At 49.7% G+C, this 533,231-nt stretch overlaps 23 protein-coding genes, 2 long non-coding RNA genes and 1 pseudogene across 81 annotated transcripts; 10 read left to right on the plus strand and 16 right to left on the minus strand.

Moving 5' to 3' along the window:
• Nucleotides 1-263: 263 nt before the first annotated feature.
• MLLT1 (MLLT1 super elongation complex subunit) lies at nucleotides 264-32,851 on the plus strand. Of its 2 annotated transcripts, none has more exons than XM_048287839.1 (12): nucleotides 264-415; nucleotides 4,002-4,182; nucleotides 7,050-7,132; nucleotides 15,849-15,992; nucleotides 17,516-17,641; nucleotides 18,870-19,415; nucleotides 24,194-24,290; nucleotides 25,013-25,124; nucleotides 26,300-26,399; nucleotides 26,596-26,667; nucleotides 27,995-28,066; nucleotides 28,812-32,851. In XM_048287839.1, the coding sequence occupies exons 1-12, from the start codon at nucleotides 404-406 to the stop codon at nucleotides 28,938-28,940; spliced, it is 1,674 nt and encodes a 557-aa protein (XP_048143796.1). In that variant the 5' UTR covers nucleotides 264-403; the 3' UTR covers nucleotides 28,941-32,851. The 2 variants fall into 2 exon arrangements, with proteins under 2 accessions (XP_048143796.1, XP_048143797.1); XM_048287840.1 differs by having other exon boundaries at nucleotides 24,203-24,290.
• Nucleotides 32,852-33,300: 449 nt separating this feature from the next.
• ACSBG2 (acyl-CoA synthetase bubblegum family member 2) lies at nucleotides 33,301-50,997 on the minus strand. Of its 4 annotated transcripts, none has more exons than XM_048287932.1 (15): nucleotides 50,923-50,997; nucleotides 46,426-46,555; nucleotides 44,336-44,415; nucleotides 43,545-43,789; nucleotides 42,234-42,322; nucleotides 41,553-41,673; nucleotides 41,019-41,099; nucleotides 40,373-40,522; nucleotides 39,710-39,886; nucleotides 38,972-39,153; nucleotides 38,533-38,766; nucleotides 37,725-37,942; nucleotides 36,397-36,536; nucleotides 35,280-35,526; nucleotides 33,301-34,681 (listed from the first exon to the last, which is right to left on the minus strand). In XM_048287932.1, the coding sequence occupies exons 2-15, from the start codon at nucleotides 46,524-46,526 to the stop codon at nucleotides 34,569-34,571; spliced, it is 2,178 nt and encodes a 725-aa protein (XP_048143889.1). In that variant the 5' UTR covers nucleotides 46,527-46,555; nucleotides 50,923-50,997; the 3' UTR covers nucleotides 33,301-34,568. The 4 variants fall into 4 exon arrangements, with proteins under 4 accessions (XP_048143889.1, XP_048143890.1, XP_048143888.1 ...); XM_048287933.1 differs by lacking the exon at nucleotides 50,923-50,997 and adding an exon at nucleotides 49,990-50,153; XM_048287931.1 differs by lacking the exon at nucleotides 50,923-50,997 and adding an exon at nucleotides 46,848-46,957 and having other exon boundaries at nucleotides 43,545-43,786.
• A 10,436-nt stretch (nucleotides 50,998-61,433) lies between these two features.
• LOC125317751 (DNA-binding protein RFX2-like) lies at nucleotides 61,434-124,309 on the plus strand. 7 transcript variants are annotated; one of them, XM_048287809.1, is made up of 18 exons: nucleotides 61,434-61,564; nucleotides 95,174-95,286; nucleotides 98,314-98,403; nucleotides 99,415-99,494; nucleotides 100,264-100,531; nucleotides 104,699-104,773; nucleotides 110,797-110,978; nucleotides 113,219-113,338; nucleotides 114,302-114,417; nucleotides 115,252-115,370; nucleotides 115,663-115,775; nucleotides 117,950-118,101; nucleotides 118,939-119,036; nucleotides 119,661-119,810; nucleotides 120,453-120,661; nucleotides 120,955-121,108; nucleotides 122,658-122,700; nucleotides 122,813-124,309. In XM_048287809.1, the coding sequence occupies exons 2-18, from the start codon at nucleotides 95,182-95,184 to the stop codon at nucleotides 122,917-122,919; spliced, it is 2,181 nt and encodes a 726-aa protein (XP_048143766.1). In that variant the 5' UTR covers nucleotides 61,434-61,564; nucleotides 95,174-95,181; the 3' UTR covers nucleotides 122,920-124,309. The 7 variants fall into 7 exon arrangements, with proteins under 7 accessions (XP_048143766.1, XP_048143763.1, XP_048143761.1 ...); XM_048287804.1 differs by having other exon boundaries at nucleotides 61,507-61,564; nucleotides 95,177-95,286; XM_048287806.1 differs by lacking the exon at nucleotides 104,699-104,773 and having other exon boundaries at nucleotides 61,506-61,564.
• A 97-nt stretch (nucleotides 124,310-124,406) lies between these two features.
• On the plus strand, nucleotides 124,407-129,480 carry LOC125317753 (la-related protein 6-like). Of its 2 annotated transcripts, XM_048287811.1 has the most exons (4): nucleotides 124,407-127,073; nucleotides 127,213-127,389; nucleotides 127,633-127,831; nucleotides 128,285-129,480. In XM_048287811.1, the coding sequence occupies exons 2-4, from the start codon at nucleotides 127,223-127,225 to the stop codon at nucleotides 129,200-129,202; spliced, it is 1,284 nt and encodes a 427-aa protein (XP_048143768.1). In that variant the 5' UTR covers nucleotides 124,407-127,073; nucleotides 127,213-127,222; the 3' UTR covers nucleotides 129,203-129,480. The 2 variants fall into 2 exon arrangements, with proteins under 2 accessions (XP_048143768.1, XP_048143767.1); XM_048287810.1 differs by having other exon boundaries at nucleotides 124,407-127,389.
• Nucleotides 129,481-130,625: 1,145 nt separating this feature from the next.
• IFI30 (IFI30 lysosomal thiol reductase) lies at nucleotides 130,626-132,603 on the minus strand. Its single transcript, XM_048287812.1, has 7 exons — nucleotides 132,389-132,603; nucleotides 131,549-131,728; nucleotides 131,397-131,471; nucleotides 131,227-131,322; nucleotides 130,988-131,140; nucleotides 130,837-130,905; nucleotides 130,626-130,748 (listed from the first exon to the last, which is right to left on the minus strand). The coding sequence occupies exons 1-7, from the start codon at nucleotides 132,518-132,520 to the stop codon at nucleotides 130,683-130,685; spliced, it is 771 nt and encodes a 256-aa protein (XP_048143769.1). The 5' UTR covers nucleotides 132,521-132,603; the 3' UTR covers nucleotides 130,626-130,682.
• Nucleotides 132,604-133,157: 554 nt separating this feature from the next.
• Nucleotides 133,158-153,366, minus strand: PIK3R2 (phosphoinositide-3-kinase regulatory subunit 2). Of its 2 annotated transcripts, none has more exons than XM_048287836.1 (16): nucleotides 153,260-153,366; nucleotides 145,723-146,446; nucleotides 141,628-141,720; nucleotides 141,181-141,243; nucleotides 140,040-140,171; nucleotides 139,636-139,837; nucleotides 139,307-139,392; nucleotides 138,913-139,018; nucleotides 138,718-138,816; nucleotides 138,382-138,562; nucleotides 138,075-138,200; nucleotides 137,644-137,786; nucleotides 137,269-137,445; nucleotides 136,977-137,048; nucleotides 136,584-136,754; nucleotides 133,158-136,309 (listed from the first exon to the last, which is right to left on the minus strand). In XM_048287836.1, exons 2-16 carry the CDS (start codon nucleotides 146,060-146,062, stop codon nucleotides 136,117-136,119), a joined length of 2,184 nt encoding a protein of 727 aa, XP_048143793.1. In that variant the 5' UTR covers nucleotides 146,063-146,446; nucleotides 153,260-153,366; the 3' UTR covers nucleotides 133,158-136,116. The 2 variants fall into 2 exon arrangements, with proteins under 2 accessions (XP_048143793.1, XP_048143794.1); XM_048287837.1 differs by lacking the exon at nucleotides 153,260-153,366 and adding an exon at nucleotides 149,002-149,243.
• A 2,435-nt stretch (nucleotides 153,367-155,801) lies between these two features.
• Nucleotides 155,802-182,526, minus strand: MAST3 (microtubule associated serine/threonine kinase 3). Of its 10 annotated transcripts, none has more exons than XM_048287814.1 (29): nucleotides 182,432-182,526; nucleotides 179,449-179,480; nucleotides 178,029-178,109; nucleotides 170,086-170,174; nucleotides 169,754-169,826; nucleotides 169,552-169,572; nucleotides 168,283-168,361; nucleotides 167,455-167,612; nucleotides 165,785-165,860; nucleotides 165,143-165,352; nucleotides 164,959-165,060; nucleotides 164,327-164,459; nucleotides 163,758-163,825; nucleotides 163,325-163,410; nucleotides 162,982-163,190; nucleotides 162,549-162,687; nucleotides 162,206-162,338; nucleotides 161,930-162,095; nucleotides 161,594-161,695; nucleotides 161,195-161,317; nucleotides 160,782-160,891; nucleotides 160,493-160,638; nucleotides 160,026-160,258; nucleotides 159,714-159,914; nucleotides 159,404-159,630; nucleotides 159,178-159,300; nucleotides 158,911-159,047; nucleotides 158,478-158,659; nucleotides 155,802-158,370 (listed from the first exon to the last, which is right to left on the minus strand). In XM_048287814.1, the coding sequence occupies exons 1-29, from the start codon at nucleotides 182,468-182,470 to the stop codon at nucleotides 157,352-157,354; spliced, it is 4,497 nt and encodes a 1,498-aa protein (XP_048143771.1). In that variant the 5' UTR covers nucleotides 182,471-182,526; the 3' UTR covers nucleotides 155,802-157,351. The 10 variants fall into 10 exon arrangements, with proteins under 10 accessions (XP_048143771.1, XP_048143770.1, XP_048143779.1 ...); XM_048287813.1 differs by having other exon boundaries at nucleotides 158,478-158,662; nucleotides 182,432-182,525; XM_048287820.1 differs by having other exon boundaries at nucleotides 157,655-158,113; nucleotides 158,478-158,662; nucleotides 182,432-182,525.
• Nucleotides 182,527-184,683: 2,157 nt separating this feature from the next.
• On the plus strand, nucleotides 184,684-189,806 carry IL12RB1 (interleukin 12 receptor subunit beta 1). Of its 4 annotated transcripts, XM_048287997.1 has the most exons (14): nucleotides 184,685-185,162; nucleotides 185,551-185,668; nucleotides 185,748-185,917; nucleotides 186,000-186,151; nucleotides 186,643-186,685; nucleotides 186,848-186,958; nucleotides 187,042-187,124; nucleotides 187,203-187,425; nucleotides 187,518-187,688; nucleotides 187,768-187,869; nucleotides 187,954-188,331; nucleotides 188,468-188,564; nucleotides 188,645-188,726; nucleotides 188,827-189,802. In XM_048287997.1, the coding sequence occupies exons 1-14, from the start codon at nucleotides 185,117-185,119 to the stop codon at nucleotides 189,322-189,324; spliced, it is 2,274 nt and encodes a 757-aa protein (XP_048143954.1). In that variant the 5' UTR covers nucleotides 184,685-185,116; the 3' UTR covers nucleotides 189,325-189,802. The 4 variants fall into 4 exon arrangements, with proteins under 4 accessions (XP_048143955.1, XP_048143954.1, XP_048143952.1 ...); XM_048287996.1 differs by having other exon boundaries at nucleotides 184,687-186,151; nucleotides 187,954-188,094; nucleotides 188,188-188,331; nucleotides 188,827-189,800; XM_048287998.1 differs by lacking the exon at nucleotides 186,000-186,151 and having other exon boundaries at nucleotides 184,684-185,917; nucleotides 188,827-189,806.
• Nucleotides 189,807-198,644: 8,838 nt separating this feature from the next.
• Nucleotides 198,645-208,571, minus strand: ARRDC2 (arrestin domain containing 2). Of its 2 annotated transcripts, none has more exons than XM_048287939.1 (8): nucleotides 208,103-208,571; nucleotides 201,904-201,970; nucleotides 201,664-201,811; nucleotides 201,222-201,324; nucleotides 200,692-200,948; nucleotides 200,441-200,600; nucleotides 200,052-200,203; nucleotides 198,645-199,963 (listed from the first exon to the last, which is right to left on the minus strand). In XM_048287939.1, the coding sequence occupies exons 1-8, from the start codon at nucleotides 208,356-208,358 to the stop codon at nucleotides 199,910-199,912; spliced, it is 1,197 nt and encodes a 398-aa protein (XP_048143896.1). In that variant the 5' UTR covers nucleotides 208,359-208,571; the 3' UTR covers nucleotides 198,645-199,909. The 2 variants fall into 2 exon arrangements, with proteins under 2 accessions (XP_048143896.1, XP_048143895.1); XM_048287938.1 differs by lacking the exon at nucleotides 208,103-208,571 and adding an exon at nucleotides 202,863-203,235.
• Nucleotides 208,572-212,514: 3,943 nt separating this feature from the next.
• Nucleotides 212,515-215,278, plus strand: PEX11G (peroxisomal biogenesis factor 11 gamma). Of its 4 annotated transcripts, none has more exons than XM_048288048.1 (5): nucleotides 212,515-212,848; nucleotides 213,135-213,311; nucleotides 213,389-213,567; nucleotides 213,722-213,772; nucleotides 214,198-215,278. In XM_048288048.1, exons 2-5 carry the CDS (start codon nucleotides 213,273-213,275, stop codon nucleotides 214,424-214,426), a joined length of 498 nt encoding a protein of 165 aa, XP_048144005.1. In that variant the 5' UTR covers nucleotides 212,515-212,848; nucleotides 213,135-213,272; the 3' UTR covers nucleotides 214,427-215,278. The 4 variants fall into 4 exon arrangements, with proteins under 4 accessions (XP_048144005.1, XP_048144006.1, XP_048144002.1 ...); XM_048288049.1 differs by having other exon boundaries at nucleotides 212,515-212,675; XM_048288045.1 differs by having other exon boundaries at nucleotides 212,516-212,605.
• Nucleotides 215,279-216,891: 1,613 nt separating this feature from the next.
• LOC125317888 (ectoderm-neural cortex protein 1-like) lies at nucleotides 216,892-220,836 on the plus strand. 3 transcript variants are annotated; one of them, XM_048288052.1, is made up of 3 exons: nucleotides 216,892-216,975; nucleotides 217,577-219,380; nucleotides 220,283-220,836. In XM_048288052.1, exon 2 carries the CDS (start codon nucleotides 217,592-217,594, stop codon nucleotides 219,359-219,361), a length of 1,770 nt encoding a protein of 589 aa, XP_048144009.1. In that variant the 5' UTR covers nucleotides 216,892-216,975; nucleotides 217,577-217,591; the 3' UTR covers nucleotides 219,362-219,380; nucleotides 220,283-220,836. The 3 variants fall into 3 exon arrangements, with proteins under 3 accessions (XP_048144009.1, XP_048144010.1, XP_048144011.1); XM_048288053.1 differs by having other exon boundaries at nucleotides 216,896-216,983; nucleotides 217,573-219,380; XM_048288054.1 differs by having other exon boundaries at nucleotides 216,914-216,963.
• Nucleotides 220,837-225,803: 4,967 nt separating this feature from the next.
• Nucleotides 225,804-276,586, minus strand: ARHGEF18 (Rho/Rac guanine nucleotide exchange factor 18). 6 transcript variants are annotated; one of them, XM_048287789.1, is made up of 31 exons: nucleotides 276,402-276,586; nucleotides 269,633-269,769; nucleotides 268,758-269,242; nucleotides 266,938-267,148; nucleotides 266,200-266,314; nucleotides 265,509-265,566; nucleotides 265,248-265,292; nucleotides 264,886-264,966; nucleotides 264,424-264,529; nucleotides 263,728-263,902; nucleotides 251,247-251,314; nucleotides 249,648-249,711; nucleotides 246,571-246,715; nucleotides 245,701-245,813; nucleotides 245,398-245,538; nucleotides 244,693-244,943; nucleotides 243,838-243,963; nucleotides 242,472-242,589; nucleotides 241,465-241,713; nucleotides 240,554-240,630; nucleotides 238,622-238,800; nucleotides 238,143-238,234; nucleotides 237,646-237,834; nucleotides 236,852-236,989; nucleotides 235,751-235,866; nucleotides 235,294-235,350; nucleotides 234,752-234,799; nucleotides 233,716-234,183; nucleotides 232,654-232,978; nucleotides 230,824-230,946; nucleotides 225,804-230,729 (listed from the first exon to the last, which is right to left on the minus strand). In XM_048287789.1, the coding sequence occupies exons 2-31, from the start codon at nucleotides 269,645-269,647 to the stop codon at nucleotides 230,569-230,571; spliced, it is 4,539 nt and encodes a 1,512-aa protein (XP_048143746.1). In that variant the 5' UTR covers nucleotides 269,648-269,769; nucleotides 276,402-276,586; the 3' UTR covers nucleotides 225,804-230,568. The 6 variants fall into 6 exon arrangements, with proteins under 6 accessions (XP_048143746.1, XP_048143743.1, XP_048143744.1 ...); XM_048287786.1 differs by lacking the exon at nucleotides 276,402-276,586 and adding an exon at nucleotides 274,811-274,930; XM_048287787.1 differs by lacking the exon at nucleotides 276,402-276,586 and adding an exon at nucleotides 274,811-274,920 and having other exon boundaries at nucleotides 249,648-249,708.
• Nucleotides 276,587-278,535: 1,949 nt separating this feature from the next.
• INSR (insulin receptor) lies at nucleotides 278,536-334,581 on the minus strand. Its single transcript, XM_048287679.1, has 21 exons — nucleotides 334,298-334,581; nucleotides 326,008-326,559; nucleotides 303,522-303,837; nucleotides 301,737-301,882; nucleotides 301,312-301,456; nucleotides 300,858-301,072; nucleotides 298,415-298,541; nucleotides 297,540-297,790; nucleotides 297,016-297,183; nucleotides 296,185-296,386; nucleotides 291,285-291,553; nucleotides 290,947-291,089; nucleotides 289,520-289,679; nucleotides 289,114-289,213; nucleotides 288,796-288,863; nucleotides 288,371-288,600; nucleotides 287,978-288,088; nucleotides 287,526-287,685; nucleotides 286,568-286,697; nucleotides 286,201-286,335; nucleotides 278,536-285,141 (listed from the first exon to the last, which is right to left on the minus strand). The coding sequence occupies exons 1-21, from the start codon at nucleotides 334,380-334,382 to the stop codon at nucleotides 284,787-284,789; spliced, it is 4,068 nt and encodes a 1,355-aa protein (XP_048143636.1). The 5' UTR covers nucleotides 334,383-334,581; the 3' UTR covers nucleotides 278,536-284,786.
• A 6,520-nt stretch (nucleotides 334,582-341,101) lies between these two features.
• USE1 (unconventional SNARE in the ER 1) lies at nucleotides 341,102-346,326 on the minus strand. Its single transcript, XM_048287945.1, has 8 exons — nucleotides 346,183-346,326; nucleotides 345,974-346,023; nucleotides 345,333-345,411; nucleotides 344,680-344,832; nucleotides 344,442-344,460; nucleotides 343,707-343,737; nucleotides 343,307-343,469; nucleotides 341,102-343,097 (listed from the first exon to the last, which is right to left on the minus strand). The coding sequence occupies exons 1-8, from the start codon at nucleotides 346,318-346,320 to the stop codon at nucleotides 342,915-342,917; spliced, it is 816 nt and encodes a 271-aa protein (XP_048143902.1). The 5' UTR covers nucleotides 346,321-346,326; the 3' UTR covers nucleotides 341,102-342,914.
• A 488-nt stretch (nucleotides 346,327-346,814) lies between these two features.
• On the minus strand, nucleotides 346,815-388,597 carry MYO9B (myosin IXB). 12 transcript variants are annotated; one of them, XM_048287721.1, is made up of 43 exons: nucleotides 388,513-388,597; nucleotides 383,033-383,142; nucleotides 379,515-380,408; nucleotides 372,246-372,340; nucleotides 370,926-370,988; nucleotides 370,702-370,801; nucleotides 370,459-370,559; nucleotides 370,118-370,247; nucleotides 369,559-369,648; nucleotides 369,200-369,316; nucleotides 368,788-368,922; nucleotides 366,832-366,953; nucleotides 366,120-366,261; nucleotides 365,669-365,885; nucleotides 364,988-365,063; nucleotides 364,467-364,556; nucleotides 363,325-363,435; nucleotides 362,232-362,271; nucleotides 361,655-361,777; nucleotides 361,146-361,226; nucleotides 360,840-360,950; nucleotides 360,206-360,328; nucleotides 359,568-359,717; nucleotides 359,290-359,456; nucleotides 357,791-358,738; nucleotides 357,190-357,256; nucleotides 356,718-356,848; nucleotides 355,933-356,090; nucleotides 355,636-355,826; nucleotides 355,067-355,165; nucleotides 354,384-354,560; nucleotides 353,860-353,901; nucleotides 353,213-353,324; nucleotides 352,990-353,060; nucleotides 352,333-352,525; nucleotides 351,897-352,025; nucleotides 351,209-351,314; nucleotides 350,398-350,529; nucleotides 349,324-349,447; nucleotides 348,870-348,917; nucleotides 348,259-348,398; nucleotides 347,855-347,982; nucleotides 346,815-347,705 (listed from the first exon to the last, which is right to left on the minus strand). In XM_048287721.1, exons 3-43 carry the CDS (start codon nucleotides 380,349-380,351, stop codon nucleotides 347,269-347,271), a joined length of 6,654 nt encoding a protein of 2,217 aa, XP_048143678.1. In that variant the 5' UTR covers nucleotides 380,352-380,408; nucleotides 383,033-383,142; nucleotides 388,513-388,597; the 3' UTR covers nucleotides 346,815-347,268. The 12 variants fall into 12 exon arrangements, with proteins under 12 accessions (XP_048143678.1, XP_048143677.1, XP_048143680.1 ...); XM_048287720.1 differs by lacking the exon at nucleotides 388,513-388,597 and adding an exon at nucleotides 385,480-385,497; XM_048287723.1 differs by lacking the exon at nucleotides 388,513-388,597 and adding an exon at nucleotides 385,480-385,496 and having other exon boundaries at nucleotides 365,690-365,885.
• Nucleotides 388,598-389,694: 1,097 nt separating this feature from the next.
• On the plus strand, nucleotides 389,695-402,518 carry HAUS8 (HAUS augmin like complex subunit 8). Of its 2 annotated transcripts, XR_007200196.1 has the most exons (11): nucleotides 389,695-389,859; nucleotides 389,996-390,099; nucleotides 390,326-390,422; nucleotides 391,279-391,392; nucleotides 391,851-391,939; nucleotides 392,563-392,634; nucleotides 393,137-393,295; nucleotides 393,883-394,024; nucleotides 395,050-395,191; nucleotides 395,937-396,305; nucleotides 397,271-402,518. XR_007200196.1 is itself a non-coding variant. In XM_048287953.1 (10 exons), the coding sequence occupies exons 1-10, from the start codon at nucleotides 389,799-389,801 to the stop codon at nucleotides 396,055-396,057; spliced, it is 1,101 nt and encodes a 366-aa protein (XP_048143910.1). In that variant the 5' UTR covers nucleotides 389,695-389,798; the 3' UTR covers nucleotides 396,058-396,615. The 2 variants fall into 2 exon arrangements, 1 of the variants encoding a protein (XP_048143910.1); XM_048287953.1 differs by lacking the exon at nucleotides 397,271-402,518 and having other exon boundaries at nucleotides 395,937-396,615.
• A 979-nt stretch (nucleotides 402,519-403,497) lies between these two features.
• Nucleotides 403,498-458,113, plus strand: CPAMD8 (C3 and PZP like alpha-2-macroglobulin domain containing 8). Of its 7 annotated transcripts, none has more exons than XM_048287879.1 (43): nucleotides 403,498-403,677; nucleotides 405,856-406,007; nucleotides 407,251-407,273; nucleotides 408,204-408,369; nucleotides 408,490-408,542; nucleotides 409,020-409,037; nucleotides 409,996-410,050; nucleotides 410,183-410,296; nucleotides 410,629-410,713; nucleotides 410,991-411,099; nucleotides 411,742-411,969; nucleotides 412,110-412,280; nucleotides 412,644-412,772; nucleotides 414,959-415,148; nucleotides 416,353-416,525; nucleotides 416,619-416,768; nucleotides 416,893-417,054; nucleotides 419,033-419,175; nucleotides 420,141-420,206; nucleotides 422,979-423,210; nucleotides 423,828-423,981; nucleotides 424,565-424,707; nucleotides 425,162-425,213; nucleotides 425,889-426,187; nucleotides 426,586-426,811; nucleotides 427,358-427,534; nucleotides 430,390-430,471; nucleotides 431,930-432,086; nucleotides 432,533-432,607; nucleotides 434,436-434,601; nucleotides 435,252-435,338; nucleotides 436,212-436,348; nucleotides 437,348-437,503; nucleotides 437,883-437,945; nucleotides 438,316-438,554; nucleotides 441,533-441,620; nucleotides 446,315-446,389; nucleotides 447,025-447,130; nucleotides 447,215-447,325; nucleotides 447,965-448,177; nucleotides 448,640-448,714; nucleotides 453,481-453,676; nucleotides 454,327-458,113. In XM_048287879.1, coding segments are annotated over exons 1-43 (5,583 nt in total). In that variant the 5' UTR covers nucleotides 403,498-403,591; the 3' UTR covers nucleotides 454,328-458,113. The 7 variants fall into 7 exon arrangements, with proteins under 7 accessions (XP_048143836.1, XP_048143840.1, XP_048143839.1 ...); XM_048287883.1 differs by having other exon boundaries at nucleotides 453,490-453,676; XM_048287882.1 differs by having other exon boundaries at nucleotides 422,985-423,210.
• Nucleotides 458,107-461,074, minus strand: F2RL3 (F2R like thrombin or trypsin receptor 3). Its single transcript, XM_048287887.1, has 2 exons — nucleotides 460,806-461,074; nucleotides 458,107-460,121 (listed from the first exon to the last, which is right to left on the minus strand). The coding sequence occupies exons 1-2, from the start codon at nucleotides 460,891-460,893 to the stop codon at nucleotides 459,052-459,054; spliced, it is 1,158 nt and encodes a 385-aa protein (XP_048143844.1). The 5' UTR covers nucleotides 460,894-461,074; the 3' UTR covers nucleotides 458,107-459,051.
• Nucleotides 461,075-465,207: 4,133 nt separating this feature from the next.
• On the minus strand, nucleotides 465,208-479,544 carry SIN3B (SIN3 transcription regulator family member B). Its single transcript, XM_048287878.1, has 19 exons — nucleotides 479,440-479,544; nucleotides 478,681-478,787; nucleotides 477,745-477,898; nucleotides 476,393-476,656; nucleotides 475,860-476,003; nucleotides 475,529-475,651; nucleotides 474,969-475,058; nucleotides 474,606-474,724; nucleotides 473,764-473,971; nucleotides 473,021-473,137; nucleotides 472,428-472,666; nucleotides 471,720-471,903; nucleotides 470,899-471,493; nucleotides 470,244-470,413; nucleotides 469,544-469,717; nucleotides 469,161-469,253; nucleotides 468,780-468,874; nucleotides 468,153-468,357; nucleotides 465,208-467,787 (listed from the first exon to the last, which is right to left on the minus strand). The coding sequence occupies exons 1-19, from the start codon at nucleotides 479,542-479,544 to the stop codon at nucleotides 467,557-467,559; spliced, it is 3,417 nt and encodes a 1,138-aa protein (XP_048143835.1). The 3' UTR covers nucleotides 465,208-467,556.
• An 816-nt stretch (nucleotides 479,545-480,360) lies between these two features.
• On the minus strand, nucleotides 480,361-482,941 carry LOC125317666 (NACHT domain- and WD repeat-containing protein 1-like). The gene is given in 3 exon segments (XM_048287550.1): nucleotides 480,361-481,599; nucleotides 481,602-482,009; nucleotides 482,938-482,941. Coding segments are annotated over 3 exon segments (546 nt in total). The 3' UTR covers nucleotides 480,361-481,465.
• Nucleotides 482,942-483,640: 699 nt separating this feature from the next.
• Nucleotides 483,641-485,091, minus strand: LOC125317667 (annotated as a pseudogene).
• A 430-nt stretch (nucleotides 485,092-485,521) lies between these two features.
• Nucleotides 485,522-486,858, minus strand: LOC125318014. The gene is made up of 2 exons (XR_007200244.1): nucleotides 486,771-486,858; nucleotides 485,522-485,747 (listed from the first exon to the last, which is right to left on the minus strand). It is a non-coding gene; the product is annotated as an uncharacterized LOC125318014 (long non-coding RNA).
• A 21-nt stretch (nucleotides 486,859-486,879) lies between these two features.
• On the minus strand, nucleotides 486,880-493,539 carry LOC125318015. The gene is made up of 3 exons (XR_007200245.1): nucleotides 493,451-493,539; nucleotides 491,029-491,109; nucleotides 486,880-486,963 (listed from the first exon to the last, which is right to left on the minus strand). It is a non-coding gene; the product is annotated as an uncharacterized LOC125318015 (long non-coding RNA).
• A 5,807-nt stretch (nucleotides 493,540-499,346) lies between these two features.
• Nucleotides 499,347-506,023, minus strand: TMEM38A (transmembrane protein 38A). Its single transcript, XM_048287921.1, has 6 exons — nucleotides 505,765-506,023; nucleotides 503,617-503,773; nucleotides 502,479-502,663; nucleotides 501,907-501,994; nucleotides 501,683-501,800; nucleotides 499,347-501,427 (listed from the first exon to the last, which is right to left on the minus strand). The coding sequence occupies exons 1-6, from the start codon at nucleotides 505,886-505,888 to the stop codon at nucleotides 501,200-501,202; spliced, it is 900 nt and encodes a 299-aa protein (XP_048143878.1). The 5' UTR covers nucleotides 505,889-506,023; the 3' UTR covers nucleotides 499,347-501,199.
• Nucleotides 506,024-506,108: 85 nt separating this feature from the next.
• Nucleotides 506,109-508,500, plus strand: SMIM7 (small integral membrane protein 7). Its single transcript, XM_048288023.1, has 5 exons — nucleotides 506,109-506,177; nucleotides 506,530-506,571; nucleotides 506,656-506,708; nucleotides 507,318-507,408; nucleotides 507,824-508,500. Exons 1-5 carry the CDS (start codon nucleotides 506,152-506,154, stop codon nucleotides 507,837-507,839), a joined length of 228 nt encoding a protein of 75 aa, XP_048143980.1. The 5' UTR covers nucleotides 506,109-506,151; the 3' UTR covers nucleotides 507,840-508,500.
• Nucleotides 508,501-510,217: 1,717 nt separating this feature from the next.
• On the plus strand, nucleotides 510,218-531,519 carry MED26 (mediator complex subunit 26). 4 transcript variants are annotated; one of them, XM_048287869.1, is made up of 3 exons: nucleotides 510,218-510,344; nucleotides 527,399-527,473; nucleotides 528,757-531,519. In XM_048287869.1, the coding sequence occupies exons 1-3, from the start codon at nucleotides 510,270-510,272 to the stop codon at nucleotides 530,443-530,445; spliced, it is 1,839 nt and encodes a 612-aa protein (XP_048143826.1). In that variant the 5' UTR covers nucleotides 510,218-510,269; the 3' UTR covers nucleotides 530,446-531,519. The 4 variants fall into 4 exon arrangements, with proteins under 4 accessions (XP_048143826.1, XP_048143827.1, XP_048143828.1 ...); XM_048287870.1 differs by lacking the exon at nucleotides 510,218-510,344 and adding an exon at nucleotides 515,274-517,209; XM_048287871.1 differs by lacking the exon at nucleotides 510,218-510,344 and adding an exon at nucleotides 521,011-523,039.
• Nucleotides 531,520-533,231: the final 1,712 nt, after the last annotated feature.

The raw sequence follows: 533,231 nt of genomic DNA on the forward strand, positions 1-533,231 counted from the left end.
CCGCCCACTCAGCAGCCCGCCCGCCGCTCATTGGTGGAAGCGCCCGTCCATCACAGGGCGGAGGGCGAGGCCCCGCCCCGCGGCGTGCGGCGCGCGGGCATTGGCGGCGCGCGGGGGCCGCTGTGGCGCTGAGGCGGTTTCCGGTTCCGCGGGGCGGGCGCGGGGCTGGCGCTGCCTGTGAGTGACACACAATGAGGCGGGCGGCGGGGCCGTGAGGGGCCGCGACCGAGCAGGCGGCGGCCGAGGCGGTGGGGAGGGGGGTGGGGGGGACGGACAGAGCGGCTTCGCTCGTGGACAGAGCGGGGGAAGAGATTCTCTCCCCCCCGCCCCGCCGACCGGGCAGCGAAACCGCCGCGGCGGCGGGAGCGAGCGAGCGGGGCCCGCGGCGCTGCTGTGCCCAGCCATGGACAATCAGGTGAGGGGAGCGGCCGCGCCGCGCTGCCGGAGGGGTGGGGCGGTGCCGCCCCCCCCTCCAGAAAGGGGGGCACGTAGGGGAGGGACCCCCTGGGAGGGGGCTCTAAAGGGGAGGGGGGTCCCTGTCCTCGGGAAGGGGGGGGCCGGGGGGCATCGCCCCCCTTTGGGGGGGCATATCCCGTCCTTACAGTCTCTTTGGGGGGACACACCTCCTCCATACACCTCGTTTGGGGTATACATGTCCTCCCCATACCCTCTAAGGGGCACATCTCCTCCTCATGCCATTTGGGGGGGGCATACCTCCTCCCCAGCCCCTTTTGGGGGGCACACCTCCTCGTCAGTCCCATTTGGGGGGCACACCTCCGCCTTCCCACACCCTGTTGCGGGGGCACGTCTCCAATCCCATTTGGGCGGTACACGTCCTCCTCACACCCCTTTGTGGGGGCACACCTCCTCCCTACACTCCCCACTTCGGGGGCATGTCTCCTCCTCACACCCTTTCGGGGGTGGCACATCCCCTCAATCCAATTTGGGGGGTCACATCTCCTCCCCACCCCCCATTTGGGGAGGGTGCACGCCTTCTCCCCACTCCCCTTTTGGGGGACACATACTCTTAATCCCATTTGGGGGGCATACCTCCTCCTTGCCGCACCTTTTGTGTGGGCACATCTCCTCCCCAATCCCATTTGGGGGAGGCACACCTCCTCCGCACCCCCCGTTTGGAGGACACATCTCCTCCCCATACCCCTTTGAGGGGGTACATCATCTCCCCAATCCCATTTGGGGGGGGGCACGTCACACCCCTCATTTGATGGGCACACCTCCTTCCCACCCCTCATTTTGGGGTTACACCTCCTTCCTAATCCCATTGAGGGGGGACACCTCCCCCCACCCTTTTGGGGGGGGGGGTCTTAGCCCTGTCCCCTCCGTGGGCGGCCGCTGCAGCCTCGCCCGCGGCGGGGGGTGTGAGCAGCATTTCCCGCAAATTCCTGCCTGGGATTATTGCCGGGGAGGGAGGTGCCGGCGGGGTGACCTCCCCCCCCGAGGCGTGCCGGAAAGGGTTAATGCCACCGGGAAGGGTTAATGCCACCGGGAGAGTCCCTGCCGGCCCGGGGGGGTTCCAGGATGGATTCGGGAAGTTTACCTGAGGTGATGGGGATGAGGAGCCTTTTGTGTGCGGGGAGCGGGTAACAGGTACCTCTCGGGCTGGGGTTTGGGAACGAGCCCCGCTATCCCGGATAATCACCCGGAGGAGCGGGAATGGGAGCTGCTGATGGCTTTCAGGCAATTAGCACATCAAACAAAAACCAGAGCAGCCTTCAGAATGTTTATTGAGAAGTTGAAAGCAGGCTCCTTTGTATTATTACAAATTGTTTGAATAGGATCCTGATTTCCCTTTGTTGAGAGACACGCTTGGAAAAAAAAGGAAAAACCCTCCATTTTCAGCGGAGCAACTTTGGATGCTGGTTATGTTGGGAGATCTTATTTTCAAATGTGTTTCAACTTCTGGCTTAATTCACAGCGATTGTTAATTGGAGCGGGGTGTGAGGAGTGCAGCAAGTACAACTTTCACTCTCAGTTAAACAGTTCTCTTTTATGTTTAATTTCGGTCTCTTCCACACAGCCCCATCTGGTTCTCAGCTCCCATTTCTCAGCCGTTTCAACTCGGAAAGGCAGATTTTGTAGCCTGACAGTCATTTGCACTTCTCAGGAGAGGGGTAGTAACTGGCAACAGTAGCAGGATTTAAAGGGTAATTATGGAATCGATAACGTGAGGCTGCGGCACAGACTGGCTCAGGGGATGTGAACACTGTGGGAAGCATCCCAGATAAAGCAGGCCTGCAGGCACACTCCAATGTGAGTTTAGGATTTCGGCAGGCTGGCTCCACATAATGCTTTTGCAGCGTTGGAGGGATTGCTGTGCTCGGAGTGAAGCACACCTTGCCTTTCTTCTCAGCCCTTAATGCGACATGAAAGAACAGCCGGCCCTGGGCCTTGCTTCTTAGCGCAGGAGCGAGGTGGAGCTGGTGGAGATAAGCCTTAAGAACAGGAAAAAATGGCTTGCCAAGAGAACTTGCAGAGGAAGGTATCCCAAAGAAATGCTGTAGCAATAATGGTGGAGGAATTAATTAGATGAGCTTGTCCCCGAGCCGTAGGATTGATGCGTTGGGTGGCTGAAGGTATTTTGCTGTAAAGATTTAAACTGCCTGAAAGAGTGTGTTAAGGCTTATGGTTGAAATTGGAACTGGACTGCAATTTGGGAGGTCAGGCTTTGATGCCTGGTGCTCTGCAGACCTCCTGTGAGAGCTTTTTACAAAGACAAGAAGGCTGAGATGGAGTCACTTGTGCTTTTTCAGCAAGTATTCGCCGTGCTCTGGAAAAAAAAAGTCAGGTTGGAGAGATGCAAAATATTTTTTGAGCATTAATTGTGATCACACTCCTTGCTGCAGTTTGTCAGGGGGGAAAATAAGGGTGATACTTTCCCTAAACATTTGTCTGGAGCTCGGGAAGCTTTCTCTTTCCCTGCTCATTGTCTGACGTGCCCTTGGTTTGGCTCCAGGTCAGCGTGTAATATAGGTAATGACAAATAATGCTGCCTCTCCCAGTGGTAGTTGGGACTTGCTAGGAAGAGCAAGCCTGAAGTGAAGAATGAGGTAGGGACTAAAACCAACCCCTTTTTCTATGAGCCTTCTGGTGCTGAAACTGGATTTTGGTAGGTTTAGTTTGGAATCACTGCTGCTGCTCTGATTTTTGTAACAAATGTGCACAAAAGTAATGTACCTTGAGTGTTATTCTCTGTCTACAAATGTGGCCCTAAGATTTCCTTGATTTATCTTGTGTCTGAATCCCATTTGCCTTTTCCCTGTTACATCTGTTTAATTCATTTCCTTTCTCCTGGCTGTGAAGTCTGCAACATTACGTGGATTTTCACCATTAATTTCATTTGGTTTTTAAGGCACTTAATGGGATTTTTGTGCTTTGAGCCAGACATGGAGTACACCTTCTCTGTTACTCAGTGATCAGAGTAGGATTCAGGAGTGCAAATCAGAATTAGGTCAGTTTAGTATTGGACATTGTACAGGCAGATATGTTAACCTGGTCTTTGAAAGTGTGATAATAAAATATATTTAGAACCATACAGGAAACATAATTTTCTTCTGGTGAGTGATATATTCTAGAGAATATAATAAACCACCAATTCATGAACTGATTTTTCCTGTTTCAAGATGAGTTTTCTGTCAGTGCTGTGAATTCTGTAAGCTGTGAACATCAAGTTCTGTCTCTGACACTTTCTAGAAATAAAGATTCCTCAATTAGGACTTTGCTGACAATTTAACTGATAAGTGAGGCAGAGAAACCGATCCCTCTTCTAGAGCTGCTTTCTCTGCAATGTTAATATTAGGAAGAAAATAGATATGATACGGTGCTGGGAGCTATTTTTGTGCCACCTTTGCCAGTGATAACACCGCTCTGCAGTCTGAGGCTGATCCCTCCATGGGAGCTCCTGTGTTCCCTGGTGGATCTAGCACCTTCCAGCAAGGTTTTGTGCTGTCTCTGCTTACGGTCCCACCTCTGTCCCCACACAGTGCACGGTGCAAGTGAAGCTGGAGCTGGGGCACCGAGCCCAGCTGCGCAAGAAGCCGACCACGGAAGGGTTCACCCATGACTGGATGGTGTTTGTGCGGGGCCCGGAGCAGTGCGACATCCAGCACTTCGTGGAGCGCGTCGTCTTCCGGCTGCATGAGAGCTTCCCAAAACCCAAGCGAGGTCAGAGGGGTTGGGGATGTTTTATCTCTATGAAAGAGCATTTTGCAAGTCGGGGTTGTGTTGAACTGTCACTTTTCTGTGAAATATCTCCTTAAAGAGGAGCAAAATGTCCATTGCGTGCACTCCAGCTTTAACCTTTCCCCACTGTGTTTGAGGAAGGTCAGGGAGAATGGGACCTTTCTTCTGCTGAAAGGGCAGGAGGTGAGCTGCTTTCTCCTCTTATTTAAGCATTAGTATGGGCAGGTTCTCAAGACACAAGTGACAGCAGAAGATAATTCATGTCACAGAATGGGAAAGATGGGTTTGATTTGTTAGAATTCAGCAGCAAAAGCTGGAAGCACATTAGAGCATGAGAGATGCTCTAATACTGGGCTCAGATATGTACTGGGTATGTAGAGTTTTGCAGATTCTTGCAATTTCTGGTCTCAGGTGCCAGTTCAGGTAGCTTTAACCCAGCAGAAATCAATGCTGCCAAGGGGTGATGGTGTCTTTGCTGTACATTCCCCCTGCAAGCCCTGTGCAGTCATTGTGGTTGGGGAGAGTATGGATGTTACATAGTGTTATTTTCTGACTTTGTTTTCTGACTATGTAGCAAAATTCTTGGCAAAGGGCAGCAGGAGCTCATGAGGTTGAGGAGCAGGAATTGCCCTTTTCAGGGGCAGTGCAGTTACGTCTGTGTAAGATTGCGTAACTGAAGCTGCAAGCATTAGTGGTTTAAGAAATACAAGCTGCCTGTGAGAACTGTTGTAATGTGCATTCTTGGAAATACTGCTTTGGAAGCAGGACACTCAGGATGTCTTAGGACAAACTGTGACTTTGGGTATTTGTGGGAGTCCACGGTGGAAAGGAACTCAGAGGTGCTCAGCATTCACAAGGATGTGACTCTGGTCTGTGTGTTGATAATGTGTCCTTCAAACTGGTCTGCTAAAACTGATGTCTGATAAGCAGGTGCAGTACTGAGCTGAAAGCTGATTTATAGAATAAAAATGCAATCTGTGGGTTACAGTTCTTGTCTTCTGATGCATTACAAACAACTGTGTTGGGATAGTACACAGAATCCTGGAATGGTTTGGGTTGGAAGGGCCCTTAAAGCCCATCCAGTGCCAGCCCTGCCATGGGCAGGGACACCTCCCACGGTCCCAGGCTGCTCCCAGCCCTGTCCTACCTGACCTTGGACACTTCCAGGGATCCAGGGGCAGCCACAGCCGCTCTGGGCACCCTGTGCCAGGGCGTGCCCACCCTCCCAGGGAACAATTCCTTCCCAATATCCCATCTAGCCCTGCCCCCTGTCAGTATAGAACCATGGCCTTTGCTCGGTCAGTTGCTGTATCATCTGCCTTTACAGAGGTATTTTTTCCCAGTCCCTGGTTTTTCCATGCTTCCTTGAGCTTGCTCCTAATGCCAGTGTGCCTTTGACCAAGGCGTGTCTGGGTTGTACATAAATACTGTGGCAAATGCCTCCTATTCCTAGGTTTGTTTGAAGGGTTTCTTCAGATGATCCCCTCTTGGAGCAGATCTGGTGCTGAAGGTGGGCTTGTGCTGCTGGCAGATTGTTCTTGGAGCCCTTGGAATTTGTCAGTATAGAGTGGCAGAGGAACAAAGGCTGCTTGGCAGATAGGCTTAAGATTCCTGCTGCCATATTGGCACTGCTCTTTGGTTTGGGATTTTTCCCTCTAAATGACAGGGTTCTTATATGAAATTCAAGTTAAAGCAAGTCTAGAGGTTTTTGTTATTTTTAGTTATGCCCTTTTTTCACAGTTGAATTTGGAGTGCTGCTTTCCAGCACCTTAATGATGGTAGAAGTGCTTAGAGCTGGGTGGGGATAATACAGCTACATTAAAGGAAAATAATTTGTGTGCTTTTAGGTTTGATCTACTGTTTCCTAATCATATTAATTACTTGGAATTCTTAAGAGAAACTCAAAAGATTTGCGCTGAATTCCTCTAATTACCTAATTGACTTTATTTACATATATTGTAGTGCATAAATTATATGCAAGTGCATCCGGTTCCTGAGAGGGAGAATATCTGTGTGGGTCTCATGTTTCTCCTGGCAGCTGCTGTGTGCTGCTACGTCATGGCCAAATAAAAGATCCTGGAATCCTTCAAGTTGGATATCCTGGAATGGATAATAGGAAGGATTCAGGAGCATGAAGCTGCACCAGGTAGCAGGACAGGGGGAACTGAGGCAGGGACATGCAGATTAATTTCTGAGAAGCAATTAACTTTTCTAATTGCTGTTTCTGCAGTAAGCAGCTCTGACCTTAGCAGCAAACTGGTTCACCTTCCTCCTCGTGTTTCCTTGTGTGTGAAATAAATAGCAGTGCTCACCTGCCCTTCAGGTTTGTTCACCTCTGGGGGAAGCAGCAGCCAGGAGTGTGGCCGTTACCCAATTAGGAGCATTGAGGAGTGCAGGGGAGTATTTCAAGGCAAAAATAATCACTTGCTTGTGTGTGGTAGTGTTTTGATTCACAAATATGAGCATCAAAGTAAACTTTACCTTTCTGTGCTGTTCCACCTTTTGGGCCTTGGCCTTTCCTTGCCAGGCACTTGGAACTGGCAGTTTGCGTTGTTGTGGGACTGCCCAGGAATGTAATTGTATCTCACTGCACGGGAGGGGAAGGATCTCAGTTAGACTCAGGCCTGGGGTGTTTTATGTTTCCGTTCCATGGGAGGAGCTAAGAACAGATTTCATGTTATTAACTGAGCCTGTGGCCACCATCTTACTCTGTGTGGGCTTTTCCACAAAGGTCAGTATTTTAACTGTGCCCTGAATCGACAGAGGCCCAGTTCTCCTCTTGCATCTCCTTTTTGGCTCAGAGAAAGTTGTGCTGAATTGCAAGTTCACATTTATTTGTTCTCTTTCAGTGTGCAAGGAGCCCCCCTACAAGGTGGAGGAGTCTGGCTACGCTGGCTTCATTATGCCCATTGAAGTGCACTTCAAAAATAAGGTAGAATCTGATTTCTGGTCGTCTAATTGTTTTGAGCTGTGCCAGAGCCTGAAACTGCCTGACAGAAAGACTCTTAAATTATGTGACTGGTTTATGTGTGTGTTTTTTATTAGTCTAATAAATAGAATTTAACTGGGAGTTGGAAGCTCCTGCCAGACTTCAAAAGAAAGCTTTTGGCAGAAATGGAATTGCATAGAGAGGTGATAGCAGGACAGTGGATGGCCCTGGAGATTCTGAGCAGAGATTGTACCACTTGTAGCTTCTTTAACATGGAGGATATTAAAACAACTTAAAATATTTTATGTGCTTATGGAAGTAAATAAACATAAAACACTGGTATTATAAAGATTTGTAAACACTGTGTTGGTTGTCAATATATTAAAAAATCTACTTTTAAATTTGCAAGCTTATTACATTTAACTATATAGGTATGAAATTTTTAGAAGCCCAAGACAAACATTTGCACGTGTAGCACAAGTATTTAGAGCTGTGTTAAAGATATCCTTGTTCTAAACTCAGTGCTCTTCCAGAATGAAAACACTAAATATTTTAAGTCTTAAGATGCACTGCCAGCAAGTATATGAAAGTTAAAATTTGGGATTTATTGCTTGCTTTAAGTCTACCACAGAGGTCACATGCTGTAGGTTATGAAAACAGGGAATTGGGCACTTGTGTTCATATTACCTCAGTTTCAGTTAAATTGTTTTGTTAAACATGAATAATGGATGTTTCTGGGTTTGATTACTGCTTAAATAATAAAATAAAAACGAATGTTTTGCTTATGATCCCTAAGAGGGAACCGAGGTAAACTAAGCTAAAAATGTTGAGCCACATCCCTGTGCTCTCCCACCCCCTCAGCTCTCCAATGACAAGCCTTTACCCCAGGTGTGTTGACAGCAGACCACATGTAACAGCCTGATTCTATTTAGTTTCCCATCCTCCTTTCCCTGTCCCTCCCACAAACATCTGTCTGCTGTTTCCTTCTGTCCCCACTCCAGCTCAGGATGCTCTCCTGGCAGTGTCATTTTGTGAATAATTAGCATTTTGGGTTGGGTTTTTGGCCTACCACATTGCTCTGACCCCACTTTATGGGTCAGAGGAACAAGCCAGATAATGGGACTGAGCCACAGAAGACAGCCTGCACTCCTAAACCTGGGAATGTTTTGCCCACAAGTTGTTTTTTGGGTGGGTAGGGTAAGCCAGAAGGCTGGGAAGTGGAATGGCAGTCAGGGGCTGGGGAGGTGAATGTTGTTGATGAAAGCAATTTTTTTGGCAAACACTGAGAACTACGACTTGAGTGCAACAAAAACACCTCAAAAGCTTGAAAGTAGCTCTACTTCTGGTGGCTTTTCTGAGGTTTTAGATGGGAATCAGAAGACTCTCCAGCTGCACTAAATGTTGGCTTAAGTCAGGTTCGAAGTCCTTTACACTCCTGACCAAAAAATGTGAACTTCTCCACGCTGATTCCTTAGAAGTGGAACCTCTAATGCCTGGGAGGGGTGAGCTGTGTTTTAGTTCGGCCTTTTCCATTTATTTTCTCTTCCTTTCTTCACCCAGCCTTTCCCCACACTTCCCTTTTCCCTGCAGCTCTCCAATGGTTTGTCTTTCATAAATCCTCAGGTCTCCCTCATTTCTGTGTGTCTTTTTGTAGGTGCTCATGTTTGCTTTGACTGCCATCTGCATTCCTGTGGCTTTTTTTTTCCCTCTGTCCCTCATATTCCCACGTTCCTCACGGAATATGGAGCTGGCAGCTCTTCTGACTAGAACTTGGTTTCACACCCACTGGGGTCATCACTTCTCATTGTTTCTCTACGCACGTGACTGCAGAGTTGTTCCCCAGCACTGAGCAGAGAGGTGGCTTTTATAAATAAGGGAAATAGGTGGGCTCTGTTCTCCCTGGAAACAATGGAAGGAGCTGTTAATTTAGGAGAAGGCTCTTTGTTTCTGACATTTTGGTCTTCAGAAACATGACAAATAAATAGGAGAACAGGTTGAGTTGCAAACTTGTTTTCAAATCTACAGATCTTCAAAATTTTTATTTTTGCCCTGTTTTTTAGCTGCATGTTTTCTGGAGAAGTTCTTTTCCATTTTTAAGCTGATTAACAAATTGCTAATTTAGGACTTTCAGGCAGCACCTCTCATTATTTAATTGGGGCAAGGGGTGGTTGAGGGAAAAGGTGACAGGTTCCGTCTTCCAGCACATCACTGGAACAAAGGCATTTTCTCGGATTCAACCATGAACTAATTTAGGATTGCAGGGAGCTCAGAAGCTGTTGCTGAGGGGGTGAGCAGGGACAGGACCCCAGGGAACGGCTGGAGCTGTGTCAGGGCTGGGCATGGAGCTCAGGGAAAGGTTCTTCCCCCCGAGGCTGCTGGGCACTGCCCAGGCTCCCCAGGGAATGGGCCCGGCCCCGAGGCTGCCAGAGCTGCAGGAGCGTTTGGACAGCGCTCTCAGGGATGCCCAGGCTGGGGTTGTTGGGGTGTCTGTGCAGGGCCAGGGGCTGCACTGATGATCCCTGAGGGTCCCTTCCAACTCAGGATATTCTGGGATTCTGTGTGAAGAGTTGGGCTCCTCTATCCATCACTGCCCAGTGATGATGCCATCTGCGAGTTTTAAGAGTAAGGATTGTTTTCAGTAAGTGGAGTTGAAGGAAATGTAAGAGGTAAATACTTCTACAAAGATAGAAATGCAAAGACTGGGATATAGTGAAAATTAAAAAGGTAGGGAAAGAGGAGGACGAATGGCAAAGGTTTAGAATGGCAAAGGCCTGTGTTCTCCTGAATTAAAGAATATGATGTTAAAACACCAAATAAATCAAAGTCTTCATTACTTCAACACCATGTTTTCACTCTGATCTATTTAAACCTGTTGACACTGGTGGGGATCAGCTGGTGTGTGTGCAGCAGATATTGTGAATTGATTACAGCATTTGGGACTCATCCTTGAGTAATTCTCTTCAAGTAGATGTTATGGATTGATTCTGGGATTGGGGTGAAAAGGCTCTTTGGAGGTGACTGGGCAGGAGGAGTTGAATGGGTTTTGTGGCCATATGTTCCTCACATTCTGACACATTTTTGTTGATGTATGTCCTCAGCTGAAACCAGACTTGCAGAGGCTTTGGGATTTGTTTATCAATGCATGTTTAGCTTTGTGAAGGTGAGAAGAGAAAGGATTTAAAGAGGGAGTGAGCCAGTCTGTGGAGATTGATCTTTGCCATGGTTGGCTGAAATGGGTTTTTTTTCCACAGTTTAAGCCTCCTTTCTTAGCTATTTCCTTTCCCTGTTCTGATTTGTTCCTGGGATGACAAATCCTGGCTGTCAGAGCCCGTGTGCTCTTTGCTTTGGCTAAAGAAATACCAACCTGTGCTCTGGGAAGGAGCAGCTTTACTAAGAATGGTTTTAATGAACTTCATCAGGGATTTTTTAAGCAGCTTGGCATAAAATTGCCCATTGACTTTGTGTTGGAGGACTCCGTTTTTTATCATTGTTGTGTGTTTGGAGCAGCAGACTCGGTGCTCTTGGTGCCTTTTTGTCAGACAGGGAAGCATCAGCAGAGTGTGAAAAAGGTCTAAGAGCCTGTTCTTATTCTCCATCAACATCGCTGGTCTGTGTTTGTCCTTCCTGTGCTGCAATCCAGCTCCTCCATGAGTAGGTGCTTTCTCAGGGCTGGAATTTGAATTGCAGAATATGAATTGTGAATATTGCAGTGAGCCTGGGCAGTCTGGGGCTCTGAGCAGCCACAGGACTCGCAGTCTCCTTTAACACTGGCAGAGCCTTTGCTGCTGTAACTGATCCTGAAAAACAAATGGCAGGGGCTCAGCAGGTTGATTGATAAAGCTTTTGAAAGTCGAGTTGGCTAATGACAGCAGATCATTTGGACTGGAAATGTTAGTGTGCTATTTTTGTTTTGAAATCCTTTGTGTTCCTGTAACGAGGGCTGCTGTGAGTGGCTTCTGGTGCTCAAATCGATACAAACCGGGTACAACAAATGCGTTGCTGTTTTTCTCCTGCTCTTCCCCTTCCCTCTCCCCCTCAATTTCAACAGTCTGGAGGCTTTTTTTTTTTTCATTGTTGTCTCCAAATAAATCTCTTCTAGTGGTACACGTTGTAATCTGGAGGCTGTAATACAGGTCTGGCTTTGGTATTCATTCCCTGTGACATTTTTTGCATCCTAATCAAATTAGATCTATCCTCCCCACAAAGCTAAAGGTCTAGTAGATTTTCATGTTATTCTGATATAAGGCAGATGATATTAATGCGACATGGATAAGATGTTGTATTAAAGTCTCTTTAAAGATGCTACCTCCTAATTTTAGTGCTGGAGATAAAAGCCTTCCAGGATTTACATAATGGATACATGGAACTTGGGCTTTTCCTATTAGTGAGAAGGAGATAAGCAAAGAAAGCAGAGAAATCTGTTTGATTTTTCCAGTGAGGTTCAAAAGAAAAATACGCATATTTTACCCCTTCTGCAACCTTTGTAGGTGTGATAGAGAAAACAAATAGAGAAATATTGGAAAAGGGAAAAATTATTTGTGCATCAAAGTAGGGACTCAGTGGAGACGTTGTAGGTGGGCTGCACGTATGGCAGGGGAGGTGAAACGAGATCAGCTACAACTGGTGTCAGGACTGTGCCATCCGGAAGGGATTGGCCTGGGAAATACTCCTAGGGAAGGTTGAAGAGCCTGTGTTTGCATGAGACATTTGATTTTACTGGAATTGCCATTTGGGGCAGGATGTGCACAGGTTTGAGAGGAGGAGTAGCTTTAACCTGTTGGTGTTTACTCAGTGTTGCTGAAAGTTGTGGAAGGAGGAGTAAAACTTGTCCTTTTGTCTGCCCTTTAAGGGAAGCAATTTAGGTCTGTCCTGTACCATCTTCCCTCCCAAACATGCAGCAATTCCTTTTGTCCTGCTGCTGCTGTCTGGTGAATCTTTTCTTTTACCTTTTTCTGTCAGAAATTAGGATGGATTATCAATTTACCCATTCCTTTATCTGAGCAGGGCCAAAACCCCTGGGCTTTGTGTGTTTGAGTAGCCATTCAGTGTGGCACATAGGCACCTCGAGATGCTGAAAATACATGTAAATACTTATATATATATATATATATATATATTTGCAGTGTGTGGCAAGGATGTGTTTGCAGCTTTATCAGCCATGCCAGCTTCATATAATGTATTTGTAAGAGTTGGTAGATTATTAAGTGCTTGTCTTGGAGTAGTGAGTAGATAAAGAGATATATTTACACTCATCTATGTTATTTATACTCATATATTTATTGTACTTGAGAGATATATATATATATATATAAATATATTAGGAAAACCTAATTTTCAAACAAAGTAATAAGCTTCTGATGGAGCAAAGTCCTAAATGCTTAATCCTGGAGAATCTTCCAAAAGATAAGGGTGGTTCATGGATTCCTGAGTGGAACATAAGGCTGTTTATTTCAAAATGTGAATATTGGGCTATTGCTTTTCCAATGCCCTGTCTGGAAGCAGCTCCAGGACCAGTCAGACGGGTTGTACCAGCCTGGAAAGGGGTTTCATTTCTCCAGACGTTCCGGATAAATGCCTCTGTCAGGCTGGATCTATGGCAAAAGGGAAGTGGTGTTAGATGTTATAGTTATTGAATAACCATGAGCCTGCTTCCTTGGTGTGCTAGATTTTTGTAGATAATTTTGTTTTATGGCTTTCTAAAAGTGATTTATGAGCTTTATGCGCACGCTACCAGTGAAATTCTTTTGATTTGTGTTAAGTGGCAAAGGGCACACCCTGCCTTAAAAACAAGACAAGGAAATTTTAACAAAAGACTTTGAAAAATTCCTCCTCTTACGAAAAGTGCCAAAAGAACTTTAACCCATTAGTTCAGAACTCAAAGGAAAAATAAAGCAGCTTCAGAGCTCATAACAGCGCAGTGGCAGGCGGTGCAGACAGGAAGCAGTAAAAATAAAACCTAATGTACCCAGCTCAGGAGATTGGAGGTGGAATAGGGGGATTCACGGGATGAAGGGAAGTTTACAGCAGCTGCAAATAAAAGCCCTGGCTTTGTGGTGCTCACTTGTAGTTTACTTCTCTGGCATCCTGGGATTTAAGGGGCAGATGTAAAGTGAGGTTCTGAAGTGCCTTGCTGAGACATCCCTGCACCAGCTTAACCATTTCATGGCCAAATGCACCACTGAATTTGAATCTGAACAATTCATATCTACCAGTTAGAAATGGATGTGATCCATCTTTTTTAAAGCTTTCCTTGGAAGTAGGGCCCTTTAGAAAATCTTACAGTCTTGGGAGCAGCAAAATACCCACAGAAACGGTCTTCCCTGGTCAGTTTTACTGATTGACATCAAGGAATATCAGAAGGTGGAGTTATCTAAGAGCAAAGCCTGGATTGTGTGTGTAGTTGCTACTGAAGCAGGAGTACATGAAGGATGTTGTAGGATTGTCTGGACCAAAGTTTGTAGGGTGAGAAAGACCCTACACGGGGTTGCAGCTCCCAGCAGCAGGATGTATGGATCTCAACATATTGAGAGAGGCTTTGAAGTGTGGCACTGTGGATTCAGCCTGGCTTTCCATTTAAAGTTAGAGGATGGGTAGGTCTGGGTCAATTGAGGGAGATTTTCCTTGGGTTTCTACCCCCCTTCTCCCCCTTGATGGTTGTTTGGGGGAAGAACCTTTTAGGGAGGACCGGATGGATTAAGCTTTGGAGTGGCCTGAGCTGTAATCATTAGCTGGGCAGTGAGGGCAGTAAAGGAAAGAATGTTTATTTGCAGCTTTTTGCTTTGAGACTTTTGTGGTGGTTCTTTTAGGAGTGCTGTAATTTCAACTATTCACTGGGAGGGGGGGGTGGGGGGCTCCTTATGGCCTGGGGGATACAAAGGAGATTTTAATGATCAGGGCACTCTGCTGGGGCTCATTCCCAGGGCAGTTGTGATCTCTGAGCTGGAGTAATATCACATTAAAAACTGCTTTAATTCTACAAAAATTCAACTGAGACATGATGAACATTTTGATGCTTCTGAGGCTGTATTAAAAATGGGATACCCAAGGTGAGAGGGAGCAGGATCTGCTGCCTCTCTCCTGCTCAGAAAGCAAATGGGCAAATGACAAAGCAGAGCTGGTAATGGGATGGCAAAACAGCTCCTGACCAAAGCCTGCACTTGCTGATGGAGCCAAGATTATTTACTCTGTTGTAAACCAGGGAAAGCATTTTAGAAGCCATTATTAGGCCACATTTGGATTTCTATTCATCCTTCATTTCAGTTTATTAGACTTTGAGGGACCCTGTGCAGCTGCTGTTTGAACTACAGCGAGCGCACACGCAGAGCTCGCTAATGATTCTGTTAATGAGAACGGGCATGGAAAAGAGGCAAATGACAGGGCAGTGTACTTTGCAAGGATTTTTCTTTTTCCTCCCATCTATCTGTTTTAGTAGACTCCTTTGAGGAGCATGTGGATTATTCAGGACTTTCCCAAAAGAGGGTCTGAAGACCTGGTGTTGGCAGCACGTTAATCTGAGACTCTTGTCTGTGTCTATTGATGCCTACCCCTGTTTGGGGGTGAGGATCCAAGACCTCGACTCCCAGATGAGCTCAGGGTACTGACTTTGATGTAAACCAGGTGTAGCTACCACCCTTTATGTTATTAGAGGTGTAGTTTGTCCAAGGAATAGCCTCTGGAGCAAACAGCAGGAACCAGGGTGGTCTGAAGCCATTTCAGCCTATTTTCAGCAAATCTAATGGCTGAGGCTGGGAGCCTGCAGCGCCTGTTCCCATCCAACAATGCCACTGCACCAGGAAATGGAGCTGCTGGATGGGAATTCTGGAAAAGACTGCTGTGCAGCTGCTCGGTGCTGCGCAGGGAATGAGGCATGTGGGATGCATTCATGGAAATACGCAGGGCACCGCCGGCCTCGCTGGGCCTCCCAGCAGAGTCTCTCTTGCCACATTGAATTTCCAGCTTGGAAATGCAAAATGCAAGGAACACCAGGCGGTGTCCTGTCGATATTTGTAATACACAAGAAGTGTATTTGCAGTTTTGGTGGGGGAGGGAAAAAGGGGGGATTTCTTCCATTCTGTGCTGCAAACGCAGCAGGTGGAACAGAAGCAGTGAGGCGCAGATGATCCCCCCACCATGCATACAAACTCTGGATTGCTTGGGTGAAAGTGCCCTTGGAAAGTTCAAAAGCCTGGGATATCTTCCCATTCAGTCCCTGCAATATGCATATTGAAAAGGATTTTGCAAACCAAGCCATCCTTTTCCCATTGCGTTTAATCTTTTCTCAGTGCCTGCAGAGATCCTGGGAGTTCAGAAGTTGTTCCTTCTCTAAAAAAGGATTATGCCTTTCTTAATATTGATACTTAGAGTTTGCTTCCCAAAGGAGATAGGATCTGAATTTTGGTGAAAACAGAGTAGTGCATAAAGCTTGTGAATCTGGTTTTCTGGGGAGCCTTGAGCAGCTTTAAACAGACTTACTTTCATTCAAAATCTGTGTCCATACATTGCTTTTGCATGAGAAGCCTCATGCCCGAGTTCCTGATGAACAATGTTAACTTCAGGCACAAATAGTTTAATTTCCAGCTCTCTGATCTCATGGTGAAAAACTCCATGAGTGCAACACTTAGTGGTTTATTTGGGATTTTCAGGAGTGACTGTTCGGATCCCCAGACTTAGTGTGTTTGCCAAGCTTCTTCCAGTTTCCCAAAGCCTTTCTTGTTTTTAGGAGGAGCCCAAAAAGGTTTGTTTCACATACGACCTGTTCCTAAATCTGGAGGGGAATCCACCTGTGAACCACCTGCGTTGTGAGAAACTGACTTTCAACAACCCCACCAAGGAATTCAGGCGCAAACTCATCAGGGCTGGAGGGGTAAGTGCCCAATTTGGGATCCTAAAAGGAGTGAGCTCGTTTTGCTCTGAGGTTTCTTTTAGCCCAGCAGGCTTCAAGCAGTTTTCTTCATTCATTTAAAAGATGAGCCAGCCAGTTTTGACTCGTGGTTACAGGACTGCAGCACCTGTAGCAGAACAAACCTGCTGGTGGTGTGTGATTGGTGACACTTCATTTGTCAATTTAAATTGTGAGCATTAATATCAAAGCACTGAACCCCACTGGAAAATGAGATCTGCAGTGGATGTTGCAGGCTGCAGTTACCTGTGACCTTCCTGGTGCCAGGAGCAGAAAAGCTCAAGGAAAGCGAGCAGCTTCCAAAATATTCCCTATTAATTTTTTTTAGCTTATTAATTTTTTGTAGGTAGTGCTTCCTGGTCAATAAATGACCTCTAAACTTGGCATCAGCTACTTGTGGCTTCAGCAATAAAAAATTAATGAAAAATTGGTCAATATAGAGTGAAAACAGGTGTGGGGGTTGAAAAATAGATATTCTCTAGAAGGCCCAGTAAAGTATGGGTTGCTGCAGTAGCTGAGCTCTTCCATCTGGGAAGGCAATAAATAGTGATAGACTCTAGGATTATTCTCAAATAACTGCAGGATCTGGGCAAATCAGTCCAAGCCACAAAGGGCTAGAAGTTTTTAATGAGCCAGAGGATGTCAAGGCCAGGTTGGATGGGGCTTAGAGCAACCTGGAATAGTGGGAGGTGTCCCTGCCCATGGCAGGGGGTGGAATAAGATGAGCTTTGAGGTCCCTTTCAATCCAAATCGCTTCATGATTCCTGTTCCTCGTTGTGCCAGGGCTTTCCTGTATTGGGCACACAGAGGAAGGTGCTCATTTCAGCCCTAGGATGGCTGGAACATCATCTGCTCTCTAGGATTTTCACAGTATGTTATTTGAGTCCTTGTGTACTGAGGTGTTTCAGCTGTTAATCACTTTTGATGCCCTTTCTCTGGTGGCAGTTTTCCACAGAATTATCCTGACAATGCAGGGGAGGTAAGAAGGGAATTGTTCCATGCAGCTCAGTGCTTGGTGTTAGGATTTTGTGAAGGGAGAGACCCAAGCCTTGTTTTTTTCCTTTTTCCCCTGAAAGAGTGAATTCAGCTTCTCCTAAACAGAGAAAGTCTTGCTCATTCCTTCCAGATTTATCTCCCTAGCCTTTTTCAGGGGAAGAGCATTTGCAGCAGAACACACAGTTCTTGTCCAGAGCTTTATTGCCTGCCTGTGCTCAGAATATTGGCATTCCCTTTGGGAAAGACACTCGATATTGCATTGCTGCCTTTCAGTTTTTGTGGGTTTAATATTCTGTATTTGAGGAGCTGCCTTGAAACTGAGCATTCCATAGACAATATCTTTTTATGGCCTTTAAGCAGGAGAGGAAAAAACATTGAAAAGATGAATAATAGTGTGTTAATTGAGCAAGTGGCTTAACATAATCATGTGTTAATAGTTAATAGTCCGTGAGATTTTGCTCAGACATAATTTCCCTCCTCTTTATTCGCAGGTAATGGTGATGCCAGAAGGAGCAGAGACTGTTTCGAGGCCAAGTCCCGATTATCCGATGCTGCCCACGATACCTCTCTCTGCCTTCTCTGATCCCAAGAAGACCAAACCCTCCCATGGGTCAAAGGTCAGTGCAGCACACTTTTGGGTCAGCCCGAGGTGAAGGAGTCTTTCAGGCCAGGCTGCTGAGAGCTTGTTCAGCAGCTGTTCCTGGCTGCTGCTAATTCTGAACCTCCTTGTACTCTGCAGTTCAGTAGTTAATGGTCTGGAACTTCCCAGCCTTTAGGAGGCTTTTTTATGATCTGATAGACTTCTCTCCAGGGAAGTTTTGAAAAGAAAATTAAATGTGCAAGACTGGGAATTTTTGGCGAATTGTGTCTTCCTTAAAGGTAGATGAAATCCTCTCTGATTGTTCTGGTTGTGTCCTCGATGCTGAGGATGGATTCTGTGGCTCTCTCACTGTCTGCCATGCCACACTCTGAGTCCCTGCACCTCTTGGCATGAAGGCTGAGTGGAAAGTCAGCCCTTCCTCTGTCCTCAGGGCAGTGCTGGAGAGAACATCAAATATGCTTCACTTGGTCAAACTGGTGCTTTCCAGATTTGATGTTTGCATCCAGCAGTAGCCAGTTCTTGAGACTTCCAAAGAACCTCACGTTCGTTATTTTTTCCCTTATGTACTGAAGCTATTTTTGTATAGTCCTACATGGGAGAAACGATCCCCAAGCACTGTGTTTTGGAGCAGATTACATGCATTTTATCAGCCTGAACAGTCAGAGGTATTAACAACAATTCATTTTCCGGTGTAATTCAATTCTGATACCATGTTCTTCAGGGCTCTAAACACTCTGGCACTTCAGTTATGCCTTCTGATGTTATGAAACAGAGTGAAGATGACTTTACCTGTTAGTGGCTGATTTCATTTTGGTCAGGAATTAAGCATTGGAAAACACAGGAAACAGCAGAGAAATAAAGGGCTCTGAGATGAGCTCTGGTGAAAATTGCCAGTTGCTAAAGAGACAACGTTCTCCTGCTTCCATTCCTCCAGGGTGCCCTCAGAGGTGCATCTCTGTTTGCATTCAGATTAAACCTGAATTAAACATCTCTAGATGTTTCTAGACCTTTGACAGACCCTGGAAAGGAGCAGGAACATGTTTCATCCTTTCCTAATGTTGAAGTGCCCACTGTCAGTTTGTGTCCACCAGCTTGAGGGAAGTGTGGATGTTTACCTGGGCACGTGGGGGTGGATTTCTGCATGAAACAAACCTTGCCATGGGATTTATGAGGATGTGTTTTATCATTCTGTGTGGAGCTGCAGTTTCATACCCAGCTTGTATGTTTCTGTTGCTGAATTTTAGGATGCAAACAAGGAAAGCAGCAAAGCATCCAAGCCACATAAAGTAACCAAGGAGCACAGGGAGAGGCCCAGGAAAGACTCTGAGAGCAAAAACTCCTCCAAAGACCTTGAGAGAGAACAGAACAAGCCTTTGAAGGACTCCTCCAGAAAACCAACTGAGAACAAACTGCCTAAGGAGGAGAAGGCACCTCCAAAAGCTGCTTTCAAGGAACCAAAACTGGCCGTGAAGGAGACCAAACTGGAGAACACCTCTCCGAAGGGGGGGCCACAGCCGGAGTTAAAGTCTTCCAGCAAGAGGCCCTCCAATGTGGAGTCACCAAAGCCTAGTGCCAAAAAACAAAAAAAGAGTAGCTCCAAAGGGGTAAAGAATATCCTGGGGACATCTCCCAGAACCTCGTCTTCCTCATATCCAGAGAAGAAACAAACCAAGGAGAAGATGAATGCCAAAGTGGAAAAGGTAAAATCTGAGAGCGAGGCCAAGGAGATCAAAAAGCCCATGGAAATGGAGGAGTCAAACTCAGAGGATGAAACTTCTTTCAAGTCAGAGGTGAGTAGGGATTTATCCTTTACCACAATTTGGAAGGATGATGTTAAATCCCTGCCTGAAAAAGATGTTAAAAATAATCTCTCCGAGAAGATAGAGAAGCAGATTGGTAAATGCTTAGGCTGGGTTGTATCTCAGATGAAATTCTTCTTTGAAACTCTAATCAATATTAATTGTTCCTCCTGTGCGGTTTAGCTCCTGCTTCAGATACAAACTTCTATTGAGATTTATGTGCAGGCAGAGTTACCTAAAAGTCACAGAGTTTAAGGTTATGGTCCCTCATTCATCCCTGGCAGTGATATCTACAGAGCTACAGGAGATACAGGGACACTTTTCTGCCTGCTTATGATAGCGATGTTTTTGAATGTGATCTAATTTCAGAAAAGAAGGAAATCATCTCAGTTTTGGTAATGAAAAAAGCCCAGTATTAAAATGTAAATAAAGCCCCTCTTCCTGTCATGGCCTGTAAGAAATGTGCCATTGGCTGAAGCTCAAAATACAACCACATGCCACTAAATCTAAATAAGTTGTGTTGTGAAACATAAAACAAATTATGTTCTTGTACTACTATTTTTAAAAGCTGTCTAAATATTTTTTCATTTTTACAACTGAGAACATTCCTCATCCTCTGTTTTCTAAAAAGTGTTTTCCAAAAGAAGGCAAAAAAAAATGTAAGAAGGGACAGACAAATCCAAACTGTTGCTACTTTTCACTTGTATATTTGTTATAAAGAAGCCATATATCTTGTAGTAGGGTTCACAGGATAATGTCATGGGAATTCTGGAACTGGTTCCTCCTGACCGCTTTAAGAAAGGTTTATTTTATTAAGATGAATGTTCTGGGGACAGTTTGTATTATGATTTAATCAGCACTGTGATACAGCAAATACTGATGTGTTTGTCAGGAGGGGTTTTTTCTGCAGGATTCCCAGTAGAAGAGTTGATCGGGGAAGTGTTAATTCCACTCTGCAGAGAAGTAACATCCCTGGAAGTGTCCAAAGCCAGGTTGGACAGAGCTTGGAGCACCCTGGGATAGTGGAAGGTGTCCCTGCCCATGGCAGGGGATGGCACACAATGATCTTTAAGGTCCCTTCCCACCCAAACCATTCTGGCATTTTATGACTTTATTTCCCAGATGGATTAAATACTTATATTGGGCATTAAGAAGAGGCCGTTCCTCCCCTCTTTTAGCCTTTTACCCAAAGTGCAGCAGTGTGCAGCAAGCCCCACATCTCAATTCCAGACCCGCAGCCCTCCCTGCAGACCCGTGTCCTGTGCTGATCCCAGAGTGTCCTTCGCTGTCCCCGAGGTGTCCCCGTCCCCTCGCGGGGGGCCCGGGCAGTGTGAGCTGATCGTGCTGCCAGGCTGTCCCTGAAGCCACAGCCTGTGGCACTGGAGCCTCAGCATCTGCTGCAGCCCGTCCTGCCCCTGTCCTCCCTGGCTCCAGCTCCTGTTGGGTGCTGGACAGTGGGATCTGGGGAGGGCAGGGACACTCTCTGTGAGGGACAGGGAGCGGTGGCAGCTGCTGCTCCCACCAGCTGAGGTTCCTGTGGAACCTGAACTCCAGGGCACAGCTGCATAAAGCACTGGCAGCAGCACCCAGGCTCTGGAGTTCCTTGTGCACCCTGAGGGCATCTCCCTGCTCCCAGCACTGCTGGTTGCTGCTCCAGGGTTTCTCCTGGCACAGCTGCGTGTGGAGCCGTGTGGGAGCCACATCACTAAAGCGAGGGAGCAGCTGGAGGTGGACCAGGGCCCGGAAACTCTTAAATCAGCTCTGCTGCTGTAGCCAGGGATTGTGCAACAGCTCCAGGGCTGCAGCTCCACGGTGGCTCCTAGCTGACGTCTTTGCAGGCTGCTGTGGAGAGGAGCAGCCCTGCTCCCATTTGTGCTCCTGGCCTGGGAGCTCAGAGGGGGACTCTCCAGAGGGATGAAGGACTTTCTCCTGCTATTTCAGCTCTTGCTGGAAGTTACTTGGCCTTTCTTTCTTTTTTTTACCTTTTTTTTTTTTTTTCCTTCCCCCATCAAGTCCAGTTCCCTGAACTGGCCTCATGCTTGGCTGCCTCAGTGCTGACAAAAGGGAGAGCAGGGATGTGAGGCAGCGTTGCTTTTTGCCATTGTCGGCGTTGCTTTGGTCACATCCCAGTGACAGTCACTGAGCACACGGAGCGTGTCCAGCTGCATCCTCCTCTGGCTGAAGGAGCTGATGGGGTTAATGGCAAAAGGAGAGATGAGTTACCTCCAACTTCTGCTGCTTAGGTCCTGTTAAGTCATTTTAAGGGAAGACCTGCAGATTACCAGGAATGAGGGATGTAGGATTGGAGCTGTGGGTCAAGCACAAGAACTGTGCTTCCTTAGCTTGAAAATATTCATAAAATCCCAGAATGGTTTGGGTTGGAAGGGACCTTTAAATATCATTCAGTTCCATCCCCTGCCATGGGCAGGGACACCTTCCACTGTCCCAGGCTGCTCCAAGCCCCAATGTCCAGCCTGGCCTTGGGCACTGCCAGGGATCCAGGGGCAGCCCCAGCTTCTTTGGACAACCTGTTCTCTCTGCTCTCCACTTCCATGTTGGAATTTCCCTAAACAGCCAGGGCTGCTGCAATGTGCCAGTAGATCTGATGTTGGAATTTTTAAATTATTCTCCTTCACTCCTGAACCCTTCCCAAAGGTTGCAATACCATTTTGCACACATTTTCCCCATCTTACAGTGGAATAAATGAAACTCTTACCAGTACTTGGGTGACAGTGTGGCCAGCAGGACCAAGGCAGGGATTGTTCTTTGTGCTGGGCACTGCTGAGGCCACACCTCGAGTGCTGTGTCCATTTCTGGGCCCCTCACAAGAAGGACACTGAGAGGCTGGAGCGTGTCCAGGGAAGGGAACAGAGCTGGGGAAGGGACTGAAGCACTGGGAGCAGCTGAAGGAGCTGGGAAAGGGGCTCAGCCTGGAGCAAAGGAGGCTCAGGGGGGACCTTGTGGCTCTGCACAACTCCCTGACAGGAGGGGGCAGCCGGGGGGTTGGGCTCTGCTCGCAGGGAACAGGGACAGGATGGAGGAAATGGCCCCAAGCTGTGCCAGGGGAGGGTCAGGTTGGACACCAGGAAGAATTCCATCATGGAAGGGGTGGTCAGGAATCAAAAGGGGCTGCCCAGGGAGGTTTGGAGTCCCCATGCCTGGAGGTGTCCAAGGAAGGCCTGGACATGGCACTCAGTGCTCTGGGCTGGGGACAAGGTGGGCATCAGGCACAGGGATTCTGTGATGAGTTATAAAGAAGGGTGGTATTGGAGTGAAAAATTTTGCTGCCACTTTCACTTATCAATTCCCAAAGCTGCCAATGTGCCTCTTTGTGCCTGTCACAAAGTTTTTTTAGTATTAACCCTTCCTTTAACAAACTTAACAGTGGGAATGTGTGATCGCTCCAGTGTGAGGATGTGGCAGCAGTAGTAATAAGTAGATTCCTAGGAATGAAACAGTGAAACTGAAATGCTGATTTCCAGGGAATTACTTCTAAAAAGGCAAGATACTACAGTACTTTGAGAATCTTTGAACTAGAACCTGCCTGAGCGCCAAATAAAACCGTTTTAAGGGGAATTTTAGGAGCTGTTTGGGGATGGAGGGAGTTGCCGTGGCCTCTGCTGCCCTCTGGCGGTCCCCAGGGCTATTGCAGGTGATTGCTGTGCGGTATCGGATTTACGATTAAAATTTCCCAATCTCACCCAAATTTCCTTCCTGGATGCTGCTGTTACCAGTATTCATTTACTCTTCACTTACTCTTACTGCACAGGATACTCCTGGTACTTCTGCTGAGTGCTGACGGAGGAGTTGGGGTCACAAGGGTTGAGCTGGTCTCTGTTATATTTGCACAATGTAGTGGAGCCAGTACAGTGGATCACTCAAACTGGTGTAGAAACAACTGGGTTTAGGGGATAATAATAATAATTTAGAATTAATTTTGGAGTCATGTGAGCTAGTTGGGAAAGACATCTCCGTGTCTGTGAGGAAAGGGATAGGGAATTGGGATTGTTCATTGAAGAAGAGAAGCTTTGGTGTGACCTCCAGTGCCTGAAGGAGCCTGCAGGAAAGATAAACTGTTTGTAAGGGATGGAGGGACAGGACAAGGGGGAATGGCCTCAGACTAACAGAGAATGGGGTTAAATGGGATATTGGGAAGGAATTCTTGGCTATGAGGGTGGGGAGGCCCTGGCACAGGGTGCCCAGAGCAGCTGGGGCTGCCCCTGGATCCCTGGAAGTGTCCAAGGCCAGGTTGGACCAGGCTTGGAGAAGCCTGGGACTGGATTGGATTAAATCATCTTTAAGGTAATTTCCGACCCAAACCGCTCCATGACTCTCTGAGTCCATGGTCAGTGATCAGTCTGAGGCTCAAGGGAACCTTGGTAGGTACAATAAATACACTTTTTAAGAGGGTTTAGGTAGTTGAGGGTTCTATGCTGGTCATCTGTCACTTCAAAGTAAGGGCTTTTCATTTAAATGTTTTTCAGATGCTCCGTATCATCAGCTGGGGGGGTTTGAACCTTGTGGTGTGAAGGGGTTTGCTGGGAGTCCTTGATGTTGCTCCCAGGAGTGCTGAGCTGCATCCTGCCAGACTTCCATAAATGTTTTTTTTATTCACCTCACATTCTGTTTGTTTCCATAATCCCGAGAACTCCATTCAGCCATGGGTGATGTTGTAGAGTGCTCAGATGCTCCTGTCTCACAGTGCTTTGTGCTCTGCTTTTCTGGATTAGAAAGATTAAGATTCTTTTTCTTTTGTTTCCCTTTTATGGGGGGTTAAGTCTGTCCAGTCCAGCCCTTCCAACTCCAGCTCCAGCTCCGACTCCAGCTCTGACTCTGATTTTGAGCCATCTCAGAACCACAGTCAAGGTGTGTTAAAACCTTCCTTGTGTAACCTTAAAAGGCTCAAGAGAAATAAATCTGATTTTCCAGCACTATAATAATACAGTTTCTTGCATGCAGCCATGTGTTGGAGCTGTGATGCTTCAGCAAGAAAAGGCAATAATGTCATAACATCATGAACAAGTATTTTTCTTCTCTTGGCAGCTAATTTATGAGTAGGGAATCCCTCTGGATTTGGTTCTTTCCCTTCTGGCTTTGGTTTCTGCCTCGGTTTATAAATGTGTTGCTGCTGCCTGGTGTGTAGAATCACCAGAACAGTTCTCCTCCAATCTCATCTATGTTTTATTAAAAATTATAAATGTGCCATTCATCACTTTGCCAGTGTGTAACAGCTCCTTTCTCAGATCCCTCCACTGATAACCCAGAGAGGGAAACTCTGGCAACAGTAAATGTTCCAACTGCAGCAAATGCTGTGCTGTTGCTGCTGTCTCCAGTGACATTTAAATCAGCCCCACACACATGAAAAATGTGTCCTTTTGTTCTCATTTGGGAGGGAGGGGAGGCTTTGGGGAAGGGAGGGAGTTGTAAAGTTTGTCAGCTCTGCTTTAGCCCTGAGCCTGGGGCAGGCTGTCCTTTTCCAGTCACATCTCACTGGCAATCAGGATGTGTCTCAGCTGAGATGCAGGGGTTGGGCTGGGGCTGTGCTGGTCGTGTCCTGGTGCTGAATTCCCTTCTCTCATCTGCCCCAGGCCCCCTGCGCTCCATGGTGGAGGATCTGCAGTCGGAGGAGTCGGATGATGACGACAGCTCCTCTGGAGAGGAGGCAGCAGTCAAAGCAAACCCCGTCAGCCGGGATTCCAGGTGGTAACAAATCCGGAACAGGGATGTTTGCTTGGCTCTCGGCCCTCTGCATTTGGTATTTTAGGGTGCTCTCCATTTGGAAGGAGGAATTAAAGAGCCGGGGCTCTGTGTGGGAGGGGAGGAAGGGCAGATGTGTGGGGTCACTCAGCACGGGGTGGGGACACAGAGCTGGGGACAACAGGGTTGGCCAAGGAGCACAAAGAGGGGAAGGCACCAGGAAGTGCTGAGCTGAGCTGGCAAGTGTCACTGACTGACACCTTCAAACACCTTCACCTAATTGTGACCCTGAGATCTCTGCAGAGCTGCTGGGGTGTGGCACCTTTGATCTGCCAAGATTAGGGACATGTGGGGGACAGGCAGAGTGTGCTGCTCTGGCTGCCTGCGACTGACAGGGCTCAGGAGTCACTCTGTGCCCACCCTGTGTTGGCTGCTCCTCTCCTCTGGACTCAGTGACAGCTGTTTCCTGCTCCAGGCCCCAGAAGGAGTGGAACTTCATCCTTCTTCCCTCAGGAAATGCTGCTACAGCCCAAACCTGGAGTCTCAGTGAATTGTTTAATCCAAATGCTTGGCCCAGAGAGCAGCTGCAAATCAGAAATGCTGCTGGTGGTTACCAAAACAAACAAATATCCATTATTGCACTTGTCATCATCAGCTAAACAAGGATGGAGAGACATTGAAGGGTATTTTTGTAGATCTTTAGGGGATAACCAGTTTTCAAGTTTATCACAGGTAGGCTAGCTGCCATATTTATAGGGCCAAAAGGAGAAGGAGAATAAATAGGAAATCTTAGAGGTCACACCAGCAGCAGCACTAAATGCATTTTTTGTCTGTGGAGGTGTCAGTGAGCCTTTCATGCTCTTGGTGACACTGGGAGGAATTCCTGAACTGAACAGTTGGCTGTGTGTGAAAATCAAGTGGTGCTCAGTTGTTCTGGGGGACTCGTGTATGCCAGAGTTGAACTGCTGCCTGTGCTGTGCCACCTAAACCTCCCTGGGAATGCCAGGTGACACCAGCTGGGAAAAAAGGGATTCTTGGAATCTCCAGTGACCCATTCTCGCAGCCAGTGTAGGATCTATGACATAAAAGAGAATTTCACTAGCTCTGTGTGGCTCAGCTGGCAGCTGATGAGTTTGCTGCTCCCTGGTGATGCTCATTCTCTGCTGGTGGTTTTTCAGACTGAGCCTCAGTGACAGTGACAGTGACAACAGCGCCGACTCCTGCCCGCCCAGCCGAGAGCCGCCTCCTGGGCAGAAGCTGCCCCCAGCAAACAACAAGGTATGAAATCCCCCCTTCCCACAGCTCTGCTTCCCCCCTCTCCTGGTTCCTGCATTGGAAATTCTCACTTGCACCGAATTCTCCCTATTCCTGTCCTCAGCAGACAAGTGATTCCTTCCATTTCAGCGCTCTGCTGGGACACCCCTGTGGTTCCTGAGCTGATTTTGATCCTGTTGTTGGTTTCTTTTCCCCTCAGGCATCTGGAAGGAAAAGCCCAGAGTCTTGTAACAAGCCAGAGAAGATCCTGAAGAAGGGAACGTATGACAAGGTGTGTCCTGTGGAGAGGACATGAGGGCCTGGAGGGACAGGACCCAGGGAATGGCTTCCCAGTGCCAGAGGACAGGGCTGGATGGGATATTGGGAAGGAATTGTTCCCTGGGAGGGTGGGCAGGCCCTGGCACAGGGTGCCCAGAGCAGCTGGGGCTGCCCCTGGATCCCTGGCAGTGTCCAAGGCCAGGCTGGACACTGGGGCTTGGAGCAGCCTGGGACAGTGGGAGGTGTCCCTGCCATGGCAAGGGTGGAATGGGATGAACTTTAAGGTCCCTTCCAACCCAAACCATTCCAGGATGCTCTGATTGAGGAGCTGAGTGTGTCAGAGCTGCTGGGCCTCACCATGCACAAAACCACCTGAATCAGCCCAGCCTGTTCATTATTCTGTCTCAGCAGGGTAAAAGCTTGAGTTTAACAAAAACCAGATGTTGAAAGGACAGACTTTGGAGAGTGACACTGCAGAAATTGTGTACGTTACATAGCTGAAGCCCCAGGTGGTGTTCATAGGCAAAACGTTAAAATTGTTGTATTTGTTTGCCCTTTGTCTGAACCAAGGGCCTGGGCACTGCTGCAGTGCTGGGGCACTTCATTAAAAGGCAGTTTCACCTGGCTTTGATCTTATAAATTAAATATTATTTGCTGCTCTGCTTTGCAGGTTTAGTTGGAACCTTTGTTTGTTCAGTGAAATTCCCTCTTTCCTTGCCTCCAAGGAGAGCAGATCCATGTTCATGCTGTGATTCACTGATTCTTTGGATCAGTTTTGCTGATCCGGACCTGTTGTTGGCTGTCTAATAAAAACTAAAATTAAAAAAGAAACCCAAACCACTCTTACCTAAGAACAATGAACATGTTGAGCCTGTGAACAATCCTTCATTTCCTGTTGTGGTGTAGGTAAAACTACCTGGGACTACAGTGCACTCCAAGAATTTTTCCTTACCTAAATGGAAGTCATTGCTCAGCAGATTGCTGGGGTGTTGGTCACTGATGCACCTGATGTTTTCAGGTAATTTGGAGTTAATTAGGAGAATCCACTGATGAGGAGCTCACACTGAGGGTCACCAAGGTGAACTTCACCTCACTGAGGTCCTTAAAGGTTCTGCGCAGTTCTTGGAGCTGGTTACAGGTGTGGGTGTCATTAAATTTAAAAAAATGGCCTTCAGAGTACTTGTATTTAAGGGAAGTCTTCAGTACTTGAGGAGGAGGCAGTAAAAAAAGTATGGAAAAATTGGGAATGTCTGAAAGGGCCTCAAGTTCTTCTGACCCCTCACTGGGGAAGTCCCTTTGGCAGCCTTCAGACACTCCACGGGTCCCTGTTTGTGTTCCAGGCCTACACGGATGAGCTGGTGGAGCTCCACAGGCGGCTCATGGCACTACGGGAGCGCAACGTGCTCCAGCAGGTACAGACCTTGTCCGTGCTGGCCCCGGGGATCTGGGTGTCCAGAGGGCTCAGCCAGGCCCTTCCAGAGAGCTTCTGCTTTGCTTTGAAAGCAAAAATACGGAAAATAAAATAAAATCAGCTGTGCATGCGGTGTTTTTGTTGGAAATAGTACAGGAGTGTGGTGTGGGCACCTTCCCTCTGCCATCCTGGCAGCAATCCCTAAGTTGAGGTCTCCTGGTCTGATTGACAGCTTCTTCCTGGGGGCAGGGGCTGAGCTCTGCTCTGGGACAGGGACAGGAGCCCAGGGAACGGCTGGAGCTGGGTCAGGGCTGGGCATGGAGCTCAGGGAAAGGTTCTTCCCCCCGAGGCTGCTGGGCACTGCCCAGGCTCCCCAGGGAATGGGCCCGGCCCCGAGGCTGCCAGAGCTGCAGGAGCGTTTGGACAGCGCTCTCAGGGATGCCCAGGCTGGGGTTGTTGGGGTGTCTGTGCAGGGCCAGGGGCTGCACTGATGATCCCTGAGGGTCCCTTCCAGCTCAGGGGATTCTGTTATTTTATGATATAAAAGGACAGAAACGTGCCCACATCACTGTCCAGACTGAGCTACTCAGGCATGCAGGAGGAGCTGGTTTGCTTTCTTGGGGAGAGCATTCCTTTCCTGTTATGAGCCTCTCCAAGGCTGTTCCAAAGGGGTGGGAAAGGCCTGGATGGGCTCTGTGTGCCCGCTGCCCTCTGTGCTGTACTGATGTCCATCCCCCTGTCTCCAGATCGTGAATCTCATTGAGGAAACCGGGCATTTCAACGTCACCAACACAACCTTTGACTTTGACCTCTTCTCCCTGGATGAGACGACCGTCCGCAAGCTGCAGAGCTACCTGGAGGCCGTGGCCACATGACGCTGGGCCTGGGAAGCTGGCTCTGCTCTTCGACCAGAGATCCCCTCCACTGGTACAGGAAACCACCCCATGGAACTAGGCCTTCTTATCCTCCTGCCTCACCCGAAGAAGCACTGCCTTAGAGAACAGCCATGCTCTAGGAATGCTCAGCCAGCTGCACTTTTCTTGTAGGCTTCAAACCAGCGCCCGCCTTGCTGAGTCTGTCCCCCCCCGGCTTCGTGGGCCAGGCCCCGAGCAGAGCAGGCGTGCTGCACTTAGGCTGCACAGCGCGACCTTTTCGGTTTCCCTTCGAGCAACTGTGTTTCAAGAGCACATTTTCCAGGCGTCTCTGAGCTCTGAAGGAGCGTGGATGCTGTTCCCTTTCCCCGGAGCTTGGGACCAGCCTGCGGAGAGCTCCAGAACTCAGAGCCCTCCCGCTCTGCCCCGCACCGTGTGGGTCACATTGACAGAGCTGGCCCGGAGACTGGGGACACAGGAGGCTCCCGGGGGTCCTGCTGGTCTGCTGCAGAGGAGAGGGGCTGCATTCCAGCTGCATTCCAGCTGGGATCACCCACCGGTGACTCCCGGTGGGGGCAGGACCCTCAGCTCCCTGCAGGGACACTCTGTGCTCGGTGAGGAGGCCTCTGGAACCTGCTGTCTCCTGCTGGGGTTTGGAGATGTCTTGTTTGTTGATCTGAGCTCCTAAACAAAGTCCCACTCCTTTCAGTCTGCTTTAACTGTAATAGGACTCCAAAACTGTAAGCTGTATATTTTATATATATATATTATATATATGTATGTACTGTATGTATAAGAAGGGCCTAGTTGGGTCTTATGATCTTAAGGGTGTGTTTTTCTGTTGTTTTTTTATGGCTCTGGCAGGGGAAGGCGCTTAATAAGATTTGACTCGTTTCGTTCAATGCCTCTTGTGGACAATTTGTAGTGTAAGGAAGCTGGACAGCAACCTCCAGGCATCCCGTGCTCCAGAAGGGGCTCACCCGTCGTCTTTCCATTTGTCAGTGTTTGATAACTTTGCCAAAACATGTGATTGGTTTTGTTCTGTGTTCTCAAAGAGGAATCTCCTTGCAGTGGCCCCTATAGTAGTGGCTGTACTTTGGGAAAACCAAAACAAGGGAGAGCTTAAATCTTTGGGAGACGCTGATGTAAAACACGGAGTGGAGTCAGGTTTGTTCCCTCCTCCCTCTCCCACCACGCTGCCTGTGCAGGAAAAGGCGGGAAACACAAACACTAATGCAACCCCTTCCCTGGATTTCTAGTTAAACTAGTATTGACCTCCAAGTGTTGTCCAGGCGGGCGTGGGGAAATCCCAGCGCCTTCCTCAAAGCTGTGTTACACTCCTGGTCCCTAAATTCAGTATTTTCCCAGGAATTGCTCATTTTTCCAAGGGGTGTGGGAAGCTTTTGCCAAATGTCCATGGGGCACAGGCGGTGTGGGAGCAGCGGTGCTGGGGAGCCCCTCTGCTCAGGGAGGGTTGCACCGCTCCAGGTTTGCTGTCCCTTGTTTTGGGTTCCCCCTTTCTTTATCATGGAAATGTTGCAACTAATCAACTGAAGTGGCAATATGATGATAAGCTTGTTTGAGTTGGGTCATGTTGACCCGATTCCCATTAATTTTGTCCTTGTACCACCTTTCATGTGTTGTGTGTGTGTATATATATATATATATATATATGTGTGTGTGTATATATATATATATATGGAAGTTCAAGCTCATGCCAGGTGCAAACCCTGTCACACCAGTGATCTCAGCTCTTTTCTTTCGTGCTGGACGATGCCAGGGCTGGAGAGAAATGCCAGAGAAGGTGGAGGGCAGTGGGCAGAGGAGGAGGTGGCAGCAGGACACCCATGGTGGAGGCCGGCGGTCACAGCCCCTGGGTGGGTACTGCGAGTCCTCGTGTCTCCGTGGGGCTGTGCCGGGGGAGGCAGCTCTGTGCCCACTCCGGGCAGCCTGGCACCCCCGTGCTGGGTGGGGTTGGTGACACTGTCCTGTCCCCAGAGCAGTGGGGGTGGCCGGGCTGACCCAGCTCTCCCGAGGTCTTTGCTGCCCTCTCCACCCTGGTCACTCCTCCCACAGCTCCGGTCCCAGCACTTCCGGACTGTCCACAGCCTCCAGAGCTGCCCCTCAAGGGACTGGAGGTGCCACCTCCCTCCTGCCCCTTCTGCTGTCAGTGCCCCGTGCTCACAGCTCCCAGCCAGCCCAGGACACGCGTGGGAAGCTGTTCCTGAGCGTGGCTGGAAGCACCGTGGCCATGGCGTCGTCCTGTCCTGGAAGTGACTTTGTTGGTGAAGTCTGCTGAGCATTGATAGGGATTTGGTTTGGTTTTTATAAGAAGTATTTTACACATGAATTTTTTTAGACTGTTTATAATCCCCCTGAAAACCCGAGGTAGGATTGTTCCCCAGCAATAGTTCCTCTCCATTGTGTGCACATGCTGATTTGTTACTAAAAGGTTTTTGCAAGTACTTAGTTGTTCTACAGAGTTGATGTTTTTTGGGGTATGTGGTAGCGTTGGGGAGCACAGGAGGAATGACTCTGCAAACTAAGAATGGTCACATTTGGGCCTCATCTTGTGTCCCCTTGGAGTTCCCTGTGTAGATTCCCTCTAGGCTGGCTGAACGCTGTTCTGAACATGCCGTGTACAGGTTTTTGTGGATAAAGTGTTTGTTCTTGTGTCACTCTTGAGAGCATGGATGGATTATTGTACTCTAGGAAGGAGGGGGCAGTGCTGCTGTGGGCATTGCTTCAGGTCCTCGAGGATGTGTAGTAGCTTGCGTTGTTAAAAAAAGGAAGAAAAAAAAAAAAAGAATCCAAAATTGACTTGTAGCCATAATGGTTTTTCCAAGGAAAATGGACAGGACTCTGTTACTTTTCCGTGTCCTTCGTGGTGGTGCTGCTGGCACAGACAGGTGCTGGGCAGCCCGAGGGCTTCCCGAGTTGAGTTGGAATCGTGTTGGAGGTGGGATCAGGACTCGGCTCCTTCGTCCTTGGCCCAGATCAGAGGCCAGGGAGGGGTCAGGAGCATTTTCCTGGGTCCTGGTCTGCGATGTGTTGAGCCTTGAGGCTTTGATTACTGACATGTACTATTAAAAAAGCTAAAAAAAAAAGAGGAGAGGAAGGCTGGCTGGCTGGCTGCAAAGCCCGGCTGAGGCGTTTGGGCCACGGAGGGAGCGAGGCTGGCTGAGGTCAGGCTGAATCCATGGAAGTGCAATGACTCTGCCACCCGTGGGATCGTGGGGTGCGGTGGGAGCATCAGAACGAGCCAAGCAATTGATGCAACAATCCAGAAGCAGTTTTTTTGTCAGATCTTGGAAGGTGTTTGATGGTGAGAGAGGTTTAAACGTCCCTTATGGAGGGGCCTCTCCACGAGCAGAGCCCGGAGCGGCTCCGGTTCCGCAGTTTTCCATTGGGGATGTGCTGGAGCCGGCTCTGCTCGCATGAGGCTCCTCCCTGCTGGCCCGGGTGCTGTGGTGACGCTGTGACAGCCCCGGTGCACCTGGGCCAGGTGTTAATTAGTGCTGGAAGGACCCAAATCGGTGTTGCTTTCCTGGGGCGCGGAATAGCCATCAAAAACTGACAAGATGAGTTTGCACTCCTAAAGAAAAATGTAAGTACTTCAACTTCTAGAGAATTTTTAATTGTATTTCTGCCTAGAGCCGAGGTATTAAATACCTCAGCACCTGAGGATTTTAAAAGTTGTGTTGGGAGAAAGTTCTTCACTCAGCTGGAAGAAATGCAGCTGAGCCAAGACTAACTGCAAGATTAAAAAAAAAAAACACAAAAAAAACTCATGTTTGTAATACGTTACAGGATTGTTTGTCCTGAATTTTAAACTTTTTGTTAAATTTGTGGAACTATGGAGGAATTTTCTAGAAAAAGTGAAATAAAGTAAGATGGAAAAGTAAAACTCGGAAGTGGTTTTCTGTTGTTGTGTTGTTTCTCCAGGGATGGCACCGTGGCTTTCCCAAAACCTCTCCTCGTGGCACAGCACTGGGGCTGGGAACACCATGGGGCCTGGCAGGGGCAAAGCCAGGGAAAAGGGAGTTGTTATAAAAGCGTGGGATGGCTCCAGCATCCCCTCATCCATCAGAGCTTTGTCTGTTCAGGTGAGGGGTCCCTGCCCTGGGGGGAGCTGGAGCAGCAGGTCCCTGGCCTGGGGCAGCACCCCTGGGAGTTGAGGGGGTCCCCCACTGCACAAGGAGGAGCCCTGGCACGGGCCTGGCCCGGCCCAGGGTAAGGGTGGTGCCGTCCATCCCCTGAGGGAGTGGCCCAGGCCCAGCTCTGGCTGCCGCTGTCCCTGCCCGGGGCAAACCCGGCCCAGCCCCGTGCCCAGCCCTGCTGCTTCCCAGGAATGAGAGAGAGCTGAGAGACACAAACGGAGGAGTTTATTACACATTCCTCTGCAAACACACACTGGCACAGGATGAGCAGCAGTTCCAGTAGTGCATTCCCACCCTTCCACCGGGCACTGGAATTTCGCTGACCCAAAGCAGAGACAGGTTTAGGTCTAACCCACCCTGAGCCTGCTGTGATACCAGCACTGAGCTGCTCCCACCTGCCCCTGCTCCTCCTTTCCCTGGGAAATGGTGCTGGGAATCAGCTGGGCTGCTCTGCCTGTGTGCAGGGAAGGATTCCTGGTTTGAAATAAGCCATTTACAGGCAAACCCAGTGCCCCTGGGTGCTGGGCAGCCTGGAATAAGCCAGGAGCTCCTGGGTCAAGGTGCTGCCCTTCAGCTTTGCAGGTCATTCTGTGTCCTCCAGACAGTGAATTCACCATGAAGGATCTTCACAGCCTTGGGCTGGTTGATCGCAGACCCTCAGGAGAACCAGCCTGGGCTCCCAGCACCATCTCCTCTCCCCAAGCACAGGGACAGAGCCTCAGCCCACTCCCCTCCACTCCAGAGTTCCCCAGTTCAGACACTACAACATTTCTGGATTGTAAGACACAGACAGATTTCACACACTGTACACAGCCTTATAAATAATCCCTGGAGTAAATCACTTCCCAGAATACCAGCCATGGATACAACTCAACAATACAATTTATGGCTTCATTATAACTCAAAAAGGTAAAACAAACTCAAAATATTGCACAGACAAACCCAGTTCATGTGAGGTTCCACCTCCACTGCTGTGTGTAGTCACACAGCATTTGTCATCTCAGACAGGAATAGTTTGTGGGAAAGGAGATGTAAAACTATATGGATGCCATCAGCATGCAGGGAAACGGGAAGCAGGGAGGGAGGACACTGCTGGAAAATAAAATCTGCCTTTCTCCCTCAGCAGGAAAAGTGCAGCTCCTGATTTGCAGCTCCTGTTTTACATTCATCTCAGGAAAAGAAAACTTTGGTTAGAACGTAACGTCACGTGGATTTAAGGTAAACATTGTATTGCCCTTATAAAAATGGAAATAAAAAATACAAAGTTGAGATATTTGGGATATCTCAGCACGGGACACAAGACACGGCAGAACATGGGCAGGACCACGCTCACCACACTGCAGGGCCAGGACACGACAGCGAAGCGACGCCAAGGGGCTGCCTGAGAGCTGAGCCTCTTTATTTCAACAGAATCCAGGGAATCCTTCCTGGGCAGCTGGGAACGCCCTCGGGAGTGGTTTCAGTCCCGGCTCTATGGCCGGGTCGAGGGCTCCCCCGAGGGGGTTTCGATGTCCGTGTAAAACTGAGAGATTTGGTCCTGGTATTTCTGAGCCACCACCGGCCTCTTCAGCTTCATGGTGGGGCCTGTAGGGAACCAGCACTGGGGTTAATGGGGAGGGAAGCACTGGGAGCACCCACCCGGCCTGGGGTGAAGCAGGGCTGGAGGGGAGAGGCAGAACACAGGAACAGTGACCAGTTCTAAACTTCTCTTTGGGTTTAATAGAATCTTTGGATTTAATAGAATCTCCCTCCCTCCCCTGTGAGCAGAAGCAGCACAGCAGCACCCAGAGGGTGCTGGGCACTGCCCAGGCTCCCCAGGGAATGGGCCCGGCCCCGAGGCTGCCAGAGCTGCAGGAGCGTTTGGACAGCGCTCTCAGGGATGCCCAGGCTGGGGCTGTTGGGGTGTCTGTGCAGGGCCAGGGGCTGCACTGATGATCCCTGAGGGTCCCTTCCACCTCAGGATATTCCAGGATTGCAGGAGGGTAAGCACTGCTCACTGCTCCCCTGGGTGCTGTTGGGCAGAAGTGGGAATTCAGCCCAGCTCATCCCACCCCAAACTGCCACATGGAAAAGGCACAGTGAGGAAAGGCTGGGGGCAGCTCTGTGCACTGGGGTTCTGTTGGTGCTCAATAGCCAGGGAAGGGGCGCAGGGAAAACCCCAGACACCTCCCCCACCACTCACCAAGCTCTCCACCAAAGAGGGAGAAGTCCTTCTCCAGCAGGATCCACTTCTGGACTTTCTGGGCATTGGACACAGCTCTCTCATTGACAGCAGAGATCCCTTTCTGGATGGCGGCGTAGACGGCCTTGTCTTTGCTGCTGATAATTTCCGAGACCTTGGTGGCCTTGCTGCCCAGCTTCTGACAGAATTCCAGAGCTTCTGGAGTGAGGTCATCTCCAGGCTTGCCCGTTTCTGCATCCACAACGCACTGCAGGACAGGCAGAAGGGGAACTGTGCATTGCTGAGCACCTGAGGCCCTCTGCACTGAGGAGCCTCCAGCCCTGGAATGGTTCCCAGGCTCCCTTCCCCACCCCGCTCCAACCCCATCAGCCCCTCAGCTCTCACCCAACCCCTGGGTGCCAATGGAAGCTGGGGACAAAACACAGATAAACCCCTGAGATCTCTGCCTGCTCAGGAGCCACCTCAGGGCCAAGGAGCAAGCAGGGTACAGAGCTCACCTGCCAAATTCCTCCTGTGCAATCCAAAGTTAATCAATTTTTCCAGACCTTTTCTGGAGCACAATTTACTTCCCTACACTGTGCAGCAGCATTCTTGGAAGTCACACACAGCATTCGATCATGACAAGCACAGCAGGGCCACCACCAGGGCCACCTCAGGTCTCCTGCCCCAGGCCCAGGCTGTTGGCCTCGGTCTCACTAAGGGGCAATTCCCACTCTGACAGCACAGGCCACCACGGATGTGTCCTGCTGGAGTTTAAAGCCAGAGTCTGACAAATCCCTGACAGCTTTTTACCTCCCAGACTGCTCTGGAAGAAACTAAAAGAGGTGAGGAGACCTGAAAGGTTTCCTTTTCCAGCCTCACTTCTGGGTCTTTTCCTTCTGTTTCTTCCTGCCCTGTGTGGCACAGAAAAAGCTGCCCTGAACAGCAGCAGGACCTGACAGTCTGAGCAAGTGACAGCTCTGTGCTTTCAGCTGCTCTTTGCAGCTCAGCTACAGCAAATTGTGCTGCGGGTTCCTGGCTCCACAAGACACTAGAAGTGTGTAAAAGCTTTCCTCCTCCCTGGATTTAATGAGATTCAGCAGCACAGGTGGTGGATTCCCATCCTGTTTTCCATTACCTTTAGTGTCAGAAGCATAGCAAGGAATTTGGCTTTGTCTCCAACCAACATGGCGTTGCTGATGATGGGAACAGCATTCTTGACAGCATCTTCGATTGGAACGGGAGGAATGTTCTCACCTCCTGCAGTGATGATGAGCTCTGGAAAACAATCAAATCCTGATTAATGCTTGGAGCTTCTTCCCTTCCCACAATCTCAAAGAACTCAACTGCTCCTTCGTGTCTGCTGATCAAACAGTGAGCCTGTGTCAGCAGAGCTGGAGGAGGCAGCACACCAGGCCTGGGAAAGTCACAGGGTGACCATCCCTGGAAGTGTTCAAAAATGTGTGGATGTGGCACTTGGGGATGTGGTTTAGTGGTGGCCTTGGCAGGGCTGTACTCAGGGATCTTAAAGGGCTTTTCCAGCCTCAGTGCTGTTCCCATGACTCCAGCCAGGCCCGCAGAGAGGAGCGGGAGCTGTGCACACACAGCCCTGCCAGAGCTGCCTCGGTGCTCCGCAGGTGTTTGCAGTCTGGCAATACAGAGCCCCTTGGCACCCTGGCACAGACCCCTGGGGGTCTAAGGCACCTAAGTGGGCACCCAAATTGTCAGAAATTGAAGTGAAAGATTTGCTGGGGCGGTGCTGGAGGTTCCCATGTGCTGCAGAGCAGAGGGGAGCCTCCCCTTCTCAGTTATCTCCTGTTCCTCAGAGCAGCCCTCACATGAGCACCTCTCTCTTTCTGAGGGCTGAAGTCTTGCATGACTTTGGCTTTGTTTGGGGTTGCTCAAATTGCTGTCCCAAGAGCCACGTTGCTACAAGGCACTTGCACAACAGAGTTAAGCTGCTGTTTTCCTTGGAGGGCACCCAGCAAAGCTCCTGAAACTGCGGGAGCTGTTGGTAAAACAAGCCCACAAAGCATTAACTCTGCTGGGGCTGAAATCACAAGGCTTCTCCCTCACTCTGCAAACACACCCAGGCTCCAGAGGCTGCCCCTCTCCCCCCACCACACCCTGCAGCCACGTTCACATGGAACCTCCAGGAGGAGAAGGATTTAAACGTTCTTCTGTGCAAGTCACAACCACACAACCAGCAGAGCCTCCCCTGCACCAGGGGAGGTTTAGGTTGGATACTGGGAAAAATTTCTTCACTGTTCAGCATTGAACAGGCTGCCCAGGGCAGTGGTGGAGTCACCATCCCTGGAAGGATTTAAAAGATGTGGCAACTGGGGACATGGGTTAGTGGTGGCCTTGGCAGTGCTGGGGAACAGTTGGGCTCCATGAGGCCTTTCCCAACATTAACAACTTCTATAGGGCTGCACAACACCAAGGTAAAGTCAGGCAATGTGTTACCTTTAATTCTGCCTGTGATGAAAAGAAATCCATCCTTGTCGTGCTTGCCCAGGTCCCCTGAGTGCAGCCAGCCATCCTCATCGATGGCCTCTTTGGTTTTGTCCTCCATGTTCAGGTAGCCCATGAAGATGTGCCTTCCTGAGAAGCAGATCTCCCCAACACCATCCTTGTCGGGTTTATGGATCAGGGTGTGGCAGCCCGTCAGCTCCTTCCCACAGCTGAAAGTGACACAGACCAGGGATTAATTTATTTTAAACTGAATTCAAGCAGAGGTTACAGCAGCACTTCTCAAGCTGAAGGGGTTTGAACAAAGCCCAGCAGCTTTTTAGCACGACAGCTTCAGCAAAGAGCTTCAAAGGCATCTGCTCATGGAAGGGCAGCTGCAGAAAGAGCTGTTATTGCAGAGACCAGTGCTCACACACCTGCTGGTTTGCACTCATTGTTCTCAACACCTGAGCTTGGAACGAACAGATTTACATCCTTGGCAGCAAACTTTCACTGTGTAGACTGAACGAGCCACCCAAAGACACCCTGCACCCTTCAGTCATTAAAGGGAAGGGTAGTTGGAGTTACCAATTCTTCCTTCTTCCTACCAGCCCTTCACTTCTTCCCCAGCTCCTACAGAACCCAGCCAAGGCAAATTCACACATCCCTGCTGCCTCTGCCCTCAGCAGATCTCTTCACCCATGATGTGGCTCCCCAGTGACCTTTTAGTGGCAGCAAGGCTCTGGGGATGAGCTGTGCCAGGAGAGAGGGATGTGCCAGAGGCAGAACCCACCACTCCCTCTGCTCCCAGGAAGGTGCTCACCTGCCGAGCTTGAAGGCGTGAGGTAGGGAGACGGTGTGAGGCCCAGAGCTCTCACTCATCCCATACAGCTCCAGCACGGGAATGTTCAGGCTCAAAAAGAACTCCAGGGTGTCTCTGGTGATGGGAGCAGCCCCCGTGTAGCACTTGGTGCAGCGGTCCAGCCCGATGGCCTTGCGCACCTTCCTGTACACCAACTGCCTGGCCAGGCGGAAATTCACCGGCACCTCGGAGCACCTGCAGGAGGAAAACGGGCACACGTGGAACTTCTCCCCCTTCCTCCTTTTATCTTCATCCTACTTTAGTTTATTCAGTAAAATAACAGATGATTTCCCCCCTCGGGTCCGAGCGCCACTGGCCTTTCACATGGGACATAATCCTGGATGGACAGTAAAGTTCTCCTAAAACTCATCAGCATTCCTGAAATGTAGCTCATAATTACCCATTCATCCTCTTCAGGTTGGTCTGCAGCCCCACTCCCTTGGCCCACGATGCCACCTTCCTTCGGAGCGCTGAGGATTTCATGCCCACAGATTTCATTTTCTCTTCCATTTTTTCCCAGACACGAGGAACTCCCAAAAAAGCAGTTGGCCTCACTTCCCGCAGGGTCTCCACCAAGCTGCCCTGAGAGAAGAAGGATTTAATGCAGTTTTTAGAAGTGATTCACTGCAGACTTCAGGCCAGCTCTGGTCACTAGCAGAACTTGGGACTCTGCCATCAGTTTTGAGGAATTGTTTGTTTTTTGCAGTGGCACCAAGAGAAGGGAACTCCTGGGGCATTCCAGGGGGAACTGGGAAGGGAGCAAGGGTCGATGCTCTCAGTGCCAGTGCTGACAAAAGAATCCTTTACACCCAGGACTCAGATTTAGCTGGGGCCATTGTGCAATGTGGGCAGAGCAAAGCTGTTGCTCAACCAGTTCTCGATGTGGGACCAGGTATCAGGTGAGAACTCAGCAGCTCCCAGTTGAGAAGTGCTGGGTCAGCTTCTCCCAGTCTGTGACAGAGTCAAAAGGTGACGGTCAGAGTGGCTCCACTCAAACCAACAGGGGCACTTGGTCAGTGGGCAAAGTAAATCCAGTTAGCAAAGCTGACAGAACCATGAGATAACACAGCCTTGTTTTAAGCACCCACCCCAGATCAAGCAGGTGGATGGGTGTAAGTTTATTATCTTTTTTTTTTACCTTCAATGCATCTGGTTGGGCAAAGTAAACTTGCACTCCAAAGGTCATGGCTGACCAAATATCAGACATTTGTGCAGCGATGTGGCTGAGGGGCAGGTAACTGACCACCTGCTCCTGCCTGTCCTGGGCATCGCTGAGCATGATGAAGCGTCCGGCCGCCGCCGCTGTCCACGTCAGCTGCAACAGGGACCCACAGGGGCTTCAGAGCAGCACAGAACACACAGGCACAACAGAGCTACAGCATCCTGGGATCTCAAAGGCAGGACTGGAGCAGAGGAGACTGAGGGGAGGCTCCTGGGGGCTGCAGCTCCTCCCGAGGGGAGGCGGAGGGGCAGGGGCTGAGCTCTGCTCCGGGACAGGGACAGGAGCCCAGGGAACGGCTGGAGCTGGGTCAGGGCTGGGCATGGAGCTCAGGGAAAGGTTCTTCCCCCCGAGGCTGCTGGGCACTGCCCGGGCTCCCCAGGGAATGGGCCCGGCCCCGAGGCTGCCAGAGCTGCAGGAGCGTTTGGACAGCGCTCTCAGGGATGCCCAGGCTGGGGTTGTTGGGGTGTCTGGACAGGGCCAGGGGCTGCACTGATGATCCCTGAGGGTCCCTTCCAGCTCAGGATGTTCTCCCTCAGCACCCCCAGGGTCACAGTTGCTGGGGTGGCTCTGGGCACTCACATTGTCGTGGCTGAGCATGACGCCCTTGGGCTGCCCCGTGGTGCCCGAGGTGTAGATGAGAGTGCAGCACTGGTTGGGTTTCTGGGCCACGATGACCTCGCGGAGCCGCGAGTCCGGCACGTCCCTGCCCAGCTCCATGAACTCCCTCCACTGCAGAGAACAGAAGAGCTCGGTCACTTTGTAAGGTATCACCCACATGAAAAATTAAACCTTTTGCTGCACACCAGGACAAGGATGCTGTTCTCCCTGCCCAAACCTCTGGAAAAGGCTGTAAATCCACAGTCATCCCACAGTGTTTTCTGGCTGACACAGGGAGAAGCAGAAAGGAGACAGACCCACCCCCAGTAGCTTTACAGCTCTGTAGCAACTCCCTGGAGTAACTGCAGGGCCCGAGGCTGCCTGGCAGAGGTCAGTAGGCTCACAGCCCCCTTACAACATGGATTATCCAGGTTGCACAACAGCAAACTCCTGCCCATCACAGCCAACACGAGCTCAGGGGATCACAGTGACAGAACCCCAGGCTGGTTGGGGTGGAAGGGACCTTAAAGACCATCTCATTTAAGGTCCTGTGGGAGGTGACAGGTACTTGCAGCCATCGGCTGAACACAACCAGGACTCACAAGCACTGAAGAAGCCCAGGACTTACCGAGTACAGATTGGGTCTCTTCTCTTTGATCTCCTCCCCATACTGGACAATCCCCTTCAGATGAGGTAGTCTATCTTCAATCTGTGTTAAGAAGGGAGATTCATGAGAAGGAGCAAATGCTGTTTGTCCCTTTCAGGCCTCTGTAACCCCCACTTAGCATCTCCTCATATTTGCCATTTTATGTAAAGCCAAGAGAATCCCATCTGTGCTCCTGAAAGAATGGGTTTGCCTCACTAGGAACAGTCATAATTTGAGCTGGGATGTCGCCAGACAACCTAGAGGATGCTCAGTTGTTCATTTTGGCTTCTCCTATTTTAAGCCCAAGGCTTTTAAGAAGTGAAAGCACCACTTAACCTCTTGTGAGACGTAGTGCCAGTGCCAGCTCACCCAGCTGAGCAGGGAGCACACCAAGGAGCTCCCCTCTGCTCTCAGAGCCAGCATTCCCCCCAGGTAATGCCCTCCCACAGCATTTTACCCTCCCACATCTGTCAACAGGTTGCTGTAACCCCCCAGCCATTTAAAAAACATAATTACTTCTAAGATTTTTTGCAGCTGTTTATGATTTTCCACCACTATAACGTTGGCACTGCAGTTCTCTGCCACATAATGACAGGCCTCGGGAGAGTTTGTAGTGTAGATCCCAACAGCAAATCCCCTGCAAAGGAAAAGGGAAAAAACAAAACAGAAAAGCAAAACACAGAGTTAGAGGACAAGCAGAGCTGCTGTCAAAATTCAGATCATTTCAGAGAAAAAAAAACTGTAATAAGAATATCCCATAAAATGTCAACAAAGAGAGGAGGGCTTAATTCCAAGAGGAAAGATTCTGTTCTGGGGCGTGGGAAATGTCAAGAGTGGCGTGAGGCACCAAAATGTCTCACGTGGAAGGCAGATATCACAATCCAGCCCTGGGATTCTCTGGCATTTCCCACCATGTTTTAATCACTGTGTACATAAGAATGCTTTTGGATTAACGTACTGGTCATCTTATTTTGAGAGAAGCAGCTGGCTAAAAAAAAGAATTTAACTCTGGTCTCATTAATTCATTATGAAATAGTTCATGTTCTATCTAACTTCATTAAATTCAAATATAAGCAGTTGGGTTCGGGGGTTTTTTTGTTTGTTTTATTGGGGGTTTTAATCAGAACCTGCTTCTCATGACTGCAGTCACTCTCTGCCTGCCAAAGCAAAATGCATGGCAAGAAACAAGACTCTTACCCTGCAAGGATAGCTCCAATGTCAGCAATGAACCACTCTGCAGAATTAAATCCCAGGATGCCCACTCCATGGAAACGCTCCAGCCCCAGCTGCAAACAAGAGATGACATTACAGCAGCCTGGCTTCTCCTCTGGACAAAGCTCAGAGTTCATTGCTCTGAGCACAGCACTGAGGGAAAGAGTTCATGTTCTTACACGGGGTAATTCCCACTGAAAAACTTCCCAGGAGCCAAGATGGAACCAGTGAAAGTTTCACACCACTGTAAGTGGGCAGGAAAATAGAAATTTGCTGAGGTCTGCCCTTGGAAAGACTGGCTCACTGGCACTAACAGGAACATAAACCTGCAATCCAGGGAGTTACCAGTTCCTGGGGCTGGGAATGAGAAGGTGAGAGGTGAAGACAGACGACACCTCCTGGGACATTTGGTACAAGTTGGGTATGTCAGACATCAATAATGGCCAGAGCAACAAGCTCCAGGGACAGCGACACTTGGCTATGAAATTCCAGCTCTTGGAGACCCAGTCTTTAACTGCCTGGTTTTGTCCCAGAGTGGAAGATCCCACCACAGGAGTAAAACCAGGCTGGCCTTAACTTGAAGAGATAAGACTTGATCCCAACAGTAAGAACAGATAATGTTGGTTTCCCTCTCCAAGTCTCCTAATCCCAACAGCACAGGCAAAGGGCTGGGCCACTTGGGACATTTAAGTCTGGTTGGTAAGCATTCCTCTGAGTTTTTTTCTTAGAAAGATGAACTTATCCATGCCTCTGGAGGGGCAGTGTCCAGGCTTACCAAGCACCTCAGTTTAAATGTTTCCTTATATGCTTTTTTTCTTGGTTAAATGTGGAAGCAAATGTCAAAAATATTAAATACCAAGGTGTCCATAGCATGTTCAGGTACTTCCCTGTCACTAAGATTCATCTGCACTCAGGGAATTTGCAGGTTTAAGACAGACCTGAATGCAGCCATTCCAGCACTTAAATGAGTGACCATCAAACTTGACTTTTTACACAGTGGTAGGAAAAGGGAGAACAGTTTTAAGTTAAAAGAAGATAGATTTACATCAGATATTGGGAAGAAATTCTTGGCTGTGTGGGTGGGGAGGCCCTGGCACAGGGTACCCAGAGCAGCTGGGGCTGCCCCTGGATCCCTGGAAGTGTCCAAGGCCAGGTTGGAGCACCCTGGGATAGTGGAAGGTGTCCCTACCAGCACCAGGGGTGGCACTGAGTGAGCTTTAAGGTCCCTTCCAACCCAAACCGTGCTGATTTTAGGATTCTGTGAATATGAAAAAAGAGAATTCAACACACTCTTACCTTCAGAAAGCTTTTGGCTGCTTTCCAGCACTCATCATAGTACATCTTATATGTCAGCTTTATCCACTGGCCATCTTTTTTGGATGCAAGGGCATAATAGTCACTGTATTTATTCACACTTTCCTGCAGGAGCTGGTGCACAGTCTTTGGGGCCTCACTGCCAATGCCCTGTTCTTCCATCCTCAGCCTGACCTCTCCATCACGACGCGTTGTCCACACGCTGGAGCCAGGAGGGGGGGAGGCTGCTTGGAAGGAAAAGTGTTCAGCATCTTAGATTAGAAATTTCCTGCTGCCATAACAGCAGTAGAAATACAAGTACCAAGCACATGAAAGCAAATGCTGTTACACCTCCTCCCACAGCTCTTTTTTGACCTTTTCTTCTTGGCAAGTTTGCCATGTGACCCCCAGTATTTTAGACTGGAAGCCTCTAGAGCACTTTCAAATTTTGTTAAACATCTCCCACTTACATCCCCTCTAACCTGCTCTGCTGCCCTAAGGCTCTTGTACTGGTAAGGTGAAAGCTTCCTGCATCTTATACTCTGCTATTTTTAATTTTTTTCTTTTAAGGAGGACTGAAAGCAGGACACTGGTAGCTGGTAGATGAGCATCAGGCACTGACACTGCCTATTTAATCCTTGAAGCACAGCTGGGCTCTAAAGTCTGAGTTCAAGACACTTCTGCACAGCCCATCCTGCAACCTGAGCTGCTTCTTCCATTGTCATGACAAATCCTTCTCTCATTGCAATAATAATTTCATGCACACCACAGTCACCAAACTTCCATCCACCCACCTTTGGGACCGAGTGAGTTCACCTGACATTTCTCCATCTTGGAATCTTCCCCTGGCTCGCTGTTGTGTGGCTCAGCAGTTCTGCAAGGCAAGAGGAATTATCCCTGGATGAGAACACTGAGGGCTGCCTGCCACAGGCAGGTTTGCTCCACCCCTTAATGTCACTCAGTCCTTGGATGTCAAAGTGACTCCTGATGTTCTGCAGGTGACTTTATTAATTCACTGCCCTGCATGGCCCCAGCAATGGAACAGGTCCCTCAGAGTGTGCAAGCTCTGCCTGTTTCGAACACGTGAGTGTTGTCCTAATTGCAGCTTTCATTGCAGACGAGCTGCAGAAGAATCCATAAACATCATCCCAAAAACAGCCATCATTTAATTCCTAAGGTCTGCTCCAGGTGCCTGAAACAAAGAGCCTGCAGCTGGGAGGAGGAGAAGGAGGGGGGCAGGAAGGGACACATGGATCTGGAGCTCATCTCCTCTCTGCAGTATGTGAGTCCAACAACAGGGAGGCCCTGGGGACACTCTCAAGTCACCCCATGGGGAAACCCACAGAGATTTCCTGCAAAAGAGCAGGAAATTGATTTAACAGGAAATCTTGTTCTTAGGTATTCCTATTAAAGCCAGGGCTCCCACCAGATGCTTGGGAAGAAATGGAAAGAGGCTCATCCCCATGTGCTTCAGCCACGCTCCTCCCAGCTGAGTTTCAGCCCCCTTTCACTTTCAGCCCTGCAGGAGCTGGTGCAGCACCACCTGCCTGATTGCAAAACTGTTCTTACTCTGCCCCTTTCCAAGCTGGACTTTCTCACAGCCCTAAGAGAGGGGGATAATCAAGTCTCATGTCCCACTTGAGAGCAGCAGTTGGAAGCCAGACCCGGTGAGATTTGGGAATCCCACCCTCCAACCAGGCAGCCACTGCTGGGTTCCCTGCCCTGGGCAATGCCCTGCCAGGACCATGGGCACAGCACTGAGGTCTGAGTTTTAGCTGATTTAAGATTATCCTGCAGAGACCCAAACTCTCCATCCCACCCTGTCCTACCAGGGCCCTTTGCCTCAGCCCATCACACAGGTGTTGTTTCTCCAGGCCGGTGTTTTCCCTTCCCCACAGCAACACCTGGCTGCAGCACCAAGCCCAAGCTCCTCCAGAAGGGCTGCAGGGCCCTGACATCACAATAACCCCAACACTGCAGGGGCAGCTCTGGGGCAAAAAGGAGCCCTGACTCTGCCCCTCACAGTCACACTGCACACAGGTGAGAGCTCCTCTGGTCCCACACGAACTCCTCAGCCTAAGCCAGGCAGGGCTCCCACCAAGCCCCACCTTTTCTTCCCTTTCTACCAGGCCAAAGACAAGAAAATCCAGCACAGGCACTGTGTGAATTTCAGGCTAAGGGGGAAATCTCTTCCCTCTAATTTACATTTACTCTGAATTTCTAGGGAATAGTCAACTATCACTGCTTTGGGTATATGAGGAGGTTTAAGGCCATGGGAAGATCTGACATGGCTGATCCCATGTCCTGTCCTAAAGCAGAACTGCTTCTCAGAACTAATCTGCAAGCCAGCAACCAGGGCTGAGTAAATAATTTTTTTATTTCCCCCAAAGGGATTATGAGATGTTCCCATCTCTGTGCTCCCTCCTCATTATTGAGAACATTTTTCAGCACAAATTAATCCTCAGTTGCAATAGTTCTGCACCATTTCTCCATCATCTTTTGTGATCAAAGCATGCAAATGACCCAGTAATATGAGGAGAAAAGCCCCAGCTATTTCCCTCACAGTCAATCAAGTCATCTTTTCTCCCCCTTATGACATGTAATTCAATGCAGCCCAAAAAAAAATTTAGGTAAAGAGGTTTTAGACAGCTAGATCCTATTATGCTGTGGTGAGATATAGACCCTAATCTGCTCTTTAGTCTGTAAATCTAAGCAGCCTCTTACCAGCAGGAGTTTGAGATCAGTGTAGGTACTGCACATGAGCTGTTCCCTGCAGAGGCAGGGCTCTTCCAAAATCACTTTAATTAATCAAAGTAAGCATGATAGAATATGAACTATATATACAGGTCACAACAGGATAAATAAACCCCCAAATTAGACAAACCTGGGTGAAGAGTTGAGCAGCACATCTTTCAGTGACACCTCACAGGTCGCTTGAGGAGCTGAATTGCAATAGGCCACGGGGACTGGTTCTGCAAGTGCCATCCTTTCGTCTGACTCACACAGCACTGTCCCTGCGAAAACAGGTTTGAAAAATTAAAATACAGTCAAACGTCAGAGCAAAGCAGCTCCACTGACATGAGCGAGGCAACCCCAAAGACACACAGCTCGAGACTGCTGCATTTGCACGAAATAGGGGAAATTCTGACAGCGGGCACGCTCCGGTCGTTGCAAAACCCCGCAGCAGAACCAGCGTGACACCCACAGCTCCCCAAGAGCACCACGAGCCAAACAATTTCAATTCCAACTCCCTTGCCCCAAATGCTCCCGCTCGGCTCGCAGCCCCCCCGACCCCTCCAGCCTCACCGCGCATCGCCGGTCCCGCAGCCTCCCCTCCGCAGCCGCTCCGCACCGGCGCCGAGCCCGACGTGTAATATCCTTTATTTTTAAACTAGCGCCCAGGAGGCAGATCTGGAGCATCTTATGTCATGTGCTGCTGCCTTGCAATTGGAAGCGGCTCGTCACCCCACACCGCCGCCTCTTAAGGAGGCTCTGGCCCCACGCCTGCTCGTCAGCCTCGGCACACCGCGGATTTCAGGTCCCTCTGGGGGGACACAGCCCTGGGACACCCCACATTTAGCCTGTTCTCATCAAAATAAGCGGTTTGCAGCTGGTTTTTTTGGTGGCTCTCACGCTGCTTTCAGCACCTCGTCTTGGGGGATTTCATCGCCTAAACAAAGTGTGTTCTAAACGCTGATTTTATTTAAGGTTTACACTCATCAAAAGCCTTTGGTGCTTATGAGTTGCCCAGGCTGAGCTTTAATTGTTTCAAGGGATTTCAAGCTGATTAGAGATGAATCCCATTATCCTTGATCTCTCTAAGAAGTGGATTTTGTGCTTGCTATTTTGTGCCTGCATTAGACAGACTCATTTAAATCGTATGATGCGAGTAGCATATTTTTTAAATTTAAATCGTATGTTTGAGGAGCATCTCGATGAGGGACAGGAGAGAAAGGAAGGAGTCTTTTTATCTCATAAATCCGACCCAGCCACGCTGCAGCCTCCTGCCTCTGCCGGGAGAGGAAAGCCACGCCAGCCACAACTCGGGGACGTCCCCCTTTCCGCTTACTCATCCGCGCAAGGACACGTTGCTGCTCACGCCGAGCTCTGCTACAGCCTGCGAGTCACCACGCCGAAAATAGTTTAATTCACGAGCAGCTGAGAGGGGGATGGCTGCAAAAAATCCCCATTCTGAAGCGCCGAGGTAACTGGCAGACGCTGCCCCACACCCCGTTCTGGGCTGGAACACCAGAGAGGTTTATTGGGAGTCTGAGAAGAGGGTGTTGTATCAGCAGCCCCGTGCTCGGAGCAGCCACTCAGACCTGCCCAGCCCGGAGCAGCCCAAACGCACCCGTGGCAGGGCAAACCCACCCGCGGTGCCACCCGAGATGTCCCCACGGCCTCTCTTGCTCAAGGAAAAGCCGAGCAGAGCCCAGGAGGGACGGACCACAGCAGCTGCCGTCACTCCTGACCCCCTTTCGCAATGCTGCTCCCACTTTCGTTCCCAGCACCCCAAAGCGAGGGGTTCAGGGCACCCCAGTGCCCCTGAGGGAAGCTTTGGCCTCTGCACTAATTGCAGCGTTTCTCTTGCCAGCTGTGCAATAGTGCAGTAACGAAGTTTCAAGGGAAAGGGGGAGGCGTTCTCACTCCAGCTATAAGGGAATCACAGCATCCCGGGATGGTTTGGGTGGAAAGGGACCTTAAAGAATACCCCATTCCCCACCTGCCATGGGCAGGGACACCTTCCACTATCCCAGGCTGCTCCAAGCTCTGTCCAGCCTGGCCTTGGGCACTGCCAGGGATCCAGGGGCAGCCCCAGCTGCTCTGGGCACCCTGTGCCAGCCTGGGCCTCCCCTCCCTCGCCCACCTGCCCCTCTGTCAGTGGGAAGCCAATGCCCCTTGTTCTGGCATTCCAGGCCCTTTTAAAGTCTCTCCCTCTCTCTCTCTGGTTTTCTTGCTGCCTCCCTTCAGGTCCTGGAAGGCCACAATTAGGTCACCCCAAAGCTTCTCTTCTCCAGGCTGAACAATCCCAATTCTCTCACCCTTTCCTCACAGCAGAGTGTTCCATCCCTCTAAGTTTCATGTCCATGGTAGGCTTTCTGCATCACCTTCAGTCACTCAAGAGCAAAAAGCTCCTCCCAGTGGAGACCATCCCTGTGTCCTGCCCTCACTGTGCACAGCCCTGGGTACACTTGCACCAAGAACTGAAGTCCAACCTGACTGTGCAGCTTCCCAAACCAGACATGCATTTTATCCAATCAATTCAGGTTAGAAGCAAATATTTCCTAATATATACAGACTCTCCCTAGCTCTGCTCAGCACTGCAGCTCGGCCCTTCCCTCCCTGACGCTTAGTTACAAACACAAGCCACTGGAAATCACACGTGTTCCAGGGTTGGGAGGGGATGATCTTTAAGGTCCTTTCCACCCCGAAACAGTCCATGGCTTACCAGAGCCAGGTGTAACTCCTGAACTCCAAATGCTCCTCTCCCACCTCACGCTGTTCCCTGAGGAATTAACACACCATGATGTGCCACAGGTGTTCGGGAACATGGGGAACACACACCCAAACAAAAACCTGTGGGGAGAAACGTCCCTTTTAATTAAGCCTGTCTGACTCCTTAAATCATTTAAATAAAAACATGTTCTGCTTTGAGGGAGCACCGTGACCCAGAAGAACTGGAAGAATTGGAACCACTATGAGGCTTCACTGACAAAGCAGAATAAAGGTCTGAGGATGTGCGGACTCATGACAGTGAACGGGGCAGGCAGTGGAGCTTTCATTTCTAACAGGCTTTGGACACACCTTTACCTAAAACACACAAGAGCTTCAACAACACCAGTTCAAATTCAAATTACTGAGTACGTTATCAGCCACTTGACATTTTCCAGCACGGCCCCACTCGGCTTCCTGTGGCTGATTTCTTTAACCAGTAAAGGCACCACATCCGCTCTGCTCCAGTTCTCCCTGTCCAGAGCGGTTCCAGGCAATTGCCACATCACCATCAAAAGTGAAACTTGGGCCTCTTTGTTCCTATGTTACCTTTAAAGTTTACTAAGTGAGGAAACAAAAGCTGAGCAACCCACTCTTCTTCCTCTTAAATAAACTCCGTTTCTAAAGGAGGCAGTGATAAAAGCTTCCTGAGCACTGAATGTTTTGTCCTTGGCAGCACCACTGACCACATGTGCTGGGGTGGAGAAAACAGGAGGAAAAGTTACTTCAACCTCTGTAAGGACAATGAGTGTCACAACTGCAGACAGGCACCTGCCTCCACCACAGCACCTTCAGAGCTGAGCTTTGGCCGGAGAAAGCTGCCCACTGCCCATCAATGGTCAGCCAGGCCCAGCTCCCCGGCCACGCAGACAAGCACAGAACTTTCCATTTCAGGCACATTGCTTCTCCAGGACAGCGGGATATTCCAGGTGAATTCCCCAGCAGTGTGACTCACCAGGAGGCTGAGCCAGGCTCCTCTTTCCTAAGCTTTTGCTTCACCACACCATCTGCACGGTCGCCGGCAGGGGGAAATCCCCTCAGGCCGAGCAGGAAAGCACGGGGCTGAGTTTCCACAGAGGCACCAGCTGTGTTCCGCCGGCTCCCACACGTGGCTTTGTGTCCGCTGGGAGCTGGCACAGGAACATCCCGAGCACTCGGGTCACCTCACAGCACCCAAAACTCTCCGAGCACCTCACCGAGCATCCCGAGCACTCGGGTCACCTCACAGCATCCAAAACTCTCCGAGCACCTCACCGAGCATCCCGAGCACTCGGGTCACCTCACAGCACCCAAAACTCTCTGAGCACCTCACCGAGCATCCCGAGCACTCGGGTCACCTCACGGAGCATCCCCGATCCCACAGGTCACCTCATAGAGCATCCCCAATCTCCCAGGTCACCTCATAGAGCATCCCAAACACTCAGCTAACCTCACGGAGCATCCCCGATCCCACAGGTCACCTCACAGAGCATTCCCAATCTCTCAGGTTATCTCAGAGCATCCCAAGCTCCCAGCACACCTCACGGTCCCTCACGATGGGTTCCTGGACGGCACAGGGGAAGGGACAGCCCTTCTCTCCCTTCTCCTCAGACCACCTCCTGCCCTGACAGGGGGCTAGGGGGGAGTCGCCCCCAACCCACCCCGTGTTCATTTAACCAAAAACCACCAAGAATTTCCCCACCCCGCTGCCCAGACACCCACCCACAAAAGACACATCACGAGAAGCATCTGCCGGCATGGTGAACCCCACACTGCAACCCCCGCGGCGGGCGGGCACCCCACACACAGCGGGACTCGCTGGGAACACCCAGAGGGCTTGTGTGGAGTGGGGATCCCCCTTCCCTCCCTCAGCCCCGGGCCGGGGTCGGGCTTTAGGACCGCGCGTTACCTCCGGGCCCGGCGGGCGCGCGCGGCCCCTCAGCAGCTCCCGCGCGCCGCCGGGCGGAGCCCTTTAGAGCGCTCACCCCTGGGGGCGTGGCCATTTCCGTTTCGCCCCGCCCACCCCGCCCTTTCGAAACACCCCATTGGACGAGACGGCGGTGGGCAGAGGTGAAGCCACGCCCCCTTCGCGGGGGGTGAAGCGCACCGCCGCGCGATTGGAGGAGGCGGCTGTCAATAACGGCCAGGACACGCCCCCCTCCCCCCCGCGGCCCGGGTTACCCGCGGTCAGTGCCCGGCGCGGTGTCCGGGACGGCGGCAGTCGGGGATCGGCTGTGCCGGACACCGGGAATCGGCTGTTTCTGTGCCTGGAACACAGCCCAAACACTCCCCAGGCTGTGCTGGAACAGCGTGAAGCTCTGGAGCACCTGGGGTGCTTTGGTGGTGTGGGGCAACGCAGCAGAAGTTTTCGGGAAGAGGAGGATAATAGTCGGAATGCTTCTGGAAGCTGTTTTTTTCCCTAAAATGAAGTGAGGTTAAGGGCGAGGTTCAATAGGACAAGAGGAAACGGCCTCAAGTTGCGCCAGGGGAGGTCTAGATTGGACATCAGGGAAAATTTCTTCATGGAAAAGGTTGTAAATCATTGGAACAGGCTGTGCAGGGCAGTGGTGGAGTCGCAATCCCTGGAAATGTTCCAAAAACACGTGGATGTGCCATTTGGAGGCATGGTTTAGGGGTGACCACAGGCTGGCAGTTGGGTTTGATGATTTTAGAGGTCCTTTCCAGCCCTAATGATTCTGTGATTCTGTGAAAAAGATTTTCAAATGGGGCCCTGAGCAATAACAACACTTTGACCAAATGAAACAGGAGATGGTTCATAAAGATGCTCGTGGGCCATTCTGGACAGGGCAAGATGTAAAATGTGCTCCAACCACAGCTGGAGCAGAACAGTCCAACGTGGAGCAGAAATCTCCAGGGAAGGATCAAAGTGGGTTTTTAGATTTAGGGATACAGGGGACGAGAGGCCCCCTGTACTCCAGGGAGGAGCAGTGTGGGGGCTGGCAGAGCACAGCCCTGAACAAACCAGCCCCGTGCTGTTGTTTCCCGATCAGCACAAACCAAGGACACGGGCTGGAGCTGCTGAGCAGCACCACAAGCACAAGCACGGGGCAGCTCTGGCTGTGATGTCCAGGCCCCCATTACCAGACTGGGGCAGAACCTGTGGTCTGGTGGCAGCTCCACCATCTCCTGCCCTCCCTCCTTGCTTGTTTAAGCTGGAGTCCAACAGTACATATTTATTTACTTGTTTGTTTGTTTGTTTTTAAGGGTTATGATCAGGTGGATCCATCTAACTGTTCTCAGTTGTTCCTGGCTGATAAAGCTGCAGAAAAGCCAGGATTTTGTTTATCCTGTTAGGAAAACAGCTGTATCTGTGAAATGGATTATTGCTGCTATTTTTCTGGTGCCAGGCCAAGAATTCCAAGCCGTTGTTTTTTTCCCTGTGAATTCTTCTCTGCCTCCTCCCACTGCCCAGAGACATTCCCCACTCACACAGGGAGGGGAGGGTATGGTTCTCACCGTTCAGCTGATGAGCAAACCTGAGGAATATGTAATTAGGGAAGCTCCTGCCAGAAGGTCAGGCTGCAGCTGGAGCAGCGGCAGGGCCAGAGGACAGAGCCGTGCTGGCGATATTGCAGCTGTAAAACAGCATCAGCACAGCAAGACAGGGGTGCCAAGGCAGCCTCAGGAGCCCTGCACTGTCCTCTGGCCCAGGCACCCCCAGTTCCTGCTGTGTTGGCTGTTTCCCATCTGCACTTTGAGCCTTCCCTTGCAGCTCCTCCACGCTCCCATCTCTCCTCAGCTGTCTCACCTCCTCCTCTCTGCAGCCCCTCCAATGTGGCTCCGCTCTCATTCAGATGGTGAATTTATTTTGAAGAGGAAGACAAAGCAGCTGTTGGTGAGATCTGTAAAATTCACAGACTCCTGACCCTCACACTCCAGCCTGCCCTGATCCTCAGCCAGGACCTGCTGTGCTGATGAGGGGCACAAAATTCCCAGTGAACCAAGGAGAGCTCCAGGGACACAGCCCAAAGGTTAACTCAAGTGGCAAGAGTCTATTTTTGGCCATTCCCTGAGCCAACAAATTACCTCGGGTGAGCGGCTTTTTTAGTGCTCCCTGTGTCCTTGCCCGTCAAACGGAGGTGGCATCACTCCCAAGATAGATCCTGTGGTGGTTGCTGAATTCCTGCTGGTTCTGGGGCCAAAGGGGACCACGCTGGTGGTGAGGGACCAGGTTAGAGCAGAGATGAGCCCAGGTGGTCCTCGGGCAGCCCTGCCACAGGCAGGAGAGGGGTTGATACCGTGGAGTTATTATTGATTGGTGATAACACAGCCCTTTATAAACAAACAGGGAGTTGTTAGGCTTGGAATAGCAAATGCACTAGAGTGACTGGGTCTCTGGTCAAACAGCTCCTTTGCTGGCTCTGTATTTGCCAGGAATTAACTCCTAGGGAGCCACGGGGTTCTTGCTTTCTGAGGCACCAGGAGCAGGGTGGCCCCAGCAGCTCCAGGAAAGTGAAGGAACCAGGACCAGGACATGCTGGTGGTGACCCAGTGGAGAGCAGCTCTGCAGGGAGGGGATTACAAACCCAGGAGGGACAATGGGACCCTGGGGGCATTGGGAAGAGTGTGGCCAGCAGGGCAGGAGTGATCCTGCTCCTTGGTCCTAGTGAGGCACATCTGGAGCAGTGTCCAGTGTTCAGTTCTGGCTCCATGGTTCAAGAAAGACAAGGAGCTACTGGAGAGGATCCAGCGGACGCCACAAAGATGATGAGGAGTCGGGGGCATCTCAGATGAGGAGAGAGTGTGGGAGCTGAGCCTGGTTAGTCCAGAGAAGAGAAGGCTGAGAGAGCATCCCATCAATGCATATAAATATCTCCAAGGCGGCTGCAAAGAGGATGGTGCCACTGCTCAGTCATGCCCAGTGACAGGACGAGGAGTAATGGGCACAAACTGAAACACAAGACAAACACCTCAACATGAGGAAGAACTTTACGTTGAGGGTGGCTGAGCACTGGAACAGCTGCCCAGAGAGGTTGTGGAGTCTCCCTCTCTGGAGACATCGCAAACCCATCTCGGCGCGTTCCCGTGTCACCTGCTCCGGGCGACCCTGCTTTGGCTGGACTGGGTCATTTCTTGTGGCACAAGATCAGGAGGGAGGAGGTGGCTGCAGGTTCAGCAGCCTTGAGCTCTGCTGATAACACAGGCTCAACCTCGAGGGGAGGACCAAAACCTCCACAGAATCCATTTTGCTCCTGTTGGTGAATGTGTGGTGAGAACGCACACAAAGCCTTCAGTTCATGGTCTGCTGGGGTGAGTTACAGCAGTGTCTGGGCTCTCTGTGCTGGGATGTTACAGATTTTTGCCTCTGTGATAAAAGTCACTTTTTTCCAAGTGTAGACACACTCCTGGAGGGGTTTAAAAGATGTGGAGATGTGGCACTTAGGGACATGGTTTAGTGGTGGGCTGGCAATGTTAGACTATTGACCTTGCTGATTTTAAGGGTCTTTTCCAACCTAAATAATTCCATGATATCTTCACATTTCTGCCTCACCTTGACATTTCCAGCTATTTCACATGACTAAGGCAGGGGGAGATGCCAGCAGGGACAGAGCTGTCCCTCACAAGAGCATCAGGATAAGAGCAAAGGCCCAGGATAAAAGCAGACTGGGGCCGTGGGGATTCCAGGTTTGTGCATTTCAAACCACCCCACTGTGGGTAGGGACACCGGGGCACAGGTTTGGTGGTGAGACACGGGCTGGCTGCTTCTTCTCCTTCACCTCAGCCACAGCTTTCCTGTGCCCTACAGAACATCACCCCAGTGAAATTTCCATTTGCAAGTTCTTTCCTTTCCTACCTCAAGCAAAGCATCATCCCTTCCTGTGGACACAGAGAGTGGAAATAAGTTTCTTCTTCAGCTTAATCATTCCCCGTACGGAACAAGCCCTGTCTGACCATCTGAATTGCCCAAGACAGTTTACATAATTCTCACTTTTATCACCAGCCCTGGCACTGGATCTGGGAGCTAGTCTGGGCTAGCATTCCTCTGATAACGCTCCCGAATTCCCAGCTCCAGAGTCACTGGTGGCAAGTGACTCAACCCGAGTTGTTGCACCTCAGGACATTGACTTGGAAGATAACGGGGCATGGGGGGAAATGAAATATTTCAGCAATTTCCACTTGAAGCTGGACACAAGGAGAAGATGCATGTGATGAGGAAACAGGCTGGAAACCTCGTGGTCACAAGGCAGGAAGGGAGACAGAAGAGTGTCTTTATACTTGAGTCATTTCTAGACTTCAACTGCTCACGGTGTCTTTCCCATCAAGGCCTTGCAACATCTTTTCTTGTCGTGTGAAAGGGTCTACAGGAAACAGGTGTGGGAAATACTGGAAAAACCCAAAAAAAAACGCAGCCCAAAAGCACTCAAACACAACAAAAAGGCACACACACACTAAAATCGCCACCAAATTATGCTCTAGGTTAATATCCAACTCTCAACTGTCATAAATCAGCAAAGCCAAGGACTCATCAGTAGGATACACCAGCTGATAACTGACCTTTATCTGCCTCTGTCTGTGATTAAATGAGTCTTCTGCAATTCTCATAAACAAAACAGGGCAAAAACTACTTACCCTGGCCTGTCATGGGCATAAACTCCTTTTTAATTTTTTTAAAATACTCATTAAAAACTGCACACTCATGGATTTTGAACACAGAGCGGGCAAAGGCTGTTTATGCAATATGCAAATTGTAGTGTGTGGAATACGTATTTATAAAGCCTGAAAAGCAGTGGAGAATTAGGATTTCTTGGCTGTATAATTATTTAGTTTGCTGTTATATATCACCTCACTTCAGAGGCCGTGCCTATATCTTCTGAACGTTAAACCTAAACCCAAATTGCAACACCATCTATGCCCACAGGTAATCCTAATTTTGGAAAAGAATTCTTTGGAAAGCCATTTGCTCTAAAATGAGATGGATACAGATGTTGCACGGAGAAGAGTTGTTTGTAACCTCAGAAACAAATCCAACTGCACCTCCAGAACTTCAGTAAAAATGGAATTCTGTCTTTTCTCTTGCTGCTGGAGGCCGAGAGCAGCAGGATGCTCCCCCATCCCCAAGCCCCACGGGACTTTGTGGCAGTGGTGCCACAGTGTTTGCCAGGCAGAGCAGGGCTGTGCCCCAGCTGCCCTCCCCACCCAGGCTGTGTTGTAAGCAGGAAAGGGATGAACGAGTGACCAGCAGCAGTGACACAGAAACGTCCCTTGGTGACATGGGCCAGGTGCTGCCCCGGGAGCTGGGGGGCAACACAAGCTGACAACTTTCTGCTGATGGTTGACTGAGGTGGAGTGAGGTGCAAGACCTCTGCACCTGCAATTCAGCCCGAGATGTTAATAATCCACAGGGCCACTTAATCATTTTCTGTGGTTTTTAATCATGAACTCACCAGAGTAAAACAGTTACAGAGCTTTAAGACTCTCACAGCCACGAGGATGTCGAGCTTCCCCTTGTCAACAAACCGAACCTTTCTGCTCAATATTCAGATTCCAAGCTTCCAGCAGCCTGCCCAGGGGGCCAAGAAGACCAGTGGCATCCTGGCTTGTACCAGTGGCCAGCAGGACCAGGGCAGTGCCCATCCCCCTGTGCTGGGCACTGCTGGGGCCACACATCAAATCCTGGGTTGTTTCGGGCCCCTCATGATTAGAAGGACATAGAGGGGCTGGAGTGTGTCCAGGGAAGGGAATGGAGCTGGGGAAGGGTCTGATGAGGAGCAGCAGAAGAGGTTGTCCCCAGGTGCCTCAGAGGTTCCTCTTTATTGCTGTGCAGGTGCTGAAGGTGCCATTGCCGTGCGTTTTGTTGATTTTGTGCCCCCTCCCCACCACATCACCCAGGCCCCTCACTCTGATCCCATCCACCACCCCCTCAAGGCTCCTGGTCACTCTGCTCTCAGCCCCTGTGGTTTCCTGAGGAACGAGAGGAGCCTCATTCAAACTCACTCACCAGAAAACCTGTGCTTGGTGCAGGAATTCCATTTAAATCCTGCACGGGGGCTATTCAGTCACCGAGGGTGTAATTCCACATCTGTTGCCTCCGTGCAGGAGCTGTGTTGACAGAAGCTGTGCGGATTTAGTCATATCAATATGACTGCACTTGATTACATCCAAGCTGTGGACACATCCTCCTTCCGTGGGCTCAGGAGGCTGCAGCTCCCTGCAGGGAGTGGCACACAAAAACCCACAGGCACTGTTTCTTTTCCATGACTTTATCCAGTGTTTTCTGCGGAATTTCCAGGCAGCTACGGCCAAACCAAACAGATAAAACTGCAGATGAATGTTCGGTCTTTTAAATCTCATGAAAGGAAATTTCCAGGGTGGGGTGGGGGGGAAGAAAACATTTGGGGTTTTAGCTGTGCTAAAAACTTGTTAGGGGGAAGATGTGAGGTTGAGAAGAGCAACCTTTCCAAATCCCACGTTGTGCAGGGAAGCCTCTGCCAGGGATTGTCGGGATACAACCCAAGTGAGGCAGGAAAAAGAGCACGGGAAGGGCTGAACACCCTTTCTTGTTTCTCCCACCTTCAGCACTCACCTGTTTGCTTCCAGGTTGGAGGAAAACAATGCTCTGGGCCACTGCCAGGACAGGACAGAGCACCCTGTAACAGCCTGGAATTCATTTTCCTGCTGGAGAGACGCGTGGGCAGGGCACGACAGGGTACGGTGCCACTGGGGAATTCCAGCACGGCCTTGGCACAGCCACACTCAACAGATTTCTCCATTCAAGCCCAGCCAAAAGCACTGAAGAATGTTGCTGTCTGACCAGCAGCGAGTTTGTGATGCAGAAAACGCAGCCCTGGCGCCGTGCTTGGAGCAGGATCTCACCCAGGGTTATCAACCCATGGGATGTGGCAGCTCCCTGAAGGAAAAGCTGCAGCTTGCACCAGTCCCACTGGAGTTTCATTGGAAATAGCTGGGATGGAGATTTAATCTGTTCCAAAGTGCATCCCTGCTTACAAAACCAGGACATCTCCCACGTGCACCACAACTTGAAATGATCATGAATGAATGATGGTGAGGTTTAATTTTATTGCTGGTGTATTGAAGGGAAAATCCACGATCACAGGTGAGATGATCCTCATAACTCGCATGGGATGGTGCTGTTGATCCTGTGGGACAGGGGACACAGAGAGGCTCCAGTTCCGGCTCCAAATGTTCTGCACTGAGCTCACCCAGCAGTAAAACACAGCACGGAGAGAATCCCAGAATCCCAGAATCACCTCCAGGGATGGGGGGGAGCTGGCACAGAAATCTGCCAGGTAGGAAAGTTCTCAGTGGGTTGGTACCTGTGTAGGAATAGGGATTCTCCCGTTTAAAACAAGCAAACTTTTTCTTTAAGCAAAAATCCCAAAGGCAAATCTTTAGGTTTTTTTGGTTTCAGTCCTCTGGGGATTTTTTCACTCAGGAAACAATTCAAAGGAATAGTTTCAGTTAAGGTTTCATTTTCAGTACCCAAAACAATACTATTTTTCATGGATAAACACAAGATTTCGAAGGATCCCACTACCTTTACAAGGAATTTGCTTTCATCAAAATACTCTTTTTCTGTCAAAACCTCCCTTTAGTGAAATCAAGTCAATCAATGAGATCTCTGGGCGGGACTGGGTTTGAGCTGAATTCCAGTTTGCTTTGAGGAAAGTTTGCCCTCCTGTGGGTAGCAGAGACAGCTGCAGCAAACTGCTCCTCTGAGAGAAAAGAGAAGAGAAAAATCAAACCTCTCTTTCTTTACCAACAACTTTTTAAAACGAATCTCCTTCCCCCAGACCCCGGTACTGCGTGAGAGGAGTGAGATCTGGCTCATGAACAGGCTGGAAGAAACAAGGAAAAACTTACTGCCCGTGATCAGTTTAGCACAAGAGGTGGCAGACAGGTCCCTAATTAAAAATAACAGCGCTGTGGTGATTCCCTGGGATCCCAGCAGGGAACTGCCTGGCTCCCAGCGGCTGCAGGGCTCTCTCCGAGGTGTGCTGGGCATCACCGAGAATTTTCAAGTGTTCAAAAATACGTGGCTGTGGCACTTGGGGACAGGGTTGATGGTGGCCTTGGCAGTGCTGGGTTGCTGGTTGGATTTGATGATCTCAGAGGGCTTTGCCAGCCTTGATGGCTCTGTGATCGTGGGAATTTCAGGATGTTGTTGTCACCTGTGCTTTGGGTTTCACACAATAATCGGCGCTCTGGGAAGAACAGGAGCACGTCCAAATGTGTTTTGCATTTCTTTTCCAGAGGAACAGGCGCTGCTCAGTGGGGAATTGTGCCCTAAAAATTGAAGTGGTAACAGAGCTGCAACAACACGTTGGAGGTGATACTAATGGGGAGAGGACTGAGGAATTTCATTCAGCTCTAGGTAAATTTGAGTGATAATTCAAAATCAGCATGCTGCAATTCAGTGTGGCTGAACCCAATGCACGGTGCTCAAGCAGGAGTAAGTGACCACAGGATAAAAAAAATAGCTGTTTATTGCGTGGTTTTGGGGAAAGGCCTGGATTTTTCCAGCAGGAAAACCAAAGGATTGCTTCATTTGTAAAACAAGAGATTGAGGGAAGGAATGAGAGCAACCTTCAAACACATCAGGAGGTTTTAAGGCAAATCTATTCATCTGGCCTCAGTTTCCAGGAGTAAAGGTGGATGTTTATAGGTACTAGATGGCTTCTCAACAACAATTCCATCTCTGTTTTCTATTTTACTGTATGTTTCCCCTCACCTAAAAGCTGTTCTTTTTAAATAACCATGGCTTAAGCATCTACAAGCCATTAAAAACGCAAGTTATTTCTCTTTGGGGCTTCTCGTGTGTCTGTGGTGGTCAGACACACAACACCATGAATTTTTCAGTGTAATTCTCGGGATAATCTCTCAAAAGCAGGAACAGCAACCCCAAATCTGCAGATGGACCACATGCCAACCAGTGCCTCCCATTTATATTGCCTTGCTCAGTCACTTCCTTTTCCAGTAACTCCTTTCCCGAAGTGTTAGGTAAGAAAAGTAATAATCCTGTGGTGTTTGGAGTGAGCTGTGTTATTGGAGTCTCCATGGGTACAAATTCCACACGCTTCCTTGGCTGAGGCTGGGACATACTTTTCAGAAAACGTTGCAGAAAAAATACATCATAAAAGCTTTTTTTTATTGCATGTCAGGAAGGTGATCCTGGAAATTGTGAAATTCCTGATGGGGATTTTTCAGAGCAATTGGTGGTGATTCTGCTGAGTTTAACTGTGGGGGAAAACCCATAAAACCCCCACAAACAGAGATATTTCGTAAAGCTTTGTAAAAAATGCTGCTTTCCTTGGCAGCACCTGCATTCAAAAAACTGTGAGAGTGACCTAGAGCCTGGGTTGGGTTTCACTGACAAAATAAAACAGGACAGGATGTGGGCAGCAGAGGACCATCCAGCCTGGCCTTGGGCACTGCCAGGGATCCAGGGGCAGCCACAGCTGCTCTGGGAATTCCATCCCAGGGCCTGCCCACCCTCCCAGGGAACAATTCCTTCCCCATATCCCATCCCTCTGGCAGTGGGAAGCCATTCCCTGGGTCCTGTCCCTCCATGCCTTGTCCCCAGTCCCTCTGCAGCTCTCCTGGAGCCCCTTTAGGCCCTGCAAGGGGCTCGGAGCTCTCCCTGGAGCCTTCTCCTCTCCAGGTGAGCACCCCCAGCTCTCCCAGCCTGGCTCCAGAGCAGAGGGGCTCCAGCCCTGGGAGCATTCCCGTGGCTTTCTCTGGACTTTCTCCAGCAGCTCCACGTCCTTCTGTCGCAGCCCCAGCACGGGGCTCGGTCCGTTTGTCCCTGGGTGGCGATTTGATGTCACAGGGCGCTGCTGCAGCCTCTCCCCTCACTCACCGCGTCCCCCCGAGCTCCGGGCGCTGCCGGGGCCGCGATCCAGGACGGGAGGGGCCGGGCCCGGGGGCGGAACGCTGCAATTCACCGATATTCCCCCCAATCCGCCCCAAATCCCCCTCTCCCCACCCGCCCCCATGCGTTGTTGTCAGTGACGTCACGCCCCGTCGCCACGACAACGGCTTGATGTCATTTAAAAAAAAAAAAAAAACAGCGGCAACGGGAGAAACCGCCAGCCCGCCACTCGGTAATGTTTAACAGCGGGAAAATCAACTTTCTGGGTTTTTTATTGATTTATTGAGGTGAAATCATCGAGGCGCTCGAGCTGGCCCCGCCCCCCCCCGCTCCCCCCCCCTCACCGCGCGCGCGCGCGCGTCACGCGCCCGCCCCGCCCCGCGCCGAGGCGCCAAACCGCGCGCCAACTGATGGCCACGCCCCCTCCGCCACGCCATTGGTCCTCCCGCCCCGCGTCCCGCCCCACCAAATGACGGACAGGCGGTTCACCAATGGGCAGCGGAGAAGCGCTGGGCCCGCCCCCTGAGGGGCGGGGCTGGGCGGTGACGCGCGGGGCCGGGGTAGCAACAGTTGCCTCGAGACCCGGCGCCCGGCGCCATAGTGACCGTAGCCCTGGAGACTGTTACTTGCCAACGGCGGCAACGCGCGGCCCCGGCGGCCGGAGCCCAGCGCAGCCCGCGGCACCCGGCGGGGACGGCAGGTGAGCGGGGCCGCCCCATGACGGGCTGGATGTAGGACCGCGGGCGGGGGGGGGGGGGGGGGGTGCAGGGGATGTATGCGCGGTCTCCGCGTCCTCCGCGGGGCCGGTGCGGTGCGGGCCGGCAGCGCGGACCCCGCTTGTCCCGGCGCGGGATGCGCGGTCCCGCTGCGCGCCGCGGCGGGGGGCGCCGGTCGCGCCGCCCCCGGAAAGTTGGGAGCGGGGGAGCGGCGGAGGCGGCACCGCCGAACCGGCCCGGGATTCCCCCTCCCCGGGCCGGTGCCGCTGCCCCGGGGCACCGCCCGCAGCGCGGCCCCGCCCGGGCACGGGAACCGACACCGCCCGGCCGGCGGGGGCGGCGCGGCCCCCGCGGCTCCGCCGTTCCCGGCGCGGGGCTTCCCGGAACGCCGCGCTCCCGGCTCCGCGGGCGGCAGGGACGCGGCTCTGCCGGGGGGTCCCACCCGGCTCCGGGGGCGGTGAGAGCCCCAAAGTGTCCGGCCAGGGTCGGGAGGGGGCACAGGGCAGCGGCTCCGCTGGGTTCGGAGCCGGCACCCCTCCGTACCGTCCCCGTGCCCCTCTCCGTGCTCTCCCTCTCTCTGTGCTGTCCCCGTCCTCCTCCCCGTGCTGTCCTCCGTCCCTCTTTCCCTGCTGTCCCCCGTCCCTCTTTCCCTGCTGTCCCCGTCCCCCCCCGAGCGCTCCTCCTCCCCTTTAGGGGTGGAGGGAGGTGGTTTCAACTCCAGCTCATCCCTGGAGTTTGCCAGAGCTGGGAGATCCCGGCGTTCGCTTTCGTGTCGGTCTTAGAAACGAGGGAAAATCGCAGCGAGACCTATTTGCAAGCATCTGCCGCCTGTTCTTGACGCGGTTTCTCCTGTTTGTTTTGAATAAAGTGTGTTGTGAAACAAGATTCATCTCCTGCTAGAGTGGGATTTTGTGGACGTGCCTGTTTCAAGCGTGAGTTCCTGCTGCCTGATTAAATCTTTCCATTCTTTTTATTTAGACAGCACTCTGAAGCCTTTATTTTGGCTTTGCTATTGAAAGAGGCGAGGCTTACTAGTTAAAGAGCAGAATAAATAATATTTTTTTTAAATACTGTTAAATCTACTTTACCTGTTTGCATTTAGAATGTCCTTAAACTGAGGCTTTAACTGCTAGGTTAAACTGAGAGCTCAGCTTCAGAATCATTTAGTCGAGGCTTTTTTCATCTTCTTCTGCCCAAACTTTTCAACTCTGTCTTGGTTACAAATCGTTTGAGAATGGAGAGTAACGTCTGGCTTAGAAAAAAAGAAAAAAAAAATCAGTCTTAAAATACCGACCTTAAGCTCCTGGGCTTCCCTCTCTGCTTCTGCTGTTTCACTTTTCGATGTGAGTTTGCTTCAGTCAGCTTAGGATCAGTTCAGTCTCAGGTTTTATTTTAAAGTGCCACGTTTAGTAGAAGGCAGTCTGTGGAAGGGGAGGCATTTTGGGAGGCTCTTTCATGGTTACCTCGGTTCAAGATGGGTTGAATCAACCTCTGTGTCTGCTGAGAGAGTTTGGGATGAACAGAGTTTGATTTCTGGGTGGCTGGAGTCAGGTGAGGCAAAACCCCAAAGGCAGGACCATGTAGGACTTTGTAAGACCGTCCTGTGGGGTGCTGGATACGTGAAAATCTTAGTTCAGGTTTTTAAAAAAAACCATCCAGCTGGGTCTTTACCTCTCAGTGTCACTGTCCTGAGGGATGGGAGATGTATTGGAATTCTGTGAGATGTGCTGCATTTGCCTTGGGGTTACACAGCTGTGGGTAGGCTCTGGGGGTTTGTTTTAAGCCGTTGGAGTTGGTGTTCTCAAAGCTTTTCCTGTAACTGTGAGGTTTGGAACTGCTCATCTTTTTAATCGGCATCTGGGTTCTCAGGTAACAACAGGATCTTGGCCTGAAGGCTGAAAGCGCAGACAGAAGGGATTGACAGCTGGAATTTCTTTGTCCCTGCTTGCTTCCTGCAAAACAGGAATGATCCCAGTGTGCTTTGGGGATGGGGATAGGAGCATCCACTGCCACCGAGGAAAGCCAGACCAGGTCCCTCGCAGCCACCGGGGACTCCCACAGACAGTCCCTGCTTTGCATCTCCCTGCTGGGCCATTTGCATCTCATGAATTCCTCTCACAGGAGCGTGTCCCTGTGCTGGGGCCCTGTGTGCCAGCTCTGTTCCTGGGGAAGGGTTCGAGCCAGTGGGAAATCCAGAGCACCTGGAGAGGGGGTGAGACCTGCAGGCAGCACACTGGGGCCGTGGCCAGCAGCAGTTTGTTCTCCTTTAGCATCAGATTTGCACTCTTAGAGTGTTTTGTAGGATTGCCATATAAATTTGTAGGATTGCTTTGTAAAGCTGTAGGATTGCCATATGAATTTGCAGATTTGGCCCATAAATGGAGGCCCCTCCTTCATCAAGGGACTTGGCACCACGCTGAGCCCCTACAGCCGGGCTGAGAGGGAAGTTTGGGGTCACCCATCCCAAGAAGGCTGAGTGTGGTCTAGAGAGAGTCGCTGTTAAATCGTGTATTAGGTATGTGAAGGTACATCAGAATTTCACTTTCTGTGTTCTTTTGTGTGTGCAAACACGATCAGACCCATCCCTGGCAGTGTCCAAGGCCAGGTTGGACGGGGCTTGGAGCAACCTGGCATAGTGGAAGGTGTCCTTGCCCTTGGCAGGGGGTGGAACGAGGTGGGATTTCAGCTCCCTTCCAACCCAACCTGTTCTTCTGTGATCGTTGAGCAGCCAGTGTCTCTGATGACGTCGTGTGTCCTGGCTTTTTGGTGGAAATGCTCCAACTGAGGGTATTCCCTGCCACTAAAAGTCACTTTCTGCCACAAAACAACTTCGGGGCTGCCACAAACGCGGCTCCATCGCGGCAGAATAGACGGCGCCAGTCATTGTCTTTAAATAGTCCCCTGCTTGTAACACCTCGGAGCACCGACAGCTGCCACGTTTAATCACAACATGTTTTCCCTGCTGATACAGGCCCATAAACAGAGCTGCTTTCGCGTATTCCAGCCCATTTCCCCTGCTCACTTTTAGCCCTTCCCGAGCTAAAAGCGGAGTCCGAGCGCGCTGCTGATTCAACAGGCGGATCCCGCCCGCTCGGCTCCTCCGCCGGAGTTTCTGCTGGAGGCTACCGAGTTATATTTAACCCAAGCTCTCCCTCCTCTCCCTGCCTCCCTCGGAACAAATGCCAGCACAGTGCAGGGCTGGATCCCGGCCAGCGGGAGCCCAGCGTGCCAGGGCTCGCCCGGACTCAGGGATCGGGATCCATCGGGATCCGGGATTGCGTTGCCGATATTTGACACGCAGGGAAGGTTTCTGTCTGTCATCTGCGCTTTCAGACGTGTTGTTTTGTCTTCTTTGGACTGGCAGGTCTTTATTCCTTTGTTCAAACACTCACAAATCCAGCTTATTGTCTGGGAACGTGCCGGCTTTCCCACGTCGGGATGTGTCTGTCCGAGCAGCTTATGGGGCAGTTCTCCATAAATACATAAATAGATGACAAAACCTTCCTTCAACACAAACCATGGACCCCTTAACGCACTGAGCAAAGAGGAATGTGGCTTATGGACTAATTATCCATAAATTCATAAATAAATGACAAAACCTTCCTTCAGCACAAACCTGAGCTCCCTGAGCAAGGAGGAATCCTTTTGTAGAGGGCACTTCTAGAGTCACTTTTCTTAGCCCACAAAGCACAGAGGAAATTATTTCAGGGTCAGATTAATACACAAATTATTTTCGTGCGGGGGGAAAGCAGAAAAAACAAATCCACCTTCACTTTTGGGCGATGTTTTATGAGAGATGGCAATGTTCACATTTCAGAAATTATTTCAGGACACATTAATGCACAAAATGTTTCCAGGTAGGGGGGGAAAGGAGAAAAAAAACAAACTTACTTTCAGCTTTGGGTGATGTTTTATGAGAGATGGCGATTTCTGGAGAAGTTTAAATGTTGTTAATTCAGCTAATTGAGTTGTTAAAACAATACGCAGTTATGTCTAGACATGTGATTTCATGTCAGTGAGTGAGAAAATCTTCCTCTTCCCACAGTATTCCTGCTCACTTATGTCACTGCAGGCGTTAGGCAGTGTCTACCCAGCAATAAAGTTACAAGGTGTATTTGAAATTGCAACAGAAGCACAGAGTTTCCCAAACAGAACTTTAGAAACTGTTTTGGTTCGTTGATCTGGTCGTAAAATCACAGAAGAACCTTTCCCTGAGATCCATCCCAAACCTCCCCGACACAACCTCGTGTCATTCCCTTGGGTATTTCCCGATGTTCCACAGGAGTGAAGAGCTGTAGAAATCCCAGGTGAAGGCATTTGAAAAGTCATTTAAAGGCAGTTCTTAAGTTTGCTTTTTTCCTGACTTAGATTTCTATTAAGAATTTGTTTTTCTGGGCTTCATAAATGCCAGAGAAGTCTCGGCATTGTACAAATGTGTCGTGGGAGGAAGCTTTGCAAGAGGTTGATGACTGAACATTGCAGTCAGAGGAACAGGTCACAGAATGCTGCACCAATAATGACTTTTATATAAAGAATATGCAAACAAAAATCAGGTGCTTTGTTTTCTTGTCCCAAGTCTGAAAGAAATCCTCAGTGTCTCTAGCAAGAAGCTGACAGAAGTAATAATTATATTGACTGCAGAGATATTCCTCCCTGATGCTGCATTTAGCTCACTGCATATTCACCATCCAGGTTCCACAAATCATTTTTTTTCCTGGGTGAGGGGGTTTTTCTTTGGCTTCATGTACAGAATGTCTGGATGTGCGTGAGGACAAACACCAGCAGGTACCTGTGTGCAGGTTCTGAGGAGGAGCAGCTCGAGACACGCCCCCGTCTCCCCTGGCAGGGTGACTCCATGCTCTGACTTCTTCAGGGCGTCTCTAATCCTTACAAAGCCTTATCCTGGCAAAGGAAATGTGGAACATGAGCAGGAACAAAGCAGAGGGAAGAGGTTCAGGGGATGGCACCGTGTAGCAGCATCTCTGAATCAGGAGCTGGAGTGGCAGGACAAAGGGGAATGGGTTCAAACTGAAAGAGGGGAAATTTAGGTTTGATAACTGAAGAAATTCTTCACTGTCAGGAGGGTGAGCCACAGGTTTTCCAGAGAAGATGAGGCTGCCTCATTCCTGGAAGTGTCCAAGGCCAGGTTGGATAGGGCTTGGAGGAACTTGGAGTAGTGGAAGGTGACCCTGCCATGGCATGGGGTGGAACGAGATGAGCTTTAAGGTCTCTTCCAACCCAAACCATTCCGTGATTCTATGTTTGCACATAAAATTATATATTCCCCATCCCTTCCAGAGAAGAGGATCCTGGCTGGATTTATTTCTCTCCTGTGCACATTTTCCCTTTCCCATCAGGAGCTCCATGCTCCAAACTCATAAACATCCCGTTTGTAGCTGTGCTGGGGATGAGGGAATCCTTATGGACTCCACACATCAGCAGTGAATCCGGGTGTGAAGAGAGATGGTTCTGCCTCCATGGCTGAGTTTTGGAAGTGCCCCACTCGTTTGGAAGCACGAGGATGAAGCCAATGCTGAGTCTGTGTGGGGAGGCAGCAGTAATTCAGGAATTTCTCTGGGATTACGTGGCTGGTGGTTCTTTGAGGTTAACACGAGGCAAAGGGTCCTGCTGAATGGAGCCCGTAATTAAGGATGCCTCTTCTGGAGGTGTCAGGAGTTAAGACTGACAAGAAACATCAGGGGAAGAGGAGAGAAGGGAAAAGGCGGGGGTGGGATGATTACAGGCAAACAACCTCAGCAGAATTACGATTTCCTTAACCACCACCTGGTTAGTCATTGTCAGACTGTTCCTTAGTATCAGCTTAAGATCCCATTGCCACCATGACAACCCTGGAACTGTTCTGGAGAATTTCTGGCTTAACACACAGCTGATTAAACATTCACCCTGCCCAGGGAATTATATCAGTTATTCTCGTTCTTCTGGCCTCTGGTGTCTGGGAGTCCTGGAGGCTTTAGATAAAGCAGCCTCACACTGACAGGTAAAACCCCTGCACTGCCCTTGCCCTTGTGCAGCTGAGCAGGGACAGAGTGGGACACCTGACAAGGACATTTTTTTTCCTCTAAGACCGTGATTAGAGGAACCAGGGCACAGAGCACTGAATTTTTATTATTATCATATAGAGACATCCAGCAGTGCTACACAGCAACACAGTGATGGCCTCAGTGCAATGCTGGTGGAAGTTACTGTGTTTCCCTCATTTTGGAAGGTTATTTAGGATGGACGAGTGTCTTCTGGAATGGTCCTGAGCATCTGGGGATGGCTTTTGCACAGGGGATTTCCCAGGCTTTAGGTGTTGATGGACTGGAGCATCAACTCATGTGAAAGGGAATGGTTTTAAACTGAAAGAGAGGAGGTTTAGATGAGATATCAGGAAGGAATTGTTCCCTGTGTGGGCGGTGAGGCCATGGCACAGGTTGCCCAGAGAAGCTGTGGCTTCCTGGAAGTGCTCCAGGCCAGGCTGGATGGGGCTTGGAGCAACCTGGTCTGGTGGAAGGTGGCAGGAGGTAGAACAGGATGAGCTTTAAAGTCCTTTCCAACCCAAACCATTCTGGGATTCTTTTTCTGTTTCCTGCTTGGCTTCCTCCAAGATCTGATCCTGAGCTGAGCTGATGCTTGATGATGTGTGGGTTGGCTTAGTCCTGATGGGTTCAGTTACTGGCTGGTAATGGACAGTTCCACAATTAGATGATTTATTAATTATTGTTTACTTGGTGTATGAACGGAGGCTGCTTAACAAGGCACAGGAACTCCGAGTGCAAGTGGCATTTCTCTCTCCATCACCTCCTGACCACGGTGGGACAGGGTGTCACCAGTGTCTCCAGTGTCCAGGACAGAACTGTGTCTCCACCTGGACAAGGCAGGGCTTTGCTGGGAAGTGTGGAGAGAGCAGCATGTCCTTCCTGAGCCTGTTCCTCACTGCTGCCAAACCTTCCAGCCTGCTCAGCCCTGCAGGGATGCAAACATGGGGAAGGGTCTGAGGAGCGGCTGAGGGCACTTGGCTCGTTCAGCTGCAGCAGAGGAGACTGAGGGGAGGCTCCTGGGGGCTGCAGCTCCTCCCGAGGGGAGGCGGAGGGGCAGGGGCTGAGCTCTGCTCTGGGACAGGGACAGGAGCCCAGGGAACGGCTGGAGCTGGGTCAGGGCTGGGCATGGAGCTCAGGGAAAGGTTCTTCCCCCCGAGGCTGCTGGGCACTGCCCAGGCTCCCCAGGGAATGGGCCCGGCCCCGAGGCTGCCAGAGCTGCAGGAGCGTTTGGACAGCGCTCTCAGGGATGCCCAGGCTGGGGTTGTTGAGGTGTCTGGGCAGGGCCAGGGGCTGCACTGATGATCCCTGAGGGTCCCTTCCAGCTCAGGATATCCTGGGGTTCTGTGAGCCCAGGCTGGAGCAGGGGAGCAGGAGGCACCTGGAGATGTGTGGTGAGGTGGACAATGGCCCTTCTCTGTGCAGCTCATGGGAAACAAGGCATGGAAACGAGGACGGATCCTGCACAGAGCTGGATATTCCAGTGAGCTCAGCCAGCTCTGGGGCCTTTCTGACCAACAGTCTCATGTTTTCTGTTACTCAGGCTGTGCTCTTGTTTGAGCAGTAACGGGAGGTTGTGCAGAGCCTCTGATAAGGTGGGAGGAAGCTGGCTGAGATAAGCCCAGGCTCTCCGTGTGCTGGAGGTGCACTTGTCAGCGCTGTCACCTCGCTGCTCTGTGCAAAGCTATCTTTCTCCTCCTCCCCTGAGCTGTCTGGGATGGTCCCGTCTAAAAAAACAACTCAAAACCCACCTCAGGGCTGTGAAATGTGGGGGGAGATGGGATTAAGTGCACATGAACTGGTTCTGTCTCATTTATCCTCAGTCCTCGCATTTAAACAATTTCTTGTGCTGTTCAAGCCCCCACCCTTCCCCCCAAAGGAGATGAAATGCAGATCTTTTCAAATATTCATGACCTTAAACGACCAATCATGGGAGGAAATTTTTCTTTAATAGGTACAAATAATAAGAGAAATAATGGCTCCTGGTCACCAGGCTGGTCTTCAGAGCTTCCTTCTTCCTAGCAAATATTTATTCTCCTTAATGTGACAGATGTGCACCATTGTTAGAAGACTTCCACCTGCCAGTAAGGTGAAATAGCCTCCACAGAAGATTTCTTCAAGCCCCTTGAAGAACCTGGGCCTTGCCTGCAGGCTGCCCAGCCCCCTCAGCTCCTTGCACTCAGAAGGAAGATTTTTCTATATGAATCACCTCCCCTCAAACCAGAAATGCAAAGTTCACCCCCATATTTTAGGCACCTCCTCTGTCACACTGACCTGCACTGCTGTGACCTCAGCTGGGCTTGCAAGAGCAAAGTTGTTGCTGCTCCTGGTGTAGCTTTATAGATCTGTTGGGGTCCATGTTTTCCTATTGGAATAGTATTTATGGGAAAATCTGGGAGTTTCCATAAGATCATGACTGGCACAGGGTGCCCCAGAGCAGCTGTGGCTGCCCCTGGATCCCTGGCAGTGCCCAAGGCCAGGCTGGGCATTGGGGCTTGGAGCAGCCTGGGACAGTGGGAGGTGTCTCTGCCCATGGGATGGGATTTAAGGTCCTTCCCACCCAAACCATCCTGGGATTTAATGACTCTATGAATATTCCCTGCAGGAAGCACTCAGAAGGGTAGAACTGCTGCTTTTTGTGCTAATAAATGGACTTATTTAAGTTTTAGAGTATTGTCTTGTGTGCTGCTGCCATCAGAGTTAGTTGTAGAAGGTGAGGAGTTGTAAACCAGATAATTCTTGTTTTGAATTGTACTGGAGCAGCAAAAGTGCTTTTTTGATTCTTACCACTGCTGTTTTCTACACTTTCATTCCTCCCAGTGTAGACGCTGCCCAGAATGTAAAAATCTTTAAAAAACAACTTAACAAAACAACCTCAAAACAAACAAAAAACCCCAAAACATCCCCCACACAAAAACCCCCTCACAAAACCTCAACTTGTTTTTAGGTAAAAAGTGCAGTAATTGTTTTTGTAACAAGCAGTAAACTCTGTGTTCCCAGAGGTTTACACCTGGCTCTTGAAATTTGGACTCAGTTCATTATTTAATCTTATCAAGTGATTACAAAACTGATAAAGTATAAAACTTATAAACTGATAAAGTGAGGTAGAGGCACTTAAATAGAAATAGCTTTATTTTGGTCTCATTATCGAATATTAGTTAAAAACCATAATTTTTTGACTTGTGTCCAGTGCCAGGAACCCCAAAATTATCCAGAAAATCTGTTATCCTGGATGGGGTTGGGTCTGGGAGGTGCTCTGGGAGGTTTCATGGGAGAGGCAGAGCAAAGATTGTCTCACGGCGAGGACGGGGGTTAATTATTTAATTATCCTGTGCCGTCAGCTCGTTTCATCCGTCACAGTCACAGAAACCTCCCCTGCAATCCCCATCCAGGACATTCCAGCGCAGCTGCGTCACCCCGGGCTGTTGGGATGGGCTGTAGCCACAGCCGGGGGTTGCTAGGGAAGAGCCCTTGGAGTGAGGAACCTCGGGGCTCTTTGAGTTACATAACCCTGTTAATTAGGGAAAAACCCCATGGACAGGGACCTGCTGGAGCCACCGGGATGCTCGAAGGGCTGGAGCCCCTCTGCTCTGGAGCCAGGCTGGGAGAGCTGCGGGTGCTCACCTGGAGAGGAGAAGGCTCCAGGGAGAGCTCCGAGCCCCTTGCAGGGCCTAAAGGGGCTCCAGGAGAGCTGCAGAGGGACTGGGGACAAGGCATGGAGGGCCAGGACCCAGGGAATGGCTTCCCAGTGCCAGAGGGAAGGGCTGGATGGGATCTTGGGCAGGAATTGTTCCCTGGGAGGGTGGGCAGGCCCTGGCACAGGGTGCCCAGAGCAGCTGGGGCTGCCCCTGGATCCCTGGCAGTGCCCAAGGCCAGGCTGGACATTGGGGCTTGGAGCAGCCTGGGACAGTGGGAGGTGTCCCTGCCCATGGCAGATGGTCTCCAAGGTCCTTTCCAATCCAAACCATTCCATGATTCTGTGATTCCAGCCTAGCCAGGGAGTGGATTGCAGAGTGAGTCCCTCTGTGGACCAGTTTGTCCTCTTCTGCCCCATTTTCATGGATGAAATTTGTCATAAAAACGTGATCCACCGTGCCATGCTCCCTGACTGCTGCCCTGTGGGGAAATGTGCTTTGTCTTTAGCCCCACAGGTTCCTTGCAGGCTCTGGCTTTGTGAAAATCAAAATCACCACTTCCTTTGCTGGGGACTGAAAGGAGACATTTTCATATCAAAACATCTGAGGGTGTGTCTGTCACAAGAAAACCTCTGGGTTTGCAGGCCCTGGGGGTGCAGCTGTATCAGTGCCTGGGATTTGAGTTATTTTCTAGATATTTATACTCACTTATGTATAAAGTACACCTGTATTTTATACATGTACACATATACAGACACATGGAGAGAGGGTGAATTTCCAAGAGTAAATTGTGATCAAATGCAGTTCCAAGGGTGTTTATTCCACATTTCTGATGCACCTCTTTGCCTTTGGACTCCATCCTCAGTGGGGTTTCTGTGCCACCTTAGACTCCCCTGTGCCAGGAGTTCCCCACACTCAGGCCTGTGCCCTGAGGCATAAATTAATCACTGATCTCACAAGTCCCATCTTTTTCTGATCCACAATCCACATCCATTGACACTTCAGATCTGTTTGGGAAACCCTGCTTTATTTGCTCTGTGCTTTCATTTCCATTTTCCATCAGGGAATAATTCAATCCCTGCCTTTTTTTTTCCAAGAGCCAGAAAGTTAAGATGGGCAAACTCATAAGAGTTAATATTTGTGAAGTGCTTTGAAAGCCTCAGGTGATTGTTGCTTTACTCACTGATCAAAACAAGACACACATTTTTTGGGGGTGGTGTCATTATTGCTCTGCTTCCATTTTTGGGGGGATGGTGTCACTATTTTTCTGTTTGTGTCCTCCTGGAATATTTTGTGCAGAGGCACTTAGAGAATCGCAGAATGGTTTGGTTGGAAGGGACCTCCTGGCTTCTTTCTGCTCCCTGAAGGTGATCTCCCAGGAAACGCCTCTACCCAGAGGATTTTCCTGTTTTCCTCTTTAAAACTTTCCTCCCCCAGTTTGCTGGGGGTGGAGATCCTGCAGGGCTTGAGCTGGTGGAGATGCAGAGATGATGCTCAGAGCTGTGTTCCGGTGCTGAAAAAATTGAGAGAGGGAAAACAGCCAACAAACCCCTGGTGAAAGGGTTTAATTAGAGAAATTTGGGGAAAAGAGTGGTTGGGGCATTTTTTGCTGAAGTGGCTCCAGTATCACTCTTCAGGCTGTTTTACAATCCAAATGAACACACAGCTAGAATGCTCTAAAAAGGGAATTTTGGAACAAAAATGAACTGCAGATGAGGAAAACTCTGTTGTTCCATATTGCTCAGTTTGCAGGACCCAGTGAAACTCAGGATATTTCCCTCTTTGCACATTTAAAAAGTCAATTTATATCACGGGTTAAAGTCCTCCAGCTGTGTTCTAACCTCGTGTCCTTAAAACCCAAGCTTTTTTCTTCAACTGCCACCAAATAATTAATACGTGATACACTGCAATTCTAATTCACTTTCCCCTAAGAATTACTTAATACCTTGGTGATGAGTCTCTCCTTAGTCAGTCATGAAGGAATTTCTGTGCTAACTTCTCATTTTGGCAGCTCCGTGCTTGAATTTATATTGTGATGTTTGGGCAACGAAATGTTCCACACAGTGAACATTTTGAATGCATTCTCCTGATTTTTGAGTGCTTTCTTAACATACGAGGATTGAATTATGTGATTAGCCAGAACATCGTGCAGTATTCTGCTGGGGAGAAGTAAATTGTCTGTGGATGAATTTCCACTTTACACTTCAGGTTTATAACCAGCCTAGCACAGCAGTGAAGTGGAAGTTGGTGACAACTGACAGCCTGTGGCCACTCTGCAGTGATTTTTAGACCTTTTTCTTTCTCGGGTTTATAAAAATTTTACTAATTTTTCCTGCATCAGAGAGTTAATGTAAGAGTTGAGCTACTGCCTGTTCCCTGGAAGAATGATTTCCCCCCAAATCAAGAGCATGTGCTGACTGGTTAGAGGAGATGGGCAAAAATAAGGTCGAATAATGTAATAACACAGGATTTTAACTTTAAAAATCTGCCCCCCTGCCCACCCCCAGCTGGGTACAGCGAGTTGTGTCAGTCCTTGGAGGGTACTGAGTGCTGCAAGCCTGGCTGGGGGGCCAATCATCCCTAGGGATGCCATTCTCTGAGTTTATGACAACTGGGGCTGTTTTCCCACTGCAGAAGCACAACTGTGGCCCTTGCACACACGACTGCAGGTGCTCGTGGGGCTGGAGAGCCAGGCTGCAAACACCACTTGATTAAATTTCTCTTCTCTTCTCTTCTCTTCTCTTCTCTTCTCTTCTCTTCTCTTCTCTTCTCTTCTCTTCTCTTCTCTTCTCTTCTCTTCTCTTCTCTTTTCTCTTCTCCCTTCCCTTTCCTTCCCTTCCCTTCCCTTCCCTTCCCTTCCCTTCCCTTCCCTTCCCTTCCCTTCCCTTCCCTTCCCTTCTCTTCCCTTCCCTTCCCTTCCCTTCCCTTCCCTTCCCTTCCCTTCTTTTCCCCCTTCCCCGTTCCCCTCTCTCCCCCTCTCTCCCTCCACAGCTGTTACTGCCTCTTTCCTAGAGGCATCACCACCTCCTGTGAACTATAAACTGCTCACCCTTGCTCCTTTGAGTCCATTTCCTGAATTGTGTCATCCCAGCCTCCCTCTGTACCTTTGTGTCACTCCTGGAGGGAGTCACCCAACCCTTCTGGCACAAACTGATTGTGAGAGACAAAACCCCCTCAGCTGTGAGAGCAGAATAAGGAGCATTATTCCTCCTGGAGTGCTTTCTGCAAGAGCACCTGAGTGCAGATGCAGGGAAGATGATGGTGCTCTCTTTTTTACTCCCTTCCATCTGCAAAGTAAAACTTGTCCACTAAAAAAAAATCAATGTCATACTGATTGTTAAAATTTGCTCTTAATGTCTTGATTGCCGGACTCCTCTGCCCTGTACCACCAACCCTGTTCACTTTAGCACCACATGGTGAAAAAGAGCAGAAAATGTCCCTTCTCTTTTGGAAGGTTGAACTGGAAATTCAGGATTAACAAAATCTACTTGGTTTTTTTGCCTTTGAAACAGGCAGATGGGATCATTTAACATATCATTCACTAAAGCTTATTTTGACTGAAGTCTGATGTTAAGTAGCACCCCAAGCAAATATTTCAGAATAAAATACCATATTTCTGACTTACAACTCTGTTGCTGTTGGTTTAAACTAACTATGGTGATAAAATCCCTCCTATTGGCACAGGTTCTGGTAGCAGAGCAGTAATTGTTTGTATATAGAATTTGAAAGCACTCGTGTTTTCCGCTGTTACGTTAATGGAAAACATATTTTGACATCTTCCCCTTAGCTCCCTGCCCAAACTAACTGGATTTGGAATTCCATCTGGCTGCACAGAAGAGACTCTTCCCTCTATTCCCCACCCAAATCTCTCCTTGGTAAATAAAGGAGCCAATGAAAGGTTAAGTTTTTTAAGAGAACAAATCATTCTGCTGTTAAAATTGGCAGCACTGTAGTCTTTCCTGGCTACCTGCTGGTCTGAGGCTCTCCAGAGCTGCTGGAAGCTTTTCCTAAAATGCTTTGAGCTGTTGGAACACGTTTGGCTCATAAATACCTCCAGCTCATGGCCCATCAGAGACCTGTGAGTCAGGGAGGAGGGAAGGGTTGAGTGTGGATGTTGTAGAAACCCCAATCCCAATACCTCAATAACAGAATAAAGTCGAGTTTCATGCTCTGCAACCTGTCCTCTCTCCCCTTCCTACAGGACTTTTTTCCTTCTTTGTCTGTTTGGGAAGAATGCTCCAGAGGGGATTTACCCTATGGAATGTGAGATTAGTGTTAGGTTGTATCTTTTAAAATACAGGTTTGTGCACTTCAGTCACAGAGGAAAGTTAAGAGAGCAGTAATGGGTTGATAATCAAACAACTCATCATTTTAAAAGGAAAACAGAGTGAATCCCTAGCACAGTGGAAGGACTGAATGCTGCCTGATTCCTCTGATCCTTTTGAAACTGTGCAGCTCAGGCAGGAGAATCAGCTTGAGGTGAGTTGATCAAGACTTCCCTGCAATCTCTCCTATGGAAAAAAATCTTTTGAAAGTTTCCCAGCCCACACAGAACAGGGTCTTGGCTCTCAGTGCCTCACACTGCTCTCCCTCTGCTTCATGTGATGACAGATCTTCAATATTCTTTGCAGCAGAGTAAGGGGGGAAAGCTGCTGCTGCTGGTTCGGTGTTCCTTGCACTGTGATTTTGCAAAATCCAGAATGGGTCGACGCCTCAGGCAAGTCTGGGAGGTGCTTAAACCCAGCAATATTCAGCTGCTGCTCCTGGAGACACAGATATCCAGGAGCTCCAGCATGGACAACATCCTCCTGCCTCCTTTGGTGTTCCAGAAAGAAAAGATCTGCTCCTGCTTCTTGAGCTTTGGTACAAAAGTCTTTGAAGTCAGCTGTGGTGTGGCTGGAGGGAGGCTGGCCTTGTAACAAAAACGAATTGAGTTAATCCTTGCACTGGCAATTAGGCTCCTTGTGGGAATTTGCAAACATCTGGGTGGCCAAGAGAGTTCTGTGAAACTGGCAGAAGAGCCCTGGTTCCTCCCCCAGCGCTGCCATCTCCTTCATGTGCTCAGAGAATTAAATCTGGGCAACTTTTACTGACAGGGCCTGAGCCCGTGCAGGCCATGGCGGTGAGATGAACTCAAGGGCACGGCTTTGGGGGATGGAGTGGCACAGGAGAGACCCCTCTGTCCCCGTTTAAACTCTCCCTGAGCAAACAAGTGAGGCAGGAGACTGGTACTTGAAATATCTGTGGAAAAAAAGCAGTTCCAGGTGTCCCAGCCTGGCTGTGTCAGAACCTCCGACGATGCTGAGGAGATTCCTTCTCCCTCTGCCTTTTCTGCTCCTTTAGGAGCTGCTGAACCCTTTCAGCCTGGACATCAGGAGGAATTCCTTCCCTGGAAGGGTGATTAAACGTTGGAAGGGGCTGCCCAGGGAGGTTTGGAGTCCCCAGCCCTGGAGATGTCCACACCTGGACATGGCACTCAGTGCTCTGGGCTGGGGACAAGGTGGGGATCAGTCTCGGACTCGATGGTCTGGGAGGTCTTTTCCAGCCTAAATGATGCTCTGTTACAAACCCCTTTTTCCCCACAAGAGTATTCCTAGAAAACCTTTCTCTTTGCTCGTGGTGCTGCACTTCTCCACTGGTATTTGCATTGCTGATTATTTGGCCTTAGGAGAAGAGTTGCTCTGCTCTCAGCAGCTGGTGGCTTTCCTTTCCAGAGGAGATGGATTTGTTTTTTCCATCCCTGAATAATTTAGATACTATTCATAGCTTAAAAATATTACTTTGCAGAGTAACGAGGTGCTTGTATGAGGCTGAAAATGAATGTTCTGATGTATTTCCACCTGCAAATTACAAAACTGCTGCCTGAAGTTTGCTGTGACAAAGCTTTAGGGACTCCAGTTCAGTCTGCATTTAATCAATTTGTTTTGTAGAGGAAAATTTATATCAAATCTGGCAGCCCTTTTAATGGGTAGGTTGCGGAAATGAAATTATGCCTGATTCTGGTTCCAAATGTGCTGTGACATTAGTGTTAAAAAAAAAATTAAAATGACAATTTTTGCTTCTCTTCCTTGTGAAATGGGCAGGCATTGTGTATAAAGAGATTTGTTTCAGGTTTTTAACCTTTTAAAAAGGTTTTGCCATCCTTTAAAACCTTTCTGAAAGATTTTGTTATCCTCAACTGATACTGGTTAGGAGTGGAGCCCTAACCAATATCAGGAAAGTCTCATAATTTGAAAACCAAACATTTTCTGGTTGGCCTGCATTGAAGAAAACACTTGGCCTGGACTCCTGAATTGGGCTGGTGACATAAATCAATAGGATGCTCCCAGCTGAGGCCAATACTCATTTCTTTGTTTGGAAGGTGCGAGGTGGGACCCAGGTGGGACCCTGTCCCTCACATACATGGAGTGTGAAGATATCACACAAAAGATACTGGGAAGGAATTCCTCCCTGTCAGGGCAGTGAGGCCCTGGCACAGGGTGCCCAGAGCAGCTGGGGCTGCCCCTGGATCCCTGGCAGTGCCCAAGGCCAGGCTGGACATTGGGGCTTGGAGCAGCCTGGGACAGTGGGAGGTGTCCCTGCCCATGGCAGGGGTGGCACTGGATGGGCTTTAAGATCCTTCCACCCCAAACCATCCTGGGATTCTGTGAACATTTCCATTGCTTGGCAGTTCTTCTGGAGCCTCCTGCAGGTCTGATATCTGAACCTTCTGCTAGCAGGACCTGCCCTGTGCCTGTGCTCCTGTCCAGGCTCTGGAGGTGCCTGTGGGATGCTCCTCTCTGCTCCAGCTCCTGCTCTTCCCGCTGCTGCTCAGTTCAGTTCGAAGTGGAGGCATTCTTAGCATTCCTTCCATTCCGAATCGTAGCTACACAAGTCTAATCACACTTCTCCACAACAACTGGCCTGTAAATTAACATTATAATGGATCGTAAGGGTTTGTAATTACTCAGAAATGTCACTGGGCTGGAAGCATGCAGGGCTCTGCCTGTCAGCAGCCTCCCCTCTGCCGCTTCTTGGAGTCTTCCTGCAGGTGAAAAATTCATTTTCCTGAGGTTTTGTTGTACTGAGCAGCACCTTCCTCCTCTGTTGTAAAGGATTGTCCTGGTAATGGCTCTGGGTACAGGAGCATCACCAAAGTTTGGGATGAGGCTGAGGGGAGCTTGGTACGTCACTGAATTTCTTTGCTGAGCTGAAGTATCCCAGCCATTTCTAAACATCACCAGCTTCTGCTTTCTTCTGTCCCATCCCAATTTTGATGTTTATTTCTTCAGGCGAAACAGCCCCTGGAAATGGCTGGAAGAGTTGCCTCTGGCAGGGATGAGGATGCTGCTCCTAGAACGGACTCTCAGAGAGAAGGGAGCAGAAATCCTTGAATTGTATCTCAAATCCTACCTTGGGCAGGGCAGCAGCATCCTTCCTGCTGTCCAGCTCTGGCAAAACCAGGGCTTATTCCCACAGGAGAATCCCCACCTCCAGAGGGACACAAGGGCTGGAGCAGTGGGGGTGTTTGCTGCTTCACCAAACTGACACCAGGAGTTTTGGCTCCCTGTGTGGGCAGCGCTGCAATTCCCTCCAGAGCTCAGCTCGGAGCAGCTGCATCTCCTGGTGTACCAAAAATGAGTTTTTCATCCCCTAAGGAGAGCACTAGGTGGGTAATGCAGGGTGGTGGATGCATCCCATCCTGGAACTAAACTGGGAATATTCACCCCTTACACAGCTCCACTCCCAGCCAGCATTCCCTTTTGGGAAAAGAATTATCTGCCAGGAATTGAGGCTGCTGCCTTTTTGTGGAAAGGGGGAAAGGAATGAAATAATAGTTAATACTTAATGCATATGAGCAGCGATGCTGCTGGGGTTGCCTAGCAGCCACTTAGACAAGCAAGAGAATAAAAAGGGCTGAGTGAATGTGTTTGGAGCTGGTTCCTTGGTCTGCGGGTGGAATCTGACCCATGCAGCCCAGTTTTTTTTTTTTTTTGGGAGGGGGAGGAGATGGTGGAATTTACCACTAATGGATATTTTAGCTCTGTGGATCATCTCTATCCACTCCCCCACCCCCATCTGTTTTTCCTTTTCGTTTTTTTTTTTTTTTTTTTTCAAGTGTAACTTGGAGAGTTTTAGCCAAAGGGAGGTGTTAAAAGTTTTGTGTGTTTTTTTTGGAGATGGAATAGGCAAAAAAAAAAAAAAAAAAATCTCTCAAAGAGATTTTTTCCTTCTATTTAGGACTGTATCTCTGGCAGTCTGGAGATCATTAGCATTTCATGGCCTCTTCAATATACTGCTCAGTAAATGCTGTAGAGACTGGAAATAGCTCCTGCAGTCACACTTAACACTCCTTGCCTTGCTCTCCTTCCTGCAAGAAGTTCATTTCATCTCTGAAAAGCAAAAGTAGAAAGAAACTTTGGGGAAAAAAAAAAAAAAGGAAGGGGGTTTGAGCTGCTCTGTGAGTGCAAATAAACTCCTTCCCCCACGAGACCAGAAATTCCCCAAAGTATAAGGTTGGGTTAGAACCCACTAGGAGATAAAAATAAGGAAGGCTGACAGTTTAAATAGTGATTTTCTGAAATCGTGTTCTTCTCTTGACTTTTTTCCAGTAAAAGTTGGAAAGCTGGAAACCCTTTTCCCTGTCAGGCACTTGTGGGAGTTACAGGACTCCAGCAACTGGAATCCTAAAACCTCCGCTGCCATCCACACTTGAGAGGTGTGAACTCTCAATTTTAATGCGTTTTCCTCATCCCAGCAGTAATTTTTAGCATATTAAAGCAGGGAAAAGGGCACTTAGGAGAAAGGAATGAAGTGAGAAGCATCTTGGACTTAATTTGGAATAAATATAGCGGGTCTTTGAGGGCAGCTGGGCTCTTTTACACTCTGGAGGAGCTGATGGCTCTTGGGTCAGTGCCAGCAAAGATATCCCTGTAGGAATTCTGGTGGAAGGAGCAAGAGGGTCAGACAGGGAGTTTGGGCTGGTTTTACAGGCTGGGCTTTGAGTGAGACCAGAGCTGGCAGGAGGTTGGTCACATCCACCTTTGCTGCTTCTGCTGTTGTGACCAGAATTCTCTTTTGAGGTGCTTTACTTGGCCAAATGTCGCAGTGCTAAAGCACCTTTTAACCATTTTCACACAGTTTGGAGGCCTCAGTGCTGAGGCTGGCCTTAAAGCAGTGGGCAAGGGTTGAATGAGCTTGGTTTGATTGACTTTTTCATTAATGAGTGTAAATGCTCTCGGATCACCTCAGAGAGCTGGAGGTGCTGTCTGTGTTGTCCTTTTGCCAGGGAAATTCTTCAAATTATGACTTTTTAATTTCCAGTTGTCATCTTTAAGTTGCCAAAGACTCTCACCTGTCTTCCATAAGGAGCTGCTCTCTGTCGAATGCTGCTCTGAACATCTCCAGAGATTATTTGCCTCCTTCAAAATACTTCTGGGTTTACTCTTCTCATGTGGGGCAGTTCCCCTGAGAGGGAGATAAATGCTCTAAGACCAAGGAGTAGTTTGGGGGTTGGGTCAGCAATAGTTGAGGGGGAAAAAAATCTTTAAACAAAGAACCAAAATTTTGGAAGACTTTATTTAAAACGTGCCCAGGATTGTGATTTTTATTTTTCATCCAGTGGATGAGTGATTCCAGCTTTTTATGTGCCTCAGAGAAATGACTGCCTCAGTCCAAGCTTGTGCAGTGCCCTGGGGGACTGTGTGTTCCTTCAAAGGCTGGGCTTTATCCTGGAGGCCTTTTCCCAACTTAGTGATTCTATGATCAGCAGAAAAACACCTGGAGAAACACCCAAGGAAGCACTGACAGCAGCCACACCTGGAAACCACCAGTGATGAGCTTTTATTGATCGCTGCCAAGGTGAACTGAAGTGATGCCACAGCCTAAGCTCTGACTGCAAAGTTGGAGAGACAAATTCTGCCCCAGATCTGCTCCTCGTGAATCTGGGAACCTGTGACAGCAGTCTGTGGCCTCAGTGATGATCAGCAAGCACAGCAGAACTTTTATGTGTTCGATCAGACCACGGCACCCAGGACAATGATGTTTCCACCAGCCCAACAAAAGCTTTTCTCTATTCTTTATTTCCCCAGAGCAAGCTCTCCCTTAAAATCCTCCAAGTGTCTCTACATTTTTGCTTGTGATTAATTGCCTCAAATTCTAATGTAAAAAAATCGATGCGGAGAATTTAAATTAGCTTTCCATGTTCATGGCACTGGAAGAAAACATCCTTTTGATTAATTTCTCCTCTTCATCAAACCCGAGGACACTCCAAAACCACACACACGCTCTCTCCCAAAAGCTCATCTCCCAGCCAGGCTGCCTTTCCCTGGGCTCACAGACACCACCAAGAAAAGCAAACCTGGTTTAAGTGAGCTAAACCCTGCTCGAAGGGGATCTAAATTCTGCTGGAAAACTTCGAGGGATCTACAAATAGGTGGGGAAAAGAAAAGAAATAAGTTGGAAGAGAACTTGCTGAGGTGTGTGTTTGGGGGTGCCTCTGGCCATGGGCTGCGCAAACACCGGGAGTCGTTTACTCCCACCTCCAAAAAGCTTAACTCCTTCATATTATTTTTTTAAAAAAAACCCCAACCAAACAAAAAGATTTCTCTCCTGAGCATCTGCTTTGAAGAGCGCTTCCCCAGCCCGCTAATCCGTTTATTCTGAAATAACAATTAAATAAAATCAAACCAAACCAAAACAAAGCCGCCGCGGCGCCCGCGGGCCCTTCCCCCCACCCCTCCTTCGCAGTTACCATGGCAAAGGCGTTATTTGTCCGTCCTGCCTTCCCCGGGCTCCTGAAAATACCCGCTGACATATTTAGTGAGGCGGGAGCGGGATGGGGATGTTTGGTTTGGGAAACGCTCCCGGCGTCGCCCGGCAACGCGCTGGGCCACGGGAGGGGACCGGGAGGGGACCGCGTCACCCCTGGCAACCGCTGTTGCTCCCCAAACATCGCGGCCCCACAGCCTCCCCCCCACGTCCTCCCCGCCATCCGCGGCTTCCTCGCCCGCCGGAGGGATTTGGGAGCCTCCCCTCCAAAAGCGCTCGGAGGGGTCTCGGAATTAGCAGCGAAGACGCTTCCCCCCCCCCCCCCCCCTTTATGGTTCAAAAGGGTTTTGAATCTTCCCCGCTCGTCCTGATCCGTCAGGAGGCTCTGGACTGACCCGTCCCCGTGGTGGGGATGGTGAAATGAGGTGGGTTTTGGGTGTCGTTGGAAGCCCTGTCCAGCCAGACCAGAGACAGAAAGGTCACTGGGGCGAGCTGCCCGTCACAGAGCCACCCACTCGTTCTCCAGGCCAGAGACGCTGCCCACAGGAATTTATTGCCCGGATAAACGATCTCACTTGGTTAATTCCAGTTCTGTAGCAGTCAATTCTCTTTCTTTGGGACAGTGGGAGCTGTTGGAAGCCTGTATCTCCTCCCATTCCTGTAGGATACAGTTTGTCTTACTGCTGTCCTCACCAAGAAATCCACCAGTGCCGTTCTCCGAGCACAGAATATTCAAATCCATATTCCCAAACCTCATTTCTAGGACAGCAGCTTTCTGTTTGCCTCTCCAGGGAGAATTGCCTGTCTCTGGATAGTTTCTACCTTCTATCTGGGGTCTTGTTCAGTCCTGGAATCTGCAGTGCCGGTCCCCAGCAGCTTTATGAACCTGAAATTCCCACAGAAAAATCCCAGCTCCTTCTCCCTGCTCACTGGAGCAGTGCAGTGGTGGGGGAAGCAACTGCTGATGTCCCTGTACTTGCTGAGATGTGCACTGGACACAGCGATGGAATGGCTGAAGAACTGGTCTGAGTTTGATTTTGGGCCCCCCTGTGTGACTGAGGAGTGGCTGGAGATCTCAGAATCATGGAATGGTTTGGGCTGGAAAGGTCTTTAAAGCCCATCCAGTGCCACCCCCTGCCATGGGCAGGGACACCTCCCACTATCCCAGGGCACTCCAAGCCCTGTGCTTGGACACTTCCAGAGATCCAGGGGCAGCCACAGCTGCTCTGGGAATTCCATCCCAGCCCCTCCCCACCTCACAGGGAAGAATTCTGCCCAATATCCCATCTAACCCTGCCCTCTGGCAGTCTGAAGCCATTCCCTGTGTCCTGTCCCTCCAGGCCCTTTTCTAAAGTCCTTCTCCAGGTCTCTTCTCCCTGACTCCATTTTCTGTGGAGTGCAGGAGCAGAGCTCAGACTTTTGTGGTGGTTCCTCCCCAGTAGCACCAGTTGCTGGTCAGAGCAATGCTCCCTGTGTTGTGCTGAGCTGAGACAACCTGGAACCTCCTCCTCTTCCTTCTCTTTTTCCTCCTTTTCCTCTTCCTCTTCTGCCTCCCAAAGTACAAACCCCCAGTTCATCCCATGGTTCATCCCACAGTGGGATCTTCTGGAGGTTCGGAGCCCTGACTCCACTGATGCTGTAAAATCTGAGGCAAAGTCATCTCCCCTCCAAACAGCCCCAGTTCGTGTTTGTTGCTTCTGCTTCCCTTTGTGAGGCACCACAGCGCTCCTGAGTGCTGCTGTGTAAATAAATAGCAACACCCTGGGCTGTGCTGGCAGCGGTTCTGCTGTGCTGGCTGCAAACAGCTGCTGCTGCCGCCCCACATCTCCATGGAATACTGCAGCCAATCCCCATGGAATACTGCACCCAAACTCCATGGAATACTGCAGCCAATCCCCATGGAATACTGCACCCAAACTCCATGGAATACTGCACCCAAACTCCATGGAATTCTGCAGCAATTCTCCATGGAATTCTGCAGCCAAACTCCACAGAATACAGCAGCCAATCCCCACGGAATACTGAAGCCAATCCTCATGGAATACTGAAGCCAATCCCCAGGGAATACTGCAGCAATTCTCCTGCTGCACACTGAAATCCTCAAAAGGCTGCTTGGTGTTAAGGCCACTGAAGGGGTTGTTTAGTGTAAGCAAGTTAAAAATGAGGGCTGCTGAACTACAGGTGTGAATTAAGCTGATCTCTTGGAATTGATTTCAAGTAAGTGACATATTCCATAGTTCTCTGATGTCAGACAAGCTATAAAAGCCATAGGACAAGCTATAAAAGGCAGCACCAAGGTTTGCAGTTCCTTGTTCCAAAAGGAGCCCAATTCAGCCAGAGGAGGATTAGCTGTGCCCAGGTAGCTGGGATTGTCCTGGGAGTGGGCACTAGCTGAGCCACGGACTGCAGGGGACAAGGAACCAGAGACTCTGGTTTGGCTGATGATGGAAACTTTTAAATGTGTCCTGGAAAGGAACCTTTGAAATGCTTTTGTGTCAGATTTTTCCTAGAGACTGTTTTCTCACAAGGGTCTGGAGGGACAGGACACAGGGAATGGCTTCCCACTGCCAGAGGGCAGGGCTGGATGGGATATTGGGAAGGAAATCCACCCTGGGAGGGTGGGGAAGCCCTGGAATGGAATTCCCAGAGCAGCTGGGGCTGCCCCTGGATCCCTGGCAGTGCCCAAGGCCAGGCTGGACATTGGGGCTTGGAGCAGCCTGGGACAGTGGAAGGTGTCCCTGCCCATGGCAGGGGTGGCACTGGATGGGCTTTAAGATCCTTCCAATCCAAACCATTCCAGGATTCTATTTCCTCTGTTGCATCACAGCCCCGTGAAACCCTTACAATGCACATATTAAAAATATGGGGAAACAATAAATTCCAGCCCAGAGTTTGGGCTTGTTTCCCCCTGGCAGCATCAGTGTGTGTGTTACAGCCCAGACAGGGAGAGAACTGGAGTGTGACTTTTAATTCCTCATTCCAAATGTGACAGCTTCCTCACTGCTCAGCAGATACCCTGACGTTGTTTCTTGGCTAACATTTGCCATCATGGTAGCAAAACTTTTCTGAAGTCAACGTTTAGGTAGTTCATAGAGAAGAAATAAGGAGTTCCACTTGTTGATAGGGTTGTGAAAATCTGTAATCTCTTGGACTTTTCTTAGCAATAAACAGCTGGGAGTGTTGTGGGTGAGTCTGTGAGAACCCCAGGGAACGGCTGGAGCTGGGTCAGGGCTGGGCATGGAGCTCAGGGAAAGGTTCTTCCCCCCGAGGCTGCTGGGCACTGCCCAGGCTCCCCAGGGAATGGGCCCGGCCCCGAGGCTGCCAGAGCTGCAGGAGCGTTTGGACAGCGCTCTCAGGGATGCCCAGGCTGGGGTTGTTGGGGTGTCTGTGCAGGGCCAGGGGCTGCACTGATGATCCCTGAGGGTCCCTTCCAGCTCAGGATATTCTGTGTTCCATGATTCTCTGTTGGGTCCTGAGGGTGAAGAGCAGCAGGGCAGGAACAGGGACACTCCCAGACCTGAAGGAATCCAATCCTGGCTTTTGATGCTTGGAGAATGTTCCTGTTATTAACCCAAAAGAAAACAGGACGGGTTTTTGTATGGGAAGGATGTTCCCAACAATACTTTGCCTCTGTTCACATCTGAGATTCCTGCACGTGGGGTTTAGACTTTGCAAGGAACCGCTAAACTATTGTGGCTTCTGCTCTTCAATCTCGTCTGGCTCTTAAGGAAACTCCAAATTACAGGGCCAGCACAGATCCATTCCTGGCTCTTTTCTGTCCTCAAAGTTACTTTTAAAGAAACAGCAGAGATTAGTGAACAGCCGTTACACAACAGCTATGTGTGTATATAGATATTACTTGACTTAATTCTGTGAAATCTAATTAAAGAAGGAGTGTATATTTGTATTTCAGTATATTATTAACTTGCTAATAAAAGCCATTTCCAAATTTGTATTTTTCCATGAGGACCAGGTTTCTGAAAAAAAAACCCCAAGCCCAGCTATAGTTCCTGCTGCCCTTGAAAAGTGTGTTTTGGGTTTATCTGTGTTTCCAGGTAACTGGAGCTCATAGACAAGCAGTGTTTGCTTCTGTTTTAAATTAATTTAACCTAATCAGTGGCAGGGTCTGGTGCCTTCTCTTGTCTATAACATTTTGAAGCGGTGTAATGAGGAGTCTCTGCAGAAAGCTTCGCTTCAAGTTCCTTGGCATGTTTGCTTCCCACTTCCACCCCCTCCACTTACAGCACTTGTGGAAAGGGTGAAGCTGACCACACGTGGTTCAGGACACTGTGGGTGAGCTGGTTCAGGTGCCACTCCCACCAGCCTGGAGTTCAGCTGTGAGGAGACAAGGACATGTCCTGTCTGTCAGAGGTGGCCCAAGCCTCTCCCCATGGGCTGTGAGGGGTGGATGGTGCTCCATCCTTGGCATGGGACAGTACCTGGGGGTTGCTGCGCTGTGGGGATGCCAGGCACCGTCCTGCCCTGTCCCAGGCTCTGTGGGATGGCTCGGTGTCACCTTGGCGTGGGATGGGGGTTCTGGTTTTGATGAGCCAAGGCTCTGTCTGGTCTTAACCTGCTCCCCTGTCCTTCCAGGGTCTGAAGGGGCTGGCAAGGAAACTGAGAGGGGCTCTTTGTCAGGGACTGGAGTGGCAGGGCAAGGGGAGTAGTGTCCCAGTGCCACAGGGCAGGGCTGGATGGGAGATTGGGCAGGAATTGTTCCCTGGGAGGGTGGGCAGGCCCTGGCACAGGGTGCCCAGAGCAGCTGGGGCTGCCCCTGGATCCCTGGCAGTGCCCAAGGCCAGGCTGGACACTGGGGCTTGGAGCAGCCTGGGACAGTGGAAGGTGTCCCTGCCCATGGCAGGGGGTGGGATTGGAGTGAGCTTTAAGGTCCCTTCCAACCCAAACCATTCCAGGATTCTGTGAAATTTCCTGGCTCCCTCCAAGATCCAGAGTAGCAGCTCATCTTCCAGGGCTTTCAGAGCAGTTCAGATCCCAGGCACTGCTGTCCCCAGTCGCTCCCCCGAGCCAAGGGAATATCACGATTGGCAGCTGTACAACACCATAGACAGGGATTGAGTTCAGGTGCTGAACACCCAGGCTCCCAAGGGCTTTGAGCTGCACCCACTGCTCACAGCCGAGGTGGGAGCTTTGTTCTCTCAGCACCCCTGTGTGGTCTGAGGAAAAGATCACTCCTGAAGGAGAATGCTGGGCACAGCAGGCTCTCCTTGGCTCAGCCATCAAAAGCGAAGAGTTTCTTTTGATTTCCCAGCTGAGGGAGCTGGAATCGTGTTTTTCCAAAGAGGATGCACAGATGGGAGCACCCCAAGGTCTTGGTTGGGAGCTGTGTCCTGCTCCTGTGCTCCTCCACCTTGGGAGCTTTTTTGGGCGATGGAAAACATTAAATTGGTATTTTCCTGATTGGAATTTCAGGGGAACGTCTGTTACTCCTTGGAGGTCTCATGTTTTGGAGACACGAGCAGTGGGGATGAAGGATGTGTGTGAGGCAGGAGCCAGGCTGGGTTTAACACAAATATTTGCCTCAAAGGAGGGAGAAGTCACTCGATCCATTTTCATTCACATCAAATAAACCAGTTCCTTCTTCCAAAGAATGAAACACTTCCTTTCTGTGCCCTGCTTCAAACACAACCAATGCCTTTTCAGGGCAAGTTATTACATCAAGACTGAGCCAGAAATGTTGAATGAAATGGAAGATATTTAAGAAAGTTTTCTTTAGTAAAATAACTGTGACCTAGAGTGTGGTGGATGAAGTAGATGGATACTTGCAGCTGCTAGAAAATAATCAGAATCAGCCATTCCTTGCATTGCTTTTATTATTTTCAGTCTGTTTTGAGAGTGTTGAGAATTCTCAGTAGTGAAACCATTAAATGTAAATTCTCTGGTTCCTTTTTCTGCAGTCAGGGGAGAAAATGCCATTTAGAGCCCATCTAGAACATGATGGTTAAATAGCATTTTTATTTCTCCTGCATTCCGTTATTGCTCCTCTGGTTTTCCCATTTATCTAAGCTCCAAGCCGACTAAACCTGAATAAAAGTTCCAATAAACCAAACAACTATTTTTAAATGTAAGCCTTCCCTTCAAAGCAGGCAAAAATTGCACAGAATCAACCAAAAACCAAGGAAAAACCTGGATTTCAAATTTTGATCCTTGCAGGTCACTGTTGTGAATGAGAAATAGTTCAATTTTTTTTTAGTGAAACTGCAGCCTTCCCATTATTTTCAGTAAAATAACAGATATCCGGAGATTTCTATTAAAAATTCATAGCTGCATCATGGACTTGCATATGGAAATGGGATTGGATGAGATTCCCTGGGTAATTCACCCCCTGGTCAGCCTGAGATCCGTTCGACAGAAGGAAAACGTGGAGCACAAACTGTGCCAGCTGAGGCTGTTGGCTGCACTAAATCTCATTAATTCCTGATAATATTAACGATGAACAAAGGTTATCTGCTGTATTAATTTAAGGTGAATTCTCCTGGATAAAATACCATTGGCAATCCCATCCAGCTCCAGGTTTCCTGCAACTCTTTTAGCTCCACCATGGAATTTTTAAGGTTGGAAAAGACCTCTAAAATCAAGTCCAATAAATACAAATCTTGCTGTCACCGAGCTGGTCTCTCTCCCATGTCTGTAGAGATTTTAGCTGCAGATTTATTCTCAATTCTCACAACGGGAAGTGTCTGACAACCTGTGCAGGTGCTGATTACAAATTCAGGAAGCCTGAGTTTACCTGGAGAGCCAAGGCTGTTGGCATGTGAAGAACACCAGAAATAAAAAGCCCAGCATCATTAGAGCAGCTTCACCTGGAAAAATAAACTTTTCCCCGCCTTTAGGTCTTAATTTGGAATAAAAGCCATGAAGTTTAGTGGTGGACTTGGCAGTGGTGGTGGTTGGACTCGATGATCTTAAAGGTCTTTTCCAACTGAAATGATTCTATAAATACATCCTTCAGGCATCAAAAATCTGATTTAATGTTTCCTGTACTTCAAGGCAGTCATTTTTCTGTTGGATTTTTATGCCCCACATTTAAAATCCCCTTTGAGATGAAGTTGTTAAGCCCATTTATGAATGGCAAGGACAGGGGCAGTGGATTTCTTACCCATGGAGGTAATAACACCCACCAAGGTTTACTGGGAAGCTTAAATATAAGTAGCTGTAAAAAACTTTGTCCTAGAAGTCGAATAACTGATTGTTCTTAAAACTAACAAAAAACTCACTGAGGATATTTTCCTTTTCCTCATTCGTATCCCAGTATTATATTCTATTTCAAATGTCCTGGCAGAAATAAAAGGATGTAATAAAGGAATTTGAAAAGTTTAAATAAGATCAAAGGATGACCAACCAAGTAAGCTTTGAAAAGCAAATTAAATAAAATAGTTCATGATCTGTTTTGTCTTCAAATGAGCGAGTGATTCACTGGAACAGCAACAATTTTAATGTTTTGAAAGCAGCACTAATAGAAATGTATGATTCTGTAGAGAGGAAATTCCTCCCTGGGAGGGTGGGCAGGCCCTGGCACAGGGTGCCCAGGGCAGCTGGGGCTGCCCCTGGATCCCTGGCAGTGCCCAAGGCCAGGCTGGACATTGGGGCTTGGAGCAGCCTGGGACAGTGGGAGGTGTCCCTGCCCATGGAACAGGGTGGAATGGGATGGGATTTAAGGTTCCTCCCAACCCAAACCATTCCATATTCCATGATTATCTGGCTTGGCTGCTGCTGCAGGGTAGCTCGTAGGTTTTACATTTTCACCTTCAAGAAATAAAGATATGTAAACACAAGACCTGAATACCCCATGAGAACCAAGGCCATGCCAATCCCACCTCTGATTTATGTGACCTGCTCTTAAAAAACAAAAATAAGGTGGAGAGGGAGTTATATCCGTGTCCAGTGATGATTTTTTCTCCTAGAATAAAAACAAAAACCAGTGTGGCCACAGTTACAGCAGAAGCGACCCAGGGCCTGAGGAAGGCAGGGACTAAAATCCCCTTAATTTGGAGTTTGGAGCTGCCTGGGATGGATGCTGCTGCTGCCAGATGTGCTGCAGAGCGAGGACCAGATCACCAAAGACAGATAAACCAAACATTTCCCTGAGCCCTGCTCTGCCTCTGATCACCAGAACTCCTTCTACGTTTGAGGGCTTCACGTTCAGCTCCAAAATGTTTGTGTTTGAGGGTTCAGGAGCATTCTGTGGAAAAATCCATCTCCTGGATGTCAGAGCCCGTGGGCTGCAGCACAGAGAGAGCACTCAGGGCCAGCTCTGGCATCAGCCCCCTCCTTCCCCAAACTCTTTTGGGGTGCAGGGGATGCTGCTCCATCACTTGAAGGAGTCACCCTGTGATCTCCCCCTGCTGCCTCCTCCTTTCCCCCCACCCACCCCCCCTGAAAATTTGAACGTAGAGAATATTTTGAAATATTCTCCTCCTATCCTCTTATCTCTGTTTTCCCAGCGTTTTGGAGCTGCTTTAGGCAGGAGAGATTAACAAAGGCAAGGCCATTTACATGGAGGCAACGGTGCCTTATGAATGAAACAGTGACAAGCCGAGTTTTTATCAGCCCTCGAGGCTTGTGCTGGTACTCCTTGTCTTTCTGAAAGGCATTCAGCCTCTGACAGCCCTCAGAGACCAGTGCCTGAAAAATACCTTGCCTAGGGGAGTATTTGTGGCTTTTTTAGGAGTGGGAAAATTGAAGCACGGGGAAAGGGAAGCATCCTGTTCAAGGTCACAGAGCGAGCTGGTGGCAGAACCAGAAATAACCCCCAGAAGTTATTAGGGGTTTTTTTCTTGAATTTCCTTTCCTGTCCCTGCTGTTTGCTTGGATACCGGGATAGCTGTGTGTAAACAGAAGGTTTCCAGCGGCTGCAGCCTTGTTATCTGCCTGATTCATTCAGTGATGATGCAACCTGGAATCCAGATGTCTGTGATGCCTTCCAGGGCCCTGGTGGCCCCGTGTGACATCACCGGCCACGTTGAGCAACCAGGGCTGTAAACTTGTCTCTCCCTGAAATGCCAATGTGCTGAACAAATCCACTGTAAGGAGACCTTGTAGCAGCTTTTTAGTGTCCAAAAGGTACCTGTGAAAGAGCTGGAGAGGGACTTTTTACAAGGCCATGCAGTGACAGGACAAGGGGAATGGCTTTAAGGTGAAGGAGGGCAGACTTAGATTAGAAATTAGAAATTAGAAAGGAATTGTTCCCTGGGAGGGTGGGCAGGCCCTGGCACAGGGTGCCCAGAGCAGCTGGGGCTGCCCCTGGATCCCTGGCAGTGCCCAAGGCCAGGCTGGACACTGGGGCTTGGAGCAGCCTGGGACAGTGGAAGGTGTCCCTGCCCGTGGCAGGGGATTGGAACAAGATGAGCTTTAAGGTCCCTTCCAACCTAAACCATTCTGGGATTCTCACCACAATTTTATTCCTTTTGCATGGTCAGGTCCATCTGCTCATATCTCCACAATAACTGACTTTTTTTCCTCTTTTTCACCTGGTAAGGATCCCTGGAACTGAGAACATCAACTGGGGTTGCTGCTGATCCTCTCTGTGACCCACCAGCAGCTTTGTTGATTATTAATTAACTTCTCAGTTTGCAAACTCCCCAGTACCAGGGGCTGCCAGGCTGTCAGAGGCCACCAGACGCCTTTTAATGGCTTCTGTCAGTCCCTTCTGTGAGAGAGCTACAGGTGGGATAAACCTGTCTGTCTTAGGCCAGATCTAAGAGGAAGAAGCAAACCGTAGATCTTTGGGAAGCAGGAGGGCTGGCTTTTGAGCCAGTGAGTTTCTGCTAAGAAGACGATCAAGAACATTGTAAAAGTGCCTCCCCTGTGGGAGGTGAAAAGTGGGATGGGAGGAGAGCAGGGAGTCCTTCCATGGGCATTTGCTTCAGGGATGTGGCAGAGCTGCCAAAGAGCTGCACGAGGCTGAGGGAGCTCCAGGGGTGTTCCTTACCCTGGGACTGCTGAGGAGTTTGAGACGGGAACTGCCCCTGGATCCCTGGGAAGTGTCCAAGGCCAGGTTGGACGAGGCTTGGAGCACCCTGTGGAAGGTGTCCCTGCCCATGGCAGGGGTGCAATGGGAGGAGGTTTAAGGTCCCTTCCAACCCCAGCCATTCCAGGATTCATGAGTTGGAGCTGATCCAAATCCAACCACAAATTCCCATGACTGGACCATCAGCTCTGGTGGCCTTTGGAGCAGAGCAGGGGCTGCCCCAGCTGGAAGAAAGAAAAACCTCCTGGCCCTTTTTCCCTCTCTCCTCCTTTTCATGGAGCCCCTTGTCCTCCTCCCACCTTCCCGCAGTTCCACATCACCCAAGACACTCTTTGAGGTGATCTCCCACAGACAGAGATCATTCTGACCTCCAACCCCACAGGTCTAAGAGCTGGTGTTTATCAATGGTCCATAACGATCCTTCCTGCTCTCATCTGCAGCAGAGACATCCTTGGAAGCCCCAAAAAGTCTTTCTGTGGCCCTGAGCCTAACCTGGGATAGTGGGAGGTGTCCTTGCCCATGGCAGGGGGTGCAGTGGGATGAGGTTTAAGGTCTCTTCCAACCCACACCATTCTGGGATCAGGTGAAGAGGAATGAGCAAGGCTTTGGGTGCCACATTTCCTCTCCTCCTTGGAAGCCAATGCTTTCTCCACCCTCTGGAGCCTTGGCCCAGGTGCCAGCTCGCTTGGCAGCCGTGCTCCCAGGGCATCAGCAGAGCTCTGCAGCACCTTGTGCTGGTTTCTGGGAGCGCAGGAATTCTGTGTGTGCTGTCAGCTTTCCATCAGCGCAAATTAACGATAGCAGATGGCACACAGAGATCTGAATCCAATTCTCAGGAAGCGCAGGATGGCTTTAATGAGAAGTGAATGATTCTTTCTCCAGGATGTTGCACTGATAAATAAAATAATAACAACTCCTGTACATGTGGCTTGGCAGTCCAGGACTTCTCTGTCTGTCTACCTTGTCTGGAAGTGCCATCTGCAGATTTCCTCGGAGCCTTTGTGTCTGGCGTGGTTGTCATCACTGCCTCGTGGAACAAACCTGAAAATCACACTGGGGATTTATTTTGGCAGCAGACAATTCACCTTCTGCCCTGCCCACGTCTCTCTGCTCTCTTCTGGTCACTGAGGGAAAGCAAGAGACAAAATGTATCAGCAAAGATGAGTCGTTGGTGATTTGAATGGTAGAATCATGGAATATTCTGGGTTGGAAGGGACCCACAGGGATCACCAAAGTCCAACTCCTCCATCGTTTCTAAGTGTTCTTTTCTGGTTATAACTACACTTAAAAAGGGACCTTTTGTAGACCTAAAATGCCAAGAGCTGACCCAAGAACCACTGACAGAAGATTAAAATATCTTTGTCAACTCACCCACCTTTCTTCTGTAACCTCAGCACGCTGCATTTCACACTCAGAAAACCCTGGAAAGCTGCAACCCATGGCCTTGGGCACAAGGGAGAGACAATAAACACTTCTGGAAAAGTTAGGGAAGCAGATGTGCTGAAAGTGCCCCCCTCTCCTGCCCGAGCATCTCCACCTGAGCATCCCAAACCCAGCAGCTCTGGCTGAGTGTTTAATTGCAAATAATTTGGGGCCATTTCCCTCCTTTACTGGGAGAATTATTATTTCCCTGATCCCACGGCGCTGTTGCAACTGGAATCTTCTCGTGGGGAGGTTTTGGCTAAAACCCAGGTGGAGGCAGTGATGGGGAGAGGCAGGTGCTGCCTTTATATAGCAGAGCTGTGACGATGGGGGTGCTGAGGGCAGCTCGGGGGGCCTGGTGGGGGACACAGGAGTAAATATTGATTTAATTTCCCTTGTTTCTGGCTTGTTGGATTCATCTGGTAGCTGTGAGTCTGTGGGTTCTCTGTCTACTCTTTCTCCCAGGTGTGAGAAAAATGATGGGAGAGAGAGAATTGTTTGCAAGCTCTGGGGTTTTGGGAAGGTTGGAAGAGTAATTGTGATTTGCTAATGGGAGTATGGATATTGGGGGAAAAAAGCCCTTAAAAACCTGTTTCGTGGAGAATCTTAATATTTGGGGTTTTTTGTCAGTGGCTGAAGGGATAAACAGATAAACTCTGTACCTTCACACCATCCTTGCATTTCTTTTGAGCACAGATGAGCAGGGTCCAGTGTCCCTCAGTTTCTCATTTTTCCTTTTGCCTCTTAACTTGCACAAAGTTGAGAGAAAAGTTTAAATATTGGCAGGAGAAGGGAAATAAAACAAAGACATCATAATGTTGTTTGGAGGCTCAGCAGCGAGGCTGAGAAAGCAGAAATGACACTGCCCAAAATCTGGTTGTTTTTAATCTTTTGATTTTGAAGTGACAGCAGAAACCCTCCTAAAATAGTTTATTAAGCGGGAAGTTTCACAAGAAACTGAGGAAAAAAGGCTCCCCCACCCCAAAAAGAAACCAAAATGCCATTTTGTGCTGTTGGGAAGCCCCTTCTGAGCATCCCTTGGTGTCCCCAGGGATGGACACAGGCTGGGACAGTGCCAGGAGGGAGTGCTGGGCCACAGGGATTTGAGGATGCCAAGGGCACCACCAGCTCTGTAGGGTTGTGTGGCAGTGGAGGGCGATGCTGTGGCTGTCTGGGGACCTTGGTGGGATTTTGGGGCGAGGGCAGGGATGGGAGGGTGGAGATGCTGCTTTGGGGTTTCTAAAATACTGGTGAATCGCTGCTCTTCTGCTCTTCATCCTTGATTATTTGTGGTTAGAAACCCAAGCTGGCCACCCCCACTTTCCCAGTGAGATCTTAGCTAAACTCCAGGCACGGGCTGAGGTTTGATTAAAAGCTTTTTTGCAGTAGTTAAACGTGATAAGGCAGAGGGGGAGCAAGCTTTATTTTAAAAATATGCCCTTACTCTTCCTGATCATGTGTGATGCTCACTGTGACACAATAATTTTCCAACGCCACTTTTCGGTTAAATTTAGAAGTGCATTTTCTGTTCCTTCCCTCTCCTCTCCGTGAAACAATTGTGCAACTTTCTTTTTCCTTAATATAATTCTGCATTAAAATTAGCTCCAGGACTAAAACGAGTCCCGTGTGTAGGACGGGAGCTGCCTCCCTTCCCAGCGCTTCCCTCTGGATCTTCCACTGGGATTTTGCCCCCGGTTCAAGGGGCTGGGGGTGTGTGGCTGTGCTGTGCTGCCCTGCCTGATGTCCCTGTGCTGTCCCCAGCAGTGAGCATGCAGAGTCCCGAGGGTGGATCAGACTCAGCAGCTTCCGTGGCGCTTCACACGTCGGCCTCAGCCCAGGCGCCGGTGGTGCAGCCAGTGCCAGCGTCTCAGCAGGTAACGTATGCACAGCTGGGGATGCTGTTTCCATGGAGAAGAGCCCTGTTTTCCCTGGCAGATGTATTTTCATCCCGGGTTTTGATAGTGGGGAGAGGATTTTTAATCAGCTCGTTGAGATAGTGGGGACGACCTGTTGCTGGACTTGGTGTTGATAAAGGCCCTGTGGGTTTGAGCCCTCCCCATCCACCTGCAAGCTTTCAAATGTGGGGTTTGGGGTTTAATTTTGGTCCCCAGGGGAGTCACTTCGTGCCAGCTGGGTGTGTGCTTCGGATTGATTTCCTGTTGTCATAGTTTGGTGTGTCAGTAAAAGCAGGGGAAGATGGAACAGCCCTGCCAGGTACCGAGGTCATGGGAACAGGTGAGGGCAGAGCTGGTGCAGGAGAGGGTGGAGGAACCACGTGCTGCATCCAGAGAGGAGTGGCCAGCAGGTCAGGGAGGGGATTCCCCCCTCTGCTCTGCCCTCCTGACCTCCCCCTGCACTGCTGGCGCCAGGTTTGGGTCCTCAGCTCAAGAAGGACATGGACCTGTTGGAGAGAGTCCAGAGGAGGCCACGGAGATGGTCCAGGGGCTGGAGCCCCTCTGCTCTGGAGCCAGGCTGGGAGAGCTGGGGGTGCTCACCTGGAGAGGAGAAGGCTCCAGGGAGAGCTCCGAGCCCCTTGCAGAGCCTAAAGGGGCTCCAGGAGAGCTGCAGAGGGACTGGGGACAAGGCATGGAGGGCCAGGACCCAGGGAATGGCTTCCCAGTGCCAGAGGGCAGGGATGGATGGGATCTTGGGCAGGAATTGTTCCCTGGGAGGGTGGGCAGGCCCTGGCACAGGGTGCCCAGAGCAGCTGGGGCTGCCCCTGGATCCCTGGCAGTGCCCAAGGCCAGGCTGGACATTGGGGCTTGGAGCAGCCTGGGACAGTGGAAGGTGTCCCTGCCGTGGCAGGGGGTGGAATGGGATGGGCTTTAAGGTCCCTTTCAATCCAAACCTTTCCATGATTCCATGGTCTCTTCCTTCAGTAGGTGGATCCCAACATTTTAATTTGAAGGGGGGATTTGTGATTAGTATCCATGGATATGCTGCATTGGGGAGGCCCACCAGGACACAAGAGGTGGCTTCAAGCGATGAACGGGAACCACCCAGTGCAAAACGGGAAGGATTAAGTGAAACTGGTTCCTTTTTGTTCCTTTTTATGCCGTTTGGGGAACTTTCAAAAGAAATTTCTCTCGCAGGAAGCTGGAGGGATGAGAGGATGGGTGGGTGTAACTCAGCTACATCCTTCTCCAACTCCCAAGTGAGCAGCAGCAGCTGCCATTGGATGCTGATGAAAAGGAACAATTAAAGATTGTGAGTTGGGAGGAATATTCCACTCTGCAGGAGCCATGGACATTCCCATCGGGTGATCCGGAGCGCTGCTGTCGCCTCCCAGCCTTCCCATCCATGGAGAGCATTCCTTGCTGGTGTTGCAGTGATGGGGACAGCACTGGGCAGCAGTGCCAGGTGTCCCAAGGATCAGTAGCGTGGATTTGGCTGTGAACAAAGGTTGGAAAACTTTTGGATTATGAAATCACCCATCCAGCCTTTGCCTGTGCTGCCATTGGGATGTGGAGCATCGAGAGGAACTCTGTGGATTAAGGAAAATCCGGGGCATAGTGGAAGACTGCTGAAGAGGAGGAGCATCCAGAGCCTTCCCTTCTCACCAGCAGGACAAAGAAAATACTGGGAATGAACTGCTGGCAGAAGGAATGGTGTGAGGCTGAAGCCCTCGGGGTTGTTGAGCACTGGTGCCCCTTTCAGTGTGGGCAGAGGCTGTTTGAGCAGGATGGCCTCACCTTACAGGTTGGGGATGATTCCTTCTTTTGGTTGGAAGGTAACAGGAGAGCACCGGGACAGGCAGTGAGGAGCTGAGCTGGGCAGCTGTGCCAGGGATGTGCCATTTGGCAAAAGCAATGCCAGAGAAGGAGAAAGGAAAGAGTCTTTGATGTAGGTGTCACTGCCAAGGCCTGACTTCAAAAAGGGCTGGTGATGTCCCCATCCTGCTCTGGTGACAGCCTCTTCTGGAGGGAAAACGGGCCAGGTGATGGCTGACATAAGTGTAGGTGTCCTCACTGCAGGATCTCCAGGGAATGCGGCCTGGGCCCTGGAGATGGAGCAGGTTTCTGGAAATCTGGGCAGTTGTCATAAACCTGTCATTCTGCTAGGACAGGATTTCTGGTTGTTACAAAGGCATGTTGGGAGGGCTAAAAATCATAAATATCCATGTATAAGGTAGCCAGTAATTATCAAGGTTGCTCCTAGGAATCCTGTGGGATTGTTTTCTGGCTCTTTGTCCTGTGGCCCAATCTCCTGGATGTTTTTAAAGCCTCCAACCACAGAGGATGTGTCTCCTTGGAGAAGGTTTAAAAGGCCATGGAGATGTTTGTCTCTGTTCCCTCTGAATCCTTTCTTTCCATCCACCACACCCCCACGTTTGTTTTGCTGGATCTGAAGGTGCTGAGCACTCTTGAGATGTGTTGACAACCTCACACTGAACATGGAGTGTAACACAGGGATGATGGATGTGACAGAGCCACCACCATCAAACGTTCCTGTGCCCTCGGTGGCTCTGCAGGGAGCTGCAGAACCACCTGAGCTTTGGTGCTGGTGGAAGCTTGGTGGGATTTCTTGTTGCAGGAGGCAGAGTGTGGTTGGGTTTAGCAGCTCTAAGAGAAGGAACTTTGGAGCCAAACGTGGATGTGTGAGGAGAGATTCTTGTTTAGCTGTGGCTGAACTTACCAATGAACTGCTGTTTCCTTTCGTGGAGGTTTAAAGATGGTTCCTGTCAGAAATTTTGGGTGCAGCTTTGCCCAAGTTCAGGGGGCTGAGTTCAGGCTGATGCACCCCCCTGTGAGGGTGGGGACCACAGGGACACTAATTCCAGGGTGCCACTGCTGCTGCTGCTGTCAGAGACAAGTTATCCGTGGAATTTTGTTAGAGAACACCTGGCTCACCTGTGTCATGGACTGAATTTAAGTGTCTCTTCCTGTATGTCCTTCTTGCAGAGGGTTTTGGTCCAAGCCACAGGCTCCGCTCCCAAAGGGGCGCAGATGCAGCAAATCTCCGTTCCCAGAGTCCAGCAGGTTCCACAACAGGTAATGAACCCTCTGGGGAGAGACACCATGCAGGGACCCCTGCATCAGCAGGTCCCCACGTCCCACACGGCTTTTGGAACTGTGCCAGATCTAGAAAAATCTTAATTAAAGATTTATGGGCAGTCAGAGACCTGGGATCGCTTTCTCCAGTTCTCTCCTCCTTTCTTAGACTGATGACAAAAGAAACTCTCAAGATATTTGAAGTTTAGGAAGAGCCTTTGCTGTAGTAGTTGTCTTTCATGTATTTGAAGATTTGATGGATTCATACATCTGAAGATTTGATGGATGCTTTCAACTGCCATTTGAAAGCATTTATTAAATCAAAGTTAAATTAAAAGCAATCTCCTTTGGTAAAGGTTTTTTTAGAGGTGAAGTTAATTACACAAACAAATTTACTGACTGCACGTGGCTCCAGAGAAAGGTTTGGTGCCAGAGAGCCATGCAAGTGTTTTTATTTATTTGAACTTTGCCTTTTCCAGGGCTTGTTTCCTAAGGAACCAGGGATATGTGGTGCTGTCCCATGTGGACAGCGAGTCTGACCCTCCTAATTTTTCTTCCTTTAGTGATTTTTTTATTTGGTTGCTCTGTTTCAGGGGGAAAAAATAATTGACAGAGGGCAACTCCATCCCTCCCAGGGCAAAGAACAAGGGGGCTGGGGTTCAGCTGGACACTGCCAGGCTCCCCTCTGAAGGAAAGGCTGCAGCATGAGCTCACCCCTATTAGTCAGCCCTGAGACACGTGTCCAGGGGAAACCCAGCTCCATTGTTTCCACTGCTCATGGAGCAACCACTTATTTATCTATTTTAATTTGACCTTTGAAAAGAAAAACCTCCTTTGGGATTCCTAAGCATGGGGGGGGGGGTGGGGGGGTGGGGGGAGAGAATGTTTTTGGTTTGGTTTTTTTTTCCTTTTTCTTTTAAAAAGAAAGCTTAAATGTCAAGGTAAGGTTGGAGTTGTGCAGTTTATCCTGAAGTTCCTGAGCAATCCCTGAGTTCTTGCTGCCTGTTGCAGGTGCAGTCTGTGCAGCACGTTTACCCAGCCCAGGTGCAGTATGTGGAAGGAGGAGAAGCTGTTTATACCAATGGAACCATGTAAGAGTCTCTCAGAGATGTTCCCCTCCCACCTCCCCCCAGGCTCCTTCCTCCCCCTTCCCTCCCCCCAGGCTCCTTCCTCCCCTGTCCCACGATGGAAGGAGGAGGAGGAGGAGGGGCTGTTTCAGGTGTTCTGTGGGGTGTGAGGGTGGTTTCAGCTGGATTCCAGCCTTGGGGGTGTTGTCCTCATGGAGGGACTGTTCTCCAGGGAATCCTGCTACATGAAAGTGCCTGGTGTTCCCCTGTGCCCAGCAGGCTGTGTGGTGATGTGGGCAGCTTTAGGAGAGGAACTTCTAGAGGGAAAAGGGGGCGTTGTAGGATTTTAGAGAATCAAGGAATCCCAGAATGGTCTGGGTTGGAAAGGACCTTAAAGCCCATCTCCTTCCAACTCCCCAACACCTTCCACTATCCTGGGCTGCTCCAAGCCTCATCCAACCTGGCCTTGGACACTTCCAGGGACGGGGCAGCCACAGCTGTGCCAGGGCCTCTCTACCCTTAGAATTCCCTCTTCCTCCTGTCTGCTATGCCCCATTTTGGGCCTCCTTTTGGCCTTCCTCACCCCAGTTCCCTACAAGAGCTCCAGGCTCTGCCCTCGCCGTGAGTTTGTGCTGCGGGGCCGGTTAATCCCAGCTCAGGGTCCCATTCCAACAGAGCAAACCCCACCAACACCACAGGGGGTTTTCTGACACTTGTCCAGCTTTCAGAAACCATTGAACATGGGATTCCCTCTGCCAGCTCCTCTCCATGTCCCCTTTTGTCCCCTGCACAGACGAGCCGCCTACTCCTACAGCAGCGAGGCGCAGATTTACGCTCCCGCCAGCGCCGCGCCCTATTTCGAAGCGCAGGGAGGAGGTGGAGCTCAGGTGACTACAGCGGCATCCTCTCCTACAGCCATTCCCTCTCACAACATGGTGGGCATCACCATGGACATTGGGGGAAGTCAGATCCTCTCCGGCTCGGGAGCCTATCTCATTCATGGGGGGCTGGAGAACTCTAGACATTCTCTGTCACACACCTCACGCTCCTCTCCAGCAACGGTATGTAGCCCTGCAGGCACTGCAGCTCGGGGGCCAGGAATGATTCCAAAGGGAACTGAAAAGCCTTCAGAAAATAAAACTGACCTGTCATTATCGCTGTATATGTCTGTCCCATGCCATGAGAGCAGGGGAGAGAATAGACACTGGTGTACTACACTTATCTTTTCAATTGGTGTTTGGACTGTCCCTCTCAGCAGATCACTGAAATTATGCAGCATTAGAGAAGATTCTCTGGGGGTTTGGTTTGGGTTTTTCCCCCCACCCCAAGCAAAATATTTTGGCTTTTAAAGATTTGTCTCTATTTACGTTTTCTAGTAAGTCAAACATCTCACACATGCTAAGCCAAAATATTGAAATATATCTTCAGTTATGAAGAGACCTGAAAAATCCTTCATTAACCCAGTGGATAATTAGCACATAACTTACATCAAGCTGATCATGCCAAGTGCACAGTGATCAAAAACTCTTTGTGTGTATATCTCCTACACCATTGTGTATTCTGTCCTTGCCATATGTTTAGAAAATGTCTTTTAGGGGTGATACTGATCAAACAGAAATGGTTTAAAGTTCCAATTTCTTTAAATCATGTCCCTCCCGCTGCCAGCCGAGGTGGCAGGTGCTGGAAGCTGTGCAGCTGTGTGGGACTGAGGGCTCACAGCTCTTCACCCAGAACAGCCTTTTTGCAGTGAGAAGCACCAGGGCTTTCATTTGGGAATCTCCCAGCCCTTAGGAGCTGCCAGGAGTGGTTGGAGCTCATTTCCTGAGACACTGCTCACCTTCCTCTGCAGACTTCTGTGTGTTTGTACATTCAAATATAAATATAAATACAAATGTAGGTGTAATTCAGGGCATGTAGCCAGAATTTAAAATGTGAGCAGCATCACCAGGGAGAAAAACAGGAGCTGTTGCTACTGAGAACTCTTGTAAATCTGGCCTGTTAAGTTGTGCTTTCTTCTCCCACTGAGTTTTAGAATATAGACTTTATGTTTTCTGAATCTTTGTGCCTTGAAAGGTTGCTTTGATCCTGTGGTAAATGTGCTCTGCCTTGGGTAGGCATAGGGGAAAAGTCCTTAGTTTGGATGCAAGAGAAAATGACAGATGCTGGGGTCCTTTTCTTGGGTGAGAATTGTGTGTGTGTGTATGTATTTTAACTGTTCAAAGTTAAAAATTAGCACTGGACCATTTGATTTTTGCTCAAAGTTATTGTTTGGAAGCATCACCTGTGTGGGGACTGCGTCTCACAAAGCTGCACAACTTTACTCTGGGATTTTTGGGGAGGTTTTTTTGTTGTTTGGGGTTTTTGTAATTTCCATGGTGATGAGCACAATATAAAAGCCCAAGTAGAAAACGTGTCAGTAGAAATGTCCCATGAACAGATTTAGTTTGTGGTTATCACATGAGATAAGGCTGTTCAGGAAAAAAAAAAAAAAATTTAGAAAGCGACCTTTATGAAAATGCATCAGAGATGAATTCACTCTTTTGCTTGTAGGAATGAACTCTGTGAAGGTATTTTAACACAAAATAGCTGAGGAAGGGCTGAAGAGAGTGGAAAAGAGCCTGGCAGGCAGTACAGGGCTGTGTCTGTGTCTGTGTGTGGCTTTCAGTCCTTCCAGCGCAGACCGGAGTCGGAGGGGATAGAGCAGAGCCTTGACTGCTTGGGATTTCACATAATCATGGAATCATTTGGTTTGGGACCTTAAAGCTCATCCCATTCCACCCCCTGCCATGGGCAGGGACACCTTCCACTATCCCAGGCTGCTCCAAGCTCTGTCCAACCTGGCCTTGAGCATTCCAGGGATGGGGCAGCCACAGCTTCTCCAGACACCCACAAGGAAGGATGGGCAGCTTCAGGAGAGCAGGGACTGAATCAAATCCATGGGCAGGAACATTATTTTCTGTTAATGTCCAGCCTAACCAGAGACTGGGAAAGGCTGGTGTTAAAGAGGCCAGAGGGGCTCAGGTAGTCATGGCAAAACATGGTGGGGCAGGGTTGGGAGCTTTGTGGGAGGAAAGGAAAGCAGAGCTCGTGCAGATGGAGCCAGGGAAGCCAAAGTGTTTGCACATGGCCCTGGGGATGGACATCAGAGTGGTCAGCAATGAGAGGGCTGGGCAGTGGGGAAGGAGAGGGATTGGAGGTGTTGAGGGCTTGAGGAAGAGACCTGGGGAGCAAGGAGGGCACCTCCAGAGGAGAGTGGAAACAAGGGAGTGCTTCAGGATTAGCAGTGGCACATGAGCTGCCTCAGGAGGTTGAGAGACATTTGGTGAAGTCTGTGTGTCCACAAAGAAAAATCTTCAAATACTTAGAGAAACCTTCTTAAGAAACCTTCCCTATCTGCTGGAATAACAACGTTCTGCTCCATCAGACGGGCTGGAGCAGCACAGGGAACAGCCCCACTCAGTATCTGTGCCAGCACAGCACTGTTAATCTTCACCTAAATTAGTCTGGACCAAGAGAGGAAATCCTTGAGACCTCCTATAAGTGGGTCCTCAGAGCTCTTCACCTTCCTGCAGGGCTGCTGAAGAGCTTTTAGTCTTTTCCCTGTAATATTTTTCATTGCAGATGCAAGGTGTCCTTTTGGATGGGACACCTGCCAACAGCAAAAGGCCAGGCAGCATTTCTGTGCTTGCCTCAGAGCTGTTGCTCAAGCAGCCCCCGAGCAGAGGAAGGAAATTGGGTCTCCCTCTGACTCATTTCCTGAAGGCTGTGTCAGCATTTGGGCTTTGGTTCCTCGTGGTCCATCACGGTGTGAGGCAGTGTTCTCAGAAACCCCACTAATCTGAGACTGAGCTCGGTGATAACCCCTCGAGAAGTGCCACAGTGGTTCCACTTTGGGCTGGAAACCAAGGGACTTGTGCTGGAGGTGGAGTGTCACCTTCACACCAGGATGTGGCACGGTGGCTGTGGTTGGTGGATGTCACTTCAGCATCTGGGTCTGATCTGTTCTGCTCTGCCCCCTGCATCCTTCTGTGACAGAGCCTGGGTCTGTCAAGGGCTGGGTTTATCTCAGCCTTAATCTCCACCGTGGGGTGAGTCAGTGCAGGCTGTGAATGTGGGAAGGAGGCCATGGACAGATCATCTGCAGATGCTTTGTGCCTGTGCCCACAGAGGTGTCAAATGAGGACAGAGGCAGGAGAGCTGCTGGCTGCAGGTTCTGTGTGCTGCTGCCTTGTCCTGCCTGCACCCACAGGGCACAGATAACGCAGTTTGAGAACGTCTGCTGGAGAGAAACAGGAGGTTCTGCTCCTGGCAGTCTCTTATATGGGGTTTTTGGGGCTTGGGGATTTTTTTCTTGCAAAAAGCTTGAAGAGGAGTGCTGGAGTTCTGGGACCAGCAGCCATCTGCTAAGGAGTTTCGCAGATTCTGCCCCAATAGCAGAAAAGAGAAGACAAGAAGGGTTCAGGAGAGGGTTGAGGCACAAGGCAGCAGCCACAGGTGGGCTGAAGGTGGAACAGGAACCAGACTGGGAGTGAGGGGGCTCCTCAGGGGCCAAAAGGCCTCGCCTTGGCTCCTCTGAGATCAGTAGAAACGAGCACAGGTAGCATCAAATGTTCCACCCTGGTTTCTGGGGGAGAGCTCACCCAACTGAGACCTGGCTCCTCCCTTCTTCCCTCTGCAGTTCTCAGCATCAGAGAGCCCTTATCCATACCAGTTCATGCACTCTCCTTGCACCCCAATTTTATTTAGTTTTTTAGGGGTTTTTTGACAAAATCTGAAGAGGTGACAATAACCAAGTCATCACTGCCAGCTCTCCTTGAGAAGCCTGGGTACAGCTCTGCAGCCAATCTCTGACCCGCTGCAGTGGATCTGTCTGGCAATGGTTTGCTCTCAGCAGGAAGGGAAAAAGAGGAGCAAAATTGCTTTTTTTATATATATAACTGGGCAGTGCTTTTAGTGGAACATAAACCCCCCCTGGCCTCGCTCTGTCACCCCCCTGGGGATTCCTGCTGTGTGTCCATTTGCATGTCCCAGTAACACCTCTGCAGCTCCATCCACGCCGACTGTGCTCATCTGTTTGCCTCTTTTCCACAAGCTTGTTCATATAAAGCATTAATCATTCAAATATTAATAAAGAAACAATAATCCTGGCTGTTGCTAACTATCTGATTTCCTTTCTTTTTCCTTTTTTTTTTTTTCTCTCTCTCTCTCCTGTGCACATTTTTCTTTAGCTTGAAATGGCGATTGAAAACCTACAAAAAAATGAAGGGATTACATCACACAAAAGCAGTTTGCTCAACAGCCATGTAAGTTACAATCAGAATTTACAACCTTTTCCCCTGCTTTGATAGGAGAATTATTTGTAGCCCTTTGGTGTATTTAACAGTCACTCAAAAGCAGCCTGTGATTGAGCTGTGCTGCCCAAAACAGCCCATTCCCAAGGAAAATCGTGCCACGATGATAATGTTTGCTGCTGAGGTGCTCTGCAGTCTGTTAGCTGCCTCTACCCTGTGTTTATTTATTTCATCTGCCTTGCAATGGAAATTGCTGGCAATTAGATAAACACATTTGAGGAAGTTCTTTTCCTTTCACTGCAGCTGAAAAATGGCTGGAAAATGACTTGTAAATCCGCAGCCACGACTCGGTGTGAATTGTGACAGATTCCCCTCAGGCAGCACGGACCCAAAGCCTGTGAATGCCTTTTTTCCCTGTCTCTGTGCCTCAGGAAGCCCATTGCTGTCACAATGCTGTGCTGAATCCATGTGCTGGCCCTCTCTCTCCGTGCTCTGCCAACGATTTCCCTGCTTTGTGTGATATTCCCACTGTTCTGCTGGGCCTTTGCATCCCGGTTTGTGGTTCCCGTGCAGGAACACTGAGGGGTGAGCACATGCTTGGGTGAGATTTGGGTTGATCCAGGTCATGTTGGAGTCCTTGGATTTGCCTTGGCTTCCCTGTGTTTGGGTTAAGCCCAAGCATGTCCTGCACCCATAAATCCCAGTGCACAAAGTGGTGCTTCTTTATTCTAATGGATTTCCTCTGTGTTTGGAGGCTGGTTTGTTGGCATTCTTAGGTCCTGCAAAAAAAAAAACCAAACCAAATTAAAAAATCTTTGGCTTCTTCACCGTAGATAAATAGCCTGAGACAACAAAAGGAACTTTGAACCAGTCTGATTCTCCTCAGCTGATTTCAAACTCCAGGCCAGGGCTCCTGAGGGAGCTCAATCCTTATTTCAGCTGGTGGAGAGTGAAGGTTTCTGGTTGTAGTTGGGGGAACACAAACCTGCAGGATCAGGCAGTTCCTGTTCTGAGCATCTCCCTGCATCCCTCCCACCCCAGGCTGTGCCAGGCTCACACTCCTGAAGTGCTGCACGAGGATTGTGTTGCTCTGCAGGATTTTTCTTGTTCATACAGGACAGTTTTGAAAAAAATCAGGAAAAGGGCAGAGGAAGGAAAGCAAAAGGTAGCAAAGAGATTTCACTGCCCACAGGCTGTGCAGGATGGAGCTGGGGCCTGATCCAGCCCCTGATCACACCTTCCCCACCCTTGTCTTGCAGGCTGGAAGTGCAGAACTTGATGTCCCTGCTTCTGGGTCATGGTTCATAGCTTGGCATTAGGTTTAAATGCTCTTACAAACTCTGGAGCAAACAAACTCCTGAGCACGTGTGACACATCCACCCTCAGCTGGTCCCTCGGAAGGTGCTGCTCCAGGCACAAGGTGCTGGTCCTGGGCAGCTCCAGAGCTGGGTGGGTCATTCCCTCCAGCACAGAGCCTGAGCTGAGGAGCCCTACGGGGTCCTCGCTGTCCCATGGACCCCCAGCGTCCCTGCTCAGCCTTGCCAGGGCATGGGGAGGTGTCTGTGGAATAACAGGAGGCATGGGCAGTGCCTGAAGGGAACATAGCACACTGGGGAGCCAGATCAGGCAGTTCCAGAGCTGGAGGAGCTCCAGTGCCCAGGGAGGCTCTGCAGCCTCTGCGTGGGGAGGTTCTTAGGACTCATCTGAGTGAGGATTGGGCTGGAATGAGGGACCTGAGCCCCATGGAAGTGAGGCCTGATTTGAGTAGGAAGCTGGACCAGGATGGTTTGGGTTGGAAAGGACTTTAAAGCTCATTTAATTCCAACCTCCTGCCATGGCCAGGGACACCTTCTACCAGACCAGGGTGCTCAGAGCTCTGTCCAGCGCAGTCTTGGATGTTCCAGGGATGGAGCAGCCACCACCTGGAGACTGCAGATGGCCAGAGCTGGCTCCCAGTGCGGGTGTGGGACATCCCAGTGACCACCAGTGCTGTGGCAGAAAGGTTTCTGCTCTCCAGGGTGTTCCAGTTCCCACCTCTTCATGGCAAAGAGCAAAACCACAACACCAGGGAGAGCATTACCCATCCCAAATTCCCCATGGCTGGCACACAGGATTGTCAGGCTTGTGCTGGAGGAGCAGAGAGGGAAGCAGCAGGTGACTGCAATTTGTCAAGGCTGAAAGCAAATTCCAGCTTGACAAAAGCAAGAGAAAATGGGGAGATGATGCTAATTGCACTGAGTTGTGGCTTAATTGCTCTGAGTCTTAAGGTTGAAAAGTTCTTTGTTGTCTTCTGTCCCTCCTTTTAAATTTGGCATTTTGGAAATGTGCAAATCCTTGGGGCAGTGGGGTTTATTTTGTTACCATCAGCAGATGGTTCGTGCCAGGAATCTTTGGGGTTTAAAAAAAAAAGTAAAATAAGAGGACAAATAAAGGTATCTCAGTCCAAAGGGAATTCTCCCCATAATTTAACTAAAATCAATATGAAATGGAGCTTGGTCACTGAATTTGGCTTCCAAAACTCCCTGAGAGGTTGTTGAAGTGCACTTGAAATATCCAGTGGGGAAGGTGAAGCTCCTGCTGATCCCCGGTGACACAGGATGGTTCTGATGAAATCACGTCCGTGTGTGACTGCAGCAGAGAGTGGCTGAGGCCCTGGGTCAGAGGATTATTTCTTTGCCAGTTATATGGACTTGCAAAAGGTGCAAAGAAATCGGAGAAAAATAACTCCAATTTATGTACACGAGTGCCTGAAGTTGGAGGAGTTGGGTGCCTGAGGCCCTGTGGCTCTGGGATATCCACAGCACGAGTAGGAGCAGGGGGAAAATGTAATTTTCCCTCATTGTCTGCAAAATGAAATACCAAAAAACCCACAAAACAAACCCAAAAAAACCCCACTGGAATTCTTTCCTGTGAGGGAATGGCTCTGTCCTAACTCTGAGCTCGACGGAGTGGAAACTCAGGAACCTGCTGCTCACAGTCCCAGCTAAAAACACCCTAAATATGACCACATATGGTTTCTTTTTTATATTTCATAGAAACGGCCACAAGAAAACTTCTCCAAACCTGGACCTTCGAGAAAAGGTTTTTATTTTCTCAGCCAGCCCCAAGAATGGCTTTTTCCATCCTTGGATCGAACAAGGAGGAGGTTTTTGCTAGCAAGAGTTGTTTTCAAAGGAAACCAAACAGTCAGATAGAAATAAAGTTAAGGTAGAAATGAAAATTAAATGTTCCCCTGTAGTGCCCATAACAAACACAGCAGCATATGGCTGCAGAGTGATTTTATTGGAACCTGATCGTGGCATAAACAGAAATAAACCAGGGAATATCTGATTGTCACAACTGAGCAACGTTCAGAAAGCAAACAGATAAAGGGATACAAATGGAAAGAATCTTTAATTTTCTTGTTTTAAGTGCCCAGTCTGTTATTAGTAGTGCAGGAAGAGCAAAAATCATGTTTGGGAAATTATTTCTATTCTGACAGGTCTTTGTTTCAAGCTCTTCTGTGTGCTTCATAATAAATTTCTAATTCAATAGTGGGAGTTCATATTGTGAAACTCTGCAATGTTTAAGGGAATATAAAAAGACATTTGCAGGAAAAGGAAGCTGGGAGATGAAGGGAATCTTCTAGAAATATCAGGGATTAGAATAAAAAAGCCCAGGATCAAATTTAAATGAGAGGATTTTATCTGTATCTGAATTTTCCATAGTAATAGGAGACTTTTATATTTTTTTTAAGGCTTAAGGCTTAAGATTTAGGAGATAAATAGCTGATGCACATTCAGTATCTTCCATAGCATAAATAAAATTAATGCTTTAAATTTTTGAAAGAATCTTAAGCAATAATTTTTTAAATGTAGGGGATGGGCCAACATTAACACAGATGTGGACAACTTAAAAACTGAATTCCTGCTGGTGTTTTATGCCAAAACCACTGGGTTCCACTTTCATTAGAGAGAACTGAATGGCTGGGTGTAGTGGTTTGGCCACACTGGGGGAGGCTCAGGGCCACAGAAAGACTTTTTGGGGCTTCCAGGGGTGTCTCTGCTGCAGATGAGAGCAGGAAGGATCGTTATGGACCATTAATAAACACCAGCTCTTAGACCTGTGGGGTTGGAGGTCAGAATGATCTCTGTCTGTGGGAGATCACCTCAAAGAGTGTCTTGGGTGATGTGGAACTGCGGGAAGGTGGGAGGAGGACAAGGGGCTCCATGAAAAGGAGGAGAGAGGGAAAAAGGGCCAGGAGGTTTTTCTTTCTTCCAGCTGGGGCAGCCCCTGCTCTGCTCCAAAGGCCACCAGAGCTGATGGTCCAGTCATGGGAATTTGTGGTTGGATTTGGATCAGCTCCAACTCATGAATCCTGGAATGGCTGGGGTTGGAAGGGACCTTAAATCCCATCCCATTGCACCCCTGCCATGGGCAGGGACACCTTCCACAGAGTGCTCCAAGCCTCGTCCAACCTGGCCTTGGACACTTCCCAGGGATCCAGGGGCAGCCACAGCTGCTCTGGGAATTCCATTCCAGGGCCTCCCCACCCTCCCAGGGAACAATTCCTGCCCAAGATCCCATCCAGCCCTGCCCTCTGGCACTGGGAAGCCATTCCCTGGGTCCTGTCCCTCCATGCCTTGTCCCCAGTCCTTCTCCAGCTCTTTTGGAGCTCCTTTAGCACTGGAAGGTCCTCTCAGGTCTCCCTGGAGCCTTTTCTTCTCCAGGCTGAATGAAATAGTTTTAATTGCAGAGCTTTAACTGCACGGTTTTGGATGCAGCTGACTTCGTGTAGCAGCAGTTTAATTTTGGATGTGTGAAGGAGACCCACAGAACACACACTGAGGGTGCTGCAAAGCCTCTGTGAGCGCAGAGTGGGATATGAAACACAGAAACTGAAAATAGCTCAGAGGAATGAGGTGCCAGAGATGTCATCACACAGCTCAGGTTGTCTTTCACAGAGTTATTGGTGTAGAACTCAGCCTTGTGGTGAATTGGGACCCTGGAGTGTCACCAGGAGAAAATGGGAGGAAAGGGAGGGACACTGGGGTGGGAGTGGAGAGGGTTTGAGTGTAGATCCATGGGCTTTGTCAAATCCCACTGATTTCTAGACTAAAGCCGTGCTCAGTTCCAGTATATGCTTGGACTAGCAGTTGTATGGAGATGCTGTGGCTGATATTTGGCACCCACAACCCGAGTGCGTTTTGCCCTGATCTGCTGGGAATGCAGCTGCTCCTGGTGCAGGGATGGAGGTCTGGGGTGAGAGGGAAGCCTGAAAAATGTTAATCCCAGACATTCCTCCTGGCAATGGAAGGGCTCTTTCCAACCCTGTTGATATTAGTCCATGTGTACATCCAGCTCCTCCCAAAATTCACTTATTACAACACTCATTTTATTGATGCTGAACTCATTTACTCAAATTAAAGGAGATTGGAGGCTTTGCATTTGAATTCCTGTGCTGACACCGTGTGCTGGACCTGCCCTTTCAGACTATCTAGGTATAAATAATTTATATTAATTGCAAATTTTAATCAACAGCCATGTCAGAAGTTCAGACAGTAAATTTTGCAAAGTAGATGGATTCCCTCAGATTTTGAAGGTTGCTTTGGCAACCGTTAATTTTATTGTTAAGGGAGCCGTTGCAGACATGCCAATATTCAAATTAATAAAGACTTTGCATCAATTTGCTTCCCCTAAAATTTATTCCTCTTAGGCAGTATCTCAAGATCTCTTTTCCTTGGAAAATGCGAGTTTTTACGGCTTTATTTTGGCTCTGCAGGAATTCATCCGAACTCGAGGTGGACACTGAGGTGGCAGCAGGACTGGGTTGTAATGAAAAATCTGACAGTGGTTTTGTTTGGGCTGGGGGTGCTTTTGCCATCCTATAAAGTAACATGAAGTTATATCGATTATAAGTGATGTGAATTAACTCGTATAAATTAATTACTCAGTTCTCTTGACCTCCTAAACCTGACGGATGTTTAAGCGCTGACCCTGCCTGACGTCCCAGCCCTCTTTAGACTTGCATGTTCTTTATTTTTCCCTGCCTGAAGCTGCAGTGGCTGCTGGATAACTACGAGACAGCGGAGGGTGTGAGCCTCCCCAGGAGCTCCCTGTACAACCATTACCTGCGGCACTGCCAGGAGCACAAACTGGACCCCGTCAACGCCGCCTCCTTCGGGAAACTCATCCGCTCCGTCTTCATGGGGCTGAGGACTCGGCGCCTGGGCACCAGGTTGGTGGGAATCTGCAGTTAAATAAACAAAACACAACCCTCCTGCAGCTTCTCTCGTGCACTCAGAACCTCCTGAGCATCTTTTTGTTTTTCTGAGGTCTGCGGAAACAACCGACCCTGAGCCGGTGGGAAAATGTTTTATTTGAAGCTAAGCTGCTTCTCATCCCGTGAGGATCCCGGTACCCCAGGGAACGGCTGGAGCTGGGTCAGGGCTGGGCATGGAGCTCAGGGAAAGGTTCTTCCCCCCGAGGCTGCTGGGCACTGCCCAGGCTCCCCAGGGAATGGGCCCGGCCCCGAGGCTGCCAGAGCTGCAGGAGCGTTTGGACAGCGCTCTCAGGGATGCCCAGGCTGGGGTTGTTGGGGTGTCTGTGCAGGGCCTCAATGATCCTTGTGGGTCTCTTCCAGCTCAGGATATTCTGGGATTCTGTATTGTCTGAAAAAGATGAGGTAACTCATCCTCACAATTCCCACTGCAGAGCCCAAAGTTCTGGCTCAGTGAAGCCGTTTCTCCCTTTGGGTCCAGTGAAGATCCCCCATGACAGACCCTGTGCCCACAGCTTTGATGCAGACAAGGTGCAGAGCTGTAAATGGTTTATTTCTGAAACACCCAAAGCATCAGGCTGAATCTTGGGAGAGGGTTTTTTCTTCTAATCCATCAAAGATCTGTAAGATGTTACAAGCAAAGTGTAACACAAAAAAATAAACTCCTGTAATTACAGACGTGTCCTTCAAGGGAGCATCTGCACTGCTGAGTGTGCACTTTATCCCAGCTTATAATATTAAAAAAGTGGGTAATGTACTGCCCATAAAACAGTCATTGCTCTGATTGTTGAAGATTTTATGATAAAATTCAAGCATAGATATCTGAGCTTTTAAATGAGAACAAAACCAGGGCACTCCACAGCTGGAATGTGAGGTGGCAGTTGTAGGAAGAGCAGGGGAGCATTTGGATTTCTGTAGATTGGGTCAAGTGCAAGAACTCTGAAATTACTCTGAAGTAATTTCTTTAGAGGAGAGAAATTCTTTAATCCCATCAAGGATTAAAGAATAAACAAGCGAGCAAAAAAAAACCACTGTAAGCTGGAAATGTGCAGGCTGGGAAGGGGACAGTGAACCTCAATAAGTATTGAGGAAAGAGCTGACCCCCATTATTTTCTTACTCATTGTAATTTTAGGTTCTAAAGGCAGCTTTTATTTGATTTGCAGGCACTTAAATCACTTAGGACAGGGCTGAACATGGAGAGTGTGTAAAACCCTTTGGTGCAGTGACAAAGACCCAACAATTCAACCCCATGAAAAGAGCAAATTCTCCCCCCCAAAAAAAGAACCCAATTTGATAAATACTCCTCTCTTATATTTCTCTAATTTTCCAATGGGAAGCATCCTTGGATTTAAGGCGCCTCCAGTCCCAGTTTTAGTGACACAGCAGTTGCATTTTAAGCCTCCACTCTGTGCTCTGCAGATGCTGCTGGTGCTTCCCTGGCTTGGTCTCCTCTCCCTCTGAGGACTCAATTCACCCATTTTTGGTGACAAATGTGCTGAAGCCAAGTTGGACACACTGTCACCATGTGTCCATGGCTGCAGAACTGTCCTCGCTCCCACTGGGACCGAAAAACTCCAGTTTGGTGGAAAAACTTCAGCTGACACATCTCTCTCTGATCTGATGGAATCACATCCTCCTAAGGAGCTCCACAGCAGCAAAGCAGAAGGAATTCCAGCCCCTTGTTCTTGGAGAAAGCTCTCAGTTTTTACAAAACCTACAAAAATGAGCAGCTCCAAGGACAAAACCACATCAAAGCCTGGTGCTGTTGCTGCAGAAGTGCTGGCAGCAGAAAGACATTTTTCTTTTCATAGTGGGCCATTCAGTCAGGCTCGTTTTATCCAAGTCTGGATAAAGATGGATGCTTGTTTTTATGGAAAAAACAAATCCTTAAACCCTAATCAAATAGCAAAGTGTCCCCTGTGGTCTTCCTGTCACTCTGTTTAATAACACTTTTTATTGTAGCACTTCCCTCCTCTCTTCCCCAGTTCCCTGTTTGGAAGAAACCTGGCTGGGTTTAAGTGTGGATGTCACTGGACTCGGCCACACGTGGGTTTAAATTTTCCAGGGGATGATGGCATCTCATTAGCTCATCCCTTCAGCCACTCAAACAGTGCTTGGCAGCTGCAAGAAATGGGGTGTATTGTCCAAAAAACCAGGGCCACAATCTCCCTTCCACTGACAGAGTTGGTATTTCCAGGGGGAATTCCAAATATCACTACTACGGGATCCGCCTGAAGCCGGAGTCTCCGCTGAACCGCCTGCAGGAGGACACCCAGTACATGGCCATGAGGCAGCAGCCCATCCACCAGAAGCAAAGGTAGGTGCTCCCAGGCCCTTCCCAAAACTCTCAGCAGGCCCCATCCCGGGATTTGGCTCCGCTTGGGAAGTTCAAACCCGGTGTTGCTGAAGTGCCAGAGCCGAGCTGTGGAAGGGTCACTGCCTGCTCTGAGCAGTGGAAGGGTCCAAAAACAATTCCAGTCGATGCCCCATCCCTGGGAATACTCAAGGCCAGGTTGGATGAGACGTGGAACAACCTGTTTTGGTGGAAGATGTCCCTGCTCGCTGCAGGGGGTTGGGCTAGATGGCCTTTAAAGGGCTTTTCCCACCCAAACTCTTCTGGAATTCCGTGGAATGGGATTTATCTGCCTGTTCTCCTTGCCAGTGGCATGTTCCACTGTATGTGCCACCTTTGACAGCCTCCCTGTAGCCAAAATGGTTTAGGATCTCAGCTATGGAGATGTTGGTGCCAAGTCAATGTGAAGGACCTGGGGGCTTGTGCTGTATTTGGGTGAATTTTGGGGTTTGGGGTGTTTTTCTGTGCAAAAGTGCAAGTTAAATAGTGCTGTGTTTAATCTTGTGCCTGAGTCATTTTAAAGATGTGCAAAGGGATTTGGAATTGCCTCCTGCAAGCACGGACACTTCTGGTTGTTGCTGAAGTGCAGAAGGAGCAGAATTTATTTCTGCAGCTCCCAAACAGAAAGTAAATGAAAAAGTCAGTGCTCGAGACAGAGTCTGCTCTGGAACCCACTCCAGCTCTGCTTCTCTTTTGATTTTTTGGTGTCACCAAATTTCTTAACCCTTTAATTCTGTTTTGGGGAAGCTTTTCATAAGGAGCTTCTCATTTTCCCTCCACTGGAGTCCACGATATAAATGATCAGCCTTGAGCGTAACCTCGAGTACCAACCACTCCATGAACTCACAGGTCTGTGTTGTAAATATTGTGTAGGTGTTTTCTCCTGTCTGTGTGGGTCCTAATCCATCCTAATTCTTGGGAATTTAGGTACAGAGCAGCCCAGAAGATGGATGGGATGGCAGAGAGTGCCTCCAACAGCAACCCCCACACCACACCTGAGCAGTCAGTGGCTGCTCAGAGCCAGCACCATCAGCAGTTCATAGGTGAGGAGACTCCTTTGATGATGAGTTATCCCACACCTGGGATTTGGGCTTTAAGGGGAAGGTCTTGTCCAGCAAGTCCTGATTGTTGTGCATTTGTTTGCTTTCCTAATAAATCTGCAGTGTTCTTTTTTTTCAGACATATATATTTTATATATAGCATGTTTTCTATAAGCTTTGGTAATGTCACACTTGCTAAGTTGATCTGCTGGCTCCAGTCCCCCCAGGAAGGCTTTTTCCTTGAGCCCACGGCTCTGCTGGGTCCCTCACAGTATGTTTTTAATCCATCTGGTTTTATCTAAATTTCATGGAAGATGGAGGTCCTGCCAAGCCTGGCCAGAGGGGGAGAAGCAATTCGCTTCCTTGCAAAGGCTGCAATGGGGTCTGAGATGATCCATATGAACCTTTTCCTTGTGGGACAGACCCTCTGGGTTTGCTGGTCCTGGATCTGTGTGTCTCCATCACAAATCCCAGCTCCTGACACCTCTGCTGCCCAATTCTATTCCCCACTGTACTCTTAAAATACCAGAGAGACATCTTCAGGCTTCAGAGAAGTTCTAATGGAAGAGTGGCAGATGAGGACAGTGTTTTCTTGTTTCTTTTCTTACCAACAGAAAGAAAACATTTTCCTTTCCACACTGAATCCACTGGGCTGTGGTTGTTTGGTTTTTCCCAGTAAAACAGCACGAATCAGGGAAAGGATGCAATTATCAGTCTCATTTTCCTGTTTCATCCCAGCTGGAGCACAGAAGAGCTTCCAGTGACAGCAGCACTTTGTGCTCACCTGCAGTCTGAGCTTTCCTAACCCTCACCATCTTTCCCCATTTTTTTTCCCAGATGTAACCCATGTCTTTCCCGAGTTCCCAGCCCCTGATCTTGGTAATGTCCTCTTACAAGAAGGTTTCACCTTGAACGACGTGAAAACTCTGCAGATTCTCTACAGGAGACACTGCGAGGTGATTGTTTGCAGTATTATTTGGTGATGATTAGTAATTGATTTATTACCTGTGGGACATCATTCATGTGACCATCTCATTTCCCACCCTTAGGAAAAGCTGGAATATAGTCAGGAATGCTTCATTTGCCAGGAATAACAACTCAAATATTGTGCTTTATGTGGTTTTTTCGTCGTGTGACCTGTTTTATGTTATAAAAACTGTGCCAATTCCGTTGTTTTTCTTGTAAATTATTTACTGTGAGTGGCAGCGCTCGAGCTGTGTGCTGACACCGTGGTGTTTTTGCTGTCAGGCCACTTTGGATGTTGTGATGAACCTCCAGTTTCACTACATCGAGAAGCTGTGGCAATCCTTCTGGAGTCCCAAGGCACCCCCTAGTGATGGCCCCACTGCTCTGCCTTCCAGGTACTCCCGGCCTTCCCTGCTCCATTTCTCGGTGATCTGTTTCTTTTTAAGATGCATGAAGTGTTTTTAGGCTTTTTGAGTGCTTTGGAGAATTTGGAAGTGTTTTCTGCCCTGCAGAGCCGTGACAAAGAGCGTCAGAAGTGTTTAATATTGTAACACAAAATTCAAAGCCCTGAGGAAAGTGAATGCTCTGATTAGAGAATTGTGGGCTCACTGAGGTTGGAAAAGCCCTCCAAGATCATCGAGTCCATCCATAAACCCAGCACTGCCGTGGTCACCACTAAACCAAGTCCCCAAGTGCCACATCCGCACGTTTTTTGGACACTTCCAGAGAGGTGACTCCAGCACTGCCCTGCACAGCCTGTCCCAGTGCCTGACCACTCTTTCAGTGAAGAAATCTTCCCTCATATCCAATCTAAACCTCCCCTGGGGCGACTTGAGGCCGTTCCCTCTCATCCTGAGGCTGGACATCCGTGTCCCTTGCTCCTCCTGTAGCAGAGAAGGGGATGCTGCTCTCCCAAGTGCTCAGGAGCAGACACTGATGATTCCCTGCCATGAATCAGTGCCATTCTCTGGCTCTGAGGTTTTAGGGATTCTCTGAGGTTTTAGGGACATCCAGACTGACTCTCTGCCTTGCCTGGCTGCCCAGACCTGTCAGTGCCTCGTGTTTTGAGGCAGATCATGGCAAATGAAGCTGCTTTAATCTTTTCACTCCTGCCTGGCTCGTTGCTGTGCCTCTTCCTCATCCTTTATGGATTGGGAGCTGCTGCCAGAGGAATGGAAATAAGTGAAAACAGAGAAAATTGAAGAAGTGAAGGTTTCTTCTTAAAATTTCTATCACAAATCTGTCCACTCTTACTGATGCTGTAACAACGAAGGTTTTCTATTCAGAAGAAAAATGGTAAAACATTGAGTAATAAGCAAAAATCCCTCAAAAATCAGTAGAATATGGCCCTGTAGATGTTGCCCAGGGGATATTTCCGTGCAAGAAATCACTGCAGCTGTGTTTGATTGGTTTAAAATCTCATTTACTTGAGGGAACAGCTCCCAGGCAGATTGCAACACCCCAGGAGCTGTTTCTAGGCACACAAGGGAAACCGGAGGCAGCTTTTCTGCAGGGCTCTGCCACCTCCCCACACCTCTGCCAGTAACCCAGGGAGGTGAATAACACACTCCCTCACCTTCTTCATATATAAATATAAATATAAACTCCAAATATTGGGGAAGGGGCACCCTGAAAGCGTGAGAAGATGCAGAACGTGGATGCACTTCCCAGCAAGTTTCACGACCCGTTTCTCCACGTGGGATTTTCCAGGAGTTATGCCCATGGAGTTCATCACTAAAATCCTGCAGGCTGAGGCTCAAAGTGCCCCTTTAGAGCATGTCCAAGGTTTGGCTTCAATGATTTTGATGCAATGCATGGGGAAAGACCCTTCCAAATGCCCAATTCCCAGCATAAAGTGTGAGTGAGCAGCTCTGCTGTGGTGCTCTGGCAGTGCATTAAGGTTTCAGCTCTCTCTTCCTGCTATGTAACAAGTATCTTGTGCCTTTATACATCCACAGAGTGAAAATAATGGAAGCTGGATTGACCTCAGTCAGTTACAGACAATGTGCTCTGTTCTCATCCACTCAGCCTCCTTCCTTCTGAAAACATTCAGCATTTGGAGGTGTTCAACACCTTGAAAACATCTCAACATCAGCTAACCTGCCCCTACACTGGCTGCAGAGCTTTTGTCCCCAGTGCTGTGGCTCAGGAGGTTGAGAGCAGAGGAGACAGGAGAGGGGTGGGAAGGTTTTGGGAACAGCTGGGGCTGTAAGGAGGATCCAGCTGAGCCCTTGCTGGCTGAAATGACTGTGCTGAAGCTCAACTCCCACATGAACAGGGGGTGTGAGAGGCAATGAGGTTCAAAATGGAAGAGGGGAAGGCAGGGCAAGCACCAGGAGTGTGGATTTGAGGGAAAGCTGCTCCGAGCTCTGGCCCCAAGGACAGGGAGGTGCTGGCAGAGACAAGACCTGCACAAGCAGCCAAACATTTCCTTTTGCAAGGCACACAAACATCTTTTTTCTGCTGAAAGTTGGAGTCATAAATACAGAGGGAAGGTGAAAGCACTGAATGCAAACCTGCTGCTAACTCTGTCTCCTTCCTCCTCCTCCTCCTCCTCCTCCTCCTGCAGTGAAGAGGAGCCCGAAGGGACCCTCCCAAAGGACAAACTGATCACTCTGTGCAAGTATGAGCCCATCCTCAAGTGGATGAGGAGCTGTGACCACATCCTGTACCAGGCCCTGGTGGAGATCCTCATCCCTGACGTGCTCAGGCCAGTGCCCAGTGAGTACCCACAGCCCCATCCGGGGACCTGAGTCTGATCTCACTCTGGCCACCACTTGCCACAGAGATTTCCGCTGTAAAAACCAACTTGCAGGTGTTTGTTGTGGTTGAAGTATTATGGCAACAGCAGTGTTCCCCCTGCAGCATTGCTCTGGGGTGAAATTTGGTGCCCCCTGGGAATTCCCATGCCTTTTAAATTTGGGGTGTTGCAGATCACATCGCCCGATTTTGGCCAGAAGTCAGGTAAAAAACACAGTTTGGAAATGGGAACTCCTTGAGATGTGCTTCCTTGGAGGTCTTTGATTGCACAGGACCATTCTGTGCATCCCTGACTGCACTCCTGGGAATTAGGGCTCAACTTTTTGGGACATTAAGATGGGGCATTGAGCCCTCTGATTTGGCTTCCCAAATGTCCCTCTGAGGGCTGCCACAAGCTGGGGCACGAGGATGTCTTTGAAGAGCAGATTTCAATGCTTGAAACATGCTCAGAAGGACCATGAATAAGAAAAAGACAAGAGAAAATAAGAATAATAAAAACCATAGAAATGCTTAGGTTGGAAAAGACCTCTAAAATCATTAAATCCAATTGTCATAAGGATAAGAGTAAGAATAAGAGTGAGAATAAGAGTAAGAGTGAGAATAAGAATAATAAGAAGAGTTTGAGTAATAACATTAAAGAATAATTTGAGTGCATCAACCCACCTGATTTCCTTGGTGCTGAGTTGAGATCTCAGCTAACCAGACCATGGGCTGTGCTTTCCCAACACTCCTAAGCTAGAAAGTGGTACCCAAAACTGCTACAGAGCAGCCTTTCTGACTTTGCAGCCTTCTTTGCAGGCACGCTGACACAGGCAATCCGGAATTTTGCCAAGAGTTTGGAAGGATGGCTGATGAATGCCATGAGTGAATTCCCCCCGCAGGTCGTGCAGACCAAGGTGAGGAGAGGTGGGCCCAGGGTGAGCGTCTGCATCTTGCAGTTTTCCGCAGGGATTGGAAGTCCCTGCTGGGGTTTGGCCACCTGGCACAGGGTAATGATTGATCCTGAACCAAAATCAGCCAGGAGTGGGAGGATGGGTGGGGCAATTCCTTTGTACCAGAAGCTGATGATGCTCTGTCCATGGAGCCATTCCTGTGTCCTGAAATTACAGATAAAGCTTTGTGGGAGAAAATCATGGAGTCACAGAATATCCTGAGCTGAAGGGACCCTCAGGGATCATCAGTGCAGCCCCTGGCCCTGCCCAGACACCCCAACAACCCCAGCCTGGGCATCCCTGAGAGCGCTGTCCAAACGCTCCTGCAGCTCTGGCAGCCTCGGGGCCGGGCTCATTCCCTGTTATCTCTGCCCTGGAACGAGGCTGTCCTCCTGGAAAACACAGGAGTGGCATTGCCTTGGCATTGCCCCAAGGCTCCTGCTCTAAACTAAACCGTGTCCCCAAGCGCCACCTCCGCTCGTTTTTTGAACGCTTCCAGGGCTGGTGACTCCAGCACTGCCTCTGCTGGTGTGTGCAGGGCTGGGCAGGGAGCAGAGCGTGCCCTGCAGCCCCTCTGCTGTGTTGCAGGTGGGGGTGGTGAGTGCCTTCGCCCAGACCCTGCGCAGGTACACGTCCCTCAACCACCTGGCGCAGGCGGCGCGCGCCGTGCTGCAGAACACGTCCCAGATCAACCAGATGCTCAGCGACCTCAACCGCGTGGACTTCGCCAACGTGCAGGTAACCACGGGCTCCTCTCCTCCTCACCTCCTCCACAACTGGGGCTCCACAGCCAAGTTCTGTGCTGCTAACCAGCGTCCAACAGCCAGCACTGAAACCCAGCTGGGTGAACGAGGTGATGGGTTTGGTGTTGCTTTGCCAGGTGAGTTTTCCGTCTCACCGTGAGCAGTGGAAAAGGAGCTTCTGTAAGACTCACAGAACCACTGAGGCTGGAAAAGACCTCCAAGATCATCCAGTCCAATGTTCAGCTGAACCCCACCATACCCACTAAACCATGTCCCCACGTCCTCTCATTTTTTGAACACTTCCAGGGGTGATGACTCCACCACTTCCCTGGGCAGCCCATTCCAATGCTTTGCCACTCTTCCAGTGAAGAATAAAGAAGTGCTACCAACAATTACATAGTTCTAAAATTCCCATGGTCCAGACAGGTCAGAGGGGACATGATTCAGAGCTGGTTTGCAGCCCTTGCCTGCTAGAAATGAAGTTGAACTCCTGGGTTGGGATACAACACCATGCAGGCCTGGCAGGAGTAACTGTGAACATTTCCTTTTGAGCAGGAGCAGGGCAGGAGTAACTGTGAACCCTTCCTCCCGAGCAGGAGCAGGGCAGGAGTAACTGTGAACCCTTCCTCCCGAGCAGGAGCAGGCCTCGTGGGTGTGCCAGTGCGAGGAGGGCATGGTGCAGAAGCTGGAGCAGGATTTCAAGCTGACTCTGCAGCAGCAGAGCTCTCTGGATCAGTGGGCCAGCTGGCTGGATAATGTGGTGACTCAAGTGCTGAAGCATCACGAGGGCAGCCCCAGCTTCCCCAAGGCAGCCCGGCAGTTCCTGTTGAAGTGGTCCTTCTATAGGTACGTCTTCTTCCTCGTTTTGGGGCTATTTCTGCATCAGGCTTGCAGCATGTTAAGAGCTCCTTGAAAAACCAAGGCCGAGTTCTTGACCCCCATGAAACTCTGGGTAACTGTGGTTCTGGTATCCTTTCAGGATGGGGATAGGATGCTCCATCACTGATTTCCTAAAGTGTTTTGATACTTTTGGGTCAGAGGCAGAGACAGTGTTGGGTCCCACAGTACCTCCAGGGTCCAGAATTCACATCAGCCACGGCACAGGTGTAAAACTCAACCCAAATTTCTGGGTTTTCCAGCTCCATGGTGATCCGTGACCTCACCCTGCGCAGCGCTGCCAGCTTTGGCTCCTTCCACCTGATCCGCCTGCTCTACGACGAGTACATGTTCTACCTGGTGGAGCATCGTGTGGCCCAGGCAACAGGGGAGACCCCAATTGCTGTCATGGGAGAGGTGAGAATCCTTTATTCCCTACAAACCAACCCAAAATAAGCAGCTCCTCCAGAGACACCGTTGGTTCGCAAACCACAGCGTGCCTTCGACATGTTTTACAACCAAAAGGATTGACTGAGTTGTTTCGAGTGCCTGGAACAAGGACATAGCTCCTGGAGCATCTTCCCTGAGCTGGTGGATTTTGGATTTGAGGTGGTTGAGCATCAGCTGGGCTTTGGAGGCCTGGAGGAGGGAGGGAAAGGATCTCCCCAGTTCTCTGCACAACCTGTGACTGCCAGCCCTGATTTTGGGATTCCTGCCAGGACAAAGTCCATCTAAACCAAGCAAAAATGGTCCAAAAGTTGCTTTCAGCAACTGAACTTCTCCAGGCCTCTACAAGCTCCAGCATTACATGCACAGTCAGCCACTGTCTCCATTTTTGAGGTGAAGAAGAGGAATGATGGGGTTGTTTGGGCTGTTTGTAAGGGTTTGGGGTGGTTTTTGTTCACCAATCAGACACTGAGTCTGGTGCCTGGCTTGCAGGCAGGTCCTGTCCTGCCTAGCTGAAGCCACATCCAGCTTTTCCCTCTGAAATACAGAGTAAAAAACCCCAGCTGAATCTGTGACAGCAATATTGAAACTACTGCGAGTTCAAAACTGAGCCCACGTGCTCAAAATTGATCTCATTTGCTCCTTGAAGCTTCCACAGAGCTCATGCAGGGAGCCAGGCAAACTAAAGCCATTTGGTTCTGCTTTCCCTTCCCCTCCCACACTGCTCCAGCTGCAGTACTGAGCTCCCACTATTCCCTGCAAAACCTCTGCCTTTATTGATATTAAAGGAACATGAAAGGCAGAGAGTGGCTCCCAGCAAAACCCAGCTCTGGGAGGCTCTCATCCCTCAGGCTTTCCTTGTTAAACCCTTGCAATATTCCTGTTCTCCAGGAGGAGGCTGATTCTTCCCAGCAAAGGAGGACGAATCGTGTCCTTCCATTCCCACTGAACTTTGTCCTTCCCACTCTCCTCAGCTCCTGCTGCTGCCCAGCTTTCCATGCCTTTCCAGCGTTGTTGTTAAAGCAATTTGGTGTCTCAGACCCCATCACTGACAGGGACACCACATCTCCAGAACCAAGGAGCTCTCTGGTTCCACTTGGCACCACGGCCTCGCTGGCCAAACACACTCTGACATCACTGCAAAGGCTTTGCAGAGAGGTGAAGGTGGATTCCAGGAGAGGGGAAATGCCTGAGAGGTGGAAAGGGCTGGAGGAAAGACACCATCTTTGCCTGTGGCAGCACTTGGTCATCACTTGGGAGATGGAAAAATTTCTCCCTTCATTCCAGAGCTCAGTCGTGCCCTGGATTGTTGTGTGTGGTGTTTGCCCAGAGCTTTAAATGGCAACAAAAGGCTTTTCCCCCAACGCCTGTGGTTGGTTTTGTTTTCTGCTCTCCACCACCAGCACTGATGCTCACAGTCTCTCCTGGGTGGTTGAAATTGTTTGGTGATTCCATCGAGCAGGTCTGGCCCCTTGGCTCCCCAAAGCCTCACTGACCCTGTAACTCCTTTTCCTTTCAGTTTGGTGACCTTGCATCCCTGTCCCCGACACTGCTGGACAAAGGTACCTCCCCTCCCTCCCGGGGAGCTCTGCTGGGTCAGGGTGGGATCGCTGTGGGAGGGGGAAGAAGCTCCTGGTGCCCCCATTCCCTGATCTGATGCCGTGTCCTTTGCAGATGACATCGGCGAGCTGGGCACTGAGGTGGACCCGGAGCGGGCGCTGGGGGAGCCGCTGGTGAAACGGGAGCGCAGCGAGCCCGGCCACTCCCTGCAGGAGATCTGACACCGGGGCTGGGCTGCTCCCAGCTGCACAGAGCCATCCGGAGCCAGGGTTGGTGCCCCAAGCCTGGGCCTGCCCGGATCTGCGTTATTATAGTGCCTCTTAGTTTCTCTTTATGTTTACTTGTGTTTGAGGATGGGCTCCGGGCTGAGCCGGGGCAGGCGCTGGGACAGGGCGGGTTTGGCCTCCAGTGTCCCTCCAGTGTGGAGGGAGAAGCTCCAGAGTCTGCTCCCAAGGGATAGAAGCCTCTGTGGCCAACAGCCCATGGGATGTGCCTGGCTGGGAGAAGCTGTCCTCGCTCTCCAGCCGGAGCGAGGCGCACAGATGAGGCTTTCTCTGTCAGGGAAGGTGCTTTGGGTTCCTTCCCCGCTTCTCAGACTTCACTGTGATACAGACTTGAACCAATCAGTGCCCAAGAAGAAGGAAAAATACCTGGCCCTTCTCCTGCAGCCTTTCCAGACAAGCTGTCCTGGCTCTGGCTTTGCCAAATCTCTTGTACCAGGGAGCACAGGACAGTCGGTGTCTCTTGTCCCCACCTGGGGAGAGGCTCCAGGCTGCACATCCCGGCGGACACGGGCGTGCTCTGGGACTATGGGATGAGCCTTCCCACCTGCTTCCACGTCTCCCCAGCTTGGCACTTCACCCCAACGCTCCCAGGATGCCAACTCAAGATACCAAAGGACTCCGAGGCAGTGGCAGCTGCATGCAGAGCGTGTTCCTTGCCCTGTGCCACGATGCCTGTGGGCAATCCTGTGGCAATCCTGTGGGCAGTCCTGTGGCAATCCCATGGCAATCCTGTGGCAATCCCGTGGCAATCCCATGGCAATCCCGTGGCCATCTGCATCCTCTATGGTGCCCAGGCAGAGGGGAACTGGTCCCACATCCTGGGGTTTGTGAAATTGCCACTCCATGTCCTTCTCTGACCTTCAAGGAGGGTCCGGAGCAGGGGCGAGGGTGTGCGACCGCAGTGCCTTAGGGTGGGCCTTGTTCCCATTTCCCCCGCTCCGGGTGGGCCAGCACAGCTCAGACTGACCCAGCACGGCTCAGACTGACCCAGCAGCACATCCCAGGTGGGGAGGGGCTGTCACAGACCCCAGGGGGGCTCAGCACTCCAGTGGCATTTCTCTCTCTGGATCCCTTTGCCTTTTCCTGCAGCGACAGCGCAGGGGTGGCTCCCGTGGGGCTGAGCTGGGAGAGCTCAGCAGGGTTTATCCCCCTTTCCCGTGTCCTATGGGGTCTGTGCTGACATGGATTACCCAGGGATGCTGTGGACTACACTGGGGTGCTGTGGGCTGCAGGGCAGAGGAGGCGGGGGAAATCTGTCATCAAACTAAACCGCATAAACAAAGCCCTGGGGCAAATCTTTCTGTGAATAAAGGCCGTGTCATAAATAGCTTTTCTTATGATGGTTTCTAATGATGCAGTGTTCGGTGTGAGCTTTTCCAGGGGTCTCGTGTACATTTGCCTAGCAGAGTACATTCCGTCCCAACCTCTGATTTCCTCATTCCCAGTGGCACTGAGGCAGCTGTGACACTTCCAAACACATTCCTAATGGCAAAGCGAAATGAGAGGGTGTGAGTGGCACATCTCCCCTCAGTCCCCTGCTGTTGCGGCAGGGTGATGTTTGTCTGTGAATGTCTCACATGGAAGTGGCAGGAGAGAAGTGAGAGAGGCAGATTTAAATGTAAATAACCACAAAAACTGCCCAGGTCAGAGTCCACATTTCAGATCCTGCTGATAAGAGGGTCTAAAAACACAACTGAGCAACCAAATCTTAACTGCCCTGCTCCCACTGAGGGCCATAGGAAGTTCAGCTCTTCCACTGAGGGAACCTGGCATGCAGAGGAGCTGCTCTGGAGCTCTGCAGCAGCATGTGAGGAGGCTGGAGAGCCCCCCAAACCCCCCTGCACAGAATCCCCAGCTAAACCCGAACAGCAATGAACGTGTACCCAATGCTCAGGCGTGCACAAGGAGTGTCGTGGTCCCATTTCTTCTGTGATCCCTGAGAGGTGCCAGGAGACGCTGCAGCAGCCTCGGGGGGATGCAGGAGCTGCCCAGGGCAGAGCAATTAAAGCAGTTTTGGGCAGGGATCCGGGGTCTGCAGGAAGGCAGATTCCCCCTGGAGCAGCAGCTGTTGTGTAGGGATAACTCCTGTCACAGCCAAGCTCTCAGAGGAGATGAGAGGCTGAAGGATCAGGCTGAGCACAGGGCCACAGAAGGATTTTCTAATTAAGCTTCCAGACTAATTGAGAGCATGGGAGCAGTGAGGATGGGAGGGATGTGGCAAGTGCTGGGTCATTCCTGCTCTGACCCTCAGAAGAAAGTTTATCCTCAGCCTCTTGTCCCTGTGCCTTTGCTTTACTCTCCCTCTGGATTACGCCCGGTCTGGCTGGAGCAGACGGAGCCTCTTCCTTTGGGAATCTTGGGTCTGGAAGCAGGGGGTTGTTTCCCCCAGGGGAGCTTGGCAGCACCTCCTGACCCTGAGGAAATCTGCTGCTCAGCAGAAAGCAAACACAGCTCAAAATCCTCCAGTCAGTACCTACACCCCCCATGCTCAGCCTGCCTCTGCCTCCACCACCCCTCCCAGGTGGGCAAATCCTGCAGAGATTTCAGCACAAGCATCCCAGGACTTTGTCTTCCATCTCTTCCCAGCCAGCAGAGAACACAACGAGGTGGCAGAAGGGGAGATGGCTGGGGTGGGGGGTGACACCACACCCAGGGAAATCAGAGGGGTACAACATTCCAGGGGCTGTTGGACATGGCCAGTCCCTGTGGCTCGTCCCAGAAGGGCGACCTTGGGGCTGGGCAGGGTGGCACAGCTCAGGGATTCCTTGGGAGCAGCCCTGCGTGGCTGGGGCAGGGGCTTGGGCAGGGGACACTGCCGTGCCACCAGTCTGGGGACAGCCAGGACATCTTGGAGAGCTTCAATCTGTGTGTGGCTGCCAGGAAGCCAGGGGGGGATGAGCCCCGGACTTGCCTCCTGCTTGTCCCCTAGGGAATGTGTCCCCTGGCTGGGATGCCTTAGGGTCATGGTCAGGCACTGGCACTCCTGGATTGTCCCCACATTGTCAGAGAACAGGCACCCACGTCTAGGAAGCCTCTGGGACACAGGGACTTGCAAGGAGAAATGAGAGGAAGTTCTCGAAATGAACTAATGCAAAAATACAGATTTGCAAACAGGGGCCAGGATCACCTTCTGTTGTTTGCTTGCAACTTCTGTCATTCTGTCTGAAACAGCATCTCCTCTTGTGCCAGTGGAGCCCATGTGGCCACAGGGCACGGGAACATCAGCCAAACCCTGCCTGGGCTGGCAGGAGAGGCTCGGGCGGGCTCTCAGCATCAGCCCTTCCAGCGGCAGCTCCAGTTTCCATCCCGCTCCACGGCCCCCCATGCCCTGGCATCGTCCCCAGCCCGGTGTCACCCCCTACCTGCCCCTGTCCCCATCCCTCTGTGTCCTCACCCTCCCCACACGGGGCTCAGGCCACGGGGATGTTTCATTCCAGGCCCTTTCCCATGGAGCCAGGGGCCATCCTGCCCCCCTTGCCCTGCCCTGCCCTGGCCTCCACCACATCCCTGCTCCCTCACTGGCCTGGGAGATGCTTCTGCAGGGACAAGGACCTTTCCCTGCTGCTCTGGCAGCACTGAGAGCCCAAAGGATTCCCTGGATAGAAGCTTCCCTCCCCCTCACACACGGCACAGACCAAGAGGCCTCGTGGCTGCCATTCACTGTCCCCCCGGGTACCAAAGGGGCCAGGTTCTGCTGGCCCTGCCCTGCCCGGTCCCGGGCCTGGCTCTGCAGCCAAGGCAGGAGGAGCCTGGCTGGTCCCAGGGCTCAGCTGGGGCAGTTTGACCACAAACAGGTTTCACCTGGAGCAGGCAATCTGGAGGCACGTCCACAACCACCCCTGCAGTTCCTTCAGGGTGTGTTTATAAACCCACACCCCGCCCTCAGCTCAGGGGCTTTCTCTCTCTCTCTTTCTCCTTCCTTTTATTTTGGTTTTTTTTTTTTCTTTTTTTTTTTTTTAATTTTTTTTTTTTGTTTTGCCTTTGTGTTTTGGGAGCCTCAGTTTAGAGCTGGGGGGAATTTGGGAATTGCTGCCTTGGGGTCTCTGGGATGTGCTGCTAGAACTTTCCACCCTTCCAGTGCTACCAAGCAGGTAAGGACACAACACCCAGCTCCTCCACTGCCCTGCCCTGGGCTGGCTTTGGGGGCTGCAGCCCAGAGCAGGGCTCTACCCCAGGGCTGGAGGTGGCCGGGGCGTCCCAGCCCTGTCCTTGTCCTGTGTTGTGTCCCAGGTGAAGGACGATGTCTTCACACAGCTCTGGAGTGGCCTTGGGGCTCGATTCCCAGCCCAGCTGCGGCACTCCAGTGCCTGTACCGAGGAATCCCTTCCTGGCACGGCCTCTCCCTCCCCCATGGAGCTGCTCGCTCGCCCTGCTCGGCCAGGAGGAGATCGTGGAGAGCTACAATGGGTACGTGGCTGCCAGGAGAGGCTGAGCCCCGCTCCTTCCATGTGTTCATCCCCCAGGGAATGTGTCCCTTGTCCGGGATGTGTTTGCTTCAGGTCTGGCTCTCCTGGGAGGCTCCCAAGGCTGGTGTTGTTCCCTGTACCCAGGACAAGGCTGGTGGCAGCCCTGGCTGTCCGTGGTGTCTGTGCTGTCCCACCCTTGTGGCCCGGGCTCCAGCTCACCCCTGTGTCCCCACTGCTGTGCCAGGAGTTCCTGTGAGCTGGGGGTGGCTCTGCTGGACTGCAGCTGCTCGGCCCCCGACCCGCAGCTGGTGCGCAGGATCGTGGCTCAGGTGGAGTTCTACCTGTCCGATGAGAACCTGGCCAAGGACGCCTTCCTCCTCAAGCACGTCCAGAAGAACAAGCTGGGCTTTGTCAGCATCAAACTGCTGACCTCCTTCAAGAAGGTGGGTCCTGGGTGTGTGGGGCTGCTCCGGCTGCCTCCCGTGGGTGGGGAGCTCCAGACTGTGTCCTGGTGATGCGGAGCTGGGCTCTGCTCTCTGCCCTCGGTACCCTGCAGCAGCTCTGCTCCCAGGGAGGGTGGCTGGGAGATTCCAGGGCTGGATTCACCTCTTCTACACACTCTTCCCCCAGACTGCTCTGGAAGGGATCATCCCTTAACCAAAAAATCCCAGGGAAGTGCTGGTGGTTTGGCTCAGGGGGAAGTTGTGGCTTCTTGCTACAGCCTAGGGGACACCAGGGACCGTCTGCTGATCCCAAAGCTGCTCCCATAGAAGGGGGATATTGCCTTGGGGGATATTGGATGGGTCGCAGCCTGCCCGCAGGGTGGGTTTAGGGTGGTCCCTGCCTGGGGAGAGCGGGGGATGCAGCCTGATGGGGATTCCACCCTCTCTCCACAGGTGAAATACCTGACCCGGGACTGGCGCCTCACCCTCTATGCCCTCAAGTTCTCGGCGCTGCTGGAGGTGAACAAGGAGGGCACCAAAGTGAGGCGGCGGCTCCCGGTCCCCGAGTACCTGCTGAGCGTCCCCCCCAGCAAACTGCTGCTGGCCTGGGAGCTGCAGCCCCTCGAGCAGGACCTGCCGCTGCAGAAGAACTTCCTGGAGACCATCACGAGGATGTTCAGCCCCTTCGGCGCCATCGCCTCCATCCGCATCCTGCGGCCGGGCCGCAAGCTGCCCTCGGATGTCCGCAGATACTCGTCGCGCTTCCCCGAGCTGCTGAGCCGCTGCTGTGCCCTGGTGGAGTACGAGAGCCTGGAGAGTGCCCGCAGCGCCTTCGAGAGCCTCGGGCACCGCGACTGGCACAGCATCAGGGTGGTGCGGCTCTGCGGGAAGGGGGGCACGAAGAAAGCCGGGGAGGAGCGGGCGGGCTGGAAGGTGCCGGCGGCAGCCCTGACCTTCCCCCGCAGCGTCGAGGAGTCCCCGCCCAGCAGCTCCCCGGAGCCGGATGATGCCTCAAGGTCGCTCTCCCTCCTCCTGAACAACGACCTGGTGGCACCGACCTGGCCTGGCAGCGACTTCAAGCCTGGAAATCCCAACGCCTTCACCGGATCGCTCCTCACCGGCAAAGGCTTCCCTGCGCTCGGGATGGGCTCGGGCTGCTCTGGCACCGAGAGCCCCCGGGGGTCCTGGACACCGTGGGGCAGCGGCCTCTGTCCTGCTGCCGAAGCTGCTTCCGGCGATGCCCTGGCAGCACCGTGGGTGTCCGAGCCCCTCGGCCTGTGGGACGGGGTCCTGCGCCTGCCCCACAGCCCCGGGGGGACCAAGGGCTTCGGCAGCACCGTCGGGAGAGGAGAGCTCGTCCTCCGTCGCTGAGACTCCTTCAGATTCGGGGGTAGGGTTTATTATTTTCTTTCTTTTCCCTTCTTCTCTCGAGCAGAAGAATCTCCTATGGCCCTGAGAGCTGTGGGCAGTGGCAGTGCAGCTGATCCAGGGGCAGAAGTTTTGGGGCAAGGACGATGCTCGAGGCCAATGCTGAGCAGGAGCTGTGCCATGCTGTGCTCATGCCAGTGGGACTGTGCTTGCTCAGGGCCCAGAGCTGGGTTTGGGGTCCAGGTTTTGGATGAGAAATGGACAATAAAGAGAGATGAAGTTTCCAGGCACTCTCTTGTTGGTGCTGTGATTTGGTTTTTTTCCCCATCTTCCCAGGTCTTGCTGCTGCCTGAGGTGCAGCCAGACAAGGGAAGGAGGATCCCTGCCTGCCTGCAGCTGCCCCCCTTGCTGTTCTTGGGGTGGTGGGGGCACTGAGGGATGCCCAGGACAGGTGGCACAGGTTGGCTGAGCCTGAGACAGGAGCCATGGCTGTGGTGGCAAGGGCCATGGTTCCTCCTGGCTGCTCAAAGCATCTCCCTGGATGGAAAGTGGGGGTTTCCTGAGTCCCTCCTGCTCCCACAGGATCCTCTGGAAAAGGGCTAAGGGGGGCTACAGGTGCTTCTCAGGGGTCTGTCAGTGCAAGTGCCCTTGGTCTGTAGCCAGAGCTGGGATCTTCTTAAGATCAGTGGGATGTGGTGGGATGAGTCCCAGGCCTGCAGAGCTGGGATGGAGGATTCAGGTGGGAAGGGCTGGGGAGGGGGTGGGGTCACACCTGGTGCGAGGAGAGGTTTGAGGGCACAGCCCCTGCAGTCGGGGGTGATGTGGTTGGGAGCCTCTGGGTGAGGATGAGGGGGATGGAAAACAAAGCAGGTGGGTGCTGGTGCCCATCACCCAGCCAGGACCCAGAACTGAGGAGCTGTTCTAGAGGCAGAGAGGAGAATTCTCTGGGTCATGAGTTCTTGTCCTCGTGGTGGATTTCAGTTTCCCAGACCCCAGCTGGGCATGGCCTCCTGCTGGGGTGAGCAGGTCCGGGAAATTCCTGAAGTCTCTGGGAGAGAACTTCTTGTCACAAGTGCTCAGGGAGCCACCAGGAAAGACACTGTCCTAAACCTGCTGGTTGAGAATGGAGAAGGACTGGTGGGAACTGGGATGGTCTTGGCCCCAGTGCTCCTGAAATTGTTGTTTAATGCTGTCAGTGCAAGGAGAAAGACACCAGAGCTGCTCTCCAAGACTTGGAGAGAGAAAATATTCTGCTCCTCAGGGAGGTGCTCAGCAGAGTTCCCTGGGAATCTTCAAGGGGGTTCTTTGTGAATCTCTGGAGGCCAGTCCCATTGTCCTAGTGCCCAGCTCTCTCTCTCCCCTTCCCACTGTGGCGGGGCAAAGCCACCCCCTCCCTGCTTCCCCGCAACACCACTCCAGATCCTGGTGTTTTTCAAAAAAAATATCCTTTTTATTGGCCTCTCTCTCGGTGCTCCCACATCCCTCAGCGCCTGCAGCCAGCTGGGATCTTCGGGGCCTTTGAGCCCCCACAGGCTTCGGGCTTCTCCCCCTGCCAGAGAGCAGCCAGTAGAGCCCCAGCAGGGATGGGGAGGTGCCCCCAAGCCCTGCTGTCCCCCCAGATAGATCCCCTGTCCCACCTGGTAGAGCTGGCAAACCAGCCCCAGCAGCGAGGCCTGTGCCTGTGCCTGCAGCTCGTTCGTGTGCTTCTGTGGGAGGATACAGGGCCAGTCAGGGGGGTCCCCGCGGTGTCCCAGCCCTACCTGGTACCCTGCTGCCCCCCTGCCATACCCCATTGACGGTGATCCAGGGCACGTACTGGTGGGGGGGGTCCAGGGCCTCGGTGAGTTGGGCGTTGCGGTGCATCAGGGCCACCCCCGTGTCCCCCCGCACGCAGGCGGCGATGCGGCCGCTGTCCAGCTCCGGGGCGTAGATCTGCAGGCACTGCCGGGCACAGCGGGCAGGGGGGCAGTCAGGGGGACAGGGACGTCCCCCAGGGTGGGGTGTGAGGGGCGGGGAGGGGGACATACAGCCTCCAGGTTCTTGGTGACGGAGCTGCCCGACTCCAGGCAGAAGATGATGGGGAAGTAGGTGCTGAAGTTCTTGGCCTCGTGCATCAGACAGGCCTATGGGGACAGGGTGGGTGGTGAGGGGCTGCTGGACACCACTGTGCCAGCACTGTGGGAACAGGGACCGTCACCTCGATCATGTTGCCCAAACATTCCTCGGGGCCGTGCTGGCACTCAAAGTCCAACCTCCCACTGACGTTCCTCTCCTGCGGGTCCAACTGGTCAGAGCGGGGCCAGCGGCACCGGGGCGAGCGCCCGCGGCACCGGGAGGGCCGGCTCCTACCTGGGCGTTGCCATAGGGCACCAGGGTGATGTCGAGCATCTCTTCGGGCAGCAGCAGCCAGGTGGAGAAGAGCTCCATGACCAGGAACTCGCGGCACGCCGGGCACAGGCTCTCGTAGTACAGGCCCAGCTCCACGGGCGCGGCCGCGGGGCGCGGGAGGCTGGGGCAGCTGCTCTCCACCTGCACACGGGAACGTTTCGGGGTGCACGGGGGGGATACGGCCGCAGCCCCCCATCCCAGTATCTGTAGGGATGGGGCAAAGTTCCCGCGATGCAGGGAAGAAGGGGGATGAGGGTGCGCAGGGCTAGAGGGAAGTGAGAGTGGCCAGGGCCTTTCTGCTGCTTGCAGGATGCTGCGTGTGGCTGACACCCAGCACTGGGGCTTTCCACGAGAACTTCCCCAAAATATTTTAGAGGAAAACAAATTTAGACCAGGACGTGCCTGGGTGGGGGGATGGCCCACCACCCACTGCCAGGGGGAAGCTGCAGCCCCGTGGGGCTCACAGGGCCTTGGCACCGCCCGGGGCTGTTTGGGGCAGAACAAGCTGAAAAGCGGTTTTACACTTAAAAAGCAGAAGTGCCAGCAGCAGCTGCGGAGGGGCCGAGGTCAGGGTCCGGCTGGACCGCAGCCATTCCTCAGGGATGCTGGGGACCGCCGTAGTGCCCGTGTGGCACCGGAGGCTCTGAGCGTCCCTGCGGATGTGCCAGCCTGTGCCTCAGCGGTGCTCGCAGCTGGCACTTGCTCCGTGCATCGTGGCCAGGCGATGCCCCAACCCTGTCCCCGTGTCCCCCGGGTGACCCTGCCCGTGTCCCCAGCCCCGGCAGCAGCAGCGGCTCTGACCTGGCAGGCGACGGCGGCGTCCCGCGAGCTGCACCAGCGGTGGGCAGGGTAATCACAGCCGGGGGCCACCCCGAGTCCCGGGGCCACCAGGGCCACCAGCGCCAGGACAGCCAGCGGCACCGTGGGGGCCATGAGGACGCCGGGGTGACGCGGAAATGAGCTCGTCCCAGCGGGGACTTTTAAAGCTCGGCCGTGCCCGCCTCCATGCGCCCTTCCAGCCTTTCCTGCCGCCCCAGCCGCCGCCTCCCGTGACGCCGCCGGCCCACGTGGGGCCGCCCGGCTCCGGCCACCGCGTCCCCGCTGTCCCCTGACCCGGAGCTCTGGGCTCACGGCCCCGCCCGCAGCCGCCGCTTCCCCGCAGGTTGTGACAGGTCCGGGAGCGAAACCCAGCCTGGAGCAGCCACGCGTGGAGTTCCCCGAGCGGGGACACGGGGCTGGCTCCCAGCAGAGCCCCCGGGGCTGCGGGAAGGGGGTGCAGCCCAAGCCGTCCCGAGCTCAGTTGTGGGGCCGAGTGAGAGGAACCTCGTACTTTCCCCGTGTGTGGCCGCTGTTTCCGACCGTTTCTCAGCCCTGGTCCCCACGTGCCCCAGCCCTACAAACCCGGGGAGCACAATCCTGGCAGGATGGGTCACATCCTGCACCCAGCCCAGGAAATGGGGCACAGCCCTACCACCCTCCCGCCCCCGCACAACCTCCCACAGCAATCCAGCAGCCTGGTTCATTTAACTCTGTTTATTTCTTTCTTCTTTTTTTTTTTTTTTTTTTTTTGGTTGTTTTTGTGGGTTTTTTCGAAGTACCGTACAAAAAAAAAAATCCTCTTACAGTAACAAATACTGGGTTTACATTAGTAAACATCAACAGAAAGAGCAGAGAGCACTACTGCTGGTAACGGTACAGCTCGGGGGGCAGGTTATTCTTTATTGCATATACCTAGAAACTAAAACCTCACGCAGCCGCCACGTCCTCTCCGAGCACAAAGCTGACACCAGAGCCCTTGGGGGTTAAATGGGGGAGCCTGGAGCCCCCCGAGCAGGGACATGGAGGGATGAGTCCCAAACTGTGCCCCGGGGAGCAGGAAGAGCCAGGTGGCACCCACGGGACGCAGGTGTGTGGCTCGGCTGGGGGACGTGGGGGTCATAAGCAGCAAAGCACAGCCCAGCGCCTCGAAACATGGCCGGGTTCAGAACGAGCCAAAGCAGCAAAGGACAAATCACAACGAGCTTATGCTGGGGGAGCTCCAGGCGGGGCTTCCACCCCGGGGAGAGCAGGGAAAAGCTGCTGTTCAGGGAGCCAAGTGAAGCACCGTCAGGGAAAGGCAGCCCTGCGGAAGGGCATCTTCCTCCTCTTCGTACACAGGACGTGAGCAGTGCCCTGTCAAGGACAGGCCGCCAGCGGGCAGAGAAGGCAGTGCTGGAAGGTGCAGAGGGGTGACCATGACACCCCTTGGGCTGCGGCTGGACAGCAGGAGGGGACAGCATGGGGAGAACAACAGAAATTCAGCCAAAAGGATAAAAACACAGGATAAAGAGAAGCTGGAATTTCCCTGGGCAGCAGAGCCAGGTGAGCACCAAGCGAGTGTTGACAGGTGACAGCTTCAAGCTGAGACTCTCCCGGATGCTCAGCAGGTCCTGGCATGAGCCGGGAGCAAACCCTCCAGCAGGACTGGCCTCAAGCTCACGTTGAGGGGTGGTGGTCGAAGAACGTGGAGCCCATGGGGTGAGAGGCTGAGGATCCCATCTGCCTGCATCCTGTCCTGTGATGTGGGGATGTGCTGGAAGTGCAGGGATAAGCACAGGACCAGCAGAGTCCCCAGGCTGAAAAGGTGTGGGACACTAACAAAGCTTTGGAGTGTTGGTGCAGCCCCCCTGGCCACTCCACAGGAGGCCTCTGGAAAGGGCTGTGAGGACTGAGCCTCCCTGCCCCAGTCCCATGTGCCCTCATCTCTCACATGCCCAAGCCCCAACTATTCCCTTAATTATCCCTGGCAGCTTTTCCCAAGTGATCCCCAAAACCAACCCCCAACTCACTGCCTGCACCTGAGCACCAAACACTGACAAACCAGACCCAAAACCAGGGCCCAGGGCCTGGAGAGGACACGCAGGGAACGGGGGCTGTACAGTTGAGCATGGGAGAGCTGCCACAAGCAACCAGGAATGGGATGTTTGCTCCAGCAACCCCAGCTCCAGAAGGATCTGGGGACCTGCCCAGACCAAGGCAAGCAGCAGAGCAGGCCGGAGAGGGAGGGACAGCGTGGTCCCCAACGCAGGTGGCACATCAAGGGCAGGATGCAGGCACAGCACGAGCACAGAGCATCCCATGGATCCGGCAGAATCCAAGCTGCAATGGGAAACAGAAGCACCAAAGTCCATGGCATCCACCAGCCTGTCCCAAGGAGGAGCCTCTGAGAGGGAACGAGCCACTCTGGCAAATCAAGAGGACCAAGAATGCTCTCCTCCAGCCAGGCAGCTGAGATAACCCAGGAAAGCAAATGCCACCACAGCCTCAACTCTCAGCTCAGCTTTTAAAGCTCTTCCAGGCCCACCTGGGCTGCCCTGGGGCCCTCTGAGCTCAGATACAGCACCCTGCCCGCAGCAGCCAGCTGTGGTGGGCAGCCCTGCCCGGCCCCCATACAGTACCCACGATAGTAAGTGCTTTGCATTCGTAGTTCACCATCATGCAGATACACTTCAGCATGCCCTGGGCCCCACAGATGTGTCCTCCTGCAGCAGAGAGGTCCTTCATTCCAGGTAGGGCTCGTAGTGTGTGCTGGACTCCGGCCCTCTCCTGCTACAGCTGCAGGGCCCGAGGCTGTGGCAGCCTGGCAGCTGCTGCCCATGCTGGGGGTGGCACTGGGGGCTCAGCAAACACCAGCACCAGGGGAGCAGCTGGTCACAAAAAGAACCATATTTACAGAGCTACAGTCAGCTTCAACGGGTTACGTGTGCAGAGTCACCGAAACCGGCCGGAAACAACGAGCTGTGCATCCCACAGATGCTGCCAGGAAAAACACAGGTACCAACACGGATTTCACAGCTTCACTGGCACAACTAAGGCGGGAGATTCACGGCTAAGCTGATCCTCCCTGCCCAGGCAGCAACACTCCAGAGGTGGTTATGACAGGAGGGAATGGTGGCGAGGTGGGGCACAGCACGGAGCGAGGATCTCGGCCGGGGAGCCCCATGGAGGATTCTCCTTCCTAAGTGTGTCTCTGCATGCAAGAGCAGCACCCCTCGTACCAGACACCATCACAGCCTGCAAGGCCACCGAGGGAAGCGAGAGTGAAGGATGCGCACGCTCAATGGAGCCTCCTCCTCCGCCTCCTCCGGTGTCCAGGCAGGGAACCCCTCGGGCACAGCACCGAGGAATCAGGAACCAAAGCTCTACAGTGATGCGTAGCGGGGCGACCTGCCAGCAAGAAGGGGATCTGACCTGCTTATCACGGAAGGGGAGGGGGCTGTGCTTGCCCCCAGCAATTCAATCACAACTGGATCCCACCTCCTAGAGGCTGGAGCCCACTGGGAATCTACAGCCCAGCCTTTCTGTCCCATCAGCCAACACGGGTTTCAGCTACTGACCAAGAGGGACATCAGGAACGGTCACAGACATCTCAGAGGCTCTGAAGGAGCAGGAGCACAGAGACTCAACTATACAGGGTGCAAGAGTCCAGAGCCAGAAAGCAGTGCCCTGGGGAGAAGCTGAAGGCAGCTGTTGTGTTGTGTATGGGCTGCTCATCTGGCTGGTGGCTGGGAAAGGACCGGGTGAGCCAGCGTGACATTCAGGGAGTCATTGTGCTGCACCAGGGACGTGTGCTTGTAGTGCAAGACCAGGTCCTTGAGGGAGGCGTAGAGGTTGTAGGGTTCAGCGAACCCATAGCCCGTCGCTGTCTTGTAGATCACGCAGTGCTTGGTGTCACCGTCCACCCTGCCAGGGAGACATGGGAGCCTGGGTCAGCAGTGGCACAGGGACAGAGGAGCATGAGCAGGGCCACCAAAGCAACGTAAAGATACACCTGGCCCTGGCAGGAGAAGCCAAGGCAGATGGGAGCTGTCACCTCCAGGATCTGGCAAGGGGAAGGTGGAGCGATGTGGGAACACAGCCTGGGCCAGCCCCATCCCATCCCATCCCATCCCATCCCATCCCATCCCATCCCATCCCATCCCATCCCATCCCATCCCACCTGCACAGGGATACTCACACCACGGAGCAGGCGTAGCAGCCCTTCTGGCTGCTCTCACGGATCAGGAAGGTGCCGTCCCGTTTCCCGCACAGCATCTCCTCTGCCTGCACGCGGTTGATCTTCCCCACGTACCACGTCCGCTCCTCGTGGTGGGGCAGCTCCTCCTCGTCATCCATCATGGAGTACTGGCTGCAATCGAGCACAGGCAGGGTCAGACTCCCTGAATCTAGGCACAAGGCTCCCACACCACTCCCACACTGCTAGCTACCATCGCCCATCCAGCAGGGAAGACATCTTCATCCCCCGGTCAGGGAGCTGGGATTTACCCAGGGCTGCAGCACAGGCAGAACCAGCTGGCAGCCTGTGCTCCCACATCCCCCAAACCCCACAGCACACGAGCCGGACACTCACTCCTCTGTCTCGTTCTTGATGCCCAGCCACTCGTTGATCTTCTTCTGTCGGGCACCCTTCTGCGTCAGCCACCTGGGGAAGGAGGGCAGAGCTGAGCGCAGCTGCAGCGAGCCCCGGGCGTGGCCGTCACCAGAGGGCAGCAGCCGCCGCTGCCAGGGACCGCCGAGCCCCGAGGCCGCGCTGCGGGAGCGGCTCCTGCCCCCAGCGGGCCGCAAGCCGGTCCAACGAGCCCCGGAGCCCCGGAGGAGGCAGCCGGCTGGCTCCCGGGCCGCGCTGCGGGGGCACTACGTACACCAAGTACTGGTCCCGCAGCTTGCGCAGCTGCATCAGGTCTGGCTTGAGGCTGTTCATGCGCTTGTCGATCTCCCGGTTCTCCGAGGCTTGTTTCTTCAGGTCCTGCTCCAGCTTCATCTTGCTGTCGTGGATCTCTGTGATGCGGGACTTGAGCTTCTCAGAGTTCATGAGGATCCTGGGAGAAAGAGGGGGGTTTAGGCTGTGAGCCAGAGTGGGGGAGGTGGAGGAGGCAGCCTGCCAGCTCCAGCCCACAGCACGCTGCTGGAGAGACAAGGAGTCCGCGTGCCTCGGCTCTGTGCTGAGCCAGGAGGATCCTTCCAGCCCCTGGAGCCCTTCTCCAGGCAGGGCAGGCCACCACCACCCCCATCCTCACCGTTGCACCTCCTTCTCGTTGCCCTCCCTCCGGAAGCGCTCAATGTACTCCTTGCTGCACTTCTCCTGTGTCTGACACTGCTCCTCAAAGATCTTGATCGTCTCGTTGAAGGCCTCGATTGCCGTCCTCTTCATCTGCAGCTCCTGGGAGAGAAGGGAGGGAAAAGCTGAGGAACTTTTCTGCACATTTGCATCCCCTCTTTCAACTTCCCCAAAGCAGCTCTGTCCTTGCTGCAGGCAAAATATCCCTCTCCTCAAAGCACATCCTCTGGGGAGTCCCTCAAAGTCCATGAGCTGACAAATGGGGCAGCAGGTGGGTGCCCAATCTCTGGTCTCCCCTGTGCATAGCAGGGTGGCTGCCAGCACTGAGGGGGTGACAGAGCAGCCCTTGGGGGTGTCAGGCAGTCCATGGGGAAGGCAGTGCCCACGTACCTGGGACGTGCGTGTGTACTCCTCATACAGCAGGTCGTACTCCCAGCTCTTGTCCTGGTATTGCTGGTGATAAACCTTCAACTGCTCCCCCACAGCTTCCACACTGTCCTCCTTCACCACCTGGTCCTGCCACAGGCAGAGCCGCAGTCAGGACCTGCTCCAGCTGGTCCCACAAAACCCCACAACAAAACATTCCAGCACACAGGGAGAGGGATGGGACATCGGCATCTACCAAAGGGGCAGGGATGGCTGAGCAAACGCCCCTGGTTCAGGCTGTGCTTGCCAGCCATGTCCCTGTACGCCTCACCTGCTGGTACTTGGAGATGGGGTAGAGCAGCCTGGTGTCCAGCTTGGCGTTGTACTGGGCGAGCGACTCGTGCCGGTAATGGGTGATGAGTTCCACCACAGAGCCGAAAGTCAGGGGCTCCGAGAAGCCGTACTTGCCCTCCCGATGGAAGATCTTGATCAGCTTGTTATTGCCTCCCTTCCTGTAGTGGAGGGGAGAGGAGAAGGTGCTTACCACCACCCCAGCACCCTACACCAGCCAGAGATCTTGGCATCCCTGCAGCTGGGATGTGTCCCAAGAGCTGCACCCCAGAGGCTCCCAGGGGATCCCAGCTCCCAGAGGACCCCAGAGCCCTACCTGAGCGTGAGTGTGTATTCCCCCTGGATCTTGCTGGAGGCATCACGCACCAAGAAGGTCCCATCTGGTGTGTCCCGAAGCTTCTCATTCACCTCCTCCCTGCAAGGAACAGGATTGTCACGGCCTGTGAGGTGGCCCCAAGGCTCCCCTGATGGACAGGGCACCCCAGGTGTGAGCCTCCAGTCACCCCCTTACCGAGAAATGTCCCCCCAGTACCACTCGGCGTCCTGCAAGGGCGCGTTGTTCCCATTGGCCAGGCTGGCTGTGCTGGGCTTTGGCTTCGGTGGTTTGGGAGGCAGGGCTGTGAGAGCAGGAGGGTTGAAACAGGGTGAGCCCGAATCCCAGCTCCCCACTGGCAATCCCTTGGAGTGCTGAGTCTCCCTCCCTGCAGTGACTGGCCCAGGAAGGCCCCTTGGCCACTACATTGCCTGGAGCTGCTCCAGGCACATCTCCAGCAGCTCAACACCTTGAGCCGGCCTCCAGGCACAGCTGGGCTATCAAAACGCCCTTGGCAACCCAGCTGTGGGGGCAGAGAGTCCACACTCACAAATGCCAGCGCCCCAGGCCCCAAGGAGGGGTATTGCAATACCTGGAGGCAACTGTTCCGGCTCCAGCTCCTTTGCCTGCAGAAGTGTCTCCAAAAACAGCACGGAGAAGTCAGGGCTCAATTCTGGGCTGCAGGGAGAGAAGAGGCAAGTTAAGAACAGCAGTTGCAGAGGAGAACTGCTCCCAGGTCCCCTGGGGTCAGCTGGCTCATCCCAGCTGCCAGACCCCAGGCTGACACCTCTGAGTGCTGCCAGCAGTTTAACCCCACGTGCAGCCCAGCAGGCAGCCCTGCTGTTCCAGGCTGGACTCCTCGTCCTGGCAGGCACAGTGGCCGAAGCTGGGAACACTGCTGGAACCAAAAGCCTCACGTACCTGGCACCAGGCAGCCGAAGGAGAAGGGGGCCGAAGATCTCTCCCAGGGCCCGAGGGTGGAGGCTGTTGCTCTCGGCCTGCTGCGATACCTTCCCCAGATGCCGGAGCAGGAACTGCAGGGTGAGCGTGTTCTGCAGCGGGACTGCAGGCGACTCCAGGGCCAGCTGCAGCTGCTTCCGGCAATTCTCTGGCTGGGGGATCTCTGGGGAAAGAACAAGACACGAGGGAAGAGCTGGGACAGCCGGCACCACTCTCCACGCTCCGGCTGCGTCACAGCACAGGAGCGCTGGCAGCGGTGGGGGCCATGTGCCAGGCCCCAAAGGGACAGGAATTATTTTAATATCCCAGATGTGTCCATCCCACCCAGCTGCCCATTCCCAAGGCAGCCAGGGGGAGGCCCTTACCCTGCAGGATGCGAAGGATGTCTCCGTGCACCGACACTGGTACCACGGGGGAGGGCAGGTCCTGCAGGTAACCTCGCAGTGCCTCGCCCAGGGAGTGCACGTCCAGGGGCTCCAGGTCACCCAGGGTCCAATCTGCCAGGGCACAGATTTCCCATGGGAGGTGGACACAGCACTGCACACCCAGCTGGCAGCTCTGGTGCTGCCAACACCCATCCCAGAAACCATCACACACCAGCCAGCTATCATGGGACACAGCACCACGAGGGAGCTCAAGCAGCCCTTGGGCAGCCCATGTGACAGAGGATGCCTGAAATGCACCCCAGAAGTCAGCTGGCTCTGGGAACCCTGGCAGCTCCTTTGGGAGAGGGCAGAGGTCATTTTGGGTACCCACACCCTTTGCCATGAGCCCCAACACAGGAATTCTAGGCAGCCATAGCTTGGGTGAGAGTTTTACTCCCCACTGCCAGCAAGAGTTGAGCACAGACTGGGCAGCCACACACTGAAACCGAACAGGGAAAATACCTCCCTCGAACACAGGATTTTGGGAAGCACATAAAGCCTGTCCCTCGCTCCTGCAAGAGCACAGCCCGGGCTGACAGCACCGCGTGGTTGGGGTTTGCGGAAACGTCTGCGGGAGGAGACTCGCCAGCGTGGTGCCGGATGAGGCCCCAGCCCAGCTGAGAGGCAGACGGCTCCCAGGGCTCCCCGGCAGAGACATCAGCTGCCAGCACCATGGAGCCATGGCTCCAGCCACCAAGCTGAGCTGAAAGATCCTCTCCTGCTTATTAGTGGCGTGACAGAGCCAGAGGAGCCTCCAGCAGCCCATCAGCAGAGCACCCCAAAGACAGCGGGTGACAAGCACAGGGGTTCACTTGTTTGCCTGCGAGTCTCTGAGCCAGCACCACATCCCTTTGTTGCCCCCCACGGATGGTGCCAGAATCCCCTCTGTCCCATCCCTTCCATGCAGGACAAGGCATTTTGGGATGGGGAACAGCCCAGCCCCAGAGGCAGCGTGCTGGGAGTCAGGAACTGCCGGGGACAGGCGAGCCTGGCCTGGATTGCATTACTGCTGGCGCTGTCACATCCACTAATCTCCTCCATCTGAGCCGATTCGCCTCCACCGCACCGAGCTGGTTCTTACCGGTTCTCAGCGCCTGCCTCAGTTCGGAGCCAGATGTCCTGTACAGCATCTCGCTGTCCAACCCTGCAGAAGGGGGGACACTGCTGTCAGCTCCAGCACAGGCATCGTTTCAGTGCCAGCCAATGGCTGTGGCACGGCCAACCAGGCCTGGATGGCGTCCAAGCCAACCCCCTGCAGAGTCTGGCCCCTGGGTGGCCCCCCAGGACACCCGGTTCAGTGGCCCCATTTCTCCACCATGGCACAGATCCAGGCTGTAAGCGCTTCCCAAACCCCAGCACCCACCCAGAGTGTGTAGGTGCTCAAACCAATCACCCTCATAGGCCTCAGCAGCTCAACCCAGGGAGAAACATGAGAGCAGCTGTTTCCTGTGTGTCCCACAGAGCTCAGCTCCCATTGTGGGTTTTTGGGGTGTATCAGCCCCCCCAGTGCTCAGCATTGCCCCCTTACCTTTCTTCTCAATAGCTTCCACCAGCTTCACCAGGAGAGGCGGAGCAACCTCGGGAGGGCTGAACTGCTCCTGCAAGTCCGGGAGAGGAGACCCTGGGGGAGAGGGAGGGAGAGAAGGGCTCAGCACCAGCTCAGCCCTCAGCAGCAGAGCTGGGCCAGGGCACAACCCAGGCAACTCCCAACAGGGGCAAGGAAAGCCGTGGCCCCTGCTGTGAGGCTGTGACCCAGGCAAACACAGCATGGAGCCTGCGAGGAACCTGTCCAGGAGCCAGCACAGCACTTGTTGAGCTCCAGCCCTGACTGGGTGTGCGCAGGGAGATCTCTACTGCTCCCTGCAGAGGCTTGGAGACAGAGCCCATCCCCCTGGGAACTCACACCCCCCCGGGCAGGCAGGACAGGGGTTACCAGGGCTCCTGGAGCTCAGGGCTGGGTCCCTGCCCAGCACAGGGGCTGCGCAGGGCTGGCAGCAAAGCGGGGCCAGGGAGCTCGATTTGCTCGTCGTGGTGAGCTGTGATTAATCCAGCGATTCAGACACAACGCCATGTCAGCAAATTCCTGCCCTTGATTGCTCGTTTAACATGGAAACCGGCCCTGTGCCTCCCCCTCCCCGTGAGCCCACAAGCCTCTGTGCAAGCTGCTACAGGGCAGACAGCCCGTGGCACGGGACCAGGGTCCCCCCATTCCTGGGGGATGTGCAGCCCCGTGTCGGGTGGTATTTCACTGCCACTTCCAGAAAATCTTGAGGTTCTGGCTCCAGGCACCCCCTTCCTCCGTGCATGCCGGGGCATGAGCACACAGGCCTGGCTGAGGAGCTGCCAGCAGGAGGTTTGCCGAAGGATAAGCGGTGCCAGGCTCCATCCCGCTTCCAAAGGAGCACCAGCCGGAGCAGGAGGCTCCTCTGGGCTGGTTCACAGCACCCGGCAGACCCTGGGGAGCCCACAGTGGGTGAGGACACCCAGCACGCTCCACTCTGCAGAGGCAGAGGCAAAAGGCTGCTCCCCATTGCGAAACAGCTCCGTTGTCATGGATCTGACCCGAACTCGCCTGGTGGGGTCTCACCACGAGGCACAGCAAGCTGGAACTGCGCACCCAGCTCAGCCTCCTGCACCCACGGGCTCGAGGGGAGACGGAACAGCCATGGGAAGGGAAGCACACGGGTCAGGCACCCAGCAGCTCTGCAAGAGCCTGTGCTACTGGAGCGGGGGGGACAATCCCCCCCTGGAGCGAGCCCCTGGGCATGGAAAGGGGCCCAGCGTGGTGCGGGTTGGGGTGGGGAAGCTGCAGGCAAGCTTCCAGGCTGGCAGCTCCCAGCCTGACCCTTGGGAAGGGCTGAAGGGAGAGTAAATACTGGTGCTGCCCACGTGGCCCGGCCGGGAATGTGCTGCTTCAGCAGGCAGCAGCTTGTCTTTTTTTGTCAGGCACAGAGCTGGAGCCAGCAGCGACTCCTGAGCCTGCCGGGCCTCCGGGCTGGGCTGCCGCGAACAAGGCTGCTCACAGCACGGCCCGGGCAGCTGCGGAAATATTCCCGAGCCGCATTTTCCGCTCGTGTTCTCTGCGGAAGGCAAACACCAGCAGCTCGTAAATCCACTGGCAGAACACGCTGGGTCTCGCTGCTCCGCGCGGCCAGCCCTGCTCCCGGGCTGCGGGACAGCTGTGGCACTGGCCCTGCTCCACGAGTGACACTGAGGGGCTAAGGGGTCCCTGCAAGCCAGGGCAGGACCTGGGAAGCAGGGAAGGAGCTTTGTGGGGCAGCCAGGAAACGGTTCTGCACCTCCTTAAGTGCAGACCATGAAGAAGTAAGACAGGCTTGGCTCAAATACGGTTTTTCCATTGCAAAAATGTGTCTCCCCAGCAGAATACAGAATACAGAAATAAAGAATCACAGAATATCCTGAGCTGGAAGGGACCCACAAGGATCTTCAAGACCAGCTCTTAAGTGAATGGCCCATATGGGGATCAAACCTGCAGGCTGAGTGTAAAATGGCTCCGGGTGTTTGAACTGCCTCCCTGCAGGCCCTGCCTGTGCCCAGAGTGGAGGTTGGCTCTGGGGATACACCCAGAGGGGACAGGGCTGGCACTGCCCTCATGTGCCCTGGTACCCCACCCTCCATCTCCAGGCAGAGGCCAGCTTTTGGTTTCCTTCCCAAATTTCTTTTCTGTGTTTCAGGAGCTTTGGCACGTATCTTTTTCCACCTCCCAGAGACCCCACCGGTGGCTTTGATTGCCCAGACACGCCTCCACCAAGCCCCCTTGAGAAGAGGGGAGAGCCGATGAGGGCAGAAATCCAGCCCCCGAGGGAGCACCGGGCTGGATGCAGGCGAGGCCAGCACATCCAGCACAGAGCACATCCCAGGCTCCCAAGAGGAGCTGCTTTCTTGGAAAGGCAGGTTGCGAGCGGGATGACTCAGGTCAGGCTCTCGCTGCCAACCCAAACGCACGCAGGGCCCGGCCGCATTCCCACCCTGCGGAGATGTTTCCTGGGGCCGCCCCTCCGGCTCCGGGAGCAGGAGCGAGAGAGGCAGCTGCAGGGAGCTGCACCAGCCCCACAACCCCGGTTTTGTAAGACCCAGAGGTATTTTCACATAGCCAGAAGTATCTGCTGGGGTAGCTGTGGCTTCCAGGCAGAGAGGGATGGGGAGGACACAGCAATGCCAGCTGGGAGCGTTCCCTGGCACCCTCCAGCTCCTGCTGCTGACCCCACTCCTCCCATGTACACCAGCACAGGGTCTTCTGCAAGGCATGGGAAGGCAAAGTGTGGCTGTCACCCCTCAGAGAATCCTGGAATGGTTTGGATTGGAAGGGACCTTAAAAGATCACCCAGTTAAAACCCCCCTGCCTAATTCCACTAGATTAAGTTGCTCCAAGCTCCATCCAGCCTGACCTGGAACACTTCCAGGGATGGGGCAGCCACAGCTGCTCTGGGAAACCTGTGCCAGGGCCTCACCACCCTCACAGTCAGGAATTTCTTCCCAATATCTAATCTAAATCTCTCCCTGTTTTAATTTAAATCTTCCCCCTTGTCCTATCACTATCTGCCTGTATAAGAAGCTTCTCTCCCTCTTTTATATAAGCTCCCTTTAAGTACTGGAAGGCCACAGTAAGGTCTCCCAGATCCTTCTCTTCTCCAGGTGAGCACCCCCAGCTCTCCCAGCCTGTCTCCAGAGCAGAGGGGCTCCAGCCCTCGGAGCATTTCCGTGACCTCCCCTGGACTCACTCCAACAGGTCCACATCTTTCTTGTGCTGAGGACTCCAGATCCAGACTCAGCACTGCAGGTGGGAGTCTCACAAAGGAAGAGTAGAAGGAGAGAACCCAGGGGCTGCTGAGCCCTGGCCACAGGGTTTGTGTGCCTGGGAGCCAAAAAAAGAGGCTAAGAGCAGGCAGATGCCACAGCTCCACAGGCAGGGCTGAGGCACGTTGGCACTCCTGGACCGGGTCCGTGCCAAGGCCAGGCCAGCTGGGAGGCAGCCGCAGGTGCAGGACAGCCCATGCCCAGCTCCAGGGTGGCTGCCCAGCCCCAGCGAGGGCTCAGCGACCCGCGGGGAGGGCTGGCTGCCAGGCAGACAAGCAATTAGCTCCAGTTCTCAGAAGCGCTCTTTTAGACCCTGACTTTTCTCCTCTTGCCCAGAGACAAGTAATTGTGTCTCTCAGCAGGGCTGAGCAGCTCTTGGCAGGGAGCACTGCCCCAGGCACTGCAGAGTCGGGGAGGTGGTGGCTGAGAGAGGTCAGGACTTACCCTGAAGGGAGGCAGCCTGGCAAAAGTCAGTGGAGCAGGGAGAGGGACCATGGGGATCCTGGCTGGTTGCACAACAGAGAAGGAGAAAGATCTTGGAGCAGTAAGAGTGGGACAAGGCTTGCCCCAGGAAGCTCTGCTGAGCAGATTGGCAAGCTGGAGGAACAAAGTGCTTTTCTCTGGGCCAGGACTGACAGAGGCCAGCTTTTGGCTGCGGCTCAACTGCACTGCTGCTGGTGGGGCAACCCAGTGCTGCTGAGCTGAGGGTTTCACCGCTGTCCTACAAAGCCACTCACACACTCTCATCTGTCACACAGCGAGACTGGACGTATCCCGGAGCAACAGGGCACACAGCAGGGCTTACCTTGCTCCAGAGCCTCGGGCAGCCGGCAGCCGCTGGCCCCTGGCGTGGCGGGCAGAGGTCTCTGCACTCGGGGTCGGTGCGAAGGGACGGCGATTTTCACCGGCCCCACGTACTCCACGTAGGTGCCAGGAAAGTCCCCCTTCTGCTTGGTGCGCTCGTTGACACCCAGGATCCACCCGATCTGATTGGGGGTCTGCTCATCTCCATCTTTGAAGCCCAAGGCTTGCAGGGCCCCCTTGCTCACGACCAGGATGTCTCCGGGCAGCAGGTCAATGTCCTCCTCGCGCTCCTTGCGGTAGGGGTAGAGCGCGCGGTACTGGAAGCCGTCGGTGCTGCCCATCCTCTCTGCCGGGGGAGAAGGGCTCTGAAGGGTGAGGCAGCACGTTCCAGGTGGGAGAGGAGGGCCCTCAGAGGCAGCTCTCCCCCATCAGCACTCTGAACTGTCTCTGTGTGAACCGGCACACCAGGAGCCTGGTCTGGGTGCCCCGGAGCGCTTAGGTGCAGCCCCTTTTCCTTAGCTTGAAACCACGATTCAACCAAATTATGGAGCAAAGGGAGAAGGAGACGAACATAATCCAGCACTGGTGAGTGAGCATGCAGCAAAGAAACCCGAGATCAGAGTCTGTTTCACCAAAAAAGCCAGTCTCTTGGGGTCTGGGGAGGAAAAGCACAGTAGGCTTCCAGCCTGGAATAGCGTGGCACACTATGTTCCCCTTCCCAGTGCCTGCAAAGAGAAGAAGACTTGTCACTGCACAGCCAGGCACCCCACACCCTCCCAACACGCCAACATTCAAACTAGGGGTTCACCTGAGAGAGGCAGGACTCGTTTCTCTCCTACCTAGCAGCTGATGCTGAGCTCTGGATCCAACCAGGACATGCTAATCCCGATTTACACTCCCAAAAGCAAGTGAGGAGCCAGCGGCTGTGGGCAGGAACGCTGCCTCCTCTCTGCTACAGCCAGGCACCAGCTCTGCATCTTAAAGAGGTTCACCCCTGCTTCTTCAGCTTACCCTCCTCGAAGCACTTATGCAAACAAGGAGACAACAAGTGGGACAAAACAGCCTTTATGCAGGATAACTTTTGCATACAGAAAAGGGTGACCCTGCACCCACCAGCTGCAGGCCCTGAATAGGAGCAGAACAAACAGATTTAACCTTCCCTTGTTAAATCGATTAAATTTCACAGTTCACCTTTACATCTCGCCATGCAATCCCCCACAAAGGCATCTTCTGAAGAGAGCTGCCCACAAATGTAGGTTAACCACGCTTTCAGCAAAAGGCGTTTGAGATGCACTGCCATTCCCACAGAGCAGCACTTCAAAGCTTTGCTCTGAGCAAAAAGTCAATTTTTGAATTTTTCAAAAGCAGCAACAGCATCAAGCGCAGGCACGGGTTCTTTTTGCAGAGATGGAGGCAAGAGGAGTTAAAATAATCTTTAGAAGCCTTCAAGTCTACTTAGAGCTCCTAACTGCCTTTCAGCTATTCAGAGAGAAATTGAATATGCTGCCTGCCCTGCCCAGAAATCCACCAAAAAGAATAAACCTGGGTTATAACATGTTGTTGAAGAGATGTACGAGCCGGGACGTTCCCACCAGCCAGGCACATCCTCTTTTCCCATCCCCTCCCGGCTGCACAGGCCAGTTTTCCACCTCCCTCAGGCAAATCCCAGAGTTCTGGTTCCCGCAGAAATGGCGTGTGGTCGAGGACCGGACCTACAAGGCACCGGGGCAGCCAGAAACCAGCTTTCCCAGGGACACCTTGGGCCTGCTGAAACGGTGCAGGTCCTGTTAAAGGCTTGAGCTGTTTTGGCCCAGAAACCACCAAACCCAGCTCAAACTCTTGAGTCTCATCTGAAAACTATTAATGAGCAGGAAGGTGCATCTCAGGGCTGTGGGAGCCTGGGCAGAGGGAGGCAAGGAGGCAAAGGGAGCCAGGACAACCCTCCCAGAGGGGTCAGTGAACAACCAAGCATGGCACAAAGCCAGGGCTGCCGGTTGGACTCTGTGACAGGCACCAACGGTGGTGATCTGCAGGGCTTCTAAATAACCCTTCCGGGCCAGCAATACCTTACAGTTCATATCAGCTACAAGTCCCTCTTTCCTCCTGCACATGTTATCGCCCCTGCACGTGTCACCACACCTGCACGTGCTGCCACAGCTGCACGTGCTGCCACAAAGTCTGAGACCGGGGTGAGTCCCCCGAGAGGAGCCAGCCCCACCTCTCCGCAGCCAGGCTCTCCAGCTCGGCACCAGGGCTCCTTCCCTTGACAAGGACAAAAGGCACAAAGAGGCCATGGCACAGGAAACCTGTGCAGCAGCCAGAGCCCGCACCGCCTGCCTGAGCTCGGGCAGGCGTCCCAGCCGGGCTGTCTTTGCCATGAATGAACAGGCAGTGCCCGCGGGGAGGTGAGGCACTTGCGGCCAGAGGCGGGTGGGGAACAGGATTGAGCCTGATCCAGCTTGCTGGAGAGCTTCTCCAGAACTCCAGGAGCAACACCAGACTGCAGAATTCATGGAGAGACTCTACAGAGGTTTCTGATGTTCATAGGGGAAGTAACTCATCCCAGCACAGCTGCTGTGAAAGCTCCCACCATGCTGGGATGGCGGCTGCAGGGAACTCGCAGCAGGGCCCGCATTTCCCCAATCCAACCAGCCCCAGCCAGGAAAATATTACTTCATAATCCACAGCATAAAGAGAGATTTATGACCAGGCTTACTAGCTGCCCCTCTGAGTGCTGCCTGTCAGGGTCCCCCAGAGTGGAGTCACAGTGCCGGGGGCACTGTCTGACTGCCAAGGGCCTGAGTGGCTGCTGCCCGCTGGGCACAGCGCCAGCAGCTCCCCCTCTTCCCGGGGAGGACAGACCCCAGAGTGCACCCAGAGGCAGCAGAGCCCATCCCCAGCAGGGTCTATAGTCCCCCACAGGCACCCCCCCAGCTTCCACCCGCAGATCCCAGCCCCGACTCCAGGCACCTCCGACAAGCCGCTGCAGCTGAAGAGGCTGGAAGGACAAAATGCTCAGGCCTGGCAAACTTGTTCAGTAACTTTTAAAAGCAGATCTGCGTGCAGGGGTGGGAAGAGGAGGGTGACTCCGGAGCACCGAGTGTCTCCAAAGAGCAGGTCCCGCAGCTTCTTCCAACCGACTCCTTCCACAACCTTCTTCCCTGGGGTGGGAACGCAGGCACAGCTCTGTGCCACCGCGCTCTCCACGTTCCAGCAGGTCACCGGGCACATGAAAAAATCCAGAGAACTCAGAGCCAGAAGATTCCTGGAGAAGTCTCACCTGCTTTCCCCACACTCAGCCCAGGTGGGCACTGAGTGCTTGTGAACATGGGTGAGGAGACCCCCAGGAGACCCAAATCCTCATGGCTAATGCCAGCACTGTCCTCTCCAGGGGCAACAGTTGTCCTCTATCCTGCCACGGACCCAGCCAGAGGCTTCCCTGACTGAGCTGCAGAAAAGCTCTGCACCCTCGGAGAGCAGCTGACGGAATTTTTGGGGACTGGGAACACACACTTCCCAAAGCCCTGGAACAGCTCTTTGGAAGGAAGGCAGCGCCGAGAGGCCGGGACACGCACAAGCCTGTCGGCTGGAAGCACACCTCCAAGCAGGAGAGAGGGAGCACCTTGCCAAAAGATTTGTGCTGGGCCCAGCTCCAGGTTTGCTCGGCTCTCAGAGAGGAACCTCGTGTGTCTGTGCTGGCGAGCACTTGCTTAGGCTGCTCTGAAAATCCCATGCATCAGACAGCTAAATACCTTTGGTAAATCTATCTCAGCGCCCAGAAACAATCCCTCAATTCATTAACTGCTGTCAATACTTGCTTTGTTTAATACATTGGTTTGAAACAAAAAACACATTACAAGTCTTTTTGTCTGTGCCCAGCACATAAATAAAAGCATCTTAACATTTTAAATGTGGTTCCTATGCTTTTTAAACCCAGTTCCAAATGCAGTTCAAAGTGCAGCTTGAATTGAAGCAAGATTGAGAGTTACTTTCCTTCCAGTGAGGGGAAAGAATGCATAAAAATATTTAAAAGAAGAATATGCTCACAACAGTATACACAGCTCCAACCTCTCCAAGTTACATCAGATCCTCAGCAAGCAAAACAAACACCAGACTGAGTTTTGAACTGCAAGTTACAGACAAAAAGAACAAACTTTTCCTTTAACAAAAAGAGAAAATAGAACAATGCAATGATGGATGGGAATAAAAATGGACAGGGAATTGCCTGCCACCGTGACATCTGCTGCTGCATCACGTCCTTCTGACCCACGCAGCCAGGGCAGCTCTGATGGCCTCAGCTCCTGAAGCTGGCAGTGGCAAGCATGTCACAGATCGTGCTGTACCCACCAGCACCCACAATGCCGAGTGGCAGAGGCAGGGAGGGTAAGAGCTTGGCAACCCCTGATTTATAGCCAGGACAAACAGCACAGCAAATCCCTGTGCTCCCAGGCAGCTTCCCGGGCCTGCTGCCTCCCCAGCAGGAACAATGACTGGAAAAACGACTCGCAAGGCTGGAGCCATGAGCGAGGCCATGGAGGAGGCAGCAGTGCCACGAGGAGCTGTGGGGGAAGGAGCCGGGAGAGCCCGCGGGGAGCCGGTGCGGGCGGGAAGCGGAGCTGGACACGCTCCAGCAGCTGCCCCTGGGGAAGCAGCCAGCGGAGCAGGGAGAGCTGGAGCCCGGGCTGGCCACGGCGCTGCCAAGCCAGCTGGTATTTCCTTCCAAACAGGGAAAAGCTGCAGGGGAGGAGGGGAGTTATGCCTGAGCCGTGCCCGAGCCAGGCATGGGACAGCCGAGGCCGTTTTCGCCTCTTCTCTTCCCCAGAAATGCTTCCCAGCCAGCAACAGATCGCCAGGAGCAAGAGATCTCCCAGGAGCAGCAGCTCCTGCCCAGAGCCACAAGCCACTCTTTGCCAGGGACACAGAGCATTTACTGCTCATGCTTGAGTTTCATTAAATATTTTGCTTTATTCACCAAAGCCCGAGGAAGTGAAGGAATATCTGAAATACTTCACTGAAAAGGTCAATGTCATGGTTAGCAGGGACATGAGGAGCTGAATAAATCAGGAATGACCAACACCTTCCTCACTTTTGGGAGACCACTGGAGGTGCCAGGGACCTCCTGCTCAAAGGCTGGACAGCATGAGAGCACCCCAGGCAGTCTGCACACCGACTCCAAGCCTTCTCATACTGTTCAGAGGCTTCTCCAGACACTGAAAGTCCTTGCTCCAGCTGAAGCTTGTTCTCTCTTAACCACCTCAGAAACTTTCTCCTCCTCCCTACAAGAGCTTTTTACTTGGCCAGAGACTTTTATTTGCTGGCAGCAAGCAGAGAAAGACCCAGCACCCAACACCAGCCCCATCACCTCACTCCAGGCTGCCTTTACACCATCCCCCATGCAGCAAGCACACACTAATTCCATTTTAGGAGCATTTATAGAGCTGGCTTTAGGGATATAGAAACTCAGGAGCTGTATTTTGGCAAAAAAATCACAGTTCTAAAAAAAACCTGAGTACATGAAAAAAAAAATCCAACTGCTCTTGCTAACTTATCTGCTTAAAATCACATTCCCCAGGGTATTTGGAATTTATATGATTTATTAGCAGCTCTGCACAGCTCAGCAATCACATGAAGTAACCGGCGAGGTAAGAAGCACCCAGGTTAATAGACCAGCATGATTTGGATATTGGTGAGAAAGCCAAGACCTTCCAACTTGATAAATCCACCATCCCTTCCTCTGTCTGCTTTTTATCTTCCATTACCAGGCTACTTTAGCTCCAAGCTGTGGCTCCAGAGATTCCCAGAGGAATTAAAAGAGCCCTCGATATTATAAATACTCTTCTTCATTGTAAACACACCCCGGCACTTGGAGCTCTGACACGGCTCCAAACTGGCTCCGCAAACCACTCTGCTCCTCGCCACATTCCAGCTGAGCCGCGCTTTCCTTTCCAACCCAGCACTTTTGTCCAAGCGAGACCCAACTGCGGGCAAAAGGATTTTCCTGTGTGCTTAAAACCTTGTTCCAGCGAGTTGGGAATGGGGGATTTTGGGGCAGAGATCAGCTTTAGGAGGAACGAGTCCGTGCCACGAACCACACGGGCAGATGGAAGCACGAGCTGCCCACGTCAAAGAGAGTCACCAAAGAAACCAAACCATGGCTTGGACTTTCCCACATCGTGGAAGGCTGGAGCAGAGGCCAATCCAGCCTCGGGGACACACCAGCCCTTCACATGTCAGGGAAGGGTGGGGGAATGGCCAGGAAAGCAGTGATTTAGGCTATATTTACTCAGCTGTCTCCATTCTCTGCTCTCACAGAGAAAGTCACAGGGCCAGTTCCCCAGCGGCTCCAAGAGCTGCTTGGGAAATCAAAGCCGCACATTAATGGGAGGAGAGGCAGCCACGGCTCCATTGAAAGGCAACGCTGGGGCCACTCCAGCTCTTCACAGCTCTCATTTTTCAACAGTTTTGCCCCCTGGCTTCTTTATCTCCCATTGATCACAGAACCCCAATTTGGGAGGTACGTGACCATGGGAATTTTCCTCCTCAAGGCAATGAGAAATATCCACAGAAGGAAAAGAAATACAGTGACCAACCTCCCTGGGAAGCAGTGGGCTGGCTCATCCCAGAGCGAGGGTTTGGGGGATATACTATGTTAAGAGAAAGCAAAGCCACCCTTGAGCTGAATTTGGCACGTCCAGACGGACAGGCACATCCCTGGGGCACCAGCTCCAGCCTGGGAACTGCTGGGGCCGAATTAACCCCGGGCAGGGGGAACAAACAGAGCTGGGACCTTGGAAGGCCACTCTGGTTTCACCGCCCCCGGGGGTCCCCAGGAGCCTCGGCAATGGGGACTGCACCGTGCTGAGGGGGTCCCTGCACTGTCACCGCTGTGGGGACAGCGGCACAGGGCACTCTGTGATGGCACTGCTGGGTTGCAGAGAACCCGAGGGGAGCGGTGGGCACAGCCCGGGCACTGGGGGGGACAGGGACAGCCCGGGGGGGATCGGGGGGCACAGCCCGGGCACTGGGGGGGACAGGGACAGCCCGGGGGGGATCGGGGGGCACAGCCCGGGCACCGGGGGGGACAGGGACAGCCCGGGGGGGATCGGGGGGCACAGCCCCGGCACCGGGGGGGACAGGGACAGCCCGGGGGGGATCGGGGGGCACAGCTCCGGCACCGGGGGGGACAGAGACAGCCCGGGGGGGGATCGGGGGGCACAGAGAGGACACGGGGACAGCCCTGGGGGGACCGCGGGGCATAGCCCTGGCATCACGACGAAGCCACACGGCAGTGGCACTGCCCTGGCAGTGGGACACCCTGCGCCACCACCTCCCGAAGGGTCCGAGCACATCCTCGAGGCTGCCCCATGAGGGACAGAGCCTCGGCCCGGGGCCCATCCCGGTGCTCCCCGCCAGGCCCCGGGGCGCCTCACGCTGAGGGGGGTCCCGACGTTCACCCTGGGCCTGGTTCCGATGCCGGGCCGCTCTCCCCGATCCCGACCCCCCCGATCCCCATCCCGCCGTTCCCGGCCCTGTCCCACCTCTCCGCCGGCCCCATCCGCCGCCGCTCGCCTCCAGCCCGCTGCTGCCTCCGGCCCGGCGGAGCCTGGGACAGGCCCGAGCGCCGCCGGAACTGCCCGAACCCGCCCCGGAAACAGCCGACAGTAGCCGAGAGAGAACGGAACTGCCCGAACCAATCCCGGAAATAACCGAGAGCAGACGACAGAGGACGGAGCTGCCCGAAGACTCCGGCCCCGCCCCTCCCCTGGCCCGACCACCATCGGGGCCCCGCCCCTCCCGCGAGCCGCTCCGGAAGGAGCCGAGGGGGCCCGGAGAGAGAGCGCGGCGGCGCCCCCTGGTGGTGAGCGGAGCGGGCACCGCATCGGGCACCGGGATCGCACCGGGAACGGGGCACAGCACCGGGATCGAACCGGGAACGGGGCACAGCACCGGGACTGCACCGGGAACGGGGCACAGCACCGGGATCGAACCGGGAACGGGGCACAGCACCGGGACAGCACCGGGAACGGGGCACAGCACTGGGATCGAACCGGGAACCGGGCACAGCACCGGGACAGCACCGGGAACGGGGCACAGCACTGGGATCGAACCGGGAACGGGGCACAGCACCGGGACTGCACCGGGAACGGGGCACAGCACCGGGATCGAACCGGGAACCGGGCACAGCACCGGGACAGCACCGGGAACGGGGCACAGCACTGGGATCGAACCGGGAACAGGGCACAGCACCGGGATCGAACCGGGAACGGGGCACAGCACCGGGACTGCACCGGGAACGGGGCACAGCACCGGGACAGCACCGGGAACGGGGCACAGCACCGGGATTGCACCGGGAACCGGGCACAGCACCGGGATCGAACCGGGAACGGGGCACAGCACCGGGACTGCACCGGGAACGGGGCACAGCACCGGGATCGAACCGGGAACCGGGCACAGCACCGGGACAGCACCGGGAACGGGGCACAGCACTGGGATCGAACCGGGAACGGGGCACAGCACCGGGATCGAACCGGGAACGGGGCACAGCACCGGGACTGCACCGGGAACGGGGCACAGCACCGGGATTGCACCGGGAACCGGGCACAGCACCGGGATCGAACCGGGAACGGGGCACAGCACCGGGACTGCACCGGGAACGGGGCACAGCACCGGGATCGAACCGGGAACGGGGCACAGCACCGGGATTGCACCGGGAACCGGGCACAGCACCGGGATCGAACCGGGAACGGGGCACAGCACCGGGACAGCACCGGGAACGGGGCACAGCACCGGGATTGCACCAGGGTTGCACTGGGCACTGGGACTGCACCGGGATCGCACCGGAACGGGGCACAGCACCAGGCACTGGGGCTGCACTGGACACCGGGATTGCACCGGGAACAGGGCACAGCACCGGGATTGCACCGGGAACCGGGCACAGCACCGGGATCGAACCGGGAACGGGGCACAGCACCGGGATTGAACCGGGAACGGGGCACAGCACCGGGACTGCACCGGGAACGGGGCACAGCACCGGGATTGCACCGGGAACCGGGCACAGCACCGGGATCGAACCGGGAACCGGGCACAGCACCGGGACAGCACCGGGAACGGGGCACAGCACCGGGATCGAACCGGGAACGGGGCACAGCACCGGGATTGCACCGGGCATGGGGCACAGCACCGGGATCGAACCGGGAACGGGGCACAGCACCGGGATTGAACCGGGAACGGGGCACAGCACCGGGATCGAACCGGGAACGGGGCACAGCACCGGGATTGAACCGGGAACCGGGCACAGCACCGGGATCGAACCGGGAACGGGGCACAGCACCGGGACAGCACCGGGAACGGGGCACAGCACCGGGATTGCACCGGGAACCGGGCACAGCACCGGGATCGAACCGGGAACGGGGCACAGCACCGGGACTGCACCGGGAACGGGGCACAGCACCGGGATTGAACCGGGAACCGGGCACAGCACCGGGATTGAACCGGGAACGGGGCACAGCACCGGGACTGCACCGGGAACGGGGCACAGCACCGGGACTGCACCGGGCACGGGAATGCGCTGGGATCGCACCGGGAACCGGGCACAGCACCGGAATTGCACCAGGGTTGCACTGGGCACTGGGACTGCACCGGGATCGCACCGGAACGGGGCACAGCACCAGGCACTGGGGCTGCACTGGACACCGGGATTGCACCGGGAACAGGGCACAGCACCGGGACTGCACCGGGCGCTGGACACTGGGCACAGCACCGGGCATGGGGCACAGCACCGGGACTGCACCGGGGACAGAGCATGGGGCGTAGATTTGGGAATGGGGCATGGCACCAAGCATGCGGCACTACCCTGGGCACAGGTCACGGCTCTGGGACTGCACCAGGGGTGCGGGACACTGCTCCGGTGCCGGAGCCAGGCTGGGTGCCAGCCATCCCAGTGCCACTGCAGGGCCACCTCCCCTCCCCTCCCACCTGTGCTGCGGCCCCGTTCACCCCTTGCCATCGCCCCCAGAGTGGGCACTCGCTGCCCTGCACACTCCAGTGCCAGCCCCCCCCCGCCTTCTCTGGACACCACACTCAGCGCAAGGGACAATTTTAATCCAACATAAAACTTCCCGAAGGTACGAACAGAGCCGGGCACTGGGCAGGAAGACACAGTACCCTTGGCTTTTAAGACATTTTCCATTTAAAAAATCCTCTTCCCACCCTGTCCACACCACCGGTGTGCAGCCGAGCCCCCCATCCCACCGTGCCAGTGGGCAGGGGGTGCCCAGTGTCTCCCCAAAATCCCGCTGCCTTCCCAAGACCTTAATACAGAGAGTGGAGGGAGAAGCAAAGGAAACACGGAGCAGCTCTGGTTGCTCGTTTTTGGGAGGGTTTAACAGCACCAGTTGAACGGGAGAAGCGGGATACGGAGCCTGGCACAAACCACACGTGCACAAAAGAATCCAACACGCAGCCCAAAAATCCACCGGGGGCACGGTGACGCCTGATGGCAGCGGGGTCGGCAAACCAGGGATGTCCCCCTGTCACCGTCACGGTGCTCGGAGCACCACGGCACCAAACCACGGCGGGGGAGGGGGGAAACCGGAACATGCATCAACAAATGGAAACGTTTATATCCCAGAAAACGGTAGAAATGGGGGAGAAATGCTGGGTTGAGCTGTTGGTTGTTGGGTAAGGAGCAACAGGAGGGGAAAGAAAGGGATGAAATTCTCAAATTACAACTGAGGCAGCACAGGCGCTCACTGGGCTGGGGAAGTTGGTTTTTTTTTTTTAAAGAGAAAAATTGGGATCTTGTGGGTGTCTGTGCACTGACCAACCAACACCACGGGATCTGGTGGCAGAGAAATGGAAAGAGCAAAAACTGACCCTAAAAATCCCATTAATATTCCCATCTGGGGAATGTCTTGGTTTTTCCCACCTGGAAGGGCCAATGGAGCCAGGTGCCTGTAAAATCTCCAAATAAAACAATTAAACCCTTTTTATATCTCCTGTAAGCTTATAAAATGATCCATATGCTCATCATCTGATGATCCATATGCTAAGAATATCCCGCCCTCTGCATCCCAGCCCAGAGCACCAGCATGTGGGGGATGTTGCTATGGATTTGGGATTTTGTTTTAATTTTAAATATTAGAATTATGGGTTTCTTAGGAGATCCGGGGTGTTTCCAGCTAGAATTGAAGTTAAAAAGTAGGGAAAAGCGAGTGGGTTAGAAAACAGTGGGCTGGGAGCTGGGAGACGCACGGAAAAGGCTGGGACTCCCAGAGCTGGGTTGGCCCCTGCGACAGTCCTGCACTGCCCGTTTAGCTTATAAAAAGTAATAAATTAATTAAGGAATATTTGCATCGAGTCCTTTCTGTACACAGAGGTCGGGGCCCAGCTGGGGAAACGCCGCTGCCAGAAAAGCTCCTGCGTCTCTATAAAAATATGAGCATCTTTCAGGGAGTACAAAAAGCCTTCCAGGGGGGCGAAGTACCGGGCCACAGCCGGCCCGGCCAGCGCCAGTGTCCAGAGTGGCTCCGGGGACGTTTGTCTCATGGATTTGCCGCACAGGATGGGGTGTTGGGGAGGCACTGGGATGCCACAGGGAGCCTGAACCATCCCTGGTGCCAGCGTGGGGCTCAGGCGTGCTTGGCCCCGCTCCACGTGCCCCGGGGAGCCGGGAGATGAGCACCCGGCGGCTCCTGGCCCTGTGCTGGCACTTGCCAGTGGCCGCTTGATCCCTCCCTGCAGTTCCGCTGCTGCTGGGAGCCACGGTCCCGATGGTCACACCCATCCCACCACGGCAAGGAGATGATGCTGTTTGGCTGCTCAGTGCTGCTGATGGGGTAGGAGCCCTGGCATTCCCACTCGGCCACCGCCGGCTCCTGCTCGTCGCTCTCCGAGCCCTGCACGGCGATCTGCGGGACCGTGCTGGGCTTTGGCTTCGGTGGCGGCTCCGTGCCACCGCCCTGGGCAGCCGTGCCCTGCCCTTCTTCGCTCTTGCCGCCGTCTTCGCTCCCTGCCGCTGTCTCCTGCTCGTCAAAACTCACTTCTTGAACCGCTTCTTGCTTCTTGAAGGAGTCCCGGCGCTCCGACAGGTTCAGGCGCCGCATCACCACCATCTCCTGGTCCCGGTCGTGCCGCTCTCCCAGCCGGGAGCTGGCGGGGTGGTACCCGTGCTCCCCAGGGTACGGCAGCGTGTCTCCCTCCCCGATGGGCTCCCCATCCAGCGTGGACATCTCCAGCCCCAGCTTGCGGCCGCCGCCGGTTTTCTTCTCGGCCAGGATGGTGACGATCTTCTCGGCCGACTGGACGCGCTTGAGGAGGGGGGAGCGGGGGCAGTCGGCGCTGCGGGGCCGGGAGCTCTGCCGGACAATGGTGGGGGGGGACAGGGTCTTGCCCTGGAAGGAATGGGGGGTTTTGGGGTACCCATGGAGCGGCGATGGGGAGCGCTGGGGGGAAGGCGGGCGCTGGGCCGAGGAAGGGGTGCAGGCCAGGGGCGAGGGGGGGATGCTGCTGGTGGATTTGCGACGTCCCACTTTGTAGCGCGGCCCACCCAGTTTGGGGGCCAGCCCGTGCAGGGAGCTGGGGCGCACGTGGCCGGCGGGTGATGTTGGGGTGCTGGAGGAGGGAGAGGTGCTCTGAGGGGACACAGCATCTGCCGTACAAAGAGAAAAGGTCACTGTAGGGATGGAGGGACACGGCCTCCCCGAGGGACACACAGCATCCTGCCCTGCCCCGAGCCAATATCTTCCCTTGGGGTACCTGAGGGCAGGTCGGGAGCGGGGCTGCGGCACGGCGTCGTGGGACCTGGGGACAGGCTGTGCGTGGGGGACTCCGGGAGGCTCTCGCTGGAGGACAGAGAGTGATGAAGACCCGAGGAGAAGCTGCGGCTGGTGTGCAGGACCGACGACTGCTTGGAGATCTTCTTGAAAAGGGATTTTCTCCTGCTGGGGGGGGGGGGACAGGAATAACTTTGGCTTCTTCTTAAAGCTGTTAGCCTCAAGCTTGCTGACCTGGTGGCAGCAGGACCAGACCCCACTGGACATCCCAGTATGGCAGATCCAGAGAATCCAACCCAGTGCCAGCAGGGCCAGACCACACTGGATACCCCGATATGGCAGATCCTCCAGTTCCTGGCATTCCTCCAGTTCCCCACGCACTGGGACAAACACAATTCTATCCTGGTTTTACCTACCTGTCTTGGCCATCCCTTTTCCTGCTCTTTTTACTCCTCCGTGCCATTCTTGTCTTGGAGCTGTTCTTCCGTGCAGGACCAATTTTAATGGAGGTGTTTTCCAGGGCAGTGGTCCGCAGGGCCACTTTATTCCCACTCTGAGGGGTGGAAAAAGAATCACCATAGCACTGGATCCAAACCAGCTCCTGCCTCAGCTGCCAGCAAAGGCAGTGCCAGGGAGCTGCTGAATTGATGCCCTGGGAGAGCAGAGCAGCTCTGGTCACCCACCTTCAGCAGCAGCTCCACGACGTCCCGGTGGACCAAACCCAGCACGGACTCGCCGTTCACGTGTGTGATGAGATCGCCCGCCCTCAGCCCGGCCTCCTGCGCGGGGCTCCCCTCCTCCACGCTCTGCAACCCAAACACAAAGATTTTATTTGGATGCAGGCTTCCTCCTGGGGTTTTCCCACTGGGAAAGGCAGTGTCTGGCACCACTAGACCCCAGGGCACATACCCAGACCATGTGGTGGACAGTGTAGACGTCGCTGTCGCCCATGTAGACGCGGATGGCTCGTAGGGTGAAGCCGTACTTCTTCCCCGAGCTGTGGATGATGATGGGCGGCCGCAGGCTGGCGATGGCCAGCGAGGAGTCTCGGCTCGGGGAGGAGTCCCGGGAAGAGGGGTTGGACGAGAGCGAGTGGGGCGAGATGGGGCTCATCAGGGGACCACCACCGAAGTCATCTGCAAGCAGAAGGAGCCGGCTCAGTCCGGCAAAACCACGTGGCAGTGGCCATCCAGCAGGATAAATCACACAGCACACAGACCTGATGTGATGATGAGGGACAGGGCTGAGACGGAGGCAGATTTGGGCACACGGCTGCCCAGCGAGGCTCTCTGCCTCTCCGGCACATCCTTCTGGGTGCTCAGCCGACGGCCCCCGCTCGGCTCCAGGCTCCGGGGAGTCGAGTTCTTGGTGCCAGTGCTGTTGCTCCGCAGGCGGATGCGGTTCAGGCTGACGAGATCGGCTGCACAGAGGGGAGTAGGGAGAGTTTGGGGATGTGGAGAAGCCACCCCGTGCCATGCAGGACCCTGGCTGCCCCCAGAGCATCCCACACTGGCGCCCACAGCCCACACACCGGATAACGCCGACTGCTTCACCGCGCCGCCAGGCCCCGCGTCCGAGTCTCCCACCACAAACTTCGGTCTCTCCGGCTTGGAGGATGCCACGCAAGGGCTCTCATCCTCCGAGGAGAAGGCAAACTTGGGCATGGTGTCCAGGCTGAGGGTGCTGGGCAGTGCGGTGGGGCTGCGGCTCCGCTCGTGCCGGGAGGCGTACGGCGTGGCGCTGCCAGACGTCCAGGAGCGGAGGCTGCGTGGGAAGAGCAGGAGGGCTCAGGACAACCCAAGATGGGTGAGGGGGATGGCACTGAGCCCCTGCAGCACCCCAGGACATGTCCCACTGACCTCACTGAACCCTCAGTAAGGACACAAACCCTCAGTGCCACCACAAACCCATGATGTCAGCACAAACCCTTGGTCCTGGCACAAGCCCTGGGCACTGGCAAGAGCCCACACCAGCAGTGCAGCCCCCCCGACCACGCACCGGGGCTCGGTGCCCGCTGGCCGGCTCCTGTCCTCATCTCCCGAGTGCCGGTCCCACCGCTCTTCTTTGTCATCACAGTGACTCCGGTCGGAGGAGGAGAGACTGAGGGTGGAGTTGACGGCCAGGAACTCAGAGCTGCTGTACACCTGAGGAGGAGAGGAGCCATCAGCAAGGAGCAGAAATTGGGGAATCTGGGTGCTCTGGTGTCAGCCAAGACACCGATGCTCGGCACAGCCGCACTGGTTGCAGTGCCAAAGTATTTTGGATGCTGCAGGAGGGACTGGAGCACCTTGCTGAAGCGGTGGGAGCAGGAGGAGAACTGCCCGATCTCCACCGATGATTCCTCGTCATTGGTTTCCTCATCCTCCGAATCCAAGTGGCGATACCTCTCGGAGCGAGCTGAAAGCAAGAGCCAGAGGGGAAAGGGATGTCACCCTGCCTGCAGAGCTCCATGTCCTGCCTGTAGGGCCAGGTGGGACCTACACCCACGGGGTGACAGCCAAGTCCCAAATCCCAGTGGAGATTTGGGGGGAGGAAGCTGGTAAGGGTGAGCAGTCTGGAAAGAGGATTGTATCTGTTTCGTGATATGGGTTGTAAAGCAACCAGCTTCCCCCAGGAGATTTTCATCCCCCATGGGAGCATCCAAAGTGCAGCGGGGATAATGGATTGGCAGAGGGGGAAAAGGAATGGATTTGGCCTCACTGTCAAAGTAGCTGGTATCATCCTCCGACTCCAGCTGGGGGATGAACTCAGCCTTCTGCCGCAGCAGCCCGTTCCAGTCCAGATGGAGGAAGAAGGAATGGTGCTTCACCTCATGTGCACCACCTGCCAGGCAGAGAAACCCGTGTCAGGGACATGGGGCAGGAAGGACCTGGGATGCTCCTGCTCCCATCCCAAACAGCACAGTCTCTCCTCCACACACAGCAAATGGCTTAAAAAAGGACAGACAGGAGCCCTGTGCAGCCTTCCTGGGGGGAACCCTGAGCAGAAGACCTCCTCTGAGCACCCTCAGTGTGGTAGGACATGCTTTGGACTCAAAGCCATGCAAGCTTGATGAGAATGGAGGTGCCAGGTCACCCCCAAGGGGGCTGCCATGCGTACCAGTGCCCAGGCGCTCGAGGGGACACTGCCTCAGCAACCGTGTGATCAGGTCCTGGGCGTCTGCAGGGAGAGCCTCGTCCCCTTCCGGCCACATAATTTCATCTGCAAGGAAAAAGGAAAAGAGATTTGGGGTGGCTGAAAGGGTTTGGACACTTCTGGGCAGCAGGAAAGTCCCCCGGGAGATGCAGCAGGGGAAGGGCCCTCCCAAAGCAGGAAGTCAAAGCTTGAGGAGCCTCCTCACTGTTCAGCCGGGTGTGACAGGAAGGAACGAAGCTTCCCACGTGTTAAAGGACAAGCCTTGGCTGCTGGGAACACAAACTTGCCCCTGACACTCACCACTGATGACCTGCCCGAAGAGCTCCTCGGGGGTGTCTCCGAAGAAGGGGACGCAGCCCACCAGGAACTCGTAGAGGATGATGCCCATGGCCCACCAGTCCACGGGCTTCCCATAGCCCTGGATGAGGATGACTTCAGGGGCGATGTACTCTGGAGTGCCACACACCTGCATGGGAAGCAGGGCCTGACACCTCCGCAGGGACCTTTGCAACAAGTCCTGAGGTGGTCCCAGACCCCAGCGATGGCAGGTCAGCCACGTGGAGCAGGACCTCGTACCTGCTTGTCCATGAACTCCCGCGTGTCCTTCTCCATGTGCCCTTCGTAGAGGTTCGTGGTCATGTTCATCAGGCCGATCTTTGACAGACCAAAATCTGTCAGCTTTATGTGGCCCATGGAGGTGATGAGCAAACTGCAAGAGAAGACAGACACCCCACAATGCTGCTGTTTGCTCCTGTGGAGACTTGAGATGGACCAGCCACACCCCAGGACCTCTGGTCCTGATGCAACAGCACAGAACCAGTCTCTGGGCAACAAAACCCGTTCTGCCCTTCCCTCTTGTCTTTCCCTTTTCCATCCAAAGCCAGCCCCACCCTTGCTCAGACCTGACCCACATCCTCACTTGTCAGGTTTGAGGTCCCGGTGGACGATGCCGTAGTTGTGGAGGTACTCCAGGGCAAGGACGGTCTCAGCAAAGTACATCTTCGCCATGTCGACGGGCAGGGGGCCCATGTTCTTCAGCAACGTGGCACAATCCCCCCCTGTGGGGACACAGGGGGATCAGAGAAGGCAGTGAGGCCAGCAGGCCCAGCGGGCTCCCAGCCAGCCCCTCTGAGCAGCTGATCCCCAGGCACGGGGCACAAACACACTCTGAGGTGACCATGGCCACCACCTTCATCAAGGTGGGACTCAGGATCCCAAGATCATCTCCTCGTGCTTCCCTCTGCTTCCCTGAGCAAAGCAGGGCAGGAGATGTCCAGGTGTTGTCCTTGATGCTCAGACTTTGATATCCTCCCCTCCTCCCTGCACCCTCCAGCCCCGAGTCCTGCTCTCACCTTCCACATACTCCATGACCATGCAGAGGTGTCGCTTCGTCTCGAAGGAGCAGAACATGCTGACCACGAAGGGGTTCTCGGCGAAGGTGAGGATGTCCCTCTCCACGAACACCTGCTGGATCTGGTTCCTCAGGATAAGGTTCTGCTTGTTGATTTTCTTCAGGGCAAAGCGCTGCCGCGTCTCCCTGTGCCTCACCAGGTACACAGCCCTGGAGGAACGGCCGGACCTCAACACACATCCTCCAGCCACCAGCACTGACCACCCCACACCGTGGGGCTCGGACAGGGAGGGCTTTGGAGTCATTTACAGGTGGAGACAACTGATAGGAACTCCCCAACTCACCCATAAGCCCCGTTGCTGATCAGCTTGATGGTCTCAAAGTCCCCCTCGCAGGGCTTCCTCCGTGGGACGGTGACTGAGGGCTGGCTCTGAAGAAGACACAGGTTTTTAATGTTTCCCATTTGCAAGCAGGAATTCACCCAGCACCATCATGTACCACCTCCAAAAGCTTCTTTCTGCCAGAGCCCTCTCCAGCTGCAAACCCCAAGCCAGAAGCCCAAGATGCTCTGCAGATCAAGAGCCCACTCCGAGCTCTGTCCATTCAAGAAGCCAAATGAGGGATTGTGAGATCTTCCGCTTAGTACATCAATCACCCTTGAGGACAATCCAGATGAACATCTCCCAGTCTGGGACAGTTGCAAGGAGCTCTGGTGTGGGGTGAGGCTGGGGGAAGCCGGAGGCAGCAGGTGGCACATGCAGGTGGGACCACACTCACCTCACAGGTGTCATCGTTCTCCGGTGTGATGGTGTTCCCGCTGTCAAAGTGATCCAGCTGCCCCATTTCTGCAGGTGACAGGGATGGTTTTCACTTTCCTCATGCTTGACCCCCACCAAAATCACCCCCTGCCCAACCACTCTCCTTCCAAACTCAGAGACCCCGTGGGGATTTAGCCACATGCTTTGCTCGAGCTATCGTGTGGAGAAATTCAGGTCATGACGTTAAGAGGTTCAACACAAGGTTAAACATTTATATAATTCTTTTTTTGATAGTCATTCCTGCGTTCTCCAGGGATTACGATTCCCCCCCCTGTGGCCATGGATTAAGTGGTTTTGAGCTTAATCTGCTTTGCTGAACGTGTTGGAAGTAACAATAAGGGATGTGGGGCTGGCTAGAAGGACTTGGCCATCGTCCTGGTCCTGCAGTGACTCTCCCACCATGACACCAGCTCAGCCCTACAGGTCTCCCTGACAGCTCCCAGTGCTCGATTGTGATCACCAGTGGCCAAACTGGGAGTCCACATCCTGCTGCAGACCTCAGAGCCACCAGCCCAAGTGCTTCCCTACCCTCCAGTGGGTCCTTGACGAGCCCCAGTTGGCTGATGATGTATCGGGGAATATCGGTCTTTATTCCCTGCCCAACTTTGGCGTGTCCTTCTGCAGCTTCCAGGAGATGGTAAAACTCCTCTGGGTCGAACTCCTGGATGGGGAAAACCAAGCACAGTTGAGGAGAGAGATTTTGCAAAGTTAAACTTCTCCTCTAAGCCTTGCAGGAGACACCTGTAACTGGGGACAGGCCCTGGACACGTCGTTTCCCTGTCATTCCCCATGTCAAGGGTGATGGAAAAAAAAATGTAGCTCTGTGAGTTGGCTTTGGAAGGAAAACAAAGGGAGATGAAAATTTCATCAGGAACAACAGCACAAGGTGAGTGCTTTAGAAATTCAGCACATCAGCTAAAAAATAAAGCCCTGAAAACCACAGAATCACAGTTTGGTTTGGGCTGGAAGAGACCTTAAAGATCATCTCATTCCAACCCCCTGCCATGGGCGGGGACACCTTCCACTCTCCCAGGTTGCTCCAAGCCCCATCCAGCCTGGCCTTGGGCACTTCCAGGAATCCTCGGGCATCCTGGAGGCTTTGCCTCCTCTCCAGGCTGGCACAGACCACGAAAGACAAGACAGGAGCTTCCATGTCTTACCAGGCACTCCAGAAGTCGAGCAGGGCGGGAGATGATGATCAGCAGCTTCCTCACCAACTGGTCAATGAACTTCACCTCCTCGCTCTCGGAACGCTCCTGAGCCTGTAGGGAATGGAGACAGATGCCAGGTGTCCCTTGGTGGCCTCACAAGGTGGCACCAGGCAGGGAACTGCCCTGTACTCACATCTCGGAGCATCTTCTCTAGTTTCTCCTGCAGCTCCATGAAGTAGCGGGAGGTGATGAGAGCTCCCTGGGACTTGGCCAGGCAGTCTCGGGCCAGCTCAATGATCTGGTGGTGGATGAAGCCCAGCACCCCATCAGCCAGGGGCAGGGTGCTGCTTGGGGAGAAGTTGGTGATGGTGTCCTGCAGGCGCTCTTCCATCTGGGCTGTGGCCTGCAAGGCAGAGTGGCTGGTGATGTCCAGGAACACATGTCCCCATGCCATGGGTTTGGCCAGCCAGGATCTCATCCCAGCACCTCCTGCACTGGGTTTGGCCAGCCAGAATCTCATCCCAGCACCTCCTGCACTGGGTTTGGCCAGCCAGGATCTCACCCTTCTACCTCCTGCAGCTCAAATATCCACATGCACATCATGACCCCACCTGGGACCCAGCAGACTGCAAAAAACTCCACCAAAGTCTCCAGAGACCTCTGCCTGCTTGTGTGATGGGGCAGACCCACAGGTTTATTGCATCTCCAGTGTCCCCAACACCCCCAGGATCCATCCACCCATGCACTCCACACTCCCGCATGGAGAGGTTGTTCTGGAGAAGGTGCTGCCAGGATGCCAGGGAAGCACTGACATCCCCCAGGGCCCGGCAGTTACCTTGGGGAACCTCTCCTTGTAGACATGGTTCATCATCACCACCTCATTATCAAACGTTCCGCTCGTCCGTCCAGGGCTGCAGAGGGAGGAAAAGTGGTGTTACGAGGCTCAAGTCATTTACATCTATGCAAATAGCCACTACCCCTGGAGAGCAATTTGTTCCCTCCTCCTAAATCCTGATTCCAAGCGGCTAAAGCTCATCCAAGTGGAGTCACCATCTTTGGGCCAGCACTCCCAGCAGCATCCCTCCCCCTGGAGGTCCCTGGGATGCGGTCTAGGGAAGCTTAACCTCCTGCAAACCCAGATCCCCAAAGACAAGTCACTTGGAAATCCAGAGCTGAGAGGCTGCTCCATCAGCCACTTGGCTTTGAAGAATGAGCTCATCCTTTCCTTCCTCTGGATCCCACAATTTCTCGCCATCGTTGCCCTTTCTGCAGCTCACCAGCAAACAAAATACCCAACCAAACCTCGTGGTGGACACAGCAATCTCCATTAAACATGGTTTTCCTCCTTCCCTCACCCAACACTTCCCCTCCCAGGGCTCTGCCTGGTGATCCCATTATGCAAAGCAAGTTGCAGGAGCAGCCAACAACTCATTAACCACCATAAAATAATAAATATGGTGATTAAAACCAGCCCCAGCCCAGCCCCAGCCCTGCCCCAGCCTTTGCTGTGCCAACTGCAGAGCTGGCATCTCCTCAGTGAAAACCTTGCCACCTACAAACCCCTGTCAGATAATTAATCTGATTTTAATGAAATTCCGGCCGGCAACATGCCGGGCTATGGTTCTGCCTCTGGCAGCAAAGAGGGTCAGGAGATTTTTCAGAGGGAAAAGAGGATTTAACCAAAATATCCCCTGCAAGAAGCACAGGCTTCTGGTGCTGGACAATGTGGGTGGCTCACTGCAGGATGTGACCTTGGAGCAGCAACGTGGAGCTCAGCAGGTCCAGCTGAGGGTCAGCTCACGCAGTGCCGTGGCCACTGGCTCGATGTTTTCTCTGAATTTTCCTCTCTCCAGCCCACAAATTCCCGTTCACCTGAACTCCTTGTGGGTTTTTTTGCAGAGGCAAAGGCCTGCCCCAGCAAACAAAAGTGATGTTTTCTGATCCAAGCCCAGAAATGGGATTTTTATGTTTTAACAGCAGGTCAGTCATACAAGGATGATCACTGCTTGAGCTTCTGCTTGGTGGTCCCCTCCTCACCACCAAAATCATTCAGAAAACTGAGAAGAGGCTGCAAACCAACTCCTGTGGAACAAATCCTGCTTTCTCCAGCTTCAGCCCTAGGACACAAGTATTGCCTGCTGCCAGGAGAGCAGTGCCACATCCCAACAGCAAAGAATATGCTCAGAACCAGATCTTAATGCCCATGGAGCATAGGATCACAGAATCATGGAACAGTTTGGGACACCTTCCACCAGACCAGGTCGCTCAGAGCCCCACCCAACCTGACCTTGAATATTTCCAGGGATGGGGCACCTACAACCTCAAGCCAAACTCTCTCCACTTCCCTGCAAGAGGCAAACCCACATCAGGGTTTGGGACAGGCTTAGCAGGACCAGGACACCCCAGGAGCAGCTCGTGAGAGGGCAGAGGATGCCCTGGATGTGCCAGCACCCGGTGTATTGTCCTGGCAGCTCCGTGGGTGCCTTCCCACCATGGGTGCCCCACCTGAGGCTCCTGGATCGTGGGCGCAGGCAGGGCGAGTGCCTGCCCTCCTCGTCCGTGACGCTCTCCGTACTGCGGAAATGCTTAGAAAGGAAATGCAGCTCGTCGGGGGTGGGCTGGTACGGCAGCTGGTGCAGGCGCTCCTGGGAGGATGAAGATGACTGGGAAGAGAGAGAGGGATGCAGGAGATCAGGGGAAGGGTCCGTGCTTCCTGGTGTTGGGGTGGGAACCAGCAAGCCCATGAGGGAAGTGTCCCTTGGAGTCTCTTAGGAGGCTGCAAACACTGTCAGGCAGCATGGTCTGGGCTTGGGAGTGTGAAATGTGGAGAAGGGCAGTCTGGGGAGGTCTGCACTGCCCACTCCCAGCCCCAGCTCCCCCATTCTCCCACTCGGTCTGGCTCCACTGAGCCCCATCCCTTTAACTCCAGCATCCCCAGCAGCTCAGTCCTGTCACACCCAGGGATGCTCTAATGTCCAGGGATGCTCTAATGTCCAGGGATGCTGTAACCCCAGGAACACTGTAACCCTAGGACACAGTAACTCCCAGGGATGCTGTAACCCTGGGGATGAAGTTAACCCAGAGATGCTGTAACCCCCAGGGACACTGTAACCCCCAGGGACACTGTAACCCCCAGGGATGCTGCAAGCCCTTAGCCAAGCCCTATGACTTTCTTAAAAGCTCATTTGGGCAGCAGGATGCAGCTAAAGCACATGGTCCTTTAGAACCCAGCGCCGTGGGGCTCGGGAGGCATTTCAGCAAAAATCCTGAGGTTTTAGGATCTTATCATCTATTGCCATAAATCATCTCTTGCCATAAGAAAGCAAACATTACCGAGACTGTGGAGCTGGGGGTGTTGGTCCCATAGCCAGAGGAGGGTAACGAAGCCAGTGACCACCTTCTGCCATCAGCCCTGTGAGCACAAACGTGACCATCACATACAGGGGAAAAAACCCCAACATCCGAACGCAAATCAACAACATCAGAGCCAAACACTGGGGAGCAGGACACAGGCGTGGCTTGAGGAATAAAGCCTCAAAACCTCTTTTCAGAACAGACTGAAACTGGGTGAAGTAAGGGCTTTGCAGGGGAGGGGGCCTGTGCTGAGGCCACGGTGTGCAGGGACAGTGGCAGCCAGCAGGGTCACTGCAAAGGGACAGCACCGGGACTCTGTGGAATCCATTTCAGAAGGGGCAAAAAAAACTGCCTGCGAGAATCTGATTTTTAACCAGAGCAAAATTCAGCCTGCTGGGAGTTTTCTTGGTGAGAAACTGGGATTCCCAAAGACCCATCCTGAGACAGGAGGCGCCGGGGAGTAGAGCCTGGCCATAAACAGGAAAGGAACCGCTCATACGCAGGCGAATGCTTCCTCTCGGAGATGTTTCCAAGGGATGGGGACATATCCAGGTCAAGATGAGGCCCTTCACCTCCCACTGCCATTTCCCGTGCGGGGTCAAGGACAGCAGGAGCTGGCAGGGTGCCACATCCAGCTCCAGCACTCGCAAACTCCTGACCCCACAGCCTGGCTGCTCCCTCTGTTACAAGTGTGCAAACCACCCCAGAGCCCCCGGCGTTTTTCCATGCCACGATCGATGGGTTAAAATCAGCCACCCGCCTCCATGTGTGCAATTAATTAATTAGTTAAACGGGGTTTTGGTGGCTGCATCTGGAGCAGCGTGGCCTGGGGAGGGGATTCAGCAGGATCTGCCTCTGTGGGGACCTGGATGAGCATCCATCCCCAGACTCTTCTGCGAATCCATCAGGAGCACTCAGAGCCCGAGATGGGGCTGAACACATAGCCAGGGGTGATGTGATGGGAACAGAGATATTTCTGCTCCCAGAGCTGAAGGGAGCCCAGTCCTGGTGCAAAACTTCCCCCCCAGGGATGCAGACAAAGAATCACAGAGTCCTAGATGGGCTTGCATTGGAAAGGACCTCAAAGAGCCAGTCCCAGTCCCTGCCATGTGCAGAGACACCTTCCACTTGACCAGGTTGCTCCGAGCCTTGTCCAACTTGGCCTTGAACACTTAGAAAAGAAGGTCCCTGATGATGTGGAGCAGACACCTCCCCAAAATGCAGCCCCTGCCCAGTCTTGGTACTTACCTGTCAGTCCGAGGAGCATGGCTGGGGTGGTGGGAGGAACCAGTCACGGCAGAGCAAACACCACCAGGCCAGAAACCAGGCAGAAGGAAAGCAAAAATAAAAGCAAAACAAGTCACTTGAGATCAACAGAACAGTTCCCTGGTGGGGGAATGATCTTTACTAGTGAATATTTACTGCTCTGGGACTGGGGTTGGGAGCTCACCTGCGAGCAAAGGGGAAGTTGATGGAGGTGCTGGCAGAGAAGTTCCGTGGGCTGTCCAAGGGACTGCTCCCAGCTGCAGGGAGAAAGGGGGAAAATTCATCCTGAAACCCACCCCAATACAACATCCAGGGGTGCTTGGGGTTGCTCCTTCAGGGAAAGAGTGTTTAAGTCACTTCCCAACCTATTTCCCCCTGGAAAAGGCACCTGGCAGCCAGGAGCCAGTCCACTGCTGCTAACAAGGTGCTGAAGCCCTCCAAGATATTCGGGTAATTTTGGGAGATGCTGCACCCATCCGCTGGGCTGGGTTGGGAGATGCTGAACCCATCCCTTACCTGTTGGCACGGAGAGCGGGGAGAGAGGCCGCGAGAGGGTCGGAGAGGGGGTGCCCACCACTAAGCTCTTCCTATTGCTGCTTCGGCAACTGGGGAAGGAAAAGAGGGAATTAATTTAGGGAATCAATGACAGCCAGAGCTGCACGGGCTCAGACATGGAAGGATCTGCCTGCACGTGAATTCCTGTGCCAGGGAGCACGGCTGCTGTCACTCCATTAATTATGGATCTCCTGCCATGGGAAAGATCCATCCCCAGGCCTGGCGCTGCTGGAGATGGGCTGACAGGGTTATTTTTAACAAAGAACTGTCTCGTCAAGGTCCCACTTCTAGTTTTGGCTCACTGGGGAGGGCAGAGACAGGCGGCGCCTTGGGCAACAGCCCCAGGGCAGGAAGAGAAAAAGGGATGTAAAAGGAGGAAGCGGTGGAAATGCCAAGTGGCCACAACCTGAGCTGCTCCATTGCATGGAAAATGCCCCTAGTTCCTATAAATCTCCCTACCCTTGGTGGTCCCCATGTCACAGCAGAGAGGACAGTCCCAACCCCCTGAGACCTTGCAGTGTCACCAGGAGGTGGTGGGAATTTTGCCCCGGCTGGGCCGTGCTCTGTCCAGCAGCAGGAGGGAGCCACGTGCACCAGCACCAGGCGAAAAGCAGCCCCAGCACCCTGACACCCCAAAACTCCACAAAAAATCCCATCCTGGTACCACATCCCACAGAGCACCTCGGCAAGGCCACATCCACAAGTACTGAGTCTTCATATCCCTGTCTCCATTCCCACCCTCCCAACTCACAAGGTTTCAACCCTAATAGGAATTTTGTTTTTCCTTTCAGCCCCGAGTCCAAGGCTGCCTTGCAAGGGTGGCTCAGCCTCGGAAATTCCCCCAGGGATGCTGCAGCCCCATTCCTGTCATGCCCCACTCCCACATTTCAACCCCCTTTAAAACATGATGGGCTCATTTAAGTTCTCCTTCACTCTGCCAAGAGGAAGCTGCAAATATCCACGGCACAGAGCAGAAGCTCAAGCATGAGGACAACCCTCCCCTTCCTCTATTTCCGCTTCCTCAGGCTGCGGATTCCGCAAAGACACCGAGTTTCCTCACCAAGCTGGGAACAGGAGCCCACACAGATGCTACTAATTAAAGGACATCGTTTAACACCATACCACGGCCACAAACACCCACAGCACTGAGGGGACGAACTGGAAGCGAAGGGATTCTCCACGGATCCCAAAAACAGACACGAGTGGCAGATGTGGCATGAGGGTGTAAAGGACAATGATTCACAACAGGTCCCTGCAGGTGGATGTACAAGGCACTGATGGACAGCCAACGCCAGCAAGGCTTGGTCAGAGCTCTACAAGTGTGGTCAGAGCTCCAAACACATGGACAGAGCTCCACACGCATGGACAAAGCCCTACACGCGTGGTCAGAGCTCCACACCTGACATCCAGCACCCCTCACCTCCCTCTGGCATCTCCCCCCTGCGGGGCTCCTCCTGCTCTGGTTTTAGTGGGGCTAAAACCAGGAGCCCCAACTCTTCTGAAGGTCTCAGCCACCAGGGAGGCTGCTTGAGGCCCCCAGACCCCTCCTCTGCACCTCCCTGCACTCAGGAGGAGGGGTCTCTGGGTGTCCCCCTGGGACACACATCCTGTGACTGCTCTGAGGTCACCTGGAGCTGCAGTGACCCTGGAGGGCTCAGAACATTCCTCTCAGCACCTGGGCTGAGCTGAGATGTTGGGAGGAGACAGAAACCTTTCCCTCCCTGAACATTTATCCCTTCCTGGAATCACAGAATCACAGAACGGTTTGGGTTGGGAGGGAACTTCAACATGGTCTTGTTCCCACCCCTGCCATGGGCAGGGACACCTTCCACCACCCCAGCATGCTCCAAGCGCCAACGTCCAACCTGGTCCTGGACATTTCTGCCCTTGGACATTTCTTCCAGGGATCCAGGGGCAGCCACAGCTGCTCTGGGCACCCTGTGCCAGGGCCTCCCCACCCCCACAGGGAACAATTCCTTCCCAATATCGCATCTAACCCTACTCTCTTTCCTGCCTCCGGTGTTTGATTTTCTCACTTAAACACAGGCTTGAGCCCCAGTTAGAGCTGCAAACTCACAGCCCAGCACCCACAGCCTCGGCTGCTGCCAGCTTCATGTGCCGGATGGGAAACTGAGGCAGCGTGAGCAGCCCTGCCCCGCCACCGCAGCGGCACAGGAAGAGGTTTAGGAACCAGGAGGGCTGCAAAGAGCTGCCAGCTCTGGCATTGCTTCACTGCCAGCCCTGCCACAGGGACCGGGGTGCGCGTGCTTCCGTGTCCTGAAGAGCGGACAGCCCGGGGGACGAGGGGCTCACCTCTCCTCCCTCGGTTTCATTTTGGAAATGAAAACAAACCTTCAGTGAAGCAAGTTCCAGTAATGGTGACACGGAGCGAGCCCGACGTTTCCTGTTTCCGCGCGCTCCACCCTCGGCTCCCACAACCATCTTGCGCCACTGTAACCCCCCTCCGCCTGACACATCATCTACAGCTGGTTCCCATCCTTCCCGCACGGAAACCTCGGGCTAGAAACAAGCCCCAGGGCACAGACGAGCTGCCGAACCCCGATGGAAGGCGCTGGGGCTGCTGCCCGCTCTGCCTCCATCACCTAATTGCGCGTTTGGTACCAAAAATGGAGTGGAAAATCGCTGTCAGCATCTCCCGCGCTGCTCGTGCTGAGGCTGCCTTGGCTGTGGCGCTGCCGCTGCCATCCAGCACTTGTTTCAAGGGATGTGGAAAGTGTGTGACAGCCAGTGTGACCCCAAAGCCTGGAGCAAAATCGTGTGTCACCCGTCGGGAGGCTGCCTGTGAGGAGGAACCGGCATCTCCCAGCGCCTGCTGGCACCACACCAGCACCCGGCCTCGGCACGGGATGTCCAGGGGAAGGAGATGGAGCAGAACCTGGCAGCTCCATAGAATCCTAGAATATCCTGAAGTTGGAAGGGATCCACAAGGATCATCGAGTCCAACTCCTGGCCCTGCACAGGACACCCCAACAATCCCGCCCTGTGCATCCCTGAGAGCGGTGTCCAAACATTCCTTGAACTCAGGCTGGGTACCACGATCAGTTCCCGGGGGAGCTTCCCTCGGGGAAGGGCAGGATGCGGCTGCACAACGCTGAGGTCTCAACCGGCAAATGGCTCTGCCAGGATCTGGCCGAGCGGGGATGGGTGGCTCGGGGTCAGCACTGTGGAACACCGAGGGTCAGGCAGGGAAGTGCACAGAGGGGCTGCAGCTCCCGCTCCTCTCCCGCGGGATCCGACCCTAAACCTCCCAGGACAGCAGAGCACCGCGTGCCCGATGCCAGCGCGGTGTCGGGCACTGCAGCCAGGTGAATCCGAGGAAGAAAACAGCCGGTTTGGGACAAAGTGGGTGCGGGGTGGCGGGAGCAGGGCGGGGTCGGGCCGTGATAAGGGAGAAGGCTCAATCTCAAAGGGCAGAGCAGGCGGCTCCGCTCCTGCTGCGTGACTGAGAGCACGTGTCTGTGCTCCCAGCTCCCTTCCTTGCTGTCCCCCAACAGCTCTAATGTGCCTGGAGATTTGGGGAAGTGCCATGGATCACCATGTCCTGGAAAAAAAACTGCTTTCCAGTGGGGTAAATTCATGTTTAACTTTGAAACCCGCTGAACCAAGCAGCTGCATCCCAAGTTTCTCCATGACATTTGTCCTCCACGACTTGTGACAGCACTGAACTCGGCTGCCCCCAGGGATGGGGCTGGGAGAGGGCTGGAATGGGGCTGGGATGAGGATCAGGGTCTGGGTGGTGAAATGCAACACTCTGCCTGGCACAGACCCCACCACATCCTCACTCTGACCCCTCATCCCACCCCAGCCAAAAGCCTGGCACTGTGGGTGATCTTAGGAACCCACCCTGGAGCACCAAGCAACACATCGGGCACCTCCCAAAAGCAAAATCCCAAATCCTCAAAGGGAATCACAGGGTAACAAGTTGGGTATAGACTTATTTATTTCTTTGCACTGCAAAAAAGCCTCAAGAAACTGCCCAGCACCCTGGGGTGCGTCCCTGCACGTCCCTGTCCCGCGGGTTCCCGGTGGTGGGTAGGAAACTGTACCTGTTAGATTTGCTGGGCTGTCTCCCTGTGGTGTTTGGAGCTGTTTTCCTGTGGTGTTTGAGGTGTGAACAGCCACGGGCAGCATCCACGGAGAAGGAGAACCCCGTCAGCATCGACCCACCAGCTCCTGCCCTGCACCGGCCATCTCCGCATCCCCCCACAGGAAATTAGGATCCCTCAAACCTCTTAATCCCACTAAATAACATCATATGCTTTCTGTTAAATAGGCCAGACCAGTCCTCACCGTGGATTCTAGGAATACCAATGAAAGAAGAGCAAATCCTCTGCCCTTCATGAGAATTACAGCCTCATCATGCTCAGCTGGAGACAGATGACTGCCTAGATCATCTTTCCAATTACACATCTCTCCCAGAGCCCCCCCCGGCTTGGCCACCCCAGACTGGAAAACCCCATCCAGTGCCTTTTCTTAATTATTAAGGGTCCTCTTCGCCCATCCTCGCACACTGGCAGCAGGAATTCCCACAGCCCAGGTGCGGCAGGCGCCTTCCCGAGCTGGGATGGGATGGGATGGATACATTTGCTAAGCAACCGTGTTGCTTTGTGCCAGCTCACACTGACACTGACAGACACCAACAATGGGAATCTCTCTGCTCTGCCTCCGCACTGGCTTCAACACCTCTGTTACACAAAGCCTTGGGAGGGTTTTATGCTTGGGCCAGCTACAGCACCCCAAACCTGCTGGATGGAGGTCCCAGCCTGGGGGGCTCAGCGGGTGCTCTGTCCCCCTCCTCGGGGACACGTCCCACCAGCCTGCCTGGGTCAGGCCTGGCCTTGCAGCTGGAGACCCGGGGTAGCCCCCCTTGCACCCCATTTATGCATCCCCCCACCACTGTCCCAGCCCTGCTGCCAAAGAGGGTGGGAGTTATTTGCCCTCCTGGAGCCCTGGCCCCTTCCCACCCCTCCAGGCACCCTGGGGACCCTCACCCCGGTTCGGGCCATGTGCCACATGGGATCCACTCCATCAGCACTGTCCACCTTGGCACAGGGGGTCACAGGGGTATTTCCTGCCTCATACATGTAGGATACTCCCCTTCCCCAACCCACACACACCCCAAAACACCCCCTAATGCCCTGGGACTCTAAACCCCACATCCCCCATGGCACTGGGCTTCCAACCAACCCACCCAACGCTGCACAGCTCACCCCACCCCGCCACACTCAGGATCTGGAGGGTGTTGCCTCAGTGCACAGCACCCCCCAAAAAGATGCAGCTATGGTGCACAGCCCCCCCCCCCCAACCCCCACACCCACATGTGACCTCCCCCAGTGCTGAGACCCCCCCAAAACCACACAGCCTGGTGCACAGCCCCCCCTATATCACACAATCTGGTTCTCACCCCCCATGCATTGCTGCCCTTCCCAAACCCCACCCTGCTGCACCCCACGATACACACGGACCCCCCCAAACCACACACCCCATTGTGCCTCCCAAGTGCTAAGACACCACCCCAAACCCCACATGTGCCCCCCCCCAGACCATACACTCCGCTCTCCTCCACCCTGAACACATCCCTGCATCCTCCGCTGCACCCAGACCCCCCAAAACACGCACCCCAGGGAGCCCCCGCGGGGTACAGACCCCCCAGCCCACGCACCACGTGTCCCCCCGGTGCAGAGACAGAGCCCCCCCGCCCAGCCACGCACACCGCTGCCCACCCCCCATGCACGGTGGCGTGCCCTGTCCCCCCCAAACCACGCGCCCCGATCACCCCCGGTGAAACCCCCCCAAGCCACGCACCCCGGCGCGGCTCCCAGCCCCAGCCCCTCCCGCCGGTGCCCCGCCGGTGCCGGTGGCGGCCGCCGGTACCTCTTGGAGCGCTGGAGGAGGGCGCCGGCCGCCCGCTGGCCCCGGTAACCGGGCGGGGCAGCTCCCCAGCAGCTCGGGTCCGACATCGCGGCCCCGCCTGGGCCCGGCCGCGTCCTCCGGCACCGAGCGGCTCCCCCGGCACCGAGCGGAGCCCCCGGGACCGTGCGGGGCCGCGGCGGGGGCCCGGAGCGGGGCCGGGAGCGGGGCCGGGAGCGGGGCCGGGCTCCCGCCGCCTCCCGCCGCTGCCGCCTCCCGCTGCCGCCCGCCCCTTCCCGCCCGGCGGCGACGGCGTTACCATGGGAACGGGCAGCGCCCCGAAAAGGGGTCGGGGTTTCCATGGAGATGGGGGGATCACCCCCAAAAGGAGAGGAAGTGGGGGGGGAGGGGTTTGCCACGGAAAGGAGGCAGTGGTACAAAACGCGGTCGGGGTTATGGTAGGGATGGGGCATCACCCCAAAATAAGGTAAGGGTTGGCCTGGAGGTGGGGCAGCACCCCAAGATGAGACCGGGATTACCACAGAGACAGGGCAGCACCCCAAAATGGGATCAGGGTTAGCCCAGAGATGGGGCAGCACCCCAAAATGGGCTTCAGGTTACCATAGAGACAGGGCAGCACCCCAAAATGGGGTCAGGGTTACCATGGAGATGCAACATCCTCTACTGATGCATTCGAGGGGCACAAATATCATCCCCTAAACCTGGGGCTTCCTGGGAGCACCTCCGAGGGCACCCACCCGCCAGCATCCTGGCAGTGCCCTGCAACCTCCTGCCCACACCGGCTTTCCTGTTCAACCGGAGAGATCCCAGCACAGACCCAGTGACACCCAGCCCCCTGTGCGGTGGCACACCATGGCCACTGGAACCTCCCGAGCTGTGTGGGATGGCATCGCCACACTCACCGGGCCAGTGCCACAGCCAGAAATCCTGGTGCTGCTGCTTTGGGCAGGGGTTCAGCACATTTCTCCTCAGCTCCTGCCCAGCAGCCATGAGACACCAGCACAGACTCCTTGTCCTTGTCCCCATCCTCATCCCCCTCCTTATCCCCATCTCATCCCCACCGTGAGCATCCCAAAAACTCTCTCCCCAAGGCCTCAGCTGAGCATTCACAAGGCCACGCTGGTTTTCCCACATGCTGCAGTCACTATGGGGCAAGCAGTGGCCAGGCAGGGCTAGCAGAGGGGGACAGCGGGCAGGGCCCCCGGGTGCAGGCAGGGCACAGGAAGCACCAGGCTCCTGCCTCCCTGCCCGCAGCAAATGGCTCTGCCTGTTGCTGAGCAGCGGCAGAGCTCCCCAGCGGATCCCGCTCTGCCGGCACCAGCTGCTCTCCCCGGCAGGCGGACGGAGGCACCGGCGTCACCCCCGGGTGCCGGGCAGGTGCAGCTCCGCGCCGCGGGTGCCACGGGGCACAGGGCGGGGTGTGCCCGCCGGTGCCAGCGCACCTGGTGCACCTTGTCCTCAGGGCAGAGCGCAGCTGGCACACGGCGCAGGGCCTGGCCACCACCTCCACCAGTGGGGCACCACAAGGGGCTTGTGGCATTTTGGGGGAGGTAAAGGGGGGGACACCCACCCCCCAGAGCAGCCCCTCCTCACCTTCAATTCACGGCGGAGCAGAAAAGGTGACAAAGGAGGTTTCCCAGGCACCATCCCCACTCCCACCCTGCTCCCATCACAGTGCCCTGCCCTGGCCCATTCTCGAAGTCTCCCTTCACAACAGGGGTGCTCAGAGCCTGAGCTTGAGCTGCTGCCACAACGTTCCCATTGGGGCTTCCCAAAATGGACCAATCAGCAGCAGAACAAAGCCAGCAGCACAGCCAGGCGTGCAGGGCTGGGCACAGACCCCGACCACATCACTCCATATGCCCCGTCAAAGACAGTAGTACCCCTTTTGGGGCGCCCCAGGACATCCCTGGTGGAGGGGACCCACCTTTCTGTCCCCATCTCCACCTCTCCCCCCTCATTCCCTGGAGCAGGTGGCCACGATTCTCAGAGAGGATTTGGGGGGGTCTTACCTCCAGGGGTGCAGGGTTAGTAAGGGGCTGCAGGGGCTGCAGGGGCTCAGCAGCGTCGGGCTCTGGCTGCTCGGAGACAAGCTGCAAGGCGAGACGTGCCGGCGCGGTGTCAGTGGGTGATGGATGGCGCTGGTGGCCCCTCGGTGGCACTGTTCCCTGGGTCTGGAGGGGGCCGGGGGCCCAGAGCGGAGGGGACATGGGCTGGGGGGTCAGGTAAGGGGAGTGAGGCAGAGCTGGAGGGGGAGCGCAGAGGACAGCAGGGACACTGCAGGGTCTAAGGCTGTGGCGGGGAACGACAGCGGGAGGTCTGGCGCTGTCGCGGGGGCTGTCACCGGGAGGGCCCGGGGCTGTGACTGCAGGAGAAAGGACCAGGACCTGTGGCCCGGGGGTGGGGATGCAGCGGGATAGGGATGGACCGGGATAGGCGATGCGCCGGGACGGGGAAGCAGCGGGACGGGGACGGCCCGGGGTCCCGCCGCCCTCCCCCGGTGCCGGTGCCGATGCCGATGCCGATGCCGGTACCGGCGCGCCCCGCCCCGGCTCCGACTCACTCCAAGGTCAGCGAGGGGATCTTCAGCCTGTCCCGACGCGACTTCATGCCGCCGCCGCCGCCGCCGCCCCGCTCCCGCTCCGCTCCCGCTCCGCTCCCGCTCCGCTCCCGCCGCACCGGCTGCCCCCGCGCTGGGCGGCTCCCGCGGGCGGGCGGCACCGGCGGCCCCGACGGGGCTCCCTGCTCGGCCAGCCGGGCCCGGGCCCGCCCCCGGCACGGCACGGCAGTCACGGCACGGCACGGCACGGCACGGCACGGCACGGCACGGCACGGCACGGCAGCCCCCGGGCCCCCGCGCACCCGACCCGGCCCTCCCGGTCCAGCGGCGGCCCCGATCCGGACCGCTCCTGGGATGTGCCGGGGCGCTGCCGCTGCTGAGACACCGCAAGCCCAGCACAGCCCCAGTACAGCCCCAGTGCATCCCTGACAGTGCCGGTATGGCTGCAGTGCATCCCTGACACAGCCCCACTGCTCCTCCCGTGCATCCCCAGCACAAAAACCCAGAGCAGCTCTGCAGCAGCGTCCTACCACACCCCGGTGTACCCCAGCACACCCCAGTACTGCTCAGAACACCCCATCACACCCCAGTACACTCCAACACTGCTTTGAACACCCCAACACACCTACAGCAGGGCATAGCACACCCCAGTACATCCCAGTACACCCCAGTACACCCCAGGAGACGCGCAGTTGGGTCCCTCCAGTACCAGAGAAGACGATGATGCCACTCCAGATTTGGAGACAACAAGGCCTGGTGCCATTCAACAGCCATCCCTGCTGCCACCCACAGTGCCAGTGCTGTGTCTCCAAGTGTGACCCTCCCGGTGACACCCCACCCCATGCCCTGGGTGACCCAGCTCGGGGACTTACGCTCTTCCTCGGCGTGGCAGGCTCAGCTCCTTCTGCAACAAGACAAGCAAGAGGTGGGGTCAGAGCGTGGCCCTGGGAGTCGGGGGGTGCCCACCAGCACGACCCCCACTCCTGCCAGCCACACCCACACACCCGGCAGCACCCCCACTGCCACACCAGGATGTCACCTCAGGATCGATCCCCACTCACAGTGCCCATGGTGAGGGTGACAAATCCCCCACCCTGGGCCAGCACAAGGGGACAACTTTCAGTGTCCCCAAGGCTGGTGGCCCCATGGCCAGGCCCAGGAGCGATGGCATGAGGGCAGTGGAGTGGGAGCAGCACCCATATGCCCAGCTGGAGCATGGCCCCAGGGTGGTGGCTGCACCCTGTCCCCCACCCCATCCCCCCCACCCGGATGCAGCAGCCCCTATGTAATTTATTTTTCCAGACTCTGGGAATATTTCTTGTGAGAGCTGTTTGCTCACAGGTGATGCAACAGGCCAAAGGGCAGCTGGGGACAGGAACCCAGGCCAGTGCCATCCTCCTGGTGTGTTGGGCACAATCCGGCTCCAGCACTGCTCTGGTGCCCACCCGTGTGCCACCTGCCACCCCAGAGAGTGTCACAGCTTCTGCCAGCACACTGTGAGTGGCACGATGTGGACAGGCTGCTGTGTACCCTGGCACACCGTGGGATGCACGGCCATGTGGCAGCTGCAAGTGCTGGTTAATGCCCCACCATTTCCCTGGTCCTGTGCCCACCGGTCCCGTACCCCTGAGCAGCTCAGACCCATTTTCATCACAGGCACAGAGCTCCCTGTGGGCAGGGACTGCTGCCACAGATGTGGGGACCCCCAGCAGCACCCGTACCCACCCCCCAATCCCCGGGGTACCCATGCCCTATCCCACTGCCCACGCCACGCAGCCCCTGTGGAAATCCCGGGATTGGGGCGCACTGCAACGCAGTGATGCAGCAGCATTGCCATGGCAACGGGTGACATCATGCCTGGGTGCACAGGGACTCGGCAGCCCCGGGGCCCACGGGTGCGTGTCTGCCCCGGGGTGGCGTGGGTGCAGGGACAGGGGACACGGCGTGGGTGTGGGTGTCCCTGTGCACCCAGCACAGGGTGACCCCAGGCCCGGGCTGGGGAAGGGAATAGGGGTCCTTACATGGAGAGGGAGACCCCCAGCACCCTAAGCCAGCCCCGCTGTCACCCAGCCCGGATCCCCACCCACACCCGGAGCTGTGCCCCCGGCGACCAGGCCCTGCGCAGGGGAGGAGGCAGAGGAGGGTCACGCTGAGGGTTTTACTGCTCAGCTGTGTGCAGATGGGACAGCGGGACAGAGGACTGTCCCCCATGATCACCCCCACCCATCTATGGGTACAAAAGCGCAGAGAACCCAACACCCTTCGCTGCCAGGGGCTCTCCGGCCATGCTGTGTCCCCAGGGACACCCAGAGCATCCCCCGGTGGCCCTGAGGACCCACGTGGGGCAGTGTCACAGAGCCAGTGCCCACAGGGTGCCTGATACACCCGTCCAGCACGGTGCATCTCCCATCAGCAAGTCCCAGTGGGAGCCAGGATTAACCATCGGCTGATCCCTGAGAGGACACCATTAGGGACCGCACTGGGGACAGCACCGAGGATGGCACCAGTGATGGCATCAGGTATGGCATCAGCGACAGCATCGGGGATGGCATGGGGACAGCATCGGGGATGGCATTGCTGCTCAGCGCTTTGGGATTAAGTCCCTGGTGGGAGCCCCTTCCCACCCCTCTGCCACGGGGACATGGGCACTCAGCCGGGTCCCACGGCTCTGCCCTTCCCGGGACTGCCAGGAACGACACCCACAGTCAAGAGCCCCGAAGCCCACGGCCGTGGCTCTGTCCATCCGCATCTGCGGGGAGGCAGCTCCCGCGCAGGGCTCTCTCCCGGGCTGAGCGTGCAGCGGAGCGCAGCTGCCCGCGGAGCTGCCAGCTCGGATGAAGGCAGCGCCGTGCCATCCTCCAACCGCCCCGACAGCTCCGCCCGGGCCCCCCGGATACTGCAGATGGGGATGGAGGCGTCAGGTCACCCGGAAAATCCGGCTCGGCACTCAATTCTGCGAGCCGGGGGGTCCCCGGTCATCACCCCTCCGAGCATGGCAGCGAGTGCCGGGCTCCTGCGGGAGCGGGTGCAGGATGAGCAGGAGGATGGGTATCCCTCTGCCTAAGGGAGCAGGAGCGCAAGGCAACAGAGGGGCTCGGCGCGGGGGGGGCTGGCACAGTGGTTCGGCACGAACCGGCACCAGGAGCTGAGCTGGACGCACCACGGTGCTCCCACGGGAGCCTCCACACAGTTGGGTACCCCCCACCAACATCCCGTGGCATGGCTGGGGCTCAGACCCTGCCCCGATCCCAGGCGGTGCCCGGCTCCTGTCCCACCTGTCACACACAGCACCCACCTCTGGCCCCCGCAGCACCCCTCCGTCACCCACAGCACCCACCTCTCACACACCCACGCAGAGCACCCCACTCCCACACGCAGCACCCGCTTCTCGCACACACACGCCGAGCACCCAACTCCCCCTCACAGCACCCACCTCTTGCACACCGAGAGCACCCCCCTCTCACCCGCAGCACCCACCTCTTGCACACGCAGCACCCACTTCACACGCACCCAGAGCACCCACTGCTCACCTACAGCACCCACCCTTCGCACACCCACCCCCGGAGCACCCACCTCTCAACTTACAGCACCCACCCCTCGCAGCCCCGCATCTGGAACACCCACCGCTCACCCCGAACACCCACCTCCCGCCCGGATCACCCACCTCTCACTCACAGCACCCACCTCTCACCCACAGCGCCCGCCCCCCGCGCCCCCGCAGCGCCCACCCCTTGCGGACCCGCACCCCGAGCACCCCCAGCCCGGGCTCACCGGGACCGGGCTCCCCGCGCTCCCTTCCGCCCCCGCCACGCCTGGCTGCGGTGCCGGTGCCCGCTGCCCGTGCCCGGTGCTCACCTGGAGGCCCCGGCGCCGCAGGATGCTGGGCTCGTCCATCCCGCCGCGTCGCCGCCGCCTCCCTCTGCGCCCGCTCCGCCCGGTGCGCCCGGTCCGCCCCGCCGGTGCGCCCGGGGCGCCGCCCAGCGGCCCTGCCGCGTCACCGGACACGCATCAGCACCGAGCCCGGGGCTGGCACGGCACGGCACGGCATGGGGCTGACATGGCATGGGGCTGGCAGAGCATGGGGCTGGCACGGCATGGGGCTGGCACGGCACGGCATGGGGCTGACATGGCATGGGGCTGGCATGGCATGGGGCTGGCACGGCACAGCACGGCACAGCACGGCACGGCACGGGGCTGACATGGCATGGGGCTGGCATGGCAAGGGGCTGACATGGCATGGGGCTGGCACGGCACAGCACGGCACAGCACGGCACGGCACGGGGCTGACATGGCATGGGGCTGACATGGCATGGGGCTGGCACGGCACAGCACGGCACGGCATAGGGCTGGCACGGCACAGGGCTGGCACAACACAGCATGGGGCTGGCATGGCACGGGGCTGGCATAGCATGGGGCTGGCACGGCATAGCATGGGACCCACATGGCACAGTGCTGGAACAGTGCAGCACAGCACAGCATGGGGCTGGCACGGCATGGGGCTGGCACAGCGCAGAAATGGCATGGCATGGCATGGCATGGCATGGGGCTGGCACAGCATGGGGCTGGCATAGCATGGGGCTGGCACGGCACGGCACGGCACGGCATGGGGCTGACATGGCATGGGGCTGGCACGGCACAGCACGGCACGGCATGGGGCTGGCACGGCACAGGGCTGGCACAACACAGCATGGGGCTGGCATGGCACAGAAATGGCATGGCATGGGGCTGGCACAGCTTGGCATGAGTCTAGCATGGCATGGGGCTGACACATCACGGCGTGTGGTTTGCACGGCACAGCATGAAGGCATGACACAGCGTGGAGCTGGCATGGCCTGGTGATGGCACAGCATGGCATGAGACCCACATGGCACAGGGCTGGAATGACACAGCACAGCATGGGAACAGCACGAGGCTGGCATGGCATGGGGCTGAAATGGCATAGGGCTGGCACAACATGGGGCTGGCACAGCATACGGCATGGGGCTGGTATGGGACAGGACTGGTGTGGCATGGCAGGGTGTGGGGCTGACAGGGCACGGAACATTCTGGGCTTGGCACAGTCTGCCTGGCTCAGTGCAGCCCAGTATGTCACATTCTGGCATGGCATAGCACAGTATAGCACATCCTAGGGCTGGCAAAGGGCTGGTACAGTCTGCCTGGCTCAGCACATCCCAGCACTGCAGAGTCTGCCACATCATGGCACAGCATAGCACGGCACAGCATGGCACGGGGCCTGCACAGCACAGCATGGGACAGCCCAGGCCTGGCACAGCCTTTCTGGCTTGACACAGCCCAGCGTAACAGCTCTGGCACACACAGGACGGCCTGGAGCTGGCACAGTCTGCCTGGCATGGTACAGCCCCACATGGCAATGCCTGGGGGTGGCACAGCAGGGCATGGAGTGGGAGCTTGGTGTGGTCCAGTCCAGGTCTGTCCTGGTTGGCACAGCGCATCACAGAGCTGCTTATGGCCTGGGGCAGCACTGCCCGGTACAGTCCAGCATGGCACGGCACAGCCCAGTCTGACACAGCATGGTCCAGCAAGGCATAGCCTGGAGTGACGCAGCATGGCCTGGTTCAGCATGGCACAGCCCAGTCCGGCCCAGTCCAGTCCAGTCCAGTCCAATCCAGTCCAGTCTGTCGTGGCACGGCAAAGCCCAGCACGGCTCAGTTTGGCACAGCATGGCTTGGTGTGTACCCCCACCCCGGCGGGCAGGAGAGGGGACACACAGGGAGGACAAACAGGGGAGTCAGGAGGTGCCAGAGGACCCTCTGTGCCCCCAGCCCAGCCGTGTCCACGCTGTCCCAGCACAAGGACACTCCCGCCACCGCCGCCCTCCGGCCCCGAGGAGGGGCCGCACAAGGGGCCGCTTTCTGCGGGAACAAGGGCACTCTGTGCACGGCCTCCGGTGCCACCCGGCTCCACCGTCCCGGGTCACCCGCCCCGTCACACGGCTCTGGCGTCCCGGTGCCACCGCGCTCTCCCGCCTCACTGGGGCTTTGTTCTCGCGGCGCAGGGAATGAGTGGCTCTGGGGACAAGCATAACAGACCCCCCTCAAAAAAAAAATACCCAGAGAACCCCAACCTCGGAGCAGCCGCTGGAGGTGCACCCAGTTACGGGCAGAGGTCCAGAAACACGCTGAGTGCATAGAAAAAAAACACAACCAAAAACCCCAAGACTCATCTTTCGCTTACTTTGCGCTTCTCGCTGTGCCGGAGCACGTGGCGCGGCCGGGACATGCGGTGCAGCCGCGGGGCAGGGGTGGCCTCATCCCGGCAGCCGTGCCGGCAAAAAAAGGGGGATATTTTGGTTGCTTTCTCTTTTGCTTTTGGTAAAAGTGGGGCACGCACTCACGTCTGGGGCTCTGCCCTGCGTGGGAACGGCGCACTCTGAGCAGAAGAGGAAACCCAAGCGCGGGAAGCCGAGCTGAGCACAGGGACCGCCGCCACGCCGAGGGGGCACCCGTGGGGTGCCGGGGAATTGGGAGCCAGGAAGGGCAGCGGAGCCCCGGATCCGGTGTGGGACATCCCGGGTGGGCGATGCTGGGGTGGCTGCTGGCAGCGCTGGCGGCGCTGGCGCAGGGCGGTAAGTGCTCTTGCGGTGCTGCGAGATGAGAGATAACTTCAGAAGACTTTCAATGAATGATTCGGGGACGATAAGACTTGGGGAGCTCCCGGAGAGAGATGGAGATACTCACCCAAAACCACAGGGACGGAGTAAAGACGGTGAATCCCCTCTGGCAGCGGGCAGGAGTTGGGGCGAGTGGCACCAGCCAGCGCTGCCTCACTGGGGAGGGGGAACACAGGGGGTTTGGGGTGAGAGTCGCCACCCAGGTCGCGCCAGCTGGGGTGCAGCTGCTCTGATTCCCCATTTGAGCAACACGGCAAGCAGGCAGCAGCCACACCACTGCTCCCTCCATGCACGGGATGGAGTTTGGCATGCGGGAGCCTCCAGCCACTGCCCTGTCCCGCAGGCACCGTCGCAGCCCACGGAGTCTCCTGCTGGAAGAAATGCAACACCCCCAAGCTTTTCCGCTGCTCCTGGCCACCCCTCGGTCCCGCCGGCAGCACCTTCTACACCCTGAACTTCTGGTGAGTTGGGCAGCGCGGCGGAGAGAGGGAACCCAGGGGATGTGTCCCAAATCCCACCTTGTGCCCGCTCCCTCCCCAGCTTTGAGAAACAAAACCTGTGCCGCCACCTTAAGGTGGGCACGGCGACCAGCTATAGACCCCCGCATCGCGAAGTGTACATCTTCGAGAACACCACGGCCTGGGTGGAGGCACGCTGGGGGAACCAGGTCCACAGGACCCCCAACCACACCCTTTACCTCGACAAGGCTGGTGAGTGTCCCCGGGACCTGGCTGGCAGCCAGCACCAGCACTAGGAACAGCCAGACCACCCAAAACCGCCTCATCTTTCCAGTCAAACTGGATCCACTTCCTAGTGGAATGTCCTTCTCCAAGACTGGTGGCCAGCTGAGGGTGAGGGTGCCACAGCCACAGTGCCACGGCATGGAGCAGCCGCCACAGCGGGAGGCTCGCTTCTGGAGGATGGGAGACAGCAGCTGGACACAGGTAAAAGTGCTGTTTGCTGGAGCTGGCAGCAGCTGACAGGACAGTCAGGAGCATCACGACAGCCCAGGGAGTGTGGGGGCCCAGTGATGTCACTGTCCCCCCCCCAAACCCAGCTGTGTCCCATCTGTTTCTCTGCATTATCAACTCTGCCTTGTCCTCTGGCCATGGGATCCTGCTGCTGCCCATAACAGGATCAGGCCATGATTCTCAGGGATTACACAGACAAAACCCCAGATTATACTAATGACGACAACGGATCAAATCCGGATGCTTGTCCCCAGAGGAGCTCTCAGAGCTGGGGACCCCCCACCCCTTTCAATTGCTGCCAGGAGGGTCCCAGCATTGAGGGGGCCCCCTGGCCACCATGTCCTCTCCATTCCTTTTGGGTCTCCCAGCCCCTAGGATATTTGGGGATCACAGGGCAGCACTGCTGTCCCAGTAAAATACTGGTTTTACTGGGTGGGTGTCTCCATCCCCGGTTGTCTCTGCAGGTGACATGTGAGACTGTGATGGTGACAGGTGAAGAGGACTCAGGTTGGTTTGTCCTGTGGGAGTGTTGGGGACAAGCATCTCCCAGGGGTGCTCCCATATCCTGGTGGGGTGCTCTGCCCTGTGCTCCCTGCCCAGCACCCCATGATGGCCAAAAGCTGGGGAAAAGAGGGGTCACCCCCACCTGACCCTGCCATCCCTCTCTAGTGACCTGTGCCCTGGGGGTAAACGGCACCTTCGTGGTCCAGCTCCGGCACAAGCCTCACCACTGGAGCAGCTACTGGAGTGACTGGAGCAGCAACATCTCTGTTCCCGAGGGTGAGGAACAGGAGAGGAGCCTGGTGAGATCCCAACAGCTCTCAAAAACATTGATAGCTCAGTCAGGTTTGCTCCTCCTGCAGAAATCCTGGCAAGCCCAGTGCTGAGCCATCAACTGGGCAAACTGGGGAGAGATGGGCAGCGGGTGCTGAGGCTGAGCTGGCAGGTACAGTGGCGTCCCTGGGGGCCCTCCCGGGTGTCCGCCACCATTTCATGCCCCGAGTCACCCCCTTTTCCTCCCCAGCCAGTCCTCAAGGAGCAAAGGAATGTCACCTACAAGCTGGACGTCCGCATGTTGGCTTGTGGCTGTGCAGAGTCAGATGAGAAGGACACTGTGCTGGGCTGGGAGGTGACAGAGCACAACCTCACCCTCTCCGGGGCTGAATATGAAATCCTGCTGACCGCGGTCAACACCGCGGGGCCGGGGCCAGCGCAGCAGCTCCGTGTGCCGGCAGAGCAGCGCGCAGGTACCCGCCCCTCTAGGAGTGCCGAGCTCCCCCGGCAGCCCTCAGGGCGTTGTTTTTTCCGGCTACCCTGAATATCCCCCGTTTCCTCCCAGATCTCAGCTTCAAGGAGATCAGCGTGGCCGGCAGCACCGTCACTGTGCAGTGGGAAGCTCCGGTCGCTGGCAGCACCTTCTGCTTCGAGCAGCAGACACCGCCAGAGCCCCCGAAACAGGGCGTCTGCATCCGGCAGGAATTCCCTGCCAACAGCATCCACGTGGAGAGAGGCAGGGAGCGCCCCAAGCCCCCCGCTGTTCCCCCACCCGGGGTCAGAGGGTCTAACCAGCACCCCCGGTTCCTCCTCAGGATCGCTGGCAGCGCCGGGCTGTCACCGCCTCGCCGTGCACGGCTGGGACGAAAAGCGGGGCTGGGCCACCTTCGCCCTGTGGCACCACTACGCCAGCAACGGTGCGTGTGGGAGCTGTGCATCCGCACCTGGTTTCACTCCAGAAGGGGCGTTCCTGAAATAATCCCCCGGTTTTTTGCGCACAGACTCGCTGGCCGTGCCCATCAACATCAGCGCCGCAGACGCCGCCGTTGTCCTCCAGTGGAAACCGTCCCCACGAGCCGCCTGTCCCGGCGCGCTGGCCAAGTACCGCATCTGCCACGCGGCCGAGGGGGACAACGTGACCTGTGAGTGGGACACCTCGATCCCCGTGGGGCAGGAGGAGGGTGCTGCCCGCAGGCAGCTGCCAGCCTGCCCCACACTCGGTTTTGTTTGCCCAGACAGCGAAGTGGATGCCACGGCATCAAACTACACCCTCCAAAACCTCCAGCCTGGCACAGCCCACATGGTGGGTGTCTGGGAGGTGACAGAGGACAGCGAGGGGACCTGCAGAGCTTGGTGGCACTTCCAGACCAAGGCGCTGGGTAATGGCTGAGACCCCGCACTCTCCGCACTCCCCATGGGGTGCTCTCTCCACTGTGTGCTCGCCCTCACCCCAAAACGTCTCCTGTGTCCCTGTTGGGGGCAGGAACGCCACCACCCAGCCATGTCCATCCTCAGGTCCCCAGGGAGCAGCGTGGAGAGGCAACCTGAAGTACCTGGGCATCCCGCTTGGTCTCCCCGTCACAGCTGCCATCTGCTACCTGAGCAAAAGGAGGTGACAGAGCACCCTCGTCCCCAAAGCCGCTCAGGCCACCCCATCACTGCCCACCCCCTCACCAACCACTCCCTTCCCAGGGCTCGCCGCCTCCTCTTCCCACCCCTTCCCAAGCCCGTGGGCACCAAAGCCATCCAATTCTCTGCCGGCGAGATGAGCCAGGTGAGGTGTAAGGTGCAGGAGGGGCCAGATCCCACAGCCCCAAACGCCCATGCGCAGCCCTGGCACGGGACGTTCCACCCCAAACCCACCCAACCCTTAGGGCCAGCCCCGGACAGGCCTCCTGGAGCCCTCGGAGAGGTTCAACCCAGCCGAGCTGCTGCTGACGGAGCCGGATCCCAGCGAGGAGACGGCTGACACGGGCACACAGACTGCGGTGCCACACCCCGACGTGTCGCAGCCCGGCCCCGCGCTGGAAAAGCCGGCGGCAGCGGTGGTGTCCCCCCCGGGCTATGGGGGGGAGCTGCCCTTCGCCTACCGCAGGCAGGAGATGCTGAGCCCGGTGGGATCTCCACTCTCTGGCAGCGCCAGCTGCACCGGGCACCAACCCGGAGAGGAGGAGGAGGAGGAGGAGGAGGAGGAGGAAGAGGAAGAGGAGGAAGAGGAGGAAGAGGAGGAAGAGGAGGAAGAGGAGGAAGAGGAGGGAAGGCAGGGGCTGCACCAGCCTCTGATCCCCATTGCCCTGCTCATCTCTGACAAACCCATCATCATCAGGGATGAGGAAGGATGGGATCCCTCGCCGGAGAAGTCGGTGCCGTAGCCATGACCAAGGCTGGAGCAGCGGGGATGGACGGCAGGAGGGGGACGGGGGTGTCCCATGGAATGCGGAGTGTCTGTGTGCCATGCTGAGTGCCAGCCCGTGGCTTCACGGTCACACCGGCACTTTCAGGGGGGTTTCTGGTTTCCAGGGCACGGAAGGCGACCCCTCTGGGTGCAGCGTTGCGCCGGGACAGGTTTTGGCCACGCAATTCCCAGCCTCAACCTTTCACCGGCGATAAAACCCGAGCGAAGGCGGCTGCAGAGTCTGGCCAGGACCGAGGGTATTTCCATGCCTGGATTGGGAGGAGAGGCAGAGCTTCATCCCAGCCGGCTGCTACCCCTGGAACAAATATCCTGGCGGGGACACAAAAAGCCCCAGCACCAAACACCTGCAAAAAAAAAAAAAAAAAGTTCAAAAAGAAAGAAAGAAAGGAAAAAAAGAACAACCAGATTTAAAAAATAAACACAAACATTAAAAAGATTAAAATAACTGCACAAAGCAGCAGGGCTGAGATGGTTTTTCCTCGCCTGACCCGGGCAGATTACAGCAAGGATTTAGAGCCGAGGTTCAATCCACGGCGCTGTGGAGGACGCAGCCAGGCAGCCGGCCCGGGGGTGATCCATGAGGGCCCCCCCAGCCCCTTCCCGTGGGGCCACGCCGCCGCCTCGGGCCTTATCTGGGACAGAATTAGAGATGAAAAGCAATTTGTGGTTTTCTCTGCCTGGCGCGGCGGTGTTTATTTGCTGAGAGGGCAAAAAAGAATCTTAAAAACCAAAAAGCTGCGTGAGGTTAGCAACACGGGGAAATCCAGGTGCACAGCCACGATGTCTCAGCCATTGACACTCGGCCTCCTCGCTGCTGCTCTTGGCTCCGCTCACGTTTTGCAAAGTATTTCGTTCAAACTGCGCTCGCAGCAGCGGCACCCGCGGGCGGAAACCGCGGCGATGCCGAGCGGAGACAGCGCTCCAGGGCGGCACCTTCACCCAGACCTCGGCCAGGGACGGCTGCGGTGGGATTTATGGCCATTCCCCGCGCTCCAGGGATGAGGTGGCTGCCGTGGTGTCGCTCCCAGACACCAGGCTGGGGGTCTCACCCAGCTGGGTTCGTGCAGGACCCCCATCACCGGTGCCGTCCCACCGCCGTCCGGCACCGCGCGTCCAGCCCGGCTCAGCTGCTGGTGGAGCCACGAGGTGGCACCAGCCCCACGTCCCCACGGCGATTCCCAACCTCTTGGCAGAGCAAATCCATCGCTGCCTCCCTGCATGTGAGAGGAGTGTGCGTCGGGAGTGTGTGTCAGGCCCCTGTGCCCGGCAGCTTTGCTCCTCCAGCCCCCCAAATCCCTGGGGATCGACTGGAGGGGGAATATCCGGCATCCTGACACGCAGAAACCCAGCGCAGAGATCAGACTTAGGGAATTTGTTGGGTTTTGGGCGATGCCAGGCTCACTTCAGAGCACACCAGGCACATGTGGAGGAAGTATCTGGTAACGGGCGTGGAGGCACACTCGGGTTTCAGCCCCGGCCCCTGTTTACAGCTGGTTTTTGGGGTCAGAGCAATGATGAGGGAAAGCTCTGAGGGTCACAGCTCAGCACGGTTGGGTAGCAGCAGTAAACACATGGTCCGGCTCGGGGCCAGCGCTGATGCCAGTTAATCATTCCAGCTCATGGAACGAGTTCACAGCAGGACAGCCAGGCCTGGCCGCTGCATTAAAAACACCCTGGGCAGGCAGGGGACATGAGACCCCCCTCACTGCCCCCATGGAGTCACTCCCCAGGGATCCATCCCACCCATGGTGCCACTCGCATCCCCCCTGACGCCTTCAGGGATGGCCTTGTCGCCACCGATGGCTCTGTCCCCACCAATGGCCCCGTGCATTTTTCCCCACACCTGTCCCGAGTTGGCCAGTGCTCTGCCAGGAACACTGCGCCATGTGAAGCCCATGGACATGCTGGGGAAAATTAATCAAGCCAGGCTTGCCAATTAGTGTGAGTTAGCAACTCAGGGCTTGCTAATTAGTTTAAATTTCACAGGACTGGTTCCCAAATGAGTCCCCAGGCGCCACGCTGAGCTTGGTGACCCAAGGACAGCCGCTAGGCCAGCTTTTGCAGCCAGGATGTGACCTTCCCTACTCCTCTGTCCCAGCACAGCACCCAGACGTGCCACAGGGCATTGGTTATGCCTGGCAAGAGCCACTGCCATCCACAGCCTGAGGACAACTCATTACACCCAGCAGGGGACTCCTTCCAGCACAGCTCTGGGATAAGCAGCCAAAATCCCTCCCAGCAGAGAAGATAAAGGTCAGCCCAGTGCCATTATGATCCCAAAGTCATCCCATGGGGTCCCCTGTTCACACCCAGTGGTGCCAGCACTGCCCACACACCACCGGTGACAATGCCATTTGCTGGCACAAGTGTGGAGCACCCCTGCCCTCAAGGGAAAAACCCCTACTCTCCCTATTCTCACAGAGTCCCAGTGCTGTGTCCTCAAAAGCAAATGGCACTGGGGATGTGCACATGGATTGACCTGGCTCCGCTTGCTCTTGTGGAGTGGAAAATTCAGCACTGCATCCCAAGGAAGCAGGTGGGGCAGCCAGAAGGAGCTGCAGGGAGGTGCCGGCAGCCTGGGGATTTGCTCTTGGCTCCCTGATTTGACAGAATCATTAAGGTTGGAAAAGCCCTCTAAGATCATCGAGCCCAACCACTAATCCAGCACTGCCAAGCCCACTGCTAACCCATGTCCCCAAGTGCCACAGCCACACAGCGTTTGCATCCCTCCAGGGCTGGCGACTCCACCACTGCCCAGGGCAGCCTGTGCCGGTGCTTGACAACCATTTCCATGAAGAAATTTTTCCTGATATCCAACCTAAACCTCCCCTGGTGCGACTTGAAGCCATTTCTTCTTGATTTTGGGGATGTGAGCTCAGAGATAAAACATAAAATAGCGGCTATGGCCCCATCAGTATCAGCTCTTGGGGGGTCCGAGCCCCTGCAGAAGGAAAAGTCCATCCCTGCAGGTCCAGACTGATATTTTCACACCAGATTAAGGTGTTTTGCTCCCAGATTGAGAAGTCTAACCTGCTTCCCGGCCTCGGGGAAACAGCCCTGCAGAGCCACAGCCTGGCTTTAACACGGGCAGAGGAGAAGGTCACAACTCTGCAATCCCCTCCCTCATTCATCCATCCCTTTCCCAGCCCGTTCCCTCATCTGTACATCCCTCACCCAACCCTTTCCCCGCACCCAGCACCATTTCCTGCTCCCTAAACCCCATCCCAGAGAAGAGCTGATGCCAGCAGGAAGTTTGAGCCCAGCCCGACCACCAGCCGTGGCCAGGAGCAGGATTATTTGCTGGGCAAAAAGCCATCGCTGCCACCACCTCCTCAATGCCACCCGCTGCCAGGCAGATTGGGTGACTTAATCCCTAGGCAAACAAACTGATCCCTGGGATTTTTTTTTATTATTATATTTTAAGCAGAATTCAAGGGCTGCAGACAGCTCATCTCATCCACCCCCCCAAGCACTGCAAAGCCCCCGTGGGCAGGATACCTGGTGGTTCCTGTGGTAGGAAACCCCTGCAGCTGGGGAACTGGGGCTTTTCCTCCCTAAAAAAAGCTTCTGGGATTCTTCTCCCCCCCCCCCCCCCCAAAAAAAAAGCCCCAAGCATTGCTGGTACAGGCATCCCAGCGGGGAAGGGGCTGCAGGGCCCACAGATGGACAGATGGACACGTGGACAGAGAGCCGCCGGCCACAGCTGGGCTCAGCTTGTTTTGAAAGTCACGGGTGTTTCAGCGCCGGCGTTTTGCAACCATTCGGTGTCACAACAACAACAACAACTCGGTTCTACTTCTCAAACAGGCCCCGAGGCCGCCCCGGCTCTTTCCTGCTCACGTCAGCTGCAACAGCCTCACCCGGGCCAGGGCTATTTCCAAACCCAGCCACGGAAAAGGACTTGAAGCAGCAGCGAAAGTGAATATTTCCTATTTTTTCCCCACCAGGAGGGGCTCGGAGCAGCCCTCGGGGTGGCACTGGATGCTCAGATCACTGCAAAACCCCGCTGGGGCGCTGCGAGCCCCAGCATGTCAGCCGGGAGAAATGGTTGAAAACCCATCTTCTCCCTGCCCGGAACGGCCGGGCCGTGGTAGGAGGCATTTTCCTCCCTGCAGTTTGAATGCTCTCGGATGGCTGCGCTCAGGGCCGGCAGCCCCAGGGGCAGCTCAGCCGCTGGCACGGCCGGAGCTTTCCAGGCTTTGGCAGCTGCAAAGCCACAGCTATTGAATTATGGGGTGGTTTGGGTTTTTTTTTTTTTTTGTTTGTTTGGGGATTTTTTTTCTTGTTTTGGTTTTTATTTCAACGGAAACTTTATAATAATAGCAAAAGAAATCATAAACTGAGGGTGTCGGGAGGCGGGCGGCCGCCTCCGTGCCTGAGTATCGGGTGATCAGGAAGGGGAGGACGCTGAGTCCTTATCGGCACACGCGTTCCCTGCCCCCTTGGCAGCGGAGACGGCCGGAGGTTTTGCAGCATAAACATATTTTGCTCAAGCAGGCGGCCAGAGTTGAGCTAAGGACAACTCGATAACCAGAGAGCCCCCCAAAAATCGCCTTTTTGCAGCAGCCTCCCCCATCTGTCTCATGCCAGAGCAAGCCGCCAGGCCGGCTTTGCAGCGATAAATACGGACCAAGAACAACCCCCCTTCTCCCAGATCCGCTCCCAGGGTGTTTACCGGCTCTTTGCAGGCAGATTGACTCTCCCTCATTTTTTCACACGCCAAAACCGCCGGGAAAGCGGAGGGAACCGGCTCGAGCCCCTCCGGGACCGTCCGGGAGCGCCACCGCCGCCCTCCCCACCGGCACTGCCCGGCGCAGCCACCTCCAACCAGCCGGGACCCCCGGGCTATCGCTGCCTCCATCGCTGGGCCGGGATGCGGTGGCATTTACACAGCTGCTCAGCAGGAAAATCCCTCTCCCTGCTCCACATAACCCCTTGCATTTAAATATAACCGCGTTCAGGCTTGCTAATGAGGTTGGGAAATGGGAAGGGGGTTCATTGCAGGCTCCTGGTGATGTGTGGGCATCCCTGCGAGCTGGCTTGGACCAACCTCTCCCCAAACTGAGCTCGGTCTGGGGTTTTTTTTTGTTGAAATCAGCTCAAATTTGCTGCTTCTTGCAGGGTGATAGGGAAAAAAAAAAAGCAGCACAACCAGGTTTCTGAAGACTTTGCGGTTGGGGCGTGGGAGGAGGGATCGGAACCGTAGGGTTTGACAGGGCTGCCCCATCACTCCTGCCCTGGAGCAGGGCTGAGGTGACAGGAGCAGTGAGGGTGACAGCCCCGCACTCCTCGCCTCTCAGCTGGGTCCCCACTGACCCCCAGAGCGGCTCACCAGTGACTGCGGTGCCACTCGCTCCTCCCTGAGCCAAATGCCACACCAACAAGGTTTTGTCTGCGGGGCTCAGGGCGTGCGATGTCACCGTGCCACATCCCCCTGGACGTGGTGGGGACCGCGCACCCACCCGGGGCTGGATGGGGACTTCTCTTCGATTCGTGAAGCGGCGCCTGGGAGTGACGGCAAACCCGGCCGGGGCGTGGAGCGGCGCTGGGAGCAAAGTCCGACATCCCTGGCACAGGGCACGGCCGTGTCACCCGCAGAGTCCAGCCCGTCCCCGCGCGTGGCGTGGGAGCCGTGCCCCGTCCCCGGCTGTCCCCAAGCTCCCTGTTTGTGTGCCAACACATCACGTGCGGCCGCTGGATGATCCGGGAGGGGGGCGGGATTTTTATTTTTTTATAGTGTTGTTGTTTTTTTTGAACAAAGCCAAAATATTTGCGTCCCCACGGGGACGGCTCCGGGTCACTGGGCATGGAACGCCGCACTGGGGTCCCGGTGGGAGAGGGGACACCCGGCTCCATGGCGAGGGTCTGGTGCCGGCGGCTCCATCCCTGGCGCGGTCCCCAATGTTTATACATAGACATGTTTGTGCGCGGCACTGGCCCCTTCCTCGCTCCCAAACAACTGGAGAAAAGTCAAAAAGTCATAAAAATTTTCCATTGCCCGAGGAAGGGAGGGAGCGAGGAGTAACTGTGCAAGGGGCCAGGCAGTGCCAACAGCGAGGGACCCCAAATGAGGGGTCAGACCCAAAAAAACAAGGGGTTGGGTTTGATATAGCGAATAAAGGTGGTGGTTTGCTGCAAAGACAACACCGGCAGCACCGGCCACCATCGGGGTTTGTGGGGTGTCCCGGTGATGTCACCATGTTGCTGGCACGATGCTTACAGGGGACTGGACATGTGGCACGTACAACACGGCCATCCGGCTGCTCCAGACCCCGGTTTTTGGCATTAAAAAAATCTGGTTTGGAATAAAGAAACCTGCGGTTTCTCTGCAGTTTTGCCCCGCACCCGGAGGGGCTCGCTGCCCGCACCAGGCAGGGGAAAAGCTGCGATTCCTGTCGAGCCGGCGGGGAAAGCCCCGGCGCAGGGATGCGGGGACTTTGCCTGCGGTTTCCGTGGGCGGGAGCAGCTCCGGCAAACAGGCGGCTGAGTCAGCGGGCGGAGGGCGGCCGCGATGCCGCCCCGGCATGTCGGGGTGCACGGCTGCTTCCCGGAGCCCTGGCACAGCTCTGACGCATGAACGGGAACCTCAGAGTCCCAGATGCCAAAGATGCTGCCAGGGCCAAGCCATGCCGCCCTCAGCCCTGGTGCTTCTTCAGGGCCGGAGGTTGGAGCAAACCCAAAGCAAGGCCTGGTGCTGCTGGGGACTGTAAGTGTCTCCGCGGTGCTCAGGGACCCTGTAACCTGGGGCTGGGCAGGGTGCCGTGTCCCTAAGCCCCCATCAGCACCGACTGCTGCTCTGCAGGGTGCGAGCGCTGCGAGTCCAGCACCCCACCGGCACAAAGATGCTGAATTTGGGCAGTGCCTGAACCCCGACCCCAGCGCACAGACAGAGCGGGGCATCCCTCTTCGGCCAAAATCCAGATTTATCATCACCAACCGTGCCAACAGAGCAGCCCCTGGCGGGTGCCCCTCGGCAGGTTCTGGGGTGAGCTGCACCCCGCAGGGCTCAGCCCAGCTGGGATGGGGGAAGGCAGTGCTTGTTTTGGGAGCTGGACGGGCGCCCGGGCCGGAGGCAGCAGCGGCGCAGCTAATCCCGGCCCTCGCAGGGCTGCGCCAGCCCCGGCACATTCTGTCCCTGCCAGCGCCGGGACGGCCACAAGGTTCGCGTGTCACCCTCCTCGTGGCGCGGCCGCGCTGGCCCCCGCCACTGACCCCCAGGCCACAGGACAACAGCCTCAGCTGAAGGCTGTGGCCACCGTGATGGCACCGAGCATCATCCGGGGATGGGGAGAGCCCCCCAAAATGCTGCAGAAGGGGGCCGCAGGAGCGGGGTGTCCCAGCGCCCTGCAGAGCCCTGAGCTGCAGCGGGGAGGGAGTTCCCAGCACGCCTGCGACCGGGGCGGAGGGGTCCCACAACTTTGGGACTGAAAGGCAAAAATGACAGGACAGAGGAGCAGAGCAGGGGGTGGGGGTGGGTTTCCGTGCCCCTCGCAAGGAGCAGATTCTGCCGAGCGGTCTGGGCAGCATTTTCCAGCGCACGGAGCCAAGAGCTATAAATAATCCCGGCACTGTAATTGCATCACGCGCCTCCTGCCCGGGGTCGGGTCTCGGTGCTGCCGCGGCATCGCCGCGCAGGGCACGGGGCCGTTCCGGCTCAGCGGACCCCCAGGGAGCCCCAAACCCCCCGTGCCCGGGGAAACAGCCCGGGCTGTTCAATCAGGACTTTGGAGCCGGGGCAGATAAACAACGGAAGGTTGGAGGGAGCACCGGCAGCGCTGCCAGCAGTTGTGAAAGCACTGCCTGCAAGGGTCTGCACCGTGCCCCGGCTCCAAATGTCCAGACGAGGTATTTTTAGCCCCTCCAGGATTCAGGAGTGCAGCCCTTTCCTGGCAGGAGCCCCAGCCTGGCCATGCCCCCCCCCCCCGCCCTCCCCACCTCTCTGCGCTACTGCCCGACTGTACAAGAAAAACCTGGAGGTGTCTACAAGAGTCCCTGCTGGAGAGATCGCTCCCTCAGGCGCACCGGGAGCGCTGCCCACCGGCGTTGGGTTCCCCGGCCCGGCATGGCCTGTCCCCGTCGCTGGGTGACGTGGTTTCCCAGAAAGACACGGGGTGCCGGGCATTCACCTCCCGCTCCGGCCCGGGGAGTAAACACCCCCTTGTGCAGCCGGGGCAGATGATCCGGGGCTGACCAGCAGCCCCCGGCCATCCCTGCTGCTCAGCACAGAATAGCTCCCTTGTGCCAGGCTGGAGCTGGCTAGGATCAGCCTGGTCACAGGGGTGCAGCGCTGTGCTTCCTGTCCCCTTTGATGTCACCAAAAAATCTCCAAGGGGCCACGCAGCACCGGCCTCCGCTGCTGCTGCCAGCGGCAGATCCAGACACGATCCCCCCAAACAAATTCCCTGTGAGGCCGGTTAATCCTCCCCCAGGAAAAATTAATCAGAGCACCGGGGATGCCAAATAAAAACCAGATTTGAATAAAGGTTGCAGGAGCACCAGGTTCTCGCAGGCAAACACAGGGGCAAGTTCTCTCCCATGGCCCAGGGCAGGAGCATGTGCTCTGATGCAGCTGTGGGACTGAGCAGCTCAGCAAACAAAAAAAATAAATAAGGGGGGGGAATCACATTCCAGTGACAATATTTTTAAGCAGCAGAGTCTGTGGAAGAGAAAATTAAAGCCCTGATTCAAGCCCTGCCTCGCATGCACCAAGATTTACCGCACCCAACAGAGATGTGGAGCACAGAAATGCTGTGAAAAACCAAATTCCAGCCCCAGGAAGCAGGTGAAGGAGCCTCTCCTGCTCTTCCCACACAGCAGCAGTTCCCAGCCAGCACAGCATGGGGCTGACCCCAACCCTCCTTGGGACTGGCTGAGCCAGCTCAGGAGTGTCCCAGCTCCCAGCTGGACCTGCTGGGTCCCTGCCAGGCTTCCAGGATGGAGGAGAATGTGTCTGTCCTCCCAGAGCCTGGACACAAATGGGAAGCAAGTGTGGAAAAATACAACAGGTTTGCTTGCAGCCCTGCGTGCCAGGTAAGGGGAAAAGTGCCAGAAGTGCACGGATGTGGAGGAGCTGGAGGCTCAAGGGACAATCCTGCTGGGGAGCAGTGCTGGCCGAGTGACCCAGTTAATCCCAGTGCAGGACTGGGCCCAGGGTGGAGCTGGGTACCTGCAGGGCAGTGAACAGAAGGCAGGGAACACTCCCACATCCCAGCAGCCAGAGTATGGCTCCAGACAAGGGGAAGCAGGAAGAGGAACAGAAAACTATCCAGGCAACAGTTTGGTTTAAAGAATTTATTTCAGACAAAAAATTCCCCGCCAAAAAGTTGTACAAAAAGAGTAGAGACAAAGAGTGGTCATTACAAAAGTGTTCACAGATAGAAAAGACTCATCTGAGCAACCCCAGCACAGAGCCCAAGGTACGCTGGCTTTGGTTGTGCACGGCCAGGGATTCTCAGTGAGGGAATGCAAAGGTCCTCAGCACCCAAACTCTGCTCAGGTCCCCCTGCAGTGAGCGGGGTCAGCCCCTGGCACACTCTTTGGCTCCTCACAACGTCCAGCTCACCATTCCCACACTGGCTCCCACCCCAGTGAGCACAGGTTGCTGCTGTGTCCTCACCCCACCAGGGCCCCCGAGCCCTCCATGGGCGCAGCATCAAGGACTCCCAGCCCTGAAGGATTCATCCCAACTCCACATCTCCCATCAGCACCTGTGGCTGCCACCAGCCTTGGACTGGGCTTCCCTCTCTCTTCCTTGGCCACCAGCCACAGCTCCAACCCTCTGTGCTGGTACCAGTTTGGGGGCTGGTTTGCTGGTTGTGCAGGGTCGCTGCTGACACTCAGGAACCAGCTTTCCTGTTCTTGATAAATGGCACCAAAACACTGCCACAGACCATAAATTCATTCCCCAAGTCCTTGTCTCAGTCCTTGGAGGCCTTCAGAGTTTGGTTAAGTGGCTCAAACCATTCCCCCCACAGGCACCCACAGGCTCGTGGCAAAGATTATCAGCAGTGGCTGAGGCCTCTGCTTCATCCAGCCAGAAAAGGACCTTTCACTGCCTTGGGGACCCTACAGTCCTGGTGAGCCACAGGCAAAGGGCTGCACCTGCATTGCCCTGGGGCCCAACCCTGAGCACCGTCCAAACATTCTCCAGTAATCCTGAGAAACGCCTTCAAACTCCCATTTTCCACACCAGGAGCTGACAGAAATTTTCAGAGCGCGGCACTGCAGGCAAGGGGAGAGCAATCTCGGCTTGTATTCCCTGTTCTAATCCCAAAATCCCAGGTCAGTTATGAACCCTCTGTGTCCTGCCCAGCCACACACAGAGCTGCTCCACACCACCAGCCCCTTGTGTTCTCCTACCCTGCCCGGGGCCACGGCACCGCGCTGGCTCTGGGCCCGTGGGACAATCACGACAGGAGTGGCCGAGGGCGATGAGCCGAGTCGGGGTCTCACATCCCCGTTTCCAGACCAAAGTGCTGTGAGGGTGCAAGCTGCCATCCCAAGGGATTGTCACTCTGTCACACGCAGCCGATGTGCTTCTCTCAGCAGGTCATGCAGCGTGGGCGGATGCTGTCCGACGCGGGGTTTGGATCCACCTGCACAGCCAAGTTGAGAGTCAAAAACCTCCACAGTGGCAGACCCCAACTATCTCCACCAGCCTCCCAGCCCAGAGGGATTAATCACCTCTGAATACAGCGGAGGTGGTCGGAAGCGGAATTCCTGGATGTAGGCGAAGAAGGGACCCTCCAGGATGTCCCCAAGCTCGCTGCGGCACGGAGGAGCCAGGCTCTGCTCGGCCTCTGGGCTGGACACGACTGCTGAGTACTCAGGGGGGGCTGAAGAGAAAGCAGAACCATCAGGGAATAGGAAACACTCTCTATAAATGGGGGACACACACATAAAAGGGCTTCAAACCCATTATTTCCCAAACCCTCCCAGTTCCCTTAGGAAGGAACCCAGGAGATTCAGCACCACAACCAAAAAATTAAATTAAAACAAAGCAAAACTGGCCCAGTCGAGAACTTTGAACGTCCTGAGCAGGGGGTTTATCCCAGGGAGAAGGAGATGCTCACCCTCCAGCTGCTCAGGGATGGTGCTGAGCCAGTCCAGGTTGACGCTGTACTGGCTGCTGACACTGGAGGTGCGGCTCCCAAAGGGATGCAGCGGGATGGTCCCGATGACAAGAGGCAGTTCAAGGAGCAGCTTGGATGTCCCAGGAATATCCACACAAACCTGCAGAAACAGAGAGCAGCAGGGAAGCTCAGCTGGTGGTGTTTTCCCAGTCTGAGCTGGGCAGGAGGAAATTCCTGCAGAGCTCACTCACCTTCAGGGAGTATTCCACCTGGATGATGCGGCACTGGAGGATGGACGGCCCCACGGGCGGGATCTTCAGCGCCCGCCCGTGCCACACCTCCCGCTTCCCAGCCGGAATGGGGTCCCCAGTGATGCTGGTCACCACTGACTTCTTCTGCTTCTTGGTGCCGCGGGCGATGAAGGTCTGGGTCTGGATTATGGCTGCCTTGGGCACCACGGCACGGCTCGTGCAATTGTCGATCTCAGCAAAGATGGGGATGACCTCACCTGCCAGAACAGACACACATGTTGGAGGAGGGGAGGCAGAGCCCAGTCCTGCCTCGAGGGATTGCTGCACAGGCCCACCGAGGGCTGGCCACGCTGTCTGACAGGGCAGGCACACGGGTTCATCCAGGAGGAGCGTCCCAAGGATGCTGCCCATATCAGGTGCACACACTAAAGCTCTCTGATTTCATGCCAGCTCACAGTCACCCAAACCCCCTCCTCTGGGCTCTACCCCAGGGCCCACCGAGGTTCAAGGGCCCCAGCACCTGGTCTCACCTGGGGTGTAGCCTTTTCGGTCAATCTTGGCAGTCACAGAGACCTGGCCACGGCTGCAGTACCAGGCACGAGCAAGTTTCTCCTTAGCACCTGCCTGGGGAGCCTGGAGAAAGGGAAATATTTAAGCTGTTTAGTAACTAAGGATGAAACTCAAAGCAATCGCCTCCCTGGCACCAAGAACCTGCCGGGGAGCATCAGCAACTTCTCAGGTATCTGATGCAAGAAGCTGTTGCAATGCATTAAAGTTTCCAAAAAAAAGAGGCACAGCTGACCTCTGCCCAGCCCAGGTAATGCTGGAGGGCACAAGTTACATGGGGGAAAATATTCCTTCTGGAAACCAGGCCTGCATTGTAATCCTGAAGGGGAGGCAGACACCTTCCCCATGGGCTTCCTGGGTAAGTTTTGGATGTCAGAGCCCCGGGGTGGAGCAGGAGGAGCTCACCAGCAGTGCAGGGGTGTTTATGTCGATGGGTTCAATCACAGTGAACTCCTTCTTTGCTTTCTTCACTGTCGACCAGGGTCTGTGCAGCTTGGCCTTCACCCAGTAGCGCACACTGCCGTGCTTCCCCTCGAAGGAGGTGGCCAGGGTCCTAGGCATGAGCAACAAACAATTTTAGAAGGGTTTTGCTAAAAAAAACCCCATTTTCATTATGTCCTCTTCCCCCCAAAAATGCCAACTTACTCGGGGAGCTGGAAGGTGAAAGGGAACTCATGCCTTCCTGCCTGCAGGACGGTGGCTTCACCATTGTCTGTGGGCAAAACAGATTGAGGAGGATTAGCTCCCTCCTGCAGCCTCCCCACGAGAGTCACAGAGATGTGCAGCACCCAGCAAGGAGCAGCACGAGGGCACAGCAATGTTTCTGCCAGGGCTGAGCTGCAGCAGCTGTGACACAGGAGCTGGGCACTGTCTGCATTCCATGTGTCTGCAGACACGCACACGACCCAGGGGCACCTCCTTGGAGAGCCGGGCAGCTTCCCCAGGTGGGCTCTGCTCCACAGCTTTGGTGCGAGAGCCCAAGATGCCCAGCTGGAGGGAGAGTGGCCAGCCAAGCCCCCGTGCCCCTCGAGATTTTGCACCCCAGGGTTGGCAGGGACCTCTGGGGATCATTTAGGCCAGTCCCTTCCTCCTGCTCAAAACAAGCTCCGGAACCTCCAGTTTTCCAGCACTGCTTCCCTACCACAAATAGCTCTGAGAAAAGGGGGAGTCTTGCGGGAAGCCATCCCTAACCGAGGTGCCCCGCACAGCAGCAGAGTCCAGCTGGGCACCCCAAGATTTCGGGGTGCACCCAGAACGTGAGGTGTCTGCAGGGACCTACACAGCCCGTCCCCAGAGCGCTCAGACCCTAAGTCACCCCAGGCACCCAGATTTCAGCTTGTTGTCGTGTCATGCACTCAGCAGCCAAGCTGTCCCTGGCACTCAGATTTCTGCAGTTTCGGGGTGCCACGCATCCAGCATCGGCCGTTGCCTCAGGCACCCAGATTTCAGCCGGCTGGGGTGTCTGGAGCACCCAACAGGCGGGGTGTCCAGGCTGCCCCACACCCCCGTTGTTTCAGCCCCCCGGTGCCCCCACGCTCCCGCTGTCGCCGCCGACCGCGGGGTGCCGCACCCAGGCGGTGCCCCTTGGGCCGGGGATGCCGTACCTGGGGGTGCCATCAGCGTGTCGCGGTGGCTCAGAAACTCCACCTGGTCGCTGTAGCTCTGCGTGTAGGCGGTGCTGGAGCCGGCGCTGCGGGACTCGGTCCAGTGGACGCGGGCAGCGCCCATCGCCCGCAGCCGCAGCGCCCCGAGCCGCGCCGCCGCCGCCAGCTCCAGCACCACGCGGCCCGACACCGCCTGCCCGGGGCTGAAAGCGGCCGGGCCATCCCGCTCCGCACCCTCCAGCACGATCGAGAAGCGTTTGAGACGGTCGAAAATCATGGCGCGGCTCAGCCCCAACCGGCGCGATGCGGCTCAACCCGGCCCGGCGCGGCTCGACCCCGCTTTAAGCGCCCGGCGCGGCCGGGGGCGGCCCCGGCGGGGCGGGACGGGCCGGGACGGGGCGGCCCCGCCGGGCCCTGCAAAACAAGGCAGGGAGCATGTGCAGATCGGCCCCTCCGCACGGACCCCGGGGGGGTTGGAGTGTGGGGTGCCGCGTTCAGCCCCAGTGGGACTCCTCAGAGCCTTCCCGGTGCCGCACCGGGACATCGCCGCGGGAACGTGTGCTGGGCACGGGGCTGAGCGCTGCCAGTGCTCGGGTGGTGACCCCCTGTCTGCTGCCGGGTGGCTCAGTGCCCCCCAAGACTCCCTGCAGCTCTCGTCCTTGACCCCCAAGCCTTCTCTAGCTTCTGTCCTTGCCCCACAAATTTCCCTTCCAGCTCCATCCTCGCCCCCCAAATTTCCCCTCCGGCTCCATCCTTGCCCCCCAGAACTCCCTTCCTGCTCCTATTCTTGCCCCTCAAAAATCCCCTTCCAGCTCCCATTCCTTGCCCCTCAAAAATCCCCTTCCAGCTCCCATCCTTGCCCCTCAAACTCCCCCTCCAGCTCCTAACCTTGCCTCCCAAAATCCCCATCCTTGACCCCCAAGCCCTCCTCTAACTTCCATCCTTGACCCCCAAATTTCCCCTCCAGCTCCACCCTTGTCTCCCAGAACTCCCTCCACCTCCCATCCTTGCCCTTCAAGCCTGCTCTCCAGCTTTATCCTTGCCCCCCAAAATCCCTATCCTTGCCCCCCAAAATCCCCATCCTTGCCCCTCAAGCTCCCCCTGCAGCTCCAATCCTGACACCCCACCCCATCTTTGTCCAGAATCCCCATTCCCAGGGTCACGGCCATTGGCTGTGGCCAGGGGGGATTCCTCACTTGGAGTTGCGGCCTCTCTCATTCCAGTGCCCGCAGGCCAGAGCCAGGGGCCACGCCACACATTGATCCACATCCTTCCTTTCCCAAGAGCCATTCCCAGGGCTCGGAACAGGCCACAACTGGATCTGGGCTCCTGACACAGCACGGCCCGGCCAATTGGCAATGCGGTGATGTCTGGGACATCACTTCACTTAGTTCTAAGAAATCAAGAACTGGCTGGAGTTCAGCTTGTGCAACGACAGGGTGAGCAATCCTCTTCCCTGTGCCTGTTAACCAGGCGAGCGCCAGTTTTCCGCCAGTTCCTGCTGGGATCGATGTCCAAAACCCAGTGATAAATTTCACCTGCATGGCCAGGAATAGCACAGGGGCTCGCTCCGTCGGCAGCATCCATGATTGCCGGTGCTCAGCTGGGGTGAAAGCGTGGAAACTGGGAACTGCTGATTCCCAGGGTGGACATCACCGTTAGCAGTGCCCCGAGATGTTGTAAAAGGGAGGAGAAAGGAATCTGTGCCCTCCCCAAGGGTTAATGCAGCCTTAGAAACTTCCACTTTAGTGATGGTTGTCACGTTTGCAGAGCACCAGAGCCCTGCACCCCCGGCACGGGCGGGGGATAAGACAGAACAGGCATTAAAAATGTTACTCAGCATTTGGCCGCTGAAGTTTTGGGGATTTTTGAGTTGCTCCCAGCCATGCCGGGCAGGACCTGCTGTGCTGAACTCGGTTGATGGCAGCCACTTAAAAAATGAGCTGGGCTGAAGCCTGGCACTGCTTTAATTGTTTCCAAGGCTGGACTGGAATTGTCTGTCTCCCTCCCCAGGGGAAGGGGACTGTGGTTTGTTTTATGTGCACCGCCATTTGCTGCAACGGGCAAACATGAATCATAGCAAACACTACAGAGGGAGAGGGAAAGGAGGAAGGAAGGCACGTCACAGCACGAGTTAACTGGTGACACTGGCTCTGGGAAGGCGCCTGGTGTCCCTGCAGTGACATTAGAGGTGGGGAGGCTCGTGAGAGGGGCTGGAGCCTTGGCTGGGCCCCCCTCTTTGCTTGGCATCCTTCTCCTCCTCCTCCCGCCTCTCGCACACACCCCTGGGCCGTGACTCAGCCCTCGCCCACGGGATGCGGCTCCCTTCGAGCCTCCCTCCCGTGGCAGCGCACGCGATGCCCTCGGCTGTCCCTCGCTGCCTCCAAGTGTGGAGGGAGGGCAGCCCCTCTCCGACCCCTCTGGGACCCCAGCGCCCAGAGAGGGTCTCTCCTCTCTCCTGGGATCTCCAGGTGCAGGGGCTGTGGGAGCACAGCCAAGGGTTTTCCATTCAGGAATGGTCCTGGGTGCCCAAGGAAAGCCCTGGCCAGGCCGAGCATAGCACACAGGGCACGATCTCCAACTCTTCAGCCCCATCTAGAGTCTGGCCAGGCTGGAACTGCTCCCAGCAGGAGCTGACACCCTGTCCGGCTCATGGGGAGGCTGCTCCTTCCCTGACCCGCTGCTGGGACCTGGTGGCTTCTCCCCACCGACCCTGGAGTCACACGAGGGGCCCTGGAACGCCAGAGAGAAGGGAATGCAGTAGGTAAATAGGTAAAGCAGCAGCCCAGTATGGGGATGAGATGGGACAACACAGAGCCTGGCACAAGCTCGTGCTCCCAGACTGAGGAACCAGCTCCATCCCTGCTGGATTTGGGACTGTTGTGTATGGACAAGGATTAAGGGGCTGACTGAGGGCCACCCTGCAATGGAAGGAGAGCTCTGATACTATAACTCTCCTGGATGTCTCCATGAAAATAAAATGGCTTCTGGATGTTTGCCTCTTCACCAAGGCAGGAACTTACACCTTTGGGAAGTGCTGCAGGATCCTTGGACAAAAAACATCGCTGCACATCAATTATTTATGTTTCCTAGGGCACCCTCCCGTCACCTCACGCAGAAGAGTCCAGGGCTCTCCTTGTGCTGCCTTTGCCCATGAACCCCCTGTCTTTTCCTCTCCTCCTGCTCCCTCTTCTCAGATGATTACACAACACACGTTTCAAGGCCCTGCCTGAACATCCTTTTTGCACACTTTTTTCTTGTCTTTCAGCGCAGCACCCCAGTGCCAGCACTCACCACCCTGCCAGGAAACTGCAGATAAACTCAGCTGAGGGGAGAGCAGAAGGGAGGGCGCTTATCTGTGCCCGGCTTCCCTCCTCTGCACTGCCTTGTTACCATGACAAAACCTGCATTTTTTAAACACCACGCAGACACAGCTGATCTCATGGAGAAGCAACAAGAAAGGAGCAGTCACAGGGACTGTCGGATGGTGGCACGTTTCTCACCAGCTGACATCAGGAAGGCCCTCACGCTGCTGTTGGGGACAGAACAGGGGACAGCGGGATCCAAAGGAAGTTATTTCTGCCGTTCACTGCCTTAAAACGCCCTGGTGATCACACGTGTCCCACTCACAAGGCAGAAAAGGAATCTGTGTACGGACAGAGACAATAAAATCCCATCCCCCCTGTTCTGGTGAGGCTCTCTGCCCCCCAGGCAGCCCAGCTCAGCACTCCCTGCGCAGTAAGTGAGGGCCAGGAACCATCAGCTCCGAGCTACAGGTGTGCAGGGTGCCAGAGAGGCCGAGCAGCTCGTGCAGTTCCTGCAGCCCTTGGCCAAGTGCCCTTCCCCAGATGCCTCCAGGGGCTCCAATCGCACACAATCCCAGCAGCAGAATCCAAACATGCTGGCAGCAGCTTGTGCCTTCCCTACAGACATTCCCTGCGGGGATAACGGGGGATAAAACTCACCCTGTCACCTCAGGGCTAATGGGACACAGACCAAGTACTGCACAACCAAGTGCTCAGGACCTGCGCTGCTTCACTCCAGGGCAAGGGCTTAATTGTAATTTGGACACTTTGTAGAGGTGCAGCTGCCAAGGGGACATCCTTAGGCACAGCACGGAAGAGCTGCTGCCAAAAGACAGGAACTCCAGAGCAGTGCAGGTGTTTGGAGCAGATGGCAGGGTACAGTCATCCAGAAATAGAGAAAATGACCCCCCAGTGCAGTCCAGAGACAGGAACACCTCCAGGAAGGCAACTCAGGTCCTCTTTCCATCCCTCCAGTTTATTCCTGCAACCTCTACGTTTGCCAGATTGGTCTGGCACCACTCTCTGGGTTGCACCTGGCCATTGACACAATTAAATGCCCTCAGCATAAGTCCTACAGCCATCTCCAGGGCTAGATAGTAACAAGGCCATCAGAAACAGGGAAAGGGGGAGGAAAAGCAACAGGGGAATGGCTGTGACACTGTTATTGGAGGGGAGGATGAAAGACATGCATGTTCCTAAGAAAAACCAGAGTTAATGAGCGGATGGACAGTTGAGACATCCCATATCCCTTGGCTCTGGATCATTTCATTCCAAGCACACAAAGAATGGCTTGTGGCATGCAAGTGGCTTGTCCTCTTGCAGCAGATCTAAGCAACGTGCCAACTGGGCACGCAGTCCCAGCATCAGGGACCTGAAAACAAACATTGACTGAAGCACTAAGAGCTCTTTCCACACTTGCTGACAGACACCCGTGTTTGCTCGTCCCTGTGCAAACACAACAAAAGCCACAAATCTCTGGTGCTCCCCAGCCCCGGGTGTGCCAGCAGCCTCCTGGAAACCAGCAGCAGAGAGAGAAACCCTCGGCCAAGGTGAGAAGAGGGGCAAACAGCCCTGCGTGGGTCAGCAACACCCACCAGGTCAGAGGCTCCTCAGAGGGGATGCCTGCAGCCTGAGGGGGTCCCAACCCCACACCCTGGCACACAGACCCATCCAAGAAGGTTCCAACCCCACACCCTGGCACACAGACCTATCCAAGGGGGTCCCACCCCCACACCCTGGCACACAGACCTATCCAAGGGGGTCCCACCCCCACACCCTGGCACACAGACCTATCCAAGGGGGTCCCAACCCCACACCCTGGCACACAGACCTATCCAAGGGGGTCCCAACCCCACGCCCTGGCACACAGACCCATCCAAGGGGGTCCCAACCCCACGCCCTGGCACACAGACGCGCCCCATGGTGCGGCCTTACCAGGGATGAGCTGGCAGCGGCGGTACAGGAAGGTCTGGCAGGCTGTGTAGTCCCGGTAGACGACGTTGAGGCCGATGCTGCGGCTCTCCAGCCAGTGCACGGTGGCCAAGCCCCGGGCACACACCTCCAGTGCCCGCACCCGCAGTGCCCCGCGCAGCTCCAGCTGCACCCGCCCGTGCAGCAGCTCCCCGCTGCCGTGGGCCTGGCCATCCTCCAGCCTCACCACCAACCTCCGCACCCGCCCCAGGGGCTGCATGGCTGCTGCCCACACTGACCCCGCTGCTCCAGGAGGCTGGTGCCTGCCTGGAGCTTGCCGGAGAAAGGAGGAAGAGCAAAGGCTACACCAAAATCCCTGGATTTATCCTGGCTCTTAGCTGGCCCCACCCTGCAGGCCTTCCCAGGGGTTGGACTGAGCCCCTGTTTTGCAGCGATGCTTTAGCGTTGACCTCGTGCGTGAGGCTGACGACATGCCCGGGACGGGGCTGCGGTGACGAGGGACGTGTTTTTAAACCAACCGAGAAAAAACGTGACTTCATCTTATCTCTGAGTCACAGACACTGGCGACGTGACACCGGGACGTGGCTCCGCTGGCAGGGAGGGGTGTCACACACCACCAACCGCGCTGGCAGATTTCACACAGCGGGGGAATCAAAGAAAGCCTGTTCAGCCTTCCTGGTTCAGGCATTCCTGGGGCACTGCTGGAAGGGGTGGGAGAAGAGTTCAGAAAGCAGAGATACTCACTCCAAAGCCAGTTTTGTTTTCCCTGTCGGAAGTTGCACCAAAATCCACATGAAAAAGAAAGTGAATAATCACAGTGAGTCCCGGCAACAGCTCTCCCAGCCAGCTGGTGCCTCCGAGGGTGATTCCACCACTTATCCCTGTGGTGTGGCTGTTCTTGCAGCAGCACAGGTGGCAGTGCCACCTCAGGGTCACATCAAAGTAATGGGGCAGACCTGGAGCAGATGCAAGTCCCTGATACTCCACCAAATGATGCAATTGAGGTGTTTGACTGGAGGTGTTTAACAACGTGCTGGCATGAGGGACTGATGTGAGTGGCTGTGTGCACTTGGAAGATGTGAGTGCACGGCTTCTTTGAAGCACGTGTGGAGCAGAGACCATCCCATTCCTGAGAAATACAGAGTCAAATCCATAAAGGAAAGCACGAGGCTCGTGGGCCCGGGCACTGCTCACACACAGACTGGAGCTGTTGTGAAACTTCACTGGCCCCGTGCTCAAAGGCTTCAGGGCTGGCTCCCAGGAATCAAACCCATCTGCATGAAAAGGCTGAGAAGAGCTTCTGAAGTGGCAGCTGTGCCACCCTGCTCACTCAAACCCCAAGGGAGGGGGCTGACCAGCCCCCACTGATCCCTCTGGAACACACCTAGATCCCAAACAGAGTTAGTGCAAGCTCAGCAGTCAGGAAACCCACGTGAGTGACCAACTCAACAAAAACACATGGCTCACCTCTAGGAAAACAGCCCACTCATCACAAGCTGGGCAGAGCTGCCTCGCTGTCCTACTGTTTGCTGACCTTTGGTTGCAGGCCTTGACACCAAAATCCAAACAGATAATAAGGGAATATTCCATCCCCCACACAGCCCTGATGCTGCCTCTCACTCTGTTTGATCTCCTGGCCTTCCTCTGTGCTTCCCCCTACCCCACCTGCTTTGTTCCACCCCAGTGCCTGCCCAGAGGCGCTCCATGGGTCCTGCAATCCTGAGGGATGTGTCACCCACGCCTTTGGGCTAATCTCCTAGTGTTTATTCTTGCTGTCACAACACCTCCTTGTGTCCTCATTCAATCTGAGAAATAGATGTTCCCTGTGACAACACACAGACGGGCCAAGAGCAGAGCACAAGGACGGCTCCGAGATCCCACGCCGTGTAGGCAGCTCAGAGTGCGTCAGCAGTTGCTGGAGAAGGGAGGACATCACCTTCCTCTGGGGACAGGACCCTTCCAGAGTCTCCATGGGGACATGGCCCACTTGGGAGTTTGCCTTTAGGATTTCAGCTGGGCTTCTGGGCTTGGACGTGAACTCGCCTCTCTGCTCAGTCCGGCAGAGGTTCTGCGCCCTCCTGGGCAGCCCCCAGTGTGAGCATTTCATCTGAGAAGACAAAATGGCTTTCAGCTCACTGGGATGGGGCTTAGAAAGGGGCATGCACTGAACTGGCAGCCCCAACATCTGAGCCGTGTTGTTACCTGAAGGGTCACCCCACCTTGGGCAGCTGCAGCAGCTTCTGTCTCTGGCAGATGCTCAGCCCTCTCTGCTGGGGGTGCAGAGGTGTTTACCACGGCTGGACACCTCTAGCCATGACAATATTCCTCCTCTGAGCCTCTGTGGGGGACTTCAATCACCTTCAACCTCCCTCCGACCTTCCCTTGCTTAGGGATTTGGTTGCCTGTCCTTCCTCTCCCTTCAAGATATTTCTCATCTACGACTCTGCTCCCACCTTAGGCTGGAGCAGACAGGGTTTGGTGCTCACTGGCCCATCTCAAGTGGCTCAGGAGCACACTCCCAGGGGAGTTAAGGGGAGACTGGAGCTTTGCTGGGTATAAACCCACTTCCCCTGTGGTTAATCCAAGCCTATTACGGATAGCACATCTTTAGGGAGTCACTCTGCTGCCTGTGTGGCACCAGCATGGCTTGCGTGGTTGTGACAGAACTTTCATCTGCTGACAGATGGAAATCAAAATAAAAATTAAATTCGAGGCAGTAAATTAGGAGGCAGTACCAGAAAAGCTCTGCAGTCACAGGTATCTGTGTACATTTCCCCTGAAGACAGGAAAAGGCCGGCTCTGCCGTCAGCACTTTGCTCAAAACCTTCGCCCAAACAGAAAACAGCTCTCAGGGTGAGGAGGCAAATTAAGAAATTCACATGGCAGTTACGGGAATATCACTCCATGTGGTAGTTATGGAGCTGCTCCAGAAGTTTAGGGCCAAGCAAAAGACCAATTCAGCTGTGATCTATTCCACATTTAGGAAATCAAATAGCTTGAACACAGATCCATGGCATGAAGGGACCTCTCTTAACTTCTGGAGAAACAGGAGGCAGCGTCAGAGGAGGATTTTCTTAATGCCTTCCATGACCAGCTCTAACCACATCCCTTCCTGAGGTTGCACAAGCACAGCTTTTGATCAAAATCCTCTCCTTCCTCCCAAAAATAAATGAAAAACAACTTCTAAAAACAAACGTAGCGATGGAGAAAGATCGAGACACTGGTTCATGTCCCAGAAATCATTCATTTTATTCATTTTACGTAATGGAATGCCAAAGGGATTGACAGCAGATTGCAGTGAGGTGACTCACAAGACTGTGGAACACGGATGTGGTGCATCAGGTGGGATAACTGCAGCATCTGAGGATACAGCAAGTGTAGAACAATCAGAATCACTGAATGTCCCCAGTGGGAAGGGACCCACAAGGATCTCCAGTCCAGCTCCCAGAGTGAGGCTGCACAGCAAAAGCTTGGCTGGGAGAGGCTCTGCTTAGTGCTATGAACCTGTTTTATGAAATCAGATTGATTTACAAAGGATGATTTACTCAAAAGCTTGATTTACTCAAAAGGTTCTTCCCCCCGGGGGTGCTGGGCACTGCCCGGGCTCCCCAGGGAACGGGCCCGGCCCCGAGGCTGCCAGAGCTGCAGGAGCGTTTGGACAGCGCTCTCAGGGATGCCCAGGCTGGGGTTGTTGGGGTGTCTGTGCAGGGCCAGGGGCTGCACTGATGATCCCTGAGGGTCCCTTCCAGCTCAGGATATTCTGGGATTCTGTGATACTCAGCTATAAAAAGAGAAAGCAAAATATCCAAGTAGTTCTAACAGCTTTAATTAACAGCAGTGTGAGTGCAACTCTGTGCTGTGCCAAGCCACTGGACCCACTGGAGCCCGGGAGGAAGCGGGTGGGATCCAGGTGCTGGATACGGGAAGGTGTAGGAGGATGGAGAGAGCCCGATTTCCCTCTGTCTCCACACAGAATGTTCCCCTTCCCTCACTCAGCTGGGGGCTGGGAGGTCTCTAAAGGTGGGACAGGGAAGATCTCCCTGTCTCCCAGGTGACAACGGGGACGCGGTGATCTGTGTGCAAGTGGACAGAGGACAGACAATGGGGACCGCTGTCCACAAGGGCCCCTTGAAGTTGGGTTTCTGAAATTTCTTTGAATCACCCCCGGCCGGGCCCAGCACCACCCCAGTGGCGGGGCCGGCCTAGAACCCCTGAGAACGGGGAAACCGGGGGTGAGAAAAGGGCTGACGGGGGACTCGGTGGAGGGATGCGGAGGCCGTGAGGGGCCCGGACAGCGGGACTTATCCCCGGGCGGGCACCATCCCCTGCAGGGCCCGGCCGGGCCGCGGGGCAGCCAGGCCGCGTTGCCATGGCGACGGGTCCGCCTCCTTCCCGGCGTGCCCCGCGCCCGCACCTGACGCCACACCCGGAAGTGTTGCCATGGCGGCGGGCGCGCTCCGGGGGCTCGTGGGCGCTCTGGAGACGCACCGGGGCCGCGATCGGGCGGTGAGTGAGGGGTCTGAGCCCTCCGGTACCGGGCGGTGAGTGGAGGGTCTGAACCCACCCGCACTGGGTGGTGAGTGACAGGAGGGAGGGTCTGAGCCCTCCGGTCCCGGGCAGTGAACGACGAGGCCCGACTCTGTTGTGGCGACCCACCCTAAAGGGGAAAGAAGCACCTGAGAGATTCGTGAGTGTTCGTTGGTGGAAAGGAAGGACAAAGGTAGAGGGTCCACAAACAGAGTTTTATCGGTAAATTATTCGCGCTTGGGATGGAAATGGGTATGGGAGTGCCCTTGAGCACAGGGCAATGGAGTTTGGGTAAAGGGAAAAGAAGGTGAAGAGGGAGAGGCGAATTAGGGAAAGGAAAAGAGAAAGAAAGAAGAAAAGAGGGAGAAAAAGAGAGGAGAAAGAGAGAAAAAGAGGTAATCAGCCCTGGTTCCAGCATCACCTTCCCCGGCCTCTGCACCCGGTGGTTCCGGGGCGGCCGGGCCAGGCGCTGACCGGGCCGGGCGCTGACCGGGCCGTGCCCCCGCAGGTCCGGGCGCTGTCCTACGGCTGCCAGCTGGCGGGGGGAGCGCTGCCCGGGCCCGCGGGGCTGCCCGGGGGGCTCCTGGCCGCCTCTGCCCAGCTCAGCTCCTGCCGCACCGCCCTGCGCCTCTTCGACGACCTGGCCATGCTCCGGCACAGCTGCAGCTACGGGCTGGGCCCCGAGGTGAGCGGGGGGCCGGGGGTCCCCGCCAGCCCCCCCCGGCCCCGCCGCGGGCGTGCCCCATGTGCGGCTCCCCGCAGGGCGAGGACGCACTGGTGCGGGGGCTCTCGGTGCTCTGCAACGTGGCCAACCAGCTCTACTACCCCTGCGAGCACCTGGCGTGGGCGGCGGATGTCGGCATCGTCCGCGCCGGCTCCCAGAAGTGGTGGACGCGGAGCACGGCGCTGTGGGGCTGTGCCCTGCTCCTGGGCATCCTGCGGTACGGCCGGGATGGGCACGGGAGGGGCGGGCATGACCCCAGTGCCCTGGCACCAAAGCTGTAGGAGGTGCTCTTCTTCATTGAGGCAGTTAGTGCATGAGGAAAAAAACCCTCCTGTTTGGTGCTGTAGGAGAAATAATTCTGTTCTTTTCAGGTCCCTGAGAATCTTGTTCCAGTTAAGAAGAAAACTGAACCAGCACAAGTGGTAGGATTTCCCTCCGTGGCTGTGCAGCTAGTCATGCAATCCCAGAATGGTTTGGGTTGGAAGAGACATTAAAGCCAACCCAGTGCCACCCTCTGCCATGGGCAGGGACACCTCCCACTATCCCAGGCTGCTCCAAGCCCCAATGTCCAGCCTGGCCTTGGGCACTGCCAGGGATCCAGGGGCAGCCCCAGCTGCTCTGGGCACCCTGTGCCAGGGCCTGCCCACCCTCCCAGGGAACAATTCCTTCCCAAGATCCCATCCAGCCCTGCCCTCTGGCACTGGGAAGCCATTCCCTGGGTCCTGTCCCTCCAGCCCTTGTCCAAAGTCCCTCTCCTGTAATCCACCCACATCTGTCAGTTCTCACTTGTAGCCATCACAGTTATTAGGACATTCTGGGCTGTCACTAATATCACCTTTTCTTCCAGCAGCACTTCTTCACCTCAGAGCCAGCAGAAGCTGAGAGCCCAGGTGAAGGCTGAAGTTCTGAGCATCCTCATGGACACAGCAGATCTCTCCAACGCAATCCACTGGCTGCCTCCAGGATTCCTCTGGGCAGGAAGGTTCCCTCCATGGTTAGTAGGGCTCCTGGGGACCATCTCCTCCCTGATTGGAATCTACCAGGCATCAAGAGGAGCAAATTCTGAAGCTGCTTAAGCCATAACTGAGCTTCAGGAGCCCAGTTATCACATGGTAGAAGTGCCTTTAGTGAGGCAGGGTGTATTTTAACTTTCCTGGGTCGATGATTGTCATTCCAGATATCCCATAATCGGGACTGGAATCAAGATGCCTGTTGCAGAGGGGATTGTTTGTAGTTGACAATTTTTATCACTCTTCATCAGAGAAATAATTCAGGTGAATCCTCTGAAAATCAAGAATCTCCTACAATGGGTAAAACTGAGGGGAAAAGAGCTGCTTCCATGTGTCCCAAAAGAGAAATGCAACCTCCCAGTGTTTTCTGTCACTTACAAGAGCACAATGGCCACAGTTCTGTCTCACAGAACGGGTAAGGGATGAATCCTGCGAGTTCACACTCCGGGCTCGGCGCTTGGTGCTGCATCTAAGCCAGGGATGGGACCCCTATCCTGGGAGTTCCCCAGGTATTCTGGGGTTTGGGCTCAGAGCTGATGCCCAGAGCTCAGACAGGAGCGAGCAGTGGTGTTGTTTGTGACAGTTACGTTTCCTTAGAGGCGAGAGGGGCAGGAAATTGCAACTGGAAGCAGCGTGAACCTTCCTGGCCTGCCTTGCTCATTTAAGGAGAAATGTTGGAAGTCGAGAATTCCCACAGAGCTGAGGCTCCAGCTGTGCCTTTGTGGAATGCCACCGGGTGGAGCTCTTCCACCAGGCTTTGGCAGCTGCCAACGGACCTTTTTTTATTATTTAAAAAAAAAAAAAAGGGCAGGAAATTTATTAACCACCTTTCAAAGGAGCAATCAAACCAATGCCGAGATGGGGTTTGCAGTTACAGTTCTGGGCGTTGCCAATAATAAACGACAGAAATGCTTCAAAGGTGCCCTTGAGTGATCATTCCTTCTGATAACAGGGAGAAGTTCTTTATCTTTGGTTCTGGAAAGCTCCAAAGCATTAGTGCTGTGTGAGCTGCAGCTCCACATGTGTCACCAGCCTTCCTCCTGCTGAAATAATTCCCAGCCCCTGCCTGACTGCCATGGAAATGCATCCTTTGAAAACAGTTCTGCTTAGTCTGCGTGTCCCTGCCCCCTAGCACGGCACATGCTGCGTTTCCAGGAGGTTTGACCTTGGTTTTTGTTGGTTTTGGCCTGGACACGGGGAGCTGTGTCCTGGCTGTGTTCAAAGAGCAGAATGAGGTCTGGGTACTCCTTATCCTTTGCCCTGTCGTTGGTGTTTATCTGGACCTTCACCCTGCAGAGTGTCCCTGAGGATGCCTTCCTGGCTGTGCTGGGAATTTGCTGCCAGATTGACAGGTTTTGGTACAACTCAGGGCTTACCTGGAGGAGACTCTTGTTTTTTCTCTACGTTTCTCAGTCCTGTGCTTGAACAGGGGGAGCACCCAGGTCCTTCTGCTTAGGGACAGCTGCAGTTTAGTGTTTTTTAATAATAAACCAGATTTATTTTGTATTCTTAACCCCAGTAAATCATTCTTTCAATTCTCACTGTGCTGCTCAGCACAGGACAAGGCGTAGCTCTACCAATTTTACAAAAACAAACCAAAAAACCCTACACAACCTCTGATGCCAGGTGAATAAACCTCTTACCCATGCATTAATTTTAATGTAAAGCTGTAAACTGCTGTAAGTGCATTTGCTTCAGTTCCTCAACAAGTGACCTTAAACTGCAGCTGGTAAAGCTGGAACGTGCAGAGATAAATCAAAATTGGGTCATTCAGAATTTCTGGAATCTATTTTTTCTTGAGGTGGTTTTGATCCCTGCTGACACACAGTGTTTAACCACTGCTGCTGCCTCTCCAGGGCAGCACTCGCTCGATTTTAGCACAAGACCTTGTGCAGGCAGACCCAATCCTCCCAAAACTTGGTGTTTTTCTTGTCTTTTCTGATGTGGCCATCAGCCCAACTCATCTCTTGCTCCTGAGAGAGGGTGATAGTTCCTTTCCTTGGCAAGGAAAGCACCCTGCTCCGGTGTTGGTGGTGCAGATGATGGGCTGGGCTCCAAATTTCTGAGGTGGGCTGCATGCAGGAAAACATCTGCTGAGCAGGGCTGGTTTGTTCGGTCGCGACCTGCCTGTGTCAGCAGACCGGGATCCAAAGGCCGCGGGCAGGCGCTGCTGATCCCAGCCCGGCTGCCCCGTTTATGGCCCTTTATGGCGGGGTGACTCCGTCCGCAAAGCTCCGCCGCGCTCGGGAACCTCAGATCCGCCGGCCCGGCCCCATAGCGGGGCTGGCCGCGGTCCGGGCCGTGCTGCCATGTCCGGACCGGGGGACACCGGGGGACACCGGGGGACACCCGCACACGTGGGGAGGGGGCACGGCCACGCTGCCCCCGGGCAGGGCCGGGTCAATGGGCGGCGCATGCGCACGGCTGGCCCCGCCTCCCATTCACAAAGAGCGAGCGCCGGGCGCCGCGGCCGCTGATTGGCTGCGGGGAGGGAGGGGGCGGGGCCGGCACGGGGCGGCCACGCGGCGGCGGCGGGGCGGCGGCAGAGCCGGAGCGGAGCGGGGCCCGTGCGGAGCCGGGTGCGGGACCGGGTGCGACACCGAGTACGGGACCGGGTACGGGATAACGGGGGCAGCTGCGGGACCGCGGGGGCAGGTGTGGGACAACTGTGCCAAGTGCGGGACCGTGGGGGCAGGTGCGGGACCAGGTGTGGGACCGCGGGACCAGGTGTGGGACCGCGGAACCGGGTGTAGAATAGCTGAGCCAGGCGCGGGGCAGCGGAGCCGGGTGGGACACCGCGGGTCTGGATGCGGGACCTCTGAGCCAGGTGGGAAACCGCGGAGCCGGATGCGGGACCTCTGAGCTGGGTGCGGGACAGCGGAGCCGAGTAGGGGACCACGGGCTGGGTGCGGGACCGCGTGCGCGACCCCTGAGCTGGGTGCGGGACCGCGGGGCGGGCTGGGAGCGGGCATCACCGGGAGAGCGCATCGCCCCCTCCCCGGTACTACGTGAGGCCCGGCGGAGCCGTGCGCTGCACCGGAGCTCGGTCCGGGAGCTCCCGGTGCTCCGTTCTGGTCCGTGCCCCAGAACGCGGGACGCCCTCACCGCGCTCCCGTTACCGGCTCCTCTCCGCGGCCGCCGTCCCGGCGCTGCACCCTGGCCGTGCCGGGCCCGGGACCGCGCTGCCCGTGCTGACTCGCCGGTTTTGCCTCGCAGAGCGGCCTCAGCACTATGTCCGTGAGCAGCCACGAGAACCGGAAATCCCGCTCGAGCTCCGGCTCCATGAACATCCACCTCTTCCACAAACCGGGCCACGCCGACAGCCTCCTCACCCAGCTGAACCTGCTCCGCCAGCAGAACCTCTTCACCGACGTGGTGCTGCGGGCGGGGAACCAGAGCTTCCCCTGCCACCGAGCCGTCCTGGCCGCCTGCAGCCGCTACTTCAACGCCATGTTCAGCGGGGGCCTGAAGGAGAGCAGAGATGCCGAGGTCAACTTCCACGACTCCCTGCACCCCGAGGTGCTGGAGCTGCTGCTGGACTATGCCTACTCAGCCCGGGTGCTGATCAACGAGGAGAATGCAGAGTCCCTGCTGGAGGCCGGGGACATGCTGCAGTTCCAGGATATCCGGGATGCTTCGGCTGACTTTCTGGAGAAGAATCTCTACCCTGGGAATTGCCTGAACATGCTGCTGCTGTCCGATGCCCACTGCTGCGAGCGGCTGCTGGAGCTGTCCTGGAGGATGGCCTTGGCCAACTTCACCTCGCTCTGCAAGACTGAAGATTTCCTCCGACTGCCCAAAGACAAGCTGCTGGAGCTGGTGGAGAGCGAGGAGCTAGAGGTGGAGGATGAGACGCTGGTCTATGAAGCTGTTATAGGCTGGATCCGCTATGATTTGCCCCGACGCCACGAAGTCCTACCTGAGCTGCTGCGCTCTGTCCGCCTGGCCCTGCTGCCCGAGTCCTACCTGCGGAAGCAGGTGGCCTGTGAGAAGCTGGTGACCAGCCACAAGCTGGGGGAGGAGATCGTGGCCGACGCCGTCCGATGCAAAATGAAGATCCTGCAGAACGACGGCCTGGTGACGGGGTGCTGTGCCCGGCCCCGCAAGGTCAGTCAGGCCCTGCTGCTGCTCGGGGGCCAGACCTTCATGTGCGACAAGATTTACATGCTGGACCACAAAACCAGCGAGATCATCCCTCGTGCCGACATCCCCAGCCCCCGCAAGGAGTGCAGTGCCTGCGCCATCGGCTGCAAGGTCTACATCACCGGCGGCAAGGGCTCCGAGAACGGCGCTTCCAGGGACGTCTGGGTGTACGACACCCTCCACGACGAGTGGGCCAAAGCTGCTCCCATGCTGGTGGCACGGTTTGGCCACGGCTCTGCCGAGCTGGACCACTGCCTGTACGTGGTGGGCGGTCACACGGCCATGAGCGGAGCCTTCCCGGCCTCTCCCTCCGTGTCCCTCAAGCAAGTGGAGCACTATGACCCTCAGCTGGACAAGTGGTCCCTGGTGGCTCCTCTCCGGGAAGGCGTGAGCAACGCTGCTGTGGTGGGAGCCAAGATGAAGCTGTTTGTTTTCGGGGGCACCAGCGCCAACCAGAACAAGCTGCCCAAGGTGCAGTGCTTCGATCCCTGCCAGAACCGCTGGACGGTGCCCGCCAGCTGCCCCCAGCCCTGGCGCTACACGGCTGCCGCCGTGGTGGGCAGCCACGTCATCGTCATTGGTGGGGACACGGAGTTCTCCGCCAGCTCCGCTTACCGCTTCCACAGTGACACCTTCCAGTGGTCCAAGTTTGGGGATGTCACCGCCAAGCGCATCAGCTGCCGCGCTGTTACCTCGGGGAACAGGCTCTACGTGGTGGGGGGCTACTGTGGGGCTCAGCGCTGCAAGACCCTGGACTGCTACGACCCCTCATCCGACACCTGGAGCAGTGTCACCACGGTGCCTTATTCCCTCATCCCCACCGCCTTTGTCAGCACCTGGAAGTACCTGTCAGCCTGAGTGTGGTGGAGGATCTGGAAAGGTAAACAGTTGTGGGTCAACCCAGAGCTCCTTTGCATCAGGTTAAACCTCAAGGGGCAGATGCACGTGGCTCTGGACTGGAGTTGTCCTAGAGAACATCAGCTCCAGAACTTCCAGGCTGGTAGTTTGGGATCTAAAGCCCTGCAGGAGAGAGAAGGTCTCTGTAGGTGCTGAAATGCTGCAGGGAGAAGATTAGTATAAATAACAAGACTCTTAACCTGGCATCTTGGCCCGTGCAAAGATTTTGGGGAATGCTGTGTGTGGGGATTGGGTGTCGTCCCTGGGTCAGGAGGCTGGAGGAGTCGATGTTTTTGCAGGCAGGCTGTCTGCAGGAGCTGGGACAGACCCCGGGGTGCCACCGGCTCTGGTTGCTGCTTTTAGCACAGCCTCCTCCTCCTGGTGCCACGCTTAATCTGCCAGTGGCACCCAAATGTCTTGTGGGACGCCAGGGCTGTGAGCTGGTGCCAGAACAAGATTATAGCTGGGATTTAGTCCCAGAATGGTGGGTAATTGCATTTATAAGGCAAGCCTTGTCTATGTATAAACACAGGGTTTCTCTGCTTCTAATTATTCCCTGGTGTCCCTTGCATGCCATTGCTTTGCTGCTACACAGAGATTGACTTTCAACATTTGCAACTGGAATTAAACCTTTCTAAAAGCTTTTGGCAGAAACGACGCCAGTGAATCACAGACCCTGCAGGGTTTTTCTTTTCTCCTTGCAAGAGTTGTACTGTCTAAATAAAATTATATACTGTAATAAAATAGCCAGGGATACCTTTAGAAAATTCCTGTCTGTAGAGGGAAATCAGCAGGCATTGCTGATTTCTCTGGGATTTGAGGCCTGAGGAGTGGGGTTGGGGTTGCTGGGCACTGGTCTCACAATACTCTGCTCTGCACCACAGGCTTCACACCTGATTTTGCCAGTGCCTCCCTTGACTGAGGATCCAGATGGAACACGCAGGCAGCAGGAGAACCTCCTCCCTCCTGGCAAGTCTGTGAGCTGGGTGCCAGCGTGGATCCGTCAGCACCAGCAGGGCTCAAGGCAGCACGGTTTTGGCTTTGAATCGCTTCTGCAAATCCATCCCCTTGGTCAGGCCAGGGAGGGGACAGGCACAGAGGGACCTCCTTGGGCTGACAGCTTGTGCTGTCCCTTGAGACAGCAAAAGGTTTCCAAGTTTCCTCCTAACTTGTGTGATCTCAGAGCAGGAACCAGAGGGATTATTTTGGTTTCAGTGATACTTACTAGAAAGGAGGAAGGACACTCCTGACCTGCTGCAGGCTCTGGACTGCACTGCTGGGACTCGCAGCACCCAAGCAGTTGCCTGGACTGTCAGAACACGTGACAGTACTTTGCCCACGGGCTGGTTCTGTACATTTATTTCTTTTTTTATACAGCAGTTTTGTGTGTTTATTACTCAGCCTGGAGCTGCTTCAATAAATCTGAATAAAATCCACTGTGTCCATTGCCTGCTCTGTGTGCTTAAGGTGCAGGTTTTCCCAGCCCACTCTTGAGACCGTATTTAGTAGGACAGTGAGGAGCATTCCCTGCTTGAGTCCAAATCGAGGGCTCAGATCTTCCTGTATCTTTGTAACTAGGGACTGAGGAAAGCTCAGATCTCACACCGCCTTCTAGCTTTGAAGGAGACACAAATCTCTTCAAAACTTTAAAGATTAAGGTATTCTCTGCCCTTACCTGGTCACTCTCCATGGAGTTGGGTTTCCTCACTATCCAAAAAAATGGGATAAAGTGCTGGCCCTTCTGTCCCAAAGGGCTGTGTGCTCCAGGCCGTGCTCCAGGTGAGGGGAGGCAGTGCCTGGGAAAGAAAAGCTCTGTTATGGGGCAGAGGTGAGACAGGAACCAGCATGGTCAGAGGAAACAGGCACCAAAGGTACAACCAACTGTCTCACCACAGAAGCATGGTTTGGGTGTGATCCATTGCTTCAGAATTAAATAAAGCAATGTCACAACTCTTCCGAGCTGCTTGCACAGGCAAGAGCTGGCAGGATGGGAAGGAAGGGAGCTGCCCTGCTTCTGGGGGCTGGAGCAGATGCACCAGCTTCCTTTCCACCCCCTTTTCTGATGGTTTTGCCATTTTCAACCCCCAGGCTGGGCCTTTTTTCATACACCCTTTTTGTGCCTCCTCTCCATCGCTGGCTGAGCCCAACGGGAGCTCATCAGGCTGCAGGGAGAGGAGCCCACAGCCTGCCTGGAGCCCACAGGCAGCAGCAGGGAGACAGACTCGTTTTGATGGGAAAAGGCTGTTAAGATCATGGGATCCAACCATCCAGCAGCTTCCAGCCTGGCTGTGCCTCGCAAGCAGGGGAAAGTCACTGCACAGGACTCTGCTGGCACCAGCAGCTGTCTGGAAGTGTCTCCAACCCTGTTACCCAGCCAGGAGCTGCTTCACCTTTGTTACATCTCCAGGTACTCCTGAGGGCTGGACAGAGTCCGACTGTGCTCAGGGAGTCAGAGGAGCGGAGGTTTCATTCCGGGCCGTTTGAGCAGCAGCAGCTGTTTTGTTTATGCTGCCAAGCAATAAACGCTGGCTCCCCGCCACATCCGCCTCCCACTCCAGGGATGGAGCAGCTTCCAGCAGCACGGATCCGTCTGCCTGGGTGTTATCTGAGCCAGGCTCGGTGTGTTCTCAGCTGGGGAGCGAGCCCCAGCTCTGCTGCTGCTGCAGCCTTTGCAGGGACTGGGCATTGTTCCCTTCTTTCAAGCCAACCCCCTCTCAGGGAAAGCCGGCACTCCAAGCACACCTGGGCTAGGCTGCTCCGCGGTGGCTCCCTGCTGCCGGCAACAAAGCCAGCAACAAAGCCAGCCCGGGCTGCATTGCATCGGTTCATCCTCCTTCACCTGGCAGAGGGCCCCGTGCTGTCCCTCCAGCTCCACCTCCTCCTGGCAGGAGCCAGCTCCCAGCTCCCGGAGTACTCTGGGGAGAAGAGAGCGCTTCCCTGGTGCGTGCCTGACTCGTCCCAGCAGACCTGTTTTCCCAGTTTGACATTTCCATGCCTGGATCCACTCGCTGCTTCAGCGCCAGGGCCAGAAGGTTCAGGCCAACTGAGCCGTAGGTGAATTCGGTTCAGAGGTGAATTTGGTTGCTGGGGTAGAAATCCTCGTGAATTAATATAATTGATTTAGAATCTCAGAGTAGCTCAAACCTAGGCCTCTCCTAGCCCAGACCCCCACTTCGTGTCTGCACCTCCAGCTGCAGGAATCAGACCCCAGCTCACAATCACATCTGGAAGAGGCAACACACATGGCTCAAAGACATCACTAGGCTCAAAGGCAAGACAATCCAAGTGAGACATGGCTGTACCGTGGGATGTTCCTCTTCTCCCACAAAGCCTACAAGCCACCACATCCAGAGAAGTTTGGGATCAGACTGATCAACCTCCCTCCTGGCCACAAGACAGTCAGGGTTGATTTTAAGAGAATTGTTGCTTGGGTTCGTAGGTGCCTCCTGCTCAGCAGCTCCTGCTGCCAGAGCACCAAGAGAGCACATGGCCTTTCTTCCTTCCAAGCACAGCAGTAGCTGAGAAATTCCCCTTTCTGGTTAAGATGGGACATGGATCATTCAAATGATCTGCAGCACACCCACCACACATCTAGCAAGGAACTGTTACAATGGTAATTCATGGCAGCCCAGGAAAAACAGTTTTAACTACACCCACTGTGATTTTGTTCATGACTTCCAATGTTCCAGAAGGGAAAAGGGACATTGCACACCTGAAATTCCCTGGCAGATCTGCATTTCATGTGCAGTCATCTGGGACGGCTTCAGGTCTAGCAAGACACTGTGCTCCACACAGTGAAATGATATCAGCTGCTGCTCTGACATGGGAGAGACACGTCAACATTTGCTGTCAGCGAGGAGTTTTCATGGTCCTGTGCACAGGGAATCATGGAATGGTTTGGGTTGGAAGGGACATTAAAGCCCATCCAGTGCCACCCTCTGCCATGGGCAGGGACACCTCCCACTGTCCCAGGCTGCTCCAAGCCCCAATGTCCAGCCTGGCCTTGGGCACTGCCAGGGATCCAGGGGCAGCCCCAGCTGCTCTGGGCACCCTGGGCCAGGGCCTGCCCACCCTCCCAGGGAACAATTCCTGCCCAAGATCCCATCCAGCCCTGCCCTCTGGCACTGGGAAGCCATTCCCTGGGTCCTGGCCCTCCAGCCCTTGTGCAAAGTCAAGGAGCCCCATAACAAAGTGATCCTGCCCTGTCTGAGCCTCTGGTGTCTGTGACAGTCCCAGAACTGGGGACCCTGTGTCACATGTGCCAGCCCTGCCAGCTCCTGGAGGGTTTGGCTTTTATCCTCTGCCAGATCCCACGGGCACAGCAGGAGCAAACAATGCAGAACAGGCCCCACATCCCTTGCCTGTTGAGCCTTGGGCTGGCCCCATTGTTGGGATGAGAAATGAAACCGGATTTGAGTCACAGGGCTGAGGAAAGGGAAAGGCAGCAAGCAGCACATTCCCACTGCCGGAGCACACTGTGGAGCCAATATCCTTTGTGCATGTTTGTCCTCGAGCATCTGGCTCACAGATGAATCTCAGATGCACTTATGGGAACCATCAGCCTTGTCTCACCCACATGAAAGAGGGAGGTTTAGCATAAAGCTGGTCATTGCCGATGGCCTCGTCGTGATTCATCCACAGAAAGAATGTGGTTTGGGTTTCGGGTTAATTAGCTACAGATTGGAGAGAGAGACAAGGCAGGGCGGAGCTGCTGGAATATTGGTGTGAGCAAGTAACCAGCTCTGAAGGCACCGCAAGCCATGTCCTGAAGTCACACCCTCCCTGAAATCACACCCTCCGTGTCTCACAGAGGAGTGACAGCCTTATCAGTGCCACTGCCAGGCAAGGTGTTTGCAATCCCCAAGCAATGTCTGCCCTGCTATTGTGGCAAAAACTGAACACAGCAACACCTACACACCTTTGAACACTGATAGCTGCAGCAGCACCAAACTTCTAACAGATTCAAATTCTGCCCAGGATTGAAACTTGTCTCTGCTGAGCTCTGGGCCGCTGCAGCTGGGTAGTTCCCAGTGGGAATCTGTGCTGCAAGGATCCCTCTTGGCCATGTTAACCCTGGATCTCCCTGGTCCAGGCTCTTCTTGTCTTCCTAGAAACAATTCCTACAGGTCTGACATGAAAAAGGCAGCTCCTCTTAGCTTTTCTTCTAGACTGTCCCCCTCTGCTGTCCCCCACAAAACCACTTTGATTCCATTTCTTGCTGCCAAAAAATATTTAGAAATGGACCTGGAGTGACTGGCCTTGCTGTGGTGACACAGACACGAGGTCTGGAAGCACAGAGGCAGTGACTGATCTCCAGCGGACACTGTGGCTTGGCTCCCGGGAGCTCCATAGATGGAAGAAATATTTTCCTAAAAGGAGCACAAGCAAAAGCTTGTACACACACACATTTGAGACGTCATTCTCTCACATGACAGCCTCTTAGTTCCCATAAAGACCAAATTCTAAACACTGGTCTGCCTAGAAGTCTTTGATTATTTATGTATGTGGAAAAGTAGAAAAAATTTTGTTTTTCCAGTGGAGTTCCAGTTTGTGTCGCAACCCAGATGTCACATGCACTTCAGAGGCTGACAAATGCTGGCTTCCTTTACTGACTCCTGCACACAAAGACCCAGGGTCCCCACAAGCTCCTTTGATAAGCCCCAAAGGCAGTGACAGGCACTGGAACTGCCACCAGCCCTGGCTCAGGGTTCTCCTCACCCCTGGCAGCAGCGCAGGATTCCGATGATGAAACCCTCCCCTCTTCCCTGAAAGCACCAATCCAAGGCCCAGTTCTCCCACTGTCTCCCTGTTTTTGCATCTGTTCTCCTCTCTAGAAATGATTGGAGGTTGCAGCTCTTGGATTCACTTGCCAGCTGTGCCACCAGCGGGGATTTCACCAGGAAGCTCAGCCTGCTGCAGAGCTGGGAAGAGCAGCCCCAGCCAGAGGCTATGGGATGGTGCTGGCAGCGAGGGCTGCCAAACTGGCACGAGCACTAGGGAGAAAGTTTCTATTTTTGTTATCCTTGTTCCAAGTGGGAACCGATACTGCCTGGGACAGAGCCAGGCATGTCTCAGGCTGGCACCATGCAAAGCACCTCCACGCTAATGAACGCAACTTAACCAAGTTCTCGCTCTCACCAGTGGAGTTCAGATGTTTGGGAGCAGCTGATCTTTCCCTCAGGTGTTCACCTCACTCACTGCCAAGGGCTGCAGCTATTTGTACTCTGCACTGAACACCTCCTGTGCTCCGTCCTCTCTTTTGGAAAGCTGTCAGAGTTTTGTTCCTGTGGCACATATTTCTGTCCAGGCTAGAAAATGAGCAGCACGTGAGAAGTGGCAGCTGCTTTGATCTTCATTCAAATAGAAAACAGTAAATAATTATATAGATATAAATGCAGACAGCTTTTAAATGTTCTTTTTTTTTATTGCTAGAAGTTGGTTTCAGTCCTATTGCAGCTCTGAAATCCTTCAGTGGAGAAACATTGCAATCATTGTAAAAATCATCATTTGGTGTGCTAAGATCATGTTTACAATTAATCAAGAGTGCACAATTCAACAGAATATTAACATTTAACCATCAACTTTACAAATAAAATAAAGACTACAAAGATGTTGCTACTGCAGTATCAACAGTAAAGGAAATATTTACAATGTTTACACCCTAACGAAAAAACAAAACCAAACTCTTCCCCAACAAAATGGTCAATTTAACCATGGACCATGATTATTTATTAAATCTTTACAGTGCAAGGTGGGCCTAGAAACCAGACCTAAGACTAAAGAGTGTCAAGAGAGTTCACAGCTCTGAGTGAGATGCACGCAGTTATGCCAACAGGATCTACACCCATGAGAGATCTCCTTCTGGGTACAGACAGAAATGGAATTTGAAATCAACTTTTCTAAAGTGCTCCAATTTCTTTCAGTACAAAAATATAAAAAACTGATTTATAAACATGGCACAAATGTTATGAACCAGAGCTCGCACAGATGCTGTCTGAAGAGGAACGTGCTGATGGTGGATGATGAAGTCGCCAGTGGTTACGAAGATGTTGGGTCTGGTCTCGAAGAGAGAGCAGGGGAAAGGCTTTGCTTTGCCTACAGCACTTGTGTAACCTGGCATGCAGATCTGTTTCCTGGTAAATGTGAGAACTGCTGGGGAAGACAACAAAATCTCCAAACTCCCTTGCATGGGGGGGCACAACACACAGGGACTCCACTGAGCAGCACCGGGGAGCCTCAGCTCCCATTCCGCAGAGTTAGAATTAAAATGAAATAAGTATTTTTAACCCTTTCCTAGTTTAAGTTTCGACTCTCATTGTAAATGCAAATGACAAACACCAAGCTCCATGTATGCAGAATCATCTGACTACTACTCAGAAAGACAAAACTGCCTGCAAATTATTTAGAATGACTCCTAGCTGTGCAGGAAGGCGAGTACCTGGATGAGCAAGCGTCTCTAGGAACACCAATTCTTCTGCCTCACGCTGGGGGATGATCAGCGATCTCAATTCGTGGGACATGCCACAGCTACAACCCACAGACAGCACAGTTTAAAACTAGGGAAGCATCCACAACACACACAGGGCAGCTGTGCTCAGCACTAGTGGCCACGGAGGCATCCTCAGCCTGGAGTATGGAGTGACCACATTCCAGATGGGAAGAGAAAGAGGAAGCCTCCTTAACACCAGAGTTCAAATTGAAATCAGAACCATAGAAACAGCCTCTACATTGCAACATCACAATACTGAAGGACAAACATGCTGATAATTTTAAGGCTGTGACACCAAGCAAACACGGCGGCAGTTCAAAGCTCGTGCTGGCATTTCCTCCACACCCCAGCTCAGAGAGAAGCCAAAAGGCACCTGGGAGGCACAGAATTTTGAACTGTCTAATCCTCAGAAATCACTTAAAAGGAAAGTTTTATCTGAAGTGATCAAAAAGTCCAATAGGAAGGATGTGACTCAGAATCAAGAGCAGGTTACTTAGGACACAGCAGTACTTTGCAAACTAATTCACCGAGAACAGTTATTTTTCTAGGAACAAGATTTGAGTGAAGAGTCCAAAACCAGTTCACTCAACTGGAGTGATTCAGTAACAATTTCACAGATTCAGCTTTGCACAAGTGAAGAGACCCATGATTCATTTAAAGAAAGTCATATTCATTAAAAGAAAATAATTCACTTGCTTCCCTCAGCCTTCTACAGATCCCCTGCCCACACTCTGGTAGGGTGACCCTGCACTAGCAATGAGGTATCACAGCACCTGCTAATTCCAAAACCTTCTCCAGGCTGACCCAAGTCACAGAAGACACCGTCTCTTACTCAGGGTGCAAACAGGTTTCATAAAGGCAGCTGCAGCCAGACACGTGTACTGAGGACAGAGAATGACTTCTAAGATCATTTCTCAGTTCCAGATTGAAGACCCATATTCCAAGGAGCTTTTGGGGTGTTGGACCAACAGCCTGGCCTGTCACGGGCTCGGGTCCACTTGTTAACAGCCAAAACTTATTTCAAGCACTGCTGACAAGAAGTATTAAAAAAGTTATGTTTAAGTTAAAACATTAAAATAAATGGGACCTCACTGCAGACTTTATTTTCCACATGTCACTGTTCTATATTCAAATTCGTCCATTGCACAGAAGAAGAAAGCAGCCAACGAGCTGCTCCAGCCCTTCCAACACTCCCTCCCATACTTTAGGACAGGCACAAAATAAACCTAAATAAATGTTTCCAAAAATTGCTTCCAAGCACCCCAACTGACATCCCTTTTTGGCCGAGATGGTTTACTCCACTGATGCAACTTAGCTTTAGGCTAAAACTCCTAAAAACCTGGTCATTTAAGGCAATGGGGGCATAGTTTTCATGAGGAGTGGCCCAAACCACAGCACAAAAGAAGGAACATACTGTGCATTCCTGCTGCTTTGCTGTATGCTTCCAGGGGAAATTACAGGGGCTCAGAGGTGGCTGGAGTCTGCACATCACCCGATGGAAAAATCAGTGCCAGTCCTACAGAGCTGCTGGATCCCACACTGCTGCACTGATCAGGAATTACACTGATTTTAAGAAGTCCCCTCCATTCCAAACTAACTTTTTGGAATGCAAATACTGAATATGGAGTGGAACTCTGTTCTAACCACTGAAGATACGGTATCCCAACAACACCAAATCACCACGTGGAACAGTCCCACACTCTTTCCTGCTGACAATCACTCCAGGTTCTGCAATGCTGATGATTTACCAAGCAGTCATTTGGTATTAAAGTGAAATGTGTCCAATTTCACTTGTTGGGGGCTGGGAGAGCATCCCCAATCTGGTAACAAGCCAGACAGTTTGGAGTTTCCTCTCACTGAACTCAGTGCCACTGCCTCAGGTTTGCACCAGCACCACTCAGCTAAGAAAAAGACCCTTAAATCCAAGAACTGTTCCAGCAGGAGTGCTTGTCCCCAAGACCTATTCAGTATTTTGTAGCTTATATTTCCCAACCAGTAAATTTGGGTTTTTCAATTTCTCGTCTGAAAGCAATAACCCAAATTATCACCACTTGAAAATATAAACTGCTGTGTTTTCTGCTGAAAATTGATAAAGTTTCTTGCACTGTAACTATTGAAGTAATTTTAAAACTCAAGCAAAGAGAAGTTACACTAACATCACACAGGGCCTAATCACAGGGACAACTCAGTGATTTGAGGAGACTGGCAAACAGCCACTGGATCCATTGTCATGAGACTGGATGGAGAACTGACCAGGCCTTCCATCCACTGCTTCTAAAAATCACTTTAAATCAGTTCAACATATTAAAAAAAGCTATTATCAATCATGTCCTGAAAGGTATTAATCCAAGTTTTTAAGCTTCAAGATCCTGATTTCTTTAATTCTTTAACAATACCCCTAAACAATCTCTCCTGTGCATCATTATCTGACCAGTCACATTCAACATATACCAGAACACACATCCTTGGGTGAGGGTGGGAAAAGAATCCGAGACACAGAGTGAAAAACACAACACAAAACAACTGTGCAAATTACTACAAAGGGAAATAATGCCTTTTCAGCAGAACACTTAATGTCATCACCATTCCATGATCAAGAACTGACCCATTTCACAAGAGGTATCAAAGCTGGTTTAGCTGAAAGCAGCTAAACACAGGTTTAGCTAAGAGTATTTTTTTTAATAGTTATTTTTAATTTTAAAACCAAACAGTTCTTATTCCCTTCCTTCCTAACACGATGCTGCAGAGAAGTCTCTGCAGTAACAGCAGCTTTGATATCTTCTGGTACTGGGAGTAAAGTCCCAACAAATTAACAGACGAACAAAAGATGCAGAAAACAGGATTAAACAAGACAATAAATTACTGCATTCAAATGCTTCTTAGACATGTCTTCAGCAAAGAACAAAATCCAAGTCTCTAAGTTCATTCTGAACCAACTCATGAGTTTGGGAACCTGTACTGCTGTCCCCAACAAGGAGACAGGATGCCAGTGACGCTGGTGGCCAATGAAATGTGCATTCAGTCCACTTCTTCATCATCGTTGTGAATTCTCACACGTCCAACCCTTCTCCTTCATGAAAAGGTGGAGCTCCTGCCCCTTGAAGACACTGTCAGAAGCTCACCTTACCTTCTCTTCCACTGTACCTGGCCACGGGGCTTGTGCCACTGGGTTCACAGTGCCTGGCACACCTGGCTGGGAGGGGATTGGCTTGCTGTCACCTGGTTACCAACACACAACCCATTACTGACCTGGACCTGGGAAAACAGATTTAAAAATTTGCAGCCATTTTTGGGCCTTCTACTAAAACTTTTTACACAAAAATCTGGGTGGTTCAACATCACCAATAACAATTTACAAGATGGTGCCCATGAACAGTTACATTCTCCAAAAAGAGCACATTACAATAAATGTCAGAATTTTAACATGCTCTGAATTGATACACCCATGCCATGTGTCAACACACTGGAGAATTTAAAAGCAAATTGTTACTACTGTGCCCTCATTCTGAGCTGTTGGCAGAGAAGCCAACAAAATAGGACAGTGCTCCTGGTCTGGTCCTTGCTAGTAGTAACTGGGCAGGGATCAGAAGACATCCATGTCGGGTCTCCATCACGGTGCACACTGGGGCCTGAGTTCTTGAAACAGTGTGTCAGGAGATTCATCTTCAAATGGAAACAATCAGAAGAAAATGACATCTTCTTTGCTGGTATCATCTTGCACATTCAACAGACTGGGCTGAGAGGGCACCAGGGGCTGAACCTGAATGTTATTGGGCTTGAAGAGGTTCGCTGAGGCAGATGAAAGTGCTTCTGGCTGAGCATCTGTAGGGCCATACAATTCTAGAGGGGGAAAAAAATGGAAGAAGACATATTCATGACACTGCAGAGAGTGCCTGAGGCATACCCATGGATAGGCAAGTTGGCCAAGGCATACCTGGCTGGAATGCAGGGGTCTGGCTGCTTGGGAGGGATGGACTTGCTGACCGCCTGCCTCTCAGGACAGCCTCCTCTCGTCCAACAAGCCTGGGGGGAAGCAGCTGCTTCTGATCAACAGAGGCTAAAGAAAATATTTTATAAATTAGTATTTGAGGCAAGCAGCACTTCACAAACATCACTATTTCATGCTGGGGCCACTGTACTGACACCTCTACACACTCAAGAAAGCTGCAAAACCACAAAGAACTGGTCCTACTTAAATTTTCTCTTCAGCTGTTTAAACTATGAATACTTTTTTCTTCCTTGAGACTTCTAGCTCAGTTACTGGCAGACCCTGACAATCTCAGATTTAAAACCCAGTATCAAGCACAGCAGAGAGAAAAAATAAATCTTTGTCTGTAGCATTCAAATAGCAAATGACCATTTGTGCTACTTCTAACACGCAGAGTTGTGATGAACTTTTGTCTCTGCTCTCCATCTGTCTCACAGCTGCTCAGCAGCACAGCCCACTGATTCTGGTGTTACAGCCTCTCAGTTTCTTAGTTTCAACAATGAAAGCAGTTCATGAAATGGCTATTCTGGATCTAAAGAACCCTCCTTCAGTACACATACCTCATGTCACAAACCCCAAATTCAATACACAGCATTTTGCCTCTGGTACAGAAAGTTTTGTTCCATTTTATTCTAAGATCTACACATGGGCATAACAAGCATGAAGCCCACTAATGCTCACAAGAGAATAGAGACCAATATATTTTTGGTTTATACCTTTCATATAAATTACAGAAAAACACTATTAAGTCCATTTCCACTGCAGAGACCATTATGTAAGAGCTATTAAAAATAAACATGGGGAGATGTGGTATTAGAACTTTATTTTACCAGCATTTGGTATGCAGGGTAAGAGGAAACAGGCTTCATTTATGTGCAAAACCATAAGCAAGTTTGCAAAGGCACTAAACTTTAAGCACGACAGAGACAGATGTTTCTGCAAAGTGCCAAAGCCACTCCCCCTGCTCTCTCTGTCAGGTTTGGCCCCGAGTCCTCCGCAGCAGTGCAGAGTGATGGACAAGCCTGCCAAGTCTGAATCCAGCAAAATGCTAAAAAGATAATTTTGTAACTTAAAATTACAGGCCATTCCCCATAGCTGGCAGTGGGGCTACTTTAAGTGGCAGAGATAAAGTGGCTTTTAGTGTGTCTGTCATTGGCAAAGATCACTACTCCAGTACCCAGCAGTTAGAAGCAGAATTTACACCAGGACAGGGTGACTGCATTTTTACTTGCTTCTATTTGTGACAAAATTATCCCCTTTTAAGTCTACAACACACACAGCATCTCAGTTTTGGCCTGGAGATCTGTATTTAATGACTGACTGGTGCTAAGAAAAGCACTGCATTCAATGTCACTACAACCCTGGACAGAGTAAGAAAAGGCTAAGCCAGCCTCAAAACATTTTACTCATGCACAACAGCTTTTTTTTTTTTTTTTTTTTTTTTGCTTTTGCTCTTTTCCTTTAACACTACAGTTAGACAAGATGATTTTACATCCAGGTTTAGAACCTCTCACCACCATTCTGTTGTGTTGGAATACATGACTCTGTTTTCAACATTATCCCTTTGGGTTATGTTTCCAGTTTAAATAGTACAGGCATGTTAACTCCTAACAGGATTTTAAAGGGTTAAGAGATTTTAACTGCAGCAAACACACTAGTAACTTGTAGCATATTAATTTCTGGGTTCCATACAGAGGTGTAACTGCAGTGTTCTGTCTCCCTGTGATCCTGGTGGAGATCACAAATGCATTTAAACAGACTTAAAATCACACATACCTGAACTGTCTGTCCTATGAGATGCTTTGTTCTTGCCACCTTTCTCCTTGCTTCCTTTTGTGAAGGTGGCCAGCTTGGTGGGGATCTGCTGCTGGACTGCAGCTGGTTTCTGTATCTGGTTGGTTGCACTCAGGAGATGTATTGGCACTTCGTTCTTCAGGGAGGGCCGGTTCTCCAGGGTGGTGCTGTCCCTGCGGACCAGGTCCGGCCGCTCCAGGTACTCCAGCCCGGCCACCGAGCTCACTCTCACCGAGGATTTGGAGCCAGCTGGAGACGGTTCCACCCCTTCTCCGTTGAAGCTGATGGAATGACTGATCATCTGGCTCTGCAAGAGGAAAAAGGCATTCTAAATCAAATAGGGATTTTCATCCTCTCCAGCAAAATGAGGAGAGACCACCCCCAGCCCTGAGAGCATGAAGCACTTCCTAGTGCAAAGCAGAACAGGGCAGACAAAGCTTAAAGCTTGCTGGGGAACAGAAAGAAGAGCAAGAGTCTAAGTCCCTGGGACACGGAAAAGAACCTCAGGAGCTCCAAACTGCTTAATATTGCACCTAGGAAAGAGCAGACTGCACTGGGTGGTAACAGTGCAGAGAGAAAGCAGGACTTTCAGAAAGTTTCAATGAACCAATTTAATCAGACCTCCAAATTTCTATTTTCAAATACAAGAAATGTTTTTAGAAATCAACTGTACAAAATGCTGTTGATGAAGCACAGCTTCTGCAATCACTTGCCTGCAACAGGACAGTTCCTGAATTTGAAAACTGCTCAGTCAGCCACAACTGAAAATATTCTCCATTTATTGGGGAATAATTATTCTCATTATTCTCCATTTCTATCTTTTTAAAAAGTATTCTCATTGCCAGACATTTGGGTGGAACTTCACAGACACTGGGAAACTGCCACGCTCTGATCTCTCAGAGCAGCCATCACCAGCTACTTCAGCTGATGGTTCCAGGAGCCCAGTGAAAAGGCAAAAACAGGTTGATGCTGCAACAAGAGCAACCTTCATCCAGAAGCAAGAGGATTAATAGGACTAAAACTCTGAGAAAGCCAATCCCTCACCTGTCCCATTTCTGGAGAGAAGGTGCCTGACACCGTGTTCTGCTTTTTCAGCTTCTTTTGCTGATCTAGGCGCTCCTTCTCCTTCTCAACAGCTCTCTGGGCTTCCCGCAGCCTCTCCAGGTCATGCTGATAGGCCTCCCTCTGCCTCTCCAGCTCTTCCCTGTCCTGGCTCAGCCTCTCCTGCAGCTGCCGCATCTCCTCCGCGCGCTCCTGCAGCCGCGCTTCCGTGAGTTCAAATTCCCTCTGCTGCCGGCTCCTCTCCCGCTCCAGGCGCTGCTGATCCAGCTTCAGCTGGCTCTGGAGCTTCTGGACGTTCATCAGTTCTTCTCTCTGCTTTTCGAAGTTCCGCTGCTTCTCCTGCTCCAGCAGCAGATTCCCTCGGGTGGACTGCAGCCGGTACTGCTTCTCCCGGTCTGCCATGGTGGCTCGCTGCACCTCGATGTAGCTGTCCTGCTGAGATATCACGGCCTGCAGGGGGGAAAAGTCCAGCATGAGGCACCCAGGTTCAAAAAACATGCACAGCTAAGCAGGAGACAACAGTATCTACCAGGTTATGTCACAGAGTCTTTTGTTTTCCAGAGCAGATCTAAATTCCAGCTCGTACAACCCATGGTGACTGACATGACATTGAAGATGGTCAAGGAAATAAATTATGTTTATGTGTGTCAAACTGGACATTTCTTGCACCTAGAATTGTTACCCTGAATCAAAACAGTCAAAACACTGCTGACTACAAGGTAAAAGCAAAACCAACTAATTCATATACACATGTGTATGAACAGTGAGCACGGAGAGCAGATGGAGCTCAAAGCAGCAAAAGAATTAAGTGAGCAGGAAAAAGGAAATCATTACTTAAGACAACAGCTCTAACACTTCCTCCGAAATACCAGGCACAGTTTCCTTGAGTCTCAGGTCTAAATTCTGCACTTCACTCCAGCTTTAGGGGATATTCTCAAGGTAGCTCCTCTCCACACCTGCATAAATTTTATTATGTTTACTGCCTAACAAATCTCTTGAATAGTAAACAGGGGTTTACCTGAAGACTGAAGAGCAACTGTAACAGTGTCTGTATCCTTTGGACAAGCTGAAGAGGAGAAAAACAAACATTAGGCACTTGAGCAGAGCTCTGTTTTGAGGCATTCGACTGGTTTTTTAAATTTTTAAGCAGTGAAAATAATCTATGGTATCTGTACAAAAACACGCACAATGGAAGCATGACCACCAGAATACTCTAACATAGCAAAAGCCAATATGCAGGCACAAGGAATTTCAGTATATTATCCTTGCGCAGATGTGAATCAGTGCCCAGCAAATCTCCCTGGGATTCCACAGAGAAGTCCTCATCATCTTCTCTTCACCTGAGCTATTTAACCATCACTTCCTCCCATGCCCCAGCACTGAATCACTACACAGGTACAGCCCTCACAGGGATTCAGAGGCAAGTTTGGCCAGTGAGCTGTTAATGTGCTGGGTTCCAGAGACATTACAAACACTGAGTTTTTGGTGGTTTGGTTTGGTTTGCTATTATTATACTATGGCTATCTGCCACTGGATTTCTTAACAGCAGAAATAACATACCTGAGACTCTATGGTGGGCTGAAAACCACTGCTGTCATCCAGCCTTGTCCCATCACTCTGTAAGGGAGACAAAACCAACATTTGTGCTAGGGACACTTGTTGGGCACTGGCAGTGCTGCCAGAACAAGCTGGGATTGCTCTCATGCACTGAAGGACATACATCAAAAATACTGAATTCATAAGCCAAGCGGAAACAGGAGCGTGGTGATTAAAGCCTGTGTTAATGGTACAGCAGCAAATGAGCAAATGGAAAACTGAATTCTTGCCTCTCAAGTGCTGAGCTACCAACTCACCCCACAATACATCCTTAATAGAGTCAAGTAATTTTACAGACAAAACTGTTCAGTCCAGCCCTGCCAGCTATTACAACTTTTAACTCTGTGAGATTTATTCTGCACCACTATCATGATGAGGAACACAAGGAAAAGCATTTAAATCCCTCATAAGCTCAACATACGGTTTGAGATCCTTCTTCTGCATCAGAAGAGGGGTCATGAAGTTGCACATCTGAACTCAGTGCAGGGCCCCTCCAGTCCCACTGCCTCTGGTCACCACTACTGTTCTTCCTGCCACCTGAAAGAGGAGAGGAATATGAGGAGCTCACATCAGCACAGGGCCTGGGATAACTCAGTGAGTGACACAGCAAGCAGAAAAACATGGTGATTTTGAACCAAAATGCAACTGCATGGCTTCTCCATGCTGATCCCAAGTGGATGATCAGGCAACAGTGACACATAGGGCTGCTCAAAAAAGTTTAAAAACTTGAGAAGACCGGGTTAAGATAAATAGGGAGGGTAAGTTCAAATTACGTTACACTATTTTAAGTGAAGCAACCACAACGTCTGCATGAAAATAATCAGCAAGCTCATGACATGGAACACTGGTTATCAGGAATATTCCAGTCACAGCAGCACCACTGTGAGTGTGGAAGGAGGTAAGGGGAGATGGACCCCCTGTTGTAAAAAGTACATGACAGATGTATGGAGCCTTCAGAGACAACAGAAAGTATTCTAGAGATTAACAACCAGTGAAATAAAGGCCATTCGCTTTTTCAATTAATGCATGAAGCAAAAATGGAGATAAATAGTATCTGGTTTTCTCTCTTATTTCATTAATTAACTGATAAATCATCTGTGCCAAAAGGACAATTTCTATTATCTAAGGATTCAGCAAACCTCTAGTGACTGTGCAGATACAAAGTGGAAAAAAGTGTTCATGACTCAATAACGAAAGCAGACAGCTGAATTCAGATCTTCTAAGCTTTTAGGTCAAGCTTATTTTTTTAAACAAAATTAGAAATCTGTGTGGAATTGTGGTAATTAAAAAGAACAGCTTAAAGTAGTGCCCTTAGCATAACACTGAGAGCCCTACTCTGCTCTCTAGTGTTGGTATCAGGAGCAAAAGATCCAACATGCTACTACCACATGCTGGAGATTTGCTCTTGGAGATTTGCTCTGATCTTCCTTCTGAAGCTTCCTTATATGAGAGCCTCAATTCCTCGTTCTTATTCTCTGTACAGTAAAAAGCTCATAAAAATGCTGAATGTTCCCTTTCTTACTTTTACTTGAAACTGAGGGACTACTGTCATATCCTCCAAAGGTCTCTCCTCTCCGGGGCAGTCCTGACCCAGAGCCATCCTCAGGCTGACAGGATGCACTGCCAAAGTGAGTGAAGATAAAGTTCTGGAGATTTTCAGCTGAGGAAGAGGAGAACACGTCATGTAAACAGCCATGTCTATGCAGCAATACAAGTTATCACACTACTGAGTTTAAAAAAACATTTCAACCATCAAGTCCACTAAAAGTTCAGGCAGTCTGAGAGATGTCCTGCAGTACAGATGAATTTTCCTTTGTGAGTAGCTCTGGATGACAGGCTCTTCATATAAAGATGAGCTCTTCCTTAATTGCAAGTTTGATTATCAAGCCATAAGTGTTTGTTTTCTCTTTTTTTTTTTTTTTTTTAAATAGAAATTATGTTTGGGCTTATTTTCTTTCTAAACATGCTATCTTTAGACAGGCTGTTTTTAATAGATAACCCTCCTATAATATTACATTTCAGGACTGTGTATTATTAGAGCACTCTGTTACCCTTTCTGAACAGACTCATCCTAAGATTCCACTGGTTGATCCTTAAAAATAAAGCAATCCAAGCCGTGCAGGTCTTCCACCTAAACCCACAAATGCACTTCACCTTTGTTGCAGATTGGTTCTGAGAACGAGGAAGTCTGAACCGTGTTACATAAAAGCATTATGTTATTACAGGACGATTTTCAGGGCCTGTACTTAGATCCTGGGTGCTTATCCCCACCCCAGCACCTGAGTGAATGCCCACACATTCCCACATTCCATTCACCTTCAGTCACTGCAGACTTCAAAATCGCCTCTCCTTGCAGATTCTCTGAGATATCCCCCCGAAGAAGCAGCCTGGCTCGGGATCCTTGGGAATGGTCTTCAAAGCCATTCACTTCAGACATTTCCAGATAAATCTGTTGCTTCTCAGTGAGACTTTGCAGAATCAGGTCATCTTTCATGTTCAAACGCTCTGAAGGAAGAAACAAATTCAGTCCTGCCTTCCTCGTCACTGTCATAGAACCATGTTCAATTTGGGAGATTATCATTCACTTTATGGTCAGAGCATCAAATGCAGAGATATAATTAACAGTTAAGGAGAAACTTACGGAGCAGACAAAGCTTATTAGACTTCTTTAGCCACTATTTCTACAGAGTCTTACAACACCTTGAAAGACTTATGAAGGAGAAACTCGGTCATATCTTGATAAAGAATTTGACAGTCATAAATCACAAATAATGCTGGGAAGCAGCTTGTGCAATATATAACTAAGTCATTACCCTGAAAATCTTTTAACTTCGCAGCTCTTGCTTCAGCCAGCCTCCTCTCTGCTTCAGGTTCATTAAATGTTCCTCCTTCTTCATCAGGACAGCTGTCCAAAGGCAAAGACAGATCTATGTTTGATTTGCATGTTAGATAATTTAAAACCATCTCAGGATTCAACCTGAAGCTTTTGCCTCAGTTGTGGTTTATCCTGGGTGTCAATCTTCTCCCTTTTCCAAAGCCCTGTTGCATTTGACATCAGTGAACCAATTTTTTTTTTTTTTTTAATAAAAGCAGAACTAAGTCTTTGACTGGTTTTTATTTCATCTTTATCATGGCTTCTTCCCAATGAACACAAACAGAATTGCACACTGAAGTCTTACAAAGAAAGTTTAGGGAGAGTCAAATGGATTTTTAAGACAAATTTACACCTGTGAGTCCTGTGAAGAGAAGACAAGCAAGAAATCAGGCCCTCCTGCTTTCCCTTCTCCCTTACCTCTCCACAGCCCTGCGGATGTGTGCCATCCAGGAATTCCTCTCCTCTTTGGAGCTGGTGTGAATTTCATACATTTCTGGTCCTTTTAAGGAAGCGCTAATTAAGAACATCGCCTTTTCCTCATTAGCTACCTCTCTCACAATCAATTTTTGCAGTGAGATAACTGGTGGCTTAGAGTCCTGTAAAATAAAATACCATTTACTGCAGGACATTATATGTGTATTTTAGCAATTGTGTTTCCTAGCTCCCCCCACTTCCTATTTATCCAGAGCCACTAGGAGCTGTTACATCATGAGATAACTCTGACCTTTTGACATGACACTTCTGATGTTGTTATTTTTTTTACCATCAATGAAAACATGGAATGAAGAATGTACATGTCAAAACAAGAGGTCTGGATACCTGATTGAATATTAAAGCCTGTGTCAATTTAAAGATTCCCACTGGGCCCCAGAAGTCAAGAACGGGTTTAAAAAATTTTGCTCAAAAGGAGGCAAACCCAAAATTTGAAAAAGAAAACAAAAACCTTAATGACACATAGTGAAGTGAAAGGAGAGAACAAGAGGAAGTGTTAGAGGTTTTAAGTTGACTACCAAAGAAATAAAACAGAGGTGTTGGAGAGTGTCAGGCCCTGATAAAAATGACACCAGGTGACAGGTAGTGTATTGTATAATGAGGATTAGCTGTCAGCCCTTGCAGTGAAAACACATTTACAGGAGGGGTATTAGTTACTAAAAACCTCTCTAGGCTTCCTACAGCATAGCTCCAACATATGCAGCCTAGAAAGTTCCTTCCCAGGATAAAGCAGCTCTTCATGACTGCTGAACCTTCACAGAATAATCTAGAGCCATGATAAGAAGCAAACACCAGGAACACCACTTCTGCCAGCTTCTCTGAGCAGCTGTACTGCAATTCCAGCCACGAACACAGGTCACTGGAAAAACAGAATCACTGAGCAGATCCATTTGCTCCTCTCACTTGATTTATTTATGGAGAAGTGATATTAAATTTCAAATGAGCTGTATACATACAAAGATGCAAAAAAATTGGTCCGACTCTAAGTGTAGAGCACGTTTCCAGAGGGAAAAAAATCCACCACACAGCACTCTGTTCTGCATTAGAAGGGTAATTTGAAAAGCAGTTGTTTGTACAGCCCTGAGGTCACCAAAATAGCTTTTGCCATTAGAATTCAGCTCTAATATTAATGTCTTGACAAAAAAAATACATCCAAGAAAACAATTACATAAAAGAGTTTCTCTGTTACAGGTTCTACTGCAGCCATCAGTGAACTAGACCAGGACAAAATGTACAAATTAACTTCTCTGAGGACACCTGTGGAAATACCCTAGAAAAGCAAGTGAATCCACTGAATGTTCTAGAGTGCTGCAGTAATAACATGTGCATTTAGTGCTTATTCCATGTATTTCAGGAAAGTTCTCTGCCCCCAGTAAATCTCAGGGCACTTTGAACACAGTTACCATGTCCCTAACCAAGATGGCAGATTCTTTCCCTGCACATCAAACAGAAGTGTTTGATTATTCCATTTATTTGCAAATGTTTTTCAAAGCACAGTTCTAGCATGTGCCATGTCCATGACTCGTATAAAATCTCAGCCTAACAGTTCAGTGAAAGGCAAAGCCACAGCACAAGAAGAGAAACAGGGAAAACCATGGGAGATGTGGTAGCTACAACTGGCCAGTGCAAGGAAATACTGGTTTGCACTGGGAGAGTGAGAAAGGGATTCATTCAACAAGTACCAGAATGGCTTCAGAAGAAGTGATTCTATAATAACTGGCTGGTTTATTCACCTAATTTTCTTTCTGAACCTCCTGTAACAAGTATCTAACATCCCTAATCATGCTTCTTCCGTAGTTACTGTCACTTTCATAAATCCTCTAAGTGCATGTGTTAAACAAGGAGAACAATACCTACCACTGAGGCAAATGTGTATTTTTGGTCCTTTTCTTGTAACAGCAGAAGTACATCAGTAAGCAGGACTGCCAGAATATCTACAGTAACAAAAGAGACAAAAAAAAAAAAAAAAGTAAGTAAGTCATATTTTAAAGCAGAAAGACTAGTCCAGATGCAAAAATCCCTTAACTTATGTTTCCTGCAGGCCAGGGAATAGCATGTCAACATTTGCAATACTGGGTCTGCTACTGCCTTCCACTTGGGCTGTCCCCAACCAGACTGCACCATGCAGAACCAGCTGATTTAAACAGAGCTCATTTAAAGCTTGAAAACACCCACACAGACATCCTACACAAGGACTCCAGCACTCCAGAGGGAACATGTCTCCCTCAACAGCAGATTCTTCTGGAACTGCAGCCATTCACGTTCCCACCTACTCTTGGCTGTGTTTTCTGTGCCACTGAAGCTTCTCCTTAAAAACTTGAGCAATGAAACTGCTCAAATATTCCCTGATGGCCACTGCTTTGATTTTCTGGCAAATGCAGAATTAAGTGTCATGGGGCTGACATGACACAGGTTTTGCAAAGTGTGAAGGAGAGCTCGCACAAGATAATGCCTTTCCACAGGAGACTAAGTCAGGATGACTCAAAGCTTTGTCATCCATCTGAAGACCTCCCTCTTGAATTGGGAAGCAGATCAGCCAGATAATAAGCAAACAGCATAAGGAACTTATCATGCACCATTACAGAGATGCTTATTGGACAAGCCAAGAATAGAACAAGTGCTATTTCCTCCAATATCCTATTAAACAAGCAGGTTATTGTCATCTTATTTTATACCCAATCGATCAGTAATAAACAGTTACTAAAAAAAACCAAAACCAACATAAATCTTGTTTCCCAGTTGTGTTTTTCCCCTTGCTGGTGCTTTACCTTTGAGCCGCCCTGATGCAGCTTTCCAGTACAGCATCCCATCCAGGAGGAGCCGCCTCTGGCTCATGTCATCTTTCCGGAACAAAAGCCCATTCTTGAATTTCCCAGATGATTTCAGCTCCATTTTGTGCATGATCTCCTTGAGTCGCTGCCCCTTCTCACACTCATTTACCATGGCATCTACATGGGTGATGGTGTCCTTAATTAAACCAAGGGCCTGGGTCAGCTCTTCATAATCTCTCGTTCCAGCTAAAGGAAAAGAGAAGCAGTCAGTCACATTTTCAACTCTGGAAGACATGAGACATCCAAACATTTTAGCATGAGGGCTCCACACTGATGATCTAACAGTATTTCCTAAGAGCTTAAGTTTAAAAATGAATTATAATAACCTAAAGCTCTGAAAACCTAATGAACCAACAGGTTTAACTACTATGGGTTTGTGGCTGCAGACTTTAAGTGCTGCTCTTCTCCTCTGAGGAAAGGCTGGGAGAATTGGCATTGTTCAGTCTGGAGAAGAGAAGTTTCAGGGTGACCTAATTGTGGCCTGAAGGGAGCCTACAGGAAAGATGGAGAGAGACTATTTACAAGGGCCTGGAGTGACAGGACAAGGGGGAATGGCTTTAAGCCGAAGGAGGGCAGAGTTAGATGGGATATTGGGAAGAAATTCTTCCCTGTGAGAGTGGGGAGGCCCTAGCACAGGGTGCCCAGAGCAGCTGGGGCTGCCCCTGGATCCCTGGCAGCGTCCAAGGCCAGGCTGGACATTGGAGTTTGGAGCAACCTGGGACAGTGGAAGGTGTCCCTGCCTGGATGGGCTTTAAGGTCCCTTCCAACCCACACCATTCTGTGATTCTGTGCTTCTCCTGACCCTCTGAGGTGAGACTGATTTAACATCATCAGCCACCAGAGAAGTGAGAAAGCAGGTACCAGCCTGCCTGAGGTAAGAACATGCAAAACATGGCAGAATAAGGATCAACAGACAAATGTGAGGCTTCCAGGAACCATCCCACCTTCTGTGTTCTGAATGATCCGTTCCACCAGGACTGGGTACTTGGTGATGCGCTGGGTGACCAGGAGGATGCACTCCTGAACACCCAATCTCCTCACGATGGAACAGTTCCCAATTTTCTAGAAAACAAGACAAACTCATCACACCCACTGTGCATCTAACATGCGCATCTAATGGGTTAGAGTGCTTCTAACTCCCTCTCCATTCACGTATTTTCTGTCCCAAAACACTTCTGCAGACTAGACACAGCACCATGAAATTAGCTGCACTCTTCTACTAAAGCAAAACCGCTGACAGCATTCAAAAAATTGCTTTTATTACTGGAAAATATCTTAGGTATTGTTTTCAACTACTGTTAAATAAATGTGGAGTCAATCAGGGAAACTTCCAAACCTGAACTGTGTGGCTGCCTGTTGCTAACTGACCTTTACAACAGGGTCAGACCTTAAATACATAGAAAAGTACTGTGTTTTTAAAACTAGACCCAAACATCTACCAGTCAAATTAGGTCAGTAACGAAGAAATTAAATGTTTATTTTACCATTGTATGTTCCCCAGTAGCCTGGCCTACAGAAACCCATTCCTGTTTAGAAATGGAGGACTGTAAAGTTAATCTGACTGCAGCTACAGCACACACCTGGCAGCAGGAGAACACAGTACCAAGATCTTTCTCTACAGGGATTGAGACTACATATTTTAAAACTCTGGTCACTTATTTAGTTCCTTGAAAGTGAAGGGCTCTCACTTTAAAGGCGCCTGGCTAAGATGAGCTGTAAGTATAGAGCTATGCTGGAAAGTTCACACAGTATCACTTACTGGTGACTGGAAAATGAGAATATTTAGGCCTCTGCAAAGCCATCTGAGATTCAGGTTACAGCTTCCACTTGGGCCGTGTCTCTTCAGCCCTTCCTATTAACTGCACGTTAGAGTGTGCAGCAGATCAGCAAACCACCCTGGAGCCAATCTTCTGGGTTTGGAAAGATGATGGCGTGAGCAAAACCTAAGAGTGCCTGCTTTTTCTACAGTAGCTCATCAACAGCACTTATCATTGATTTAATTTATTAACAAACCAACTTACCCTGATGGCCACACAGCAGGACAGAGCCCTGAATAGAACAAATACTCTACTCCCCAGTCCTAGGTGCTCTCAAGAGCCTGCCTCAAATGGAACACTTGCTAATTGTGGTTTTGTCTCCACATAGCTCAAAAGATCTAAAATACAAGAAGCTTACAACCCACCAAATAATGAGAATATGCCTCTAATCCTGCTCATTCACATTTGAGGGATCTTCAAGTACAAAACAAAGCCCAAAGCAGTGAAGTATATTTTGCACAGTCAGAATAGGAGACTTCTGGTTACTGTTTACCTTTATTAAGTTTTGGAACTTCTTATTGCTTTGGAGCAGGTCTTTGTAATGGCTAACAGCTTCATTGTGTCCACAACAGAACACACCATATTTTTCTTTCATTCTCTCCCCATTTTCACCTGAAAACTAATTGGAAATATAAGAATGAAAGACATGAATCATTCAGAGTAAACCTAACTCCACTATAAACCCCAGGTTTAACATGATTTTTTGGTGACTGATTTCTGAGACATCTCTCCTGTATTTCAATTTCTTCTGTACCAGAAATGAGAGATTTATGCAGTGTGACATGTGGGGGCTTGGAATACCACAAGATAACCAAATATTAAATGATGGTTGTCATTATGAGAACTTTTAAAAAGGATTTCTGGACCTCTGCACTTAAAAAGTCTGCGAACTGTAAAAGTTGAAGGGCAAAAAAAAAGGTCATGATATGTGATAGAAATTGTTGCATCTGCTCCGTGCCAGAATGGTGCTAAAGCTGCCATGAGTTCAAAGGATCCTGACTGTATTTTTAAAAGATCAGAATAAAGAAGTTTGGCATTATCTGAAGGAGAGCCAAATTTGGAATGGGCACCAGGAACATGTTACTTTACTCTTGGAATAGAAGAAAAATAGAACCAAACAAGTCACATATCCCACAACATGTATATGTACATGCCCAAAGAACACTGAATGACCATTTCATGTTATTTGTGACTAGATATATTCCTGGGAGTCAAGCTCTCACATTAACTGGGAAGATAACCACAAATCCAGGATGAAATAAATCTTTACATCACATAACTCTACCCTTACAGGTAGCTTTTTAGAAGCTTTATAGTGTCAACATCATTGGTAGGATTTAATTCACACCTGTTTTACCAAGAGGTCTCCAATGTTCTGGATGATATAATTTCGGTCACTGCCTTCTTCCAAGGATTCCTTTCGTCTCTCCTTTAGCTGGAGCAGGAATTGCCCGTGCATCTCCAGCAGCTCATCCACACAGGGAAAGAGCTTGTTGATGATTGCATTTGGGAACTGCAGTTCCTCTCTCATGGCTTTGGAGTACACCTTCAGCATTATTTTCAGTGTCCTAACATGGTGCATTTCAGTCTGCATTAGCTCTGGGCAAGCGGAAATACAAAAATAAAATCAAAAGTCATTTATATGCTGTGCAGTGAGACTGAAGAGCAGGCTCTGAAAGCCATGATCATCTTCTGCACCACAGTCTTTGCATCACTCATGTGAAGCTCTTAAATTTGCCTTGCTAATGTCCCAACGCAGCAGTGACTGACCCTACTTATTTAAGGACATCTCCCAGTAGCAGTTGAGCTGTTCCCTAATTGTACAGCTGGGCTTTGCTGCTTAGGGAGCCCTACTGAAACCCGTGGGATGCTTAAAGGCATTCACACAAGGAATTAGACACACTAATGCAGGTAAACAGACGCGAAAATCTTCATTCAATTTTAGTTTTCAAGCACAAGTCAAAATGGAAACCAACAAAAATTATTTCTGCTTTGTTTCACAACAGTGGCACTATGAAACAGAAGAAGTTTTAAGAATAACAAATACTCTTACCATAAATGACATCTTGCCTCTTTATAACGTCTTTCCTTTGCCTTTTTGCATAAGGCTGTTCCACTGCAACACTCCAAGACTCTGCCTCAAACTCATGAGCATCTGTTTCTATTTCACTCCGGAGGGACACAGAATATGCATCTAGAGCAAAAGCACATTCAATTTCAACTATTATTAAACTGCTTCTCGCCATATCCCTCTTTACCATCAGTAACAACAACAAGAGTAAAAACACCTCGGTGCTGCCTTAAAAGCCATGGGAGAAGTTGCATAACAATCCTGAAAAGCACAAAAATTCCATACCTTCCAGAAAAATGGAGTCTGCTGTTGAAGGTGCAAGTGAGACAACGTCATCTGAAGTCTGCTTAAATTTTATAAAGCCTGAATCCCCTTCATCCATGTCTCCTGAAATTAGCCTAAATGGCCAAAGAAATTAGACCAGAACAATAAAATTTTTTTAAAAATCCAACTTCTTTAGCAAGCATCTTTCCTAAACTATAGTACAATTATCTTGCAATAAATAAATAAAAGATATCACTGCACTCTATAAACAGTTAAATCAATTTAGCAACTCCAACACTGAAATACTGCAGTTTAATTAGAGCAGCATGAGCAAAGCTTGTAACTTCTGGTATGACAGTTTACAAGGACATCACCTGGTGACAAGCCACAGCCAGTTCAGAGTACAAAGGGCACTTTCACTGGGAAGGGAACATAACTGGGGCACATCAAAAGTAAACAGCTACTTAAAATAGCAGATAGCTTTGAGTTTGCCTACTATTTTAATGAAGGTATTCTGCAATTTAAAACACTGCTGCCTCCTACACCAGTCAGCACCAGCCCAACCTAGAATAGCTGAACTCAGACAAGATCGCTGAATTTCACAACAATTCTCAAGACAAATATATCCATGAAAACCATAATCTATACAGAAACACTCCAATACTGCACTATTTTATACATTATCTTTTGTGACACAGGGCAGAGGCACTAAAGCCAAAAAATAAAAGCAAAAAAAAAGCATATTGTTCAGGGAAATAACTTTCAGCATTAAAAGCTCAATAAAACTCTTTTGAGCTTGGAAACACAACGTGAGCTCTCGTTTTTCTTTTCACGCTGCGGACGTGGGGGGCAGCTGAAGCTGCTGGATTAGAAAAGAAGCATTTTACTCACCCAAATTTATTAACAGCTCCAGCAGTGTTCAGTGAAGGCTGAGAATGTCCTCTTTGGGCGATAGTCATCCCGAGGTTCCGGGACAGTGCTGGGGTGCCATCCGGTCCCAGGAGAAGACTTCGGGGCTGCTCCTTCAGAGAAGTGGCTAAAGAGGCAAAAATGGAATTGGTACTCAGAAAATGAGGCGTGCACTGCAGCTCGCCTGCTCTCAGCCCTCGCTCGGAATGTGGACGGAGAACTGACAGGATCTTGGATGTCAGGAGCTCATTGTCCAAAAAAACATTCTCATTCCATTTTCTTGAAAAGGAACCACAAAAAGACAGCTCGGGGTGAGCTGGTATCGCATTGCTTCTGCCGCTGCTTTTTGAATTTGTATTCCCCATGCTCACCACTGGCTGCCCTCAGACCTGGCACAGTAAAGTGGCCCCAGAGATGCTCTGTTTTTATACTACCTGTGATCCTTCTAGAAATGTAAAGCTGCCACTTAACTTACTGTATTGGCTAAATCAGCAGGTCTGAAGTGCAGGAAATTGGTCCCTACTGTGCCCATTTAGTGTGGAAATTGCAAAGTATCTTCTCCTTTAGTAAAACACCAGAACCTACACACAATTATTCACACCCCACCGTATAAGGGCACAGAACATTTCATGGCAAACAAGAAAAATCAGAGATCACAGAAAAAACCCCACAAGTTCTTTGCAATGCTTATTGCTCACAGTGATTTATATCTGCATGCACACACACTGCACATAATAGATACCAGAGCTAAATTTAATTTTAATACTGCAGCTTTTTAATGCTTTTTAAATCTAGACAGACTGTGAACTGGAAAGATATTTGAAACTTTAACCACTATTAGACAATACGTGGAAGCCTGTAATAGACTTATAAAAAATGGATACAATTATTTAGTACTAATGTCTGTAATAAATGATAAGGAACGGGAGACAAAATACATCCTTTTAAAAAAGGAACTTCAGGGAAGTCAAAGACGAAGACTCAGCCAGACAATCTTTAGAACTGATCCCTGACAAGGTCTGTAGCTGCCCTTTTTCAAAGAGCTTTTAAGGACATGGGAGTGGGAGCTATCTCACGGATATCCTGAACCCAGGGCTCTGTCACTGCAGGGACAGACCCAGCCCCCTCCCAGTCCCGTGTTCAGGAGGCTGCTCCAGGACCAGGGGGCTGCTGCTGTAGCAGTTCAAGGGGGTCTCCAATGCCCAGACAAGGTTTATGCATCACTTTTCTACTAAAAACACTGGTGTCCACCCATCCCTAAAAGTTCCCCTTTTTCAGCCTGCCCTCCTTAGTGTACCTTCACTAATAATTATCTCTCCCACTTCTGCCTTGCTCAGTGAAGCAGTTAAATCAAGGTATTTGTGGTTCTTGTCATGAAACAGGTTTTTCCACATTTTTTCATATCCCTTGCTCTATGCCTGCTTGTTTCTCATTTCATCTTCATTGACGAAGATGTTTTGGGGCTGCAAGGGAGGTTTCATCAATGACATTTAATAGAAATTATATCACCACATCTTTTGCTGCTGAAAATACCTTTCCCAAAACCTGTTTGGGTTTGAAAACCTCCTGGCTACACACACAGTGCATTGTCAGTCTACAAGAGACTGGGTAAACTGAGTCCTTTCCATCACCTCCAACCCTCAAAAGGAGACTAATTAGATATTTGCAAGACTTGCCAAGTCAGATTTCTTAAACAAAGGCTTAATAACCAATGTCCCTCTGTTTCCATTTGGGGAACCATTGAAATTATTGGCCATCAAGTTATCTTTCTGTGCTCCACAAGGCAGGAACATAAAGTTCTGTTACACAAGGATAGGCCAGATCTAAAAAATCTCCAGAGGCGAAACAAGGGGAGAGGGATGGGAACATACAACACAGTTTATACCCCTCTTAAAATGAATTTTTCTTTTACATTGATACAGTATCTTTGGGATTTTTTGCTGGGCACTACAGTCTGCAGGATTATGCTGTGGCTAAGAACATACAATGCCCAGGCTATTAGCTGTTCCTTTAATTTCCAGCTTCTGCTTTTGACTAAGGAAAATGAGTACTGTCTGCCTAGCAGAGCCTGCATGGCCCAAAAGCCATTTTCTGAGTTCAATTAGCACTGTCTGCACACTGCTGTGCCCCACATCGATCGCTGCTCCCCTCACACAGGCCAGCCTGGGTACCACAGAGCTCCTCGCCAACCAGCCCTACAGACAACTTCTCCCATTTTCATTAGCCCTTATTGCTTCCTATTTTAGTCTCTGCACTGTCTCCTAAATGCACTGACCCATTCTTGGTAATGCAAACAGCCACTTATCTCCTTGTAACAATTATCCCCTGTGCTGCCTCTTGGGAAGAATCATTGCATGAAGAAGACACCTTGCAATGCAAATGGTACCTGAAACACCCAGAGTGATGCTCAGACACCCAAGTCAGCTGTGTTCTGACACTCACCTGCTCTGTTAATGCAGACCTTGTACCATCTACAAATTAAAATGCCATTTAATACACCTGTGACTGGGATGGTCTTTTAGAGGAACAAAAAGATATTTCAAAGCCTATGCTGCAATACAGATGTTCTTTCTTATTGCTTTTTTTTTTTCTTCCAGATCCTTTTTCCTCACTTTGTTTCAACAAAGACTTATGTTCAGACCATTAGTGCTAGCTTGTCTTAGAGATTTCTAGCAACCACTAGCTGCAGGCAAGTTTTAAATAGACAATTATGAAAATCTGATGTAAAACAAAGTTCACAGTTCTAGTCTTTTCAGAGGCCAGAGAATAGACAATCAATGAAAAACGAGCTTATTGATCCCTTTTCACCATGATATTTTGAGGCTACACAGCAAGAAGGTATAAAGAAAAATAAAAAGATAAAAAGATAAAAACACACAGGAGATTGCTAGGAGCCTCTAAGCCATTCCCAATAGAAAAAAAAATGAAACCATCTTATTAAAAGAGACCTTCTCTATACTTCAATAATACACTGTGTATAGCCTTTAAAACATATTAAAGAAAAAAAATACAATCGAACAGATAAGCCTTGAGCACAGAAATCATTCTTTAGTACAAACCTGGGGAAATGCACTGGGGCGAACTTTGTGGAGATCCAGAAGGTCTGTGCTGCAAATCTTTCTGCTATAGGAAAAAATACAATATTCTTACACATACAGACCAAACTTTCAGTCCAAAATTAATCAGATTTTTCCTATCCTATAGCATTAACTGTAAGCGAAGATGTTCACTGAGAATATAAAAAGATTTAACACAATAACAGCTTTGATTTTTTCATGTGGCAGACGAATGACATATAGACATTAACCCTTTGTATTAAATTCCACAAGGTATAAATCAGGCTGAAACAGAACCAAAAGTGAAGCTACAACTAAATTAAAGCTATGATAATTAATTTATGAGACTAAAGCAACCCCTTCATGTTGACAGTCTTCACCGACACTTCGCTGTTGTTTAGTTCCTAGCAATCCTGACTAAACAAATCCAGCCAGTTTCAACAAAAATTTAGATTGTCCATTTCAAATTGCACCTTTGGTACTCTTGCTAAACTTCGTCCTTCTTGCAACACTAGGATATTAAAACGAGTTATCAAAGATGCAAGGAAATTAAATAAATAATACAGGCTGTAACAATGGCTTTTGGAGAGCTTCCCTTTGGGGTTCCCACTTCTGGCTGAATTCTTCACCCCATTTTGTGCCACCACTCCCTCTCTGCTCTCTTCAGGAGTGGTTTGTCAGGGCTGATTCAACCATGAAGTTTTGGGTGGTGGTGAAGAGTGAGATGAAAGAAGAGAAGTGAAGTGGTGGTGAAGAGAAATGAAAGCACTAGAGCAAGTGAATTTTTCGGTTTAAAAGGAAAATGCACAATGCCCTGAGATGTTTAAAATTATATATCAAAACCCCCACAAGAACATTTCTGCCCTCAGAAGAGTTACATTCTACATCACCAATGGCTGAACACACTTCCTCTAACCTCTAATTGCTCAGGTCTGAGCTGCTCTGCTCTCTCTTTTCCTCCTCACAGTACTCCCTAATCTGCTATCAGTCTCTGAAATCATCAGCACTTGCAGGTTAAAACAAACTAAAACTCCCTCAAGTATTATTAGTTATAAGGAGGAGGAAATGATTTTCAAAACCAATACCAGAACAAAAAACCCCAACAGATAGACATCTATGTGAAACAACCTGTGACCTTACATGCAATCACAGGCACCAGGGTGACAGAGATAAAAAATAAACAGCAAGACAAAGTTCATCACAGTTCCCAAATGAAATAATTTATTCTGCATTTTCCAGCTTAGAAGTAATATGCAACTGTTATGACCAAATTCCCCTCCATCCCTCATGCTCTTCCATCAGTTTTGAGATGGCACAACATTCAACTATATTCCCCAAAAAAATGATAGGTTGGAGCATTCTTAGGGTTAGTCACAGTTCTGGGACACAGGCTAAGTAATTTGCTGTATAGCAATAAAACATTTCACTTTATTTCCCCTCCGTAAGTTATCACTGATTACCATAGTGACAGGTTAATAACTACTTGATGTCTCGAAGATGTAGGGCAAGACTCTCGACTGATGTAAATTAAACCACTCACATAAATTACACTTATTATGTCAAGCCTTGTTATTATAAAAAAGAACAAACGTTAAAGCCCACCTTGGGTCTGATGCTGCTGCATTCAGTCAGCAAACTCTTGCAGTTCTTGTGGACATTCACTGCACAATCTGAAATGCACACACACAAAAAAAGTTTTAATTATTCTTCTTTCCTGTGTAGGGAAAGGAATAATGACACATAAAGGATCTTAATTTTGAAAGAGATGCAGAGTAAGCTCAGGTGTTGTGGCAAGCATCCTTGTTGTGCATATTCTGGTCTTGATTTTATACCAAACCCTCGAGTTTTTTCAGTAAGACTGAACAACTGAGTGCAATTCACACATGCAAGAACCAAGAGCCACTCTGGAATGCACGACCAGTTTTCTGCCCAACCTCCACTCAGTGGAGCACAGTTTTCCTCATCTTTGCAAAGGCCATTTCCATGTCTCTCCATTCAAAATTGATACCAGTCAAGAGGGCAGCAATTCTTCGACTCCACAGGAATAGCTGCCTTTCTGCACGGACTATTGCTGGGAGCTGCAGTAACCACAGTAAATTAAAGATCAAAACACTCTCCAGAATCATCAGAGCATTACCAGCACCACAGCAGTACCACCCTTTCAGCTGCACAAAAGAATTGTTCCCAGATACAGGAGCGAAAGCAGTCCTCTCACCCAAAAGCCATAAAACTATGTATAATAAAATCAGTATAATAAAATCCAATCTCTGCTTTTTTCCCTTCTGATAACTACTTCCTGAAAAAACAGGAGGGGAACTGATAGTGCCAAATATTTTCTGCAGCCTTTCTGCCTATCTATAAAACAAGATCCTTCATAAAAAGCAAAGCAGGATACCAACAAGTCAGTAAAGGACACCAGGATTTGCCTTTTCCCAGACATGCCTGTTAAAAGAGAAATAGAACAAAACTGGAAAGATGAACACCATACCTGCTAGAGAAAAGCCAGTTTATGTTTAAAGCACAGAGGAAAAACTATTCAAGGTTTCTTCAGAACCACCCCCGCCTGGCACCAGGACTGGGGATCTGCTTTAAGGTTCCTGGCTAACTTAGAGAGATGCTCACTTGTGTTTTCCATGATTTCAGCAAAAGCCTGAGAACAGGACCAAAATACTTACTTGGCTTTAAACACAAGTAAATTAATAAAGATATAAAAACAAGACTGAGAGAAAGACTGAGTGTACAGACCTGCAAGATGCCTACATGTTATACAACTTCCCCAAATGTGGGAAATGAAGTGCAGAGTTCTGCTCCCAAGTGCCTGCCACAAAAAAAAATCCACAAAAACTGTCACCTCCCACAACTTCTCTTATTTGGGATATTCCTACCACTACCACACCCCACGTCACAAACCAAAAGGCACTGTATCTAATTTCAAATGTATGTGCCTCTGCAAATGCACGAGAAAAATGTATCAAAGTTATTCACTTATTAAAACTGTGTAGAGAATAACAAATATATTCATTATTTCGGCAGTGATAAGGCCTCCACCTACCACAAGGGAATGAAGAACTTGTTAAAAGATATGCCTCAACAACAAACAAGTAGCTGACAATGGAAATCCCTTTTCTCCTGAGACAAAGAGACAAACTGTAGGACAAAAATCACCACACAAAAGGAAATAGAGAAAATTCTCCATTACGTCAGGCTGGGTTGGCTTCAAGTCCTGCTCACAGATGGGTTCCCTTAAGGGAAGAACAGGCAGTCTGATGGATGCCCCATGTTCCTACAGCCACTGCCTTCCCCCACGGTCCTGAAATCCACGTTAACTCATCTAGAATTCTGTCATGTAGTCATCCAGAAACATCAAACTTCAACTAGATATTCATATTCCCTGACATTTACGCATTTTCAGTGATTACATTCAGTAATTCTTTTCCTATCAATGATTAGTAGGACCAATTTCTACTTGAAAAGCTTGGGTTCCTTGTTAAGGTAACTGTAAAAGGGATCTCACTTAAAAATGTATTTCAATTTTAAAATCATGCCCTTGCTCTGTTAAAGAGAACAGCTTGTGGTGCTCTCAGTAGGTATTTTTCACTTAATCAGCTGACATATCTAATAGTGCTGTGTATGACTTCCCTACACTGCTGAAAGGTTCTTTACACAACACTGGAGAACATACTAGAAAACAGGAAAATGCTACAAAAAAGCCGCAGGAAACTGCAGCTGAATCCAAGGACCTGATTCTCCATGAGACAATTTAAAATGCATTTACTTAATGACTTCAAAGTGGCATTATTTTTGCCCACATAAGAGAAATCTGAAACCTGTCAGAAGACTGTTTTATAAGCATATTTCATTTTATAGAACATGCTCCAGCTTCCTCTATTCAACACACTTTTGCAGTGCTGAAGGAAGGACACTCTTATTCAGGAGGAGAAGGAGCTTTTGAACACTAGTGACTGTGGTTTCCTTTCTATGCATGTAAGATTTCTGCATTTATTCTTATTATTCTGCATTCTTATTAAGCCTCTCTGAAAACAGTATCAGAGAACTGCAGGGGTCAGCAAAGAGAAGAATGAGGGACAGAGGACAGTAAAGAAGGACAGGAATCTGCACACATGGAGGCTGATGTTTAAGAGCAGAGATACACATGAAGGGTTGTTGACAGGTGTGGAGAAATACCAGATTTCTATCTTTTCCAGCCATCCAGAGTAAAGCAGCATCAGTAAGCTCAAACTGACAAAGAAAATTATTTTTGCATTTACCATCGGTAGCATTTGGTTTTATTCAGATCAAGAATTTGGGAAGGTCCAAAAAAAAAAAAAAGGACAGTTCTGTCAGCAAGATCTTCCCAAACAGGAGAGGTACAGAAGATATTCCTGAGAAAGGCAGAGATAAAAACTCAGAGGGCTGCATCCAGGCTCTTCCTTGTCTTCTCCTCCCTCAATCACTCACTGAACAGCAAGAAGATTAATTTGGCAGGGGAAAAACAGACCCTCCAAAGGATTTCATCTTGATACAGACTATGCAGAAGGGCTGCAACTCTGGCCAGCGCTGACAACACCAGACAAAGTGCCAACACACCAAAAAGGTCCAAGGATTTGGGTCACCTCAACTGGATGGGGACAGCAGCACCACTGCTACAGCTAAGGATACCAGAGCAACTGAACCACACAGAGTGTGGAAACTGAGCAAACCCACCAGGGTTGTTCCTAGGGTTTAATCAGTGGGTTTGGAATTAAGGCCGAGAATTTTGGGAGCATCACATTATCCCAGATCTGCTTACTACAGGGACTGTCACTCCCTTGAAGCATTTTGCAGAGGCCTGTGCCAAAGATGACCTCATGAGTGACTAAAGCAAGGACCTCAACCAGCAAAGAAATATTTAAGACTAAAAGGCTCATAAACATCAGAAAAGATCCTGTTCATGACTGAGGGTAATGAATTTACTATCTGGTATAAAAACCCCTTCCCTTATTAATGAGATGTTTTCCCAATGGCTCACAGAAAGTAATTTACAACCTAGGAGCATTTTATTGGACAACATATTACAACACTCAAAAGCATCACCCTGTTCACAGTATGAGAGGGCAACAAACCTGGCTGGAAAGGGGCAGGCAAAGACATTTTTTCCCTCAGCTGGAATACCTTCCAGGGGATCAGACACTGCCAATGTCCTATAAATGTCTTCCAGAATTGGATTCCAGGACAAATCTGTGACTCACCAGACATTATGAGCACTATGACCCTGACCTTTGGTCTGGAACGGTACTGCCCAATAAAATAACTCTTAAAAGGCCACTTGCAAACAACAACTAACAGACAAAAATGCTGTGATTAATCTAAAATTGAACTATTGACTTTCTTTATCTCAAGAATTTTCTTTGTTTATTTTTTAAATAACATTAAAAAAATACTTTAAGGCAGCTAAGTTCAAACAGGGACAGATTTTAACAGTGATTCTAATGATACAAGGAGTTCAAGAACTCTCTTCAGTACTAAGGATATATTCACCACCTATGAAATCCAAGCAGCTGAAGAAAGCCAAGGACAAATTAGCTTCCTTGTAGAATCAATAATTTTAATATTTTTTCCTGTTTTCAACTGTCCAGTGCTTCAGGGATCAAAGAGAATCTCTTCCCTCCTTCCTCACCCTTACACCACAGGGAGGGAACTCCTCCCTCTTGAACTGACAAAGGAAACAACCCACATATGAATGATTAACACAGAATATAAACTCTGCATTTATACAGAGATATACACAACACGATGGCCAAGAAACATTTCAAACCACCACAGCATTCCAGAAAAAGCAGAGTGCCTGTGATAAAACTTCTCAGAAAAGAGGAGGAGTTTCAGTGGAACACGAGGAAGTTTCTGTATCGGGTAAATCCAGGTCAGGTATCTTGAGGAACTTGGAGCAGATTTAACTTAGTCCTAGTGGCTCCGGTGGCCGGTGTTTACTTGTTTTCTCACTTGCCTAATTAGGCAGAGGCAGAAACCAAAAACTGGAAGGGTGCAGGGAGATGAGATATTCACATTCTGAAACAGAGACAATGCATGCCAGAGAGCAACAGCACTAAATTATCAAGTTTCAGCCTCCCTGTTAGAGCATTCCTCTTTGTCTCCAGAACAACCTAAAATTACTTACTCACTGTATCTGGTTTTATTGTCAAAATATCAGTTGGATGAAGCAAAAGAGGGGTTGTGTGATTCCCAACACTGCAAGTTCTGGCAGCCACGGGGTTTTCTTTAGGCACAGAAACACATAAACAAACGATAGTTCTGGTTTTTAAACAATGCCAAGTAAAATCTGCATATTATCCTAAAAGAAACTGGAGTCCCAATTCAATTCTCTCACGCTGAACCCTTCCCCCAGTCTACACTACAGAACTGAAGCAGCAACTATGACAATCATAAAAGGTATTTAAAATATTTCATAGGTAAACAGTAGGTGGAACTACAACACACAATGTCCGATGGCTCCTGTTTGAGAGCCATGTTCCGTGGGTTTCTTTTATTTCACCGTGACAAAGAGAAACTATTACTTTTATAAATTTAAACAAAAAGTGCCAAATAAAAAAGCTTCCCATAAAACCCCCTTAAGAGGGGAGTGCAAAGGAACCAAGAAGCAGCCCTTTTTTCTCTCGGTGACACACCAAATCTTCAAACAATATTCAGAAATTAAGCCTATTTATTAGAGCAGCAACACCAAATATAATACCAGAAACATTCAGAAAGCTATTTGTTCGAATCACTGCCTGTTTCCCCGCTCCTCCTACAAAATCCATCACCACTCCTAGCTCCTGCTGGCGTTTCCTTTCAGCACACACAAGCTAAGCTGATATCATCACCCGCTCCTCTCCCCAAGGAGCCAGGGCCGTGGAATATTTAAAACGGGTCAGTCTTCGCAATTGTGGATAAGGGGAAGTTTTCACCATTTTTTTCCTAACGCATTTAAGGTCTTTTCACGCACATCCCACACTTTTCTCAGCACCAGTACATCCAATGTGTGTAAGAACGGAAAGGACGAGGTGCGGGATTTAATGATCACAAGGATGCTCAGACTCAAGCTGTGGCATAAAGAGAGCCGGTTTCACACAGGCTACAGCCGCTCGCCTCCCTACCGCACACAGCAACATTTTTCACTCCTTTGGTAGCCCCTAAAAGCGCTTTCTAATGTAAACACTGCATCTTTCAAGCTGCGTCCCGTCCTGCAGCTGAAGCCCCGAGCTGCAAAGGTCGGGACGGCTGTAAACCTGCGGGACTGGGGCAAAGCGAAGACCAACCCGCTGCCCCGGCCAAACGCCGGGACCCCGTGGAGCCCTCTGAGCCCCCGCTGCCCGCACAGGGACCGGGGCCGAGCGGTCCCCGCGCCGCGGGGAGGGGGTGCCGGTGCCCGGGGGCTCGCTAGGGCCGGGGGGGGAGCGGAGCCGGGGGCCGGCGGGCGCGCTGACAGCCCGGTCTCTTACCGGACTCCCCGGGGAGCCGCCGGTTCCCTCTCGGTCCCGGGAGCCGCCGCCACAGCAACAGGAAACGCCCCCGTGTCCCGGAAGGGAAAATAGGGACGAGGGTGCGCCTGCGCGGCGCGGCACGGCCGAGCCGGTCCTGGCCCCTTAGGGACGGCACAGGGACGCTCTGAGCCCGTGCTTTCCTCTCAGGGACAGCACACGGACACCATTAGCCCGCGCTTTGCCGTCAGGGAGAGCGCACAAGCACACGCAGCCCGCACGTTCCGCTTAGGGAGGGCACACGGGCACCCTTAACCCGTGTTTTCCTCTCAGGGAGGGCACACGGACACCCTTAACCCGTGTTTTCCCCTCAGGGAGGGCACACGGACACCCTTAACCCGTGTTTTCCTCTCAGGGAGGGCACACGGACACCCTTAACCCGTGTTTTCCCCTCAGGGAGGGCACGAGCACCCATACCTTGCACTTTCCCCTCAAGGAGGGCATGCAGACATTCTTAGCCCATGTTTTCCCCTCAGGGAGGGCATGAGCATCCTTAGCCCACACGCTCCTCTCAAGGAAGACACATAAACATCCTCAGCCCTTCAGGGATACCATGAGCACCTACAGCTCATGCCCACTCCCCAGGGAGAGCACACGGCCACCCTTAGCTTGCTCCTTCCTCGGGAAGAGCACACCCAGCCCTGACCCACGCTTTCCCCTCAGGGAGTGCACAAGCACCTTTCCCTTCAAGGAGGGCACATGGCTACCCCTAGCCTGCGTTTTCAGAAAGGGTACAACTACCCACAGCCTGTGCCTTCCGTGAGGGAGGGCACTCCTCAGGGTGGAGCGCATCCCTCCACGCCATCCCTTGGCCCACCTTGTTCCCCTCATGGAGGACAAAGCCACTCCAGCTGCTCCTGCCTCTCAGAGAGGGCAGAGCCATCCAGAGCCATCACTTTCCCCTCAGGGAGGGCACGCGGTCCCTCTAGCCCCGCGCTTTCCATCAGGGAAAGCAGAGCCACCCACAACCCTCACTTTCCTTCAGGGAGGGCACATGGCCACTCATGGCCTGTTCCTTCCTCCTGCAGGGAGGGCACAGGGCCCCCAACACGCATGTCTCCCTCACGGAGGGCATGAGCATCCTCAGCCTGTGCTTCATTCTCAGGGAGGGCACACAACCACACATTGTCTGCTCCTTCCTCTTGCAGGGAGGACATGGCCACCCATCACCTGCATTTTCTCTCAGGAAGGGCACAGGGCCTTGTCCCCCTCAGGGGGACAGAGCATGTCCCCCTCAGGGACAGCATGAGCATCCTCAGCCTGTGCTTTCCCCTCAGGGAGGACATGGCCTGCACTTTTTCCTCAGGGAGGGCACATGGCTGCCCAGAACCCATGACTTCTCTGAGGGAGGACACATGGGCCCCCCAACCCCTGTTTTCCCCTCAGGGAGGGCACATGGCCACCCTTAGCCCATATTTTCCTCTCAGGGAGGGCACGTGGTTCCTCCCAGACTGAAGAGGCCCCTAACAGATGAGATGTGGCACCCCAGTGACACCATCAGCATGGCACTTCATGTGTTTGCACAGTGCCTGGGACTTGAAATACATAATTTGTTACTAAAAGGCTGGCGGGATTTGCCATCCCAATGTGCTGGAGTGTTTACAAACACCCTGCCAAGGCAAGGCTGCAGTGCCTGAAGGGTTGGCAAGCGCTGGCTTTCCCTATCCACCCCTCAACAGCGAGTCCCTGCCCAGGCCTTTGTCAGTGACCCCTGCACAGACAAACGACGAGAGCAAAGGGGAATTATCTTCCCTAGCAGTAAATCCATGCACTGACCCCTAGAACCAAACTGCTTGCTGGAAAAAACACCTTTTCCTTGCCACCGATAAGGTTTGATGTACTAGCACTGGGTTGCTGGGGTACTTGGTGCAGGGAGGAAAACTGGGAAGAGCTAACCACCCAACCTCACCTCCCGATTTCACTCTGAGGATTTACAGTACTGATCAAAAGTTTGTCATATTTTAAATCACACATATCCTACTTGCTTGTTGAGCTTGAAAACACAACATACATGATTACAGAACAAACTTTCCTCTCAAAATCCACCCTACAGCTTTCCCATGCTGCTTTGAAAGAACCTGCCACTGTCTGGGCTGGAAATGTGATGAAATCCTGCCATGGGGCCAATGTGGTCTCTGATTTCCACACTGCCACCTGTTTAATCGATTTTATTTCTATCTTTGTCTCATAGTTGCAAGCTTTTTCAAAATGTTCACTTTTGTGCTGCTTCTCTACAGGACTGAGTACACTGAGATCCCAGTTGGGGATTGGGGCCTGTCAGCACTACAGAGAAATGGTCATTAAATAAAGCGGTTTGGTGGTAAACAGCTGGATGTCACTTGGTGACTGATTAATCCTTAGGCACTTCAAACTTCGTGCTTTGCTGTAATATAAAAGTAAAGCGTTGCAGATTGCCCAACTGCAGCTGTCATGGAGAGAACGTGCTGTGCTTGTGCGGCCTCAGGGCATCGCCACAAAATCAGTGCAAAATCTGGCACAGCAGCCAGCTCCAAGACTCTGTAGCTTGGAGCTAAGGTTTGGATTGCAAAGAAGAGAAGAGCACCAACTGTCTAATCCTGTGTAATTCTGTAATAACAAAAGATTTCTTGCTGAATGTCTCAGGTTGATTACTGTCCTTATGCATTTGTCAGCCCAAATGTACAAGATCCTCATTTATCAGGGAATGGAAGAAGCAGCACTTGGAGATGTTCCAGATCAAGGTAGTACTGCCCAGATACAAAAAGAAAGTGAAAAGCAGAAAAGGAGAAGCACTGAGAGTAGGATGTACTTTGGTTTCCTTTTCTAAGCCCTCTCGAGCTGGCTGAGCCAGCTCTGTGTCAGGACACTCAGCTCAGCCAGTGTTTCCTCTGCAACCAGCGCTGCAGCCGCTTTTACATTTGCTCCATTGGCTCAGAACACCTTAACCCACAGCCTGACGCAGCTGCTCTGATTTTGCCTCTGTTTATTTGGACTCCTGTCAGTAATAGTTTATTCCAAGTGGGACTCCCAGTCCATTTATCACTGTCATCATGTTACAGCAGCCAAACCTCCTTTTTTCCCCCCAAAACAGAAGATTTTTGGCAGCTGTGTCTCCCTCCAGAAATGCAGAGTTCCAGGTTGCCTGCTGTTTTTCAGATTTCTCAGGACTCTGTGTGGGCTATGAACAGAAATTTCAGGGTAGAAAATCAAGTAATTCCTCCTTACCGTAAGCCAAAACTATCTTTCACCTATTAGCTTATTGGTACTGCACTGGGAATCCAAAAGCAAAACCATGCAGGTGCAAGAGCTGAATGAGAGGTGAATTTTATACCAAATTTCAGGTCTAAACCAAAAGCTATTCTAGCCTCTCCTTGGCCACGGGTGGAGGATGTTTGCCTGACAAACTGTGGAAATCCGTGTCCTCTCCCTTACTCATTGTGAGAAAGGAAATGGTTCTCCAAACCTCTTTCACAACATGCCTTAAATAAATCCTGGAGACCAGTTGTTACAGCAACCAGTTAGAGATCAGCCAGTGCACTGAAGCAGCCAGCAAGGGTCAGCCTAGGACAGGTGGACAGTCCAGCACAGCCTGTATTGTTCAGGAAGATTCATTAAAATGAGCACCTTCTCTTAAAGGAGTTTGTCTGAAGCTTGCCAAATTTTAATTGCAGCTATCAGTTTCCTTGGGAGAGGATGGTCAACCTGACACCCCTGTGGGGGCTTGGGCTCTGTCTTTCTCATGAAGTAATGGTGACTGACTGTCAGCTAAAGATGTAGAAGACCCACCTCTACCCCAGTGCTCAAGCTCAAGGGAAGCAATCCTCCTTCCATCTGTATTCCACAGCATATCCCTGGCTCGCCTCCATGGCACAGCCTGCTTGGAGAGCTCTCCTCCTGTCAGGGCTTCCCTGGGACTCATCTAACTCTTGTTGCATAAACTCTGGAAGCATGTTTATAAGAGAGGATTAATTTAGGCACAGAACCTTCTCTACCCGTGATAGCAAAGGCTCAAGAGGAGCTTTCTCATTTCCAGGTGAACAATAAACCTAGAGACTCACAGCTCATAGTTTACATAACAGCAGAGTTTGGGTGGCCGCTGTTGTTGAGATGACTGCAATCATTCCTCTTTGTTTTTCATCCCTGCCAGGCTCCTAACTGCACATCTGTGAGCTGCAGAGACTCTCCTGCATCTCTACCCTCGACACACAGCACAGCCTCCTCCCCTGGGAGACTCTGTGTTGTGTGGGGTGAGGATAGATGGGAGGAATCAGTGGGAGAGAGAAACGAGTTAGAGTGTACCAGGCTATCCGAGCTGCCCACTTTCTCCACAGCTCACACCGTTTCTAGCAGAACACTGGTTTTTTGTTCTGACTTAAATGCAGAATTCCTCCTGCTGTTAGTGTCTCTAATAAGAAAGCTTTTGCTCCTCTAGCTCATCACAGCCATGGAAGTCACCGGACTTTTTGTGTCTACAGTGAAAAGACCTCAGGCTTGTAATCATTCCCCCATCCTTCCTCCCCCTCCAGCTTATCCCCTTCTTTAACCACCATCTTTTCCTGTGTTTTCCACGAGCCCTTTTTTCCTTGGACCACGTGGTGGTGCTGCAGTTAAAAATACCACGGAGACAACAACAGCAACAGCAGCACCTGACCAGCGATGGGCCGAGGGCTGGCTGGGGGCCAAGGCGTAGGGATAGTCAAATGCGAGCTCATGAGGAGAAAACAAGAGGCGCAGCCAAATATCCTCACATCCTGGCAGCAGCCACAGCTCAGACTGAGCCTGACAGAGCAGCTCACACTTCTGAAAAGTAGGCCTGCTGCCCCGGCTTCCCGGTGGCCCCGGAGCTTGCTGTTCCAGAGCTCTATCATGGGCTAGTCAGGAGACCACACACTGCTCCGAGCTGCAGTAACGGGAGCTGCTGATATCAACTACCAGCTCAGCAGCAGCTTGCAAAGGTTTCAGCCCAGCATCATCCAAATATAGACACTCTCAGGCTGTCAGCTGTCTCACCACAAGTCCCAGCCCAGCTCTCACCACAGGCAGGCCATTAATTGTAATGGACATCTCAGAACCCTGCCCAATTGTTCAGCCTCAGTTCAAGCCACTGCAAACAGAGCATTATAAAACAAGCTGTGCTGCTCTGCCACCTGCGTTAGCCTGGGCAGCCAAGAGCCAAAGGAGATGTCACAGAGTCCCAAACACAAACCAGTACCTCAACCACCTTGGAGTTTTTCTCCTGAATGTTCACAAGACAGAACACAGATTCCTCATGGAAGGGCTGGGAAACAAGGTGAAAGTTACTATAACTCATGTCCAATCCCTGTGTATTCATGATGGACAAGCCATGCTGAGCCACACTCTCATTTCAACAGCTAGCTTCAACTCCAAATCACAGATCTCCATACGATTGTCCAGGGGAGAATCACTCACAGTAACAATGCCCTCAGAGTTCCCAAGACCACACAGAGCATGGCTCCACGCTCATGGGGATCAAGGACTGTCTGTATCCTTCCAGGTTAAGGTATTTCTGTAAAGCAGTGTGCAGGACTGCAAACAGAGCCTCTGGCTGGGAGGTTCCTTACACAGGAATGACAAGGCACAACTCTGCTTCCTGCCATAGTATTTAGGTTCTCTCTAAATATCCACAAAGCTCTTATTCAGCTCCCTGCTTCCTACATTTTGCTGTGGTGCCTGAAAAATGCTCACTAATAGCCAGGTCTGTGCCCCTTTTCAATTTCCCTCCAGCTTCCCTGAAGGGAAATTATATTTCTCACCGCACATGTCCGAGGGCAGTCAGTCCCATTATGCCCCAGAAAGGTTTTACTGACCTTAAGAGCCTCTGAGAGATGCTCACTGGAGAGCAAGAATTGCTTGAGGGTACAGGGTGGAGAAAGAGAGCAATCCTTTCATTTCCAGAAAATTTTCTCTGCCCACAGACAATCCCTTGGGAATTAAAATGTTCTTCAGTGCCCTGAGTACCTGCCCCAAAGAGGAGGGACAGGGTTGTCAGCCAAAGCCATGCCACAGTGGATGCAGTGGGAGCACAGAGGCCCATGCATGCTGGCACTACTTAGAGCTGAAAAGCAACAGTCTCACCCATGCAGGTTCTGGGAGGCAAGATTTGACTTTTTGTTAGTTAATAAAGTTTTGGATGCTCTAGAAATCCCTGTGCCTGTGCATAGGGCAGATGCTGAGCTGAAACATCAATGCAGCTGTGAAAAACAGCCTGAAAGGTCCAGCTACACTCAAGCAGTTGGGATATTTGTTCAGGCAAAGCAGAACTTCATAATAATTAAAAAAAAATAATAGTTGAGAAGTTGACCTAGAACCCTCCTTGGGGGAAAGGGGCAGGAAATGGTCAAGTGGCCAAAGAAAATGAGGATAAATTATTGCCAGGCAGGATTCAGAGATCATTTAGACTATTTGGAGAAACAACCAAGCCAGGCCAAGCAGGGTGGTGGGGTAGAGTCGAGCCAGGCAGAGAAGTGAAGCAATCCAGGGGGCTGGTTTAGGCAGGAGAACGGCCTGGGCTGGAGGGCAGGCGGGGAGCGCAGGCTGGGGCAGAGCCAGGCAGTGACAGCCATACTCACTCAGGCACTGCAGACCACTTTTATTCCCAAGAGGTTTGGCACACAGTGAGCAGCTGGTGCAACTGGAGAAAACCCCTGGCACGAGCTGGTGCCCATTGATATCTTTACACCTCTCTTTTGTCTCCTTTGCCTCTTTCTCCTTCTCTCTCTCCTTGGGCTGATCTTTGTTCTTACCCTGGAAGGAGAGAAGAACACAGCTCAGTCACAGGCCTTGCACTGACCACACATTCCTTTCCCCACTGGTACAAACGAGCAGAAAGGTGGTGGGCAGCAGGTACAGTGGGATGGCAATGCTTTTCCCAAAAGCCTTCCCAAGGCTTGGGCCAGTCCCTCTAGTCTAAGTCTATTTGTGATGAAGGGCAGGACACACTTGGCTGTCCCTCTGCAAGCTCCTCCTGCCATGAAGAGTGATCCAGGCAGTCACCCAGCCAAGGCACTCCTCTTGCTATGCACAGTGCCAAGGCAGCATAAGAGCATCCAGAACGTGCCCTGGAGCAAGGTGGGCTGGAATTCAGGGATCCATGCACTCAGTTCCATGCACTACCACTACTTTAGGGGTCACAGTGCATCTGCTGACCAACATAGAGGCCTCAGCCATCCAAAAGCAATCCAGCTAACTGTTCACTACGGTCAGACTGCCTTTTCTACTTGACGAATTTAACAATTCCTTCCACAAATTCAACATCTCTCTCTCACCTTATCCTTCTGCCAGGATCCGGTGACTCGGCTCCGCAGGGAACTCAGACGTCGCATCACCTTTGTGCCTTTCTCTGCTTTATCGCTCTTCCCACTGTCCTCATTTCTGAAAGGAGACCAAAACATCTTAAAAAGGGGGAAATTCACTGACCAAGCCCATCTTAGGGAGATCACTGATGAAGTTCATTGAAGCATTACTTTAGGACCCCAAGTGTGAGCTTTCCATCTCCTGGAGGATCTGTTTTGGCCACGTCATTTATTAATGAGACTCTTGCAAATAAGGAGCTGAACTTTCAGACTATGTGTGCAAGTTTTATTCAGTGCCACACTCCTGGCTGAACCCCTGCAGATACCAGTGTCCTGCACACAGGATTAGCAGGGCAGTAGAGCTTCGATGGAGTGGGACTCAAAATCAGTCTGCTCTCAGAACACAAAGGGTGTGTCACCTGCTGTCTCACTTACTCGTTAGACAGGAACTCAAACCAAGTGAGGTTCTGCTGGGAAGAATCGCTGCCTTCTTGCACACAAGCTCTCTGCTTCACCCTGGGCAGGGAAAAGGCATCAGACACAGCAAAGAACACATGAGCAGAACTTCTGGGTCAGCTGAAACTCATCTTCTAGATAGGGCAGGAACACTTTTAGAGTTACTGAGGAGGTACGTGAAATGCCCCTTCTCCTTGCAATTCTACCCTGGTTTCATGGGAATAAATCAGTGATTCTGATACCCTGGGGATTTGCCCCTCAAGGGACCAAGAGTCCTTTACCAGGTGGGTCTTAGGCAGACCTGTGACCTGCCCATACATCCCTCTCCCAGACACACTTACCCATGGTAATGTTTCAGCTCCTGAAGTACCTTCTGGACAATTAACCTACCAAGGATGGGGCAAGAGAAAGGCAAGGGATTAGAAAATATCATTGCACAGACATTCTGCCCCACACAAAGCCTCAGGCACTGGTTTATGACCAGCTGCTCAGCTATGCCCCAGCAGGGAGTGGGATCTCCTTTGCTGTTGCATGCCCAGTAGCTCAGATACACTCAAAAAAATCTCCTGCATCTTAAACCAGCCAGGAGTGACAATACCTACACGTGGTCTGGGGACACGTGGTCCTTCTCCAGCATCTCCAGAGCAGGGGGTTCAACACCTGGAACACAAAACTCTCTCAGCAGGGATTCTGGTTTGCCTTTGCAGAGCACCACATTGTAATCTATGCAACTGGACCCTGTTAATCTTGCTGGGCTCCCACTCTGTCTTGATTGGTAAGGAAGAAATTTCAGGAGCAGTTACAGAGGGAGAAATGCTCCACATTTCTGCGAGGGAAGCAAAGGCTGCATCACTTTTCTGTGTTACCCCTCCCCTCCACAGTCTGTATTATATTTGCTGCTGAGGGTCCTGCTCGCAGTAGGGTAGGAGCTGGTACCACCCCAGAGCCCTGCCCCATGACAGCCAGCCTCCCCTCTGCTTCCCAGGCTCTGAAACCTGTACATTTTGCTCCATGGCAATCCTCACGGGTGGGACTTGAGTAGGGAGTGACCAATGCACCAGCCACAGGGAGGTCATGTGGCAGTGTGTCACTGGGGATGGGCATGTCTGAGCTGAGACTGCACTGCTAGCCAGGGCCAGACTCACAACCAGCTTGGCTTTGTATTTCAGGAGCTCTTGGGACCATGCAGAAGGGAAAGCAGAGGCTGTCCACACTTCTGGAAGCTACGGCTCCTGTTTTTTATCTTCTTAATCACACCTTGAACCCATTTAATGGCATAGAGTCTATACCAACCTTCCACAGCTGGAAGAGAAGTGTTGAAACTGTGAGGTATCTGGGGGGAGGCAATGGTCTCACAGGCTGATGGGACAGACTTGGACCTCAATCTCTTTTCAGTGCTGACACATTTCTGGAGAAGTAAAAAGTCACAGAAATCATTGGTGCTTTGTGCACCAAGGAAGCCTCCATCGCAGGTGATTGCTCACCCTTTCCCTCTTGTTTTGGCAGGGTTATGATGCAGGACACCATTAGGCCCAGCTGTTTGTTGGCTCCAGGAAGGCTGGAGTAAGTGGCAGTCATGCCTGAAACCTTCTTAGGCACTTCTCGTTTTTACTGGACATGTAGCACTGTGATGCAATTGTCCTTTTAATATTAATTGAGTCTAAAGGTATTCCCCAGAGCAAAGCAGTGTGTGAGGGAGTGTGACACTGCTGTCTTCAACTACCTGACAGAGGATTAGAGAGAAGATAGGGCCAGACTCTTCTTAGAGCTGCAGTAACAGGACAAGAGGCAACAGGCACAGGTTGCACAAGGGAAATTCCAGCTAAATATATAGGAAAAGAGGGCTGCACTACAGGCAGCTCCCAGGGCCTTTATCCCACAAGATGGGGCAGTTTATCTGAGAAAGCCCATCCTTGCTGAGATTCCTGCAGACCTCCTGGTTCCACACAGGCATTGAAGGAGTCCAGCCTGCAGCTGACCCTGCTTTTGCAGTTAGCCCTGCTGTCCCCGTGCACAGCGCTCCCCACTCACCACCTGCTGCAAGCCGGGGCTGGCCACAAGGTCTGGGTGCAGTGGCTCTATCTCCACTTTGATCACTGTGCCACCCCGGCTGCTGCTCCAGGCTCCCAGTTCCCCTTTGGGCAGCTGAAGGGACACGTGAGGCTGGAGGCAGGACTGGCTCCTCTTCTCCACATCGTCCTGCTCTGGGTCACTGCCCAGTTCTGTGACATCCAGGCTGAACCTAATCAGGGGAGAGGAACAAGCCAGTTGAGCAGACCTGACCCACTGTGCCCGGCATGGCACAGCCCCTGCAATGTCCTTGGCTGGGTGGTCCTAGGGAGCTCATGCAACTGGGCCAAGGAGGCTCACCAGAGCAGGCACGTGGGAAAGGAAATGACAGGAAGCGTCAGCCTGGACACCAAGTCCTGAGCCTGTTAAAAACAACTTCTTCTCTGGCTGCCACCAGTGGGTCCCCAGCTCCTTGGTCACCCGGGATGTTTAGTGCTGGATGGCTCACACTGATCTCTTAGCAATCCCTGAGACTGTGCAGCCACCCTGGCAGCAGCCTGTCCTGCCTGCCCTGGAGCTGCTGCCCTGTCAGCTGCCATCCAGAAAAGTCCCTCTGGGCATTTAGAAGTGGCAGATGATGTTTATCACATCACCACTGTGGCATCATGCCATAAATCCTGCTCCCACCAGGGCCCAGCTTTGAGGAAGGAAAAAAATTATTTTCTGGGAAATGAGGGGTGGACCAGCTCCCCCAGTGCCCCACAGTGTCCTGCCCACCAAGTGCTGTTGCAGTGACAACAACACAGAAGCAAAATGATGGATAAAGCTCAGTGGAAAATCTTAGTCTCTACATGGGTTCTGTCTGCAGATCACTGTCACTTCATTCCTGCTGCCACAGGCAAGCTTCAGGAAGCATTTGCTTAGGGAACAGTGGGGTGTATTCCCCTTCCCTGGCCTCCTGCTCACATGTGCTTCATCACCCAGCGAGGGGACAGAACGTGTCCCTGACACCAACAGCCACTCCATGCCACTGTTACTCATGTGCCTGTTACAGCATAAACTGTGAATGATCCATGGCACATGGGACAGCAATAGGTCTGAGAACCAAAGTCTGAGCTTGATAAAGAACTGCCAAGATTTCAGGCTGAGATAATTTTAGGGTACCATATAAGGAGGAGAGATAAAAATAGTCCTTGCTGGCTTGCACCTAAATCCCAGTCAGCTGGGAGATCAATACATTTGTCAGCAGGGAAAGCATTCATGGAGGAACCTGGAGCTCAAGGCATTCATGTGGCAGGAGCAGAGGATGGCAGGAATGCCAGGCCTAACTCTGCTCCCAGCCAGAGCTCAGCATCATGCTACAAATGCAACCTCCTCTGCAGCCACGTGGAGGGCAGAGGGCTGGAGGACAGTACAGTGCTTTCAGGCCCAGGCCCTACCACACCAACTCACAGACAAGAAGAAAAAGGATTTGACAGAGCTCTCTTAATCCCTCTTTGATGGGAAAAATTCCCTTTGAGCCAGAGGATGGAGGTCATCGGGGCAACTGATGCTGTTCAAGATTCCTTCCAGAGAGGAATGAGAGATCCTCTTCCCAGCCCCAACAGCAGGAGAAGAGGGTCTTCCTACTTCCAAGGAGACATTAAAGCCTCTTGCTGCCCTAGCACTTCCCCTTCCACATCCCACCTAACATGAGCATTGGGTGTCCAGCTGCTCTGGCAGATGCTGACAGGCAAGGGAGACCACCCAGCAGCAGCTGGAGCTGCGGGCAGTGTGATGTCTCCAGGCTCACACCTCCATTGCATTGTGTACATCAAATATCACTCACAGTCCCTCCGTACCTGCGCCTGCAGTCCACGGGTGACAGAGGGCTCTCCCAGCTGTGCCTCCGGGACGTGGACATAGATCTCACCAGCGTGGGGAAGGAATCCTGGGCCTCCTGCATGTCCAGCTCGTTGTCTGTCTCTGCAGGATGCTCAGAAGTGCTGGTACCATCACCTGGCACCGCTGCACAGGAGCACAGGTGGCCTTTGTTCAGAAAACGACAGTCGGCCGAGCAGGAAATGGGATTGGAAAAAGCAACATTCACAGACAGTTTGCTCAGAGCCCTTGGTCTCTCTTCCAATGAGCGAAGGGCAGACCCAGTCTGGGATCCTTGTTCTGGCTGTGCTGCTGTGTCTGGCACTGTTCTGGCAGTCGGCAGGCTCAGGAGTCCCAGATCTTTGTAATACTCTGTGCCATGGAGAGCAGAGTCTGAGAGGAGATCCTCCGTGCTGCCGTGCAAGTCTGCTGCTGGGACATCCAGCTCTGTGGAAGATGAGTCCTCCTGCAAAGGCAGCACAAATCCTGCCTGAGAGCCTCGCACCAGTCCTGCAAAGGGGACGCCTCCTGTGCAGATCTTGGGGTGCAGAGCAGGGCCAGACTTTCTAATAGTCACCATCCCCTACTGCCCCTCACAGCCAGACTTGCCCCAGCCCCACCACCTCAGGGTTCCTCTGTGCCTTATTCCCCCCCACACCAATACAAAGCACGTAGATATGATTTTTCCCAGCAGCAGAAGCAATATAACGTTGTATTCCTTCACAGTCTGGATCAGTATCCCTCTCCCCCATTCCTACTCCACCACAAACCTCTCTGGATATGGTGCTGACCACCCAGTTTGCTGCCCCTGGCCTCTGCCTTGCATGGTGGTAGCAGCAGGAAAGAGGACACTTGCCTTTTCTTCAGCCATGCTGGTGCAGAAGGAATCATCCTCAGTGATCAGGGATGGGAGGAAGCTTTTGGGGGTGGGATACTCCAAGGCAGGGCTGTGGTGGTCAGTGAATTCCTGTAAGCACGGCTTGCAGTCGGACCCTGCAAGACAGAGAAGGTCTCAGCAGGTAACCAGACATCTGTGAGGGATGGAAAACCAGCTGCACACCCACAGGTGACATCAGGCAGCGCTGAAGTGCTTCATGTGCCCTCTGCTCCTTCACAGACAGTCAATGCTGGGCAATCTCCAGACCATAGCAGCCTTGATCCTGGTGCAGGGATTTCCTGGCAGCAGAAACCTCATCCCTGCAGCATGTGGAAGGGGACAAACCAGGCTTACACTGTCCCAGCCAGACCCTCATAAGGTGTCCTATGCTGCAGAGGCTTTTTCCACAGTAAAAGAATTAAGTGTATTTTGATATCTGTTACTGACATTATGGACATTTAAATCAGAAGTCTAGGAATAAAAATACTGGCAGTGATTTTATTTTCATCCCTAAGGAATAAAGGATGCCTGGGTGGGTAATAAAGGATATTGGGAGGCAAACTGGAGATATATTAGTGGCTCCAGGCAACACAGAATATGCAGAGCACTACTGGGAGCACATAATTCTCCTGGTTCCAGACCACTCCTGTGGATTCTCCCCAGACAGGAGTGTGAACCTGAGTGTATGTACACCATCTGATAACTCATTGAGAAACAAAACCAAGGTCTGGATGTGTTTTGTGATACAATAGCTGGTCCAGCTGACTGAAGCACATTCCTATGGAGCGAGACACTGTGTAAACCTTAGCCACAATCCCTGAACCATCTCATGACTCACGGAGGCTTTTTATTCCTTCGAGACACACACAGCTGAGGCAAAGGAAAAAAGCCAGGCTGTTGGCTGAAGCACCGTGGTGGATCTCTGAAGATGCAGAGAACAACAGCAAGACTGTAAGCGGCCATATCTATGCAATGGGAAAAACCAGCAGGAAACTGCTAGAAACCCATCACACTCCGGGAAAGCCAAGCATAAAAACATTAATATGAGGAAGACATTGTTAAAAAACACACTCTTGGAAAGTTTGTGTCCTGCTGTGGGTGATAAAGCTACACAATTCAGCCAGGAATTGCATGGTGCCAACTAGAAAAAAGCAGCAAACGTGAGGGAGAGTTTGGAGGTTTGTTCCTTGGATCCCACTGCATGCTGTAGATGCCAGATTTTCTGTTTTAAGGAGCAATTGGTGTGTTCAAATGTCTGGGATGGTTTCAAGTGAAGGACTATAAATAATATAGAAAGAAAACACTTCTGAAGGCATTATTTTAATTAAGGGATTTCTAGCTACAAGACCAGGGAAAATTTGAAGCAGGCTTTCTAGCAAGGCTGTAAAATTTACTTCACATGACGTTTTTAATGAACAGAACAATTCTTGCCCAGGATGTCCCTGAGCTGCATCTGCAACTGGCAGAGATTTAGTGAGCTATTAAACATCACCTTTTGCTTTCCTCAGTGCACCTGGATTCAGCTTGCAATCAAAAATCAGCATTATGAAGTAAATACACCCTTGAACCAGCCCAGGTTTTGGCATGAGCTTGTAGGAAACAGCAGCCAAAGCTCTCAGCAGGCAGTGAAAGCCATTCAACCCCCCAAACAGGCTGGAATGAAAGCTAAGGTACAATGGACCCAGGGGCAGCAACCAGGATGTGGGGAGCATCCCAGGGAGACCAGGACAAATGGTGCTTCCTCTCATACCAGTCCAAGGAAGGAAGGAAGGAAAAGGAGATTCCCTGCTCTCACCATCCCTTCAGCAGCGAACTACCCACAGGGAAGGCAGCAAAGCCCTGGGAGGCAGCAAGAGCTGACAAGGGCTGTGGCCTGACAGAGGCCAGGGCCCTGGCCTGAAGGTTTAACTAAAACAAGGAGTTTTTTCCTCCCAAGCAGCATCCAGTCATCCCGCCAAGGCTACTCTGGGCCTGCACCAGGCTCCATGCAGCCCTAAAGTGCATCCCTGGAACAGAGTCAGCTCCTCGGAGGCCTGGAAAATATTCCCTGTGCTATGCCTGTGCCATGCAGGGTTCAGGATTTGGCCAAGGCGTGGGCTGCAGTCAACAGACCCCGTCCAGACCCACCAAAGGACTTAAATCCTCCTCGGAGGCTTCAGACACTCGGTTCAACACGCGATAAATCAGAGCTCAGGGTCGAGGCAGCGGCACACGGCGCACACGGCGGCAGCCTTGGGGACACCATTTTAGGCAATGTGTGAGCACCAGCCACGGCAGTGCCAGGCTCCCACTGCAGAGGCTGGGCTGGCACCGAGCATGGAGCAGGCGCTTGGGCGAGGGGGTGACAGAGGGGCTCACAGGGAAAATACACCTTCGGCATCAGGTTGTGGGATGATGGGCAAGGAAGGACCAGCGTGGAGCTCACATAGGAAGGAGGCAGGTCTGGGGGGCTGTGAACATCCCTGTATCAATGATCAAGGTGGTCACCAATGTGTCAGCAAGTGTGGCAAAATCTGGAGCCCCTTGTGTCCTGCACTCTGCCTATTTGGAAGGACCCAGGCTCCGGCATGGTGACAAGGGGACAGGGAATCTCGGCCCCCCCAGGCTCTGGCAGACAGCAGCAGTCACCTTTCCTCAGCTGAAGCTGGAGATGGGATAACAAAATGACACTTTCAAGAACAAATGCTGTTTGCTTTAGGAGAACATTAAGCAGATTAGGTATTGCAGTTGCTTAATTCGTCTCTGGCTGGAAACCATAAAAGGTTATTGCTGCAGGGAGCAGCCTCCTCAGAGGAATTCCCGGGGCAGAGCTGGGGAGGAAGCATCGCTGACTGGGCTGGGATGGTTCCTGCACTTTGCCAGAGCTTCCCACGGGTGAAACATGATGACTCCGGGCTGCTGCGTGGGGAGGAAGGAAGCAGTAACAGGCATCCACGGCGTGTGACAGTCTGGGATGGTCTCAGGGGGTTTGATGCTGTGGGGACAGCGGGATCAGCAGGCTGACCTGCTCTGCCTCAAGGAAGAAGGCTTCATGCTGCTGCAGCTGTGCCCAAGGCCACTGGGATCCCAACAGAGATTTTCGTAATTCCAATTCAGACCTCCACTCAAACCCTCCCTCCTGTAAGTGGCTCTGCTGGTTTCCGTGGGACAGGCCGGTCACTGGAGCTGCACCCACAGGTGTCACAGCAGGTGACAGCACCAGAGCAGCCAGCACTGGAACAAGCCCTGCCAGCAGTGTCCCTTCCTCACCTGCCTGTCCCTTGGCTTGGTGCAGGATGCTGCATGTCCCCGAGTGACCCTGGAGTCAGACTGGCGCTGGGAGGGGACATGTCAGAAGAAAACAGGGATGTGAGCTCTGGCCACACCAGTCACATCCTCCGACATCAAACCCTGTCTGCATTCCCACCGGGGAAAGGCCACACCAAACGTGGCAGGACAAAGGCACTGGGCAGTTCTGCTCCATGAAACAATCCCAGGAGGAAGGAAAGACAAGAATGTCTGGGCATTTCCCAGCAGTCAGGGATAGAGACTGTTGGGAAACCATGGAGAGCATCACGGACAAGAAACAAAAATGATTCCATCTTCCCTTGATCCACCCCTGCTCTGCTTGCCCCGCACCAGCTGCCCTTCACATATCCTGTTGCAGGGTGTCCAGAGCTATAGGGAAAAACCTCTGGAAAGCAAGCGTTGAACTCCCTGTGCCAAGATCAGCTGAAGTGCAGTCCCTCGCCTGGCGTGGGCCCCTCGTGGCCAGCACTGGCAGCGGTGGGGATTGGCTGTGGGCAGGAGCAGGGGAAGATAAGCTGTCCCACACTGTAACACACTGTACAGAGCTGCTGCCTTATCACCGCGCCTGGGGCTGGGCTCTTGGGCACAGAGGGCAGAGGAGCAGGGAGCCAGGACTGTTCTCTGCTGTCTCTCAGCTGAAGGGTCTCAGCAGGGCTCAGGGGGCTTTGCAGCCCCTCTGAGTCCCTCCAAGTCTCTGTGCAGGTTCCTGCAGTGGCTCTGCAGGGCACTGAGGGTTTGTCCCACGTGGACCAGCGAGTACCACACTACAGAACATCAGCGTGAGAGGGGGGCTGAGTGAGACCCGAGCATTTTGTGCCCAAGCACAACAGGACAAACTGCTCTGCAAGCACCTGCTGAAAGGAGCTGGCTGTACCCAGGCCCTCTCCAAAGCAGTCAGTGCTTGGGAGCACCGTGAGGCTGATTCATTCCTTAGAGAAATCAGCCCACCTGTGCCTTCCCAGCGAGCCCATAACCCCCCAGCAGGCGTGGCACTGGGGAGGCTGGAGTGGGGTGTCCAGCTGGGGCTTGGGGGAGCTGCTGGGGGCTCACCACACATCAGAGCCTGCAGGACTCTGCCTCCTGCTCTGAATTAACCTTCCCTCAACTGTTCAGTTTAGATCTTGGTCTCCTGCACATCCACTCCAGAAGAGAACTGGGAGTGGGTGGGGAATAATGAAGGAGAAAGAGTAGCAGGAGCTCTGGTGCTGCAGGAAAAGGTACCCAAAAGCATCAGCCTGAAGGTAGTGTTTGCTCACAAGGACACAAGCAGTGTCTGGCTCCTCCTGGACTGCAAATGTCCTGCTTCCCAGGGCTCTCACTTCCCTCTTTCCAAGTCACGGCACCACATGCAGAAATGAGGCCACTTCACACCAATTGCTGCCATTTCCCACCCCTGCTGCTGGACAAAGTGAAGCCCAGCCAGGGCCACCCAAACCGCCAGGGCTCCGGACATGGGGGCTCTGCTTGTCAGCCTTCACTGAAAGACCGGAGGAATCTTTTTCCCCACATCTCCTCAAACACCAAACTCTGGCCAGGCAGCATGCAGAGACAGCTGTCTGCAAGCACCGGGACCTCCAGCTCACTGCCAGCCACGAAACAAACTTATTACAAAACCAGAAGGCTGATATTTAACCCATTACCCAGCTCCTGGAGGCAATTATGTGCCTTGAAAAGAAGATTAAATGGAAGGAAAAGCGTTAACCACCGTTAAGGCAGTGTCCCCTGCAGGGAGGAGCGGGGGGCACCTCGGAACAAGCTCTGCCTGGGGCCCCCGGGGTTCTTTGGTACCTGCTCAGTCCAGGACAGGCTGTCCCTGCCACAACCCAGCTCCCACCACACACTCAGCCCCCTGTCCCCACAGGCCATTACCTCGCTTAAAGGACCATCTCTTCTTCCAGCGCTTGGAAAACGATGGCCAGGAGTGGTTGAGCAGCGAGTCTGACATTTGGGAGCCCCGTGCAAGGTACGACCCCGAGCAGGAGACGCCGGCACGGAGCACGGCAGAGCTCAGCGCACTCTAAGGCAGCGCTGCAGGCTGCAGCCCAGGGGCTGCCAAGGGGGGAGTGGAGAAGCCAAGTGTTTTGTCAGAAGTATCAGCTGATGGAAGCTGTAGCCAGAGAGAAATTCCTGGTCCCTGGCGTTCCCACCTGTGTGACAGGTCAGTGACTTCCTACAGCTGGACCTGAGGATTAGTGGCCTCGGAGCACACAGAGCCCCTGAGTGCTGCTCGAGGCTTGCAGACAGAAACAGAAAACAAGCTGTTAACACACCACAGCCCCCCTGCCCTCTGCCAAAGCCTCTCTGCTCTGTTCATGGCTGTGAGTGTGACAGACCATCAACTTTCAGGCACTTCTTCTCACCTGGGTAAGAGTCACCTTCACCTTCAGTGAAGGGTCAGAGTTGATACTTACAAGGCTTGATGTCTTTACAGGATGTTTATGAAGCCTCGCTATTTACACTTTTTTCTCACTTTCTGCTATGGCAGAGCCTCTGTGAGGGACTGCAAGAGACCCCATCCCTCCGCAACATCAGCATCATCCTGCAGCTCACAGCAAGTCCCAGTCCCCTGGCAAGGGCCTTTCTCCAAGCTCTCCTCAGCTCTCCCCAGCTCTCCCACACAGGGAGGAAGGTGGGAGCAATCTCAGCTAACGCCAAACTGCCCCAAGACACCCAACTCCTCACCTTCCAAGCCCACTGCTCCCAGCTGGCACCAGCCCTACAGCCCAGACAGGCTCCAAACTTACCTCCCGACCTTTCCATTAGGCTGAAGGAGCCAAGTTTTACCCCAGTGCAGCTGCTGGGCTCTGGGGCCAGACCAAAACTCCTCCTTGCTGTTCAGCTGATGCCTGTGGCCTCACTGAGCAGAGCCCAGCCGATCTGGGAATGACCACAGGTACCTCCATGGCTTGGAGCCCAAAAAGCAGGTGTCAAAAAATTTTCTTCTTGCCTGGCCACAAACCCCGAAGTGTGCCCTGCCCATTACAGCCCTGTCTACATCCCCTCTGCTTCCATCTCTCTGATAGACCTCGAGTGGGCAGTCCAGAGTGGAATTTGGGGGCCCAGGGCATGGACCCCTCTTGTGCACAGCCCAAACCCCACTGTGGGCAGTGCCAGGGTGTTTTTGCAAACATTCAGCTGTGGCACAGCAGCAGCAGGAGCCGAGAGCAGCACCTGAAGGGTGCTCAGCCAGCCCAGCACTGCCCCAGAGCCCACCACGGGGACACCTGGGGGTTAAACCCTGACCTCATCTCCTCCTCTTCACTCACAGCAGAGCAAAACCCCGTGAAGGCTGAGCCTCCCCAGTCCATGTTTTGCATTGAAGCTCGTGCAGGAGGGAGGCTGCACAAACCCAGCGCTGGGACTTTTGGCTTCAAGACAAGCTGCTTCCTCACAAGGCCTTGAGGATGGTGAGTGACAACACCTCTGTTGTGGGATGGAGCTTGTGCAGAGAGAGACTTACCCTGAAGGCTGGAGGCATATCTGCGGAGGGTTCCTCGTGCACGCTCAGATCTGACAGCCCTGGCTTCTTCTCCAGCTGCTGGAGCAGAGCGAGAAGCGGAGCCTCACCGGGGAAGCAGCGGCCATGAGGGCGGTTTGCTCACGGGGACCGCTGGCTCAACCCTCTCACCGCTTCCCCTTTCCGACGGCACAAACAAACCCACCTCTCCCATGCTGCACTTCCCACCACAGCGGCCCCAGTGCTGCTCACTCCCACCCTTGAGGGGGTCTGGGCTCCAGGAGGGTCCAGCAGGGTCACCAGGGGGGTCGTGGACCCTGAAGCAGCCGGTGCAGGAGCCCTGGGAGCCCTGAAGTCATGATGGCTGCGAGGAGCAGCTATTGCCGCAACTGCTTCCTGTTCCCTTCAGAGAAAAACCACCGTGTGGGCCCTGAACCCCGCACGCCTGGCCCAGCCCGTGGGCTCCTTGCACCATGGCTCGTTAGCCTCCTACATACACAGGGCTCCTCTTAACGAGTCCCTGGTCTTTGCTGTCATGGTTTGACCTTGTGGAGCAACAGACACCCCAAAGCCCAGCAGGTCTGTCTTACGCAGGGTGAACAAGGCACAGAAATGCCTGTACTGACCTTATTCACCTGTACAGGAGAGAGACAAAGACTTCAGCTCCAAGGCAGTGCCCCTGCCCTGCCCTTGGTACAGCAGACAGAAACCCTCGGGTCCAGCCTCGAGTATGTTGGCCCAGGCATTCCCTCCTTCCCAACAAGCCCCGTGGGCTGATGCACACATGCTCCTCATCCCAGAGCCCCGAGCACTCACCAGCCCCAGCCAAACCCTAATCAGAACAAGAACCACTCACGCCAATTACTCAGAGACCGCAGCTTTGGCAGCACTTAGAATGGCAATTACCCTGTGCTCCAGGAAACCACAAGAGCAAAGAGGAATTATGGTTTAATTTCTCTGAAGTCCACAAGAGCTCGATTAGCATCAGAGATCAGGGAAGCTCCTAAACACCAGGCAGCTGCTCTGGCTGATGGGATGGTGAGTTGTCCTTGGCTCAAACAAGATGAGCTCTTTTCCTCCTGCCACGTGTCTGACACGGCTTGGGGGGTGCCAAAGCAGCCTGGAAGTGAGGAGGGATAATGGCACAAGGGCTGTCCAAGTCTCAGCAGCCTCCCCACAGCATCCCAGAGAGCCCAGTGGGAAGCAAACCTCCTGGGACAGCAAGTTCATTTTGTGGCTTTGCTTATTTTTGCATTTTAGCATTCCCAGAGAACAAGCCTGTGCCAGAAGAAGCAACTCCGAAACATCTTAAAATACCAGTTTGTTTATGATCATTCTCACAGTGAGAGCATTCTGGACAGGCTTAGAAAAACCATGGCACTGGGGAGGCCTTGAGTGCTGTATCCAGTTCTGGGCCTTTCACTGCAAGAAAGACATTAAGGGGCAGGAGGGTGTCCAGAGAAGGGAACAGAGCTGGGGGAGGGTCTGAAGAATCAGTCCTGTGAGGAAGCTGGAAAGGGGCTCAGCCTGGAGCAAAGGAGGCTCAGGGGGGACCTTGTGGCTCTGCACAACTCCCTGGCAGGAGGGGGCAGCCCTCACCTCACCGGTGCAGCCGATCAGGAGGGAAATCTTGGCTCTGGTGAAACAAAACCAGGTTTGAGTTAGAAACCCAATCCAGAAGGGCCTGGACAGGACAGGAGGAGGGACAGGAGGTTCCTGGTGCACACCCGGTTACAGCAGCTCCACCACAGGACAGGGCTGATCCTCTGCCTTTGATACTTTAAAACCACCAGTGAGGAGTTTGTCCCTTCCAAGGAGAGAACACCTGGGCCATGCCCGGGAAATAACAGAATTACATCACAGAGCTCTCGATGCTCCAGAAGGAATCCTGGTACCCAAGTTCACCTGACGGCATCAGAGGCATCACCCAAGACCCCGAGGTGAGGACAGGGCCACCAGAGCCATCAGGCAGAGGAGTTCCACTGGCTTCACACCACAAGCCTTGAGTTGGTTGAGCTGTGGGTTTTGGTTTTTTCCTTAACACCATTTATTTTGCAACTTATTCCAAAGTACGAATTTAGTACTTTCTTCATGGCAAAGCAGCCTTCAGTGCTGCACAGACAGCAGACACAAAATGAACAGTTATTCTTGGATAATTTATTCAGAATTTTAATATAAACAGTTAATTGTTCAATATTCTGACACACAGCAAGTTTTTTTTTTACTATTCAAAGATTTTCTGTACATGTCACTGCTTGGCTCTTAGATATGAAAACACTGAAAAAATAAATCAAGGGGGAAGGTTCTTTTCTTTCTTCCTTTTTTAAAAAAAATCATGGCACATTTGATCCTTTATTTCAAACAAGAGGTATCTGCAGTACTACTTGTATTCTGGAGCCTTAGATATGCAGAGGGAAAGGTGGGAGCAGCAAGAATGAACTGGGGAAAAAAAAAAACAGGACTTCACAGAACATCACCTAACATAACTGAAACTGTCTGTGGTTTATTTAAGTGAAGCAGAGGGTTTGTTTTGGGCTGTGTTGGATGAAGCTGATGTCCAGTTCCCCCATCCATGAGGGTCCTCAAATACAAACCAGTTTTGATACTCCCAAGAATAAAATCCTTCCCCAAACTAAAGCAAAAGGTGACACTTTTCCTGTGTAAATAACACTCTACCTTTGCAGATTTAGAAGTGGCCTTTCTAAAATTCTCCATCAGTTTTCATGGGACTCAGTTATGGGAAAAGACCTGGAAGCAGGGATGGTGGAAGCGTTGGAATGCTGCTGGGAGAGTCGGGATTTACAAAGCTTTGGTGTCGAGTCGAGCTCGGAGCTCTCAGGTAAAGAGTCCTTAGCTCAAGATTTACTGGTGCTGCTGGGACTGACCAGGGGCTGGGGCTCAGCTAAGCAAGAGCCCACATTTAACCTCTACTGATGGCTCCTCTTTAGCTGCCAGGACTATTCCAGGTCCTCCCAGCCACCGGACCCTGTTCCCAAGGAACCCTTCTGGGCTGAGAAAGGGAATTATTTAACTCCACCAGTTGGAACACTCGAGTGGGAACAAAACCACTACCAGGAACAGAATTTCTGTCTGATTGCAAATCTGTTGGCAAAAAAATAACAACACCATAGGAGTTAATACTAACTTTATTATACAATATTTAAAAAGTCATTTCTCTACCTGTCCCCTTACAGCTTGCATTGTGCTGCAGTGAATTTGCCCAAACTGCAAGAATAAGTGCTTCCTTCTGAGAAGGACAAGCAAATTCATTTTAAAAAGAAATACACATTTAATGACAGCAGATTTGCTAAAAATGGTAATTTTAGAGTTGCTTTTCAACAGTCAGGTTCCTCCAAAAGTCAGCTGGATGATTGGCTTCACTCTTGTGATGCTCCTAACAAGGCTGAACACGTCAAGGCTTTACACTGACACTCATGGACAGAATCCAAGCAGAGGGAACACAGAGCCAAGCAGAAGGTAATAAAAAGGCCAAATTCCATTAAGTTCATACAAATACCAAACTAAATCTTATGTTGAATTTCACGAAGTAACTATTTCTTGATTCCAACCCATTCAGCAGTTCCTTTCCCTGGACCACAGGACACTCCGAGGGGCGGCGGCTCTTTGGGCAGGGCCGGGGTTCCTGCGAGTCCCCGGCTCCGAGAGGATCACAGGGTTCATCTGCAGTTCCGTGCTCCCTCCAGGCTCTGAGCCGACCCCACACGGATCACGGGAGCACCTGGCACAGCCTTGACAGTAAGGTTTTATGGCACAAAGACATTTTACGTTCTGGCTTGTAGAACAAGGTTCCAGTCTCGGTAGCAGGAAGGGCCCAGGACACCTCAGGGTCCGTTTTCGTGTCACAGTGGCATTGAGAGGGAACTCGACTGCCTCCCTCCCTTCCTCTAAAGCAGAGGCTCAGCACCCTTCTTGCTCCTGTCATTTCCTATTTGCCTTCAGCACAGTCAGCTCAGTAACACAAGAAGCAACTTCGAGATTTTTTTTTTTTCCAAAGAGATACCAACACTATAGGCAACAGACTAAAATTAAGCAAAGTGTCCCATCGCTATAATACAAATTTAGAAGGAAAGAGATAAACTACCCATAAATTAAGAGTACCCTTTAGCAACCTAAAAGCAGCTTCTTCATACCCACACAGCTGCTTTACCATCATCGCTGCAGCGTGGTCTAGTTCCCATCACCTTTCCCAACCCAGTGCTGGCACAGAGTTTATGTCTGAGCTCTTCTATTTTACAACACAATAGAGTATTTACAAGCAGCCAAGACAGACACGTTCCTAACCCAGCAGCCAAGCTCTGCAGCGCTGCGCTGGCCCACAAGAGAAGTTCCAGATTGGCAAGAGCCGTTCGGGAAGTGGCAATTGAGTTTAATGTGGAAACCTTTCTGAGAAACCTCTCCAGCCTCCACCTCAGACATTTTCTCAGTGAAAGCTCAGCAGAGCTCAGCTTCTTGCTCCTCCTGATTCACCAGAGTGAATTTCAGGCTATCTGGTGGTGCCCGACTGCGCCCAGGAGGCTCCAGCTGCTGTTGGACAGGCTGAGGGGTCTGTCCTGCTGCCCTGTGCTGCAAGCAGGGCGTTCTCTGCCCACAAAGGGCAGGAGCCAACCCTCCAACAAATACTAATGCAAGGAAAGAGCTTCCCACTGCTGGGTGTCCTCCTCCAGCCATCCCACCCGCTCTCCTGCACCAGCATTTGGTTCCTCCTAAAGCAGCAGCAGCAGCAGCAGCACCAGCGAGTGTTGTGCTTCCACTGCAGCTGGGGAATTCTGCCCCATAAGGATCAAGCTGGGGCAAAGAGCAGCAGCTCCCCCGAGGAAGGCTCAGCACAGCACCCCTGCCCGGGCTGGGGCCCCTGGCAGCAGAGGTTTCAATAGCACGTGAGTCTCCACTTGCAGGAATTCTCTGAGCAGGAATCAGCAAGATCTGAGTGAGGCATTCGGGCATCCCTGGGGCGAGGATCTTCCAGCAGCAGAGACTGAAGTGTCGGCTGTGAGCCAAGGACGGATTTTCCAGCAGTGAGAGCTGGGCTTTGCGGGTGATGTTCATTTATTCTTCCTAATTCTACAGCTGAGTGTGATCTCTAACAGCCACGAGCAGCAACCACTAGTGTTTGTTTTACAGAGGAGAAATCCGATACCCTCACCACTGGTACCACACGCCTTCCCTCCCCCTGGGCACAAGGTAGGAAGGATGAGTAACCTTACACACAGTGCTGGGTACAAACAACTGCTCCGTTCGGTGCAGAGTGAAGGTGACACGATGAGCCATGGGAAGGGACTGCCTGTCCACGGAGCAGCACGCACTCCCTGGCTCGGCCATCCAAGTGTTGCAAACCATGTGTACTCACAGGGCCAACCAGTATCAACTGCATGGAAAAGCCAGACCCAATACGAGGTTCCAATGTTCCTTCAGCTAAAAGATCTTCTATTCCCACAGTTACAATCGCTGCCGTTGGAAATGTTATCCAAGCAAGGGCATGCTGGGAAAGGTTTGTTTCAGGAGGTCACTGGCAGGATCTGGGGTCACTTCTTCACAGTGAGAAGAGCAGTGACCAAGCCACCACAATGCAACCCCAACAGCAAGGGCTGGTCCCAGTCCCTGCTCCATGCTGGCACATGCTGCTCCAGGAGGAAGCAGCCTGCTCCTTTCAGGTTGTGAGTTCACTGAAGTCCAAACATTTAAATGGCTCTTTTGTTCTCTCTTTTTTTTTTTTTTTAATCACAACAGAACTAAGGGATGAGATTAGATTCAAATTTGTAAATGGGTTCATTGGCCACTACTGTTCAGATTAGGGATCAACAGTGACGAGCCATGCTCCTTCCCATTCCCTTCATGAATGGTCCCTGGTATTGGAATCAGCTGATACTGATTTTCCCTGATCCACAATAGGTCCAGACCAGAATATTTCAACAGGTTTAGAGGTGCGTAGTATTAAAAAATATCCTTAAGAAACACTGAGGTAGACTGCACCAGAACAGGGCAAAAATAATCCCACCACATCCACCTGCCAAGATTTTGCAGATACAAATTTATATGTTCTGTGTGTTTAAGAAAACAAATTGTTTGTTGCTTTTTTTTTACAGTGTTTTATATATTAAAATAAATAAAAAAATTCTAATAAGAAAAACTTCTCTTCCTTAGAAAAGTGTGAGAATATGTCTTCTTTCCTGCAGTGTAGTATAGAGCTGCTAAACAGTTACGACTTTGTAAAGCAGAAGAAATGTAAACGAGGCCTTTTGAAATCCAAAGGTTCTTACCCATGTCTGGACTGTGTTTTCCACCCAAATTTGTGGAGCAACCTGTACCCTCCACCTGGGCTGAACCAAGCAGCCTCCATTAGCAAAGAGCCCGACAGCTCCCGGCGCTGCCCAGAGTCCGTCGTTCCCCCTTTTATGACTCTGGCAGGGCTGTTTTGGCCAGAAGCAGCTGGGGGCAGAGGTTACCAGAACCAGCTGCACCCCTGGGTGTGGGCTTGGAGAGCTCTTCCCTACAGATTCCAGCCCCTCTGCTTCGCTCACAGCAGCACTGCCCGGGCTGGAGTCACAGACCAGCTCAGCACTCCCCCGAGCCAGGGCACCTCGCTTTCTCCTGGCAGAGAGCACCAAACACATCTTGGACTTCTCCAGGAGGAGAAGCGAAGGACTGAGCATCTCTCCCTGCTGTTCAAGCACCTCCTGCATGACACGGGCCTGCGACATCCATCATCTTCCTTCCCTGCTCCCGCGCTGCTCCCGCCAGCTCGCTCCCTCTGCACCACCAGCCCCAGCTGAGTTTCACCATTATTCTCCAACATCAGGTGCCCATCAGCTCTGTCTTTGCAAACAGCAGCACAACAAAGCACAGTCCTGACAGCGAGCTCTGACATCCCGACGAGCCGCGTCCCGGAAGTTCTGCAGCAGGAATCTCGGGGAACACAAGGCTGGATGCCTGGGAGCAGCAGACAGGCAGTGAGCCACAGTCACCTCTGGCGTGCAGAGCCCAGAGCTTTGTGCTCCCCCCTCCAGCGTCCCTTTCTCAGCTCCAGTTTGTGCTCATCCTCTCCCACTGGCTGCGTCTGCGGCGCGGAAGGCAAAGCGAGGGACACGGGGGCAGAGCAGGAGCAGGACTCGAGGCCAGGATGTTCTGTGTCCTTCAGCTCCCAACACCCAAGACGGGGCTTCAACTGGAGCCAGCTGACTGTGTTGTATAAATCATGAAACTATTACAGAGCCTTGTCAAGTATGAACTGAACATGTGCTTCATCACTCCTGCAAGGCTAAAATTAGTTCATTCTGAAATCTTTGGACCACTTTAAGACCAAACAATCCCCCAAAACTCTCCCCACCCCTAAAGGATCATAAACAGTCAATAATTTATATGAAGTTAAAATTTAAACTAAAGACATCTTTAAATATGTTACAACAAACAATATATATACTCAATGCTGTAAGGACAGAAAACTCCGTGTCTCAGGTCAGGGGACTCCTATTTCGTTTGGTCTTAAAAGTACCCACAAATCTCAGAGTTCTGCTCATTTAGCTCCCAGCACGTTCTCCTCATTTGTTAATGAGAGAAAACCTGCTCCCAAGAGTCCTCAGTATAAAAATAATCTGTTTAGGATTCAGTCCCTCCAGGGAAATAGGAAAAAAAGAGAAGTACACACTTCCAAGAAGAAGAAGAAAGCTCCTGTGAGAACAGAGAACCATAGAATATGCTGAGTTGGAAAGGACCCACCAGGATCATCGAGTCCAACTCCTGGCCCTGTGCAGGACACCCCGAGAATCCCACCATGTGCCTGAAAGCGCTGTAAGTTGTGTACAAAACCAGAAGTGTCTCTTTAGCTGTAGGTTACACCCCACACGTCGATACTGCACACACGCACACACACACCCACGCACGCACCCAGGGGTTTCACCCCTTGAAAACAAAGTATGAAAGCAGCAGCTATTGGTCAATCTGAGGATCTGGCGCGTCCGACTGATGTGGTGAATCCTTCAGCTGTAGTGGAGAGCCTGCCTGAAAGCCTGGAATTCTACTGGAAATGCTCTTGTTCCGCACTGCTGGGCTGTAGCTCAGGCACCAGAGAACTTCACGTCTTCTGTTGGCAAACGTGAATGCTTCTCCTTCAGTTGAACTCACACGGTCGCTTCCTGTTGTGAAACCATGGTTACAGAAGGGACAGCAGCCATGGAAACCTCTTCCATTTATGTTCACAGATAAATCCACTGACAACCAGTCAACTTGGCAAAAAAAAAATTAATCGTAAGATGATTAAAAATCTGAAGAGTTTGTAGATGTGTGTCATACACTGTGGCAGCAATAACAAGAGTCCTGAGATTTGTGGATTGGGAAAAAAGCAGACACAACCCTTGGGCCAAACAGGAAGTGTTAGGAAGGACTTGACCTGGGCATGGAGAGAATCCGCCCGTTTTTCTTGCCACCGTTCATGTGAGTGTAAGGGATGTGCTCCTCATAGTTCCCCTTGAGGGCCATGGAGGGTCCATTGTCCCTCCCCAGCGCTTTGTCCCTCTGGGAGTACGAGGAGGGGTCGAGGGGAATGCTCTCCATGTTCTCGAAGTCCATCTCGTACTCCTCCGTCTCCAGAGGTTTGTTCTCCTCGCTGTAGAAGAAGGAGACCTCTTGGAAGCTGGGGTGCAAGTCCTCCTTCAGCATCTCGATGATCTCGATGAAGGTGGGGCGCATCTTCGGGTTGTACTGCCAGCACATCTGCATCAGGCTGTGCCTGCAGCAGGACAGAGCGGAGTCAGGGGCAGGAGGAACAATTCCACGTGCAGACCAAGGCTGGTACCCATGGCAGACCCCCCCACCCACACTGTGCCTCTGACACCCCAGGTTGGTTGTTCTCTTTCCAGCCTCCACATTTGCCTGTAGATCCTGACACTCCTTTTTCTCTATTTCTGTCTAGATGAAAAATTCCTTCCAATTCCTTCAATTGTTCTTAACTTGGCTCCCGAAAGAAACAGGGCTGTGGTTCACAGACTCTTTGTGTGTGTGTGTGCACATGCACTTACAGCCAGGTCATCATGTTTTAATTAATTCCCTTTTAATTTTAACTCAGCCTGAAAGATAACAAAGCTCCCAAAACTTCAAGGAAAATGGGAGGCTGAGCAGAGGACAGAGGTCCTGTAAACATCCCACCCAAAAGAAAGGCTGCAGCAAGAGGTCACATGTTATCAGACACCATGGAGAAAGAACTTACAAATACAAATAGAGTTTCAAACTGGAGTTTGTAACTGGCCATCAGACAAATGTCCAGCACAGCAGGCTTTTTTCATAGGGATACTCACAAAACATGTTTCTTTTATGACTCTGGAAGTGCTGTTTTGGCCAGAAGCAGCTGGGGGAAGAGGCTACCAGAACCAGAGAGTTACCATCTGTGCTCCCTTTTGCAGCCAGAGCTGCTTTCCCTCACAGCTCCTCCAGGGTGACTCCTCACACAGAATCCCAGGATCACTGAGGTTGTAAAAGACCTCCCAATATCATTGAGTCCAACCTTTGACCAATCCCCACCTTGTCGCCCAGCCCAGAGCACTGAGTGCCACGTCCAGTCATCCCTTGGACACCTCCAGGGATGGGAACTCCAAACCTCCCTGGGCAGCCCCTTCCCTGGATCACTAAGGATGCTTTGGTGGAATTTCTGTGGAAGGTGCCTCACTGAAGTCTGTTTTGCTCCTCCCCAGCCGAGGAGGGGTTAAGAGGTGCCACAGGCCAAGCCATCTTTGTTGGCCACACTTCAGGCAAAGAGTGCAGCTCGGCTGGTTGTCCCTGCTTCCCCACTTACAGCCTCTCCGGGCAGTTGTCCGGCTGATCCAGGTATCCTCCATCCATGACAAACTTTAGCACCTGTTCGTTGGAGAGTCCCTGGTACGGCTGCTCTGCCAAGCTGCTTATTTCCCAAAGGACAACACCAAATGACCTAAGGGAGAGAGAAGGCTCCTGGTAAGAACAAAACATCCTGGGGCCCTCCCAGTGACAGAGTTATTTTGGAAAACACACACTTCAAAAGAACACCACTATATTTTTATGGAAGTGTTTCAAAACAACGGCTTTGTTTTGTCTGCGCTCTGAACAAGTCAGTTTAAACTGTGTGTGCTAAAACAAGGAGCTCCTGAGCTGGGATCCATCTGGAATTGCAGAGAACAACTTACCACACATCAGAGTATGTGGTGAACACCCCATCCTTCAGCGACTCTGGGGCCATCCAGCGCACGGGCAGCAGCCCTTTGCCTCCCTTGCGGTAATAATCCGTCTCGTAGATGTCCCTGGTCATCCCAAAGTCTGCAAGAAGCAATTGGGATGTGTTAAATGCCTCTCCCTCCACCCTGCTTTTCCTGTGCAACATCTCCAGATGGATGTTGCCTTTCCCTCACTGCCAAAGCCCAGCCTGCACTCATCTGTCACCTCGTGATTAATGTTCAAAACATTTCCCTTTTCCTGCGTTTTTTCTACAGAGCCACAACAGAGATTCCAGAGTTAAATCTTTTGGTGGCAGCTTCTATTCTAAACATTATTTTATTCATCCTCTGTAAGTAAAACAGAGCTCCCTTTGCCTGAAATCCCACTACCCTGGCTTTAACTCCAGAGAGCTCTAAAAAATCACCATACTGTGGGGTTTCAGGTTATTTTTAAATGTTGTATTTACTTATTTCTAAAAGAGTTTGGGTTAAAAACTGGGTTAAATTACTTTTAAAAGCCACCTGACCCAATGACAGGATTATCAGCACTGGGTTTGTTGTACCCAACACCTTCTTTGTTGTAATTCTCATGGAAGCAAAGACCAGTGAGACAAACCCAGGTAGCTTAGGCTGGAAGAGCAACAAAGTTTTAGGACAGAGGTTTGGAAGTAGAGAAGGTGAGAAAAGCTGCTCTGGGGTTCTACAGGAGATGTTGCTCATACTGACATCCCCACAATTCTGTCACAGGGAAGAAACAGAGGGAAGTGCTGCAATTTCCCCAAGGCAGATAGTGAGAATCACCTGTGTTTGACACGTTGGCTTCATCAGTTTGCCTTTACAACGAACACGATGCACAGAACCATCTCTGCTCACAGAATGGCCTGGGTTGGAAGGGCCCTTAGGGATCATTTTCTGATCCAGCAGTACCTACCCCCGATTTTCACAGTGAAGTCCTCTGCCACCATGCAGTTCCGAGCCGCCAGGTCCCTGTGCACGAACTTCTTGGCGTTCAGGTAGGCCATGCCGTCGGCGATCTCCGCGGCCATCTGGATCATCTCCCTCAGCGTCGGGGGCGGCCGGCCGGGGTTATTCTGCAATGAAAAACCACAGGGTCACTGAATGGTTTGGGTTAGAAGTGACCTTAAAGATCATCCACTTCTAACCCCCTGCCATGGGCAGGGACACCTTCCAACCTGGCCTTGGACACTTCCAGCTTCTCTGGGCAACCTGTGCCAGGCCCTCCTCACACTCATAGCCAAGAATTTCTTTCCAATAGCAAATCAAATTTACCCTCTTTCAGCTTAAAGCCATTAAATAAAGAAGTATTAAACCCCAAATCAAGTCACTCTGTTCCACAACAGACTCCCTCTCTCCTGTCTTTACCTCAGCCTCAGGTCTCAAAGAGCGGAGGTAACTTTTCAGATCCCCATGTGCCATCAGCTCCATGACCACCAGAGTAGGTTGTCCCTTGGAGACCACTCCGAGGAGGCGAACCTGGAAAATTGAGTGAGAAATTCCCTCCAGGCTGTGTCCAAACAGACTGGGCAAAGCCAACACCCCCTGAAAGAGCTGAGAACAGCCCCACAGGGCCTTGTCAGGCTGAGAGGTTTAGAAACAGCAGGAGTGAAACGACTTGGGCAGAACGGGTTCTGTGGAATCCAGCAGGGAAAGATCCCAGCTCTGATGGATCCCAGCCTCTGCTGCTTTGGCGAGCTAAGGGTCGGGCTCTGAAGGCACTGAAGAGCTGAGCTGTGTGCTGAGGCACCCAGCACTTACCACATGATGGCAGCTGAAGCCTTTCATCACAGAGGCCTCGTTGAGGAACTCGATGCGCTCGCGCAGGCTGGCGGACTCGTTCACCGTCTTCACGGCCACGCGCGTCTCGGGCTCTCCCTTCACGATGTCCTTGGCAATGCCCTCGTACACCATCCCGAAGGAGCCCTGGCCCAGCTCTCTCAGGAGGGTGATCTTGTCCCGTGGCACCTCCCATTCGTCAGGGACATAAACTGTTGGGCAGAGGGGAACAGCTCTGAGCTGAGCAAGCGTCTTTTGAAAGATGCTCCTGCAGCAGCCTCGGTCAGTGCTGCCACAGGGCACCCTGGGGATAGATTCTACAAAAAAACTCCACAAAGACAATTCCAACCCCATCCAGCTGCACTGACTGAGTGATTACACAAGAAATAAGCCCTGGTTGCTCTCACCATCACTGGCACTGATGTACTCAGGGTTGGAGGATGCGTACAGGGGTCCTGTTGGTCCTTCGGTTTGTCTGGAAGAGACACAAATTCCTCAGCACTTTGCAGCTTTTGACACCAATGAGGGTTTGATTAATCCCCGAAGCATGCAGCAAATAAACTGTCCCCATAAGGCACAAACTGTTTCCAGAAACTTAAATTAATGCTGCAGTCACTATGGAAATCAGAAACTAAACAAAAACTGACTCCCAACAAAGCAACAAAACTTTTGTATGGATGTAAGTTTTGGTGTTTCTGGTGAAAACAAGATAAAATTGCACTCACCTCTTTTTCACAAGCACATAAGCAGCTCCAATAATTCCAGCAATTATTATGGCAAAAATAATTGGAACAATGATAACAGCAATATTTGGCTGAGCATTCACTAGGAGAGAAAGAGAGAGTTGGAGGTATTATACAGGAACAAAATACAATTTTTTTCCCTCAATAAATTGGAACAAATACAAAACTAGAGGCTGTTTCAGATACAAAATGTGGGGCTGGTCAGAATGAGGACTAATAAAGAAAAGCCATGTGTTTCCAAGTAATTTCAGGTTCTTGACAACAGATGTATTTGGTAAATATTTAATGACTCCCTGTGATTCTCTGTGCACTGCTTGCTACACCCCATCCTCCAGAAATAACCCACGCTTCTTTCAGGGATTAAATGTCGAAAATAAAATGAACTCACAATAATCAGCCACGTAAAAATAGGTGGGTTCTGTCCAGGAGCCATTTCCAGCCAGGGAGGTGGCCCGGATCCGCACGCTGTAGTTCCCAGGCTGGAGTCCCCGGAGCTTGCAGCCGCTCTCGCTGGCAAAGTGCTTGCGGGACACGCAGAAATGGGCTTCCTGTGGGGACAGGGGCTGTGGCAGGGTCATCCTGCAGCACCCAGAGCTCCCTGAGAGTTCCTCCCTGGGACTTCTGCAGCACCCAGCGCTCCCTGAGAGTTCCTCCCTGGGACTTCTGCAGCACCCAGAGCTCCCTGAGAGTTCCTTGAGGCTCCTGCAGCACCCAGAGCTCCCTGAGAGTTCCTCCCTGGGACTCCTGCAGCACCCAGAGCTCCCTGAGAGTTCCTTGAGGCTCCTGCAGCACCCAGAGCTCCCTGAGTGTTCCTCCCTGGGACTCTTGTAGCACCCAGAGCTCCCTGAGAGTTCCTTGAGGCTCCTGCAGCACCCAGAGCTCCCTGAGTGTTCCTCCCTGGGACTCTTGTAGCACCCAGAGCTCCCTGAGAGTTCTTCCCTGGGACTCCTGCAGCACCCAGAGCTCCCTGACGGCTCCCTGGGGCTCTTGCAGCACCTCCCCAGCTGGCAAACACACACCCAAAGGCCCTCAGTCTGCTCCAGGTTAGTGGTTTGTGCTGGGTTTGTGTTTTGCAGGGCACTAGATCAGGTTACAGAGAGCAAGTGACATGTGCTGCCCTGGTCCTCAGCCCTGACACTGGCCCTGCACTGGTGAGTGCCCCTGTTTCCATGGCACTGACACCAGCCCTGCCCCTGTCACACTGACACCAGCTCTGTCCCCAAGAGCTCATGGGCTGCTCAACGCCATCCTAATTCCTCTGAGCAACTTAAATTTCACAGAACGACAGAAACGTCAAGGTTGGAAGAGACCTTCAAGGTCATCAAGTCCCACCATCAACCCAGTACCACCATAATCAGCCCTAAAACATGTCCCCAAGTGCCACATTCAGACACCTCTTGAGCACTTCCAGAGATGGTGACTCCACCACCTCACTGGGCGACTTATTCCAATGCCTGAGCTCTCCTGCAGGGAACTTTTTTCTGGTATCTAATCTGGACCTCCCTGGTGCAACTTAAGGCTTTTCATCTGAGACACAGCAATGTGGGGTTTCTGTCCTTCTGTGAAATAACATTTCTAAAAAAGCTCCATGCAGAAAGTTGGCAAATCAGCTAAGCTTGCTGGGCAAACAGGCGCCACAGAGGCAGATTATTTCCTGACGTCACCCCAGGCTTCCAGAGGACATAAATTCACCATTGAAATTTTGTATCCCATCAGTTCCCTCACCAGGAAACCCGACTAGGGAAATCCTAAAGAGCCCTGGGCTCCCAGGAGGAGCCACTTCTCCAAAGGTGCAGTGAAAGCAGAACCTCTCACCTCTGTCTCCCCGAGCCGCCCGTAGTTCACCTCGTAGAGCACGATGAGGCCGTTGGGCTCCTTTGGCTCCTGCCACTTCAAATGCACTGTGTTCTTTTCCACCAGCTCATGGGAAACTGGGCCAACGATGTCATCAGCCTTAGCTAGAACCAAGTTCAAGATTAGGCTTAGTTTCATGTCTTTGGGCAAAATTCACACCTGCCAATATGTCATCCATCCTCTTTTCCCACCAGGACATATGGATAGCCCCAGTCTTACATATTGCAGCTGGCTCCCATAGGAAAAGCAGCATTTGGGAGGAGCCACCAAGCCACAGCAGAGCTCAGGGAGAGAATCACCTTCTGGCATGGTCCTGGCACTGACATAAGCTGCCACGCTGCAGCGGGACTCCTGAGCATCGTGGTTGCAGGCGTGGAGCTCGATGCGGTACCCGGTGAAGTGCCGCAGCCCCGAGATCACCAGCGACTCCTTCGACAGCACTTTCTCAAAAGGTTTCTGCTCCTCTGCACCCTCAGCTGCTGCTGAGTTGTTGGGGGAGGATGGGATGGTGGGTAACACCACGGTGGAGTTTGCCACAGAGCTGAGGTCTCTTCGTTTTCTTGATGGCCTGTTAAACAACACAGGTCACCACGTTATTTGTTATAGTCAATGTCAACACATCCAGCTGAAAAGGAAGAGTTAAAATGGGAGAGCTCAGAGTGTCACTGGAAACTCAAACTGAAGCCTGGCATTTGCAATGCAATGAAGAAATTCAGGATTTTTTTTTTAACCAAGCAATGCGTCTTTATAAAATTCTGTATCCCCCAGACTCCTCTCCACACAACTGCATACAGGGAGATAAAATAAAAATAAACCAATCCAAGCCTCAAGTATTTGCTTGAGAATTCAAGTTCCCCTGGATCTCTCAGCTGAGTCTAACTTTACCAGGTTGCCTCACGGATGCCTCGGGCAGGGTTGCAATGCTTTGGAGTTCAGCTCCCACACGCTGCAGCTCCGAGCAAACGAGGTCACGCCACGGCCCCGACTCGGTGACCTCAGATGTGCCACATATCCCAAGTGTCACTAACTTGCATTTATAAAGCATAAAGCCACTCTCCCAGCTCTCTGGAATACATTTGCCACTCTCACCCCTAAGGCTGAACCTCGATGGATACACAAAGCGTTTTAACCTTTTCCCAAGAGATCAAATCTATTAAGTCCTTTTCAAGGCATGCATTTAAAACTCATGATTCTGGTTACATATTCATTGGGTGGTTTTGTTAACCAAACGTTGCTCCTCAAGTTACTGCATTTCAGTCTGAAAATCCAATTTTTTCACTTGTAAAACCAGCACCTGCAGTGTGACCCTGTCACGTTCCCTGTCTGCACCTGAGTGCCACCAGCCAGCTTTAATGTCAGGTTTTGTCAGCAAATAAACAGAATAAATTCAACAGAATTAAGAACCATTCGAAAATTTCATTTTCTTGGCCAAAAAAAAAAAAAAAAGGATCAGTACCAAACCAAAAGTGCTCAATCTAACACTCTTATGTCCTGCCACACATTTGCCACGGGGAATTCCAGGTCGGGAACTAACCAAGGTGGTGAATCAGTAACTGTATTCAGTTACACAAAAGGAATTAATGCCAGTTGAAATCCAGACCATGTATTTTAAGGGAGTGATGATCTTTTTGTGTGTGTGTGCATGTGTGTGCAGCTATTAAAGGGTACAAAGAGTGACCTGAACTGAACCCACACTTGAGGCATCTCCAGGCTCTAAAAATGTAACAAGCTGTTGAAGCAAATCTTTGCTGCTGAACTGAACTTTCCACTGCCACCTCTGACCACCAGGCCATGACCAGCCCCAGCCCCAACAGGGACTGCTCTGACAGATCTCTGCCACCTTCCCTGCTTCCCTCTGCCTTCCCTGGTGCTGTTTCTCCTCCTACAGCAAAAGCCACCAGCCAAAAGGCAGAGTTTGAGATGTCCTCAAACTTAACACTGGGCTGCACACAACACAACACAGACATTGACAGAGTCACCATCACAGAATGGTTTGGGTTGGAGGGATCTTAAAGCCCATCCAGTGCCACCCCTGCCACGGGCGGGACACCTCCCACTGTCCCAGGCTGCTCCAAGCCCCAATGTCCAGCCTGGCCTTGGCCACTGCCAGGGATCCAGGGGCAGCCCCAGCTGCTCTGGGCACCCTGTGCCAGGGCCTGCCCACCCTCCCAGGGAACAATTCCTTCCTACAGAATATTCATCCACCTGATGACAAAACACGATGTCAAACAGCAGGTTCAGCAAGCACATTCCAGTTTTAAGTTTTCTCTTTCTTAATTACTAATTAACTCCTTTTGGAGCTGCTGTCCCCTCAGCCTGTGTGGTGTTGTGAGCAGTGTCCCCTCAGGATGGGGCAGAGGTCAGGGACCCAGCTCTGGGTCATGCCACCTCCCTCCTTGGGAAGGATTCCTTATGGTCAAACAGAACCTGGTTTGCATAAAAGCAAAGCTACACCCTCTGTTTATCAAGTGTGAATTCAGCCGATCCTCGTGTTCAAGGGAATTTTGTTTTTCACAAGTAAACAGTAATTTGACCACTGATGCAACACAGAGTAAAATGCAAGAATTCCTTCCTTCTCAAATCACAGAAAGTTAAGAAAACCTTCTAAAGGTGTAAATCCCCAATTTTCCCGTATTTATTATCCTGGATTTGCAGCAATTTTCTTGCCAAATTCTCTGTATTTTCAAACATCTGATTCTTCTCAGAGTTGTTCCAGTGTAATTTGCATTGGGGCCATCTCAGCAGCTCCAGTGAGGTCCCCGTGAAACCCTCAGCTCCAGGTTCCTCCTGCTCTCACAGATGCCCAGGGGCTGTGAGGGGGCTGGAAGTGACACTTCAGCACACACAGTATGGCCTGTGCTGGGGGATTCCAAAAATGCCTTTGGTACCTTAAGCCAAGCTTTTCCACACACCTGAAACTACCCCAGGTCAGCTGGGCTGGCAAAAGCGTTTTAGATTTGTCTGTGCAATTAACTGAATTGGGAAATGCAGGGGAAAACAATAACTTTGAATGTGAGTCATTGCTCAGATCTTGCTCCCCAAGAATATTGGGAATGGCACAAATGTGTGTGACAGAGAGCAAGAGAGACACAGAGCTGGGACTGCTCCTGCCTTGCTGCAGTGGTGATGGAGGGAATACATGGAATGACACCCTGAACAGCAGCCACTGACTTCCCCTCTGCCTCTCAGGACTTTTTTTGAAATCTTTCCCTGTTTTCCACAGAATCATGGAGGGGTGAGGCTGGAAAGCACCTCTGGGGATTGTCTCACCCGAGCCCCTGGCCCAAAGCAGGGGCAGCTGCAGCAGGTGGCTCAGGACCATGTTTGACCATTTCCAGGGATGGAGACCCCACACATCCCTGGGCAGCCTGGTCCAGGGTGTAACCACCCCTGAGCTCCAGTCTGTGCCAAACTCCTCCAAAATGAGAGCAAGTAACACAGGAAAGAAGAAACAAAAAGCATCAGCTTCTGATGGTCACTTTGTTCAGCTCCAAAGGCGACCTGGTGTGAAGACCCTGCCAACTCTGCCTGCGCAGAGGAACATTCCTGAACTTCTAGTTTGGCTTTTTTGTCAGTGCCAGAGCAAACTGACCCCCAGGAGTTGTGACAGTGGCTCCTGGAGTGGGTAACCAATATGACCAGGGGGAAGGAACTGTGATTTCCAGAGGGGTGAGATCAGCCCTGGCCTAAGGCTGGATCCTGCCCAGGGATCAGATGGCTGGGAACAGGGCAGGAGGGGAGAAATGGCACATGGAAAACAAGGAGACATCAGGGAGAAACTGCTGTGACTCTGCTGCCCTGGCATCTCGTGCTCCCTGCTGGCCTCATCCCTGGGATTCCTCCCGTGACTGGCAAGTTCCTTCTCTCCAGGAGAGGCCACACAGCACCTCAGGAGAGGTCACTGAACCCTCAGGAGCCACAAAAAAAGCACCTGAAGTAAACCACACTCCCAGCTCTCTGCCAGGCTCTGTGAGCCCGTGATAGCACAGTATTCACAGGAAAAAAAATCTGATTTATGTGGCGACAGCCTGGAGCCTGCCAGGGAAGACGAGCAGGGCACGTGGCACCAGGGAGGTCTCTTTACCACTGGCTTGTTTTAAAGGATTAGTTGGCCATGGGATGTGGGGATTTCTTCCTCAGGATGCTGACAAGGTGGCCCATCCTGGTGACTGGTTTCTTCCTAAAATACATACCCCAGAAGGTGGCCTGAGAAGCATCCTGGGCTGGCTGCACAATAAAATTGAGGGGGGAAAAAAGGAAAAATAAAAGAGATCAGACTGTCAGAATTGTCTGCCTACATCAGGAGAAGTTTGGCTTTTGCACATGGCTTGGTTCTCTGCTTCGGAATATGTCATGTCCTGGCACACTGGAACTCATCCTGATGGGCACCAACAGCCAGGAACAGCAGAACGAGGGGTTCTGCCCAAGCTTCCAGGTGAGGACTGCAGGTACCAGGGCAGGGAACACCAGGGATGCTTTCAACAGGGAAAATGCTCAGTGCAGTGGCCCAGCTTTTGTCAAGCAGCTGAAAATTCAGGTTTGTTGGCTGAGGGCAGCAAGCAGAGAATAAATTTAGAGCACAAAATGCATGACAGGGAAGAGGGTAAATCACCACAGATTCTACCCTGCTCCCCAGCACTTCCTCCCCGAGCTGCAGATGAAGTGTGAAGACATTCAACACCACTTAATGTGACACTGTGTGTGCCACTCCAAACAGGACACTCACCACCCACAGCACTCACATTCCTCATGGTATTGGAGGTATTTCCCAGACTAAGTGAAAGAAGGCCACAAATACCGTGCTGAAGGACGAGGCTGTGGCCTGGTAAACTGCCCTTTTCCTTTCTTTTCAACTCAATGAAAAGCTTGACCACAAAATTTCAAGACAAGAAAAAAAAAATCGCTATTTTTGGCATCATCTGATGCCAGACGAGCTGCAGGCTGTTTGTTAAGGATTCTCACTTTATTCTTGAGCTGAAGAGAATTCAGGGACAGGAAATGAAAGCGGGATCTTCCCAATCTGCAGGAACATCCGTGGTAGGTGCTCAGCTCTCCCCATTCCAACACCCATATCCAGCTGGACTAGACAGGCTCCTGGAAGCCTGGCAATGTGGCTGTGTCCAACCTGGTATTTTTATTTAATCCTCAATTACATTTTCCTCCTCCTGAGCCCTGGACAGTCCTGTTGGATGTTCTCACCTGGGCACAAAAACCTCGTTGTGGAGATAATTCTCGAAGGTCTTGCGGAAAGCAGACTCCTCCAGCTCCTTCTGGATCTGGGAGTCTGTTTTAGGACAGGAACAACATTCTCCACTGACATCCTCAGCTTCACTCTGGTTATACTTCTGGGGGTCTTCAGATTCAAAAGGAGGAGACCACGTCCTTGAGGGCAGCTTTAATCCTGGGGACAAAACCGTTTCAGTGTCACTCATGCCTGACTTGGCGGAAGATGTTTGATCCTACAAAGATCCCAAACCAGTGTACACAGGACTCATGGCATATTTGGGGATCCCGTACTTCACATCCAGGGCTGAGCAGTTCCCTCTTTTCTGACAAGCCTTTGATTCAAAAATGCTATTTTTGAAATGGAGCTTGGATGCTGCTTTACCCCAGTCCTGGTGACAGAGCAGCAGGTGAGATTTTGGAAATCCTCAGTGAAATTCTGTGTTCTGAAGGAATTCCAAACCAGACACCAGCTGCCTTCAAAAATTAACGTGGCCCTGAGCACTGAAATTTTTAACCTTACCATCTCCATTGCTGCTATTAAACTTGTAAGTCAGTTTAAAAGGAACAAGGGCAGAAGGGAGATCCCCAAAGGAAAAAACGTCTGATTACTTTGCAAAAAATGGCTTTAGACCTTTTGCACATACCTTGGCACCTAATGTAACAGGAACAGGGAGGGACAGAGCTGTTCCTAGAACAGTCCTGAATCCAGCAGAATTGGGCCCCCAGAGCACCTCCAAGGCAGAAACTCCAGGAAGTCCTGGGAGAGACTGAAGGAAAGGCCTGGAGGGAGAAGCACCCACTCACCTTTCAGGCAGTAATCAAGTTCATAGAGCTCACTGTCCTCTGCCTGCTGCTGCCAGTACACCAGGTAGTGTGTGATGTTCCCGTTGGGCTCCGAGGGCGGCTTCCACTTCAGGATGATTTGGGATGAAGAGTTGGAAACGGATATCGGATCTAACGGGACCGACGGAACTGCGTGGGAAGAGGCAGAGGTCACTGCACTGCCCTGCCAGAGCCTGGCAAAGCAGGGACCAGCACAGGCAAATTTCCATTCCTATGGGAATCAAGCATTCCCTGGCACCCAGCAGGCTCTTCCAGGCTGGGCTGGATCATCCTGGAGATCTCTTCCAGCCTTAGTGATTCTTACATGAGGCCACAAAAACTGGATAGGTGTCCATTGGCACCATCTGGAACCACACCACTGGTTTAGGAATTCCTTCCTACCAAAGGAGGGCAGTGGAAAGCTTCCTGGATATGGGACTACCGCAACCCCCACCCAGGCAGAATTATTTAGGCCTGTTTTTACCCCAGGAACGTGCTGCACTGACCCGTGGCGTTGGTCTGCACGTAGATGATCTCGCTCTTGGCGCCGTACGTCCGCCGCTCGTCAGAGAAGGTGACCAGGGTTTTCACAAACACAGCATATTGTGTCCAGGGCTTCAGGCCCCTCAGGAGCCACCCTGGCTGGGCCTGGGCTTTGGGCTCGTTTGAGCGTGGTGGGGGGTCAACATCCACAACTGTCCAGCTGTTGGAGCCACAGGCGTCCTGGCCATCGAACTCCGTCACGTTTTGGTAGGGACTTTGTGAAAGAGATGGCTCCAATTAACAGAATCCTCATTCAGGCTCTTAAAAACATTTCTAAAGACACCACTGAAAGTTATCACCCTTTAACCTTCAGAGAAAGTAAAATTATCTCATTGTATTTACTCTGAAAGGGAGCCATTGTGGGACCTTTGCTGCCTGGGCCTCTGACAGCATCACAGAACAGGTCCTGCAGGTGCCACACATGACCCCAACAACTAAATCCAGATTGATTATTGGCAGCTTTATGAAAATCAGCTTGGTTACCTCAATTCTAAAGGAATCTTTCCCACCTCAAAGGGGATAAAGCATCCCATGGGATAGTGGGGAGATGAGGAACTCCATGGTTCGAGCACATGTGTCTAGAACAGCAGGAATAACTAAAGTCTGGATTGTTCTTAAATGAGGAATTGTGCCTGTGCACAAGTCAGGAATCTTAACGAACACTTTTAAAGAAGGGTATTGCTGGGAACTTTAGTGTAGGAGCCACAAAATCAGAGACTAAACAGCTTTGCCTACAGCAAAAACATCCAGCAGGTTTAACATCCACCTTTCAGTGCCAGCAGCTGCTCATGGCAGCCCAACAAGGCCGTTTGTCTGTGACCTGAGGGGGATCACTTACGCCTCTTTGTAGAACAGCATAAACCCCAGGAGGTCACGGAAATCAGGGGGCCAGTAGGGCTCCCACTTCAGAAGGATCTTGTCATGAGAAGTTCTAATGGAAGAAAATTTCAGCAGTTCGTTTTCACCTGTAACAAGTGAGAAGTGACAACAGTTTCATTAATGCTAAAAAATGAAAGTTTTTGGGTTTAATTATCTTAGAAGTTTAAGATAAATGTGAGAATGTTGGCACTGAGAAGAGTTGCCCAGTAAAACCTTATCTTACTTCGAAGCCATTCCTACCCCAAATCAGGGGTTGGAATCGATGCCCTCCTAAGGTTAAATTTTTCTATGACTTCATGAAAATGACTCAGTAGAAGAGCTGAACTAAATTCTAAAAAGTGGGAAATCTAAAGGCGATGTATTTCACAGTTTATGATGATCTGCACAGCTGAACCCAGCACGATGGTTTGCAGAGAAGACAACAGGCCACAAAAACGAAGGAGAATAATTCCCAGCCTTGCCAGGAGTAGTGTGGTCCCTCTGCAAGGGGGAGGGTGTTTGCAGGAGGATGGAGCTCAAGGGACACGGTACTGTATGTTTTGTGCCCCCAGCCCAAGTGCCTCTGACTGAATTTGCTATTCCTGCAGTAGCTGCAACGGGAGGAAGAACATTCATTTCACTGGCACCACATCCAGAACAAACAAGGGCTTTTTTTTTTCTTCCCTTTCTAGTTTTTTTTTTTTTTTTTAGTAAACAGGATGCTGCCAATGTGAAAGCTGGGCTTGAAATGTAAAAGCAAACAAAAAGCCAAACACCCTGGCAAGCTGTGGTTTGAGGTGGGGGTGGCACAGACACCAGCTCAGCAGGGTGGGGGTACAGCTGGCAAAGAGAAATGCAACTGTCTCCTCCAGCTGCTTTCACACCAAACACCAACGCAGGAGCTGCTCACAGCCACAGGCAGAGATGGATCTGCCCAAATCCAGGTTCACCCCCAATGCGGGAAGAGCTTTTCAGTGTCTCATGGGAGGAGATGAACTTTATAGACAGCTGATTCCTTGTGCTCCTTCCCTCTGCCCAGGCTGGAGCTGTGGTGCCCCAGAGGCTCCGTGTGTGTTTTTCACTGGTCCCGCCAGTTTTTAGGTCACAGCCATAGCATTCCCTTCTCCCACTGTGCTGGCCTGACTGCATCTGTTGATATGTGGGAAACCAGACCAGGAAACCGAGTCAACTGAAAGATCTTCACTTTTTAGGTCTGTTCACAAACAGCTACATCAGGGCAACGAGGGCAGGACAGGAGGGTCACAGAATCATGAAATGTTTTGGGTGGGAAGGTACCTTGGGCTCTTCTGGCAGTGCTGTCCCCAAAAGCAGAGGGACAGTGAAGCCACAGGATGACCCAAGCTGCCCTGCAGGCTGTGAGCCAGCATCTGAAATCCCAGTTCAGTTAATGCTGGGCTTTTTGGTGGCAATTCCTGCCTAAGCATCTCCCAGGATCACAGCACAACTGCTGGAATACTGCATGGATGGGTCACTGCCTCTGTCCCCATGTCATCTGTCCTTCACAGAATGGTTGCAAGGGGCCCACGTCCACCTGCACGTGCTCCTGTTCCTGTCTGGTGAATCTCTGTGGGGCTGAGCAGTGAATCAGAGCAGAGAGATGTCACCAGCTCAGAACAAAGCTGGCTATTTCCTACCCCTGATCACTTCCACAATCTGGGTCACCACACAGCCCTGGTACAAACATGGGAAGGGGATTGTGTGGCACAGAAAGAGAACAAACAGAGGGGCTGAGGGTGCAGAAGGACTGCATTTATTGCAGTACTGCTGCCAAAATAAGCGTCTGCAAAACTCCATCTTCAGCAGCACGACTTCAGTGCCAGCGTAAAGCCAACCCCACACTGTTTGCTGACACAGGCACTGTCTGATCGTTGTTCCTGAAGAAAGCTGGTAGGTGAAAAACCTCAGAGAGGCATTGCAAAAATTGTTGGAAAATTTTCTCTGACTGTTGTCATGGCAATTGCCTCACGTGGCCACAGGGATGGGTGGAAATCCCGTTTCTCCCGTGTTTATTCCGTGTGCGCACCGTCGCCTCATGACATGGGAAAAGCAGATTATGACTATTAATCAGGTACTCAGCAGTAACACAAAGTCCCAGCCCGGGCCGAGGTTACATTGTGCTAAACTCTTCAAAAAGACACAATAAATACACTCCCAGCTCCAAAAACCTCCCAGGGTTCTGTGGGACCAAGGCTGCCAGAGGGAGATCCCGTGGGGACTTTTACTCGTGGCACAGTGACAGTGGCACTGAGTGCACAGGCAAGGGGCAAATCTGCTGCTTTACCAAAGGGACAAGGACAGGCCATGGAAAAACATCATGGGCTGGGCTGGGAGAAAGAGGGGTACGAGGAGAGCAAGGCAGAGGGACAGGAAAGGGAAGCAAGGCTGCATTCTGAGACTCTTACATGAGGCTTGATCCCCGTTGGTTTTCAGGGCTATGTCATTCCTCTCCTGACGCCCCTTAGTCCCGGAGATCTCTTCCATCTTGTGGATTTCTGACAAGCACAGCTTGGGATTGTAATGGAAGAAGAGTTTGCCTCGTGCAATAGTGAGGTTGTGTTTGCTCCAGTCCCAGAGCTGGCGAAGATTCTGGTTGTCCAAGGCATAAAAGGAGTAATTTCTGAAATCAGAGGAATGAAAACGTGGGTTGGGAGGGGATGAATGGAAAACTCTTCTTGCACTAACCCTCACACCAAAGAAAAATGAATGCAAATTGTCTGCCCTGGTAGGGCACAAGCCACAGGCAGAGGAACATTTAAAAATAATTAGGAATTGTTTCCCAATACATATCACCCTGATAGAACTGGCACTCTTTGTACTTCAAAGCATTCAAATAAAGCATCTTTTGAGAGAACTCACCCAGCTTCGAGTGTCTCTCCTCTAATCAGATGGAGTTTCCGAAAAAAAGAAAGAGAAACCAAGGCATAAGAGCGGCGAATTTTTAGGTAACCTGAGATTTCTTCTATCAAGCCAAGATTCGCTTCCAGCTCAGCTGCTATGTTATCTACGGAGAGGAGAACATTGGGAAGAGTTTTCTGGTATCACAGAGAAAAACACCCACATCGGAGCCCGAATGTATTGAACGACTGCTTTATGTTAATTCATGAGAACTCACAAAAATCCATTAACAAAGAACGCCAAATGAGCACGTCGAGCCTTTGTGCTTATTCTTCTGGGTCCCTCTGAGACTGAGGGTGGTCACAGCCAAGGGAAGAGCCCCAGCTCAGGGCAGTGCCCCATTCCCTGGCTGCCAGCCCCTGCTGCCCACTCCATGCCCCACTTACTTCCTCCCCGGATGTTTATGACCAAGCTGCCGTTCACGACCGTGCAGCCCCGCAGCTCCTGCGCCGACGTCACCGAATCGATCGTCTTCTCCTTGCCAAAGTCACACACCTTGGGACAGGGCCCCGCGCAGGGCGTGCAGTGCAGGCTGCAAAACAGGAGAGGAGGGGTGCAGGGGTGAGGCAGGATGGCCTCAGCACTTCCCAAAAGCAGAGCCATGAATCTCAAGTGACAATAAGCCATGGGATTCACTTGCTGTGAGCAGCACTTAGGAACTCCAAAGAGAGTCACAGAATCATGGAATGGTTTAGGTCGGAAGGGACCTTAAAGCTCATCCTATTCCAACCCCTTTCCACACCTTCCACTAGACCAGGTTGCTCCAAGCCCCATCCAACCTGGCCTTGAAAATAACTGCTGATAAATTTAACTTGTCTTAAATTGTCATTTCCACACTTCAAATGTGAATCACTCCATCTCTTCCTACATAACAAAATTAAGTGACCTGAACTATTTTGAAGATGAAACTGGCCACAATGCTGCCCAGTGCTCTCTATCCCAGGGGTTTCAAGATAACAAACACCAGCCCAGTCTTCATCCCAAGATCGTTAACCAAACTTGTAATTGATGAGTGGAGAGCTGGCCCTTCATCTGGGAATCCTCTGAGTGAGGACTGCACACAATGTTGCTTTAAAAAAGGCAAGAATGCGCTTTGTGCTCTGGGGAAATACTGCTTAGATAGTACGAGCTGATGGCTTGCCCTGGTCACACCACCACAAGAATGTGCTCCCAACTAGTTCAGAGAGAGAAATGCTCTAGGAAAAGCAGGGAGCAGAGCTGTGAGGTCCCACTGGCAGCAGCCTGGAACAGCACAGGAGAGGCCATGGGGTTGTTGCACAAGCAGCCCAGCTACTTTGGGGGCTGCTTGTTCATTCTGTCGGAAAGCAAAACAGGAAATGGCATAAAAAGTCTCGTTGAGAGTGAATTCCCTGAAATTATTATGGCAGGAGCAAACACATGCGAGCACAAAGTGACCAATATTCGTAGGAAATCTGACTCATCACAATATAGAATGGTATTGTGGGACAAACAACCAAGTTTGCAGTGATAAACAGCTCAGCAACATAAATTATTTAATTCCTTATTCCTTTGTCAAAACCCCCTGGGAATAGACAGAATGGCTGTTCCCTGCTTCGATTCGTGCTACACTTGTTTGTTACATTGCGCATTTATGTCTGGCACAGCTTGAACCTGCTCAATGAAAGTAATTACAGGCATGAGGGACAGATATTCTGAGAACGAGCACTCAGAGGACGCTGCGCTCTCTTCATTAGCCATGACCTCTCCCTGTTGTGCCTTTCCAGCCCGGCTCCCTGGCCTGAGGCTGCTCCAGAGGGGAGGGAAGCAGGGCTGCTAAAGCCTCTCCACTGCCCACCTCCCTCCTCCCACGCCATTACAGAGAGACCCTTCCAGCTTGAGGATGCTCTTCCTTGTCCTCTCTCCATCTCCCTTTCCCACTTTTTCCAAACTTGAGAGGCAAGCAAGGGAAGCCAAGGGAAGAATAAACTACCAGCCCGTGGCAGGGAGAGCTTTTAATGGCTTGAATTAGCAAGGTATTACTTTGTAAATCATATTAAAGTAGACCAGGTGATTGCCACAGATGCTCCAACACCAGAAACTTCTCCTGGCCATGACACAATACCCAAACCCCGTGTCCAAGGGGGAGGAAAGCTCAGCCCAGCCCAGCCCCCCCACCCCCCAGTTTTGTCCCCTGCAGAGCAAGTACTCACTTGCTGGAATTCATGATGTAGCCCGAGGGGCACTCGTGCACACACTCGTTGTTGTGGATGACGTGACACCCCGACTCCCGGGCGTTCTTGCACTTGTTGTGCAGCTCCTGGCAGAAGCTGAAGGTGACGCAGCGCCAGCCCTCGAAGCGGTAGTGCCCGGGGGGGCAGTTGTCCACGCACCTCCCGTCCAGGTAGAAGTTGCGACAGGCCACGCACTTGTCGGGGTCGTTGGGCTCCGTGCAGTCCCCGAGGCACTCGCTGTGGCAGCACTGCCCGTCCGAGGTGCAGCCCTGCGACTTGCAGGCAGGGGGACAGACTGGCAAGGGAAAACACCAAAGGCAGGTGAGTGTCACAGGAGAGCCCGGCCGTGCGTGACCCTGAGAGCTTGTGACACCTGGTCCTGCTCGCCTTGGGAACTCCCTTTGCAAAGGGGCAACCACGGAGCGCAGGCATCTGCCTCATCTCCACTTGTCAGTGTGAATTCTGCCTCATCTCCACCTTTCAGTGTAAATTCCACATTTTAAGAACGTTTTTGAGGAGTGTTACCATTCACCCTCATAACTCATCAATGCCCATCTTCAAAAGAAGGAAACTGAGTTTTCCTGTTCCCTCGGTCTGGCACTAAGAGCCTTCAGGAGAGCCTTGGTGACTCCAGTGTTATTTCTGAAGCTCAGGAGTGATGAGACTCCACAGCAAGAGCTTCCCAGCCTGGCACAGGCAGTTTCAGCCAGAAGATTCTTGCTTCTCAGTTTAAGAATCTGAAGTTTCCTACAGCAGAACTGCAACTAACACGTCCAACAGCACTTTTACACAACCCTTTGGCTCCATTAGGATTTGCTTCCCATCTGTCTATCACCCTGTCCCTGGCTTCCTGGAGGAAGCCCTGGCACCAACATGAGCTTCTCAGTGACTCTCCCAACAAGTCCACAAAGAAGGGCACCCACAAGTGTTATTGCTTGAGGTTTTTATGGTTTTCTTTTTAATTACTCATTACCTAGCGCCCCACAACACCTTTAACGAGCGGTTTGGGCTTTGAACTGGAAACCAAGTGGGCACAGCTCGGAGCAAACACCGTGAGTAACTCGGGGAAGAGTGGGAGGGCAGGATGAACAAACCCAGAGAAGCTCCAGGGGGAAGGTCAGTCCTGCCCCTCAGCACCTCCACACTCAGTCTGAGCTGTTCAAACGAGGCTGAACTGGTTAAATCCAACTCTGTAATCCAGAACACGCCACAGAACTTCCCATCAGGGAAGAGAACAGAGCTGAAATCAGCACTCCAAGAGCAAACACCCAATGCCAAGCAGGGCTTTAGAAGCAGGAGGAAGGGCTTTAGATGGGGGACAGGGACCTGGATTTATCCTCACAGCCTTTGGGATCCAGCTGTGAATTGCCAAGACGCAGATCAAGACATCCCCTTGTCCTCACCAAACCAGTGCTGTGTCTGAGGGAGCACCTGAGCAGCTCCTTGGAGAAGGGAGACAGCAATAAATCCTGAACTAACACCATCTGCCTCAAAATTTCCCCAGCTTTCTGTCCAATACTCAGTGTCAAGGCAGGAGGGGCTTTATTTGGGAGGTCCTGGACACAGCGATGTCCAGAGGTGAAATGTTGTCTTTAATTTCTGGTTAAGGCATTTGAGCAGCCCAGCAGTGGAACGTGGTCTGGTTTTATCCAGCTAAAGGAGCAGCATGTGGGATCCACAGCACAACATGTTTGGATGATCCAATCCCCAGCTGTGTTAGGAAGAAAATCCTCCTCCGCCCCATGTTAAGGGATTGCAGAATTAAGTGTGTTAAAGCTGTTAATGCCATTCTTGGAATAAGCAGCAGTAGATGAGGTAGTAAAGATGAGCAACCTCTGGTCTGCTCCAGCCTGATAAAATCCCTTGAAGAAATATGAAATGGATAACGTTAAAATTCTACCACAAGGACAATTTAATCTCCAATATCTTACTGCTTCCGTGTTAGCCCTTCACTGCAGGTGTTTTCTCTGTGCACCACTCATCCATTGCAAAAAAATCCATTCAAATTAATTTCCTTTCAGGCTGAGCAACTTTTTGTCCTTTTCTAGCAACAGGTCTTATTTTGTGAACCTGTCACAAATAGTACCTGATTGAAATTCAACAGCCGAACAGCAGCAGATAACACCTTGCATTAGACTAAATACAAAATGAGAAGCTTGTTTTAAAAGCCAGGTTATACGTGGATGCTTTAAATGGTTATACATTCCTTACCAGGCCATAGATGAGCACAGTCTAGCAACAGGTGTCCTGGCTGCCGTTTATTAGAAATATTTACAACAGAAAATTCCAGAATTCAGTCCAAAACACTATCAAACTTACTAATTCCAGCCTGGAATATCAAGGTTTATGAGCAGGGGGAAAGCTTGGCTGCTTCTCCCACACCTCCCCTGACACAGAGATGTCCTGCAAGGAATCCTGCACTGCTTGGTTCCTCCCTGGAGCAGGGTCAGCTTCCAGCTGGGAAGCAAATGCTGAGGCAAATGCAGGAATGGTTTGTGGGAACTGGAGGGCGAGTGCTGCCAGCACAATTCCCAGTGTTCCTCACCAGCATTTTCTCCACAGGGGAGTTTTCCCGTGTCTCTTTCATGCTCAAGAACTACAAAGTTTCAAGTACCCAAAGGACAGCATTTGTTTTCCAAGGAGTCAGTGGAGCAGACAGGTAATTGGGAAAAGCCGGCCCTGATGCAAAGCACCCGGTGACACATGGCACCTACTTAACATTCTGTCACACAATATTTTTATTTAATTTGTTATGGAAACTAATCTTCAAAGCCCTGTGCTTATTTACACATTTTGAACTCAGCTGCAAGTATTCACAGGGCAGACACCGCCTAAAGTCTTCACTCTAAAGTTTTCAGAAGATACAATTAAACTATTTTTAAACCGTTCTTAACGTTTCTCTTTTTCCTGTTCCACGAGCTTTTGATGTCTCAAAGACAGCTCCAAGAAAGCAAGGCCCCAAGGCAACAGCTCTTTTTCCATTAAGCACTCAAGACCAGAAATTGTCAATCACCTTTTTGTCCAAATCCTCATTACCCAAGACCCTGAACAGATGTCATGACATTATCGAAGTCTGCATTTTAGAGAGCACCTCAAGTCGTGTAAAACCTCTCCAGAGTATCTTCACGCCTTCCTACAACTGGTACTCCAGGTTATGTGATTCAGACGGGCCAGAAATACGGGTTTTGTTTGGGTTTTTCACTGCCACGCTGTGCTTTCACTGCAGGTCAACACTGCATAGCTTTGTGCACCTCATTACCCTTCTCCACCGAGGTCTGCAGACCCCAGTAATTGCCACGGCCCAGAGAGATTTTCCTTTTTGCGTGAAAAGATTGTCTCCCCAGGGAATGGTCAGGGTCCCAAGGTTGCCAGAGCTCCAGGAGAGTTTGGAAAGGCTCTCAGGGATGCACAGGGTGGGACTGTTGGGGTGTTTGTACTTGATGATTCTTGTGGGTTCCTCCCAACTCAGGGCGTTCTGTGACTCTCAGATGGCACTTTTGGGAGCTGTGGCACATTCTGCAACACATGGGGAGGAGGCTCAGGGAAGGTTCAGACATGACACCCGCACCCCCCAGCCTCTGTTAAAGCTGTGTGAGACTTTTGGACAATGCAGGGCCCTGCTCTCAGCACAGGGGAAAAAAGTGACTCTCTCCATTCCTCACGGAAAGTCCAAAGGGAGCTCCACAAACCCAAGTGAGAGACAAAGGAACAGCCATTCTGGGTAGGGGCAGAAGCCACCACACTGCACCACAAAAGCTGCTGCAGGGCCATGGCTTCAGCACCAGCACCAGGACAAAGCTGCCCAGCACAGCCACGACACATCTTCAGCAGATCTATAGGAGCTGGGTGTTTAAAATCCCTGTCCCAAAGCTGACAAAGAGCCCAACGTTAACGAACCCGGGGAGAAGCGCAGCGACACAAGAGGCTCAAACCTGTTGTTCCAGGGGCGAATAAATATTTAACTCGCTGCTAGCGTGGCTCCCAAGACTGAGGAAACAATGCCTTTTCCAAACCTTTCTGATTAGAGATTCAAAGGGACATTTCTTCGTGCTGCTGAGGCCCAGCTGGGGGGGGACAGGCGGCCGCGGAGTCAGCGCAAAGGAATTCCTACCTCCGTGGATCGCTCCCGTGTTTCACCACTTCCCCATGCTCCAGGTGGAAACTAAACACACTGATACTGTAAACACATTCCCGAGCCAGCACAGGTAACCAGGAGATCCGTATTTAACAGGCAAGTCAATTAAGCATTAAGCTGTTAAAAACTTCGGTGTTAGGTCTTTTTTCTTGTTTACTGTTAATAAAACAGTGAATTGTCTGAGAAAGAAGGAGAAAAACACCACTCAGGATTAAGTTTTGCTGTTCCTTTGGGATTCTCTGCCACCGGGTGGGTTTAAATAGCAACATCCTGGGTGAGCTGAACTGGGTGCTCACACAGGTGGTGGTTTGGGTTGGGTAAGAGGAACACGGTTCATTAAGGACAAATTCTAAACCACACATACAAACATCAAAATGCTGCACATGTGCTGTCCAGGCACCACATGGGTTTGGGACTGATCTGTTGTGAATAAATCTGATCTTTTTACAGTGCAGTAACAAGGCCTGTGTGTGTGGACGGGGGTCAGTGGAGGCAGCCTGGGCCACCACGGGTGTCCAGTGTCCAACGGCCGAGCCGGTGACGAGCAGCAAGCTCCCCTCGCACCATCAGCTCCTCTCCCCTGGCTTACACAAACTCTATTTTGATTACAGACAAGGCAATTAGGAGGCTCCAGATCCAACGGAGTCCAGGACACAAAACAACTGCGGCAGGAGAACCGCCCTCAACCTCAGCCAATGCATTTGCTGCCTGCGCAGGGGAGGCATCCAACCCAACCGCCCGCTATCTGCACAAGGCAAACAGCCTTAACCCTGCCAGCTCCCCAGCCAGCCCTGGCCTCCCACCACCACGCAGAAACCTCATCAGCCTAATGCAATTTAATGCAATTGAAGGGCTGCCATGGGTTTTTCAGCATTTGATTCGCGCGGGGTGTTTATAAGCGGGAGGGGAAGGCAGGAGGGAGCCGGCACGAAGCCGGCGTTGCCACGGCTGAAAATGGCTTGTTTTGGCCGTGACACGGCTGCCCTGGTGCCAGGGCTGGGCTGGTGTCATGTTAGACGACGGGCACACGCACAGAACCCAAAGCCAGAGCCCCACAGAAACAGGATCGCAGCGCTCTGCACGTCCCCGTGGCTTTTTTCCCCCTCTTACTGTAAATGGCTGCGAGATGTGACATATAAATTTATCCACACACAGAGTCCTACTTGAGTTACAGCTGCAGAGGGAACTGTAATTTCATTTCCTAACGGTACAGTCACGGCAGTGACCTCCGCAGCAATGGGTTCTTGTGGTTCTAAACAAAAACAAAACCAACAAGGAAAGGGGAAAGAAAAAAAAGGAAACCCAAGGACTAATCGCCCCCGGCAGTAACTCCTCAGTGTGTTGCAAGCATGTGATCTTAATTTAGTACTACAGAGCCTGGGCTTGTTTCCTGCTGCAAGTGCTGAGCAGCATTGCTGCTATGGAAATCCATATGGGTCTTACTCCCTATAAAATGATGTATGAAATCCTGTTGTACACAAACAGTATTTTTGACTTGATCGCTTTTGCTCTTTCAGTCATTCCCTTCTGGTCAAGAAGTACCCTGATTCAGTAAGTTGTTAAATGCCATTTGTCCTATAAATGTAATTTTTATCCCTAAACCAATTTTTAATTTTTTCACTCATGATCATCTATTTTCTTGTGAGCATTTATTTGATCTGAACACATCAAGACAACACCTAATCCCAGTGCATTAATGTATCATAAGGCTGAAAAGAGCTATTAAATTAAGCAAAACTGTGTCTGGTGAAGACTTAAGTAAAAAATAAATCTAAAACCCACAGCAGAGTATGTGGACAGAGGATTGCTGCAAAAAACCCAATGTGCTGCAAACCCCACTGCACTCTGGCTTATTCCTTCAGTTATTTCTTCATGTCACGGGGACCAGAGAGGCAGAAACCTAAACCCCAAACCCCACCAGCAGCAGACTTGGGCTGCACTGGACACACTGCTCCCAGGGCACCACAGAGGCAGAAACATGCCTGGGAAGGACAGAGTTGGAGAGGTCCAGTGGACTGTAAAAAGCACAAGGACTTTTGATCTCCTTGGTGACAAACAACAGCAGCTCCCCCAGCCCTTCCTGAATCTACAAAATAAATGGAGTAACTAGAAGAGAACAAAAAATAAGAAGTTAACACAGTGATACCAAAATCCTGCCAGCAACGCCCGGTGTCGGCCGCAGTGGTCAAGCAAAATTCAGGAAATAATCACAAGATGCTCAAGCAAATTTGATGTCACTTATTCCCAGAGCTCAGCTGCTCTAACAACACTCATCCCTCACTTTTCCCCAAAGACAACCAAGGAACAACCCTTCCAAGAGGCATCGACTCAAGTGCTGTAACCCACAACAAAGGGCTGCAGTTCTCACCACCAGCTCGGGAAAGAGCAAGTGCCAAATAAATCCCAGATTTTACAACCAGCACTAAAATAAAGTGTTATTTATAAAATAAGATATTACAGTACATAATGCCATGACCCCTCTGAACTGCGAGCTGGGAACGTTAGGAGGTCTGTATTTACACAGGAACAGATAAAATTAACTGCAGGTGCCTCCCTTCCCATGGACAGTGACTTCCAAAAACAACACACTTACTACAACGTCAAGGAAACTCTTCCCATTGACATTTCTCAGGACAACATTACACCTCTTATCTCATCTATCAGTAAGGATAAGAAAAAAAACTGTTTCTCCTCCCAACCCTTCCACAAATTACGTGCTCAAGTGGAGCTACACGGAATGGCTCAGATATTCCAAACCAGAGCTGGGGTTCGGCCGCTTCCCGCCAGGAACGGCTGAAGCCCACGGCGATGCTGGACCTGGGAGGATCAGCAAATGTGAGTTTAGACAAGATAAAAGAGTTTGGAGTCGTGTGCCACCTTGTCCAGCTGTGATAGTGGAGGTCTGTGGAAGAAGTTGTTGAATGGAGATACGAGAAAGGTTGAGCTCAGTTGTTTACAGAGGAAAGGGGCAGATAACAGGAGATCTCTCCAGAAACAGCCTCCTCTGTGCCAACCTTCTGCTGTGTAAACTGAGGAGTAATTCATTATCTTCTGCACTACACCTGCTAGTGGGGCATTTCCCTGCAAATACGTATTTACTCCTGGGTGAATTATGCCAAGGAATATGGGAAACATGCTAAGAGGAGCTCGCACATATGTATACACACACGTTTTACTTATGTAACATACAAAATATACGTAATTCATCTTAATGTGGTGAAGCCTGGAGGAGACATCAACCTCAACAGACCCACAATGCCTTTGGTCACTCGTTCTTTATCTTCTTAGGAAGTGACAACCTTTGCAAATGAGCTTCTCCAGCTCCACAGCGAGGCACAAGGCAGGGCCTGTGCCCAGGTGTACAAAGTCCTGTGTAAATTCAGATCCAATGGATGGAGTTCAACAGCCCAGTATCATCTCTTATTTTTGGGGACAGGACTTCTTGGGCTACAAACCTCAGTTACGAAAGGCCCTCATTTTTCTTCCACTGAACCCTCAGGACAAGCTCTCCTTTTCATGTATTTTTTAGACCTTTCTGTTGCTCTCCCTTGAAGGTTTTCACTCCTGCTCTCCTCCGTCGCCCCAACTATTTACACAGAGGACTGGATGTTTCCCACCCAAGTGTCCCTAATACTGCCCAGACACAACAAAGATCAAATAAACATTTTCCTTTTGTGTATTTTAAGCAGTGGTGTTCACACCAGGACTCTAAGCCCCTTGGGAACTGAACTTACAGAGCAAAGCACCTCACGCTGAAAAAAAAAAAGAATTAATAAAGAAATTAAAACTCAAGACTAGGTCTGTTTTCATCCTTCTGGCACCTTCCAATTGAGCCGATTCCCCACACAGGTACAAACAACTTGCAGAAATCAAGCAAAGCTGCTGGCCATAGAGCTCAAACTACCAAAACACCGAGCTCGATCTGAAAACACAGCAGCAACTGTTAAAGGTGGGACAAGTGTCACAAAGTGCACACCAGGATAGCGACCAGAAGCTGTAAATACTTTACCCGGTGTCTACAACAGTGCTGTTGTGCCATTCTCTGGCAAGCAGGTCAAGCCTGCTCCTTGTACTTTGTGTTCAAAATTACACGGGAGCTTAGTGTCAGGGATCAGAAATAACCACCCACCTCTGCTTGGCGGCTGGGTTTTCTTAATATGCCAGCCCCAAAACTGACACCACATCTTCAGGCAAAAGATTGTATTTCATTCTGTACAGCAGAAGAGACAATTTGTAATTTAGACCAAGACCAGAATCTTTAACGTTAATTTGGGGCACTTCCCTGTAAAGCTTTGATCATAATTTTACTCACAAAAATAAGGTTGTTTTCCTGTTGTTATGGTTTGTTAAATTTCAATCTTTATTACAACCCAAGGATTTGGTGTTATCATTCAACAGTTGATGCCACCTGGGAGCCTCATGAAAGCTTCATGTTAATATTTAACTATTTATTACTCTCCAACGTACAGCATCTTGTAAACATCCCTGTTCCCTTTAACCTCCTCCTGCCAAACCTGCTCGCTCTCTGCAACCCCAGAATACCCAAATCACAGGAAAGTGGTCCAGGCATGTCCTAAAAATAAGTGATGGTCCTTGTGGGTCCCTTCCAGCTCAGGATATTCCATGATTCTATGATTCTAGGAGCTGGTATGTAAGAAACAGAGACAAGTGGAGATACACACAAGGACTTGGTGATGGTTTAAAACCAAAGTCCATCTGATTTTTCCAAACACGAGTTATTTTACCTACAAAGCCCGTCCTGTAAATGAGGAGCAATGATACAATCAAGGCACGAGGCAAAACGTCCAAGCTCTGCTTTCTGCAGAGATAAGGGAGGGAAAAGATTCCTTTCCTCAAGGCCACGGGGAAGGATGTTGTAGTAAACAAGGCATGAAAGAACGAAAGCTATGCTGACACGTGGGGATGAGGAAAGATGGAATTTTAGATACGTTACATAAATGTAATCCGGACACAGAAAACAACAACTACACCAAAACAGAGGCACGGTTTACAGCAAAAATGGAGCTCTCCATAACTCAGACAGGCAATGGAATGGGCGGAAGTATAAGATTAACCACAAGGAGATTATGCTGATAACTAATGATCTACACAGAAATGTCAGGCAGAGGTTAAGATTTTAATCTGGGCAGATTTCACGGCACAGTCATGAATTGTAAACATCGATACTGAAACCGACTTTGTGTTTGTGGGTGACGAGGCTGAAAACAAACAGAGAGAAAAAAGGAACGGGGCTCACTCCAGATCCCCCTTTCTTACTCCAGATCCCCCTTCCTGCCTCGCCTCCCAGAGAGGATGAGGAGAGAGAGCAAGGCAAAGCATCACCTTTGCCAGTCGTGCAAAGAAAGGCGGATTTTCCCAGGAAGCAGAGCTAACTGGCTCTACCAACCAGATTTATTTATTTTCCTGAAATTACCAAGGTGCACAAACTGCTCAGTGCACAGTCACTTAACAAGCTGCCCAAATCCAGGCTCACCAGGAGCACTGACCCATCCATCCTCCATTTATTTCCCACATGGATACACCCCGAGCTCCACACTGTACTGTGCCTTCCTTCACTTAACAGGTGTCACTTCAGTTTTCCCTGAACATACAGTAATTTTTCCCAAAGCAATATCTGAACTGTGAAAAGGAGAAATGGATGCAGTATCTCGTTACCAGTATCAAACCCATCAATTCAGTGCACCCACATAAAATTCTCTCAACCCCTCAAGCCATTGTGGCCTCCTCAGCTCCTGCCCATTCCTTTGCACACCCTCCCCAGTTTGCCCAAAGCTCTACACACGCTCGCCACGGTTTATTTCGAGGCAGAAGAATTTCCTTAGCAGGACTGAAATAGATACTGTTTGCCTGCAGAGCCAAGCAATGTGCAATGTATTTTTATTTACTACTCGCCCTCGTCATCCTTGGCATACCAGCAATGCCCATTTTCAAGTAATTCACTGTATATGAATATGTGGCACTGCACAAATTATCCAGCTTGGCTCTTCCCAGTTATCCAGATATCCACTGGCTTAACAGCTTCTCCTTACAAACACACTGATCCCTGGAGTTTTTTGTGACTGTGCCACATCCCTCTGCTGCTCTAACCCAGATGCCAAATGAGAAATGATAAAAATGACCAAAAGTCACACAAACACAACCCTGAGGAAAACCAAACGGCTGGAGACGAGTACAAAAACCATTAACTACATTGCACAAACCACCCTTGGAGGCCGTTAATTTATTTCTCCTTGTAAATTGTGCAAGAGAAAGTTGTAATCTGAAGGTATTTAATGCCAAATTAGTTGTGCCATCTCAACAAGGCCAGAGACAGGGGAACTGAATCATTCAAAGTTACACTGAACTCAGGGGAGATCTTGGATTCTTAATCCTTCTTCCACAATACTTGATGGCTCCAACTGTCAATGGTCAGAATTGTGAAAATTCTGCTTTATTTCATACCATGGTAAGCTCTTAAAATAAAACTGACTGTCACTGAGGTCACAGGGAAGTGCAGGAATAGCTGAAGTCCCATTATCCATCGGTGAAGCTGTGCTGGGCCAGGCAGGAACAGGATCTGCTGACATCCCCCACCCCTGCAGGCGTGTGCCACTTTATCAGCACGGGACTCAGATACGGTCTAATCACCAGCTGCCATCAGCATTGTCCACTGCAGAGCAATTAGGACTATTCAGAGCTCTCTAACTGATGCCACAGCCACGGATCCCCTCACGGGGCAGTTACTGGGGAAACCAGTGTGGAAATCGCCTTACAACAGAGAGAGCCCTCTGGGGAAAAAAATGACACAAACCAGCATTATCTAGCAAGAAAAAGAGATGGGATTCTCCTCTACAAGTAACCCGAAGCCGTATCAGTTTCTCCAGGGACAAAGAGTCTTTTTCTTCATCAAACTCTGGAGGTTTCAGGTCTCAGCTCAGAGCTGCCAGCACTGGAATCAATCTGCCAATGGAAGGGAGCCCAGGGAGCTTTGGAGATGCCACCCAGTCCATCCACCTGTCTGAGGCCACCTCGAATACTCTACCTATGACATTTCTGATGGCTGTTTGTCTAAACCCACCCTTAAGTTAAATTCTGCCTCGAGGCACTTCCTTCACTGGCCAGCCGAAGTTGATGGAAGTCACAAAGAGGGGCCTAACCCCTGGCAGCGCCAGGAAGAGACTGGCGATACCCCAGTCCACATCCAGCACTCAGCCCTCTGCAGAACACCCAGAGCAAAGCAGAACACTTGGTTTCAGCTGATTGCTGAGACCTGCTCAGCCTCCTCCAGCACCAAAACAAGGCGCGGATTTGAACCCGAGCCACTTCAAATCAGGCTCTGGGTGGACGGACGTGTTCCCACAGCAGAGAGAGTCACTGGCAAATCTGAGCACCAAGAGACCCACAGCGTGTTTGAAAAACACAATCTGAAGTTCTTTTTGTTATCACAGATTAGAGCATGTGGAAAAACAACAGGCTCTTCCCTGCTGCTGATGAGCAAGAAGCGTCACGCGGCTGCTCCTCCTTTCGCCGCCGGAGCCATGCAAAACACGGGGACGTTTTTCTTATCACACCCACCAAATTCACACACTGTACAGGCTCAAAGGAGAACATTTCATATTTCCCAGAACAAAAACTGACGCTCGATGCAGATACCCAGTTCGAATGGACTGGTTTTGTGGACTAGAAACTCGATATCCAAGCACTGAGAGAGCAGCCAAACACTACACAAATTATTTAAGCAGCTCTGGAGATAAGGTTAGTGGAGTGTGGAAGAGAAGCTTAAGGAAAATCTACACATGGCATTTCTTTAGCCTATTTAATAATTGTGGAGACGCTGATGAGGTAAGAAGTTGTTTCAGACAAAGCACCAGTTTCTACATAAATTGCTTTTTCCTTAAGTCTCCAGGTAAGACTGTCCCATGTGCGATGCTCCCCTCTGCCAGAAACAGAGCACGCAGATTCCCACAGCCTAAAATCCACAGAATTGAATGAACAGAGAAATAGTTTGTTGAGCTTTAAAGGCTTCACTTCAAGTACTGTTTTAAAACAAAAGCCTTATTCCTTTAAGCCCTGTTAAGGCTCCACTGGGCGAGACTTTCAGACAGTCAGACATCACACTGAGGAGCTCCATTTCCTCTCTGGCTTTTGGGAGCTTTTGAGGGGTACTTAGAGGGAGCTCTTGGACTCCTCCATCCCAAACTGAAGCTATGTAAACACATCAGTGCAATCAGCCTGACTTCAGAAAGATGACATTCAGAAAAGACCGAAGACCAGAAAACAACAACCCTGTTCATTTCATTAAATCACTGCTCTATGTTTGCACTAACCAGAGAATATAATTGGATTGTCTTCGCAGAAAAGACAAGAAGAACATTTGTCTGATATTCAAATTTTAATGAATCTTTTCATTGCTCATGAAGTATTAAAATCCCTGCAGTGCCGTAACGCAACACGGATGCGCTTAATGAAGTTGAAAATGGAAACAGAAAAATGCTTTGTTATCCTGTGATGTCTGTGGAATTGCACATGCCTTACTCCTGGGAAACCAACACACAGGGCTAAGGCTTCCTGCAAAATTCCTGAGATTTTCTAATCAAGCCCACCTTCAAGTGCAAACATTCTTTATGTACTTTATCAATCATAAAACGCTGCTGATACAACAGAGTTTGTCTGGAGCCTCTGCGTGAGGGATTTCCCGGTGCCCAGGTCAGTGCAATAGCTGGAACTTGACTTTTTTGTTGCAGGTTGCTGAGTGAACTCCCAGTTCCTGCAGATATTTCAGAGCAAACAACTCAGAAGCTGACAGCGTCTCACTCATGTTATCGGAAGTGACACTGCCAAGTTCAGCAGCTCTGCCACAGACACCAAATAATCCATCCCTGGAACACCCAGTGTCAGGCTTGGGCTCTTCACATCAATGGGGGAAAATCAGCCAGCAAACAGACAGCCCCATTTTGTGTCATCAAAGTGCCACATGAGAACGTCACATCCCAGCACCCAACTCCTTCCTCTTGGCAGGGAAGGAGGGTCTGCTCCTGCACCTCTGGAACGCTGTGGAGAGCCCAAGCTCCTGCCCTGGGACCCCTGCCCACGGGGTTAGAGCCTTGCACTGCAATAATGCTGTGTGCTCTCAGCATAATTAAAACTCCCACAGCTACAAAACCAGAGAAAAACATCCAAAATTGGTCTGGAAATTATGGCTTCACAGATCCAAACCCTGCCTGCTCCCTTGCCCCACGAACCTTCCCTTCCTCACATCCTACAGTCCAGCACGCTTTGTTTTGATGAACACACTGGGACCAGCCTCCTCCCTCCCTGCCCCAGACAACCCACATTTTAAAAACCACTAAATGAGGAATTGTGCCCAGGCATCAGACCAAAGTGAGCCGAGAGGAGCACGAGGGAGCAGAAAGGCAGAACCGCAGATGTTGCTGCTCAGCTTGCAGGTGTTTTCTCTGATCTCTGACAAACCTGCTCCCTAAGTTGCCTTAACTCTGACTTAAAAACCATCAGTCTTGTGCTGTAAGACGAGCTCAGGCTCAGCTCATCACATCAGGGCCCTGAAATTCCACTGTGGCCACACACCAGCACGGATCCTGGGGAGTCCCAAGTGACCAGAGTCCGACGTGTGCAACTCCAGAAGCCTCCAGATGTCTGAAAACAGACTAAAAAGGCCTTGCAAGTTATACACTCTTCATCAGATCAATCTTGCTAAATACCTGGCAGCCTCTTTATGCCTATGAACAAGGCATAATTCCTGAGAAGGGTCACAATTCCTGACAGTTCACCTGTCCAGCACCTGCCAGTGCTTCAGTGGCTGCTGCGTGGGAGCTGAGCTCTGCAAAAGCTGAAACTGCCCAAGTTATAATTCCAATGGAGCAGCAGCTCTTGGCATCCTTGGAAAAGGGCACCTCTGACCTGATACACAAGATTAAGGCCGCATTTCTTTTTCCTGGAGTGCACCAAAACCACACACACCCTGAGTTCTTTAGAAACATGCTGAAGAGAATTAATCCCAACATTCTGCTGAATGCTATTCTAACTGGACTTTCTTTCCAACCCTTTGCTGGCATTTCCTTCAAAACATCTTCTTCCTCAGAGCCTTCATCTCTCAGGGTGCCCAGGAGGCAGGGAAATAAACACAATCTCAAATTAAGGAATTCCTATTGAGGGTACAGAAGCTCCTTTTTAGTACAGAGCATCCAATTCCAGTTATAAAACTTTATGGACACGAGCAGGTTCTGAGTGTCCTGCCTGGGTCAGTTTAAACCCAGGTTCACAAGGAATCCAGACTCTTCACATGAAACCATTAAAGTACTCAGCCAGCATTTAAGCACTGCACGGAGCCAAAATTAATTCTCTGTTTGTTTTATGTGTCACAAGCCAAAAGAAAAGCCAGGCCGACAACGCTCCAGCAACGTCAGCCCGGTGCCCCTCAGTACCCTCACCTACAAAACTGAGATAAAGATGAAGGCAATGGCTGTGATCCAGTATCTCCCTGCACACTTATGCAATGCCAGACAAAAGCTTGGGATCAAAGCAGGAACTGCAGTAACTACAGGCTCGTCCCAAGCAGGCAATCCCAGCCAGGACCCCCACAACTTTCCCTGACCCAACGTTTTTTCTTTCATTTTTTTTCTGAACATTTTTTCTTTCCCACCTAACCAACAGCCTTAATTAAGCAGCATAAACATCCCAGCAAGTTCATTCACATCCCTCAGTGGGAATTTGCAGACAATTATAGGATATAATTGGGAAGCCTAATCATTGAACTTGTACCCAGCTATTGTTACAAGCTGAGAGGAGGGTGAGTGTTGCTTCCTCCAGGACACGGCTGGTTATTCCCCAGCTCTGTAATTAATCAAAAGGTCCTGAAATCCTCAACCTTTCAGTTAGAAACAATCTTTGTGCTGGTCACACCTGGGGGGTTTTGACCTTTTTTTGTGTTTTATTTTGGGGTTTTTGTGTTTTGTTGGGATTTTTTTAAGCACAGCAATTATTTACAGAGGCAATCCCTGTCAAATCCAATTCCTGATAGGGAGAGATGTTTCAGAGAGCTTTGCCAAGTGACATATTTCAGTTGGTCTGCTCACACACTCTGAATGCACTTCTTTGTACAGACCCAACAGTTCACAATCCCTTCACAGCCTTGAATAACAAAGATTTCCAGTTCCTCCCCTGTAAAATCAAAGTCTGTTGTCCCATCACATAGCTTACATTCATTCTGCTCATTTTGCCTAAATCCGGGAAGGGGCATCGGAATTGCACTCAATTTAGGATACTTTTACAATTAATTAAAAGATTTAAAAGGCAGAATTTCATTGTCCTGCCTTCATGAAGGAGGTGTAAAGGGAGGAAAACATACAGAATATACAAGCTGGCTAACTCCTCGTCCTTGCTTACAGCACCCAAGCACCCTGAACATCCAGCAGGATTTGCTCTGAATGAAACACATCTCCTCCTCCTTGAACAAACACATCACACCAGGTGAACCATTTCCTGCTCTCTCATTCATACATTACCACCACATGTTAACTCTGTCACTCATTATTTGTTTGTTTGTTTGTTTTTTTACACTCTCAGACTTCCCCCTTGCACACCCAGACAGCAGCATTTTCCGAAGAATGTGTCTGCCAAGTCTCCTGGTTTTTAACTAACAAGGGGTAGTGCAGGCTCCCTTGGTCAAGCAAAAAAAGGTAACTTGGAACTGTTCTTGAAGAGGGAAGAGTTCTACCTGAAGCACCCTTGGAACTCCCAAGGAGCCGACGTCAGTGCTGAGGATCAAACCGAGGTTTAAGAACACCTTGAGTATCTTCAGTGCTGGACCACGGCACGGGAGGCACTGCACTCCTCTCACCTCCTCCAGGGCCCAGACACCAACTCAAGTAACAAGTGTTTTGGGGAAAGGCTAAGGGTGAAAGAATTAAAACAGCAGCTTGAACCAAACAAGGTGAAAACTTTTTCAGTTTTCACTGTATCAGCAGCAAAATACCTCACTGTCCTTTTTAACTCGTCAAAAACCTTTGCCTTGACAAGATTTTTGTAGAGGAATGCAGATTTCTTAACTATGGGGAGGAATTCTCTGAATTTACTGTGTATTTACATTTCTAAAGATGACATGGGTCAGACAGCTGCTTCTGAAGTGCTGCTTGGGATCTGGGGCAGGAGCAACAAATCTTCACTTTCCAACCCCGAATTTAATTAAAGGTGCAGCAGTGAAGAACCTGAGGAAACATCAGCTCAGCTGCACATGTGGGAATTTCTGAGCAAGTTGAGACCCTTTGTATTGAAATCCTACAGCCTTGCATCACCCCACCTCAGTGGAGAAAAGCCACTCCAGATGCTTCTTCTCCAGTTTTGTTTGGTGTTTCCAAAGGAGCATATCCTTAAACAGTCATTTGTACAGAGGGATTGTTTCCACCCCTTCTCCCCCAATTCTGGGCTGTATTGCAACCCCCAGCAGCATAAATCTCTTAACTACTCTTCATAAGCTCAAGTGAATTAGTTTAGGATGTCTCAGTGCTGGCAAAGTGTCACCACTGCCCCAGCTACAGGCCGTCAATAAAGCTGTAGCTTGGCAGGGTCAGCACAGACACCCCAGTGAGATTATCCGGTGTCAGCTTCCATCTGGCATTTGTCAGAGCAAGGGAAAAGAAAAAAAGCCACCCCTTATCAGATCTCCAAATAAAAGGAGCACTTCCACTTCATGTAGTAGCAACTAGAAGAATTTCCTTTGTGTTTGAAGCTTTAAAAATATCTTGCCCTTGAGGCTGGCTGAGTCTGCTCAGCACTTCGAGACCCCTTTCCCATACAAAGGTAATAAAACCAAGCTCATGGTTACAGAAATTCCCAGCACAAAAAAATTACAGGAAGCTGTTGCTAAGTAATATTTCTACCTAAGTAAACATCACAAAGCATTTCCCACACACACCTCTGAACTTTGTTATTCAAACCTGCCTTGAAGATGTTCAGAGTTGCAGAATTTCTGCTGGCACTGGTCTCTCTGAGAGTGCTCGGTGCTGTTTCACAGCAGTTGAAAGACATTTCAGGCTGAGCAATGTTTTTCTCAGGGCTTTGTTGTGCTGCTTGTACTCGGGAACAAAGCAACTCCTCAGTTCCTTACCTGTCCCTTATCTGTCCCAGAATTATCCCCAGATAAATCACAGGGAAATTAAAGAGAGATCCTGTTGTATCCCTTTGTCTCTAGACCTGCTTCCCAACATGACGGGGAAAAAAAAAATAAATCACAGAATGTCTTGATTTGGAAGGGACTCACATGGATCATCGAGTCCAGCTCCTGGCTCTGCACAGGACAACCCCAAAAATCACACCCAAAACAGTGGAAATTTATTATTTCCACACAGAACCTTTCTTTAGCAGCTCTTTGCACGTCATTTATTCCAGACTGTCATCCTTTCCATCTGCTGCTTTATGTCCTCTTCAGTGGACCCAAATTGTTTCATATACTTTCCACAAAGTCGGTATTTTGCCACAAATTCTAAACTGCACTAGTTGAGAAGCAACTTTTGTTTTTATCACAGAAAATAAGATAATAGATGGAAAAAAGGAGCCTGCTGACAGACCTGAAACAGCCCACACTCTTAATAACTCAAATTTCCTGGTAGCAAGAAGCCTCAAGATCAAGTAGATAATAGATTCCTACAAAGGTTTCATTCAGGATGAACAAGGGAACCTGAATTATATCTTATCTTCTAAGTAATGAAGTCTATAGTTCACGGAATTATAGAATTAATCCCAGAATGGTGTGGCTTGGAAGGGACCTTGAAGCCCATCCAGTGTCCCCTGCCCTGGGCAGGGACCCCTTCCACTGTCCCAGGCTGCTCCAAGCCCCGGCCAACCTGGCCTTGGACACTGCCAGGGATCCAGGGGCAGCCCCAGCTGCTCTGTGCCAGGGCCTGCCCACCCTCTGAGTAGAGAATTTCTCCCTAACATCTGGCCTAAATATTTCCTCTTTTAGTTTAAAACCGTTCCCCCTTTTCCTATCACTATTTGGCCCCGTCAAAACTATTTCAGATATCCATCCTTATATTCCAGGAATGTGGCTCTTCAGTGTTCACCAAGGGACTGTCTGATATTGCAGATAATTCTGCTGGTAACTTTTATTTGGCCATTCCACTTTTCCTTCCTATTGCCTTACTCCACTTCCACATGACCCGACGTGCAATAAAAGGCTCAACCCGCCTTTGTAATTACACTGTCAAACCCATCAGACTGCTCCAAGTTCTGTATGGACAGAGCAGCCTGACTGCAGGGAGAATTGGCAGGAAATCCTATTTCAGAGGGAATTGCTCCTTCTGCAAGAGGAGTGACAGACATATAGAAAAAAAAAAAAGATGTGGAAAAAATGCGAAATATGAAAATCATGTTTGGCAGATCCAGACCAAGGTCTAGGACGTGGCATTTCCAGCATTTTTGTTGTCTGCATTCTTCAGCAAAGACGCTCTCTGCAGTGCAGGACCAAGAAGTACGTTTTGATGGCAATAAAATAACTGCGTATGTGAAAAGAAAACCCTGTTAAAAATGTCACTGCAGAGATACAAAACCCCCAGAACAGGAACAGCACTTGGCTGCCATAAACAGCATCAGGCTAGACCCAAATTCCAAACAGACTACACATTTCCCTCCCTGCCTACCCAAAATATAACATGAGTTGGCCTTAACTGAACCGACTTGGTTTTCACACCAACATGAGGGATTTGGTAAAAAAAAAAAGAGAACTCTGAGGAAGCACATCCCGACGGATCTCAATCCATGGTGCATCCACCTACACATCTCTACATTCAGACACAGAGTCCTCAATACTGCAACTGGTTTTTCCAAGGGTGCAGCAGCCCACAAATGACTGCAGTTCCTCCCCACTGGTTTCATCCCCAACCTTTGCTCCAACGTCTGTAAGAAGATCCTTTACTTTGTTGTCCTGAACACGTTATCACCAACTGAAAAAAAAAAAAAAAATTCTGGGCTGGAATTGTAGCTCCAGGGATGATTCAGAGGCTTGGATGTGTGCCTTGGAGATAATTCCATGCTATAACTGAAGAGTTAGTTTTGGAGTCAACTGGGATATTTGCGCTGATTAAATAAAGGAATAATTAAATAAAACAGGGATAATGTGAAGCAACCACAGAGAGCTGGCAGGGGAAGGGCAGGGAATGGTGTGGAAGAGATGGAGGACACCAGGACTCCACTCCAGCCCCAACTTTGCCACTTCCCATACAAGACCTTTCAGAAAATCACAGAATCCTTAAGGCTGGAAAAGACCTTTAAGATCAAGTCCAACCATCAGCACCACTGTGTTCATCCCTAACCCCTGTCCCCAAGTGCCACAGCCTCACTGCTTTTGAGGGATGGTGACTCCAATGCTTCCAACACTTTACAACCTTTTCTATGAAGAAATTTTCCCCAGTTTCCCATCTAAACCTCCCCTGGGGCAACTTGAGGTTATTTCCTCTCATCCTGTCCCTTTTTCCCTGGGAGAAGAAGCCAATCTCCACCTGGCTGCACCCTCCTGTCAGGGAGTTCATTTTCTGTGGTATCTTCCATCCTTCCCACATGTGCTCTCCCAAATTTCTTGCCCATCTCCTAATATTTTCCAGCAAGACTCCAAGCTTAGCAGGCTGGAAAAGCCGGTCAGCTTGGGACTTGTCTCTGTCAATTGACGCCCACTCTGAAAAATCAAAACAATCAATATTTACATATCCTTTAAGGGTTTTTCCCAGTCCCAGGGCAGCAGTTTAGACAGCAACAACTTCCCATCCAGAGATGCAAAAAATAAAAAAAAAAAAAAAAAGAAAAAGGAACCAGAAGATTCTATACCGAGTTTCATGAAACAAACCAGGGGTACAAATAACCAGGGTTAAAAACTCCACAAAAACCCAAACTTCCCCGTGAAAATGATACCGAAATTGCTACATTTCATTCTGGTTAGAAGATAAAGAGAAAAAAATAGAAGAGAAAACACTTAAAACCAGAGAGCCAGGAGACTTCAACACTGCATTAGCTGCTGAAGATTCCCAGATAAGCTGCAGAAACGCAGAGGGAAAGATTTCATGACATTAATACCCCGGGTACTGGGAGCTGTTGAGAGGCTCTTCAGGCTAAGGAAAGCCAAAATACAATTCACACAAGCTTTTAATAATCTTGACAAAACAATTACACATGCTAAGGATACATTAGGGCTGGCACGAGAACAGAGGACGCAGCGATTGCACCGGCAGGTTCGCTAAATAAATGCCACTTAATCTCCACCATCGGCGTGTGCTCGGAGTCTAAAAGCTACTCACAAACAGACAGAAAGGTCTAAAAGACCTCTCAGGCTGTCAAAACAACTGCAGAAGCACAGGGGCAGGTGTCACAAGGCACGGGATCACACAGATCCCAGCTTGTGCAAATCAGTGGCTACCAAAAAATTAAAGTCCAAATCCGAACGTTCAAAACAAAGATAAGCTCGGCTTGTTAAGTGGTTTGGGAAGTGCATTCCAGTCACTGCCCAAATATGCAGGAGCACTGCTTCCCTACTGTTCCTTCTGCAAGGGACACGGAAAACCAGATGGGAGCATGTGTGTATGGTAACTTCTGAAACCATTTTCTGATTAAAATATCAATTTCTGGGTCAAACAGGCGTGGTGACTGAGCTGAGGCAGGTACTGGACAGGTGTCCTCCAACAAACTCCTGCACCAGAGGCTCAGGAGCTGAGATTTCTGTCCCAATGGTAAAATATTATCATTAAAATATTACATTTCTCCAGGTTTCATGGAAACAGGCAGTTGTTTAAAGGAGAGAAACCATCCATTCCAGTCTGCTGCAGCACAGCCCCAGAAAATTCACAGGAACGAGGGGCATTATGGTCTAGGCACTAAAAAAGTACCAAGCAGAGCTTTAACCTCATGAAATAGCAGAAAACACAGCACGTGAAATACATGAGAAACCAGGTTTCAGAGCTGACGTAACTGCATACCTGAAAGTTTATAAATAAAATGCTTTACAATCTTATTTTTCGTTTTAAAAAAGGAACACACGTACACACTTGCATCTTCTTGCTCATACACTGTTATTCTGGCCACAAAAAATAAGCACTTTCTTTAAAAGGAAGCTGGACAATTTGGGGGTGAGGAGTAGCAGAGGGGAAACCACATTAATTGCATTAGTTTGTGCATACTGGTAGGAATTCCTCCTCAAATTTGGCACTTAGCACTCAGAGCTGCCCTTTAAAGCTTGGCAAGAAATTCTCTCCAGCCCACAAGTTTCCTAATTTCGTCTCAGGACACACTGGTTCATTTGGATGCACGACCTCCAGAAAGGCAGACAACCCTAAATGTGTCACTCTCACCTCAATTCACTTTGCTCCCCCCGTCAAGTCAGATTTAACATAAATCAAAGCAAATATATAATTAAAGCTAAGCTTAAGGTCAGTTCCAAGTTTGGAAAAAACAAATCTGTATAAAATTAAAAGCAACTTTAATACATTTGAGGACTGACGTGGTAACAGCAGTGAGATTTTTTGAACACAGCTTCTCCCCTGAACCAAAGCCCCGGGCTCAAAGCCCTGTTATTTCACCCTCTAACCCCACCCAGGTCCTTTCTCCTCCTTCTCCCTTTCCCCTTCAGGTCTGACTCAGCTTCCAGCTTCTTCTCTGAGCAAACGCTGCTCACTCATCCACAGATCTTACACCTTTTTATGGCAGGAAGGTTTTGGTAAAAATGGAATTGCACCTTTCCAGAATGGGGTTTATTCCATGAAGACTTTTCCCCACTGTTGCGCTTTCACCTGCTGCACCCTTCCAGTCAGTCTGGACTTTCATTCCCTACCCAAACCCTAACAAAGATACTCAGAGTACCAACTACTATACAAGACGCTCAAAGTCCATTAAAATGGTGAGCTCTGGGCAGTTCCTGACTCTCCAGAAAAGCCAAACACAGAATTCTGGATACCTATAAACACAGGTGAAAGAACTGTCCACACAGCCCCATCCCAAAAGTTTTCTCTTCACCTCCTAATGTCAATTTTGAGCCCTGATTTAGGAATCTGTGTTTTCAGGTAGCAATCAATAGGCACCTATCAGTCCTCCAAGAATCCCAGAATGGTTTGGGTTGGAAGGGATCTAAAGCCCACCCAGTGCCACCCCTGCCATGGGCAGGGACCTCTTCCACTGTCCCAGGGTGCTCCCAGCCCCGTCCAGCCCGGCCTCAGACACTTCCAGGGATGGGGCAGCCACAGCTTCTCTGGGCAACCTGAGCCAGGGCCTCACAGGTCCTGACAGGTCAGACCTTGACAGCAAAGCCCCAGCTGAGACCCCGAACTGTGCACTCACCTCTCTGGCAGCGATCGTGCGTCCAGCAGCGCTCGATGAAAATCCCGTTTATCACCGTCGGGGGACAGTTGCTCTTCCCTTTCACAGTGCCCGGGCACACATCTCCACACTCTTCTTTGTCATCCTTGTTGGCCACGATGTAATTGTCTTCCACAGAATCCAAAATCCTGGACCAGTCGATGGTGGACAGGTAGCAGAGCTCGTTGTTCTTCTCGATGCGCACGGCGCCCCGGGTGATGTTCATCAGGTTGTAGAGGCCGATCTCCTTCAGGTGAACCATCTCAAAGATCACCAGGGCGTAGTTGAAGAACAGGCGAGTCCCTCGGATCACAGTGAGGTTGGGGAAGAGGCCCTTCAAGCTCTCCAGGCCGTACACACGGAACAGCAGCAGGTAGTCTGTGATCATGGTCAGCTTGGGGAAGCTGAGTTCACGGAAATCTTCGGGCTTGGTTTTGAACATCAGCAGGATCTGCAAGTGGCCCTCGATCACAGTGCAGTTCTCCAGCATGTTCAGCCGGGTCAGGTTGTTGCGGATGTCCATGCTCCTGCAAACTGGGAGGCAAAGGACAATTTATTTATTTAACAAAAGGTTAATTGTTGTAGTTTTCTAAACGTTCAGTTTTGTCCAACCGCACCGAGCTCCGCTCGGGACACGTGGCCCTCTCAGCAAAGCAGGCTTCAAGTGTTAAGAAATACACTGTGGGGAACGTTCCCTGGTATATGGTTACAAAACAAGAGTATTTCATCATTTTTTCTGCCATCTTGAGTCCCTGCCTGTTGCTTCTATCACGACTGCAGTGGTAACACCAGTCCTGGAACATCACTTGGCGCTCACAAAGGGAAGAGATGTCTGGGCTGTTTTCTTTAGGTAGCTGCCAGCAACACACCTACCTCATCTCAGATCGTGCAATTAATGCCAGGGGATTAGAGGGAGTCATTTAGAATGGTTGCAGGGAGGGGAAGATAGGAAAAGAGTAATGGCCAGAGATGGTAGTGCTTGGGAAGAAAGCAGCAAAACCTGGAAATGCACAAGAGCACAGCCCACGCTCCTGCCCAGACTCTGCTGACAGGAGTAATTTACTACGTTAGTAATTTTTGCCCTGAGCATTCTTTTCAGATGAGGTGTTGGGGCTTTTTTTGTTATTATTTTCTCAAGCGTGCAAATCTCCCTGTCTTGACTATCGGGGCAGTTTATTTCACAGACCCAGTAACCAAAGAACTGGCAAAGTGAACAAATACATGAAGCATAAATTAGAAGGTAAAGCGAATAATAGGAATCCAGGCACCAGCAAAAGGAAAAAGGTTGAATAGGGGAATATTTTTTTAACTCTAAGCACAGGTAAGAAATCAAGAAGGAAATTTGGAGTCCCACACCTGTACAGCACAACAAAACTCCCTGCGACAACCCTTTTGAAAGCAACTTCATAGAAACATCAGCCAGTCCTTAATGTTCAAATCCAGTTGGATTCTTTATGAATTTTTCCTTTTTGAAGACTGCATCCACTCAAAGGATTTTCCCTTTTGTCTACAGCTGGGCCAGTCTCTTCCCTCCCCACTTAAGAACAAAAAACACTCTTTCCTCTTTTTGTCACTGTATGTAAAGTTCACCAACTAAAAAACCACCACATCACAGCTACAAGGGATGACCCAGCCTCAAAAAACTGATGTGAACACAAATATTTCACAGTTAGAATTGTCTGACTCCTCAAGGCTTAACACAGACCAACTGCTGTAGGGGTTAAAACCAAATTCTATGCAAATATCTTAATGATTATTCAAAAATTTGCTCCACTGACTGCAGGGAAAAAAAATTGGCAATACTAACATGGGATTTGAAGCAATCCTATTGCCCAATGGGATTTTTTGGCACTATATCCAAGTTGTTTCATAAATTGCCTTCTGGAAGAAAAAAGCCAACGCACACAGTGCCTCAAGGATTAAGGATGTACTTGGAAAAAGTGGGAAAAGGAACCTGATGACCGGCCAGCAGCAACCTCTCTGCCCCAAACCGTATTGCTGCACATCCCAACCTGGGCTAAAGGAACTGGGAAAGCAACAGATTCAGCTTAAACACTCTGAATATTTCTTTGCAATAAATAACATTGGTATTTCCAAGGATGCAAGTGCATGGCAAGTCAGGACAGTGGTTCCTCCACGAAAGGAGAAGTAATAGAAGGACACGTAAGCAACTGAAAGACTGAATTCAACGTCCAAGTCACCAGTGCAGCTAAAATTACCTGATAAATTCAAAATCCAACATCTTGGTTCTTATTTATTCTTGGTTCTCATTATCGTGGGGCACAGTGGCAATGCTGGGGTGGTACCCACCACCAGCTGCTGTACCACAGGACAAAGTACTGCCTGTTGCAATGGACAGCTGACCCTGAAGTGAAAGGAAAGGTCAAAAAATACAGACCAGGAATTACTTCTGAGAGTCAGAGCTCCAGGCTATTGCTGTGGCTGAAGGCCACGAGATGCATGAATAACCTGAGCACAACTGCCTCTGTCTTTCACCGTTTTGGATAGAGTGAGGTGAGTCACCAGGGGCTGCACACAAGCCCTTCACCCACACTATCCCTGCCCAGCTCCATGGACAGAGCACCTTGAGCACGGGTGAAAAGATCTGCAGTTAGGTATGGTCAGGACGAAGCTCTCTGAGTGCTGTGGCTGCATTTCAGGCTGTGGAAATCTTCCTTTTGTGCAGGAACAGAGCTAAGGAGCTTGGTCTGGAGGAGCTACCCGGGTGGGCAGCTGCTGCATCACACCGGTGTCTGAGGAACAGATCCACAGCCAGCAGGGATTCAGAGAGGATGATCTGAACCCCAGAATGATGTGGGTTGGAGGGACCTTAAAGCCCATCCAGTGCCACCCCTGCCATGGGCAGGGACACCTCCCACTGTCCCAGGCTGCTCCGAGCCCCAATGTCCAGTCTGGCCTTGGGCACTGCCAGGGATCCAGGGGCAGCCCCAGCTGCTCTGGGCACCCTGTGCCAGGGCCTGCCCACCCTCCCAGGGAACAATTCCTGCCCAAGATCCCATCCAGCCCTGCCCTCTGGCACTGGGAAGCCTTTCCCTGTGTCCTGGCACTCCTGGTCTCTGCAGCCCTGGAGTTCACAGCTTTCACCCCTTTCCTTAAACACTCAAAACCAGTTAAATCACTCTGCTCCTGAAGCTTTCAGACTTCTGGAGATCACCACTGACACGAGCCGTGCTGCTCCTGGTCCAAACAGCCCCAAAGCTGCTCAAAGATCTTCCAACCTCCACAAAAAATGCAACCATCTAAACACCCCTGCAGGGTACAAACCTCCCTCGCTTCCAGCTCTCCCCATCCTGACACAGATTCCCCACTGGAGGCTGCAGAAAAGGTGACCAAAGGCTAACAACTCCAAATATTTTGAAAAGATGTGTTAAGGAACAAAGGTTAGCCGAAGCTGAATCTAAAAAGAGATGAGTGAAGCTTTTGAAGAGTTAAAAATATAAATCTACCAGAGCTGGAAGTACAACACCCATGGTCCATCAGCTACTTTTTCCCACATTTAGAGAAAAATCACACTTAATTATTTTTCAGGTTCTCCTTCAATTTAGTTTTTAAGTGATAAAAGGTATCTAAGCTCTCTCTTTTTAACACCTCAAGGATCAAAGAGAATAATAAGGAATTAAGAACATCTGAAATGAAATAACGCTTTTTAGTTGAAGGTTTCTCCATCTTTTCATGCCTTTGAATTTTCAGCAGTTTATATCTCCTGTTCATGCAGTAGCAGCTTAAGTCACCCCATAAATTTATTGTTACCAAGACAACAAGAAGCAGTTTTAAGCAAAGTAATAAGTGTTTTTCCACAGCTTCTCTCGATAGTATTTCTTCTGCAGGGACAGGGGAATTAATCAACCATTCAGTAGGAAGGCAAGGCAGGTTTGATCCCAGAAGAAGGACAGCAAAGTTGAGCCATCAATTATAACACAGACAACCAGGTTTCAAAAAACACATAAATCAGCTTTCAGGGAAATAAAAAACTCACAAATTGATTCTCCAGTAGTAGACCCAAACCTGCCCCTGTGCAAACTACTGGCAAAACCTCCACTACACATAAATTCCTAAATTTCAGCAGAAACAGCAGCACAGCTCTGAGCTGCCAGAGGAAGCACTGCTCCATCCCTGCTACCAAGCTACTCACTCAAAAAACTACTAATTCATCCTAGACATGTTCCATCAGCCCCCCCAGAAAACCAAGCTGAAGCCATGCTTTTTAAAAAACAAACAAACAAACAAACAAATCCCAAGATGCCAAAACCTCTTGGACAAACTGGTTTGGTAACAACCTTCAAGTCCTGAATGAAAAAAACAGGTCCGATGTCAGAGGTTAAGTTTTCAAGATAGAGTCTAACCAGGGGAATAGCTGGAACTTAAACCTTGTTTATAGTAAATCATGTGGATACCAAACCAGAATGATTCACTGCTTCAGAGCTCCGGCCTTTAACAATCAAGACCAGCATAATCTGGCACAGAAGGATCACAAACCATTTGAGGTAACTATTAGTTAATTCTGCTTTTCTTGTAGTGTTTGCTGCCTACTGAATAAACAAACTATTGCAGAAAAATTACACTCGCTTGGGTTGGGTCAAAAGCGTTGCAATTCTACACAAGGCTGATTTTTGGAAGTGGCTTTAGGAAACTGGGAAAAGGACTTTTGGGTGTTTCTTGGGGTAACTGCTAAGACAGGAAAACATCCTGGAGACAGATTAGTGGGAAGGACTGTGTGACAGCTCCTAGCCTACTGCAGCAATCATTTAATAAACATAAAAACCATCAATTGTGACATACGGATTTTTAAGCTTCAGTTCTGCACCTCAGATACCTCAATCTGAGCAAACTGGATATGGACTCCTAAATGAGCCCCTATAAAGCCCCAGCCCCTCAGGGAACATCTCGGGTGCCTGTTACCTCTCACTGCTCAACTTGGTGCCGCTGAACCGAGGGCAAACCCCTCACAGTCTGGCCTTTAAAGCCTGGTTTGGGCTGTCTTTATGCTCCCCTCCTTTGATTCCAACCCTGAACAGCAAACACGACTCATCCTGCCCTGTTTCCACGCAGAGATAACCAGCACTGGAGCGACAGCATCCCAGGAGCTCTGGGATCACTCAGGGTAGCAGCCGGGGTCGATGTCGGTGCTGACACACCTGGAGATCCTCCCTGCTCCAAAGGCAGCAGGAACAGGTTCTACACCTCGCCCATATCAACATCAATCGTATTCCACAAGGCAGTCACCCCAAAACTGACCTCCAGAAAGCTCTGGGGTTTTACACAGTTCATAGACAGCCACTGTGCTGCCTCTCCCCAAAAAAGGGACAGGACACACCGGGGCCTGGGTTTGGTACAGCCCTGCCCTTCTGCACTCACTTTTTCTACTTTATTCTCCTGGGAACAAAATTTCATTCTAGACCGAGTCTCTCAACATCAAAAATTAACACAGGCTTGAGGTGAGACAAGGGAACAGTTTCTTAATGAGTTTATGAGCACAAAATAATCTGTATCAGCCAGATATAATACTAAGAAGCGACCTATTTTATAAGTGTGTTACTACAGCAATACACAGTGAAATTTGTCCCACATGACAATTTACGTAGAGATCTCTCAGCCAGATTCCCAACTCCCACATCAGCAGCAGGCAAGGGAGCACATGTGCAGCTCCCAAATTTAGGGGAAGAGTTCCGAAGAGGAAGAAACATCCTTTAAACTCCAGTGACTGCTTTGATCAGTTTTCTATTAACCAGAAAAGGAGCCCAAAGTAAGCTGCTCCATTAGCAGAAGCCTAAAACTAGGTGAGGTAAATCCCACCCCAAATACCAGAGCTAATGAACTGACAGGCATGAGTCATGTGCGAGACTTATTTCAAGAAGTTGCATTATGTTTACACGTGATTAAAAAAAAATACACAAACCTGTCTTCCTTCCCAAAACAAGATATATGGATCTTCATTTTACACACAGGTCAGGCCTTCTTTCCTTAACCCTTGCTTGTACTCCTGTCAGTGATTTCTGAACTCACCAACTATCTTTAGCCACATGTAAGAGAGGAAGAGTGCTCTCACATGAAGTACTCCTAAAATATTTAGGAAAACGGGATGGATTGAGGAGGAAAAACTCATTATCTGGATGTAAATGTGAACTTTACCATCCACCCCATTTGTCTCCTGAACCACCTGCATCTACCTGCTGCTTGCCCTCAACTCTTCTCCTGCTGCCTAAAGGCACCAAGGGGAAGAGAAATTTACAGGGCACAAGGAAAACCACGGATGGGGGGAATATTGTCACTGGAGAGCAGCGTTACCTCGGGGCCTGTCTGTGGGAACACAGGGCACAGATCTCCAAGAAAGCTGCCTCCATCAGACCCGTTGCTCAGGGAACAACTTGTTTGCTTATGCAACTCTCGTACGTGCATTTCCCCCCCTCCAAGCCAGGCCGGTGCCGGCCCCGCGTTGTTTTCCATCCCCACCGTGGTGCTCCATGACCTCACCATTCCCAGAAAACAGAGTCAAGCACCCAGAAAATAGAATCAAACACCCCAGCAGCTGAAAACCTTTCAAATTAGGGACTTGATGGTCCAAATTGTCTGTAAAATACTTCATAAAGTATTTGCACTGTAAAAATTATATGGAAATGTTCCAGCCCAGGCTTTGCTTTGCTGTCTTGTTCCTCCATCCATGAACTCAAGAGTACATTTTCCTACCACACTGTAACACAGCAAAGCTTAGGGAGTTTAGGACATAAACATGCTTGAACCCCAAAAAGCAAATATGATTTAAATAAATAACCAAATCACAGGCTCCGCTGTAGCAGTAATAATAGTGTTTTCAAATTAGGAACTGCTGGACTCCAGTGGCACACATATTTATTTATTATTAGTGCTATATGTCAACTGCCTTTTCCATCTCTGTTGGAGGCAGGCAGGTTTGCCCACAGCAGCTGGGACTGACCCTCCCAAGGTAACACAGTGTCACCGGCTCCTTGTAAGGTTTCAAACGTAAAAATATGTATGAGGGAAGAAACTGAAATATGTGGCTTATCCTATTGCTGGAAAAAGAGGCTGTCTTACAGGAACATCCTGCTTTATTCCCCGAATCCCATACATATCCCGATAATGCCCACCTCTGTATTGTCTACACTTGAACTGATTCTCTTGCTCTCGCTTTTTCAGATGGGAAAGCCAACAGGCAGATTGTCTGTAGGAGACACGATCCACAGATCCAGTTAGCTGTCTTTAAATAAATATTTTCCTTTTGTCAAAAAAATTTGTAAGAATCGCCCAAAATTAAAGAACCTCTCATTAAAAGGATTTCCTGAGCAAGTTTATTTAACGTAACCCATCAAAACAGCTCGTAAGGCTTAACCTCAAGCCAGCCGTGGGTTTAACAAGCTTGTGACCTCCAACACAACATCTTTATACCCCTGTCTTGTATTTTACAAGCCCCTGTGTACACACAGAGCCTCCCCCGGGAGCTCTCCCATCTTAATACCTGTGGATTTGGCACACTACCTAAAAGTGGTTAAAGGCAAAACCTCCGTGTCTGGCCACACTAAACCCTCCTGAAACAGGAGCCGGTTCTGAGGCAGCCGAGGAGCGGCGGGGGCAGAGGGCTGGGGAGGGCACCGGGGAGGGGACCCGGGGAGGGGACCCGGGGAGGGGACCCGGGGAGGGATCAGAGAAGGGACCCGAGAAGGGACTGGGGAAGGGACCGGGGAGGGCAACCAGGAAGGGACCCGGGAAAGGGACACGGGAAAGAATCGGGGAAGGACCGGCGAGTGGATCGGGGGAGGGGACCCAGGCAAGCGGCCGGAGAGGGATCCGAGAAAGGGACCGAGGAAGAGACCCTGGGAAGGCGCGGGGAGGGGACTGGGCAGGGGACCCGGGGTGGAATCGGGACGCGGGAAGGGATCGAGGAGGGGACCGGAGAGGAGCCCGTGCCCTTCCCCGCGCCTGCCCCGGGCGCGGCCCCCGCTGACCCCCGGCCCAGCGCCCGCCCGCGCGGGGCCCCGCGGGCCGGGACGCGCCGCTGAGCGCGCCGGGGCAGCCGCTGCCCTCCCCGCGGCCGTCCCCGCTGCAATCTCGGCCGCCGCCGGGCCCTCCCCGCCGGCCCCGGGCCGGGGGTGAAGGTGACCCGGGAGCGCTCCGGGCCGCGGCCGCGCTGCCCGCGGGCCCCGCGCAGGTACAAAGGGCACGGCGGGGCCGGGCCCGCGCCGCCGCCGCCGCCGCCGCCGCCGCCGCCCCCAACCCTCCCGACCGGGCCCCGACTCACTCTCGCCCCGGCCGCGGCCGCACCAGGCTCCCAGCACCATGGCCACGGCCAGCGCCGCCGCCGCCGCCGCCGCTCTCGGTCCCATCCCGCGCCTCTGCCGCGGCCGCCGCCGCCCGGCGCGAATCAGAGCCCACGGGGCGGGCGCGGGGGCCGGGCCCGGCCGAGCATCGCCGGTGGAGCCCCCGCGGAGCCCCTTTATAGCGCCGGGCCCCTCCCTGCCCGCGGTGTCGGCCCCGGCCCGGCGGCCCCTTCCAGCGCAGGCCGGGCTGGCGGCGGCGCCCCGGCCAGTAAACAAGGGGCTGCCCCCGTCAGCTGGGAGCCGAGCGGGGCGGCCGCAAGAGGCGGCGCGGAGCGCGGGCACGGGACGGGACGGGCCGGGGGAGGAGCAGCGGCAGCATCCATCCACCCAGCATCCGTCCGTCCATCCAACCATCCGTTTGTCCATCCATCCTTCTAGCCGTCCGTCCGTCCACCCACCCATCCAGGCCGCCTGTGAGCCCTGCTGGCGCTGCCCAAGGAGCCGCTGTGGCCTCGGTAGCGTTCAGCGAGTAAAACGCAGGAGTTCAGCAGCCTCACCTCGCTGTGGGTTCAAATGGAAAGGGAGTTGGGTTAGGTTAGAGATTAGGGAAAATATTTTTACTGGGAGGATGGGGAGGCCCTGGCACAGGGTGCCCAGAGCAGCTGGGGCTGTCCCATCCCTGGCAGTGCCCAAGGCCAGGCTGGACGGGGCTTGGAGCAGCCTGGGATAGTGGAAGGTGTCCCTGTCCATGGCAGGGGTGGAACGAGATGGTCCCCAAGTGTCCCTTCCAACCCAAACCATTCTGTGATTCTGTCCCACTGTCCCCGGTGCTGACAGCCCACACTGAGAGCGGGGCTGCTGCCCTGGCTGTGCCCGTGTCCCTCCTCCTCCTCTCGGAAAGCATGGATTGCCCTAGACCTGAACAGAGCTTGGGATGAGGATACTGTCTATCACTGCCACTGCTTTCAGTATCATGGAACCCAAACAGCCATTGCAGATTTCTGGTTCTTTTTCCAGTGGGATTCACCATTTGGTGCCTTTTTTAATCATCTCTGTGCTGCACTCACACTAAGCCATGACAGTACGTTTCCTGGCAACTTCCAGTAATTTTATCTGGCTCTTGCTTTCAGCCATTTCTGCGAGACAAATGAGTTATAAACTGCTGGAATAAAGCCTTTTTTAATTCAAAAATGCTTGGCAAATAGACATTCTTTAAATTTTTTACCCCACCATCTTTAGCTTACAACAGAGCTCTCACTTCTGCATGACATTAAGGGCCCCTGGGCAGGCCAGTGGTGACCAGCAGGTCACTGTGCCTCAGTCCCTTTGTCTGCACACTGAATTGCACTATGAGTTTACCCTATTTAAAATACTTTGCGTTGCTTTTCCAGGTAAAGAATCACTGCAGTTGTCCCAGGGACACGACAGTGTGAATGAGGGGAGGACTGGTCAGTGAAATCATGGCTCTGTTGGTGTGATTCACTCCCTGACGTTGTTTGAGGTTTCCCTGTTGGACAGGGTAAGGCTGGTGGCCTGATTCGACCAGCGTAAGCAGGATTAGCTGGGATGGTACCTATGCAACAATAACTACATCTTGACATTTGCAGACTATTTAAATGATGAGATGAAAGGCTCTGCTTAAGTGGGGATGCTTTCTCTGTCATCAGCACAGCAGATGTGTCTGCACAGCACAGGAGCTGTTGATTCAGCCCATTGGTGTGCCAGAACCACCATCACGGGAAGGCATTTCCCTCATTTCTGTCCTTTTTTCCCAAATCCATGCTGCTGCCCTCGAGCTGACAAGTGCAGAGAAACTCGGAACCCCACTCATTCTGGAATACTTCAGGAAGTATTGGCAGGAAGTAAGGGCAGTTAAGGAATGGAAATAAACAACAAAAGTATGTGTTCTCTGCTTGCAAATTAACCTGCTTTATGACTGTAGACTTTGCATAAAACAGACAAAGCCAAACATCACCTGGACAGCTTGGGCTATGTGGAATTTATATTGTGACTGTAACAGCAACCTGCTCTTGCTTACTCACTTATGTTCTCAGTGCCTTTCATGTAATAATGATATCAGCTTACACATTGACACATGAGGATTAAAGGCTACAGATTTATTATCTTTCCTTAAAATACTATTTTTAGTTTCTAATTACTGATTAAGAACATCGGGGTGCAACCTTTCCAGCATCTTTCCCATACATTCACTGCTACATATTCATCACGCTACAGTGCACTTGGTTTGCAATCAGATAAACCAACAGGAGCAATGTGGGCGCTAAGAAACTAAGCCAACACCTGCTTACTCTTTTTTTTTTCCAATAGCTGCAATGCAGGCTCTTCTTTAATTCCTGATTCAAGAGGCTACAGAAATCACCTATTAAATATTGGCAATAGTCACATTTCTTTCTCTCCTCTACAGATGTTTTATGGTTTAGTTCAAATAACTTGGAAATAAGCAGGGATAAGTGTCTGCTATGAACTGTGACAATCACAAACCATGGGGATTCAGATCTGAATCCTCCTAATAAAACAAGTACAGAGAGACTTGCAATAGAGTGTATTCATCTATTTGACCCTAAAAAACTTACTTATTTTGGTTTGATCCATTCCTTACTTAAATCATAGAATGGTTTGGGTTGGAAGTGGCCTTAGAGACCATCCCATCCCACCCCTGCCATGGGCAGGGATGCCCCCCACTGTCCCAGGTTGCTCCAAGCCCCGGCCAACCTGGCCTTGGGCACTTCTAGGGATGGGGCAGCCCCAGCTGCTCTGGGCACCCTGTGCCAGGGCCTCCCCACCCTCACAGGGAACAATTCCTTCCCAATATTCCATCTAACCCAGCCCTCTGGCAATGGGAAGCCATTCCCCCTTGTCCTGTCACTCCAGGGCCTTTTCCCAAGTCCTACCACTCTGTCCTACAGATGCCTCCACATCAAACCAACCTAAGTGTGCCAGCTTCCCAACAGATCACTCCTCCAGATCAACGCTGCTCAGAACTGAAGTCCTTGGAAGTCCATCCCTGGAGCAGGAACCACGTTTGCACAAACAGGTAGGGACAATGACTTTGTACAGCAGCTTGAATGTTGCAGCAGTGACATCCTTGTACTGACACAAGTGCACACAGAGAGAGAACCCAGCTCAGCTCCCAACCACCAACACATGGAGCTTGCTGAAAGCTTCACACCTTGAAAACCAAATATATCTTTCTCCCTATTCACTGAAACACATGTCTGGGTTTTAGGCTGTGTGTCATTAGCCATGCAAATTAAAGTTCATCGCTAATTAACCAGCCTGGGAGTAGTCAAGGAACACAAACTTAGTGCCCAAAAGGAGCTTTGGAGCAGTTGACTCACCAAGAAAGTTCATTGGTACCAATTCTGTTTTAAGAACCAAAATGCTTGAAACCCAGTTCATGAGCCAAAGCCACACAGCAGCCTGGAGGCTGAGCTGAGGTCAGAATTCCCACTTTCTGCTGCACCAGTTCAGTGTGGCCTTCTCTTAAAAACAGGTTGCAACTGCCTGGGTGAAGAGTTACCCCATGGCTCACGTTGCTCTGTTCTCGTTGATTTGCCAGGCACTCTTTCCTGCTCACACATTTCTCACCAGGCAATCTGCACGTTATGCAGCCTCCTGCCCTTTGAAGATGCAGCAGAGCTGCTGTTGAAGCCAACAACAGCCAAGTCTCTGCATCACTGGCAGGATGTTGCTGCGGAGGTTTACGGGATTGACTTCTCAGTGACTAAACTTAAAGCTGAGAGTACGGGAGAGCTGACCTTGGAAAATTATCTCATCCTGTTTAGAGTCACACAGAACCATTTGCCAAATCTCTTAATATAAAATATTTCACGTCATGGATTGACAGAGTTCCTTTCTTACCCTTCCTTCCGTCCACACCAAATCCGATAAGTGACTTCTCTCAGCGAGAAGGCTCAGAGGATGGAGATCCGGTCACTTTATGTGCTAAGGACAGAAGTCTCAGCTTTTTACTGTTGAAACAGGAAACACTGTCAGATCCTTCTGGAGAATTCTATTGTTACATGAGCAAATACAAATTTTGGCCAGGGTGAAAATGGCAGAGGGCATCTCTCCATTACATGCAGGTCAAAGATCCTGGAAATGAAGGATGCAAATTCCAGCTCTCCATGGCCAACTGCAGCACTGCCTGTGTCACTTAATGCCTAAATGTCACTTTAGCTTTCTTTGTCCAGTTTCTGGTTTTGTGCAGTTTGAGCTTTGGATGTCACAGAGGCAGATGCAATATTCGAGTTACTTTCAGTTCCTTGTCAGAATACTTTTGTTCTAATCCAGCATCAAAGTTTTCAACTTGAAAGAACCAAAGTACTGTCAGCATTCCCAACCTGAGTCTGGTGAGCAGGGCCCAGATGTGAGACAGCCAGACAGATGTGGCCTTCGGCCCCCTGAGCCTCCTCGCCCTCCATCCTTCTCGACAGCTTCTGCTGCTCGCCTCAGCCAGCCCCAGGTGTGTTTTGCACAAGCTGCTGCCAGGCACGCTGCTCTCCATCAGCCACCGCGTGCAGGGCAGCGGCCGCAGCCGCGTCACTGCCCCCAGCATGGCCATGCCGGCTTCCAGCCCAGCCACCAGCTACACCGGTTCTGATCCACAGCTCGCCCCCAGCCCCTCCTTCTTTGGTTATTTCCTGACACTAATGCCTGATTTTGTTGATCCAGAGGCTAATTTGGAGGGAGCACTGGTGATCTGGGCAGCACCAGGGGTTCACAAACCCCAGCTCTGTGCTCTGCGCTGCTCAGGGTTTGCGTTTTGGACGAGCCAGAACTCCCAGTTCCCGTTTGATAACCGGTTTGTTCTGTCGCTGGGAGACACGCCCTCCCTCTGTAAATGTTACAGATCAGGCGTATCTGATCCATTATTCACTAACTGCTGCTGCTTCCCACTTCCAGCCCCTATTAGAGGGAGCGCTCGTGCCAGGAATGTCACGGTGGCATCATGTGACAGGTGGTATTGATTTAGCGCCCTTGGGGTTTAATGTCACTCTCGTTCAGTGGGACACACGGCGAGTGCACACGGATTCCCAGCAGTGGGGCAGGTCAGGACAGGAGCTCCCAGCCAGCCCCATGCCAGGTGCTGGGACTTTGGAATTACATCAGGAATTCTGCTGCAGACATTTGAATACCTGCTCTGAGCTGCTACAGCACTGTCATTACAGTTTTTATTATTCATAGACTCACAGAATGGTTTGGGTTGGAAGGATCTTAAAAGCCCATCCAGTGCCACCCCCTGCCATGGGCAGGGACACCTCCCACTGTCCCAGGCTGCTCCAAGTCCCGTCCAACCTGGCCTTGGGCACTGCCAGGGATCCAGGGGCAGCCCCAGCTGCTCTGGGCACCCTGTGCCAGGGCCTCACCACCCTCACAAGGAGGAATTTCTTTCATAAGAGTCTAGGTTGCAACTACAAATCATAAGACCCGATTCTGAGGTTTCATGGCAAGTTTACAGCAGACAAACGAGAAGGGAGGTGATGCTTGGTGTCACACAGGGAACAGTCAGGAGCAGAAGCCTGCTCTGCCCACTCCCTCCTTTTCACTCTTTACAGGATATTCCCTTTTGGCAGAAGTGCTGCCAGTTTGGGGAAGCTGTTCACAGCCTCTCAAGTCTGATGCACAAACTGCAAAGAAAACCCAAGGAACACGTGCCCAAAACCTGGGACTGCCCAGCCACAGGAGCCATCGTACCCAGTGTTCTGCTCCTGCCACTCTGCACCCTCACCAACAGCCTGTAAACAATCCTTCCAGCACATTCCATCTGGCTGTGATGAGGACACTGCTTAAACACTGAGCATTTTAACACACGGAGTCTCTGCCACCAACGGTGTTTGCCAGAAAAGCTTAGACTGACCTAGTCACTGCTGCTGCCAGACTGAATCGGTGCATCCACTGGCCTGACATGACCCAAGCCTCCAGAAGATTTTTGGTTTAATTTTCTTTGCTGTCTCAAAGTAGGTAGTCTGCCAAGAAGCCGAGCAAGGCCCAGCCCTGTGCCTGATAAACATCTCCCCATCTGGATTTCCCAAGCTTTTGGGAAAGTTAAGCAACTCTCATAGAAGGCGATTTCTATACATGATGTTATTCTGTAGAGAGCTGCACATCGGAGCCCTGTGCCACGAAGTGGAGCTGAGGGCTGGAGCAGCAGAGCATCCACCACCCCCCCCCAGGTTAGTCAAAAATAAAAACTGTCGTTCATCTGGGAAATGTCACAAAGCCCTGAGTCATTGTTTATTCTAAATAGCACCAGCTCCCACCTTCAAAGTGGTGTTGAATGACTCCAATTGCTAAATGATCTCGAGAAAAGCAAAGACAACAACAGAGCCTTTGTGTGCAGAGTTGCTGGCAGCTGAGGCAGGGGATCCGTTGGGTCGGGGGAGGATGGAACATTCTTCCACCTGGGAGAGAACCCCCAGGAAACAGAGGCTCAGTGCTCAACGGCCACTGGTGATAACAAAAGGTGTTACAGGGTTCAATCCTGGCCGTTCATTCAAAGTAACAAACACCCACGAAATGTCAATGGTCAAAAGTTAAGTGGTTTCTGAACTCACTCCATGCAGGCTTCTTTGTAAATCGACTGCTGTGACTTGGAGGGGTAGATGTTTTCTAGGAGACAAGCTATCACTAGCAGTTCCCTTTCACGTCTTTCCAATTGAAAATTTCCTAATTTGTAAGCGCCAAAAAGTTATAGGCAACCCATTTTGCTGATAGCAAAATTCAGTTGCAAACTTGTCTGCAATGATGCGCCAAATCTTTTGTAAGCTAGGAAAAAATAATTTATTTCAACTAATAAAGAGGAAAATGTTATGGACAACGAAGCATTACTGCTGCATCCCAAAATCTCACACACAAAAACCATTCCAGCACCACATTCAGCCTCTAAGCGAAGAGCTCGGCACTGAAATGCCTCCAGGGAAAGTAGTAAACAATTAGAATTGAAAAATAATTTGGTGACACAGCATTGACTAATGAAGCACAGTGAAACGTCAAACATTACATACAGCTGAAGAAAAACAAGTGGGAAACGTAGAAATGTCCATAAATGGATTGCTACAACTATAAATTCCTAAAAAGTTCAAGGTAAGTACCAAGTTTGAGCAGAAGGAGCATATCACAGATATCTGAGTAGCTGGAATTAAAAGCTGTACCCCATAATATAATTATTCTTTTGCTAATCCATAAGTGAGTGGCATACTAAATTGCAGACATCCTGTTAAATGAACCAAAATTCTTTGTGTAAAAAATGTTAACTGTCTTCATCACCAGAGATGGGTTTGTACAGAAGAGAGCACAGCTCTGACACAGAGCCTGGTGCTTTGGGATGTGTTCAAAGCAAAGCTGGATTTTCCTAAAGAACCCAGTTGTGACAAACAGCTCTTCCCCCACCTTCCTCGGGCCTGTGGGTGCTGGGGTCAGCAGCCAGGCCTGGCACAGCCCATGGTTTGGTTCCAAACCAAAGCACAGCCAGGGTCACCTGCTGAACACGATCACTTTCCAGAGTACAGCTCCACAAACACCAGCAGGGATGCTGAAAACAGAAGGGTTTGCTTTCAGCTTATCACAAGCACCTACAAAGACTCTCAGGCTGTCACACAAAACCTGCTTTACTGAAGTCTCCAGGTTTTTCTAGCAGCAGCACTGTTTTAAAAGTATTAGTTTATTTTTTCTCTGTTTTGTTTTAGTGAACTCTTAAGACAACACTTAACACGAATAATTTGCTCAAAAAGAAAGGCTGAATATTTTTTAAATAATTATTTCCATCTTGAAGACAGCACCTTCCTTTGCCCTCATCTTACAGTGCAAACATGTTTGCACAGGTGAGGTCTGTGCCACCTGCAGCACTGTGTACACAGTTCTAAGGGGCAGGGTCACAGTGTTTCCTTCATGCAACGGCATCAACACAACAATGAGAAGTGAGAACATTTGCACATAAAAAAGGAAAACAAACACCGCACAAAAAGCAACTCCAGTTCTGTAATAAGTCTAAACTGGAGAAGATTGTAAAGTCCCAAATACCCATCTGGGAAAAAGGTGAGCCTGAGAAGAGTTTTACCTGTTGATACTCTGAATCTGAGCCAGGCAAGCACCTGAACAGCAGAATTCTCTTCCTACACCTGCAGCTGTGTATGTACAGAACTGAAATTAAATATTAATTAAACATCCTGTTGGCAGCAAGCTGCTAGGTCAGTACAGAAAAGCTGTGAAGACAGGAAAGAGTAAGACTTCAACTGTTATTTAAATTTGTATTGACTAAACACCTTTTAGGAGTCATAACATTTGTCACAACCACATTAAAAATGACTGTATTTATCCACTAAAGAACTTGTTAGCAGCTCAGTGTAAATTCTCATTGTTACCTCAGCTCTCCCCTCAAGAGGCAACAATAGTCACCAAGTAAACAAGTATCCAAGAGTGGAAAGCCTTCCCCAGGAAACCCTCCACTGCCTGCACAAGGAGGAGATGCAAGGTAGACCTTGGACAGCCTCTTTAAGGACACTGACCGTGACAGTTCTCACACCAGCTGAGCTTTCCCTCTGCACTGCAGGCAGCTTTGAATAAAATGAAACAGAATCATTTCAGTTTGGGGAAAATCCTAATGAAGAGAATCATGCTGATGAATATAAAACAAACTACAATTAACATTATCCAAAGCAGCCAGTCAACGGATTTCTTGGCGTGCTGTTCCAGGCGGTCAGACTCATCCTTGAGCTTCTCGAAACTCTGGTCTGCCATCCTGAGGGAGTGTGACAGTGTCTGTGGAACAAAGAGAGCAAACAGTGTCAGGCTCAGAGCTGCCAGTTCTGGCAGCTTCCTCTAACAGAGAAAAGATTCAACTGCAGAGAGGTATTTCCCCGAGTCTCCCCAGTCCAATCCCACCTGGAATCGAGCTACAGGATTTCACACATCAGCACTTGAACCTTGTGGGTTGCAAAACCAAGGGGTCACAGCTCAACATGCGCTACCTGGTTGTCCTGTTTGATCACGTTCTGAGCAGCCAGAGTGTTGTTTTTGAGGCTTCGAGCCAAGCTGAGCATTTCCTCAGCCAGCTTCTCCTGCATGTCCTGGTGGTGCTGCAGCACAGCATCCAGCTCCACTGCTGACTGCTTCTCGTCTGATGCGAGGCCTCTGCAAGAGCACAAGGGAAAAAAAGGGATTTACACTTCCTTGTGGGTCAATCTCACAAGTTTTCCCCAGGTTTTACATCTCTACAAGACAACAAGGTACATTAAGTCAGTGAAGCCATTATATTTTGGTTTCTACCAGCAGACATTTCATCCAATTTAAAGCATATCTGGGATTTAAAGGTCATTGGGAAAATAGTTCCCAAAACACTGAGCACTGGAATGAGAAATTTTGACTTACTTTCGTTTCCTTATGCTCAACTCCTCAGAATCTGAAAAAAAAGTGTTTAGCGTGTTATAAATTCCTGAGCAATCACAGGCTGAAAAAACAAGTCTCCTGTAAGGGATTTTTGGATATCCAAATCCTACTTAGCCTCTATCCCAAGGAATATGGGTGTCAAAGGCCTACCTGCTTTCTGCAGGGAAAAGAGGACATCCAGCATCAAAAGAGAGGAAAAACCCCAGCTGAATCATATCCCTGAGGGCAGGGTTTCAGCCCATGTGTCTCGGTGTTCTTTCAGGACACGTTAGATTGGCCCAGCTCCAGCCGCTCTACCGGTAGCCATGGAAACCTCAAATTAATTCCTCCCAGCTCCCTACGTGAATAACATGGCTGTGTATTCCAGAGGAACTGAACAACACCTACTCAAAGCACCCAGAATCACATGATCTGCTCAGAGCAGAAGGAGCAACAATAAATTGTCCCTGCTAATTCTGTAATTAGAATGTCTGTTTTTGCATGAATGCTGCAAAAAGAGGTTCCTGCAAGTCCCTCCCACCATTGATAACAACACTTATGCTTTCATCTGTCAGGGCTTTTGGTTTAGTTTTTTTTTTTAAATCTACTGTCTTGAAAAGAAGTGAACCACTAAATTAAAAGTACACTTCGGGAAATCTTGAACACCTGACCTCCCTCTTCCCCTCCCTGCAAGACTCAGGTTGACTACGGTCAGAAGAAACAACAGATCAAACTTACCATCAGTAGCCAGGGAGTCCTAGGAGGAGAAAGAGAACCAAAACAGCAGATTACAAAGGGTCAGTGATAAAGGACAGCCCTGCAGGCCTGGCAGAGTGCTAGCACCCTGGATTTAGAGATAAAGACATGACTCCCTACCCAGCCTGGGACACTTCTCAAACACAGCCACCCAGGGCAGCTGAACACAACCAGGACAATCTGTAAAGCAGCAGCAAAGCAGAAGCAGCACTGAACATACTGTGCCAAGCAGCTCACTCCTCATCTGGCCCGTGCACCGCGCCTTGGTCTGCAGATGGACGGTTTTGGTGGCTGGGGTTCTCTCCTTGGCTGTCGTAGGGGTACGCCCAGGGGCCAGGAACTGGTTTGCCAGAGCCTTTTCCATTGATGAAGACTGGGAATGGGAAGAAGCAATGAACAGTCATGGATATCACGTTCTGCAGTAAGAAGCACCTGGGTGTGACCCACAAGGATGGGGGTGCAATCCCACAGCTGCTTCTCAACAGTGAATCAGCCTGAACAGCAGCACTGACTGCACCCCACTGACTAAAACCCATCTTATTGGCATTTCACAGCTCTCCAGGTGCACCTGGGACCATCCAAGAGCAGTGTCAGGCCTGAGGGACAGTACCTGCCTTTACATCTCACAGCAAAGGAGCGAGAAAGATGTAGGCAAAAGTGTACTTTGATTTTGAAAAGAAGTTTCATGCAATACCTCCTTTTAACAAAATATGAATCCAACATATTTATTCAAGTTTTCACAAAGACTGGCTAATAAGATTTTAACAACTGTTATTTTGAGATGCAAGATAAAAGTAAACATAGGAACCAGGCAATAGGTGAATATAAACAGAGAATACTGAAGTCTTTTCAAGCTGAACTAGTAGATCTTACCAATTTTTCAGCTTCTAGGAGTCCCTTTAGGAAGTCCACTTTGCGAGAGTATTCATTCAGCAGTTCGGGGGCTGGCTTGCTATTGGAATTGAAAGGTAGCAAGATGAAAGCCAAAAGTTACCAGCATTTTCTACTGTTCTACTTTCCAAATAAAATTTTTTAAAAACCCCACATGGTTCTTTGAAAAAGCAGAAATAGCCTCAGGTTGGGAATACACTTGCAACCATCTGAAAATCACCTTTTCCAAGGCAGGGAGGGCTCGGGGCACAGGTATTTCCACAGGGAAGCATACACACTGCCACGGTGTTTGTGGGTTATGGCTGACTTACATGTACGATATTATCGAATCACAGTGTCATTAACGTTGGAAAGGACCTCCAACATCATCAAGTCCAATCTTCGACTGAATCCCTCCATTTCCACTAAACCATATTTCAAAGTGCCACATCTGCTCTCTTTCTGAACACTTGCAGTGACGGTGACTCCCCCACTTCCCCGGGCAGCCCGTTTCAATGCTTAACCACTCTTTCAATGAACGAATTTTTCCTGGTATTCAACCTAAACCTCCCCTGGCACAACCTGAAGCCGTTTCCGCTGAAGCACAAACCCACATCGGGCACCCAGGGGCTCAGAGCGCTCACCTGGACTGCTTCTTCAGCTCCCGGAGCATGTCCTCCAGAGCAGCCACATACTGAGGGCAAAAAACAAGACTTTAAGCGACAGCATTAAGGAGAAATACCCTGTCTGGCAAAGGCTGCGGGTTTAACACCACAGCGCTCCCCGTCTTGGTTACTGAGGGGCCGGACGCGGTGCTGCGGGCAGAGGGGCGGGAGGGGCGCGGCGGCCTCACCTTCTCCAGCCGCCACTCCTCAGGGTCCCGCCGCTCCGCCGCCAGCGCCTCGCACCGGCTCAGGAGCCGCATCAGGTTCAGCTCCAGCCGCGTCGCGGCCATGGCGGCACCGGAACTCGCCTCAGCGCTGCGCGCCATCTTGGGGCGGGGCGCGGGGAGGGGCGAGAAGCGCCGGGCGGGCCGTGACAGCCCCGGTTTATTTAAAATAAAAAAAACACCCCGAAAGCACCCCAAGGCCAACCCCCGCACACGGGCACAGAGGCGGCTGCGGCTCGGGGCCGCTGGGACAGGGTTGTGGCGGCTGATGTGGCCGAGCTGAGCTCTTCCCTCACTCCAACGTGGCGCAGCGCCGTGAGGGGCCGAGGCACGGCCGCGGCTTCAAGGCGCTGATGGGGAATCGCACCTCGCCCTCAGGTGTGTCCCCGCACAGAGGTGAGGCGGCTCCGCACAGCACACCCAGCACGGGAGCTCCGGCTTTGCTCCAACAGCACCAAAAGCCTCCCCCGCCTGAGCCTCCTTTGTGCTTCCCCTTTCCCCGTCCTTTATCAGTACTTCATAAAAACAGTAACCCGAGTAAAGGCTTCCTTCGGAATAAGTTGCTTGTTAGACAAACATCGATAAACTACCAGACGTATTTTTTAAAAGTGCAATGTTTTAATAAACGTTTTTATACATATTGGTCTCAGTTAAGGCTATTACCACATTAACAGTTCCGTAAACCACAGAGAAAATTGTCATAAAATCATACAAAAAATTAAGGCAACACACATTGACCTAAACTCACTCTTGGTCCCATGAGAGTCCATTGTAAGGCAAATGGGAAAGGCACAGCAGCGGAATGGGGGGGCTTGTTTCCTGTACACTCAACCCATGTATTTATTCAACATTAAGTTTTACTTTCTTTGCAAGGTTTTAAATTAAAGTGGAGAGTATTTGCTTTCAACAACCTTGCTTAACCCTTACAGTACTGTACATTTCCAGGCTGCCTTCCCCGCAGCCACTTAAAAGACCATGAACAAGTTCACAGCCTTCAAAGGGTTAAAGCCAAAGCTGTGGTCAACTTCGAGTCCAGAGAGCTGAAGAATTTCACTTCTCCACACAGGGAATGTGAGAGTAAGGGTCTGAGAACCTGCGTTTGAGTTTTGCTGTTGGTTCGTATTCATCCACGAGTTCCTGAGCGTGGGCCAGTGCAGACCCTTGTGCAATGTACACCGAGTGGATGCTGTCAGTCCGCCTTGCTGGCTGCTCCCTCCGTTGCACCATCTGAGACTCTTCCTTAGGGAAAACCTCATCCTGGGATTCTGTACATTTGAACATCCCGGGAGGAAGTTTTATGTTTGCTGTTGGCATCACTGGAGTTCGACGGGGCACTTTAATCTTGGACAGTGTTAAGGAGTATCTGCGCCTTGAAGCCAGGGATGCAGAGCAAGAATTTGAAGAGGTTTGGGGGAGAGAAGGCACTTCGCAAATGTCTTTGGCAGGCACGCTGGAGCTCTGAGCACGGCAGTGTAATCCAATAATTGCTTTAAAGAAACAAGATACTTAGAGACTGATAGCAGGCCTAAAACGTAACTCGATACGAGCCACTATGACCAGACAATGTTTGGTCACCTGGCTGTATGCACTGAAAGATGTAGAATAAAAAAAAAGCACATACTACCTTAATACTGACCTTCGGTATCCATCCGGCCTGGTTTGTCCTCCAGCAGGCTCTCTGTGCTCGCAGAGGTCTCCGAGTCCACGTTTTCCTCGTCGGAGCCTCGCTGATCGAGCTCAGGTAGGCGGTAAGTGATGTCCTCCCTGCATCAAACAAAGGCTGCAGCACTCAGCTGGGACAGCACCTCTGGCACAAGCAACTTTATGCAGCTCATGTTCAGAGGTAAAGCACGTAGTCATTAAATAATAATAATGTTGATGGTATTTTCTCTCAGCTAGTGCTTTGTATTTTCCTTTTTCCCCCTCATAAAGGCCTACAGAATAGAATTAGATCCTTTTGGACAAAAGGTATCCTGCTTTACTACCTGTGTTGCCTCCAAGTGCAAAGGGCACAGCCTACCCAGGTAAAGGGGGACTTACTTTTCTTCTTTTATTGACTGTATGCGATCGATGAGAATCTCCTTCTCCCGGTTATCGGCTTCACAAACGTCCTCCTCTTCACGCACCGAGTCCAGCTCTGAGGTGCCACTGTCATTTCCTTTGACCTGAGAGCTTTTACTCTGCAAGACAGATTCACATGTAACACTTGTCAGTCACAAGCAGCTACACCAGTCTGCAAGTTTCAGAGTGGTAGACAAATGAGTCAAAGGAGAGGCTGATGGAATTGATGAAGAGCTGTTAGTTATCCATACAAATGTTTCAAAAAGTAAGAGGAAATTTCCTGTTCACCTGATTTCCAAGATTTTATTACCTTTTTTTGATCTGTCAGGCTAAGCTTAGTTTTAGTAGTCCCTTATAAGAAATATTATTACATCCAATGTAAGTTACATACAGTGTCTATAAAATACCAGGTGATGACAGAACAGGCAAACAGTCCTGCATGCAGTCTGGGGAGGAAGTTGCACCAGTACATGCAGTCTTGATTGATCAAAAGAGTGTTTAAAACTGAGTTACAACCCGTGTAAGTATTTTAGTCATGCAATAGTACCATAAGAAAAACTCATGCACTGGAGCCAGGCAGTTGTACATACCAGTTTCCCCTCATAAGGGGAAGAGAACCCAAGTTTTATAGGCCAGAGCTAGAGAGAAATGAGACCAAATTCACTATATGCAGCCTCTGATCACACACAGTTTGGTTTGTATTAATCAGTACAACAAAAACAAAGAATTAAGTGTATTTGCCCTACTAGAACACAGCATATTTTTGCACACCAGCCATCTCTGGAGTGAAGGAACTCCTTCGCCATGTCAGACACTCTCAGTTCCCCTGCCAAAATTATATGGGAATAGATTTTGACCAGTACAAAAGCAGATTCCCACCCCTGTACCTTTATTTATCAGAACTTCGGTGCAGCTGTATATTTAGCTCCTACCTACAGCTTTGGGCAGTTGTTTTTTTCCAATTGATTTTTGACTTACTGAATGGATGGACAGGGTAAGTAGCACTCCCTCCCCAAGAAGTTGGTGTTTTATTTCAACACTTACCGTGTTCTGCCGAAGCAACGAGAGCCGTCGGACAGCGAAGCTCTCTGCTGCTTCCAGCTGATTGATTTCTTCCATTTTTATCTTGTACTTCCTTATCTGTTCCTTTATGAGCATCTCTACACACCTGTGAGAAAGGCAACAGCTTATTCAGCTGCCTCATACCGCAAAAGTTCTGAAACAACCACGGTGGGATGAGGTGCTGCTCCTGGCCTGGGGGTGTTTGTCACACACACGTGGCTGGAGTGTGACCACAGTGTCCCAGCCCATCTCTCACAGGCAGCACAGGTAACGGGGTGAAGAGTCCAACACAGCAGGCACAACAGGACAGGTAATGGTGACAGCTAATGGCACATGTTCCTCCTGGGATAACCAGAGCCTCCCATGCTGGCTGTACACAGTGGTGAGCACACATTACCACGGCTGCCAACAGCTCCTGCTGCTTCTACCTGTTGTCCCTGTGCTGGCACAGGCTGGCAGAGACACAACGAGCCTGCAACTGCCCTTCTCCACCTCTATGGCCCCGGGGGTCAGTAAGAAGTTACAAAAAGCTGTCATTTTTCAAACTCTGTTTTCATTGGAGGCAGAGGCAAGGCCAGCCATGCAGTGAGGATGGTGAGGGGCTCTCACAGCCAGAGTTGCTGGAGGGTGAGGAAAACAGAGAGGGTCAAGGACAGAACCTTCTTCAATTCAAGGAACAATGCAGAAGAGATCATCAGGGGGTTCCAAGTATGCAGGAGACAGCTTAATTCTATATCATATTGTTTATTATGCCTTGTATCTCAGCAAAATAGATGATTAGCGTACAAGCCCCCCAAAAGATTATCTTGATGTAAAAACACAAACCTGATATTTAAGACTTATAGATCATCCTACTTTATGCTTAGTAAAATGGAGACAGGTGGAAGGTCTGAGAGGGGTGTATAAACTGGCAGCACTGGCAGAGCTAGAATTCAACATCTCTTGAACCTCAGTTTCACAGTTTGATCCGAATAAAGTTGTAACAAACACAGGCAGTGGTACTGACCTTCCATCCCATTCCAAAACACTGTTTCTCAGCATTCTGCCAAAACTTACATGGTTGTTTTTGAAACATCCTTCATGCTGGTCAAGGGGTCAGAGGTATCAGGACAGCGCAAGAGGCACGGAGCAAACACGATGGCCAAGGCGTTGGGGGACATGCGGTTCACATCTTCTATCAAAGCCACTCTGAAATTCAACATCCAGGGAAAGAGATTTTAAGCAGACCTTGCTAAAAAACAAACACCGTGATCACACCTTGCCAGAGTTCCCAAATAACAAGTAAGGAGGCCTCTTGGACACTCAGTAAGTACAGCAGTCCAAAGAAACTTTAGAATTATTTCATACCTACTAAGTAGACAACACTTCATGTATCAAAGGATCAGGGAGTCACCCAGGTTAAGCTAATCTGGTAGCTTCTCAAAAGTATGTCTGGTGATTCAGCGTCTTCTCTTCAAAAATCCCTTTTGCCCCTGTTCAGAGAGCTGCTTGGAAAATCCTCAGGTTCCTTGGGTAAGAGCAGCCCCTTTACCAGCACCATTTATTCCTGCACCTGGACTTGCATATGTTCATCTTCAGTTCTCTACAAGCCCCTCTGTCTAAATCCTGGTGCTCAGATGATTCACCAAGGATTTGAGATCTACCTTGTCTTCAAAGTTGTTCTTACCTGGTTTGATCCAAATACACCAGGTGGTAGAAGTAACCACACACCTGTTTGTGAGCACAACTACCAGCTTCAATTCTTTCACTTCTAAACCAGCAGCACAATCCCCTATACTGACACTGAAGGTGTTTAACGCTTTAGGAAGCTTCCAAGAAGCATTCAGAATCACAGTTTCTCTACAAATAAAGAAATTAAACTCATTACTTGACAAGATGGAAGATGAGTCGTTCCAAGGTATTATGATTTGCTTGTGGGAGCTGTTCCAGGACACTGTAAATGGCACAGAGTTGCTCCTGTTTCTCTGGCAGTTCTGCGCAAAGGGAAAAAACACAAGATTGTAATTGCTGTGCAAGGCTAGTGGAAAGCTAAAAATACCTAAATTCTGGTAAGCCTTACTATCATTTCATTTACCAAGTGTTATAACTGAATGTTAAAGTACCCCTCATGGCACTGCAATTATCCTGCATTTTCAGATGCTGCTGCTGTTAGCAATCATCAGGTGACATACTAAGACCTCCAGCACTATCTAGGTGCCTTAATCCCACTGAAGTTAAAACAATCTAGGGATTTAAAGTATCTGTATATCCAGATCTGGTTCAGAATAACAAGAAGAAAAACCCTGCCTGAAAGGAAACTTAGTCACATGCTTAATCAGTTTTTAGAAAGAGCAGCTGTAAGTGACACATTAAAAGTAAAAAAAGAATCTTGAAGCAAGATCAAGTAAGCTAGAGGAGAAATTCCCTGAGAAGTGTTTTATGTAAAATGTCCAAAATCATTGCTGTAAGTGCACTGGAAGGAGCTGTTTAGTCAGCATGAGCACCCTAATAATTTCTTTTCCCAAGGACACAATGAGTTACAGAAGAAATGTTTGAAGAATGGTTTTAAAACCTACCTACAGCTCTGAGAAAATCATTGTACTGTGCTGAAGTCATCAGTGGGTCTGGCAATTCCCTCAGCCACTGCTTAAGGATCCCTGTGATGGTGTGAATAGGGTAATTCTCCAGTTTCACCGAGTTTGGGTCTGTAAAGAAATGTTTTATTTAGAGCAGTTGAATTCTTTGATGCACACAATGAGACCCCATAGAAATAAGATTAGAAACATTCAAATCTCCTGTTCACTGAATCCAAATGGCAATTCAGAAAGGGAAAAAAGGCAAAAGATAGTAATTTTAAGGTACTAAACAGCTTTTGTCAGCCAACAAAAATAATATAGCCTGCACAGTCAGCAAAAAGCTGGTTTTTAAACACTAAGAAGTGACAGAGTTACAGATAGAAGAGAATGGCAGGGAAAACTGATATCATGCAAAGAGTGGAAAACACTGCCTGACCTTCCTGCAGCAACTGTTTCAGCTCCTTCATCCGATTTGCTGATCCTGATTTCCTATAGATGCCTTCTGTGTAGAGCCCGTGCATCTCCACGTACTCCAGCAACTTCTCCATGACCACGGGGACCGAGTTCCTCTCGCTGGTCAGGGCGCTCACACACACCCCGAAGTGCCGGGGCTCTGCGTCCTGCTCGCTCTGGAGGTGATACAGGTGTGACCTCACTGTGAATTCCTGTTCCCAAGCTAGAGGATGCCACGGCTTCCTGCTACAATTACCTTATGCTTCCAGAGACTACAGCTGAGTGTTTTATTCTGGCTTGCTACACGCCTTTGATCATAAAGCAGATTTCCTGAGCTGCAGCAATAAAGAGCCTTTATGGTTCACACTGCAGGATTTCTTTATCAGTTTGTCCAACACTGGACACACACTCTGAGAGAAGGGTTCCTAAATTAGCTCAAGCATCACCTCTTAGGAGAATGCTCTGTTTCTGCAATTGCAGGGCCCCTCTCTGATTACATACAGACAGAGGAGAGAACTGATTAAGCAATTTTTGTTCAGTGCCTGGACATTCACTGTTCATTTACTGAGAAATAAAGGCAGCATTTTGCATGCACCACTTATGGTACCACAGAACACCATCCCACATCCATGGGCCTTACCTTTTTCCCACAGGAGGTACAGCTGCTCTGGATTTTGGACATGCACTTCTTGTGACAAGTCAGCTTGCAAACTAGAGAAAGGAGCAATTGTTACAGGCATCCAAATCACACTGAAACACTTTGTATCTTGAATTACCCACTTTCTATATGGCCTGTCCACCAAGGCCCACCTGTGGCAGCCAGGGCTACAAGCACTCTGCACATCTGAGGTCTGTTCACTCACCACTGCACAGACAGGCCTTCTCCATGGGCCAGATGTAGGAGGAGCAGTGCTCACACGACTGCCGGATGCTCACTTGGTAGCTCGTGAACACGTGGCCGTTGTGCTCTTCAATCTGGTGAGAGACAGCAAGGAACCAGTGAAGTTGTTTTGCCTTTAAAAAATTATAATTGTTTTTAAAAAAAACATCTACCCCATCTCAGATTTGCCACTTTTATTTTACAATTACAGCTGAAAGATTTTCACTCTGAAACCGAATTTCACCCTACCTTAAGGCAGCTGGGTTTGCTGGAACATTTCATAATTGACTTGCTGCCTTAAAGTTCATCAGTACAATACAAGAGCTATAGTTTTGTTATTAATATTTAGTAGTTGTTTTCTTTTAAACAGTCCATGCTTGACAAAGCCTTTAGACTCTAAAAGACCTTCTGGACAAACAAGAAAATGCTTGAGTACCACCTATCACTGCATGAGCAATTTCTCTGGTTTGTAAAAACCAGTTTTATATTGTCACATCTTCATAAAAGAGGTAAGTGAATGAGCATGCAAAACAAACCAGAACATAAGTACAAAATCAAGCTCTTCAAAGGGTGTTTGTGTTCTGTGAGTGCACCTGAGGATTTGGATTATTGCAAAAAGAAAGCACTTACTGCACGATCTTGTTTTCTTTTCTTCTTCTGGGCTTTGGTTTGCTGCAATGGAAAACAAAACTGGCCTTAGTCTTTGAAATTCAGACATTCCAGTCCTTTTTTTTTTTCCCCTATTGAGTTTCCTTGACTTTACTTCACCTCCAGACATTCGAGACACTATCCTGCAGCTTCAGCTTGATTTGAGGGTTGTCTGAGCTCACACTATCAACCTCTTAAAAACCAACTGAGCTCACTGCCTGATGACAAAGCAACTCCAAGTCTCAAACCTCCAGAGAACTCCTATGTTTTTACCAAAGAAAATGCACACTTTCCGATTCTGAAAATATTAAGTTAAAAAATTAACAATTCCAAAAAGGTGTATCAGCAAACAGAATTTGTTACACATACGATGTGTGTATGGCAAGTGTTTCCCAAATAATGAAGAATGCCATGGAAAAGGTTTCTGAGGTAACACAGGTCCCTTATGTTAAGGGAACAACAATGTTTCATCATCCCATAAACCAGTAACAGAATAACTTCTGTACCTTGGGCTGCTCAGGTTCCTCTTTCTTTGTATATCCTCTGATGAATTCATCCAGAAGGGATAGAAAGAGATTCAAAACCAGCTTGACTTCTTTCTCTTCCCTTTTTTTGGCCAGGTTTGTAACTAGGAGCTGGTAATTTTCCACCAGATCTTTGTAGCCAACATGGATTTGTCCATTCTAAAGAAGGAAAAATACTTGTCAAAAAATTCGTTTTTGATACTGTTGAGACAATTTCATATTTTCACATCTTTAAGTTCAGAGGTGAAAAAGCACAGCCATGATCAAAGTCAAAGATAACAGCCCATGACAGAAACAAGTGAACACACTTCCCTCCTGCACTGTCCAACAGCACTTGGCTGAGACAAGGCAGTGTCAGAAGAATATTGAAAAAGCTGTTGGCTCCTCTCTTTGGTGTTTAAACACAGCAGCATTAAGAGGCTGAAGACAGCAAAATCCATCCATTTCTAAAAATAAATTTACGGCTGAGTGAATGAGAAAAGGAAAACAAAGCAGGCTGCTTGAGATTAGAGCAGAACTGTAAAATGAGTCTAACATTCAGCTCTGAATTCTATGCTGAGAATTGCTGAACTGCCTTGTGGAAGAGCTGCAGGCCAAGCCTTTAACCTGCACACTCAGTTCATTTATTGCCTGCCAACTTTCCTTTATGGAGACTTACTACTTACAGGAGCAGAGTACATGGTCTTGATGTTTCCTCTGAACTTCTCTGTGGCTTCAAAAAACAAACATTCAACACCAGACTTCTGGGAGCGTAAGTCATTGATCTAGAAAAAAATACATCTGCATCAGATTTTGTTAAAAAAAGCACATCTGAACAGAGTTAAGCTTCAGTGGCTGGGCTTGGTCATTTGCGACCATTCCAATTATTTAAAACAACACTTTTTTAATGCACTGTGCTGATGATACAAAATAGGAGAGTCGCATAGTTTGGCTTTAGAGAACTCTGTCTTTACTTACAACTCTTGCTTTTTTTAATACAACTTTTGCTGCCCACTTATTTGTAAACAAAGAACTAACATGAATGCTGTGAGTATTTAATGCAATATAATGCATTCAGAGACTTGAAGAAAAGAATAGGAAGGGCCCTTACACAGACCTAACTCAGTCAAACCATCCAATCAATTCCCCTTTGCTTACGTTATAACACAAACTTGCACCTAGAACAGTAGGCTTTAAAACTCCACACAAAGAGAGAACAAAGACTTGAATTTTATCATGGCTGAGAGCCTTTCACCTTGTTTAGGAGGAACTCATCCAGGTGTTTCAGCTCATTGGCATTTGCAATCTCCCGGACCATGGACGCACGCCAGTTCTGGGACACGCTCGAGATCTTGCTGATCTTTATGGTTCTGTTCTTCTTTGCTTTGCTGCTCTCCTTCCCGTGGCGCTCCCCGGCCTGGGGCCGGCCCGGCTGCCCCGAAGAACCTGGCAAAGAAATGGATTTGTACTTTCAAGCAGGGTGAGGGAATTCTGCAGTATTTGTTTTCACAGAAAAGATGCACCGTGCTGAGGGTTAAATCACCAAACTCACCTTCAGAAACTTTCTGGGTTCCTCCTGTGTCTGTAAAGAGGACACAAGACACGAGAGAGAGGCCATCTCCTTCCTCAATCACATCAGAACTCTCCTTTGCAATTTTCTTGTCTGGCTTTTTCCCCAAAAGTCTACGCAAAGGGCTTTTGAAAGCAGACCTGAATGCAAAAGCAGATACAAGTCTGTCCCATTAGTAATGGAAGCTGGCTCTGCTACAAGAACAGGCTCTTAACAATAATCCACAACAGGATTCACAACTATGGGGAATATTTATGGCCCAGCCTGCAGAAAAACTGAGCAGCACAAAAAAAGGAAAGACAACGTGAAAGCACATCTGGACTTCCTGGTATTTACAAGATCAGAGCACTACCTTCAGCAGACACAGAGACAACACCTCACATATCCAAAACATCGGCTCTGGCTCAGGAAGTCCCTGGACTGCAGAATGCCAGAGGCTGCAGCAGACCAGGGAAGCAGCATTACATGCTTGCTGGGTTCTTCAGCTTTTCTCTTGGTGTTGTATTACACCACAGGAACCTTTGATCCGAGCTGTAAGTTGGTTCTTATTTTAAAAAGAACCAGTTCAAAGAAAGTGTTATGCAAGAAGCAGAGAATCTGTTCCTCAGCAGGGTCAGATATCATGCTCAGAGCAACATGAAGCAGTGACACAGCCACTCACGTAGCCTCTCCACAATCACAGTCTCAAGGTGCCCAATCCAAATATCAATGGAAAATCTTTTTTTTCATTTTCTCAAAGACAGGCCAGTCACACACACAACCCATACCTGGCATCCACTTGCTGACTCGCTGGCTGCACAGGAATGGCCATGTCTGAGGTAGGGAAGTGGTCACTGGGCTTCTTCTGCACAGGGTATTTCTTGTTGCCTTTTTCTTCTTCAATTGGATCTGGTGATTGCTACAGGAGAGAGGAGGAGTCAAAAACTGCCTTTTGAGTGACATAGATCCTTTAATGGCTTTAAAAAACAGAATGGTGAAGTTTGCTCTATCAAGACAAAACACTTTACTCAATAGATATTAGTTTATTAATGCAAGAGCCAAGTATATTCAATGCTTTGATCAAGGATCCATTTACTAAAAATTAAGTTTTCAAAATACTGCATAATATTTGCTGGTGATTGTTTTTCAAGGATATCAAGCCAAAAAAAAAATGAACCTGAAGGAACACAGAAATACACTACAGCCAATTATTCACAAATCTTTAATATTTATAAACAATATGCACAATAGCATCAGTACCTGGTTCATGGCAATAGTCTGGGCCAGTGTTGAGAGGTCACTTAATGAAGCTGAACTCCCCTTCTTCCTGTAGTAAGATGGGTATATTTTAATACATAAGTATATTTTAATAACATCTGTGGACTCTTCACATTTTTTAAATAACCCACATATCAATACTACATCTGAGACAGAACCCTGATCAGCTCTTGCAATTCACTTTTAAATGCAAAATGTACTGGAGAAGTAAAAAAGCATGGGAATGTCAGATTTCCTGTCATATGAGAGGGATGATGCTTGCAAACTGCAGGTCACAAAAACCTTGTTTCCAATGGGTAAAAGACACATGAAAATAAACTCCAGACACTACTTCAGCTAAAGCCCTGACTTTCCATTTAATTCAGCCAGGCAGGCTTTGCATCTCTTGTGAGCTTCTGCAAACATTCTGCCCATACAGATTCACTGCAGGACTGGGAGCCAAGGAAAAGCTGGAGTTGTTCACAGCTCCATTTGCTCCCATAACATGGCCCAAATGTACAGGCTCTCAGGAGTTCTCTGTTTTAGATATTACAGATATTTGTTTTCTGTAAAATAAATCAAAAAAAAAGGAAGCTGCCCTTACTCTAGCTGATCCTGAGGAGACTTATCCACACGTATCCTTCCATCCAAAGACTGACTCAGCACATCATTCTGGCCAGCATCAGATTGTCTCTTTCCTTTCCACTTCTCTCTCTTGTACTTTAGCTTCTCTGGGTCATCCACATATCTCTGGATTGCAGAAGAAGTGGGGCTGTCCAGGTCTTTGGTTGCCTTCTGCCACCTGCTTTTATCTGCCCAGCAGTCAGCAGGACTCTGAAAGCTGCCAGTAGCAGACAGTGTGCTACGAACACTCAGTGCAAGATCTGTGGGCCTTTCAGGGCAGTTAAAGCTTTGGCTGCCTTTTATTTGGTTATTTTGATTTCTTTGTGTTTTCATTCTATCAGCTGCCGTGCCCTCTGTTTCTGATCCAGGTGGTTGCTCAGGAACAGAACCACTTCCTTTTACCTCACTTGATGGTGGAATGTCTGAAAGAGTTTTTTCTTCACTTGGACTTTTCTCTCCCTCGCTGCTTCCCTGAAGGACATTATCTTCTTCTGTTGTGGATTTCTCTGGCACTGGAGCAGCTTCCAGGGCCTCTTCAGAAACAGTTTGCTCCTCGTGGCACAATGAAGATGGTCCTTCAAAGGACAGGAGCACATGTTTGTTCTGCAAGTCATTGTGTTCCAGCCCCCTCTGCCGACGGGATTCCCGCTTCTCCCGGCTGTTGGTTACTTTCTCTGAGCCCTCCACTGTGCTCTTCTGGGGTAATGTGGCTTTCTCAGATGAGTTCAGGTTTTCAGCTTGTTCATTTTGAGCTTGATCTTCATCCTCAATAGCTTGATCCGGCTCTGACTCATGTTCCACAGGCAGCTCATCTGCTGCTGGCTCGCTCTGTTCATCCTTGCTCGTATCATCCTCTTTCTCTTTATCTTCCTGCATTTCTTGCTGCTTTTCTTCAGCTGTCTGCCTTTCCAGAACCATTTTCTGGTATCTGTTATGCGTTTTTAAGATGAAAACACTTTAAGATGAAACCCTTAATGCCCAGAGGTCAAAAAAACCCCCAGCTGCTTAAATGCAGCCCAAATAGCAATAAGACCCAAAGTACGCCTACAGTCCCAGTGGAGTCTGCTTGTCAGGACTGGCAGCATCAGTGCAACTCAGCTGAATAAAGCTCAAGTCCTGAGCACTTACCCACTGTCCACACTCCACTGACCACTTGATACTGACTGAAATATCACATGGCAATAACTACCTTTAAGTTCATACAATCCCAGAATGGTTTGGGTTGGGAGGGACCTTAAAGATCGTCTCATTCCCATCCCCTTGCCACAGGCAGGGACACCTTCCACTATCCCAGGGTGTTCCAAGCCCCATCCAACCTGGCCTTGGGCACTTCTAGGGATCCAGGGGCAGCCACAGCTTCCTTGGGCAACAATTTATTAAGTTGTTTATTAAGTCAACCCATCACACAAACTGAGCTTGGCAGGTGAAGCCAGGTGATTCAATGGATGTTTTCATGTCACACTGCTCCTTCCCCTTTACCTCTTACGCTGCAGGTGCCCCCTGACCAGGGCCTGCAGGAGACAAACTCTCCTCCTGTGCTGCAGGAAGCGTTTCCGCTGCCGGTGCCGCCTCCAGGCCGCCTGGATCTCGATGGCAGCGTTGTTCCTCTGCAGAGCCATCCTGACACTGCGGGAGCGCCAGCATGCCTGGCAAGGGAGGTTTCTGAAGTAAGGGAGGGCTGCTTCAAGGTGGGGAGTGTTACATGACAGAGTTTGTTTGTTTGTTAGGAAAATAAGGTTGGCAAGTCCCAGAGATACCTGTAAAACAACAGCCGCCTGCCGCATCCTGAGAAAGCGTCTCCTTTCCAAAACCATCCTGAGCCAGCTCTGAAGGAGGATGATTTTCCTGATCACTTCTTTGTGTAGTGTATCCTGTAGTATCTGCCGTTCAGCCTCCTTCATAAAAACCTGTTCAGTTAAAGAAAAGTTCATCAAGAAGCAGTTAACAGGAGCCTGTCAGCCCTCACTGGAGATATGAGATGATAATGGTTAAGATAATGGTTTGGTATCACTGCACCAAAACTTACTGGCTGACAGCTTGCCCAAAAAATTGAAGTCCTTTTAAATTTCAGAGTTTGGATTCTAAAACTTACATCTATCCTTACAGCCTTCAAATCACAGAACCCTTCTAAAATGAAAACATTGACCTGTTTGACAATGCCAAGAGCAACGATTTCCCAAACAGTATCTATATAACATGGACTTGTACTGTAGTCAAGAAACCAGGCTGGCATCAAAACCAAGGAGTCAAGTATAACCTCTGTCACCACTTGCAAGAGTTAAAATAGCCAATTTAGGTACAAAATGCAGAGAAGAGTAACACCTGTAAATGAACTGCACTGAATTTTGCAGTGTACATCAGTGTTTCTTATTGCCTTACAGAAAGTTTCACAGACCTTGGTCTTCCCTATTTGATAGTAGTTTTCATTCAGTTTTAGTTTATTCAAATAAGTGCAAATGTCTTCCTTGGAGGCTTTGGCATTTTTGGGGAGTAACACCTGAAACTGGTCAATGAATTCCTGTAAAAAGCAGAGACAGCAAGAGACCAAAGTTAGAAGGCAACTCCCAAGTTTAGTGTTTTAGCTATAAAATAGAAATCTATTTAAGACACTTATGCTACAGGGAACTGAAAGTACTTATCTCTCACTCCAAACTGAGCTATTTTTCCATGTAAAATGCAGGCTTCAGTCAGCCTCGTGTTAATGGGAAAGATCACCTGTGCGTGATCTCTAAACCTACACAGAGTGTTTTACAGAAAACTAATTCCCACATGGAGACAGCATTGTGCAGCACTGACTGACTGCACTCAGAATGTTTTCCTTCATGCAACCAGGAAGAATTTACTGGCAGATGACTCACACAACAGTTTAACTACAACTTTTTACCATGCAGGCTCTCTCAAAACTGCAGTGCATTTTCACAGCTCATCCCAAGTGGTCATGAGCTTCACATGAAGAGACACACAAGACGTGTTTTCCGCAGAGAGCAGATATTCCTGAAAGCACAATCCTCTTGCAGTTCCCACCATACCTGGAATGTGTATTTGGCACTGTAGCCAGACCTCCTGATCCGCACAGTTTCCAGCATGCCCGTGTACCGTAACTGCTGCAGCACCAAGCTCTCATCAAAGAGCATCTCTTTCTGTAAAAGACAGCAGAAAACAGCCAGTGAGAGCCTGAGGAGCCCAGCTGCTGTCATAGGGACAGCACACTTTCCTTCCACACCTTGGTTAACTTTCACCTGCACACAGAGTGACAGTGAACAAGTTGAAATAAAGAGATTACAAGGCTCAAGCCCTGGGTCTCAGCAGCCAGCTCTGCTCTGAGGCAGCCTTACCTTCTCTGCATTGGAGCGGATGCAGCGGATGAAGAATGGCTCAGCTCTGCCCAGTGTCTCCAGCAACTTGTTAAGTGAAGTCTGAAATGAAACATTCAGAAAGGTTTTTCTTCAGGTATCAGCATTTTGGTGGTGTTTGACAGCAGGACAGCTTCTGCCTTAAGAATCAGATTGTTTCAGGTCTGATGGCTATACAAAATCCAAGCAGATTCTCCCATATTGCACACACATCCCTGTATTTGGTATGTGCTGTTAGCTCTTCTCAAAAGAATTCAAAGCAGGGTTTGCATATGCTCTAGCAGAAGCACTAGATCTGCATACTAGGATGATCAGTACAGAGAACTGACACATTTCATGGCATAAATGACAATCTCAAAATGTACTCTGACTTTAATCAAGTAATAAACTCCGCTTCAAACAAATCCCAAGAATAAAACCCACTTGGTTTTCCAAGCCAGACCAGCCTACATCAGCCCAGGAGGGCCTGTTCCCTGAGGTGTGTCCCCTACCTGGAACTGGGCACTTATGCTGGGGGGTTTCTTCTTCTTGTGCAAGTGCAAAAGGGACTTCGTAGTCCGATCGTGCAGCGTCATGCTCATTATGAGCTTCAGAGATTTGGAATCCAGCAAGTTCTACAAGGAAGTTTTCATAATCAACAAAGTGCAAGTCTCTCAACTAAAAGGGAAATATTTATCTGAAACGACTCAGAATGAAACCAGCTACCCAGAGTTCCACATTCAATGGCATGTTACATTTCATGATTATTTCTATTTAGGCCCAAAGCACTTCTTAGGAGTGAAATTGTTCCACTGCCCTAACCCAAGAGTGTAAGGTGAACAAGGGGAATCACACAATCATTGCATTTGCCTTCCCTGACTTGGAAGTGACATCATACATTTACGGCATCTCCGGTCTAATTAAACAATTCTTATTAAAGTGAACATTTACGTATTTTTGAGCTTGTCAGGATAAATAAAACAACTTTCCTACACTATAAAACAGTTCTGAAGTGAGCTGTGTCAATCAAAATGAAATTCACAGTGCAACAAAGCCCAAACCCAAGAGAAATCTAAATTTTCTGATTACCTTGGGAATGATCTGCTTTTGCTTGACACCTCTACTTTTCCTGTTAAAATATTAAAGATCATTTAGGAAAAAAAAGTACATGTGATTTTTGATTATTTCAGCAAGCCATAAGTTGGTGCAATTTATGAGGCAAGACGAAGGACAGAAGAAAATGAGCACAACAGCACCAGGGTGTGTTCATGCACATCTCTTACATATGGTCAATGCAAGAAATGCAAACTGCTCTGCAACAAGAACAATTTTTTTTTTTTCTTAAATAAACTCTGAAGGTATTGGAAGCTTTCAAAAGTGAAACATTTTCTCTGAAGTTAAAGCTATTCAAAATTGCACCGTTGTACAGACTACTGTAGTGTGAGTTATTCTCTTTAGCAACTGTATGGTCATTAAATTCATTATAACATGAAGGCACTATGAAATAAAGATACTTGATTCACGAGTTACAGCTGCTTGCATCAGAGCCCTGTGAAAGCACCCAACTGCTCCCAGGAGGACAATGCACATCCCAGCACCAGGAATTCTGGAATGTCTGAGCAGGACACACACCTCAGGCACAGCTCTCATCCACACACAGAAGGGGAAGAAGTGGAAACTCTCAGAAACAAGGCTGCAGTTCACATCCTCCTGGTTCTAAGCATGTTAACTCTGTGATACAGGGCAGGTTCCTGCTCTGTGCCACCCAGCTTACATTAACTTATTATACAACAGAGCACAGATCCATTTCCTTACACATGCACAGAACTGCACACGTAGAGACCTTAAACCCAGAAATATATCCAGCATCAGCACCCTGAATGTCAGGAAACATTTGTTACACCTTGTGAGAGATCTCACTGTTGAATATTTTGCAACAACAAACTCATACTACATATTTGGGGTTTTAAGCAAGTTTACATGAGAAGTAGGTTTAACTTTCAGCTAATACAATGAAGCAACAAGGTGCTCTCCGTAGCCTATTTGCAGAAGGGTTGTTTTATTTTTAATTGTCTTGTTTAGTGTTTTTCAAAAGACAAACTTGGGACAAGCATCATTTTTAGGGACTGGAGTAACTGCTTGGTTCTTGTTGCACTTTCAAAGCAATACTCAGAGCACTCACAGGAGGTGGGAGCGGTGTTGAAGCTGACTGAGGGACCGAAGCAGCTCACAGGGATCATCACCCTGCCAGGGCAGTCCTTTAATACTGGCGATGATTTGTTCATGCATGTCTCTAAAATGATCCACAGCAAAACAAAGGTGGCAAACAGAGATACACAGCCATGAGAGAGGTGGAAAAAAGGAGTTAAAACCCCAAAAGGTTCCATCACCAAGTGTGCTCCGAACTGTTGCAGGTCAATCCCAGACTACTTTTTCCTAAACATGAATGATTTTGATGACAAGTCAGCACTTTCTACTCCATCAGTGCTCTAAAATTTAATTGCCAGGGTCTTACACTCAACCTACTCTCTACCTTTTAATGTAAGTTCTTGAGCCACTAATTCAAAAAATTGAGAGAAATTTAGCAAAACGTACTTAATGGGCAGTGAACCCTTCTGGTTAAGCCAAGTAACCTTTTCAGATAGATACAAGCTTCTTTATAACCAAGAGTAAACATTTTTAGATAGAGATTTGACTACTAAAATGAGGGTACTTAGACTTACATCAGAAAAGTAAGTTATAAACAAGATGTTAGAGGGATACTTGAAGAAAATTTGGGTTTCATTTCCATTTCAAACTTATTCACGTTTAGCTTTTCAAAGTAAGCCTGGGATGGTCCTTAATTCGTGGCAGGTGCCATTCTTCAAGCATGCACCGTGCTTGTGAAGTGCTGTGTCCTGGCACAGAACTTACCTTCTTTACTCTCCAGAGAGGCACAAACCAAAAATAACAGAAGTGTAAGAATCACTTCTGACTCTTAGATGCTCTCCCCATTCTGAGCTGCTCACAGAGGCAGCAACATTATTACACAGGGTTGTTGCTTCCCTGGGTACCTCTGAACTTTTTTGAATATCAAGATTTAAGATATCCCAAGGAAACAGATCTGTTAAGCTGTGACCAATCCTTTCACCCAAATTGGATATTTAGTTCTTTGTTGCCCCAAGTGGCAGAGGCTGTCCAGGATGCAGTAATTAGGAAGTAGCATGAAGTCACTACTTTAGGTGCCCCACAGCTTCACTGCCACCCAGAGCACGCTCAGAACTAGTCGGTGCGTCCTGGAAATGTGCCTCCCTGGCCTGGGAGTTCAGGCCTTTTGCTACTTACTTCTTGTTCTCACAAAAAGAAATGATGTCTTGAAAAGCATTTATATCGAAATCCTCAGAACAATCAAATGAGAAATCGAGCACTGAGCGGCTGCAAAAGGAACACGTACAAAGCCTAAATATCCATGGAAAGGCAAATCTCCCTATAGAGATACAGTTCTGTAGGACTGGCCCTGCCTCCTACTCATCATAAAGCTGAAAAACCAGCCTCTGCCCCCTGCAGTGACCCAGACTGGCTGCAGAGGAGCACACAATGCTAAAAGCTGCACACACCAACTACACAAAACTCAAAAACCCAGAGGTAAATGGAACTGAGGCTGTACCCAACATGTGGTGGCATTGGGTCTTACATAAAATAAGCTAGAGTGTTGTTTTGATAGTATTAAAAAGGCCAAAGAAAACAAGACAGGAGAAATAAAACTGGCTTTCCTTGTGGAAAGATCTAGTTGAGATTTGATATATGAAAATCCAACTCAGCAATTCAGCTCTTTTCCCCATAGGGGTTAAGGATGCATTTCTCACCGATAAACTTTTTCTACTGGTGTATTTGATCTCTGGAGTTCTCCAAGGGGAACTCTGGGTCCTTGACGTACCACTCCTGTTAGGAAATAACCAAAAAATTGCATTTTGACAAAGGTATGAGCAGGCAAAAAACCCCCCCAAAACCACCAACTTTAGCAAGCAAAATATCTATCCAAGGGTCTGGAGTTCTTATCCAGTACTTTATCAACCTACAGCACTTTGCTTGCTCAAACTAGAAAGGAAGTTGCAGCTGCTCAAATTTAGTAGTTAATCCTGAATACTTATTTGATACTTCACAGAGGTCTAAGAAGATCAAAATTAGTGATAAGATGGGAATGAACACCAGAACTATCACCCCCAACTTTTACAAATAGGCCTTCAAATCTGTCCCATCCTGCTGGGAATGCTGCACTGACTGGAGGAGGAAAGCTGAATGACCTCAGGCAAAAACAGTGACAATCTCTCCTCCATTTGTGAATGTTAAACCACTTTCACCACTCAGTTTACCCTTAGTACCAAAGCTGGTGTCTCGCTGATGAGGTTTTGCCACAAACTTGTTCTGCCAGCAGAGCAATTGTAGAGCATTGAGCATTTTCAGAGCAGTTTTCCCAGCCCTACCTGCAGCTCCCCCTGCCCTACCTGCAATTTTCCAAGCCATACCTGCAGTTCCCCATGCCCTACCTGCCGTTTCCCGTGCCCCACCTGCCGTTTTCTGGGCCCTCTCCCGCCCAGCCTGGGCGAACACGGCCATGGCGCGGATGGCCGCGCGCAGCACGGCCCAGCGGAACACGGCCACCGGGTCCATCCCGATCAGCTCCCGCACAAAGGCGCTGTCGCTGCTGCGCAGCAGAGCCACGATGTCAGGCCTCATGTAATCCATGTTTTTCTCCCTGAAATCCTGCACAAAACAGGCACACTGAGCTGCAAGCTGTCAGGAAAGCTCCCTGTGTTCTCTTCATTTGGAATAAATGTGTTACCCTCCAGCCAACACCACCACCCAAAAAACAAACCCAAAGTACCTCTGAGAACCCTTTTGATCCAGCCCATTCCCAGAAAATTTTCTACACCCTGACAAAAAGCTCCCAGAAAGGCAAGGATATTCTTTTTTGTGGCCATCAAACCTATCACCTACTTTGATCTGGTACTTCACTTTGCCAGCAAAGTGGCGAATAATAAAAGCAGGCTCCATCACTGGGGTTCCAACAAAAAACTTGTTCTCCTCATGCTGCTGTTTGAATTTTGCCAGTAGAGTTTGGTTGGTGGCATGTGGAAAACTGGGAAGGCAAGACAAAAGTGGTCAGCTGTTTCTCAAATACAGATATGCTTATTAGGGTGACAGAATAAACACTTATTGATCCTTGCGGAAAGTATTAATTGTCCAAGATCTCTATACCTGCTTTGAATTTTAAAGGTGGGCTCAATTTCTGGATCCAAACCAAGCAGCTCCACACACAGCAGAATATTGTGAGGTTTCAAGTGTACGTCAGTGTTTCCTCCCACTTCACCAGCCAACTTTAGTTAGCAGCACATTAACTATTTATCACATTTGCTACTTAGTGCTCCAAAGACTTACAGACATGCATTTTACTTTAATTGGAGTTCCATGGTAAGCCACAAACACGGAAGTTTCTAAATTTGCTTAAGCCAAAGTTCACTTTTAGCATCAATTTATATCACCACCATACTGGAATCATTAGAAGCAAACTACAGGGTAAATCATAGTCATAAATAACCCTTTGCTTCCCACAACATTCCACTCCTTTTTCAAGTGCTGTATTTCTGTTCCCTTTCACAGTCCTTCCCTCCCCCCGCCACACGTATTTTTGCAGATGTTTGTTGCTTACTTGCTTTCTTCATCCAGAAGATAGAAGAGGCCAGTGGGCTTCTTGCTGATTAAGTGAATGCAGGCCACATTATCAGTATAGTCAATATTGTGCCAAGTGATCCCTTCACTCTTATATTCCTCCTGTGTAGCTCAAGAAAATTCCCTTATCAATACAGTGCTCTGGCCTTTGATGTCCTGTGGTCTAAGTGCTTAAAACACAGCCTTGAACAGCTACAGCAAGTGGAGTTTGTTAGTTCAGGCAGCAGAGACAAAAATAAGGAGAATTTATAAATAGGAACAGAAGAACAAGCATAGAGGCACAGATGAAAGGTCCACTCAGGCACGTCACTCAGCAGGGCTTGTTTGGGGTAAAACTATTTCAAAATCAAAGCTGTGAAAGGAACATTCTGCTGTGCTCTGCCTTCCCAGCAATCAGCAGCCTACGACCCTGGAGTTGGACATTACATCTACAGCACTCCAGTAAAACTGGGCAGACATAGAGGAGTTCAAGTCTATTTTTCTTTTCCATGATTTTTGTATTATGGGAAATGAGAAATAGTTAGATATCAAGTTCCAGAATTTTATTGCACTGTCAGAAGAAATAACAGAAGTTTCATAACAGGCAGTTAAGGCCTACACAACAGCAGCATCAGAACTTCCCTAAGGAAGCAATGGATATTGCTTAGGCTCAGAAAATTTGGAGCTCCCTGACAAGAGAACATGAAGCTCTTCTGCTGAAGTGACAATCCCTCAAATGGTCGACAGGACAAGCTTCCCACTAAGATACAGAAGCAAAATACCAGATTTTCTTAATGCTGTAAATACCCACAGGAAACAAGATAATGATAAGGTATTAAAGTAAAAAAAAGAATCACACAGAAAATTAAATAAGTTTTATGTTCAACAAAGGACAAAGAGCACCTCTCATGTTCTAGATGATGATGATAAATGCATTATTTTTAAGTAGGTGGAATTCAGTCTGCCCAACACAGACTGCTCAGTGCACACCGTGTTACAGAACTGAAATGCCATTTTCCACAGACAAAAAAGCCTTTCTTTAAAAAGATATAGAGATCCCCCTGAGGGCCCTCAGGCTGCAAGAGGTACAGGAAATGGGTCATTCAAGGATTAATCTTATTTGGAAAAATGGCATTAGAAAAAAAAAAAGAAGACAATGTAACTATTTACTCTGACCAGCCTGGATAGCCAATTCTGTCCTGAGTTACAAAACACGGACCTCAACATTATGTTTACACACAAAGTTTGGATGTTTAGTAATTTTATTTTCTTAAAATGCTTGCCTGAAGTTGTTGACAAAGTACCACATACTACAGAATGACTCCTTTCAGCAGTGACCTGAGAACCACACTTTTGCACAAAGCAGAAAAAAGCCAAGTCTAGAGCAAACCCCACTCCAAAGCCCAGTCCAGAAACAGGATCTGTTGGCTCCTGCAGCACTCAAAGTGCTCTGTCAGATGATACCATCTGCAAACAAGTTAATCAACACATGCCAGTAATACCAGGATTTCAGAACTACTGCCAGTACCAAAACACAGTTGCATCCCCTAAATGCTGTTGGGTGGGAGAAGCAGCAAAGACTGGTTATTAAATACTTACAGACTGATAGAAATAAGAGAAACTGTTTCCCAACCATTAAAACAAAACCACCTGAATCCAACCCCTCACCTACAGACTTCCAATACCAAAGTTCACAGTTTTAGCTGACTTCTGTCTGGGATCACCTGAATGTTGTATGAGTTTTTGCAGTCAAGCAGCAACTTAGTGCCAGTCCTCTGAAGAAAGACCCCACTACCATTAGTACAATGATAAGCAATAGTGAGAGAAGAAATTTAAAGACTTTTCAGAAATATTCAAGCAATTATGCCATGGGGTTTTGCAGACTAGAGGCTAAGTTTGCATAATACATAAACACTTGATAAAAACAGGTTTCACTTCAGTGACTCTCATTTCTTACCTGCTCCAATTTGAAAATGTGCTGATTGAAATAATACTGAAGTTGCTCATTTGCATAATTTATACAGAACTGCTCAAAACTGTTGGTTTCGAAATCTTCAAATCCAAAAATATCAAGTACACCAATGGACAGACACTAAAAGAAGATGTGGAAATCTAGTTACCAATCTGTCATACAGTGCCTTAAGCCCCAACAGATAAACAGTCCAGAAAGCACTGCAGTCTGTGCTGAAAAGTTTTAAAATATTTAATAGTTCTATCTACTGTGAAAATAGAGATGATTAAATACCACCAGAAAATTTAGCATGGGCTTGAGAAGTACCAAAATTTATCCCAGGTATCAAAACACATCATCTATAGCTTTAACTATACATATAGCTGCCTGCAAAGACTTGGTTTTGTGAGAGACTTACTGTAACAGATTCCTCCATGTCCTTCTTGTTAAGGAGTGCATGATTGATTCGCAGAACAATCCAATCAAACAGAGCACTGTACAAGGACTTTGCCATGGAATCACGAGCTGTTATTGCCTGCAGATCAAACAATCTTCAGAACTTTACTTAAAAAAATAACCATTTCCGTTTCAAACCAGTGTCACTCACAGGTTACAACCCCAGCAGAGACAAGCAAAACCACAATTTGCCTTTAATTCAAACTTGTAACTTTCCAACCATTCCTCACAAAATGTGAAAGTGTACCATAATGGCTTTCTTAATCCAAAAAAGCAAGTCTCAGTTATTTAAAGTCACTCTACAAGTGCTCTTTTACTCACCTCATTGAGACTATATGGCAATATAAGCTTATCATTAGCAGTCACAGTTTTTCTTTTTGTTAGCACTTCTACCAGGATTTCTCGTTTAACCTTCAAAATGAGAGAGAACAAGAGTTGCTGTCACCATCAAGCTTCTCAATGAGTTATTTGACTGCAGCAGTGGACATACAACTTCCTCAGAGAAGCCCATGCTCTTTGACAACAGCCACATCTATCATCCATCAGTAGCTTTACAAGTCCTACAACTTGTTTAAATTATTCTGTTTACATTCATTCAGATGTTTCCCTGTGGTGGGAAAGAACACACCTACACTGAATCTATTCTTGCTCAGCTCTGGGATTGGTGAGTCAATAAATTCTATTTCCATGCTAAAGGTTATTTTCCATCTCTAATCCAAATAATTTCACCGATTTCATGTTCCTCCTCCCATAAGAAAAATATTGTGGAAGTATCACAAAGGAGATTCAGATACAGAAACTGGGATATCTAAGTGAAATGCTGAGGTAGAACATGACAAACAGGTGTATCAAACATTAATGCTAAAGTGAAATACTCTACTTTCAACAGCTGCGAAAGAATGTCCAACACTTCAGGAGGTCCCACGTCCAACCCTTCATCCCGACCTGTGGCTTTCTTCTTGTACGTGACGTTGCCCAAATAAAGAATAGCTGAAAGTATTGAAAAAATCCTAAGGAAGAAAAATTGAATTATGTAAGAATTTTTCTTAAGAAAGTTCATTATAACAGGCTAGCAGACCTAATTCTACTTCAAGAATTAGTCCGTAAGTGCAAAACACTCAACTCTTCTCGTTCCCTACAGAACTACGTGTGATCCCAACTGCTCACTGCAGCCCATGAACAATAACTGCCAGTAACAAAAGCTAACAGAATTCCACTTACTGTTTCTTTGTTGCTGAAAGGAAGCCAACCATCTCCATGGCTTGTTTTAACCTCTCAAATTCATGTCGGAGGTCTTCCCCGTCTTCAATTTTCAAGTTATGCTGCGAAGAGAAATCCAAAATTAAAGGCAAAGAGCAAAACCCCAACATCACAAAAAGCCGAATATAATCTATTCTGCTTCCTTTCATCTTTGCCACAATACACAGACAACCCTTATCAGTGCATTGGTAAATCACACATTACCTGGTTGAGGTAGAAATAATCTTCAGGTTGCTTGAGGTGAAATTCTTTACGCTCTTCTTCATTGACTCCAAGTAGCAAATAATAAAAGACATGGTAGTTCCTGCAAAGTCAATACATTTCTCTCATGAAAATATAGTGGGTTTTCTTTTACTCTATCTAATTCAGGTGTTCTTAAACTCTTCCATTGATTTTAACTCTCTTGGAAAACTGTATTTCTCTCTTACCTTTCATCTTTTTCTTGAGAAACCAGACGAGATTTTTCAAGCAGGTATTTTTCAACCACAGCCCTAAGGAGCCACAGAAAATAAAACAAGCATGAGGGCACAGAGAAAAGACCTCATAAAACATCAGACAGCAACTGGCAGGAGAGTTCAAATAATGAGATCTGCACTAAAATGTGCAAGAGAAGATCTTAGGCCACTACCTTAAATCTAAATCAAGAACATCAGTAGGCCCTGTATTATGATTGGAACAAAGAAATACCCAAGGAACACCTCTTTGCTGTGCTTGGGTTTAGTGGAGATAACTTAAAACAGACAGACCAAGCAAGGAAAGTGTTGATGAAAACTGCCAACAGAAACAAAACCCACAGAGCGGTAACAATGTGTTATCCTGTGAGATTAACACTTATCTGACACGGCATGCCAAGGCAAGACCCCAAAAATACAGCAGGGAGCTGTCTGAGTGTCATCCCAACACATTTGCTGGACTTTTATGTCAGAGTAGACGTCAGCCCGGAATGGAAGCCAGCCAGCCAGAAAACCCCCTAGAGGGTGAGAAAGTAACCTCCTAAATGATAATTCCAAGTCCTTGACAAGGGGTACAATGATTGAGGACAAAGTTTGAGCATCTTTTTCTCACGCTGAAGACAAAACAAGTGTATTCAAATTGTACCCATCTCCTGAGCTAGTGTGACTGGGTCTGAAAGTATGTCAAATTCCTTCAGAATAACACTCAAAGCACATGTGGCACAGAGTTCCCAGTCACTCACGTTATTGCAAATGAGAAGAAAAGCCAAAGAAAAGAAACACTGGAGCATAAAGGTCAGGGATTGCTCATGACGCTCCACAGTCCATCAGAACCAGCAAATGTAGGCATTAAATATCTCATGTTTTAAGACCTTCAGATAGAAGCACACACATTTGATAATAGCTTTATTTCTCTAACAGATGTTTAAACTGTTTCTTTAAAATGGCTTCCTCAAATCTATTTCACTTCTCTCCACTCCTCTTAAAAATTCAGATCTTCTGTTTTTAAATGCAAAATGGAGAGGGCAGAGGGTGTTATGCACAAGCCTTCATTTAGCCTGAAGGCAAAGATGCAGCAGCAGATTCTTAACCTGAGCCAGCTGTACAGCGAAGTCAGAGTATTACGCATCACCTGACAGCTCCACAAAGCTCAGTTATAGAATTTTGAACTCCACAGCACCAAGCTATTCTCACATGAGCAGAGCTTCAACAAGGCAGCATTTTATGTACAACAGAGGCTTCCCAGTTCCGAAAAGCACAGAGATCACCCCCAGAACCAGCTCACTCTGTACTTACCCCCGGACAATACCATTCTCTAAATAGTTGACTTGAATGAACTTCCCAAAACGACTGGAGTTATTGTTATGTGCTGTTTTTGCATTTCCAAATGCCTGCAATAAAGCAAAATGAGTTAATTTTCAATCAAACTAAATACGTCAACACACAGCTTTCCAAGCTCTTCTGTTCATTGTTCAGATTCCTGTTAGCTTCCAGAAAAAACTCGGAATACCGTGGGAATTGCAGCACACAAACACCAAAAAGGCAGCCTAGGAAGCCCCCATGTTCCTCACAGAACTATATATGTTTATTATTTGATCCATGCAGTGATATTTGAGGGACTGAGGGAAGGGAATAATACTTCTAGATATTTTAGGAGTACAGGACAGGTAGCCACAGCTGGAGAGTGCAAATCAGCTTCAATCAATAACAGTTAGGACCTTAGAGAAGACATTGAGCAGGATGAAGACAGCACAACCACCATGAAATTACCTCTCCCATACAAAAGTCACAAACCAATTCATATTCCCCAATGTACTGCTACCACTGAAAAAAATTCACATTAAACACAACTTTTCTTCAAGTGAGACAGAACATTAATATCTCATTTATACAGTTAGCCCAGGAATTTTCAAAGTTGTGTATTCAGAAAACAGGAAAAACACAAACAGAAAAACTTTGGTTTACAGAACAACTTGTTGGGCAGCTACTCTGCTACACAACACTGAAGAGTGAAGTTTTATGATGAGGTGTTAGGAAAGAAAAAATACATATGGCACAAACCCTAACTGTACATCTCTAATTCTTCTATCAGATCATGAGTCCTCTGACAGCGCTACACACATAACACAAAATCCTCTGCATGAGCCACGCTTAAGAACTACAAAGAAAACTTATTACATGTAGAAGTCCAGTAGAATCAGTTATTGGGAATGTCTTCAACTTTATCAACTCTTAACTATGTGTTCCAAGGGCAAAGAAAACTTGTCACCCTTCTACCACACAGCACCTAAAGAAGGAAACCTCTGCACAATGCAGTTATTTGCAGAAATACCCTGCTCGGGGTAGACTATCCCAGCATCTCCTCCCCCAGATATTTCCTCTTAAAGCTCCAAGCAATGAAGTCCTCCATTAGGAAATCCGCCTCCCTAATATAGAACCCTTGTGAAATGATTGCACAGAGCTGTGTCATCTCTTCCTCCACACGCACGCACGCGCGCTCCCACATCCGGAGCACGACGGATGTGTGAATGCACTGCACACAGCACAGAACTGTTTATACATCCAGCCATGGTGTACACATCCAGTTAGGGGGTACTTCCATGGAAAACGTTTTCATGACAGTCATTATCTGTATGTTGAAAATCTTCCCTTCTCTTCTGGTTTTGAGGGTTTTTTTCAAAGTACCTTAAGGGTGTCAGCAGTGCTGCAGTGGAACTTTTGGACCACTAACTCCAAACCAGGTACTCCAAGCTCTCCCACAAGCACATTTCCACCACTAGTTGCATTCAGAGAATCTGAAAAGCTTCCTATAAACTGGGAGAATGTCTGTAATTCTTCAGGCAACTGTTATTCCTGACCTAAAGGAATAATAAGCTCAGTGAGCTCCTCCTGTGCAGAGTGACTCTGCTGCAACTCCAGAAAAATCAACAGGCTTCAGCAGGGAGAGGATTTGTATCCAGAAGTGGTCACAGATGGCTGAGGCTGAACTCCAGCTTTGGATTTTCTGAGACCACGCTATACAATGCCAACAGCAGCCCCACTCTGATTTTTCAAAGCAAGCATTGACCAGCCATCAATATCTCTTTGCACCACTTATCCACCAATGTATCGCTCAGATTTCTTTTTGTAGAGCCCATTTTGCGTGGGTATGCGTAATAATAGATGCAAAAAATCCAGGTCAGCTCCTTGCAGTTACCAAACCAGAAGTGAAAGTCCTGTGACATCAGCACAGTGAATTGTCAGTCAATCAAAGCCCCGTTCCTCTCCAGGACAGTGGCTCAGCTCCTGATCTCTGCAAAACACCATCCAACTTCCCATTCTGGGCTTTGGGAAATCTGCTGCAGTGAGCTTTGCCAGGCTGCAGACTAACGGACTTGCAAGATGATCCCAGAAAAAGTTTCTGTGAAGTTTTCTAACTTAAGCCATCAGTGAACAATCAGTTCACCAGTTTTCCCCAAGAAGCCAAACCACAGTACAGCTACATTTGCAACATTATTTCTTATTAATAAATATTTTTGGCATTATAGAGTTAAGAAATCCCATCACTTGGACTTCCTGAAAAACTTTTCTTAGTGATTACTCATGTAAGCAATGAATACAGTTTAAAACTAAAGGCTCTTATGATCTCATGTGTCTGGTATTTAGTCAAAGCATACAGCAAATTCTTAAAAGCTGATCTAATATTAACAGTTTTTAGGAAAGTTTTCATGTACTGGTTTCCTCAGAAGAGCCTTTAACATCTACAACTTTTTAAAGAACATTCCAAGTCAGTTAACATTTTGGGTGGAGATTTTTTTTTTTTGTAATATTTAACTTAAATTACTGTTACCATGTTCTTCAAAATACTTTGGCGAGTACAAAATAAAGTCAGAAGATCTGAAGGGACAAGAAAATTTCAACCAAAGAAAACTAACCCTTTGTATAAGCAAACCCATTCACTGTTTTCCCTTGTGAGTCCATGAGAAGACAAATAGAACCAAAAAACTAAAACTAAATCACTCCAATGCACAACACCAGCTGTATAAAACAGGGTGAGTCAAAAATAGCAGACCAATACCAGCAGGAATCTGAGCTGGGATTGCCTATTCTGGGAGGCAGGAAGTCATTCAACCCATCCTCTTACCTTGGAATGCGAGAGGCATAAACTGGAGGCTGACACTTAAAAGTCTTACAACAGGGACAGATATAAAAGTATTCAGAAAACCACTGAATTCTCCTTTTATTTGCTAAAATACAACCTCAACAAAACCCCCCACACACACTCCCAGTATCTACCTCAGGAACACAACAAAAGTCTCATTTAATTCTTTCATAAGAACTGCCAAGATCTGATAAAGCTATTGGGAGTTTCCACGTAAACCACTCAGCTCCATGGCAGAGCCATCACCGCACACAGATCCATCTTCTACTGTGCCAAAGGACATGGGAGACTCAAATTCCACACCCTGGCAGAGGAAATGACTTCTTCAGAGCTGAACTTGGTTTAACAGTGGTCCTCACAACCATGCTGTGAAGTATCCACTCACCAACAGGAACTTGCGGTGCTCAGGGTAATTTTGCAACTCCTCCTGCTGGGGGACGCCCCGGGTACTCCAAGCAATCCCCACTGAATGAAGGACAAGGTGATTTTTCCCCGAGAGTTGTGTGCAGCAGGGAAAAGCAGGCAACATCACATTTTTACCAGGAAAAACAGTGACATGCATGCAAATGCAAAAAGGAAGTTCCATTCCTCCTTTGATTACGATTCTTAAAACAAACGCATTCAGATAATGGCCTTAAAACGAGCACTTTCCCTGGAATAGAACAGGCTACACCCATGAAATGCATGTGCAGGCTTTGATGGCAAATACAAATGAAAACCAGAGCTGAAGCTCCACTGAGCTTCAGCCCATCTCAGACCAAAGGCACGAGCACAGCAGGACTGTCATGAAGAAAACAGAGCTGACAGCAAACTGCTCTGCTCTTCTCCACAGAATCGTAAAGCATAAAACTTGCTACGATTAAATTTTAGAAGATTTTAAATACCGTGAGTTCTAAAAACTCTGATCTCTCTCACATGCTTGTGCTATCAATAATAATTCTTCTTTAGAAGGCCAGTTAATAAAAGATTCCTGTTGGAATTTCCATTTTATTTGGCGTTAATTCTTTCCAAAGACTGGTTCAGCATCACTGAGAAATCAAGAACACATCCAAATGGGAATAAGCAATTATTTTCAAAATAATACATGAAGAATTATGACACCCCAATATTTTCATCTGTCCCAACTCTCCTCAGCTCTGTTTCAGAGGGAAATGAACTTTCAGCACACTCAAAAAGGAACTGAAATTGTGTAATAAACACGGAACACTGAGGGTTACAATTTAACAACAGACAGAAAGCCAAGGGGAGCTCAGCTGCCAGAAGACAAAGCTCCCATTCCCTCACTTCTCTCACCACATGCTCCCATCCCCTAACTCAATTTTCTGCCACTTTACTGAATTAACTGGTTTGAAGAATAAGTTAACTTTAGGTTTCCAAAATAAATTCAAAGTCTTAGATAGCACTCTGTGCGTTTTATAGCTGAAACATGCAGTTAAGCATTTTTCCCTGATGAAAGGAAAATATAAATTTATTGGAAACTTCTTCAGTGTGTATGGAAAGGTTTAATTGTCTTGTTTGAGACTATAAAATAAACAAAGGTTTGATTCATTATTCCCAATTTGACCCAAACAACAGTTCCCCAAGGTTTGATTCACTATTCCAAATTTGACCCAAATAGTTCGCAAGTGTAAATTCCTTCTTAGGATTTCAATCATAAGTAACTTGAACTCAAGTCAATACAAGAAAAGCTTCAAGTCAGGGATCTGTATTTTAATTACTAAATTTAGAAAAGGTTTAAAAAGTCAGGAATATATTAAAACAGAGCTTATATTTATCTCCCCACCAGTTTTAAAGAAACTGCTCTTCACTAGAGATGATCTCCCTTAGCCTGGAAATACAATTGAAGAAAAAAAGAAAACAACAAACTATAATCTGAGAGCAATTCCCACACAGGAAAGGCAACTGAATGTCCATGAACTGTTATAAAACAGCACAAAGCTCAGCTTTAGGCACCACTGTCCATGGAAGCAGCTTCCCTCTCTGATCCTTTTTCTCTGGAAAGCTGCAAGCAGTGCCAAACAATCAAAATTATTGGAATTGACCTCTGCTTATTAGATCCCCTACAAGGAACCTTTTAAACAGCTCAGACGGGTTCTGGGATTGAGCAGGAAGCATCTGAGGCTCAGAGCTGCCCCATGACCACTCTCCTCTCACCAGCCCATGTGACAGCAGTTGTGCTGATACCATGTTTAATTTTTAACTACACTGTCTCAGCATCAGGGCTTTCATCTCTCAGATGTTTGACAAGGCAACATCAAGCAACATTTAATGTCAAATCTTTCACGGTCCGGCTGTAACTCCATTCTTCAGTCTAGAAATTGTAAACAAGGAGCAAAAATATTAACAATAGTGTATCTGTAAATTGTTTAGAGATTTGAACTCAGGTTAATCAGCCAACTCAGACACAGGATTCACTAAGGAATGTTTCCAATTCCCTAAGCATAAAAAGATAAAATTATAAATCCACCTCCATAACACCCTAATTGTGCTCGCTCCTCTGTGCTAGAAACAGCTGCTTTAACCCCTTGAACTTTTACAGAAGGTCAGCCTACAAATAGACCCATTTTACTTAGGTGGCAGAGAAATAAGAGATCCCTAAAATGAGGAAGTTCTCACCTAAAATGCAACCCATTTCTACATCATGGAAGTTTTTAGTCAAGAGTACATTTTCAACTTCGATGAAGACTCAGAATAAAACTTCAAAGTTAAACATTCTCAAATAGTCTGGGCACACGGCAAAACCGTTTGCGCAAAAAGTCCCCAGAAACATCAATTTAAGAAAAATTCCCTTGTAGCATTTTAGTTCCCTTCAGTAAAAACCCAAAATGAGTCACCAGGGATGGATTTAGAAGTGACCAGATCTAAGAGGAGCTTGCAGTCAGTTTAACTTCCACAAAGCAACATAAGCTTTCTGTGCATCCCTCCCCCGGACCAAGAGTTGACTTTTTTTTTAATTAGGCTTAGTGACTGAAATTGGGAAACATGGAAGCTTCACTGTCAGCTGAATCAACTCTGATGCATCAAAGCAGGATAACTGGATTTTACCTCTTATGTTCTAAGCCTACCTTTCTGATGCACACTGAATTTACATGAACATATATTCAATTCTGAAAGAATATTTTCTCATGAAAAGTATTACTAAATGCTCAGTGGAAGTCTGAAGAAATTGTGGTACTTAAGACAACCAATCTTAGCATAGAAAAACACAAGTACCTCTTTATGAACATGCCCAGCTTTATACAACATCGACCTGTGACTCCAGCAAAGTTATGAATTTTAGTTCTGACCCCAGGAATACGTGCAGTTGCCACTCAGCAGACCAACAGGCACACAGGACGTTACATCTCTGCCTGGTTTGACACAGCTGTATCAGGTCTGTAGACGAGGATATGAAACACTTAAATTTATCAAAGGCAGAGAAATCAGCTGATCAAACAGGGCTTTCCACTGTGACCCCTTCCTGTTTTCTGTTTAGAACTGCAAACTTGAACTCCAGCAACCAACAAGCCTCAATTTTACTTCTTCTTTCAAGCAGCAGAAAGCAAGGCAAAAAAGAACTTGCATATAATCCTCATTCTTTACAGAAGAGCTTTAAAAAAAGCTTGAATTTTTTTAATGAAAGTGTTACTACGTTTGAAACTAAACCTAAAAATTAAAATGGTGTTCAAGCTCTTTGCTGTTGAAAATTTTGATATAGGTGAGCATTACATTCATCCACACTTCCAGAGTTTTTCCTTTCAGAGAGTAAAAAAGAGAGGCCTAACATACCAGTTTAAGTTTATCCTGACATTACCTAATACAACACCAACTGTAACCCCTCCTTCTCTAAAGGAGAACTAAAAATGTTCAGTTTTTTAGAATTAAACATGTTTAGTTTTGCTTCTGTTGGAAATGCTGTAATAATTAAAAGCCAAAACAGACTCCCACTTTCTCCCCAACTAACAATGTTGGTCTCTTCCACGAACAGCTGTAGAAAGGAAATAACTCCCTCAAAAAGTGAGTTCAGTAAAATGCTCACACATAAAGGCAGGATCGCACCAAAGAGTTGATGTTTCAGTGGAACAATAGTTATGAAAAGTTTGCTTATGATTTGATTCAAATGCCATCAAAACTTTCAGATGGAAAACACAGGTAACCTTTGCCCCAGATTATTGGTGTGTAGTGGTGGAAAGTCAAGTCATATAAATGACAAGCAACAGGAAGTCAAGTGAACATAATAAGGAAAATCAATTAGAATCAGTCAGGTAACGCTGCCAAGCACCACTGCAGTGCAGTGACATTTAAACCTAAACCAAGTGATAAGCCTAAAGCAGTGACATTTTATGCTTAAACCAAGTAGGTGACTCAAAAGCAGCATTCAACAGCAGTTACTTCAAGTTTTTAAAAAACAATTTGCACAGAAGGTGACTTGAGCATAAATTTACCTCCAGAACTGGTCCAGCTCCCAGAATGGTTCTCTCCACACCACTCGCGTACCCTTTCTGGCTCAGTGCCGTGAGGCAGTGAATTAAGAAGTTTGTGCTTTGGGTTTTCCCAGACCCACTTTCACCTGATATAACGATGCACTGATTAACATGTTTTTTAAGCATTGTGTGATAGGCCACATCAGCAATGGCAAAAATATGAGGCTCCAACTTCCCAAGCTGATGGTTCTCATACATCTTGACATACTTGGGATTATAAATGGGCAGGAACTTGAAGGGGTTAATTGCAATCAGGATACTTCCTGCATAAGTGTAGATTCTGTGCTTTAGGAAGCGGCACTTGAGATTCTCCAGGAGCGTTGTCTCTGTCAGGTTGGGGAGATTGCACAAGTCATCGAAGTCCTCCTGGTGCCAGGGCAGAAAACCCCTCTCCACCAAGCGCCGAGCATCTGTCTCCTTGGAAAGCAGCTGCATCTGCACGTACTTGATGGTGCCATCAGTGTTCCTTTCCTGCAGGAGGAAGTAGTACCCATCCTTCTGCGGGTGCTCATCCTGAGCGCGGCGAGGCCAAAGCAAAACCCTGTGCACAGGAGAATCATTTATGTCAAGTACCCATTCTTCTCCACCTGATTCTTTCACCTCCACAAGCACATAATGTTTGGAGACGTCCAAGTTTAAGATATTAATCACATCCTTGATGACATCTGATGACGTGCTGTCCTTGGTTGCTGTCACTTTGCAGCAGGGAGCACTTTCTGTTGAGAGCTGGGGGTAAATATGAAGATTATAGGCTGCCTTTGCCTGGCAAACTGCACTGTCAGCATCTTTTAAACTCATTCTGTCCCCAGATGGGCTTCAGTCTTCCACCCCTGCTTAATATGCAGTGCCCATTGTCTGAAAAAAAAAAGAAAAATGAAAAAAAACAGGTGTTAAGAAATGTGTACAAGAGGTATCAGGGCAAGGTGTTATTTTCTGCAGGATGAGAATACAAAGAATATCACATAGTGCATTTGTTTGTTAATAATTTAACTATCAGTGGTATTATTTCTAACAGCCTGCTTGGCATATCCTATGGAATGGAGAGCTCCCAATGTACCCAGCCTCCTTTCACTTTTCCTTCTATTCCCATGCCACCCCTTTCTCCCTGTCATGGCACACAAGAATTCACAGAGCCAAGGCAAAATAAACCAGGGCCAACGTCCAAATTAAAACTTCCTTGTTTGCCCAGGTTAGTTTTAGCCCAGATGCTTTCCTTGACCTGGATCACATAAACATTTATCCACCCTCCCACAGAAACTCTTCCTTAAAGCTGCACCAGCAGCTTGAGGTAAAAAACAGGGTTTGGTCACTTCTTAATTCAGCAGTGACAGTTTAGAGCAGCCATGAGCTATGGCAGAGGGATCAGCGCAGAGATGCAAGGAGGAAAATGGTTCTGACACTAAGATCCACTTCTTTTTACCCTTCATTTCCCCCAACTAACCTCTTTTCATGAGAGGTACAAGACAGGTACAGCATTTACCCCTCCGAGCTTTCACGAAGCAGAGCCCCCAGCTGACTGGAGCAGACACTGCTCTCGGTTCCTTCTAACACAACGCAGAGATTTCTTAGCACGCATCATTTACACAGACAAGAGCCTGCTCGTTTCACTGAGTGAACCACATCCTTGCTACAGAGGGTTTGAACATGACTACATGACTTTTATCTTCCATTTTAGGCAACAAAGTAAAGTTCAGTCTTACTGCAACTACTTTTCAGCAGTAAACAAGATCCTAAATAACCCACTTCATTCCCAAGCCTTTATACCCATCACATCAACTCCTTCCTCACTGGGTTCAGGATCCTCATTGACAAATCACCAAAAATCATTCATTATGACTGCTTTTTCCTCCTTTCAGCCTTGGTGCAGGCCAGACATGTAACTCCAGCCTATCAGCAACCTCAGAAGCCAACCACTTCCTCACTGCCAAGTTAAAAGTCTCTAGACTTTGTTACCATCACCTTTGCCGGTGATTTTTCTCTCATCTGCAATTTGGTGCTCCCAGATCACCAGGACTAAGTTTGCCCATGTTGCTTTAGCTCCACAGTTCATTTGCTTATCAAGGGGTACTAAAAGAAGGATAATGAAGTACCCCTTTGTTTTAGCAGTCTTTAAAACTTCATACTGAGAATAGCAGCTCAATTTTTGTTTCAAGAACAAAGTGTTCTAATTATACACTGACATGCCAAATACATTTTAAAAAAAAAGAGGAAAGAGGCAGAGAAATGCCAAAGAAGTTACTTTTTGCCACTAAACAACTTCACAGGAACTTGCACAAGGCCACAGAGAGTAATCATTTCAAATTAAAATCAGTAGAGTTGGAGGCTTTTAGCTGCCACTTCCACTGCAAGTAATGAATCACTTCACAAAACATATGACATAGCTGTGGCTCATGAACAGCCTCCGAGGAGGGAGCTGTGCTTTGAGGGACTCTGCATAGACAGCTTACAGCAGACACTGCCACACAAGCTGGATCATTTGTAGTGGCTACTCATCAAAAGGAAGGCTGAATAAGCCACAGATGGCAAGACAAACCACAGCACATCTCTGATCGAACTGTATGATCCACCCAAGAATGTTTTTTCCCCATTAAATGTCATTCTTCGTTCATTAAGGAGGACTGGTTCCAAGAACCTGGTCATACAAAAGGCTGGAGCAGTGAACTCCAAGTCCCCTCTTCATTTCCTGTAATTATCACTGACCAGCAAAGAAGCCTGAAGTACCTTTGAAGTAATTAAGCAAGTGTTAAGCATTCTTAATACATAAAAGCTCAAACCTTGCCACACAGTAGAATGTACAGCAGACTGTTGCTCATGGGGAAGATCAATCTGAGCACAGACAGAAAAATGGAACAACAGTGACCATTTTCCTCTCAAGCTACTCAGCCAGTTAAAGGGAGACAGCCTTTTGCAGACTTCCTTTTTTCACCCCCCAGCAATTAGTTTCAGACACACAGTCTGCTAAGTTAGAGGAAGTCCCCTCAGTAAGCATTTTGGCCAAAACAGCTCCCCAAAAAATGTGGCACCAGCTTTTTGCCAACACAGAAGAACTGAACCTCAGCACTGACCTGTGACTTTACTAACACACATTTCCTAACCTTGTCTCATGTCAGCCACCAAAATGTGGGACATTGCTCAAGATCCTGGCTCACCCTTTCCAAAGGGGAAGCCAGAGTACAGATGCCACTTCTCTGTGAGTGACAAACCCAAGGCCATTAGAGCCAGTAGGATCTGCTCAGGTATGTACGACTGGAAAATTCAACTTTTCCTTCTGAAAATGTCCAAATATTGCAGAGGTTCGAGGAAAACCTGATGGTCTCCTATAACACGTGATTTTCTTAGAAAGGATATCCAATTTTATTTGATGACAATACTGCTTTAAAAGAGAAAGACCTCTGACTTCCCACTAAACAGTATTTCAAGCCACAAATTAGAACATAAAAGCAAAAGAGCATTCACTGGACAGATTATAAATTGGTTACCTAATGAGTGCCAGTATTCAACTAAGGACAGGGTACCTTCAAGCAATTGGAGGATGAGTTCCTAGTGAAGTTGGATTTCTGACATCAAAGTAAACATTTTCATGATGGTTCTAAAAGAGAGAAAAGAGTTACTGATAAAGACCATGTCATAGAGAGATTGATAAGGCAGCAAGTGAGCAAGAAGTTATATCGACTATGTAGTTCAGTAATACAGGAGCAAGAAAACAACTGCTAAACAAATTTCAGCTGAGTTTACAGACATATAAAACTTCAAATTTATCCAAGAAACAATCCATATCAGAGGGATGGAATGGGAGCTATCCTGAAATAGGTTTGAAAACCATAGCAAGGAATCATTTAAACATGGTGTTCTACCATAGCACCACAAGCATGACAGTAAATGTAACCTCCAAATAAACATAAATTAATATTTCCTTAGGCAGCCATATGACCCTTGCACTCAGAAGATACATTACCAGCATCTAGAATAAATCCAAATTTCAATTAAGGAGCTAAGAGTAGCAGCAACAAGAACAAACCCAAATCTGTTAGAAAATACCCCCCTTAAAGCCAAAACACTCTGCAAGCTTTGTCTGTGAGGAGCACAGTTATCAGTGGCAGTCCTTGTACAGGACCTGCAGTTGGGTACAATCACCAGGCTGGAGGAAAAAGCCACAACACAAGCCAGAGGCTGGAATTTGAAGCTAAACAAACTCAGGCAAACATAAGACATAAACATCACCAGAAGGTTAAACTGCACTGCAAAAACTTAACTGACACTAACGATGAGGCCTGGTTGCCAAAGCTCTTTTGAGAAAATCGGCCAGTTCCCAGTAACCAATGTGCCCCATAATTAGAAAAGTTAATTAGGTAACACACTCTTGTTTTTGTCAAGAGCAGCCTGAAGAGATGATTGCAACGATTCCTTCCCATTTTATGACCTCCAATTATTTAGACAATTTTAAAGCAATTTAAATATTTATTCAGTGTGATTTGGCTCATCAAGGAAGCACAATCCTGAATTCAGGTGCAGAGAATACTGGAAGAAAAAGGAGAAATACAAGAAAGAAGATAATACTGAAACCATCAGGTCAGCATGCAAATCCTGCAGCCCAAATACCACTGCTGGGTTCTGTCTGGAGGTGGAAATTCTGCAGTTACCTAAAGTTCTTTCAATACCCTTTCTTATAAGAAATCCCTTTTCAACATATGGAAAAGATCTGTAACTTTACTTTTTGCTCAGACAATTTTAGTTAAAAAACAAAAAAAAAAAATCCAATTCTAGATGGTAATTTTGATGGTATTTGGTAAGGGTTTTCTGGACTCCATTAAACAAATTAATTTTTTAATAGGCTTTAAAGCCAACAGTGTCCAATTGGTAACAGAGTGAACTCCAGCAGAGAGCTTCACCCCAATCAGTGCAGGGTATCTCTTTAGTTTAAATAAGGCCATAATTTGAAGCCACATATTTAGTCAATGAATCATGGTGAAGCTAAAAAGGGAAAGCTACCATTACAGCAAAAATGTTGAGGATGAACTTTATAATATTCCAGTTCATCGCATTTTTATATGCATTTGCACTGCTGCATTCCTCAAAGGGAAAGATTCAAGCTTCTCCCACTGCTCACCAAGCAATTCCTAACACAGAAGTGGAAATGTATCACAGGTACTTGACCTCTAATATTCTTAAACACCAGAACTGCCAGTGACCATCCCCAAAAGAGACCAATCTGTCTGGTCAAATTGAAAACATTTAGCAATTTCAAAAATATTCAGCTGTTGCTGACCTTGATTTCCAATGCAAGGAATTTCCAGCAAAACAGGCTACAGAGACACCTTAAAGTTTCCACAATTAACTGCACAATTAACAGGTAAGGCAATTACCAGGTAAGGCAAAGACCCTTGTCCTACCTCATGTCATAAGGACAGGTGCTGTTAATTGAGCATAATTGATTTTAATTTTTTCAGTATTCCAGGCATTTGTAGATTACCTGAAAATCACTTCGCATTCCAGTCACACTTAAATGCTTTCCTTGGTTATGAAAAATTCAGCTGGACTAAATGACTTTAGATCCTTGGTTTTCTTTAACTAAAAACCGTTGGATTTTCTACTCCAAAAGGGGGAGTTCTGAATGGACCACACAAAAATTACAACACATTTGTTACTACACTTTGCAATCACCCCTGCCAGGGAAGTTACTGCCCCAGAGTGCCTGACAAAGGAGAAGCTGGACTGTAATGCAGTGTAACACAGGAAAAAATAAAAGAAATTACTTTTGTTACAGGCAGTTCTTTCTCAGTTACCTGCTCCTGGGACCCTGACCCCAATTCACACCCTAAACCACCCCTAATGCAGACTTCACTTCCTCTGAATGACTCAAATGCACAAACTCACCTCAAAACACAGATACCTTATCAGGCTTTACAGTGACATTAGATGTTATTACCTTATAAATGTTATCACCTTATGAAAAGTGTGATGTCACAGAGTTACAGATGCACATGAGAGTATGATTCAGAAAATGTGGCCCTGTTGAGGAATCAAAGCAAAACAACTGAAAGGGTCAGAGGTAAAGAATGTAAGCCAAAAAAACCTTGGGGACCATTCTACCACCTTTTGTACTTTTCTTAATTTTTTCCTTAACAGCACTACAGCTGTCAACAAAGGAAATAAAAGTCTCACTGCTCTAATGTTGCATTTACACCGATGAGAAACTTTTTAAAGAAACTTTAGGTTGAACTTTTGTGTGAACAGAATGTACACATGTCAAAAATATCTTTAAAAACACTTTTATTGTTTAATATCATTGGTCTTAATAGAAAGGGCAGATTTTTCTGGAATCTGCATTGAGTTTCATTTGGTAATCAGAGACACACAACACAATAAAGCCTTGATAAAAGCACAAGCCACGCTTAAGTCACTTGATACAGCAAGAAAACACAATATACTACAGACAAAACCTTTGAATTTTCATTTTGTGAAATAAAGACATTCCTAGTCCTTCTATTAGAAAAATTAACCCTTATCAGCATCTCAGGCTTTACTTCTTGATATTAGCATAAACAGGCCTTGTTTCCTAGAAATGTGATAAACACCTTCAGCCTTCAAACTAAAAAAAAAAGCACTGAGCCATAAACTTTTTGTTGAATCAGAGTCTTTCACTATTTTCCTTGACTGTAGAGACAGCCAATACTGTTGCATTTTTAAGGAATTTTTCCTTTTTAAATGCCTAGGATATGCAAATCCTGCCCTTTGACCTTCTAGCTGAGGAAAGGCCATACTTAGCCTCAGTGTGCATCTGAGTCAAACATGTTATTCATGCACAGGATTATTCAAGAGGTCTAATGTTTGAATCACTATGGGTCAGAAAACTGTCTGCACAGAGTACTCCTTTCTAGATGAACCTTGTTTAAATCTTTCATCAGTTGCATTTACTCTTCCTAAATTATTCAGTTCCACAGACGTTTTGGGTTCCACAGAAGAGCCCAAAACCTGGGAGTCTTCCCACTGGGAATGGACAGTTTGTGCAGGCAGCTGTCACTGCAGGAGCTGCAAGATTCAACTTGTGAAAAAGCTTTTTGTTGAGACAAACATTCAAGCACAGTAACAAAAAAAAAAAAAAAACCCAAGCCCCAAACTGTACAGTTCTACAAAATACTTTGCAGTACTGCAGTAACTCCCGAGTTTTGTGACTAAGTAAGAACTAAAGATTGAGGAAGTGGCCTCGGATGCATCATCCTGAAAAGCACAACGTTACTGGACTTCAGATGTAGGGCAGGCAGAGAACCCCACAGCAGTGCAAAGACAAAAATAATCAAGATGAACTCTTTCCTAAAAAAAGCCAAATTGAATCTTGGAGCTAACGTGAATGTGCATTAAAAGCTCCCCAAGCTGCTTCCCCTACTTAAAATGGATTTGTTCCTGACAAGATTCTGAGTTAAAGACACCCAGGGCTGACTAAAACTTGCTGGGTGTGACACCAACATCCTAAACTGGAATGCAGGGTTACCCCACGCTGTTACTTTAGGGCAAGTTCTTCAGCAATGGATTCCAGCTAACAGGCCTGAAATCAAAGAGCTCCTAATTACCCATGACAAACTTATTTGCAAACAGCTTGGCAGACACACCGATACCGATCCACCTCTAGGAGTACCGTGGGAGGATGCTGATGACATCTTTGAAAGGCTAATTGCATCTGCCAGGAGCTTGAGATCATTTCCAGCCCTTTGCTCCACTGCGACCCATTTCCAGAAGGTGAAATCAAAGAATGCTGGGCTCATTTGCATCCAAAGTGCTTCTCGCTTTTCACAAACACGAATTGCAAATAAAGCTGGGTAAGAATTTTGCCAAAACACTTACGGACTAATAGAAAACAAAGCTAAAATGATACTGGGAATTCATCTTCCACTAGGATCGCACATACCTGTATCAACCCTATGGCCACGAAAGCCAGGAGTCAAGATAGTAGTCTGATACTTTTAGTCTAGAAACATGTAACAAAGGATGTTCCTAGCTTGCAAAAGTTTTACTTCCCAGAGATTGCAAAACCAAGCTTGCCAAAAAGACAGAGCACTATCGGCATACACACAGAGGCATGACTCAATTGGACAACGACAGTAATCACGATAAAGCACGACCTCAGCACAGCAGCAGCATCAACTGTCAAGAGATGCCCAAAAATAACACAAAGAAACAAAAGAACCCTGAGAGTTTTAACAAATTTTTTGAAAGATCATTAGATACTCGTCTGAAAGATTACAGGCTATTCATACCGAGAGTCAGAGACATCACACGAAAAAGCAGAACACTGTGTGGCTGAAAGATCACAAGCGGGAGATGGAAGAAACAGGAGACAGAAGTAACACTGTGCCCTGCTCAGCGGGCAGGCTCTGCCTGAGAGATGGGAGGCACAGCCGGGCGTCAGATACTTCCCTTCCCCTGGGCACCTCCAGCTCCTTGGGCACAGCTGACACAAAGTCAGTCACCAGCACCGCATCTGCCCCGCGCCGGGCACAGCCCCTCGCCCCGAGCTCCTGAGGGCGTCCCGGGGAACCGCTCCGGCCCCGAGCTCCTGAGGGCGTCCCGGGGAACCGCTCCGGCCCCGAGCTCCTGAGGGCTTCCCGGGGAACCGCTCCGGCCCCGAGCTCCTGAGGGCGGCGGCGGAGCCCCGCGGCTGCCCCGGCCGGGTACTGAACCCCAGAAACCTCCTCAGAGCCGACCCTCACACGCTCCCTCAGGTCTGCCCCGAGGCGCCGACTCTCACAGATCCTCTCAGGGCCGACCCCCACACGCCCCCTCAGAGCCGACCCCCACACGCCCCCTCAGAACTGCCCCGGCCGCCCCACAGCGCTCGGTGCGAGACCCAGTCCCTGCGAGGCACCGCCACCACAGCGCTGGGTATCCCATAGGGAAGGAGCAGGAGGCAGGGGAGCTTGGGAAGGATGTGGAGCAGGGGGAAGAGGAACGCGGGGCCCGTTACCTGCGCCGGTGTCGAAGCGCGGCCGCCCGGCCCCGCCACCGCCACAGGCCCCGCGCGCGCCACTTCCGGGTGGGGGGGGCCGGGGCGCGCCCATTCAGCGCTGCCGCAGGCCTCGCGCATGCGCCGTCCCGCGGCAGGGTCGGGGCGGGGGCGCGGAGCAGCGCCCACGGACTGGGGGGGAATGGAGGGGGTGTGGCGGGCGGTGCTCGAGGGAGCCCGGGTTCGAGCCCCGAGCCCGCTGCTCGCCCCCGCCGCGGCTCCCGGCGCAGCTGGGCGGCGGCAGCCAGGTGCTGTCTGTCTGAGGCAGCGGGGGTGGATTCTTGTCAAAACCAAAGAACCGCGGGGCCGTGCTGGGCCGGGAGCTCGCCGCCCGCCGCTGTGAGAGCTCCCGGTGCGGGGGTGGTGAGGTGGCTCGTGCTCGGTCTGCCAGAGCTGGGGCAATACAGAGCCTCCCGAGATTACAGCCTGGCGTGCCTGGGTTCACAGAATCACAGAATTGTTTGGGTAGGATAGGACCTGTGGAGATCACCCAGTTCAACCTCCCTGCCAAAGCGGGGTCACCCGGAGCAGGTGACACGGGAACGCGCCGAGATGGGTTTGCGATGTCTCCAGAGAGGGAGACTCCACAACCTCTCTGGGCAGCTGTTCCAGTGCTCAGCCACCCTCAACGTAAAGTTCTTCCTCATGTTGAGGTGTTTGTCTTGTGTTTCAGTTTGTGCCCATTACTCCTCGTCCTGTCACTGGGCATGACTGAGCAGTGGCACCATCCTCTTTGCAGCCGCCTTGGAGGTATTTATATGCATTGATGGGATGCTCTCTCAGCCTTCTCTTCTCTGGACTAACCAGGCTCAGCTCCCACATTCTCTCCTCATCTGAGATGCCCCCGACTCCTCATCATCTTTGTGGCGTCCGCTGGATCCTCTCCAGTAGCTCCTTGTCTTCCTTGTACTGAGGAGCCCAGAACAGACTTCACTAACTGAAGCTACCTCCCACCAAAGGCCTGAGGCAAGAAGCACTTTTAGGGCCAGCCGTGCTGCGGGAGTTGCCAGACTCTCCTTTATCGCTTTATTTGAAAGGCAGCGCGGCCCCCGCGGGGTTGAGTCCCTGGGCCGGGGCTCGTTCCATCCCTCCGCGCCGCCAGGGGGCGCGCTGCCACCCCTCACGGCTCCTCCCTGGCGGCGCGCGCATCCGCCGTGATTCAAACGCGATGGCGGCTGAGGCGGCTCAGGGCTGAGGGCGAGCGACCCCCGCCCGGCCCCTCGCCCGCCCGCCGCTGCCTTGACACGATGTCCTCCGAGGGCAGCGACACGCTGGCAGGCGAAGGAGCGCCTAAAACTAAGCGGAAAGGTAGCGTGGGGTGAGGGCGAACCCGCTCTGCCTGAGGCGGGAGCCCGGCCTGGCTACTTAGGCCGAGGTGGGGATCCGACCTGAGGCGGGAAGCACCGCGGTGGGCCCGGCTGAGCTCTCTTTGCCGCTCTTTCAGGAGGGAGAATCGTGCAGTCTCGCTACCTGCAGTTCGGTAAGAAAGACAGCAAGAAGGCGCCAGGACTGCCGAGCTCAGGCGTCGCTCAGCGAAAGGCAGAAAAGGTGTGAGATCGGCTTGGGCGTGTGGCAGCGAGACCTGGGGGAAAGCCGAGTCTGCTGGGGTTATGAGGGAGTTGTGGTGTGTTACTAGGTAGGAGCTTGGGACTGTACTCGGTGACTTGCAGAGCACCAAGATGCCCTGGTATTTAGTTGTTTATTGTCAGCAATTAAGTTGGAGGTAAGATAAATTGCTGATTATGTTCTGTCTTAGCTGTTTCTTTATTGCCAGGATGCTTCATCAAGTTCCTCTTCATCAAATGCTTCTCTGCAGTCTTCTAGAACTGAAGCAAGATCGGTTGTTTCTCAGAAACACAAAACTTCTGCTGGTAGGTTTTACCAGTGTGTTTGAAAGCTATTCTTTTGTATTTCCAGCCTATGAAACTCTTAACAACTCTAAGATACTGATATTTTGTATTACTTGCATCACTGATAGTTATTATTTGTATGCAAAGGAAATTAAGAAACTTGATGTGGGACTAAGAGAAACCTGGTCCTCGATCTGGAATTGAGTGATTGGGTTGTCTAAAATTAATATCTTTCCTGCCTTCTGCACAAGGTTTTGAACTGTTCTTTTCCTATGTCCTCACCATTACTCCGCCTTTTTAAATTTAATCTTTCTGTTAAACCAAGTGCGAGTGACTGAAAATCTCTGTCCGCAAAACCGCCCATTTTTATTTCTTTTGTTATTACCAACAATTCCTGTCTGGTATTACTGACAGTCCTTGGTTGTCTCCACAGACATCCAGTTATTGGTGTTTGAGACAAATTATTCCCATTGTTTTCTGTGAATTGGGACCTCTTCAAAGGGTCTCACTTTGAACTGCTGTTTATGGGGTCATCAGAGAGTGGGCTTTAGTCATAATAATTTTCCATTCTGGCTGCAATTCCAGTTGGTAACTTTCTTTGGAGGTTCAAGAAAAATAAGTTTTTAATGCTGTTCCTTAGAAAACAAGTGCTCATTAGACATTCCTGGGAGCAGAGTGTTTCTGATGAGCTCAAGGGGCCCTTGTCCAGGTGCAGTTTATCAAGGCCGAGGCCTAACAAGCATTCCTCAGGTCATAGTGGGGTGTCAGTGGGGAGATGCAACCAAATCAGCTTCCCTGGGCCTCTACAGCTTGGAATTGTAAACTTGTTCTGAACCTGTTCTAATTCTTTTAGTCTGATAATAGCTTCTTTCTACAGGTGTTGACCATAGCTCATTAAATCAAAGTGGTTTTGAGAAGGGTTACTTGCAGTCCACTTTATTAGATGAAGGAAAAACGAAGCTACCCGACCTTGATATTTCTGCTATTAATGGTAAATTTCCATTCATACTCAATTTCTGGGGTTTTTTTACTTTTAATACATGTGCTGAAACCTGGGGATAAGAAATTGTTGTATTTTTGTATATTCACAAAAGGATTTTAAGCAGAGGTACTAAGACCTTTGGAGTTTAAATTAACGTCTTGATTTTAGTATCTTTTAGGTGCTCTGGTTTTGTTTATAGTCAAAAAGTAAAGAATAAAGTATTCTTGAGTCTTTGTTCCTATAACAGGCGGGTGTCAACCCTTCTGAAAAGTGGATCACACCTGTTTGTCACTTAAAGCTAATGCTCATGTGATCCACACCTGCTCATGAGTATATTAGAGCCAGAAATAGAGCTCAGATCTTCTTTACTGATACACAATAATTTTGAAATTATCTGTGCCTTTAAAGAACCTGATGGTCTATAGACCTTGACAGAAGAGCACACTAACTTTCTTGTTGTGATACAGGTAAAAGTGACCCCAAGAAGAGTTCTCATTCAGAATCTGCTTCAGAAGGAGATTCAGAGACACAGAAAATAACCGAAGGGACTGATGAGGTGAGTCTCACTGCTTTCACTGGTAAGGATATTTATTTTGAAACAAAGATTTTCTGTTTCTCTTCAACCCGAGTTACAGCTAAGGTCCTGGGATGATCTAAAGCCTCCCTGCAGAAGTCAGTTCTATTGCTGGCAATGTTTGGTGTGTTTACCAGATACCTGGACACTGACCAGAGCTTTCCTTCCATTTCTTGTGGTAAAGAATCTGTTCCAATTATTACATCTCCTCAGGTGAATTCTTCTTGCATTCCTGCCCATACTCTTTAATTGTATCATGTTGTCTTTAAGTATTTCCTGGCATTTTTGTTCTGAGAACTAACACTGGTTCAATCTAATATAAAGTGCCTTATTTAGGGATCTCATTCAGTGTAGCACTGAAACTTCAAATTCTTAACCAGAATTATGAAAGTCTGCTGAAAATGTTATAAAAGGTGGTGGAACAAGGAGGTTTTTTTAATTAATACGAGTGTTTAAACCCACAAACTTGACTCATCAAGCTGCCTGTTGTTGGTGTTGCTTCCAGGCACAAATTGGACTGTTGGTAATTTATTTGGTAATTAATTTAATCACTGAAAAAATAATTTTTGATTTGATCACTAAAAAAATTCTTTTCTTTTCTGAAGGAAACTGATTTTTGGGATCCGATAGAAGAGCTGGAATCTGAGACACTGCTTTTAACTTACCTAAGGATAAGGGTGAGAGTTAGTCGAGTATTTGGTGTTTCAGATAGAACTTGATATTGAGGCATTGTTTAATTTCTTGAATGCTTCCTGACCTGTAAGAGTTAAAGTTTTTGTGACTGTATATGTTTATGATTTCTAAAATCATAAGACTTGCTATGAAAGCTCTTAGAGTGAATTCAGTGCCAGTTTATTAAGCTACTGCTGGTTCTTAGGAATTAGGGGGATGCAGAAGTTTTGGGAAAACTGTGAGTCTGTCTGGAGTTCAAGGTTGTAGCAGTGACTTTGTTCCCTCAGTGCTGTGTGTGTGTATTTTCCTTTACAAAACGGAGCAGGGGTGGGGCAAGAGTCTTGAGGGGGTCTTCAACTCTGATGTTCTGTGCTTACTGTGTGAGGTCTCCTGTTCATTAATTGAAACTCTTTGGCCTGGTCTGAGGCTTGCATTTGTTTATTCAGAATATGTTAATTGCTTGGATGTAGCATTGCTTTAATTGTGAATATTTTTGGGATGTAATAGGCAGAAAAAAAAGTTGCTGAAATGGAGGAAAAAGCAGAAAAAAACTTGCTAATGTTGTGTGAAGAAAAGCAGAGACAACAGGAGAAGCTCTGGGAGCTGAAACGTGAAATTCTGCTCGAGGAGAGAGAGCAGAAGCTCAATGAAACATTAGACAAACAGGTAAGTTTTAGTAGGATTTATGCTTCTCTGATACAAATACTTCTGATACTTCTCTTACACAAACTCATTTATGAAGTAGTCCTTTATCCAGAGGAAATTTCTCTGCTTCTGTGGCTTGCAGGGGTACAATTTTATGCATCTTAAAGAAAACGAGTATCTCCTTCCTGTTGAGACCTGTAATGCTCTGCAGTACCTGAGCCGGTGCCTTTGTCACTGTTGTGCCTCGTGGACAGGCAGGAAGGAGAAGCTGGAGCTCTTGGGCAAGGGCAGAGATTGCAGTGGCTGCCAGGGCAGGGTCTGGGTGATGCACAGGAGATGAAAGTACCCAAAACCACGTGAACATCCTGCACTTAGGCAATTCCAGTTACGGTTAGAGCTGAGATGCCACCCCTTAATGAGAAATGAACATCTTCTGATGTTTATTTGTCTTGTTTGTATGTGTTAGCCACAAGTAGTTCTGGCCTAGTTGTAAGAAGACAGGTTTCTAATGAATAATTAATGAATGTATTTTTCTGTAGTGAGCCAGGTGTGCAATTACAAAAGATGTTCTTTTGGAGAACTGTTGGTTTCGTGTGTGTCTCTTTCAGATAGAAGTGCTGTCTCCCCTTGTTGCTGTCTGTGAACGGTTTAAAGAGCAATATAAAAGCTTTGCAGCTTCCCTGGATGCTACGAGACATGAATTACCCATAAAGAACATTCACATAGAAGGAGATAAGCAAACCTACCTTGGTATGAAAATTTGATTTATCAGATTTGCTTTCAGATATAGTGGGGTTTATGCTAAAAAAGTTTCTTACACTTATTGCTACATCTCTCTTTGGCCGCTGGAGGAGCTTTGTGTGCTCTAAGTTTGTGTGGACATTGGGCTACAGCAATAGTCACATGTTGTGTTATGTGTAATTCTTATCTCTGTTTAACCACTTGGTTTTTTATCTTGGAGCAGAGAAGAAATTAACTTTCTGAGTTAGCTCAGTCTTCATATACACCTTCTTTATCAGGTTTCTGTATATTTTAACTGTATTCATGGCATTCCTTTTCTTCTCTTGTTCCTGCTGTGTAAACAAGTTGCAGGAATGCTGTGATCTCTTCTTGCTTCTGTGTTTGAGGGACAGAGTCTCCTGGGTAGACTTCTTGCTCGTGTTTCTTGCAGAACTGGAGCTTAAATATTGTTGTGTGCTGTCTTGAATCAGAGAATGTTTAATAAATCAGTACATGCATTTTGTATTGAAGTCTGAACAAAAAGCTACCCTTTTAAACTGCTGGTGCACAAAAAACAAGATTCTTAAACCATTTACAATAGTCTTGCACTTTAAGACAAATGTAAAAAGTTTATTGAAGAACTTAGAATTCTTGTAAGAAGACTAGAAAGGAATAGCTCCATTTTTTTGTTTGTGATTGTTGAAGGAAATGACTGAATAAATTTCATAGGGGGGTACATGCCAACAGCAATACGTGAAACTGGCCGGGGAATTTTAGGTGTCTAAAACGTGTTTTTTTCTCTTACATTTGTTTTAAAAATCTTTGAATACTCTAAATAAGAGCTTGATTAGCAATTTTAGTAGCCTGTTGCTGGTGCTAGTCACAGTAGTGAAAAATAATTTGGCTTTCACAGTTTCACAGTGTTTTTGTGAAAGCTGAACAGTAGTTTTTTGCCATTTAGTTCTCCTGTCTCTGGGTTACTCCAGCTGTTAATATCTTGTGTTAACTGGTGCCCACTGCATTTTTAATAATACCTTTAACATCTCATCTTCCAGATGAACTGGGAAAGCAATTAACGATCACACAGGAGCTTCTGACAGAAGTAATGCCAAACCACTCAGAAGATAGTGCAAAAGCACTTAGTGCGCTGCAAGAGCTTAAAGAAGTGTCTCAGCAAATGAATAAAGGGCTTCAAAGGTAATCACAACAATGGGGTGAAAAGACTTGTTGATTAAATGTTCAGAGGAAAATCTGTAGACCTTGCCAGAATATATCCAGAACACAGTCTGTAGGAGGATTAACTGAGGGTTTGGTAGCACCAAGTGTAATTCTCTTTGTAGCAGTCGTCTGTGTTTCTGTCCCTGCCCTGCCTACAGTCAAAGTAGCATGCTTGGGATTGGTTTTGTACTCCAAGTGAGCCACTTCAGTGTGCCATTCTCTGACACTTCAGCTGAGAATTTCAGTGAGCAAGAATAGACTTGGTAAGTGCAGACATGTAGGAGTGGAGAAACCCAGGAGGCAGAATAGTGAACTGGAAACTGTCTTAGGTAACAACCCTGCAAATGTATCATCCTTGAGAAGGTACAAGGAGCACAGAGAAGGGTTTTCTCCTCAACTATTGTGACAACAAATACAAAGCATCACTGGAGGATGAGGAAGAGATAAAGCATGACTAATGTCCTTTCCTTCCTTCATTGCCCCAGAAGAGATTAGAGTTAGTCTGAAGATCATTAGACCATTAAGCCACTCATCTCCCCTTCCTACAAACTGCCCCATCTCTCCTCCCAATTCTTGCTTTTGAGAAGAAAATTCGCATTTTACATTTTTTTTCTTCTGGTGGGGCCATAGTAGGAGAAAGATGCAAATGTCCAGGCATGAAGTCTTTGGGCTGAATCGGACTTACTGTCCTTCAGAGCCACTGATTTAGCTTCATGTGTTCCAGGAGCTTCACAGATGTGCAGAATCTGTCGTTTGAAGCCTGTAAAGAAGTTTCTCTGCATAACCAATACGTGTGTGAAGAGAATCATGGAGTAGATGTTGTGAAACGCTGGTATTTCGACTAAGTTTCTGTATTGTTTTACTACTGCATAGCTACTAACTCAATGCCAGCAGACTTTTTATCCTTTTACTTCTTGTGTGGACACACAACTTGCCCAGATTTTCAGTGAAGCCAGCAGCAGGGGTGCTCACTGATACAGAAATTGCAGGATTGTTCTGCAGGCTGTCCCACAGGGGAGACATCACCGCTCTCTTTTAACGTGGATTTCTCTGACAGATTTTCCATCACTTTCTGCCTTGACAGTACTGAAAGGTAAATGATAAAAAGTGCTATTCCTGGCAAATCTGACCTGTGTGTTAATGTTCAGGCTGGGCTTTGGTTGCTCACTGAACAACCTCTGCAGGAACTCTGAATTGTCCCATATTTCTGGATGTGCTGTGTGGGTACAAAGTACTTGCTTGGAAGGTGCCTGGTCACTTTTAATAAGTGAGAAGATTTGTAAACTGGTTGCCTAATTGCCTTGTAAATAAATTATTGGAATCATAAATGCTTTTGTATAAACCTGACTCCTCTTTAAGGACTTTATTCTTTTTAATAATAAAGACTGTTTTCCACTGCTCTATCAGTAGCCTTCAAGTTCTAATATGTTCACTGATATCCTACAGCAGCTTTTGTTTCCATCTGGGCTTACTTAGGGCTAATACTACACAGGCCAGTGATGGACTACACACAAAGTGGTCCAGGTGGTCAGCTATGAGCACCCCCAAGTGCTGAGGCCAAAGGATTGGACATGTGGAAAGAAACCACAAACCTTATTACTGAGTGTGCTGTGCTATGAACATACAAGCCACATCTGGCATGGTTCTTCATAATTTCCTTTTTGTACATGGAATGCATTTTTCTCTGGAAGATGTGCTGTAACCTGTATTTAAACTGTGGAACCTCATTCTCTGGTGGTTTTTCATGTTTCTAGCTTAAGCTGTGTCTATAAGGCTTTTTGGCCTGCTCCTAGGATACCTGGAGTAATCGTTGCACTCCTTCAGGTGCTGCTCACGCTTTCTTCCTGGCACTACCAGGGGTCTAACTAGATTCTTGTCTCCTTTTGTTAAAAATTAAGAGTAAATTAAGTAACTGCATCAGTAGATGTGCCACACCCATAAACAAGCTGTGCAGACCCTCCTTGCATACAATGTCAGTGTCATTTTTTTTTGGCAGCAGCTTCTCTGTCAACCAGTGTTATTTTAGGATATCCATCTGTTATTTCTTTTTCTTCACAGATGATCTGCACCTGGTAGTTCACCTGTGTGGCTGCAATTCAGCACATCAATAGGTGCCGGATCGAGCTCTGGGGCCAGGAGCATGAGCTGCATCCATGAATTTGGCCACTGGATGGGGAACTTTGCCCAGCAAAGTCAGCCTGGCTGTGAATGTGTGGGCTGGTTAGTTTCGGTGGATGGAGATGGGGGTAGAAAGGCTCCAATATGATGAAACTGGTGTTGTTGGGTTTGGATTATTGCTGGGCTCTGTGTCTTCACACCTTTAACCTCTTTATGATCAGTGTGTCAATTCTGAGACTGAAAGTTGTTGGGAAGGGTCATCTTAAATATGAGAGGGGAGGGATGAAATTGAAATCAATATTATAATTGATAATAATATCTCTCTCTGCACAGGCATATCAGAATGCCTTTCCTAGGATTTCTTAATGGTGCACATCACTGATGGTCTGAAAAAGTATTTTTCTTTCAAGAAATACTTTTAAATTAAACCCTTTCTTTTCAGTCAAGTGACTTTTTACCTTTGAGATACTATTGGATGTGTATACCTACACCCAAACGTTACTTAAGCAACAGCCAGCAATGCAGATTTTCCCTCTTAAAAGCAGTGGAATGCTGCTGGTTCTCCCCCTGGGGAGGTGCTTGCTGTGAGCACAATTAAAGGCTGTAAATCTTTCGGGGGCAGTACAGCCCTGCTGCTGCAGGCGGCACTCGCTGCACTCGTTATCCTCCCACAAGGCAAAGGGGAGTCCTGGGGCTGAAGCCAAACTGCTGCTACAGAACAATTCTGTGCCCGGGGATGTGCACTCATTGTTTCAGAAGAATCAGAGGCATTAATTTCAGCATTCTGGCCATTCTTTTCTTTAAACTGAACACTTGTGTAATTCTCTGTATAAATGGTACAACAAGTGTTAGTTAAAGCAGCTTGGCCTCTCTAGGAAAGGGTTTTTAGTTTGAACTGAGGCACTTCCTTCTTGATTTTCATGAATGTTCTTTCTAAGTGGTCCGGTTTTGGCTCTTTGCAGAAGTGTTTTAGGCTCCTCCACCTTGAAATAGCCACAGAATTTGCTGCTGTCATTTAACACTGTACAAACAACAACAACAAAGAGCTGCAGAATCACTGGAGCAGGAACTAAACAGATGTGACACCACTTATTTTGTATTTTCCACTTATTTTCTAACAGTGTCACGTGCTCTAAATCGGTTGGAATCCTAAACAAATCAAGGGCTCTTTTTATTCAGGTTATGTGTCTTTTTCCCCCTGTAGAACTAATAATGCTCTCCCTGCTGTAACTTGTATCAATGTAGATTTAGTTGTGTTTTGTCTGCACGTGTGCAGAACTTATAACCTATTTATTCATTTTTTAGGCCAGAAGTTCTTGACCAATTGTTAACATTCGTGTGTGTTAAGGTGCTTTTTTGGGGGAAGGGATTTTTTTTTTTTCCTCTGAGAATTGAAAGCAATTCTGAAGTGAGCCAGGTGGGTGAGAGCCTGGGAGGAAGGGGGAGCCCAGAAATGAAGTATTTGTCCCCTGCAAAATTCTTGATTGTTTAAAAAGAGATTGGCAAAGCTTTTAAGCTGGGTTTGCCCTGCAGCTTGCCCTGCCTGGTGCTGGTGTGTCTGGGGAAGCTGCGACCACATTCTCCTCAGTGCCTCTGCTGCTGCCAGACCCTGACCACCAGCTCAGGAGGGCTGAGTCAAGGCATTTTTTGCTGTAATTCCTGTGCTCCCTGCGATGGGGGCTCTCCGGGGTCAAGGTAAGGCAGGATCCCTCCTGCCCGGGGTGCCCTGGGGTGGGGCTGCAGCCCTGGAAATCACCGAGGCTCGTTTGTCCCCTCACCACACCCCAAACCCCCCAATTCTTTGTTCGCAAGAGCTGCAAACGGAGCTGAGTCTGTGCTCATCAACAGCCAGCAAAGCAGCTCATGACCCCAGCAGATGTTTCTGCATTTTAGGCTAATGAGAACTTATTGGATTACTGCAGTCTTCCCTGCCTCGGAGTAAATACCACTTTGTTGGAGATCCGGAAATTCATACTGAATATGATAAACAAACTGCTGGCTGGGCTGGGATTGCCAGGACATGAAAAGAGTTCCAGAGCGGCAGAAGATCTAACAGCTCTGAAATGCACCACTGAGCCACACCAATTAAGAGCATTTCCAGTGATTATGTGAGCATTCCTGTTCAACTCACAGAAATTATTTTAGGTTGTTTCTTCCGCTGCATTTGTGTGTGGTCTGTAAAGCAAGCACAAGGTTTGCAGAATGGCCTCTGACCAAATGCCTCTGACCAGTTTCTTTTAAAATAATTCTGTGATAATGTATATGCAAGAACTGAGTTTCCTGCAAATTCAAGATCTTAAATTTTCTTTGTTATGGTTGCCCCTTCAGATGTAACTAATTTTTAAAATTATACAGACAATGTATGTTTGGAAATGGCCTGTAGGATATAAAAACTTAATTCCTTTGTTTAACATCTCTTGCATATGGGAGGTGGGTCTACTGTTCAGTCAGACTATGCACAAACTATATTTCACCAGTCATGTAGGAGCTGAGAAGAGAACTGGGAAGTTATTTCTGACTAAATGTCTGAATGGCAGCCCCTTCTGATAAGCACAGCGCTCTTCCTTCTAAATAATTCAAAATCCTTCATTTGAATGCTTTCCTAGTACTATTTCAGTCACTTTTGTCAGGAATTAAAATGTTCTCTTACTGTGAAAGATCAGACTCTCCTGTTCTGTAGATGAATAATAACCATTTTTGACAGAACTATTTAATAATTATGTTCTCAATATCATTATCCTGTTATATGCTACTTAGATTACAGTCTTATTTGAAAAGTGCTCTTTAATTATCCTTTCCTTATAATTTTTTCTAGAGATGTTTGTATTCCTGGGGGCAGGATCAGTCTGGTTTCTGCCACTCTGTCTGGACTGATGTAGTCTCTGTTAAACCATTTTCCTGGGTGAGTTGCAGGAGTGTAGCAAAGCCTGGGACACTTGTTTTGCAGTTACCAGTTTCTGCTTTTGCTATCTCTGTTTGGCTGTCACAGAAACACGAAGGGGGAACAAAACTCAGAGTTAAAGAATAGGTGTGGCTTTTTTACCATGAATATCATGCTGTAAAAATTAACTAAGGCCTTGTTCTTGTCTGGTGGTGTGTAATGATTGAGGTGAATGTTTTTCCATTGGGAAGGGGGGAGAAATTATTCTGGAAATTGATGACTTTTTTTCACGCACCTTCTACTGAAATCTAGGGTGTACGGGACTTAACACAAAACTAAATGATTAATAGCCTTGGGTTTAGTACAGTACCTTTTATGTGCACAATTTACACATATTCGAATCTTTAAATAAGTGAGAATTACCTCTTATACCTTTGGATCTGATCAATTGAGTGACAAGTTAGTGACACCACTCATGCTGAGGCAGTTAGCAAGAGCTAATTCTTGATGGCATGGTCCTACCACTTGTTTCCTGTGAGTTGTCCTCCTGATTTCAGTTTTGCAATTGAGGTGGGGGGAAAAAGCAAAAAGATTCCCAGCTGAGAGCAGGAGTACTTGAGAATTATTATTTTTTGTTTGACACATAGCTGTCTGATAATTTTCACATTGCACACAGCTTATTTATGAGGTAGTTGGGACATGGGGGAGGATTCCTTCTCCTGCAGAGTAATGATGAGGCCATACAAGCGATCAGGATGTCAATTAGATCTGGTCAGAACCAATACAGATGTATTCGCACCTTGTTCTCTAAACCCCTGTCCCTCCCTCACCTTTTTGCCACCAGCATGGCCAACACCAATCCCCCACATGCTCTCAAGTGCCTGAGATTCCTAAGACTTTATGAGGAGCAGAATTACGTTTTCTGTAAACAAAATAAAAATCCAAACTATGCACAGTGCAAGCGGGTGGGTGAATATGGCCCATAGATCTGACTGATGAATAGTTTTTATACATGAGCAGTTCTTACAGAACTTCCTTTTAACTCCTAACCATTACCAGATGTGGGTTGCAGGCGGCTGCTGGAATTCCAACACCTGTTGCATCACACTGAATGGGATTCATTTTGGCAAGAACAGAAAATTCCATTTCAGTAAGTAAATAGTTTGAAATTATATCTAAAGCCTCCTTTTTTTTTTTTTTTTTCAGACTGAGTTGATTCCAGCCTTATTTACAGGCTTGCACATACCTTTATAATTAGAAGATGGTTTGCAGTCTTCAGAGGCTCTAATTGCCTGAGATTTCTTGTAGTAAATATCAAATGGAAAATCTTCAATTTAGGAGAAATCTCTCCTTTAGAAGAGTGAGCAATTCAAAAGGGCTATACTCCACATAAGGGTGATTTCTGTCTGTGCTTTATGAAATGCAGAAACACACATTTGTGTGTTATTCTGAAGATGATGGAGCTCCGTTTTAGAGCTACACTTTGCTGCATTCATCAATTCATTGCTGAATCCTTTTGCTTCTTCGAAGCCCTCGCCCAGAATTTTTCAAAGCTTTTTCCTGTGGTTGACAGGATGGGTGTTTAGTGGCATTCTGTGATTTTTTTGGTACATTCCCCATAGATCTCAAGCACGAGTCTGTAATGAACCCTTTGTGGTTTGCTCTAGAAAGCTATGGAATAAGTGTGGAGGTAATTAATTAATATTTTTGAAAGCATTATGCCGTTTCAGCCCAAACATACCCAATCTCTGCCATGCCATGGGAACAGCAAAGGTGCTTCATTTTCATTTTGCCTTCTTTAATCAAAGGATCCCAGCATCCCCTGAAGTGTCACCCTGGGGAGAGGCTGGCATCAGTATGGCTGGGGCAGACAGGGGAACACTGAGGCACACACGGTTCTGTGTTTGTAGATGAGAATATAAAGAAGCTGGAAAATAATTTGGAGTTACCGGATTTTTCTTTGCCTGTTTCAGTTTGTCTCAAAAAAAACCCCAAACAAACAAAACCTAAACCATTCCACTTTAACGTACTTTCAAGTAAGTTCCTTCTCATAGTTCCTAGCTCATCATTTCCTTGGGAAGTGACTGCTGTCGTTCTAGAGTCTAATCTTGTCTAATTTGTCAAAAAGTGTTTGTTCTTTTTCTAGATTTGTTCTGCCTCTCCACAAAAATAAGACAATGCTGGTTTGGAGTAGATTTAAGTAGGAAAATGTAGCCACATCTTGCAGTGTTATCCGTTACTAAGGATAATCTGAATTTATAAAAAAGCTGCTGAGTTAGTGACTATGTTTAAGAGAAGACATATTAAAATGAGTGTAAGTTTACACACGATAAAAATCTAAGTACTATTTGTGTGTGTAAGCCAGGTGTATTGGGGGGGGGAAATGCTTCAAACTACCTACACTGGGGGTTTTCATGTATTGCTGGGGCAAGAATTCCACTCTGCAGCACGTCTGGGATCCTGGTGCGCCTGGGTTCTCTCCGGCGGGGATCAGAGGAATCGTTCCTCGATATCTCTATGCAGTGGGAGATGGCATTTGTTCTGTAACTTCGACTCTCGGCTCTTGCCTTGGGTTTGCTTTTCCCGGTTTGAGTGAGCTCTACTCTCAGGCTACAGCTCTTCCTCAGACTGGTGCAGTGAGAGCTCCCTCTCCTGTCCCAAGCCCCTGGAACCGCGGGACAGAGGGATGGAGATGGATAGATTAGGGCCTAGGGTATGAGGAGGATGGAGGAGCATCAGTGCTGGCACTGGGTTTTGGCTTGGAAAGCAGTTCCTGGGCAGCGCTCCGTGGAGTCCCTGAGCGCACAGAGGCTCAGTTACCAGGACTGGACGGTGCCAGGGGTGCCGTGCCCCGGTCCTGTTTCATGGGACCTTGGCTTTCCCAGCTCTCCCATCTGTGGGGCTCAGGAGGAAGGCGAGGAGCTCGGGCAGCTCTCCCGGGGCTCTTTGGGCTCGGCAGCAGCGGCGCCGATGCCTCAGCAGCCCGGGGCAAGGCGAGCAGAGCCGGGCGGGCGGTGCTGCCAGGGGCGGGCTGAGGTGAGGAGCGGCCGGGGCCCGGCGGGGCCGGGCTGAGCTCACCTGAGCCGGGCGGGGAGGCGGGCGGGGCGCGGCCCCCTCCCCTCCTCTCCCCTCCCCTCCCTCCCCGGTGCGCGCTGTCAGGAGCGGGCGGGGAGCCGCAGACAAAGAGCCGGGGCCGGAGGCGAGCGGGCACCGGGGCCAGGAGGGGGCGGCCCGGGGGCGGGGACGCGGCGGGGGCGGCGGCCAGAGGCACCGGGGAGCCGAGCCCGGGCGCGGGGCGGCGGAGCCTCGGGCTGCGCTCGCCGGGAACAAAAGGCTCCTGCTGCCCGCGCAGAGCGCCGTGGCCCGGGCTCCGCGGCACCATGTCCCGCTGCGAGCCCCGCCGCGCCTGGGCGCTGCTGCTGCTCGCCCTCGGCAGCCTGAGCGCTGCCCAGCCCCGCCAGCGCCAGTAAGTACCGGGGCCAGCCTGGGGTCCCCGCGGCAGCATCCCAGGGCAGGGCGGCGGGAGGAGAAGCGGCTCTGCTCGGCCAGGGCTCCGGGGGGGCTGCAGCAGCCGCGGAACAAAGCCCGCGGAGCGCCCCGGAGGGGTCGCGGATCGAGCGCGGCGCGTCCCCGGCAGCGGCCGCCGGTGCGAAAGTGCGGAGCGCGGGGAAAAGGGGACGAGAGAAGAAAGCTCCCATGCGATACCTGCCTCCAGCCGCTCCGGAGAGCGGCTGCGGAGCTTTTATCTGCAAACAATTATTTAAGGAATCCGGCTGCTGCGGTGCTGGGGGTGGTTGAAGGTAGCGCTGGGCGCTCCCGAGCGGCGTGTGAAGATTTTTTTTGTGGGGAACATCAGCCGGGGAGAAAGTGCGGGGAAAGTTCTCTGACTTTTAGAAATTGAATCCGCAGCTCTTTTCCAGTGTGTTTAGGTTAATTTTGAGTAAGGTTTGCTTTGTTCTTTATCCCTGGCTTATTATAGCCCGTCAGCATCGTGAATAGCTGCATTAACTGAGTGCCATGGAGAACTTATTTTCACTTGCCTACTAGAAAATATTTCACGTCCTGCCAAGTTTTGGTGTAACCTGACAGAACTGTTAGTTAAGTGTGCTTAAAGGATCTGTCCAGTCCCTGTCAGGTTAACTCTTTGGTTGCCAAGTGAAATATTTAATTTTCAAATGCCACTTATTAAGTGATTTAAATAGTTGCATCAAGGGACTGATACTTCAGAAAGAGTTTCAGCAATTCAGAACAATATGAGTACATGTGCTTCACATATGGCACCGCAGTGCTGGGCTTATGACAGTTTAAATCTGATCATTTCACCCTGAATGCAGCTGGTACTCTTCCTCTCTCTGCAGCTAGATCAGCTATCTCTCTTACCAAGGATTTGCAGGCTCGGTAGTAACTTTTTATTGTTATTTATTACCATTCTGATGAATTTGCAAACCTGGCAGCCATAAGGTTTTGAATCTGCAAGTACCCTGTGCAATTTAACTCGAATGCCACAGAGTTCTGAACTTCCTTTGGGGGTAATAGGATCTCCATGGCAATGAGGCCTGCTGAGAGAGAAACATGGGCTTGGAATTTGATAAAAGATTACTTGGGGGCTGTAAAACACCATCATCCTCATCCCAAAGTGATAATTAATCATGGACTAAAGCAACCTGGCTCATGGGGCTGTAGAAAGGCATGGGCTGAGAAATTTGGCTTGAAAAGGCATCTGAGGAATTGCCTCGTGTTAAAAAAAGTCCTTTGGGGTAGGAGATAAAACCCCAGAAAGGTGTGTCATGAAGAGAATATAAATGTGTTGCTTCCAGCCCAATGCATCAAAGAGCTCAGAGCCTGCAATGCTTTTAGCTGACAAGTTCATGGCACGGTGCCATTCACAGAGGAGTGGTGCAGATTCCATTCAGAAACTCTCGCATTGCAGCATCTACGGGAGGTCGTTTTGGGTGGCTTTAAAGCTCTCTGTGTGCCTTCTAAAATAATGCCTTTTGTAAACTGGCAGGATCTAATTGTTTGAACAAGAATGTGGTAGTAGAGCTGGGAATTCCAGCCCAGTTCTGTAGCTGCAGTTTCTGGGCTGCTTCTGTATAAACTGGAAGTTCAGGTGTGTTACATGCATTGAGTCTGACGTTTAGAAAGCTCCAAAAATCAGCTCTGAGTCCCTTCTCTTCTTCTATATGAAGCTGAACTATGAAAATGGAGCCATATGATTGAGTCAAAAATATCTAAGTTGTTTCAAAGAAAGCATTGGCTACAAAGCTCTAAGGAGGTTCAGGTACCTCCTTATTCCTTCACAAACTTCAGCTCTTTTATGGTTAGCTGGTAGTATGTTTAGTTTGTTACCTATAACAAATAAATGAATGTATTTATTACATAGATGCAATAAACACAGACATTACTGTTTTTATTTAAATCCTAAGGATTTGTTAGGCACTTAGGCTCTGTTTGTTCATTTATACATTTATACATATTAGATACAGGCTTAGACTGCTGGTGGCCACAAATGTGACCATACAAGGGCAAATATGTCACAGAGAAGTTTGTTCTTTTCCTTTTGCCACACAAAAAGGGGCTCACAAATGAAGGTAACGCTCTCGTTGCTGTGTCTCAACTGACCACTTCCAATTGTGCTCCTCAGGGGTTATTTGATTGCTGCACCCTCTGTTTTCCGCTCTGGGGTGGAGGAAGCCATAAGTGTGACCATCTTCAACTCTGTCAAGGAGACAACTGTGCAGATCCAGCTGGTGGTCAAAGGAGAGACTGTGTCACGGAGCCACGGAACAGTCCTGGGTGAGCTCCTGTAGTTCTGAACTTGAGAACTGATTTACGAGTTGAGGTGCTGTGGGAGCACGTTGATATCTCCTAAAGAATTGCTTTAGGTGATAATGGAATCAAAGTAATATTTAATTGATTTGCTGCTGCTGCACCCTCTCAGTCGATTGTGCTAATGTGGTTTTGATGTGTGTGATCTCAAACATGTAAGGCTGATAACTTTGGAACACCAAGACATACAGAGACCCTTGATAATTAATACTCTTGAGTTTTCTAGTGAATATACTTCCTTTTGGTCCCTGAATATTTATCAGTGGGGGACTGTATAAGGAGTAAGATAGAAGCTTTTTTTGAAGAAAAATATAAGATCTACATCATCATCAATTTCTTCTCTCCAAAATGAGTGCTGGGAATCTCCCCATCTTCAGGACTGAGTGTTGCTGAGAGAGGTGGTAATGTTTGTGTAGTTGGATAAGCCTTTAAAATCCAAGCCAGATACCTCTGTCCTGTGAGTAAAGATGTGTTTTGATTATGTCCAGCTTAATACTGAGGGAATTTACAGAGGTGAAAGTGAAGTCCAGCAGCCCTGCTGTACCACTGTCAGTAGTGGTGGAAGCTGTAGTGTAGACAAGGCAATCAGGCTCTTTAATTCTCCAGTTTTAACCCTTCTGTGTGTTAAAAAGAGGAGGTCTATGAAAGCCATTCCCTTTCTTGAAACAGTTTGTCTCTGGTTGTGTCCTCCCCTTGTTGTCTTTGAAATGGGCTGACAATTGCAAAGCCATTCAAAGGGAGTGATGCTTACACATGTGGACAGCACATGCTCAAGAGAACTCCAAGGTATGGCTGTATCCAGAAATCAAAACAGATCCTAGGAGTGTTTGTTTTGAGAATTGTCTAAGTCCCAAAAGAGGCCAGGTCCTTTTTACAGCAAAACACTTCTGTAGGCACAGGCTGCCCTGTGCTGAAACCTCAGCCTTGGGGGTGCTCTTCAATCACAGAGCACTTTGCAGTTTACCTTGGGCAAAAATTGTAAATAAATGTGAACCAGGTTTGTTTTGGAGAACTCTTCTGGGTCTGGCTTGTTCACCATGCAGATTGTTTTACACAGAGCAGGAAAATTACTTCAGGTGGAATCATAACAAAGGGATACTGCAGGGAGCAGCTCTGGGGTGTGGGGTCTTCTTTCACTCAACTGCAAATGTCTAAAATCTTAGTGCCTTACCTTGAGAATGACTCTTTCTCTCTCTCTCTCATATTTTAGATAAAGGAACAATTAAACTGAAGGTGAGTGTCAATTATTTTAAGATGTTTCTGGTGAAAGTATAAGGGACTTTCCCTCAGCCACATCAAGCATGGCTCTCTGGCACAAATAAATGTCACATTCTGGGGCACACACCGAGGAGGACACAGCCTTCACCAGAGGAAGAGTGGAGAGCGAAAACAACAAAACTCAACCCATCGCAGCTCACCTGCCAGGCCCTTACACCACTGAAGAAAATCAGTGGCTCGTGGCTCAATGTAAAGTTCCAGGTTGGGGTTATTTGATAAGAATGGCAGTACAGAATGCTGTGTGAGTGAAGTGGGGTTATGACTTCAAATGTGGGCAGAATGGAGCTGGACTAGAAGAACAAGCCCTTAAAAGTGTTGGCTTTCTTAACTTAGGACTTCATTGGGCTTGTCATCCTTGGGATGTCAAAGGTGGGTGGTGGAACAAAATATTCAGTTGTGATCTGGGCCTGGAATTGTGTTATCAGATTTTTTACTTTGTCGTTTTTAACCTGATATAATTTTAAATTCCTACTTCTCTGAGCAACTGGTTGAACATGCACATGCATGCACTTTTTGCTTTGGGGACTTTTTTGTGTTGGTTGTTGGGGTTTTTCCCTCTGTTGGCAGAGCTGTGGGTTGATTTCCCCATGTAACACACCCTCTGTACTGGAAGCTGCACATGTAGATCATGGATCAACCATCACTTTGCTTGAGAGAGAAAGGGCAGAAGAGGATTTCCTGCCATGTTTTCAACATGAACTTACCTCCTTTGAAGTTTATATATTATAGAAAATCTAGTATGTTCTTCATTTTCTTTTCAGTACTAACACAGATTGACACCAAAACACAGCAGGTGGCTCTTCTTGCTCACTTCAGTGTCAATTATATTCCCCAAAAGCTCAAAGGTTTTTCAGTGTCTTCCTCACCTCCTGGTCTGTTTTCTAGGTGCCTTCAGGGCTTCGTGGACAAGCACATCTGAAAGTTTGGGGCAACAGGCACCTGGCAGAGGAAGGTTACATTTTCCACAACTACACCACAGTCACCATTGACAGCAAGGGCTCCTCAGTGTTCATCCAGACTGACAAACCTATCTACAAACCCAAGCAGAAAGGTAAAGTGACCTTGGACAATTTGCCAGTTGCTAGGGCTGTTTCAAGGGTAGCTTAAGGATGAGCTCTTCTGTTCAGTCTCAGCTGTGGTGACTAATAAATTCCCTCTTTTCCTTTTTTAGTGTTGATAAATCTCTTTATGGTGACTTCTGACCTGAGGCCGGTCAACGACAGGGTAAAGAAAACTGTTTTCTTTCACACTGTGAAATATGATGGAATACTTGGTAGCCTGCATTTTATTCAAATGTACATTTATGCAGAAATAGAACTGGATTTTTAACCTATTTAGGCATAGCTTATGACAGCTTGTTTTATTTGTAACTTAGCTTTTTTTCACTTGGTCACATTCCTACTGGAGGAGAATACAAACTTCTGCAGTGCTGGCAAGTAGGAGGCAGCTCTGCCAGAGCAGAGACAAGAATTTTTCAGAGACTTGCACTTTATTTAGGTAGTGCACAGATATGTAAATTATTATTTTTTCCAGTTAGGTGTCTGAATTAAATGTGCATTTCTCAGGTTACTCTTAGCAAAGAAGAGAGCTTTAAACTCTGGCACTTTGGGTCTCACACCTTGCTTATATTGACTCAACAGTTCATCACAAAAAGCAGAAAAGTTGTTTCATAAAGCCTTTTATTTTTCTTTTTTCTTCCAGATTGAAGCTTATGTGGTGGTGAGTATCTGTGTGCCCATGTCCTGTAGAGGTTTGAAGATTGTGTAGCCTTTAAAGGAACAAATTTGTGTTTTTCCAGCCCATTATGGCCATTCCCACCCCTAACCTGTGCAATTATCTCTATCCCTGTGTCTTTAACTGGTCTTTGTGTCTTGATTTTTTTATTGTCACCAGCAAAAATCCCTGTTTTCTACTTCAGTTTCAGAAATCCATTCACATTTTTCAGCCTGAGAAGAATTGGCTTGATTCACTGAGACTTATAACTGTGGCGGCCCCACTCCCTCTCCCTTCTTTTCGATGCCCAGCCACTCCTATCCTTCATCTGCTGGGCTGATAGAGCAGGGCCACCCTCATCTCTGCACCCAAACCTTGGGATAGTGGACAGTAGAAATTCATGGCAAGGGAAGGGTGCTCCTGCCTTCCTCCTTACGAGGTGAATGAGAGGTTCCTTCTGTGTTTAGTCTCATTTTTTCCTTTTTTTTTTTTTTTTTTTTGTTTTTAACCACGTGTTTAGCTGCCAGAAAGCAGAAGGATTCACTCTTGTTTGCATTCAGCACAGATTTAATGCTGGCAAAACCAGCAGGATTCATTTCATCCGAGTTAGTCATCTAAAATTTGTCTTGCTGGTTGCACAGCTCCCTTTAGGAACAGAGAGAAAGTGTCTTCAGAGGTCAGTTCATCCCATCCAGGACAGGTGTCTTAAGGCAGGGAAAGATCTGCTGCTTGACAGCCTTTATTTGTGTGCATTGCTTACACGAGCAGAGCTCTTAAATAATTCTAAAAAGCAAATACCCCTGGTAAAGTACCTTCAGGACATTTTTGACAGGTATTTGTTACATTCGAGCTGTTGGTGAAGCGTGTATGTTACAAGAGGGAGTTCTTTGTTGCAAACTGAGTTAAATCTATTCGTGATACTCATTTTCATTGCGATGTTTCTCATCCCTAAACCACCCTGCAGGATCCTCGGGGGTCTCGGATGATAGAATGGAAAAACTTGAAGCCATTTTGTTGTGGTAAGTTCCAGATTATTTCTTTTTTTCCTCTGTGTACTGTGTTTTGCCTTTTCTTCTGCTGAGTTGTGTTCAGTAAGGCTTGGCAAGGGCTGGAGAGTGGCAGAGTTCACAGGGTGTTGCTTCCTTTTTCAGGCATTGTCAATATGACTTTCCCTCTGTCTGATCAGCCAGTGTTTGGAGAATGGCTCATCTTTGCTGAGATGCAGGGGCACACTTACAACAAATCCTTTGAAGTGCAGAAATACGGTGAGTCCTCCGTAACCCAGGTGCTTTTGGAAGAACAGAACACTGTGAAATGCTCTCCCTTGAGATGAAACACCTAAAGTAATGCATTTAAAATGCCATGAGGAAAAATTCTTTAGAGCCATGTACTTCAGGGATGCAGACACTGGTAACTGGGAGCTTTGCTAAGGTCACCTTGCTAAAGTTTGCTGCTGTTGTTGATTGATCCTCTGCTGGGTGCTGGTGTTACCCTCATTGGCCACAACCAGGGCCCTGTCAGAGCTGTGGGGGCTTCTCTATAACCCAGGCAAAGAGATCTGCTTGAAAAGATTCTGTTGTATTTCTTCTCATTGTAGTATTGCCCAAGTTTGAGCTGCTGATCGACCCCCCTCGCTACATTCGTGATCTTTCACTGTGTGAAAAAGGAACTGTCCATGCCAGGTAGGAATGTGTCCCAAACCAAGTGTCATTGCGGTGGATTGTAGTACAGTCACTGGAGCTTGGATCCCACCTGCTTCAGACTTTTCAGATGATTTCTAATCATCATCATCAGATGCTTTCTGATGCAAGAGCCTTCAAAAACTCTGTAAAAATAACAATCTGGAAAACTTCCTGTGATACTGTTTCCTAGAGGTGCAGGTAGTGTGGTAATTGTCTCTATACAACCACAAAAACAGAAACCAGCTGGAAGTTATTAATCATCATCTTTGCATTTCAGATACACTTTTGGAAAACCAGTGACAGGGAAGTTAATTGTCAATATGACTATAAATGGTGTGGGGTACTACAGACATGAAGTGGGACATCCTGTCCTCAAGACCACCCAGGTGAGGGAGACCATGGACTCACCTGTGATAAAATGCCTGATCTGTCTCCTTTAACATTAATCCCACAGCTCTGTTTTGTTGCTGATGGGAAATCAGAAAATAAAGGGGTAAATATTATAACTGGGGCCAGCATAACAAAAATGTTGCTTAATTTTCCATGGCAGGTTTATGATTTTAGATATTAGGAAGAGGCTCTGTTCCCAGAGCGTGGTGGGGCACTGAAGAGCGTTTGGACAGCGCTCTCAGGGATGCCCAGGGTGGGGTTGTTGGGGTGTCTGTGCAGGGCCAGGGGCTGCACTGATGATCCCTGAGGGTCCCTCCCTGCTCAGGATATTCTGGGATTTGGTGGGATAAGAATTTGTTGGCATGGTATTAATCTGTCTTTAGAGCATATGGGGCTGAGGAGAGCAGGAGACTGAGGGACTGTGACAGAGTTAGTCCAGACCATGGGGAAGGGAGGAAAATGAAATTAACTTCCTTCCTCCCTCCCTTCCTTCCTTCCCCCATTAATTCCCTCCAATCTTAATCCTTCCAAAACACTGCTGCAAACTCCTATCACATGCCTGTGCTTTAGATTTGGCTTCTAGGCCCTGTCTGGGTGTGAAATGAGAGCTTCCCTTTCTGTTGCCCCACACACCCCAGATCGATGGCTCTGCTGTGTTCGATGTGTGTGTCAGAGACATGATGCCAGCGGATGTCCCCGAGCACTTCCGAGGCACAGTCAACATCTGGGCCACGGTGATCAGCTCTGATGGCAGCAAGCAGGTGACCTTTGATGACTCCACACCTGTCCAGAAACAGCTGATTGATATCAAGTACTCCAAGGACACCCGAAAGCAGTTCAAACCGGGGCTGCCTTACAAAGGGAAGGTGAGATTAAAAGTAGAGCCACGGATGTGTGGCTAATTTAAAGTTGTACTCACTTGATCCCAGCGATTTTCCCCACCTGTCGTTGAGTGGAATGGCTGATAATTTAAAGCCCATTGTTCTATAAATGCCCCACTGTGCAGGTAGAAGTCACTTACCCCGATGGAAGTCCAGCTGACAGAGTCACCATCCGAATTAAAGCTGAGCTCACACCAAAGGACAACGTTTACACGAGTGAACTGGTCTCAAGGAATGGCCTGGTGGAGTTTGAAATCCCCTCCATCCCCACAGCTGCCCAATATGTCTGGCTGGAGGTGGGTAAAAGCTCTTTATAGGATTAGCAGGCTTTAATGTAACTAATCTTGTCAAACCTGCACTTTATAAATCAGTGCTACAAACAGGAAATCAGTGCCTTTTAGCTTCAGCTTCTGGATTTCAACACAGTAAACACTGGCTTGTTTCGTGCTGCCAGGAGAACTGATGTTGATAACCACCATTAAAAGATGCTTCTTCAAATATAGCTTAATATGGTAGCAGGGGCCCAATATTTGGGGAGTAAAGATGTCAAGAGATGAAAGCTGGAAGGTATAAAATGGGAGAAGGGAATAGAGATTAGGAAAGAACAAAATGGGTTTTCTATGCATAACATTCAGATGTAATTTTTTTTTTTTTTTAAGACCAAAGTGACAGCAATTGATGGGAAACCCTCTGGGGATCAGTATCTACCCAACTACTTGTCCATCAGCAGCTGGTACTCGCCCAGCAAGTGTCACATCCAGCTCCAGGCACCAGATAAACCTTTCCAGGTATGCTGGCTTCACATTCCATCATGGCAACAACTGCATTGCTTGGCTTAAAGTACTTTGTTCTAATTAAATATTTCTGGACATTCCTGATGCTGGGATCCTGAACTGTTATTGTTTCCACCACAAAGGGTGAAGGAGCTGCACTTCAGCCACCAAATAATTGTTGAATGTGGGCTACACTCGGTGCTAAGCAAAGCACCCTTGGTGCTGCTCTGTGCAGCACCTCATTTCCAATCCTTGCTGCTCAGAGAGGGGTGGGTGTAGGCATGGAAAACATTTCAGTTTTCCATGTTTGAATGTGCTTTCTGTGCACCTCCAGCAACACTCAGACATGGATTGTTTGCTGAAAATGAGTGGAAGTGATGTTAGTGGGAGTGGCTGAATTACTAAAGATCAAAATTAAGGCTGTGCAGTCTCACTGGAACTTCCAGTTTAAATCTCCAGTGGATCTGTTCAGTCTTCCAGTTATTGAACTGTGAACATGATTGCCTTGTCTTCTTTGGTAGTTTTTGTAGGAGTCTCTCTATAAATGTAATCCTGCCCTATAAAAGTTGTTGTGATTTCTCTCCTAAAGCAAAGATCTGATTTAATCATGATTTCTGTTGCTTAATACTTTCTGAGAGTTGCTGAGGGTTTCTTCTTACCCAAGATGATGTTCTGAGGGTCTGCATATTGCTCTGTGGGAAAAAAAAAGTGGGTTTTGGCAAAAAACACACTGAGATTTGTTATCAGCAGGTCCATCAGGTTGGTTTCAGACTCTTTGTATCTGAATAAGAGCATTTTTTTTTATCATTGCATTTCATGAAAGTTTAATGGCTAATTAATCTTTTACAAGTTTCCTGAGGTATGGAAAGGGGATTATACACTGCTAATCTGAACACATTGTTCTTATTATAACCTGATTAGAACTAATTCTTCTGTGGGAAAGCTTGGAGCTGGATGCCCAGCTGATGTGGGAACTGTTTCCGTGCATTGCCAGCTCTTACTGGGTGTTCCAATTAGCTACATTCATTTTTTAATGAATTGTTTCATCATTTGCACTGGGGAATTCTTAATACTTCAAATATTTAATGTCACGAGGCACCTCTTGGACTCTGTGGCATTCTCACTGTATTTAACCATTAGCAGCTCCTTGTATTCCAGTTGTGCCCTTTAGGTTTGTGCCACGTGTACATTCTGCAGGGAGAACACTTGGTGCTGAAGGAAGAGCTTTTTCAAAAGATTTCTTGGGGATTTTCTATCCAGCCTGAACGGTTTTATTTGGGAATTGCTCTGCTTTAAATGGCAGGAGGGTGAGGAGGGGAAGGTGCTGAAGAAATCCTACTGAACGCAAGCATCAGCTGCTCCTCAGATCCCAGAAGGAAGGAGTTTGTGTTCCTAGGAAAGTCTGCTGCTGCACAGAGTGATTATTGCTCAGCCAGACACGACCAGTGCTAATCCCATGACTGATGTCTGTTCTGTTGGGATTGGTGGGATTTGTGGGATTTTGTCTTGGGGGTGTTCAGTACTTGGTGAGCCCCTCTGGGTGCAGGGCTTCAGTACCCAGGTGTGCTGCTCTGGAGCCTATTGCAGGCATCAGATGAGTTTATCCAGACAAAAAAGAAACTTTCTTCTCATTTATTTGTGTGTTTGACACCTCCCTGAGTGCCAGACTTAGAAATTGTTATCAAGACTTTGTGTAATTTGAAAGCATTTTCCCTCGGATCTCTTCCCAGTCATTTCATGGTTATGTTTGAATTGGAATTTGCCACGTGAATGTAATCACAATTAAACTGCAAAGATTATCAAACACACATCTCTTCCCACCCCCAACCTACCTCTTTCCTTTTTTGGGCTGGGCTACTGAAGGGGTGTCTAAAATTCAACCAATTCTGACAGCTGCTCTGTGCCAAAAGGCTTAACTTTCAGGATTCCAGAGATTCCTTTATTGTTTCATTAATGCATACAACCCCCAGCTCATTCTCCTGTAGATTTGCAGCGAGTGGAGAGCTGAACACTGGCCCCTTTTTCTTGTGGAGAAATTCCCTGAGAGCAGTGCTAATGTAATAATACACTTTCCAACGCACACATTTGTTAGGAGAGGGCTCACACCTCCTGTGGCCTGGAACCCAAACAGGTTTCTGTGCTTTATCAACCAAAAGCGTTGTAACAGAGCAGATCTTTGGCTTTTCTGTCCCTGGCTGCAGGTGGGAGAGGAGGCCTGGATTGCAGTGAAGTCCACGTGTCCTTGCAACTTCACTCTCCATTATGAAGTGGCATCACGAGGGAACATTGTCCTGTCAGGGCTGCAGCCCAGCAATGTCACCCAGCAGAGGAGCAAAAGAGCCACCACACCCTTTGAGAAGAACATTGACCTCACACGTTTCCCAGGAACAGGTAGCCAGCACCAGAAATGCAACTCACCCTCATTTTCAGGGAAAAACAACCTTTCCACAACCTTTGTTTTTAATGTGATGCTCCTTAAAGGATATAGATAATTTTGTGCAAGAAAGATAGTGAAATCCATAAATCCATTGCCCTCATAGCCATGTAAAAAAAAATATCCCTTTTGGAGAACTCTTGGAAAATTTTCTTTGGTCTTTCTGCAGTCTTTCTCAGTTGAGAAAACTCCAATATTTGCTTGGAGTGGAGTGGCAGGGAAGTGCATGGCAGGGCTGGGGCAGTTGGTTAAATTGGTTGAGCTGAAACTGAGAAGAGGACATGAGATAGAAAGAAAAAATTAAAAGGACTGATAACATGGATCAGGATAAAGGAGATCACACAGCCCACAGGGGGAAGGGAAATGAAATGTGGACTCCTGGTTTGTACAAGAAATAACAGAAAGATACAAATCTGGTGAATCTGGGGAAGAGGGGGGTAAAGAATGGTAGGATTGGAAAGCTGGATATAACAGCTGCCAGAGGAAAAGTCTGGCTGTCCCAGTAACCAGTTTGGGAGTTGGGGAAAGAGTAACAGGAACCTCCCTCCATGTACCCACCGAGCTTCTGGCAATCAGTAACCCCGGATTTGTGAGGACCTTCTGCACTGAAGGTTTGTTCTGAGCTGTTGCATTTGCAGTTTGCTCAGAGGCTTTGTGGTTTTTCTGTCACTGGAAGAGTTCAAGGCCAGGCTGGGTGGGACTTTGGGCAACCTGGTCTGGTAAAAGACATCCTTGTCCACAGCAGGAGACCTTTAAAGGTCCCTTCTAACCTAAACCATTCTGTGATTCTATAAACTGCATAATCCTCTTTCAAACTCATTCCTTTTCTCTCATCACCATTTTCCAGCAATAGATAACATGTTTATTTTCAATGGCTTGATAACTTAATTGTGCATTTCCTTGATTTTTATGGCTGAAAAAGCACTGAGTAGTCCTTCCCTACCACCTTCTCCATGCTGCTCATTAAGTTATGAGTGCTAATTACCTATCACAAAGATGACAAAAAGGGAAAAGATTCTGAATTCAAGAAGGTGTGCAACAGGAACAAGGGAAGAATGCAAGCCCTGGCTGGAAAGTTCTGTGCCTGACAGCATTAGGATGGGGCAGGAAGGGAGTGACTGGGATAAATAAAGCTGTTTTTCTCCACAATTCCTGTTTCAGCACCCCCCAGCACGCCTGCAGCAGAGGTTGAGGTGTGTGTGACCTTCCTGAGGTTCTCAGTCGTTCACTCCATGGCTCCCTTGGGCCGGCTCCTCGTGTACTACGTCAGGGAGAACGGAGAGGGGGTCACAGACAGCCTGCAGTTCACTGTCAACTCCTCCTTTGAGAACCAGGTCGGGGCTCTGTAGTGGGGAGGAAGGGCTGGTGTCTCATTACTCTTTGTTTTTTGGGATTATAATGGGATTTAACGGGATTTTCCTTCCCAGGTTGCCGTGGCGCTCTCGGCCAACGAGACCAGGCCCGGTGACGTTGTGAACATCAAGGTCAGAGCTGCCAAATCGAGCTGTGTCTGCATTGCCACTGTGGATAAGAGTGTCTACCTGCTCAAGACAGGCTTCCAGCTGACAGCCAGTCAGGTAGAAGGAGCTTTAAGCACTGCCGTCCTTTTCTCACTCCTGTGACCCTGATCCACGTTGAGTAAGCGGCTTTTTGGGTTTCCAAAAATCCCCAAAGACAGCAGCCTCTGCCCTTTCCCTGCAGGTGTTCCAAGAGCTTGCAGAGTATGATGTATCTGATGCTTTTGGGGCTCCAAAGGAAGAAGGGCACTTCTGGTGGCCAGGCATGTCCTCACGCAGACGCCGCAGGTCTTCTGTCTTTCCCTGGCACTGGGACATCACCAAGGACGCTCGCTTCGCCTTTACAGTAGGAAGAATCAGCCTCCCTTCTCTCTGCAGTGTCTCTTTTTTGCTTTCATGTTTGCAGGGTGATTTTCAGCTCCATAGGCCAGAGGTCTTCCCCACATCAGAGCTGTTTTTCTGGGGGGATAGGATGAAAAGCAATTTTTGAGAACAGAGTACACTGTTCTAGCAAGGGTATTTGAGAAATATGGTTTGATTTTGGCCAGTCTTGGGAGGGCCAGTTGTCCTGCTGGGTGGAGGAATTCATGCTGATGCTCTGGAGAACCAGGGACCAGAAGGTTCCTCCAGGCATGGGTGAGCTTGCAGATCTCTTCTGCAGCTGCTCCAGCAGGGAAGGAAGGTGGAATGTGAGTCTTTCCTTGCAGCCTTTTGGACTGTCCTTTGGAAATCATTTCCATTTCTTTCCTGCCCTGGTTCTCTCAGCTTCTGTTGCCATCTGCATGAAAGATCTTTATATCCTTGATCAGGTTACTACTTAAATGCTATATATTTATAGTTACTTGGTGTGTTTCCATAGTTAAACCTGGCCAGATTTTAAAAATCTCATTTCCCTTGATCTTTGCTGTGTATCTGAATCAATTTTCAAGTTGAGCATTTAAAACAAGTTGGGTTTTTAAAATGTACTCATGAACTAATTCATTTTTTCATTGCTTTACACATTAACAGTGCAGTCTTTTAAGCTGAAAAAGAGCCATTTGTAGCTTTTAAGACATGCTACTATTTCCATGAGCTTTTTGCTTTCTTTTTGTTTAAAATGGGTGTTACCTCATCTGTTTGAGAAGTTCTGCTTGTTTGCCTCTTCCTTCCCTTCCTGCAGTTGCACAGCAGAGTCCATCCACCCTTTCAGGCTCTGCTCACACCCCACTTCTTTGCCTTCTGTACCACTGCAGGGTGTAGCCTCTGTTCCCTGAGACAAGGAGATGCAGCATGAAAGGCTGAGCTGTAACTGTTTGATATTCTTTACATCATCTTCTCCTACTTGTTCCTCTGAAATGCAGGCTGGCCTTGAGAGCCAGAGCACAGCTCTGATGTTTGATGTTCTTTCCCTCTTTAATCCACATAACTGCTGATACTGATGGTCCTTGCTTCCCACAGCTCCCCCACCTCTTCGTTCTTTGTCCTTCCTGTGATTTTGGCTAAATTGTTTTATTGTGTTGCCTTAAACCCCAGAGGCTTTCACACATTCCCCCAATGCCTCGATCTCTTAATCACAAACCCTAAATCTTCGTTTCTGCCCACTGCTGCAGGAGCCACTGCTGCTTCTCCCCCTGGGGTCTCAGGGGGTTTTTGTTCTGATGCTGCTTTTTTTTTTTTTTCCTGAGAGCTGTAAACTCTGGGGAAAAGGTTCATTTTTGGGGAGCTGGTGTGGATACAGGGGCTGCACACCTGGTGGGCAAGAGCTGGGGGTGTGTGCAGAGAACAAAGCTCATTCTCCAGTGGTGCCTGGGAGCTGCTGTCTCTTATGAATAAGAGCATTTAGGGGACAGAGCTGGCAGCTTCCTTAGGAGCTCTGTGCTTTCCCTGTGTGGACAGTTTTCATTTTGCTTGGCATCCCTGGCAGTGCAGAACTGGTGATGCCTGATGAGAGAGCTGCCTGCAGCAGAGCACACTGGAAACTTTGAGGAAGGGTAAAAAGCTGTAATGTTGTATTCTAGGGGAAAAATACGTGTAATGATTTTTTACCTGACACACTTGCCCAGTAATGTTAGATACTGATTTAAATGCATTTTCCATCAGACAAGAGCTTTCCCATAAATCTTCTGCCCATGCATCTTCACATTAACAGTCATTTTTATACAAAGCTTTAAAAAATCCCCAAGATTCAATTGAGATTTACCCCGTAAATGTTGAAATACGATTGAGGGATCCTATTAAAAAAAAAAAAATCAGTGCGCATTTAATTATTTTTATTTAATTCTTTTTATTTACTTCTTTTTCTCCTTGCTGGTTTTTGTTTTGTGGTCTTGATTTTTATTGTCTAGGAAACTGGCTTGGTGGTAATGACTGACATAGTCAGCCTGAACCACAGGCAGAACGGAGGGATGTACACAGATGAGGCTGTCCCAGCCTTCCAGCCACACACTGGGACCTTGGTGGCCACAGTGCATTCCAAAATAGCACCAAGGTAACATTTGGTGTTTAATATCTGTTGTCTGTGATGCTCCTAGTTGGTTTTTTTCTCTATTCTCAGCTGTTTTCCACCTCCATGCCCCCAGGTTTAGACAAGGCAGTGGTGGGGAAATCCTTCCGGTGGCTTGGTAGATGTAAAAAAAAATCTATTGACACTGCTTTGTTAAATTTAATTTCATTCTGGAAAAATGGCATATGCAAAGAGTCTTAAGTTATCATTTTGAAGAATATTTCTTTGCAATTTGCTGTGAATTTCTTGCAATATTTGCAAGCTACAGCTGTTTTTGCAGAGTCCCTCATTGCTCATGATTTGGACCATTCAGCTGGTGTCAAAATCAATGAAATGAGGGTCTGCATGAAGAAAAGGTTGGGAAGTACTACAAGTGATGCTGCACCTGAGGATGGGCCTTCCCTCTGCATCCTGAACCCCCTGGAAACCTCTCTCAGCAGAAGTAGTTTTGGGGTTAGTTAAGAAATAGATAACGAAGCATCACAGGCATAGAAAAGCTGACTTAAATTATTAAAATATTAGAAATCAAGACAATTCAAAGTGAAGGGTTGGAGAAGGATGTAGAGTAGGGGTTGTAGTAACTGCTGTGGGAAGTCACGTGTTGTGTGCATTCCCCTGGATTCCGTTTGGTGAAAGAATTTGGATCACAAACCAAATTTTTTTTTTTTTTAGATAACCTTTGAAACTAGCAGAAATAATGTAGTCTTACTTGTACTATTTTCTTAGATTCTTATTTCTGTCTGCAGAGTGTGTGCGCACACAAAGGGATTGCTTCAAAAGGCCGTGTAATTTGTGTTATGAGTGATCACCCATTCACTCCTTAATGAGTCTGTACCAGCCAGAGGTTTGGTCATGTGAGCCACAGTCAGGTGATAACTCTGATTTACCAGTGACTGTTGAAAATATCTTACTAAAAGGATTCATTTGCAAGGATTTATTTCTTGTTCTAGCAGAGCAGAGAAGAGGAAAAGAACCTTCTTCCCCGAGACGTGGATTTGGCACTGCCTCAACGTCAGGTATTGACATTAATTATATCCAGAGGGTTGTACTCTCTTCAGCTACAGAAAACAAAGCTCTTTAAAATCTACTGAGTTACACTGGCATTTTCTGATTTTTTTTTTAATTTTTAAATTGGTTTTTTGCCCCTATTGTTGTTGTTTTTCTTTATTACCTCTTTAGTCTTTGCAACATTTCCTCTGCTCTTGAAGTGTGTTCACTTGCTTCAAGCTGAACCTGCCAGGTGTGTCTATGTTGATTCTCTGCTTTTCAAATTTCAGATCCCTTCTTTCTCTGTCATCTCCTGCAAGAACATCTCCCCCAGACCTCAATTTGCTGCCTCATAAATCGTGGTTTCCTCTGGGTACAGCTGGAACTAAAAAAAAATTACTAAAGAGATAACTAATCCCTCCCACAACAGCACATCTAGGATAGTTTGAAGCAATTATTAAAAGGCTTCTCCAGGTTTGCAAGTAAACTTCATTCTTAATAAATGATTATAAATTAAATTTGACAGGAACTTGGAGCAAGTGTATTCAAATCTGTTCAATTGAGCATGAAATATGCTTTGTAGAAATACACAAAGAATTCCAGAAGTGCCCGTTTGGGCCTCAGCAAGCTGGGGCAGTTAATTATAAGTGGGAGAGTGTGGAATAAAAAGTTGCAGATTGCATTTTCTCCACTTCATTTCATTAGAAACAACTGAGTTGGAGCATTCCTTAATTTCCACTCTCTTGAACAGGAAGAATTTATTTTTTTTCTTCTACCATTTATAATTATAATATACAAGCCTCAAAAAAAAAAAAAAAAAAAGAAACAAAAGCCTAATGTCAACTTCCCAAACCAATTCTAAAAATTCCTAGAGCCTGGCTGGAGGGTCTAATGGCTGGAAATGAGTGTGTACTTTGGCCCCCTGCCCAGAAGAGTAAGTGCCCTCATGTGTGAAAATAATGTTAATGCTGGTTATGGGCTGAAATCCCAGTGGAAAGAACATCAGCTGCAACAAATTGTCCGGTTAAACAGGCTGGAATATTGCCAGTCCTGGAGCCAGGACACCCTTCTGCCTGTTCCTCAGGCTGAACATTAGTGCAGGTATCAGCTGCATTACTCCAGTCAGGGTGGGGACCTAAGTATTAGGGAACCAGTCTGCTTAAAAGGAGTTAAAATAATTTTAACCTTTAAAAAGGTTTAGATTAGGTATTGGGAAGGAATTGTTCCCTGGGAGGGTGGGCAGGCCCTGGCACAGGGTGCCCAGAGCAGCTGGGGCTGCCCCTGGATCCCTGGCAGTGCCCAAGGCCAGGCTGGACAGAGTTTGGAGCAGCCTGGGACAGTGGAAGATGTCCCTGCCCGTGGCAGGGGCGGGATGGGATGAGATTTAAGGTGTCTTCCAAGTCAAACCATTCCACATTTCTATGTATTTCCCAAGGGTTTTCCCTCTGGAATTTGAGCTGGGGGAACCACATTCACTGGCCAGTGCCTGGAGTCTGACTGAACTCAAAAAAGGCACAGTGATCTCCACTTTTTATTGATTTAATCCTTTCCCCTCTGTGATACAAGCACACGGATCAGCCCCTGATGAGCTGCCTGGCTCCTGACAGGCACAAGGGCTTCAGGCTCACTGAGGATTGCAAACAGTTGATTTAGAGGAGCAAAGCAAAGGTGCTTCACTGGTGCCTCAAGTGTGAACAACTTCCATGTGAAAAGCAGTGGAAGTGCAGCTTTTGGGTGTGCTCTGGGTGTGCATCAGGCACCTCTGCAGATGAGGACAGTGTGTCGTGCTGGACACTTGCAGAGCTTCTTCTGAAGACCTTCCATTCTCATTTTCCATGCCCCCAAAAGCTTACAGAGCTGGCAGCATGTGTGTCAAGCTCTGGGGAATAAATAAGAACTTGAGAGAAAACAACCTTAGGGTGTACTCACAACTGCACCAATCACCCTGCCAGCTGAGCCATGAAATAGCTTTTGTTCTTGTGTTAGAGGAAATGTTTTCTGTTCCAGGCAGGGCCAAAGCTGCTTAGCAAAGTCTGAAGAGCGAAACTGAATTTCCATTATTATAAAACATGGAAGAGGATACCAGGTTTATATCAGCATGTTGTGGTATGCACAGGAAAGCTACATACTGAGAGATTTGAATGCTAATAATTAGTTTCAATCCTCATTGGAAGAAAATGATAGGTTTGGAAATTTTCTAAGTCAGTCATTCCAAAACCCAGCAAACCAAAATGTTTCTGAATCAAAACAAGCAGTTGCTGAACTCAATGTTTAGAAAATTTCTCATTTGTCCTTGGGTTCAAGCAGAGTCTGCAGTGTGGCAGTGGACACAGAGACAATGAGCTCCAACAAAAACCACTTTTATTTCACTAGCTGTTAAATCAATTATTGTTGAACTGTTTTTATCCAGGACTTCAGTCTGGGATTATTTCTTGTCTTTCTTTTTAGGTTTTGAGGTTTGTTTTAGAGTTTTGTTTAGATTTTTTTTTTTTTTTTTTTACTTAGTGCAGACATTTGTCCCTAAGAAAAGTAACTCTAAAATGAGGCTGCAAATGAAGTTTTTCATCCAGGAAGAATCTGTGCTCTGCAGAAGCAACTATTTGCTGTTCTGCTGCTTGTAAATCTTTGCAGGTCTCAAAACTGATAAAAAATACTGAGCCTTTTGTAAGGCTCAAAGCAGACGATCCTATCTTACAAATATAAGGGAACTCCCCAAAACGTTAGGCTGTATGTGCTTTAACATCATTAAAAATCATGTAATTAATGTGATGAACCCAAGTCATTCCGTGTTCTCTTGGCAGTAACAGCTCAGGGGAAGCCCAGCTGCACGTGGAGGTGCCCGACTCCATCACCACGTGGATCACGGAGGCCGTGGCTCTGTCTGAGGAGAAGGGGCTGGGCATTGCCAGCCAGACCGAGCTGAAGACGTTCAAACCTTTCTTCATCGACTTCACGCTGCCCTACCACGTCATCCGGGGCGAGCAGACCAAGATCCCTCTCACTGTCTACAACTACCTGGCCCTGTGTGCAGAGGTACCAGCTCAGTTCTCACTCCTGGCTCCATTCTGGGTTATCACCACGGCTGGTGGGTGATCTACAGGTCACAGTAGATAAGGTGCCAGGCTAACACAGAGGTGGGGTCAGCAGAGGTGCTTTGAAAAGATAAATATTGCTTTTTAAATTCAAATAAATGTTGCTGCTTTGTTTATAGTAACACGTGTAGTAGTCTGAAGTGTCTTGCAGCACTTCAGGAAAACAAATGTTGAAAAATACGGGGAAGACAATAAGGGAGATCATGCTGAACCACAGAGGAGAATTTCCTTCATAATCAAAAAGCTGCCAAAAATATTTTGAAGGAATACTTTGAATTTATTTTGAAGGAATTTTTTTTTCCCCAAGAAATCCTCTTCCCCTGATGTTTTCTTTTCACACTCCCCATCTGCCCAGCTCCAGCAGCATCTCCTAGAAATACATGTAGAATTGCTGAGCTGAAAGTACTGCTCTCAGTCAAATCCATGGCTATTTGAAGAGTGAACAATCTGTATTCTGTGATTTTTATGAAGCATTCTGCAGGTTTCACTCCTTCACATGGATCAGTTTGGCTTTGCAGCTGACATTTCCAAGGAATGACATTCCCAAAACTTTTGCAGGTCCACGTGAAGATTTCTGTCCCAAAAGGCATCAAGTTTGTTGGGCACCCTGGGAAGCACCACCTGACCAGGAAGAAGTGTGTGGCCCCTGGGGAAGCCAAACCCACCTCCATCGTTCTGTCCTTCAACGAGCTGGGCCTGAGCAACATCACTGGTAGTACACAGCTAAAACCAGCTTGTTGGTGCTTAAAGGGGTTTTACAAGTGTTTCTTTTGATTCCTCTCTCAGGAGAAAATTCTTATTTCCCTATTGCCCCAATTCCTCTGTTCCACTTGCTGCCAGCTTGGCTTTTCAACCTCATTTATTGTAGGAACAAACTCGCTGCCTGTGATGCACAGAATGTACAAACAAACGTCAGGAGATTCTCTGGTCATCAGCTTTCCTGCTGTGATATTTGCTCGTGCAAGGCTGGACCTGTTACATTTCCCTGAAGAGATCAGGGGAAATCTTTAAACAAGAGAAAAACAACAAATTCTGTGCATCTTTCAACAAATAATCCCAGCAAAAATTGTGCAACACTGAAAAGTAGGAAGAAGTTTCTCTGTTACCCCATGACTGTCTAAGTATTGCCTAGTTTTAGATGTGATCACTCAAATACGGATCAAGGGAGTATGAGAGAGTTGTAATTACAGCACTTGATGTGTTGTTAATCAGCTGTTTCTAATTAGTTTAGATCTCTAACTTCTAGAGATCTTCCTATCTCAAAATCTCTGCTGCTTTTCCCTTCTGTTTCTTAGCAAAAGCTTTTGCCTACGGTGGGACCAATTGCTGTCAGGAGGGGATGCAGACTCTAAAGAGTGGCAAACATTCAGAGGACTCTTACATGGACAAAAGGATCCCCGTGGGAGTGGATTATGTTCGCAGCAGTGTCATTATTGAGGTGAGAAAATACAAATTTATGGTAATTCAGGAAAAAAAAATGCTTGGGCAAATTGTGAAATCAAACATGAATGGGTTTATGAAGATCCTCAGGTTGATTTGTGGCATGTTCGAGAGATTGGAAATAATCAGCTTTAGTGGTACTTGGACAGAAAGAACCCTTTTGGTTCAGAGCTCCTCTGGTGAATCTTCAGTACTGCTCAGGAAAAAAAGGAATGGAAATTTTATGGGATAAACTTGCCCGGTTCATGTAAGAAATGTGATCAAATGGAAGGTTCTCTGGCAGTGGTTAGCACATCTCTAGCTAACAGAACCCTGTGCCATCCCTCTTCTATCAAGGATATAAACCACTGTACAGCAGCAAATATAATTTCTATATTTTCCAAGTAAAACTGGAATCTGTTCCTGCTAATCCAAGCCCTGTGGTTTATGTGTGGATTTCTGTCTTTCTATAGCCAGAGGGACTGTCCAGAGAATACACCTACAGTGTGTTCTTCTGCCCAAATGGTAAGTTCATGATCTGAATGAGATATTCAGTTTGTTTGATTCAGTTTTAAAAAGAAACATTCGGCTTCATCTCATTTAAAAAAAAAAATTTAAAAAAATCTTTGTTTCCATTTCTCTGTGATTGATGAGTTATGGTGTGTAGGAAGAACTTGTGAATAAAGAGTCTTTCTTACCTGGCTGGCTAATTATGAATTTGCTCTAACTGCCCAAGTGATTTCTGGAAATGGCCATTAAATTCCTTTACTTTATGGAACAGTTTAAGTATTCAGCACTGTGGACAGTAACTGGGACTGTACTTTATTTTCAGCTGGTGTTTTAAAATTCAGTTCTGGAATCAGTCTGTCCTTTCTGCCAGAGATTTGGATAGCTCAGAGTTGGCTCCAGTAGCTAAACAGAGATGCTTTTGACCACTAGATTAGAACTGAAAAATCGCTTGCTGAGTTCATAAGAAATTCAGCTGAGCAGCTTGAAGGATCTTCTGCCTTGAAGGGGGTAAAAATAAAAGATGAGAAGAAGCATCTGTGTGTATTTTAACACTTTAAAAGAAGCTGGCAGAAACCCCATGTACTTAGGAAAAGTCTGTTTGTTTGAATTTCAGTTACCAGCCAAGGGTTACTTTTGATGTCCGTGAGACGAGCTCTAATTCTTACCGCATTCCCTCGTTTTTCTGACTAGAGAAAATACACATTTCCACACCTAACAAATACGAGTACCAGTACATGCAGAAACCTGCCCAGATGAGCCACTTTGACATCGCAGTGAAGGCCCACAATGATGCTCACCTGGCCCTGTCCTCTGGTCCCCACGACATGGCAGAGATGACAGAGATTGTTATCGGGGGACACCAAAACACTAAAACTTGGATTTCCATCAGCAAAATGGGAGAGCCTGTGGCCAGCAGGGACACACCTGGTATCCTCTCCTGGGATGAATTCCGCAGCTTCTGGATCAGCTGGAAAAATGGAGTTATCCAGGTACTGGATTCATCTGAGCAATGGTCTGGGACTCCCTTTCTAAACAGAGTGCGGGCACACACAGAGCAGGTTTTCCTTGGTGTAGAAGGTGGGAGCTTCATTCCTGTTGCCTTTTCCCTCTGAAGCCCTGATCAGGCTGTTTTGATCAGAACAAGCCTGCTTTTGCCACCGTTGTGTTCTCAGGACCTCAGTCCTCAACGTTTTTAGTGATGAAAGCCTTGAAGGCCAAGCCTGTGGAATTCTCATTGAACTTCCTTGGATTGCTTTGTGGGTGGGGAAGAGAGAGGTATTGCTCCATCTCCAATGCACATCTGAGTTAGGAGGTGTCCCAGCACACGTGGTAGAGTGACTCCACGTGTGTGGGCTCTTGGAACTCCATGGTCTCTTGTCCCTTTCAGGTTGGCCACGGTACTCGGGTGCTAAACGAATCTATTATTGTGGAGTGGACAGTCCCCAAACAGCTTGAGGTGAAGTACATTGGCTTTTCCACAGGCTGGGGGTCAATGGGAGAGTTTAAAATTTGGAGAAAAGAAGAGACTGATGAAAATCACAATGAAGCATTTACTCTTGGAGTTCCCCACAACATAATTCCAGGATCAGAAAGAGCTACGGCTTCAATAATAGGTATCAATTATCAGGAGGTATCACTTAGGTACCCGTTATCAAATGTGAACAGATGCTCCAGCTGTTACTTCTGACCAGTACTTGAGTAATGCACACCAGATAAGATAGACACAGGCACTTAAAGAGAGGTTTATCCCTGCTTAATTCTGGGGCAGATAATTCTTTTGGGTTTCTTTGTCACTTGTTTGAAGCCTGTTTGGGTTCTCAGCGGCTTAAAGTTGTGAGGGGCTTTGCAGGGGCACTGTCTGTTACAGTTCAAAGTATTTCTTTCATTATCATCCTCATCACAGATTGTGCCGTGTTCCAAACTAGTCTGAACTGGGAAGTCATGGATAATCAAAGGCTGAAATGTGGAATTTCCTTAATCCCACAAGAGATTGAAGGGCTGAGACTCAACAGCTGAAGGACTTCCCACTCATGTTATGGTTTATTTAAGCTGACTCTGTGGTAGCCAGGAGATATTAGAGCAGTCAGGTTTTAATCATAAAACACCAAAAGTAAACCTTAATTGCTTGATCCTGAACATGTCCCCTCTCTCTCAAACAGGAGATGTGATGGGTCCTACACTGAACAACCTGGACAACCTGCTGAGGTTGCCTTTTGGCTGTGGGGAGCAGAACATGATCCATTTTGCTCCCAATGTTTTTGTCCTGAAGTACCTGCAGAAAACCAAACAGCTCAGTCACGAGGTGGAGGTTGAAGCTACTGATTACCTTGTTCAAGGTAACTCATTGCAAGTGAATTTATAGATGGAGAAAAGGCTTTGAGTTAGAAGTTTTACTTGTCATGTCATTTCTTTTCATCAAGAATAGCCCAAGCGATGAGAATTCATCATTTCTTGCAGGATAATCTCACAAGTTGACAGATTTTAATGGCAAGATATTTTCCCTTGATATGTAACTTGTGTTTCCCTTCAGTAACTCCCAGTTCAGATGCATATTGATTTATCTTTATCTTTTTTTCTTAGCTAATTTCTATGTTTAAAAATTTTTTAAAGTAAAGGAAAATGAAATTTAGTAAAAATCTGTATATTTGGGGTTTTTGCTTTATTCATAAATTGTCTTTTCAAGCCTTTAGTCACTAGAGTTATGGCTCTTTTCTGGACTTTTTTTTAACAGTATTTTCTTTGTAACAGCATACCAAAAATCAAAATTTAGCATCCAATGTAGTTAAAAACCTTCATTATATGGCTCTAGGTTATCTGTCCTTTCAGTGTCCTGTCCTACTTTACTAAGCAGCTCAAAACAACCTTTTTCTTTTTTTTGCACTGTTTTTCTCAACATTTGTTTTCAGAAGAGCCACGTGCAAAATAGTTTTATAACTAAGTGCAATTCTCAGGACAAGTAAGAATTCAGAGATCATTAAAAACAAGAATGACCCAAAGGGACAAAGCTCTCTTGTGTATGAGTCAGACAATAGTCATGTCATGAAATCAGAGGTGACAGGGTTAGGTGGTTCTCCTCTGAAAATATAAATATAAAATGTAATATGTGAGATATTTCTTGTATTCAGCAGCAAAAGCCCAGTGCTGCTTCCTTTGCCTGGCTCCAGTCATTCCACTTGCAATTCTCTGTGCTTGCTGAGAGCAGTGAGGCAAAGGGAATTTGTTAATGGCCCAAGTCAGTGTTTCCTTTGCAACATCATTTGCTTTTGTTTCTTTTTATGAATCTGCAAACCTTCCAGGTTTTTGGCTCCAAACTCTGTTTGCTAATTAACCCTTGCAGAAGAAACCCCCAAGAGTTTTAAACCCTTCTGCGTTTACTGGAGCCCTGCCAAGTATAAGGTTTAGATGGGAAATGCTCACTCCAGAAGGCTTTTGTGATTTACCAAGCCAGAAAACTTCTTCATCCCTTAATCATCCATCATGGAAAGTGCTGATACCCAACAATTCCCATGTATTCCCTCTTCGTTAGAAGTGGCCTGGGCTAAACCAGTCAGTATTTTTTCTGCTTTCCCACAAAAAAACCCCAGGTGAACAGGGGAAAACTGGAAAGGGGAACCTCTCCAGTGAGTCCCAGCATGCAGAGGATTGTTTAGAAAAGAGGAGGTTTCAGAAGAGCAAGCAAGGCATAAAGTCTGCGCCACTACCAACCAACAAGCAAAGAAGAATAACAGCAAGAGCGATGAAGCATAATTCAGCTCAAAATCACAGAATCACAAAGTTTTCCTGAGTTGGAAGGGACCCAAAGTGAGCATTGAGTCCACCTCTGAAATTAATGGCCCATACAGGGCTCAAACCCACAGCCTGGGCAGTATTGGCACCATGAACACCCAAAAAGAGAAGAACAGAAACAATGAGAAGAGTGATATAAAATATAAGGATTTAATGTGTCCTTATACACACTGGAAATGAACATTGAGGAACTGTTTAGCAGGAAGTGCTCAGTAGTAGATTGTACCTGAGGCCTGCAGGGGGAAAAAAAGGCAATTTAATTTAATACCTATTTTTTGGAAGAGGAAAAAAATAATACCATTACTTGGCTTTCTGCCACGTATCTGTACCTATCCCACGACCACCAAACAAAGATGTGGTGGCACCAAGAGCATCATCAATCTCTAGGTCTTTGTTCCTCTCATTTTTCAGGCCATTCCCTGTGAGCACTGAGGGGCTACAGAGCAACTGGAAAGTGTGGGAGTCATGGGCAGCCCTTCCTCAGGGATTGAGGAGCTGCCTGTATCCAGAGGGGTCAGCAGAGAAACTCCACCTCCGGAGATGAAACAATGATCCATTCCCATAAAAACATCACGAGGTGTGGAATAAAACACCTTCTCCTGTGCTGCAGCATTTCGCAGGCATTGAATGTCTTTTGACACAATCTTCTTGCAGATCAGACTTTTCCTTATCAGAAATATCCATCCTGGAGTGTTTGACTCCAATGGGTGTTTTAGAGCTTTATCCAAGTGTGCCTTGTGTACTCATCCACGTGGAGGCTGTGTTAGGATGGGCAGTTCATGGTTATAGACAAACAGGTTTGAGAAGCAAATTATTTTCCGAGTAGAAAGAGCATTTTGACTTTTTCTTCATTTTCAACTTTAGAAGACATTCCAGGAGAGAGTTCTTCTCTTCAGCATTCACCTTGTTAATAACGATGTCTAAAACAAGCCTTGGGACAGCCCTTGCACCTGGGAGGTGTTCACGTGCATTAAGATCACAGCTGTTGTTTTTATGTTACGTGAAGTTGATCCAAGCAACAGCTTTGGGAAAAGTCTGAATCCAGCTGCAATGTCACAGGCAAAACATTTTCATTTGTAAATGGAAGTAAAATGGAAGGAGAGTGGCTGTGTGCTTAAGTAAAAACCTTTTGATAGTGCATTTTTTTTCAGAGAAGTATCAGATTTTTAGCATTTCCAGTGTCCAAAAGGCAGGAGCTGCAGTGTCCCAGATGTTATCCTGAGCAGATTGCTGGATAAACTGCACACAGAGCTGGCTCTCACTCACAGCAGAATAAGAAGCTGCCTCGGGCAGCAGAATCCCTTACACAAGTTGCCAGATGGTCTGAGTCTTCATTCACTTTAAACACTCGTTTTTCTCTGTGTGAGGAGATCTTGGACTCCCCCAATTCTTTTGTGACTTCCAGGCTACCAGCGCCAGCTGACCTACAAGAGGCAAGATGGCTCATACAGTGCTTTTGGGGAGAGGGACTCATCAGGGAGCATGTGGTGAGTGGCTATTTAAAACTGAGTTAGAAAAGTGCTAAGTGTTTGCTAAACGGGGAAAATACACAATTGGCTGGGAAAGAGGAGTAGTTTTCCAGCTGCTCTCGTGGTATCACACACAGTGGAGAACAGAAATAGTGCAATAATGTTCAGTGACTGCAGAGCTGCTGTTCAGCGCTGCTGAGTGCTCTGACTACATTAGGAGAGGTGCTGTAGGTGATTCAGGACTCAGGAGCAGTTAGGAGAGTCAAATCTGCAAACAGGTCCAGGCTTCAGGCACAAAAGCTGTAGTTAAGGGTCATATCTGCAACTGGAGTAGCAATTATGGGTATTTAAGCACCTAATTCCATTAGGGAATGGAGTTTTACCTGAAGCACATACTGGGAAACATGCTGTCTCCACAAGTGGCAGAGGCTTCTATCAGGGTAGGTAAAAAACCCATCAAAACCAGCTCAAAACCCCCCCAAAGACATCCTTATACCGTGTGCTTTCCATCCCCTGCTGCATGGAACTGTATGGATTTATGCTCTGGGAATACGTGCAGGACCTTTCAGAGTCCAACAACAGGAGAGCCAGAATTCTGAAACTGCGGGGTCAGTGCTGTGTCCCCCCAGGAGCCCTCGGCCTGCGAGGTTTGTGTGGCATCAGCCCAGCCCCGAGGGCTCAGCTGTGGAGATCCTGGGCTTCTCATTCCTCTGCCTGTGCTGTCAGGTGCCTCCTCCAGCTGCTCCGTGTCTGGGCTTTCACTGATTTCCCTCCCCAGCTCATGGCCAGGGAAGCACCACTGCTGCTGCTGCCTCACTCTTCCTAAGATAGGGAACTTTTATCTCAGCTGCGGCATCTCCCAGTCCCTGGATGTGAAATATGGTGACACAGAATTACTCAACACTCGAAAAATCCCCTGCCAGGCAGCAGTGTTTGCTACCCTCCCATTCCTCGGGGGCTTGTAAATGCAATGACTCAGTCCCCCAAAGCTGGCCAGTGCTCACACTTGTTGTCAGAGGTTTAGAATTCCAAAAACACTTCTGGTGCTTTCTTAAGTCTTAATTCTGTATAAAGTGTAACATAGCTTCAGGCTTCAGGAAAGGATCTGGGTTTCTTATGTGAAATATATTGATTCTTAGTTTTAAAATATTGATTCTTAGCTTAAAAACTTTAATCATTTGGGCAGATGAGCACCTATCAAAAAGACCTATATTTCAGAGTGTGCCATAATCATGATAAACACATCTTTGACTTCTACTTTTCAATTTAGTTTGTTGAACCTTAATCCTTTTCTTATCAAAAGCCTGAACAGTGTTCAGGTGCTTTTATGTCCCATGAACATTTTAACAAAAATATTTAGTGTTTCCAAAAACATTTTTTTAAAAATTTGTGCTTTCTAAGAATGTTAATTTTCACTTACAGATACTTTATTCTGAATTTGTTTTCTCAGGAAAGATGATTAATTCATTTTTACAGGTTAACAGCTTTTGTCCTCAAGTCCTTTGCTCAGTCTCGTGGGTTTATTTTCATTGACCCCAAAGAACTCACAGCTGCCAAAGACTGGATAATCCAGCACCAGAAAGAGGACGGCTCTTTCCCTGCTATGGGCAGGATACTAAACAAGGACATTCAGGTAAAAAACACACAGGATCAATGTGCAGCAAGAGCATTTTTGAATTTATTATCAAAGCACGAAGCGATGCAGTTTGAATATGAATTTTGCACTTGAAAGGCTGGAATGCTGTAGGGGGAACCTGGGACTTCAGTTCAAAAAGGTCTATCAGAAAGTGTCTGTGGGGTGTCCCCAGAGGATGGAAAGCAAGATGTGAAGTCTTACAAAGACTGCATTAAATGTGTCCTCAGGTCACTGCCAGGGACAGCCGAGTCCTGGGTCCAACCGGTGTGGGCTTGGGTTCCTAAATCTTGTACTCCTTGTGTGCAAAGCAAAAGAAATTTGGTGATGCTTCAGCTTCTCCTCTAGCTCTAACACATCCTTTGTACTGCCTCAAAGTCTTTTTTTTCCTCCAGTGTCCTTTTCTCTAGTTTTCATCCAGTGGTTTGTGTTGTTTGCCCTTCCAGGGTGGGATCCATGGGAAGATCTCCCTGACAGCTTATGTGGTTGCATCTCTTCTGGAAACAGGTGTCACTTCTGAGGTAACAAAAGCTCAGCTAAACAGCTCTAAAAATTCTCTCTCCTCTATTTTTTAAACTTCATTCTGCTGCTGTTTGCCTTCAGAGGTTCTGTGCTCTCTAGAATGACTGACAGCATCCAGGGAAGAGAGGCTGCTGGAAAGCCTTGGGATTATTCTAAAACTAAGGGATCTGTTCTGAAATTGTTCAAGGTGGTCTCCCACCCTTCAACCATCAGTTCATGATTATTCCACCAAGCAAAACACCTCCCTGCAGCCCCATCCCTCAACCTCTCCCAGAAATTACCACAAAAAGTGTTTTCTGCCTTGTAGCTTCAAGCTGTGAGTGCTGCCTGTGCAGATCCTGGGCTCTTGCCTGTAGAGACTCAGAAATCCTGGCTTGGTGCTAAAAGCAGTTTAACTTGGGGATCCAGAGAACTCTTGTGGTCTGGCTTGGCTGCAGTGGCCAAAATGCTACTGCTGTTAGATTACAGTGCCTTTGGAGAGCTGAGCTCCTGCAATGCGCTGGATCGAGGGCTCTGCAGAAAAATGTTTCTGTTCTTTGCAATGAGACAGAGCAGGAACACTGCAAAAAAGAGAAACAGCTCTGTGGGAATGGCCAATTCTGCTGGAAGAAACACCCCAAACTTCCAGTACTGCTGGCATTTTAGGGATTCCTCCTTAAAACTCATGGTAAAACAGTGCTCCTGCCCTCTGATGGGTTTCTGCCAGCATGCAGTTTCGTTAGAATGGAGATGTTTAGATAAGATTATAGTTGCACATTGCCAATAACTAGGACTGGGAAGATGCTCCCTTGCAGATGTTCCCTTGCCCCTCAGCCAAGGGAGAGGGCAGTGGTGGCTGTGCACAGGTAGAACTGCCTGGAAAATGGGAAGAGGAGGGGTAGTGGGTGTTGCAGCATCTCTTGGTGACCTGCTCTCAGACAAAAGGGCCCGTTCAGGCACAACACTGCCATGAGTTTGTGGAGGTGTCAGAACAGCCTGTGCCCATTCAGGAGCTCTGATAACTTCAGCACTCCTCATCCATCCCTGTGGAGCCTGAAGAGTGAGACCAGGCTGCTGTTGCAAGCAGAGCTCACAGAGTAACTTCCTGCCTCCCTGCCAGCAGTGTCCCCCTCTGAGCAGTGATGTGATGCTCTCTCTGGGCTGCTGTGTGTCAAGGCAGCCCCAGAAGTGCAGTTTCTGTGGATCCTAATGGTTTTCCTAGAGGAGATTTGTGAGTGTTCCTAATGATCTTAGCTAGGAAATGAGGAAGGAGAAGGTTAGTGCCACAGGGAAATCAAAGGAAACCAAATTACATCAAGTCCAATTAAATTGTTTCTATAAATTATCAGAGCCACGTTCCTGCATGGTGAGGTCATTGGGGGAGTTAATAAAACATGTTTGTTGGCTGCAGGGACCCCTGGGAACCTTGGCCTTTATTATCCTCTGGCGTCTGCTAGACGCTCCGGAGTGTCAGGAACACAATCAAACCTACAGTACCGAACTCGCCTCTGCCCTGTTCATCTGCTGCCTTGCAGGGACATGGAATTTCTTCAGCTTTAGGGGCAGAAAAGTGTGTCTCAGTGTTAGCGTAAATCATTCTTGCTCTGCTGTTTGCTCCTTTTTTTTTTTTTTAATTTTTGATCCATGGCTTTTCTTAGGGTAAGTATCAGTGCCATTCTGCAGAGAGCAAAATGTATCTTTCCTAATTTATTAGGTTTTGCTGTTGTTTTTTTGTTTGGCCTTTTTGTTGTTGTTTGTTTGTTTTTATGGGAATGATGTAACGAGTAATAAAGCAATTCTATCTTCTGAGACTGGTAAATATGTCTGGGCTCTTTCCCCTGAATGTAGGAAGAAAGAACAGCTGTTGACAAAGCAAAACACTTCCTGGAGTCCAACCTGTACTCGGCAGAAGACCCCTACACGACTGCACTGACTGCCTACGCCCTGACCCTGCTGCACAGCCCCTCTGCAGCCGCGACGCTGCGCAGGATGAACAGCATGGCCATCACCCAAGGTACTGAGCTCCAGCCCCGAGCCTGTCCCCCTGTAGGAACAAGCAAACACAGCCTGAATGCTGGATTTGAGCTCCTGGAGAGGATGGGGCCTGGGGCATGAGGGATTCCTCACGGCACAGTTTAGCTTTGTAAGGCAAGAGCACTCCTGGTTCTCTCTGGAGAGGGCTGAGAGCTCAGCTCCACACGTGCAGCTGATGCTGAGGGAAGGCAAGTGCAGCAGAATCACAGAATATCCTGAACTGGGAGGGATCAACTCATAAATGAATGGCCCACACAGAGATCAGCCCCACAGCCTTGGTGTTCAGCAGCACCATTCTTTAACCAGCAGAGTGATCTCAGGTTGTTCAGAGGCTCTGCAGTGCTCTCCTCGCAGTGACAAGAGTTTGCCCTGTAACACCTCACGTTCCCTGACAGTGTATTTTAACCCAAAACGCAAGAATTACTTGATTTGTCACATTGAATCATCTTTGTCATTCCAAAGGGAGCCCCTTGCCCAGGGACTGGTTGCCCGAAAGGAGGGACAGCGCAGCTCAGGGCACGGAGCTCCTCTGAGCCGAGGCAAAAGTGGAACCTGACCCTTCCTGTGCACAGAGGCTCAGCTGCACTCCTGCTCTGATAACACACATATTTCACTGCCCTCTTCTCCTAGATGGCTTTACACACTGGAGCCTCACAGGAACCCTTGTCACTGATGAAGACACCTTCATGGGCTTTAATGATGGACTCTCTCAATCAGGTAATCAGGCAGGAACCTGTGGTGCAAAGGCAGGGAAAAGGGAAGGAGCTGCCACACCAGCCTGCATGTATTGCAGTGAATTGTTTATACAATACAAGGAATTCTGGAACTGTCTGAGGAAAGAGAGCTCAGAAAAGGCAGGTAATGTTATGCTGAAGGAATAAATGAGAGAGCAGGTGCAGAGAGGATGGGCTTTTCAGGCCCAGCTGTCTCATCAGCTTTCACTCCCATTATAAAGACAGAAGAGTGAGAGCCACGTGGGATTCTATCAGGGAGTAATAATTTGAAAGGGAAAACTGAGGGAATGCAAATATATTTCATTTCGGAGCTATTTATCTCTGTTTTTAAATGGACCTAAGGATTGTCACTGACACTTCAGCTGATTTTTCTAGACTTTAACTGTCAAAGCCACAGCAATGATGCTGTAATTTTCAAGCCACTTAAAGCCACTGACTCTTTGGATATGATGCAGGTGCAGCAATGTTCAAGAGGGATCTGACTGGATATTGTATGAAAACCTCAGGACAGGGCAACAGTGTGGGCAGCAGCAGAGTAGAACTGGAGTGGGAGAGGAATTACCTGTGGGACACAGTCAAATAGAAGGGGTTTATCTATTGTGTGAATATCTTTATTATTGGTTACCTATTGTGTGAAGGGAAGCTTATGTTGAAAGCAGAGGTATCTTAGGAAGGTGAAGCATTTCGGGTGCAGACATTTTAACTTCCCTTTCCCTGTGTTTATTTCTACAGACTCTTGGCTTTTTAAAATTATTTTTCAGTTAATAAATATTCATAAAGCTACCTCTAGACCCATCTGGATTCTCACTTCTAGGTGGTATTTAGATGATTTTATTTAATTCCCCCCTTCTTTCAGTTGTTTCTGCAGAAGTGGAAATGACATCTTATGCCCTTCTGACCTACACACTCCTGGGAGACGTGGCCTCTGCACTCCCTGTAGTCAAATGGCTCTCACAGCAAAGGAATGCACTGGGAGGATTCTCATCTACTCAGGTGGGCTGCCTCTGGAAAAGGTAGCTGGGATGCCTGCATTGTCAGTTGATTTAGGAATGCAGTGTAGGAACCCAGAGTGCCGAGAATATTTCTCTGCCTGTTTTTAAGGGTTCTTACCCCCCTGAACAACACTGTTTTAACCTCCAGCCTAGGAAAAAATTACCAACGAACAGACAACAACTAGAAAATACAGTGGTGTGAATTAGGTGATAGACTACGATGTAAGATTGTCACAGGGTGAAAAATTTAGAGGTTTTGGGCTTCTCTTTGTAGTAAATAGATAAGAGTAAAAAATATCAAAATGGAGGATTGTTGTTGTTCTCTAAACCTTCTTCTCCTCCTTCTACTACTCCATGTTCTGCAGTAAAAGTAGTTTGGAATGATTGGATAGAGAATTCCGCAGTTCCTGCCCGTGATACTGAATAATTGGTAGGAAAGTGAAAATAATGTACGTTTTTAGTAACTATTGGTTAAAATATATTTAAAAAGCTGTGTAAATCTTGATAGAGAGCCCTCACTCCTGCTTTCTGTGCTCTATGCAGTACCTGGGTCATGCTGGTGGCTCTGTTCCTCTGATAAGACTTAATAAACAACTGTCTGGAAGCATTGAAAACCAAGGAAAAGTCTCGGTTTATCTTTGAAACTTCTTGCAAGGACTTTTAGAAAATTCTCTCCCATCAGGAGGGATTTGATTTATGGCACAGTTCTGTGTCAATGCAGAGTTTCCATCTTCCTGACAGAAATTGTTTGTGTTCTGCTAAGAAGAAAAACTTTCCAGCGCTCTTTACTGCTTCCTTCCTGGACTGGTAATTTGAAAGGAACCCAGACTTTGTCCTCACAGGTGCTTTGATAGGAAAAGTGAGCAAAACCTGATGTTTCTTTTGCCATGTGATTTATCAAGGAATATTCTGCGTCCTGGAGCCAAGCACAGTTGTTTGGAAGTTTACTGTGCTCCTGTATTCTTCACTGTTCTGATTTCTCCTTCTTCTGACCTCCCAGGACACCTGTGTGGCCCTGCAGGCTCTGGCTGAATATGCCATCCTTTCTTATGTTGGAGGAGTCAACCTGACCATTTCCTTGGCTTCTACTAACCTGGACTACCAGGAGACATTTGAGCTCAACAAGATGAACAAAAAAGTCCTTCAGACTGCAGTGGTAGGTGGATTTGTGCAGGCAGATTTTCAAAGCACGTGAGCTAGGTTCTGAATGAGGGCTTGGATCAGTGATGGTAAAAGCAAAAGTTAAACACTGAGACCTGTGGGGCTCTCTGGGTTTGTGGCTGGGTTCTGCTGTGAAGGAGACAGCACTCCAAATTAAAGGCATTTTTCACCATAACCAATGCCTGCTGTTTATTTTGGGCTGCTGTTTGTCTCTGCCATTGTAAGTGCAGGTGGTGAAGAGACCAATTCATGTTCATTTCATTTCTGTAGTGTCCTTTGTAAAGATATTTTGTACAGAACAGAGCTAAATCTAATATTAATTTCCATTCTGAGTGCCATGTCTTGTGTGTGTCTCACCTGTGGATTCTCCCCAGATCCCCAGTATTCCAACAGGGCTGTTTGTGAGTGCCAAAGGTGAAGGCTGCTGTCTGATGCAGGTAAGGTTGCCGTGGGGCTGGAGAAAGCATGGGAGCAGATGATCTCTGTACTCACAGCCTGTTTGCTGCTTTTGTAATCCCAGTTTGCAGTGAGGAAGGACTTACACTTGGAATTTCTCCCAAAACAGTTCTATGACGTGGTGTTGCTTTAATTTATGGAAGAGAATGCAATAGTACCAGCTCTGGTACAGCTTATATAGAGATAAAACTATGTGGTAAAGCCTCTGTTGCCTCTGTGCCTGCCATTCCCTCTCTCTGAACAGATCTTGTGTCTGTGCTGGTCTTTATGGGACATTTGCAGGTGCTTTGAAATGCTGGAGTTCTAATAAACCTCCCTCATTCGTTTTGCTTTTTCCTCTTCCTGCTGCAGATTGATGTCACTTACAATGTGCCTGATCCTATTGCCAAACCAGCTTTCCAGCTCCTGGTGAACCTGAAGGAGCCCAAGTCAGAGCAGCACCTCCAAGCCCCAAACCCGCTGCGCTCGGGCTCTGTGGACGAGAACCGCTCCGAAGCCCTGCACAGGGACAGGGCTCTGGGGGACGACGAGGACCCAGCCTCAGACCAGGACCACCGCGAGTACAAAGTCATCCTGGAGACCTGCACGAGGTAGGAAATGCCAGTCCTGCTCCCCACAGAACGTTTGGTTTGCTGATCTGCCCCTCTGTGCAGGAAAAGCACCGAGTTCTGTCTTGCTGCACTGTCTGGATCTGACGTAGGGTGAGGCAGAACTTTCAGCCACCCCTGTGGGTTGTGGGACAGAGTCATTCCATGATCATTCTCGATCATTTCAGTGCTAAGTGTGTATCAAAGGTAGAGAAATAAGAACAACACCTTGAGGTTTTGTCACTGAGTCTCATTATTGCCTCTCCAAACCCTGAAGGTGACAAATGGGATGTCATTTGCTTGTACAAGGATGAAAAGAAAAAGTTCTGGATTATTTTCTTAAAAGTCTCAAAGAGCAAGGTAAATTCAGCTGGTTAACTAATACCTTAATTGTGTCGATAATTTTATAAATCTTACTGACTTGAGTTTATTATTTGAGCTCCTTAGTGTCCAGTTTTGAACACCAAAAACCTAACAGAAGATGTTTGTTGCCATGGTATGAGTTTGGAATCTATGGTAAAGGCACAATACATGCAGATATTTGTTAATAAGCTCTCAAAGGCTCATTCCTTATCTCCTTTTTCTATATAAAGAAATGTAAAATAATTTCTAAAGATGCCATAATCCAGAAGTTTCATTTCTAGCTCTCAAAGCACTTTACAGAGACATGAGCAGTTCTGTCACATTTTGTAGATTATGAAACTCAAGTCATTGAGAGAAAACAGCTTGGCTATAGACAAACAGCAGCAAGAATGGTTTCTGACCTGTATTAAATGCTCTTAGATGTTTCTCTTAAACACCCTGGTAGTGCTGCAATCACCAGGGGTTGCTGATCTTTTCACAAAATGTTTGGGTTTTTAGGGAGTTTGTTGGGAATTTGACCCGAGAGAGAGAGAGCCACAAGCAGAGTAAATAAAGAGGGCTCACAGCATCCTGCTGTGCAACAGGAGAAACCATTCCCAAGAAATCAATAACTAATCTGTATGTTTGTGATCTGGAGCACGGCAGGTGGGGGGGGCTGCTGCTTCACTGACCTCCAACAGGAGAAGTCCAGTGAACGGCCCAGGTGTGATTTGGGAAAATGGAAAATTCTGGCTCCTCTCTCGGTTTAGTGGGAAACTCTGGCCCCCTTATCAGTTTAATGGAAAATTCTGGCTCCCCTATCAGTTTCTGGCCCCTTCCATCCTGCAGAGGCAAGGCCACAAGACTGCAGACCTGAGCAGAGCTGCAGTGCCCCAGGGGAAGATGAGACCTTTTCCCTGGCCCAGCTTGCCCCGGCCCACGAGGCCGTGTTGTGGCAGAGGCACTGCCCCCAAGTGCCACCGTGTCACTGTGCCAACCTCTTCTCCCCCTGCCCAGGCTCTCAGCCTGTTTTGGGGAGAGGGTAAACTTCTTTCTACAGCCTTGTCAGTGCCTGTAACCGAGGAGGCTGCCCTGCATCAGCACAACCTCTCTGCTGATAGTTCTGAAACTTCTGCCCTGGGAATTGCTGGAGCTAAGGCAGAAATTTGAGAAGAAGCCCAGTGCAAGGAGATGGATTGCTTGGAAAGGAAACAAAAGCAAATGAAATCTTCCTTTCCTCCCCTCCTTCCTGTAATGATGCTCTCAGCTCCATCATCATCTTGCTCAGGCAATGTGAAGAGAGGAGTGCAGCTAAGGATGACAACTGAGATATTTTGAGCTGAGGGTGTTCTCAGAATGTAATGAAGTGTTGTCATGCTCAGTGACGTCCCTGGGGCACTTTTGAAGGGTTAGGGAGAACACAGGGTGGAAAATAGAAAGCTGTGATATATTACAGAGACTGGGGAAACGCAGGCAAAGGGATCCCGTATGATTTATTAGGGAGTGTGGAGCATGGAGTTAGGTGGGAATTAACAAGGCTTAATGTCTCTGGGAGCCTGGGAGCCCTGAAGAGCCTCACCCAGAGCCAGCTGGCTCTGTCCCCAGGCCACCTCATGCTACTGTGGGCGTTGGGCTGGGGTGTGGCATCCCAGCCTCAGCCAGTTCACCACCCCCTGAGCTGAGGGGGCTCCAGAGAGAGGGGCCCTGCTGGAGCCAGCTCAGAGCTGGCAAATTTGGTCCTGGAAGCTGTCGAACTGTGTTTTTTCAGTGCTGGGCATGAGCTAATGAGCCCTGCTGGGCCCACGCTCAGGTGGTGCACAGCAAACAGGTGAGCTGCCAAGGAGGGAGGGCTGGGAGGGCAGAGAAAAGGAGCCTTGTTCTGGGATTGCAGGAGCTGCATCAGGATGGAGATCCCTCTGCCATGCTGCAAAAAACGAGACCTTTGCAATGGCCCCAGCAGAGTTTCTCCCCTTCCTGTGTGGGGTTTTATCTGTGCACACTTACAACAGCTCAGTTCCAGTGGGTTTTCTGAGTTTTCAGTTATACTCTGGAGGATGGCATAGGCAGTGAACTCTTTAACACCAGTAAAGAGGCAGTGACTTTGCTGACTCGTTAGCAAAAGCCCTTTTCTCAGAGTCAATTAGGGGTGAAACAACCGTTTATGAAACCCCAGGACTGAATGACCTTGCCTGGTGTTGGGAATTAACATCCCTCTCCCACCACAGTCCATCTACAGCCCTCCTCTTGGGGTGGAACAGAAGTTTCCTCTACTCCAAGGGTTTATTTCCTCTTGCCAAGCGCATTTTCTCAGTGATGAATTGAAAAAGAAAGCAAGGAGCCCCAGAGGAGCTGCATCCCTCTGCTTTTCTGCCTCTGTGTGCCAGGACACCTCCTACACCTCTATCCTCTGTGAGCTGGGCATAATTTTGTTAAATAAAAGCAGAAAAGGGGATTTTTAAAAACCAAATAATCTGGCTTTCCACAAGCCCTTCAACGAAGAGAGTCTTTTAATGGGTTTTTTTCTCTTCTGAAGCTGGTTTCTCCATTCTAAGTTGTCCATTCGTTGAGCTGGATCTTGAGCTTGTTCCCACTTTCTCTCTTTTTGTTCCCATTTTCTGTCTTTTTGTTCCCATGGGAAGATGGCTGCACTCTGGATCCTCGAACATGGCTGTGCTGGAAGTGCCTTTGTTCTCGGGGTTTCGGGCAGATATTGAGAGCCTGGAGCAGGTAAGGGGATGCAATGGGAGTGCAGGGCTGGGATGTGGATCTTAACTGGGAGGGGTTCCCTTCAAAGGACAGGAGGAGGCCACTGAACGTCAGAGCACTGCTGAAAAGATGCAATTAAAATTGGGAAGGGGGAGGAAGAGATTTCACATGTCAAAAAGTCTCTGAAATGAGTGAACAGACGTCCTGAGCAGGCTGAGCAAACCCAGCCTGGCCAAGCCAAGGTTTTCCTGAGCCAGTGCACAGTAATTAACTGAGACCCTTCGGAAAAGCTGAAGTGCAAATGTGCTCTAACAGGAGCTGTTTATGGCTGCTTAGTGGGCTGTGTTATCTCCAACATCTGGATCCCATTTCTTTGGAGGCTCTGTGTCTTGGAATTTTTTGCCCTTTTTTTTTCCCCCCCTTCTCTCTGGGAGAACATCGTGTTTCCTGCAGCCAAGCTGAGGTGGACAGAATGTGCCTCGTGCCCAGCCAGCCCTTTAGGGCAGATGAACTGTAATCTTGAGCTTTGCTTTATGTTTGTGGAAGCATTGCATTCATTACAACCCATAACATTTCGTGGAACATTGCAGTTGCTGGTGGGGTGAGTGTGGCAAAGATTTATTTTTTTTTAAAGGCTGTTTAACTAAAGAGGTGTAAAATCTTTGCATCCTTGAGAGCTGGTGAAGAGCAAAAAATATTTCGCTTCTAAAAGATCTCTTCTGTTAATAACTTCATCTCATTATATTGGGAAGGGGAAAGAATTTTTAAGTAGAATGATTGTGAAGTTTAATTTGATATCCTAATTCAAGGAGGAGTGTACATTGCTTTATCTTCTCTAGGATTTCACTTGATTTGGCTATTTTATAATTGAAACACCATTGCATTTTCTTGGAGGAAAAAGCCCTCTGGAGGGGTTTACAGTCCATGTCAGAAGCTGCTGTCAAGATGTCTCCTGGGGTGTCCCTGAAGCCACAGAAATTTCTGTATCAGTCCCTGAGAAGGAGTTGCATCCTTTCAGAACTGGGGATCAGATATGAAATTATTCCTACAAAGAGAAAAACTGAAGTTATTTGTATCAGTTCACAAGCTGCACGTGGAGAAATCTGTTTTCAAATCCAAGCATGTAAAACAGATCAGTTTTTATTTGCCTTTGAGTCTGATATTTTCTCTCATGCAACAAACTGAATATGGCTGTTCAGGTGGGGCAAGGCCAGGAGTAGGAGCTCCCCAGTATCCCCATGGGAAGAGAAAGGGAGAAAATTAGGTGAGGGGGCCTGCAGTGGGCTTGGTTCCTGTTTTCTCTCCTCTGCTGAAGGTGCTGGGGTGGCAGTTGTGTGTAGTGCTGTCAAAGAAGTTCTTTCATAGTCATTCATGTAAAAAATAGCAGAAAAAATACGGATGAAAACCTGGCTTAGAACCAGAGAGAGCTCAAAGCGGGCCAGGAGAAGAACAACAGGATATCTTTATGGTGTTAAATGTATGGAATGTTCTACAAGCAGAGGGAAAGGGTCGAAAGAGAGAGCATGAAGGGGTTTTCATTGCAGAAGAACAGGAAAGTTGTTAAGGAACATATCCCTGTACACCTTGTCTTTTTTTTTCCTCTGCAGTGGGCTAAGAAGAAATGACAAATTTGGGTGAATGTCTCCATTCCTGGTGTCAGCAGGGAACAGAGTTGAGGGTTTCTAGGCTGAGGAAGCAGAGAAGGTCCCACATGCCCTTGTGTTACTGTCCCTGAACACTTTCCCCTTTGCCAGGGCAGCTCTGCTCTGGGGCTGGTGACACGGCTGGGCCAGACACAAGAGTCCCAGGGAAGGGCTTGGGAACCAAACAGGCTCAGTTTGTGTTGAGTTGCTGCTCAGAGGCTGCTGTGTGCAGCCCCTCCTGTGCTGTGTGCGATGGTTTGTGTGTTCTGAGCAGAGAAACACTGAGAATAATTGGGAATAAATGATCAGTGTGAGGATATGCTGTCTTCAAGGGACACTGATTCTGGTACCCCACTGAACTGGCTGTGTGATGTCTCAAAACACTTCTGTTTGCAGTAGATCCCAGAATGGTTCGGGTTGGAAGGGACCTTAAAGCCCATCCAGTACCACTCCCTGCCATGGGCAGGGACACCTCCCACTGTCCCAGGCTGCTCCAACCTGGCCTTGGACACTTCCAGGGATGGGGCAGCCACAGCTGCTCTGGGCACCCTGTGCCAGGATCTCACAGCCAAGAATTTCTGTTGTATGTGTGTGAGCCCAGAGGGCTCTGCTGTTCCCATAACCAGATCAGAATCACCTCCTTTGGAAAGAGGGAGATTTTCCTAAATTGGGAATGATTTTGCATCTTCAAGAGGGAATGTTCCCCTTGAAGAGCTGAATTCCGTGGGGTTTTTATTGCAGAAATCCTTTTGCATCTCTAAAAATGAAATGTGGTGACAAAGCTCAAGCACATCTATAGACAGGCAGTGAAGGTGCAGATACAACCCCACCTGCACATTCACCTCTGCTGTGGGACTGGGGAGAAGAGAAAGGTCTGGGGGGACCTCAGAGCCCCTTCCAGACCCTAAAAGGGCTCCAGGAGAGCTGGAGAGGGTCTTGGGATAAGGGCTGGAGGGACAGGACCCAGGGAATGGCTTCCCAGTGCCAGAGGGCAGGGCTGGATGGGATCTTGGGCAGGAATTGTTCCCTGGGAGGGTGGGCAGGCCCTGGCACAGGGTGCCCAGAGCAGCTGGGGCTGCCCCTGGATCCCTGGCAGTGCCCAAGGCCAGGCTGGACATTGGGGCTGGGAGCAGCCTGGGACAGTGGGAGGTGTCCCTGCCCATGGCAGGGGGTGGAACAAGAAGATCTTTAAGATCCTTTCTAACCCAAACCATTGTGCTTTCTTCACGGCTGCCAACCATGGACCCAACATGAAACTCACCCACTGAAGCCCCAGGATAGTTCCACCATATATTTTGGACACCACCTTGAGCAGAGGCAAGTCCCATCCTTGCCCCTGCTGCCTTTTCCCTGCCACCCCAACCGTTCCCTGCCCTGCTGTGGAGGGGCTGGGCTGTAAATCAGGATTTTCCCTGCGAGGGGAGCAGGGTGGGAGCAGCCCCACGTGCAGCCCCGGGGCAGCGCTGCTTAATGAGCGCTCTGTGCACACCCCGGGCAGCCCGGCCACAAATCCTCCTAATAATGCTGGGTGTCGACAGGGTCGGGAGGTCACCCCGGGCTGGGATATATCAAACCTCACCAGAAAAAACGCAGCTTTAGCTGAGCTGAGCAGTTCCCGGTGGCGCCGGCGTCTCCGAGCCCTCATAAAAGGACTGTCTGCAGCCATCGACTGCTGAGTAATAACAGCCACCATCAGGCCCCTAAAATTATAAGGACAAATTAAATTGGCCCTTTCCATATTGTGTGGGACTTAAACACATGTTCCTTGGTTTGTTACAGGAATAGCAGGAAGCTGGGGAGCAGGGTTTTACAAGTAGGAGCACTCTGCCGAGGGGAGTCACAGCTAAAGCTGCTGGTGGCAGGTTTGGGCAAACGTCAGTGGGAATGCTGCTTGTTTCATGTCATTCTAAATAATAATAATAGTAATAATTATTATTATAATGATGATGATAATAATAATGATTTGTTCCCCTTTCCGCAGAGATTTTAGCCTGAGATCTCAAAATAACTTAAGAATGTTAAAAAACAAATAAAAACCCCAGAAGAATATCCCTACATTGCAAATGGGATTGTCTGACAGAGGTTGAAGTAATGGGACAGTTTGGAGAATAGAATTATAGAATAGAGTGCTCTGGCCCTTTCTTGGCTCCCCAAACTTTGATTAAAACACAGAAGTCCTTTTCCACAGACCCTCATCCTCCCCAGCTTTAGGATTAGATGTTTTCCACGTGACAGATGCATTCTAAATACAAATTATCAAAATAGTAATGCTTGATCAAGCAGGACAGTCATGGTATTGAGATGTTCCAAATGCAGAAATCATAGGAGGAACTTCTGGAGAATTGAAAATAAAGGTTTGGAGATGTGGGAAGTGCCCTTAGATCGTGTCCAGATGTTCCTTAGGTGTGCAGATAAAAAGCAGAAGAGGTGAGTCTGCAGGCCTGCCTGGTACAATGCAAATCCCAAATCCCTGGGCCTTGAAGGGAGAGAAGATGAGGAGCAGAGGCCTGGCCTGACCCCATTTGTCAAAAGGGAGGGTGCCTGGGGCTCTTTCAAATGGCTGCTCTTTTCAAATGTGAGGATTAATTTTCTTGGCAGAAGAATGTTTTGGATTTTTCAGCTGGTGGGAGGAGGGGACCTTCAATACCCGGTGCGATCCAGCAGCAAGGTTCCCTGGTGGTCTGAGGGGGTGTAACTGAGAGACTTTATTGAGTGGTTTGGGGTCTCTGAGGTCTTGCCTTGGTACTGAAAACAGTCTGGGAGCTGCTCGATGAGATTATGGATGAGGTGTCAGCAGAGCCCCAGGGGGATAAATGCCCTGGGGACAAGGAAGAGCCCTCAGTTGATGCTCCTTGCAAGAATTCCTCAGCAGGACACAGGGAAGGACACAGGTGGCTTTTCCCCCTGACAGTAACTTCAATCTCTTTGCATCCTTTTCCAGCAGAAGAAATCGCTGGAGTTCAGTTTCTGATCAGTTTTCTAAGCAGTCTGAAATCTTTCTTATTCTCTCATGTCTACCTGTTTTCTATAAAATGAGATTAAACATGTTGGCTTATTTTCTTTTACCCCCAGTTATTGATGAACAAGCAGATTGGGTTAAAAAGATATGAAGTGGATGGAAGAAAAGTCCTATTTTATTTTGATGAGGTAATGACTATTTTTCTTATAATTATATTGGATTTTACTGAAAGGCAAATGATAGGGGACGAGGCACAGGCAGAGTGTTGGGGTCCCTCAGGGGTGAGGATCACTCTGCAGCTTTAACTGGCCGGTGCCTGAGCCTCTTTTGCTGCAGGTGTTGTTGTGGTTTTGGTTGGAAACCAAAGTCTAATAGAAGCAGGGGATTCACTTCAGCCCATGGAGTGGTTTTGGGTATATATCACTTAGTTTTTTGCCTCAAAATAATGTCACTTGAAGGTACAACTAGCATTGCTAAAAGCAGAATAATTAAGTCTCACAGCACAGACCTGAGAGTGGAAGGTGAGATCTCTCTTGGCTTGGTCAGCAGCAGGGAATTGTCTGGTGGTTGTGGGCAAGCCAGGGAACACAGCTGGAACACCAGGTCTGCCATTGCTCTGTGGCAAGTATGTGTTTTAAAGGTCAGCAAAGCATCCTGGTTTAGTTCATCCTGTTTGGCTTTAATTCATTATCTCTGTCCCTACACTTGGAGTACTGGAGGTGTCTTTGTGCATGGTGTGTTACTTTGGGGCACGTGCTGCATTCATTTGTCTCTCTCTTCACTTCAAGTGTAATTTTTGAGTCTTTCACACTGTTTCACACAGATTCCCAGCCAGTGCATGACCTGTGTGAAGTTCCAAGCTTTCAGAGAGCACATAGTTGGGAAAACAGCCCCTGTTCCTATCAAAGTGTACGATTACTACGAGCCAGGTTTGTGCCTGTTTGCCTTTGATCCCTGCTGGCACTGGAGCTCCGGGCAGGAGGTTCAGCTGTGATTTCTCCTCCTTGCTGCAGCTTTTGAAGCAACTCGTTTCTACAACGTGAGCGAGAACAGCCCCTTGGCCCGGGAGCTCTGCGATGGCCCAACCTGCAACGAGGTGGAAAGCTCAGCCAGCCAGTGGATTGGTGAGTTACCCCAAAGCCACACAGATCTTTCGGAAAAATGGGACCCACAGGTGTTCTGAACCCAAAATTATGTTGACAGGAATGTTCTGTTCCGCTCTCTGTGTTCGTGGAAGCTGCACAATGGTTTGGGGGGTTGCAGTATTAAAGTGATGATAAAGACCAGTGGTGCTCTGCAGGCACCAAAGTGACTGTGATTTGCCTCGGAGGCAAGGTAAAATGTCTGACTCTGGAAGAACCTGCACAAAGGGAGATGTGTCAGTAAAAAAAGAGGTGAAAACTCTTTACCATGCAATTTGGTTTTCTTTCTCTCCAATATTTTGCAATGGGGTTCCACAATTAACTGTAGGGGGTTTGAACAATTTCATGCATCGGTGAGAGGAATAACTTTCCCCAGAAACTGTGTGTTCCTTTCTGTGCTCTGTGGCCTAAAAATAGGTGCTTTATCCCAAGTCTGGAAGCTGTTGCACCATGGCTCTTTCAGAAAGGCAACTTTGTTCCCAGAGCTTGTAATTCTATCGAGTTTGTAAATTCATAATAGAAATCACAGGGAATGCAAACATGAAAACTGACATCAGTGAAATGTTTCCATTCCGCCTTCCCCGTGCTATGCAAAACTGACTGGTTTTGTTTAATTCTCAGGCTTTGTGCACTCTGGCCCTTGCAACAACATCTTTGGCTGCCTGGAGGACGAGTACTTTGAGCAGTGCCTGTGCTCGCGGGACTGCGGCTACGACGGGGAGCCCGTGTGCGGCTCCGACGGGCACATCTACCCCAACCACTGCCAGATGGAAGTGGCATCATGCAGGAACAACACCAGGATAGAGCAGATGCCCATGTCTCAGTGTTCTGCCTGTAAGTTTCATTCGCTTCCCTTTTCTGTCACGGTCCAGTGGCAGAGGAGTTACAAATCCTCATCCGGGCAAGTTAATATTCCGTGCCTGTGGTAGGGAAAGGAGGAGAATTCCAAACTTCCCCTGTGTTATTTTGCTGTTCGTACTACAGGAGGTTAAGTGGTAAGAGCAGCTGCTTTTCAGCTTGAAATAGCTGGTTTTCTGTTCTTATGAATACAAGTTTTACCAATCAGAATGAATTGAAGAGAAAATTAGTGATACTGTTTGATCTGAAGTGAATACTCCTGGATAAAAATTAAATCCATGAAATGTAGCATTCTTTGGAGATCCTGCATGGGCTTTCAAGGTGTGTAGTATAATAGCTCAGGGAACTGAGTATGCCACTTCTGGAAAGGCAAATGTTTCCTAGAGATGCATTAACAAATTATGTGACCAATGAGTTTCTTTTTCTTTATATTTGCAGCCAAGAATTTGCCAGAAGAAAGGGACACACACTCCCACACAGCTGAGCAGCCCAGTGTTCCCCAGACTCCAGCAGGTAATGCAATATTTCTGTATTTATCCAAAGGCTTTTTCTTTAGCAAGGTTAAAGCTTGTCCTATCCCTGTAAAAGTACAGGTGGCTCTCAAGCACATTTTAAGCAAAGATGCTGAATTTTTCCATCTAATAGAAAAGATAGAATATTCAGAAATCAGAAAAAAAATGAAGAAGTCAAGGAAACTGAGGATGAGAACTATTCAGTAGCAGACAGCTCTCCTAGCCCTTTTCCTTTCAGGAAATCTTGAAAGAATCCTTCTCAGTTCAGCACCTGCAGGATTTAGATAATTGCTTGTGGGAATGGGTAACCAACCCTCCTATTTTCTCAGCCTTGCTGTGTTTGAACAACACACTGTGATCTTTTCTTCCACTGTTAAGCTGGGAAGATCCCATTTCAAACCAGGCTGATGTAATGTGTTCCAACAAACAACTGAGCAGGACGTGACAACAGCCCAAACCACTGCAAGGACTCGAATCCAGGTGGATTAACTTTGTCCCTGAAGTTCTGTGCAAAAATGGAGCTGGCAGTCTTGGTTCTCTCAGAGCTGCTGTTTGGAATAAAGGGCCTTAGTGAACAAAAATATTAAGGTCAGTAGATGGAGTAGCCGGGAATTTGGCTGCTCATTTTATTTGGTGCTTATGTTCATGCACTTTTTTCCAAGACTCACGTCGAACTGGCTCATGGCTCACAATGAATCTCACCAAGAAGCAGTGGAGGGTCAATAGAATAGCTTTTTTCATGCTGTTTCTAGTAAATAAACTGGAGTAGATTTTTCCTGGCTGCTTTCCACTCATTAATTTTCCCCCGGCCACCAACTCTCCCAACAAATCGGTAAAACCAGTTTAATTCTTCAGGAGAAGCCTCTGTGCCTCCTCATGTCCTCCTTGTGCCCCAGAGTCAGACTAACACATGTCCAGCATGAGACACCATCCTGTTCTTTCCTTTCTGGACAGCAGCTGAGGGACAGTTCTCTTCTCAAGGTGTACAAACACTGTGGATATCCCATTATGACAGTTTCTATAGGTCATTCAGTCTTAGTGTTTAATGTCTCTACTATTTCCCATCCCTTTTTTATTCCTGGACTTATTGTGAATATATCTGTATCTATATCTTGTTGCCTTTTATTCCATGCACACACCATGTGCTCAGCATGGAAACTCAGCAATCTGAACCCTTTCAAGCAGCATTCCCAACCTGTTCCGTTTGGGCACCGCTGGAATGTGAGGCCGTACCGAGGTCGACAAAATGGGGCTGCCATTTACGTTATTTTCAAATAGAAATGTGATAGTGAAAATATGATTACCTGGAGGGAAAAAATTATGGAATTTGATGGCAACTCACAATCCAAAAAATGTTCAGAACAGAATTTCTGAAATTATCTATGTTAAAGTCAAAGGAAAATCCCCCTGGGGTTTCTGTTCTGAATGGACAGAAAAAGCACTGGCTCAGAAGGAGCAAAAGGGGAAAACCTGATCATTTTGTGTGGCATTGTTACGCAGATTTTAGATGGACAAACCCCCAAGTGCCATAAGGGTGCTCTTCAAAGCAGGAGCACTTAGAGCTGGCTTTGTCCTGGGATCTGGGAGTGCCCAAATTTTTGGGCAGGAAGATGCTGAGCTGGGAGCAGCCATGGCAGAGTGAGCATTCAGGAATAAAACTGACTAAATCCTGCACCAGGAAAAGGGCCCAGCATGTGATTTTCATTAATCCTTCAGGCTCCTCTCGGGTCAAGCACACGGGACATGAATCAAAGTGCAGCAGATGAATGAGCCCCTCCTCACACACGCTCTCCTGGGCTCGGTGCTGCTGGAGCATGTGATCGGGTTAAGTCGGCTCAGGCGCTCCAGCGAGGGCTCTGCTGAGCCGTGCCTAAATCTGTGATTTCCTAAAAGGATGCAAAACTCCAGGAGCCAAATCAAGCTTAGGGCAGGTTGGTGTAAAACCACCTGGGTGTGTTAACCTGCAGGAAATGCCACGTTCTCAGAGAAGCGCGTGGTGTTTGTGTTGTCTGGAAGCCCCCTGTGTTTGCCATGAGACTTGTGCAGGGAACAAGCAGCTGCCTCCCAGCAATCAGTAGGAATTTCAGGATGTGTCGGGGCTCCCTCTGGCACACGCAGACCCACAGTGAAGTTCCACACATGCCAGTGGGTTTGCTGGAATAAACTCCAGCTGTTCAAGGTGAGCAATTGAACAGGAAAAGAACCCTGAAGGATCCAGATGCAATGTTGTTGCTGTTGTCAGAACATTTTAAGATGCCTTCCCAAAGCCTGCAGCGAGGCAGAGTGGCTGAGGTTTGACCCTAAAACTGCAGCCTTTTTTTGTACGGATGGGTGGGATCCTCTTTGCACCTGTAGCTCCTCGTGATTGAGAGGGAAGCTTGCAGGGTGACAGGACTCAGCTGAAATAACTCCTGTGTTAATCCCCTTCCTCAGCTGTTCCTTCTCACAGGTGAATTACTGAGTTTCAAAAGGGTGGACCAGGATTTTGATGAGTAGCATGGACCCAGCTCTGGCTCAGCATTGAAACTGTGCTCCTGTGCCTTCACAGCCTGCTGCAGTCTTTGTTTGGATTGACAACCCTGGAGGAGGAGCTGAGTTATTATCTTGAGTATCAAAATCTCACTAAATTTCTGACTGTGGCTTTCCTGAGATCATTGTCACTCTTGGCCACAAGGATCTGGGTGGATTTCAGAGCCTGTGGGATCCCCAATAGCTCTGATAGCACCTCTCTGATGATGTGGTGCTTTGATTGCTTCCACAGATCATTAACTCTCTGAAACTGCCTCAATCTCCTCTGCCAAAGGCACTCAAGGCACAGCCAAGGTACAGCCACCAATGTTGGAGGACACTATGTTGACATCACAATGATGTGATTCTGCATGGATTTGGTGGAAAACAATGTCCAAGTGTGTGAGGCAGCACTACTGGGGCTATCAGTGCTGCTGTGAGCAGGAAGCCCCCCCAGGCTCAGCTCTCTGGCCCCCAGCCCTCTCCCCACAGCCGTGTCCTCTGCACAGTTTTGCTCCAGCAACTAGAAGGGCCCATGGCTGGAACTGGAAGAAAATTCTAGGTGGAATTGTGGAATTGGTGGTGTTTTGTTTTGTTTTGTTTTTTAAATTAAACGCCATCACCCACACCAGCTCCTACCAGGAACATCAGCCTGAGCTCTGCTTCCAGGTGGAGTCATCCCCAAAATTCCCTGGCTGGCATGTTCCCCACAGGGCTGCTGCTCTTTCAGGATTGATTGAACCGGCACAGGGCCATTTTTCCTCTCCCCCCCCATTGCTGCTCAGCAAACATTGGCCTGGGCACAAACATTTGGGGCTGGGGGAGTGGTTTGTGTGCAGCAGGAAACGTCGGCCTGAGCTCTTTGCTGTGACTCCAGTGCTCAATTCCTGGGAAGAGTCAGGCCTGTGCTGTTCATTCCATCCCTGGTGGACAGCAATCACCCATTCATAGAGGGAGCTCATGATCTGGCAGGTTCTCACAGGGAGGAGGCCAAGAAGGAGTGAACAGAGCCTGCCTCCCCTGCCCATTGCTGGGAGGATGTGGGAGGCAACAGGGAAGATCCTTCAGATATTTTATTTCTAGAGAACAAACATTTTCAAAGGCCTTGATGAGTGTTCTCTTTAACTAAAGCCAGCTTTGGGCGGGAGGGGGACTTTTCCTCCCTGCAATAATTCTGCCTCAGTGCTTGCTTTGGTTTGGATTAGAGCAGTGTACACAGAGAGCAAACAGGAAGGATGGACAGCTGAGCTGGCTCGAGGAGCAGTTTAGGAAACATGGATCTACTGCTGTTCCTAGAAGTTCTGTCCTGCGGTTTCACCCTCTGGACAGGGAGCAGCAGCCCAGCACAGCCTGGTGTGAGTGGGGTGTGTGCTGTGAGAGGGACCTGCCGGTGTCAGCACAGCCTGGAGTGAGTGGGAAGAGGAGAAATTCCTGCTCCTGCTTGCGCTGGGTCTGTCCCTACACAAAGTGGTGGAAGTTTCAGTGGTGTGTGACTGTGCTGGGGCAGATGCACCTCAGCTCCTCATTCAGGCTGCAGTGAATGGCTCTGCTGTGGGCTCCTGGCCTCAAAATCTTCACCCTTGTTGGGCTGAAAAGAAATTTGGCTGCATCCACTGATCAGTCACCCAGTGAGCCGTTCCCTCAGGGTCTCCCTCCAGCTTTGTCACTTGTTTTATGAAATGATGCTCAGCTGAGGGCACACAGAACACGTCCCCGTTCGGATGGGGCTCTCCTTACCTGAGGTGCCCAGTTTGAACCCGGTCAGAGGACAGATTTTCAGGGTGCAGAGTGACTCCCCTGTGCCATCTGCCCTCTGCATGACACTTTTACCTCACTGTGTGCAGCCCTCAGGGTGGTGGGTCTGAACTTCAGCACCTCAGTTAATTCCATGCTGGAAAGGGAGACTTCGAGATTTTTTTCAAACTGCATGGCCCTTTCCCTCTGTTTATTTCCCTTCCCTCCTTGTTTCTTCCTCTTTCCTGTCTCCTCCTTTTCCCACCCTTTTTTGCTTCCCCCCTTGTTTTCCCTTTTCCTCCTTGTTTCCCTTTTACCCCTCTTTTTGTTCCCCCTCTTTCCTTTTACTCCAGTGCCCAGATGTCAGACTGGGAAACTGAAAACTCTGCTTTTGCAGCAGCTTCTCCCCTCCCCTGTGAATCCAAGCCGACACCTGCAGCCTCCTTCCCTCGTGTCCGGCCTCCCTGACTAAAATCCCTTCCTTCTCCTGCCCTTGCCCTGCTCTGTGGCGATGCTGAAATGCAGCTCCTGCAGCTCTGGTTCCCCCCACAGCCGAGGAGGGGCCCCCCCTGCACACAGACCTGTCCTACTACTCCTACGAGTACGACCCCGACGCCTTCGCCGCAGAGGCCGACGTGTTCGAGGTGGGGGCAGAGCTGACCACGGCCAGCACCTTCCGGGAAGGGGACAGGAGCCAGGGAGCGGCCACCACGGTGGAATGGTGAGCCCACAGTGGGGTCAGGGATCTGCTTGGAGCCAGCCTGTGGTGTCCTTGTGCTGGGTCAAGGGTGTTCAGTTCCCCAAAAAGGGGTGTTTTTACAACTGTTTACGATCACTGGGAATGGGATCTTGGTGGGGCAGCTGTAAAAGGCTTTGTGACCTCAGTGGCTTCATCCCCAGTGGAACGAGTGGCCCTTTCACTTGGCTCGTTCAGCTGCAGCAGAGGAGACTGAGGGGAGGCTCCTGGGGGCTGCAGCTCCTCCCGAGGGGAGGCGGAGGGGCAGGGGCTGAGCTCTGCTCTGGGACAGGGACAGGAGCCCAGGGAACGGCTGGAGCTGGGTCAGGGCTGGGCATGGAGCTCAGGGAAAGGTTCTTCCCCCCGAGGCTGCTGGGCACTGCCCGGGCTCCCCAGGGAATGGGCCCGGCCCCGAGGCTGCCAGAGCTGCAGGAGCGTTTGGACAGCGCTCTCAGGGATGCCCAGGCTGGGGTTGTTGGGGTGTCTGGGCAGGGCCAGGGGCTGCACTGATGATCCCTGAGGGTCCCTTCCAACTCTGTGACCTTTTCAGCTTTTCCCTGCCCAGGCTCAGTGATGTCTCACAAAGGTACATCACAGCAAGGTGACTTTTCTTCCCTGTGTTCTCTTTCCAACAGAAATACGTAATTTAAGTAAAGAGAAGAGGCTCAGAATCGACTCCTGTATGAGTTTGTTCCTCCAGACGACCTGCTGCAGAACAGAACCCGAATGATGACTACTTCCTGATGCCCTCAGAACTGTAGGCTTTGCTGCCCCACGGGGCAGATCTGGAGCTCTAAGGGGGACACTCAGTGTTATTTTTCTGTCCATTTTCCTGCCTTCTGTGCATCCTCTTTGGAGCCCTTCCAGTGATGGGAGACCAATATGCTGTGCCCTCTAGGTGAGAAAAATAGGGGCTGGAATTCAAACCCATAGAGCATTCCCAAGTGCTTTCTCTGCTATCAGGATATTCTGCAAATGCCATTTCCTAGCTACACTTAGAAGCTAAGTTCAGGCCTTGTGCTTAGCTGAACTGCTGTTTGAGGAAAGATGGCTGAGAAGTTTTTTGCTCAAATTATAATAATAAAAGTCAGTGTGTTTTGCCAATTATGACATAGCAAGAGGCTACTCATCTTCCCCAGCCCATCAATCTGCTGCACCCATGAGAGAGACACTTCCCTGTGGCTCCACATTCAGAGAAGCTGTTGGGAGGTATATTTTACATGAGAAAACTGAAATCTACTGCCAGGGCTGAAAGGCTTTGTGTCTGCTGCTGTCTGCAGGCCTCAGGTGGGCGTTTGCAGCCCCAGCAGTGGCAAGGATGAGGTGGGGGAGCCCTCTTTGTGTTGCACTACGTGCTGACAGGAGCTGCTTGCAGCCTTCTCAGCCCCTTTCCTCCCCAAACCCTGGCCTGAAAATGAACCTGGCCAAGGCACAGCCCTTTGAAATGTTTGCCTGAGTTCACCAATCCTTTTTATTCTGCTCCCACTGGGATCCAGTACAGTGTGTTCTGGTCCTGGTACTCCCTGCCCAGGCCCTGGCTCTGCTGGCCAGTACCAATCCCTGGTGTCACAGGCTGGACTCCCTTGGTCTGACCTGCCCCAAGCAACGTGGCAAAACTAAAAAGAAAAGCTTTGTGTTTCCAGAAGTGCAGGAGCCAAGATTTTTGAGCTTTCCTTCCTGCCTGGAGCAGCATTGTTCTCTTTGGAGGAGTTACATGCAATTGCCTCTTGCAAAATAGTGTTAATATTTTATCTTCCCACTTCTATTGTTACCAGGACCCAGAGCAGGGTGGAAACTCCTTTTGAGGGTGTTTATTGGTGAATGGAAACAGGAAAAAAAAGCCCAGCTCCATTCATTTTTAAGGCTTGTTTACACAGGAACCATGACAAGAATATATCCCAGTATAGACATTCCATTCCAGAATAAAGGCAAGTTTATTCCAGAAAAATGTCCACATGGGGACAAACCAGGAGGTACCCCAGAGGTTGGGCATGTGTAGATTCCAGTCCTTTTTGTCTGGGGCCAGACATTTGCAGAATGTAGTTGACATGATGAAGGTCTGGGTCTTGAAGTTCCCAGAAATTTCAGAACTGCCTCGTTGGCAGCTTTGCCAGCCTTCCCTCGTGGCTGCTCCCAGCTCTGCTCCCAGGATCCTGCCATGGGCTGAGGGTTCTGCCGCGTGTCGGGGGTGTGCAGGGGCAGATCCTGTGCTCACCCTGGCAGCTGCATTCCTGCCTGGCAGGTAAATAAATGCCTTTAAACTAAATTCTGCCTCCTGTAAGCAACTGTCCTGGCAGGCACTGGCTATTGTGTACACACACAGGACTGAGTCAATATTTTTCCCTGGGTAAATAACAGGCCTAGTGTGAGCTGCAACAAGATTTTTTTTTTTTTTCCCTTTTCTTAAACTCAAAACTGCACAATACAAACCCTGCTGTTGGCTGGTTCAGGCTGCAGCTGTTTAGTGCTGTGAGTTGGGAGATTTGGTCACCCTGATAATGTTTGTGTGACTGGCTTCATCCAGGAGATGGGACCTGTGTTCTGGACTCCTCAGTCTCTGGTCCTCAGTCCCTTTCTGGCTTTGCTTTCTTGCCCTCTCTCACCCATTGTGTACCCATTGAATGCTTCTGGAGAGATATTTGAAGTCATTTTGTATTGCTTGGTCCTCTCACAGATCCTTGGGCACTCAGACCTCCCCCTGGGGATGAGGAGGTGAGGGTGGGGAGTTCCAGCCAAGAATTAAACCTGTCTTTCTTCACTTTCCCCAGGCTCTGGGACATGTAATGTCCTAATTCCAGATGCAGACATCCCCCTGTTGCTGCCAGGTAAATAATTCCTGCTGGTGGTGCCAGCCCATCAATCAGGGCCTTGTCTGAGGGGTCTCTATGCCAGTGCTTGAGGCAGAGGAGTCTGGCTCCTGTTTCACAGTTCAAAGTAAAGCCCGAGAGCCCTGGACCTTCAGAAGGCAAAGGCAGAGCAGCCTCAGTGCCCTCAGAGCCAGACAGAGCAGGGCAGTGGGAGGTGATGTGGCAGGATTTCTGGATCCTGACTTCACCTCCAGTGCTTCTTCCCAGCCTTGGCACTTCCAGTCCATCTGCTCTTGGCAGTCTCTGCCTCCCCCCACTCTTGCTACACCAAACCAGCTCCTCTTTGCAGCTAAAGAGAAAAAAGGTAATTTTATTTAAGGAACTGAATCAAGGAACTTGCAGTTACACCACTGTGGTTGCCCTTTTCCCCCCTACCACAGGGATAAAGGAGCCAGGTCTCTGCTCTCTTCTCCACCCCAGCTGAGGGGCCAGAGCTTTGCCCTGTCCCACATTTGCTGTTCATGTTTCTTGCAACCGTCATTAATTCTTATCTAGGTTAAAAAAAATCATAGATTGTTTTCCTCCACTCTTCAACATCCTGCTTGGAATACAGAGACTTTAGAACTGGATCCCTGAGCACCACTGGACACAGCACAGCTGTACAGACTCAAAACCATTCAGAGGCTTTGGCCCAGTTCTGGCTCTGAAGCTGGTCAGTCTCCTTCCTGTCCCTGGGAGAACAAGGACATCTCAGGCTCCTGCTTTGTGCACCTCAGCCCAGTCAGTTTAGAGAGAAGGATTGATTTTATTTTTTTTTTCCACCTAGGAAAAGACCAGCTGGGTGCTGGAAAGCCAAAGCCAGCAAGGCCAGCAGCAGCTGCTGCTGCTTTGGGTTGTTTCTGGCTTAGAGACATTTGCCTCCCTCTGTCAGAGAGAGGCTTCTCCTTTCCTTTTCCTGGCGGTCCCTCATTGCAAAAGGAGAAAAGTGCCAGTGGGTTTGTAAGACACAGAAATTGCTTCTTCCATCGAGTTGTGTGACTGAATAGCTGCAGCAGTGCTAGTTATCAGTGATTGATGCTTGCAATCCTTTCAAGGAAATGAATATTTATATATTTGTAACTGTACATTATGCAGAGTAATCATTACCATGGTATTTATTTTAAAGCAATAGCTCCTCTTGTTCTCTCTTGTCCTGTGTGGTCTTGCCTCTTCCCCTCCTTCTTAATCAGCCTCAGTAGAAGGCAAATACCAGAAGAATGTTCAGCTTGCTTGAAGAACATCCCCGACATACCAGCACTTGCTTTGCTCACACTGACTGTTGACATTTAATGCACAATAACCTGGTTTTCATTATTGTGAATAGAGCAACTATTTAGAAAACCTCTACCAGCCTGGGTTGGGGTTTGGGTTTTTTTAGTCCCTGCTGTTTCTGACTGAGTGCCCAGAGCCCGGCTTTGTGTTTCACCCGCCTTTTGCCCCCGCACACACAGGTACACACAAACAGCTCTCTGACCAGCTGTTGGTTTGTTCACACGCATCTTAGCAAGTCTGAGTCCAGAAAAGTGTTTGTTTTAGATTCTGATAAATATTTTATTAAAAACTGATTTTAAGACAATCCTCTCTGCCTCTTATTCACGCTTTAGGCTGTCAAGCCTATGCTGGGAAAACTAAAGAATTAAGGAGCTCTAAAGAGGTTTATTGCTCATTTTCTACCTGGCTGCTCACAGGGCCGTGCCCCAGTTGTGTCTGAGAGAGGAGCTGGCTGCATTTTGTCAGATTTGCAGCAAACCTGAGCACCTGTTTGATCAGAGACAGCTTTTGGTTGTGGGTGACATTACACGAAGGAAGTGTGGAGTACCAGAGGGTTTGCTCCATTCCTACTTTACTATTTTCCTTCATGAGACATCATTTTTTTACAAAATCCATTAATACAACCTTTGCCTCAAAGAAATTACGGATGCCAAGGGGGATTTGCAAATACAAGGATGAGTGAATGGGATTTTTGCACCTTTTACCAACAATGGACTGACATTACTGGGGGGTTGCATGCAAATCAAGCCAAGAATGTTTCTGCTACACAAGCCAGTGCTCTGCACTCTCTTGACAGACTGGTTTAGTTCAGGAGAGTATCTTTTGAAACATTTAGAGATTTGGGGTTGCAATGTCTATTTTTTTTTCAGTTTTAGGGGAAGGGAGTACGCACTTAAGGACAGTGAGCAAGTCAGGAGCAGGACTAGCAGGCAGAGAGTAGTCAGATTAGGAACACCAGACCCAGATGTATGGGTAGGAGCATCCCTGGTGGTGTGTGGCCAGCTGAGAAGCTGCAGGCAGTGTCCCAGCAAAGGATGGATGTGTCCAGCACTCAGCATCTTGTCTGGGCAAAGAATCCCACAGCTTGGGTTTATTCAGCCTTATCCCTGTGCAGACAGGGAAAAGCACTCAGCTCCTGGGAAATGCTGCTCTGGGTGAAACTTGTGGAATTCCAGTCTCGCCTTCATCTTATCCCCACTGTGTGTTACGAGTGCCCTGGGAGCAGCGAGCCGGGCTGGAGGCTCACGCCAGCGAATGTTTGGAACGAGGCAGCGTTTCCTTGGAGGTCTTTAGGGAAGTGGTGGTTTTTTTGCTGCTCCTGAAGACTCTCCTCCTCACCTTCTCGCGGAAATCCTCAGACACGTAATAGTAGACGAAGGGGTCGGCGCAGCTGTTGCAGGTGCTGAGGGCCAGGCTCACCATGTAGCTGAGGTACAGGCGGCCGTGCAGCCTGGAGCAGGGGCTGGAGTAGTGAACCAGCAGCAGGACGTTGCTGGGGGTGTAGAAAACCACGAGGGTGAGCACCACGAGGGCCGTGAGCTTCACGGCGTGGGAGTAGCGGCTGCCCCCGCGCAGGAGGACGCGCAGCACCGCGCCCGAGCTCAGCACCAGCAGCAGCAGCGGCAGCAGGAAGGCGCAGGCGATCAGCACCACGAAGTAGTAGAAGTAGAACCCATCGTCCTCGTGCCGGGGCAGGACATCGTGGCACAGCGTGAGGCCTGCCCCGAGCAGGGGGTACGACTGCCGCTGCAGGGTCAGGGGCAGCGTGAGGGCAGCAGCACAGAGCCAGACGGCAGCGCAGGTGCCGGCAGCCAAGGTGGGAGTGCGGAAAGCGCGGGACGAGAAGGGGTGAGCCACGGCCAGGTAGCGGTCGACGCTGATGCAGGTGAGCAGCAGCACGGAGCAGTACATGTTCCCGTAGAAGAAAGCCGTGGTGAGGCGGCACAGCCCTTCCCCGAAGGGCCAGTGGTTGCCCAGGAAATAGTAGGAGATCTTGAAGGGCAGCACGGAGATGAGCAGCAGGTCGGCGGCCGCCAGGTTCATCAGGAACACGGTGGAGGTGAGGCGCTCGGCCCTGGTGGCCAGCACCCACAGGGCCAGCCCGTTGGCCGGCAGCCCCAGCAGGAGCACCAGGCTGTAGAGGCAGGGGATGAGCCGGACGGTGACGGCGCTGCCCAGCTGGGCTCGCGTGGCCTCGGGGATCAGCAGGTAGGTGACATTGTTCACCGTGGCCTGGTGCCCCGGGATGGCTCGGGGACACGGGGTGACCTCTGGGGTGGTGGCCTGTTCATTGGTGCTGTTCTGAGAGTAATCTGGGAGAGGAAGGCAGCCTGTTACTCACTCAGCAGAGCAGGCTGGCGACTGGAGGCTGCACGCCCAGCTCACCCCAAAGGCTGCTCGCTGTTTTCTGCTGGGGTCCCTGCAACTGGCAGTGTTCTGGAAAGGCTCTTGTGTGATGGGCAGAAAAAGCTGTCTGGCAGAATTAGGTGTGCAGGAGCCACCCTCAGCCACCTTTCTGAGAATATACCCGATTCCCTGTGGTTTCTCGCAGCTCACAATGGACTGTGATGCTCTACAGCCATCAGCAGGCCTGGGACGCCAGAGAACAATTCCCCTGTACAGCCATGAGCAGGCTTGGGAAGCCAGGAAGCAACTCCTCTGCCTGGCTCTCACAACAATCTGAAGGTCTGGAGCCACTCCAGTATAAAGTCATGGCTCTGGGAGTATAATTAGCTAAAAATTTGGCTTTCAAGTCCTTTCTGGTTTACTGCTCCTCTATTTTTCCTTTCTCTTTCTAGTTTCTTCCACCCCAGCTTCTTTCTCTGCTGTATCACCTCTGTCAAGCTCCTGCTTCAACTGGAGCCCACACCAAGTTCAATCAGAGCATCCTCCCATGTGAACTCATTAAAAAAAGGAGTTTTCAGGGATCTTACAAAGGTCCCAAATACCCAGTACTTCAACAAGCAGCAGCTTTGCACCCAAAGGCACACACTCACCGTCGTAGTCCAAGGCCAGGCAGAGTCCCCAGAAGGCACAGCAGAGCAGGAGCCTGTGTGGCAGCCGCCTGTTCCCGAGGGTCCCCATCCCAGCGCAGGGTCCAGTGCCCCACCGCAGTGCCAGAGCTGTGTGGGAACTGCAGCATCAGTGACCCTGCTTACGCATTTCCTCCTGCTGGTCCTTAACTCTCGGAAGCAACGGGGCTTATCCTGGGCAGGATGAGGGAATGGAGGGGCTGTCACCACTGGCACGAGCGTGGGCTGCCCGAGCTCAGGCTGGACAAGCCCAGCGTCAGAATGTGGGACTGGGAGGGGCTTGTTTATCCAGACCCAAAGTGTTTCAGGGCTGCACTTCATCCTCAGAGTGAGATGGTGGCTCAAGTGACTCATCTGGGTCTCCTTCCTGCTCCGGAATATTCCTGGAAATAACAAATGTGGCCGGGTTTGATGCATTTTGGACATAAACAGAACCCATGCACCTCTGCCCGTGGGAGCGCCGAGCGTCCTTCCACTACAGAGACCCAAGTGGCTCTGTGGGTGATCCGAGGTCTTTTCCCAAACCCTGAGTCACAACACTTTCTGGTACTACAAACAGGAAGATATCCCAGATATCAGAGCTGCAGACCACACAGACCTCCCAGGGATTACATGGGGCTCCTGCAGACTCGTGTTCTGGCAATGGAAGGTTTTTGTGTCAGCCTTGCAGCCTCCAGATCAGGCTGGGCCCTTTGGAGTTCGGCTCTTTTATTCCTGCTCCATCTTCCTGGTTAAACAGGGGATGAAGCTCCTGCACCTTCTTGATTTTACTGCAGAGGATGGTTAAAAGTCCTCTGGGTTGAAGCTCTTTGCACTTGAAAGCACCAGCAGGAGCACTGTGGCACACCAAGGGCAAGTGGCAAAGTGAGGGAGACGCTTTGCTTCCGCTGAAAACCACTGGGACAGGGAGAGCAGCTCCATCCAGCAGGAAAGGGGCCTGCAAAGGGCATGCAGGAAGTCCCTGCTGTTGGGGAGATAACGGGGAGTTCCAGCCACTCCTGCCCCACAAAAAGCTGTCTTTTCCCAGAGCTGAGCAGTCCCACCCTGCACAATCCCCACTCTGCCTGGGATGAGAACTCGGAGCAGCATGTGGAGCTGCTGGTTGTGCCCAGAGGACAACTCAGATAATGCTGTAACAGGGACTGGCAGATGTTACCTGAGCCTTCCAGATCCTTTGCTGCCTGGTCCCCCCTTCTCTGACCCCCTGGGCAGGTCCCTTCTGTGCTCTGCTCTGCTCCCAAATCCTCTCCCATCTCCCGTGTCAGAGCCTCAGCGTGGCCCTGGCCATCAAGAGCGCAGGCCAGTGGGACAGGAGGTCATGGCTAGAGAGGGTGCTGGGGTTTGGGCTGTTCTCTGCAGTCCTTGCCTGGCTCTGCAGGGGAGGAAGGACAGGAGCTGGAGCCCAGGCAGTAGGAACTGTAAATTTGGTTTGGCAACCTGAGGAGCAGCTCGTTTCTTTCTCCTCTCCTTATGAATGGCCTCTTCTGTGAAGGTTGAAAATCTGAGCCTGGCTGCTGTTTGATGAGATTCTTCTATTCCAAGGAGAAAATGATCCTATTTCCTTTGCTTTCACCATATTCCCACATCCTTGTGCTGAGCATGTCGAGAGGTGGAGTTCCACTGGCAGGGAGAGGGAAGATGCAATGTTAGATGTTTTGCTTTTGTGATTCTCTCAGGATTTATGAACCATTACAGAATGACTCATGTGGCCACATATTTTCCATGCCTCAGCCAGGATCCTTTCCATGCTCTGTATGCAAAAAATTAGCCATAATCAGGTTCAGATAGTGTGCAAATCACAGCCCTGCTTCCTATGGGCAGGTCCCTGGAGTGGAGCAGAGAGGAGTTACTCATCGCTGCATCCTTCATTTTTCAGATGCTGTGTGATCTTTAGTGACTGCCTTAGATGCAGAACAGCTTGCCTGAAAATTCTAATGCCAGAGGTTTGTCACGGCTTGTTAACATCTCTTTAAGTCGTGTGATCCCTGCCCTGTGGGGTAACAATTTGATTTTAAAGTAATTCATTGTGCAATAGATCATCTCCTGGGAGCAGGGGTTCTTTTATTCCGGGGCTCTGAACCCAGAAGATGTAATGCTGGAAACAGGCTGGGGATTTCAGGGCTCAGAGGGAGGGTACGGACACCACCTGGCCAGTCCCATACATCTTGGAGGCTTGGAAGAGCAAACTGCGGTGGGTAAGTGATGGGATTCGCTGTTGCTGCTCCGTTCCAGCGGCTCCAGAGGGTTCCTGAGCAGCAGCTCGGAGCTGTCTCTGCAGGCTCTGTGTGTACAAGGTTCCCTCGAATCTCAGACACTGCCGGGTCCCCTCCTTCTCCCTGGGCCTGCCTGACACTCTCCATGGCTCCAGGGAATGCCCCTGCCTCTCCCTTCTGCTTGTACCACGGCTCTCCTGTTCCTCTGGGGTCCCGCCCAGCCTTTTCCCTGGGTGATTCCGCACATTCTGCTCAGCCTCACGCTGCTGCAGCGCTTCTGAGGAGGGAGGTTTCTCAGAACTGCTCTTCTGCTTGCCTGCAGTTTTCACTTCACACTGTAAAAGTCCATGTGAAGGCATTTTCCAGGAATGGTTGAAGCTTATCAACACCCCTAAAACTCAGTGTTCTGGAATAGCTTTTGGGGGGCCTTTCTCAGCAAGATAGTGGCACTGGGGTGGGGGCTACCTGGCCTGACACAGCCATCATCATCATTGTCATCATCATCACCATCATCATCATCATCCCTTTTCAGCACCAGGACTCTTTAGATTCATTCTTTAGCACAGGTTAAGAGCTGCTAGATTTTGATTTAGTCTTCAAATTGAACAGGTGGTACAAGGAGTTAGCTCTAATCCAGAGCAATGGCTAAAACATGAAGAAAACCTCTAATTATGTTTTCACACACAGTTCTAGACTCTCTCACTGGTTCACAGCCCCGACTCTCCTGGTGCATCCCTGTGATGTGGAAATACGTAAAAAGAGTCCTGGAATGTTAAATGCTGAACTCAGGTACTTCCTTTAGCAACTCTGAATTTAATTGAGCAAACTATTGATACCTATTCCATCCTGCAAACCTGAAGGATATTTTTAAGCTGTTTGCTGTTGCCAGAGTTGTCCCCTCGCTGAGATCTCCAAGGACTCTTATGTCACATCTGGCTGTCCCTCACCTCGAGCACAGGGAGCATCCCCTTTATGAGAGGGCCAAGAGAAGACTTGTGCAAAGTGGGCTGTGTCCTCTGAGACCCCACTGCCATCATTTTAATCAAATTATTCCGTGCAATTGGTGCACCAGAGGATTGTTATTGGGAGAACAACAACTTGTTTCCCTGTGAGCAACCAGGGGGCTGCACAGAGAGCAGAGCTGCCTTTTGTTATGGCAACGCAAGTGTTGGGGATGATGTAAAGGAAACTCGTATCAGCTCTGGGTCACATCACTACGGCTCAATTTGCAAAATCCACTCATTCATTTGTTGTGCAGAGCTCACAGGGAGCACAGTTAAACATGTTATTACCCAGGAATTTGGGGAGGTTGAGGGAAAGGCGGGTGGAGGGTTATTTTCATGGTTGCAGTTGTGTTGTCTTAACCTGTAGCAGATGTGCTTGTGGGGTTGGGAACTGGAATCAGTCTCTTCTCTTGAGCCCTGGTTGTGTTCAGTGTGTGATTCCTGGGGCCAGGCCTGGGCTGTGCCTCACCTCTGGCAAAGGTGCTGCTAGGAAGGAACCAGGCTGCAAGAAGGCACTGCCTGGCACAACACAGTCCTAGAGCTGGGATCCCACAAGGATCAAATCCAACCCCTGCACAGACACCCCAACAACCCCAGCCTGGGCATCCCTGAGAGCGCTGTCTAAACGCTCCTGCAGCTCTGGCAGCCTCGGGGCCGGGCCCATTCCCTGGGGAGCCTGGGCAGTGCCCAGCAGCCTCGGGGGGAAGAACCTTTCCCTGGGATCCATGCCCAGCCCTGACACAGCTCCAGCCGTTCCAATGTTTGCTTTTGAAACCTCTCTGTGGCAGAGCAACTGTGCCACCCCCTGGACTCCCTGCTCCCCTCCAGCCACGGGCTCCAGGAAAGGTTTTGGCAGCTCCCACATGAGTGCAGCCCCAGCTCCTGCGTGGGATCGCTGCTGGGGGCTGCTTGCAGGAAATGTATTTCCCTTTTCCATTAACGAGTGCATTGCTCACACCCTCACGCAGCACTTGCTGACACACAGATGCATCAGCACATCCTGCAGCCTGTCCAGGAACTGCTCGTTCAACCTTTCAATTGCATTTTTCTACCATTTAAAATCCAGTTTCAGGTACGAGCCAATCAATTCTGGGGGTTGTCACAAAGTTTAAATTAGTTGAAAAGAAATGCAAAACAGTGAGAGCTGCAGACTTTTAAAATCAGTATTTTATTTTACTTGAATGTGCAAATAAATATAAAAAAAACTACATTCAAGGAGCTGGCAAAGCAATTACAAGCCCAAAAGCAAAGATCCTTCAAACAAATGGAAGAACAAACTCTTGACTCAAGGTCGTGCAGATACACAGCTGAGACCCTCAGACATGAACAAGCCCCTCTCAAATCTGCCCGTTACTCCCTTCACATCCCTTGCTGCTCTCAGCTTCGAGACAATAGCACTGCAAAGGGCAAAAGTCTTGCTTAATCAGTTCAGATTATAAATTAAGGTTTACAAAATAAGGATGCTTAAAAATACCTGAAGTACACTTAGAATGGGTTGATGGAACAGGACAGTGCCCAGGTGTGGTGCCCACCTTGGGACACCTGGAATCAAACGCATTTTAAGCCACAAGTTGCCATCTATTTTCTAGTAAACAGTTTTCTGTTATCATAAAACCATAAAATTTGGCACAATTGTCATCTCCACTGGGAGACAGCAGAGAGGTGAGCAGGACTGAGGTGTGTTTAGTGAGCTGGCTGGAAGGGAAAGGGGGACACCGTGCTTTGCACTGGGCTTGTCCCCCTGCTCCCCCCAGCCCTCGCAGAGCCACGTGCTCTCTTATCACTCCCTGCAACGAGGGCAGGGGAAGAACCTTCAGATCGTTTCAGGAACCAAAGTTTAGCAGAGACCCAGATGAGGAGAACATGGGTTCTTGATGAAAAGTCTCTGCTGGCAGTGGTTGTGCAAGTGGCCACGAATGCCAGAGAGTGGCCTCCCTCCTTCTCTCCCACAGATTATTTTGCAGAAAAGACAAAGACTCAGGACAGTTTTCTATTAAACGTACCCCAAAGGCCAATTTTTCTACTGTCAAGTGAGACAATTGCGAAACCAAATGTCGTACAGTGGAAATAACCCAGGACAAATCCTACAGGCTGCTCCTTAGGTCTGGCAGAAATCATAACCTAAAAATCAAAGCCACAGAAAGTTTCAGGGTGGGGGTTTATTGCCCCAAAAGCCAGGGAAAAGTTGGAAGCAAAGCTGAAAGGAGGCTGGGTATGCCTCAAAACATTATGTTTGTAATACACTCCACGGACAGCGTGCTTGCCCTTGGCCCCTGAAAAACAGGAGTGAAGTCACAGTGGGGCTGCAGGACAGACACGAGTAAATTTCCTTGATTTCTCACTAGATTAAGTCAGGTGTAGTGTTCTGCACAGATCAGGGCAGGCTGTGTTAGGTTTCACGGCAAAAAAAGCTTCGATAGCAGTACGGCTGCTGCAGTGGAAAAGCTCGTCCGGGATGGTTGCGGCTGGATCTCACACTGCTGCTCGCAGATTTCCTGTGTCCCTGCAAACCCAGCGCCTGTGCTGACCCAGCAGAAACAGGAGAGTCCAAGGGCCAGAGCTCAGCTCCCAGTTGTGCTCCGGGAGCTCCATCTGCCGATGTCACCGACGTGGTGCAGCCCCGTGGAGCGCCGGAGGCCGGGCATGCACAGGGAGACGCCGGGAAACGCCCAGCTCCGGAGCTGCCCACCAACATGCAAAACACAAATCCAAAAACCAGGCCAGACCTCGCAATGGATATTCCTCCCCATGGATATTCCTCCCCGTGGATATTCTAGAAGGCAGAGTCTGCAGCAGGTCCTCAGCTCCCAAAGCAACACCGGCAGCTGGGGGGCCTCAGCTGGGCATCGCTCCCATCCCAGCACCACAGCTCAGAGTTCTTCCCCTCAGTTCATGCTCCAGAACACTTGGTTGATGAGGGAGGGTCAGAGCCTGGAGTGCTGGCCGTCCCCGTGTCAGTTTTGGTATTTTTCTCACCAGAGCACCAGGAACAAGAGTCATTTGTTGCCTCATTGGTTCACAGGGATAACAAAGCCCCCCTTGTGCCAGGGGCTCTCAGCCCTGCTGGCACTCCCAGTGAAGAGTTCTGCAGGCTCCAAGACGGCACAAAGTCAGGAAGATATGGAATATTAAACCCTTCGAAGTGGAAGCAGCTGCCAGCATCTGCTCAAGCACCAGCCCAGCTCCACCTCTCCAACAAAGCCACTAGTGGTAGTTCACCCCCTCACTGAGCTGGTCAGCAGTGGCCTAAAGCCAGGAAACTACTGAAAAGTGTGTGGCAATGCCAAGAGCCCCCTTCCCATAAAAGCTTTTAAAAGTCTCTTCATGATGGCTGGAGGATTACACTGCAAGGAGACAAGTCTATGCCATATGGAAAATACATGATAATCCAAAGTAAAATGCTGTTTGGATAAATATCATTAATACATACATTGCATTCCCACCACTATTCTCATAGTAAATGTGCTTCACCAGCAACGCTCTGACTCGTCTGGGTGCTCAGGGTGAAGCGGGACGGCGGCTGTACTGCACTCTGTATCTGTTCACTGGCACCCCGTGGACATTCACTGTCTCACACGTGGTTTTGCAGGGCACCATCTCCTCGTCCTCGTCCCCCATCAGCCAGTCTTGAACCACATCCACGGCCTCCATGGACACGTTCTCCTCCAGCCACCGGTTGTGCCACTCCTCAAACTGCTGGTGGTGCTTCAGCAGCACCACGGGCTGGACCTGAGAGCAGGACAGTGAAGATCACTGAGAGGTTCCTGGGGGAAAAGCCAAAGCCCTCAGCTCTACCTGAGATGTGCAATGCTTTGGGCACAACACAAACAGGAAACCACAGACCTGCGTTTAACCATCTCTATTTCCTAATGTTTGCCACTCCCACTTAAAATTTGCATGTAAAGACTGCTAAGCTAACCCAAAGCACAGAGAATTTACCAGCTCTCCTCCGTGCTACACCCAACACACAGTAGTAGCTTCTGGGTGTAGCTTGCAGGAATTCAGCCACAAGAATTATTGGTCCCTGCGTTTTGGCTCCCACCCTCAACCTCTGCTACTGCCCGGGCTGCACAGGGAGTAAAAGGGAGATGTACCTGCTTGGCTCTGCAGAGAGCTCCTCTCCTGTACATGTAATCCTCGGAGTTCATGATGAACATCATCTTGTGGGTGTTGAGCTTGAAGCGACAGTCGACGTTGCAGGCGCTCTCCACCCCGATCAGCCGCTTCCAGGAGCTCTTGACCTCACTGCGCAGGGCCCTCACCTGCTTGCACTGCCACTTGCGAAACCTCTTCAGGTTTCTGGAACAAAACAAGGATGACAAAGCATGTATCACACACTTGGTTATCCATTCTCCTCATCTGACAGGGCTCACAGCACAAGTATGGAACTTGTATTCGCATGTTTCGTTTTTTAGGCTCTCTCTGGGATGTTCCTCAGTAAGCTCTGACAAATATTTAGTGAAATGGGAACAAAGTAGACCCAGAATCCCATCCAGAATCCATCCCGCTCCATTCCAAACACAGTTCCATGAACAAACCTCAGTGCAGTGGTCATAAATTTCTCTTTCAGCATTCCTGTGCGGCTCACTGGGCTGGAGCAGCCCCTCAAAAGTGACTGCATTTCCCCGGGACTGGCACATCACCCAAACCCACTGGCACACGGGCAGGGAGGAGGCAGCAGCAGCTGCTGCAGGTGTGGCTCAGGGCAGGGAGCAGCTCACCTTTGCAGAAAGACCGGTTTCAGGAGGAAGCCGTCGTTCTGGTTGTTGGGAGCTCCTTCCACCCCAACGTACTGCTCCATGTAGTTTGCCAGGTGCTACACAAGGGAGACCAATTCAAGTGAGATTTTACCTCATCAGGACAAACATCACTGCAAAGAACTTGTTTCTTTCCAAGCTGTTTATTCTGAGGCTGATTTATGTTGAAACTCTTTTGCTAATACACCACTTCTGTCAATGGCCACAGCCCCACAGTCACCTGCCCACCTCCCAAGCAAACTTGTCCTCCTGGCAAAGTCTCACATTTTGGAAGAAGAAAGCAGGGAAAGCATTCTTAGACATCTGCTTTGTGGTACACAGACTCCATGGTCACTGTGGTATTACCTGGACCTCCACAGGATCTTCTGTCTGCGTTTCTTCTGTATCCAGCAGCTCAATGGTCATGATCACCTGTCCTTTCCTCTGGAGAAACATGACCTGTGATAAAGTTACAGAAAATATTTGCTGCAGGGGTTGACAATAAAAAGCTGCATATTCACAAGTCATTTGGACAACAAATAGAAGCTAGGAGAGAAGCAGCAGGGCTTCTCAGTGAGCCACAATGTCCCCTCACTGTCTGTGCTCTGATTTTGGTACCTTCTCTCCATATTGCTCACTCTCTCACCTTGGAGCTTCCAAACCCACTTCTGCCAGGTCAAGTGCCACTTGGGAGATTTTTCTGAAGTTTTTCAGTGATTTTCTGAAGTTCCCTGGCAGCAAGGTCTTACCTTGAAGCAGTTCTCATCTGCCATGCACCGTTCAGCCTTCCACTGGTAGCTGGTCTCCTTTGCTGCCCGGACACAGCGGGATGACAAATTACCCCCAGCAGCTCCTCGCTTCCTCTCGTTCAGGTAGAGCTCAACCACCTTCAAGCAGATGTCATCGCTCACTAGATGGTGAAGCTTCCATTAAAAAAGGGGGAATTCAGTCAGCAGGCCTGGGCCAGGAGTTAACTCTAGTGTGTCATGAAAGGAGTGTAAAACTCAGCATGGCATCACACTCAGCTGAAGCAGAAAACTCCAGAGACTTCCCACATTTCACTCTCTTTTTCATGAGTTTGCAATAAAAGGAACAGAGGAGAGTGAAGGGCTGATGTGCCTTAACTAGAAAACTACAGCTTGGAAGACTGATTTGAGCAAGAAGAACAGGACATTTTTTGTGTTGCTTTAGATGTATTTTGGGGATGGCAGAATTTTGAAAAGACTGGAACTCAAAAAACGTTGGGAAAGGCCAGAAAGAGTAAATCCCCATAGGTGGTCCCTGGATGGAAGCTGAATTCTCTCACTAAACTCCTGCTGGGGCGTTTCCCTGTCAGATAGAACTTTTCCCTGAATTTGCTCCAAGCTCAGTGCCCCGTTGCTCTGCAGGGCACTGGGAGAAGCCTGGCTGTGTGTGAGGGGTGATGTGCAGCCCCAGCACAGCCCTCACCTGGCGCACGATGTTCTGCACCAGCTTGTCCATGGTGAAGCCGATGTAGGCGTGGATGGTGAACATCTCCCGCAGGGTGTCCTCGTACTGCGTGGGGTCAATGTTCCCGTCCAGCAGGCTCCTCACCATGTCCAGGAAGGCTGGGTAGTACTCCTCCAGCTCCACCTCACCTGGCCAGGGGAAAGGGCATTCATTTCACACACAGAAAATGCAGAGTGAAGTCAAGCAGTGCAAGAGGCAGCACTGCTCAAGAACCACGAAACCCAGAGTAGAGTGACATTACAGACAGGCAGTTCCCTGCCAGGTCCCCTGAGAGGCTGGGACAGTTTCCCTCGTGCACTTCCAGGACTGCCCTGGGCAATAACTATTTCCTTGTGGGGCTGTTTACATTGGAAATCCAAGTGACGGGTTCCTACAATGAATTCCTGCAATCCCTACCTGAGAACACCTGAGCACAGTGGGCTGGCAGGAAGTCTCTGTGAACCAGCCCATGACACACTGACTGCCCTGCTAAAGGAGCTGTGTCCACAACTCACAAATACGAGTTGTTTGCACCTCCACACCCCTCACAGGTGGTCCCAGTTACCCAGACATACACAATGGAGCACTGGCAACCAGGGCATTAAGAGTGGACTAAGCCCTGCATTATTCTTACTTGGTTGCTTCAGTCTTAGCTCCATGGCTGGATCATTGGTTTTTTCTTTCCTCCCTTCACAGAGGAGCTTCTCTCTCTCTTTCTCAGTCCGATATTCCAGAAGCTGCTTCTGGGCCTGGCGATAAATCTTTAGGAGCCTGGAGCACAGAGTCTGGTGAAGGCGGAGGAAGAAATACCAATTATTATTGACAAAGAAGAGGCTGTAAACATCATCCAGGGTGTTGTGGGGCTCAGCAGCTGTAACATCACAGAAGGTTGCTTTGGTCTCCAAAGGACTGCTTGGAGGCCCAGGCACGTGTTTTTTCCGCAGCTCAGGAGTATCCAGGTTCTGCCCCTGGTGGTTTTCTCTGTCCTCATCTGTTGATTCCTCAGAAATGTTGTGCTCAGGCGGCTGAGAGAAGAACAGCTCGGGTATGAAGTGATGCACAATCTGCCTGATGGTTGCCTGATCCTCCTTTTGGATGGTGGGCTGTCTCTTCACGTAATAGCTGATAAGAGATGCTGCATCTTCCAAAATCTGCTTATCTTCATAGATAAAGATAAGATGAGGCTCATTCGTGGATGAACTCCTTCCCTCTGAATGCTGCTCCTGATGCTATAATCAAGAGACAAATAGATTAAAATCCTTCCAATCCATGCTCAAGAGCCATTCCTGCCAGGAGAAATAAGCCAGTATTAACACTGTGCTTGGGACAGCTGTTTTTGACCAAGAAATCTCCCGATTTCCAACCACTTCCACACGGTCCCAGGTGCCATGCACACATCTAGGTCACACTGCCAAGGAAGGGCATGGAGGAGGGGTCATTCCCTGTCGTACACACCTCGTCATAGACACTCTCAATTTCATTCAGCAAGCTCTTGGAGCGCAGAGCTTTGGTGTCGTTCTGCTTGAAGTTGACGGCCTGGTGGTCCAGGGATTTCAAATAGGCCTTCTCATACTGCTCCCTCCAAATCTTGTTAAAGCCCTGCTGGGCCTCCCTCCATTCCTCCTCTTTTGCTTTCAATCTGCATAAATGAACAGTCAGTTCAGGGAGACAGGCACAGAAACACACCCCAAACATTTCAATGTAGCCAGCTGTGGTGCAGCAAGAAGTTTTCAGTGGAAAACTGGAATTTATTCCCAGAAGCAATAAATAAATTTGAAAAAGCAGCAACGCTGATAACAACTTATCCTTTGAAACAACACCTACAAAAAACAGTTCACAGAATCACAGAATCATTTAGGTTGGAAGAGACCTCTGAGATCACTGAGTCCAACCTTTGACCAGTCACTGCCTTGACAACCAGACCAGAGCACTGACTGCCACGTCCAGCTGTTTTTTGAACACCTTCAGGGACGGCAACTCCACCACCTCCCTGGGCAGCCCCTTCCAGTGTTTAACAACCCTTCCTGTGAAGAAATTCCCCCTGATGTCCAACCAGAACTTCCAGTAGAGCAGCCTGCAGCTATGTCCTCTTGTCCTGTTGTTTAAAAATGCTTTAAAAATCCCTTATCAGCTTCTTAAAGAACACAGAACAGTGGGAATTACCTCTTAAGAACAACGGGAACAGCAGTAACTGGGTTTTTCTTAAGACTCTCGATGATCTCTGGTGCTTTGTCACCGTAGATGCGATAGATGGCCCGGCGCTGGATCACTTCTGAGGTTCCCCCCAAACAATCATCCAGACGAAACTTCTCCTGATCCTCCTGGGTCAGGCGGGACAGTTTCTTCTGCACACTCTCCAGCACACGGATTGTGGCTAAATTGGTCTCCAGGACAACATCCAGCTGTTGAGAGTTCCCAGAAAACACAGTGTCAGAACAGGCAGAGCAGGAACACGGAGAGCAGCAGCAGCCCAGGTTTGTGGAAGGTGTTCCAGCCCCCATGGGTGGAGCCAGGAAGCATCAGGAAAGTTTTTACTGGAAAACAGACCTCTGCCAGTTCTCCCAAAGGTCACATGCAATTTAGAACTGGACTCATGCCTAGGAAGAGCTATTAGACTCCAAGCACAACACACCAAACTCCATCTCAAACCAATAAACGCTAACAGAACTTCCAGGAACTGGCCACCAATTAATTCAGCAAAATCCAGAGGTTTTGCTTTCTGAGGAAGCAGAAAGGGAGCTCAGCAGCACAGGTACCTCAAAGCGCTCGTCCTCGCAGCGGTGCAGCTGCTCCTCGTAGGGAGTCTTCTTGGAGCTGACAAAAGTGGAGTCTTCAGACCAGGATGGAAATGAAACCCAGGTATCATTTAACACCTGCAACAGTGCAAAGACACGACATTGAGCAGGGCCTTGTGAGCCCAGAGCTGTTCTCATGGGGTTTTCTCTCTCATCTTTTTGCACAGTTCTTCCCTGAGGTTCTGTAGGATATTACAGACCTAATTCCCAGGTCACTGCTCCCCAGATTTGAGGTCTGTGTGGAACTGCTGGGTTGCTGCTCAGAAAACTCAAAACCACCTTCACTATCACCTCACACACAGAGATCACTCTGCAGTGATCAGCAACTGTAAAAAAAAGAAGACAGAGCTCTCCACAACAGTGGGAATGGGGCCTCAGGCAGTGCCTCACAGGGCTCTTCCAGAGAAAAATTGCTCCCAAAGGTCATACTGGCCCACTGCTAAAAAGTTTATCCCAGGGTATTTAATATTGTTTTCTGTCTTTAGGAACACATTTGTGTCTGCACACAGACTCGAAAGGTATTAAAGATGTGATTTGAGATGGGTTTAGATAAAATTAGTAGAATGTGGGTACTATTTCAATAAATTGGCTGAGTAAAGGGAATCAGCACTGAAGAGGGGACTCCACATGCAGAAGTTGTGGAGCAAATGGCCGCACTCCAATTTATGTGTGTTCAGGGATTGAACAGCCTGACCCCAAAGTACCTCCTTGCAAATGGCTGTTCTCCCACTGCACTTTGGCTGCTGGTAGGTTTTTGGGAGAGCTCGGTAACTGGATCCGATGCGTTTGCAGGAAGCGTAATCAATTTCCCGGCTCATTCCATCCCCGGAGCGGTCGCTCAGCGGAGAAGCAAAGGAAAGCTCTTTCACACCAAGGAAGGACTTGAACTGTGCAAAGAGTTCTGGGAATTTCCTTCAAAAACACAAGTATTTTGTTATTTCACTGTGACATTTTTAGAGTGGTTAATGTGTGTCATAAAAGGGAGGCAGAAATATCTAAACAAACTCAGCGTTACAGGGAGAAATCTTTCACCAACATCTCACCTCTGTTATCATTCTCTCTGAATTGCTTTAAGGGTTTTTTTACTTAAGGCAGGAAAACAATTTCCCTTCACTACACAAATGCTCCCCTAAAGTGCCTGAGGAGAAACTGATCCTTGCCATTTGACTCTCCCTCTTCTGCTGCAAGCCAAACAGCTCAGGAGGCTCGCAGCAGAGCTGGAGCTATTTATCCTTCTCACAGCCCTGTTCTCAGATTTCATGTTTATACCTTTATTACACTTTGAGATATTAAACAGGGAGTGTGAACAGACAGAGGAAAATGTTTCCTCACAATACTCGTTAAGAGCTGCACAGATAAATTTAAAGGTTCAGATTTTATTACTCCTCCTTTTGGATTAACGTTCATTTAATTTCTTGTGCGCTACCCACGACATAGTTCTAAGTTAAATCCAAAACTTCAGTAACAAAGTTCACAATGTGTCCAAAAAATAACAGAGTAGGACCTACAAAGTACCACAGGGCAGAGAAGTAAGTTAGTAACTTACCCTAAAAAGGGTGTAACAAGCTGGAGCAACTCAGAGCCAGAGACCAACTCCTGGTTGAAGAGAGCGATGCAACGGAGAAAATTTTCATAGACCTCCTGACTCTTGAGCACCCTGCGCACCTACAGCAGTTTGGAGAGATGATCACATCACCTGAATGCCACCTGTACTTAGAAAATTATTCATTATCTGTCTAGTCATCTTCCAAACCCACCTATTTTTACTTTTGTCGGTCTTTCTCTACCACTTGAAAAGTCAGGGAACGTCTTAAGTGCTGACACAAATTATACACAAAACCAACTAATTAACAACCACATAAAAGGCTGAAGATAAGTCCAAAAATGTGAGAAAAGAACAATTACTGACCTTGTCAAAGAAGGAAAACTCTTGCAGCGTCCCATATTTCCCCACTGTCGCAACTGACAGATCTTTGGTACCTCGCAGCTTCATTTTCTTCTGTTAAAAGAACAAGCAGTTATATTTAACATGTTGTGACTCAAATGCCATCAAATTCCACTCTGTTGACACAGAACAGCTCCCTGCAAAGGCTGAGACCCTGCATTTCCCCAGCAGTGACCTGGCATTGCTGTGTCACGTCCTCACAGCAATCTCTGTCAAATGTCTCCCAGCTAAGAAGAAACAACAAAAAAAGAGAATCACTTGAGATTCTGCACAGAAGCAATAAATTGTCCCTTTCCAGGGCCAATACTTAGTACAGAAGGTTGTGATATTTAGTATCAAACATGTTACCACACACATTTAAGCATGCATTAAAAATTCCCTTTTTCTACAGTAATTAAAATAACTCAAAATTTTGTTTTTCATACACCTACATACAAAGACACTACTCATGACACCTTTATCTCAGCAATTACTAAGCACAAGTAATATCAGGTTACTCTATGTTTTTACTTGCTGAAAGATACCTTTGCTGGGCCAGAAACAGGACGCAGCAGCAGTGGCCTGGATCGCTTTTTGCTGTGCTCCAGATTCTTCTCATGCTCAGTTTTCTGGGCACTGTTCACTTCACATGGTCCATTTCCTGTGAACTGAAGTAAATAAATAATGATTTCAACATTCTTCTCTCAAATAAAGAATCCTAACAGGACACAGAGCATGTGGTTAAGTCACCTGTTCTGGGAAAATCCAAACAATGAAGAGGAGCAAAGCTCATTACTGGCTGTATGATTTCCCACGTTTTGCATATTCTACATGCAGACAGAGCATTCAATATCCTGCCCTGCTCTCAGCACGTACCAAAGACCTTTTTGCCTCTGGGAGGAACTGTCCAAACTCTGAGAGCAGATCCTCCTGTCCCCGGAACAGATTGGCCACTTCAGTGAACACTTCCTCCTCTGACATGCCCCGGAAGGGTCGGCCCTTGGTGTTCAGCTGCTCTTTCTGAAAAGATACACACAGATGTTCAACAGAGTCAAAAGCACCTCACTCTGCCAGAAAACTCATCCTGAGCCAGAAACACCAATGCCACAGAACTTGAAAGGACTCTGAGCCAGCCCCAGGTTGTTACAGGGCCTCCTTTCACACACAGGATCACGGAATCAGCTGAAAGTGAGTAAAGACAGATCTGGCTACAACCTCTCTATACTCTGAAAAGTTCCACAATTTTCACACTTTTTGTCATTTCCTGTGAATATCTACAAGGCATTTGTTGGATAAAGACCAGTCCTTGGGACTCTAAGTCTGTTCAACAGACAGAGATTAAATTTGACAACTACGACTCCAACAGCTCCAACGCCAACCCACCGCCTCTTCCACGGAAGGCTTTTTACCTGGTAAGTGTGAAGAATTTCTAGAAAGGATCTGTAAATCTCTGGATGGTCAAGGAAACGTGTTTTGATCTTATTCACATAACTGATGGCATTATTGAACTCCACGGAATCAGATTCCAAGGGAATTTGGGATTTATCTTCTTTGTAGGGAAGCTGCTGCCGAAACTCCTCGGAGCAGTCGCTGTGGTTGTGGGAGTTCTCCTGGGAGTAGTGCAAGACCAGCCCACTGCCAGGGAGCGTGCTGGGAACGGGCTCTGGGGGCACCTGGGGGCACAGGACACAGGAGATGTGTTGGAAAAGGATCAGGGACCAGCTCCACAACAACCCAGCAGCAGTGCTGGCAAGATCTCCAGTTAAAAAATATTGTCACATGAAGAAGGAAGAAAAAGCATTTCAGTCACTAAACAATTTCCCTACCTGGTTTATTAACTCCATCAGTTAAAATAACCCCCAAAGTTCTCCCTGGTGTAGGAACCACCTGACTTGTGGCTGTCACAGCCTTATTGGCCTCACCTGAGAGGCTGCACCAAACACCCCCCACTGCAGGTCCTGCTACTGCTGGTTATTGCAGAGGAACTGCAGTTTTAAGCAGCGTATCAAACATAAGGCCCTTACAGATGTTAATTCCTAAGCAGCAGAGAGATTTGAAGGAGCTGAGATCTAAAAGGTAGTTCCTGCTACTAACTGGAGTTAAACCACGAGTTTACCAGCAGAATTCAGTTTATGGCTCTGTTTCAGCTCCACAACCACACAACAACAAAAAACAAGCAAGGGCAACGTCCATCTGTACCCCAGCAGATGTGTTTCACACCAACAGTACCTGATGGGGATTCCATGATCTTTAAAGACCTTCCCCAGCCTAAACAATTCAATGACTGTTCTGTGTACTTTTGCCTATTGCCTAAACAAGTCTCCTGGTTTATCAGTGGAAGACTGGAAGTGCAATTCTTCCAGGATCTCTCATTGAAATTTGTCACTGCCTACAACCTATATTGGGAACCCATTTAACAATGTCAGGCCAATGACAATTTCAGTTTCCAAATCTGACTGAAATATTTGGTCTTGAAGTGGTGTTTTCATGCAGAATCATCATTCTTGTATAAGTCAAACTACCAGGTTTGAGAATAAATTGGGAACTAGGTGATCTTTAAGGTCTCTTCCAATCCAAATCACTCTATGACTCTTTGAATAAACATTTAAATTTATATTACACCCATTATCACAGGCTTTGAAAACCACCTAAACACCTCAGCAACATGCACTACACATAAATCTCCACAGCCTAAACTGTGCAGACGTGTCCAGTGACCCATGGAACAGTTTATTTAGGGAACAAGAGCTCTGTGACCTACCTGACTATTCAGAGGTGACTGTATACTTAACTTCCCATTCTTTGGAATTTCTATCCTGTAGCCCAGAGGAAGAAAGGCATTGAATCCTACAATGAGGTCAGGATGCTCATGGAAAAGCTGAGAAACACGTCGGATGACTCCAGGTGTGTCAATGCTAAAATTGAGAGGGGTTTGTTACTTTCATCCAAATCAGAAACACAAGCCCAGAAAATGCCAGAGGGATGTGGAGCATCTGGTAACTTAGGGATACAATTCTTTAAAAAAAAAATTAGCCCAGTTAGATGGAATGACCACTGCAGCCTCGCCCTGGGAATGTTATCCATGGAGAGGAGAGATGAGTGTGCAGGCTGGCAAAGGGGCAGGACACCCACCACCTCCAGGGCTGCCACGCCAGAGGTTCTGTGCTCAGGCTGCTTCACTTATTTTCAAGATCTCAGAGTGGACAGTAAAAATAGATTTGCCTTCTGTAGATTTCACCTCTGGAAAATGATGGGATGGGCAGAAGTTCTCCAACTCTGTGTGACTGCACCACTGGGGGACAGACCAGTGAGTTGCAGAGGGGGAATGATGGGGTGAAGGCTGGGGGGCCCTGCACAGGCAGAGAGACCCCACAAAGGCTGAGTGAGACCTGAAGGAGTGGCTGGAGTTGTGTCAGGGCTCGGGATGGATCTCAGGGAAAGGTCCTTCCCCCCGAGGCTGCTGGGCACTGCCCAGGCTCCCCAGGGAATGGGCCCGGCCCCGAGGCTGCCAGAGCTGCAGGAGCGTTTGGACAGCGCTCTCAGGGATGCCCAGGCTGGGGTTGTTGGGGTGTCTGTGCAGGGCCAGGGGCTGCACTGGTGATCTCTCAGGGCCCCTTCCAGCTCAGGATATTCTGGGATTCTGTGAAAGGCTGAGGAGCTCCCCAGAGCACCCCAGGATGCAGGACCTGGGCTTTACCTCTGGCTCTTGAACTCCTTCATGATCTCCAGGAAGCCGTTGTAGGTGGCAGGGTCGCTGCCAAAGCGGATCTTCACCTGGTCCAGGTAGGAAAGTGCATCTTCCACCTGTGGGGTGAGAACACGGTGAGACCCAGGCAGGGGGAACAGGCCCTGGAGCCCCCCACGGCCCCAGAATTGGGGCGGGGGCACCTCAAGACACTGTAGCGGGTGGGAACCAGCCCCGGGGGAGTCCCACAGCACTGGGGAAGGGCACTCGGTACCAGGTGAGGGGGCCGGAGGAGGGCAGGCCCCGGTGGGCACCACGTACTGGGGAGAGTGGGCTTCCCGTACTGGGGGGGTGTCAAGGCACGGACGGGGGCACGGTACCGGGGAGCCGGGAACAGGTCCCTGGGGAGGATGACCGCAGCACCAGAGAGGAACAGCTGGGCCGGGGAGCGGGGCACGGCCCAGGGGAGGGGGGAACAGGCCCGGGGAGCCCTCACGGTACCGGGGGAACAGGACGCGGCCCCAGGGGACCCCACGGAACCAGCGGAGGAGGGCGGGGGAGCCCCTGGCGCGAAGGGGACAAGCCCCAGGGACACCCCCCAATACCGGCGGGCGAGAGACAAGCCCCGGGGGGCGAGTTCAGCACCGCGCCCGGGGCCGGGCAGGTCACGGTGGGGGCGGGCGGGGCCGTCCCGGGGGGGCGAGGAGCGGCCCTTCGCGGGGGCGGGGAGGGTGGGAAAGGGGCGATCGCCGGGGCTGTCCCCGCACTCACGTGCACCGGCAGCTTCTCGTGCGGCGCGGCCCGGCCGCCGCCGCCGCCCCAGCGCGGGGCGCTGCCTCCGCCGGCCCCGCGGCCGCCGCCGCCCCCCGCCGCCATGTTGGAATCGGGCGGGCGAGCACGGCCCCGGCGGCGCGCGCGGCCGCTGCGTCAGCGCGCACGGCGCTGGGCACGCCCCCGCGGCGCGGCCCGCCCCCTCAGCGCCCCCATTGGCCACGCCCCATGGCTGGCCACGCCTCTGCACCGCCCCGCCCCGCGTGGCCACGCCCCCGCCCTGAGGCCACGCCCCTCGCCCTGAGGCCACGCCCCTCGTCCTGAGGCCACGCCCCTCGTCCTGAGGCCACGCCCCCCGCCGCCGCTTCCGGCCGTTCGAGCGCCGCGGCGGGAGCGGCGCCTCGGGGAGCGCCTCAGGGAGCGCCGGGGCCGCAGCGGAGCCTGAGGGGGAGCAGGGCCTGCGGGGCCCGAGCTGGAGGACCCCGGGGGGTCTGCGAGAGCCTGAGGGGGCTGCGGGATCGCAGGGAGTCTGGAGGAACCGGGGGCTGAGAACTGGAACTGACGGGGCTGGAGGAACTGCCTCTGGTTCTGTGGGGCTGAGGGAGCCCGGGGGTGGTGGAGGGGTTCAGATGGGGCTGAAGGAGCCATGGGGTGTCTGGGGGAGCCCGAGAGGGCTGGTGAGGCCCGAGGGGGGCTGGAGGAACAGGGGCTGGGGGAGCCCCAGGGGCTGGAAGAGCCGGGGTTGGAAGAGCCATGGGGGGCTTCGGGGAGCCCTTCAGTCCCAAGGGTTTCTCTGGGGTAGCAGGATAAATGTGGGCTTAAAATATGCCACTTTCTCCAGTGGTCCCTGTCACCAGGCAATCTGAACTCAGTGAAACAGAGTTACATGAAGAGCAAGGAGAGGGGGGAAAAAAATATGCCGCTTGTTTTTCCTTAAAGCGTTACAGATGATTTGCATAAGAGAGACGTGCGGAAGTCTTTCTTGCTTTGCCTTTAAAGTTGCTGCTGGTATTTGAACCCAGAATATTTTTCTCTGTATTGTGCTGGAATATTCCAGCTCTTTTCAGCTTCCAGGCAGGATGGTCACACACTGCCTCTGGATTTGGTATTCCATCCCCTGTTCTGATGCTTGCACAAACTGCTGCCCTCTGGCCTGTTTCCCTTCTGACAACATGAAGGATGCTACAGGCCTGTTTAATACAGGAAGGATTAAATTAATACAGACTTTTTCTTTCACAATTGCTCACCACTTGCAACATCCCAGACTGTGATGGATTGATCCAGTGACCCAGTATACACATATTTATCATCTTTGGAGAAGCAGGCACAGCAAAGGCCTTTCAGGAGAGATGTGAGCTGAAAATGGATGGTTGGCATTAGATTGTTGTGCTGGTAAATACAGGTTGAAGTGGATATGTTTTAGAGTATTCAGTGATTAAAAATATAAATAAAAATGAATATTTTTTACAGTAGTGATGCTGGAAGGATGATGGGAGCCAAATACAGCTCCTAGGTTGTGAAGCACTCACAGCTGTGCAGGAAAGAGAACCTGGTAGGACAGAGTAAAGCCCTTTATTCCACCTGTGGAAAGGAGTAGCTCAGACACATCCTTGGTGTGTGAAAGAAAATCAGCATTGATCCAACCTCCTCCACCACTTTTTTTCTTTTTTCCTCCTGGATTCTCCTGAGCTGGCCCAATTTCTGTTTTCTATTACTGTTATTAACTTGAGAAGTCTCTTCCTGTTCCCTGGTTTGTGCCATGAGTCTCACCCTGGTGACATGAGCAGAAAGAGCCGTAGACAAAGAACTCCTGTGAGTTGAGTTTTCTGTCAGAGCAGAGTTACCAGCCCTCAGCCACTGACAGCACCAACACCTGGGTGGTGTATCCAGCTGTAAGGATGCTTGCAAACCAGCCCTGGATGCTGGGAAAAGCTTGTGCCTCTCAGTTTGACAGGATTTGGGTATTCTCCTTGGGAATCAGCTGCATCCTCCCTGGCAGCCCGGGGCAGTAACTGACCATTGACACTCAGCGCTGTGGTGCCTCAGAATAGCTCAGCTCAAGTTGCTGCTGACAGAGCTCCAAGTCCCAGAGACACTGCAGGGAATCATCGGATCCACTGCCAGCCTGCTGCTCCCTGGGGCTGCTTGCCAAGCGGGAGATCTGCTTCTGTGACCTTCCAAAGGGAACCCTTGGGCCCCAGGGCAGTCCTGAAGGACTGAATCCCTGCTGGCCTTGCTGTAGATGACTCTGTTAATCTCCAAGGAGATCAGGGAGCCAGGGATCTGAGTTCTGATGGTGTGGGTGGGCCTGTGGATCACTGGGCATGGATCTGCAAGGACTAAATCATCGTGTGCTATGGCAAACTGCTTCTGCCTGCTCATTGCCATGTGGTTGACTGGTTTCTGTGGCTCTGGAGGTGGGGTGCAAGTGACATCCTGCCTGGAGTTCAGTGGGGAGGCAAGGACTGTCCCAGAGATCAGCCCCATGAAAAGGAGCCGGCTTTGCTCAGCCAGCATCTGGCTGGGGCATCTCACCTGGGCAGATGTGTCCAGTGTGTCACACCCTTCACCTGTAAAACAAGGCAATCAGAGACTGTTCCTACTCTGAATGTCTGCCCTCAAATGGGGCTCGTGGTTGGCTTCTTTACTCGTGAAATTCCTTATTATTCATATTTCAGATTTTCACCTGTCACAAGCTATTCCAGATAAAATCTCTGGAGGTGAGATTTAAAAGCTCTCCATGCCTCAAACAGTTTTCCCAAAATCTCTTGCTTTAAAGCAGCAGGAAGGAGCAGTCTCTGTCAGATGATAACAGCCTAAGGCCAGACGGCCAAACATTGCCTTCTTACTCTGTTTGCAGCACCTGGAGCTGTTCAGCCATGGGCTTCCTCTGCTCTCAAAGGTGCCTGATTAGATCCTGCCCAGCTTGGGCTGAGCTGGCTTTTCACCTGTTGCTTTGGCAAGAGGTGGTGCTCCAGATGTGTGTGCTCCAGATCTGGCTCCTGCCCACAGCTGGGTAGCAAGGTAGCTTCTAGGAGTTCACATTTAAAACATTTCAGAAATGAAACTGTATTTCAGGCCTGAGGCACACACTGACATGAGGCTGGGCCCATGAATGGATAAAGTTCTCTCCACTCAAGATCAAAAATAAAAGGGGAACAGAAAGACTTGAAGCAGTAAAAACAAGGGTCATCTTTTTAGAAGTGTGGCAGTACTAGAAACATGTTCAGGCCTGCAAATCCACACAGGTTGCTGGGGATCAACCCAACCCCTTTCCTGAATGAGGGGCATGTTCTGTGAGCTAGATTTGTAAGAGATGCCCCTGGTTGGGAAGTTGCCCACCCTTCCTTCTTCCCTGCCTGGACAGATGCAGCCTGAGAGCCAGGGACAAGGCTGCAGTTGCCAGCAGAGATAACAGCCATAGGAACTACTCCTTCATGTTCCAAATCTGTCTCTAGGAACCTGTGGAATCCCTTTGGATCTGCCAGGTACACTCACACATACTCCTTAAAGCCTACAACAATAAAATGTTAGTTACTGATTTATTGAGCCAAGGAAGTTTCCAATCCCCTTCAACTACATGTCCTTATGATTTAATTCCTCTATTTCCTTCAAGAGAAGCCCAAAGGCAAGCTTAGAAACAGTGAAAAGTAATCATCTCGAGTCCCTTTCACTGCTTACATCTCATTCCCTAGAGAAAGGGCTCCTGGTGCCCAAGCATGTTCTGCCTCTTCACAAAGAGAATGTCACCCAAAATTTGTGACCCCTTAAGTACAAGAGTTAAATAAAGCCAGGCCAACAGGAAATTCCACATGCTGGCCCCTTTGAAAGGACCCTTGGCATTTGAGAGAGCAGCTATTGCCAGCACTTCCCTAAGGAATGGGAGCTACTAAACCTGCAGTGAGAACAGATTCATCTTTGCCACCACCACAGAGAGAACTCTTCTCGGGCAGACTGCCCTCATCAGAAGAGATCTGCACAAAAAAGGCAAGAGTGAGACATGAAGCCAGGACAGCTGAGTGAAAGAAAGAGGCATTAGCAGTGAAATTCATTCTGGCCGCTTGCAAAGCTATAAAGTGCAGCAGGATGGAGTTTTGCTTCTCCATTTGGGAACTGTGAAGTCTGAGGAGGATGCTCTGTTTGGAATGGAGAAGGAAGGCCAGGCAACCAGATCTGTTGTCCGGGTCATCAAACCTTTGGATATTATAAGAAATACAAGAAATAGAGTTAAAAAGTTGAACAAACAGATGTGTACCATGGATAGAGATCCCCCACTAAATCCCACTGTCATCCTCCCTTGCCTCTGGATCAGAACACTGGATGTTGGATGTTTCTCCCTGCAGCCCTGAGAGATGCTTTTGGGATCTCAGCTCACCAGTGCTGCTGCGTCACAGACTCAGAGTTCCTCCCTCAGACACAGTCACAAGCAGCAGCCTGGGGCTGAGCACTGCAGAAAACATCCACACATCTCTCATCTCTCCAGAAGTATGGAAGATGAGTTCTGCTGTCCCCAGGTGTCGAGCATTGACCTAAGAAAGAGGTGGCAAAGGAGACAGGAATAGCGAGGCCTGAGGTGGCTTTTCTGTCCTCAACCTTCAAGGCTGTGGCTGCAATGTTGTGGTTCTTTCAGCACCTTTAAGCTAAAGACTGACTGTACCTTTGTACCTGAAGAAAAATATACAATCCTGTTCCCCTCATCCACATGAAGGTGATGTGAGGGCTGTTCTTTGGGATGCATATCCTGGATAATAAACCTGGCTCTGCCAGAAATCAAATTCCAGATGTGCAGACTGTGATCTATGGCAGCAGAAAAAGCACAGGTTCCTTTTTCAAACACTTCCACACACCTCACCTCAGCTATAAAATAAGAGGGGCTCACAAAATGAGGAATTCTCAGTGCTTTTGGAATTTAGGAGAGTGCTTATGGCTGGGACATATCTGTGTGCCTAAAGCTCTGACTGCCAAGCTGTCACAGCTCTTTTCAGGCATCAAAACAGCTTTCCAGCCTCAAAAAGTGGAGAAGGCTCAGCAGAGTGTCCAGGAAGGATGTGCAGCATCTCAAAAACTTCCATATTCCAGACAATCATGGAGCCATCCTGGGAAGCTGCCACCAGCAGCTGGCAATCAGGACCAAGTGCCATCGCTGTGACGCCTGCCACGACACACAGAGAGGAGGGAGAGGCTGCTCTTGCTGCCACAGAGAGAAAAGGGATATTTTGGAGCTTGTTTATGTGCGGTGTTTCCCCAGCTGGAACCCCCGGTCCTGTCTGAACCCCGTGGTCTGTGCCAGGAGCAAGATTAGGTTCCTGCAGACATATCTAGGTCAGTGTGTGCTTTTGTTGTCCTGACGACAAAATGACCCACTTTCCCCTCATTTGTGGAAGCAGTTGCCAATGGGGCTGGGGCATGGCCGAGCACAAAGGCGCAGGACCTTCCTCCTGCCTTTGTCTCCAAGCTGGGTTCCTGCAGAAACAGAGGTTTTCTCCTCCTTGCTCTGTTTATTGTGTTTCTTGCATCTCATTCATAGCAGATGGATAATTAGAAGTATCGTTGGGCTGTATCTGCCCCAGGAATGATCCTACCTTTGAGGATTCTGATGGGGATTTTTGTGTAGGGCCCCACCTGGAAAAATCCACACAGTGGGATGAGCATGGGATAGGGACAGACCCTGCAGCAGCTCAGACACTGCTGGCACAGCTGCCCCATGAGCTCTGGGCAGGAAGGCAGCAGGGGAAGAAGCCTGGCCAACATTTCTGAGTGGATTATACTCCTCCCTGAGAGGGCAGAGACAGAAAAACCTTTTAGAACAAGACTCTGGTGAGCCTGTGAGAGCAGCCATAGCTGATTTCTGTGATGTACAACGTGAAATGAGCTGAGCTGGCCTTATCTGGTAATACAGGGATGGCTCCAGTGTAAAACCTGGGAAATGTAACGGTGTGGCAGGATTCTTCCCTGAGGAAGGAGTGGGTATTCCAAGGCGAAGACAGGAGCAGCACTCTGTGCCCTGCCCTCCAGTTTGCTTTAAAGCTGCAAGGGAATCCAGATGGCTGACAGAGTATGAATCTTTTTACAGATCCCAGAATGGATAAATTAGTCACTGGTTTTAATTCCTCATAAAAGTACTTTTACTTGGAAAGGAAAAGTCCCGTTCTTTCCCCAGCAAACTCTTGTGTCCCACTGTGTCCCTGAGATGGGTGTTACCTTCAGGGCTATACAGGAGACTGCAGGTTCAGCACACATGGCAAAGCCATCAGCAACACTCTCCATTCCAGAGGCAGTTATTTTACAGCTGATCCACTTTATATTCCCTGCAGGGAGAAATGCTATTAGAGCAAAGAATATCAGCCCTGAGAATGCACCTGAGTTATTCTGAAAAGACTGAGGTTTGGGGAAGGAAGGGATGGAAGGATGAACAGCCACTTGCAGGGGAACTAGGACTGCTTTGCTGGGGATGTGGAGGGCTCCCATTGTCACAATGCCTTCTGTAACCTTTTAAACACTCTATGGTTTGGGGTTTTTTCTAAATTTGGTAGATTTTTTAATATGTTTTCTTCCTGGCATTTGGAGTATCTAGATGATTTCTTTCAGCTGCTAAAGGAGTGTGGTGGTAATTCTGGGATAACAATTTGTAAAGTTAGCTTATTTCCTTTCTCCAAGTTTCCTTCTCACGGCACAGCAGAAAGGGTGTGACCCTTACCCGTGGCTGTAGGCATGAAGCAAAGCACACCTCTGCACACCCCTTCTCCTTACCCAGCACATCCCTTTTTAGCTCCTCAGTTCCTCCAGCATGAAGTAAATGAAGTGGCAATTCACTCAACTTCCTCAGGTTTGGGGCAGTGTCAGAGAACCAGAATGGCTGAGGGGCAACCTGGGAGCTACCAGAGCAGTGGGTTTGAGATGTGGTGTGTGGATCGATCTGTTTGTTTTCACAACTTCAGTGCCAGACACCCAGCTCCTGGTATGGAGACAGCACTTCCAGGGCTTCCATTGTTTTCCTGTTAGCAGGAAATGTTTTTCCTGACTAAATTTCTCTTGCTGCAATCTAAGGCAGGCTGCCTTTCTGCAGAGGAATAATAAATGACTTCCTTCCTTGCTGCAGTAGCATTTTACATGTGTGAAGAGTGAATGACAGTCTGTAAAACTTCTTTAGATCTCCTTGGTTGTAGATGCCAGTTTAAAAAATGTGTATATATCTTGATCATTGGAAGCACTGAATAGTGTTCTTTAGTATTATTTCCACTGTCTTTTGATTTCAGACCCTGTCCAACAGCCTGGAGAATACAGAGCTCTGGTCCAGAGCTTATGTGGAAATACCTGCTGATATTCCTCACCTTTGTGTCAGCGCTCAAGGTCCTGCTAATATGTGGCAACATAAGAGGTTTCTTCATTCCCCAGCTCCAGGTCCCCTTGTAGAAATCTGCCAGAAGAAAATGCCTGTTGATTTGGTCTTGTTTTGATAGGTAACGATGCTGCAGCACTTCAACAAATTGCCTGGGAAGAAGTTCCGTGTCTGACAGCCCGTTTCTGCAAGCAAAGTGAGATATAGGAAAGGAAATTATTTATCCCCCTCCTCACTGTTTACACTGACACCCACAAAGGGAGGGTGAGGGGTTTTCTGGCTGTCCAGAACAAGTCACCGAACATCCTGCTAGCTCATGTGGCTGCATAGCAGTCCCAGGTGAGAGCTTACACCCTGGATAAGCCACAGAGATAATTTCCTTCTTCAAGTAATCCCAGAACATCTCCTTCAAGGCTCTGGTGTAGATAGGCTGCCAGGCATGAGGGAAATGTAACCCTTGCTAAATATATGTAAGAACACATTCACAGGCTTAAAGAACTGAGAGCTTTGACTGTGTTTAGACAGATTGCCTATGAACAGCAGGAAATACAGGCTGTTCCACCAGATCCAGCAGCACCCACCATGAGGGAGCAAAACAGCCAAGCACGTGAGCCACGAGGACGGTGCTGTGGGACTTTTCCAGTCCCCACACAGACGGTGCATGGTGTCCTGGGCTGTGCCAGCAATCAGCAGCTCTGAAGTGGAGCTATAAGATGCCCATTTCTGGCCTCCTGGAAGGCCAGCTGGAAGTGCAGGGCTTGCCCCTCATGAGAGAAGCTCTGATGGAAATAGGCCCATTGAGCTGGGCTTATCTGTTTTCTGTCTGATGCCAAGAGTACCTCCAGCATCTCCCACCTTCCTCACAGGATGAGTCCTACTTCAAAGTGTGCCCCAGCCTCAGGCACAGCTTGCTGGGGGGTGTTCAGAGCATCAGGCTCTGCTGTGGAAATGGAAATGACAATGTGGACCTGTGGAGGGCAATCTGATGGGAGTCAGCGGGATCTGTGAGCCCCATGGCCAGGCAGCAAACTCTCCACAGAGTCCAGGAGCAGCACCAGTGTCCGTGTGCCACAGTGGAAGACTGAGGAGGAGTTTGCTGAGGATCAGGACTAAGTCACTGCAAGCCTGGTTGGTCTGGAGTGGAGGTGGTGACAAATCAAATGCTAAACGGATTTGGAAACAAATGTCCCTCAGCAGGCTGTGAAGGGCAGAACTGAGCTGGGATGTCCTCAGCAATAGTCACAGCACTGTCTTGCCCTACAGCAGTTTGCACCTGCTCAGGTAATTCGCACATTCCACAGCCTGGTGGCCCATAAAGGATGAGGGTTGTGTGGGGTTTATCGTTGTCCTGCCTAATACACTGGAAAGTGTTATCCAAATTCTGTCTGCCGCAGAAAAACCTGCAGTTCCTCAGGCCCAGAGCTGTGTGGTGGCCCAGCTCTTGCAGAAGCTGCCCTGGCTCCTCACTGATCTGTCCTCAGCATTGGAGAGTCCCTAAAATCTGGTGATTTGTGACAGCAGTGGACTGCTGACAAAGTTGTTTCAGCTATTTATTATTGTCCTTGTGCTGAGGGTTGCCAGAGTCTTTACTTCAGGTCACAGTTTGTACTGTGAGGTGCTGGGGACAGTGGCTTGCAATTCTTGCTTTAAGGTTGCTGAGCAGCTGTTCTGCTTCACTGTCTGAACCATCCTCTTTTTCCAGCAGCTCACTGGTTATCCCTTGTCCAATCTGTCTCTTGGAATCCTCAGGTGTCCGTAGTGGTTGCCCAGGAGACCTTGCAACAGGAAGACAAGGGCCGGTGCTCATGCACTGCTGCAGTTGTTGGAAATGATATAACTTTCCTGACTCATTTTTAATTAGTTGTTTTAATTAATCAAAAGCAGCACCCGCTTTTAGCTTTTTTTCTTAGTTAAGTTTCTTCACAGGCTCTTCGAGTTACTTTGATCACTAAGTCACTGAAACCTCAAGTTGCTAAAACTAACCCTGAGCAGCTTCAATAAACAGAGCCAAAGGATGTTGAAGCTTTGACATCTGGGATCTCACATTTATGACCCTTCAAGGACATTGGAGCAACCAGAAGGTACAGAGGAGATTAAGGCCTGAAAAGCTGGGGACTCCCCATGTGAGAAAGAGATGATAAAAGGACTAAAGAATGTAGACCAAATCAACATCAAGAGTGAGAAATCAATAACCAATAGAGGATAGAATACTGATTAACAAAGAGAATTATGTAACTTGGAACCAATGAACATTGATTTCTTTGTTTGCTAAAAGTAAGTGACCAAGTTTTGTGTCAGTGTCATGTGGAGGTTGGGGCTTTTGTCAGCCACACACACAAACCCTGGACAGGAATAAAGTAATTCCTGACTCACTGATACTAAAAAGGCAGTGTTAGGGGGGTTTATTTATCCCAAGGACTGTGGTAACACAGACACAGCTGGGGTGGGGGCTGGATACCGCCTGTGCACCTGGGATTGCCAGGGAGGCTCAGAAAACTTGCTGGTAATTACAGCATCCTTGTGGCTTCCCTGTTGGATGGGGACAGAGCCCAGCCTGCCCTGTGCCCAGGGAGACGTGCATTTCCCGTGGTGAAGGTGAGGCAGTGGAAGCAGGATTGGTTTGGGGACTCCTGCCAGTGGTGTTGTGAGATTGGCTGCTGGGGGGAGAAGAACCACAGGAACAGGGCTGAGCTTGGGAACTTTGGTTAGGACTGAAGGCTGGATCGGGGAAGAGTGAGATCCTGGGAAGGGTCAGCATCCACTGTCCGTGCAGCCTAGTAGCACAGAATGAGCTCCAAGCGCAAACCCACAGCGTAACCTTTGAGCAGTGCCTGTCAGGGGACAGGGAGCAGTGGAACCTTGGTGGGTGGCTCTGCTGAAAGCTGCAGGCACACGCTGAGGACCCGTGTGAGGAGCACACTGCCCCAGTGCCCCTGTGGGTGTCACCTGCACGTGTGACACGGCTCTGCTGGGCCCTGAGGGCAGAGCTCAGCCATGGAGAGCTCAGGCTGCAGCAATGCTGGCTCAGCTCTCATGTCTCTGTCCCTCTGCTGCTGATCTCGGGTGGAAGTGACTCAAGGGAAATCAGACAAACTTGCACAAATACTTAACGGGTTATTTATTTACTTGTGCCTTCGGTTATACCCCCGAAGACTTCGTGTGTTTATTCTCTTGGTTCAGCAAAACTGTCTCCCCTCCTAAAGCTAAAACAACCCGAGGAAGCCACTTGGCACTTCTGCAGGTGTCTGAGCTTCCCCTTGTGCAAGGCTTAAAGCTCTGGGTGTGGATTTCTCTTCGGGGCTGTCACCAAAGTGCTTCAAGGACACTGAGCTGGGCTTGGGAGCTCTCAGGGCTTAGGAGGAGTGAGCAGAGGGTTTAAGGCAGAAGCAGGGAGCTGGTGCCAGCCTGCAGTGTGGCACCCTGCTCTGTCCCTGCTGGTTGCTATGGCATTTTCATTTCTGGTTCTTTGCAAGGGGGATTTGTGGTTTTTCCCTGGTTACTGAGCAAACCTCGGCAGTAGGGAGGACTGGTCACTACTAATGTAAAAACGGTGATATGGGAAAAATTAGGTTGTTCAACTTTTAGACGGGTCTGAACATCAGTGGTAGAGAATCCCAGAAGGTCTTGGGTTGGAAGGGACCTTAAAGATCATCCAACTCCAACCCCCTGACACGGGCAAGGACATGCAACTCTAATTGCCAGAACTCTGCAAGAGACACTGAGATATTCAGAATCTCTTGCTAAGGATTTCTCCTGTGCAAAACTTGGGGATTTTGGACCATGGATGACACAGTAAACAACCTGGTCTTTCAGGAACCTCATGCCTGTAGGTTGTTTGCTGCAACATTTCAAGCCTATATTCTGCCACAGAAGGATCCCCCATGTTTCAATAGCCTCTTTTATACTAGAAATTCTGTGCAAATTAGTCTAATTAGGATTAAATTACCCCTGAAGTATATCCAGTGGAATTTATACATGGCACTTTTTTTCCAACTGAATACAGAAATGGAAGGATGATATAAACCCTCATGTCCAGGTGTTTGAAGGTGATGAGCCACCTAACTCAGCCTTGAAATCCAGACAACTCAATCATAAAAATACACTGTATTCAAAAGTTCTAGGAAATTGGTACAGCAGTAGCTGACTTCCAAGGAGATGGAAAATCTATGTGTATTTTGGGAGTACTTTTTCCTCCATCACATGCATTTTGATGGCCTTTAGACAGGACAGACAGGAGAGAAGTGATTTACCTCAAACATTAGGCCTGTGCCTCTGGATACGCCTTCTCCAGGAGGGCATCTGTCTCCACAGCCAGGTCTGCATGGGAGGATCTGAGCAGAGCACCTCAAGTCAGGAATGTGAATCACAGAAACATAAAACAGAATCAAAGAAAGTCCTGTGTGGGAAGGGACCCACAGGGATCATGGAGTCCAACTGCTGGCCCTGCACAGACACCCCAACAACAACACCCTGTGTGTGGGAGAGTCACAGAGAGCAGCCTGGTGCTGGATGGAAGCAGTCCTTTGGACAAGGGATGGAGTGCCAGGACAAGGGGAATGGCTTCCCACTGCCAGAGGGCAGGCTTAGACGGGATACTGGGACAGAATTGTTCCCTGTGAGGGTGACACAGGTCACCCAGAGCAGCTGTGGCTGCCCCTGGATCCCTGGCAGTGCCCAAGGCCAGGCTGGACGGGGCTTGGAGCAGCCTGGGACAGTGGGAGGTGTCCCTGCCCATGGCAGGGGGTGGCACTGGATGAATTTTAAGATCCCTTCCAACCCAAACCAATCAGGGATCCTATGATTAAAAAAAGACTATGAAAACTCAGGAGCAAGATATTTTGCATTGCTTAGTTACAGAATACAGTACAGCAGCATTGATCCAGAAAAACACATTTCTTACACCTTGCTGCAGCAAATCCTCCATCCCACTTTAAGCCCCCTCCTACTGTGCTGTTGGCCAGCTCGGCAGTGAGAAAGAGCCCCAATAAAAGGCAATTCTGCTCCCAGGGAAGCTTTTCATACACAGCCGAGTCTGAAATTCTTACACTGCTTCCCCTGCTGTGCCTTTTACAAGAGAGATTCCCACTTTCCAGAAAAATCTGTGTGACACCTTTTAAGTGATGTGTTCACTGAATTAAATCAAACAGCCAGCTAGGGAAATTTAAGATAAATTAAGAAGACAAAGCAAATAGAAAAAAATTAAGCACATACAGGCACACAACCACAAGCATGAGAGCTCTCTCCCAGCATCTCCTGTTCATGATACACAGTATTATATTCATTGATACTCTTCATACCTGCAAAATTAAAATGTATCGGGAATATAAATAAATAGATATTTTCATATTAAAAAGATAAAGGTATGTTTTATCATATGAGATTAAAATTACTTCAGAACTGGCATCTTCTCTCCCCAAAATTATGTAAACATTCATGGCACTACCGAATCATGTGATAAAGTAGTACAAGAAGGAGTGCTAAAATTAGGAGGGAGAATGGCTCTATCTGCAGCTTTCCTTGGGGCTGGCCTAAGTGAAAAGTGATCACTGATGAAGCCCGTGCCAGTGTCAGATGAGGAAAGAGCTCCTTCGGGGTGGGAATTCTCCTCTCTGCACTGCTGTCCCACAGGGAGCAAGGCTTAGCACAAAGCCCTGGAATAATTCATTAGCTCTCACCAAGACTGCAGGAGTTAAAGGAAATTCTTGTGTCACTTTACACTCCAGCCCACAGGAATTCCAAACCTTACAGTGAGAGAGTGGGTTTAACTTCTTGTCTTTTGGTGAAAATCCGATCACATTACATTTTTCAACCCAAAACTGTTCCCAAAAATGCGTGAGGTCTAACACACCTTGGGCAGGTGTTGTAGGCAAACCCCAACACTGTCTGTGTCCTTACATGCCGACTAATCATAGAATCATTAAGGTTGGAAAAGACTTCCACGATCATCGAGTTCAACCTTAAATTTCAGCTTCTCTGCAGTTCTCATGGATTCCTTCCAGAAGCCTTAGCTCCAACTGTTCTGCAAACACGGATCTCTGCTCGGGCTGGAGACACCTCCCCGTCCAAACAGCACATTCCCCACCTTGCACCCGCTGCAGGAGATGCTGCAGTGTTTCCTTCCCTTGGGAAGCACTTTTTTGTGGAATTGAGAGCCCCTCTAAGCCTGTGCTCGCTTGTTTAAAAATGGAGTCTCAGGGAATGATTTGCAGAAGGGGGAAACTGAGTTTTTAATTCCCGAAAATCTGAGTCACTGCTACCCACTGCCAGTTACCACTTTAGGAGCTCCGTCTGGCAACTGTGTCCCAGTGGGCAGAGGAAGTGGGAAATATTTGGGCATTGTCCAAGAGGAGAAGTTCTCCACAAACACTTCTTGCTGTTCCAGCAGCGGACGGGAACGGAGCGTGTGTTGTCCGGGGTCTTGGGAAAGCCTTGTGCCTGGAGAGGCTGGAAGTGCACAGTAGTGCCTGGATTGAAGGCGGCTTTGCTGCCAGTGCCATTAATTCCTGATCTAATGCAGAATTGTGCCATCCCCGCCCCGTCCTAAGGCGCCTTCATTCCCAAATGAAGCTGCAAACTGCAGCTGCTCTGCCGGGCAGCCGCCTCACCGCAGTGCAACACGAGCAGGGAGCGCCTGATGCTTTCAGCAGCTCCGGGACTTTTCAGCTGATTTACCTGAAAAAAGCTGAGCTGATAAAGATTCGGACCAGGCTGGAAGGCTGGAAAGGAAGAGGAACCATCTTCCCACAGAGGAGATCCCGGCGTGTGTCTGAACTGAAGCTCGCGGTGCTGTCTGAGCTCCCCGAGCTCCCTCAGCACAGACTTCTCCTTAAAGGGGAGATGAGTGCTGGCAATGAGCACCAGTCTGTGGTGCCTCTCCCCAGAATGCTGCCTGCTCCTGGTTTTAAGGAAAGCCTGAGAAAATTTCAGCTACTTTTATGTCACCAAAACTGCGGGAAAAACAAAAACCCTCCAACAACATTTTAAATGTTAGAGAGTCAAGGCATTACTTTATTCTCTGGCCAGGATGTTGTTCTGGCCAGGATGTACCACAGAAATCATCTCATCCACACATAGCTCGGGAGTGCAGAGAGAATCTTTCCATAACACATGACCTTTACTAGATTTTTCAGATCTTTTATACAGTCAAAACTCATAGAAACAAATTGGGTCAGTGTTCATTGGTCTCAAGTTGTCTAGTCCTTAGTACTTGGTCTCCTATTGGATCCGGATTTCTTCGCTTCTGATGTTAATTAGATCTTCATTCCTTGATTTTCTTATCAGTCTTTTCCGGAGGAGATGTCTCCAACTCTGCCAGAGGCAGAGTCTGGGGTAGATGTTCATAGATGGCCGCTGATGTTCTGTTGATGTTCCGTCGATGGCCTGCATCTCTTTGGGGCTACTCCCAGTCTGTTCAAAAGCTAAGCCCATCTCAGGCCTCACCTAGAGAAACAATGCCCTGGAAAGAAGCTTCAGTTCCCTTCCCTTGGGGCAAAGGTGAATAAACCTGGCTGAAGTCATATATATATATATATAAAAAAAATTAAACTGGTATATTTTCCAACTTTGATAGGAAATGGTTGACTGGAACTTCACTGCATCCTGGCAGGATCCATCTGTATTTGAAGAGGACAGATATCTCTATAGCAACCAGTGTTTGTCACTTGGGCAGAATCCTCAGGGGCTCTTCCTAAGGCACTGGGTGTGCTCCCTGTCAGGTGCTGTACACCTGCGATCCCTTTGTTCACCACCCTTGACTATTTTAGAAATAGTTTAGAAATAATTTCCATATTTTAGCACCAGTATCATTGATGGTTCAGGCCCTCTCAGCCATTTAAAGCAGGTTCCTTAACACCCAGGCAGTCAGAGGATGCCCGTGTCCTGCCTCTGCCTTCTGGCAAGCTGTGCAAGAGTGAATTTACTGAAAGGTGTTTACACTGTGCGCAATCATGGCAACATTTGGGGTGGGGAACAACCCCCAAAAGAGCAGCACGTGGGGAAAGACAGAGAAGAAAAACGTAATCACTTACAAAAAACCCAGCAAGACAGAAATCAGGAGAGAAGAAAATCCGCTTCCGGAGAGATACTGCAGCTGACAGCAGAATTCCAGAGGCAGGAGCTGGTTGGCTGCTGCTCCTGGTTTTGTCATGAAGGGCAGGACAACATCCATGCCCCACGCGTGCATCCCTGGCCCGGGGGATCCGTGGCTGCTGCTGCAGCTCTCACCCCCAGGGTCAGTGCCTGAGCTCGAAGGCAGGAAACTGCAGCTGTCAGCAGAGAACAGGGAGGAAAAAACCCATCTTTGTCCAAATGCCCTTGGAATGCAGAGGGAGAGAAGGTGCAACCCCCTCCGCAGAAGCCCTGACAGAACAGGCGTCTTCCCGTCGTGCTCACAGAGCATCCTCCGGTGTCACTCTGCCAGGCTGCTCTGTTTTCCAACATTCCCAGCACGCTGCTGCTTCACTTTGTTCCAATATGTGTTCCTGTAGGTGTTTGGGACAGCTCTTCCCATAAGGAAATGCTTTCTCCATGTCCTGTGCACACAGGGATGGTGCTCTACCAGCCAAGCAGATTCCTCCACTCAGGGCCACTTTCTGCTTCTCACAGGAGACCATAATCTACAATTTCTGTGGATTTTTGCCTTTTCCAGGAAACTGAACTGAGCATGTCAGAGAAAACCAGTATCAGCCAGAGCAGCTGCTGTGCTTTTCCTGGTTCTCTCACGAAATGAGGTTTAAGAGGCTGGTGTCTATCCTTGGCTGTATCCCTCTGGCATACAGAGGAATAATTAATGAAAAATTAGTAATCTGCATTTATGGGCTCCTTTTGCAGACAATACTTGATTACTCCCCACAGTCATCTACCCAAATAAGAAGAGATTAACCGACATCCTAATCTGTCATAAATCAAAAAGGCAGGGAGCCTTACCTCGAGAGGCAGACAAACAGCACAGAGCCTACATTAGGGTTTAGCCTACATTATTCTAAATCTAATTTAAGCCAACACCAGGATTCTGAAGTCATTTTAGGATTTTTAGGCTGCGTTTCAAGGCGCTGCAATCTGGGATGTGTTCCGTGCTTCTCCCACCGCATCTCCCTGCCTTTGTCACTGATCGCACCAGCTCTTGTCACGCACAAAGAAAATCAGCCTCACTCGCTGATTCAGGCAGTTGGTGGCAGTGGTAGCAGAAGTCCCCCAGCCTGCCGAGCTTTTTTTGGAATGCCAAGACCTGACAGCTCCATTGAAGAGCACCAGGGGCTGGGATAATTGGGGAGGCAGCAGCTTGCTTTTATAGGAATGCGGAGTCTGTGTTACGGGTTCGGGGGAGCTCGCTGTACTTTGCCAATCAAAACCAAACAGAGTCAACCAACGAAATCTTTTCCAGGGACATTCTGGATTTCCTCAGGCTATAAAAATGTTGAAGCCTCTAAACATCTCAGACCTGTTTGCCTGCATTCCAGGGCTATAGCCTACCTGTACCCTAAGGCTAAGATGGAATCACTGTCTCACACCGATTCTTCCTGACATTCACAAGCTCTTTAAAAAATTCCCTCCCCAAATTCGCTTTTGGCAAGTAAGGGAAGCAGATAAGGAAATATAAATGGCACTTTTTCTAAGGGTAATGTGTGAAAGATGCAAATGCACAAGTGTGAAAGAGAGACCAGACTCTAAGGTATTCATGACTGTTGATCTTAGCACTACCAACATCTTTTTGTCACAGATGTCATCACAGAGGTGAAGTGAGTAGCAACTGTGACTCAGGATGGCAGCGTGGGCTCTGGCATGACAGGGAACCGATTTCTCACTCTCTGCCCGTTCCCTGAGCCATCAGCCCCCAACAGCTTGTTCACAGACTGCTGCGTTCAGAGCAGGATTAAATTCTTAGCTGGGAGGTAATTTTGTGTGTGTTCATCAAGTCGTGTTGATGTCTGATGAAATTCAAACCCTTTTAATTGGCATTTCCTTGTGGTGGATGGGCACGCAGGATGAACTAGATGCCTTGGGGCCAATACTAAGAGCATCCTAAGGAGGAAAATATCAACCCACTGTACAGAGGATTTGGCATCAACAGTATCATTTCTCCGTTGTGAGTGGTTCGCCTTGTCTGTGTCCTGTCTTCCTGGATAGAAGCAGCTCACACTAAATCCAAACTATCTTTGGGAGCTTTCTGGAAAGTCTTGTATGGATGTATATTCTGATTTCTCGTTATGTGGGCAAAGAATTAAAATATCTTGAGAGAAAAATTTTTGCTGCAGCAAAAATCCTGGGTATCCAAGGTCATAGGAAATGCCATGTTATCCCGGCCTTACCTTCCTTATCATCCTTGCAGGAGCCAGTTACATCCTCTTAAGAACAGCACAAGAACCATAAAACAGAGAATCATAGCTAAGGGCCAGGTAAAGCTGTGCTACTGTGAAACACATAAAGCTCTAATTTTTAGTGGTTTTGTGTGCCCTTAAATCACCACGAAACAGGCTTCAGGAAGGAGCAGGCGTTTGGCAGCTGATCGCCTGGCAAGTGTTAAAAGGAACAACTGTACAGCTCAGGAGATGGCCAAGGGAACATCCATCTTTATCCTCTGGGTCTTTCTGCTTCACTGGATTATATAATTTGTTTATTCTTTGGACAAAGTGTGCAACAATGTAAATACTGGCATCAATAACAAAAGGAAAAGTGGAAACCAAGAACCCTGGTTGCTCTGGCTTGGTGCTCTTGTACTGGCTTTGCCCTTTCTTACACAAACTCTTCAGAAATTCTTTCCTATGCCCTCCTCTTTTTGTTACTTCATTTACTGTGAAGAATTATTAGTGCCCTGTGTAAAACTATTCTCTGGGTTTGTTTGTTGTTGTTTTTTGGGTTTTTTAAATTACAAATACATAAGGCCTGTAGAGCTTTCCCTGTCTGTGGAGCTGATCTGCCACGATGAAAAAGCTGCAGGCATCGGGTCTGGCTCTGCAACAGGAAAGGGAAACCTGTCAATCCACATGAAATGCTGAAACAGCAACTGAAACACTTGCTTTTCCCAGCAGGCACCCAGGGCCTCTTTGAGGATTAAACCTACTGCTAAATTTAGCCTGGTCTCACTGGAGTCAGTATCAGAAGTTATCAGATCAGGACATCTTTGGAGGGAATGACGTCTGTCCCGTGGAAGTCTGAGCCCCTGAGCCCTGGCAGGCTCCTGTCCTGCCCTGGGCTGCAGAAGAGTTGGGAGCTGGGAATGTTCTGTGGAGCCAGACACTCCAGAGACATCGTGGGATTCTTCAAAGGACATGAAATACCTGCTCTCATGAGCCTGTTCATTTACAGGTCTTGAGCAAAATAACCCTGAACTGGATGTCACTGGGCAGGAGAATGGTTAAACCACCTGAAACATTGTAATCCCTTATTTTTTGAGTTGTTTTTTTAATGTAAGACTTACACTGACCTCTTCCATTGGTGGATCATACCAATGGAAATTCCCTTTTCCAATGCAACTGATACTCTCATCTGCTTTACATTAAGGGGTGTTTATAAACATTTTAAAAGAGTTAAATCTGGGGGGAGACAAGAGAAACCCTTCAAAATATTAACAGGCCTTTGTAGATTCCTGTTTGACTGGCTGTGTCATGCTTCCCTCATCACTTCCAGCTCTGAGCTGTGGAAACAAATTACTCCATCCCTTTAGGAAACACCTCACTCCCATTTTCTTTCTGTTTGGAGCAGAACCTGAAGGAAGGAAGTATCTGTACAGGTCAGGTGGGGCTTCCCAAAAGTGCTGGAGCAGCCCTGTCTCCCTGCAGCCACGGTTAAAAGGTGCTGCTTTTCAAAGGCCCATTTTGCTTCTTGGGATGAAGGACACCAGCCTGGAATTGTACCAGACTGTCAGTGCTGAGCCATGGAAATTCAAGACAGGTTCCATCTCTCCCACTGAGAAAGGCTTCACAAAATGGAACTTGTGACTCCGCTGTGGCCGTTGTCTTCTCAAAACTAATCCCACTCCTGTTGGGTACTCTGAAGTTGTACAGAGCTTAAATTTTAACCTCCTTTGGAATATTTCTTCTCTCTGTGCTTGGTTAGAAGCTGTGATTTGACTCAGTTCGATTTGATTCGGAGTCCAAAGACTCTGAAGAGCAAAGCCTCTGCACTCAGAGAGCAGAGCAGCAGCTACAGGACCACGCTAAATATTCACACTCGTGCAGGGAATTTGGATTATTTTTCAGATTTTTAAATACCAATACTCCACATAAATATGCTGGAATTGTGTGTGTGTACATTTACCACTCCCAGGTGAATGCCCTCTTCCCTTGTAGGTGACAAAAGGAAAAATAGAGAAAACTGGTATAAACACCAAAGGACTCAATTTCCTTCTTTCCTTCCCTGAAATCTGAGGATGGCTGCTCAGAGGACACCACCACAAACAGCTTTTACCCTGTTATTTCCATTTATAACATGTTCAGGCACAGCTGTAGGACATAAAGTCTGATCTCCTTCTTCAACGAGAATAATTTTGTCACCAGGTCCTGGTGACACAGAGCTCCTGGGTGGCTGCTGGGACTGGGGAGGGTAAAACAAACACACAGATTTCCTCAGGTGCCACTGGACAATCAGTCACTTTACAATTTTTATTTGTTGACGGCTTCTATAAAACAAAGCTCCCCTTGGATCAGACATCTCATAAAACACTTATTTAGAGTCTCGTGCATGCTCGTGACACATCAGGTTCCAGTAGAGCAGCATCTGCAGGACCAGACAGTGGAATTCTGTCAGGCAGAATTCCTGTTTTCTACTGAAGGGGAGGGAAACTCATAAAATTAAGGCACTGTCAAACCCCAAGCCCACATATCATTTGACTTTTCCTACTGGCTTTCCTCTGCTTGTACACAAGGATGGTTTCTTATCTTTCATTAACCGTCAGTTGCAATTTTGAACAGGGACACACACACACACAAACCCCCACTTCTCTTAAATCCCGTTGCCATTCCCAGCTGGAAGGGAAACAGCAGCAAACCTCACAGCTAGGGATGGAAAATGCTGCTGAGGGAGCCCAGTGCTACCTCCCCAGGCCTGCCACTCTCACTGTGGTCATCCCAGCCCTTGGAAGATGCCATTTTTAGGAACAAAATCAGTTATAAGAACAGCTTTGAATTACTCTAAAAGCCAGTGTTCACTAAGCAGAACACGAATGAGCTGACAGACCCCTCCTGAGCCATGCAAGGCAGTTCACATTCTTCACTCGTTGGGCACAAGCTGCACTCACAGCCCAGCAGTTTGGCCCGAGGGGACCTACAGAAGGTAATCAGTATTTTCAGCTGATGTGCTTTTATCAGTCCTTTAAAGTAGTTTTTATCAGCTGGTGTAAAATGCACTGCTTCAGCCTTTCTATCTTAATTTAAGAATATAGGAAAGGTTGCTTCCTGAATCCAGGGAGCGTTCAGGCTGTCCTGTAGCACACCAGCATCACCGCAAGCCCAAACCAGCACATGGCTGTGGGCTCAGGGCCATCATTAGAAGTTCCAATTGCACTGTTAAAAAAAAGCCAGATTCAGGTCCATGACTTAGGTGCCCTGGCAATTATAAATAAATAGTAATAAATACTTACACTCACACACACTCTTCTTGTATCCCACAGGATTACACACAAACCAGAGCCATGCTTCTCTGCTGCTTCAATAGGATCAGGTTCGGGGTGGGACACACTCACTAACAACGTGCAGCAATGCCACACACAGTTTAGGATACTGACAGTGCCAACGCATGGCACTGGGAGCACTTCACAGCTTCAGAGCTCTTGCAAACACAGACTTGGTTAAGCAAATTACAATGTCCTGACCATTAGAATCAGAGGGAACCGAGGTGAGGGAAACGGGGTTTGGCTCGGCCAAAGGCCATGTCCTTATTGCATATAAAATGTCACATTACTTGGAGATATGGCAGGTGTGGGAGCTGGGAAAAGTCAGACCAGGCTCATACCAGGCCATTCAATTTCCTCGAGTATGAAACCTGATTTCCACGTTGATTGTGTCGTAACAGTTTGCTGTTTTGGCAGACTCCAGAAAGGTCAATGAAAACTCAAAGGACCTTAAAGAGTTGCAGGAGCACAAACCATTCCCCCCATTCATAAATAAACACAGTGAAAGATTTTACAACAATTGAAAATGCTGCATTGGATTTGCTGACACCTTGGGAACTGGCACCCACTTACCACCCTGGCACAAACCTACGAATCCCTGAAAATCTGATCAGAATTGAGAGGCAGAGACCAAGAAGCAAGCAGCAGCACAGAGAGCAAAAATGAAATTCAGGGACCCGGCTGGCAGTGTCCTGGCTTCCACCTCTCCTCTGGAGTCTGACAGAGGAGGACTGGAGCATAAAGGAGGTCACAGGTGGCTTTGAGACTCCGCTCTGGAAGAATTTTCTTGGCCTATTTTCTGTGCCGTTGCTTTTTTATTCAGCTTTTTTTGCCTTCCGTTTCCTTGTGCCTTCGTTCAGCTCCTCTTTGGACTTGGCAGCAGGAGGAGGAGGAGGAGGGTGGGAAACCTCGTGGGAGGCCCCGTGGTGGTCGTGGTGGTGGCTTGGGTGCCCACTGGAAACAGAGCCAAAGAGAACGGGGCAGACAAGGTTTTCCAGCGGAGCAAAAGGTGAGGCGTGAGAGTGAGTGGCCGTCATGAAAACCTGCCAGGCAACAGGGGACACTTAGAGATCACACACAGCAAGCAAATACTGACCAGTGGGCATTCTACTGACCCCAGAGAAAGTCCCTGCTGCTGCATGACTCGAGACACAAGGATCTGCTTCTATGATGGAGAATTCAGCCTTGAATTTCCCAAGCAGATCCTACAGCCAGTGAATTCTGTAGTGGCTCAGGAAGGCGAATATCCCCAATTCAGGTTCTGTAATTTGCTGGCAGCAAAGCTGCTGTAAACTTACCTTGCAAACTATCATGAACATGGTGAAAAAGAAGATGAGGTTGGCCTCAGAGATGGGGAGCCAGTGAGTCTGCTGCAGAGTGAAGAGGACTGTGCCGTACAGACTGGCCTTTGTAGGGCTGGAAGAGAAAGAAAGAGGTTTCCTGGAAGGTTTGCACCCAGCCTTGACTGGTTCTTTCCATTCTATTCTTGGTCTGACTGGGAATTTCCAGGCTGAGGACTTACAAGGACATATGAAGAATTTCATTTGTTTCTGGCTTCCAGACCCCACGCAGCAGCTGCTCAAAGTTTGACATCAAGGCCACACCAGAACCTGTGAGACAGAGAAACCTGTCAAAGAGCTGGAAGTGCCACAGCAGAGGGCTCTGGATCCTCAAGGGAGAAGAATAACACAGGGGGACAAAGGCTTCTCAACATTCTCCCCAAATTTAAAAGTTAGCCTAAACCAATAGAGCAGGGCAAACACTTTCTTGTCTTTCTACCAAGTGGTTCCTGATGCAGGGAAGGGACATTTGCCTCTTGCAGTTACTGATGCTCAAATGCTTGCTCTAAACACACTCTAAAGGAAAACTGACCGGCAGAACCCCCTGAAAAGACCCAGGTGAGGTCAGAGACCACGGGGGAAAGAATAAAGAACTCCTGACTCCAGATCTTGAACCACTCCACGAGGATGCACAAACACCTGTGTGCTGGGAACCTGAGCGACTCAGCCCACATCCCCTCCCTGCTGCTTCCCCTGAGCTGCCCCCAGACTGTCCCAGCCCTCCCTGTAGCCTCTGGAGCATCTCAGGTGTCACCTTTGACCCATCCCGTGGCCATCATCACGAACCACCCGTGGTGGTACAGGTGGTGGGCGTGGTGCACCCCGGCCGCGATCTTGCGCACTCGGACCACCTCCTTCATGGCCACGAAGATGAGCTTCACGGGCAGGAAGCTGACACACTTGTAGAAGAGGTTCATGGGACAGAAGAACATCAAGTACCTGCAAAAAGACCACAGATTTGTTCTGATTTGGGATATGCAGAGAGGGGTAGTGTGGCAGACTGAGTTATGGCAGGTGGGGGTGAAGGAGGAGAAAAATTTAAAACCAAAAAAAATTTCTTAATTTCATAGTTAATTCTAAAAGGAAACCAGCATGCAGCAAAGCTTCTCTATAACAACTCAGTGAGCCCTCAGTAACTCAGAGAGCCCTCACTACCAATACTCCATCTTGAATAAAAACCAATAATTTTAATTCAGAATTTTTTAGAAGTTTGTGTCTTGTACGGTCCAGAAGCATCAGTTCATATACAAGAAGAAGCTACATATACTGACATGACATTACAGACAGAGGACAGATTTCAAATGCTCTTTTTTCCAGAAGACTCCCATATTTTTCAACCCTGAAAGATGATCTTTCTCTTTATTTTCTCAAGTAGAGAAAAGTAGGTGGCTGAGGGATTTAGTCTGAGGCTTCTGTTTATGAAAATTTCATTCATAACGTTTCCCAACAGTGCTCATTCTGCCACACAAAAGTACCTACAACCCGTACACACCGAGGGACTTAAAGGTTAATTTGTGGACATTTCACCAACACAACGAATGAAGTGCCCTCAAATCTTCAGGATGTGCCACTCCTCACTCTGTGTGGGATCAGTGGGTGCTGCTGCTCCTGCGGTTTGGCCCTGGCTCAGCAGTGGCTGCTATGAATAGAAGTGCCCCAGCCCAGATAATCACAGCATTAGGCAACTGGTCAGGGAAACTGGGAACTAGAGCCAGGAATGCAAGAGCCTCACAGACTTCCTTACCCCACCTCTGCTCTCCCCAGTTAATCCCAGCGAGATCAGAGCTGGGTCACACAGGAAGAACATCTCCCTCCACGTCTCCCTCCTCACCGGAGCTCTGGGCACAGCCAGGGCGTCTCGTGCCACATCAGGAAGGGTGGAGGGGACTCACCACACTCCTGTGGCCAGGATGACACTGGAGTTGTGGCTGAAGTAGCCAATGGGTGCCTCCCCCAGCAGCAGATCAGCGAGGATGTAGCTCCCAAAGCAGTGGAGCATAGCACAGAGCCAGGAGGCAAAAGGACTCTTCCGGGACATCTCCACGGCTCCTGTGAAAAAATATTGGGAATCACGGAGTCACCAGTGTTGGAAGGGACCCTCAAGGCCATCGAGTCCAGCCTCAGTGAGAAGATGGATCTAGCAATTAAGCAGGAACTTCAAGACCCACTAAGAGAGAGGCTCGAGGCGCGTGTTCTCCCACAAAGTAACTCAAAGAAAAGTAAAACAAAACACAAAAGTGTGAAGCCCAAACAAGTACCAGCGATGGTCAATAAATGATCACAGCCTGTGGACCCCCAAAGGTTTCACGTGAACAGAGTCATTAGAAGTTTATGAACTGGCTGAGAGTTTCTCTCCTTTATTTGCTGCTACCAGAAAGAATATTTTTTTCCCTTGAAATCAATGTCTTTTTACAGTCTAAAAATAAAATGCATACTAGTACCATTCTCTCCACTGCTTAAACCTAGGTGCCCTCTAGAATTCATGAACAATCTGTTCATCTCTTTCATTCATAAGATAACCTGCAAAAATAGAACAGGAAATCTTTATTTGAGAGAAGAGGATTTGAGGGTTCTTCCCTACTCCTGTACTAGTCTGGAAATACTTTGTGGTCTCCTCCCACAACCTGCTATGGACTTTTTTTAAATTCCTGTAGCAATTTTCATCCACTTTTGTACTTTTCCAGGGAAACCTCCCGATAACATAAATTCTGTGAGGTTGTTTCATCAACTTAAATTGCTCCAGAATCCTTCGTGCGGCATTTCAGACACAAAACTCTGTTCAGTGAGCAGACAAAGAGAGAAAATGCTAAAAATGTTATGTCAACAGGATTACCTGGTCCACCTTAAACAGCAGTAAGTGGAATAACATGAGCCAAAGCTCTGAGTGCCCAGGGTCTTCCATCCTCGGGGACATTTGAACCAGCTGAAAACCCAGCGGCAGCGGGACAGCTGTAACAGCCGAGACATGAAACTGGTTCTATAGGAACCTGAGGTTTAGCTTGAGGCTTAAATTTAGTAACGCTTGTTTTTCCTTGGCTCCACGAAGCCATGCTGTCTCCAAGGAGGAAACAGGACGGTTCTGTCCTGACACTGATCCTCAGCCCAGGAGATGTGGGATGGGAGCACTGTAGGAATCTGGGGAAAAGTACACCCCAGCCTCATCCAGTCCCAAGTGGATTCCTGGGCTGGCATATATTTAAAAACTATTTTTGTGAGGGTTGCCTGTTAACTGTTCGGTTCAGGACTCCATGCTGGAAAGCAGCTGGGAGTGATCAGGCTTGGAAAACCCAGCACTTGTTTATAGGGAGTTTAACTGGAACAGCGTGTGGCTTGTACGGCTCCGAGGTGGCAAAACACCGGGTTTGAAAATCATTGCCGAGCTCGGGGTTGGTTTTCCCTTCAGTCACTGGGCAGTTACAGTGAAACTGCTCAAAGCAGAGCACGAGGGGTGCACACATTGTCAAAAACACAGAGGGAAAGTGGCGTTTGGAAAAGACTGAAGCACAGCCAGGCTGTGACAAGAAGAAGGTGAAAGCCAAGGCGCAGATCTATCGATCTGTGCAAGATAAGCCCAAGAGAACAAACAAGGCAAAGTCAGTTATGGTGCCTGAGAACAGCTCAGGGCATGGTCCAGAGGGTGGGAAAAACCAAGGTTTTACATCCAGCCCTTTTGTATTTAAATAGGAGGAAGGTACTGCCACAAAAATCTTCAAGCCAAGGGACCGGCCAGAAAGGCAACTCTCAGTCCTGGGGTGGCAGCCAAGTGACCGAACTCAAATACCTCAGTGCGGCCGGAATCCGGTCTTAAACAAAATCCAAGATTATTTTTCAAAATCAGAGTCACGGGTTCGTGGGTGGGGGGTTCTGCTTTACATTTAGACACAGGTGTCGGGGCTGTGGCATCGCCTGTGACAGGCGGCAGAGGACAGGGACGGGCAGCTGGCAGGACCTGTTGGTGCGGGGCAGTGCGGGCTCTGTGCCGGCACAGCGGTACCGCAGCCACCCCCGGACCCCCTCCCCGGGCCCAGGGCCGCACTCACCGGGCTCGTACTTGAGGTAGAGGACGGAGATGATGAAATAGGCGGTGTCGAACAGCGGGAACACGGGCAGCGCGGCGAAGGCGGCCGCCAGCTCCCCGAGGGGCAGCGCCTCCGCCAGATCCATCGCGGCGCCGGATCCCGGCTCTCAGCTCCCGGTTCTCGATTCCCGGCTCTCGACCCAGCTCCGCAGGCCCGTCCCGGCGCTGCGGGGGCTGCGGGAGCTGCGGCCGGCGCTGCCTGGGCCGGGCCCCTCGCTCCCCGCGGGTGTCCGGGCGCGGAGCCGCCGCCGCCGGTGCCGGAGCCGCCGCGGGGAGCGCAGGCGCCGCCGGCCCGGGCAGCGCCCGCCCCTTCCGCTTCCCCTCGGCCCCCGGAGCCGCCGCCGGAGCCATGATCGGGGACCTGCTGCTCTGCGGGTACCGGGGTCGGGAACCGGGAGCGGTTCGGTCGGGTTAGCCCGGCCCGGCCCGGCCCAGCCCAGCCCGGCCTGGCCTGGCCTGACCCGACCCTGTTCCCGTCCCCATTCTCGTCCCGTTCCCCCTCTCCATCCCCGTTCCCCCTCCCCGACCCGCTTCTCCGGCCCCACTCCCCTTCCCTGTCCCTCTTTTCCCGTCCTTGTCTCCTTCTTCCCTTCCCCCTTTCCTCGTCCCGTTTTCACCGTCCCCAACCCCCCTCCTCCGTACTCACTTCCCTTCCCCGACTCTCTTTCCCCGTCCCCAACTCCCATCCCCGTCTTCACTCCCCTCTCCTTCCCCGTCTCTCCCGCAGGACGCTGCTGGTGAACGCCGGTGCCGTGCTCAACTTCAGGCTGTAAGCGAACGGGGAGGGTGGGCGGGGGAACGGGGAGGGTTTTTTTGGGGTTCACCTGCCTGACACGGCTCCTCTGCCCCGCAGGAGGAGGAGGGACACGGAGGGATTCGGAGAGGAACCGAGGGAACCCACGACCGGTAACGGAGGGGACACGGGAGCCGGGCACAGCCCTGCCCTGGGCCGCCTGCACACGCACAGGAACGGGCTTTTCTGGAGGAAATCCTTGGCCAAACCACAGTTTTCCACCCCTTTTTGTTGGATGTGAATTGCTCTGGGGCTGGAATAACTGGTTTGTTAATTTGCAAGCTGAAATGAGAAGAAACACACACACAAAAAGCACATTTCTTTAATTATTTTTGACTGTAGGTACCTGTGCTATAGAGCTAACACTGCTCACTCCCTGATTGCCATTTCCGTGTGGATACACCTGTGGTGCTCCCTTGTAGCTCTGTTTGCTGGTTAAAAATCCCAGGAAGCCTTTGAACTACAACTGGTCTTCCCTTTTTTGCAGTGTAACCCCTTATTTATGATTTATTGGGTATTTTGCCACGTGTCCTTACAGAGTTGCACTGAACAGAGCATCCATAATTCACCTACAACCTCAAATTTCAGTCTGAACTCTTTTTCTCTTTTTCTTTTAAATATTTTTTTTCCTCTCAGAGCTGCTTGTGATTTTCAGGCAGCACTGAAGATATGGCTTGTCAGGTGTGTTTTTCATATCAAAGGCTTCTGCTCTTGATTTCTAGGTGACAATATCAGAGAGTTCTTGCTGAGTCTCAGGTATTTTCGAATCTTCATTGCCTTGTGGAATATCTTCATGATGTTCTGCATGATTGTGTAAGTTACCCTGTGCAGCGTCTCATCACTTGGTTATAGAAAGTCATATATTGGCATTTTTCTTGCACATGTATCTCTCTTCTCATCTCTTTCTCTCCCACTCGATTACTCCATAATTCTTTTGCACTTCACTTCTTTATTTCAATTTTTAAATATGGGTTGATCTCACTTTTTGTTTTGCTAATGTGGGCACCTGTAGTGCCTGAAAACCACCCGTGCCAGCACCTGAGTCATTCAGCCTCAGGCAGAGTGTTGCTTGTTGGGGGTTGCTTAAATCAAACATCACCTGGGTTTAAATTTGGGGATATTTTTCATTTTGGGGTGGGGTGGAAACCCACCAAGTTAGTCAGATGAAATCAGCCTTGCACTGGTGTGACTGTTTCTCATCTACATTTTTTCCTGTTGCATCCCCCAGGTTATTTGGATCTTGAAAGCCACCCATGAACACATTGGAAGAGAGTTTTGGCTGGGAACAAACTTTTCTAGAATTAAAGGATTCTGATGCTCTCCAACTGCAGCCCCAGGCTCGTGGGGAGCTGGGACATGCTCATCCCCTCCAGGTCCCTTCTGCTGGGGCTTTGAGTCACAACCTTCACACAAATTATCTCAGCTTCACTGAAAGAGAAACTTTGTTTTCTAAGCCCAGAGTGGGGAGCAAGGGAGAATTGGAGCTGCAGTCCCCACTTTAAACCTCTGCATTGCCAGTCCCAGCTCGGGCTGTGCCAACTCATGTCACCCCTGTCCAGCTCCCCTGCAAGTCACACTCCTTAGTTCTCAGTTTTGTGTAAAAGTTGGGCAGAGTGGTCTTGTAACTTCTCACTATTCCATTAATTTTGTTGAAGGAGTAGAAAAGGAATATTCAAGAAAAGAAAAAAAAAAAGTCATTCTCACCTTCTCCCTGTTTTTCCAGAAAAAAAAGCACTTTTAAAATTGATATTTCAAAGAGGTTTTTTTTTTTTTTCCCCTAAGCAATATGTAAGGGATTTTGAATGGGGGAAAATGGCAAAAATAATTCTCTAAGCCTATGTTAAGGGATCATTTTGGAATAATCTTGGATTTGGTTGAATAAAGTTGTTCTGTTTAATGGTAAAATGTGTATTTGATGCTGTGTTCATTCTGTTATGGGAGAAATTGATTCTGTATTGGTGTATTTTGGGAAATAGTAGCTAATCTTGTAATCTGTCTTGATTCTTGTGTTATTTACATTAAGTTGGCCTCTCTGACCACCAGCTTTTCCCCAGGATCATCACAAAGATAATTTAAGAGAGTGCAGTGCTGAGTATTCTTTAAATCAAACTGTAAACTATTAGTGGGGCTTCCACAGCTTCAGTTTCTTTGGCTGTTCAGGAGAAAGAGGCCTGAATTAAATGATTCAGAGGCACAGGTTTTAGGGAGTATTTTGAATTTTATCTGGTAGTGAGATGCAAGTGTTGGGCATTTTTATTTGAGTCACCCTCTTGGTTGAACTGAAGTTTTCACGTAAATGAAACATGACAGAGGAAGGATGCCTGGCTGTAATGAACCTAGAAAAATGTACAGACAAGGCTCCTTCAAATGTGGTTTAACCTGTCCAGAAATACATACAACCTTTGGCTAAATTTAAACATATTCCTTGTCCTTAATTTCGGTATATTTTGACTCTTATTCTTTAGAATGAGAAAAAAAATATATATATATGGTGTGCTCCCTTCTCAGGACATCCAAACACAACACAGGGATTAAACTAATATAATTCTTGTAAAACATTTAGTCCCTAATCTTCATCAAACCAAGCGTGAAGGGAAGGGTGGACGTGGCATCACTCTGACTCTGAGGCCCCTGGGCTCAGCCCCGAGCTTTGGACTTTGGGGGTTTTATTCTTCCTCGGAAAAATGATGACCCTGTGCAGAGCTGACAGTGCTTTCTGAACACAGGGAACAGAGGAGGGGGGAGCTCCACTGGTAAAGGAATTCAAGCAGTTTTATCACCCTGCACAGAGCGTGCGGCTCCAGAGCCTGCTGTCCCCACGAGACTCGAGTTGTGCAAAAGCTGTGATTCAGCTTCTAAGCAGCTGCTTTCAAATAACGAAGTCGGGAGTCAAGTTTGAGCCGCTCTTAAATGCTGTCAGGAGCTTAAGTGCCACGCTGATGCTTTGCTGAGGAGACCAGAACACCCCTCACACCCCACGGTCCGAGTGGCGCCCGCAGGGGGTTCATTCCCCTTAATCGCTGCTCTCCGCACGGCGCTCGGGCCTGCCGGGGCCGGGCGGGGGTCGCCGGGGGGGTCCCCACAGGGGCGGGGCGGCTCCGGGGGCGCTGCCCGGCTCCAGCTCCTCCTCTGCCCCTTCTCCGCCAGCACCGCCCCGATTTCCCCCTGTGCCCCCTCTCAGCCACCTTCTCCCGCTCTTTCCTGCTCCCCCCGTTCTCTCCTCTCCCCGCGTCCCCCTTTTCCCCCTCACGGCGAACCACCCCCCCCCCCTCCAGCCCCGCCCCGCTCCCCCACCGCGCACGCGCGTTCCCGCCACCGCCCGCCCTCCCCCGCGCACGCGCGGTGCGCGCCCCCGGCGGTGCGTGCGGGCGGGGGCCGGGGCGCGGCGCGCGCACGTCACGGCGTCGGGCGCGTCCCAGGGAGCCGCGCGCGGCGCCGGCCCTGCCCCCAGCGCGCCCCGCGTTCGGCCCGAGCGGAGCGGAGCGGAGCGCTGGGCCCGCCCGCTCCCCCCGGCCCCCCGCGCCGCCCCCGCCCCGCGGGGAGCGAACATGCTCCTCCGGCTCCCCGAGGCTGCCGCCGCCGGCGAGTGAGGAGCCGCCGCCGCCGCCGCCCCGGCCCGGCCCGGCCCCGCCGCCCGCCCGCCCCGGCCGCAGCCGCCCCGCTTCGCCCAGGCAATGACAGCGGCTCCGGCCCCGTCCCCGCAGCAGATCAGGGACCGGCTGCTGCAGGCCATCGACCCGCAGAGCAACGTGAGTACGGGCCCCGCGGGCCCCCGCCGCTCCGGGCCGACCCCCGCCCGGCGCTCCCGCCGCGACGCCTTTCTCCCTCCCGGGGCGTCCGGGGCTCCCGCCGGGGCCGCCCCTGAGGCACGGGAGCCTCCGCTGCGGACGGGAGCTCGGAGCTCCCGGTGCGCCGCCCGCCCGGGGTCCCACAGCCGGCGGCGCCTCCCGCCCGCGCCCCCTGGGCCGGGACCGCAGGGCCGCCCCGCCAGGGGCTCCGGAGGCCGCTCTCCGCCCGCCCAGGGCCGCGGCCGCCCCCACCCCGCCGCCGCTCGGCGCCTCGGGCCCGGCCGGTACTGCCCGGCCATGCGGCGGGCGGCCCGGCCGCCTCCCCACGCCAGGCCGCGGCTCGGGTGCGGCCTGCAGGGGGCTCTGGGCCGGCCCCGCCGCCGCTCGCCGGGACCTTCCGGGGCGCCCACCTGTTCCTCGGGCCCTGCGGCCGCACCGGCCGCGGCCGGGGGCACCCCGGGCTGCGGGGCCGCCGGAAGGGCTCCGGCGGCGGCTGCGGGGCTCTGGAGCTGCTCCAGCACAGAGCAGCCTCGGTCTTCGCTTCTATCCCTTCCTGCAGCGCCGTAATGAGCTTATCTGCTCCTTCTGGGATGTGGTGTAAGCACAGAAGTCAGCGTGTATTTTACCTGTAAGTGGCCTTAAGTGGCGGTTATCCAAAGGATCATTTGCTCCTTTAAAGGGTTTTTTGGCTCATCCAAGCAGTTCTCCGCTTTGGTGTTTATTTCTGTGAAAGGACTGCAGGGCCCTCAATCTGTCCAATTTTTGAGTCTTAGATCAACAGTCACCACTGCAGGATGCAAAGGTGGGTCTGTCTTGGCCGTCTGCAGTTTGTGGGGGCAGCCTCTGGTGCATCAGGCTGAATGTGTACGTGTTATTTCAGGGGCTGGGGTGTGCGAAATGGTGCTTTGATTCTATTAAAGTCATCCCTGCTCCTGTCTGAACGAATGCTTTTTGTGATAGACCTGTATCAAAGTCCTAAAGGAGTTAATAAAGTTATTGTCGTTTGGAACCCCCCCGGAGTGGCCTGCGTGTGACAAGGGGACTGAAGAAAAATCACCCTGACATTGTAGGTTCTGTAGAACCTCCTGGGCTGGGCATTTATCGTGAGCTGCAGTGTTACACATTGGAGTAACAGTAACAAATCGTGGTGGTAATTGTGGGCTGTTAAATGTCGGCGTTGTCTGAGTTTGCAGTACTTCAACGTGGATCTTGCTGAAATGTCAGTTAGTGCACTTCATGAATCCTGTTTGCTCTGAACTCTCTTTCTGTGGCTGCAGATTTTTCACTCTATGTGAGACTGAGTGCCAACCTACTTTAATAAAATTCTAGCAGATCTGTGGTGTCTTTTGACTTCATAACTGTCAGCTGCGGTGGTTACCCTAATTCTAGTGTTACTTTGTCAGACACTGTGGCTGTGCAGAGCTATGCAGCCAGGAAGTCGATTTTGTGACGGATACTTTACCCTTTCTCCACACACTGATGTTACACTGATGATGCTGTTGTGAGAGGACCCAAAATAACAAGGCAAGGGGAGGCCAGAGCTCCCAACAGGTCAGTAGCTCCTTAAGTTTAGGAGTGATGTATGTTAAATTATAATTCTACATACTTGATACTTATCCAGGGCAATAATTGGTGGCAGAAAAATCAGCCCATTGTTCCGAAGTGCCTGTAGGCAGGGTCTGTTTTCTACTTTAACCTTTTCTTGAAGGAGAGCAGAGGTGGTGCAGCTGAGGTTCATTGTGCAGGCTGAGAGCTCAGACTCTTGGCTCCAAAGCACATGGAATACGTGATGTTGTTGATTGTTCACTACCTGGCATGTCACTGGCACAGAGGGAAGAAAAACTTTAATTTTGGACACACTTAAAAAGCAGATTCTGAGTTTAATCACACTTGGGCACCAGCGTGAAAGTACAAGAAGCTGTTCTGCTGTTCTCCTGCTGGGAGAGTCAGTGCAGCCATGAGGTGCTGTGCCTGCAGGGACTCGTGGAAAACTCCAGCTACTTTCTGCTGGCTCTTAGAATCTTCTCCTGACAGAATTAGTTGTGTTCAAACCTACAGTATTCATTGTTGTCACTGACTTCCTCATTTACCAAGAAAGTCAAGCTTTGAGGCCTGGATTTCATTCAAGCTTTTCAGTACATTTGGCATGTGTATGTGTGTTTCTGCAGAGGGTGAAAGCTGCATCAGTAGTGCCAGGTGGGCAAAACCAGTCCAGTTCTGTGGGGCTGAAGAGGAGGAGATGGTTGGTTCTTTATGGTGCCTTACTGTAGGGTTTGTAAATTTAAGCTTCACTTAAATTCCCTAACACATCCCCTAACATGAGCTGCCATTGTGGATATTCATTCCTGAGTGGTTAGTTGGATCTTGGTCGACTCACAGGTCATGCCTTAAATTAAAAAAAAAATAGGACGTAAGTGTCTCTACCTCTGTTGGGTTGAACTGGTCAAAATAATCATTTCCCTAAGCTTGCAGAACCTGCTGGCCTCAGGAAATCATCTCCTGTGCTGATTGTTCATCTCCAGCTGCTCCGTAAAGCCCTGCTGACTCGGGAGCAATATTGAATTTACACACATGTTTAGCACTTGAACCTCCTCTAGTAATTGCTGCAGAATATATTTATAACTTAGTTTCCCACACTTAGAGGTTACCCGTGTAAATTCTGAACTATTTCAAAGGGGACCTGTAAGAAATAAGCTATTTTTAAAAGAACTTACATCATCCTAGAAGCCACCCGGGATGTCTGGTATTGTGTCTTCATTTATTCAGCCTTCTCTCCTCAAGGAAACATATGGGCAAACCACTTCTGCTCCATGACCTAAGCACTGAGTACCAGCATCACTTTCCTTCCAAAGCTTCTGTGAGAACATAGCAGGAGGTGGAGGAGAGCAGGAGTTCTGTTCTGTGAGATCTGACAGGGGAGATATTCCTTGGTTCTGGTGGGAACAAGGCTTCTGCCTTCGGACTCTGTGTGCTGAGAAGCCACCCCTTCCACCCAGCAGAACACCTTTGCCCTGGTAACTCATGCTCTGTGCTCCTGGGGGAGTTTATCCCCTGATATCAGGGGTAATGAGACCTGTTGGTTTTTGCTCTGTGGACAAGCCTGTCGTTTCCAACCAGCTGCTAGAATTGTGCTCGCAATTAAATGGTTCCTCATGCTGAATATGTAGCAATCTGTTCCTGTTTTAATATATTAGATAATAACTTCATTATTTGCCATTAGTACCCCTCTGTGACACAAACCCAGCTTTGGTTTGAGTAACAGCCTGTATTATGTGCTCTCTGTGAGGTTGGGCTTGGCTGTAACTCTGGCTGTGGTTCATGCAGTATCTCAGCTGGACTTGCTGTACAGACATTCAGGAGTGGTCCATGCTCTGAATGATTAATAATTAATTGGTCTGTGTTGGAATGTGTTGGGTGGTGCATTGGCATGGGCTGATCTCCCAGCTGGCACAAGTTGCATGGTTAAAGATGCTTCCATGGCTGTTTTCTCTGTTGGTTGTTTTACCAAGGTACCGGAGACAAAACCTCCCTCATTAGGGGTAAAGGTGCTTTCCAGTAGTGTTTTAAGAAGGTGCAGGACACTGCTGTAATGATATAAATATAGAAAGCAGGGGAAGCCGGTGGTTCACTTCCTGAGGGTCTCGGTGGTTTCTTTGGATGCAGGAAGTGTTATGTGTGGGCGAAAGTAGACTAGGAATGGCTCTTGCTTGAGCTTTATCCTCTTCTGTGAGGCCTTAATGAGCTTAGCAGTTTTGAGGGAGGCGCAGAGAACCTGTTGTACCTCTTGCCCTCTTGGGCCCTTTCCTCACTTGCAGCTCATCTTGTTTTGAGCAGTCTCACATTTTCTGTGTGAAGGCAGCAGGTTGTTCCAGGTGTGTGACAAAATGTGCAGGGGCTTGGGGAGCATTTCCTAATGTGCAAGGTCTGGAGTGTTGTTATCATGTCAGTCTTGAGTTCCAAATAAGGATTTGGGCCTGATGTAGAGTCCCTTTGTGTTCAGGTTCTTCATAATAACTTGAAATGAGGACTGTGTTTCTTAGTGCTCTTTATTACAAACACTTGGATTCACTTGAAACCTGTGTGAGGGTGATGGTGCAGTTGGGTTTCTGGCCTTGCTTTGAATTTTGTTTGTCCACTTCTTTCTGAAAAAGCTTATTTGGCTTGCTGGTCGTGCAGGCTGTCATTTCTTGAGAGGGTTTGGGGGGCTGGAGGCTTAAAACTTTTCATCTGTACAATGCCCCTTGCAGCAGTGAGACCATTCTGAACTTTGAGGCTGCTAAGACAAAATCTGCAAAAACAGAAATATCAGAGAGTTTGAATTGCGGGGTCAAAGCAAGGGGAATGCCAAACTGCTTTTCCACTGTTAATTCCTTGAAACTCCCCAGTGATGATGGCAGTAGTCATTTGCTCTGAAGCTCTAATTTGAGTGTTTGTTTCGGCAGCAGTGACAATTTAAATAACACCCACTTCTTATTCCTGCTACACACACCCATTTTATGTGTGCAGGACTATGTGGTGAACTGAACCGAGGAATTGATCAGGGTTTAAAGAAGAAAAAGGCAATACATGTATCTTTTCCCAGGTAGCTTTTGATGTAGCTCAATTATTTGATAAAACTTCTGGCGCATCACAAATAGTTCTGACAGCAGAATTGGGTCTTAAAGTGTTTAAATGAGTGCAGAAGCAGAAAAGATCAACTTCCTGTGAGGGTGGGCAGGCCCTGGCACAGGGTGCCCAGAGCAGCTGTGGCTGCCCCTGGATCCCTGGCAGTGTCCAAGGGCAGGTTGGACAGGGCTTGGAGCAGCTTGGGACAGTGGAAGGTGTCCCTGCCCATGGCAGGGGAGTGGAATGGGATGGGCTTTAAGGGCCCTTCCAACCCAGCCCAGTCTGTGATCCTATGAGGAGTGGAATGCTGCTGCTTCCTGGTGCTTCCCTGCTGCCTTGGGACCTGGCAGGGAGGTGTGTTGTTACCTGGAAAAGTTAGCCACGCCTGTCTGGGTTTTTTGAGGTGACAGTGGCTGCCTTATGGTCAAGTTTCACTTGCAGAGCCTTTTTTGTCGCTGTCACTTGTGTGTGGTTCACAGATGTCTGGAATTATCCTGTGTTTGTGTGGATGCACCAAAACAGAGGCTCTGAATGTGTCCTGGAATAACTGCTGGGAAACATCTTTACAGCTAGCCCAGAGGATGTTCCTGAGTTGTAACTCATGAGTGAGCTCTGCAACTCGAGCAAACCACCACCTTCCACTAAAGGCTGTGTGGCTAATGCTCCAAATGATCAAAAATTGGATTGATTTGGCTTGAACCCCTGTGCTTACACCAGCTGAAGCTGCCAGTGGAGCTGGGAGAGCTGCTGGGATACCTGTCCATGTCCCCACCTCCAGTCGTTCTTGTTCTCTCCGTTGTGCTGACCCAGCCAAGGAACTCACCTGGCCAAACCCTACCTGAACAGGGGCTCCTCAGGGACCTCTTTCCCTGCCCCAGCCCCTCCTGGGCTGAGAGAGGTGGCAGTTCTGGCATGGAGTTGGGGGAGCATGTGGCAAGGAGAGGTGACGGGGGGGTTGGTGGCAGCTCGGGCTGTTGTAGAGTAGCTTGACCCCCCTCACACTGTCAGAATGGGTCATTATAGGGGATCATTAAAGAGCTTTTTAAATCCAAATGATAATGACTTTGCATAAAGCACCTGTCTGCACATGCTGTACTTGGGCCCTTGGTGGGAAACAAACACTCTGAATGCTCAGAGGCTGCAGGGAAATAACTCATTAACACTTTTTTATTGGTGTAGCCATGGAACAGCTCCTCAATGGAAGAACCAACTTTTTGTAGGTAGTATTAATATGGGGAATAACCTCTGGCAGTCACCATGAGCCACAGCTTGGAACAGACAGCTGCTGTGCAAAGTGTGGGTCCTTCCAGGAGAGATGTGCTGGAGCAAACTTCCAAGGCAGCGGAGGATCTGTGGCTGGTGCTTCCCGAGTTGCTCCAACTGGGGATGTTCCTGGATCCTGTGTGAGGCCATTTGAGTGCACCTTGGCACACCTTAAAGCCAAGAGAGCAGGGAGCTGAGCATGGCATCTGGCAGGGCTGGAGCTGGGATGGGGTAGGCATAGGATCCCAGGCACTGCAGCCTGACACCAGCACAGGCAGGAGGGAAAACACTGTCAAAAGCTCCCACATGGAGAGGGACCCAACCTATGCCTTAGGAAGACTTTTAGCTTAGGGTGTATTTCAGAAGTCTGGGCCTGGGCTGGAAATTCCAATTTGTCATTTTGGGGGGGTTTTGTCTGGTAAGTTGAGGGTGAGCCCAGTTTAGGGGTGGTGAGATCTGCGTGGTTGCCTCTCTTCAGGGTTTTGTTGTGGCCACATGACACAACAGCTCTGTCATTCTGGCACCTTTGGCTCCTGATCAAAGTAGCTCCACTGCAGCTGAAGCTTTTTCTCCCTGTGAGATCCTTTCCCAGTTTCTTCAAGGAGCTGCTGCAGGCGACAATTAGAGTTTCTTTTTTTTTTCAAGAACCACAAAAGTTTCAGGAGAGGGGAAGGAGGAATCGATTCTGCCTGCTGCAGAAGTTTGATGTTAGTCAGGAAGCACTGCTTTTAAGGCATAGTTACTCCAGTACTTTAGGCTTGGAGTTAAAATTAATGTCAGTGTCGTTTTTTTACATAAAAAACCTGTCTGTTTTGGCTGATAACACTTTGCTGCTATCTCTTCTCACCAGTTACGTGCTTGGTGATAACTCCAGATATACTTTCTTCGGTCTGTGTAATGTGGTAGGATGTGGCCCCATTTTTACACTTGGTCTTTAAAGAAATAATTTAAGGTAAAGGTAAGTAAGTACCTCACATTCAGTTTAATGTAAATATAGGTTTGTTTATTCAGTGTTCTAACAGCTAAATTACTCTTTCTGTGGGTAATTCATGCTTTTGGTGTTTGGAATAATATTTAAGTGCCAGCAAATTGCTTTAATTTGAGGTGCAATCTGCTAAAACTCGGCAGCGAATTGGTGTTTTCAGGGGCACGGCTTTCATGGGGCAGCAGTGCGTGCCTGAGTGTGATTGTTAATATCAAAGTGTACAATTTTCAGCATGTCCAAACAGTCAGTGGTAGCAATTTCTGCTGAGGAGTCACTGGAAGTAAAACATAATTAGTTCTGTTTTAGTGAACAGCGTGGTTTCTAACCCAGCAGCTGGGGAGGAGGGATCCTGCGTCGAAGGGATTCAGCAACATGCTCAGCTGAGCGTGTTTTCAAACTTTGTGCTGTGAAGACGACTGTGCAAAGGTGGAAGTCTTGTCTCAGAGTGACAGCTAGCACTTCTGTGGAGCTGCTTTCTCACATAGTTTCCATGAAGGATCAGCTTGCACAGTATCACAGTCATAATACAGGTCTGGAGGGTTTGATTTTTTTAAGGAGCGTAGAACTGTGGAAGGTAGAGGAACACGGTGTTTTCTCAGGGCAGTGATGCACAGTCATAAATTGTCTTTGGTGAACAAACTTCCAGCACATCTACAAGTGTCTGTAACTCAAGCCATCACTTGAGCAGGATTTTCTGAGCAGGTCAGTACATAACACTCCTCGTGCTCTGTAAATTAACTGCAGCAGGAGAGGACAGAGAATTTTAATGTCTGTATATAACTTATCATCCTGAAAGTTCCAGGAAAAAAATAACAATTCAATATTGTAGTTAATTCTTGGAGAAACTACAGTTGATTTTTGAACAGAATTGAGCACAGTGAGATGGAGGAGACAATGCAAGAGGTGATGTTTCAGATTTATTTGTGAAGGTGAGTGCCTGCATCTCATGGGCTGAGCACACTGCTTAGGAGCCTGGCTGCATCCTGGAAAACTCAAGTGTCCATTGTCTTGTGAGGAAGAGTTTGTCTGTCAAAATAAGAGCTTTTGAGTTTTGACTTTGTATTCTCTTCACTGGACTTTTCAAGACAGGCTGCCAAGGGGCTTAAGCCTCACTGGGACTTTTCTTAAGTGGAAGTTGTGAGGTTTTTTTGGCACTAGATTAGAAATAACCAGGCCAGGTTGGAGCTTCATGAATGTTCTGCCCCATCGCTAGAAGCATTCAAGGCTATGTTGGAGCAGCCTGGGATAGTGGAAGGTGTCCCTGCCCATGGCAGGGTGTGGAATGAGGTGGGCTTTAAGGTCCTTTCCAACCCAAACCAGTCTGGGATTCCACTATTCCATGTTCTGTGTTTAAATAGAAAAAAAGTGCAGATGGGTACTGTGTTCCTTTGTTCTGCCGTGACCACGCTGAGCAGTTGGTTCTGGAGTGGAGCTGCTCTTACAAACCCTGAGCTGAGAAGGCTCCATGCTCACCTTCCTCCAGGGAGGACTTTTTTTCCCAGCCAAAGGTAGAGAAGGCATTTTGTTTCCAGGGAGATGCTAAGGATTGTTCCACTGGCTGGAATGGCCAAGCATTCTCCAGGGATTATTGCCGGGCTTTGCTTTCCTGACAGGTGACATTGTCCTGAGGTGACACAGCCTTCAGAGAATGGAGGTATTTGGAAATGGGTGACTAGGAGCAGTATTTAATCTAGAATTTGGAGAGCAGTAATTCTAGAAGATGGGTAAATTGTTTTCAATTTTTTTTCCATATCCATAAAACTTGTTTATGGTATGTGCTGACAAGAATTCACTATTGGTAACAGTTGTTGAAAGGATACAGTGACTTCTCTCCACAAACTTTCCCAGTTTGTAACACCATTTTTCTCAGGTTTTGTGAACAAACATACCATGCTTAAATTCTCATGAGCATATTGCACTTCAGTGTGATTAATTAATACATTCCACAAAGAATTCAACATTGTATTCACCAGGCTCCTACCTCAGCCTCCTCATTTAAGGAATCAGCTGAGAAGCTTCCCTAGAAATTTAAGGAAAAGCTGGCCTGCTGCATTTAAAGTACACTGATATGGTGATAAATGTTTTTATTTTTTAAGAAAAGAGTGAAAAATCTGTATTATGGGGACATTAGTAGGGCCTTTCTGAATTGCACTCAGATATAAACTGCTCTGTGTTAACAGCTCTGCGTAGACACTCTATGGGATGGATAAAATAATATTTAAGAACTTCACAAAGCTCTGGACCCCTTCTCATCAAGTCCTTAAATGCACGTTGCATGGTTTTAAATGTTCACCAGTTCTGTGGAGTGGGTGAAGATGAAGCAGGTGGTCACAGAATTATTCTGTCCAAGTGATGCCTTTAGGGGTCCCATGGTACCTTACTGTGCTCTTACCCTAACCCAGGGAGGTACCACCAGTGAGTCCAGGTGAGTTCCTTACAGCAGAAAGCACTAAGATCATGATGAATCAGCAGGGGCACATTTTAAGGCTGGATTTTCTGTGTATTCTGTGTTATTCTGCCTGAATAATCATCCAACTGCATTTGTCTCATTGAAGTAGGACCAGTTGTCCCCGTGACTTTGCTTGCACAGCAACCTCATTTTATGGCTCTCTAAATTTTGAAGCAATAATTTTGGACTTCAGTTCATGGCTTATAATAAATATTAACTACCAGGATTCATCTGGTTGAAGTTTCTGTACAGAGGGAAGAGGAGGAGAAATGATTACCCTGTAGACAAGGAAACTGTATCATGGTTGGGGTGTGCTTAGCACCAGTGCAGTGATTGAGGGGTTGTGAGGTGGCTGAAAATAGTGACAGGGAGCAGCTACAGAGCCTGAGTGGGGAGAGGAACTTTGGGCATTTCTTTTGGGATTTTTGGGATCACATTCACATGGAGCACTGCGCTAGGGCAATGAGGTTGGAAGTGTTGAATTTTTAGGTCCTTTACAATACAAGCTGTTACAAGAGTTACCTGTATGGATCTTTTTGAGAGGACAATTCTGAATTGCTGCTCTGAGTCTAGTTTGGAGTAGGTGGAGATGGGTGTTTTAATGTGTTTGTGCTCCTTGTAATTCAGTGGTCCATCACCTTCATAAAACAGCTCCTTCTGGACTTATCTGATCTGTTCTTAAACCTCTGTAGTGGCTCTGGAGACTATGGAGAGATTATTTGAGTGCGCTGGTAGCTCGCTAGTTATTTCTATATGCAATCAGTATTTGTCTTGTTGCAAATCAGGCCAGTGAGCTTGAAAACAGTTGATTAACATTTTCTTTATTACGACTAATAATGCATTGGAAGGCTTATTTCAAGCTTCATGTGTCTCTTCTGTATTTTTTCAATACTGTGTTAAATGAAAGCTTCAACTTTTTGTTATTAACCATGTTTTCAAAACCTCTTATCGCTGCTGTCCTCTGACCTCCTCTTTGTGTGTGTTCTTTTTGCACTGTTACACCTTGAGACAAAGATGTAATTCCAGCTGAATTTGATTCCTCTACCATTCCTTACATCTTGGGATTGAGTGGAGAACACCACTAAATTATCTTGCTTGCAGTGTGCTGTGGTAAATGCCACCGAGAGTGGCAGTGACTGCCTGGGGTTGTGCTCCGTGGTTCTTGCTCCATTCCTTCAGCAGGAATTTGTGCCACATGTCTTTCCAATTGAATGGTATTTCATGTAGCCTCTTCAGCTGCTGGGCTTTTTAAAATCAGGCTAATGAATTTTTATTTGTTCAGGGTCACAGTCTGGTGGGGTGGGTTTGTTGTGGGGTGTGGAAAAAGAAGTGGAGGGGGCCATGTTGCAGTGAACCTTCTCTGTATGTCTACAGCTCAGGGTTGGTGCTTACAGGCACGATTCTTATGGTGTTATACAAAATGTTCAGTAACTGTAGAAGTTGACAGACAGGTATTTCTCTCTGTAGTAACAAAAATGTCTTCCAGTTATTGGCTAATAAATATAAATGGAGAAAAGTGTTTCACTGTTGCTGTTTTCTGTTTGCCTTAAAGACCTTTTTGCGTTGTGCAGGGAACTGGCCTGGGAACTGGGAGTGTGTCTTGTCTTCATAGTCTGTGTTTTACTACCTCTTGTATCTTCTGAGTGCCTCCTCCAGTGGATACTCCTTTTGTTGGGTGGTTTCCCTGCCTTGCCCCAGCCTGGAGTCTGTTCCTGCTGTGCCAGGGGTCTTGGATGCCTCCCTGGGAATGGGCCCATGCAGAGAAGAGCTGGAGCGTTCATGGCACTTCCCAGCTGCTGTGGATTTGTGTCTGGAGGCCCTTTGTAAGTGCCAGGGCAAACTGTGTTTTGTGCTGGCAAACTCCTCTCATTCTCTTGGCTGCTGTGGTGCCTGCACAGCTCAGGGATGTGCGTGGGCACTGCCGGGAGGGAGTGGGGGAAATATTTCAGGTCCACCGGTTTCTTCGCACTGCAGAATTTTATTGGAATCTGACCTTAGTCTTGTTTGATGATCCTGGCTTTGTAAAGTGTATACAGGAAGGTATCTGGATGATGTTACTTTGCCATTAAATAAAGCCTAAGTACAAATAAAATACATGCAGATTGGTTCGACTCTTTAAATTAGACCTGGGAGTTTTAAGTCTGGAGGTGCAGATAATGCTTCCTGTGCCTGGCCATTCTTTGGACTGTTCTTGGTACTCAAGGAACATTTCTTCTATCCCTCGTTTTGCACCACAAATTTCTGATAAGTTTTCAAAGCCTGAACTCCATGTGAATTTCTCTGTCATAGAAGATTCTCCCAGTGAATGACTTTTAACCCAAATCATTGATTCCTTAATGTTTAAAGATCTGCTTTACTAAATACTATTAGAAAACTGGCCTCCACCTTTAAGAATATCTTTTGTGTACTCGTTAACATTGGACCTTTGTTTGGCAAACTGACTTTCAGACATTTCCAAGAATGTGAGCAAAGTAGTGCATGGTCATCTTTTTGGTATGTTGTGTCTCTGAATAGTATCTCGTGTTTCCTATCTTTAGACAACATCATGTCACATTGGGGCTAGGGGGAACTGTTAATAGATCAGCTGCAAGGGAACTGAACTAAATACCAGCAGGTTGTAACCTGAATTCTAACTTGGTGTGTTTAGTCTGTACCTTTGAAAAAATGACATTACAATTTTCTGTTGGTGGTGTGTATTGTCAGTGTCTAGTGTCTCATAGTTCCTACACAAAGTGCTAAATAAACTCTGCACCGCTGTATTTCTGTTGTCACAGTTAAATAAAGCCTCCTGTGAATAGCAACTTTTCTCTCCTTCCTTCTTATTCCATATTTTAGATTACTGTGCAGCAAAGTAGCTTTTATACAAAAGCAGTGTTGGGGCACGATGTGACACTGAGGGGGGACCCCGATCTGGGGCAGGAGCTGGTGTTGGGCTCCAGGTGACACTGAGAGCTCCAAGAGAAGGAACACCAGCGATGCCATCGCTCCTGGAGCAGGCACTGCTCCTCTTGGGAATCAGCTCTGCCTCCCTGGCCTCTCCAGCAATATTGACCTTGAACCTGGCATCTTCTTGAACATTATCCTGCACTCCCTGAGGAGATACACAGCCCTGTGCTCTAGGACAGTTTGGTAACTCCCCATCGAGGTGCTGCTGGTCCCAGGAGCAGGAGGAAGACAAAAAATGTTCCTGTGAACTTCTGTCTGGACCCTGCTGCTGGTATTGACTGCCACCAGAAACCTCCACCTTGGAAATAGACACCTGGATCTGTCTGTAGGAAGATAAAAGACCTGTTCAGTCTCCCATGGTGTCTCCACTTCTCTGCTTACTTCTGTCAGACTGCTTTGGTGCTACAGGTGGGACAATGTTACGGAAGTACTTTCTCTGAAACCATTGAACTTTGAGTATTTATAGATGTTCTGAGGAAGTAGTTAAGTATGATGGCAAATCAATTCTCTCCAAACCAGTGTGTTGTGATACCTGTGTGCTCTGTTCCACCATACCCACGGTGGGGTCAGGCTGTGATTGTTGTAAGCTGTGATTTCAGGAGAGTGATGGTGTTACACTTTGGTTTTAGAGGAGTGTCAGTGATGGGGGACTCCAGGCCAAGTTTAAGTATCCTTTAGAAACTTGTGAAGGTACTAATGTGACCCAGAAGGATGATACTGTATCAAAAGATGCCTTTTAGCACTGTTACCTGAACCTTGTGATTGAAAAGAGCCTTTCTATCAGAAAAGCAGAGATCTGCAGGAGTGGTTTCACTGCAAGGTTTTTTTGGAATTGTGCATTGAGTTTTTCATGTTACACAGAAAGAGCTGCTCCTTCTACTCCAGGTAACTCTGGTGTGGTTTGTCATCTATCACGGTCTAGTCATACATGCAAAGATCTTTAGAAACATCCTTGTGAAATATTAAAAAAAAAAAAAAATCATTGCTTTATATGAGTGTCTGCAATAGAAAGTTAATGTAACATTTGTTTTTCAGGCTGCAGTGAGGGAGTGCAGGTTGTGCTGTGTGTCTGGGCAGTCCTGAGGAGGACAGGAAGGTGTTCTGGGGGTGCTCATGTTGTGTTTGGGGTCTGGGCTGGCGTGTAAGCAAAGAAAGAGAATCAAAGCATCACATGGAGTGTGCTGGTCCAACAGAAAACACATCCCAGCACCTGGAAATGGTGGTAGAGCTTGTATGGATGCAGAGCTTGCTGCTGCTTTCAGATTTCCTGGGAAGGCAGGAGTGGAAGTGGAGGTGGGAGAGAACAGCTGTACCTCAACCTTCCCAAAAAGCCCTTTAAACTGCTGTGTAACACCCTGAAATTAGTCACTGGCTTGGTCCTGGTTTAAAATAAGGCTGAAATAAGATTAAGATGGCAGTTGAGGAAAGAAAATTAAGCTTCTTGGTCTTTTCCTGAGAGTTCAGAAACCCCTGCTTTTGTCTGAGGCTGGAGTAAAAACGTTTGGTGCTTAACTCGGAAAAGATCTCGGATAGCAGTAGTAAGCTCCAGAGTATGGCTGAATGGCTGGATGACTTAAGGAGCCTTGCATGGAATAAATAAGATTTGTTTTCTGTGGCTGTCATTAGGGTTGGCTGGAAAGGATTATCGTGGATGACTCAAAGCAGATGTTCTCCAGTAAACTTTCGAGTGAATTAGTCTGTGTGCCAGTCAGTCCTCTCAACATGGGAGCAGCATGGGAGAATTTGGAATGCTGTATCAATTATGTATCAATTATTATGAGCTGTTTGCTGCAAGCTCCTAAATGTGGGTCCTGGAAGTTGTTGTTTTTGGGGGTACTAAGGGGTTACAGTGTGAGCAGGCAAAGGCACGTAGAAACTAAAATGCAAATTCCTGAGACACTGACCTGGGCATTACAGCCCTGCCCAGTGTCCAGAGGGAGCCAAATTCCCTGTCCTGCTCTGCTCCATGGTACTTCACCTGTCTGTTCTGTTCCCAATAAGCATCTTCAGTAGCCCTTCATGTTAATAGATTGCCTTTTCTGGTGCTGCTCAAAGTGGGGTGGTGTTTTGTAACATTAGTGCCACGTTGGTTATGTGGCAATGTTTGAATTTTATTGTAACAGTTGGTTTAAGGTGAAGATACTGGTGTGCAAGATTGGGGTGCTGCTGTTATCCCTATGGTGTCTTCTCATGGAAGAGGTGATACTTGAGGTGTTTTGGGAGGTTCTCTTGTTTCCATCACTGTGTTTAACTATGCCACAAGGAATTTCATACTCCGTGTTATTTTAAAATAGGCAAATGTGATTTTTATTTTAAGCATCTCTTTATGGCACTTTGGATGAAACATTCTGAGAAAACTACACAAGGGGAAGGGGGGAGAAGTTGTTGAACGTGCTTGAACATTTTATGTATTTATTTTCAAAGAATCAAGCTTCCCTACAGGTCAAAAAAAAAAAAAGGAAAATGAGAGGAGCTGCTTGCAGTTGTCTGGAGTGTGAGATGTTCGTGCTCCGCTCAGCAGTTGCTCTGTGACAGCGCGTTCTCAATTGGTTACAAATGTGTGAGGAATCCGAAGTGGGTGGTTTGTGTTCCAGCAGGAGCTGAGGGTGCAAGGCCACTTTCACTGTCCTTAATTGGCACCACGTGTCCCCCAGAGGAGGGAGGGAAGTCACAGCTTGTCAGTCCTGGCGTAGACCTGAGAGGTGATTCAGCATGTGGGGCATCCACTGGTGTGTATTTGGGGGTATTGAGCAAAGACAAAGCTGTGAGTGGAAATTCCCTGACCAGTTTCATCTTTCTCTAGGTGTGTGTACACATGAACATATCACTTTCTCCATCTTGACCTTCTGATAGGCTAATGACCCTTTTTTTGCCATCAGTTTGTCATTTAGATAACGAATATTTGGGGATTACCAGTAACTGCAAAAATAATTGTACCAGTTATTGGTGTGTGCAACAGAGCTTTTTTCACCCTGGTAATTCATAGTCTAAAATATGTGTTGGGAAGGAGAGTATCGTGTTTTGCAAGTTTAAAAATATTTGTCTGGAAACTCCCAGAATTGAGCTTTAACTATTCTAAGGGCTCTGGTTCTAAAAACTGAAAAAATCAACCCCAGTGTTGTGTACTGCTTAAACTGTGGTGCTAAACTGTCCTTCCTGGGCACTGAGGGCAGGGCAAAGGTCAAAACATGGAAGAAAGTCAGTGCACTGAAATGAAATAAGAACCAAAATATGTCAGAATAGGTGCTCTTGCTGCTCTAAAGGTTAAGCAGAGTTTTACCAGGCCTGACCTCATGGCAGGGCTTTAAATATCTGCAGAGTGAAGAAAGAACCAGGACAAATTAATTCATCTTTGACCTGGAGTTGGTTTTACAGCCTATAGGAGTTAGAATCATTCAAAGCCTGCATAGACTTTAAATGTAAGTTTGATAAAAGTAAATAAAAAAGTCAGGACAGGTGTTTCATCACTGACAGCTTCACCGAGGTGTCTCCAGCACTAAACAGTCCTGCAGGGATGGACAAAGCATGGTCTGTGCCCAAGATTTTGTGAAAGAGAGAGACCTCAGCTCCTGGTGCTCCTGTTGTATTTTAGTGGAGGGGTAAAACTGACTTGGAAAAGCCAATTCTTACAAAAGTCAGTGTTTTTAAGATGAGAGGTCATGCAGGGGAGTGTGTAGCTGGGAGGGCAGAGCTGCCTGGTGATGATGATGCTCCTGATTAGGTTTCAGGATGATGTAGGATCCCTGCAGAGGTTCTTGCTGAGAGATTTTTCTCACATGCACTTCACGTCCAGTTGAGTCATAAATGCAATTAAGCACTAAATGAGACTGTGATTCAAGCTTTCCTTTGCTTATCTTTTAAATCTATCTCCAAAGGTGAATTAGAAATTCCAGGTTTCAGCGCTCTTAACATCAGGTAATGGAAACAGATATCTCTGTGTAGGATCATAAACTCGTTTGGGTTGGAAAAGCTCTCCAAGATTAACAAGTCCAACCCAGCACTGCCATGTTCACCCCTAAACCAAGTCCCTAAAATGTGCAGTGTGTGGTTTCTCATGAAAACCATTAAAGTCCCATGTGTGCCCAGGATGTACAGGATGTGCAGCTGTGCTGGGGGTGCAGTGCACCCCATCAGAGAACCTGCTCCTCACTTCTTGAATGGATGTGGATTTGTGCAGTTCCTCCTCCCCCTGTACGGCCCCAGCAAGGGGTGATGGGGTGGCTGGAGGAGCTGAGGCTGGTGCTGATGGTCTGGGGACACCTGCTGGGCACAGCCCCGGCCGAGGAGGGACCTGCAGGCTGAGGCTCCTGTGTGCAGTACAGGAAGTTATAGTGGAATAAAGCCATAGAGCAGTGGCCTGGGTAAATCTGCAGTGGGGCCTGAAGGATTAAACTCCAGATTTTCCAATTGCACCGGCTGCTGCTCCTGCTCCACTTGGCACTTGTTTCCTGTTAGGTTGTGGGCAATTAATTGATGCTTTGCAAAGGGGTCTCAGAACTTTGTTACTCAGTCACAGCGGTTTTATTGCGACTGTTTCCTTGAGTTTTACATAAGAGTGTGTTTGTTACAGCTCCTGCAGTTTCCAACTAGGTCAGTAAAAGTGTCCTTGTCCCTATTCCTTGAACGATCAGCTCCCTAAAGCCAGACAGTCTGATAGCAGTTTGTGATTAATGCTTCCAGCAATTATAAAGTGGAAGGTCTTAAATTACATTTGTTAACTAAGACCAGTACCTGAAACATGAAGTGACTTTGTCTTCCTTGTTGCAGATCCATAACATGGTGGCAGTGCTGGAAGTGATCTCCAGCCTGGAGAAATATCCCATTACCAAAGAGGCACTTGAGGTATGTCACCCTCTGAACATGATTTTTTATGTGTATAAAAGGACTTTTTCCTGCCTTTCTAATTTCCATCGCAGCTTTTCTGGAAACAATAGATGGATTGCAAAGGATTCACAATTAAGATATTATTTTGTCCCTCTCATGCTGCTTCCAACATCTCGCTGAACACAGGGATCCTTTCTGGGCCCAGATCAGTATTCTGGGCAGCACAGTTCCTGTTTGTGCAGGGCACTACATTAATCATCACTTGCCACTGATTAATTCTGTTGCATTCAGCAATATCACTCTGCAGTTCCGGTCACCTTTATAGAGGTTTGGTGACCACACATCTAAAATCTGAAATAGGAGTAGAGTTGCCATGTGTCTATAAAATTAATCTTAAATTCAGTTTAGCAGCTTTCAAGGTCTGATATTTGTGGTGGGATTTGGTGTAGGGAGAGCTGAACTCTCACTGACCACTTGCAGAAACAGTTTTATGGCTGAATTATATATTTCTTTTTCACCCTTTGTATTGAAATTAGCAGTGTTCTTGCTTTTAACTGTTGCTTAATTACAACTCCACCTGTATTTCAACATATCTATCACAACAGGTTGCATATTTCTCTCACAGTCTGGTCTATGTTCTCCTTTGAAGTACTTTTCTTAAGAAATCTGACTTGTGGAACAGTTCTTTGTTTCCAAATGTGCTTTGGGAACAATCAGACACTTCCTTCCGCTCATGAAACCACCTTGGGACACCCTGGGAATGCTTGTTTAAATGGCTTTTTCGTACGTTTCCACGAGGCTGGGGAGTGAAGGGAAAGGAGAGAGGTGGAGGAAAAAGGTAGGACATAACTCACACCTGGTAGTCAGGTTTGTTAAATGGAGATTTTTATTGTTAACGACTTACTGTAACAGGCAAAGATCCTGGAATTCTTTTCTTGGCTCTTTCTGCAGCTTTTATACTTCCCTTGTGATAAACACACACCTTTGGGTGCTTCATTTCCCCTCAAATCTGAACCTGCACCCTTATTCTTAAGGTTCTTTCTCATGAAAGAATTCCTTTCTGATGTTTTTCCCAGCTCTCCTGCTTTTACCAGGGAACAAAGACTTGAAACCTACAGTCGGTTTCACGTTGCGTGGCAGAGCACTGGACTAATCCTTTCCAAAAAGATTAATGCAACACTTAAATCTTTAGTGTTTTTAACCAGGTGTTTTCAGGGGTGAGCATTACAAAGCAGAAATATTCCTTAAGAATTTTGCTTGGAATGATACATGTTTATAAAACACCTTGTCTGTCTTTGTAGGAAACAAGACTCGGGAGGCTTATCAATGAGGTGAGGAAGAAGACCTCTAATGAGGAACTTGCCAAACGTGCCAAGAAATTGTTGCGGAATTGGCAGAAGTTGATAGAACCCGTAACCCAGAATGAGCCAGTGCCAAGGGGGCTGCCCAACCCACCGGGATCAGCGAATGGAGGTGCTCACAACTGCAAACCAGACACACAACTTCCTGCTGTGGCTGGCTCCAAGCCCATCAGCGAACTGAAAAGCAGGAATGATATCCAGAAACTAAATTCTCCAAAAACAGAGAAACTGGGAAATCGGAAAAGGAAAGGTGATCACAGGGATGGGCATCAGGGCCCTCCTCCCCCAAAGGTCTCCAAAGCTAGTCATGAAGTATTACAAAACTCTTCACCCCCTCCAACCAATGGAATTGGAGGTAGTCCTGAAAATTTTCCTAGTCCTGTAGACATAAACCTACATGCAGGGCCCGAAAGCAGCAGGACAGATCTCAGTGAAAATGATAAACACAATAAGATCCCAGTAAACGCTGTAAAACCTCACACCAGTTCTCCAGGACTTGTAAAACCTTCAAGCACTTCCTCGTTACTAAAGACTGCAGTGCTTCAGCAGCATGATAAATCAGAAGAAGCCACGGGCCCCCACCAGCCCAAGAGCCCGCGCTGCTCCTCCTTTAGCCCCAGGAATGTTAGGCATGATACTTTTGCTCGGCAGCACACCACATACTCACCAAAGGATTCGATGCCCAGTCCATCTCAAAGGTCTCAGTTCTTAGATGCTGCACAGGTGCCATCGCCGCCACCGTCCCTGATGCAACCATCCACACCTCCCATGCCAGCCAAGAGACTGGAGTTCCCTCCTCAGGCGGCCCCCGAGGCGGCACAGCACTGGCAGGAGCAGCAGGGAGCCGCCGAGGGCCAGCACAGGCACACAGCAGGGACACTTCAGCAGCACACGGCTCCCGGCTGCAAAGGTCACCCTGGGGAATCGCTCCCACCACACATGGGCTTCCCACAGGACACTTCCAAAATGGACAGTGACGATGCTGCTTCAGGGTCCGATAGCAAAAAGAAGAAAAGGTACCGACCCAGAGACTATACAGTCAACTTGGATGGGCACGTGACAGAAGGGGGTGTGAAACCTGTGAGGTTAAAAGAGAGAAAACTCACTTTTGATCCCATGACAGGACAGATAAAACCTTTAACACCGAAAGATCCTTTGCAGGTAGAAATCCCTGCACTTACTGAACAGCACAGGACAGAAACAGAAAAGCAGGAGCAAAAACCCAACCTGCAAAGCCCCTTTGAACAAACGAACTGGAAAGAGTTGTCCAGAAACGAAATCATTCAGTCATATTTAAACAGACAGAGTAGCTTGCTGTCTTCATCAGGAGTACAGACTCCAGGAGCTCACTACTTCATGTCTGAGTATTTAAAGCAGGAGGAAAGCACTAGAAAAGAGGCTAGAAAGACTCACGTTCTAGCTCCTAACAGCAAACCTACAGACTTGCCTGGGGTCACCAGAGAGGTCACGGGCGATGACCTTGACAGAATACGTGACCACAACTGGCCAGGCGTGAACGGTTGTTATGACACACAGGGTAACTGGTATGATTGGACACAGTGCATATCCTTAGATCCACACGGGGATGATGGGAGATTGAACATCCTGCCTTACGTCTGTCTAGACTGAGAGCAGTTCTGCTAACCACGCTTTTTACACCTGCAGTTAGCAGAACTGGCAGACACGATGCCACTTCCAGCTGGAGAGAGCCTCCTGTCCTGGACAAACAGGCCCCACGAGCAGAGGGGGGGAGGGAGCTGGGCTTTTCCAGCTCATTCCTTTAAATTCTCCTTTTGTGAAATGCTGCTACCAGTTTACTAACAATTGCAAAGGAAGGCATACGAAGGTTGATCAGTTGAGTTCAAAACTCTATAGCGAGCCAGCTCTAAAAAGTGTTAGTCCCCAAGAAGTGAAGAGGATTTCCAGCACTTTCTGAATGCCGGAATCTTACTACAGGCAGGTACAGAGAAAAATTGTGGAAGTTACCTTAACAAAATATGCATCTATTTATTTGACTTGATTTGGGTTTTTATTTGGCAGTGAGATATTCGAGAGACAATGTGCAAAAACTGTAGTTTTATTTCTATCACATCTCTGAACATGATTGCATTATTTAAGAGTCATGTGGTACGGAGATTGGGTTTTAAACAGCAGGTGTTGCACTGCAGGCTGGGCCACCAGCTTCAGCTCAACATTCCATAGGCATCCACATATTTTAGTCTGGTTTCAGTTTAAATCCAGTCTCTGAGAAATGCTGCAAAAACTAGATGTTTAACGATATTTTTTGATCCCACCACCACCAGCCAAATATTTTTCCTCCTTTTCCCTTCCTGCAAACTTATAGGTAAAAAACAAAAAGACAAAAAAAACAAAAAGACAAAAAAAAAAAAAAAAAAAAAAAGAAAAATCACCTTTTCTAGAATCTAAATGTAATGAGGGTGCTACAAGTTTGTAACTGTACTGTGAGAGGGAAAAAGGAAGCCTGTTTGTATGCTGGAAATATACTTGTTACCATTCCTTTAGATATTGTTTGCCTTATGGATATCCATCATAAACGCAATTTGCAAAAACAAAGAGCCTTAGTGAATGTACAGTAACTAGACTTCTGTGTTCCTGGGATGCAGAAGGGAGCAACTTTGCTATTTGGTCCTTTAAGTGGACACGTTGTGATATAAATGTGGAAATAAAAAAAATTTGCACAAACCAGTTTGTGAATTATTTATATATACTCCACTCGTTTTTTCCCCCCCAAGTCTGCTCAGTTCAGCCCAGCTAAGGGAGCCCTGGCACTGGGCACCCGTCGGAGCAGGGAGGTGGAGCCGAATCCCACGGACACTGCCGGTAGGGATAACGGGATGTCTTCCAAGTACCTTGGTGTGGTGTTCAGTCACACAGGTTGGATTTGTTTTTAACTCTGGAGACTGATAACCCAACTGCTGATAATGTACCTCAAAGCCTAAAGAGATCAGACTTCATCTTTTCGTCTCGGTAACTTTGTAATGTTTTATTCCTAATTGTTACAGTGCTTTCTAAAGCAGCCTGGGGTGTAGAAAGTGAAGGATTTCTATTAACTGTAATTGCTTTAATATTTGGGACTATGTTGTTTTATGCAGTCCCCAGTGCTGGGCTTCTGTTCAGGGGAGGGGACACTATACCAAAAATATTCCTGGGCTTATTAACTCTGTTAACCCATGTGTGCTGGAGATGAGCCTTGGCAAGAGTTGTCCTGTCTTTGAGGGCACTCTTCCTTGGTTTTCAGAGGAGGGTGCTCCTGGCCAGGTCTGCATTGTGTTGGTTCATTCCCTGGAATACAACTGATGAAGTTTGGTTTCTTTTTAAGTCATTCTTGTTCATTTATGATCTGACTGTTACTGAAATGTGTGGGTATTTCAGAAATACAATGTCTGTGTGCTTCCATTTCTGAAATCTGAGGTCTGAGAGTGAAACCAGAAGAAGTGGTTACCAAAAAATGCATCCAAGTATATTTTCAGTTTACTTCCATTTTGTCCTTCTGCAGTTGCTGAGGTTGAGCAGTGTGGTTTAGAGCTGGGGAAAGCTCCTGTCTTGCAGTTCAGATTTGATGGTAGAGGGCTAAGCTGCTGGTCATTTTGGAAATGTTTGAGTTTTGTTTATGTAAAAAAGTACTGTGCAACTTATCTCCCCCTGCCCTTCCTCCCTCCTTCCCTGAATGGTCCCATTTAGGAACAGGGTCCGTGCTCTTTGGAGGCCTTTGAATATTCCCAAATTTCAGGAAATGACGAAGTACTACTTGATAAATTCCATCTTTTTCTCCACTGCTTCCATTTCTGATGCAATTGATGGCCCTTGACTGCACTGGGTATGGTGATGCCCGAAGCTCATCACAGCTTTCAGATTACACCCAAAAATTGCCTGTGCTGATGCTCATCTGTTTGAGGGAGCATCAGGAACCAGACCCAGCCCTTTCCCTGGTGGTACAAAAACTGCTGGAGAAATTCCCTCCCAATGCAAGCTTTAAATCTTGTTCCTTGCTGAGTTTGTTGCTGCTGTAAGGGGTCAACTCACTTGTGTGTCCTCCAGGGTGAGATGAGGCTTGACAATCTTTATTTCAGCATGCCAGTATAACCAGTTCTGTGAGCTCCAACAAATGTGAATAAGTTTACAAGGTGATATTTTTTTGTCAATTTTGTAAACAAGTTCAAATGAAGTTTACCATGTGCGTACCTGCTGTCTACTCTCATTTGTGCATGACTCAGTTTCTCTGCTACTGCTTTCTCCTACCTCTCTCGCAAAAATTCTCCTTCTAATCCTAAAACCTGAAGTTAAAACACTGCCATTTCTACCTTGTCAATGGATGACATGAAATGGCTCATCAGCAAATCTTTGGGGAGTCGCCATTACCTACAGTGCGTGGTTTTTATGGGCAAATTAATCCT

The sequence above is a fragment of the Corvus hawaiiensis genome, chromosome 28 (genome assembly GCF_020740725.1).
Source record: "Corvus hawaiiensis isolate bCorHaw1 chromosome 28, bCorHaw1.pri.cur, whole genome shotgun sequence".
Lineage (NCBI taxonomy): Eukaryota > Metazoa > Chordata > Aves > Passeriformes > Corvidae > Corvus > Corvus hawaiiensis.

What these genes read in the sequence shown, in the direction of transcription:
- TMEM38A (XM_048287921.1), bottom strand. Translation starts at nt 505,888, where the DNA reads ATGGATCTGGCGGAGGCGCTGCCCCTCGGGGAGCTGGCGGCCGCCTTC. An exon ending in ATCCTGGCCACAGGAGTGTG is followed by an intron (nt 502,664 to 503,616) that starts GTGAGTCCCCTC and finishes GTCTTTTTGCAG; the next exon opens with GTACTTGATGTTCTTCTGTC. An exon ending in GAAATTCTTCATATGTCCTT is followed by an intron (nt 501,801 to 501,906) that starts GTAAGTCCTCAG and finishes TTTCTCTTCCAG; the next exon opens with CCCTACAAAGGCCAGTCTGT.
- LOC125317888 (XM_048288052.1), top strand. Translation starts at nt 217,592, where the DNA reads ATGTCCGTGAGCAGCCACGAGAACCGGAAATCCCGCTCGAGCTCCGGC.
- SIN3B (XM_048287878.1), bottom strand. Translation starts at nt 479,544, where the DNA reads ATGGCGGCGGGGGGCGGCGGCGGCCGCGGGGCCGGCGGAGGCAGCGCC. An exon ending in TTGAGAGTGTCTATGACGAG is followed by an intron (nt 471,494 to 471,719) that starts GTGTGTACGACA and finishes TCTTGATTATAG; the next exon opens with CATCAGGAGCAGCATTCAGA. An exon ending in CAGATGAGAACTGCTTCAAG is followed by an intron (nt 469,254 to 469,543) that starts GTAAGACCTTGC and finishes ACTTTATCACAG; the next exon opens with GTCATGTTTCTCCAGAGGAA.
- MED26 (XM_048287869.1), top strand. Translation starts at nt 510,270, where the DNA reads ATGACAGCGGCTCCGGCCCCGTCCCCGCAGCAGATCAGGGACCGGCTG. An exon ending in CCATCGACCCGCAGAGCAAC is followed by an intron (nt 510,345 to 527,398) that starts GTGAGTACGGGC and finishes TCCTTGTTGCAG; the next exon opens with ATCCATAACATGGTGGCAGT. An exon ending in TTACCAAAGAGGCACTTGAG is followed by an intron (nt 527,474 to 528,756) that starts GTATGTCACCCT and finishes CTGTCTTTGTAG; the next exon opens with GAAACAAGACTCGGGAGGCT.
- IFI30 (XM_048287812.1), bottom strand. Translation starts at nt 132,520, where the DNA reads ATGGCCCCCACGGTGCCGCTGGCTGTCCTGGCGCTGGTGGCCCTGGTG. An exon ending in ACGCCGCCGTCGCCTGCCAG is followed by an intron (nt 131,729 to 132,388) that starts GTCAGAGCCGCT and finishes TCCCGTGTGCAG; the next exon opens with GTGGAGAGCAGCTGCCCCAG. An exon ending in TGGTTTGCCAGCTCTACCAG is followed by an intron (nt 130,749 to 130,836) that starts GTGGGACAGGGG and finishes GCTCTCTGGCAG; the next exon opens with GGGGAGAAGCCCGAAGCCTG.
- HAUS8 (XM_048287953.1), top strand. Translation starts at nt 389,799, where the DNA reads ATGTCCTCCGAGGGCAGCGACACGCTGGCAGGCGAAGGAGCGCCTAAA. An exon ending in CTCAGCGAAAGGCAGAAAAG is followed by an intron (nt 390,100 to 390,325) that starts GTGTGAGATCGG and finishes CTTTATTGCCAG; the next exon opens with GATGCTTCATCAAGTTCCTC. An exon ending in TAACCGAAGGGACTGATGAG is followed by an intron (nt 391,940 to 392,562) that starts GTGAGTCTCACT and finishes TCTTTTCTGAAG; the next exon opens with GAAACTGATTTTTGGGATCC.
- PIK3R2 (XM_048287836.1), bottom strand. Translation starts at nt 146,062, where the DNA reads ATGGGCAGCACCGACGGCTTCCAGTACCGCGCGCTCTACCCCTACCGC. An exon ending in GCCCGAGGCTCTGGAGCAAG is followed by an intron (nt 141,721 to 145,722) that starts GTAAGCCCTGCT and finishes CCTCTCCCCCAG; the next exon opens with GGTCTCCTCTCCCGGACTTG. An exon ending in GCCGGAACAGTTGCCTCCAG is followed by an intron (nt 139,019 to 139,306) that starts GTATTGCAATAC and finishes CTGCTCTCACAG; the next exon opens with CCCTGCCTCCCAAACCACCG.
- ACSBG2 (XM_048287930.1), bottom strand. An exon ending in CCCAACCAGATGCATTGAAG is followed by an intron (nt 39,154 to 39,709) that starts GTAAAAAAAAAA and finishes TTCTTCTCTCAG; the next exon opens with GGCAGCTTGGTGGAGACCCT. An exon ending in CCTCTTTGGTGGAGAGCTTG is followed by an intron (nt 34,682 to 35,279) that starts GTGAGTGGTGGG and finishes GGTTCCCTACAG; the next exon opens with GCCCCACCATGAAGCTGAAG.
- USE1 (XM_048287945.1), bottom strand. Translation starts at nt 346,320, where the DNA reads ATGGCGCGCAGCGCTGAGGCGAGTTCCGGTGCCGCCATGGCCGCGACG. An exon ending in GAGCTGAAGAAGCAGTCCAG is followed by an intron (nt 345,412 to 345,973) that starts GTGAGCGCTCTG and finishes CAATTCCAATAG; the next exon opens with CAAGCCAGCCCCCGAACTGC. An exon ending in TGATCAAACAGGACAACCAG is followed by an intron (nt 343,098 to 343,306) that starts GTAGCGCATGTT and finishes TTTGTTCCACAG; the next exon opens with ACACTGTCACACTCCCTCAG.
- IL12RB1 (XM_048287995.1), top strand. Translation starts at nt 185,495, where the DNA reads ATGCACGGGATGGAGTTTGGCATGCGGGAGCCTCCAGCCACTGCCCTG. An exon ending in GAGACAGCAGCTGGACACAG is followed by an intron (nt 186,152 to 186,642) that starts GTAAAAGTGCTG and finishes TTGTCTCTGCAG; the next exon opens with GTGACATGTGAGACTGTGAT. An exon ending in CTTCCAGACCAAGGCGCTGG is followed by an intron (nt 188,332 to 188,467) that starts GTAATGGCTGAG and finishes GTCCATCCTCAG; the next exon opens with GTCCCCAGGGAGCAGCGTGG.
- PEX11G (XM_048288045.1), top strand. Translation starts at nt 212,540, where the DNA reads ATGGCGGCGGGCGCGCTCCGGGGGCTCGTGGGCGCTCTGGAGACGCAC. An exon ending in CTGCTCCTGGGCATCCTGCG is followed by an intron (nt 213,568 to 213,721) that starts GTACGGCCGGGA and finishes TGTTCTTTTCAG; the next exon opens with GTCCCTGAGAATCTTGTTCC. An exon ending in AAACTGAACCAGCACAAGTG is followed by an intron (nt 213,773 to 214,197) that starts GTAGGATTTCCC and finishes CTTTTCTTCCAG; the next exon opens with CAGCACTTCTTCACCTCAGA.
- LOC125317751 (XM_048287803.1), top strand. Translation starts at nt 96,998, where the DNA reads ATGAACTGCTGGCAGAAGGAATGGTGTGAGGCTGAAGCCCTCGGGGTT. An exon ending in CCCATCCACCAGAAGCAAAG is followed by an intron (nt 113,339 to 114,301) that starts GTAGGTGCTCCC and finishes TTGGGAATTTAG; the next exon opens with GTACAGAGCAGCCCAGAAGA. An exon ending in CGCAGGTCGTGCAGACCAAG is followed by an intron (nt 119,037 to 119,660) that starts GTGAGGAGAGGT and finishes GCTGTGTTGCAG; the next exon opens with GTGGGGGTGGTGAGTGCCTT.
- F2RL3 (XM_048287887.1), bottom strand. Translation starts at nt 460,893, where the DNA reads ATGGGGACCCTCGGGAACAGGCGGCTGCCACACAGGCTCCTGCTCTGC. An exon ending in CCTGGCCTTGGACTACGACG is followed by an intron (nt 460,122 to 460,805) that starts GTGAGTGTGTGC and finishes TTCCTCTCCCAG; the next exon opens with ATTACTCTCAGAACAGCACC.
- CPAMD8 (XM_048287879.1), top strand. Translation starts at nt 403,592, where the DNA reads ATGTCCCGCTGCGAGCCCCGCCGCGCCTGGGCGCTGCTGCTGCTCGCC. An exon ending in CACCAGATAAACCTTTCCAG is followed by an intron (nt 412,773 to 414,958) that starts GTATGCTGGCTT and finishes CCCTGGCTGCAG; the next exon opens with GTGGGAGAGGAGGCCTGGAT. An exon ending in ACTCCTCCTTTGAGAACCAG is followed by an intron (nt 416,526 to 416,618) that starts GTCGGGGCTCTG and finishes TTTCCTTCCCAG; the next exon opens with GTTGCCGTGGCGCTCTCGGC.
- SMIM7 (XM_048288023.1), top strand. Translation starts at nt 506,152, where the DNA reads ATGATCGGGGACCTGCTGCTCTGCGG. An exon ending in GGGGACCTGCTGCTCTGCGG is followed by an intron (nt 506,178 to 506,529) that starts GTACCGGGGTCG and finishes TCTCTCCCGCAG; the next exon opens with GACGCTGCTGGTGAACGCCG. An exon ending in GCCGTGCTCAACTTCAGGCT is followed by an intron (nt 506,572 to 506,655) that starts GTAAGCGAACGG and finishes TCTGCCCCGCAG; the next exon opens with GAGGAGGAGGGACACGGAGG.
- LOC125317753 (XM_048287810.1), top strand. Translation starts at nt 127,223, where the DNA reads ATGTCTTCACACAGCTCTGGAGTGGCCTTGGGGCTCGATTCCCAGCCC. An exon ending in ATCGTGGAGAGCTACAATGG is followed by an intron (nt 127,390 to 127,632) that starts GTACGTGGCTGC and finishes CTGCTGTGCCAG; the next exon opens with GAGTTCCTGTGAGCTGGGGG. An exon ending in TGCTGACCTCCTTCAAGAAG is followed by an intron (nt 127,832 to 128,284) that starts GTGGGTCCTGGG and finishes CTCTCTCCACAG; the next exon opens with GTGAAATACCTGACCCGGGA.
- MYO9B (XM_048287721.1), bottom strand. Translation starts at nt 380,351, where the DNA reads ATGAGTTTAAAAGATGCTGACAGTGCAGTTTGCCAGGCAAAGGCAGCC. An exon ending in CTTTCAGCAACAAAGAAACA is followed by an intron (nt 370,248 to 370,458) that starts GTAAGTGGAATT and finishes TTTCTTCCTTAG; the next exon opens with GATTTTTTCAATACTTTCAG. An exon ending in AGTCAGCAAGTGGATGCCAG is followed by an intron (nt 356,091 to 356,717) that starts GTATGGGTTGTG and finishes TTTTGCATTCAG; the next exon opens with GTCTGCTTTCAAAAGCCCTT.
- ARHGEF18 (XM_048287786.1), bottom strand. Translation starts at nt 274,886, where the DNA reads ATGTCAGACTCGCTGCTCAACCACTCCTGGCCATCGTTTTCCAAGCGC. An exon ending in GAGGCAAGATGTCATTTATG is followed by an intron (nt 244,944 to 245,397) that starts GTAAGAGTATTT and finishes CCGCTTGCCCAG; the next exon opens with AGCTAATGCAGACTGAAATG. An exon ending in GAAGTCTGCAGTGACTGAAG is followed by an intron (nt 236,990 to 237,645) that starts GTGAATGGAATG and finishes CCTCTTCCTCAG; the next exon opens with CTGAAAATCTCCAGAACTTT.
- ARRDC2 (XM_048287938.1), bottom strand. Translation starts at nt 203,139, where the DNA reads ATGATTTTCGACCGTCTCAAACGCTTCTCGATCGTGCTGGAGGGTGCG. An exon ending in TAAACACCCCTGCACTGCTG is followed by an intron (nt 201,325 to 201,663) that starts GTGAGCTCCTCC and finishes CCCTTTCTCCAG; the next exon opens with GCTCCCCAGGCAGGTGCTAA. An exon ending in CACCTCCGCTGTATTCAGAG is followed by an intron (nt 199,964 to 200,051) that starts GTGATTAATCCC and finishes TTGGCTGTGCAG; the next exon opens with GTGGATCCAAACCCCGCGTC.
- MAST3 (XM_048287813.1), bottom strand. Translation starts at nt 182,470, where the DNA reads ATGGACGAGCCCAGCATCCTGCGGCGCCGGGGCCTCCAG. An exon ending in CTGCCACGCCGAGGAAGAGC is followed by an intron (nt 178,110 to 179,448) that starts GTAAGTCCCCGA and finishes CTCGCCTTGCAG; the next exon opens with CTTGTCTCCGAGCAGCCAGA. An exon ending in CCAGCGGGCACCGAGCCCCG is followed by an intron (nt 160,259 to 160,492) that starts GTGCGTGGTCGG and finishes CTTCCCACGCAG; the next exon opens with CCTCCGCTCCTGGACGTCTG.
- INSR (XM_048287679.1), bottom strand. Translation starts at nt 334,382, where the DNA reads ATGGGACCGAGAGCGGCGGCGGCGGCGGCGGCGCTGGCCGTGGCCATG. An exon ending in CGTGCAGACCAACGCCACGG is followed by an intron (nt 297,184 to 297,539) that starts GTCAGTGCAGCA and finishes CTTCCCACGCAG; the next exon opens with TTCCGTCGGTCCCGTTAGAT. An exon ending in CTTCACTGTGAAAATCGGGG is followed by an intron (nt 286,698 to 287,525) that starts GTAGGTACTGCT and finishes TGCTTCTTGCAG; the next exon opens with ACTTTGGGATGACCAGGGAC.
- MLLT1 (XM_048287839.1), top strand. An exon ending in TGCCCCCAGCAAACAACAAG is followed by an intron (nt 26,400 to 26,595) that starts GTATGAAATCCC and finishes TTTTCCCCTCAG; the next exon opens with GCATCTGGAAGGAAAAGCCC. An exon ending in AGAAGGGAACGTATGACAAG is followed by an intron (nt 26,668 to 27,994) that starts GTGTGTCCTGTG and finishes TTTGTGTTCCAG; the next exon opens with GCCTACACGGATGAGCTGGT.